The 510,359-nt window shown below is 39.3% G+C and overlaps 8 protein-coding genes and 2 long non-coding RNA genes across 17 annotated transcripts in view; 5 read left to right on the top strand and 5 right to left on the bottom strand.

Annotated features, from left to right (window-relative positions):
* Nucleotides 1-3,062, bottom strand: part of LOC115261525 (DNA-directed RNA polymerase I subunit RPA12) — a 6,667-nt gene extending 3,605 nt beyond the window's left edge. The window contains exon 1 of the mRNA XM_029863345.2: nucleotides 2,840-3,062. Coding sequence (XP_029719205.1) covers nucleotides 2,840-2,960 — 121 coding nt within the window. The 5' untranslated portion in view covers nucleotides 2,961-3,062. The remainder of the gene's footprint in view (nucleotides 1-2,839) is intronic.
* LOC109416148 (PHD finger protein 12) overlaps nucleotides 1-14,430 on the top strand; it is a 42,398-nt gene extending 27,968 nt beyond the window's left edge. Inside the window, exons 6-7 of the mRNA XM_062858641.1 lie at nucleotides 13,734-14,020; nucleotides 14,083-14,430. Coding sequence (XP_062714625.1) covers nucleotides 13,734-14,020; nucleotides 14,083-14,290 — 495 coding nt within the window. The 3' untranslated portion in view covers nucleotides 14,291-14,430. The remainder of the gene's footprint in view (nucleotides 1-13,733; nucleotides 14,021-14,082) is intronic.
* Nucleotides 14,431-18,068: 3,638 nt separating this feature from the next.
* LOC109404988 (pyruvate dehydrogenase E1 component subunit alpha, mitochondrial) lies at nucleotides 18,069-30,103 on the bottom strand. Its single transcript, XM_019677973.3, has 6 exons — nucleotides 29,915-30,103; nucleotides 29,801-29,854; nucleotides 18,850-19,414; nucleotides 18,614-18,791; nucleotides 18,409-18,553; nucleotides 18,069-18,347 (listed from the first exon to the last, which is right to left on the bottom strand). Exons 1-6 carry the CDS (start codon nucleotides 29,957-29,959, stop codon nucleotides 18,162-18,164), a joined length of 1,173 nt encoding a protein of 390 aa, XP_019533518.3. The 5' UTR covers nucleotides 29,960-30,103; the 3' UTR covers nucleotides 18,069-18,161.
* A 28,708-nt stretch (nucleotides 30,104-58,811) lies between these two features.
* LOC109416152 (TWiK family of potassium channels protein 7) lies at nucleotides 58,812-403,812 on the top strand. Its single transcript, XM_029863343.2, has 8 exons — nucleotides 58,812-59,536; nucleotides 118,571-119,346; nucleotides 224,560-224,980; nucleotides 234,960-235,185; nucleotides 260,336-260,526; nucleotides 390,313-390,454; nucleotides 397,739-398,409; nucleotides 399,402-403,812. The coding sequence occupies exons 3-7, from the start codon at nucleotides 224,710-224,712 to the stop codon at nucleotides 398,346-398,348; spliced, it is 1,440 nt and encodes a 479-aa protein (XP_029719203.1). The 5' UTR covers nucleotides 58,812-59,536; nucleotides 118,571-119,346; nucleotides 224,560-224,709; the 3' UTR covers nucleotides 398,349-398,409; nucleotides 399,402-403,812.
* LOC109413221 (uncharacterized) lies at nucleotides 189,798-191,935 on the bottom strand. 5 transcript variants are annotated; one of them, XR_009995737.1, is made up of 5 exons: nucleotides 191,482-191,935; nucleotides 191,370-191,422; nucleotides 191,171-191,260; nucleotides 190,173-190,288; nucleotides 189,798-190,113 (listed from the first exon to the last, which is right to left on the bottom strand). It is a non-coding gene; the product is annotated as an uncharacterized LOC109413221 (long non-coding RNA). The 5 variants fall into 5 exon arrangements; XR_009995735.1 differs by having other exon boundaries at nucleotides 191,171-191,422; XR_009995739.1 differs by having other exon boundaries at nucleotides 189,798-190,127; nucleotides 190,173-190,275; nucleotides 191,171-191,422.
* On the top strand, nucleotides 240,910-246,702 carry LOC134284320 (uncharacterized). Its single transcript, XM_062843153.1, has 3 exons — nucleotides 240,910-241,221; nucleotides 241,271-246,409; nucleotides 246,637-246,702. The coding sequence occupies exons 2-3, from the start codon at nucleotides 241,613-241,615 to the stop codon at nucleotides 246,700-246,702; spliced, it is 4,863 nt and encodes a 1,620-aa protein (XP_062699137.1). The 5' UTR covers nucleotides 240,910-241,221; nucleotides 241,271-241,612.
* On the top strand, nucleotides 354,065-357,048 carry LOC134291187 (uncharacterized). Of its 3 annotated transcripts, XM_062858636.1 has the most exons (3): nucleotides 354,065-355,744; nucleotides 355,812-355,884; nucleotides 355,944-357,048. In XM_062858636.1, exon 1 carries the CDS (start codon nucleotides 354,098-354,100, stop codon nucleotides 355,061-355,063), a length of 966 nt encoding a protein of 321 aa, XP_062714620.1. In that variant the 5' UTR covers nucleotides 354,065-354,097; the 3' UTR covers nucleotides 355,064-355,744; nucleotides 355,812-355,884; nucleotides 355,944-357,048. The 3 variants fall into 3 exon arrangements, with proteins under 3 accessions (XP_062714620.1, XP_062714619.1, XP_062714618.1); XM_062858635.1 differs by having other exon boundaries at nucleotides 355,812-357,048; XM_062858634.1 differs by having other exon boundaries at nucleotides 354,065-355,884.
* Nucleotides 356,462-360,218, bottom strand: LOC134291188 (uncharacterized). The gene is made up of 2 exons (XR_009998958.1): nucleotides 356,936-360,218; nucleotides 356,462-356,817 (listed from the first exon to the last, which is right to left on the bottom strand). It is a non-coding gene; the product is annotated as an uncharacterized LOC134291188 (long non-coding RNA).
* Nucleotides 403,813-448,292: 44,480 nt separating the features above from the next.
* LOC109416154 (uncharacterized) lies at nucleotides 448,293-473,262 on the top strand. Of its 2 annotated transcripts, XR_009998956.1 has the most exons (7): nucleotides 448,293-448,839; nucleotides 460,380-460,593; nucleotides 462,743-462,985; nucleotides 467,852-468,237; nucleotides 470,402-470,549; nucleotides 471,877-472,858; nucleotides 472,913-473,262. XR_009998956.1 is itself a non-coding variant. In XM_029863342.2 (6 exons), the coding sequence occupies exons 1-6, from the start codon at nucleotides 448,786-448,788 to the stop codon at nucleotides 471,945-471,947; spliced, it is 1,116 nt and encodes a 371-aa protein (XP_029719202.2). In that variant the 5' UTR covers nucleotides 448,293-448,785; the 3' UTR covers nucleotides 471,948-473,262. The 2 variants fall into 2 exon arrangements, 1 of the variants encoding a protein (XP_029719202.2); XM_029863342.2 differs by having other exon boundaries at nucleotides 471,877-473,262.
* Nucleotides 473,263-483,492: 10,230 nt separating this feature from the next.
* LOC109404999 (uncharacterized) lies at nucleotides 483,493-502,964 on the bottom strand. Its single transcript, XM_029863341.2, has 2 exons — nucleotides 502,170-502,964; nucleotides 483,493-485,362 (listed from the first exon to the last, which is right to left on the bottom strand). Exons 1-2 carry the CDS (start codon nucleotides 502,203-502,205, stop codon nucleotides 483,743-483,745), a joined length of 1,656 nt encoding a protein of 551 aa, XP_029719201.2. The 5' UTR covers nucleotides 502,206-502,964; the 3' UTR covers nucleotides 483,493-483,742.
* Between the last annotated feature and the right edge of the window lie 7,395 nt (nucleotides 502,965-510,359).

The following is a 510,359-nucleotide window of genomic DNA, read 5'->3' as shown; positions in this document are numbered from 1 at the left end:
GTGACGATAAGAAAAATGCAAGAGAGATAGAAAGGGAGCGTGAAAAGAAGTATGGAATTCTACACATATTTTTGTTTCCATTTTCGGTAGTCTGAGGGATACGCATTGATTCAGCCGTATATAGGGCTAAAACCTGCATTTAAGCAGCGCTTAGGGCGCATATACGGCTTATTTTCATAAAATGATCTGCTGTAAAGGCGCATTGGAACGCTTATTGGTTGCCTGAGTATATTCATGCTGGTCATCTAACAAAATTATTACCATAATCAAAACATGAGTAATGCGCCCGAAAATGGCACTGACCCATCTTGCCCCGCCCCACCCTAGTATCAGGTCATCTGATTTTAAGGATTAGTAATGAAATAACAACGTTTTAAAATTATTTTTAATTTTTAATGGTGTCTTTATGTGACTGTTGTTGAACCTCGACAATAAAATTTCACCATTTTAAATTAATTATGTCATATAAAAAATGATAAACGTATATCGTTATCATTCGGGGCAAGATGGCCACTTGTGGTAAGGCCTATGTCGCCATCCAAAAATCAATCTAAAGCAGTCTCAAAACTGTTATTGATGCTTAGAGATACTGCAAAACCACAGAACATTGCATTTTCATATTAGTTGAAGCTGTTAAAATTAACTACGACGCAGATGATACCTCAGAAAAACTTTGAAGTTATTTGCTGTTGAACGGTAATTGGTTTCATTAAATATTTTGGCACAGGGATGGAAAATCGTAGCTAAAACCCTCGAGGGTTCGTTACAAGACGTTGAATTACAGTATAGTGCATGAAAAGAGTAGTAATGTATCTGCAGATAAATCGTTTCGAGAGAAACAAGTTTGCTGATAAAATAGACCAAATCATAGAATATTTCCAAAGAAATTTCTATCAATTTTATTTCAAACATTATTATAAAGGATATGTTGGCAAATACCACACCATATGTAGGCAAAGCGTTGATTCGACTTTGGTTTATTGAACGTTGCTTTTAGGGATTAGCACACTAATTGTAAAAATTTAGCTCTGTGACCGTCTTGCCCCGATGGGGTGGCCGTCTTATGCCCCATATGGCAAAAAATCTATGTCGAAAGTAACATTTTTCAAATGAATTTATTTTGCATTCGTAGTCCGAAATAAAATGCTTCTTTGAGTAAATAAGATAGAAAAGACATCAAACAAAGTGGATGATTGTTAAATAGCCATATTCTAATGAATGTGCTCCCAAGGCGCCTAAGCTTAGGGTGGCCATCTTGCCCCACAATTCCCTACACTCTTTGCCCAGACGCCAAATATTTCTGGAGCTCGATTTGAATAGGTCGTATGTGCTTTCGTCGGTATAAAATTCGATCAGTTTATTTTAGTAATAGTAGAAATATGGATGATATTTCAGTGGCTTTTAATGATAAAACCGAAAGCCTGTTTTGTAAGGAATCGCTTGTATGTATTAATTTTGTTAAATTTTAACAGTTTCCGCCATAAGAAGCGAATCCAACTGATCGAATTTTATATCGACGCTCCAGATTTGACCACTTTTGACAGATAAATTTTGGCAGGTTGTTTGGCTCTGTTTGTCCCTATAGGGCACTGCACTGTTTTGATTTTGTATGGGATTTTGACGTTTCTTGGCCTTGTTGTTTACAAAATTTCTGTAAGAGTGAAAGAGAAGGAAATAATTTCATGCACTGCCCTATTCGTTTTTCGAGAGTGACAAATATGTTTGTTTGCCAAGTATTACGCGTTGCAAGAAAAATTTGGAATCTGGGAAAATTCAGAGCGTACAACCTGGAAATTTTCCTGCTAGTCGATCGTAGGAAGCTGTGCTAAAACCAGCATTGATTACATGATTGACAGTTATACGCCTTTTGAAATGTCCCCACTTTTCAATAAAAAAAAAACTGTTGGAATAGAACAATTCATGATCTCCTGTTTTCTATTCCATACAAGAAATCATTTTCTTTACGACCAATTTGGATTTCAATGTCGCCTCATGCATCCATGGAAGCTGGTAGTGGATAGGACTTTTCTGCATGAACAAGCTGCCGTTGAAGGTCTTTGCCAACACTCAAAAATTCACAATGGAACTATGTATTTACAAGCCTTCAATGTTCTCTTGCATATCCCAGCAGCATTTATTCACAAAAATGCACATGGGACAATTTTGCTTCCACCGGCAGTGTAAATCAGATAACATTTTTAATGAAAGGTTTGTTTTTCGCGTACCAAACCATGGGTCTATAGACCGAGTAGCGTCTAACTTGCCAAAATTTATCTGTCAAAAGTGGTCAAATATTTGGCGTCTGGGCAAAGAGTGTACGAGCACCTTACGTCAAGAAATTAAGTGGTTTGAATGTCTCAGGTTTGAATGCTGCGCTGCATGCATCACGGCGTTCACTCGACGTTCTTGATTGCCTCATTGCAAATTTGAAAGATTATTTTTGTTTCTGCAGTCATAATTCAAATGCCAACGGCTGTTTTGGAATTACGGCGAGAGCCGGCCCACGAAGTGACAAAAATGTTGATGATGATATCGATTTTCACGGGTTAGGACCCTACCTCCTGTTAAAATTTCATTCATAAAATCGGCTCGTATGAATCGCTACAATTATTGTACGAGGTGCTGCTACCACTAAGCACAGCACCACACAGCCTGCTAGCAGCGGATAAAAAAAAATAAGTTAAAACCAGCCGAATTGAATGCACGCCGCTGCGCTGCTGTACGACGCCGTTTGTGTTTCGAGTCTTAACACACACCCGCACCCCTATTCTAATACATTTATCACTAACGAGCATCCCACGAATAATTCGCATCGCATTGAAGCAAAACACTGACTTACCGGATTCGTCATAAGCTTTGTGGCAACTGTAGCAGGATACACCACCCGTCATTCGTAGCAACGGCAGTATGGAACCACAATCCGGGCAAAATCCGGGTGTAATCGACGATTTATAGTCCATTTTAGCAGAATACGAAGTTGAGCTGCGGATGTAAACAAAAGTAAAAAACCATGTGCACGATGCACGGTGAACCAAAGTTACACATTTTCGGCAGAATCCCTTGCCACACAAAAAGTTACGCGAAACAATTTTCAAAATTTTAAATATTTTTTTAAATTTATTTTATCTGCTCGGATTGTTCTTGCATGATTCGTTGAGAAATCGTGTTACTTTTTTGCACGGTTTTTCGAATTATAAACCAACAACTTTTTGCACGGTACGCATCCTCCGGGTGTAACAAAAAGAATCGGCTGTAAATAAATATGCTTAAAGGCTTCGTAAACCCAAGAATAGCTGCTACATTTAATGCGAAGAATAATTGATTTTTTGTCTGGATTTGGTCGATTTTGAGTTACTTTCACACATTCCTGCGTAACGAAATTTGAGAGTGTGGGAAGCATACAAAACAAAAACAAAAAATGTACGCGTGGGAAACAAAATTTGAAAGCAGAAGACGTCTGTCAACACTGAAAAACAAGAGAACCCACATTTGAGTATTTTTAAACTCACTTTTGAGTTCTTTTTTGCATCCTGTTTCATTCGCTCTCTTTATTGTTGTCAGAGAGTGAATAGCAAAACAACCCAACTTTGAGAGTTCGATGCGGGAAGCCAAAATTGAGTAAGTGGCACAGTACCGAAAGTTGAGTAATTTTAACTGACGGTTGAGTAAAAAGAACCTTGACTTCAGGTACTTTGGCCGTATACGCCTAAATGCAAACTACCTACCTAAACATCGACTCCAGCAACTCAAAATTGGCTTCCCGCACGCAACCTCGAAGTTGGGTGGGATGAACTCACTTTTGAGTACTTTCGTTTTTCCGTGAACAGAAAGACACACTGAAAAACAAGAGAACTCAAATTTGAGTATTTTTAAACTCACTTTTGAGTTCTTTTTTGCATCCCGTTTCATTTGCTCTCTTTATTGTTGTCAAAAAGTGAAGAGCAAAACAACCCAACTTTGAGAGTTCGATGCGGGAAGCTAAAATTGAGTAAGTGAGATAGTACCGAAAGTTGAGTAATTTTAACTGACGGTTAAAGAACTTCGACGCTAAGTGCTTTGGCCGTATACGCCTGAAATTTAATTTAATATAATTTTTTTGCATTTAATGCAAACTACCCACTTCGACATCGACTCTATCAACTCAAAATTGGCTTCCCACACGCAACCTCGAAGTTGGGTGGAATGAATTTGGGTACTTTCGTTTCTCCGTGCAGAGAGTGTTTAGATGTCATGACAGTAAGGGAAGATTCAAAAATTACGTCCATCGTTTTTCGGGATTTCTAGACCCCCCCTCCCCCCTCTGTCACGCAATTTCCCTATACCCAATACACGTACTGTCACACTTTTCTAGACCCCCCCCTCCCCCAAATGTTGGACGTAATTTTTGAACGTTCCCTAAACACAGAGTGGCCACAGACTCGGGAAATTCGGGAAATGCGGGAAAAAGTCGGGAATTGAAATCCATCGGGAAATATGCGGGAATAAGTCGGGAATTTTGTTTATGATCGGGAATTTTCAAAATGATGTGTAGCGCCTCCACAATGTAAACTTAAACCTAGATTCAACACTTGACTTCCCAAGTAACATTTTGAAGGCCAATTAGACTTGTAGAAGTTTTTAGAACCGTCATAGAACCTTATACCATTTATTTAGGTTTTATGATGGTTCTAAGAACCTCTTCTAGTATATTTGACTTGAACATGTTACTTGGGTTACTTTAAATCCAGATTCTTACACACACACACACACACACACTTAGAATAAATTACAGTATTCGGTGAAAAAAATCACCGAAACTGATCTGTATACAGGCAAACTACAGTATTACGGCGAAATTGAATATTTTACCGAACAGATCGGTGATGGGAATATTTTACCGCACTACTGTAAAATGCGTTTGACAGCCACGCCGGCAGCTTTGAGCATCAGTTCTATTAGAATTTTCGCATCATCTCCAAGCAAGACTCTCTTGTACAGTAGTGGCAGCAAGTGTGGTTCCTGATCAGAAGTTCATGTATTCAACCCCATCATCGACGTTTTTTATGAAAATATTGTTTTTTTTTTATGCTCGCATAAAATCGCCGTAAATTTGTAAAATTTACCGTACGTTCAGTGATATTGAGAATTCATTTGTAAACAAACATACCGAACATTCTGCGATTTTTACGGTAAATTTGTAAAAAGTACCGAACGTTCCGGTAATTTTGACAGATGCATTTTCCTGAGATTCACAGTGCGTTCGGTGGTTTGGAAAATCACCGAACTTTTTACCGTACGTTCAGCTGTTGAGATTACGGTAAAATTTTACCGTAATCCGTCATTTTTTCTAAGTGTGCAGTTTCAGAAGTTTCACGCAGGAATCTCAAAAACCAAATGATGCAGATGAGCTTTGAATTCTCGGTCAATAGAGATTATCCGGGTGACATGTTTTGATTGTCCGGATGCTTGAGTAAATAATTAAAAATAAAGTTTTGAACGATTAAAAAACCTAATCCACAAAACGTGGAAAAAGTGCAAAAAATAATATTGGTAGCCAAATTTTGATTGATTTTATCAATCAATTTTTAGCCTGTTACTTAGTACAAATTTCCTAAATGGAGGAGAACGTGCCTCTGAAGCAGACCTACTGATACATGGTTAATCATAGCTTAATAATGACGTTAACCAATAATCATCAAAATCATGCGAAAAAAACTATTTCGACTGTCTACTGCCAGGAAAAACTAAGCAAACTTATTGTAGCTGAAAACCCCTGGAACTCTGGTTGTTATCAGAAAATTCCTGTCGATGACATTTGGTATGTTGACGAACTTCGAAAAAGATTTTCTGATTGAGACCATGGAGAAATTATTGACCTAATTTTAGAGATTCTATCCAGATTTTTTCTGTAACAGTTCCTTGTTATAGTTAGATTTTTTGCCGAAATACCTGGCTGAGCTTTGAGACAAGTTTCAATTAATGTTTTCATTGAAACTTTAAAATTATTTCTTAATTTGCTAGTGAAGGACTTCCTAAAATTATTGCTTTGCAGGAGTTTTTAACGGTATTTCTATAAATTTCAGAATGAGTTAGTATAGTGGCATTTTATTTTATTTTTCTGAATAATTACTAAAAACATTGAAAATTCATTCGTCGCGTAAGAATTTCTGGTGGATTTTTTATGGAATCATGAATTGATGACAAAATACTGGGAACTCTTAAAATGTTATCTGCGTAACGATTTGTAAAATTACTGGATTAATTTATAAATAAATACGTAGAATCCTTGCAATTCATTACATTAAAACGAAGCAAAATTGCAAGTTGATAACCAGAAGACATAATTCTCTAGATGTTTTTATGAAATCTTTCAATGTATGGCCTGTCTGCTGAAGGAATCCCTGGTGTTATTAATGGAAAACATGAAAAGCTTCTTGCACGAATTCCTTAGGACAGACATATGAACTTTGTTAAAAGAGTTTTTAAACTATTCCTAATGTAAATCTAAAGAATTGCTTTGTGTGCTTCTTGGGGTTCTTCAGGGTTTGCTGACGAAACATTGTTCTGAAATCTTGAATGCCAAAAGAAAAAAGAAACATCTTAAACTGAAATTATTTTAAGCCCATTTCTTGTAAATACATCTCATGATTTTGCGTTACCATGGGTTATTCCAATGGTCTGAATGCTACTCAAAACGAGTACTAGATCTCATTTTAAATCCTAGATTCATTTTCCTATCCTTGAGGAATTCGACTAAAAGTGGACAAATTACTTTTTTTTGTAAAGGTACGCAACAGTTTCCATAAATAAATATTCACGAGTTTCCAAGTGAGTTCTTTAAAAATGGGATTAGAAATTAAGCCCAAAATATCGTTTTTTCTCCTAAAATATCTAAAAAGAGCCTTACAATTTTCATCAGAAATGTCAAAGTTTTGTTTTGCAGGGTTTGAGAGTTTCTCTACAAATTTAGCTAGGAATTGTTTATGAATAGAAAACCTTTGGCAATCCCCAGGTATTTTCAAAATTTGAGAAAAAATCTGCTAAGGAATTCATCGCTAGTGCTCTCATAGCAAAACTCATATTTCCTTTTTCTTTTTTGAAAATTTTTTCACAGGAATTTATGTAAAAACCCGTTTTTTATATATACAAAATATTAAACTATTTGCAATCTAACGTATTTCGGATAATTTTGAATCTGGTGGTTTGTATATAAACCTGATAATGTTAATATAACGTAATTTGATTTTCCTAATGACTATTTGTTTACTTAATTATTGATTATATTTACTGATTTGCCACCAGCATAGTGTGTGAAAACTATCACATACATTTATTCAGTATTTTTTGCAATAATCTTCTTCCAGGAAATATGTTAGCAAATTCCTCGAAGAAATTCACCAGAAAACACTCCCATCATTCTGGCCGTAGGAATCAAAACAGAATTACGTCAAAAATGCCGTCCTTCATACCTTCAGAATTCCTGGGATAGCGCAAAAAACTCCTTTAAGGAATTCATTAAAGAGTAAATATTTCAGCCAGCCAACTAGATTTTTTATTGGAACTTCATCAAGGATTTCTTACAGAGTTTACAAAGATCTTTTGTTAATTCCGAACAAATATTTTCAAGTATAGGTTTACGTTACAGGACATACAGAATTAGAAGCAAATTTCAAGCGTATGTTATGTTACATGTAAATTTCTTTCGATGTTAACGTCTCCAAGATATCGTAAAACTGTCACAGCATCACAATGACAATGTAAATATTTCAGTAAGTTTTACAGATTTTTTTTTTTTTTTTTTTTTCTCCCCTGTTGGGGAAATTAAGCCACTGCGTCCAATAGGCTGAACTTTTGTGGCATGTCCCGTTTTGATATTCGCATCTAGCCAGCTAATTACCATGTGTCAAGTAATCAGCTACTGCCACGACGCGTCGTCTCCCAGTCAGGTGCAATGGAATTAATAAACTCCAAGACCTTCCCAGGTTTTGCAGACCAGATCTCACTGGGTTGCAAGCAACCACTATTTAGAAATCTTTGCCTGCGCGTGTATAAAGCACCACAACTGCAAAGCAGATGTTCCGAGGTTTCACGTTCCGTATTACAGAAACGACAGATATCACTCTGAATATGGCCAATATTTTTCAAGTGATACCTGCTCGGGCAGTGTCCAGTTACTAGGCCAGTGTATGTACATAGAGCTCTCTTGTTGAGCTCTAAGAGCTTTTTGGTTTTATAAGCATTTGGTGTTATAAATCGTTTTGACTGATTGCAATTTTTGACGTCCATCCAATTGGATATCACCCTCTGCTCAGCCCAGCGTTTCAGGTCCATTTTAATTGTACAGTTTGATATACCACAGAATGGTTCTGGACCAGCAAACTGTAAATTGGAACCACTTTTAGCAAGCTCGTCTGCCATTTCATTTCCTTCAATGCCACAGTGACCTGGAACCCAGTATAAGTTTACTGAATTCCCTTGGCACAGCCTGCGCAGTGAAAGAATGCATTCCCAGACAAGCTTTGAAGTACATTTGTAAGCGCACAATGCTTTTAGTGCAGCTTGACTATCTGAGAAAATACAAATATTTGCGTATCTGTATTTTCTCTCAAGGCAGATATTTGCGCATTTCAAAATAGCAAGAATCTCTGCTTGAAACACCGTAGGATAGTGTCCCATCGCCACTGAAATTTGTATCCCAGGGCCGTAGATTCCCGCTCCCGTTTTTATTCCAACTTTTGAGCCATCTGTGAAGAATTTGATTGACCCTTGACGAACAGTGGGACCTCCGACTTCCCAATCTGCACGAGTTGTTTCGTGCAACTTGTAAGGAACATCATGGTTCTCCACAGGTTTCATCCAGTCTTTAATCATTTTCATTACTGGCCTATTTTGGAAGTATTGTGAAATGCTCAGGTGACCTACAAGATCACCTGGCATAAACATTTCAACTCGTTCAAGTCTCAGCAATTCCTTTTCTGCTTCTAATTGCACGTACTCGTGCAAAGGTAGCAGATTGAGAATCGCATCTAAAGCTTTTGATGGAGTGCTTCGCATCGCTCCTGTAACAGCAATGGACGCAAGACGTTGAATTTTCGCAAGCTTTGTTTGTGTGGTAGCCTCTTTCGTTTTTGGCCACCAGACAAACGAAGCATACGTCACTTTTGGGCGGATTATGGCAGTATAAATCCACATTATCATTTTTGGTTTCAAGCCCCACTTCCTGCCAATAGTTTTGGAGCATAACCAGAACGCACTTGTTGCCTTACCGATCACGGACTCAATTTGAGCATTCCAGTTCAGTTTAGCATCCAGTATCAAACCTAAGTATTTGACTCGATCACTAGGATGAATTTGTATCCCTCCAAGCCGAAAAGCTTTTAGGTTGATCTTCCTTCTCCTAGTGAAAGGGACAATTACGACTTTTGACGGGTTGATGCTAAGGCCCTCCTTAATACACCATGAATGTGTATAGTTTAGGGCCCTTTGCATTCTCTCCGAAACAGTTTCGTCATACTTTCCTCTCACTATTATGACTATATCGTCTGCAAAGCCCACAACTTCGAAACCTTTTTCCTTCAAGCTTCTTAGAAGATCGTCTACAACTAAGGACCACAATAGTGGTGAGAGGACTCCTCCTTGAGGGCAACCTTTCGTTGCCCTTACTGTTATAGAAGAACTTCCCAGCTCAGAGGTGATTTCTCTTTTTGCAAGCACAGTATAAATCCAATGTATGATACATTGGTCGAAGTTTTTGTTCTCCATGGCACGCTTCATAGATGAATAGGAGGCATTATCAAATGCTCCTTCTATGTCTAAAAAGGCGCATAGAGCTATTTCTTTTGCTGAAAACGTTTTTTCCACTTTTGTTACTAGCGAATGAAGTGCTGTAACCGTTGACTTACCAGATTGATAAGCAAACTGGAAGTCAGATAGGGGATGGTCTTTTATGTAAGAAGAATTGATAAAATCCTTCAAAACCTTTTCCATAGTCTTCAACAAAACTGAAGAAAGACTAATTGGCCTGTATGCTTTGGGATGCGTCTTGTCTCGCTTCCCCTTTTTTGGTATAAAGATAACTTTTACAAGTCTCCATTTTGATGGAACGTAATTCAATCTTAAACTAGCCTTGAACATCTCAATTAGTGATGGTACCAACACCGCTTCTCCATTTTGAATCAGTGCTGGAAATATTCCATCAACTCCTGCAGATTTAAAAGGCTGAAAAGATCTAATTGCATTTTCCACTCTGGCCTTCGTGAAGATTTCATCAGCTAAATCTGAGGTGGTGTTTATTGTCCTAGTTGACTCCGAAGAGTTTATACTAGGACATCCTTCACCTTCCAGAGATATAGTATCATTGGAATCCACACTTAGAACCGAACCCGGAAAATGGGTTTCCATCATCAAATCCAAAGTTTCACGAGGAGTTTTGGTAAAAGCTCCATCGTCGCGCTTCAGGTTTCCCAATTCATTTGAATGATCTTTTGCGAGCGTTCTCTGTAGTCTTGCAACTACAGGAGTGCTGTTTATGTTTTCACATGTCAGCATCCAAGACTTTCTTTTAGATTTTCGTATTTCGTTGTTGTACTCAGTCAGGGCTTTCCTGTACTGAGTCCAATCTCCTGTTTGTTTCGCTCTATTGAACATTTTACGAGAAAATTTTCTAAGGCGATCCAGTTTAAAGTTCCACCATGGCACGTCTCTAGTAGAAGACGATTGTATGGTGGGACAACTTCCGTTAAAGGAATTGATGATACTTTCATTTACCCTTTGAGAAAATGATTCCAACTTTTGGGTTGAATCAATAGGTTCTCCCATTGTAAATGAATGCGTATTCAACAATTCTACATATTGATCCCAGTTTGTCCTCCTGGGATTTCTAAATGCGGTTCTAGAGTAATCTCCACCACTCCAATTGAAGATTATGTGTTTATGATCAGATAGAGAAATCTCATCTGACACGTGCCAGTTTGTGATCCTGTCAAAGATTGCAGCATTGCACAGTGTTAGATCCAAGACCTCTTGTCTGATTACATTTGAGAAAGTAGGTTTATCACCATTATTGCAAATGTCTATATTGTTGGAAGACAGATACTCTAATAGTGACTCACCTCGACTGTTAATATCCGTACTACCCCAAACCGTGTGATGCGCATTGGCGTCACAGCCAATGATAAACGATTTGTTGTTTTCTTTACAGAATTGAACAAATGATGCGATCTCAGGAGGAGGTACCTCAGGAACATCACCAGGAAAGTAAGCTGAAGCCACAGCGATCTCAGTTTTACCTCTAGTGGTTGGTACCTCTACCATGACCGCAACAATGTCCTTTCTGATAAACTCTGTAATAGGATAGCATTTTAACGTTTTGCGTACTAAGACAGCGGTTCTGGGAGAATCTTGTTGCTCATCATAAAATAGTTTACTATTTTGTGTCAGAACACCAAGAATCTTTCGTTTGTTGGACCACGGCTCTTGAATAAGCGCCACTTCCAGTCCTTCTTTTTTAAACCTTCGACTCAACACAGCAGAAGCACCTTTTGCGTGATGAAGGTTTACCTGTACGAACTTAATTCCTGCCATAAAAAAAAAAAAAAAAAATTCATTTACCCACTTTTATTAAGTCTCGGAATTGAGACGTAAGAAAAGTGGCCGATTATCCCGGAGACAAATAAGGTCCACTGCGTCATTGCTCCGTTTAACACAGTAAGGGCAACATACTGTGGAGGGTGCCCTGGTACTCCACAGGCTCCGTTCACGGTTAAGTTTTTATTAGACCCCCCTAACCATTCATTCCTAGGCACGGTACGCTTAACACCATGAATTAGGGGTCGCTTGTTTGGTGGACTTTTACCACCGGATTAGGCAATCCGTAGTGATATTCTTAGCCAGTTGAGGTAACTGCTACCGCCACTACACGGCTATCTAGGCTGATCGGGAATAGAAATTAATATTGATGATCAACTTCTTTAGAGCCCGAACAGCCGGTAAGTTTTACAGATCCTCTTAGAAGCTTGGATTCTTGGATGTTTTGCATGCTTCACAAGCATAAAAAGAAAAGTCGGGAAATTTCAAAATCAATGCGGGAAAAAGTCGGGAAAAATGCGGGAATTTCAATTTTGATTTTGTGTGGCCACCCTGTAAACAGTAAACAAGGGCGATAACGAAGCAATGAGGTACAGATACAGGTGGCGCAGATAAACATTGCAAACCACTGGTTGTCTCTTTTGTTCTCCCGCTGATCAAATGCAACTCAATTAGTGACGTCACCTTCAACCTATTCAAAAGAAGACATGTTGTTATATAACATATCAAAAAATTAGGGGAGTGTTATTTTTGTAACTCAAGTGAAAAATACTTGAAAAATGCCTATTTTTTCTAGAAAATCATCAATATCTTTTAAACGGAATAACGCAGCAACATTCTCAGCGCACGAAAATGCGCGTTTTTAGAAGCTCTAAAAGTGGTTCTTAGGAGACTAGGACGAAAAATTTGAAACAAAAAAGATAAAGCAATAAAACGATTTGTTCTAGCGTCACCCTATGAAAACTATGGGAAAATGCTCCAAATTTGGTCAAAACAGTTTAAACGCTTTATCTTTTTTGTTTCAAATTTCTCATCAGAGTTGTCTGAGAACCATTTTTAGAGCTTTAAAAAACGCACATTAGGCAAATAGGCACTTTTCAAGTATTTTTCACTTGAGTTACAAAAATAACACCCCTCTAATTTTTTGATATGTGTTATAACAAAGAAAAGACGAAATTTTTGAATGCGGGCAAAAGATATTTTTTATGTTTGCCCCAACCCGCCATAAACCCTTTTTAAAAACTATGATTTTTAAAGAAAAACGCCTGTAACTTTTGAACCAAAAGAGATAACGACCATCTCAGCGCACGAAACGGCGCGTCTTCAAGTGCTCTACAAGTGATTCTTTGGCGTCTTTGATGAAAAATCGGAACTGAAAAAGTTAACGCCAGAAAACCGGTTTTTCTTGAACCACCCTAAGCTTATTCAGAAAAATACCTCTAGATCGGTCAATTTTAAAGGTACATAAAAAGTGTCTTCAGCAAACTTGCTCAAAATTGATAGATCTACAACTTTCCCGATGAATGTATATAATTATTCTTGCAAATAAAAAAGCTTGGTTCTCAATTTCTTTGAAAACATGGACCACCCTAATTTTCATGTATGTTGAAAAGAGTGCCTTATTTTTAGGAACAACTTTGTAAAAGACCATATTAATCTAGAAAATCATTTAAAGTCGCTGAATGCATCTTTCCTCGTAAATCTGTATCGTTGACCATTGTGCATTGCATTAATGCATTAAAATGATTGCATCAAAAAAATTTGCATTAAAAACATTATCACGAAAACGTAACTTCCCAATGCTAAGCAATATTCACAGGGTGGCGGTAATGAGAAAATGTCAAACTGGAGAAAAAAAAACAAATTTAAATGCCAGCGCGAGATTTGTTGGAACTTGACCTGCGGCGCCTGATCCTGATGTAGATTCCGTAATTTGTTGTATGGCTTTCAATGTCCTTCAAAGCGTAACGAGGCTTATCAAAATCCATGATGTTCAATGTTTAGCTCCCATATTTTCAACAGACCGATTTACTTCTCACTATCTAGCTCAAAGTTCAAAAAACTTTATTCTTTAGAAAAATTTTCCGCGAGGAAAATCACATTGTAATAATTTCGTTCTTATTCCCTGCACCTATTACAGCTACTATTAATCACTCTTTGTTTTAAAGGTTACTAAAATGTTCGAGTTATTGAACTATTCGGAATTTGGAACTGTGGTAAATGGACAGCTCTTTACGTGTGATTTTACTGACCATTCGGTTGAAGTTAAATCGGGATTACCTGCAGATGGCGGTCATCATCATCATTCTACTAAGAAGTCCAAAAAAGACGACCATGATGACAGTAACAAAGATAAGAAATTGGACAAACAGAAAGTCCGACAGGATGTGTTGTCCCTCATGGACAAATCTCGTCACTGTCAACGAGAGAAGTACGATTTCCTCTCTTCCACAAGGTATTGATGTTGGTTCATTTGCTGCTACCTTTTTGAGGGTTTTAACGAATTCTGTATTTCAGCATGGCGGATATAACGCACACTGGATGCGATTGTGTCTCCGAAAATCCGAAAATTTCTGGCTGGGAAGGAACTGCTATCCTTTATCAAGGTGCGGTCATTAAGTTTGGATGTCTAACGTTTGTTTTCACTATCACTAACTACGATAACAATACTGATGAATTCGACGATACAGAGTCATCGGACGAAGACGAAGAAGCGGAAAAGTAATTTGCGTGTTTGAGCTATGAATTAAGCTGACATTAAAATAGTTCACTGTGAAACTATTATATTGATGTAATACTTCTGCTATGTGTCTGTATCATCATAAATTTAAAAATATGTTCTACAATAAAAGTTCATTCTCGTAACGACTCTGTTTTTTTTCAAATCGATATCTAGCCTAAAATACCAAACACTGTGTGTATACAGACGGTTATAACAAATGTAAATGTAAATGTTGAAAAAAAAAAATAAAAAAAAACATGCCAAATGCAATGTTTATTATATAGTTATTTATCGATTTTTACAGCACCTGTTTTCATTTAACTCCTTACACTTTCTTATTGATTTCCGTTTTTGACATTTTTTTTGCCGATTTTGGCCACACATGATTTTGGCAACACATGACAAAAAATTACCGATAAATCGTTCAAGGATATTACAAGCAGTGCTTTTGTTTCAGTTCTATTTTTTATAGCAGTTACACATTCTCCTTGTTGTCAATGTTCTGCGATGAAGTTGCCCAAGATGCAGTTCTAAATGTATTTTGAAACTCCCATACGCTGTTGGGGATGGCCTTAAATACACAGGAGAGCGTATGTATTTTGGCAGTTTTGTTCTCTTCGTCATGGGGGGTTCTTTGAACCCAGATTTGGCCTCAAATTTTTCCTAACCAAGCTGAGTTATATGACCAAGTTTCAGGCAATTTGACCGACAAAAACCCATGACGAAGAGAACAAACTTGCCGGCAATACCCAAAGTTACCCTAATATAGTCTTTTCTCTCTTCTTTCTAGTATCCCTACAAAAAAAAAACAAAGCTCATTAAGTTTTTTGAAAACGACCATTTTAAAAATCATGACGTAATTTATGAACATCACCTTAGGGGAACGTTTCATAACTTGTGAAAAGTCCATACTCCATATTTCTAGTATAAGTCAGAGAGATTTTTATTTTTTTTTCCTGTTGGGTACATTTCCACTGCGACCCTATATATATATATATATATATATATATATATATATATATATATATATATATATATATATATATATATATATATATATATATATATATATATATATATATATATATATATATATCTATATATCTATATATATATATATATATATATATATATATATATATATATATATATATATATATATATATATATATATATATATATATATATATATATATATATATATATATATATATGCCACATGATTAGTTTTCATACATTACCGTGAGGTCGCCATTTACCGCTCATTTAGCGGCATTTTCGTAAAGTATATGACATTAAAAATCGACGTTTGCGAATATTTCACTTTAATTTACGTTAGCAACTCAACAATTATGTTGTTATTATAGAAAAAATATAAGACGATTGTAAAACATGTTTACAACCGAAAAAATAAAAATTCACATGTGTTGTATCTTGGCTCCTATTACCGCTCATGCATCCATTCACCGCTCATAATGAATCCATTCACCGCTCACTGGATTATTTTTTCATGGAATCACAGAAATTATTAATTTATGAAAACAAAATAACTTTTATTTACCAAAGTATTGATGATTAATGACGTTCAGATCATCCTGTTTTGTCAAAATGGAATCTTTAACGGGTTTTACCTGTTGGATATTTCTTCCGCTGTTTGCCCTGAACAGTTCCCATGTTGTGCTGCAGCGCAGTTTGAAAAATATTTTTTGAGAACGTGATTTCAGGTACACACATATAAAAACTGGTGATATGAAAGTTTTTTAATGTGGCAGCATGTTACATTGACTTTTGTTACGATACTTTACTAACATTTGATCATTTTTGCATGATTGACCCAAAATGAGCGGTGAATGGGGCATGAGCGGTGAATGGCGACCTCACGGTACCTACAGGAAAAATATAGAAAAGGAGCCAAAACTACTCTAAGTATTTATTACGGCGTGTGCCAATGATAGGAACCCTGTACCAGTTATGGACACAATTGTTCAAAATAATTTCCTCTCCCGCTTTGACACACATGTGCACAACAGTGTTTGTGTTAGATGTTCATCTAATCCCATCCGAAGGAGTTTGGATTGTGAAAAGAAGATAATTATTTGCCACTGTGGAATCGAGTTCAGTTCTAGGCCTGCTGGTGACGGAGATAATCGAGTGACTCTGTAGCTTGAAGGAATAGAAGCGCCCGTCTAGCGAATTGGGAGTCGTGAGTTCGAGTCTCACCGGAGTACGTGGATTTATTTTCACAATTCAAATCTCAATTTGTTCATCGAGCACATGTTCTGTTGTGCACATGGATGTCAAAGCATTTTCAACAGTGTAATTTCCCACATGGCTTGGTCAGCCAAAGCAAAATCAAGAAATTGACATTTATTTCTGATGTTTTACTTCTTATATCAATCAAACCAATAGTAGTTTTTGTTCTTCAGTAATTCAACTAAAAAATTGTTATTCGTTAAATTTTCTCATCTACTCGGGTAATGACCCCAATGCACGACTAGGGTTTACGGTCGTATTTATGAGCTATTGTGGAGAATCTGACCAAAAAGGCGTCAACGGTAGAATGTGTCAACACGTGCAAAAAAAATAACAATTAGGTCGACATTTAGAAATGAGCGTGTTTCGCAATCAACAAATATTTAATTTCGATTATTTCTTCCAAAACTATTGTAAAATGAAAATAAACATGTTAATTTCAACGGTTAATTTCAACGGTTTAACGACTTGCCAGTTACTCCATAGTGAAAACAGCTTGTCGAATATAATAATAATAATTAATCAATAAGGTGACTTGGTGCATCACAGAATTTTCATAGGAATCATTGACTTTTCTGGTTTCAATGATTGCCTCGCGTTTTTGAAGTGATAAAAAACGGGCAATTCTGCAGGCAATCAGCAGAAAAAGTATCATCACACTTACCACGAGTGAGCATATGGGACGATATTGTCTATCCGGTTGGAATTAGGACAGACATTTAATCAAAAATAGTAATTTTCTTGGTCCACAAGTGTCGCAACTTTTTCACGACAAGTGCGCTGTGTTGCTGACAACAACGGGAAGGATGAGCACTACTTTTGACATGATTGAAAAAACGTCGCGAGTTGGTCGCGTCACGACATGATTGTGCGACGTCCGGTTTGGTGGCGGCCCGACAATATGCGCTTCGGTGACTGAGTTTTATCACTTTGAAATTTCTAGCGAGATTTCAATGATGCTGATGACGGGCTACGCGTCCATAAGTTTATCGAACTTTCATCGTTCAGCTAATCTTACTATTAGGTATAGGCTGACCATCCATCCCGTATTTAACGGGACAACAAAATTTTCAAACACTCGTCACTAGAGCATAGTTATTTTTTTGCAAATTTTTTGACTATTATTCGTTCTTTCTAGGTGAAACAGCATTATTAACAACATGCAGTTCTGTTTTTGGACATTAATTTACTTTTTGTTGAGTATCCGAAATGTGTCCCGTATTTAAACGAGTCAAATCTAGTCAGCCTATTTAGGTATCTTACTCCAAGCAAGGTCATCAGACTTATCGCACTTACCGAGAGATGTAAAGCACGATTTTCATACTTGTTTTTATGGCATAAAATGAGCAAACAGGTTTAAAAGTGTAGCTAAACAATAAACAAGTAATCAAAACTGATTTTTCCACTAAACCAATATTTGGTCTACATAATCTCGATAACCGAAGTAGTGGAGCATACTTAGCTTTCATTATAATGAGCAAATAATTCACATTTAATGTATGTCATCGTGTTGCAAGTTACACCGCTGTTGCGAATATCCCCGTTTGACGGTAGATTTATTGTCGAGATAATTCCAAATGTATAGGTTTTTAATTTAACAATTTGCATTCATTTAAATCCATTACATATTAACGGCTTTGTTCAGTGAGCTATGTTTTAACCAGGAGCTTGGACTCGCTCCTCTGATGTATCCTTCCAAATTGTTGGCGTAGACATCAGTGCTCAATTCTGGCAAACCTATTTCTGCATCAGCCTTAGCAGCCGCGGTTGCCTCGTCGACCTCCTTTTTGATAGCTGCATCGATTTTCTACAATAAAAATGCATAATTACTGCTTTTTTTATAATTCGTAATGTTTGCAGGGATTTACCTTAAGCTCATCAGCAGTTACCAGACCTGCATTGACTATCTTATCTTTGAAGGACGAGATCGGATCTCTGGTTTGTCGAACTTCTTGGACTTCATCACGTGTTCTGTAACTTGTTCCGGGGTCCGACATTGAATGACCAGAGTATCTTTTAAAATATAGCTCAATATTAATAGTAATTCAACAAAAGGTAAACGATCTGTAGTACCTGTATGTGTGTACTTCCATTACCAACGGTCCATTCTTCAGAACATAATCGATAGCAAAGTCGGTAGCCAATTTGACTGCTACAACATCCATACCATCTACCCAAAGTCCCGGCAGAACGTCTCCTCGTTGGAAGTAATTTGTGTTGCAGGACGATCGATCAGCGCTTGTACCCATTCCTAAAACGAATCAATTATCTTCATAAAGTCAAATGAAATTGGTTCCAAGTGTTATTACCGTATCCGTTGTTTTCGCATACGAAAATGCAAGGGAGGTTCCATAGATATGCCATATTGTAGGCTTCGAAGACCTGTCCTTGATTGGAAGCGCCATCTCCGTATAGCGCCAAACAAACGCCGTTGTTGCCTTTGTACTTGCAAGCCAGTGCGACACCGGCACCGAGTGGTACCTGAGCACCGACAATACCATTCCCGCCGTAAAAATTGGGAGCATACATATGCATGGAACCGCCTTTTCCGCGTGCGCAGCCACCCTGTTTCCCGGTCAGTTCGGAGAGTACGCCCTTGACGTCAACTCCCATCAGATGCGTCCAGCCGTGAACGCGGTAGGCGGAAATGATGTTGTCCTGGGGTCGCATGGCCGCGTTCATTCCCACAGCACATGCTTCCTGTCCCGAGTACAGATGGCAGAAACCACGAACGATCTTTTCTTTGTACAAATTACCAGCAGAGGTCTCTAGCCTTCGGATTCTTTGCATAGCCGAGTAATACGCAAGGGCCTCATCTCTAGTTACCGTCCTGGAGGTAGCTGGTCCAGTTTTCAAATTGTGCAATTTAAAAGGCTGTGGAAAACATTAGCAAACAAATTTATGTCGGTATATAGTTCATAATCATTTGGCTGTTAGTTTTATCTTCGCATCTTAGACATACAGTGTCGGACAAAACAATAAGACCACCAGCCATTTTTCATACAAAATCATCAAGTTTGACGATGTAATGCTCGGTTTCTGGTGAACCGATTTGGCTGAATTTTTGACAGTCGCCATGGAGTTACGTGAATTTTGATTTGTATATAATTGATTGAGTTCTGTTAACTACATCAAATGTAACAGATATACGAAACGACAAAATAATAGGACCACTTTCAGATTGCCACTATCAAAGGATGTATATGTGTATCTGATACTTGATGATTGATAAACAAGTACTAAAAATTAAGGATGCAATTTAAACTTTGGGACATTTTTATTGAATTGACCACAAATAACCATCATAAAAATCTGGTGTTGGAATTTTGTCGCACTGTATATCTGTAACTTTTGATGTAGGGATCATAATTCAATCAATTTAACACAAACCAAAATTTTGGCCATTCCATGTCGGCTGTTAAAATTTCAGCCTAATCGGTTTACTAGAAACCGAGTACCATATCGTCAAACTTGGTCATTTTGTATGAAATAGGACCGGTGGTCTTATTGTTTTGTCCGACACTGTAAGTGGTAAATGGTTTAATAACATATATTTTTATATGCATACATCGGGCTCTGTATGAAGGAAGGGGAAATCTTGTCCAGCCTAATTTACGGAGTCCAACAATAAGAATTGTTTTTGTACAGACTCGATTCGCTCCTCTTGCGTGACGGAATTCGGTGATCAAACTATGCTGCAATATTCAGGTATGGATCTCACATATACAATGTTTAAAGTTTTATTGTGTATGGCTCGTGGAAATTGCAGCTAAAACGTTTGATAAATCCGAGCATGTTATTTGCCTGGTTAATGATCGTTAAGGACAATGGAAATTCGCGATTTCGCTAATGCCGGGAAATCCGCGAAATGAGGCCATGGCCGCGAAATATAGGAAAACCCGTGAAATATCGCGAAATTAAACATTGAGAAATCAGCCGGGGCCCGTGGCGTAATGATGACACGTTCACTTCTTAAGTGGATGGTCATGGGTTCGATCACCGTCCCGGCACTTGCATTTTTTTTTCGTCAGTTGCTCTTCTTCCGAAATCGGCTCTAACGGACCCGGAAGCTTGGATATCGGCTAACTGCAACTCATAATGGATCCCCAATCGGACTGGAAAAGGATCAAGAGCCACACATCAACATCCTCGTGCTCTACATTCTACCATGGATAGGGTAGTAAAGTGACAGCAGCGCTAAGAAAACTAGTTCGATATAGTAAAATTAGAATAGAATACATTTAGGCGCTGCACAAAGTGTAAGTGCAGCAGCCAATTGGAATTGCTGGCGCAGTGCCCTAGTGAACAAAAGAGGTGTAAATTAGGGTGCACACTGTTTCCAAAGGCCCAATTTCGTGATCGAAATTGTTTTGGGCATGAAAAATTGATTTTAGAGGTTTGGTGACTTCGAAGAAATTGTTTGGTATATCAGAACCCTTCTTTTGGAAGTATTACTAATGTGATTAATCCACCTAAAAGTGAGATAGAAATTCGATTTTTTTTCATAAGTGAAGATAGCGTGTTTATGTCTTCAGCAAAGTTGTAGAAAATGTCATTTTGAGAAAACTTGCCGAACAAACTTTTGCTCTATCTGCTCAATTTCTAGAGATATGGGCCATTATTTATGAATGGCCCCTTAAAATCAGTTTTTTTGTTGTAACTTTTTCCAGACATTTTTGGGAATTTTTAAATGTTCTACAAAGTTATTTAATATGACAAAATATGTATTTCTTCTGAAGACGGCAACATTGTATCTATGATAATTTTTGAGATATTTACTAATTTATTTTTAAAAGTAGCATTTTTTACGGTTTTGTGACATTTACAGAGGCAAAATGGGGCAAGATTTGTCAATTGAATATGAAAGAAGTTTATGATAGGTGTAAATTTTGTTTCAACTCAGACTGGACACTTGCTTCCTTGACAGTAAAATTGAGCTATGAAATATTTTAGTTCGTAACTGAAATTTTCAAAAAACTCAAAAAGTATTGAAGATAGGACTTAGTCGTCTTTAAAGAAAACATGCATTTTATCATATATAATAAGTTTATAGAACATTTGAAAATTCCTAAAAATGTCTGAAAAAAGTTACAATGAAAAAACTGATATTTAGGGGTCGTTAACAGAAAATGACCCATATCTTTCAAAACGGAGCAGATAGGACAAAAGTTTGTTGCAAGAAGTTGTTTGATAGACAAGAATCCTTCTTTTGCAAGTATTGCTTTTGTGATCAATTCACCTAGTAGTGAGATGAAAATTCAGTGTTTACCATATGTGAATATAGTATACTGATGTCTTCAGGAAAGTTGTAGGAAATATCATTATAAGAAAACTTGCCGAACAAACTTTTGTTCTATATGCTCTATTTTGAAAGATATGGGTCATTTCCTGAAAACGACCCCTAAATATCAGTTTTTTCATTGTAACTTTTTCCAGACATTCTTAGGAATTTTTAAATGTTCTACGAAGTTATTATATATTATAAAATACATGTTTTCTTTAAAGACGGCAAAGTTCTATCTTCAATACTTTTTGAGTTTTTTGAAAATTTCAGTTGCGAACTATAATATTTCACAGCTCAATTTTACTGTCAAGGAAGCAAGTGTCCAGCCTGAGTTGAAACAAAATTTACACCTATTATAAACTTCTTTCATATTCAATTGAAAAATCTTGCCCCATTTTGCCTCTGTAAATGTCACAAAGCCGTCAAAAAGGCAATTTTTTTAAATAAATTATTGAATATCTCAAAAACTATCAAAGATACAATGTTGCCGTCTTCAGAAGAAACGCGTATTTTGTCATACTAAATAACTTTGTAGAACATTTGAAAATTCCCAAAAATGTCTAGGAAAAGTTACAACAAAAAAACTGATTTTAAGGGGTCATTCACAAATAATGGCCCATATCTCTAGAAATTGAGCAGATAGAGCAAAAGTTTGTTCGGCAAGTTTTCTCATAATGACATTTTCTACAACTTTGCTGAAGACATAAACACGCTATCTTCACTTATGAAAAAAAATCGAATTTCTATCTCACTTTTAGGTGGATTAATCACATTAGTGATACTTCCAAAAGAAGGGCTCTGATATACCTAACAACTTCTTCGAAGACACCAAACCTCTAAAATCAATTTTTCATGCCCAAAACAATTTCGATCACGAAATTGGGCCTTTGGAAACAGTGTGGGGTGGTTGAAGAATAACAAAACGTTGGGAAAATACCTTAAAAATTTCCAACATTTTCATAGTTTTCAGCATGAAATGGTCGATAACTTTTGACAGTGTAAAGCAATTCACGATACGGAGTCCACGTAATGGAAATTTATTGCATTTCAACTCTATACTTCTTTTTTGATTTTAATCGAATTTGTTACCTCTTTACGATCAAAAACATGAGGCCGCGAAATTTAAGAATTTTTGCCGCGAATTTCCATTATCCCTGAATTGATCGTATTGTAGTATTGTAATGGTCGATGAATGATAGCTTGGTATCTATTGCAACTCCTAAGTTTATTATTATTTCGCACTTCTACTACTTCATTTCTTTTGGATATTTTTATAACTGGTGTGTTTCGCTGTCTACTAAAGGCAACCGATACAACAAAAATATGACATACTCGGCGAGAAATGTCATGAACGATGATGAGGGAAAATTGACACCTGTTGTTCACGAGTTAAAAAGTAGATTGAACTCTCGGAGAGAATTAACTAAATGTAATTACGAAATTATTTCACCAAGAAGCAATTAAATTCACCTATCAGGTATGAATTTTGCATTATCGAAGCAAGTTTACCAAGAAAGTACGATTTCAGGATGATTCCACTTATTTTTTAATTGAAACAAAATTTCTAAATAAATCTTCCAAGTTATTACTCAAAATGAATATAAACGAAAAAAAAAAATACTTTGCTAGGTGGTTTTGATCATTAAATGATTGAAAATTATTTTCAAACAAAAGAGAAGGTATCCTCTGCTACAAGGTTAATGGGTACCTACTACCACGGTGAATGGTGATCTACCACGGAATCAAGCGACTCGATTATTGTCGAATATTTAGATGCATGTAATATTTGCGAATGTTTTACCTCCTGACTGTAGTGTCTACCTAGGTACAGATGGTAGCATCGGAAGTACTGTAATGTGTACCTTCAGGTAGTAAGTAACGTTCTACTTTTTAACTTCTTGTCTAGGCACGTAACATATCCCTATAATAGATTTTCACTGGTATATTGTTTGTGCAGTTGAAAATCGGAATTTTTGACGCGCGAAAGTCGACGTTTCTCCTAAATCGTGCGTCAGACCGTAAAATGGGGTGTTAAGGGACGGAAAAATGTTTCGTTCCCATTAATTTAATGGGTTCTACTTCTTAAAACTATCAGGAAAAGCAGTCTGATCATTGTCTTGCTGCCTGCTACGCATATAGATTACAAAATTTGACGAGTTTTTGGAAAAATTGAAGATATTTAACAAAATGTGAGAATTTTAGGAAAATATGAAAATGGGGTGTTGAAGAATTTAAGGGAATGAACACGGGGATGCTACGGTGATCTGATTTTGTTGCCGCTTATCACGCGCAACCAGTGCTCACTAATACCAACATTCACTCAATACAGCAGCGGGAGGGAATAAAGAAAAACGCACTTTGGCGAACAAAGTTTGCAAAAAGAGGTGTTGTGTGTCTTTTCACAAGCAATTCTCTCTGTAGGAACTTTACCTAAACATCTACACTCTGAAATTGAAAATTATCAATCAATGCCGCTTTTTCAAGATCAACACTTTTATTAGATCGAATGTGATGTAAGCGTTTTGCACCGATATCCCTCGTAAAAAGGTAAACATTCAAATTTCACGACTGTGTTGGTGAATATTTTGGCTGGAGCATAAATTTATGCTCCACGTAAGGAGGCACAATCCAGCCTGTCAAACTCCATAGTAAAAAAATAGGTTGCTGTCCCCTTTGGGAATGAATGTAAAAGTTCTTATATTTCAAAGAGAGATTAAAATGGATTAATTGTAAACTGTAGCTGTAATATTTCTTGAACATTTCCGAAAAAGATTACCATCATAGTCCTGAAAGTGCAGGGACAGTTTCATTGTCATCTACCTTTATATATGAGTTTTTTTTGTTAAAGCCTCGAAATCTGAAAAAAATACCGTCAATTGTATCTCAGTGGCTTCAATTTTTAACAAACACATTATTCACAGTTACTTTTTAGAGTAACCAAATTGTATAGTTCAGACTGACCAACAGGTTGTAAACTAAGGATGTGTATTTAAAAAATATGTATGAGAAATTTAATCCCCTAACACCCCACCAGTTTATGAAACCAGGCTTTTTTTCACAAAAATGTCGGTGTTCGAAAACCACCTTAGTTACATCAAATATTTTACCCAAGTTTCGTTTGAAATGAGTTGTAGAACACCTTACGATTACTCACATAACTTTTTAATAATATTTCTGACCTCACAAAGTAGCGACCTCAAAGGTAGCGAAATTGAGAAAAAGCAATGCCGTTCTATTTTTGATGTCTAGTGTCCAGTTAAACACGTATTTTAATGTGTGGTAATCCTTTAAGGATTAAGGCCCGGATTTAAGAGGGGCCAAAGGGGCAAGTGCCCCGGGCCCCCCCGATTAGAAGGGCCCCCCAAAAATCCTGAATCACTATATATTTACTAAAACGAAACTATTAAACATGCACTTCAATAGTGTATGATTATATTTTATGTCCTAGAGTAGTTCTAATAGGGATCTTTAAGGGTGTCTACTTATCCAGATTATTTCTTAATCTGAATTTTAACTTAAAAATCCTAAGGTTTATATTTTTGATAATTTTGTATCAAAATCCAAAGTTTCATAATTTTGGTGAAAAATATTTTGCTCTTTCGATTGAGTTAAAAAAAACTATATTTTAATTGGCTTCTTAAACGGTGTTGAAAGAATCCCATGTTCTGAATCTGCATGCCAAACTGAGCCGAAATCCAAATTTTCATAAATTTTGGTGCCTGGGATCCTATTTAAAATTCAATTTGAAGTTTGTATGAGAGCGATTTGTCGAATCACCCCTCGTCGCATTTTATACTGGACGGAGCTGTCAAGCAGTTGCCCAGCTGTCAAAAGGTGATTCCAAAAAATATCTTTGAAATTGATTCTAGGTAACAAAACGAAGTACTAAAAATCTGGAAAAAATCATGGTGTTTCAGAAAAGGTGCTCTTTCGTATAAAAATAAAAAAAAACAATGTATTTTTCAAAATCAAAAACCCAATTGTTTAACAATCCAACTGTAGAATTGAAGTGTGTTTCCCAGAATGACTTTTTTAATGGATTGATTGTAATGCTTTTTTGCTGCACTTATAGTATTCAATAATCAGGTAAAACGAAGTTTTTTTCTTAAATTTTGGTATACACGTGTTTTTATCAAACCCCATGAAAGTTCTTGTTCAACTCAGTAGAAAAACTTTTTGGAACTTATAACAACAAAAAAGCGTCTCTAACAAACAACTGATTAATACCCATCCTGATGAAGATCGTTGAGGACTGATGATGGAAAAGAGAACATAATAATTCCTGGAGATGTTCGAGAAATTCGGGGGGAAAGAGTCCTAACACAGACAAACAGACGTAACTCTTAGAGGAAATTCATCAAAAACTTTTGCCCGGTGTCATTTTCATGAGCACACTGCCACCTGTTGGTAGAACCGCGCGCGATACTGTCGGCCATGATGGATTTTGATTTGACGTTTTGCTGACACGCACACTACTACACAAATTGCCTGTAATTTTCGTTTGCATCATTCAGCAACGTGTACACTGGCAAACGCCAAAGCGATCGAACACTAGCGCATCTGGTGGAACGATCGCGCAAATCAAATGAAATTTGAATTGATCGTTAAATGCATGTGCCATGCCGTTTTTAAGAGTGTTACGTCTGTTTTTCTGTGGTCCTAACTTTGTTCATTCGTAGAATATTGTAATCCTGAATGCAGCTTCTTGACATTTTAGCAAAAAATATGTAAATAAATGTTCGTAACATTTTTTCATTTATAGTCACTGATTATTCTCTGATAAACTGTCGAAATTTTGTAGAATTGCATTGAACAATGTATACTTTTAGAAGGACATGAGAAGAACGCATTTTTCGGCATTAAGGTTTTAATACATTATCATGAAACATTGAAAATAAATAAAAAATGTATAATTCGAATGAACAAAACAGTTATGTGACATACTTTCTTTCTAAGCCGCAAAAATCAGCAAAAAAACTTGAATGGAAAAGAAAACGTTATAGCATGGTTTATATATTCAAAATCTTGTTTTTAGGGGCCCGCATTATAGGCTTTTCCCCGGGCCCCCCGAAGCCTAAATCCGGCACTGAATCCTTATAGTATGCCTTTATTTCCAACACACATTTAAAGTGAATTTGTAATAAGTAAATCAATGTTTCAATGGTTTGGTGATTTTTCAAAGTACAGGGTGCGGCAGGAAAAAATGCGAAAAGTTCAAGGCACTATTACACGCTGAATATGGGATATATATGACTATTTTTTCATGACAGTGTATCAGTCAATGTCTATATTCTAGCACTGAAAAATAAAAATGAACATATTTGATGTTTAACATGTGATAATGTAGGCCTAATAAGCGGATATCAATAAACTGCGCGCCCAATGGTCATTAAACAAAATGACTATAACAGTAACAAAATTAGCTCAAATTCGATTAACAACCAGACCACACTGATCCAGAGCCATGTAGTTTCACATACCAGATGAAATAAGTACATATATTTGATGATATTGTGGAGAAAATCAAAAATTTTGTTTTATCAGATGCGAGATTTAGTGACCTGTGTGATTTTCTGCGGTTTGAAAATTTTGGTTGTCTTCATCTTCGGGCGCCGCCCTGTAAAGGTTAGTGACCAAAACGGGAAATTTTTTAATTAACTTTTCAGAAAACTAGCCTATTATAGATCAAGGGACGTTGAAACATAGATTGGTTAATGCCAAATGGACGAAAATGAGGTTTGAAGTTGAAAAACACTTTCGCATTTTTTCCTGCCGCATACTGTAGTGTGTTAAGATGAATCCCTTAACACCCCATGAGTTCGTAACACCCCATTTAACGGTATGGATTTGGAAAAAAAATGGATTGTCGCGTGTGGGGAAACTTCGGGTTTCAACCGCGACGACAATAAATACCGGTGGTTGCTTTATATGCGGATGGTCATGGGTTTGATTCCCAGCCCTGTCACTTCGTCAGTTGATCTTTCCCCGAGAGCGTCTGACACTGACCCTCTTCTGAGCCCCACGGCTCAAACGGACCCGGATACCTGGACATCGGCGAAGTGCTACTCATAATGGACCCCTATTCGAACTGGAAAGGAACAAAGGTGCTCATCATTCTACCATGTAAGTAGAAAAGTGAAAGCAGCAGAAAGGCAACCAGTTCGATAAAGTATAATAGCATACATCTAGGCGCGGTATAAAATGTAAGTGCGGCTGTCAATTGAAATCGCTCACGTAGTGCCCTAGTGGACAAAGAGCTGTAAATTAGGTTAAGTGATAAAGAATAAAAAAAATACCGGTGATCAGTGGACCACATCACTATGGGTGATTACCATACAAGTAGGTGGACGAAAATATTTTTATCATTTACTAGCTGTCCCGGCAAACTTTGTCTTGCCGTCTTGTGGTGGTTTGACAACTGTTGAGCTCAAAATAGCACCGCACTCTAGATTGATTTCATTTCAGTCAAGTTGATTTCCTTCCCAGCTCATAGAAAATCAGTTCTTTTTAAATTTTGTTACTTTTCTAGTTGATTTTCGTTACTTTTTATACATATAAACACAGCCACCATGAAAACGATTCGAACCGTGCAAGAGCAATCCTAATCGGTTCAGCCGTTTGTGAGTTTTGTTGTCTCAAAGAGATTTCAAACTCATTTTTATATATATATAGATAGATTTTCGTTTTCTGTGGACTATCGAAATATTTCGTTAATTTGATTTTTCAATATTTCGAGACTAATTTTTGATAAGGGCGTATAAACTTATTGATTTAAAGTAAATTATAATTTAAATCGATCCGTACTTTGATTGCAAATCAAAAGATTATTATTATTTTTTGATTTTCATATATGGAACTGTCCATAAACAACATGGAAAAATATGAAAGCGATACAATTGGTATTGTTATATTAAAGAAATATTAAATTGTACTAAAATGGCTTATTTTTTGAATAGCCTAATTCCAAAGTTGCGCAACTTATGCGCAAACTTTTTCACCGTAACTTTCTAGACTAGACCCTGATTATACTTCAGAACTGCTGGGATTTGCGCAATTCAGCGCAAATAAAAATGCTGCTGATCAGAATATTTCATATTTGCGTTGTTTCAATGTTTCAACCCCTTTTAATGATTTTTTTTTATAATTTAGTTCTGTAAATAAATTTTGTGTTTTATTTTTTTTTCTTACAGCTTTTTTAGTAACCTTTTCAATAATGTATTGTAAACTAAGGGGTTTCTCATGAAAAAATGGTCGAATTGATTTCAGATAAACCGAGCTTATCCGTCAAAAAGTTATATTTCTCGTTAATTTTTAACTTCGATATTTTATATCTCAGGAACGCAACGTGCTAGAGACTTGAAACTTTGGGCTTTTCTTAATTGGGATGTTTCCTTACGACAAAAATATAACAAACAAATTGGTGAGGGTCATTTTTTCGTTTTTTGTCTGCCTGATATCTCATAGTGCGCACGGCAGATACTGCATAAGCCTTGGACTTGTTAACATGTTAATTGTTTTTCATTTGAATGATATGAAACTGACACCTACATATGTCTAAAGGGCTTACAATTTCCGATGTTCAGTTGTTTAGAATAGATTACATAGTACATCTACGTATGTACTTTTTCTTCTCTATGGCTCTTCGTCCCGACTGGGACTTGGCCTGCCTTTATTCAACTTAATGTTCTTTGAGCACTTCCACAGTTATTAATTGAAGGGCTTTCTTTGCCTGCCATTGCATGCATTTGTATATTGTGAGGCAAGTACAATGATACATTATGCCCAGGGAGTCGAGAAAATTTTCCATCCGTCTCCGGATTAACCACTAGACTAACTGGAGACTCCATCGACGTATGTACCTCGAGCCGAAATTTCACAAAATTTATGACTCCCAGTAAAAAAAAAATAAAATAATATTTCCCACGCTCTATACAACCGTTTACCCGATTGACCTTCAGGACGAAACGATCACTTACCTTGGTTTCGAATTTTGCCTCCGTTGCATAATTTTTCGCACTGTTTAGCGGTGCCTGCAAAATGCAATTGAATTAATCTAGTTCGGCTGTCGGACCGAACAACACCTTTCCTACCTTCCTAAATAACACCGGCAACTCCGCTACGAACGTGCGAAACATATTGTAAAGTACTTTTTTCGTTATTACGATGCACTAAATGATAATTGAGACTTTTTTTTAGTGGAAGACGATGCACCAGATAAGGCCCGACTTTGTGGTGCAACTGCAAGCAAGTGCGAAAGCAGTACTACTCGGTGCATGTCAAATACTACGGGGGACATGCAACAGGGCAAGTATAGATAGATATAGCTCTATCTGTGCTCTAATACTGCACATGGTCCATCTTGGTGTTGAAATGGATGCAATAGTATGATGGTAAACTATACTCAAATCACTAAAGTGTGATGTACACAGATGTTTTCTGTTGCACATGACGCAAAATGATGCATTTTTTGTTTTTAAGATTTGCGTGTTATCTCGTGTTTGTGTTCGGTTTGTATATATTTAAATCGATTGTGTGTAGGGTACCATGCTAATTCGTCTTTTGTTCGATTTTTGAATGGGTACGGTAATGGTAGGGGCGCCTGAGAAGACTTCATCTCTTGTAAGACCCATGTTTCCTCGGAAACTGGAATACATATGTAGTTTTGATCTAGCATATTTTTTTATACTATCCGTTTTCAAAAGCCTAGAATTGGCGTGTATTTTTGTGTGGGGAAAATTCGCTCTAGTGTTCGTGTGTTAAAATTTCACTTATCTGTATGGACTTATCCACCGATGAACCGAATTCATCGCGGTCCGAGAATTTTGACACTAGAGCGGGGCCGTTCCAATCAGAATTAGACGATTCTGATTGGAACAGACCCCGCTCTAGTGTCAAAATTCTCGGACCGCGATGAATTTGGTTCATCGGTGGAAAAGTCCATTGTTGCTACTGTTATTGTTGCATATCGAAAAATCAAGACTAGTGTTGAAAAAAGGAAATATTACTGAAAATTTTAAGCGAAAGAATTGATAAAGTTCCCAAAGAAAGTTTCACATATGGCCAGTCATATATGGATGCGGTCTCAGATACGACACTTTCATTACGACCCTTACGATTAAGTATGTCAAAATAAATGCTTTGTATATTTATTAAATGCTTTGTTGCTATTCTGACCTGATTTGGTACTTGTAACTATTGCAAACTGGCTCAGAATTGGTACAGGGGAGTACAGTTAGGGTACGTGCACCACCGCACCGTATGCGGCCAGTCTAACGGAAATTATTTTTCAAGAAATGACAGCAATTCTATGGAAACTAACAATTCGTTACATTACGTTAAATGAAAAATTTTAATCTTAAAATAAGCAGTGGCCAAAATAGAAGCAGTGTGTCAGTTTTGGCTTTGGTTTCTACAGGGGATAGACAAAATGATCGGAACAGGCAAAATTTTCACTTTTCAAAAAGTGTTCAACTAGCTGTAACTTTTCGAAAAATGCATCAAATTTTCTCAAATTTTTACTGTAAGTTCATCAACTAGATGTGTATCAGTGGGACAAAATTAGAAAAGATCGGGCCATTCTCCACGAAGTTTTAAAGATTCTTGAAAAAGGTAAAATTATCCGATAGCCAACTTTGAGCTGTTATATCTCCGGATTCAATGAACCGATTGAAATGAAATTTTGACCATTTATGACTTATATAATGAGCTATGAAAAACCATTTACCTAACTTAATATTTTTAACACGGAAGAAAATTATAACGATTAGATTATTTTTATAATAAAACACAAAATTTTCCAAAATATCAACATCGTTTCAAAATTCAAGATGCAAATTATAGTTCATTTAATTCCCCTCTAATTGACTTATATATAAATGTGTTTTGAAGGAAAGTAACAACATAGCCACCAATAAATTGAAAAAGTTTTAGAATGCATATTAAAAATGGACCAATTTACTAAAAAATCGTGAAAAAATTAAAATTGCTATAATTTTGTCTCTTGTTAAAAATTTCAAGTTAAGTCAAATGTTTTCCAGAGTTCATTATATAAGTCATAAATGGTCAAAATTTCATTTCAATCGGTTAATTGAATCCGGAGATATAACAGCTCAAAGTTGGCTATCGGCCAGAATCTTCATAACTTTGTTGAAAATGGCCCTAACTTTTTCAAATTTGAACCACTGATCACAACTAGTTGATGCACTCACAGTAAACATTTGAGAATATTTGATGCACTTTTCGAAAAGTTACAGCTAGTTGAACATTTTTTGAAAAGTGAAAATTTTGCTTGTCCCGATCATTTTGTCTATCCCCTGTATTTGGGTAACTCTCGCTGAGACCGTCCCACTATTTACACCATGTATTCAAAAATGTTTAAAGTGGTGATTTTCAAAAAGTCCTTCTCAAAAGAGTAAGAAAAATGCATTTTGTTAATCAATTTGATGGACCCCCCGTTAGTTAGAGCCACAACCATTTTTGCGGACCCCTCGATTTTGATCAATATTGTGGATTTACCGACTACTTGTATATTCTACCGGTTACATGAGAAGCCGTTACAAAGTAGCCGTTTTCATATAAAAATCAACTTGATTGTCAAAATATGAATGTCGCTGAATAGCTAGCGGCAACGAGGAATAGCGCATACAATAAAAATGTTTAAAAACATTTATAAGTTACTCTTTTTATAAAACGACTACTTTGGAGGCCATACTGAAGCGACCGGTTGAATACAAGTAGCCGGTAAATCCACAATAGTTGGCTCATTTAAACCGTTATAACTCAAAAGTTTCTCCAGAAACCACCTCATAACAAAATGTTGTTGAAAAGAGGAAAGATAGAGCTACTAATTACAATTATAAAAAGTTGGGTCGGCCATATTGATTTTGGCCGCCATCTTGGATTTTTATACCAAAACTGTTTTTTCACCATGTTGGCAACCACCGATTTTCAAAATTTTTGCGTCAATCGAAAGCGGGGACATTTTTACATAACATATCAAAAATTTAGAGATGCATCTTTTTCTTATCAAAAGTTATCTGCACTTTTGTTAATCATGACACTTTAGCTCACTGGGCGGCCAGGTGCCGGTTGTTTATATAAATGTAGCGTTATTTCACAGTATTTATGAACATTTATTTAAAATCTGAATCCACTAATGAAAAGTTGAAAGTTTCAGCTTTTCAAAACACCAAAAAAGTTTAAAATGCAATGTTCGCATCATTGAGAAACAGTTAAAAACGGGAAAGAACCTCCAATTTTTCCTAATTTGGCTGCAGGTGCCGTTGTGTATACATGTACTCGCCTGCAAATCAAGCGCCATTAAATTGAATTGAAAATGTTACACGAATAAACCAAATAATATTGCTTTGTGAAAATTATTTATAAATCCATGTGAAGTTGCAATATGGCTGATTTTCAAAAGACTTACAGTGCTGTTCAAAGTGTCATAAACTAGTTCAATTATAATTTGAATTAAACCAACGATTTGATAATGGAGCATCCGTTTAATACGCAGGCCTGGATTAAGGATTGTGGGGGTCCGGGGCCCGAGCGGATGTGGAGGCCCCTCGGAGAGATGACCAAACATGTTTTTCCTTATTTTCGAACAGTACTTGAGCAATATGGAAAATAAAGCTAATGTTAGTAATCAAAAAATGTTTTTGTGGGGGCCCCTAAAATGTGGGGGCCCGGGGCCCGGGCCCCCCTGGCCCCCCCTTAGATCCGGCCCTGTTAATACGTTACGCTAAACCGTGATTTTTAAACCCTTCTTCCTCCGTGACACTTTTTCTATAAAAATTCTAATATTTTTGTATGGTCCGTAACGCTCGGCCGTACTTTTCCTCTCCCCCTGGAGCGTTATCTAAATTATGAACAGTGCCTTTGAGGTATACTTGAAATTCCGTTATCAAAAATAATGTCAACCTCTCTTACATTTTTATTAGTATAAAGTATATGTATTTATATTTATGAACGGTACTGTAATGTTAAAAGTACTGCTGAAGAATTCATGCATTTCTTCAAACTTTGATTAAAACTTATTGAAATAACGTTGAAAATGCATCATTATGACAACAATCTAACAGAATGATAGTTGTGTATCACTAAAAGTTTATATTGTGTCTCGATAACATTTCTAAAACATACGCATATAAAAAATAATAGCTTTGTTTTAGGACAATCATAACAACATTAAAATAACATAATTACAACTTCTTCTATAATAAGACTAGATCTGTCAAATGTTCAAGTAACATTGTCAAGAATTGCAATGTTTACTTTTTTGATAGTCGAAATCCTCGCCAGTTATTACAGATTTCTCGAGATTTCCAATGCAATGCATACATATTTATCGACTATTTATCTGATCAACTCGTACGCAGTAATCCACGAGTGCTCCAACTTATAAATGCAACAGAATGAATGGTAAGGAAATTGACTTGCAGCCAGGGAATGAAATTATCGATCACGATCGCGATAGTAGAAAACTCTCCCACACGCATTATCGGCGAAAAAAGACGTGCGATAAATTCAGACCCGGGTTTCTCCCGAGAATGTGTTTTCGCTCGTTCCGCAGCGCCGAAAATCGATTATCATCAGCCATGAAAAGTTGACTGGTTTGCTTTCTGCTCTTTGTTCGCCTTTCCGTAGTCCCGTCGTCACCGGCTGTAGCTTTTATGTATAAAATTTCTGTCCTCTTTCGAGCAGCTTGTGTGGTCGAGTGGTTATGGAGCGCGCTCATACACATTTTTGTGGAGGGTCTAGGTTCGAATCCCGTTAGCGGCAAATTTTTGTTATATGCCTTCTGATAATTATCGCGATAACTTTGCAGGCGATAAAGTTGGATAGCGAAAATGAAAAGAGCGATTTCCAGTTTAGTTTTCGGCTATCTTTGATCGGGGACAAACAGTAACGACCGATAAACATTTCTCACAGGAAAAGTAAAAACAGAAAAAATCGGTTGCTCGAAAAACGCCGTTTTTCGTCTCAATTTGCTGATAATTTCATTCCCTGCTTGCAGCACAAGAACGCTTAGGATGTATGTGATAGGAATTCATTGCAGTTCACATCTGCTGGCGAACCATCTGCAATCAGCACTGTTAGTTTTGGCAACCAAATGCTGAAGTGAAAAAAATGGCCACATCAGGAAGCTGAGGAATCCATGGTAGATGTGAGTCGGTCTCGCTAAAAATTAGTTGGTTTCATTGTAATCCTGTTTGTGACAAATAAAACTAAAATGTTTGCTCTATTGAGCAGATCTTTAGTTAATGCGGGTCAATCGCCGATTGTGTTCTAATGGTTCTAACTGCTGCCGTTCAGGACAGAAGGCTGAATGAGTCTGTTGGATGAATGCAAAAATTGGTCGGTAACACGATTACTTTGTGTTTTGATGCTCGAATAATGTTATTTATTAATATAATAACCATATTTTATACATAATGAAGCAGATAAGCAAAAATCAAATATTCTTGTTGTTTGTTATTGAAAAACATAAATACAGCTCGATAATAACACAAGATGTTTTCTGAAACTCCTATATGACATTTATAATGCCTCTTTAAAAATGTTGATTTGAAAAGATGTTTTCTGTGTTACATACTTGGGATAGTAGGACGGTCTCAGCGAGAGTTACCCATTTCCAGTTGCGGAGATTTATTGATTCCAGCTCAAAAAATGATTAGGGTTAATTTCAGCGTAGGTAGATTATAAATGTATGTTTATAATGTAACACTATTGCCCAAAGTGCCCTCAACAACGCAGCGTACAATATTCCCTGCATGCAAACTGTTTTTATATCTGTGGGCCCATGCAAAAAAAAATCATCTAAACAGTCTAAACAGGTGGAATCTCCGCAACATTCTTGTATGGATTAAAGTCTACAAGGGGGGTGTGCAATCTACGAATTACTCCGTTATCACGCAACGCAATGCATACTGAAGCGATCGGTAGAATACAAGTTGCCATTAAATCCACAATAATACCTGATAAACTGCAAAAAGCGTTTTACTGTAACGCAAAATTTGACCATTTTAGAACCCTACCCTATTTGCGTTCCGTAATAGTTGAACGAATCCTAACTCTACTTTTCCTCTGACTACTTTTTGCTGTGCACCTTTAACTGAGTTTGTTATAATGTTGATATGAAGGAGACCAACTTACATTTTAATTTAAGGACAGACTTGTTAGAATCCCAAAATGGCCGCAACAATGGCCGACTTTGGCACCTATTCACGATTTCGAGCGCACAAATCTCTTCGTAAACAAAATCAGCGCATCTGACCTTCTTATTTTATGCTTATTTCAAGTGAGCAAGAACAGAATAATAAAATGCACTGTTATTTGAAGCTTGCTGTTTGAAGCATCTGAAGTTCTGATGCACTGTTGGAACGGGATTCCAAGACTTTTGTAACTGACTGTGTTATATTTATGAGTTATGATATAATACAAACTTGATTGCAGACCAATTCCATCAAATATAACTAAATTTAACAAATTTGTGATGGCGCAAATATCCCAAATGGATGAAAACGTGCCTCTGGAGCCGACCTACTGATATCTGAAATATAACAAACGTTGATATAGATATAAACCGTTGATATAATTATGTTATGTTTTTGTTATGCCTTTCTGACCGGGATCCCAGTAATAACTTTGGTTAAGTATGTTATCAAGTGTATGTTATCAAATACAAACATTTAATTTAGCTCCGTTATTGAGCTTTAAATGCACAAAAAGTGTCTGTCTTCACCTACCAACAGCAATCATCCTCTTTATGGAATACACGTTTTGTACCCTTGATCAATAGTTCCAAATAACAGAACAAACTGAAACCACCAAAAGCTCAATGGACGATAGATTTATGATTCCCTCTGTTCGAATACAAATGAACAGTGCTTCGTTTCGCGGAACAGGTAGATGCATCTTCGTTGCGAGATAAAAACGAGCGCATATCTTGGCATGTTAGGTATATGTTGCCATGCAAGAAAATAGATTTTCTTTTTAAGAGTTTTCCTCTGTCAGGAAGTGAAAATAATACAGTTCAATGGTACCCAAGAGATTCAATTATTGAGTTGTTTGTTGAGCGAAAGAAAACTAAATGATTTCTAGTTCAAATTTCAACTAGGATAACAATGCCGTGAATAATCCGACGCTGCCAAATCCTTTCCTTTTTAGAACAAGGGATAACGACATCGCTTCTATATCGTCGGTTTCCTGCAATTGGGTCACAACTCAAAATTTGATTTTGATGACAAATGATGAACAACTATGCAAACTTTCATCTCACAAAAACCCGTGTCAAACTTCGTTAAAAAACGTGAGCTTTTGGCATTTTTACCAATTTTCTGCGATAAAGCCACAACTCGAAATCAGTCAAATTTTTCAATTTCAAAAATAGGAATCCAAAATTCATCAAACAAATAATCCTTCAGTCCCTTTCCATGATACAATAATCACAATTCGTTTACTTTCGTCAAATGATGAAAGAAATAAGTGAACTTGTAGGAGGTGCTTCAAGATTGCCAATTTTCAAATTCACATTTTTTGAGTTGTACCCCTATTGCAGGAAACCAACGACATGTTTTCGTCTGCTCCCTTAGAACAAACAAAAACGAAAAACCTGATTGCAGCAGAGAGGCAGATTATAGTCAGGTAAGGCCAATGTCAGCCCCCAGGACAGACCATTTGCCTGTCATTGACCTGATCGCTCGGAAGTTCTCACATTCCAAATGGTCGCCTTTCTCGTGAATGAGACATATTACCCCTTCCTTCCACTCCTCCGCTGTTCGGTTTCTCAGATCTTGACTATCAACCAGTGCAGACAAGTGGCCAACGTTTCTGGGCCCATCTTGATCAGTTCAGCTGCGATACCATCCTTACCAGCTGCTTTGTTGATTTTGAACCGATCAATGGCATCCTTAACTTCCCTCAGCGTGGGAGTTGGTGCATTTCCGTCCTTCGCTGCACTGGCGCCTTCTTTTCCTCCGTTGCCATGGTCTCCCGTGCCTACGTTCTCCACGCCGTTCAGGTGCTGATCGAAGTGCTGCTTCCACCTTTCGTAGCGGGATGCGTTGAGCTGCTGATAGAACTTCCGTGTTTCTTGGGAACGACACAGCAGTTCCATTTCTTTGCAATTCACTTTTCTCCCCAAAGAGGTGGGTTTGCTGCTTCCGCTTTTGTTTGTAACCTTCCACGTTCTGTTGAGTCTTTTGCTGCAGCATTACCGCCCGCGCTGCGCTCTTCTCCTTCAAAACCGTTCTGCACTCTTCGTCGAACCATTCGTTTAGTCGATTCCGTTCCACGTACCCGATGGTGTTCTCGGCAGAGTCGTTGATGATTGCTTTCACTGTAGTCCAGCAGTCCTCTAGAGGGGCCTCATCGTGCTCGCCCTCGTCTGGCAACGCGGCCTCGAGATTCTGCGCCTATGCTGAGGCGTCAACCGATTGTTTTAGTCGCTCTAGGTTGTACCGTGGCGGTCGCCGGTACCGTACATTGTTGATGACGGAGAGTTTTGGGTGTAGTTTGACCATCACTAGGTAGTGGTCGGAGTCGATGTTGGCGCCACGATAGGTCCTGACGTCGATAATGTCGGGGAAGTACCGTCCATCATAGATGGAAACACTCTCATCGTGAATCAACTCGAGAGTGTAAAAGCAACAAAAGGTTTACTCACGGTGCCGAGAGTAAGCCGTGTGTGAGTTTATTCGCACCCGCTTGCTTCACGAGTATGAAGCAAAACAAAAACAAAAACACTCATGAATTTTTATTCGCGAAGAACAAGTGGAGATGCGGGAATTGCATTTTAGTGCGATTTTAATAGCAAAACAAGTAATTATCCATCAGATAGTAGTGTTTTTTGCTTTATTGTTCCTGAAAAGTTAATCTGTCGGCCGTGTAAATTCGTTTTTTCACAAAATTGAAAAATGTTCGGAGCTGCTTCGCGAATCAATCACGAGTGCGACCAGCTTCGTTAGCTCGCGAGTGAAGGAAGTGCGAATATATTCTGGCATCTGTTGTTCACGAGTAGAATAGCTTTGCGTTTGTGTCTACTCAGCTGCATTCCTCACTGTTTTCCATCACTGCCGTCCATCAATCGGAACGTGGTCGATTTGAGATTCCGTCTGCTGTGGTGATCTTCAGGTGTAACGATAAGGGAGGCTGTGTTGGAAAAAGGTGCTACGTATGGTCATATTTTTGGAGGCGTCGAAATCAGTGAGACGTAGGTCGTTTTCGTTCGTCTGCTGACTGAAAACAATTATATTATTTAATTCCAACTAGCTGTCCCGGCAAACGTCGGTCTGCCTGCCTACTGTGTTTTTTATTTTATTTATTTTGAATTTTTGAACATATTTATATTTATTAGATTTGACGTAAGCCTGGCAGTTATAAAATATTTTTCAGGTCAATCGACATGCAGCTCTGTAGAAAATGCCCCGCAAAATGGAATTTCAAACTTTCTCGTTTTCGGTGCGTTCCCGGTCAATTTTCCCAATTATTTTTCCGTACGAACACGTCGGAGCCCTGCACGAATGAAACACTGAAAGAATGGTGTAGATCCGTTGGCCCTTTCCCGAGTCTATGACATACAAACACCATTCCATTTTTATTTATATATGTAGATGAGAGAGAATACTTTTTTAATAAATACTCTTAACTTTTGTATATCCACCTAACAAAATTTTTCATATGATCAAAACATAAGTAAAGAGAGTTTATGACCAAGGTATTTATATAATGGAAAAACCGACTCCATGCAACATAGTTGCAATGGAACTGTGGAGGCAAATTTGTTGTTCGTGGCACCAGTATAATGCTTAGCAGAGAATGTTTTGAAAGTGCTGCATACTGCCTTACATTTTTGCATGCGAACATAAACATAATTAAAACTTTTTGATGATATGGAAACAGCTGAATTAAATTGTTGTTTCGTATCCTTTTTCAAGCCACTGACTGGCACTGCGGCCTCTTTTACATACATCCGTCGAACAGGTGGGCAAGACAATTTGTATCTAGCGTTTTTCCGACACCCTGCAACACACTTCCGTATGGAATTGATCCCAGCAGGGAGACAAATATGGCTTTCTATCTAAATCACATTTTTTTCTTCCACTATGTTTTCTGCCTTCCGGGGAATTAATCTTTACACTTTCAACGGCTGTCTTCTTTCTACCTACATATAGATACGGCTGATTCTCACCTGCAAACAACGAAGGATGCAGCGTGGAAAAACCTATTTGATAGACAAAAAGCACACGAGCATTGAAGTTGAGATGAAGTACTGCACGACCGTATGACTATGTTTACTTTATTTGGTTGCATATTTGAGGGAAGAGTTTAATTAACAAAAACAGTTTATGTTCACCGAGTTCAAATTGAGGAACAAAATTTATGTTGGTTTTCCGATTTGGGTTTGGTTATATTTGTATCTCGTGTCGGCCACAATCCAAACAGGTTGACCACTCTTGCTTATTCATATGTTCCAATGTATGTAGCGGGCTTGTTGGGCTCTTGAACCATCAAAACGAAGCAGTTTGTATTTACCAGCTTCAACCACAGCTTCAGTAACTGAATTAAATATTTATTTCTAAGTTGTGAATTAGGCAGCAATATGTGATGTATAATCAATTTTTGTAAAATCCAACAACTTTAAACATATTTCATCAGGCATTTTCTATCAAGTTCGATTAAAATGAATGTACATACTGCCACTGACAAATTTGCCAAACGAGCAAACGCTTTAGTGCATACCATGGGTGCACTTAGATTATCGTTCCATTAGCAAACTTACCCGAATAAAACGGTATCATACAAAAATTGAACAGGTTATAATTTTCAGATTATTCATGATATCATAAATTGAATTATAAATTCACGATATAACGAATCATATTGATGATAGCCGTTATCATTTTCGGAGTTTCAACGATAGACTGAATGGGTTGTTAAGTATCGTTACCATTCAAAAATGCCATTTTTCTCGAACAAAAATTTTGTAGAATGGTTCACTCTATAATCGTTTTATCATCGACTTTATGATACAGTGAATAATAAAAACAGAATGGAAATATTTCATCATTCTGCTTTATCGACAAGAAAAAAGCACACCCCTGCGGGCATTTGTCCGTTCTGTCAACTCTGTGAACCATTGAGAGAATCGTTGTTTATTTTGGCGTTGAAACTTTTTTAACTTCGATGAATCGGGAAGGGACTCGAACTGTGTCGGGATCGCTGCAGTTTTCCTCACGCGGTGTTTACGTACTGGACTATTTTGTATCAGTGCTCGCGGGTGGCTCAAAGGCATAAAGGTTCAAAAGGTGCCGTGAAAAACTGAAAGCGGAAGAGTGACAAGGGGAAAGTTTAAAAATATTGTTCGGAACTTCTTTCAGAAACCTCCGAAGTGAAGTGCAACAACAGTCAATTAAAGAAAGTGAAATTGTGCTACAAAATTAAGGTCGACAGTTTGTGTTGATATGAAAACGGCATAAACCTACTGAGGAAGAAAAATAACAGTAGTAGTGTTCAAAATGCATAGTAGAGTAGGTGGTTAGTGAGGAAATAAAATGTGTTTTAATTATCATAATTATGGAACGTATATGTGTAGAATATCGTACCAGGTAAGTCAGAATCATAAGCTCCGCGTTTGTTTCTTCTATGTTGGTTATTTGGCCCAGACTTTCACGCTGAGAGCATTGAAAATTGTATCATTCAAACTATTCCTGTATCATTACACGTATCATTATTATTAGTACAATGATACTTGAACAATATCTAATAATCCATTTTTTTAACTCCTTATTAATGGATTATTCACTTATTATTACTTGTATCATAATCATTTCATGAATGAACGTTGTATAATATATACGATACCGTGAATTGTATATTTCTATTCGGGTAGCTAACTTGCACCAATGTCAATCGGTTTAGTACAATTTGCATAAATTACAGTCCAACATTTATCGCTTTGGTTTGGTGACCGCGAATCACAAAACTCATTCACACGTGGAAAACACAGTTGTTATTGAATTAGTTGTGCCAGCGTTTATTCCTATACCTAGCATAGCAATAAACATCGAATTAATCACAAACGCCCCCAGGATACCAAAACTCAGAGGCGCGGAAATAATGCAATGATTTCCAGTGCCACTGCTACTTTATTGAATACAATATCCGTTTAGTGGAATGTAAATGATTACAATCGTGGCAAACAGCATTTGTTGATTTCAGATGTCAATCTTATTAAATGATCTGTATTATACTGTCATTGATGTGGATTTTTAAATTACAAATGTTGATATCGCGTCATTAGTAAAACACATAACAGTTATGTTATGTTACTCTTTGCAATGCCGGCTCAACTCAGTGGAAAAAATCTAGTTAGCTGCCATTGCTGATGTAGACTAAAGCCCCAACATTCTCCATTGGTCCTCAAAAGTCAAAGACTTATTTCGATAAACAGAAATTATTCGAGTTGAAGCGGCGAAAGATGAGTCACAACATTCAGAAGGTAGCCAAAGCCGAAGAAATACGGTGCGCAGAGTTTGTGGCAAAAATGCCGGACAGCAACCTGACAAAGTTGTTATTCACTACACATTCGGTTGACACAAGCCGGCGTGGAGCACAGTGGGCAAAATGGGTGGACCAGCTGGGATATAATCTATTAGCGAACTTTGAGAAGATTATAATTATAATCATACGGGGTTTTAAAGCGATCATTTTCCAATATTGACCTTTTACGTTTGCAAAATAAGGGACGGCCTAGAACACACTTGTTACCCTTTGGACCATTAGACTAGTACTTTACAAATTGCCACGATAACTGTCGGTATGTAATGCCGTGCACCAGGTTCACCAAGTTAGTGTAGTTGAGGCGAAACTAGCCAGCAGCTTGCGTTTACTGGCCTATGCCGCTGAGCTATTTGGCATCAATCAGGACTGGCCTTTGCCGCTGAGCTATTTGGCATCAATCAGGACAGTGCCACTTCAGTTGTGGAGGCTCTCTCGCAGGTGTATTCAAATTGGCTAACAATCGATTCACCGTAGACTTTCAGCGAAAGCTGGCGGTCGGCACGCCTTTAACCTCAACATCTCGTCGTATATACTTTCTATAATGCTGGACCCAGGATGGAATTTTGTGGAACTCCTGAGGTTATGAGAAAGCACTTCCGGCTTACTTCTATGTCGCATACTGGTACAAGATTCTGAAAATAGTTTTCAAGAATCTTGTAACCTGTATCTGAAAACTATTTTCAGTACACGCGAAAAAAAAACGTTCTCATAAACGTGAGCAAACAAACGCAAATATGAGAACAAGCAACTGTAACTATTTCCAGCTGTCAATAAGGACTGTTCAATTTATAAAACGGACAACTTGCTTGTGCGATATCTTTTTTATTTTTCAATAAAATCATTATCAGTTTTTTGCATAACTTTCTATAGCTATTCTCAAATGTAGGAAAAATATAATATTAAGCAAAATGTTCTTTATTGTGTAACTGAAGCAATTTTCGTAAAACATCAATAAAAACTCATTTCTCAAAATTCGACATAACTTTCCACATACTTAACATGCACATTTTCATGAAGTTTTTAATGTATTGGAATCTTATACTATTCTACTAAAGGTAAAACTCAATAGTTGGTCAGTAATAATGCACTACCCAGTAAACATTTTGGTATGTATAATTTGAGTTATACATCACCATATGCAAACCACACAGCAAAAAAATATGAAAGTTAAACAGCACGTAAATTAAAGATCAACTGAAATTTGCGGCAGAAAAATGTAAATCACCAACACTTAACGTCAGCCGAGCAGCCCACTGCTGGTCAGACGGCTTGTTTACAGATTTTAAAGCATATTCGCTTTAAATTTACATGCATCTGCTATAAATCATGCCAGCCACTCTCCGTCATCAGCTAAACGAACGGCTGCTCGCAGCTGTGGCGGTTTCCCCGTTGTCTCTCTCGGTACTCTCTGCAGCAGCCGGAGCATGTCGGGAATGCGTGCATTATAGTAGAAGCAGTTTAACTTTGATTGCCTGCTCTTCAACATGCTGAGATAGCCGAGAGAGCTCGGGCGTGCTACTCACACCCCAAGGATCTGAGTTCAATTCTCGCTTGGAGCTCAAGTTTTCTTTATATTTTCTAACAGATATCTGCAATGTAATATTAGGATCGCACACAAATTTCCATCATATATGACGGGGTCCTTTTGTTACATTCGATCCGTCATAATTTTACAGGTTTTTTTCGAACTGTGCAGTTCAATCGCATAAAGTGCACAAAACAGCAATATACAAACCAAAGTGGAGGCCATATACACACCTCTGACGACTTTTCTCGATTTCATCTGTTTGATAATACGATGTTCAAAATTATCGATAAAAAGACGAAAACATGATGCTCCATTATCAATGAAAAAAAAAAGTAAGGTTCAAGCCTCGAACACAGCACCTCGAGATCACCAGTCAGATGTCCTACCACTGATCCATCTAAACTTTGTTGTGAAGGGAGTGAATTTTAACCAATAAAAATAAAAGTCTTGGTTTTGCTTCCTTGTCAGCTCCCATGCGTTAGTTGGGTCACAATTCCCACTAAGTCCTTGCGATTCTGTTCAATACGATTGCAACCTGATATACATTACATCCATGTTACGTGCAATTTACGGTCTGTCATTTTATACAACCTGTCGCAAGTTTGATTAGCTAAACAACAAAGACGTCGTCGTCGTCGTCGTCATCGTGGTAGAAACAATTAGTTAAATTTCCGTTCTTAGCAGTGAATTTGGTGATGCTTTTTAAATTATTGGATAGGCAGTGCGTGTTTATTAGCTACAGGATAAAAAACAAGGAACTCGTGCACTGGAATAATAGTTCTCCGAGGATGCAGATCTGAAATTCATAAAGGTAAATATCAGGTTCCCACCGGTACGATTCCTACGACTGTGGAAGGCGCAACGCACTAATCCGAAGCATCCAAAGCATCCTGCCAAGACGTTCACCATCGCGGTACGGTGCACCGATCTGCGTTTGAAAAAAACGGAACTGTGTATCTCGAACCAATGATTTGTACCACCCACATCAAACGGGGAGACGATTGTTTCGAAGGTTTTCAGCATCTTTACGGCTCGGTTTATTGTGCCTTGCAAGATAAATCCGCGAAACGCGTTTGTCTTCTTCTTTCCCATCAAGTTGCCAAAATATGGCCGCACCACTATGAAGCACCAGATGGTCAAAAATTCTGTATGCGGCGCTGATATCAAATTCACATGAGGCTGCGGCGATATGGCCGCAAGGAAATGCACGCGATACAGGCGCAATGACGAAATGGAAAGGTGAAGCCGCATTTCCCTGCAGCATGATCTATTTATCATCCATATTCTTACAAAGCCGATGAGGTGATTAGTATGCGTATATTGGAACAAAGTCGCGATAAATATTCTTACGATTTCTGGCCACCTGAGTTGCCATTGTGCTGACTTTCGTTTTGATATAAACGGCCTGAAGGCTGCTGCGGTGCTGCTGGGTGGGTGACAGTATTTGTTCGATGTTGACACTGCGTCTGTATCGCGGGTATCTCCTAGCGGCCATCTCGCCGCCGTCCAATGTGGATTTATTATGAGCGCCGCAATATTGGGGAGTATTTTTTAGGAATGTGTGCTACCAGTGGAGCAAGGTGATTGAAATTGTGGCATACGGTTGAGTGGTAAAAGTTGGGCACATAATAAATGTGTGAGAAATTTTGATCAACATAATTTTTATTTTCGTAGAAGTGCTCAATGCTCATTGCCAGATACGAGCATAGTGGAAAGTATAGCCTAAGTCTTTGCGATTACGTCCAATGATTATCTGACACGATATAAGATCTGTCAGTCAGTACAACTGGTGGTGAATCTAAATATCTTTATTTACAACTTGCAATGATAATAATGCAAGTTGTCGTAAGCCAATCGCACTGATGATTTACATACAATTAATTTTGTCAATTGAGCAACAAGATGGGTCATTTTATGTGATTTAGATTTCTGATGCATGGATTTGCGATATCGTGTGCACATCCTTATGCGATATGTGGTTAACTGGGTAATCATTCTCCAGCTTGATATAGCGAGTTGCCTTGTTTTCATAGAAATTATTAAAAAATGTTCGTTTAAGTCCTGTGCAGCAATAGCATCACAGATTCGGCTAAAAATTTGTCCAGAGTAGTAGAATATTGCTCTCTGAATGATACAGAAGAGAAATTTACTTTTAATTGCATTTTTCATCAAAAATTTAATCCATAAAGATGGTCATATTAAAAAATTTTTTGCTCCATTGATGCAGATTTTCGACTCTAGCGAATCTTGTTGTTATTTATTTTGAACAAAGTTGGTCCTATGTTATTGTACACCTTATTTAATAATAATCGAGTGCAAAGTTTTTATTTCCAACATCATTGTTATGCAAAATTTGCATTAGGTTGCATGGTTATTTGGAAGAACCTTCAGAGTACGAAACTGTTTTGACTGCTGTGTCTGTAATGGCGCACAGTAATCAAACCAGCAATGCTATTGAGACGCAGTTTTCTGCATTTAAAACCACATTTTTCCCACTTTCGACTGGATGCATAAAAAAATTGATTATTTAATATTTTCATGCCCCTTTCGCTTTACAATTGAATTTTATTCAAAAAATCGAATCTCACTTGAGACTTTAATATCTCAACACTTAATTTTTCAATTAAGTTTAAATTTTGCCAGAATGTTCATAACTCATGCTGCTGCAGCATGGCACATACTTTTATGGTATTAAAAACGATATACCACATGTGAACAGTAATTTTATATATATTTTCAATTTTCAGCAATTGAAAAATTCACCTCATTTAACACCTGGCCGATTTTCTATAAAATAAAATTATTTTTATTCGATTCAAAAATTATGACTATAATGAAAGATGGCGTACTGAACAACGAAACAAGGGTGGTTAAATTTGAACTACGCGTCTTCTTTTTATAGCCTTGTAAAGTTGTCCGTTTTATAAATTGAATAGTCCTTATGGGCATTCTAGAGAACGTGAAATCTAGTTCATTCAAATCTAGTTCCCGCTTGTTCCCGCTACCGTGACTGGGAGTGCACGTATATCGGAACGGATTTTTTTGCGTGTACCTTCTCGGGTAATCCAGACCCCGGTTGGTTGTCAGGACTTGGGCAACCAAACAGCTACCGGAGAAGTAGAAGGAAGGGGTAATCAGCTCCATTCTCAAGGAAGGCAACTAGGGTAATTCGCTAATTGTTGAACACTACCCAAATGTTGAACAGTTTCTGAATATTTTATTATAAATCTTACTTAAGTAATTTTCATCCAACGTAAACGTATGATGTAGATGCATATACATGTGGGTCACGATATTGCTCAAATTAAGTTACAAAATTATACATAATTTACGTAAAAAAATGATTGAAAATTTTGTACCGCTGATGACACGAAAACTGCACAATTCTTAAGATTAATTTTAAGAAATTGCTGTTACGAAATAAGCCTTGCAGGCAAATCGACCACAAACATCAAAGGCACACCATAGTTACAAGACATGGAAGGGTGTCATTAACAGTTTAACATTGTTTAAAATCACATTTTCATTGTAATTAAATTTGAAAAAATATTTTTCTTATCACACTATCATTATGTATCCATGATCCAATTGTTGAACACTGGCATAACCTACGATGTTAGCATGACTGCTAGATTTATTTTTTCACTTTACCTAACCGTGCACTGCATGGGGTTTCAAAGACGTTCCAGGGATGTTCTAGGGGTGTTCCAGTGGTCTTCAGAAAGATTTCAGTGGTTTTCAATGGGTTTCAAGGGCGCTCCAGAGGTGTTCAAGAGGAATTCAGAGTGTTAAGGGGGTCCAAGGAGTATTTCAAGGCGTTCCAGGAGGCTCAGGAGTAACCCACGGGTTTTCAAGGGATTTCAGGGTCGTTCCATGTGTGTCTTGGGGGTTGAGTGGGTCCCATGGGTTTCCAGGAGAGTTTCAGGGGCTTTTAAAGGCGTACTTTTCTTCTATCGTTTTCGCCTCTAATCAAATCTTCTCTGCCATTTTTGCATCTGGTCATGTTTTAAATGGTTTCAGTCCACTAGAGCTCTCTTCAAATGTGCGATTACTTGTCATTTAAATGAATTGTCACTAGCTCGGACTAGCTGGGCACAAAACACGAAAAACCTGGAAAAAAATCCGCCAGAGTGAAAAAATATCGGATGTCGGGTCAAAGTCGGGTCAAATTTTATCAAATGTTGGACCACTGTTGGACTCACATCGGATAACTGTTGGGTCTATGTTGGGTTTGGTGGCCAAAATAAAAACAGGTGAATGATAGGTTGATGTCGGGTTATACGTCATCAATTACGAACAAAGCTTCAACCGTTCAACAATTGGCGAGAACCGTCCAACATTAGGATGAACTAGCTTAAGGAAGCGTTCAACATTTGGGTTACAGACTTCCCATACAAATGTTCTATTTTCTCTTAGAAAATGGAATTTAAGGGATTACAAATTTAATGGGCAGTATAAGGGATAAGTAGATCTAGACGTTCACTGGATATTTTTCAACTAAAGTGGAATTATGCACGGAAAAACAAACGAAAACCAAAATGCCGGTACTAACCGTTCAACAATTGGCGAATTACCCTATTTGGAATGTGAGAGCGATCACCATTTTGAAGGCCGCCTACAAAGTGCTGTCCTAGATCATTTTCTGTCGTCTGTCACCTAAAACGAATGAGATCGTGGGAGGTTATTGAGCTGGCTTCATCGACGGCCGATCGACAACGGACCAGATCTTCATCGTACGGAAAATCCTCTAGAAATGTCGCGAATGCCAGGCCCCAACGCATCACCTGTTTATAGACTTCTAGTCGGATTACGACAGCATCGATCGCACAAAGCTATGGACAATTATGGACGAAAACGGCTTTCCCGGAAAGCTGACGAGGCTGATCAAAGCAACGATGGATGGTGTGCAAAACTGCGTAAGGGTTTCGGGTGATCAATCCAGTTCATTCGAATCTCTCTGGGAACTGCGACAAGGTGACGAACTCTCATAGGGAATCGAGCCACTTGGGCGGTGGCTTCTATATTCGTCTGTTTTCCACTATAACTAAGTCAAATTTGGACCAATTGACACAATTTTTGGAATGCGGTGAGATAGGTATAGTATCTACCCGTGTACAAAATTTCAAGTCAATTGATTCAAAATTGACTGAGTTATAGTGGAAAACAGACGAATATAGAAGCCACCGCCCAAGTGGCTCGATACCCTACCTACTCTTTAATATTGCTCTGGAATGTGTGATGCGACGAGCCTGATCAATATGTATGCTTTGCGGACGCCATGGTCATTATCGCCAGAACAATTGGAACGGTGGTAGAGCTGTACACTCGAATTTCAGGAAGCAGCAATGGTCGGACTGGTGTTGAAGGCGTCAGGGATGGGAACACTCACTTGCAGAGAGTTACACTCACTTGCTGTTTTCTCAGCTCAGATGTGTGCTATTAAGAAACGATGTATGGACGACTTTTGCCTTGTGGTTTTGTCTAAAAGTTTGCCGAATAAAGTAGGGGTCGCACACGCATACCGAAGTCATCAGGGAGCTGCAAAAGCAACTCTCCACGAGGTGAATGTAAATTACATTCACCTCGTGGAGAGTCGCTTTCACAGCTCTGTCACGACTTCAATATGCGTGTGCGACCCATACTTTATTCGGCAAACTTTTAGACAATACCACAAGACAAAAGTCGTCCAAACATCGTTTCTTGATAGCACGCGTCTGAGCTGAGAAAACAGCAAGTGAGTGTAACTCTCTAGAAGTGAGTGTAACTAGTGAGTGTAACTCTCTGGAAGTGGAAGTGTAACTCTCTGGAAGGGGGTGGAAGCTCAGGTAAAATATTATCTCCTGGGCGCCCATTAAAAACACCACCCCCGGCGAAGACTGGCGCTCGAGCCTAGCTATTTAGCACTGTAGTTGGAGGAAATGCCAATGCAGAACCCGTAGCTTCCGGGAAGGTAAGCCCAGCTCCCTGGGTTAGTGGGTTGGTGTCAGGCCCTGCGAGCCAGCCGTAAAAAAGACTAGCACCGGAAAATCAACAAGAGAAGAATGCGAACCGATACCAATGGCGACGACCACAGCGACGAAAAGGGACTTGCGATTGGAAGCTCGGTACGTGGAACTGCAGATCTCTCAACTTCATCGGGAGCACCCGCATACTCGCCGATATACTGAAGGACCGCGGGTTCGGAATCGTTGCGCTGCAGGAGGTGTGTTGGACAGGATCTATGGTGCGAACGTTTAGAGGTAATCATACCATCTACCAGAGTTGCGGCAACACACGTGAGCTGGGAACAGCCTTTATAGTGATGGGCGACATGCAGAGGCGCGTGATCGGTTGGTGGCCGATCGACGAAAGAATGTGCAGGTTGAGGATCAAGGGCCGGTTCTTCAACATTAGCATAATAAACGTGCACAGCCCTCACTCCGGAAGCACTGATGATGACAAAGACGCATTTTACGCGCAGCTCGAACGCGAGTACGACCGCTGCCCAAACCACGACGTCAAGATCATCATAGGGGATCTAAACGCTCAGGTAGGCCAGGAGGAGGAATTCAGACCGACGATTGGAAAGTTCAGCGCCCACCAGCTGACGAACGAAAATGGCCTACGCCTCATCGATTTCGCCGCCTCCAAGAACATGGCCATTCGTAGCACCTTCTTCCAGCACAGCCTCCCATATCGTTACACCTGGAGATCACCACAACAAACGGAATCGCAAATCGACCACGTTCTGATTGATGGACGGCATTTCTCCGACATTATCGACGTCAGGACCTATCGTGGCGCTAATATCGACTCTGATCACTACCTGGTGATGGTTAAACTGCGCCCAAAACTCTCCGTTATTAACAACGTACATTACCGGCGGCCGCCCCGGTACGATCTAGAGCGACTGAAGCAACCGGATGTCGCCACCGCATACGCGCAGAATCTCGAGGCAGCGTTGCCGGACGAGGGTGTGCTCGATGTGGCCCCTCTAGAGGACTGCTGGAGTACAGTCAAAGCAGCCATCAACAACGCAGCTGAGAGCACTATCGGGTACGTAGAACGGAGTCGACGAAACGATTGGTTCGACGAGGAGTGCAGAGCGGTTCTGGAGGAGAAGGATGCAGCGCGGGCGGTAATGCTGCAGCATGGAACCCGACAGAATGTGGAGCGATACAGACAGAAGCGGAAGCAGCAGACCCGTCTCTTCCGGGAGAAAAAGCGCCGCCTGGAAGAAGCGGAGTGCGAGGAAATGGAACTGCTGTGCCGTTCACAGGAAACACGTAAGTTCTACCAGAGGCTCAACGCATCCCGCAAAGGCTACGTGCCGCAAGCCGAGATCTGCAGGGATAAGGACGGGAGCCTCCTGACGGATAAACGTGAGGTGATCGAAAGGTGGAAGCAGCACTTCGACGAGCACCTGAATGGCGAGGAGAATGTAGGCACGGAGGACCAAGGCAGCGGAGGAAATGACTATGTTGGTGCAGCAGAGGACGGGAACGAACCAACTCCCACGCTGAGGGAAGTTAAGGATGCCATCCACCAGCTCAAAAACAACAAAGCGGCTGGTAAGGACGGTATCGCAGCAGAACTCATCAAGATGGGCCCGGAAAAGTTGGCCACCTGTCTGCACCAGTTAGTAGTCAAGATCTGGGAAACCGAACAGCTACCGGAGGAGTGGAAGGAAGGGATAATCTGTCCCATCCATAAGAAAGGCGACAAGTTAATGTGTGAGAACTTTCGAGCGATCACCATTTTGAATGCCGCCTACAAAGTGCTATCCCAGATCATCTTCCGTCGTCTTTCACCTAAAGTAAATGAGTTCGTGGGAAGTTACCAAGCCGGTTTCATCGACGGCCGGTCGACAACGGACCAGATCTTCACCGTACGGCAAATCCTCCAGAAATGCCGTGAATACCAGGTCCCAACGCATCACCTGTTCATCGACTTCAAAGCGGCATACGACAGTATCGACCGCACAGAGCTATGGAAAATTATGGACGAGAACAGCTTTCCCGGGAAGCTGACTAGACTGATACGAGCAACGATGGACGGTGTGCAGAACAGCGTAAGGATTTCGGGTGAACTATCCAGTTCATTCGAATCTCGACGGGGACTACGACAAGGTGATGGACTTTCCTGTCTACTTTTCAACATCGCCCTGGAAGGTGTGATGCGACGAGCCGGGCTCAACAGCCGGGGTACGATCTTCACGAAATCCAGCCAATTTGTCTGTTTTGCGGATGACATGGATATTATTGCTAGAACATTTGGAACGGTGGCAGAACAGTACACCCGCCTGAAACGTGAAGCAGCAAAGGTTGGACTGGTGGTGAATGCAGCTAAGACAAAGTACATGCTGGTAGGTGGGACTGAGCGAGACAGGACAAGCCTTGGCAGCAATGTTACGATAGACGGGGATATTTTCGAGGTGGTAGAAGAATTCGTCTACCTCGGTTCCTTGCTAACGGCGGACAATAACGTGAGCCGTGAAATACGAAGGCGCATCATCAGTGGAAGTCGTGCCTACTATGGGCTCCAGAAGAAACTGCGGTCAAAAAAGATTCACCCCCGCACCAAATGTACCATGTACAAGACGTTAATAAGACCGGTGGTTCTCTACGGACACGAGACATGGACCATGCTCGAGGAGGACCTGCAAGCACTCGGAGTTTTCGAGCGACGGGTGCTAAGAACGATCTTTGGCGGCGTGCAGGAGAACGGTGTGTGGCGGAGAAGGATGAACCACGAGCTCGCTGCACTTTACGGCGAACCCAGCATCCAGAAGGTGGCCAAAGCCGGAAGGATACGGTGGGCAGGGCATGTTGCAAGAATGCCGGACAACAACCCTGCAAAGTTGGTGTTTGCTAACCATCCGGTTGGTACAAGAAGGCGTGGAGCGCAGAGAGCACGATGGGCGGACCAGGTGGAGCGTGATCTGGCGAGTGTTGGGCGTGACCGAGGTTGGAGAGCTGCAGCTGCAAATCGAGTATTATGGCGGCAAATTGTTGATTCAGTATTATCATGAATTTGATGTTAACTAAATAAATGAAAATGAATGAACTCTCTGGAAGTGAGTGTTCCCATCCCTGGAAGGCGTCAAAAACAAATTTCATGCTAGTAGGCGGAACCGAACACAACCGGATCCGTCTAGGTAGTAATGTGACAATAGACAGGGATACCTTCGAGGTGCTGGAGGAATTCGTGAAATTCAAAGGTGCATCATAAGTGGAACCCGTGCCCACTACGGGCCCCAGAAAAAGCTGCGGTCAAAAAGATTCACCTCCTCACTAAACACATAAAAAAAATCTTGTGATATCACATCATTTTCGCAGCAAATCAGTCGCGTCGTAAAAGTGATGAACAAATAACACCCTTTCCATGCAGCAAATTAACCGAACCAGCTTGAAAGTGAGTCTAGCAATCGCTAAAACCGGATTGACAGATTAATCATACATAAGTAAAATAACGGCAAGGTTTCGAACACTGATCCGTTGATTGTGAGGCATATCCCTCACCTCAGCTATTTCACCGAGTTGAAATATAGTTGATAAATATGATGCTGCTTCTATTTAGGTATCTACTGAAACGAATTTGTTGACTCTTCCCAGTCAGTGTCAAGCAGGGTGTACATGGTGAGTGTGATGATTGTTGGAAAACGATGTTACCGAGTGATAATTACATTCGGAAATGGATACATTGCCAGACATTACGCGCCTGGATATTACAAAATTATTTGCTGTGAATGCATAATGTACAAAGCGCTAATAAGAACGATATTCATCTAACGGGCACGAGACATGGACCATTGGCGCGGGACACAAAAAGACATTTTACTCCTGTACACTTTTTGAGTTCCATTTTGGCCCCATATCAATAGTGCAAAATTTCAGCTCGATCGGAGAAACTATATTTTAGCGCCAGCCGTTTTATATTTCCATACGATTTTCTATGGGACTAATCACTTTTTCAAAGAAAAATCGCTACAGGTTGCCCCTTAACCCCTAAAAATAAATCGATAAATGATTTCTGTTGGAAATATTAGGGGAATCTGGGGTAATAACCGATTAGCATGGCAACGCTGTTTAACATGTAAGGAATAACAATAAATTTTAAAATCACGTGATATTATCGATCGGGTAAGGCTTAATAACTTTTTCCACGAACGTCGCATCGCTTTGCGGTCTGCCAACCACTACTGGATGAGTTGGTGTACAATTCTTCTATATTAGTTAAATCTCGCATATGAATTAGAAAGAAAAAATAAATTAAATGTGTAAATAAGATTAAAAAGCTAAACACAGTAGTTCGGTAGTTCCATTACATATTTTCAATCAGTGCGGCATGCATGACGAGTTCAACGATTTTGATTGGTGCATGGTTTAAAGGTACATTCCTAAATCACTCTCACGATATGGACGACCACCGCGGCCCTTGCTATTGGTAAAGTCGGCCATTCCAATCGTGTCGACCGTATGCTTTCGGGATACGGTGACGGTGCAACGGCAGATAGCAAGCGATATTCATTAATTACGAATTTGCATTTCAGCACATATGTTTTGATGAAACTAATCTTTTCTGATTCACCCTGACGAAGCAACGACGGCGGTACTATAACGCGCAGTCGAAACGAGAAAGCGCGAACGAGAGTAGGCATGCTTGTTATGGCAAGTGCGAGGTTTTTTTTTACTGTAGTCCTGGAATGTATACATACTAATGCTAATATATCTGCAGATATCCTGTTTCGGACCGAGTGCAGCGCAGGCTGCATCGAGCCGCCATGTGTACAGATACCACACGTTCGAGAGCACGATCCGTGATGCATCGGTGAGAACGGATGTGTGTTTGTAGGTATAACTATCAGTATAATGTGTCAATTGGCACGCTTCTGGAGCGGTAGCCACAGGCAGTTTTGAGGAGTGCCAGCGCTACCAAAGGATACTGTAAATAACAAATAAAATAAACACATTTCCGCGCCTGGCATAGCTATATGCTATGCATCCGAACGCATTCTCACGGTTATAATGACGGCAAAGTTTCAGATGCGATGCCTCAAGTTGCTGAACACTCTCAGCTCATTTGCTATGCTTCTTTCGCTCATTGAAGTGATTATCAGTGGCCAGGAGTTTTACACTTTTCTCTCGACGGAGCGTTTAGTATGAGATCTGTGATTTCAGGCCAAACATGTCTAAAGGTCCTATCTGCAGAAGAGAGGCTCTCTTTGGTTTCCCTCTCTTTCGTTAATATCTCAGCTGTTTATTTGTATTATGATTGTCTCCTTGCATTGAACGATGGTCAAAACCAGGGTTGTGCAGTTTCAGGATGGTTAATGTCGAACGACACTCGCTTTAACCATCACTTCATTCGACAAAAGCAGTCCATCAAAACATAATCGATTCACGCAAAAGCCACTCAAGCCAACCCTCGTTCAATGCAGAGTCAACCACATCCAGCAGCAGCGATCGTCTCTTGTTTTCGAACCACACGATGAAACACCGAAGTTGAACTACGAGCTTCCTGCACTCTACGGCGAACCAAACATCAGGTGATCAAAACTGGAAGGATACGGCGAACGGGACATGTTGTAAGATTGCCGGATAACAGCCCTGCAACATTGGTGGTTGCTACTGATCCGGTTGGCATATGATGGCGTGGAACGCAGCGGTCAAGATAGGTTGAACGTTATCTGACAAGGATCAGGCGTGATCGGATGGAGAGTAGTAGCCTTACATCTACTGCAAGCCGTAAAGTATTGTGACCTACTATTAATAATTATGTGTCAATTTCTTGATTTTGCTTTGGCTGACCAAGCCATGTGGGAAATTACACTGTTGAAAATGCTTTGACATCCATGTGCACAACAGAACATGTGCTCGATGAACAAATTGAGATTTGAAATTATGAAAAGAAATCCACGTACTCCGGTGAGACTCGAACTCACGACTCCCAATTCGCTAGACGGGCGCTTCTATTCCTTCAAGCTACGGAGTCACTCGACTATCTCCGTCGCCAGCAGGCCTAGAACTGAACTCGATTCCACAATCGCACATGGTTATCTTCTTTTCACAATCCAAACCCCCTTCGGATGGGATTAGATGAACATCTAACACATTGTCTGTTGTGCACATGTATGTCAAAGCGGGAGAGGAAGTTATTTTTAATTGTCGAGAGCTTCGGGCACTGCCTTCCAATCACTTATTGGTATGGCAATTAGTGTGCAGTCGGACTCTCGACGGGTCGGTCCTCGGCCGACCGAATACGGTAAGGGTGACCGTAGCACCTTACAAATGTCAATTTCTTGATTTTGCTTTGGCTGACCAAGCCATGTGGGAAATTACACTGTTGAAAATGCTTTGACATCCATGTGCACAACAGAACATGTGCTCGATGAACAAATTGAGATTTGAAATTATGAAAAGAAATCCACGTACTCCGGTGAGACTCGAACTCACGACTCCCAATTCGCTAGACGGGCGCTTCTATTCCTTCAAGCTACGGAGTCACTCGACTATCTCCGTCGCCAGCAGGCCTAGAACTGAACTCGATTCCACAATCGCACATGGTTATCTTCTTTTCACAATCCAAACCCCCTTCGGATGGGATTAGATGAACATCTAACACATTGTCTGTTGTGCACATGTATGTCAAAGCGGGAGAGGAAGTTATTTTTAATTGTCGAGAGCTTCGGGCACTGCCTTCCAATCACTTATTGGTATGGCAATTAGTGTGCAGTCGGACTCTCGACGGGTCGGTCCTCGGCCGACCGAATACGGTAAGGGTGACCGTAGCACCTTACAAATGTCAATTTCTTGATTTTGCTTTGGCTGACCAAGCCATGTGGGAAATTACACTGTTGAAAATGCTTTGACATCCATGTGCACAACAGAACATGTGCTCGATGAACAAATTGAGATTTGAAATTATGAAAAGAAATCCACGTACTCCGGTGAGACTCGAACTCACGACTCCCAATTCGCTAGACGGGCGCTTCTATTCCTTCAAGCTACGGAGTCACTCGACTATCTCCGTCGCCAGCAGGCCTAGAACTGAACTCGATTCCACAATCGCACATGGTTATCTTCTTTTCACAATCCAAACCCCCTTCGGATGGGATTAGATGAACATCTAACACATTGTCTGTTGTGCACATGTATGTCAATCACAATAAGTGATTGGAAGGCAGTGCCCGAAGCTCTCGACAATTAAAAATAACTTCCTCTCCCGCTTTGACATACATGTGCACAACAGACAATGTGTTAGATGTTCATCTAATCCCATCCGAAGGTGGTTTGGATTGTGAAAAGAAGATAACCATGTGCGATTGTGGAATCGAGTTCAGTTCTAGGCCTGCTGGCGACGGAGATAGTCGAGTGACTCCGTAGCTTGAAGGAATAGAAGCGCCCGTCTAGCGAATTGGGAGTCGTGAGTTCGAGTCTCACCGGAGTACGTGGATTTCTTTTCATAATTTCAAATCTCAATTTGTTCATCGAGCACATGTTCTGTTGTGCACATGGATGTCAAAGCATGTTCAACAGTGTAATTTCCCACATGGCTTGGTCAGCCAAAGCAAAATCAAGAAATTGACATTTGTAAGGTGCTACGGTCACCCTTACCGTATTCGGTCGGCCGAGGACCGACCCGTCGAGAGTCCGACTGCACACTAATTGCCATACCAATAAGTGATTGGAAGGCAGTGCCCGAAGCTCTCGACAATTAAAAATAACTTCCTCTCCCGCTTTGACATACATGTGCACAACAGACAATGTGTTAGATGTTCATCTAATCCCATCCGAAGGGGGTTTGGATTGTGAAAAGAAGATAACCATGTGCGATTGTGGAATCGAGTTCAGTTCTAGGCCTGCTGGCGACGGAGATAGTCGAGTGACTCCGTAGCTTGAAGGAATAGAAGCGCCCGTCTAGCGAATTGGGAGTCGTGAGTTCGAGTCTCACCGGAGTACGTGGATTTCTTTTCATAATTTCAAATCTCAATTTGTTCATCGAGCACATGTTCTGTTGTGCACATGGATGTCAAAGCATTTTCAACAGTGTAATTTCCCACATGGCTTGGTCAGCCAAAGCAAAATCAAGAAATTGACATTTGTAAGGTGCTACGGTCACCCTTACCGTATTCGGTCGGCCGAGGACCGACCCGTCGAGAGTCCGACTGCACACTAATTGCCATACCAATAAGTGATTGGAAGGCAGTGCCCGAAGCTCTCGACAATTAAAAATAACTTCCTCTCCCGCTTTGACATACATGTGCACAACAGACAATGTGTTAGATGTTCATCTAATCCCATCCGAAGGGGGTTTGGATTGTGAAAAGAAGATAACCATGTGCGATTGTGGAATCGAGTTCAGTTCTAGGCCTGCTGGCGACGGAGATAGTCGAGTGACTCCGTAGCTTGAAGGAATAGAAGCGCCCGTCTAGCGAATTGGGAGTCGTGAGTTCGAGTCTCACCGGAGTACGTGGATTTCTTTTCATAATTTCAAATCTCAATTTGTTCATCGAGCACATGTTCTGTTGTGCACATGGATGTCAAAGCATTTTCAACAGAATAATTATGTGTTTTCCTAAATGTAATGCAGTGCAAATAATTGAATGTATTATCTAGTTGATTGTGATAGTTTACTATCAGAACCTTTTAAAACAGTGGTTATATCGTATTAGAGTTGTTTCAAAACGGTTTGGATTGTATTGGCATGCGAAGTATGGTGGAGTTCTATTAGGAAATCGTGAGCCTCAGGTCATTGAGAAACATTTATGAAATAGACTAATCGGTGTACACATTGAGCCTACAAACCTCTGTCGTCATTAAAGTTTGAGACAGTCTGATGGATGGTAGCCAGCATCTCGGAGAGTGGAAGATGAATCTCTGTTTTCCGCACTTGATGCTCTGCATTGAACGAGCAGTTCGGAGTCACTCTCTCGAACTGTCGGGCCCTTTCTCTTGTGGGTGGTTAATGGGTGGCGCAGTCGCACCGAGGGTAATTTTGATTACCATAGGGTGATGGTGAAGCTGGAACTTGTCTGGTACAACCTTCTGTAGGGAAAACCTAGCAAGGATCGTTCTAATTCAGCACGAATCGCCGTATCGTTTCCTAGAAGGGATGTGGAAAACACGAGTCCTGCAGCATTCTCATCCGTCGCCACTGTCAGTCTCGTGTTTATACTCGACGGTGGCACATGTTGAAGGCTCTTGGTGGTGACGACAGAGATTCAATTTATCGACACCGCTATCCTGGATTATATATGGGCTTATCGTGACGTGCGAGGAGCTGCGGGTGGAGAGGCCAATTTATTGTATTAACAACAGGCCATCCAGCAGTTTGCCGATATCGAAAAAGGGTGTGCTATTTCCAAGCGTTGGTGATGAAAAAAGATTTTGCGATTGTTGAAGTAGTGCAACCATCTGATCGATAAGTGAATGGGGATTAGAATTACCAAGCAAATATAATACCAGGGAAGAAAAATGCAGCTGTGTGTATAAATGGGAAGTTAATATGTAATAACATATGATTTAAGAAAAGTGAATATATTAAGTGAAATCAATATTATGCACGACATATGATGATATGCAATTTGAATTGAGGATTTTGTTGGATAACATGCTTAAATATCAGTGCTGAACTATCGGTGAGTATTCAAGTCTATCAATCGTTTGTTTGCATTTGCCGGCGGGAAACCAAATGGTTACTTAGCTAACGATTACAGTTATACTTCGGAGGTATAAGGATCCGTCTTTATTTCTGCACAGAACTTTTTAGTTCAGTTTTTATCAATTCTGTTGATATGTTATGGTGATGTTTAATCAATCGAATATTTGAATACTTAATTTTCTCACGACGTTTTATCCAATAATTCAAACATTTCCAACAATAATTCTGTGTCATATTTTCAAAACAACAAATCTAGCTTACATTTATACATTTACAATACATAGTTTCCTTAAATAAATTGATTTATCATTGTTTCTCGTTATCGGGACATTTATTTTGTAATATTTCTCTGATTTTCACTACTGAATAAAATTTAAGGTAAATTATCTTGCTAACATGCCATGAACTAAAAGTCTTGGGGTATATGCTCGGAATATACTTACTAAATTTCAATAATTCCATTGAAAATCAAATTTTCATTTATCTCGGCTAAACAAATGTATAGGAAAAATACATTTGAAGGGTTTCTACTTTTGTTTTTGTTTAGTGTATATGTTAGTGTGATGTTATCACCTTTTCATAGAACTGTATAAAATATAATACCATTTTTGATAAAAAAATTTCACCATAAAAAACTTTTGTATGAGTTTCCTTACATACTTTTGAAAATGTTTGGACCTCGGCTAAAAGAATGTCTATGACTGTTTATTCGTTAGAACAACCCAAGGAGATACATCTTCTTCGCAATTGGTAATCAATTTTTAAAACCTTTTTCCTATCCGTTGGTAGCTCGTTTTGCAGACACAACAAAGAAAATGACTTCTTCTAGAATATACAGTCTAAGTAAAAAAAAAACATAGAAAGTTATTCATTACTAATTTCAGTATTATTTATTTATTTTCAATTGGCTTCTTTAGCGGTGTTGGGATAATTCCATATTCTGAATCTCCATGCCAAACTGAGCCGAAATCCAAATTTTCATCAATTTTGATGCCCGGGAACCTATTTAAATATCAATTTAAAGTTTATATGGGAGCGATTTGTTGAATCACCCCTCGTTGCATTTTGTACTGGGCGGAGCTGTCAAACAGTTGCCTAGCTGTCAAAAGGTGATTTCGAAAAATCTCTTTGAAATTGATTTTAGGTATCAAAATAAAGTTCTAAAAATCTGAAGTGGCTCAGAAAAAGGTGCTCTTTCGTATAAAATCAAAAAATGAATATTTTTTCCAAAATTAAAAAAAAACAATTATTTATTTATTTACTTATTTATTTATATAATTCAACAGACTGTCTTATGCTACAATCTTAATTCTATTTTTAAATTTTTTTTTTGAAACATTGATATCGAACAGATCACTCACACTATTGAACAGACGAAAACATGCAGATAATGCGTTTTTGAATCCATAGGCAGTACAGTACGGTGACGGGGAACAAAAATCAAACTTCGTTCTCGCAATTGGCGTTGTGGTGCATAGAACGATATATTTTGCAGCAGCGATGAGCAGTCTAAATCCCCGATTTACAAATCATATATATGAAAAGCATCCGCAAGTCATCGCGCCGGGAAGCAAGTTTTTCCAGAGCGATGAGTCTGCATCGGGCTGCATACTCTGGCAAGTTAGCAGGATTCGATCAAGGTAATAAACGAAGCGCGTAACGGATTAAGTTTCGCTGGTCCCTTCATATGCGAATGATCTGCGTTGCATGATGCGGGGACCATACGCACGCTGCATATTCAAGGATGCTGCGAACTAATGCACAATACAATGATTTGAGAGCATAGATGTCCTTGAAGAAGCTGGTATTTCGTTGAACAAATCCTAGGGCTGCAAACGCTTTCGCAGTAGTAACGCAGATGTGTTCATCAAACCGAAGCTTATTATCGATAATAACTCCAAGATCACGGATTGAGTCAACTCGTTCCAAGAGCTCCGATCCGACGAAATAGTCGAATTATGGCAGACGAAAGGTGTAATTTTAGTTCATGAAGAGCAAGGCATACTTTTCAAAATAAAAGAGAATTTTGTAGGTAGGTCAAATGCCAGAAGGCTTACCAATGATCAAAGGTTGGCTGTCTGACAACTCTCCGGTCGTTTTGACAGATGTAACATGAGCATGAAAAGGACGGAAACAAGATCGATAAAGTAGAAATATGATCCGTCTTTTTCGTGCATGTATGTGTTCTGTCAAAATGACGGGCTTGGTGATCTAGTGACTACCGCTTCTGATTCATATGCAGAAGGTCCTGGGTTCAATCCCTGGCCCGTCTCTTTCCTTCTACTTAGTATCTTTCTATTCACATTCTCTATACTCTCCTCTCTATATATACAACTCATGTATATTCATATGTTCATAGTCATCGCTATAACCAGAAACGGTTGAAAAGCTGTTTCCTCTTGCGTTTCCCTTCCTTCCAACTTTCATTGCACAGTGTCAATCTATCAGCCGTGAATTTGAGCGAAATTTCCAAAATATAATGAATATTTGTATATGTTTCAGGGAGAAAAAAAAAATTGAACGTTAATGTTGAAAAATGTTAGCCATTTACTGTAAAAAATTCAGCTCAATCGGAGTATTGGTTACGGAAATATAGATGTATGAAAGAAGCAACTTTGCTTAAAAATAGAACAATAACCGATTTTAAATCGACAGCCTTGTATGGAAAGTCGAAAAAAAAGTTCCGCTCTACTGTATTTTTTTCCTTTACTGTTTCGATTTCAGGTCATGATTCTACACTTGAAATGATCATCAGCTTACTGAGTTCAAAAATGCTGTAAACTTGTGTTACCAAACGCGACTAGCTGTGTAAGAACCAACAATATATTCAGCAAACCCGACGTCTCAACTAGACAGAAATGTCTTGCCATTTTTTGGGACAGATTTGACAGATTTGATGTTCTCTGATCGTTTGCAAGGAATTCAACGATGATAAACATTTTTGTTGCCGGGGCCCGTAGCAAAGTGGCTACACGTTTACTTTATAAGTGGATGGTCATGGGTTCGATTCCAGCTCCGGCACTTGCAATTTTTCGTCGGTTGCTCTTCCCCCTAGAGCGGGTGACACCTGACCTTCTGAGCATATGCTCTAACGGACCCGGAAACTTGGATATCGGCTAACGGCAACCCATAATGGACCCCCAATTGGCTTTTTAAGCGATGTTGAGATAGTTCCATATTCTGAAACTGCACGCCAAACTGAGTCGAAATCCAAATTTTCATGAATTTTGGAGCCCGGGAACCTATTTAAAAATCAATTTGAAGTTTGTATGGGAGCGATTTGTCGAATCACCCCTCGTTGGATTTTGTACTGGGCTGAGCTGTCAAGCAGTTGCCCAGCTGTCAAAAGGAGATTTGAATAAATCTTTTTGAAATTGATTTTAGGTATCAGAACAAAGTTCTAAAAATCTAAAAATAATCATAGAGGCTTAGAGAAAGGTGCTGTTTCGTTTAAAAATATAAAATCGTTGATTTTTTTCTAAATTTAAAAACCCAATTGGTCTGGAAATGAAACAAGAGCCACACATCAACATCCTTGTGCTCATCATTCTACCATGAACAGGGTAAAAAAGTGACAGCAGCGCAAGGGCAACCAGTTCGTATTAGTAGAATTAGCTAATTGGTATCGCTCACGCAATGCTCTAGTGAACAAAAGAGTTGTAAAATAGGTTAAGTGATTAAAGAAAATAAAATAAACATTTTTGTAGCGTTTTCTCTTGCAGCATAATCGCAAGGCATTTCTAGCTAGTGGAGACGTTGCGTAAACCATTGTGGCTAAGCGGCAACTAGAGCTGAGTAGCTCTACAAGGGGCGGATGAACTCACTGGCTTCCCGCTTACAGAGGTGCGATGGTCTAATGCATAGAGGAAACTGCAGAGCATGTATGTATTGCCTATGTGCATACGCCGTGCGAAACAACAGGCACCTAGCTATTAGATACATAGTCAGATCGAGATGATTGCAAAATGTTGCATCGGTCGTGATTATCGACATCACTCAACAGATTGAAAAAGGTGTTCAAGTGGTCATTATGGCGCATAACTTCCGCAAAACTTAAATTATCTGTACTAACGGGTGTCCACTAAATAACGAGAATGGTTTTAGCAACTGATTAAAAAATTACAAGCGCCCATAGAGAAAAGGTTTTTTATGTAAAACAATCTATCAAACATCTATCTATCCACAAAGTCAGCGTTTTTTTTTATTTTGTTTCAACTTATTCTGTTCTGTAGAAAACGACATTGAAACAGGAAGCACTAGTTAAGCGCCTTGGACGGCTCTACCGATTGCTAAAAAAAACCGTAAAAAAGTTAAAAGAAAACCTAAAATCTGTCCAGTTTTGAATGAACTCTACAACCTGGCATCCCTAGAAACAGATCCTGATGGAAATAGATGTAAACTAGCTAAATCAATAAGCATGAAATCATTTCACATCATTAAACGTACTTTTGCGTCATGGGCTGGATAAATCAATAGAATGCCGTGTAAAATATCAAATATTCACATCAAATCACATTTACACGTTGGACAACATGTAAATGGTTTGTTATAAAATAAAATAGCACACAAAAAGGTCAACAATGAACCGCAGTGCACAAATTACATTGACACGTTTTTAAGATACAGAAAAATGGCATTTTTTGGAAATTTCAATAAACGTCATTTACGAGAAAAGGCTGCCATCAAAGCAGTAAAACCAGTCAGTATCCCCAATTTTTTTTCCTATTGTTGTTTGAGTGTGTAGATGCTAAAGGTAGCTTGGAAGTCAATTATTTCAACTAACTATTTCACAGATGCAGAAAATGCGTGAAAGTTAAATTTTAAAAGTCGTACAAAGCAGTTGCTCCAACATCACTACACAAATATGCTGTACAAATTACTACGTTCAATTTTCTAAAATTTTATATTTTTCCATGAAAGTACAGTGTTAAACCTTTATGATAGATAGATTCAGATTGCCGTTTTTGAAGATCATATATTTTTAAGAGCACTCTGGAAGCATTCTCGTTATTTAGTGGACACCCGTTAATCCAGTTCAAATTCAAAATCGGAATCCGTTACAGGACGATCAGTATAATTTAAAGAATCTTTGAAATATTGGAAGCAGAATAGAACGTATGATGTATGCTGAAGCGAGTTAGCTAGAAATGCATTTATCCTAAGAGTCTTGCATAGTTACAACAGTTGCCGCATGAACAACCTGCCAACAATTACCTGTATGCATTCAAATTTTGTGGCCAAATTCCCTTCTGCTAATGCGTCTACATGCAACACGCTCGATTGTTCAAAGTTCCCAAATCGAATATCAAATACTAACATGGATCAATGCTTGCTTCGAGAGCCACTACTGTATCAGAATTGCCTATTTTCGGGCGGAAATAGTATGACCTGTATTCGCATATGCATCGCCAAGTGTTCTTCATATGGTAAATCGTTCCATTCAACCCAATGTGGTGTCCGTTGCCTATCTCCATTGCTCCATAATTTCCATTAAAAGCTAATCTCGTCAGAGCAGAAGGTACTCAAGCGTAGGATGCACACATGTGAGTTCGTTCCGAAAGCCACCAGGACGACGACCAAACAAGTTTTCATTGCCTCTAGAGTTGATACCTCAACGAAATATGCGGATGGCTAGCCATCTATTAATTTCAGTTGAACATATTAATTTCAATTAGACATTGAAATTTGATATTTATTGACCTTTCCACTTCTTTGCACAAGACCACAAATGGCTTTTGATCGGTTTTCCTAGGTAGGGATGGAAGCAACCAATTGGAATGATTCGATTATAAGCAAGTGACAAAAGAGGTGCATGATTGCAATCAGCTAGAACGATTGCAGGGATCCGTTTTGGGCTGGAAGTGGTTGTATTGATAGCTCTATTCATCAATAGAAGGCTTTTGCCAACAAAAGAAGTAGTTTGAATGAACTACTAATTGAAAGGCTTGGACATAATTATTCACTCTGGCGGTTAGTGTCAATTAAAAGGAGTAACTTAGGTACAGTATCGGACGATAAAAATGCACCAAAGCCGGTTTTCCATACAAACTAGTCAACTTTCGATTGCCATATCTCAGTTATTTCTCAACCGATTGTTTTCGGCCTTTTTGTGACGAACTACAAAACATTTCAATTTTTGAAAACTATTGAAAAGTTCGGTCATAACCATTGACACAAAAGTTACAGATAGGTTAAATTTTGACAATAAAAATGCACCAAGATAAAATATTTTTTAGCAAAAAATGCTGAAGTCAAATCATGTTGGTCTCTTCAGCAAATTTACTCGCCATAACACAAGAAACATATTTACCGAAGACACCATAATGATATGACGTAACCATGATTTGCTATAGCATTTTTTGTCTTGGTGCATTTTTATTGCCAAAATTCAACCTATCTGTAACTTTTGTATCAATAGTTGTCACCTAACTTTTTCAATAGTTTTAGAAAATTGAAATGATTTGTAGTTCGTCACAGGAAAATTGAAAACAATCTGTTGAGAAATAACTGAGATATGGCAATCTAAAGTTGACTAGTTTGTATGGGAAAACGGCTTTGGTGCATTTTTATTGTCCGATACTGTATGTAATCAACGTGTTTGCAGTATAAGATAAACACGTGCACAAAGTATAATTTGGCTTTTTTTTTGTTTTTCGAAGCATATTGATTAGAATGGCTGAGCCAACCAGAATCAATGCTAATATTAATAGAACCAACCTATAAGACACATTCTACCATGACGTATTCACGCCTTTTCGATCAGAATAACTACAACTACAGGGGATAGACAAAATGATTGGGACAGGCAAAATTTTCCCTCCTCAAAAAAAAAAAATTCAAATAGCTGTAACTTTTCGAAAAGTGCATCGAATATTCTCAAATTTTTACTGTAAGTTCACCAACTATTTGTGTTTCAGTGGACAAAATTTGAAAAAGATCGGGCCATACTGCACGACGTTATAGGCATTTTAGAAAAAGGTAGAATTATCCGATAGTCAACTTTGAGCTGTTATATCTCCGGGTTCAATGAACCGGGTGCAATGAAATTTTGACCATTTATGACTTATATAATGAGCTTTGAAAAACTTTTGACATAACTTAAAATTCTTAACACGGAAGAAAATTATAACGATTAGATAATTTTTCTAATAAAACACCAAATTTTCTTAAATTTCAACATCGTTTCAAAATTCAAGATGCTAATTATAGTTCATTTAAATTCCCTCTGATTGTCTTGAATACAGATATGTTTTAAAAGAAAATAACAACATAGGCGGCAATTCATTGAAAAAGTAATGGGATGCATATTAAAAATAGACCAATTTACTAAAAAATCATAAAATTATTTCAATCGCTATAACTTTTTCTCTTGTTAATAATTTCAAGTTGTGTCAAACGTTTTTCAGAGCTCATCATATAAGTCATAAGTGGACAAAATTTCATTGCATTCGGTTCATTGAATCCGGAGATATAACAGCTTAAAGTTGGCTATCGGATAATTCTACCTTTTTCTAAAATGCCTATAACTTCGTGCAGTATAGCCCGATCTTTTTCAAATTTTGCCCACTGATACACAATTAGTTGATCAACTTATAGTGAAAATTTGAGAATATTTGATGCACTTTTCGAAAAGTTACAGCTAATTGGACATTTTTTGAGAAGGGAAAATTTTGCCTATCCCAATAATTTTGTCTATCCCCTGTACTTAGAAATTACAACGTTGTAACGTCACGCTACTAATTCCTATTTCAAATAAGCTTTTTTTCTTTTAATAAAAACTAAATGTTCAACAGATCAAATTCCCTGCAAATTTTTCAAGGAATCCGAATATGAAAAAAATGAGGTTTACGTTCGTATTTAGTTGAAAATCTGATGAAGAAGGCGTCAATACGTTGTAACGTCACGGTAGAATGTGTCGTAAACATTGTTATGAGTGCTCACAATTGGAAAATTACATGGAAACTATGTACAAATATAAAAAAGTAAACAAAACCATATTGAAATTATAAGTAAATCATATGCAAATAACATTTAAATTTATTGTAGGCCCATTCAATTCATTTTCCTCTGTAACTCGCTAGCTTATGCCAAGGAGAAACTCAAATGTTATGCTGCAGCCTACTACCGGGAGCTTAAGCTTATTTTTTGTTTATAGGATTAAGAAATCTGCTAATCAGATACCCAAGAGGTGGGTCCTCGGGTTATGTGGGGGTCGACCAACTAAAACTTCATTCTCTCTCTTCCTTACTTTCGTGGTATGTTCGATCACGATTTCGAGAAGGGGAGGCGTACATGAGTACTCTTTGGTAAGCATTTCACCAGCTACCTCCTATTGTTGTCCTCTCTCTCTCTCTCTCTCCCTAGAAGATAGAGTTCTGGCTAGTACTCTAGACTAGCCGTTGGACTCAAGCTCCTGGAAGGGGAGGTGGTCAACTAAACTTGCTGTTAATCGGCCCACCGCTTTCTTTCTAGAGTGGAATTTTGGAGATCTTCGTACATAGTAACGGAATCCTACTTGTGCGCCCTCGTACGTCTGTCTGCAGATATTCAAAATTAGCAAATTCTGAAGCACTTTCGCACCTTAACTAATTCTAGATTGTCGGTGCAGCGGGAAGTACCCGAATAAAAAATACAGTAGAAAAACCGAACGTTGTATTGTAACAGTACTATTTAGAACCATATTTTTACAACAGACCCCACTGTTAAAATAAAAATACAAAAACAATAACATGTAATGTAGACACCATACATTGAATTGTAAATAAGATTTTTACAATACAAAATATATTTTTCTCCATATATATATATGTATATATATATATATATATATATATATATATATATATATATATATATATATATATATATATATATATATATATATATATTTGCAAAACCATACATATTGTAAATTGTAAATGAATTGTTCAAAATGCTGGTACGTGGGTTTTAATATAACGTACATTGTATGGTACATGTATAGTTTCAAACAATAAAATGTACCGTAAATATGTTGTTTTTTAATGTAATTTCACTACTGGCCATACATTAAATCCAATGGTTTTGGAATGGATCTCTTTTGTTATGTTGTATTGTTTACCATAAAGTTATATTATCTTGTCATTTTCCTTCTATTAATGGCATCTTAGGCTTTCTAGCCAAGCTAACCTGAAAATAATGTTAAATAGAACTATCTTTGATAGTGCGGACTAGAACCTATCAAGTTCAACATTATTAGAATGCGCTTTGACAATTCTCCAAAGAGTCTTGGACAAACCTTTATATATACATATATTGCATCTTGCTTTGCTTTATAGATTACCGTGCAAATGTTCAATCGTCTAAAATATTTGTTCACACGTCAAACACAAAAAAAGTAGCAAGTAAACAAACCGATTATTCCATGCACCACCCAAAAAGTGTAACCAACGCTTAAAATTGCTAGCAGGGAAACGAACCAATGAATGCTGAAACTGGTGGGAACATATTGTAGTGCGACAAAATAATTCTGCAGGGGGTCGAATACGGTTCAAAAAAAGCAATACAATCAGAAAAAAACGAACTAGTATACATCCCATGCTAAATAATTTTCTCGTGGTTGACCCTAGGCTTCGTTTATATGCAGGCTATACTGGCTCAGTTCAACTTTGATTTAAACGTAACCTAGTATAACACCGGTATATTAAAACTTTTTCAACGCGGATTCACTTAAATATGTATAGGATAGTTATATTTTTGTATCTTATCTTAGGAAAAAGAATTAAAAAAAAAACATTGAGAGAAGTAACTCTGTTTTATTAATTACACAGCGTAACGAAAATTAACTTTTGGTCTGTCTCAAAAGCAAACTTATGTGTCTCTGACAGATTTTGGGCCGCTGAACCGAATCCGGGCTCAGATTTGCTCCAGCACGTCACAATTTTGAGCTAAGCCTCAATTTATAGGGTAAAATTTGCGATTTTGGGCTTTTTTGACTGCAAGCCATTAAGCATGGAAACATTTTTTTAAGCAATCAAAAGGTAAATTGGTCAATTAGGGTATATGTGCCATCAGTAATCTCATGCTCCCATTTTCATCCTAATCGAAAACAAGCGATTACGGCACCGATTGACTCCGTTCTTTTTGCTTTCATGGGTGCTCACTTCTAACAAAAAATACAAAAATAAGAAACAAAACAAACAGCGCTTCAATCCTTTGTTTTTCGTGGGATGAAAATGGGAGCCACATGCTTAATAAGGGAACGAATACCCTAATATTTAAATTAACGACTCATGCAAAATATTTTGTTTTACCTAATCGAATTTGATAGTTTTAAGCGATTTATGTTAGGTACGATATATCCCAAACAAGTCACCATCCAAAAGTTGCATGCAAGTTTACATACTAACATAAAATGCTTAAATCTATCAAATTTGATTTGGTATGACGAAATATGCGGGACACGTGTAAACTTCGTAAATGACAAAAATTATTATGTTTTAAACTAAACAAGATTTGTTTCATTTCAGAGATTTTTAAGATCGCCCACGTCTAAGCCTGAGTAGTCTCTGATTATATTAACAGTTGAAGCTTAGGCCAGATAACCGGGTTTTGCAAACTAAGCTTTATTTGTGGCGATACTTTGAGCGTCATGTTGGAACTATGCCGAGCGCGCTAAGTGTTATTAGACCATTAATGTAGTTGCATGAAGTGGGCGACGAAGTAAATAAGTATCATTACAGCATGCTTAACCGTTATTACAATGTTGAGGCTCCAGTTTGACTAAAATTTGAAATACATAACAACTCATAAGAAAACTTACAAGTTCGATTCAAACATAAGTTAGATTAAAAAAGTGAATTTGAAGGCGAACCTATATTAGAAGTCGTTTCTGTGTCCAGTCCAGTCCATATCATAAATATGGCTCTACGTCAAAGATAAATTTCGTCAATCGCATTTGATTTGGTTGTGGCCGAAGGCAAGTTCACATGAGAGAAAGGGCGAAAACTCCCCTAAATGCAAACACAGAAAAAATAGTGTTGAGCTCATCCACTGATTTACGGTAATCTGACCTGCGTCTTTCCGGGTTGACCTACATTCGTATTCCTCTCATCGTACTCTACATACATAGCCTGCCATATCTCTTGGATCTGCAGTCCTCAGGACACCAATGGTTCAAACATAAGAAAAATAGTATAATATATTGTTACATAAAGATCAGATGTAAATATATAGTTGCTACTATGTGCAAAGCTTCTAGCGAACCATTTCATTACAATACACTTTATTGTAGCTGGTGCGCTGTATGGTACAGGAATGGTTTTCACCATACACCTTATGGTTAGTTTTTATCCGGGTAGGCTTGTTATCGACCCTGCACTGTCTACCGGGCGAAGACATAGCGAGAGGTAAAGCCACAAGTTGGCAATACGCCAGTTCCATACTTTATTGTACTTCTAAAAGAGCGAGTTACAAAGTTGTAGCTGCAAGAATATCCTCGCAGCTATCCTCGAGGATTCGAACTGCACTATTCCTTTCCGAAGCAATACCGTCTGGTGGTCCCGGAGAAACTATGGGCTTGGGAATTATGGGTACGATTTAGAGTTATGTTAAGAATAGTTTGAATCTAATCTAATCTAATCTAGTGCTTGCACAGCCAGTATTGAAAAGCATCCTGGAAATATCAAAATTTCTTCCGATATTTTCTTGTCAGCATTAATATTTGCAGCATATCAGAGATGATGTGACACAAATATTAAAACGGCCAGGCCCACTGTGCAGACTAATGGGTTGGAAGATAATTCAAAAACTTAAGGCAATCAGGTTATCCACTTATGAATAACATGATTGACAAACCTTTTTGAATTGAATGAAGGAAAAAACGGGGACAACCGTACCAACCGTTTCGTTTTTAGGGGAATTGTGTTAGAACATAGAATCGTTGGGAGTGGTGCTGCTAAGAAGGTTAATGCATACTCCGTTATAGTTGGCGTCTTCTCCTGGGTTGGGGCACAGGCATTTCTCCATGTGTCCTGGCTTCAAAGCCTAGGCTTAAGCGCCATTACTCGCTCTCTGAAACGAAACAAAAGTAAAATGATCTCTTCCCCAAACGAATAGATATATAAGCCCATATAGTAAGCGCAACAGAAATGCCATTCTACCAAAAATATTTGAATGATAATTTCAGAAAGAATAAGAATTTAGGTTTGATCTGGATATTATCGCCATTCATTTTAGCAAGCTTTCACAATACAACAACAGCATCCTCCTATAGCTCCATTGCTAGTCGAACACCAAATGATATACTGTCACGTCCGCCAGAGAACAACATTGAGATGAACTGGTCATAGAAGTCTCTTCCAGCCAAATCCCACGCGAACCAATTTCTCAACAATAACACTGCCCCTCATTTACACGTGAGCACTACTCGATGATTTAAACAAGTCTGTTTCCACCAAAATCAGTCAACCGACAGATTGTCTAGTAGTGTGTTGGAGTCTCCCCCGGAGAAGTCAGAGTTGAAACACAAAACACACGAATGCATTTTCTCACTTTGCGTGCAATTGATCTGCAACGCACCAAACATAAATATACACCAACATCATCAACAGTAGCAGGAATTACAGCGCGCACGCATACACACTTTCACAACTTGACCAGCACTACCAGCAGAGTGAAACATCTCAAATTTCAAACAAAGGACGGCCAATGGGACCACCATCGAGCCCAGAAAGATTATAAATGCACTTTTTCGACCCCATTCCGGTCAACGTAATTGCAACTGCACTAACGAAAGAACCACACGTCCCTCACACCACTCGCACCGGGTTCAATTGCTCATGAAACACTTTTTACTTTTTTTTTTTCTTCTATCTTCCGTTTCGTGAAGTTCAGGAAAACATACTGTTTAAACTAAAACTCCTGGAAGTTAAAATACATTCCAATATTAACTCAAATAATCATAAATCGAAAACTCGCGGAAACGAAAAAATTGACAGCGAAAAAAAAATTACATCCGCACGCGTTCGCGGACTGCTGCGATCTTTCGAGTTATGTTAAGAATAGTTTGAAGCTTCAAAATTCGAATATTCAACTCAAACATATTTTTTTTTTCGAATGAGTGTTATTAGTTTTGTACAAAACTGGTTACACTCATTCGAAGAGGGTATTCTGCTTAGAGGGTTCGAAAAGTCGGTACGAGGTGAAATGTTTGTTGCTATCCACTTATCCGCGAGCCATTACGGCGGGCAAAACAAGCCGCTTCGTCTAACAGGACCCACAGATCTTAAGGATAGTAAATAAGTAGGAAGACGAAATTTTCCATCTTCTTAAGGCAATAATAGGTCGTTAGAACTTGTGACTGCCTAACCAATAGATAATAAAGCACATGCTGTTTGAAATCATTTCGGTTGTATATCAAATTGACTGCATCAACCTTATTAAGCCGAGTTCGTCGATGGACCCTTAGCAACAACGGGTCAAACCTTCAACGTGCGGCAAGTCCTACAGGATCCCAAAGCAAAGCCCCAAATGCGAGTCACGCTCGCTCAAAACACTTCACCACGAATAAGAATGTTTATGTAATTTTAATTAAATCTCTTGGAACAGCAACTTTTCCGCTCGCTCTTTTAGACAAACATTGGGCATATCGATCGATGTATGTCTGCAACCCATAAAACAGCATAAATATTTGCTCCTCCGCACGCAATTCTTGCTTTTGGCTTTTAATTTCCCTTGTAAAACTCTGTTCAAATTTCCCCCTTTTGCGTTGGGTAATTGCTTTTCCGATTGCGAGAACCGTTTGTTACCTCTACAGCCGGCGAGCCAAGCATACATACTTGTTTCTGCCGAGTAGAAAACATTTTACATGCCCCGAAGGCTTTTCCAGCATTACAACAAACATGTTGAAACCCCAAACATGGCGGCTGGCGGCAGGAGGCACAACCCGCGATGGAAATTCAACTGTAAGTGGCATTGACTTTCAATTTGGTGGCGGTTGAGTGAATTGATGAAGTGGGGTGAACTCTGCCAGCTGGAAGCTTTTGAGTGTTGTCGGTTAATTACTGCGTCAGACGCCTCCGTGAAACATATGTTATCTGCTGGGGGTATTTTCTTCGCCTTTGTACTTTAACGGTGGGTAAAATGTAAACCTTAATTTTTCTTTAAAGTTAAGTAGGCCATATTTAATGCGAAAGCTTCTTTTTTTTGTATAGTTATCTCATCTTATCCCCTACAGGACATTCCCATCTCTGGTGATGGATCATTCCACATGACTTGTTGTCGAAACCCATTAAAACGTAATTAAACTTTTTGTCGAAGATGTTCGCAACGATTAAACGCAAATCAAAAGGTTAGGAAATATCCAGAGCAAGAAAGTTATAAACTTTACCCCCCCCCCCCCCCCGCCCCGTTCCCCTGCGCTTCTGCTTCAGAAAATCGAGGAATTTTGCTGTGGTTAAAATTATGAAAAGTTGCATCAAAGGTAAAAAATAGCACATATTGCCCGGCTTCTATCTTTCAAAGTTAAATTTCTCGATGGAATGTTCATATAGGCATGCATTACCTCGTTGTTAGATCGCATCTTTAGCACACATGATTTGAGTGAAGGAAATTGCAGCAAAAACTAAGGCATTGTCTATTTAGAATCCGGACGCAGATTATCACTTATATTTCAGAGGTGGAATAACAAACAGAAAAGGTTAACAATGATAATGATAATAATGAAAACAAAAATAATTTATAGTAGTTTCATGGAAAAATATCATTAAAATTATTTAATTCAATTTTTCTTCCTTTTTTATTTTTTTTCCGTGTTATCATCCTAAAAATCTGCACAAGGCACAGTGTTTTATTTTGCCGATTTTATGCGCTTTTTTAATAACTTTTCAACCGATATAGTTTCTTCGGAGAAGTTTCTGCATTAGAAAAGGCGCATCTTTTAAAATAAAGAGTTGAATGATCAATCCACCTATAAGTGAGATGAAAAAAATATTTTTTCAAAAAATGCAAATAGACGTTTGATGTCTTCGGCAAAGTTGTGCAAAATGCAATTTTGAACAACTTTGTCAAAGACGCCATAATGCTGAATCTTATACTTTACGAGATATATTGCGTTGTATGTACATGACCCCTAGAAATCATATATTTCATCATAAATTTTTAACGGGATTTTTAGATTTTTTGCGTCTTCTACAAAGTTGTTTGGAATGTAAAAATACATGTTTTGCTGAACATAAAAAAAAAGCTAGCTTTTGAAATAACAAAGTTATTTACAAATTACTATTTTTATAGGGTAACTTTGAACTCGTGTTACTTTTTTCGGCGCAAAATGGCGCAGAGAACCGTTTCGAATAATGAAACAACTATATTTCTACTATACGAAAATGGCTTTAACTTTTGTATGCAAGTGTATTCTTTATGTGTCATGGTAAATATACAATCAATTATCAAATATTGAAATTAATTGATAACTTCTTAATTTAAAGCGATAGAATGTCGCAATGTTCAGCAAAATTGTGTATTCTTGTATGCTCAACTACTTTCTAGAACATGAAAAAAAATGTAGAAATCTTGGTAAAAAGCTATGATTATTTTAACGAATTATAAAAAAAAAACTTTTTCAAAATCACTTAGAAATTGATTTTTATTATAACTTTTAATCAACAATTTTTGCATGTTCTGGCAAAGTTGTTAAGCATATAAAAATACACAATTTTGCTGAACATTGCGACATTCTATCTCGTTAAATGAAGAAGTTATTAAAAAATTTCAATATTTGATATTGTTTGTTTATTTACCATAACACATAAAGAATACACTTGAATTCAAAAGTTCAAGCCATTTTCATATAGTAGAAATATAGTTGTTTCATTATTCTAAACTGTTCTCTGCGCCATTTTGCGCCAAAAAAAGTAACACGAGTTCAAAGTTACCCTGCAAGGGTAGTAAGTTTTAGTATCAACTCCTTCGGCGTATTTATCTCACAAACGGGTCACCTCAGTAGTGTCCTAAGACCCTCTACCGGTCTGATTAGGATTCTAAAGTAACTTTGCTAAACATTTCTCTTCTTGCGAAATTAAGGGCTATTCAGTGAATTCCAATGAGGCGAAATTTGGGAGTTTTGGTTTTCGTTAACACTTATGTGGCCGGCAGGGTACCCGGGTACCTTTTTCAATTTCAAATCTCGATATTTTAATGGTTATTGAGACTAGGATGTTGGAACTCTGTTAGATCTTAGAACTCGTGAATATACATCTATTACTGGGGTTGACCAAATTTTAAAGTGAGGAGGGGCAGGGAGAGGGGCTCCTGCATTTTTTTTATTACGTGGAAGGCCGGCAGGGTACCCGGGTTCCCACGAAATTGAAATGATCATATCTCCGTCAATTTTTCATCGATTTTGGAAATTTTTAGCTCTTTCAATTCAGAAACTTATCATCTATCGGGTTAGACCGATCTAATCACCGTGGTTTTCGGAAAATCCATATTTTTGGGAGCATGTCCTTATACCATATTGAAACCCACATTGTTAAGGCTAGGATACCTTAAAGTGTTTATGGTCAACCATGGCCTCACGGGAAGCGTGTTCCGAAATCACAGTGTCAAAGTCAACACGTTTTATGATTCCAGGCCGGTCAGATACAATATACCAAAGCAATTTTACGATGCTTGGTACCGAAATTGCTACTAACCTACCGAAAATCCCGTATATTGTATTGTATAAAAACACGGATCCGGAAATCCGGATTTTCCGGTACCTATGGTGATCGGACCGGTCCAACCAAATACGATCTCGATAGATAATGAGTTTCTGAGTTGAATGAGGCAAAAACTTTTAAAATCGGTGGAAAATCGCTCAGATATGATCATTTCCATTTCGTGGGTACCCGGGTACCCTGCCGGCCTTCTACGGGTGTTTTTTTTGCTGGTCACACTACGGTTAATAAACACTATTCATCCGTGACGATACCACTGAATATCTCCGGCTGTCGTGACAGCTCACTAAAGTAGCATCTACATATTCCTCGTGTATATGTTTGAAAAGCAGTACGCGATTCATAAAGGCTATTCTCCTTTGGTACACATTTGGTATCATTATCGTGATGTGAGAAAACGATGCTCAGAGCTAAAACTTCCAGCAAAATCTTGAAATTCCAAGCAGATTTATCCATGAACACAAACTTTAATCACAGACAAACAGACGTATCACTTGGAACAAAATGCGGTTAAAATAATCGTAACGAAACATAATCGCCCAATGCTAAATATGCTGTGCTACGCAAACTCACTGAATAGATGGCGGCAGTGAGCAAACGTCAAACAGGAGCGAAAACGATGCGAGCGCCGTGGGCGACCGATTTGCGAACTAAAAAATATTTGAATTATCCGTTAAAAAGGGAAACGATTGGAGGTGAGTAGAGTGAGACGTCTGTTTGTCTGTGCTTTAATCTTCCGGGGATACTTCCGCTTGACATGATTAACCCCAAAAGGGATACCTGGGGTCCATTGAACCCCAGGCGCCTTTCAGAGCTCCTCTTTGATGGAACACACTCAGCGAGGCGACGAAACTGAGGCTATGAAGGTATCCCTTTTAGGGTTAACAATATCTGAGCACATCACATTATTACCGTAAACCGGGGTCAAATTGATCAGCGGGGTGAAATTGATCATTTGGGTACTACATTGTAATTGCATACCAGGAACTTCTAAGCGTCGCAAGAATCTCAAACTTCTACCTCATCTAGTTCGTAGATGTCTAGAGAAAGGTTTAGACTTTTATTTGTTTAAAAAAAAGTTGGTTTTGTATTATTTTTTCAGGAATTTGCAATGTATTTCTCACTTAGCTGAAATCATTGCTTCTAAACAATCGATTGCCACTAGGACTTCCCGTATTTTTTTTTTGTTTTAACATTTTTGTGGAGCCTTGGTTGGAAAGTTATGAAGCTATTCTGAATACGAATAAGTTAAAATAAGTTCTTTTTTCGACGAAAAAGTCATTTATTGTGATAGAAATCACTTATTTCAAAGGAAATTGCCTACCTTTAGGCTTTAAGGGGTAAATTTCTAAATTAAATTTTGCATTTTAAGTGTCAAATTCACTAGTTGTAAGAGTTTTGACGCGTTATTCGAGTTTAGAAGAGCAAAATTAAGTGGATAAGGAATTTTTTCTTTTTAACCGATGCTTAAATGTATACTGATCAATTTCGCCCCAAAGTGGCATCTTCAATTTTCTGATTTTTGAAGTAATTTAACTAAAAGTTTAAATTTGTTGAACAAAATTCTTTCACGTGGTTTCATGGAGATCCACTGGGTACTGATTTTACAGAAATTCTTTTGGCAATATTTGAATTGCCACTAAAGTTATCAGCAAAAGTTGTTTTAAAGTGATCAATTTGACCCCGGTTTAGGGTACCTAACGTTTTTCGCGACTGTCGTACCTGACCACGCAAAATTTTCAATGTGTTTGTGCAAGATTTTTTCCTTCTCTTGTCTTCAATCTGTAATAACTTTTCACTTGTTGCGAGACAATCAATGAAATTTTCACCATTAATAGATGACTAGCAGTAAAATAATGATGATTATGATCATTTAGAGGGTCACAATATATTATACTTTGCGTCCTGATTCTAACTGGACAATGTTTTAGCCATAGCATACAGGGGATGGCCAAAATGTTTGGGATAGGCAACTTTTTTTCTCACACAAAAAAGTTCAACAAGCTCCAATGGAGTGCATCAAAAATTCACAAATTTTTATTGTTTGTCAACCTATTGTGCATTATTGGTAACAAATACCGTATGCGTGATACCCGGGCAGAAAAGAATTACAAAACAATTGCAAGTTTTGCCATTCAAAAAGAATTACTGAATGGTAAAATTTGTCATTGGTTTGTTTGAAATAATTGACAAAAGGGCAAAAATAATAACTGACATTGTTCGATAAAATAACTAAAGAATGTCAAATTTTGACATTACAATGGCAAACCAAGGACAAAAAAATTAAGATAGAGAATTGCAAAATATACCATTATTGAGTTATTGAAAATAGAACAATATCAAAATTAGTTATTCCCTTGTCATCCAAAAGAAGGGTATATTAAGTTGTTTATTCCAATAACAAAATGAAAACTTATAAGTTTTTTGGATGGAAAGTAATTGCAAACAAATATCAAAATTTACCATTAGAATAACCAAAATTCAAATTTTGTCATTATGTTGTTCTTGATAAGTACCAAAACTGCGAGTTCATCAAACTCGCAAAAGGTCAACAATATCTCACCAATTGCAAAATTTGTTATGATAGCAAAATAAGACATTCAGTAGTTATTCTTCCAAATTTTAAAATGACAAGCAAATGGAATATTTTGATATGATATCATATTATGCTATTCACATGTTGTTTTAAGCTCTTCATGAAGAACTCATGAATGACAAAATAAGCTATGACAATAAAATTTGTTATTCTTTTGTTTTTGGTTTGCCATTCACCTCCATCCGGGTAATGTTTGCAAAATCGTACAAATAAGGTACCCATATCACCTGTACACACAATGTCTTGGTTTTTATTGCATGTACGTAAGCTCTAACTCATATCACAGTAGGTTGCGGGTAAAAAAAAATCCGATTTCTTAAGTTTAAAATTTGCACCATGAAGGGGTAGCAGCGGTAGTCGGGACTTGTCCACGCGCAAATGTTAAAAAAGACATTTCAGGAGTGTTCAGGAGAACCGTAAAACAGTCTTAGACCGAAAAAAAGCAAGGGCAACTATTCCCGAAGGTGTCCACTGGTCGTCCAAGGTTAACATGGATTAAGAAAGCTATCGCTGCCACCAAAAATAAGATTTGGGTGAATTATATGCGCTCAATGAGAAAAATGGCAAAGAAACGCGAAATCAGCGACTTAACGGCATGGCATATCGAAAAGGAAAATTACGGTGGCCTTTATGATCCTTCGACCATAGAAAAAAAACTTACATTATTACCAATGGCATCCAGGAGCTACGAGTAGCGCCATATAAGAAAGTCTTGAATTTGCCCGAACGCAACCTCCGTTTTTTTCGATTTCCGAAAAACTATCGATCCGTACCAAATTCCAGAATCAATAGTTATTATTACTTTTGTTTGTGTGCCAATGTCTACACCATTATGCAATGTCAAAATAAAAAAATAAATTCAAAAATTGTTAATCTTGACTTTGACACTACCACGGATACTTTTCGACATTTGCGCGTGGACAAATCACGAGCTAGGTTGCCACTTAGTCATTATGCAAGTGTAAAACTAAGAAAATCAACACTTTTTATTCACAGCCTACTAGGATATGAGTAATAGCTTAAATGCCTGCAAATAAAACCAATATATTGTCTTCACAAGTCAAACTGGAATTTTATTTGACGATGGTGCAAACATTATCACGCATACGGTAGAGCTCGATTAGTGAATCTTTCGCGAAGCTAGAATCGTTCTCGTAAAACACTATTTTTTTTAGACAATTTATTTTTGAAATGCCATATCTCCGAAACCAGTGAATGAAACTTTAAACGTTTATCAACAATATGCTGACACTTCAGCGAGTAGTGTGCGGTAGTTCGGCAGCAGCAAAGTTTCGCGCGCTCGCTTTGCTAGATTTTTGCGATTTTTTTTTCTTCTCTGCGGGGCACCGACGACGGGACGCCAAGCAGTTAGTAGTGTGCGGTAGTTCGACAGCAGCAAAGCTTCGCGCGCTCGCTTTGCTAGATTTTTGCGATTTTTTTTCTCTTTCTGCGGGGCTCCGACGACGGGACGAGTGTGCGCGCGCCGTGGTTGAGTCGGATCCGAATTTTTCGCTTCCCTTCGGCGCTAGTTTCCAATACACTTTTAGTAGATAATAAATATTTTCTTTCATTTTTTGCATTTACACAAAAGAGTGAAAAATGTTAGTTCGGGTTCGCCGGTCGAGAAAAAATCCGGGCGCCGACAAGTGAGTCGCGTTCAGTGTAGGGGTTGTGTGCTAGTAGTGGACCCTGCGCCTATAGTGGACCCCCTTCATAAAAACTCAAATATAAATGCCCAAATCAACTCTTTCCAGGCAACTTCCACCGGGGGAACATCAATTACATTGCTACACATCAGTTCCTGGCAAACAAATGACCCAGTGGCCGCAACAATCGGTTATTTTAACTATTTAATGAATGTAAACACTCTAAAGGGTCCACTATACGCACACTCAGGGAGGGTTCACTATAGGCACCGTCGGCGGCGTGACAGCTAACATGGAAATCAAATGGGGGGTCCACTATAGGCGCCAAGATATTTGTAAATAATCCTATAATGGACCCTGTGGTGTCCATTATAGGCAACATCGATGCGTATTTTCAAATGCGTATTTCACTGGAATAATTTATAAATGTGGTATGTTTTATTTATTTTTATTTATTTTATTTTATTTATTGTCCTTCATCGGGCATTAAGCCTTAATGAAGCCTGGCAGGGAAAAGCCTTTTTGGGTTGCCCACATCACTCGGCTCACTCAAAAAGGCATAAAAACCCTACATCTTTTACAGGTTTACAATATTACTATACATATATACAAGAGGGCTTAAGAACTAGATAATTAAAAACCACAAACAATAAATATCTAAAACCATTACAAATAATACAAAAACTCACACACATACAAAGTCAATTGCGCAAGCTGCACTTTGACCAGTTTCTTCACTATCGATGACTTTCCTGGAGCCTTCGTTTGAATGCGCTGGCAGAAGTGTTGAAATCGAACAGCTCGTACTCATGGTTGAATATCTTCGACATGAACCGGATTGGTTCATGCGATCCATAACCTGTGTTTCTCGACTCGAGTATCAAAAAGTCGCGTTGACGAAGCACTCGCGTTGGAGCATAGATGTTGACTAGGTTCAAAAGTTCAGGACAGTCCAACTCGCCCAACAGAATTTTTGCCACGAAAACAGCTTGAGTGTGCTTCCTTCTCTGCTCAAGAGTTTCGATCCCGAGCAATCTGCAGCGGTCTTCGTAGCTTGGGAGATTGATGCGGTCCCGCCATGGTAGATTACGGAGGGCGTATCTCACAAATTTTCGTTGTACCGTTTCAATTCTAGAAATCCAGGTGGACTGATACGGACACCATACAACAACATTTGATTCAAGAATGGATCGGACCAATGCACAGTACAGTGATCGTAGACATAGAGGGTCACGGAATTCGTCGGCTATTCTGAACATGAACCCGAGCTGCCTGTTTGCTCTGGAGATTATATCGTTATAGTGCGTTCGGAAGGAGATCGCAGCGTCCAGAATCACGCCTAAATCACGTACCTCAGTCACACGTTCCAGTGGTTGATCGGCGATGACATACGCATATGTAATTGGTGTTCGTTTGCGATGGAAGGATATAACTTGGCACTTTTGAAGACTCACCGTCAGTAAGTTAGTAGTACACCACTCGACGAAGGACTGAACTGACAGCTGTAGTTGTGCACAATCTTGGAGGCAGCGAATCAGCATGTATAGCTTTACGTCGTCTGCGAAAAACAGACGTATTCCTGGTGGAAGCACGCTGGATAGATCATTTAGGAATACGGAAAACAGTAATGGTCCCAAATTGCTGCCTTGTGGAACTCCAGACAAGTTCGAAAATGGTTCCGATGTTTCCAGTCCGATTTTGACGACGAGCCTTCGATCTGTTAGATATGATTTCAACCAGCGAACGAGATCGTCAGAAAGACCCAGTTTCCTCAGCCGTGCAAGCAATATCCCGTGGTCTACGCGATCAAAGGCAGATTTCAAGTCTGTATATACAGTATCGACCTGCATTCCGGAGTCCATGTGCCGCAGGCAAAAAGAGGTGAACTGAACGAGATTTGTGGAAGTGGATCTTCTGGGATAGAATCCGTGTTGGTCCACAGAGATGTAATGTTTGCAAGAAGTGAACAACACATCATTCATCACGATTTCAAAGATCTTCGAGCACGCACACAACGATGTTATTCCGCGGTAATTTTCAATATTCTGCTCGTCATTCTTTTTGTGTACTGGAAACATTATGGAAGACTTCCAGCCAGTTGGAAACTTGCTCTGCCGTAATGAGGCGTTAAATATCCACGCCAATGGATGAACCAGGATATCACTACACTTCTTAAAAACACACGATGGAATTCCGTCAGGGCTAGTGTAAGACGTCTTCAGTTTCAATATTGCCGTCTGAACTTGCTCAGGCGTGATTTGCAATTGACTGAAAGAGCAAACATTGCTTGGCGTGTTTCTACACGCACGGTCGATTTGAGCGGAAGAAGAGACAAAGTTATTGAACGCGCTTTGGAAATGTGATGCAAAGAGATTACATTTTTCTCTCGCAGTGCTACCGACTACATTTCCGTAAAACATCTCAACAGGTAAACCTTGTTCTTTACGTTTGGAGTTGACGAAACTCCAGAACTGCTGGGGATTCCTGCGCAGATTGCTCTGTGTACGTAGCGTGTTTGACGGTCTTAACATAAAGAGGGGACGTGAAACTTGTTAAAAAAATCCATTTTGGAACAATCCACTGCCTTAAAATAGCTAAAAATCCGCAGAAGTTAATTTCGATGGCTTAGGGGGTCCACTACTAGTACCCAAACCCTATTTCTGTGTGGAATAGACTAAAGGCTTCTGCTCCCTAGTGGAGTGGAGACGCGCGATAGAATTTTCTTTTTGGCTAGTTCTTGCGTCGAAAAGTGGTCGGTTGTTAACGGCGGTTTGTGTATATTGATCCATTGTCAAATCATATCACCAACCATAGGTGATTCCCGGACTGACAATGTACCTTACCCTACTAACAAAAAATTCCTTCCTGAGACAAACGTGGAGATGCAGCGAGTCGCGGTCTTTATAACAACGTTTGTCTTACTAACATTCCTTTCCATCCTCGATGACCGTAAGGACGTGGCCGGCGCCGTTATTGACCTTATTAAAGTTGAGAGCTCTCGACCTGTGTACATTGAGAATAGTAAGCTAGTCCCAAGCCCTATTCATTGGTTCCTTGTGCAATTTCGATTGCTCTGGTCAATCACTGAGTAGCAACTACGAATTGTGCGGTTATCTATGCTCATGCTCATGCTCATGCTCAATATGCTGACAGTTTTCATAGAAAATGAACTTTTTGAACGTTGGAAAAAGTTATGATAAAATGACACTTTTCTTAAAAAAATGCTTTTTTCTTACATCAACGTCATTACATGTAAATTTTGATATTCAATGATTTTCTACTTGTTCTCAAAAAATTTAATAATATACTAGCAGATCCAACGTGGCTAGCCACGTTCTGAAATACCTTGTACATTTTTTTTTATTTTTTTAAATTATTATGTTTTTTTAGTTTGTTTTTTGTTTTGCGGGTTTTTATTTTTTTTTTGATACACGTTAACTGTTAAGATAAATAGTAACATATTTATGTAAGCCAAACTTATTTTCATTACATTGATCATCTTCTTTGAGTTTGTGTTACTCTCAAATATATTGTCTAGGCACTAAATTGAGTTGGTTGATGCCAAATATTACATTGTGGTTTCGCAGCGCGGTGTCACGAACACTAATGCAAATCTACTGGTTGAAAATATGCCCATTTGATTTTGCCGGGAACAGCTGATTTTCAACCAGTAACTCAGATAGTGTTCGTACACACTCAATTTCTGTATTCAATTTATTTTACTGTATTTAATTTATTTTACGGATGTTACACCGCAAACAACCTAAAATACTAAGATTTCAGCATTCTGCATTGAGAAATACTGACGATCGGTTGTTGTGATGGCTTTTCACTGAAATTCAGTAGTTATTTTTACTGAACACATTGCAAAAATTGTGCCTCGCCGAATCAGCTCAGTGAAAATAAAAAGTCAGTAAAAACAAGTACCGAAATATCAGCACACAATATATTTTTATTGAACATTCGGTAAAAATAATTGTAAACATTTGAGGAATCGAAAGTAGACGTCAAACGGAAGCAATGGTCTGGAATGTTTTCCATCGGCAATCGACGACTCCAACGAATTAGCAGTTTATAGATTCTTGAGTGATTATTTTATCCTGAATTCTATGCCTTGGTTGGTAAGCAGCTGGTAAACAGTTAAACGAAAATAAGCAATGAGTTAGTGGAGTTAGTGCTATTGCTAAACGAAACTATAACCGCAAATGTACGAATTACAAAGTTTCCGCGCTCAAATATTGAGGTTGTGTTTGGGTTTGGTAGTACATCGTATCACAAACTCATTTGAATTTGTGATCATATTTAATGATATTCAATATTCAATAAAATCGAAAACCATAAGAAGCTAGCGGGGAACCTTGCAATTGTATTGATTACGACGATCCGGTTAAATTTTCTCAAATAGGCAAACTAGTTCTTTGCAAATTATCAAGCGTTTCTCCCGGAAGGCGCAGTCTCGATTGGGTTCTTATGTGTGAACAGCTGGCCATAGTGCGATTAACTTTGCAATGGAAGCGGTGGGAATGAATGCTTATTTTTTTAGCGAATGCTAAGAGTCTGAACCGCAATTTAGCATGAAAATGTGAATTCAAGCTTTACATCAATAAGTAATAAATTATGAAATTAACAGAAAACTGAGATTTCTGCCTTTACCACAGAGCTGAAATACTCAGTAACCTGAAGTAAACAAAAATGTACCGAAAAAGACAGCATTGATTTTGGCACCAATAATTACCGACTTATTCAGTATATGATTTGACAGATGATGGATCTTTTACTTTACTGAGTTTTCGGTATTACCAAAAAACTGAGTTTTCTTTGCTGTTAAAAAACCTAGTAAAAATTTACCGAGTTCGGTAATCAAATCTGTGTGTGTGTAATACAATGTGTACGTCCATGCAACACCACTAAAAACAGAAACCACTATTAGGCCACTTTGGCAAATGCGTTTTCATTTATTGCCTTAACGTCATATTTGTTTGATTTTAATTGCCTCCCTATTGTTCATTTGGGACCCTAACTCTCATATTAGTAACCGTAATGTATGTTGTTATTATTTTTGCTTTCTAGGCAGCGTCCATTTATTACGTAACGCTGAAATTGACATTTTTGGACCCCCAGTCCTCCTTCCGTCACGCTTTTTTTGTATGAAAATCCTTTTTTTCTGTATGGGCCGTAACGATCGGCCGTACTCCCTCCTCCCCCTAGAGTGTTACGTGATTTGTGGATGCCGCCTATTATTATCATAGCTGGGGCGTTACGCCAAGAAAAATAATAAGAAGTATGTATGTTTGGATCACCCTAATATCTTTTGGTGCATTTAACCCATTCCATAACCATTTCAGATCGCCTTGTTATAAATTTAGAGGATTTATGTTTATCTAGAAGATCCTATAGAATCTTCTGGAATTAAACTTTTTAGAAGCTTTCTTCGAAGTTATTGTATCCATGCATATGTGAAACTTTTCACTCAGCATTGGGCAGCTCAATGAGAAGCGTCAGAAGGTATACTAATATGTATTCAACCCTAATTCGTAAATGACTGCTGTAGGGTTCGCATCAGAAAAATGAAAGAAATTTCTAGAACTTTCTACTGAATTGCTACAGCAATGCATTGCTTCACCAACCCTATGCCCCTAACACAACGTCGCATCAATGCAACGATACACCAATGCAACGATGCGACGGTGCAACGATGCACAGATGCAACAATGCAGCGATGCACAAAAGCAACGATGTTATAATGCACGGATGGACGGATGCACCAATGAACGATGCACAGGTGCAACAATGCAGCGATGCAACGATGTACCAATGCACTAACGCAACGATGGACCAATACAGCGATGAACAAATGCAACGATGCAAAAAATGCAGCAATGTACGAATGCAACGATGCTGTCATGCACCAAAGCAACAATGCAGCGATGCACGAATGCAGTGATGCAATAATAATTGTCTAGCTGTCATATTGTGTGAAACATTTCAATGAAACTATTGTAAGCGTGACGGAAGGACAGACAACTCTGGGATTTTTATATAGGGTATTGGTTCCCTTATTGAGCATGCGGCTCCCATTTTCATCCTACGAAAAACGAAGGATTTTTATATTTTTGGTTAGAAGCAAGGATGGGAACACTCATTTGCAAAGAGTTACACTCACTTGCTATTTTCTCAGCTCAGAAGCGCTCAATCTAAAAACGATGTGTGGACGAATTTTGCCTTGTGGTTTTGTCTAAAAGTTTGCCGAACAGATTAAGGGTCGCACACGCATATTAATGTCGCGACAGAGCTGTGAAAGCGACTCTCCGCGAGGTGAGTGTAATTTACAATCACCTCGTGGAGGGTTGCCTTCGCAGTTCCCTCACGACTCTGGTATGCGTGTGCGACCCCTACTCTATTCCGCAAACTTTTAGACAATACCAAAAGGCAAAAGTCGTCCATACATTGTTTTTTGATTGAACGCTTCTGAGCTGAGAAAATAGCAAGTGAGTGTAACTCTTCGCAAGTGAGTTTTCCCATCCCTGGTTAGAAGTGAGCACGCATGAAAACAAAAAGAACGAAATCAATCGCTTGTTTTCGAATAGGATGAATATGGGAACTTGAGATTACTGATCGTAAGTCGTCGTTAGAAGCACATGCGAAGTTACAGCTGTGAAGTAAATAAGAATCTATTTTTTTTTTCTGTCGCGCATCTTTAAATTTATTAAGAGCTAAAATATGCACTAATCCAAATTGAGTTGCGATATTTCTAAGTAGGTTAAAAATCAATTTTCCCACCTCCGGTCACTTCGGATTTCAACCAAAAGCATAATATTTGCGCCTATTTGAATTAAAAGAAGAACACATTTAGTATGTTTTGTGTGGTGTTGTAAATTTGACTTATTTTTCTCTATGGGTAAAAATGACAAACCGATACCTACGGGGATAGACAAAATGATCGGGACAAGCGAAATTTTCACTTTTCAAAAAATGTTCAACTGGCTGTAATTTTTCGAAAAGTGCATCAAATATTCTCAAATTTTTACTGTAAGTTGATCAACTAGTTGTGTATCAGTGGTCCGAATTTAGGGAAGATCGGGCCATTCTCCACGAAGTTATAAAGATTCTTGGAAAAGGTGAAATTATCCGATAGCCAACATTGAGCTGTTATATCTCCGGATTCAATGAACCGAATGCAATGAAATTTTGACCATTTATGACTTAATAATGAGCTATGAAAAACCGTTGACTTAACTTGAAATTTTCAACAAGAGAAAAAGTTATAGCGATTTTATTTTTTTTTGGTGCCTGGAATTCTGCGAATCTCCAGGTTTTTTTTTCTTTAATTATAAAAAACCATGACATTGAAGGCTTCTTTTTAGGTTTAAATTTGAAATTTTGAATTGAAGGTGTTAAAATTATTAAAATTCTTTGAAAAAGTTGTTGGTGCGCCGCGATAATTTTGAAAATTGCAAAAGCGCCGTGGTAGCTGGAACCTCTGAGTTATGCCTATAGTACCTCAAATTCGCCATAGTTGATTTTCAACTTTTAACGATGCAAATCATCAAGAAAAAATATGTGAACAATAGATCACGTTCATAAAAGATGATTGCACTCATTCAAATTTCACATTTTGCTCAAATTATGATAGAAATAAATCATTTTTCTTAAAATTTCGGCTTCCTTGCACCCTATTTCGCCATAGTGTACCAGTTATGGCAAATCCCATAAGGAATGCATGTAAATAGTGCGAAGTGGAACCGAAATTAAAAAGTATGTCCATAACTGGTACAGGGTTCCTATCATTGGCACACGCCGTAATAAATAGTAAAAGTGGGTTTGACTCAGATTTTATATTTTTCCTGTAAAGTATGAAAACAAATCTATCATTTGACATAGCGACGACATTCGTCGGTCTTCTTATTTTTGTAGAAGTTATTTTCCTTAGATAGTGCGATAACTGGTACAGGCACCCTAGTTCTTTATATCATCGTTGGGAATTTTATCCATAAATGTGTTCAGTTGGCTGTAAAGGCTTTTTTGAGAGTAAAAATGAAAATAAATACATGTACCTAAACTTAAAGGAGGGATATTTACAGTTTTTCTATATACACTCAGAAATGAAAGTATACACGGAATTACTATTATTTATGCATTTTGTATCCGCATCTCTCTCACTCTCCTTCTGTTTTCATGCTATCTGCCGTTTAGCCTGGGTTGAAGAGAAGTGTTTCGTCAACCCAGGTGAAGCACCAGATAGTATGAAAACAGAAAGAGAGTGAGAGAGATGCGGATACAAAATGCATAAATAATAGTAATTCCGTGTATACTTTTATTTCTGAGTGTACAGACTGGCGAATAGAAAATCCCGAGACCTGGCAACAGGGTTATATACATACTGGCAACACTAGAAAAAAGGTCAAGCTTTCGATAGACTTTGTGTTTTCAGAACATTAATTTAATATCTTTACGGATACATTACTTCTCTTTTGTGTTTAAGCACTCTCTCGGAATGTCAAGTTCAATTGGGTTGTTTAGTGAATTAAATATTGCCTTTTTCTTTAGCCTAATCGAAAGAGCTCATTTTTCTGAGTATAACGTGATTTTATTGCGTTCCGATTCCTTTGTTTTGATGATTAAATAAACAAAACAGTTTTAATTTCCGTGGCTAGAATGACAGTTCAATCGATAAAGTGACAGTTCGCCCCGAACAAAAAAATTTCCCCATACAAACTTTAAATGATTTTTAAAAATAGTTCCCGGGCACCTAAAACGATGAAATTTTGGATTTCGACTACTTTTTGGACGGAAATTCCGATTATGCAATAATCTGGATACCCCTAAAGAACCCAATTGGCTCCGATCGATTTGGCTCCGATAGTTCTATCCGCCAGACTGTATATATAGTGACTGTAGGGATACTGTATAAGTTGAATGGAAGCGGAAACGTCTTCTGGTATATTCATTTTGTAGTCATAGTTCTATTAGTTGTTGTAAGATTTTTTAAATGATTTCTTGTATAGTTTTCAGATGACTCTAGTATAATTCTCACATGACCTCAAACTTTCTAAGAAGTGGCGTAGTTAGTTACCCCTTAAATTTCATATGGTTTCTTTTTAAATTTTATGTATAATATACATATATTATATTTGTCAGTCGGATGTTCATGAATTGATGCCAAGAAGGTGCTGCGTTAGACATTTTCAATTTTCAAACACAATTCCAAATCGTTCAATTAAATTTCGTTTTGTTGCTTCAAATTGTAGATAAAAATAAGAACTTCAAGTTAATTCCGCGTTATCAACAATAGAGAAAAATTTAAAATCTCTACGGATCACTGTCTTCCAAAGTCCTGCGCTTATCGATTGTTGTTTACGCACCGGGGCCACATGCCGTGTCAGTCGGTCGTCGTTGTCGGCGGGAGAGGAGAGTTGGAGCTTATGTGTGCCATGTATTTTATAAATCCCCTTGAAAACTCGGACAAAGTTCCGAAGAAACTTTTTCTGCTCTTCACACTGATTGGCTTGTTGTCGCCTCTAGTGGGACAGCTGAATACATAAAAGCTTTTGGTCAGTGCAATATTGTTTCACTGATTACATTATTGATAGTCACTCTAGTTTTCGTTCGTCGTTCCACTTCTTTGTCGCCTTGGTCGTGCATGCTCCAGAGCGTTCCCATACCTAACCTAAGTCGAGAAGGGAGATTGATCAGTCGAAAACGCAATCTGGGGACAGAAACGTGATGGTCCTAATCTGAAAGTAAAATGGCAAAACTTTGTCTCTGAAAAAAGAAACATAACTTTTGACGGCCGCACAGTTGTAGTGGTGTATACACTGAATAAACGGATGAGTAGGTGTTATATGAGAAACTCTTGGCATTATTTATTTAAGAGGTTGTTGAAATTTTGGCTTTGAGAAGTGATTCAGACTCTAAATTTCATTGTAGGGTATCGCGCCACTTGGGCGGTGGCTTCTATATTCGTCTGTTTTCCACTATAACTCAGTCAATTTTGATCCACTTGACTTGAAATGTTGTACACGGGTAGATACTATACCTATCTCACCACATTCCAAAAGTTGTGTCAATTGGTTCAAATTTGACTGAGTTATAGTGGAAAACAGACGAATATAGAAGCCACCGCCCAAGTGGCGCGATTCCCTATGTATTTTGCACTGATTTCAATTGTACCAATAGACTTGTACAAGGGTGGTTCACAAAATCGTTTTTATTCCACACTAGCTGTCCCGGCAAGCGTCGTAAAGCAGTGTTTTTGACATACAGCTCTATAGAAAAACACTGCTCAAAATGGATTTTCTGAATTTCCCGTTTACCTGGCCTTGCCTTTCAATTATTTTTTTGCGCGAACGCGTCGAAGCCCTGCTCGAATGCAACAGGTCAAGAATTAAGAATCAAGAATCTGTTGACTCGTTTTCGAGCCTATTCGTGACATACAAACAGCATTTCATTTATTTTTTCTTATAGAGTTTTTGAAATTGAGGTTGTACTACCCGTTGCTGTAGCCAATAGAGTTGCCGAAGAGTATCACGGACCAAGCTCATTTAAGGTGAAATAGGAGCGCGTCCAGATGCATTTTTGACTCGCGTTTTTGAGAGCACCGATCTCGTCATCCACAAAATGCCCGAAAACAAACATGCTTCTCAGTGTTTACCGCGAGTGAGCAAGGCTACTCATTGCTTTTTCATCTCTGTTTGTTGCTTGGATGATGAAATCCGTGCTTTCGGTATTTGCAAGGCAGCCATTGTGACGGCCATCTTTGGATTCGCTCATATATGTCCTTAAGACAAAATTACTGCCGATTGAATTAAAAACGTCGTTATATAATGGTTAATCTCATATAAACTTTGAAGTGCTTGTTTCTCAATGTTTAACCTAATAAGCGCGAATTATGGAATTTGACTACGAATAGAATAAGGGTAAGGAGTTAAAAAGATTTCATGAGCCACTCTAATTTGTTTTCATATGGAATGCTAAAATAAAATAGTTACGGAATAGAAAACCAATCAACAATATCTCGCGGCAACATTCGATTTACGCCTAGTTATTCTTCCAGCTAGAGCTGTTACAAATCCAGCATTCCCACAACATGATCTGCTCATCATATCCTTCCAGTATTGGCAATCTCCAGGATGCTGGTTTTTTTTTTCTCAAAGTGCTTTGTGGCGTACCAGTCGAAGACGTGCCCATGTTCTGTATAGTTTAGTTTGGTGATCATTAGATTATTTGCTCTCTATTTATCTTGTATCGAGCATTTGTATTGAGCTCGATTAATAGTAGAGTGTGTGTGCCATCAGTAATCTCTTGCCCCCAAATTCATCATATTCGATAACAAGCGATTATGGCACCGATTAATTCCGTTCTTTTTGTTTGCATACGTGCTCACTTCTAGCAAAAAAATCAAAAATAAGAAACAAAACCAATATGGCTTCAATCCATTGTTTTTCATATGATGAAAATGGGAACCACATGCTTAATAAGGGAATAAATACCCTACAATAGTTCGCGACAAGCCAGAGGTGCGATCCACAATTATTTTGACACTGATCTCAGCGTGAATCCACTCAGATATTTTTACTCTTTATTTCTAGGCAAAACTATTAATGTGCTTGTTTGTGTCCTGTCACGGTCGCCATGTTATAAATGTCACTAAATACTATTTGCGCTTGTGTGGGTCGACGCCGGAGAAATGCATAAAGGCAGATTCATTTACTATGTATGTGATATCAAGGTGATAACTGCAATAGTTCAGTCTTGGTTTGCAGATCAACACAACCTATGTCGTTATCACTTTCATATAACATATTGACGATCTTGCGCCAAATACGACACACAGGCAAACAAAATTGTCCCACCACAAAATATGCACACTGGTTTCAGCATACATTGGTTGATGTCGCCGCTACAATTTTCCAGTAACGGAGCGTTATTTTGGGGTGGTGTTTCGACTAATCGGTTTGTTTATGCACTGTTTCCTTTGTTGTTGGATGTGTGAACATTGTGCTGTCAAAGATCGAACATTTGCACGATCGTCGCGAAATCCTTGCAAAGCTCAATATGAATGTGTCAATAAAGATAATTGACCAGTAAGTATTCCTTCTAGTACACACAAAAAACCTTAACATTAAAGATGATACAATCGACTGAACAAACGTAATCTCAATTATTATGTCAACTATACCGTAAACTATAAACGCCTTCATTATTTTGATAATTGACATAGTTTTTAATACTGATATTACTAAAATTACATGATCTATGACTCAACCGCTTCCTGCGTGATGCTCAGCGACAAAACGTCACACATCAAACAAAACAAAACTAGCGATTGGTACAAGTAAGAATTATTTCATCTTTCGTGGTATGTTTTTCCCTTAACAACTAACCAGGATTTACTAAAAAAAGTTCTAATGTTTATTATTTGCTCAGTTTAGAAGAGCCTGCCCGTGCATCGATGGTGTCTGCAATTTTTGTGTTATATTATTTTTGTTTTGTAAGAAAATGGGACATTGTTCTGGGTACATTTGGTCGGCTAGCTAACTTGAGGTTATGTTTTGAAGGAAACTAACAAGTACAATTACAACTTTGTTGTATTATGACGTCTTGTAAAAATAATGTCCGACATATTTTTGAGTAATTTTATTCGCTTTCATATGTAGGCGATAAATGAATAAAATTACACGTACTTTTCGTAGTGTGTATTCCTTACGTTCTCGACCCACTACTTACTTACTTTCAGTCCTGGGCACCCACGGTGGTGCAGAGGGCCTAGTTGAAAGATTTCCATCCTAGGCGATTGCCAGCCATCGCCTTGACCTGTGGCCAGGTCAAATTTCTGTCGACTTGCTTGATTTCGTTATTGAGGCTGCGCCGCCATGATCCTCTGGGTCTGCCTCTGCTGCGATGTACTGCTGGGTTCGTCTAATGCTTGTTTGCAGATTTCGACTTTAAAAGTTCTCTTTATCTTGCAATTCGGCAGCATCGGTTGGCGCGTAACATTGGATCATGGTAAGGTTTCCAACCCGTGTTCTGAATCTGGCTACAATTATCCTCTCATTAATAGGTTTCCACTCCATGAGCGCAGCGTGGACGTGAGCGCTGAGCAGGAAACCAGTCGCTCAGTCCTAGGATCTCAAGCTTCATACGGCATGCCTCATTGGCTAGTTGTGCCAGTTTACCCTGCTAAGCTAGGGTCAATATATTCCAAGTTCCAATTCTTGTCGGTTATTTCGCGCTAAAAGTCGTTGCCGTTGAATCAGTTCGTAATCTTTCATTTTCGGTTTCAGTAACGTTTTATTTGAGTTTCGGAGACAGTAGGTTGTTGGCCTAAGGTCCCCTATCCACCGTGGTGGGGCTGTCACCTTAGGTATAGCTTCCGGTGAAGGAGCATTTCATACTCAGCCGCTGGATGCCCAAACAGACGCTGTTTGAGCCACACCCCCTTGGTGAACAGACGCTCGAGACGTACCTCCTCAATCTAGCTGAAGTCAAAAGGACAACAGTGCCCAGGCTGCACTACCAGCTAAGCACACAACTCTTGGCTGGCGGTCTTTGTCATCGCTTGACCCGTGGAAGCATGAGGTAGGAACTTGTGAGGATCAGAGCTATGTTGGTCGCTCTCCTTTTCGACTCACCGTTTTGCAGCCCAAGTTCTCGACCCACACAAACGCGAATATCAATTGACATTTATAACATGACTTAAACTTGATTTCGAGTCATCAAGCACGGAGCAGCCTAATCAGTTTCGTCGGAAAATCATGTATCTCCCATAACTCGTTTTTTTTTCACTGAATTGTACATCGCTTTATGGGATACTAATAGACGATGGGTCTCCAAGTAGATCTCGCAGAACCTAGGATTTACACAAAGTAAACATTTGATCCGTCTTTGATCGGGCTTCAGTTTGGTGTTCGCCGACGACGGACTCAAACTGTGTAACAGAATACGTTCCACGTAGAGGTGACATACTGACGATCAAAACGTGATATTGGTTTGCTTAATATAAAAGGGAAAATGGTCTGAAAATAATATCTCAAATATGTTCCTGGGAGATTTGAAAAATTGCAAAATTTTATAATTTGTCCATATTGCCACCATTTTGAACCCATCCGCAACCCAATTACCGCTTCCGGCAAGTACGCGGCATTTATCCGCCATAATGGTAATACCCGATCCCCAATAAGTAGCTCCCTGATACAGCAGTAGCTGCGCTACGTCACAGTGATTCAGTTCTCGCTGCGTTACCTGAATTGCGATTTATTCAGGCTTGACAATACTCCTCAAAATCAAAAGAGTTTTGTAACGTCCTGTATAGCGGTGAGTTGCTTTTGCCTCATCGCGAGGGAGCGAACGAGTCCTGAATAGAGAGGTACCGCAAACTGGGGTGTTAAGGGATGGATTTTTTTTTCGATCGCAATATTTTATAAGTTTTTCTTCGGAAAAATAAAGATATTTAAGAATTTGTGTGAATTTTCCAAAAATATGTAAATGAGGTGTTGAAGAACTTAAGAGAAGAAATGTATATGCTCTTACATTGCACAGAAAGATAAAAAGTGAATAATCGAAAACAGTGACTGTAATATTTCTTGAATATCGCCGAAAAAGAATATCAGAGTCCTGAAGAAAAAGGGAGTGCTTGATTGTCATCTGACTTTTTATATGAAGTTTTCCGAATTATTGGACAAACAATCTGCGAAAAAAACATATTTGTAGCTGACTTCCATCATTTTTTAACAAATACATTATTCACCGTTACAATTTGGGGTAACCAAATGAATCGGCTCAGACTGATCAATACATTGATTCACCATAACGCAACACGAAAAGATGATCTACCTATGCTACGGGCTCCGTTAAAGATCGAGCATCTCTTATACCTCCTCTACTAGCAACCCCTCAGCACGGATCGCCTGACACCTTGGATTGGGGTTCCCTGTTTGGTGGACTTTTATCCCCGGAACAAGGGGTCCGTAGTGTTATTCTTAGTCAATTGAGGCGACCATTACCAACACTACACAGCTATCTTGGCTGATCGGGAAAAGCAGTTAACATTGATGGTTCACTTGTAAACGAGCCCGAACAGTCCTAATTATTTACACCTAATTTTAAGGTAATGAAAATTGATGGCGGCCAAATTCAATATGGCCGACCCAACTTTTATAACTGTTAATAGTTGCTATCTTTATTTTTTTCAACGTTTTGAGAGGGTTTGAATGAGCTAACAAATTCGACCAACCAACTTCGAGGAGTCCGCCAATATTGTTGAGGTTCTCACTAAATGCATTTTCTTTTATTGTCTCTCACTCTGGTATAGTGGTAAGCGAGGTTGTCTCTCACTCCAGTCGGTCGGGGTTCAATTCCCGTCGACGCCGATGGAATTTTATTAGGTCTTAGCGAGAATTTCTCCAATATGGACTTTCAAATACAGAGTTGTGTAGAACATAAATCATGGCATACATTCAAAACTTGTCATCTTCTTCTTGGAGTGGCATCCCAACTACGACAAAGCTTGCTTCTCAGCTTGGTGGTCTTTGAGCTTTTCGATAGTTATTAATTGAGAGCTTCTTCTGCCAATGATCATTTTTTATGCCCAAAGAGTCAAATAAATTTGCATTAAGAACAGTTCCTGGTCCGACCGGGAATTGAACTCGTCACCCTCAGCATGGTAATGCTGAATACCCCCGTTCGCTTACTGTATCGATTATATGAGTCCAGAGTCTGAACTCCAGACTCATGTTTTCCCGTACTCTTGCTGCCAACCTCATTATGTATAATTGAGTATTGCCTCTTTATTGAGTCATGTGCGTTTTAAAGTTTAAACACTATGTTTAACATTAAACATACCGTTTCCCCTAAAAAAAGTTAACCTTTGCTATTTTTTTTTTCTGAAGGGAGACAAAACTGATAAATTTTTCATCACAGCAAATGCGAGCACCCAGAAACATTTGATTTGAAAATATACGATTATCGCTATTAATGACAACCGCTCGAAATCATCGACTTCCGTTCACAAAAGGTCGGAAATCCCAAAAGCCTACTGAAAATTCTGTGCATCAATCGACACCAATCGTAAAATGTAGATTTCCCCTCTGGCCACCGCAAAATTAGCACCGAAAAGGGAAAAGTAAAAAGGCAACACAACACAGTCATATCATCCAACCCCTGCAAATCAATTCGAATCAATCGGCAACGACAAAGATTGGGCCGACGACGGGCGGAAAGAAAAGTGTGTAGATAAATTTGAATAGAGCAATAACAGAAATCCAATTTTGCTGCCGCAACAACAAACGTTACACAAAGACAGTGGCTTGATTATACGATCAGCCGTTTGCGTACAGATATTGGCCCTGAGAACACCATAAAATTTTACGAACCAATTGTGCAACGCACAAAAATGTACCTCCCTCTAGATAATCCGTACTTTGGGGACGTTTCTGGCTATTTGTCTGGTAGGCCTAAACTCGTGACTAACACCAGAGGTAATGAACACCGAGGATTGTACGGAATCCTATAGTGAGCTGATTGCATTCCGATGCGCTGGTGGAATTTATATTCACCTTCCACTCCCGACACAGCTATCTATACAAACAGCTTCCCCCAAAATGAAATTTTCCCACTTAATTGCCAAAGACAGCGACAGACAACAATAGTGATTTTCCCACGATGGTCCTTAGGAGGCTGCTGCAGTTCATCTAGGTTCGGTTTAGTCAGCCGAATCGGTGGAAAGAATGCAGAATTCCGTTCGACGAGCGAGCGTCCGGACCGGAGCATAACGATGCTCTTTATATGCGTACCAGTCACTGACTGACTGGTTGCAGGAAGCGTAAAATTTGATTCTATTTGGCATTCGTCGTGATGCCACAAGGGCAATGAAAGCACCGTCTGACAAATTGGCCTTCAGAGAGCAACGATAACGAACTGGTAATTCTGGCGGTTCCAGTTACGCGTACATCTGTACAGTCGTGGACATGTTCTGTCAAGGATCGTCGACATTAGAAAATAATCGAATGAAAATCTGTGGACAGTTACAAAATTAGTGAATATGTGAGAGAGGATGCATGCATATTGACCATGAGGTTAGTCTTATCAATACATAGCAATGGTCTTTATTTATTGAAAAAAAAAAAAAAATAGAAAATTGTACTAATCAGATGATCTATTTACGAGATATTATTTTTATGAATCGAATGTTAAGCAAAAGCGATCAACTGGAACCTAACGGCATCATACCAGACCAAAACAAGATGAAATAGGTTGGTCACCCATCATTTATTTTTAATCTTAACCCTCGAGCAGTCGCGTCTTTGACTACCTGCAGCGACGCCCCGCTCACGCTGGTACCACATGCGAGCATTTTTCATGGTGCGTGTCCTCAGTACACGACGCGATCGCTCCCGGGTTAACCACTGATTTACAGCTCTATCGTCCACTAGGGCACTACGTGAGCGATTGCCATTGACAACTGCACTTAACCCTCGAGCAGTTGCGTCTTTGACTACCTGCAGCGAAACCGCGCTCACGCTTCGTACATTTTTCATGGTGCGTGTACTCAGTACACGACGCGACCGCTCCCGGGTTAAGCTTTGTACACCACCTAAATGTATACATTCAAATAGCAGAGCTTACGTATTTTCGGCAGTTTTGTTCTCTTCGTCATTGAAGTTTTTTTTTAAAACTTTTGAACTCAGACTTGGCCTCCAATCCTTCCAAACTGATCTGAGTTATATTCCCAAATTTCAGGTAACTCGGCACACAAAAACCCCCATGACGAAGAGAACAAACCTGCCGATAATACCCTTCATCAACCTATTTCGAAATGGATGCTTTAGTGCTGCTTTCATTTTTCTACTCTACCCAGCACGATGATGTTGATGTGAGGTTGACGTTAATTTTCCAGTCCTATTACTACTACTACTACTACTACTACTACTACTACTACTGCTACTACGTAGGGGTATGCCTATATCGCAGCGTGTTCTTCCAATTAGTTTTATTCGATTTTATTGGATAGAACACTTTTCTTTTTAAGTCAAACTTTTCATATCAACATTCTGATCATCGGAAGTGTGAATTCCGCAAAAGCTACCGATCGATAGAACTTGCGATGAAAACAGAACAATACATAGGCAGTCGGGTGCCTGAAACTTTTGCCAGTCTTGGTCAGGTGGCATGAACTACCAATCAAGTCGATCTGTTTAAAAGCACACCGTACGGTAGAAGTTCCACGCATTCGATGTATTCGTTCAATACATGGCCTACTTACCTAATTTCACCTTCTATCAAAAAAATTCATACTTGTTCGCAACCTAGCGAATACTATCATATCTAGTAAGCGAGCGCAGGCACTGAGGATCAAAGCAGTGGAAGAAATGACTATACGTCATTACGCTGAATTATGGGAACCAATCATTTCCCTCGCTGAATGAAGTTAAGGATCCCAGCCAACACACGATCGCATATGGTGTAGAATATAATGTTATACTTAAATACGATATGCGTACGCATATAATCTCCACTTTAGCACTACATCATATACGACTTCGTGTTGGCTGGGATTCCATACAACAGTTCAGTAAGGCAGCTTGTAAGGATGGTATTGCATCACTCATCAATATGAGCCGGAAAACATTGGCTATTTGTCTGAAGCGGCTTATTGTCAGGATCAGGGAAACGGAACAACTACCAAGGAGGAAACGGAACAACTTCCGTTCCTATTTACAAGAATGGCGACAAGTCAGAGTGTGAAAACTTCCAAGCCTTCATCTATCTCAGTGGTGCTCAAACTGCAGCTCTCGAAGCTCGTAAATGCGGCCCACGGAGTGCTTTGTAATAAGGTTGCCAATTATTCAAAATGAAGAAACGTCTTATTTCAATGCTAATTTTTGTCTAAAATTTGTGATAAAACCTTTTTTGGACATTAAAAAAGTCATCCAGTTTCCTAGTAATCTCTTTCATCATTTTTTTTTTTTGAAAAATTTAGTCTTACCGAAATTAGATTAAAAAAATATTATCATAATCGACGTCCATGTCATATTTCTTTGAATAAGTTATGAATGTCAAAATGTTAAGAATGTCTAAAATACTAGAGAGTATCAAATTTAAACAAATACTTGTATCAGTTTTGTCTATAACACGAAATTATAGCACGATAATTGCTAAATATTAGTTTCATCTGAAGTTTGATATCTATTTAATTTTTTTTAATCCAAGTATCGAATGATACTTTTCTTAATGAAAATCAAATTGAACTTTACAAATGAGTATAATTTTAAAAGTTCAATACGTTTTCAATGGTTAAACTGAGATTTTTGAGGTGTATAGTTTGAAAGGAGAGAAATTCTTGTCGAAAGTACCAGACTATGTTTGAATTTCCAAATTTGAACATTCGTAATTTAATAGATAATTTAGGTATAATTTTATTGAAATGATGATTTTTATTCTGCGGCCCGTGGATTAGGCAAAATGTGTATCTCAGTTTGGCCCGCGGAATGCTTCAACCTGAGCATCTCTGCCATAGGTGGACGTCGGTACCGTACATTGTTGATTACGAAGTTTTTGGTTCAGTTTAGTCATCACCAGGTAGTGCGCAGAGTCAATGTTAGCGATACGATAGGTACTGGCGCCGATAGTATAGGAGAAGTGCAGTCATCATTAGCAATGTCGGAGTGCACGTTGATTAAGCTAAAGTTGAATAATCGTTGATCCTTGGCTGTGCACATATTTTTGTCACTTTAGCATATCACCCGGGGGAGCCCTTCAATAAAGAACTGTGGGAAGTACTCAGAGAGCACTAAGTTGACGCGAGGCAGGCCAACTCTCAGTGGGGACGTAGAGCCGTAAAGAAGAAGAAGACGAAAAAGAAGAAGAAGAAGAAGAAGAAAAGGAAGAAGAAGAAGAAGAAGAAGAAGAAGAAGAAGAAGAAGAAGAAGAAGAAGAAGAAGAAGAAGAAGAAGAAGAAGAATGAAAATAAGAATAAGAAGAAGAATAAAAAGTATATTGCCCATCCATCATCTGGATGATGATACAACTAGCTACTGGAGGAATAGAAGAAAGGAGTCACCCGCGAGAAATGTGCTATCTCCAAAGTGTTTTTCAAATGCAAGGTTTGGCTGAAACATGAGTTTGATGCAAAAACAACATTCTCCGCACCGATTTTGAAGAAAAAGTGGCTAAACAGCTTGTTAACTAAATAAACTGAGCAGTTTATCTTATCGAGGTCAAAACGTCCGAATCATTCAAATAAATCAAAATATTTTCCAAAAACGAGGCTACTGTACACAGAAAGGAAGCGATGGCGATTTGGTTTGATTGAATAAAATGCTTTTCATGGTGATTCAATTCCGTTTCGGCTGTGCGGTTCGTCCATATCCAGGATCAGGTCAGCAGTTATCGTGTGTGGTGAAGCTGATGTTGCTTCTATGCGTGCGTGTATTCTCAGCAAACATCCTCAACGGTTTATCTGCCTTTCATGGAATGGAAAGCTTCCTTCAGCAGTCGTCGGGCAAATGCATGATTTATTTTCCTACCGATGTGCAAATCAAACAAAGTCAAAAATAAATTTGCTCGCTTCATTCAGACAGCTTTTTGATAAAACGCCAAAAACATTTTCCGATTGCAGTGCCATTTTATGTGATCGCCCAGTAGGGGGCAAATACGCTGCATGAAACTGTCTGTCCGGTCGTCTGCTTCTGTCGTTTGGCAATGTTTGTGGTTGCAGGTTGTCAATAAACCATTGCATTGTGAGCCTGGATGGGTCTGGATAGGATGGAACACCTCTTGACAAAATGTTAGCATTCGTAGAAAAGAAGACATTGCATTGTATGGTAATGGACCTACGAAGATTGCGAATGACAAACGGTTTTGCTTTTTTTTAATGGTATCGCACTTGCAGAAAATCCACGTGGCACACCAAGGAAAAGATTTTAGCATTTCCAGATACCTACTGTGAGGTATGTACCGTAATCTGGAATGTCACTTACAAGTGCACTGTCGGGAAGCTTTCTATATCGAATAGACACGGTCGATTAATCTAAGTGTTAATCTATATTGGGGACCTTTTAATACAGTTGCTATATAGTGTACCGTGATTTCTGATGAAATTGATCACTTGTTGTAGTTTTTGACGAATAGTAATCGATATGATCAAACTCAATGTGAAACTATATCACGTTGTTTTCTGTTGAAGGTTGACCATTGAATGTTTATTGATCGAAAAATTTTGTTACATGAAGTTCAACAAAGATTTCTGTCGAGAGAGGTGCTTGTAGGTTGCTAGACCTAAAAGCCAATCAGATGGCACATTAATACATTAATTAATTAATCGATGTGTTTTTTTTTTCCTTCTAAACCATGGGTCATCGTCTTTGCTGCAACACGAGAAAGAATGGTAGGTAATTATTTTGAAGTGGTTGCATTTTGATAGGGTTTAATGCCATGTTTAGAATTGTCATTAAGTGTCCATTAGTATGGGACAATCATCAAATCCTCGCGCCAGTCAACTTTTTCGATACCATTTAGGTCCCATATGAACTGTGCAAAATTTCAGCGCAATCGGTGAAACTATAATTTAGCGCAAGCGGTTCAAAGTTTTCATAGGATTTACTATGGGAAAAGTTACACTTTCAGATACAAAATCCCAGAGGTCGCCCTTTGTCACCTTAATTCAAATCGATCAACGTTTCTTATAGAAAAATCCTTTATGAAACTTTCCTTCGAAGACCGCAAAACGATTGGAAGCTTGTGGAAAAAGTTATTGATTTATTACCGATTAGTGATCCAACGAACGGCTTTTTGTTTTGTTTTATTAGCAGCACTGTAGCTGCTGCCTTGGCTGCTGCTGTTTCTGGGGGTGGTGATGCCTCCCGCCACCACATGCAACAACGGCAGCAGCAGTGCTGCTGATAAAACAAAACAAAAAGCCGTTCGTTGGATGACTAATCGGTAATAAATCAATAACTTTTTCCACAAGCATTCAATCGTTTTGCGGTCTTCGAAGGAAAGTTTCATAATTGATTTTTCTACAAGAAACGTTGATCGATTTGAATTTAGGAGACAAAGGGTGACCTCTGGGATTTTTTGTTTGAAAGTGTAACTTTTCCCATAGTAAATCCTATGAAAACATTGAGCTGCTTGCGCTAAATTATAGTTTCACCGATTGCACTGAAATTTTGTACAGTTCATATGGGACCTAAATGGCATCTTAAAAGTCGACTGGAGCGAGGTTTTATTTTTTCCATACAAGCGTGTCCCATACTAGTGTCCATATTTTAATTTATGTGACGCAAGGTTTCCTGGCTATGGGAAAGTCTGTGAAATGTATTATGGCTATGTTTTTTTGTTTTTTTTTTTTTGAAAAAAGGGATCATGTATCAATTTATGTTCATATGGTATGCTACAAATGTTTTAAAACAAGTACGTTTTACTTGGTCAACAAGGTGAAACTTTACTGCAAAATCAATAATTATGCTTTCATCGAAATCAGTGAAGTACCTTTGTAAGAGCTGAAAATATTGTTTTTGTCATTACCGTCGTGCGGGGCTTCTTTTTACACTTTTTCATGATTTTTCAACTTTATGACATTATAACTCCCAGAGTAGTGAATGGATTTCCACAATTTTTACACATAATAATTGTGAGTATGTATGTAGGATGTATGCAAAATTTGAACTAAATCCATCAATAAACAAAAAAGTTGTTCATACACCAATCGGACACATCTCATATAGAACCAGATGGGGGCTACTTTGGACATTTTTATCTAAAACAAAATTGCATTTCAAATTTCAGGTTTATTTAGAAAACTACTTTGTACCAATACTGTAGTATACTATATCAGACATGATTTCAATAAATTTATGCGTTTGAAGATGGTTCCGAGCTACCTTTGGTATTATGAGCAGCGTGATATTGCTATATAAATAGCCTGAAAAAAAGGACCATCAATCCTTTATTTGGGTGAAATGGTCATTAATAATGTATAACGATACAAATATTCGGTTGTATATGCTACGTTGATATATTTTGAGTGAATTGATCAACCCTTTGAAATTTATGAACTGTAGAAACAATGCTTACAGACCAAATGTTCTGATACGTTATGTATATTTTATTGATTTATTCATTGTATTTTCGCGTCCTGCCAAGCAATAAACGGTCTGTTTGAAAAATAATTTCAACCAAATGGAGGGAAAACTATTGCTTCGTAATAGTCCCAAAGACATCAAACAGATTTGAACCATATTTCGAATTCAAAAAATCCATATTCGAAAGTGTCCAAAGTAGCCCCGCATTTCAAAAGTAACCCCGCACGACGGTATACCTACTCACGATTTCGAGAGCACAAATCTCTTCGTAAACAAAACCAGCGCACCTGAGCTTCTTATTTTAAGCTTATTACAAGTGAGCAAGAACAGACTAATAAAATGCACTGTTGTTTGAAACTTGCTTCGTGAGATTTGTGCGTTTGAAGTTCTGATACACTGTTGAAGCGGGATTTTATGACGTTTGTCCTTAAGGCGAAACTGGAAGCATTTCCTCACTGAGTTTTTGATTTTTTTATTAAATAACGAAGCAATATTTTCAAAATCGATTTTCGTCCACATTCATTCATTTATTTAGCTAACATCAAATTCATGATAATAGTGAATCAACAATTTGCCGCCATAATACTCGATTTGCAGCTGCAGCTGTCCAACGTCGGTCACGCCCAACACTCGCCAGATCACGCTCCACCTGGTCCGCCCATCGTGCTCTCTGCGCTCCACGCCTTCTTGTACCAACCGGATGGTTAGCAAACACCAACTTTGCAGGGTTGTTGTCCGGCATTCTTGCAACATGCCCTGCCCATCGTATCCTTCCGGCTTTAGCCACTTTCTGGATGCTGGGTTTGCCGTAAAGTGCAGCGAGCTCGTGATTCATCCTTCTCCGCCACACACCGTTCTCCTGCACGCCGCCGAAGATCGTCCTTAGCACCCGTCGCTCGAAAACTCCGAGTGCTTGCAGGTCCTCCTCGAGCATCGTCCATGTCTCGTGTCCGTAGAGAACCACCGGTCTTATTAACGTCTTGTACATGGTACATTTGGTGCGGGGGTGAATCTTTTTTGACCGCAGTTTCTTCTGGAGCCCATAGTAGGCACGACTTCCACTGATGATGCGCCTTCGTATTTCACGGCTCACGTTATTGTCAGCCGTTAGCAAGGAACCGAGGTAGACGAATTCTTCTACCACCTCGAAAGTATCCCCGTCTATCGTAACATTGCTGCCAAGGCTTGTCCTGTCTCGATCAGTCCCACCTACCAGCATGTACTTTGTCTTAGCCGCATTCACCACCAGTCCGACCTTTGCTGCTTCACGTTTCAGGCGGGTGTACTGTTCTGCCACCGTTCCAAATGTTCTAGCAATAATATCCATGTCATCCGCAAACAGACAAATTGGCTGGATTTCGTGAAGATCGTACCCCGGCTGTTGAGCCCGGCTCGTCGCATAACACCTACCAGAGCGATGTTGAATAGTAGGCAGGAGAGTTCATCACCTTGTCGTAGTCCCCGTCGAGATTCAAATGAACTAGATAGTTCACCCGAAATCCTTACGCTGTTCTGCACACCGTCCATCGTTGCTCTTATCAGTCTAGTCAGCTTCCCGGGAAAGCTGTTCTCGTCCATAATTTTCCATAGCTCTGTGCGGTCGATACTGTCGACGTTTAACTAGCGACACTTTTCGACTAGCGACACTTTTTTTAAGTACCGGGTGCGGTGTGCGTTCAATGATGCACTATCATATACGTCACTTCCGATGTATGTTGTAAACAACTCAAAATTAGCAAAAATATTTTTCTCAAAAAACGTTTTTTTGATTTCCAATCGAATTCATAATATACAAACATTATCCAACCAACAATAATATTTATTGTTATTTATTTGCTACGAATTGTTTTAAGTGTAATTGAGAAATAAACTCTTTTTTAATAAAAAGTGCATGAGAACTTTGCATGCACTTTTGCAACTATATAAAAACAGCTTAAATTAATTTTTACTGATAGTAACTTTAAATTATTATAGAACTATTGAAAAACAATAGAATCAATTAGTCACTAATAAAGCTAATGTTCACTTATTGTACGAACTATATGGGCTTGATTTCTATTGTAAAAAGTAACAATATATCTACTATGTGTTTTATTGTAAACAATAAAACCAGTCATATGCTAATAATATTTACCATGTAATGAATGGTAATTTTTTATCCGGGTAGAATAGCGATTTTTTTTTTTTCGATTAAAGAAAATCATACAAAGCCCCACACAATTTTTGGTAACTTTAGGCTCCTTGAGGGACCACTTAACCTTAAAATACAGGCTTCAAATTTCGATTCAATTATTTCTTAGCTTAAACGAACATTTTCCACCAATGAACTTAAAACATGTCCAATTTTAGCAAAATAAGTCCTCATTCGCATCGTAAGAGCCCCGTAAGGTGGGTAGATCACCTTATAATGGTGCGTTACGGCGTAAGATCTATTATAACAAATTTTGATCTTGTAATTTTTTAGCTTTGTTGATTTAAATGCAGGAAAATTCCAAGATCACAATTTGGAGTACTTTTTTGTATTATATTTGTCATTGTTAATAAACCATTTGTTTCAGGAGGATTCAGGTAATTTTTGTCTATGCCTAGAGAGATTTATTTCCGAAAATTATGGAACTGTTGTGAGCCTATCACCATTTAATACTATTTTCTATTTCAGATGTACAAGCGGGCAACCCTGCGGTCGAGACGACGAAACATCCTTCTTATTTTTTGAAGGGTCAAGATCGCCATATCATTCGGTGCCGGTAAACCACGTTATCCGCGTCGTTTTTCTTCGAGCCGAGTGTCGTAATGTCGCGGGTGTAAATGTGTTTAAAAAAAATGTGTTTTATAGAAAAAAAAAAAATGATTTTTTTTTCGGATCGCCTATTTTTTTACTCGTTTTTTTTTTGATAAATTGAGATGTTTTTTTTGTTGTTAACCCGTAACGTGGGTAGATCACCTTGGAATGGTGCGTTACGGCGTAAGATCTACCATACCATACCAAATTTTAATCTTGCTATTTTCCTGTCTGGTTAATTTAAATGCAGGATCAAAATTTGGTTTACTTTTTTTACTGTTTTTTTGTTTAATTGTTTTTTATTCTACTTTTGTAATTTGTTTTTCACTGCTAATGTACCGTTTGTTTCAGAGGGATGCAGGTAAATTTGTCCCATGTGTAAATAACAATTTACAAAAAATATAACTGTTGTGAACGTATCACCATTTAATACTATTTTCTATTTCAGATTTACAAGCAGCGATCAAAACGGCAAAGCATCTCCTTTGTAGAAAGATTAAGATTACCGTACGATTCCGTGGCAGGTAGACCACGGTGTCCGCGTCGATTTCTTCGAGCCGAGTTTCGTAATTTCGCGTGTTCTGTTTCGTAATTTCGTAATTTCACGGGTGTTGATGTGTGTTTCTTCCGTTTCTTATTTTCGCGAATCTCGTTTTACGCGAACTATTTTTGATATAAAAAATGAAATGGCTGGAAGCCATCTGTTAGTTAAAATATAGTGATCGGGGCGTGAGTGTGGTATCCGGGATCAGTCGTACAACGCCAGTTAGCAGTAGATGCGGTTTTGTTTTCTCGAATTGATTGTGCGGTGGACATTATTCCCTGACATGTCGTGTATGTGAGGACGTATTCAATTTTTCGCGAGTGCATCGTTCATAGCAAAACAAGAATCGGTCTGGTGATTGTAGCAATTTGTTTACCAAAACAAACAAATCATCCCTTCCCGTATCCAAACTCCTAGTGATTACTCGTAGTAACGCAGAGAATTCCTCGGTTATTGGCCTAAGCGAGAATCACGTCATCACTTCCTTCCCTATCCTCAATTGACCCGCATTCGGACGCGGCCGGCGCTGGTATTGCTTTTTAAAAAAGTATTGGGATTTCAGCATTTACACAATGAGGAGAAGGCTAGTCCCAAGCATTATCTGTTGGTTCTTTGTGTAAATGCAGCTGTCCTTGCAATAACAGAGGAGCAACCGCGGGCGGTCAATCATGCTCATGCTCATGCTCATGCTCAAATTGAGATGTTTTTTTGTTGTTGTTTTACGTGATTTTTTGTTTTTTTCTTTTCTTTTATTTTGTTATTTCTCGAGTCACCGTTTTTTTTTCTCGCGTTTTAAACATTCATTGCAAAGTTCCGATGACCCTGGAGGCATCGGTTCTGCTTGTGCCTCGCACTGAGCTGAAACATATTTATTTAAACAATAAATAGAAAAAATATCTTTTGATTTTATATTCGTTCAACTCGTTTTACGTGATTTTTTTTTTATAAATTGAGATGTTTTTTTTTTTCATTGCTTTCGCGTTTTTTTATGTAAATTGAGGTTTTCTTTTCTCGGATCGCCAACTTTTTTTTCTTTTTTTTTTTCGCGCGTTTCAAACATTTATTGTAATGTTCCGATGACCCTGGAGGGATCGGTTCGGCTTGGGCCTCTCACTGAGCAGAAACATAATTATTTAAACAATAAATTAAAAAAATCTCTTTTGATTGCCGGCTTTCAAAAGAATAAATTTTAACCAAATAAACAACCAATGCCGTGGGTCCATCGCCAGCTTTTCAGGCGAATCCTTGACCTACATAATACATCTCCCAACCGCCCACTCCGTAGTACTTATGGGAGTGTCACTGAGTCGGAGGCCTCTTAAATAAGTGGTACATCAACATTTCCTTCCTTATCCCAAGTTACGGTAAAGATGGGCGTGGCCGGGAATAATGACATTTGTGCTTTTGGTATTCTTGCATAAGATTGGAGCAAAGCTAATTCCCCGGCCTTGTTCCAAAAAGCAATCCGAGCAAGATTAGCAAAAGGTACATGAATGTTGTTAGTATCCAATCTACGAAGTATACCGTAACTACGCTAACGCTAACGCGAATAAGTCCTCATTCGCATCGTAAGCGATCGAGCGGCGATGCGATTCGCGAATGATACGAGGGATATTTTGCATATGTACTTGTTTTGTAAAAATATGTATTATTTTCTTTACTTTACATTTCAACAACAATACACTAAACATGTATGCAGTGCATGCAGAAATTCTCTTCTAATTATGATAAAACCCACTTCGATCGCTCAAATATTGTTTATTCGCTTGCAATCCAAACTGTGTTCGTTTGCAACGATTATCAATGTCAAGCAACTTGCGTACCGCATCCACTGGTGATTTTTTTTTATCTGTATTAAGAGCAGTGAATCAAAATTCAACCATCGCGCAACAATAACGACAATGTCGCAACCAGAATTTGTTGCGACATAGGTTTGTCCCAACTTGAACAGAATAGGACAAATATCGTGCACCACGAGTTAAGAGATTTTCAAGCCTTTCATTGGGATTTTCGAGCGGTATCTTCGTGTCGGTAAACACTGCAACGCTGCAGAAGATGTATCATCAAGAAGTTTCGATTTTGGGTTAGTAATAATTGATTAATCACGAGTTGAAAAGTACGCAACAAACTCAGCTTCCGTTTTGTCTGCAACAAAAAAATTCGAGATCATGTCATTATCTGTTACCAGTTGGGATAAAGAGTAATCGCCACGTCTTCTTTGTCTCTTGTTTTGTGCCTTTTTTGTCTGACAATTCTCTTCACTGATAAAGAGATTTTTAACTCTACGCTAGTTCATCTTAGGACCCACGCTATACTTCCGAAAGAACCACTCATATTTTAGTGAGTTGGTCGCGAGTGGGTTTTGATCCCAGATTCTCGGGATGAAAGTCTCAGGCTTTGGCCATCTCACCAGATTCGCTTCACCCGTGTGAGGTTTTATTAACCTATGGTTAAAATATTGATCTGGAAGCCATAACGCAATGAATTCCAGGTCTCTATTATAGTTTGTTCTAACTAATTAAAATGCACTTGGTCAAGTTTGAGTTTACCCGAATCTTTGTTATTAGTGTAGATATAGATGTCTTAACTCTAGCACAATTTGTATAATCTGTTGCTACATACGTCAATATCGGTAAATCACCAAAATGCGGATTTTATAGTGATCACTCTCACATCTCACATCTTCGATCTTATCTGACTCCTTTACCCTTTCTGCGTTAAGGGATATACATCGATATTCAAATAATTGAATTAAAATGTTTCATGAACATATGACCAACATAGAGCCCAAAATTGACTTGCAACAGCCATTAAAGCCTCCAATTTAGAACCAAGCCGTATTGAAAAGCGGCGGGACAACATACCGTCAAATTTTTCCGAAGCATCGCTTGGGAATTCATTTGGAACAAAATTTAATCCGATTTGTTGTGACTCGTGAAACATGGAAGAATTCACAAATTTTTCTCTCGTCTGACCCGGTAGCAGATGAAGACATACGTATATAGCTAGCAACTCAACCTAGTGTTTCTAATTTCTGATATCATGTTTAATCAAGTTAAGTCTGTGTAATTCGCCTTGTGCTGTGGTTAATAATTCATATAAACAAGGATTACAGCCCGGTATAGGATAAGGACGACGACGACGACCACGACGACGGCGAAGACGGCGTGCCACCCTCTGCTCTGTTTTTAGGGCAGCATGTGCCATTTCTTCTAATGAAGCATTAGGGACAAAATGTTGAAGGCGAAATGGAACGGAAGCGTGAAAAGTTGTGACGCCAGCCTGGAGTGGTTTGCATTGAGGGAGACGCTTTAGCTGTGAAATAAACAAATACGCTCCGGGTGTTGAAATGGGGGATAATATTTGGAGCGAGGCTAAGCGTAATTTGTGTTCATTATTTTTTTACCTATGTTTTCTTCGTTTTAAAATGTTTTGCGTGTGGGGTAAAAACTTTCCACGAAGAGAATTATAATTTAATATTTATACAACTATGATTGTTAAGATGTTTGAAGCAAATGAAAAACTTTTTGAGCAGATTCACCAAATTGCCACATTTTGCTAAAAATATTTGATTCGGAAGGGAAGTAAAGCGTGGATCCCGAGATGAACTAGCCTAGGGCTGAAAATCTCGTTAATACAGATAAAAAATATATTTGAAGAACTCAATTGACACGTTATGACCTCACTCTATTTCAACGTGTTTTATATTATTATGGGACTACTAATGCCCAATGACAACATCAAACATAACAATTCATTATTCTATTACTTACGAAACTTCGTATGATGGATAATACAAGTGTTTTAATCTAACCAAGTGGTCGTTGCCATATCCCAATTCGTCATTGAATTTCAAGCAATTATTACCCCGGCCTGTACAACTCATTCTGGCCAGGCCGTTCGTTGTCTGCTCGACGAAATATGTATACATCTTAATCAAAACATCTGCTATGCTGCATATTTTAAATAATGCCATGTTCCGTTCGTCGGATTGATTGAGTAGGAAAGCCTATCATTTGCATGTTGTTTGCGTCCAATTCGGTCTTCATTTCGAAAGCCGTCTTCTGAAATATTGATGGAAAGCTATACACAACTCCTAATTTAGCATATTTTTCTTCGGCGAAAGCTTGCCCGATGATCCGGTAGTTTACCCAGTGATACCATTTTCCTGCTGGGTGGGTAAGCGAAACTTGATAGCAATACAGCGATGAACAGTGGAATGGAAATACAACTTAAGTTGTAATTATTATTTTTCAATTGAAAGTGTGTGTCGTTGAAATTCCTCTAGTCCCAACCTGCTTTATTGTGGATGTAGCATATCACTGGCTGCACTGGGGGTTGAAGAGCTATGTTTGGGAAACGATGGCCTATTTGATTTTTTGTGTATTATCAGTGACTATACTATAGCTTACCACACTCTATGAGCTTACCATTCAAACGGTAAACTTAATCGGTTGCAAGTGACAGCTGAGAATCTACAATGGGCGTGAAGTGAGTATCAGCGTGTTGTAGGAGATCCGGGCAATATAGCTTTTTTGCTGTGACATCCATCCCCGCTCACTGTGCCAACCAGCAAGTGAGCAAAAAGAACGAAGAAGAAGAAGTAGGAGATCCGAGTGTTAATTCAAGGATTTAGTTTGTTGACGATAGCGGCAAGACCACCATGGTGCTGATCCGGGAAGTGCTGGGTGAAAACACGAGAGCGCATGAGAGCGATGCTAGTGAAAGTACGAGTCATACTCAACCCTAGGAAATCGAGCACCGGCACACATGCTGCAACGCTTTGTCGACTCATCACCAAAGATGACAGAAACTGACATCACGGTGTGATGAAGAATGCAACAGCCTCAGTGTGGTCGTTAAACTGAATCGCTTCGATGAAATGTAATCTCTGCATGGCGTCAAGGAAAATCAAATCTACCACATCTGCGTCAGCCGTACATATATGGAGACGGAGCCTTTCTTGGTGTACGGAACAAACGTAGAGCCGACATTGCGTCCGATCAATCGGCGAGACCGGATGCGCATTGAGAGGATTCATCGACAGGAGAAGAAAATCGGGCGCCGTTTAACACACGCCGACTTGAAGACGCTGCGACGAAAAGGTCCTTCGTCGAGGAGCTAGAGAACTGTGCTGCGGAAGGTGGAAGCGTAACAGAGCACCATCAAGAACGCCTTATTCACCACCAGAAAGAATAATGTGGGTGAGTTGCGCACCCTGAGAGAGCAGTAGACCACATATACCTAGATACCTAGAGGAAGATAGAGCAGCGAAGAAACGCCAAAACCGCGATAGAACGAGCGAAAAAACAAGGAGCCAAACAGTAGCCCGTCAGCGTTGTTTGGCTCTTGAGGGCATGCCAACAACATCTCAGCATGACTCGCGAAGGGTTTACTCGTGTCAACACCGAAGCTCCATCATTGCAAAAGATAGAAACAGCCATCCGTAGCATGAAATCGAACAGGGACCCGGGGCTCAATCGCATGATGCTTAACCCTTATGTGGCCGACAGGGTACCCGGGTACCCAGCGCCCATTTAAAAAGTACGGTGTAGAAAAAAGCAAAAAGTTTGTCGGACACATAACGGTTAAAGCTGACCTCGTAGTATCTACACAACTACTGCATCAATAATTTTGCAACACATGAGAAACCGCGATATTTCCGGTCGACTGTATGCAAGGCGTCTTAGTAAAAGTGCACAAAAAGGTCGATCTGACTGCATGCGATAATTGGCGGGGTATTATGTTGCTGTGTATCTTTCTCAAAGTCCTCTGAAAAGTAATCCTTAAGGCGAAACTGGAAGCATTTCCTCACTTTTTGGTTTTTGATTTTTTTATTGAATAACGAAGCAATATTTATAAAATCGGGTTTCGTGCACATGTATGGATCAAGGTATCTTCTGATTTTTTTTTGTAGTGGAAAATGTTTTTCATTTTTGCAGAAACCATTTTTGAACAAAATTTTGAAAATATTGCTTCGTTATTTAATAAAAAATCAAAAACCGAAAAAATGAGAAAATGCTTCCAGTTTCGCCTTAACCGGATACAGGAGAAGATTGACGTAACGTGATTGAGACACGAAAATATGTATAATTTTGGGCAACTTTGAGGTGCTTCTTCTTCTATTTGGCTCTACATTCCCATTGCATTTTGCCCTGCCTCTCTTCAGCTTAGTGTTCTTTGAGCACTTCCACAGTTACTAATTGAAGGGCTTCCTTTGCCTGTCATTGCGTAAAAAAAAAGACACGGACAACGTCTTCAGCTTTCGGCTGTACAGACTGTTTTGAACTTAACATTAGACAACGGACAACGGAGCATGCACCAGTGGAAACGGGGAAGAAACTATTCTCACGAAAAGTTTCAACGCCTGCAGCGGGAATCGAACCCTCACCCCATATCATGGTGCGATTATAAGCTTGGTGACCCTAACCGCACGGCTCAACTAAATTTGTACATTGTGAGGCGAAGAAAGTATAATGATACACTATGCCCAGGGATGTCGAGAAAAGTTCCCGACCGGAACGCGAATCTCCAGATTGGCAATTCATTGCCTTATCTATAAGGCCAACTGGAGACCACTTTGAGATGATATAACTATGGTTTGGTTTGGTGGAAAAGGGTGGAATGAGCTCAAATTTTGACACAGAACTACCATTGGGCGAAATTATGCGTGTATGAAGTATAACATGTTTTCGTTTATACGTCTGGGCGTGATAGCGGCACATGTGTAAATCAAACCGCAAATCCGATCACTTTTGCACATTTTTAATGCCTTGTTACGCCCATACCTATGAACGAAAACATTTTGAACTACGTATACGCAAAATGTAGAATATTTGTAGTTCTGTGTCAGAATTTGAGCTCATTCCACCAAAGCAAACCATAGTCACCACAGCAATTCAAAGTTGGTTACCTTGTTTGAAAATCGGCGTTTGTCCGAACAATTACACTAGTTTACAGCATTTTTGAACTCGGTAAGCTGATGATCATTTTTTATGTAAAATCATGCCCCGAGTTCAAAAACGTGAAGGAGTAGTTTTTTTTCTTATTGAAAAATTTTTTTTCAAATATTTTTTGGAAATTTCGCAAACAATTGAGGAGATCGTCCCTAAAACTCGCCAATATCTTGAATTTCATCAATCTGACGCAAAACCTGCATTCATATGTTCGAATGGTATTATATTCAGCTTTATTTTTGGAAAAATATTAAAAATTGGTCAAACGAAACGCAAGATATTTGTTTTCTAGTATATTCCATATTTTAAAAAGTTGTAAATCTCGATATTGAGCTAAAACTAAAAAACTGTTCTACTTAAAATTATTTGAAGCACGGTTTCGAAATTAGCGCTAATTTATGCTTCCAAAATGTTGGTCGTTGAGAGAAGTTCACGACTTTCGTTTTATTTTGTAAACTAGTGTTATGGACGTGACTACAATAAAAAGATGGATTCTTCTGGCAGCTGTTCAACATCACCCTGGATGGTGTAACGCAACGGGCCAGGGCACGATTTTGACGGATTTCTGTCAATTTGTCTGTTTTGTGGCTAACATGGATCGGATATAATTGCTCGAGTATTTGGAACGGTAGCAGAACAGCACACCCAGTCAACACACGATCGCATATGATGTTGGATAGGAGCAAAAGTGGAGGCGATATACGCACACTTTACATACACACATTTATTTGTTCAACATCATTAAGGCAAGACATAATCAACAATAGTACGCCACAATACTCGGTTTGTGGCTGCCGCTCTCCATCCTCGGTCGCGCCCAATAATGCTCGCCAAGTCACGCTCCACCTGGTCCGCCCATCGTGCTCTCTGCGCTCCACGCCTTCTTGTGCCAACCGGATTAGTTGCAAACACCAGCTTTGCAGGGTTGTTGTCCGGCATTCTTGAAACATGCCCTGCCCACCGTATCCTTCCGGCTTTTGCAACCTTCTGGATGCTGGGTTCACCATAGAGTGCAGCGAGCTCGTGGTTCATCCTTCTCCGCCACACACTGTTCTCCTGCACACCGCCGTAGATCGTTCTTAGCATGCGTCGCTCGAAAACTCCGAGTGCTTGTAGGTCCTCCTCGAGCATGGTCCATGTCTCGTGCCCGTAGAGGATCACCGGTCTTATTAGCGTTTTGTACATGGTGCATTTGGTGCGTGGGTGAATCTTTTTCGACCGCAGTTTCTTCTGCAGCCCGTAGTAGGCCCGACTTCCGCTGATGATGCGCCTCCGAATTTCACGGCTCACGTTGTTGTCAGCCGTCAGTAAGGATCCGAGGTAGACGAATTCCTCCACCACCTCGAAAGTATCCCCGTCTATCGTAACATTACTACCCAGACGGATCCGGTCGTTTTCGGTTCCGCCTACCAGCATGTACTTTGGTTTTTGAGGCATTCACCGCCAGTCCGACCTTTGCTGCTTCCGTTTCAGGCGGGTGTTCAGCTCTACCACCGTTCCAAATGTTTTAGCGATAATGTCCATGTCGTCCGCAAAGCACACAAATTGACCGGATTTTGTGAAAATCGTTCCCCGGCTGTTGAGCCTGGCTCGTCGCATCACACCTTCCAGAGCGATGTTGAAGAGTAGGCATGAGAGTCCGTTACCTTGTCGCAGTCCCCGGCGAGATTCGAATGAATTAGATAGTTCACCCGAAACCCTTACGCAGTTTTGCACACCGTCCTTCGTTGCTTTAATCAGTCTAGTCAGCTTCCCAGGAAAGCCGTTTTCGTCCATGATTCTCCATAGCTCTGCGCGGTCGATACTGTCGTATGCCGCTTTGAAGTCGATGAACAGGTGATGCGTTGGGACCTGGTATTCACGGCATTTCTGGAGGATTTGCCGTACGGTAAAGATCTGGTCCGTTGTCGACCGGCCGTCGATGAAGCCAGCCTGATAACTTCCCACGAACTCATTCGTTTTAGGTGACAGACGACGGAAGATGATCTGGGATAGCACTTTGTAGGCAGCATTCAAAATAGTGATCGCCCTGAAGTTCTCACATTCCAAATGGTCGCCTTTCTTGTGAATGGGGCAGATTACCCCTTCCTTCCACTCCTCCGGTAGCTGTTCGGTTTCCCAGATTCTGACTATCAGCCGATGCAGACAGGTGGCCAACTTTTCTGGGCCCATCTTGATGAGTTCAGCTGCGATAGCATCCTTACCAGCTGCTTTGTTGGTTTTGAGCTGGTGAATGGCATCCTTAACTTCCCTCAGCGTGGGAGTTGGTTCATTTTCGTCCTCCGATGCACTGGCGTCGTCGTTTCTTCCGTTGCCGTGGGCTCCCATGCCTACGTTCTCCACGCCGTTCAGGTGCTGATCGAAGTGCTGCTTCCACCTTTCGATCACCTCACGTCCGTCCGTCAAAAGGCCTCCGTCTTTATCCCTGCATATTTCGGCTCGCGGCACGAAGCCGTTGCGGGATGCGTTGAGCTTCTGATAGAACTTCCGTGTTTCTTGGGAACGGCACAGCAGTTCCATTTCTTCACACTCCGCTTCTTCCAGCCGGCGCTTTTTCTCCCGAAAGAGGCGGGTCTGCTGTTTCCGCTTCTGTGCGTAACGTTCCACGTTCTGTCAAGTCCCTTGCTGCAGCATTACCGCCCTCGCTGCGTTCTTCTCCTCCAAAACCGTTCTGCATTCTTCGTCGAACAATTCGTTCCGTCGATTCCGTTCCACGTTCCCGATGGTGCTCTCGGCTGCGTCGTTGATGGCTGCTTTCACTGTACTCCAGCAGTCCTCTAGAGGGGCCTCATCGAGCTCGCCCTCGTCTGGCAACGCGGCTTCGAGATTCTGCGTGTATGCTGAGGCGACATCCGATTGCTTCAGTCGCTCTAGGTTGCACCATGGCGGTCGCCGGTACCGTACATTGCTGATGACGGAGAGTTTTGGGCGCAGTTTAACCATCACCAGATAGTGGTCGGAGTCGATGTTGGCGCCACGATAGGTCCTGACGTCGATAATGTCGGAGAAGTGCCGTCCGTCAATCAGAACGTGGTCGATTTGAGATTCCGTTTGCTGTGGTGATCTTCAGGTGTAACGATAATGGAGGCTGAGTTGGAAAAAGGTGCTACGTATGGCCATATTTTTGGAGGCGGCGAAATCAGTGAGTCGAAGGCCGTTTTCGTTCGTCTGCTGGTGGGCGCTGAACTTACCAATCGTCGGTCTGAATTCCTCCTCCTGGCCTACCTGAGCGTTCAAATCTCCTATGATGATCTTGACGTCGTGGCTTGGGCAGCGATCGTACTCGCGTTTGAGCTGCGCGTAAAATGCGTCCTTGTCATCATCAGTACTTCCGGAGTGTGGGCTGTGCACGTTTATTATGCTGAAGTTGAATAATCGGCCTTTGATCCTCAACCTGCACATTCTTTCGTCGATCGGCCACCAACCGATTACGCGCCTCTGCATATCACCCATCACTATGAAAGCTGTTCCCAGCTCGCGTGTGTTGCCGCAGCTCTGGTAGATGGTATAATTACCTCTAAACGTTCACACCATGGATCCTGTCCAACACACCTCCTGCAGCGCTACGATGCCGAACCCGCGGTCCTTCAGTAGATCGGCGAGTATGCGGGTGCTCCCAATGAAGTTGAGAGATCGGCAGTTCCACGTACCGAGTTTCCAATCGCAAGTCCTTTTTGTTCGCTGGGGTCGTTGCCGTTGGTCTCGGTTCGTATTATTCTGTTGCTGATTTTCCGCTACAATGTTTTTTTAGGGCTGACTCGTAGGGCCTGACACCAACCCCCTACTTTCCGGAGGACCATAGTGCACAGTTGAGCTTAGAGTCCTTCCCTGGCACTCGGACGTAGATCAGCCACCCCTAACATGGGGATCAGACGCTGTTGTGAGCCGCTCCTCCTGGAGAACAGACGCTCAGGTTTGCCGAAGCAAACCCCCCCCTTCCCTGTCAGCCTACGACCAAAGGTTCCACCGGGGTTGGTTACCCGATCTTCCCTAAGGTTGCTCATAGTTTCCGGCCGGTACCGCGTGGAGGTAGGGATAGGAGTTGCTGGGCAGAAGCTAGTTGATCACAATGGGATCTGAATTGCGCAGCATACCCAGTCTTTACCGTGCCACGCACACTTTACACGCGGTTAAATGGAAACAGGTACGCATATGGCCTCCACCATAGCATCCTATTCAACATCATATAAGACTTTGTGTTAGCTGGGCACCCGCCTGAATCGTGAAGCAGCAAAGGTCAGTAGTGTAACGATAGATGGGGATACTTTCGAAGTTGTGGAGGATTCCGTCCAAGGTAAGTAAAGCAAGTAAGTCCTTAAAAACACCTTGAACTATGAACTCCACAAAAACCTGCGGTCGAAAATCCCAAAAGTGTGACATGCTGGATCAAATGTAAGCCCGAATTCGGATTGCGCCCAAAATTGAGACAGACCAATAGTTCATTTTTGTTTGATATATTTTGATGCAGTTCAATCTTCAAATACTGTTTCAGAGCTGAAGAAGCTAATGTACTGAACAGATTCCAAGAAAAAAAAGCAAAGCAATCTACAGAAGCCATGCTCCATAATTCCATGGAAGTGCCTAATTTCTGCTGTATGGCCACCACTGTGCGACGGCGAAGGCAGCAATTCTTATCGAAACTCAATTTACTTTGAAAATTAATATAGCCTTTGTGTGACTCATTTTTCCTCTTGCGTTTTTCTTTCTCGTTGCAGATTTGCGAAAACGAACTAGAGGAATGTAATGTAATTTTATGTCAATGATGATGGTGCGATAGATCTACCAGGCAGGATAAGCGTCGTCATTATAATTCATGAGATGCAGAAGAGAAGAGAAAACTGTCGATATTGATGTGATAGGAGGATTATACATAATTTTGAATTTCTCTGTAATCTGCTTCCGCCGCGTACTCGGGGTATGTTTTGATGTGCTCGGAAGGTTCCGGAAGCGGGAGGAAGCATCTCTAGTCGGTGACAGCTCGTGGATCGGAAGTTTGTCAAGTGGAAGAGAAAGAAATTTGAGCACGTTCTAATGCGGTGTGTTTGCCGTTGCTGGCAAAGAGTGATTGTTCCTGTGTAGGTACTTCAGGGCGATAAAAAGAAATTTTCCGCATGGTTTGTTGTTGCTCCTAAATCGTCGTCTGTGCGTGTGTTACATCATCGACATTGCAAATCGCAAATCTTTCATCAGTGCCTGAGGTAGGCGGCATCGCGCTTGCAAAAAGACCGGAGCGCCTCTTGCGACATGATCAAAATTTCATAGGCGTAAGCGAAAATAAATTTATCATATTGCAACAGGAGGAAACGAGGAGAAACCAGCAACAGTGAACAATATCAGTGTACGCAATCGGCGCCAGGCGTGCTAAGAATGTCGTAAATTCAATTTTGTCAATTTGATTTTTTTTGCTGAAACTGTTACCGCTTCCATACGCGTGATTCCCACCATCATCGGAGGGCTCCACTTCTTCGAGGACTCAGTATTTTTCGCACAGGTAAGTGCTAGTTTATTTTCGGTTGTTTTATGTTTGTTTTCATGTCACTTGCCAAGATTTTAGAATGAGATGCCAACGCAAGTGTACATGATTCAGTATCGTTTGAAATCTATTGAATTTAGCTTGATTTTGGATTGCAGATAAATGGATTTGCTATCGTTCTTTTGAAAAGTTTGATGCTACGAAATGGTTTCGGATTGGCGTAAATGTGATGTTTTGTCATTTCTTTGGAATTTCTTTACAAAAAATGTTTAGCATGCTAGTATCCATTGATTCTCAAGCGTATAGGAGTGCCACTTCTTTAACCCGTAAAAACCTGGGACGATCATTATTTGAAATAATTGCAATATCTTTTTTGTTTTCAAACATTTTACTCTGGATTTGGGATGGGAATAATTGTGGGATCTCCTCCCCTTTGCAGCCTCCCCCTTTTGATGGAGCAATAGAGTATTGCGGGGTAAAAGTTCGCACCTAACAGCCTATCCAAATAATTATTAAACGAAAATAAAGTAATATCGTTTTTCTTCGTAAAACAGCTCCTATCATGTTACCTTCAAAACGTAGTACTAGATTTTTTTGAGTTTTTTTGTAGATACAGTAATAACGTGCGAATTTTTGCCTCATAGAGTAAGGTGGGGCAAATGTTCGAGTGGGGCATGAGTTTTGTGATTGTCTTTTTTTTTTTTTTATTTAACACGCTAAGTACCGACAGGCAAAAAAACGTGGAACTGTTTTTTTGCACATCCATATCTCAGCAGTTAGTGAACCAAATTTCAATCTTTTTGTGTTAACGGAATCCTATACTATCCTAGAGAGGTGTAGTGAAAGCCGATTGGAATTTCATGCAGCTTCCGGTGAGAACCAGGCGAAAACATTAGTTCCACATTTTTAACTTCTTCCGGTTCCGTTTTGTTCCCGGATTGGTTGTGAGTACCATGTCTTTGTAGCGAGTTCTTTCTGAACCTCGACAAGATAGCAACATTCTGTCTTCGGCAAAGTTGTTCAGAACAACAACCACTTCCTGGTGATGGATTTCATAGTTCCGAATTTCACCACCATGTGGCGCTAGTGTACATAGTGACTTCCGGTACGACTTTGGTGGGATATAGCACGAGATTGAAGCCAGATAGGAAGATGCGATCTTCGGCAAAGTTGTTCAGGGCTACGAGTACTTCCAGCTCATGAAGCGCATAGTTCGGAATTTCACCACCACGAGGCGCTAGTGTACGTGGCTACTTCCGGTATGGCTTTGGAGGGATATAGCACGAGATTGGAGCCAGATAGAAAGATGGGATCTTCGGCAAAGTTGTTCAGGACTACGCGTACTTCCAAGTCATGAAGAGCATAGTTCAGAATGTCACCACCACGTGGCGCTAGTGTACATAGCTACTTCCGGTATGTCTTTGGAGGGATATAGCACGAGATTGAAGCCAGATAGGAAGATGCGATCTTCGGCAAAGTTGTTCAGTACTACGAGTACTTCCAGGTCATGAAGAGCATAGTTTAAAATTTCACCACCACGCGGCGCTAGTGTACATAGTGACTTCCGGTACGACTTTGGTTTGATATAGCACGAGATTGAAGCCAGATAGGAAGATGCGATCTTCGGCAAAGTCGTTCAGGGCTACGAGTACTTCCAGCTCATGAAGCGCATAGTTCGGAATTTCACCACCACGTGGCGCTAGTTTACACAGTGACTTCCGGTACGACTTTGGTGGGATATAGCACGAGATTGAAGCCAGATAGGAAGATGCGATCTTCGGCAAAGTTGTTCAGGGCTACGAGTACTTCCAGCTCATGAAGCGCATAGTTCGGAATTTCACCACCACGAGGCGCTAGTGTACGTGGCTACTTCCGGTATGACTTTGGAGGGATATAGCACGATATTGGGCCCAGATAAAAAGATGCGATCTTCGGCAAAGTTGTTCAGTACTACGAGTACTTGCAGGTCATGAAGAGCATAGTTTAAAATTTCACCACCACGCGGCGCTAGTGTACATAGTGACTTCCGGTACGACTTTGGTTTGATATAGCACGAGATAAAAGCCAGATAGGAAGATGCGATCTTCGGCAAAGTTGTTCAGTACTGCGAGTACTTCCAAGTCATCAAGAGCAAAGTTTAAAATTTCAACAGTACGTGGCGCTAGTGTACATAGTCACTTCCGGTACGACTTTGGTGGGATATAGCACGAGATTGAAGCCAGATAGGAAGATGCGATCTTCGGCAAAGTTGTTCAGGGCTACAAGTACTTCCAGTTCCGAACGTCACCACCACGTGGCGCTAGTGTACATACCAATCTCCGGTACGAATTTGATGAGGTATTGCACGATCTTCAAGTCTGATGGGAAGGCAAAATTGTTCAGGACTACGAGCACTACCGGGTTTGGAATTTCACCACCACGTTTTGATAGTATACAGTTCTGGAATTTTTTGAAATATTCTTCCAGGAATTCTTCAAGAAATAGTTGAATAATTCATACAAAGATTTTTACAGCTATTCGAAAAATTCTTCGAAATTTCACCATGAATTCTTTGGGATTTTTTAGAGATTGCTTCGGAAATGCCTCCCAAGATTCCTTCGAATATCCATTCTCCTGCGATTTCTTGGCCAAATTCTTCCAGGAATTCTATCGGGATTCCTCTAGTGATATTTTGGAAATTTCTTTAGCGGTCCTTTCTGAACTATTTCCAAGGTTTCTTCCGAGAAATCATCTGGGTGATTCCATTTGGGATCCTTGGGTATTGTTTTGCAAATCTTTCCAGGGATTCAGGGGATTTTCCAAAAATATCTTCAAAAATTCACCCAAGCATACTTTTATCTTTTCTACAGGGAATTTTTAACAGGGATTCTGGAGTTTCTCTAGATGCCCGTTTGTATTTTCCTTCATGAACCCATCTTCTAACGCTTTCTTTCCCCAAGGATTTCTTCAGAAATTCCTCCGGAGCTTGAAAACTTCAGCGATTTCATTTCAAATCACTCCGGAGCTTCTTTCAGCGATTCTTTTCTGATATATTTTAGAAGATCTTTCAGAGATTCATTATGATTGAGTTCGTTCGCGAACTCCTCGAAAGATTCCTTCAGAAATTGATGCAGTGATTTATTCGGAAATTTCTCTCCAGATTGCCCGAGCCCGTGGCGCTGTTGATCGCATGTCCTTTTTTATTTGCGGATGGTCATGGTTTTGATAAATTATTCAGGATAATAAATATGAAGTTGGAGCCAGAAATTTATTTGAATATCTTTGCTAAAACTTGTGTGAATCATCATTATGAGAACATCTTTCTGAAGTTTACAAAGTCTGCCATGAGATCAAAGCTTTTGCGATAGTTATACTAAAGCCTTAATGCTACTAGAACTGAATCTCTTAGAGAAACGACTTGGGCATTCGCGGAAAGTATTTCTGTACATATTCTTAGGGAATATTCTCCAAGTGGTCCTGAAATGATCATTGCTCCTTGATCCTTGAACGTGGGAGCTAGACTCGTACCTTTCTATCTGGCTTCAATCTTGCGATACATCTCACTGAAAACGTATCGGAACTGAAAACGTATCGGAAGTCACTATGTACACTAGCATCACGTGGTGGTGGAATTCGGAACTATGTTCTTCATGAACTGGAAGTACTCGTAGTCATGAACAACATTTCCGTAGATCACACCTTCCTATCTGACTTCATTCTACAGTAAAACCTCCATGAGTCGATATTGAAGGGACCATCGACTCAAGGAAATATCGAGTAGTGGAACAAAAATCTTTTGGAAAGCTTTTTGGGGGGACCATCATAGCAAACCAGAATTTTTTTTTTCAGTATGGAAAAAAATACCTCCATGAGTCGATATCGAGTCAAGGAACATCGACTCATGGAGGTTCGACTGTAATAATATAGCGCCACGTGGTGGTGTTAGTCGGAACTATGCTCTTCATTACCTGGAAGTACTCACAGTTCTGAACAACTTTGCCGAACATCGCACCTTTCTGTCTGGCTTAAATCTCGTGCTATATCCCACCAAAAACCTACCGGAAGTCACTATGTACACTAGCGCCACGTTGTTGTGAAATTCTGAACCATGCTCTTCATGACCTGGAAGTACTCGTAGTTCTGAACAACTTTACCAAAGATCGCATCTTTCTATCTGGCTTCAATCTCGTGCTATATCCCACCAAATTCATACCGGAACTAGCTATGTACACAAGTGACACGGGGTGATGAAATTCGGAACTATGCTCTTCATGACCTGGAAGTACCTGTAGTCCTGAACAACTTTGTCGAAGATGGTACCTTGCTATCTGGCTTATATCACGTGATACATCTCACCAAAGTCGTACCGGAAGTAACTATGTACACTAGCGCCGCGTGGTAGTGAAATTCTGAACTATGCGCTTCATGAGCTGGAAGTACTCGTAGTCCTGAACAACTTTGCCGAAGATCGCATCTTCCTATCTGCCTTCAATCTCGTGCTATATCCCACCAAGGTCGTACCGGAAGTAGCTAAGTACACTAGCGCCACGTGCTGGTGAAATATTGAACTACGCTCTTCATGACCTGGAAGTAATAGTAATCCTGAACATTTTTGTCGAAGATCGTACCTTCCTATCTAGCTTCAATCTTGTGATATATTGCACTAGCACTAGCGCCACGTGGTGGTGAAATTCCGAACTATGCTCTTCATGACCTGGAAGTACTCGCAGTCCTGAACAACTATGTCGAAGATCGTTCCTTCTTATCTGGCTTCAATTTCGTGCTATATCCCACCAAAGTCGTACCGGAAGTAACTATGTACACTAGTGGCACGTGGTGGTGAAATTCGAAACTGTGCTCTTCATGACCTGGAAGTACTCGTAGTCCTGAACAACTTTGTCGAAGATGGTACCTTCCTATCTGGCTTAAATCTCGTGATATATCCCTCCAAAGTCGTACCGGAAGTCACTATGTACACTAGCGCCACGTGGTAGTAAAATTCTGAACTATGCTCTTCATGACCTGGAAATACTCGCAGTCCTGAACAACTTTGCCGAAGACCACATCTTTCTATCTGGCTTCAATCTCTTGCTATATCCCACCAAAGTCGTACCGGAAGTAGCTATGTACACTAGCGCTACGTGGTGGTGAAATTTTGATCTATGCTCTTCATGACCTGGAAGTAATCGTAATCCTGAACATTTTTGTCGAACATCGTACTTTCCTATCTGGCTTTAATCTTGTGATTTATCTTACTAAAGTCGTACCGGAAGTCACTATGTACACTAGCGCCACATGGGGGTGAAATTCCGAAATATGTTTTTTATCACCTAATAATACTCGTAGTCCTGAACAACTTTGCCGAAGATCGCACCTCCCTATCTGGCTTTAATCTCGTGCTATATCCCACCAAAGTCGTACCGGAAGTCACTACGTACACTAGCGCCACGTAATGGTGAAATTTTGAACTATGCTCTTCATGACCTGGAAGTACTCGTCGTCCTGAACAACTTTGCAGAAGATCGCATCTTCCTATCTGGCTTCAACCTCGTGCTATATCCCTCCAAAGTCATACCGGAAGTAGCCACGTACACTAGCGCCACGTGGTGGTGAAATTCCGAAATATGCTCTTGCTGACCTGGAAGCACTCATAGTCCTGAACAACTTTGCCGAAGATCGCACCTCCCTATCTGGCTTCAGTCTCGTGCTATATCCCACCAAAGTCGTGCCGGAAGTCACTATGTACACTAGCGCCACGTGGTGGTGAAATTTTGAACTATGCTCTTCATTACCTGGAAGTACTCGTCGTCCTGAACAACTTTGCCGAAGATCGCATCTTCCTATCTGGCTTCACCCTCGTGCTATATCCTTCCAAAGTCATACCGGAAATAGCCACGTACACTAGCGCCACGTAGTGGCGAAATTCTGAAATATGCTCTTCATGACCTGGAAGCACTCATAGTCCTGAACAACTTTGCCGAAGATCGCACCTCCCTATCTGGCTTCAGTCTCGTGCTATATCCCACCAAAGTCGTACCGGAATTCATTATGTACACTAGCGCCACGTGGTGGTGAAATTTTGAACTATGCTGTTCATGACCTGGACGTACTCGTTGTCCTGAACAACTTTGCCGAAGATCGCACCTCACTATCTGGCTTCAATCTCGTGATATATCCTACCAAAGTCGTACCGGAAGTCACTATGTACACTAGCGCCACGTGGTGGTGAAATTTTAAACTATGCTCTTCATGACCTGGAAGTACTCGTAGTCCTGAACAACTTTGCCGAAGATCGCATCTTCCTATCTGGCTTCAACCTCGTGCTATATCCCTTCAAAGTCATACCGGAAGTAGCCACGTACACTAGCGCCACGTGGTGGTCAAATTCCGAACTGTGCTCTTCATGACCTGGAAGTATTCGTAGCCCTGAACAACTTTGCCGAAGATCGCACCTCCCTATCTGGCTCCAGTCTCGTGCTATATCCCACCAAAGTCGTACCGGAAGTCACTATGTGCACTAGCGCCACGTTGTGGTGAAATTCTGAACTATGCTCTTCATGACTTGGAAGTACTCGTAGTCCTGAACAACTTTGCCGAAGATCCCATCTTTCTATCTGGCTCCAATCTCGTGCTATATCCCTCCAAAGCCATACCGGAAGTAGCCACGTACACTAGCGCCACGTGGTGGTCAAATTCCGAACTATGCGCTTCATGAGCTGGAAGTACTCGTAGCCCTGAACAACTTTGCCGAAGATCGCATCTTCCTATCTGGCTTCAATCTCGTGCTATATAAGTCGCACCGGAAGTCACTATGTACACTAGCGCCACATGGTGGTGAAATTCGGAACTATAAAATCCATCACCAGGAAGTGGTTGTTGTTCTGAACAACTTTGCCGAAGACAGAATGTTGCTATCTTGTCGAGGTTCCGAAAGAACTCGCTACAAAGACTTGGTACTCACAACCAATCCGGGAACAAAACGGAACCGGAAGAAGTTAAAAATGTGGAACTAATGTTTTCGCCTGGTTCTCACCGGAAGCTGCATGAAATTCCAATCGGCTTTCACTACACCTCTCTAGGATAGTGTGGGATTCCGTTAACGCAAAAAGATTGAAATTTGGTTCACTAACTGCTGAGATATGGATGTGCAAAAAAATTAGTTCCACGTTTTTTTGCCTGTCGGTACTTTACGTTACAAAAACCCTGTTGGTATAAGCAGTGTTAATAAATAATTTAATTTTGTCATCTAATCTATGTACTTATTTCAACTAGTATATGAAACTACATGGCTCTGAATTGATATGGCTTTCATGGAATTATGGTTACCAATTTTAGTAGTAGTCATTTTGTCGTATGACAATCAGGCGCGCAGTTTAAGGATACTCACTTTTCCGGCTTCCATAATCACAAGTTTAAAATCAAATTTCTATATTTCTATAATTCCTATATTTCTTTTTATTTTATATTGCTAGGATAAAGGCATTGACACAGCCGGGGCCCGTGGCGTAGTTGGTCACACGTTCGCTTCATACGCGGATGGTCATGGGTTTGATTCCCAGCCCCGGCACTTGCAATTTTTCGTCAGTTGCTTTTCCCCCGAGAGCAACTGACACTGACCCTCTTCTGAGCCCCATGGCTCAAAACGAACCCGGATACCTGGACATTGGCGAATTGGCTACTCATATTGGACCCCCAATCGGACTGGAAAGGAACAACGGCCATCCATCATCATCCTTGTGCTCATCATTCTACTAGGTATAAAGTAGAAAAGGTGAAAGCAGCAGAAAGGCAACCAGTTCGATAAAGTAGGCGCTGTACAAAATGTAAGTGCAGCTGTCAATTTAAATTGCTCACGTAGTGCCCCAGTGGACTATAGAGCTGTAAAAATTAGGTTAAGTGATTAAGAATAAAAAAAAAGGCATTGACTGATTCATTGTCATGAAAAAAAATAGTCATACATACCCCATATTTAGCCTGTAACAGCGCTTTGAACATTTCGTCTTTCTTTTCCTGCCGCACCCTGTAGAAACTTCTTGGTACTACACATTTTAAGATCTACAGGATCTACCATCATTTCTGTTCACTCTACCCAAGAAATTCCTTCATGTAGATGTTCATTAGATCTCGAAATATTACGAGCAACTCGATAATGTGCTTGTTGGACATTCCATTGAATATAAATGACCTCCAGGACACTATGTAGTTTGGGTACAATATCGACATAGTGAATCATGCCTAATTTAAACAAGCGTTTGTGGAATGTAGTCTATGTTACTGATAAAGCTTTAATGCACAACTCACGCTTAGTAAAAGTGACGGAAGTCTGTAAATTGCTTATCGAAGTCTCAACAGTCGAACTAAATATCGGTAATCTGTTCAACAAATAAATAGATTACCGAATGGCCTGTAATTATGAGCGGCGAGCTCAACTGTCAAATTAGCTGAGGCGTCAGGAACACTTTATCCACGAACTGTCATAATCATCATGATCAGGTTTCCCACGACGAGGCAAGCGGTGATGAGGAATGGTTTGGGCACGGCATAAATATCACAAGGCAGGCTAGTAGCCTATGCAAACATACATTTTGGATGTACACATGTGACGTCATTCTAATCGTTCTTCACATGATCAAATTGATGTGGAGTACTAGATTGCCTCTGAACGATTTGAATTACGTCATCAAAAAACTGTCAGTTTTCCGGAAGATATCACCTTCTAAATGTTGTACACCGTGGGTTTGGGGTGGCTAATAGAAAGGAGGATTGGGCGGATCGTCCACTAACTACGTGCGCACGTTTGGCTTCATTACGCACCCAACCTCACAATTCACGGACGCGTCCAAAGGCTGGATAGGCAACTCTGATAAAACTACTTGATCTTCGGTCAGCAAAAAAATCACTCCGCGGCGCCCTCACCGGACGCCCTTCACAAAAAAAAAAAAAACGGACTCACCGATAGTTTTTGGTGTGCAGCTGGTACGGTGGGTATCGGCGATCGTTCACTGATCGTCGGTCTGCGCTCTTGATCCTAGCGCGGTTGAACCGCGGTGGGAAATCGCGAGTTTGGAACATGTGATCGCGGATCCAGGTGGAGGGTGGTCTACTGCTGCCTTCACAGATAAAAATAATGAAGTTTACACGTCATGTAAAGTCCATTTTAGTCATGTGAACTTCCAGTTATGATGGCTTCCATTATATATCATGTAAATTTATGTTATATGTCACGTAAAAACTCTGAGTCATTTTGAATTACATGACATATAATGGAAGTTTTCAGTTTTCATGAGATATACATGATATGTCATGTAAACTTCTGTGAAATCCCACGCTCCAATCATGTGCATTATATGTCACAGAAATTTATACTATCTTTTCGATCTGTGTTGGGAATAACTCTGGCCTCCTTGGGACGGCACGTAGACGCCGTGTTGTCTCCTGAAACGTGACGAAACGTTTCCTTCAGACTAGAAGACGTGGGTCGGGTCTTCCATCAAGAAGGTGGTGAACAGAGTACTGCTGCCCTAGTCCACAAGGTCGTTCGCTGTTTAACCGTCGATCAACACATTCCACATAAATTTAAGACGGGATGGGCACATTGAGCACATACCTGTTACCTTGTTGAGAAAACTCACAAACTTACTACGCACAACCTATGACTTTGAACTAGTTATGAACTAGAACAAAGTAAGAAACGATCACCACATTTTATGAATCTAACTCACAAGGTCAAGGACACGGACATTATGCACAATCGCGACACTTCCACTCTGATTGACGGTTTAGACGAAGGGGTCTCCAGTTATCCTAGTGGTTAAGGCTATGGATCGCCAATCCGGAGACGGCGGGAAACTTTTTTCGACACCCTGGGCATAGTGTATCATTGTACTTGTCACACAATGTATTGTCGCGCTTATCTTTTATTAGAGTCCTGCGGCGGTCGTACGCTCGCAAGGCATATCGCCGCATGACAGTCGCAAGGCAAAACAAAAGAAAAACTGATCCCGCCAAAAACAAAAGCACGTGGGTTTCGCGAAGTGACAGATGTTTTTGAATGTGTTTGTGACGAACGGCAAGAGTAGCTCAGTGGAATGAGTGTTCTTGCTGTCAAACTCCATATAGTGGAATTATATACTTTTAAATCTGGTGACGCTGTTATGATTAGTGACTGTCGCGCTAATATCAGAAGCCAGAGGCAGATAATCGCCATATTCTGATTTTTCTTGAAAGGCATAATACAAATTCATGCAATAACAGACAAAGAAAGCCCTTCAATTAATAACTGTGGAAGTGCTCTTTCGGAGATGGTTCTCAGGGCCGATTGAATTGATAACAATGTCGGCAATCCATGAGTTAAGGTCGGTCTAATTTAAGTTGTGTTTTTTTTATTTTTTTTTTCCTTTTAAACCATAGGGGGATAAATCTGCTCATCAGACACCCTAACAGGAAGGTTAGGGTAGTGTGGGGTTGAGGCCGTCTTCTACAATGCCGGTAGAAGCCAGGACTACTCTCTCCTCGACCCACTAAAACACATTCCTATGGTCGCCAAACCCTACGTCTCTCCGGAACCACCAAGAAGGTATTGCTTCAGAGAGGGGCTAGTGCATATCGCACCCTCAAGGTTAGCTGCCGTAGCCTAGCAGCAACGAACATCGATGACTCGCTCTGGAGAGTCCATCACGGTAGCGTGCTGGCGCTTAGCCAGTTTCCCGAGTGGTCCTCGCCACTCCCTTTGTCCTCGGAAGGCGGACAGGGTCAACCCCGCCCGCGCCCTACTGCTGAGCGAACATCAAGAACTGATGCCCACGTGCAAACCGATCTGACCTGCCCGTAAGGAAGGGTATCACTACCCTTCAGGCCCTATCAGATGCACCCGTAGGTTGCAAACAGCAGGATCTCACCTACCCCGACCCTTGCCGGGGACCCCTTTCCAACCGCGGGCTCGGATCCAACCCAGTAGACCGACGCCACGACAGCACCGCTACCGGGACTTCCTCTCCGCGGCCACTTAATCGCTGTAAGGGTCGATCTCGACCGCAGGGCACCGGTATGACCTACGAAGCCGACTTCGAACCCCTGGACCACCTCTTGTACTGCATCTGGACTAGCCATTCTCCGAGTCCACGCGCCACCTCCTCTGTAGCTCCCAGACGATATGGGTGATAGCCGTTGAAACGGCATTCCAGCTAATCTCATCCCTACACATTATCTGGACCAAGTTGTCCGGAGTTGTGTCCTCCCCGCATGTGGCAAGCATGCGGTCACGCATTGTGCGAAAACGCGGGCACACGAACAAAACGTGTTCCGCCGTTTCCTCTAAACCATTGCACACTGGGCATTCGGGAGAATCCGCATGCCCGAAACGGTGTAGATACTGTCGGAAGCAACCATGACCTGTAAGGACCTGTGTCAGGTGGAATGTAACTTCCCCATGGCGCCTATTATTCCAACTATCTACCCTCGGTATCAACCTATGGGTCCACCTTCCTTTGGTGGAACTGTCCCACGCGCGCTGCCACTTGACCATAGAGGCCATCCTGACAGTCTTGCGTATGCCTCTTGTGCCGCGCATTTCGAAGCACTCCATGTCCTCACTGATAAGAATGCTGATAGGCACCATACCAGTAATGACACAGAGAGCGTCGTGTGACACGGTACGGTACGCGCTTGCAACCCTCAGACACATGAGCCTGTAAGTACTTTCCAGCTTCCGTCGGTAGCATTCAGTACTTAGCGCGGTACCCCACGCCGGGCCGCCATACCTAAGTATGGACGTAGCAACACTAGCCAGAAGCTTGCGCTCACTGGCGTACACCGCTGAGCTATTGGACATCATCCGGGACAGTGCCGCAATAGCTGTGGAGGCTCTTTTACAGGCATAATCGACGTGGCTACCGAAGGTAAGCTTATCGTCGATCATCACGCCCAAGTGCTTAACAGAGCGCTTCGACAGGATAGTGCACTCTCCTACACTGATCTCCGTCTGCTGCGCCGACTGCATGTTGTTAACAACCGTCACCTCTGTCTTGTGGTGAGCCAGCTCCAGTTTTCTGGACGCATCCACGCCTCCACAACCTTGATCGAGTGGTCGGTAGTCAACTTCACCTCCTCGATCGTTTCACCGTAGACTTCGAGCGTAATACCGTCGGCAAATCCGACTATCACCACTCCCACTGAGTACTCTAACCTCAACACCTCGTCGTACATGACATTCCATAACACCGGACCCAGGATGGAACCTTGCGGGACTCCTGAGGTTATGTGAAAGCACTTCCGACCCACCTCCGTGTCGTAAACTAGTACGCGATTCTGGAAGTAGCTTCCGAGAATCTTGTACAAGTACTCCGGTATCCCCAGACACAAGAGCGCATCGGCAATAGCAGCCCAACTGGCGCTATTAAATGCATTCCTTACATCCAGAGTCACTACCCCGCAGAAGCGAATTCCCCTCCTCTTAGGCTCGAGTGCTTTCTTGGCGGTTTTTGTAACCGACAAGATAGCGTCTACGGTGGACCTCCCCTTCCGGAAGCCATACTGGTTGCTCGAGAGACCATTTACACCCTCAGTGAACCTCAACATTCTATTGAGGATGATCTTTTCGAGCACCTTCCCCGCCGTGTCAATCAAGCATATTGGTCTATATGCCGACGGGTCTCCGGGTGGTTTCCCCGCCTTTGGCAATAGTACCAGGCTCTGCCTCTTCCAAGCTTCTGGGAAAACTCCCTCGTCCAGGCATTTCTGCATAGCAGACCTGAACATCTCGGGAGCTTCTGCAATAGCTACTTTTAAGGCCAGGTTCGGAACTCCGTCCGGACCTGGGGCCTTACCTACGCTAAGGGACTTAGCTATCCCCGCAAGTTCCACATCGGTGACCCTTTCCTCATCGCCAGCCCCAGTCCCCGGCTGTCCTATGAAAGGAGGCCAAGGACTAGGATCATGACGCGGAAAAAGTCCTCCAATGATCCCCTCCAACATCTCTGGAGATTGCTCTGTAGGAGCCCCCTGATAAAAAGTATCATAAAAATACGATACATTTTATTGTTACAACACCATTTTTTCGAAAAATATTCACCATTAAACATATTGTAATTTACACAACACACTCACCATCACCCCTATTGTTCTATACCATTCGGCGAATGGTAAATGGCACTTTTACAATAAAAAATGGTGGTCGTTATGTATCTTAACCATAAAATTTTGAGAAAATTTTCATACACTTTTTCGCGAAAAACAATAAAATGTATTGTGTTTTTATGAGACATTTTTAGGGCAATTTTCAAAAGGTAACAATATATCTTAATGTTTTTTCATTGTTCTTACAATACAAATACAATTAATTGAATGGCGTCAAATGAATCGTTGTTACAATAAAAATACAATAATATATGTTGTTATTTGTAAGCAGTTTTCGCTTTTGAAAATCCATAGAATTTATATTTCCCGCTAACATTTATATCCAGCATTTACGAGCACTAACGTCCGCCAGAATGATATGCACATTTTATGATAAGAATCAAACACTCTGATGTCTGTCTGGTATGTATTGCTTGGCAGCTGTTGATAAGATCTATCTTCAATCTTTTCAAATAACTGCCAAATATCACAAGTCAGACCTCAGGTCGTATGATCCATACCATAAATCGTTCACAATTCATGTGGCCATTAGTATCTGTAAATGCTGAAGAAAAATGTTACCGAGAAATATGAATTCTTTGGTTTTTCAAAGGCGAAATCTGTTTACATAACAACAAATTTTATTGCATGTTTATTTTAACATCGGTTCAATTGACCCCATTAAACAAATTGTATTTGTATTGTTATCAATGGTAGTTTACTATTTACTAGATTCCTTTAATTTATTGGAAAACATTAGAAAAATCATTGTTCATCTTTTTCTTGTCGTAACGTCCTCTCTTGGCTAAAACCTGCTTTTCAGCTAGTTTTCTATAAGTACTTCCTCAGTTATTCATTGAGAGCTTCCTCTGCCAATACGGCTTGACGTCTGTCAGTCGTTGAAGTTTTAGCGAATAACATTCGATAACCGAAACATCTACTAAACTCAAATTTAAAACGAAAACTATAAAAAAAATATGTCAAGTGATTTTGTATTTGATTATGCAAACATGATCCAAGCAACAATAATATTTATTGTTATTTATTTGTTACGAATTGTTTTTAAGTGTAATTGAAAAATAAACTATTTTCCATGAGAACTTTGCAGGCACTTTTGCAACTATGTAAAAACAACTTAAATTAATTTTTACTGATAGTAACTTTCAATTATTATAGAACTATTGAAAAACAGTCGAATCAATTAGTCACTAATAAAGCTAATGTTCACTTATTGTACGAACTATATGGGATTGAATTCTATTGTAAAAAGTAACAATATATCTACTATGTGTTTTATTGTGAACAATAAAACCAGTCATATGTTAATAATATTTACCATGTAATGAATGGTAATTTTTTATCCGGGCCATCACACCTCTCGTCTTGGCCATAACGATCCTGTAGGCGTCACCCCACGGGTTCGTATTGGCACTCTGACAGAGACCCTCAAAGCAGGCCTTTTTGCTTGCTCTTATCTCGGTCTTGAGCGCGGCTTTTGCAGCGGCGAACACCACCCGCCGTTCGTTTCGCTCTTCCTCTGATCGTGCTCGCTGCATCCACCGCCTAGCCCGTAGGCAGGCGCGGCGCAGGTCCGCAATCGCGTCGGTCCACCAGTAAGCCGGTGGCCTCCCATTTCTAGGGTGGACTCGCCTAGGCATGGTCGCATCACACGCACGTGAGAGCACCGCTACCAGCTCGTCGCCGTCTAAACCGATTAAGTTTCGCTCACGGCGGAGTGCTTCCCTAAATACCTCTTCGTCGAAGTATGATGTCTTCCACCTACGAGGGCTTGGCCTTGGCCTAGCCGCCTCATCTTCTATCCGCTGTCTGCTGTTGTTGTAGTCGATACTGTAGCGAACCGCCAGGTGGTCGCTGTGAGTGTAGCCATCATCTACTCTCCAGTTCGGACTACTTGTTAGGCCAGGACTACAAAAGGTCACGTCAATAATTGACTCCGCTCCATTTCGACTATAGGTACTCTTGGTACCGACGTTAGCCAAGTCGACATCTAGGATGGCCAGTGTTTCTAGCAGGATCTGACCCCGCTGGTTCGTGAAACGGCTTCCCCATTCCACAGCCCAGGCATTAAAGTCACCCGCTATTACCACCGGCCTTCGCCCTGTTAGCACGGTCGTTAAGCGGTCCAGCATTTGCGTGAACCGCTCGATCGGCCACCGCGGAGGCGCATAACAGCTACAGAAGAAGACCCCGTTTACTTTGGCGACCACGAAGCCCTCGTAGGTAGTAGACACCAACTCCTGCACGGGGTATTTAACCGTCGTCCATATCGCCGCCATTTTCCTGGTCCCATCCGAGGCCCAGTTGCCGTTGCCGGCGGGTACTCGGTATGGGTCCGAAATGATGGCGATATCCGTCTCCCACTCAGAAACCGCCTGACAAAGCAGTTGCTGGGCCGCATCACAGTGGTTCAGGTTCAGCTGCGTTACCTGCACTGTGATTTGTTGTTCACTGCGGCTTTCTTAAAGGCCGGGCATCCTGGACCACCCATCGGATGTCTGTTTTTCGAGGTTTTCCCGGTACAGATCATGCAGATGGGCGGACTCGTGCAGCTTTGGGCCTTATGACCTTCAGCGCCGCATCGCCTACACAGTTTGCGCCTGTCGGGGCCTTTGCAGTCCCACGACTTGTGTCCTGGTTCCAGACACCTGAAGCAAACCTCTGGTGGCACGTGGAATGTCAGGTGACATACATTTATACATTATACATTTATTTACGCAAATATTCAACATACATACATTGACATTACCCCCAGTGAGCTATAAGCTCACATACATACATACCAGCCCACCTTAATACTCCCTACTTTAACGGACTTTTTAACATCCGCCACAGATAGCTGAACCAAAGCTATCTGTGTCCCTGCTGGCCCTCTCCGTAGCTTAACGGCTGCGGCGGCCACCTGCACATCGCACTGTTGCCGCAGTGCCGTGACGAGCTCTTCCACTTCGGTGATCTCGTCAATGTCTTTGACCTTCAGAGTCGCCTCATGTGTCAGAGCCCTCACCTGCACACCTTCACCAAGGACCTCTTCTGCCAGTCTTTTGTAGGCGGCGCCCTTGTGCTCCTTCTGGCGCTTCAGCTCCAGGATCATCTCGCCCGTACGAGTACGTCTAATACTGCGTACGTCGGCTCCAAGACCCTCAAGCTTGGCGTCGCTTCGCATCGTCTTCAAGACGTCCGAGTACTTGGACTGTTCCGTCTTGATGACGATAGCGTCGCCTTTCTCGCGCCTGGCACCTGCCCTCCTACGCCTTGGCTTGGCGTCCTGCACTTCTACCTGCGGATTCACCTTCTTCTTCCTCTTCCGCTCTACCTTTGTCCAAGGAGGGTCCTCTCCTTGGATCGCCCTGCTCTGTGGCTGCTGAGGGCCCACCATTGGTCGCAACCCCTTGTTCCCATCATTCCGGGACGGGCCAGCCTTTTCAGGCCCACCCTTCCCAGCTTTCCGGGAACCCTGGCTGGGGTCCAACTTTCCGGCGTTACCACCGGCTTTCGGGGTTATTATACGCCTGGCCTTGCGGGCGCCGCCAGACAGCTCCTCACCTGACGGCTGCCTCGCCCGCTTCTGCGAATGCTTGTCACGTTTGTCACGAGCATTCGCTTCCACACTCCTCGGACTACCTGCGAAGGAGAAGGCCTCCGTTTGTGTAAACTTCGACACATTCTCCTATGCGGGTTCCGCCGCTGCAGCAGCCAGCAACGCGACCGCGTGCTCCTGCTTGGCTTCATCGACAGACACTCTAAGTCTAAGCAAGGCCGTTTTCAGGTCCTTGCTTATATTCGACTTAGTTGTCGCAAAGTCGATGATTTTGCCAAGCTGGTGCTCAGCAACCTCTAATGCGGGCCGTCCTTTTCCTACTTCTTGGCTGATGGCCCTCAGCAGCCACGCTCCGTCCATGACCTCCACCGGCTGGCTTGCCGTGGAGTGGACAGGAGCTCCCACGTTTGAGCTACATAAGCAGCTTCCAGCACCTGACTCCTCGCTTCTCCTTGTCGGAGACCTCATCAACCCGCTTCTTGCGAAGGGGTTGATCGCACCACTACTTCCACCTAAGTTATTAGTTTTTGAATTTTTGCTCATACTTATTCCCACGAGTTGCACGAGAAAGAATGTCCACCACGCCCGAGCTCTGCATTAACGCGGTAAGGGACAGCTTACTGTGGGGGGTGCCCAGGTACCCCACAGGCTCCGTTAAAGATCGAGCATCTTTTTCACCCCCTCGATCACTCATTCCTCGGCACGGGTCGCTTGACACCTTGAATTGTTGAATTGGGGTTAGTAGTCCTATTCTTAGCCGGCAACTATGCGGCTGACTCGCAAGCGGGGGGGGGGGGGGGGGGTGTTCAGGCCCCAGGACATCCGTCCCTGCTGCCCCAGCCTAAGTCGTGTTTAGATCAGTTTGGATGGTGATCTTGATCTAATCGATCTTCGTTTCCTTCTTTAACATAGAGCAAAGGCTGCAGTTCTCAGGGATTTTTTTTATATACAAACAAATGTTACTCTCAAATGTCTTTAAACGAAGACGACTAATAATTATTATTAGCCGTCTTCGCTTTAAACCAATGTTGATTGTCCATTTGTCTACCATCAACACCACGATGGAGACGCATGGTAGCTCATTACTATCGGAAAAGCTTCAATGTGTTATCTCCAGCCTCCTGTCACCGCAATACTGCCCCACAGGAAAATAACGAGCCAACATCTCTGGTTCCCACTTCCAGCCGCCTCGTTGAACACAATAGCGGCGGCTCGGCGGCTTGGTTCCCCATGACAGCGCAAAGTTTGTAAACAAACATAATTCCAGGAGCAAAAATCAAAAGCGGCGAAACTTTTTTCACAATCAATTTTTTTTAGCTTTTAAAATCGTTAGTTTAAGCAAAACATGATTTTTAATTTCGCAATTATTTATTTAAAAAAGAAGTCGTAATAGTATCAGCTCGTCTTCGTCACGGGAATAAAGTTTCCATAAAATTTATAATTGTTATTGATATGATTCAGCCACAATCAATAATCGTTCCAGGATTTTGATGCTGACCTCAAAAACATGGCCGCGTGACAGGAGGCTGGTTATCTCTCATTTGAGTTAATAATGCCTGTGGAGCGTGTTGATGGGACCTTTTTGTGCCCAACGAGAACGAATACCGTAAAGAAACAGAACCGATCAGCTTGATGTTTTGACAGCTAGATTCGTCTTCACGGCGACTGTGTTTATATGTAGAAAAAGTTATGAAAATCATTTAAAAAAGTAAGAAAATTGTAAAAAATACTGATTTTCATCCGAGAAGCCGAGAAGAAATTTTACTCGATCGAAATAAAACCAATCTTAAATGCTGTGCTGTAATGACCCCCAAAATTGTCAAACCTCCACAGCTTGGCGAGACAAAGTTTGCCGAAACAGCTAGGACTTTTACAATTTTCTCCTGCATTCAAAAGTGAGATAAAAAATGGATCCTCCGTTTTTTTTATTTTTCAACAAAAACCAAAGAATAGAATACCCCTTCATTGGAGGCTACTAGACGGCAGCCCTTTATCAATGCTAGAACATAAAAAAGACGATAAAGTAAAACGCAAACTTTGTGTTCATTCACATTGGCTTGCTCTTAAAAGGAATTGTTCTCAAACTTATGTAATATTTCAACCGTGTACAAAAATGCGCGGAATCCACCAGATTTCCATAATTAAAGCATAACGTTTAAGAGAGTATAACCTATTTTTACCTAATGAAAGTTTCACAAAAGCTCTTAGCAGCATCTTGACGACGAATATCGTTAGACGTACTCGAGTTTGTCTTCTTTTCATAAAATGTACTTTTCTTCAAGCGCTGACTACGTGACAAAGAAGTCTTTTCACATGTTCTGAGTACTCATACGTAAAAAAGGTATCTATTCCGGCGTACCACTTGCCTTCGTAAAGGAACGTTTTACCGGGGAGATAGCGTGTCCTTTCTATCGCAGCACTGGCTGCTGTCACTCTGGGTATTCGCAAGTTCCCGTAAAGCGGCATCCATTTATTACGTAACGCTAAAGTCGACATTTGTTAACCCACTCTCCCAACCTCCTCCATAACGCTTGAAAATCCTAAAAATTTTGTATGGGTCGGAACGCTCGATCCTACTTCCCCACCCCCTAAAGCGTTGCGTAATTTGTAGATGGTACCTAACATGGACGCGGTGTCGCTTGGTGTGGTAGGCTCCCACATCCAGTACACTAATTTTCGCAGGTCGCTTTTTAAATAGAGATAAAAAGTGATACGGAGAGCAGCGAGCATTTACAGCCCCCTCTCTAGCCGGCGGCTCAAGGAAAGTGGAAGCAGAGTGTTTGCATAAATAAAAAGAAGAACGGAATGGAAACAAAAAATTTAAATGTTGTGTTAAAAGTTCCGCTTTTCGCAGCACATTCTATTTTAATTACACTCGCTCTCCCTCTTGCGCAATGCTAATAATGCCCGAAGGTAAATTATGGATGTATGAATTTCTTCAGGAATTTTCACTTCATTCACACTTTGCTTTCAATTAGTTGATTTAACAAGAAAACTTGTGCAGATGGTGAGAAGGCATGATGCTTCGCAGTTAGAAGAGCCTACCATCGCAGCGGGTGCATATTAGCTCTTAGGTGGTATGGGGCTCCTAATGAACAAAAGATATGTTCACAACAACAGATGTAGCCTGTCACTACGTTTATTTTCCTTTCGTTTATTTAGTGAGCTCACCCATGTGTAATGTTTTGTGGAGGTGGAATAATTTTATTATTCAGCATTGCACTCCTAAATTAGACTATTCTGTGCCTAAAGCCTGGGGAACTCATCAAGATGGCCCGGAAAAGTTGGCCGGATCTCGGATACCGAACAGCAACCGGAGGAGTGGATGGAAGGGGTCATTTGCCCCATCTACAAGAAGGTGACAAGTTGGAGTACGAGAACTTCCGAGTGATCACGATTCCGAATGCCACCTACAAAGTGATATCCCAGATCATCTACCGTCGTCTTTCACCCAAAGTTAATAAGTTTATAAGAAGTTATCAAGCCGGCTTCGTTGACGGCCGCTCGACAACGGACAAAATTTTCACCGAATACCAGGTCCCAACGCACCACCTGTTTATCGACTTCAAGGCGGCGTTCAACAGTATGGACCACAGAGGGCTATGGAAAATTATGGTACAAGATCGGCTTCTCCGAGAAGCTAATCTAATGAGCGATCAAAGCGACGATGGATGGTGCAAGAAACTGCGTAAGGATTTCGGGTGATCTGTCTAGTTCGTTTGAATCTTGCCGGGGACTGCGACAAGGTGATGGACTCTCATGTCTGCTGTTCAACATCGCCCTGGAAGGTGTTATGCGACGGGCCGGGCTTAACAGCCGAGGCACGACTTCAACGAAATCCAACCAATTTGTATGATTTGCGGATGACATGGATATCATTGCTAGAACACTTGGAACGATGCTGTACATCGCGTTAAACGTAAAGCAGTAAAAAACGGACTCACGGTGAACGCGTCGATAACGAAGTATTTACATGCTGGCAGGCGGAACCACGAATGACAGGGCAAGCCTAGGCAATAGTGCTACGATATACGGGGACACTTTCAATGTGGCGGAGGACTTCGTCTATCTCGGGACCTTATAACCGGCAAACAACAACGTTAGCCGTGAAATATGAAGAAAGGCGCATCATCAATTGAAGTCGGGCCTACTATGGGCTCCAAAAAAATCTGCGGTCGAAAACGATTCACCCTCGCACCAAATGTACCATGTACAAAACGCTAATAAGACCGGTGTTTCTCTACGGGCACGAGACTTGGACTATGCTCGAGGAGGACATGCATGCATTTGAAGTGTTTGAGTGCCGGGTGGTTAGTACCATCTTCGGCGGTGTGCAAGGGAATGGTGATTGGCGGCCCAAAAATTCTTCTGATGTCTTCCATAAAGCGTCCATTTTGATCGGATTTGTCGAAAATCGTTCCCCCGTCCACATCCGTTTCTCCACACGACATTAGCTCTAAGGCAGTGCCCATTTATTACGTAACGCTGAAATCGACATTTTTTAAACCCCTCCTCCCTCCATAACGCTTTTTGGCATGAAAACCCTAAAATTTTTGTAACGCTCGGCGTAATTTGTGGACGGCGCCTAAGGTAAGGCTACCTGGGGTCGTAATCTACTCAACAGACACCTGAATAGGGAAGTGGTTTTTTTTTTTTATTATCGGATAGGTCTGCGCCGAAATGTCTACAATTATCATGTAAATTTCACCAGAGCTATAAAAGACACTACACCGTCTTCAACCAGAGGTTGCACAGACTGAACATTCACTAACATTAGGCAACGGACAACACGAAACATCCAGTGGAGGATTTTTCGTTTGACGAAAAGTTTCCTTCGGCTGGAGCGGGAATCGAACCCTCACTCCGTGGCACCCACAATACGCCTAAACGACTGACGCCGCTAACCGCACAGCCACGAAGCCCACAAAATGGTCTTGGATATCATATATGGAATTGAAAATAATAATAGTTGGCTATATTTATGGAAACACTAGCTGTGTAGTATGCATCAACGTACATCTATGATGCGCTTTGGGGCGTCCACCAAGGTAACATGCTGGCGCTTAGTGAGTTTTCTGAGTAGTCTTTGCCTACCACACCATTTGTCCGCGGAAGGCGGACAGGGTCAACCACAACGTCCGCGCCCTACTGCTCTGCAAGCTTCAAGAACTAATAGTTGCGTGCAACGCGCTTTGACCTACTGAAGGCTCAGGTTTTATCAGCTAGCACCAGAAGGAGTTGCAGTGGGGCCTCCACTTGCCTCGGCCCTTACCGGGAATCCCTTTCCAACCACAGGCTCGGATCCAACCCAGTAGACCGACCCCAGCCAACACGAAGTCGTATAGGTTGTAGAATAAGATGCAAACATGGAGGCCATACATGCTCCCATTTGACCGCGTGTAAAGTGTGCGCATATCGCCTCCACTTTGGCACTCTATTCAAAATCAAATGCGAGCGTACGTAATGGCACAAATGCCCCAAATGGAGGATAACGTGCTCCTGGAGCCGGCCTTCTGATACTTAATCGCTGTAAGGGTTGATTTTGTCCGCAGGGCACCGGTATGATCTACGCAGCCGATTCCGACCCGTTAAACCTTTGTATTGCGTCTGAACTAGCCATTCTCCGAGTCCACGCGCCACTTCTTCTGTAGCTACAATACGATGTAGATGAGTGACAAACGGCTAGCTACGGTCTAATCCTCTCAGGGTCGGCGGTAGCTTACTCGAGGTGGACACACTACAACATAAACCTTGCGAACCAGGGGAAGATCACACTTAAGGAAAAACAGAAAATCTCTTAACCGAATTGACAAATACAGAGAATTTATTATTAACCTACAATTTACACAGTATAAATTAATTTATTAACCTACAATTTACACAGTATAGTACAAAAGGGGGGGGGGGCGGTGTTCATTGGGGCCATGGCAGTTAACGTGCACATTCGTAGAAAGAGAGAGAAAGGTGTTTTCCATGCTACTTGCCGACTGCTGCGTACGGGGGGTTTAGTCTCCTCGTTGCTGGCTATTGGCTGGACCAGACATCTCTGTTCAATGTCTGGTCCAATAGAAATGCATTGGAACCCTATAAATGTAGGATTTTCTTTTGAAATTGGGCTCCACGTTGGGTGCCAATGTAACAAATTAATTGGAACCCTACGATTGCTCATTTCATTTTCCATATCGGGCCCCACATTTGGGAAATAGATACGAAAAATAAAATGGAACATTACAAATGCACAAAACACATAACATAAATTGTGCCCAGTTATCCAAACTGCTAACGTAGTCCAGTAGGGCACTTGCTGGCTTTGTTTTGTGTGCCCAACAGACCATTTGATTTTGCTGGTAACGCTTTGTAATGAGAATCGCGTTACGAAACGTTTCACAGCAAAATCAAATCGGTCTGTTGGGCACACTAAAAAAAGCCAGCAAGTGCCCTATCCCAGGATGACGAGGTATCATTATCGTTCTTGGTCCATCGATCAATCCTGTATTCGTATTTTTCTGGCTGGTTGCCTTTAGTTCGCAGCGATATTTGCTTTCATAGCTTGTGTTTAGTCTAGGAATTTCTAATCCTAAGGGGCATCCTGATTCGGGCAACAACACAAGACCGTCTACAATTTGATGTCCGTGTTAGGGGACGGCTTGCGTGTTTTGTACTGGATGGCTTATGACATGTTTGAAGCGCTACAAATGTACATTAAATTAAGGGACAGTTTCACAAACCAGAGTATAACCTACGATACAAAAAATACGACTAAATGCAAACATAACACACTCCATGCAACAATCGAAGAATTTTCCATGGAATTCTTCAATTCAGGGAAAATTCTAAAAACTTTTTTACATACGCAACAACAACTTTACAAACGTAACACAACACCAGCAACAGCGGAAGAATTTTTCAAGGATCGAAATCGCCATTCTTGAAAAAATCTTAAACACTCGTATTTACCATTCTTTCAAGTGGTCGGTTGGTGGCAGCGACGATCATTTTATTTGGTGTCACCAGACTAACTAAATTACGTAAGCCAAACGCTTACCAGATTACTTCGCGAATAAAATTGTCACCAGGCCAAAAACTAATAACTGTAAGTGCAGCCGCCAATTGGAATCGCTCAGGTAGTGTCCTAGTGGACAAAAGAGCTGTAAAATAGGGTTAAGTGGTTAAGAATAAAAAAAAAACAAAACGCACTAATATCGAAAAAAGGAAATAATCACACGAACGTGGGCTATTCAGTTGGGCGCCAGTGTAACAATAGAAATACATTGGAACCCTTTAAATGTAGCATTTCTTTTGCATATTGGGCTATCTTCAGCTGTCTTTTCGGATGCCTGGAAGCTCTCTGATGTCACGCCCATCCACAAGGCTTGAAATGTTCATGACGTTTCAAACTATAGGCCGATTTCCATTCTTTGTTGCTTAACCAAGACATTGGAACTAATGGTGCACGACAAAATGTACATAGATGTCAAACCTATGATATCAACATGGGTTTGTGAAGAACAAGCCCACTACTATAAATCTCATGGTATATGCAAGTGCGCTGAACTCTAGCATGGAAAACCGCTGTCAAGTGGACGGTATCTACGTAGATTTTGCCAACCCTTTTGATAAGTTCCCCCACTAACTAACGTTGAAGAAACTCGAGCGACTTGGTTTTCCAAACTGGTTGGTGAAGTGGCTACGCTCATACTTGCGTGAACGTTCGGCCTACGTAAAACTGGGATTCGATAAGTCCACTTGTTTTGAAACTCCATCTGGCGGCGTACCGCAAGGAAGCCACCTCGGTCCTCTTATCTTCATTATTTTTATTAATGACCTGAGCCGACGACAGAATTCGCACCACCTCCTGTACGCAGATGATCTAAAGATCTACCGTGTCATCAGCTCTACTCTCGATTGTGCCGCCTTACAACAAGACAATGAGACTACAGAAAGCTGGTGTGTTTCGAACGGCATGGAGATGAACGCGTCGAAGTGTAAAGTAATAAGCTTTACCAAATCTCGAAAACATTTCAACTATCGCTACGCGGCAAACGGAGTCGACTTCGAACGTATGACGTCCATTAAACCTGGGAGTGACGAAGCTGGATTTCAACAAGCACTTCTCAGAAATTAAAAAAAAGAACTGGTTAAAGTTTTCCACAAAATTTTCCAAAGTTGAGAAAATTCGTAAAGAAAAGCCAGAAAAAATAAGTCCGAACTCGTGGGAAAATTTTCAAAAAAAAATATTTTTGAGAAGGTTATTTCATAAGCTTTAATTGCTGATTTTTTTGGAATGAACTTTTTTTCGTTTTTGAGTTACGGCCAATTTTGTTGAAAAATTCCAAATGTGCCATGTAAGCCTTTTTTTGAAAAATCGTAGAAACAAAGTTTTTTAATGAAAATGAAATCAAATTCCAAATCAAGTCCAAAAAGAATATGAAGTGGAAGAAGTTTTTCACAAAATTTTCCACCGTTTAGAAAATTCATAAAGAAAAGCCGGTAAAACAATGCCCGAATTCGTGGAAAATCAACAATTTTTTTTTTAAAAGTTGATATCGAAGCTTTGATCGCTGAAATTTTTGGAATGCACTTTTTTTTTCTTTTCTGAGTTATGACCGAATTTTCTCAACTGTGGAAAATTTTGTGGAAAACTATCCAATTCATTTTTTTTTTAATTTCTGAAAAAATGCTTTAATTTCCTAAAGACAACTTCGTTTCTACGATGCCTCGTTCTTGAGTTATGATTTTTCAAAGTAAGTAGTATCAAGGGAAAACAAAAAAATTCCACCTAAGTTTTCCGGAAAAATAGGCGACCTTGATTTTTTTACAATAAATATAATTAATACAATAATTACAAGAAAAATATGACCAGCTTCCACCTTCCAGCTAATTAATATCCACATCATCAAAAGTTGTACATCAGATGAACAATCTGACGATTTCCGATACCTTTAAATTTCTAAATAATTTGTCGGCCACCTTCAAGTTTATTCATGAAAAATGTATGTCTTTTATATGATGTTTATTTACCAGCCACGAAACACAGGCACATGAATTATGCATTATGCTATGCGTGCCATGGAATTAGCAATCACCAACCACTGAATGAACTCGGATTCTAAAGCATAGGCAATTTCCAATACGTGATAAACAGAGGTTACGGATAGTGTTCTCTAACAAAGGCGTGGTGTTTGTAGAAAGCCACCGACTCAATAAATTAAAGTTCCCACCCAGCCGTCATGATGCAAACGATAATGTTGTTGTCAGCTCCTATTTTGGCTCACGTTTCAGGTTTATTACACACGCACGCACCGGAGCTTTGAGAAAATGATGAAAGCTCTCGGTGGCCCCTTGGCCTCTCCTCTGGTAGTAGGCTCACGTGACACGAACATAAGTGGTGCGTGCATATTCGGTTTCCAGTGGTATTCAGTTTCTTCAATCTGCGAAAACGTGCTGGGGTTTATGATGTACGGCTTTGGCAATTAATTATTGACCACACATAATACTAGACGGGACCAATTTGAACCCATTGACTCAGAACGGCCCTTTTCTATGCTACTGCTTGTAGTTATATGCATATGATTGGCTTTTTTCCTATGTTAAGCACAGCAATAACGGGTGTGGCTATAAAGGAGCCATCAACTCATTACGTAGCAATTTTCTATACTTGCCATTTTTCAGTTCATTGCACAATGGCAGTAAATATTAGTTTACGTTACTCTAGCTTTTGAATAGCACTACGGTCCCGTTTTTCCGGGGGTAATAGTTCATTAAACAGGGGACCCCAATCCAAGGTACCAGGCGACCTGTGCTGATGGATGAATGGTTTAGGGGGTTGAAAAGATATTCGATCGTTAACGGAGCCCGTAACGTGGGAAGATCACAGAGAACAGACATCCAGGCTAGAACAAATTTTATTCGGAAATTTGTGTAAGGATTTGAATCTTTACTTGAGTAAGGTTGCAAACCAATACACGATGACAACACTAACGCCACCAAACACCATATTGCCACAGTCAGTGGTGAATTGAAACATTTCAAGTGGTGAATTAAATTAGTATGGGAAATTAACCGATTGCAGCGCCACGCTATTGCCACTTGTGTTGCCGATTTCAAATGGCCGTTAAATTCCTTACACAGCTTTGGAACTGGACTTGGATGTCTGTTCTCTGTGGGAAGATCACCCTTTTCGGGTTGCGTTACGGAACAAGATCTAACTGACCAAAACCTAGTGTTGTCCTATTATGTCTTCGAGGGGAAAGGAGGGGGGTGTGACATGGGCAATATTTGGTCTACATGGTTTATGAACAACCCTTAAAGCATCCGCCTGCCGGTGAGCTGGATTCTTGTTATAATATTTCCATTTCATGTTTCACGTTAAGCTAATTAGAATCAACATTTTACATTCGGAAAATTTAAAAAAAAATATGCGTTCTAAATGAGAATCTTTGAATAGTGATCCCATGTTAGTTCTATACTTTGGGAATTACTGGAAGCATCTTAGTACCTTTAAAGAGTTATGCTTATACATCGGAGTGAAAAAGTGAATCCTTCCATATGTGTGCACATTATGAGCACACGTAAATAAATTTAACTATTTAGATATAGATAGATAAGTGCGTTGAGGTTATTCATGCCACAAGAACATTTATTTTAAAGTTCATAAAAATCTTAAAGCTTGAGCTTGAGCTTGATTGATCGCCCGTGGGTGGATGCTACTCCAGTATCGCCAGACCAGCTACACTCACACAAGGAACCAATGAGATCTCTGCCGGGGACTAGCAGACATCTTCAGTGTGTGAGCGTTTGTGATCTTTTTAAGCGACAATGGCGAATGCGACGTCAGGTTGTGGGGAAGGGGAAGGAAGCGATGATTGCAATCATTTGTATCCACATCAGACCGAATATACCTATGCGTCTGCACAATTCATGCGTATGTCGGAGTGTTGGTGGGATATGCTTGACAATGGGTTCACACATTGGTGCGTGGATGCCAGGCGTAAGATGATAGATTAAGGCATTTATTATTCTGAAGATATTGCGGCACAGTTCGCGTGATTGCCTAACTCGTAGGCGTTATAAATATGATAGATTGACACTGTGCTAGTAAAGTTAGAAGATAGGGAAACAGATTTTTCAACCCGTTTCTGTTCTAGTGATGGCTATGATCTTATGAATACACAATTATTGTATGTGTAGAGAAGAGAAAGAGATAAAGAGGTAAAAAGATACAAAGACGGAGGAAAGGGACGGACCAGGGGTTGAACCCAGGACCTTCTGCATATGAATCAGAAGCGATAGCCCGTCTTTTAAAGTTTATAACAATCATAAAGATGGTTTTTGTCTGATAAAAAAAAGCAAAAATAAACTAAGCCATTCAATAAAATGATATAAAAATCATCGTTGCCTCAAAATTAAGTGCCATGATGACTTTGACCATTTCAATATCGAAACGTCACACTTCACGAGCTAATAACTTTGGCTACAATCACTTCAAAAATTACTCAGCATGAATAAACAGAATCAAATAGCTACGCATTCCGCCCAGTATCGATGCTCGTAAAATCTTGGTGCACCGGCATTCCTGCTTTTTATTACACTAATTATGTCTAAAAGCTGGCTCACCAGAACTGTTGCGATAAATAACGACCGTAAAAACCAAATCATCATCAGCAGTGAACCTGAAGCGATGAATCATGCCTTTTTGCGGTGGCTGGCTGTATCCAACCGACTGAAACTTTTTGCCAACGTCTGCTGATGAAAATTTTCATCTGGCGCTGCTGCTGCTGCTGCTGCAAGTACACCAGCTACTACCACCGACTCTATGCTTTCGGCGACAGAGAAATAAGCTGACCGGACTAAAACTGTTGATTTGTTATTACTTTCAAAAATAAACATTGATTTTTGGTTGTACTATGCAGCGATGCCATGTTTTTACAACCAGGAATTATGAATTTGTTAATCATCATAGATGCAAGATAAAATAATAAATTTCCATTTCGTACGGACCAAAATGCAATATAAATTAATTTTGTCCCTCATGTCACATGTAATAAGGTGAGATTAAGGACAAACGTCTTGAAATCCCGCTTCAACCGTACATCAGAACTTTAGACGCACAAATCTCAAGATACAAGCTTCAAACAACAGTGAATTTTATTATTCTGTTCTTGCTCACTTATAATAAACTTAAAATAAGAAGATCAGGTGCGCTGGTTTCGTTTACGAAGAGATTTGTGCGCTCAAAATCATGAGTAGGTGCCGAAGTCGGCCATTTTGGGATTCTAACAAGTCTGTCTTTAACAGATACGATTTCGGAGTTGCAAATATACGAAATCTAACAAATTTAACTTCTCCGATACAAAACTTACACAAACTAGAACAACATCCAGAAACATCCGTGGAGCCTCGTAGCCGTGCGGTTAAGGTCACTAAGCTTATAATCGCACCATGCTATGGGGTGAGGGTTCGATTCCCGCTTCGGGCGTTGAAACTTTTCGTGAGAATAGTTTCTACCCCGTTTCCACTGGTGCATGCTCCGTTGTCCGTTGTCTAATGTTAAGTTTAAAACAGTCTGTACAGTCGAAAGCTGAAGACGTTGTCCGTGTCTTTTTTTTTTTTTAATTCAAGATGGTGGTCTATGAGCATAATTTATTTTAATAATCTTTGGAGACGCGGTGTGTCATTATTCGCGACTACGAAGGTTGATGAACCGGGAAACATTTTTTTCTGGCTACGGCGTTTCTTATGGGCGTATGAGTGAAAAAAAAAGAAAACATCTTCCCTCCTTCACTTTCTCAGGCCCTGCCAAACTCGAGGAGCCGGGCGGTGTCGACGTCTTGCACATCAAAAGAATTCGGCTCCAAGGACCAAAAATTAGGCCCGAAACGTCGGATCAGAATAAAAAAATACCGTTTAAGCTGATCTTCCGTCTGACTGCAAAATCCGAAAGCCATCTATATAGGGTAAAAGCACTAGATTTCGCCACTGCTCTAGTCTTCGCTCCCTCCATACAAATGTCGTTTTTTATGTATGAAGTGGCGAAGATTAGTGCAGAATTTTAGGGGGGCGAAGTCTAGTGTTTTTACCCTATATAAAAATAAATTTCTGTCTGTCTGTCTGTCTGTCTGTCTGTCTGCCCAAGCAACACACATGTTATATTAAAGTTACGACAGCGCAAGTTTTGGTTATATAGAAGTTTATTTTACGTTATTTCAACACAATGTTAGAATTACGTAAAATAAACTTCTATACAACCAAAACTTGCGCTGTCGTAACTCTATTATAACATGTGTGTTGCTTGGGTGTCTGTCTGTCTGTCTGTCTGTCTGTCTGACCGCTATGCATTCGGAAACTACTGAACCGATCGGCGTGAAACTTTGTATGTGGGTACTTTTAGGGCCGAGGAAGGTTCTTAGCATAGTGTGAGACTCCTCCGGTCGCTGGGAAGGAGGACTTCTAAAGAAATGAGCTGAGAGAGAAGTTCAACACGGTCGCAAACAAATCCAATCTAGAGTGTGGTGCTCCAGTGACCGCAGACCAGTGACAATTAATTATCTGCATCGGCTGTTTTCCTACTCTCCGCATCGACCAATGTGGCGCTAGCTTCTATGCGCGAAAAACCTCTAAAAGTACATCGCAAAAATATTGTATGGCGAATAGCATCTAAAGGCACATTTCTCGAAGTGGAATACATTAATCGAAAAAATATTTGGTAGTGGTTGTGCACAATGGCAACCACTATTATGCCTACCAAATATTTTTGTAGGAAGAGCTTTCTATTTCAAGTAATTCAAGTTTAAATGCTTTTCGCCATACAAAATTAAAAGGATTTACTCCTGCTGATCAACTGTGGCTGCGCGTCAAGCGGGTAGTCCATTGCCACATTTGAATTGCCAATATGTACCAATGTTGGAGCAAACATGGTGGTGGCTGGTCAGGTGGGCCCCGATAGACACAGAGGAAAGGCCGAGGGTTTCTGACCCAAGTGGTGTGACGACGGCTTCGTCCCGAAGAACTAGGCCCGGAATGGCCGGGCGCTTGGAAGCGGGTAGCGTGGACGTGAACAACGGCGGGGAGACAATGGCGGGAAGACAACGATGATGGCTAGCAAGGTTGACGTCAATAGCCAACGAGGAAAGGCCATGGTTTCTGACTCCCGTGGTGTGCCGACTTTGTCCCGAGGAAACATGCCAGGGAGGACTGGGGGCTGGGCAACGGGCTTGAGAGGGCTGCCACCAACCGGCAGGTTTCTGAGGATACTACGACCCGGAAAAACCGGATGATTTTTTTCTGGAGGGGGCCCAGGGGACCTGACTTGAAATGACTTTTAAGCGGCATAGTCGCCCGATATGTGAATATGCAAATCTGGATTGCAGTTTTGAAGAATCAAAATGACTGGATTCTCCCGAGGAGGTTCTTTTAAAAATGAAATATAAATTTTTGCATTACTAGGAAAAAGTGTACGGCCGACGGTTATTAAGCCGAAGTTTATAGAGTCGAAGAAGCTCGAATGGACATCAGGCCGAATGTTCATTGAACCCACAGGCATAATGATTACCATGCCACCTTTGTCACACAGGTTGGACTTCCTGTTGCTTATAATGCTCACTCCATCACAAGTTTTTCCTTCTCTTAGCAATAGGCTGTTCTTTCAAGTCCCGCTTTCTTTACGGACCAAATGCTAAAATTTACTGCATATCTAAATGTTTCCTTCTTTTTATCGAAGGTTTTTCTTTCGAGTGGCACTGTTGAGTAAGTTTATGGCAGTTGAACTGTTACGGTTATATACGATTTGTCCCTTTAAGTCACATTGATAATTGTTCTTTTGCACTGTTATTAAAGAGGGGACCTTCACATAAAAAAATCAGCCAAAACGGATGGGGAAAATGTAGCAAGTTAAGAAAATGAACAAAAAACTGAGACGCAGTGCATGAGTAAAAATTAAAATGGGCAATACAAGGTTTGCCGGGTCAGCTAGTACCTTATAAATTTTCACAGTCCATAGCCCCCAAACTACCGGTAAAATCTGAGTCGCCCAGAAAATTTCTTAACAAATCTGGTGAGTTTGATGATTTTGTCTAATTGCTTGGGCATTTTTAACCAATTTTATTTATTATTTATCGTCGCCCTCTTGACGAGCCAACAAGCACTGTGCCAAATAAGGGAATCGGTATTTGTTCTAGCCTAATTATGCTATACATTTACTAGTCTGGCTCCTGCGTCTTTTGGTGTAGTTGCAAATACGCAAAAGAATTAGGTCGTCAAAATCTTTAAATTTTATTCTGTAAGCCCCAATAAATTTATTTCTGATTTTAAAGGACAGGTTGAATCTTCATTAACAAAATATAATAAAAATTGTTTCTGGGGTAATGCGCTTTCGCCTCTACTTATAGTTCAATAATGCCTATTGCTTTCGTGGATAATAAATTTGGACTATTCAGTATTATTTGAGATTATCAGTCATTCGCCATGCTTACACAAACGAGTATGGTGCTTCAGACCACAATGTAGGACAATGAGTTAAGACTCAAGTCTTGATTGAAATGATGGGTATCATTTCTGATGCTCAACATCCTTCGCGAAGGAAAGGCCGTATAAAATATTAAGTACCGCAATAAATCATGAAGCGTTTAATCCAACGGGCGGAATTTATTCGTATATTTCCAACTGTATCCACTGTAGTCAGGTCAGGTCTTCTTCAATTCTAGCCCCATCCGAAATGTGTAGCGATTTTTTTTCTGTATTCTGAGGTCGGAAATTCATGAATGATTTACGATTATGCAGAAAGCACCACGGACATTAACGTCTCGTGCCGGTTGCCGCACGCCGTGCATGCACTCTTTTGGCAATGCAATGAAACAAAAGCCCAATTCGGAGCACCAGCAGAAGAGCGAAAATAAAAGAATAGAAAAGTGGAAAATGATGCAAAATTAAAAATGCCACCATCCCCAGCGTCAGATTTCCTTTTTGACTGTCGTTTGTTTATTCTATCAACTTCCTCAAGCACTTTATCATTCAATGTTGGTTTTCTTGCCGACAATTTGGGTGCGTTGAGCCTCAAGTTAACTTTGAGAGAGGTTCATTGTGATGTTCAAATTCCTGGTTGGTGACGGGGCTGACGAGATTGCTGGATCTCAAACCAATTTACGAGATAATATAGTTATAATATATTCCAATATATATATTTTTATATTGCAATAATAATTCCTCAAATGTTATGTATACACCACTCTATAGTTGTGACGTACTTTATGGATGATCCTTGTGCAATATTGTCATTGGTGGTGAGGTCTAGGATAAATCCACATTGGCCTATATTTTTATACGATGATTCCCGAGGTGATGTCAACGATGTGAGCGAGTCACACGTACAAAAAACTTGTAGCCTTTATACGCTAATGGATTCCATAATGAAATGATAAATCACCGTTTGTTGACTCTGACTCAATTCAATTTCAGCGATAGGATGCTGCCTCATAATAGTTTCATGTTTGTCACTAGTGTACGGAGGAAATCCGAAATTTGTCTTGCTGTTTATTGGCATTTGCGCAGTCGGCTGTTCAGTGTTCATATACCGCATTTAGTTCACCACTGGACTGCGAACTGCGACTTCATAAGTGCGAAAACGTAAATAAAAGTGCGCGATTGCATCAAATCAGGTTGATGTCTTTGGCGCACTATTTCTTCAATCTATGGTGAACAAGTGCTCTGAAGACACCGAGTTCATTTGATGCAATCGCGCACTTTTATTAGCGTTTTCGCACTCGTGAAAACTAGTGCGATAGTCCAGTGGTGAACTAAATGCGCTATACAATTTCTATTATTTAGTTCGTACAACAACTTTACAAAGATAAGACACAGATAAGACTTCAACAATTGTACACCACACAACTCGTTTCCAGCCTCGGGAACATATTAAAATTTTAATCTTGTAAGTTCATCTGGACCGATGTGCTGCACGTTATTAAATACAGTCGGGTATGCTATAAGATGCTGCCACCCACTCGTAGAGAATGCACGGCGTGTGTATGGGAAAAGTTTATAACAAAAAAATAGGCATCGTCAATTTTTTCGCTATTCAAAAATAGAAGCTTTCAGCTTTCATTTGCAGGGTCTCAAAAAAATCCACCGAGGGATCCCGAACAACTTTTTCAGAATACTGTTTTTCCCCATACAAAATGCACGGTTCCAAATTAATCCCTATTTCTACTTAGCAAACATACCCAATTTTTGTATGAAAAAGTTCCCCCGATGGAATATTTCGATGTTGGGCTTGAATGAAAGCTGGTAGCGTCAACTTTCACGTAAAAATTAGCGATGCCCATTTTTTTGTAATAAATTTGTTCTACCAGACACACCGTGAATGAGACAGGTACATACGGTACGGTGATGGATAGTCAAGTAGGCATTGTTTTTCAAAAAACCAAATTCCTCAGTTTTGTGACAGAGCTTATGATCGACAGACGGAAAAAGGATTTGTTAAAAAATCTGTACAGTTAACCATCAGCTTATTCCTTGCTGAGAATTTCGAATTTGCCCACACCCCGTACTCACTCTCTGGATTTGGATGGAAAACCTTATCGGGTCACGACACCACTTTACTTTCATTTTGGGAATGTGACAAGCTTGTAGGATACTCTAATCACAGTCAAAAAATCAGCTTGATCGGTTGCAAGACTGCTGGGCAAGGATGGAAATCTAGTGATCATGATCAGATTTCAAATGTGCCGTCGTTGAACGGCGATCATAGCAACAACGATAACATTTTGTCGTCAAGCGTCCTAACAAACTACGGTCCGAGAAGAATGATTCGCTCGACATGTGCGGGCGTGATGCGATCGTTATCATGAAGTCGAAATGATAAATTCGTGATTTCATTCACTTTTTGAGCATTCTTGCTGCTTAAACTTCCAGATATGCTTAAGAATGGTTATTCGTGTATGAGTGCTCTCTATAAGCTTAATTTGTCATCTCTCTCCTGAAAGTTTGGGTCCTGGCCAGTACTGTATTCTACCCGTTGGACTCAAGCTCCAGGATGTGAAGGGGAGCCAACTCAACTTGCTGATGGTCGGCCCACCATTTTATCTGCAGTTCAAGCACAGAGAACATACATTTAGGCTCGAACATTTAAGTGTACCTCAACGCCACCAACGGAGACTGCCCGACATATAAACTCGATTTAACCACACGATGACAGTGTTCATCATTAGAACACACTACCCTACAAAGCGACACGAGCGCTCAAAAGCCAAAAACGGCAAACACTGCAAACAAAAATGACAACACGATAATTAGGGACAATGGAAATTTGCGGCAAAATTTCTTAAATTTTGCGGGCTATCATTGTGAATGGATCATTGAAGCCGACTTTTCCGCTACTCACCGCATCAAAACAAAAGCGCCACTGTATATGGACGGTAACACAGTGACAGCAGTCGAGTTACGTCAAACACACAAGGCTACGGTGGCGCTATCTGTTCATTTTATAGCGGCCGTTTTAGTTATTTTAGTGATCCATTTCACGGTAATTTCACGGACCTAAATGTTTGACCATTTTGTTGAAGACAACTCGAATTATTTATGCATGCCAAATGTATAATTATTTGGATTTTTTTGAGGTGTAATCATAAATTCATCGAAAAAGTTACAAATTTCATGAAAAATTAGAGAAGAAGCATGGATAAAAATGCAATAAGCTTTTATTATGGGGATAGGGGATACGGATCCTGATAGGATTGAAAAGTTATCACCCAATTTATGCTTAAAAATTTGAAATTGATGGGAATTTGTACGATATTTTCTCAATTTTGTCAAATTTCGCAGCATTTCGCAAGATTTCCTAAATTTCGAGACTGTAGCCCAATTTCGCGGATGTCGTGGCTTCCGCGAAATCGCGAATTTCCATTGTCCCTAACGATAATGTAAGTAATGGGAAGCTAGCGCCTCGCAACGGGAACATAACGACATACTCGGATATGACCGTTACAAAGTTTTACACAAGGCAGAAAACAAAGATAGACGTCTGTTCTTATGTACGATTCAGGAGGCTGTGGAAGTAACGGAATCCTATTTGTCCGCCCCCGTACACATCCTTTCAACTATGTTGTCCGCTGTGAAATCTCTACCGCATATCTCCTCCATACTCGACCTTTTCTCCACGGAGCGTGGGCATTCAAAGAGAACATGCTTCGATGTCGCGTCGCGACGACGACGCATTATGAGCATTCCGGACATGCGGGGGAGCCTGCATGTCTGAATCTCTGCAGATAGCATCTAAAGCGACCTGGCCTGACAGACACTTACTCTGGACAAGTTTGTACGGAGTTGTGTCCTCCCCGGATGTGGCTAGTATACAGTCTCGTTTTGTGCGAAAACGTGGGCACATGAATAAAACGTATTCTGCTGCCTTCTCTTACGAGGCTGTTCATTTATTACGTAAATCGATCGTGACCCCTAAGTGTTTGACGGAAAGGTGTCCCTGCGAGAATAATCGGCCCTATTGAAGCACAGTACAGGCCATTTTCGTGCAGAGTATTGCACAACGGTGTCTTGTCCGATCCCAACCGGATCGTTGATGGAGTTAGGCAAGGATGTATCCTTTCACCGCTACTGTTCCTCATCATAATCGATGAGATCCTGGTAGGTGCGATTGATCGTGAACCAAATCGTGGGTTGCTGTGGAAGCCCCTTACCATATATGGTACCATAAAGAGTATCTAAATGACTTCGATATGTGGTTTCGTGGTCGTGCGGCTAGTGTCACCAAGCACATAGTCGCATCAAGCTGAGGAGCGTGGGTTGGATTCCTGCCGCAGCTGACAGGAAAAGTTTTCGGCGAGTAGATCTAGGAGTAGGAGCATTAAAGCCGCGGACACGGCTTAAAAAAACTGGCTGATGACGTTGCTTTCTTAGCTCAACGGCGCTCTGATATGCTGAGTTAGCTTGATGAACTTGCCGATCGTTCCTTGGCGGTAGGTCTTATCATCAATGTCAACAAGACCAAATCGTTGAATGTAAACACAGTCAATCCTTCCAGTTTCACGGTAGCTAGGTAAGCAGTGGAGAATGTTGAAAGCTTTCAATATCTTGGTAGCCAAATGGCGAATGATGGTGGCATCAAGATTGATGTAGGTGCACGGATCAAGAAGGCGGAGGGCTGCCTTTGCGAAATTAAGAAATGTGTGGAAAAACAATCAGAATAGTCGACGCACCAAAATCTGAATTTTCAATACGAACGTGAAATCTGTGCTGCTGTACGCCAGTAAAACCTGGTGTGTATCTGTGGAGAACACTCAACGGCTACAGGTATTCATCATAGATGCCTGCGGTATATAATTCGTTTATAGTGGCCTCACAGTTGGATCTCCAACGTGGAGCTCCATAATCGATGTCATCAAAAGCCAATAGTGACAAAAATTCGGCAGTGAAAGTGGAGGTGAGTCGACCACACTCACGCAAAGGCTGGAACGAAATCTGCAAACAAGCGTTAGATTGGAACTCAGCAGGACACCGCAGCAGAGGCAAACCCAGAGGCTCATGGCGGCGCAACCTTAACAAGGAAATAAAGGAAGTCGACAGAAATTTGACCTGGCACAGGTTAAGGCGATGGCTGACAATCGTCCAGGATGGAGATCTTTCAATTCGGCCCTCTGCATCACCATGGGTGCTTAGTTTTGTGGTGAGCTAATTCTAATTTTCTGGAGATCATCTACTCCTCTACAACTGCGATTAAGTGGGCTGCAGTCCATTACCACTTCTTCCATCGGTTCACCGTAGACTTCCAATCTTGTAGTTCATGTACCCGGGTATCCACAGACGTAGGAGCGCATCGACAGTAGCCGCCCAACTGAAGCTATTGAACGCGTTCCTTACATCCAGAATCAGGAGGGTTACCTTCACGGGCTTTGCGTTCGAAAAGCGGCTACGGTCGATTTCTTCTTCAGGAAACCGAGCTGGTTGCTCGAGAGACCATTTATACCCTCGGTGTGCCTCGATGAGCTGTTGTGGATGAAAAAGCTGACTCTGGCCTAGTTGAAATGTGAGGTGTACCAGCATGTAGAAGATCAATTGGCTTCTTTAGCGGTGTTGAGATAATTCCATATTCAGAATCTGCATGCAAAACTGAGCCGAAATCCAAATTTTCATGAATTTTGGTGCCCGGGAACCTATTTAAAAATCAGTTTGAAGTTTGTATGGGAGCGATTTGTCGAATCACCCCTCGTTGCATTTTGTACTGGGCGGAGCTGTCAAGCAGTTGGCCAGCTGTCAAAAGATGATTTCGAAAAATCTCTTCGAAAGCGGTTTTAGGTACCAAAATGAAGTTCTAAAAATCTGAAAAAAAAATCATGCTGGTTCAGAAAAAAGTGCTCTTTCGTATAAAATCAAAAAATCAATATTTTTTTCTTAATTTATAAACCCAATTGGCTTCTTAAACGGTGTTGGGATAATTGCATATTCTAAATCTGCATTCCAAACTGAGCCGAAATCCAAATTTTCATGATTTTCGGTACCCGGGAACTTATTTAAAAATCAATTTGAAGTTTGTATGGGAGCGATTTGTCGAATCACCCCTTGTCGCATTTTGTACTGGGCGCAGCTGTCAAGCAGTTGCCCAGCTGTCAAAATATGATTTAAAAAATCTCAATTGATTTTAAATATCAAAACAAAGTTCTAAAAATCTGAAAAAAATCATAGTGGCTCAGAAAAAGGTGCTCTTTCGTATGAAATCAAAAATCAGAGGGGTGTGTGCAAGACACAACCGAATGACGTAAACTACGTAAAACAGTTTATTATGATTGATAACGGACTTCTGTTTGCTGTTTTGTCGAACAAATCATACAATTTGTTTAGACCAACTTCGAGGTTTGTGGTTTGGCTAGATCGGAAGCTACTTTAAGTTTGTAGAACTTTTGGCGGACAGCTCGGAAGGTGTATACCATGGTTGTCTTCGTTCGGTGATTTCTATTCTTCCTCCTCTTTGTTGTTTCATGAGCGATTACATTCTTAAACGTAACTCATTTCTGATTTCCATTAGCAAATTATTGAAATTTTGGGAAAAATGCATTCCTAACCTAAATTGTTCTTCAATATTAATTATTAGCCTTTTCCAGACGGGTAGGCTTAATATTACCGAATATTATAATATTTAGTAAATAATTGTATGTAATACACATTTTAAGAATTTTCGGCAAAAAATACTGGTAATTACAGATATTGAATATTTAGTAATTTTGCAATTGCTGAGATCTTATTCAAATTTGTCAACACTGGTTAACAATTTTCATTTTTAGGCAAACCAGCAAATTGTAGAAGAAATTTTACTCAGTTTTCTAATAAATTCCCATTTAATTTTAATCTTTTGCCGCCCGGGTTAGCTCCGAAGAAGAAGATTCTTCCCAGTTGACATGACCAACCGCTCGCTATGAGAGAATGCGAATGGGCCACCCCGTTACTGCTACGTTTCTGGCGGTGCGTTTGCCGCGAGAATTCGGTTTTAACTCTAGCAGAAAATTCAGAATTGTAGCCCTGAGAAGGGCTGCTTAAATTTGATTTAGCAAAACCAAATCTGTTCAACAGTAAGGAGGGATTTCTTCCTTCGATGATGGTGCTGCATCCGATGATGAAAATTTTTCCGCGTGCTGCTGTACCCATCCGCAACCGCACTGGGAGATTTCGAATGAGCCACCGCCGATGACCCGGCGTTAGCAAACTGAACTCCGCTTCCCGGCTATGCTTCTGCGTCGATGGGTCAAGCGGGTAAAATCTCTCCGATGAAAATTCCAAGTTGCTGTGTCAAGCCTATCCGCTACCGCACTGGGGAAATGCGAATGAGCCACCATCGCCGGCGGTGCGTCTACCGCGCTCGGCAGCGGTTTCGCTGAAGTTGGTTTTAATATGTCAGCACTTACTTGTTTTCACTTTCTAGGATAATTCTGAATGAACTCTTATGCAGAAATTTAAAATTGTAGCCCTCACAAGGGCTGTTTAAATTTGATTTCGCAAAACCAAATCTGTTTACTGTTGAGGATTTCTTCCTTCGCTGATGGCGCTGGATCCGATGATGAAAATTTTTCCGCGTGCTGCCGTACCCATCCGCAGCCGCACTGGAAGATTTCAAATGAGCCACCGTCGATGAAACCGGGCCTACTGTCCGGTGTGCGGGACAACCGTTCAACTCGGCGACCAAAGCAAACTGAGCTCCGCTTTCCGCCCGGCGATGCTTCTGCATCGATGGGTCAAAGAATAATGAACGAAGATGAGAAGAAGCAGTTTGCTTTTATGTTGCACAAAGGTATGGTTTCCCCTCTTGAACGTGATTGGTTAGATACGAGGGGAATCAAAATCAATGATGCCATACAAATTTATCTGTAATCATTTATTTTTGCAGAATATTCAAAATAATTTAAAATGATAATTATTAGCCTTTTCCTGAACAGTAGACTTAGGATTAACCAATATTATAATATTTGAAATTCGAAAATTCTTATGGAAATTTGGTAACGCTGGTTAACAATTTTCATTTTCCAGTAAACCAGCAAATTTTTCTAAGTTGGGCAAATTTCTATTTGATGTGCGCATAAGTTTATACACAGTACATTGAATTTAGAACTGATTCGACATCAAGCGGTTAAATTCTTTCCGATGAAAATTCCCAGTTGCTATGTCATGCCTATCCGCTACCGCACTGGGGAAATGTGAATGAGCCACCATCGTCGCTGCTACTCGGTTGCTGTTGTGCGTCTACCGTGCACGGCAGCGCTTTCACTGTAGTTGGATTTAATATGTCGGCACTTACGTGTTTGCTTTCTAGGATAATTCTGAATGAACTCTTATGCAGAAATTTAAAATTTTAGCCCTCACAAGGGCTGTTTAAATTTGATTTCGCCACACCAAAATATATTCCACTTTCAGGAGGGATATTTGCCTCCGGCGAAGGTGTTGGATCCGATGTTGAAATTTCCATTCCGTTGCTGCCGGGCGCATCCGCTACCGCACTGGGAACACGCGATTGAGCCACCACCGCCGGTGCTGCTTGGTTGCCGACGGCACGTCCAACGCGCTCGGCAGTGTGAAGCAGAATGGGAGAGTGAAAATGCTCTCTCCCGCTCCACCGCGGTCGACGCTCGGAAGAATACTAACTCAGACCGACACGGCAGCGCTCTGCCGATGCGTTCCCATCGAGTAGTCGAAGAGGACTGATGGAAGATGAGAAGAAGCAGTAATCTTTTATACTGCCCGTTTCTTCCTCAATCTTGTACTCGCACGTGATTGGCTGGATAAAACTAAAACATGGGTTCACTATTTCCAAATTTTCAATAGTTTAGAATTGAAAATAGTAACTTTTGTGTATTGTAGTAAATTGTTGTGCAGTTTTCCCATCGATTCGAGCTATAATCCGGAAAATCCATCGATTACTTTTTGAGTTATTAGCGTTTGAAATCTGATGCAATTTCGTGACGGTCGAAAAATTTTAGATTTTCATTTTGCACCCGGTACCGTGGTACAGTACCGTACCTTCCCCTTAGACGTAGTTTACGTCAAAAAAAAAAACAATACATTTTTTTAAATTTAAAAACCCAATTGGCGGTCAAGTAGAAAAAAAAATTGTAGGTGAGCTGTTGCTTCTTTTTTAGAAAATTTTATATTATTGCAAATAAAACAAATAAAATCGGTTCACCGTAGACTTCCAATCTTGTAGTTCATGTACCCGGGTATCCACAGACGTAGGAGCGCATCGACAGTAGCCGCCCAACTGAAGCTATTGAACGCGTTCCTTACATCCAGAATCAGGAGGGTTACCTTCACGGGCTTTGCGTTCGAAAAGCGGCTACGGTTGATTTCTTCTTCAGGAAACCGAGCTGGTTGCTCGAGAGACCATTTATACCCTCGGTGTGCCTCGATGAGCTGTTGTGGATGAAAAAGCTGACTCTGGCCTAGTTAAAATGTGAGGTGTACCAGCATGTAGAAGATCAATTGGCTTCTTTAGCGGTGTTGAGATAATTCCATATTCAGAATCTGCATGCAAAACTGAGCCGAAATCCAAATTTTCATGAATTTTGGTGCCCGGGAACCTATTTAAAAATCAGTTTGAAGTTTGTATGGGAGCGATTTGTCGAATCACCCCTCGTTGCATTTTGTACTGGGCGGAGCTGTCAAGCAGTTGGCCAGCTGTCAAAAGATGATTTCGAAAAATCTCTTCGAAAGCGGTTTTAGGTACCAAAATGAAGTTCTAAAAATCTGAAAAAAAATCATGCTGGTTCAGAAAAAAGTGCTCTTTCGTATAAAATCAAAAAATCAATATTTTTTTCTTAATTTAAAAACCCAATTGGCTTCTTAAACGGTGTTGAGATAATTGCATATTCTAAATCTGCATTCCAAACTGAGCCGAAATCCAAATTTTCATGATTTTCGGTACCCGGGAACTTATTTAAAAATCAATTTGAAGTTTGTATGGGAGCGATTTGTCGAATCACCCCTTGTCGCATTTTGTACTGGGCGCAGCTGTCAAGCAGTTGCCCAGCTGTCAAAATATGATTTAAAAAATCTCAATTGATTTTAAATATCAAAACAAAGTTCTAAAAATCTGAAAAAAATCATAGTGGCTCAGAAAAAGGTGCTCTTTCGTATGAAATCAAAAAAAAAAAAAACAATACATTTTTTTAAATTTAAAAACCCAATTGGCGGTCAAGTAGAAAAAAAATTGTAGGTGAGCTGTTGCTTCTTTTTTAGAAAATTTTATATTATTGCAAATAAAACCCTAAAAAGCCTTTCTAAAGTAAAAAACTACAAACCACTAAAACAGTGTGTCTACTTGGCTAAAAATCACAGCCGGTTGATAGAAAAATAAACTAAAAAAGGAAAAGGATTCAATCTTGAGCAATAAATCATTCATCAAAACATCAAAAACAACTGGCTTCAGTGTGCCTTTATGACGTGTTACTCGTAAACTGGGATATCCGAAATAGCTGACGGATACACTTCAAAACCCTTCGCATCAATTTTTTTTTATATTGTTTTTACACCTTAACCACCCAGCTCAAATTCATTGAGCTCAGCCTTCGGACGTACCTGAAAGGTGTACCATTCTTTGCGTTAATTAATCAACCCACATCTTCCTTGCTGAGAGGACGGAAAAGTAATAAGCCTCGTGATTTCACCTATTCCATCATGTCACCTTCATGCAGCCTAATTCCGGTCCTAGCTGTGCACAAACAAAAGTGGGACGATGAAAAGATGGAAAAATCTGAATCGTAAGTAGGATCTTTCCTTGAATTGAGATTGAGATTCATCCCCATAGATAGTCTCATATCCAAGAGTTTTTCGTATAATTAAGAGGTTTATCTTAATCATCTTATAATGGTCCTGGCATAATTATACTTAAGCGTCTGAAGAAGTAATTAAAATCTGAGAATAACGCATATTTTCTTTCTCTCGACACTGATTTCCGACCGTCGACCTCATCCGATCATAATTTTATTTCAGTCTGCATAGTTCGAGAAAAGAAAAGCGTCTTCGAAACTTACCCAAACACACGCAATGGATAGATGAAGTTTGAGCCTCTCAAATGGAACCATAAAGAAGGAACAAAGTGTAATGACAAGCTTAAAATTGATTCTAGGCCATTTAACCGAAGATAAGCTACGGAATCGATGAACAAAGTTTTCAACTAAAATAAATCACCCAGGCTTCCTGTTCGTACTTTATACCCATAATATTGAGCAAGATAACCAGCGTTCACGGTTGATTGAGCAAACTTGTACGCCCGAGATTGGCGATGCTACTCAAATGATAAGCATTGGATGAAATTTCTTTGGATCGTGTTCCTCCGTATAACATTGTGAATTGCTGCAAAGGTAACGGGAGGGAATACCTCTAAGATGCACGAAAGACACAAACAGTATGACTGATAAAATGCAGGCAGAAGATTTTCTGTAACCTTCTACATGAGAGCAGACACGATTTATACAACCAACTTCTCGTCTTGTTGATGGACAATACTTAAGCTGCTAGTACACAGGGTCAAATATTTGTCCGAAAAGAAACCAATGCTCAAACATCTTGTTTGACTCGATCAAATTTTCATTAGTGTCAAACTGATGTTGTTTCTTGAGTTCTTTCCTTGTCAAATATTTGACCCTGTGTACTACTGGCTAGACCTGTTCACTTTTTTTGACCTACACGTGTCACATCAAATTATCAATCCACATGCAAAAACAAGGCTTCAGTCCAAAATTGAGCCAAATTGATAAAGGTTTAGAGGTGTATCAAATCGATTTTGTGTTTTTTTCGAGCAATTTCACGAAAATGTACTTCAATATCCAGAAAATTGCACCAAAAAGGTACCGAAAATTCCGTTAAAATATAGTTAGAACAATACTCTACAACTTTGCCGAAGACACTACGGTGTTTAAATTGCGTATTTCAAAGTTATTCAACAATTTTCGTTGAAAAATCACCAAAAAATACAATATTTTTACGATTTTTCATGTAAAAGTCATGTAATTTTACATTGTTTTAGGTGACTTATTTTATGAGCTATTGCTCCTATGTGTTACGAACATTTCGTCCATACATCATTTTAGTGTAGAAATTCGTTTTCATTGACTAATTATCAAAAGTTTGTCACGTTGATACTAAAAATTGTACAGAGTTGCCAGCATAAAATAAAACAAAGTTACCCATGATTTAAACGTCATTACACTTCTTTGTCTCATCTGCATCAGTTTAAATCTGGTGCAGTTGGTTGAGCATGAGATTGTGGATTCGAAGATTCAAGGTTCCCCAATGATACCCCGGATTACGGTATCTCAATATCGTGATTTTGGTTCGAATTTCTGAAAAGCGTTACGAAGTAGTTAGTTCGATTGAGCAGGCATGAACTGCGTTCCTGAATGAACGATAATTGATCACGAAAGCTGGATGTTGTGATCACGTTAACGGGAAACAAATCACATATTTAAACAAGCTATGTATTCTGTTTTTCGTGATTTTTTGTTCCTGAATATCGGAACGGTTTTATTTGCGTGTAGGTATCTCAGGGTAGAATAAAAGAACTAAGTGCTATAACTAGGTAACTGAGAAAATCATATCTATTTCGTATCGCACAGGTTAAAATCTATCAAACGCTTAGACGTAAAAATGTTACTAGTCATTCTTTTGTAAGTAGATTGAAAATCTATTACTGATTTTCATTTTAGGCTTAAAAACTTAAAAAAAATTACTTGTATTGATTTATCTAAATACTGTGATTGTTCGTAGACGATTATTTTATAAAAATTTGAAGGTGTCATGTGGTGATATAGCAGGTATCCTAGCAAATTCAGTAATTACACGTTAATTTCAATATGTGAACACTTTTAAATTTGCATACTGCAACAAGAAAACTGAAGAGAATTATATCAATAGTGGTAAAAACTAGGTATCTCAGAACATCTCCTCCATTATTTATGTTGCTGTTTGAGTGCTATAACTAGGTAACTCGACAATTTTTCAACCATTTATTGGTTTTATCAAAGGTTTAAACCAAACTTTTTCAAAACTTTTTCTTGTAGCAGAAAGAGTAGAAGCTGAATAAGCAATCAATGCTAAAAATATTTATTTTAAAGGCTCCATACCTTTGGAACAACAGCATGAAAAATTATAAAACTTTCAAAGTCGTTTTTCTCGAAACTATGATTTTCAAGTTACCACCTAGTTTTAGCATTAAGGGGACGAGTTGTTCTAAGATATTCAGTAATTCAGAACCCAGTTTTTGTCCACGTTTTTAAAATTATTATTAAAGCGTGAGCGATGGTGTCAGCAATAAGCGTTACAATAATTTTCGAAATTATCAATAACCTTATCTCAATTTGCTCATCACACATGGTCGTAGCCCAAACATGGAACGATGGGGAGAAAAGAAGTTATATTCATGGATAAAACCCAGATTAATCCACCTAGTGGTTATAGTGGCTTTTTCGTCGAATAATGTAGTCATGATGGGACTAATCACTGACTCTTAGACAAGACTGACGCAATCCTCCAATGGTCGAGAACTGTCCTGGCCACGTCCTTGCCACTGCTGAGGGATGGGAAAGTAGGGTTAGTTTTGGACACCTATGAAAAATGTAGACAACTCTGCGATCTCTCAGGCCTAGGTGTCACAGGAATTTGGGTGTTGTTAGTGGAAGGGTAATCTCCAAAGGATACGTCTGGTATCATTTCAATTTTTGCACTTTAGTGCCTTAAAATCGGATGAAATCGTAACTTTTTTTAGATTTTTAGACGCCGTGATTCTTTTGGCTTAGTGGGTACTCTGAACACTCTGAAAAAAAATGGCATGATTCTGGGGTTTATTGAATTAACTTACCGATAACTGAACATTTAATGTGTCAGTCAAATTATATATTGTGTTTTAAACTTTAAAAGATCTTACGGTTTAAACTAGTTGTTCTTTCAAGTTGGTAAAGGATTAGATCTCGTGTGTCTGGTTTAGCAGTAGATGCTAATAAGAGGACGAGCCTTTGCTCGTGGAGCTATTTATTCACAGTCATGAAAAGAGTGTTTGTTCGAAACTTAACAATAGGTCCTACAATGAATATACATTCGAATCTTCTAATACAGTTGATAATTTAAGGGTGATATACACCACATCAAAGAAACTATTTTGAATGTGTGTTTTTGTTTCCAACGAATAATAACTAGTTTACAAATTAAATGTGGGCCGAAAATTGAGGACAATTTTTTCACAATGTACCCAAATTTTGTCTCATTAGTAAAGTGACGCTAAAAACATCGATAGAGTGACGTCTATAACATTATTTGCGTATGAACCAGAAGTAACGATTAGGAAGAAAGATTTTGTGTGTGGTGACTGTAAAAATATGACACAATAATTGGGTTGCGTTGTTTTCGTTACTAAATTAAGAAATAACTGTATTTTAAGTAAACTTCGTCAAGATACAAAATATTGTCAAGAATAAAAAGTCAGTAGCTGTTCAAAAAGCAGCTTTTACGTGTGAAATACATAGTTTCTTAAACTGTAATAGAATGGCTGCATTCGTAATGTGGTCAGGCATCTAATTGGAAATTTTTATACCTTCATAATACAAGGAATCTTGTGAAGTACCATGCAAAAAGTAAGGTGTTCGTATTTGACCCGCGTTTCTGGTGTTGTACAGGGGATATACAAAATGATCGGGACAGGTAAAATTTTCACTTTTGTTACGTTTGTAAATTAGTTGTGACGTATGTAAAGTAGTTTTAAGAATTTTCCATGAATTGGACAATGCAATTCTTGGAAAATTCTTCGATTGTTGCATGGAGTGTGTTACGTTTGTAAATAGTTGTGAACATTTTGTCAGTTGATTTTCCATTTTATACTAAGGTTTGTACATCTGTCCCTGAATTTGAATGTGCATTTGTAGTGCTCCAAACATTTTAGGAGTGATCCAGTACAAAACACACAAGCCGTCCCCTAACACGGACATCAAATTGTAGACGGTCTTGTGTTGTTGCTCAAATCAGGATGCCCCCTTAGGATTAGAAATTCCTAGACCAAAACAAGCTATGAATGCCGCAACAGATGCTGCGAACTAAAAGGCGAACTGCCAGAAAAAATACGATTACAGGATTGACTGATGGACCAAGAACAAAAATGAAACCTCGTCATCCTGGGTTCGGACTTAGTTATCTATTTGGATAACTGGGCACAATTTATATTATGTTTTGCATGTTTGTGTTTTGTGCTTTTGTAATGTTCCATTTTATTTTGCGTATCTAAGTTCCCAGACGTGGGGCCCGATACGGAAAATAAAATGTGCATTTATGAGGTTCCAATGTACTATTCGTTACACTTTTCAAAAAATGGTCAACTAGCTGTAACTTTTCGAAAAGTGCATCAACAATTCTCAAATTTTAACTGTAAGTTGGTCAACTAGTTGTCTATCAATGGACCAATTTTTGGGAAGATCGGGCTATATTCTAGAAAAGGCACACAGAAGCAACATTCGCATGTACCGACACTACACCGATAACGTTTCCAGCCTATGATACTTCGCGATAAGCTGTTCGAAAAGCATCGAAAGCGATGAAAAGACAGGCTTGGCTGGAACGCAACAGCTCAACGGCGAAAAGGAGCAACCAACAATGCTGATCAGCGTCAAGTCTGTTCGTGTGCTGTTCGTACGGGAGGTTGGTTTGATCAAGCGAGAAAGGGTGAAAACGTATTCGCTGTCGAAAGCGAATCGCATCATTTCGCGAATGTTTTCACAAAATAGCAAGCTTGATTCAAAATATTTTTAAGTGACTGTAACTTTTCGAAAAGTGCATCAAATATTCTTAAATATTCTCAAGTGTTGTAAGTAGATCAACTAGTTGTATATCAGTGGTCAAAGTTTGGAAAAGATCGGGTTATTCTGCTCGAAGTGATAAAGAGTCTCGAAAAAGGTATAATTAGCCGATAGCTAACTTTGTGCTGTTATATCTACGGATTCAATTAACCGACTTCAATGAAATTTTGACCATTCATGACTTATACAATAAGCTACGAAAAACGTTTAACTAAACTTAACATTCTTAACACAGAAGACAAATATAACGATTATATTAGTTTTCTAATAAAACATAAAATTATACTTAACTGCAACTTCGTTTCAAAATTCAAGATGCTAATTATAGTTCATTTAAATTCCTTTTAATTTACATGAATATAAATATGTTTTGAAAGAAAGTAACAACATAGCCTGCTTGTTATGCTTGCTAAAAGTGGTTCCAATTTACAGTTTGCTGACCCAGAACCATTCTGTGGTATATCAAACTGTACAATTAAAATGGACCTGAAACGCTGGGCTGAGCAGAGGGTGATATCCAATTGGATGGATGTCAAAAATTGCAATCAGTCAAAACGATTTATAACACCAAATGCTTATAAAACCAAAAAGCTCTTAGAGCTCAACAAGAGAGCTCTATGTACATACACTGGCCAAGTAACTGGACACTGCCCGAGCAGGTATCACTTGAAAAATATTGGCCATATTCAGAGTGATATCTGTCGTTTCTGTAATACGGAACGTGAAACCTCGGAACATCTGCTTTGCAGTTGTGGTGCTTTATACACGCGCAGGCAAAGATTTCTAAATAGTGGTTGCTTGCAACCCAGTGAGATCTGGTCTGCAAAACCTGGGAAGGTCTTGGAGTTTATCAATTCCATTGCACCTGACTGGGAGACGACGCGTCGTGGCAGTAGCTGATTACTTGACACATGGTAATTAGCTGGCTAGATGCGAATATCAAAACGAGACATGCCACAAAAGTTCAGCCTATTGGACGCAGTAGCTTAATTTCCCCAACAGGGGAGGAAAAAAACAACATAGCCAGCAATAAATTGGAAAAGTAATGAGATGCATATTAAAAATATACCAATTTATTAAAAAATCATTAAATAAATGAAATCGCTATTATTTTTTTCCTATGATTATAATTTCTAGTTAAGTCTAACGTTTTTCAGAACTAACTTGATGATTTTGTGGCTATATCGGTCTCTTTCTACTCATAAGTATAAGGAAGTAGAGATCAAAGTGGATAATGAAATGATAGATATGATAGAATTCGCTAGGTAGCGAACAAGTCTAAATTGAGTTTAAATAAGGGCGAAAGTAACATGATCGATTTCTATTCATCGACTCTCTCTATTCTGCAAATTAAAGTTACAAGATGCAAATTCAATCGAACTTTTTTACACTTAGTCGCTAGATTGCATCGCAACCTAGCGATTTATGATCATAAAGTGCAACCATACTGGCATCTTGTTACTTTAATTTGAAGTAGAGAGAGTTGACGAAGAGAACGAAGATGCACTCTATGAAAAGTTACAGCGTTTGGACCTTTTTTTGAGAGAAAAAAAAGTTGTCTATCCCAAACATTTTGGCCATCCCCAGTATGTGCATATAACGTACATATTTAGCATGCATTACTTTTTATAAGCCATTAAAATTGAATTCAAGTGGGAAGTGCATCCACTAGTGTTGAATTACGATTATGACATATATTAATCCACTTCCCACTTTAACTTTACAATGTATGTCAATATAGTATGTATAGTGTATAGTATATAGTCAATATGTATGTACGTTATACGTGCAATACGTATAGTTCCAACAGCGTGGTTACTTAGGTATTATTCAGTCGTTAAAAAATATAAAAAATGCGTGATCTTGCCTAGCAAAACATTTTATCTTTGTTCTCATATCATGCACGCAGATGTTTCATTCAAAGTTACACGCTTGTAGAACACATCAGCCAATAAGAATGTTTGGTTTGTAAAGTTAGGTTAGAGGTTGATATCTTCGGTTTCAATATTGACATGTCGGAACACTCGGTGGATGGGATGTTGTTGCCAGCCACACATGCGAAATAATGGCACATCCACACAATTCCATCCGGTACGGTTGCTTGCTGCTGACAGCATTGCTCCTCCGAAGCCATGTCGGCGAAAAATTGCAGCGGAAGAAACAAATGCTTCAATTTGATTCTGGCACAAAGCACTCAGCATCCGACAGTAGACGGGCAGAAATTTGAGATGAACTTCTGGACGAATGTTTGCAGCAACGTACATATGTGTGTAGCCATGGAAATCGGATGCCTACAGCTCTCCCCCTGAACTGAACACTATAGCAACAGTTTCTGATGGTGTTTCTAGCTACCAAAAGCAATTACAAGCTGTGCAAATGGGACGAAAAACGTGATGTGAAAAAGAAAAAAAAAACGGAAACATTCTTTTTGTGGCTGCCTTACCGCATGACATAACTGTTGAGACTTTTCGTAAAATTAACATTGGTTTGAATTCTTTGAAAAAGTGTGACGGCTGTTGTCATACACAATGAACAAAAATGTGCAGTGCTCTGAACGAATAGAGGTTAACCATTGGCCTCAAAATAGTGGAATAGAAGCGGTGGATAAAGGTAAACCACTTGGTGATGTTGAATAATCTATATGATTTTTAACTAATAAGTATAAGTGGAACCATCTCGGCAGGGTTTCTACGGTGTCCCACCACTTGGCCGAACGCCGTTTGGCCGAACGCCATTTGGCCAAATGTCATCTGGCCGAATGGGTCGTTCATGACCAAAGAATTCAGAGGGGTTTTTTTAACATTCTAACAACATTTTAACAATATGATTATAAGGAATATTTCCTTCTTTTAATCATAGGCGAATCTTTCTAGTTTTGCCATTCAGGGATTAGTTGGCGTTGAAACTGCATATATTTTTCCAAAAAAATTTCTTTCTTTCAAATCATACCCCCAAATTACCCCCTTTCAAATCAATACCCTTCTTACACCCATAAGAAGGGTATAAATATCGCTCGAAAAACCGACTTTCGATCCGAGGCCCGGAGGGCCGAGTCTCATATACCAATGAACTCAGCTCGACGAACTGAGCAAATGTCTGTATGTGTGTGTGTGTATGTGTGTATGTGTGTATGTGTGTGTGTGTGTGTGTGTATGTGCGTTACAAAAAAAAGTCACGCACGTTTCTCAGCCGTCTGTCAACCGATTTGAGTTCTCTTGGAAGCAAATGAAAGCTACTACATCCTAGTAGAACGCTATTGAATTTTTTTTTTCGATTGGACGTTTGGTTACCGAGATATCTCTCGAAGAGTACTTATGAGTCATACTTCTAAACTTTTTAAGATTTTTGACCAAGTGTATCATAATAAATATTTCGACCGTTTGTCAATCGATTTGGGTTCTCTTGGCACCAAATGAAAGCTACAGCATCCTAGTAGATCGCCCAGAAATTTTATTTCGATTGGACATTTGGTTACAGAGATATCTTTCGAAGAGTATTTCGAATTTATACAACTAAACCTTTTGAGATTTTTGACCAAAAGTATCATAATAAATATCTTAGCCGTCTGTCAACCGATTTCGGTTATCCTGGCACCAAATAAAAGCTACAACATTCTAGTAGAACCCTATACATTTTCATTAGGATTGGACATTTGGTTACCGAGATATCTTTCAAAGAGTACTTGGGAGTAATACAGGTTAACTTTTTGAGATTTTTGACCAAGGGTACCATAATAAATATCTCAGCCGTCTGTCAACCGATTTGGGTTCTCTAAGCACCAAATGAAAGCTACAATATGCTTGTATAAGGCCCTGAAATTTTATTTCGATTCGACATTTGATTACTGAGATATCTTACGTAGAGTATTTCAATAAATTATTTTTTTTATTATATTCACTTGTTATCTTGCATTTGTTTTTGACCAGTCTATGGGAAATTATTTTTCAATAAATAATGCTGATCTCATACAAAGTGTATTCTAGCAGGTTATTGTTTTCAACAAAATTATAATTAACAAATTACAAATACACAGGAATTTTAGGAAACTAACAATATGTTAAATGAAAGCTTTAAATTTATATATTGTGGGAAAAATGCAAGAACTGTACAGCCAAATTAACTAGTTAATGCCAAAACTGATTAACTTAGTAGATGTATCATTTTTGTCCTTTCAACACCATAACCATGAATACCAAGTACTTCGGAGTTAATTTATTCGACTGATTAAGAGATATTAGACAAAGTGCATCTTGCTGTTTTTTTTTTATCCATTTGTTAATCGATTCAAGATTATTTGGCAGTTAACAAAAGATACAATATTCCAGAATATGAAAGCTATTTTTTTAACATTCCATATAAGATTCTTGGAGGTATCTGGCATTACTGGTAAGTCCATGGTCTATGCTATTTTGGGAACCATTTCACTAGATGTCAAATCCACAATATTTTCTAGAACTTTTGGCCAATCGCACAAAATAAATTTGCTTAATACGCATAATACAACAATATTTTTAATAAGTGTAAGAAGGGTTCTGTTCACCATAGGTGGATTAAATCGGGTTTTTGGAGTTATGTATACTGATGTGGAGAACAGTGCCATGGTCCATTAATTTCATCATTCATGTTTCGGCCAAACGACATTCGACTAAATGGCTTTCGGCCAAATGACCCTTTCAGCTAAATGACCGTTTCGGCCAAATGACGCTTTCGGCCAAATGACCCTTCGGCCAAATGACCCTTTCGGCCAAATGACCCTTTCGGCCAAATGGCGTTCGGCGAAACGGCATTCGGACATATGACATTCGGCCAAATGACCCGGAACCGACTTCTACTTTGGGCACTTTTCTTTTATTACACAGTCAATTTTGAACCAAAGAATTAAGGTGAAGGTTGCCAGGGATAATAAGTTTGACTCCTGCCCTAATCACTCTTTCGCTGCTCACCAACATGTTTTATTTTCTCATAAAACATTTTAAAATGGATTTTTTTTTTCAGATGAACCACCACTATGGGATGCAATTTTAACCAAGCTTGATAATTCTCCTCAAAACCAAAAGTGTTTTGCAACATGCTCTAGAGCGGTGTTTTACTTCTGCCTCGTCGCGAGGGAGCGAACGATCTCCTAACAGAGAGGCAATAAAAATTGAGCGAGGAAGAGAGGAATAAAAAAAGAGCCGATGATGATTTCAGATAAAAGACTGCGATTTTTGCCTCGAGAGTCTTTCTTTGTATGGGGATAGAACTCACGAGAGCTTTTTGCGTGTGAGTGGATGTAAGAAACACAACAAGGATTATGAGTGTTGGACTCACTGCGCGACAAGCTCACGCTCGTTGCTGTTGGGGATTTGCATTGTGATTTCTGAGTTTTATTTTTCTCCTCAGAAAATCGCCGAAATTACCTCCTCATTTTCTCGTGAGGGAGTTTCTGTCAAGCCTGATTTTAACTCATAAACAGCGATCGATGGTTCTGTTATCTGATGAATCGTATTGGCTGTATAATATTTGAAATGGTTACAATGTTTGGCAAAAATACACAGGCTTGTTTCGTGATAAACGTGTGCAGCGGTTTGATCAATGTTACCCTACGTTGAACAACACCACACAGTTTCACGGTACGCTTTTCCGTTCTAGCGAACCGCGATTTAAAATTGATTCGGGTTTTCTACCACAAAAGTGGAAAACGCGTAGATTTTTTTTGTAATAAACGGTTGATGAGGCGAATGTGCGAATATATTCAATAGAAACTATAGTTTCTAATAACACTAGTTTACAGCATTTTTGAACTCGGTAAGCTGATGATCATTTTTGGTGTAGAATCATGCCCTGAGTTCGAAAACGCGAAGGAAAAAAATTACAGTAGAGCGGAAATTTTTTCGACTTTCCATACAAAGTTGATGATTTGAAATCGATTTTTGTTCTATTTTTAAGCAAAGTCGCTCACATCAAACGTCTCATTCTCCGTAATCAAAGCTCCGATTGAGCTGAAATTTTTACTGTAACTCGCCTACATATGATATGTCAAATAAACGTGGAGAAAGAATTTTTAAGTTGATTTTTTCTTATTGAAAAAAATACATTTCTTCAAAAAATTTTGGGAATTTTGCTAAAATTCAAGAAGATTGTCCCTAAAACTCGCCAATATCTTGAATTTCATCAATCTGACGCAAAACCTGTATTCAGATGATCGAATGGTTTTGTTTTCAGCTTTTAATTCATGGAAAAAGATTTAAAATTGGTTGAACGAAACGCAATATATTCGAATTTTAGTAAATTACATATTTTGAAAAGTTACAAAACTCGATATTGAGCTTAAACTTAAAAACTGTTCTACTTAAAATTTTTTGAAGGTCGGTTTCGAAATCAGCACTAAATTGTGCTTCAAAAATTTTGGTCGTTGACAGAAGTTCACGACTTTCGTTTTATTTTGTAAACTTGTGTAATCGATCAATGATGAGTGGTGTTTTGTCTGAAACCCCTCAACTGCATCTGCTGTTCTGCTACTCTCTGCATCGACCAATGTGGCGCTAGCTTCTACGCGTGAAAAAAATCGCTAAAAGTGAAAACACAAATATTTTATGGCGAATACACTCAGCGAAAAAAAACTAGCGAAATTCATCGAAATACCTTATGAAAATGTGCTATAACTTATTCTTGAGACGATTTTACGTCATAAAGTGACCTTATAAAATTCATCCGAATCATTATGAACTATTTAAAGGCCGTTTCATAAGTTGGGCCTTATGGAAATCTTTAGGTTATTTGGCTGAGTGTAGCTTGTAGCCTAAAGCCAAATTTCTCAGAGTGGAACACATTATTCGAAAAGAAAGTTGGTATTGATTGTGCACAATGGTGACCACTACGGCATTGATTGACGATATTGATTGACGGCAAATAAATAAAAAAACTACGAAGCCTAACAAATATTTTTTTTGGAAAAAGCTTTCTATTCCAAGTAATTCTATTTCTATTTCAAATTTCAAGTCAATAATTATTGGTTTGGGATTGGCTGAGTTTTAGCGGGAAAGTTCCAAAAATACCAGGCACTGACCAACTGGCTATTTATAGGTTCAAAATGCATTTTGACGTAAACTACGTCTTGAACCGACTTTTCGAACCCTCTAACCCTCAGAATACTCTTTTCGAATGAGTGTAATCAATTTTGTACCTGTTAATTCCGCCCTTCTTTATCCTTTATCCGCCCTAATTTATCCTTTGACAAATACGCGTATTTTGACTACCACGTGTAATCTTTCTCAGTGTCAGTTATCCACTGTGGTAGACGCATGGTTAAAAGATGCAGCGGCTGGGGTCTCAAACCATCAGGACGCATTTGCCCAGTTCGGTAGCAGATGGGTGAGAAATCCCTCCTGAATGTTGAACAAATTTAGTATTGTGAAATCAAATTTAAACAGCCCCTATGAGGGCTACAATTTTAAATTTTCTGCAAGAGTTGATTCCGAATTAAGGACAAATGCCTTGAAATCTCGCTATTTTCTATGCTCTGTCGCAGCAAACTCAATATACAAATAATTTTTGACCAATAATATATTTTAAAACCATTGTGCGGCGCACAAAATTGGAAATGAAATAAGAAGAAGAAATGTAAACATCGTGACTGTCAGTCAGCTGTCTCCTCTTTTTTAGGTGGAACGCTTACCATGGACTTATCCACCGATGAACAGAATTCATCGCCGTCCGAGAATTTTGACACTAGAGCGGGGCCATTCCCAATCAGAATCGTTAAATTCTGATTGGAACGGCCCCGCTCTAGTGTCAAAATTCTCGGACCGCGATGAATTCGGTTCATCGGTGGATAGACGAGTGCACCGATGAACTAAATTCATCGCGGTCCGAGAATTTTGACACTACAGCGGGGTCGCTTCCAATCAGAAGTGAAAGATTTCCAATCAGAATTGAACAATTCTGATTGGGAACGACCCCGCTGTAGTGTCAAAATTCTCGGACTGCGATGAATTCAGTTCATCGGTGCACTCGTCTATCCACCGATGAACCGAATTCATCGCGGTCCGAGAATTTTGACACTAGAGCGGGGCCGTTCCAATCAGAATTTAACGATTCTGATTGGGAATGGCCCCGCTCTAGTGTCAAAATTCTCGGACGGCGATGAATTCTGTTCATCGGTGGATAAGTCCATGGTAAGCGTTCCACCTAAAAAAGAGGAGACAGCTGACTGACAGTCACGATGTTTACATTTCTTCTTCTTATTTCATTTCCAATTTTGTGCGCCGCACAATGGTTTTAAAATATATTATTGGTCAAAAATTATTTGTATATTGAGTTTGCTGCGACAGAGCATAGAAAATAGCGAGATTTCAAGGCATTTGTCCTTAATTCGGAATCAACTCTTGCAGAAAATTTAAAATTGTAGCCCTCATAGGGGCTGTTTAAATTTGATTTCACAATACTAAATTTGTTCAACATTCAGGAGGGATTTCTCACCCATCTGCTACCGAACTGGGCAAATGCGTCCTGATGGTTTGAGACCCCAGCCGCTGCATCTTTTAACCATGCGTCTACCACAGTGGATAACTGACACTGAGAAAGATTACACGTGGTAGTCAAAATACGCGTATTTGTCAAAGGATAAATTAGGGCGGATAAAGGATAAAGAAGGGCGGAATTAACAGGTACAAAATTGATTACACTCATTCGAAAAGAGTATTCTGAGGGTTAGAGGGTTCGAAAAGTCGGTTCAAGACGTAGTTTACGTCAAAATGCATTTTGAACCTATAAATAGCCAGTTGGTCAGTGCCTGGTATTTTTGGAACTTTCCCGCTAAAACTCAGCCAATCCCAAACCAATAATTATTGACTTGAAATTTGAAATAGAAATAGAATTACTTGGAATAGAAAGCTTTTTCCAAAAAAAATATTTGTTAGGCTTCGTAGTTTTTTTATTTATTTGCCGTCAATCAATATCGTCAATCAATGCCGTAGTGGTCACCATTGTGCACAATCAATACCAACTTTCTTTTCGAATAATGTGTTCCACTCTGAGAAATTTGGCTTTAGGCTACAAGCTACACTCAGCCAAATAACCTAAAGATTTCCATAAGGCCCAACTTATGAAACGGCCTTTAAATAGTTCATAATGATTCGGATGAATTTTATAAGGTCACTTTATGACGTAAAATCGTCTCAAGAATAAGTTATAGCACATTTTCATAAGGTATTTCGATGAATTTCGCTAGTTTTTTTTCGCTGAGTGTATTCGCCATAAAATATTTGTGTTTTCACTTTTAGCGATTTTTTTCACGCGTAGAAGCTAGCGCCACATTGGTCGATGCAGAGAGTAGCAGAACAGCAGATGCAGTTGAGGGGTTTCAGACAAAACACCACTCATCATTGATCGATTACACAAGTTTACAAAATAAAACGAAAGTCGTGAACTTCTGTCAACGACCAAAATTTTTGAAGCACAATTTAGTGCTGATTTCGAAACCGACCTTCAAAAAATTTTAAGTAGAACAGTTTTTAAGTTTAAGCTCAATATCGAGTTTTGTAACTTTTCAAAATATGTAATTTACTAAAATTCGAATATATTGCGTTTCGTTCAACCAATTTTAAATCTTTTTCCATGAATTAAAAGCTGAAAACAAAACCATTCGATCATCTGAATACAGGTTTTGCGTCAGATTGATGAAATTCAAGATATTGGCGAGTTTTAGGGACAATCTTCTTGAATTTTAGCAAAATTCCCAAAATTTTTTGAAGAAATGTATTTTTTTCAATAAGAAAAAATCAACTTAAAAATTCTTTCTCCACGTTTATTTGACATATCATATGTAGGCGAGTTACAGTAAAAATTTCAGCTCAATCGGAGCTTTGATTACGGAGAATGAGACGTTTGATGTGAGCGACTTTGCTTAAAAATAGAACAAAAATCGATTTCAAATCATCAACTTTGTATGGAAAGTCGAAAAAAATTCCGCTCTACTGTAATTTTTTTCCTTCGCGTTTTCGAACTCAGGGCATGATTCTACACCAAAAATGATCATCAGCTTACCGAGTTCAAAAATGCTGTAAACTAGTGTTATTAGAAACTATAGTTTCTATTGAATATATTCGCACATTCGCCTCATCAACCGTTTATTACAAAAAAAATCTACGCGTTTTCCACTTTTGTGGTAGAAAACCCGAATCAATTTTAAATCGCGGTTCGCTAGAACGCAAAAGCCTACCGTGAAACTGTGTGGTGTTGTTCAACGTAGGGTAACATTGATCAAACCGCTGCACACGTTTATCACGAAACAAGCCTGTGTATTTTTGCCAAACATTGTAACCATTTCAAATATTATACAGCCAATACGATTCATCAGATAACAGAACCATCGATCGCTGTTTATGAGTTAAAATCAGGCTTGACAGAAACTCCCTCACGAGAAAATGAGGAGGTAATTTCGGCGATTTTCTGAGGAGAAAAATAAAACTCAGAAATCACAATGCAAATCCCCAACAGCAACGAGCGTGAGCTTGTCGCGCAGTGAGTCCAACACTCATAATCCTTGTTGTGTTTCTTACATCCACTCACACGCAAAAAGCTCTCGTGAGTTCTATCCCCATACAAAGAAAGACTCTCGAGGCAAAAATCGCAGTCTTTTATCTGAAATCATCATCGGCTCTTTTTTTATTCCTCTCTTCCTCGTTCAATTTTTATTGCCTCTCTGTTAGGAGATCGTTCGCTCCCTCGCGACGAGGCAGAAGTAAAACACCGCTCTAGAGCATGTTGCAAAACACTTTTGGTTTTGAGGAGAATTATCAAGCTTGGTTAAAATTGCATCCCATAGTGGTGGTTCATCTGAAAAAAAAAATCCATTTTAAAATGTTTTATGAGAAAATAAAACATGTTGGTGAGCAGCGAAAGAGTGATTAGGGCAAGAGTCAAACTTATTATCCCTGGCAACCTTCACCTTAATTCTTTGGTTCAAAATTGACTGTGTAATAAAAGAAAAGTGCCCAAAGTAGAAGTCGGTTCCGGGTCATTTGGCCGAATGTCATATGTCCGAATGCCGTTTCGCCGAACGCCATTTGGCCGAAAGGGTCATTTGGCCGAAAGGGTCATTTGGCCGAAGGGTCATTTGGCCGAAAGCGTCATTTGGCCGAAACGGTCATTTGGCTGAAAGGGTCATTTGGCCGAAAGCCATTTAGTCGAATGTCGTTTGGCCGAAACATGAATGATGAAATTAATGGACCATGGCACTGTTCTCCACATCAGTATACATAACTCCAAAAAACAGTCCATGATTTGAAAGAAAGAAATTTTTTTGGAAAAATATATGCAGTTTCAACGCCAACTAATCCCTGAATGGCAAAACTAGAAAGATTCGCCTATGATTAAAAGAAGGAAATATTCCTTATAATCATATTGATAGTTAGAATGTAAAAAAAAACCCTCTGAATTCTTTGGTCATGAACGACCCATTCGGCCAGATGACATTTGGCCAAATGGCGTTCGGCCAAACGGCGTTCGGCCAAGTGGTGGGACACCGTAGAACGACCCCGCTGTAGTGTCAAAATTCTCGGACTGCGATGAATTCAGTTCATCGGTGCACTCGTCTATAAGTCCATTAGAATGTACCCCCTTCTCGAAGTGATCCCTAACGGGTGTACCGCGAAGGTAAGGAAGAGAAAGAGAGAGAGAGAGAGAGAGAGAGAGAGAGAGAGAGAGAGAGAGAGAGAGAGAGAGAGAGAGAGAGAGAGGATGATGCCAATAGACGAGTGCACCGATGAACTGAATTCATCGCGGTCCGAGAATTTTGACACTAGAGCGGGGTCGCTTCCAATCAGAAATGAAAGATTTCCAATCAGAATTGAACAATTCTGATTAGGAACGACCCCGCTGTAGTGTCAAAATTCTCGGACCGCGATGAATTCAGTTCATCTGTGCACTCGTCTATCCTGTCGATCCCAACGGCTGCCATTCACATACATACAAAAATTTGGTGCTGGACGTGGTAATTGTAATTGTAATTGTAATTTATTTATCTAATCAACAGGCTCTATATAAGCCCCAATGATTTTACTTAAATCTAAAGTCTAACATGACAAAGTAACATATCGCAGTCAAAAATAAAACTTAAACATAAGCACAAGAAAAACTGTTAACACAATCCAGTTAATAGTCAAAATTATCAAACAAAAAAAAAAACACACAAAACTACAAACTAATTACGCCTTGAAAAAAAACAAACTAAACCTCCGACGAAGTATTTGACGAGACACATTAAAATCGAATAATGAACAAACTCTATTGAAGTTACGTTGCAGGCCGTTAACACCCCCAAACATACTGTAGTTCGTCCGGTTTAAGGACAAGGTATTTGGAGTACATTGCTCAAAATTTCTAGAGCACCGTTTTGTAGAACCGTTGAACGGATTTGGATTAAAATGCATCACGCTGTTGACAACCACTGAACAATTAGCGTGATGCATTTTCATCCAAATCCGTTCAACGGTTCTAAAAAACGGTGCTCTAGAAATTTTGAGCTATGTACTCCAAATACCTTGTCCTTAAGGGTGGCCGCAGCATGTAATTGTTGCGAAGAGCACGAGGTTGAACATTAATATTTAGTTGACCCAGAATGGCGGGGCAATCAAGGCGTCCTTGCAGAGTGTCCGAGACTAGTAAAGCCCTGGCTGTGTCCCTACGGGTCGATAAAGGTTCCAGATGTATCAGCTGGCAACGGCTTTCATAACTTGGCAAATTATACGGATTGGACCAAGGCAAACGTCGAAGAGCATATCTTAAAAAAACGCCGTTGAACAGACTCAATCCTTTCAACTCCATTGTTGTAGTATGGGTTCCAGACAACCGAACAGTACTCAAGTATGGATCAGGATAGGGCACAGTACAAGGACTTAAGGCAGAAAATATCCGTGAACTCTCTTGCTATTCTGAATATGAAGCCGAGAATGCTAGAGGCTTTTCCGACGGCGTAGTTGATATGTTGTTTAAAAGAGAGCTTTTCATCCAAAACTACACCAAGGTCTTTGACTTGACTGACGCGTTCAATTTGGGTGCCTGACAAACTGTAATCAAATAGTATTGACCGTTTTTTGTTCGTAAAAGAAATCACCGAGCACTTGGACGGGTTAACCTCCATTCGGTTTAGACTACACCATTCAGCAAACGCATTCAGCTGACGTTGGAGGAAGTAGCAGTCTTCAATCGATCGAACACGAAGATACAGTTTGAGATCATCTGCGTAGGATAACCGTGGGCATTTGATCACCAAGTTCCCGTCATTAAAATATATCAAAAAGATCAGTGGACCCAAGTGGCTACCTTGTGGGATACCAGACGTTGCGGCAAATGAAACGGACTGACAGTCACCTATGACGACAGACAGGCGGCGATAAGTAAGATAAGATTGAAACCATTGCAGGAGGGTTCCATGTATCCCCAGCCGATCGAGTTTAGCTACAGCAATACGATGGTTCAATTTATCGAATGCTGCAGTCAGGTCGGTGTAAATGACATCGGTTTGAACGCGTTTCTCCATGCTCTCGATGATATAGGAGGTAAGACACAGCAAATTAGTGGCCGTTGAGCGACCAGGCAGAAATCCATGTTACTCGGTGCTAATAAACGATTTGCTGTGATCGAGCAACGGGTCCATGATGACAATCTCGAACAACTTGGCGATGGCGCAGAGCGAAGTAATACCGCGATAGTTGCCAATCTCTTGCCTGTTCCCTTTTTTATGTACTGGGAACATGTGCGCAAGCTTCCATGTGGACGGAAACAGGCCAGGCCAGTAGTTACGGAGAGTCGGAAAACGTGAAGCAGTGGTGGCAATAGGTTGATGATTTGCGCCTTGACTAATACCGATGGAATTCCATCGGGTCCCGGGTTGTGCGACGTCTTGAGCTTAACGGAAGCCCTGGCAATCATGTTTTCATCGATGTCTACACTGCTCAGCGATTGCCCAAGGTGTGGAACTGTGCTAGCGGCGAGTGTGACGTTGTTGTCATCCAGTTGCTCATCGGTGAAGACACTAGCAAATTTATCGGCAAAGAGATTACATATATCTTGCGGAGAGGAGGCCACATCGCCGTTGAACATCATAGACGATGGCAAACCGGATTCTTGACGCTGTTCGTTTACGAATTTCCAAAACTGTTTAGGACGAGATTTAAGCTTCCTCTGCATGCCACGCTGATAACGAAGTAAGCATTGTTTCGCAATGCGCTTATATTCGTAATTGATCCTCACATAGTAGTTCCGGAGTTGCAGTGTGCGGTGTCTGGTGAATTTCCTCAGAGCGGCCCTCTTTCCAGATTTCAACATACGCAGTTCGCTTGTTTCCCAAGGACGACGCGATGTATTGCGGTGCAGCTTTTTGGGGACGTGTCTGTCAATAACGTATGCCAGCACATTGGACAAGGTTTGAGCAGCCACCTCAATGTCCTCGGTCCTTCGGCGATGCTCCGATGATCAGCCTTGTGGAAATCATAGGAAACGGCGATCGGTGAAATGTCGAATTCAAGAGGCGACTTTGCGTCGATTGTTAACAGCAAAGGAGGATGGTGGACTGTTAATTTCACTAGAGGAGCCGGCGCTTCGCATATGGGTGGAGCAGTGTCCTGTGCACTGACGAAGCAGAGGTCCAGACTACGGTTGTTCTGATTGGTGACGTGGTTGATTTGAGCGAGAGTTGCAGCACTATAGTTGTCCAAAAGACAAGATGCGGTGGAGTGAATGACTGACCGCTCCACGTCAGGAAAGAGAAATCCATTGCATGATGCCTTCCACGTGATCTCTGAAAGATTGAAGTCACCCATCATGATGACTTCATCTCTGGGTTTGGCGATTTCCAGAATGGAAAAGATCGACCGGCAATGCGATTCAATGGGAGAAGCATCACGTACCCGATCAGGAGGGATATACAGCACACAGAGAAAAAGTGTACGATCGCCCAGTTTGATCGAAGCCCATACTTGCTCCAAGCGAGTCCAAGAGGAGTTATCTATTCTCCTCGCTTTGTGCCTAGAATTCACAGCTACTAGAACGCCCCCACCTGTTAGTTTTGTGCTGTTATCGGCACTCCTATCACATCTAAAAACCTCGTAGTCATTGCCAAAAACGTTGCGGGAGAGTGTTCGTGCATCCAACCAAGTCTCGGTAAGAACGATGATGTCGTAGCAACTGTCGGAGATAGCAACACGGAAATCCGCGATACTACTATTCATGCCGCCAACGTTCTGGTAGTAAACGTTGATCTCTTGATGACTAGTGGGCGAGAGGGAGCTGGAAACTGGCGCAGTCGATGTGGCGGCTGGTCCATCAGCTAAACCGCCATCAACTAGGTGGCGGTAGTGGACAAACGTCAAACTCGAACAAAAACGATGCGAGCGCAACGGATGGCTAGTTTGCCAATTATTAAATTTTAAATAGACCGTTAAATCGGTGTACGACAGTAATTATCAGAGTGTTACGTCTGTTTTTCTGTGGTATTTTCATACTTGTGCACTGAGGCAAAAACACTTATAATTTTCATAAGTTGTAATTTATAAATGGACGATTTTTCTGTTTCATTACTCGCTTATTTATTTTATAGCTGTTGTGCTTGTGTTTCATACCTACAACTTATGATTGTCAAAGCGGCATGGTTGTGAAAAAATCATAATTGAAAACTATGAAAATCGTTACAAACGCGCTCCTTGTCTTTTTATTTTGAATTATCAATCAAGAAAAATCGATCATTTTACTCACTGGGTAGTTCCAAGATACAATGTCATGCCATGATTTAGAACATAGGTTCCCAAACTTTCAGGTAGCGCGACCCCCTTTTTCCAGCAAACGTAGTCTTTGTGACCCCCCATAGAAATTTCCTCATTTGTTGTCTATTACAGTAAAATATTTTACTGTCCCTCGCGACCCCCTGGATGAAGGTTGGCGATGAAGGTTGCGACCCACAGTTTGGGAAACCATTATTTTGAATAGAATAAATTCATTCATAATCAATAAAATTGGCCCGGAATTCACATCGTTGTTGGAATCTATACATCACTTATTGTAAGTCATCTGCTAGTATGAAAACCTATATATTTGGTTAAAATTATTGCTACCATGGTTGGAATGTGTCAACAATTACAAAATACAAATTTGCGATGAATACATTTTTTTTCTCTTTCTCCATCATACAAATATCTAATCATCTAATCTAATCACACACTAGCGCAGCCATTACTTGAATGCATCCTGGAAAATGAAGACTATTCAAGTCTATAATTTTTCTTGTCTAACGGCCAGGCCAACTGCGCAGCATGTACCGCAGAGAAGATTTCAAGGGATAGAAAGATTTCAACATAGTCAATATTTGAAAACATTCTACACCTTGAAATTGAGGGGAAAGATGGAAGCGTGAACCTCCCGTACCAAACGCTTCCAGATAACGATATAGATATTTAAACATGTTCGCATGTATTAATATGGTGATGTATACGGTGATTTGCTAAAAAATATTGATTAGTGCGCCAGGAATGGTAGTAAGATTCTTCACTGAAAAGAGAATAAAGGATTGAATAAAACATAAGTGATACGCTCGTTACAGTTATTATTTTTAAAACATGATATTATTATACAATAAAATTACCTGAATCCTCCTAAAACAAAAGGTTTATTAGCAGTTAAGAACAAAACATAAATTAAAACATAACCATTATAAAAATACATCAAATTTTAATCTGGTGTTATACCACTTTAGGCAGTAAAATAGCAAGATTAAAATTTGATGCAATGTGGTAGATCTTACACCGTAACGCACCGTTCTAAGGTGATCTACCCACGTTACAGGAAAATATGTGAACAAACCATTTTGTTTACAAATATGTAAACAAAACCATTTACGATTTTCGTGATTAAGATTGGACTATTAAAAGTGCAGTAACAATCATATGCGACTATAAAAATGAATATACGTCTACGATTTCGTTCACTTCGTATACGACGCAAGTGTGACACAAACGATCAATATACAACATTGTTATAGTTGTATACGATTTCACCGATTTTCATCATACCTTTAGATAGCAAGCTCGATTTAGCAGATTCATATACGAAGTGAAGCGATGATTTCCACGATTCAAAGAAATCATATATACGATGCTAGCGAACTTGCAGTTTGACACTAAGAATGTCTGTTTTTTCATGATTCTATCCAATTCTGTGCGATTCTACCGATAGTATCTCGCACCTTTTATGATCGGAGACGACTATATGAAATAAAATCGTAATTGAAATTTAATTTGGCATAGAATGCGATTTTACGCAATTATGGTCAACAAATATACATATTATTATACAATTCTGATTCAATATATGAGAATATACGATTTTTTACACACAATGGTTTACGATATGTGTTGGCTGTGAGAATTAAGCTATTTGATTCACATTATTACATTCAGCGAAGTAAACTATCGAAATTCATCATAATACCTTATGAAATTTAGCCATAACTGTAAAGTATGGATGCCAAAAGAATACCTTATGAAAATTAAACATGCTTAGTATCACCTAATTACATAAGATAAACTTATGAAAAGAGCAGAAAACTCACAAAATGATGCAGACTGGAATCGATCCATGAACGTCGAGATCACTGAGCGCGTGCCCAACCCACACGGCTATCGACGCTTGAGAATATCGTGTTGCTAAATGTGTATAAAAGCCAAACTGTGAGTCGATTCTGCGTCATTGACCGACCTTATGAAAATCGTTCTAGCCGTTATGAATTGTTTAAAGGCCATTTCATAAGTTAGACCTTATGATAATCTTAGGTTTATTTGCCTGAGTGTATGTAATGCAATTAACTGATACGTTAATTTTGGAGAGAGCAGGATCACTAAATTGAAAACTTAGCTCTGTTTCATCTTCATCATATTAAGAGGAAAAAAGTTTCTATGCTAATCACATCTACCGTATCTACGAAATCTTTGTATACAGATTAACCCACACATCACATGAACTCAAAACACAAATCTGCCAGCCATTTCTCATTTTTCTTACTCGTCTGTGTGCTCGGCCTACGTATAACAATAAAAAAAAAATCAAAACGAATGCCACGGTCCTTATAAATAGCCTACCTACATCTTTGTTGAACATGCTTTCACGGTTTTGTTAAAAGGCACTTATAAGGCAATTTACGTTTGTTGCGTGGCAGGCCATCCGCCACACATAAATCTTGTCCTCAGTCGTCACTGTTTAGGGATTATGCTCTTTTTTTTATTAGCGGGGGTTTGCTCCCTTTTTCTGAAGTTGCCCAGAAAGGGTGATATACCGGTGTTGAAATAATATATGGATGCTTATCCTCTAGACGAGTGTATTATCTAAACGACTTGTTCAACTCGTTTAGCTTTATTGTTTTTTTCAACAGGGTCAGCTAATTATTGCTTCCCAAACAGACAAATTGTAATATGTTTAAACAAGATCATTTATTATTCAAGAGAAAGTGGATTTACAAGAAATAATTTGAATAACTGCAATTAACATTCACATTCTCAAAAATTAGGTTATTTACGCAAATATCGTTTTATATACACTGAAGTTTTTTTTTACGACGGTAATGGAATCGCGTGAACAACACGCGGTAAAAAGTCAAGTCACGGTAGATGTGGTCCTGACTATTTTTCGCGTGTTTTTGAAAAATCGCAGTTTTTTTTTACGATGGTTTTTTTAAATAACGCGGTTTTTTTACGACGGTTTTTGAAATAACGCGTTTTTTTAGGACGGACCGCGTAAAAAAAACTGCGTAAAAAACCGCGTAAAAAAACTTAAGTGTACCTGTGTAAATAATTCAATAACATCAAATTAGTTTTTGAGAATTTTGGCTGTTACTTTGTATGGAGTTGTAGCTGCACACCGAGTGTTTTGATGGCAAAATGACGACTCAATGCAATGTTTTAATAATTTTAAGCAGTATTGAAAAAAAGAATTTATTCATGCAAAAAATATCATCTTCTACAACCATTTACAAGTATTGTTTCGACTTGATAGATTCCAGCCTGAAAAAAAATGTAGATTTCGTTCGTTATCAAACATACAACATACAAACATGATCCACATATAAAAAGCCGATCAATTAACTGTGTAAATGGCACAAAACCAACAAATTTGTGAAGGTTTTCTTTACTGGGACGATAATAGTTGTTTTATCATCACCACAAAAGTTCCACCTGGAAAGCAGTCGTCCGTGAACACAAAGCAAATTATTTTGCATTTACGTCCCACTTCGGGTCCGCCATAAAACACCGCGGAGAGAATAATTGCTTAGATTATAAGGATAGATTTTAAACTTAATTCCGAATGAGAAAATCAATGTAGCTGAAACTTTATATGCAGCACTATCGTTATTCTCTTTGTTGGTAAGCGATGTTTGCTGTGGTGCAGGGTCGGCTTATTCGTGATACGCTTGGTAGCTTAATAATATCACTAGTTTACAAAATAAAACGAAAGTCGTGAACTTCAGTCAACGACCAAAGTTTTTGAAGTACAATTTAGCACTGATTTCGAAACCGTGCTTCAAAAAATTTTAAGTAGAACAGTTTTTGAGTTTTAGCTCAATATCACGTTTTACAACTTTTAAAAATATGGAATTTACTCAAATTCAAATATCTTGCGTTTTCTTCAACCAATTACAAATCTTTTTCCATAAATTAAAAGCTGAATACAATACCATTCAATCATCTGAATGAAGGTTTTGCGTCAGATTGATGAAATTCAATATATTGGCGAGTTTTAGGGACGATCTCCTTAAATTTTAGCCAAATTTCCAAAAATATATGAAGAAATGTATTTTTTTCAATAAGAAAAAAACAATATAAAAATTCTTTCTCAACGTTTATTTGACATATCATATGTAGGCGAGTTACAGTAAAAAATTCAGCTCAATCGGAGCATTGATTACGGAGAATGAGATGTGTGAAGTGAGCGACTTTGCTTAAAAGTAGAACAACAATCGATTTCAAATCATCAACCTTGTATGGAAAGTCGAAAAAATTTCCGCTCTACTGTAATTTTTTTCTTTTGCGTTTTCGAACTGAGGGCATGATTCTACACCAAAAATGATCATCAGCTTACCGAGTTCAAAAATGCTGTAAACTAGTGTATTTAGCGCAAGTTAGCATGATTATGCTGAAGATTGCTGCTGGGATCAATTGTTGAGTAATGATTTTTCGCATTGGATATTTTCTTTGGAATCATAAACAATCGTCCCTGCAAAAATTGACAAACAATAGGACATATCGGTGAAGTACTAGATTTGTAGTAATGAGCTGAATTTTAGTATGGTGAGAAGGTCAATTCTCTGTTTCTGCAATGAAATGGTGCAAAAAGTGTGGGTTTTATGATTCATTGACTAATTTGATGCTGTTTGAACAAAACTTTGGGCAACAATATTGTTGTTTTCTCCATTTCTTGCGATATAAACAACATAGTTAGGGTAAATGTACCAATAGTGGTGCTATTAGTAGCTCCCTGTAGAAAAATAATTAAATAAAATTGATAATATCACAAAATAAAAAGTCTGAAAACGTTAATCGGTAGTTTTTCACTTAAGTTTGCTAGAAAAAAGTAAAAACCATTGTTTATTTCAATTTTTGCTAATAAATCACTTGCACCAACTATAGGTACGCAGTTCCTATTATGGAGGTAAAATTTAACATTGGTTCCTATAGTGGCGCATCCCATTGAATTCTTATGGGACTCACCACTATAGGAACACCTCTGCTGTACATAGCCGTCTCCATTCCACTCGGTCCATGGCTGTTTGTCTTCAGTTCCGCACTCTGCGTAGGGTCCGCAGATCGCCCTCCACTTGGTCGACCCACTTTGCTCGCTGCGCACCACGTCTTCTTGTACCGGTCGGATGACTCTCGTGAACCATTTTAGTCGGGTTGCTATCCAACATCCTGATGACGCCACCCGTCCACCGTAGCCTCCCGATTTTCGCGGTGTGGATGATGGTCGGTTCTCTCAGCAGCTGATACAGCTCGTGGTTCATTAGCCTTTTTTAAGTACCGTCTTCCATCTGCACTACACCGTAGATGGTACGCAACACTTTTCGTTCGAAAACTCCAAGGGCGTTGGTCCTCTGCACGAAGGGTCCATGTTTCGTGCCCATAGAGGACTACCGGTCTAATCAGCGTTTTGTACATAGTTAATTTCGTGTTACGGAGAAACTTTATTCGATCGTAGAGGTAGAGTTTTGAAGAGTCCAAAGTAAGCACGATTTCCTGCCACAATGCGTCTCTGAATTTCTCTGCTGGAGTCGTTTTTTTATCTAGTTCGTTTATTTATGGTTCAATCGCGTTCAACGCTTTACGGAGCCGAGATTCATTTTTTGTATTCAATAACATACAACGATATTGCTTTCTTATATCAAGGTTAGTACTGGGAGGAGGCCAGGGTACTCGTGGCTGCTCGAGGTTAGCGGGTCACATTATTTTTTAAGGAAAGGCATGGCCAGGATAAGGTTTCAGGGTTTGCTGTAGCACATCCGGGAGGTATCATGGCTTTTGGCGTCGCCTCTGGTGTTGGCATGGGCTTGTCAAGGATTTTCATCTGCCGGATGGCCAGGAACAAAACACAAAAGGACAAAACACAGAGAAAAAAAACTGAAGCGAAAAAACACAGGGAGATTAAACCTTTATACAACACATGCGAAGAAACTCATAAATGGACCGCATATAGATTAGATCGCGGGTTCCCAATACATCTCTTACTGGAACAAAGGGTTGTCTACCTCGGGCCTCCTCCTCCTCTTCTTAGCGTAACGTCCTCACTGGGACAAAGCCTGCTTCTCAGCTTAGTGTTCTATGAGCACTTCCACAGTTATTAACTGAGAGCTTCCTCTGCCAATGACCATTTTGCATGTGTATATCGTGTGGCAGGCACGAAGATACTCTATGCCCAAGGAAGTCAAAAAAATTTCCTTTACGAAAAGATCCTGGACCGACCGGGAATCGAACCCGTCACCCTCAGCATGGTCATGCTGAATACCCGTGCGTTTACCGCCTCGGCTATATGGGCCTCAAGGGTATCCAATAGTAGCGCTCTGGAGGCGTCATTATCCGGGCATTGCCAAACTACGTGGTCGATGTCATCATAACCGGAACCGCACTTAGTGCAAATATTATCGAGCGCAAGATTTATTCTATGTAAATGCGCGCCTAGCGAGTAATGGTTGGACATAAGTCTTGACATCACACGTATGAAGTCTCGACCTTCATCAAAACCGTAATGCAACGCTCGCAAAGAAACATTAGGAATAATAGAATGTAACCACCGTCCCAGTTGGCCATCTCGCCAATCATGTTGCCAACTTTGAGGAGAACTCCTACGAACTAAATAGAAAAATTGTTGCTTATACCAATCATCCCATCAATGGGAAAGAATTGCTAGACCGCCCAAGAATTCTAGAACATTGCATAGATTTATTGCTCTGCATCAATGAGCCTAACTGTCCCTGCTCTGTTTCTTACACCTAATACATATTGGCTTATGATTAGACGGGTCTGCTCACCCGAACGTTGCACTCAGTGGAGTGTTTCTTACATACCATGCATGACACGAGATGTGCCAGGAAGCTTGCTCCTTTTCCTTCTTAAGATGGAGGTCGGCCGCGATCGGAAATTCAACTCTCCGTCTGGTCTCCGTCCTCGCTTCAGGCGCTCCTCCTGCGCCTAATCAAACCGGACCGTCTGGCAGTTGGAAAACCAGCACCGTCAACCTGAGATTGCTCTCGGCAGCAAGTGCGCTCGTGACACCTGAGAGATCTGGAACAAAGCCCTATCGAAATGCTTCTGTTAGACGCTGGTACGTAGGTTCACTAGTGTGTGTTTCCTTACCCGGTTACGGCGCTTGTTCGGTCGAAGTGTATCCTCTGATTCGCTTGCTTGCCGCCTTCTGGCAGTATCTCCGGAGTGGAATTCGATGTTCCTACTCGCGTTCCTAAGGAAGAGTACTACTTCGTCCCCTTAATGCTAGAACTAGGTAACTCGAAAATCATAGTTTCGAGAAAAACGACTTTGAAATTTTGACAATTTTTCATGCAGTTGTTCCAAAGGCATGGAGCCTTGAAAATGATTATTTTTTAGCATTTATTGCTTATTCAGCTTCTACTCTTTCTGCTACAAGAAAAAGTTTTGAACTATTTTGGCTTAAACTTTTGATAAAAATAATAAATGGTTAAAAAATTGTCGAGTTACCTAGTTATAGCACTCAAAATGCAACATAAATAATGGAGGAGATGTTCTGAGATACCTAGTTTTTACCACTATTGATATCATTCTTTTCAGCTTTCTTGTTGCAGTATGCAAATTTAAAAGGGTTCACATATTGAAATTAACGTGTAATTACTGAATTCGCTAGGATGCCTGCTATATCACCACATGACACCTCAAAATGTTCATAAAATAATCGTCTACGAACAATCACAGTTCTAGCTAAATCAATACAAGTAAAATATTTCATTTTTTTTTTGCCTAAAATGAAAAACAGTAGTAGATTTTCAATCTACTAACAAAAAAATGACTAGTAACATTTCCACGTCCAAGCGTCCGATAGATTTTAACCTGTGCGATTGGAAATAGATATGATTTTCTCAGTTACCTAGTTATAGCACTCAGTTCTTGTATTCTACACTGAGATACCTAGTTTTGAAACTGGTGAATATTTGCGTCGTTTATAATCGTATTTCATTGGTCTTTGGATATATAATAGAGCTCAAAAAGCTCGATATAATGGTATATTCAACTCAAAAACGTCAAATTTCGAGTTACCTAGTTCTAGCATTAAGGGGATGACTTAATCCGTGGGGTGTGCTACCAATCGTGACTCAACATACTGGTCTTACGAGCCTACGATGACGAGTTGGGCTCGTTCCAATGATGCTTGCCGCTGCGATGTCAGTGGTGCGAGGCCGATCGGGATGAACCTATATCGTATATCGGGTTTGTTAATGCCTTCCACGCGTTAAACCAATGATATTTTCACTTACGATCTACAGTTCTGATGAATGGCACAGTGAACACCACGTGCTGTACCCGACTCGCCTGCTCGTGCGAGGCCTAGTCCGAAAGTACCGAATAGAGGTCGTCTGCTGGGGAGTACATCAATTACTGTAACTGGGTTTCTCGTATATGCGGTATTACTCACATTCGCGAGCTAGAACTGGTATCTAACCGCCTGCGCGATTATAAAATTTTCGGCACTATGGCGCACTCACCACCGCTCGGTCGGACGGCTTTCTTTATGTGTCCCGTTCGTATGTGTGTTTAGGCGGAAGCTTCGCTGCTGGCCTGGCACGTCATGGTAATCAGCAATATAATTTTCCATACCCTTTGACATTTCAAGCAATGTGGGGGTGCTCATGATTTATTTAGTCGATGATTTTTTTTTTCTAGCGTACACTTAAATTTATCTAGGCTTACAAATTCATCGCTAATTCTTAACTGTAACAAAATTCATCGTGTGAAATTCTTCTTTCATAGATCTCACCTTCCTGTGCGCCCACCTTTGCGAGAGAGTCCGCCTTCTCATTGCCATAAATTGAGCAATGTGAGGGGACCCATACAAAGGTAATCTTGTATGATCTTTCGACCAGTGCATACATCTGTTCTCTTATTTTTGTAAGAAAGTAAGATGCATGTTTATAGTCGTTGTCGGCAGTCACCAATGAGCCCAAGTACACAAAGTCTTCAACCGCCTCGATTTCATCACCGTCGATATAAATTCGGGGTGGCGGGCGCGGTGATTCCTCCCTGGAGCCCTATGCCATCATGTACTTTGTCTTCGACACATTAATGACTAATCCGACTCGCCTCACTTCACTCTTTAGTCGGATGTACGCTTCCGCCATCGGCTCAGATTTACGAGCAATAATATCAATATCATCAGCGAAAACAAGCAGCAGAACGGACTTCGTGAAAATCATTCCACTCGTGTTTATCTCCTAATTACACCCTCTAAAGCAATTTTGAAAAGCAAGCACGAAAGACCATCACCTTGCCGTAACCCTCTGCGAGATTCGAAGGGACTCGAGAGTGTCCCTGATACTCGAACTACGCACATCACTCGATCCATCGTCGCCTTGATCAATCGTATCAGTTTATCCGGGAATCCGTATTCGTGCATAATCTGCCATAGCTGTTCTCGATCGATTGTAGCATACGCCGATTTGAAATCGATGAACAAGTGATGTGTGGGCACGTCTGCCCCGTTGTAGCGCGATATTGCCCCACGAACTCTCTTGCAATCGGTGATAGACGGCAGCATAAAAATTTGAGAGAGCCCTGTTCGGTATACGTTGCTGAGCTAGCGGCCCTATACTACACCTTAGAGTACATTAGCACTCTTCCACCTGAGCACTACTTCATTTTTACCGACAGTCTAAGCTCTCTGGAGGCTGTTCGGTCAATGAAACTGATGAAGCACTCAGCGTACTTCCTGAATGGAATACGCTAAATCTTGAGTGCTTTGTCCGAACGCTCATACACCATCACCCTGGGTCCCTTCACATTTTGCTCGATTCCGGGCAATGAGAAGGCGGACTCTCTGGCTAAGGTGGGCGCTAGCGAAGGCGATATTTACGAGCGTCAAATCGCCTTGGATGAATTTTTTGCATTGGCCCGTCAGGAGACCTTGATCAGGATTTTAGCCGCGATTTCATTCGTGTAATGCAGCGTTTCTCAAACTATGGGTCGCGGGCTGATTTTTGGTGGGTCGCGAAAAATGTCTTAATTTTGCTATTTAAAGTGATATACCTTGTCATTGTATAAATTACAAATAATTCCTTAGTAAGGGCAGAGATATTTCAATAAATTAGGTTTCTTCCTAATTGTTTAAAACTGTACTGAATTTTGAAACTATTAAATTCTGGTAAAATTTTGAGTTTTTCTGGTGTTCCGGGAAAATATTTTCAAATTGTTGCTTGTAGGTTGCATTTTCAGTTAGATTTACACGCCAAATATTTACAGAAGGTAGGATTTAAAAAAAGAAATCGGTTATCTCCTCCGAATTATTTGTTTGTTTTTACCAAACTTCGATAAAATTCTACTGATTTTCGATAATCTGCACTTTTACAGAAATCAGTATAGCTTAAAATTTAGTTCAATAAAATAGAAGTAAAATAAGTGTTTCTGAAATTTCTGGTTCAAAATTTAAAGAGCACTCATTTGACCATTTAGCAGTACTATAAATTTATATTTTTTAAATATTAACCCACTCGCCGAAAGTTCTGTTCAAACCAATTTGTTTGATGGATTTACAAAATTTTGCAAGAAAAATCACGATCGAAATGCCTGATTTCGATTCCTTTTATTTTAAAAGAAATTGTGCGAGTTGCACAGAAGCATAAAATAAGACTGTGTGGCTTCGTGGTCATGCGGAGCGCGGGTTCGATTGCCGCCGCAGCTGTCGGGAAAAGTTTTCGACTGTGCCACTGGGCGTTGCATGTTAGTCCGTAGTGTCGTGTTTCCTTCAAAAAGCGAACAGCTCACTGGAAGTTCTAAACGTGTCCGTGTTAAAAAAAACTGGTTAAATTAGAATTAGAAACTTGCAAACTAATTTCAAAATCTTAAGACTTTTTTCTTTGAGAGTTTGATCAGATGCTCATTTTCCAAAAAAGAAAAAAGAAAAGTGCACTATAAATAAAAAAATAAAAAGAAATGTATTTTAAGTGCCACATGAATTAAGTTTATCAAAACCTATGAAAGCATTTAAATGTATGTACTCAAAAAGATAATCCATTTTTTTTCTCAAATGGCGTATTTTATCAGAATACGTGCTGGTGGGTCGCCAAATTCTATAACTATCAAAAGTGGGTCGCAAGCTGAAAAAGTTTGAGAACCCAATGTGTCGGCTGATGTCCAATCACTATTTGTTGAACGCACATACCTTCCGTATTGGTCTCTCAGAAAGCAATCACTGTGCCTGTGGTGTGGCTTACCAGTATATCGCGTGTATCATGTCGTGTGGGGATGCAATGAGTATCGTGAGGTCAGATCTGAGCTGCATGAAATTCTCCGGGTCCGAAGGAAACAACAGAAACCCGTTAGAGATGTGTTGGCAGGACTTGATTTGGAATACATGAATCTCATATATCAGTTTTTGAAACTTGTTGATGTCAGAGTTTGATGTAGTACGTCCCTTGTTTTCGTTGTCCGCCATTTGGTTTTGTTGTTCGACCCTGTCTGTCGTCGTCCCCCTTCTGTTTGTCCACTTCTTGTCGTTGTCTACCGATAAAGTCCTTTCTTTTTAGTTCCGTTACAGATCTGGACAATTTGTCCTATCAATGTTTTAGTATAAGTTAGCAAATAATTTAGTTTGAAACCCATAAATCCCTCTTTTCCATTTTTTTCCCCCTAACCTCGAAACAGCCGCGAGTACTTCGGCTTCCCAAACTAACATAGATTTAAGACAGTAATAAATTGTAAAATGTTAAATCACTGTAAAAACAAATGATTTCGGCTCAGTTAAAGAAAAAAAGTTTACAGTACATATATTCAGCATAAATATAAAAAAGTTGTTTGTGCAAAGAGTGAAAAAGATGTTTTTTTGTTTTGTTCACTACACAAAAAAAAACAACTCATTTTAAGGTACCTATGAACTCGTTACAGATATCGAAGAATATACTTGAAATAAAAATACCAAAATAAACAGTTGTTTGTGGCTGAAAATCTCTATAATAAAGAAAAATCAATCAATCAAATCAAATAGTTGTTTGTTAAGAAAACCATTATTTTCTTGCTGTACAAAGGTGTGCTTATATTAGGCATATTCGTTATAGAAAGTAGCGCTACCTTACCCAAAACAAGAAATTATGTTTTTATAAGTTTCTGTATGAAAATGTTTGTACGAGTAAAAGGGGAAAAAGCAGAAGCTTCCTAAGTGACCAAAAATAGCTTAAAATTGAGGTTTATGGCCCGTTTACATATTTGCTAATTCTACGCGACAGTTCATTTTCGAGCAGTATTGGCGTCAATTTAGCGCAATGTAAACACTTTTTAGCAGACAATAAATTTAGCATGACAAAATCAGAAGCTTCTGAATTCGGTGCTAAAACTAGTGGACAATAATGAGGATATTAGATTGTCCGACACAATTAGCATCATGTAAACGGTCTACTAGACGAATTGTCAGCTATTTATGCCATCACGCCAATTTTATTGGCAGATAGGGAAGTGTTTAGTCTCCGGATTGGCGATCCATAGTCTTAATCACTAGGCCAACTGGAGACCCCTGCATAAGAGGTAAAATATCTCAAATAATGACTAGTGTATAGTCTATGAAAATCGCGTGAATAATGACATCAGGTGTTGCAACCCAAGTAACACACTTGTCACCGAAGAGTCACGGCGGCGCAGGTTTATGTTGCGCAAAAGTCACTGTGACTTACTTCTAGCAAGTAAGTGTTTATTTGTTAGAAGTAAGTCACAGTGACTTCTGCGCAACAAAAACCTGCGCCGCCGTGACTCTTCGGTGACAAGTGTGTTACTTGGGAATACCTAAATAATATCCGGCGAATTTTCCATACAAATAGTCATTTTTCGATAAGTGAATAATACCTCAAGCAGTCCTCAACATCAAAACAATAACTCGTTGAGGTATTTTCCGTCGGTGACGCAATACTTACATAATACCTAAATAAGCTATTTTGCATACCAGGATAACCAACCAATACCATGTCTTGGTATGATACCTAATTTTGGTATGCTGAAGTTGTGTGTCAGTTATTCGTTCCTGCGGTTCCTGCTCGGGTGGGTAAGCAATATATTTCTAGTTTTTTTATATATACACTAGCTGTCCCGGCAAACGTCGTACTGCCTGCCTACTGTGTTTTTTGACATGCAGCTCCCTAGGGACGTCCCCGGCGAAGTCATCTGTATGGGAGCCCCCCGTTCCAGAGACCGGAGAGGTCCCGCGCCAAGCTAAAAACCTTCCCCGGCCCCAAAAATACCCACATACAAAATTTCACACCGATCGGTCCAGTAGTTTTCGAATCCATAGCGGTCAGACAGACAGACAGACGGAAATTCATTTTTATATATATACTAGCTGTCCCGGCAAACGTCGTACTGCCTGCCTACTGTGTTTTTGACAAACAGCTACAGAGGAACGATCCCCGCAAAGTCATCTGTATGGGAGCCCCCCGTTTCAAAGACCGGAGAGGTCTCACACCAAGCTAAGAACCTTACCCGGCCCCAACAGCACCCACATACAAAATTTCACACCGATCGATCCAGTAGTTTTCGAATCCATAGCGGTCAGACAGACAGACAGACAGACAGACAGACCGACAGACAGACAGACAGACAGACAGAAATTCATTTTTATATATATAGATATATACATCTTCGACTTTTGGATGCAATGTCACCATGAAACGCATACTAATTATTGGAAGAATCTAACCTCGAAACATCTTAAAATGTCTACTATGTATAACAATTCCCTTATAACGCTGGTACCTCTATCAAACAAAATGTAAAACAATGAAGAGAGTTCATCATCAGCTGCACAGTTCCGAAAGGCGATTCTGAATATTATCTCTTTATAAATAGCTTATTACTGCCTGATCATTTAAACTTTGTATCTTCCTCAAGCCAGCTCTGGTCTTTATTCTCTGACCTGCTTTGGATGAACTATCTGCCGGGACGGGATGGTCACAACTTTCCTCCTCTTAAGATTGTATCCGAAACAAAGTTCACAAAAAGCACTTTTACAATTCTTGTGCTGCTCTGCTTTTTAGTAAATATTTTCTTTCTATTTCTCCACTCGCTCTTGCATCGCTGCGTATTTTAATTAAGACGGAATTAACGATACCAAGTGTATTGTGGAAGCTTCATCCTTCTTTGCCGGCTCAGACGGGCAAAGTTACTGGAGCTAATATTATCTTTGAAATGGTTGAACTTTCCTCTTGACGAGACAAGAAGAGGAAGCTCGATTGCGTCATGATTCAATGATTTGGGGCAGGCGAGATGATTTGAGCAGAATCTGATTGGAGAACCTTTCGCCGCTCTTCTGTTGTGGTTGCTTAAATGCCACCGCCTCCGATTAAACTTAGCTCTATGCTATGGCTCAATTTGCTGGGCTCATTATAATTTCACGATCCACTTCGTTTCCATACTAATACGCTTCAGTTCAATGTGCGGGAAATGTATCACAACTTTTAGCACTGGAAATATCCTTTGGGGGTCAATAGTATGAGGAGCATTAAAAACTCGTAAACCAAAGAGGAAAACGCACTTGGCAGGTTAATAAAACATTTTTATGGAGCCAAATTACTACGCTTTTCACTCTTGAAAATGTACTTTTGTGGCAAAACTTTATCAACAAATCTTGATTCACAAAACCTTTGAGGTAGGCAAAACCAGGAAAGGGATTGTAAAGATGTAGGTATAATACTTATTTCTATCGTTTAAATAGATAGCACTCATAAATCAAGGGGGCTTTCAGGAAATGGTAAGCTTAGCATTTATTCAAATTTCTTAATGTTTTAGATGCAAAGGTCTATGTGATGTTTTCTTGCTTGAATCAATTCAATCAATTGAAATCAAATAAGGTGACAGATTGGCGGCAGTTTTGAAGGTGTAAAATACAGGGTGCGGCAGGAAAAAAAATGCGAAAAGTTCAAGGCACTATTACACGCTAAATATGGGATATACATGACTATTTTTACATGACAGTGTATCAGTCAATGTCTGTATTCTAGCACTGAAAAATAAAAATGAACACATTTGATGTTTAACATGTGATAATGTAGAGGCCTAATTAGCGGATATCAATAAACTGCGCGCCCAATGGTCATTAAACAAAATGACTATAACAGTAAAAAATTAGCTCAAATTCGATGAACAACCAGACCACACTGATCCAGAGCCATGTAGTTTCACATAGCAGATGAAATAAGTACAGGTACTCTTCGATATAACGTACAAAAAAGTTTTCTCTTTGTACGTTATATCGAAGTGTACGTTATATCGAAGCAGAGAAAAATTTATTATTTTTTATGCTAGTATTGATGTATTCGACGTGAAATTAATCCCAAATAATGATTTCGGTGAAATTTACAAAACCAATAATGAAAAACTTGAGTTTTGACGAAAAAGTCATTTCGTTTTTTGTGCTTCGATATAACGTACATTTTGCTTCGATATAACGTACACTAAATTTTTCCCCAAATTGCGCTAATTCTGGGTAACAAGGCCAATGCTGCAACAAAACATTGGTTTGAGTGATTTCGTAGTTTTTCTAAGGGTTATTCGTGGGAAAAATAAAAATTTTAAATGTTGTACGTTATATCGAAGCAAAATGTACGTTATATCGAATTCGCTATATCGAGGGTACGCTATATCGAGGGTACGTTATATCGAAGAATACCTGTACATATATTTGATGATATTGTAGAGAAAATCAAAAATTCTGATGCAATGTTGAACTGGGATTCCAATACGATTGTCCTTAACCCTCCAGGACGCGCGCCGTTGTGAAAAGTACAATACTATAAAAAAACCTCGCTCGTCGTATACAGCGCGAACGCGGTGCAGTTTCAGGATCAAACAGACACGCGGCCTGAAAGGTTAAACTCGGTGAAGCGATAATTACACTAGCTTACAGCATTTTTGAACTCGGTAAGCTGATTATCATTTTTGGTGCGCTGAGTTTGAAAACACGAAGGAAACAAATTACAGTAGAGGGGATTTTTTTTCGATTTTTTTGATGATTTGAAACCGATTTTTGTTCTATTTTTTTTAGCAAAGTCGCTGCATTTTTTACAGTAACTCGCCTACGTTATGTCATAACAAATAAACGTTGAGATTTTTTTAGCAAAGAGCTGCATTTTTTACAGTAACTCGCCTACGTTATGTCATAACAAATAAACGTTGAGATTTTTTTTTAAATTGTTTTTTTTTTTATTGAAAAAAAAAAATATTGCTTCATATATTTATGGAAATTTTGATAAAATTTAAGGAGATTGTACCTTAAACTCGCCAATATCTTGAATTTCATCAATCTGACCTGCATTCAGAAGATCAAATGGTATTATGTTCAGCTTTTAATTTATGGAATAAGATTTAAAATTGGTTGAACAAAACGCTAGATATTTGATTTTTAGCAAATTCCATATTTAAAAAAAATTGTAAATTTCGATATTGAGCTTAAACCTGAAAATTGTTTTACTTAATTTTTTTTTAAAGCACGGTTTCGAAATCAGTGCTAAATTGTGCTTAAAAAAATTTTTCATTGACGGAAGTTCACGACTTTCGTTTTATTTTGTAAACTACTGTTATTTTCGTTTAACTTCTTTTTTTCTTTTTGTGCACTGAATTGGTTCCTCCTCCATATAGATTTTACCATAGTTTTCGCGTGTGAAACTGAAAAAGCTCAGTGATGTTCTTTATTTTTGCTTCATCGGGGAGAAATCGGTATTTATTTTGAAGACTTCCGCTGCCGGGAAAAAATTACTTCGCGGGTGACTGTGTGGTTGTACCGGTTGTTCTTTTAAAGTGTCCGTCGTGTTTTTTTTTAACTCTGATAAATTTAATGATGTGTGTCACAAATGTGTTGAGTGGTTTTTGGCGACGCTGCTGGATGTCCGGGAGATCCTAATGGAAGCCTTGAAAGTACTGGAAGTCGTATAATTTGGTGAGTCTGTTCCTGCATATCGTTTTCAAAGTGTGGTGCCTGAACGTTGACCAAACGTATCCTTTGGAGTTTACCCTTCTGTTGGCAATTACCAACGGGGGGAGGCGGTTTCCGCAATAATAATCCCGGAATGAAAGGACCGTTGCATGGGATTTAATAGTATGGGGATTATTATTTTCCTGTTGAGTATAACAATTCATGTATGTTACAAATAGTTACAGTTTCGGCGGTATAACTGATAAATTTGTAGTATTTCACAATAATAGGACTGGGGAGTGATTCAGTCGTTGGTTTTTTTTTACTTACGTTTAGTGTTGTTTGTGAGACTAGTCCGATCTATGTCTTGTGTATGAACCAGTCTAAAGTTAGGTCACTTGGTCAAACTGTCTGTTCTCGAAGTACTGAGTCGGGAATCGAAGTTACAATCGTACTTTTACTGCGTACTGTAATTTTTAAGGTAGTTTTTAAGTATTTGCATGATTTTATAATAATATGTTAAATTACCACACTAGCATGTAAGTTTCATTTAGCATCCTAGGTTAAGTATACAGCAATATTTTAGAGAAACTAATACCTGTCGAATCACACATAAATTAACGAATGTTGATACCAGGGATAGGGTGCGACTCAAAACTCTTTGCGTGCCGCACACTCTGCTACGAGACAGCACAACAAACTAGAAGGAGACGAGTACGCGCAATCGGTTGTGTGTTGCTCGCTTACTTTGCCGCGCGCTGGAGCTCTCACGCTCTGTCGTATGCACTCTCTCGGTGCTTGTCTCCGTGCTTAGCATTTGGCTTGATACTACGCACGATTGGAAAAATTTCGAATCAAACGACCCATCACTTGTCAACCCTTGACAAGCTTAACAACTTTGACGAAAACACAAACTCTTAAATTAATTTATTAATTGATTTTTTTCTGTTTGGAGACAAGCGCAGTCCAAGCCAAGGAGAATACATTTTACTAAGGTGGCGCAGATAAACATTGCAAACCACTGGTTGTCTCTTCCATTCTTCTGGTGTTCTTATGGAACTGAAATAGTGACGTCACTATTTTAGTTGCATAAGAACACCAGAAGAGTGGAAGAGACAACCAGTGGTTTGCAATGTTTATCTGCGCCACCTTAGTAAAATGTATTCTCCTTGAGTCCAAGCACCGTGCATTACTCCCTGCGCCGTAGAGCTAGTGCTGCGATTGTCTCTCGCACAATTACGAAAGCTCTCACTCATACGTCTCTTGTCTCTCGGCAAAACGGGAGACGAGCACTTGCGATTGTGTGAAGCACACGCTTTTTTCGCACCGCACGGTGCATGCCGCCAATCCCTGGTTGATACTTCAATAGCATGGTACTACCTTTAACAATTGGCACAAATTCAAAGGAAGAATTATATGATTTCAATTATATAAATTCTGATGATATGATTAATAAATAGCGTTAATGATTTTGGCACGATGCTACCACACAGTAAATTTTATAAACAATTATCATTGCTTCTCCTCACTGAAACGATACAGACTCACCGTTGATAGTGTAGATAGTTGACATGCCATCCAGATGGGTTCCGTTTCCCTCCGTACCTAGCGTTGTATAAAGACAACAACTAATAGAGGCGCGCTGGCGTAGGTTCGCCAACAGTCCCCCCAGGTATGCTGATCGCCTTGCCAGTCTACTCTGCAACGCGCCGAACATCTAACACCGCTAGTTTGGCTACCGGGCGTTCGTATACCCCTGTCACTGTTCTGACTGTCGCTGACCTTGGTTGGCCATCCCGTCCAGGGTGGATACAGATGATTCGGCCCTTTGGCCAACAGTTACGGGGCAGTTTGGGGTCCACAATTACCACCACATCGTTGACGTCTATCGGTTTGGCGTCTGTGTACCACTTGGTACGACGAGTTATTTCCGGTAGGTAATCGGTGATCCATCGTTTCCAAAAACGGTTGGCCTGTACTTGTGACAGCCGCCAGCATTGTCGTAGAGTTTCTCCACGGTCGTCCATAAGGGAAAGAGGTTTTACTCCGTTGGACGACCCAAGCAAGAAATGGTTTGGTGTCAGGGCGGGATCCGAGTCGTCGTCTACGGGAACGTGAGTTAAAGGTCGGGAGTTGACGATGTTCTCTACTTCAACGAGCAGGTTTCGTAGGGCTTCGTCCGACAATTTCCTCATTGGTAAAATTGCCATTAGGTTCTTCTTCACGCTGCCAATGAGGCGTTCCCAGCTCCCGCCCATGTGAGGTGCACAGGGAGGAATGAACTGCCAGTTGGTATCTGCGTCCACAAATTCTTTCATTATTTCCGCTTGGTCAACGGACAGCTTCGCATCGTTGATTTCTCTGTTCGCCCCAACGAAATTCGTGCCTCGATCGCTGTAGATTGTTCTCGGCTTTCCTCTCCGGGAGATAAAGTTACGCAGTGCCGCAGTGCTGAGAGAGTGGGCAACTTCGATGTGTATTGCGCGGGTTGTAAGGCAGGTCACCAGCATTCCCCAACGTTTTTCAGATTGACGGCCGGTAACGATCTCGTATGGTCCAAAGAAATCAACACCAACGTGGGTGAAGGGGCGTGTGAAAGCATCTAGTCGGGTTGCCGGTAGATCGGCCATTATTGGCACCTTTGGGACGACTCGTTGGTTCTTGCAGCGCTGACAGTTCTTTCGAACGTTGGCGAAAGCTCCGCGAAGTTTCGGAACACTGTACTTTTGTCGTATTTCGTTGACTACGGTCTCGTGATTTTGGTGGTGGAATTTTCGGTAGAAGTGTGCAATGATTAGTTTGGTTGTAGGGTGGTCACGGGGAAGGATAATTGGGTGTTTGGCATCTTCGGTAGCGTAGTCGCAGTTGATGATCCGGCCTCTCATTCGGAGAACTCCATTCTGATCTAGACATGGCGATTTCTGGTACAGCTGGCTAGTTTTAGGTAACGGATTTTTGAACTGGTTAAGTTCTCGTTGACATCGTTGAAGAAGAGCGACTTCGTCGGGGTAACTCTCAAGCTGCGTCTGTCGAATCAGGTATGCTTCAGCAGATTTCATTTCTTGACCAGAGAGAGGGCCGACCATGCACGAAATCCTCAGACGCTTCAATTTACAGTTGTTGGAGAAACGCTGTACATATGCAACGATTCGAACTAGTCTGCCCCAGCAGGAGAAATCGTTGACTTGTACTATGGGATCAGGTGCAACAAAGTGAGACATCGAGCTGGGCCGAAGCTCAAGGTCGGTAGTACTTGACGGTCTCGAAGATTGAGGCCAATGGTCTTCTGAAAGGTACAAAAATGGTGGGCCAGTGAACCATCTTGCTTGAGGCTTTAGATCTGGGAGTCCTTTCCACTTCGTCCCATCATCCGCAACATTTAAGTCAGTTGGAACGTATCTCCATTCATTAATCTCCGTCAACTCGAGGATCTCACTGATCCGAAACGCTACAAATGGCGAGTAGCGGCGGTGATCAGATACAATCCAACATAGAACGTCTTGGGAGTCGGACCAGAAATTTTGCCGGGAAATATTGATTGTGAGGGCTTCGGAAATCGCACGAGCTAGACGAGCACCAATCAACGCTGCTTGGAGTTCTAGTCGAGGTACAGATAAAAATTTCAAAGGTGCGACTCGGGTTTTTGCGGCGACTATACTGCACTCCACGATGTCATTGTATTTGAAGCGTAGATAACAGACGGCCGCAATACCGTTTTCACTAGCGTCCACAAACGTGTGAAGTTGCACGTCCCTACGGTCGACGCATCGTCCACTAGAGTAGCACCGAGGAATGCTGATGTGTTCAATCTGCGGAAGAACTCGGAGCCATGTTTGCCATCGTTCAAAAAGTACTTCGTCAATTTGATCATCCCAATCGATGCCGGAGCGCCACACCTCTTGCAGTAAGATTTTCAAGTACATCAGAAACTGTGCAATCAACCCAAGGGGGTCGAATACGGACATGAGCACACGCAGCATCTGTCGTTTTGTTGGACGGTGTTGACCTTCTAGAAGTGCTCGACCGTAACGGCTCCAACCGACCTTGTAGGTAAATGTATCCAAATCCGTACACCACCACATGCCGAGGACCTTCTCTGTGGCTAGTTCAGTAGACAGGTCAAGATTCTTTCCTTCGGTATAGTTCTTCTCTAAGGAATCGGCGACGCGTTTAGAGTTACTGACCCAGTTACGAATTTCAAATCCGCCTTCAGCGTGAACCTTTTTTACTTGTTGCGCGAGTTCAATCGCTTCTTCGTCTGTTGCCACACAAACCAGCATATCATCGACGTAGTGGCGCTTCTGGATCACTTCGACGGCTTCAGGGTACTCTCCTTTAAATCGCTCGGCGTTAAGATTCTTAACGAATTGGGCGCTACTAGGCGAGCAGCACGCCCCGAATGACATAACCTGAAGCACGTAAACGGAGAGTGTTCCATCTTTGTCATACCAGAGAAATCGCTGACTTTGTTGGTCTGCTGGACGCATGAGTACCTGCAGGAACATTTCACGTACGTCTCCAGTTAAAGCAACTTGGCCTTCACGGAATTGTACTAATATGGTGAACAGTTCGCACAATTGATCTGGTCCTTTAAGCAGCACTGAGTTAAGAGACACTCCATGGGCCATTGCAGCTGCGTCCCAAACCATTCGGATCTTCCCGGGTTTGTTCATATTCGTTACGGGGAATATCGGCAGGTACCAAGTCCGGGGGCAATTTTGAGAGATTTCGTCATCAGTGAGCTTCCTGACGTAACCCTTTTCGACGAAATCGAGAATCTTTTCGTTAATGGCATCCGCTAGTTGGGTATCTTTTTCCATTCTCTTTCTGAGGCACTGCAGCCGTCGGAGGGCCATCGGAAAACTGTCTGGCAGTCGAACGTTTTCGTAACGCCATAATAGTCCTGTTTCGTAGCGTTTTTCTTTCAACACTGTCCGTGTTTCGAGCAGACTTTGCGCTGGCTCGTCGTCTGCTGATAGGAGACGTTTCTTCGGCTGTGCAATTCCTAGGCTGTCAACTGCGAAGTACTCCTTCATCATTTTATGTAGATCGTCGTCTTTGGATGTGTCACAGGCGCAGATATGGAATACAGATTGCACTAGATTTGCGGCGTGGTCGTGGCTTCCTCCTCCGCAAATCGTCCATCCTAGCCGCGTTTTGACGGCTATCGGTTGGCTCAGTGTTCCTTCACGGCTTTTTCGAACAAGGCTGAGGTGCTGATCCTTCATCCCGATGAGAATTCTCGGCCGGATATCTTGATAGGATGTGATGGGCAGACCCTGAAGATGTGGATACACTTCAGACAATTCTTCGAAATTGAGTGTCTGCGATGGAAGAAGTAGCTCAGCAACTGTACGGACTCCATGCATGGTGTACCTTTTGAGACCATTGTGCTTCGCAGTGACTTCTAGCTGAACGGACTTTGAGCCATCTTCTCGACGCTGTGCTCCTCCAGTCCAAAGCAGGCATAGTGGCATTTCTTCTCCCTCTAGTTGCAGTTCATCTGCCAGTTCCTTCTCAAGTAGGGTGAGCTCCGATCCATCGTCGAGAAAGGCAAATGTCTCGATCGATTGATGCTTTCCGTGCAGCACTACGGGTAAGTAGCGAAACAACACTTTACTTGAACTGACCTGATGAGAATGGCATCCGTGCTCGGTCGAATTTGACGTAGATTCTTGACGCTGATACGAAGATGGCTTATTCACATTCCCTGGGGAAGTATTTCATGGTAGCGATGCGCTCTTCTGTTCGTTATGCAATAGTTCATGGTGCTTCAGCTCGCAGCCATTCTTCCCACACAGTTTGGTTTGACATCCACCTTTATGTTGATGCAAACACCTGCGACAAAGGCCTAGATCTCGAACAGTCGCCCAGCGAGAATCGCGGGAAAACTCCAAGAAACGTTGGCATTTGGCGATTGCCTGGCAGTTTCCTTTGCATACTAGGCAGCTATCAACAACACCTTTCGCACAGGGTGGCGCTGAGGAGTAATGAACAGATGAAGCTTCTTCAGAATGAGCGTTAACGAAAGAGTTGTTTTTCTTGACCATCCGTGCGTCGGCACGTACTTGTTTGGGCTCGAAAGTGGTAACGGTACTAGCCGCTTCAGCTAGGGTGTAAAGCCAGTTGCTGAAAGACATCAAATTGACCGTTGGTAGCGATAACACTAGTTTACAAAATAAAACGAAAGTCGTGAACTTCTGTCAACGACCAAAATTTTTGAAGCACAATTTAGCGCTGATTTCGAAATCGACCTTTAAAAAATTTCAAGTAGACCAGTTTTTGAGTTTTAGCTCAATATCGAGTTTTAGAACTTTTCAAAATATGTAATTTACTAAAATTCAAATATATTGCGTTTTGTTCAACCAATTTTAAATCTTTTTCCATAAATTAAAAGCTGAATACAATACCATTCGATCATCTGAATACAAGTTTTGCGTCAGATTGATGAATTTCAAGATATTGGCGAATTTTAGGGACAATCTCCTTAAATTTTAGCAAAATTCCCAAATTTTTTTGAAGAAAAGTATTTTTTCCAATAAGAAAAACCCTATTTAAAAATTCTTTCTCGACGTTTATTTGACATATCATGTGTAGGCGAATTACAGTAAAAATTTCAGCTCGATCGGAGCACTGATTACGGAGAATGAAATGTTTGAAGTGAGCGACTTTGCTTAAAAATAGAACAAAAATCGATTTCAAATCGTCACCCTTGTATGGAAAGTCGAAAAAAAATTCCGCTCTACTGTATTTTTTTTCCTTCACGCTTTCGAACTCAGGGCATGATTCTACACCAAAATTGATCATCAGCTTACCGAGTTCAAAAATGCTGTAAACTAGTGTAATCGGTACTGTGCCCAACTCAGCTTGATCGACGGTGGCAGCTTGTTCACGAGTTCATGTAGAAAAGTCATGTTGTAGAAGTATTCCTCCAATCCACATGCGTCCATGGTCGCACAAAAGTTTTGGACGCTGACGGCGAAATCGACGATGGTTTCTAGCATATCTTCCTTCAGTGCTGGAAGCAAGTTTATCTTCGTCATCATCGAGTGAACGATTACCTCCGGTTGCCCGAATAGCATCTTAAGCGTTGACATGATCCCGCTGATGTTCGATGGGTGAAGCAATCTGCTCTTGACTGCTTCATACGCTCGTCCCTTCAAACTTCGCTGTAGACGAACGATGTTCTCATCATTGGTAAATCCACATAGAGCAGTGGTGCTGTTGAAAGTGGATAGAAAGAGAGGCCACTCCTCCGGGTCACCAGAAAACGTCGGAAGATCCTTCGAAACAGCTTGCCGAGCAGCCAATTGCTTCCGAGTTATCGGGTACGGATCGATTTCTTGCTCTCCATCTTGGTCGTAGAATCGGTGTTCTCGCATAGTAGACGAGTGAGGGCGAAGCAGCTGATTAGCCGTTGGTTGGCTCGAGTGTGGGATAAACTGTCGATGTTCTGGAACCGGTGCGTTATGCGAAAATGGACGCGACGGACCCCCTTCGAATTGTTGAGAAGCGATCGATGCAGCTACTCCGTGTCCGCTGGAATGAGGTAGCTGTGCTAGGGAAACTCGACGGGATGGGTCAGCACTAAGGATTGGTCGGCATTGTATCGGTGGATTCACCGATGCGAGATTTAATCGCTGCATCCCGGCGTTGAGCGCCGGTGGATCTACGGGGCAGCTCAGCAAGGACTCCGGTACTGGAAATGGATCAGGAGGGTTTGGTTCTGGTAGAGACGAGCGAGTGCTACCAATTCGCGTAGTTACAGGGTTCCAAACTTGCATCTTGCCCCCGAACATATTCGAATTAACTTGGCCCTCGGCTAGAGATGTTATCTGTTCACCACGATGTGCACTCGTTGTAGCGACCCAGTTCTGGGTTCTGGACATAGAACCGTTTTTAGAAGAGCCACTTTCGCTCATGGCTTGCTCCAACAGCTGGTATTTCTGCTCCAGGAATGCCTTCTCCCTTTTGGCATCTTCCGCTGCGATTTCTCGTTGCCGCTCTGTTTCACGGCGCTCGACATTCCTCATTTCCTCCAGCATTTGAAGTTTCAGCTTTGCGACGGCTTGTGACGAGCGACTTGAAGACTCCGATGCAGCGGCGGATCCCTGTCGGGACGGGGACACGATCCACTGAAGCGAAGTGACGAACGGAGCTTGTTTCGATCCTTTAGGTTGATGTGATTCCTCCGCAGAAAGCGAGAGGGCGAGCTGACTAGCTGTTACATCATGTCGCTGCTGCAGCTGATGTTGCGGTTGTTGTTGATGTGACTGCTGTTCGTGTTGGTATTGGAGCTGGACCTGTGGCGGCACGGAGGGCCTATTTGTGTGCGATTTGGACGGTTGTCCTGAGGGGCCACCACTTCCTAGGAGAAGAGCTGAAGTAGAACGGGTCTCCTGGACTCCATTCGCTGATTCGCATTTGGCACAACTCCAAGGGAAACTTTCTCTTCGCTGCGTGACTCCTACACACTGAAAATGATGCCACTTGTAACACACGTCGCATTGCACCATATCGACCGTATCCAGTCCACGGCACGCCTGGCACGTTCGTCCGGAAGCCTCTGGATTTTCCGTGACCACCACTTGCACACCACCATTTGCACTAACTGTGTCACCAATCACTTTTCCCGATCGTAGGGTTCGACTTGACATGACTGTTCTATTTTGAGTTTTCGTATAAACGAAAATAATAATTTGTTGGCAATTACCAACGGGGGGAGGCGGTTTCCGCAATAATAATCCCGGAATGAAAGGACCGTTGCATGGGATTTAATAGTATGGGGATTATTATGTTCCTGTTGAGTATAACAATTCATGTATGTTACAAATAGTTACAGTTTCGGCGATATAACTGATAAATTTGTAGTATTTCACAATAATAGGACTGGGGAATGATTCAGTCGTTGTTTTTTTTACTTACGTTTAGTGTTGTTTGTGAGACTAGTCCGATCTATGTCTTGTGTATGAACCAGTCTAAAGTTAGGTCACTTGGTCAAACTGTCTGTTCTCGAAGTACTGAGTCGGAAATCGAAGTTACAATCGTACTTTTACTGCGTACTGCAATTTTTAAGGTAGTTTTTAAGTATTTGCATGATTTTATAATAATATGTTAAATTACCACACTAGCATGTAAGTTTCATTTAGCATCCTAGGTTAAGTATACAGCAATATTTTAGAGAAACTAAAACCTGTCGAATCACATATAAATTAACGAATGTTGATACTTCAATAGCATGGTACTACCTTTAACAATTGGCACAAATTCAAAGGAAGAATTATATGATTTCAATTACATAAATTCTGATGATATGATTAACCTTCCTTAGTCCCTAAAAAAAGTTACAAATAAGACCCTGGGGTCATTTTTGACCCCAAACTTTGAACGGCTCTCAAAAATCAGTGGCTGGGCCGATTTTGATTTTCTTTGGCCCAAATGAAAGCCACACATGTCTAGTTTTCAAAACCCCCGGAGAGTTCCGGATTTGGTCACTGTGGCCACCGGGAACCTGCTCAAACTGAAAAATGCCGCTTTAGAGACCCTAACTTTGGCAAGCTATAACTTTGCAACCAAACAAGTAATCAGGACCGTTCAAGAATCGTTGGAAAGGTATTCACGTGGACTTTGATTAAAGACATTAATATTGACTAATTCTTAAGAACCGGTTCCGGAAATCCGGAACATCCGGAAAGTAATGTTTTTCACGATAATGTGCTAGAAAGCACATTCATATTATTTACAGGATAGAAGTTTTTGCATCAAACTTCTTTAGGCCATAATACAATCTATCGATAACTATTTCTGTATGTTTCTGGTTATGTCCCGTCCTTCTGGAACCGGTTCCAGGGATCCCACAAGATGGCCAACGAGTTGACTGTAACGAAATTGAACGGTTGTCCGCGCTAAACACATCTGCGTTGGTTAACTCATGATGAAATCTCAATAATTTTACATGCTCCATATTGTTGTTATATGTAAAAATATTGTTGGACATTGTGGTCTTATGTGGCCACCGGAGTGACCACCGGAGAAACCCGTATTGAGGGACTTCCATGTTTTTGCAACAAAGATAGGCATTCGACGGCTCTAACTTCATGATTTTTCATGGCCATGTGGCTTCTGGCATTAAATAGAAGAATTGACCATTCTGGTCTGTTTTGGCCACCGGAGTGACCACCGGAGAAATCCGTATTGAGGGAGTTTCATGTTTTTGCAACAAAGATAGGCATTCGACGGTTCTAACTTCATGTTTTTTCATGGCCATGTGGCTTCTGGCATTAAATAGAAGAATTGACCATTCTGGTCTGTTTTGGCTACCGGAATGACCACCGGTGAAATCCGTATTGAGGGAGTTTCATGTTTTTGCAACAAATATAGGCATTCGACGGCTCTAACTTCATGATTTTCCATGACCATGTGGCTTCTGGCATTAAAAAGAAGAATTGACCATTCTGGTCCGTTTTGGCACAGGGTCGGTCCACGGCGACGGCGACGACGACGACGACGAAGTGATGATGAAGAATAAATTAATGACAGTTTGGTTTTTGGGAGACCACGCAAAGTAGTTGGAACGAAACGAGGATAATGATCGAGCATATGATGATGAGGATCAACAACGGGGCGCAAGAAATTTTTTAGGGGTTACCAATCGTGATGTTGTCAGAGGCATAGCTGGATGTTCATCATACGTTATTTACTTATCGGCGCAAATATTGTGTATACGACAGTTGTGGAAATTTTACTATATTGTTGTTGAAAGCTTTATTGAATTAAGGCTCTGATTCATTTGACGGACTTTGTGGTTTGATGTTTAATGTTCCTGATTACTCCTGGGCACTGGGTTTTATCCCTGGCCCTGGCCAGTCTCTTTCAACCTATTTTATAACTTTGTACATACAGTCGAGACTCTTATAAGATCACTGGTCGGGGGGCGCAATAGGAATCCGCTTAATAGGAGACTAAGAGCTTATAGGTTTTCGGCCTTTTGGGGGTATGGCCTATTATCTCGGGTGTGTTAAGAGTTAGCGCAATACTTTCTTCGGCAAAGTTTTAGGGCTTGATAAGATCTACCATTTAGAAATTTGGTTCATAGGATTAGTTGGCAACTTGACCGCTAGAGGGACCATCAACAGTTTGATGCTAAATTGCACTACAGAAACCATATCAGGTTGTCAAGCAAACGTTACGATATGCGACAGCTCAAGACCCTGATAATTTGGAAGGATAGTGTCTTCGGAAAAGTTGTTGGGTACGCCAAGAACTTACTGACGATGAGTTGCGAAGTTCAAAATTCCTCCACTGGGCGGCGCTAGTGAATATGCAAATTTTAGAAATTTCATAACTCAGAATCCTGATAACTTACGAAGTTGGTGTCTTCGGCAAAGTTGTTCAGTATGACATAAACTTATATAAAAAAAACACATGTTTTGAAATTCTGCTACTAGGCGGCGCTAGTGAACATGCAAATTTTAGAAAACTTATAGCTCAGAATCCTGATAACTTAGAAAGTTGATGTCTTCGGCAAAGTTGAGCAGTATGACATAAACTTACATAAAAAAAACACATGTTTCGAAATTCTGCCACCAGGTGGCGTTTACCGGTTTTTTCGCCTTTTTCCGACTTTTTTGTAGTTTTTCGGCTTGGAAAAACTAGTGTCGCTCCCCCGATAACTTATTAAGTTGGTGTCTTTGGAAAAGTTAATCAGAATGACATAAACTTTCATAACAATAAACACTTGTTTCGCAATTCTGCCACTAGGCGGAGCTAGTGACCATGCAAATTTTAAAAATCTCATAGATCAGAATCCTGATAACTTAGAAAGTTGATGTCTTCGGCAAAGTTGATCAGTATGACATAAACTTACATAAAAATAAACACTTGTTTCGCAATTCTGCCACTAGGCGGCGCAAGTGAACATGCAAATTTTAGAAAACTCATAGCTCAGAATCCTGATAACTTAGAAAAATGGTGTCTTCGGCAAAGTTGATCAGTATGACATAAACTTACATAAAAATAAACACTTGTTTCAAAATTCTGCCTTTTGGCGGCGTTTACCGGTTTTTTTTTCGATTTTTTTTGAAGTTTTTCGGCTCAGCAAAACTAGTGTCGCTCCCCCCGATAACTAAGAAAGTTGGTGTCTTCAACAAAATTGACCAGTATGACATAGACTAACATAAAACGGAAACCTTGTTTCGCAATTCTGCCATTAGATGGCGCTAGTGAACTTGCAAATTTTAGAAATTGTATAGCTCAGAATCCTAATAACTTAGGAAGATGGTGTCTTCGGCAAAGTTGATCAGTACGACATAGACTTGCACAAAATGGGACACTTGTGACAGAATTCTGCCTCTAAGTAGCACCAGTAAACACGCAAATTTTAAAAATCTCATAGCTCAGAATTCTGCAATCTTGGAGAGACTGTATTCTTCATTGATGAGATACTTGGTTTGAAATTCTGCCCCTGGGCAGCATGCACATTTTATTAATTGTATACCTTGATGTCAGTCGGACTCGAAAGGAATCCTCCGTAGAACTTTAAGAGTATGCCAGTTGAAACTACTAGGCGAATTAATTTTATTAAAAAAAATAAAAAATTGCGAAGTGTTCATAAAACTCACTAAATGGATAATATTTGTGACTGAGTTCCTCGATTGCAGAACTTGATAATTCCCTAATTCAAGTGAAACATTGTTTGTCTTCCTCAAGAAAGCCCTTCTTCTACCAACTAAGACAACTTTTCATTCTGAAAAAGCTGACTTCACATAAGTATAAGAAAATAGAGTCTGCAAGAAAGGAGAAAGCATATCAAGTACTAACAAATAATGTGGACATATCTAAAAAGATAATGAAAAGAAACGATGTGATTTTCAAGAACAGTGAACACAGACGACCAAAACGTTAAGTGGTGTTAACCAAAATATACGATGAAAGGTTTGTTTGTGAACCGAAGTAAAACTATCCTCAATTCTCGAACTAATCATATTACCATTGACAGTGCAGTATCAGACTACAAGAATCGCAGTATATTTTAACATGAATTGCCTCTACTACAAAATAACCTTGTTGAACAATAAGAATAACAACTGAGCATAAAGATAATATGTCGCGTGTCGAAGCATGAAAATTGAGCCGTCGAAAGACTGCTTCTGGTGATAAATCTAGATAATATGAGCGTTTAAAAATAAACATAGGAGTTCCCTAGTATGTGTTTCTCCAGGTGGTCACTCCGATGGCCAAAGCAGACCAGAATAGTCAAAATAGTACACAATCATGAAGTTATAGCCGTCGAATGCCCATCTTTGTTGCAAAAACATGGAAGTGCCTCAATGCGATTTTTTCCGGTGGTCACTCCGGTGGCCAAAACGGACCAGAATGGTCAATTCTTCTTTTTAATGCCAGAAGCCACATGGCCATGGAAAATCATGAAGTTTGAGCCGTCGAATGCCTATATTTGTTGCAAAAACATGAAACTCCCTCAATACGGATTTCACCAGTGGTCACTCCGGTGGCCAAAGCGAACCAGAATATTCAAAGGTTCTTTTTAATACCAGAAGCAACATGTCCATGAAAAATCATGAAGTTAGAGCCTTCGAATGCCTATCTTTGTTGCAAAAACATGAAACTCCCTTAATACGAGTTTCTCCGGTGGTCACTCCGGTGGCCAAAACAGACCATTGTGGTCAATTCTTTTTTTCAATACCAGAAGCCACATGGCCATGAAAAATCATGAAGTTAAAGCCGTCGAATGCCTATCTTTGTTGCAAAAACATGGAAGTCCCTCAATACGGATTTCTCCGGTGGTCACTCCGGTAGCCAAAACAGACCAGAATGGTAAATTCTTCTATCTAATGCCAGAAGCTACATGGTCATGAAAAAACATGAAGTTAGAGCCGTCGAATGCTTATCTTTGTTGCAAAAACATGAAACTCCCTCAATACGGGTTTCTCCGGTGGTCACTCCGGTGGCCAAAACAGACCAGAATGATTAATTCTTCTTTTCAATGCCAGAAGCCACATGGCCATGAAAAAACATGAAGTTAGAACCGTCGAATGCCTATCTTTGTTGCAAAAACATGAAACTCCCTCAATACGGATTTCTCCGGTGGTCACTCCGGTGGCCAAAACAGACCAGAATGGTCAATTCTTATATTTAATGCCAGAAGCCACATGGCCATGAAAAATCATGAAGTTAGAGCCGTCGAATGCCTATCTTTGTTGCAAAAACATGGAAGTCCCTCAATACGGGTTTCTCCGGTGGTTACTCCGGTGGCCACATAAGACCACAATGTCCAACAATATTTTTACATATCACAACAATATGGAGCATGTAAAATTTTTGAGATTTCATCATGAGTTAACCAACGCAGATGTGTTTAGCGCGGACAATTGTTCAATTTCGTTACAGTCAACTCGTTGGCCATCTTGTGGGATCCCTGGAACCGGTTCCAGAAGGACGGGACATAACCAGAAACATACAGAAATAGTTATCGATAGATTGTATTATGGCCTAAAGAAGTTTGATGCAAAAGCTTCTATCCTGTAAATAATATGAATGTGCTTTCTAGCACATTATCGTGAAAAACATTACTTTCCGGATGTTCCGGATTTCCGGAACCGGTTCTTAAGAATTAGTCAATATTAATGTCTTTAATAAAAGTCCACGTGAATACCTTTCCAACGATTCTTGAACGGTCCTGATTACTTGTTTGGTTGCAAAGTTATAGCTTGCCAAAGTTAGGGTCTCTAAAGCGGCATTTTTCAGTTTGAGCAGGTTCCCGGTGGCCACAGTGACCAAATCCGGAACTCTCCGGGGGTTTTGAAAACTAGACATGTGTGGCTTTCATTTGGGCCAAAGAAAATCAAAATCGGCCCAGCCACTGATTTTTGACAGCCGTTCAAAGTTTGGGGTCAAAAATGACCCCAGGGTCTTATTTGTAACTTTTTTTATGGGAGCTCCCCTAGGGGTCGTCCAATGTTTTGGATGAATGAAAATGATAGTTTTCCACAAAAAAATAATTGTCTGAAAATTTCACATTTCTAGGCCTTTCGAAACAAAAGCTATAGCGAATTAAAATTCGGAAAAGGTCAAAAAAGACCCCAAGACCTTACTAAGGTTAATAAATAGCGTTAATGATTTTGGCACGATGCTACCACACAGTAAATTTTATAAATAATTATCATTGCTTCTCCTCACTGAAACGATACAGACTCACCGTTGATAGTGTAGATAGTTGACATGCCATCCAGATGGGTTCCGTTTCCCTCCGTACCTAGCGTTGTATAAAGACAACAACTAATAGAGGCGCGCTGGCGTAGGTTCGCCAACACCTTCCATTAACAACATTCCAATTCCCGTGACACCTAAGCCTGAGAGGACGTAGACTGCCGTGAATCGCATATCAGTCCCATCTTTGCTGGATTTCCTATGCAAATGGGACAAATATGCGATTCACGGCAGTAGAGGTCTCTACGCTTTTCATAGGTGTCCAACTAATCTTCCTTTCCCATCCCTCAGCTGTTGCAAGGACGTGGCCAGGACAGCTCTTGTCCGTTGGAGGATTGTGTAAATCTCGTCTAAGAGTCAGTAGTTAGCCCCAAATTTCTGTGCTTTGGTAACGGACGGGAAGGAGGCAACCCTCATTACAGCGGTCTAGGACTGTACCACCAACGAATTTGTGCGACTTGCTTAATGCTAATGAATTGGTTCCTCCTCCATATCGTCATAATGCATGAAACGATTGTTTATCTGGAGGAGACTCGCACGATTTTTAGTGCTAATACAGCGAAACAAAAATTAACTATTGACCTGTCTCAGGAGCAAACTTATGTGTCTTCGACGGATTTTAGGCCGCTGATTCCGAATCTGAGCTCAGATTTGCTCCAGCACGTCACAGTTTTGAGCTAAAACTCTATTATTAGTGTAAAATATACGGTACCTTTTTGTTTAAATCTAGCAAATTTGATTTGGTTAAACGAAATATTTTGCATGAGTTGTTCATTACAATGACCAAATTACCCTTTGATTACTTAAAAAAATGTCCATGCTTAATTGCTTGCATTCAAAAAAGTCCGAAATCGCATATTTTGCCCTATAAATTGAAGTAGGGTAAGTGTACCAATTATGGCACTACCTAAGGAAAGCTATTTGTACAAAAATAACGAAAAGACCAACGAATGTCATCAAGAAGTTAAAAGACAGCTTAGTATCCATACTTAACAGGAAAAATATAAAAACGGAGCCAAAACTACATTTAGTATTGATTACAGCGTGTGCCAATGATAGGAACCCTGTACCAGTTATGGTTACATTTTTTAACTTCGGTTCCTTTTCGCACTATTTGCATGCATTCCTTATGGGGTTAGCCATAACTGGTACACTATGGCGAAAAAGGGTATAAGGAAGCCTAAATTTTAAGGAAAATTATTTATTTCTACCATGATTTGAGGAAAATGTGGAGTTTAAATGAGTGCGACTATCTTTTGTGAACGTGATCTGTTGTTCACAATTTTTTTTTCTTGTTGATTTACATCGTTTAAGGGTGAAAATTAACTATGACGAATAATTGGTACTATAGCCATAATTGGTACACTTACCCTATACATAGCTCAAAATTATGATGTGCTGGAGAAAATCTGTCAGAAACACATAAGTTTGCTTTTGAGACAAAAAAATGTTGCGCTGTGTAATATGTTGAACAATGGAGATTTGAGAGAGGGCCAAAATACATTCAACATAATGAGATGGGGGCAGATTCCTCTTCACAGTTCCTGCTGAAGAGTGACTACATTCATGGCAACATAATGTATACTGAAAACGGTTAAAAATGAAATGTTAGGGTGACCTGACTTGTTATACTTTTTTTTTTTATAATGGAATTATTATGCGTTTGGTTTGCGTGCGTACAAATTTTCACCAAATTAGAAATTTCAGGGCTTCTATGACGACTGAGACAATGTGATGATTTGCAAATTACGTACCGTTGAAAATATTACATTTTTGACTACTTACTCGTTATAAACGGTGTGTACACATCCCTGTTTTCCATCACCGCGTTTGGGGGAAATTAGGCCATTGCATCCAATAACCTGACTTTTGTGGCATGTCTCTTTGGAATATCACGTTATTTATTAACGCTCCCTACATCAAAGAGCAAAAAAATGTTATAACACTCACATAGATTGAAATGTGAATGAAGTTTTGTTCAAAATGCTCACATTTTATGAAGTTAATAAAATACATAGGGATGGTCTAAAATATGTTCACCTGGAGGCCCGGAATAAAGTCATATGGTTCAAAATAGAAGCCAAAGAGTCCTCAGGGGTCATGATATTTTTCGTATTTACAATCCTAATTTTGAATTCTGTTTGACTTCTTTCGACAGAAAATATGTTGCCCTACCTAATGCCTCCTGAAATTATCCATATTTGTTTTTTTTTATTATTAAAGTCGTTGTTAAACCACTTTCTAAAGAGCTCCAAAATACGTCCTTACCCTATCACACGGCAGGCAGATCACTCAACTGTATTGGAAAATATGTACCTATACATATTAATTTTTTTTAATCCGTATTAACGAGATTTTAACCCTAGACTAAGTTCATCTCAGGACCCATGCATTACTTCCCTTCCGAGGGAAGAACTCACTATTTTGTGAGTTTGTCGGGAGTGGGATTCGATCCCAGGTCCTCGGCATGATAGTCAAATGTTCGAATCGTCACACCAGATCCGCTCCACACATATTAATTATTTTTGAGGTACAAATACAGTAAATTACAAGTTGGAATAGTAATTACAGTGGCTTTCCTGATCTTGAATTATACAAAAGCTACTCTTCTCCCATAACTGAACAAGCTTCCGATGAATGCTTTGCATTCAAGTAAAACGACAAAAACATCCTTCAGAATTGAATTTCCAAGTATAAAATCGATTGTGCTGTTACCAATGGTTCAATTTTCGTTTCCGCATTTGAGTTGTAGTACTTGTTACTATTGCTTGGCTCTTCAGTCTATGGCATAAAGACGTGGCTACAAATTCGTCTACCGAAAAGAGCTGCCAGTGGCAGAAAAAGCGACGCAAAGTTCTAATTGAATTGCGTGATTAAAATTCATTAAAAGCCGTATTCCATTAGGAGTTACTTTCGAAGAGAGCTTGAATGTAAAATAAAAAAGATAAATATGCAGCGAAGAAAAAAAAAAGCCCGACAAAATCGAAGCAGACTTCCGTTGTGGCAGGAGAGTAGAAGAAGGCAAAAACCAACAGCTAAAGGCCACAATCTGAGTGGAAGTGGCCAACAATGTCAAATACGCCAATTGAAGTGTACGTGCAGGCAGACGTCGCCCCCAGCGGAAAAAAGTATGTTTATAATGGTACGGTGTAATTGGGAGTGGAATGGGCTGCACTTAAAAATCAATTAGCTATTATTTCCTTTTTCACTGGGATACTTCCTGATTGTACAGGGAGATGATTTAAGCAATTGAGCGATACGATTGCAATGTTTCCAGATAGTTAGGTACATAAATGTCCATTTACCGCGGAGAGGTTTGTCTATACACCCGAAGCGGTTAACCCTTATGTGGCCGGCAGGGTACCCGGGTACCCAGCGTCCATTTAAAAAGCACGGTGTAGAAAAAAGCAAAAAGTTTGTCGGACACATAACGGTTAAAAATCACACTGCTGTTGCGTGTGTTCGATTTGCTGTTGCCCCGAAATGTTATCGTAACGAAAATGTCTTTGACTTTCTTTGACAGAGTGTCTTCATGCCTACCACACTCTCTTCTGCTTCTTGTATCTGGCTAGCCGACACCGTTCGACATGAGCTGTAGTCTAACGTCCGCCTATTTCTGGTACTAAGGTACTAAGCCCCAACACGGACGGTCTAGGAGACATTTACACACACCAGAACACCCTAATACATATCGAACCCAACAATACATGGGCCGGACCTACGGCTTTACTTCCTATCCGAGAGAAGGCTTTGGGCCCGTTGGGCTGCAAAACGGTGAGTCGATAAGGAGTTCATAATAGCTCCCAAGTAACACACATGTTATATAAAAGTTACGACAGCGCAAGTTTTGGTTGTATAGAAGTTTATTTTACGTTATTTCAACACAATGTTAGAATTACGTAAAATAAACTTCTATACAACCAAAACTTGCGCTGTCGTAACTCTAATATAACATGTGTGTTGCTTGGGCTCTAGTCCTCACAAGTTCATACCTCATACTTCCACGGGTCAAGCGATGACAAAGACCGCCAGCTAAGAGTTGTGTGCTTAGCTGGTAGTGCAGCCTGGGCACTGACTGTTGTCCTTCTGACTTCAGCTAGATTGAGGAGGTACGTCCCGAGTGCTTGTTCACCTAAAAGATGCGGCTCAAACAGCGTCTGTTCTGGCATCCAGCTACTCAGTATGAAATGCTCCTCCACCGGAAGCTATACCTAAGGTGGCAGCCCTACCACGGTGGATACGCGTTAGGACAAATTCTGATATACTCAACGCTGAAAAATATTTTAACCCAGCGAATAAGTTTTGAAAACTAAAATTTGGCTAAACAGCTTTTAGTTTTTACTCCGCATTGGACTGTTTTCTTCCTCACCCCACACGAATGTTGTCAAAAACAAAGAGAGAAGAACCGACACATCTAAGCAGCTCCGTGGAAGAAGCCAAATTTGGTTTATCTTGACCTAACCCAAATTTGTGTCAAATAAGGTCTCCTCTGGGTGAAAATAACTTACCTTTGGGTAATTTTTTTTACAACGATCGAACGAGAACTACCTACTCACCACTATCGCTGTTTGACGCACGGAAGACCGGAATTTTCATTTTTCATTTTCATTTTGCAGCATTTGGTGGGGCAATGAGAACGCAAGTTTGGACTTGCGATGATAAGGAGAGGTAATGGCTGAATAGTCTTTGCTGACCATATAAACGCCATGGGATAAGAAAGGGGAATTTTGGTGTGGGATTAGACTTGACGATATTAATGCTATTCAGATGCAAAATAATTTTAAGGCTTAATAGTGAGTCGCATACCTTCCAAAACCAAAAAAAACAATAATCCACAAAATGCCAAGCAAATCACAGAAATCAAAAGCGCCCGATTGTTTATTTTGTCAATTATAACAAACGGAAACTCCTATCATAGACTAATTTCACGACCTCGATGTACCAAAGAAAACCATTAAATTTAGTTTGTCCAATCCGGTACCCAGTAATATTTATTACCGTGTATTTTTTCCGTGTAAATTGCTTTTTGTGTAAATTATATTTAGCGTATTACACCGATCTGACAGAAAAAGCACTAAAAATAAATTACGTAATGGGTACCGAGGATTGTTCACTATCTGCGAACTTGACTGCGGGAAAAAATGCGATCATAACGCCGCCGCTGGATAGTATTTGTATATGTAAAAGCTTTGCTGATGTGACTTTCCTATAAGGCAATTCTCTCAACTCATGTTTGTCTTCAAAGCATTGTCAAGCATAGAAAATTGAAGTAATAAACAATACATTACAAGGTTCGAATTTCCATAGAATGAGATCATTCATTCGCACTACAATACTATAGAAGATAATATCACATAGGCTGATTACAGTACAAATGCGAAAAATCTCCCTTTCCCCCTATTCACAACTCGGGGACGCGCCCTGTTGGATTTCGAAAGCCTCGGAGAATATTACAAACCTTCAATGGCATTCCAACACACTATTCAACATTGCCCATTCAGGGGTCTGACTGGGCCAATTACCCTCCCTCAGTTTGAAATACTCTCACCAACTTGGAATTATATTTTCCCGACACATGACTTCGACAAATGTTCGATATACTAGGCAGCAGCATGATCAGTATAACTATATCAGATGACTTGAAGATCTGATTTTTACAGAACTGTTTGCCATTGCTTATACATTCAACAACTTCAATCATTACTGCATTCAAAGCACATGGGCCACATGTCCAAAATCAAAGCTTCTTGGAAGATATAATCCAAGCACAGGGAGTTATTCCACGGAAGACCGGAATTGCATCAAAACAACTTTAATTTGGGTTGATTTGTAGATCCGTGTGGACTACGAGATGAACATACATATTTCATCAAAACACAAGCGTTTTCATTGATATAAAACCCTAAAAACAAATTTGGCTTGAGCCCTTTCCAAATCGTAGTCTAGAATGTTTTCAATGTCAAGCACGTTAAGATATTAAAAAAGTAGTTGAGCCCATTAAGTTTTAATGGATTGTTATTAGGATTCTGGATGCATTACTGTACGGGTTAATGAACAACACGCTAAAAAAACATGAAAATAACTCCCCGGCCTTGTTCCGAAAAGCAATCCGAGCAAGATTTGCAAAAGGTACATGAATGTTGTATCCAATCTACGAAGTATACCGTAACTACGCTAACGCTAAAAATCATGAAAAAGTTTTTGTTAGAAAAACTTTTTTTCCTTAAATGGACCCATCTTGTGATGTATGGAGGAAAGTTAGGCAACTATATTGTCTTTCTTGGAATAAAAAAATCAAAACATAAAAAAGTGTAAATTGACTTTTAATTTTGAAATAATATTTCTTAGCGTGTAAAACAGTTTTTTATATTTTTTCTTGAAAGCTTGGACAATTCCCTAAAAGTCCCTCATACATCACTTTATTGTACAACTTATCATATTCAAGTTATTTTTTTGTGAAAAAAACGGCTAAAAAACTTTGACTCTTTTTAAATGTTAGTCTAGGTTAATTTTGAAAAAACAAAATATGCAAAGTTGCTTGAAAAGGTAGAGTCTTGAAACCTCCAAAATTTCATAACATTCAGAAGGGGTGCTTCCAACCCCGAGGACGAGTTGGTGCGAAATTCGCCACCAGTGATGCACATACAGGGGATGGCCAAAATGTTTGGGATAGGCAACTTTTTTTCTCCCACAAACAAATTCAACATGCTGTAACTTTTCATAGAGTGCATCGAAAAATCTCAAATTTTGACTGTTTATCAACCTATTATTTGTGCATCAGTGGTATAAATTTGGGCTCGATTGAATAATTTTTCGCGAAGTTAGAACCGTTCGGGTAAAATACTATTTTTTAGACAACTCATTTTTGAGCTGTCATATCTCGGTAACTAGCGAACCGAATTGAATGATTTTTATAACGTTTATCAACAGTATATTGATACTTAATACAACGTTATAAAATGTAATATTTTCTCACGGCGAATTAAATTATACGGGGTTGAAATTTTTACCCATATAGAGGAAAATAGATCAAATTTACAATACCACACAAATATTACTAAATGTGTTTTTCCTTTAATCTAAATAGGCTCTAATATATCTGATTAAAGATAACTTGAGAACAGAAGTGGAAAATCTTTGGACATCAACACTAAAATTTATTGACATTGACGTAAAAAAATTACCTTTTTTCGAGAAAAATCCAAAATGTGTCAATCCATGATAACTTTTTTCGACGTTCAAAAAGTATCTATGTTTTAATAGTTTGTGAAGCATTTGTGTATTGTTAGTGTATGTTCAAAATTTCATTCAATTCGGTTCACTGGTTTCCGAGATATGACAGCTCAAAAATGAGATGCCTAAAAAATAGTGTTTTACCCGAACGGTTCTAACTTTGCGAAAGATTAATCAATCGAGCCCAAATTTATACCAATGATGCACATATAATAGGTTGACAAACAGTCAAAATTTGAATTTTTTTGATGCACTCTATGAAAAGTTATAGCATGTTGAACTTTTTTGTGAGAGAAAAAAAGTTGCCTATCCCAAACATTTTGGCCATCACCTGTACATATAATAGGTTGACAAACTGTCGAAATTTTTATAAATTTTTGATGCACTCTATGAAAAGTTAGAGCTTGTTTAATTTTTTTGTGAGAGGAAAACAAAGTTGCCTATCATTTTTGATTATCCTCTGTATATTGAACTAGAGGTAAATTTAAAAAATATATAACGTAACGTTGATCTCTACATCTTTAGATATTTAGGCAATCTTTGAAGGAGATTTCTTTGGAAATATCTAAAGCAAAATAACAAAAATCGCTGTAATAGTATAACTCTAAAGGACAACCTATCTTATAAAGAAAGCAAAATATTATAAACAATGATATTATTAGTAAGTACGCCGAAAATTGTCGAAACGCATAACTAGAATGAACAGCTCATGTTTAAAATAATGAGAAATTATATAGGAAACAGTAATGGTAATCAGGGTCTCCAGTTAACCTAGTGGTTAAGGCTATGGATCGCCAATCCGGAGACGGCAGGTTCGATTCGCGTTCCGGTCGGGAAAAGTTTTCTCAACTCCCTGGGCATAGTGCATCGTTTCTGGGACTTCTTTTCGATAGTGTCTGCGCCCACAACGGCGGAGTTGACGTAACTCGGAATAGAACACTGTTCGCGGGGCTATGTTCACTGGGTCTTCGGAGGTTCAATGAATGGACACTTTCACTGCGTCGTTCGTTGCAAAACGTGTATTCCGCGACCGCACAGGTCAAAGAAACGGTAATCACTAACTTCTCTTGCTGTATAGAATGGGATTGGGGAGTGTATACAGTTCAATGAGGGCAATAATCATTATGGTTCAGCTGATGTTATGTGGTACATGCGTTTGAATTTAGTACAATTTGATTTGCGGTGGACGCAACACTGGGTATATTGTATTGTATCATTATGCTTGTTATACAATATACATGTTAACGTGGAGCGAATCTGGTGTGGTGGTTAGAACACAAGACTATCACGCCGAGGACCTGGGATCCCACTCCCGACATACTCACAAAATGTGGGTTCTTCCTTCGGAAGGGAAGTAAAGCGTGGGTCCCGTCCCGAGATAATCTAGCCTAGGGTTAAAAATCTCGTTAATAGAGAAAAAAACCCTTCATTTCATAACTGTGAAAGTACTTAAAGAATACTAAGTTGAAAGGATACTGATAGAGTTGAAATGAGAACGTAATGCGACAAAGAAGTAAAATGACTACAAAAAGGTTTTAAAATTATTTTAGGTTCATTTTTTTCAATTCGATCTTTCGACCTTGTGAGCTATTGACCGTTCGACTTTTTGTCCTACTTATTCATTTTTATTGCGACCTTTCGACCTTTTGACCCTTCGACTTTTTGATCCCTCGACCTTTTGACTTTCGACCTTCTGACTTTCGACCTTTTGACTTTTGACCTTTTGACTTTCGACCTTTTGTACTACAACCCCCATAAGCCATACAAAGAAATCGATTAATTAAAAGTATGACTCGAATCCTTACTCCGTGGCATACCTACAATACGCCTAAACAGTCGGAAGCACATAAAATAGTATTTTAAAATCGTGCTTGCAATAATCATTTATTAGGTCTGAATGATCAAACTCAACTAAATTTGCATACAGTGCTTACTGATGTTAACAAATATCATAAAAAAGCATTATGTCCCAGTACCTTGAAGTAAACGTGATTCACTTCGAAGTCCATTCTACATTGCTCACATCTCAATCTTTATCTTGATACTGTAGTAATTGAAAATAATTTAATAAGCTTCTATCGGATTCGTTCGAAACCACCGTAGAATGGCAATTAAGATAACTCATATTCCTTTCTTTCGTCTCCTTTTTTACAGGAATGGAGCCAAGTCGTACTGCCGGTCGGTACCTACTAACAACAGGGCCAGGAACATGAGCCAAAGGAATTTATATTCCACCGGTAGAACGAACGGAACGGCGCGTGTTCCAGAGACAATGGAGACCACAGTCACGTAATATTGAAAATTATGGCCGAGAAAGAAGCGATCCGCTATCAGTATGACTCGTACACCCCACTCATGAAACAATCAAATAATGGAATGAGTACTCTACAGCGGAGTGAGATGAGTACCGCTCTCAAAAATGGAACACAAACGTCAACAACGATTGCGATTAGCAGCAAGAAACCGTCCAAAACTGGATGCTGCTCATGTCAGGGGAAAAAATCATCCACATTTTGGGCCGCGTTGCTGACAAATCTGGGCATTTGTACGCTGCTGTTTGGATATACGCTGCTAGGTAATTAGGATTTGGATGTCATCCTCTTTATTCCGTGGAAAAGACGAAATGAGATGGTTCATGCGGATTGAATTAGATTACACGGTGGATTGCGTTCAGAATAAGGTAGCGCTGGGAAAATCTTTCGGTTGCAGAGCTTATGGGATCTTTCGTTATTTTTATGTGGTGGTTTATGCAAACGATTTTATCTTGTTGGAGTACGCATTTGGTTTTGCAGTTAGTAAAAGGGTTATTTCAAGTTGTTCCACATCTGTTTTTCGGCATAAATTACTTATTATTCATATGCCTCTCGTCGAATTGATGTAAGCCCAGGTGTAACTAAAACAACCTTAATCAACGCACTCAGAGACACAAGTTGTGAATAGAATAAATGTATCCTGTATTCTTAGGCAACAAAAATATATACAAAAGCACGATTAAAGCTTTGAAATTGGTTTACCGCTTAAAAAGTTGTTGAGCCCAAAGTTTTTTTTTTTATGTAAAAAGTAGAAAAAAAATAAATTTAATTTTCAAAAACAATAACTTTTGCGTGACTTTGGAAAAAAATAATGTTCTACAAGTTTATTCGAAATTTAATTTGTCAGACATTCATAAAAAAGATTGAAAATCGTTTGAATATTGAAAAATGTTATGACACTTGAAGTGAAAACATCCTTTTATTACTCGAAAATTCAACTTTGAGGCGATTGCCACCTCTAAATCCCAATGTTTTTGGCTCAAACTCAGAGGATTCCCTTTTTATGTTATTTAATCCAGAAGAGCTTGCAAATTCTAGGTTTCATCATCTTTCTAAAATAAGCCGCAGCCTACTATGTAGGTAGTCTCTCAACTACGGTATTGGTTCCCTTATTAACCGTTCAGGACGCGTGCCTTCAAGTAGCTGAAACTGCACCGCGCTCGCGCTGTACACGACGGGCGAGGTGTTTTGGTAGTGTGGCAAGTGCGTAGCTAGCTTTTCGGTCAGGGGGGCGGGGGGTGGGGTGTGTGGCAAGCACCCTTTGTCAATATGTACCTACTAGTTTACTAGTTTTTATAACTAAACGCAACACGATGAAATTGAATATAATAACATTATATTCTAAAAGCTTTATTTAACCCATAACCCTGTTGTATTTTGTACAATACGTTAAAAAAGCTCGCCTGATCTACACAAATGCTGGTGCTGGTGGCGGTGACCAATTTCTGGAAGATTAAGGATTTTTATTTACTCGTGCATTATTTTGCTCTGATTTTTATGTCAATGTCTACAAAACATTCATCAGAAATTATAGCTGAACTCTTTTGGAAATTACGAACTCTTTTGAGGAATAACCTAGAATTTCCTGGTTCTTGTATGCGTCCATTTTAAATTATCTTCCAATACTATTGGCTGGAGAAATTTCTTCATATTTTTTTGAATTTTTGAATTCCAGAAGGAATCCCTGTAAGAATTTCAGAAAATAAACCTGCACGAATTCCTGGATAAATTATAGGAGGAATACCTAGTGAAATTTTAGAAGAGATCTCATGAGGAAATCCTAGAGGATTCCTTGGAGGAAATTCCTGGAGGAATTCTGGGCGGAATCCTTAGTAAAATTTCATAAGAAATCTCTTTAAAAATTCCTAGAGGAAATCTGAAGAGAAATTTGTGAAGGAATCCTTGGAGGAATGCCTGTAGAAACTTCTGAGCAAATTCCTGGTGTAATTCCTGGAGGGATTCTTGGACTAGACCCAGCAGGAATTCCTGGAGAATTTCCTTGAGTAATTTTTTGGGTGAATTCTTGGAGCAATCCCTGGGAGAATTCCGGGAGAAATTCCTGAAGAAATCTCCAGAGGAATTCTGGGAGGAATTGCTGGAGAAAATTCCCTTGAGAAATTCCAGGAGGATTTCCTGAAAGAACCCTTGGAGGAATTTCTGGAGGATTCCTTGGTGGAATCTCTGGAAATATCCCTTTGCTGATGACCTTAACCCTCGAACGATCGCGCTGTTGTATTTTGTACAACACGTTGAAAAAATCTCGCCCCTTGTACTCAGCATTAGCGTGGTGCTGACACAGATAGTCAACCGCGCGAGTTACGGAAGGTTAAGTTGTACAGGACTATTTCGTCGCTCGTTGATTGCTGCGCGCTTCAGACCGATGCTAACGAGATTCAGCTGTGGTGTTTAGAAAACGGGATGGAACTGAACACCAAAAAATGCAAGTGCATCACATTCACCCGGCGTTCCTCAAGCATTCAATTTGAGTACGCAATTGGCCCGGATATTTTGGAACGTGTTGAATCTATTCGAGATCTAGGAGTCACCATCGACTCTAAACTGCAGTTCAACGATCACATTAGCATCACGACTGCGAAAGGATTTGCTGCTCTAGGATTCGTTCGTCGCTGCACCCATAAATTCCGAGATATTTATGCGATGAAAACGCTTTACTGTTCGCTCGTTCGAAGCGTTTTGGAATACGCTGTTTGCGTGTGGTCTCCCCATCACACTACGCAGATCATCCGAATGGAGAGAGTCCAACGCTGCTTCATTCGGTACGCGTTACGTCAACTGCCCTGGTCCAATCCTGCAGACCTTCCTGACTATGGTAGTCGCTGCGCCCTGATAGCATTAGAGACGCTCTCTTCTAGACGCAAGAATTTGCAAAGATTGTTTATATTTGATCTGTTAGTAGGCAACATTAACTGTCCGTCTTTGTTAGAAAATGTGTCTTTGTATGCTCCTTCCCGACTTTTACGTGACCGTGACCTTCTGTTTGTTAGATTTTATAGGACATGCTACGGCATCAATAATCCATTAGACAAATGTATTCGTGCTTTTAATAGTGTTTGTGCTCTGTTCGATTTTCATATTTCAAAGTTTGTCTTTAAAAATAGGATTAGGAACTTAGATTAATATGCAGTCTGGGGAATTTGTATTACAATTCAAGACGGTGATAAATAAATAAAAAAAAAATTGTGGATTAATCTCTGGAGGAATGTCTGGAGGAATCCCTGAAAATTTCCTCAAAGTATTCATGGAGAATTTCCTGGAAGAATCTCTGAAGAAATCCCTAGAGGATTTCCAGGAGAAATTCCTGGACGAATTGCTGGCATAATTCGTGAAGGATGCCAGCAGTATTCCGAAAGGAATTCCTGGAGTATTTGCTGGAGGTATTCCTGGAGAAGTTCCTGGGGAAATTCCTAGATAACATCCCGGAGGAATAAATGGAGGAGTTCCTAGTGGTATTCCCATGGACATTTCTGGAGGAATCTCTAGAGGGATTCTTGAATAAATTACTGGATGAATATCTAGAGGAATTTCCAGAAGATTTCTGAGAGATTTGTGTTTCTATTTCTGTTATTTTTCTATTTCTGAAAGAATCCCTCGAGAGATTTCTGGATGAATTTGTAGCGGAAGTGCTGATGGAGTTCCTGGAGAAATTCTCGAAGGAATTCCAGAAGGAATCCCTGGGGTTATCCTTGAAAGAAATACCTGGAGGAATCACTGAAAAGTTCCTGAAGGAATTCCTGGAGGATATTCTTGAAGAATGTCTGAAGAAATCTCTAGAGGATTTCCTGGAATCTTTGGAGAAACTTCTGGAGGATTTCCTGAAGGAATCTTCAAAGAATTTTCTGAAGAGATTTTTCATGGAGAAATCTCTAAAGGAATCCCTTAAGCAATTCCTGATGGAATCTCGGGAGAAATTCCTGGAGAAATACCAAGAGGAATTGCTGACATAATTTCTGAAAGATGTCCAGTAGCAGTTCCTGGAGAAATTTCTGGAGAAATTCCTGAGGGAGTTCCTGAAGAAATTCCCCAGTAATTGTTCCTAGAGAAATTGTTTACATAATTTCTGAAGGATGTCCAATTCCTGGATTCCTTCAGAAATTATGTAAACAATTGATCCTTGATTCCTGATCAATTCCTTAATAAATTACTGGGGGAATTCTTGAAAAATATCTTGGGATAATTCCCGAGAATTTCCTGGAATAGTTCTTGGAGATATCCCTGGATAAAATCCTGGATGTTCTCCTTTGGGAATTGCTGGCGGAATCCTTGAAGGAATCTCTGGACGAATTCCTTCAACAATTTCTTGATGAATTTCTGGGAAAATCTATAGTGGAGCTCTGGGAGAAATAACTGGAAAAATCCCCTGAGAAATTCCCGGAAGGATTTTTAGAGAAATCTCTGGAGGAATTCCTGGAAAAATCCTCGAACGAATTTCTGTAAAAATCCCTGAAAAAATCCCTGAAAAAGTTCCTAGACGAGTTTTCAGCGGAATTCCTAGAGAAATATCTGTAGCGATTCCTGGAGGCAAAACTGGAAGATTACTTGGCGGAATTTCTGGAAAAATTCCAGAAAGTATTCCTAGAAAAAAATCCTGGAAGAATTTCTGAAGGAATCCCTGAAGGATTTCCTGTAGTAACTTCTGGATGATTTGCTGACTTAATTTATGATGGAACTGCTTGGTTAATTCCTGGTGTAATTCCTAGATAAATCCCTGACAAATTCCTTGAGGTATTGCTGGAGAATATTCTAGAAGAATTTCTGAAGAAATCCCAAGAGGATTTCCTTGAAGAATCCTTGGAGAAACTACTGCAGGATTTCTTGGAGCAATCTCCAAAGAATATTTTGAAGAGATTCCATAGAGAAATCTCTGAAAGAATCTCTTAAGCAATTGCTGATGGAATCTCGGGAGAAATTCCTGGAGAAATACCTAGAGGAATTGCTGACATCATTTCTGCAAGATGTCCAGCAACAATTCCTAGAGAAACTCCTGGAGAAATTCCTGGGGGAATTAATGTAGAAATTCCTGGGGTAATTCCTATAGAAGTTCCTGGAGAAATTCCTGGATAAAATCCTGAAGGAATACCTAGAGAAATTCTTAGAGGTATTCCTTTGGGAATTTCTGGAGGAGTCTCTAGACGAATTCTAGGAAGAATTACTGGATGGGTTTCTAGAGGAATTCTGGGAAATTTGTATTTCTATTCTATTATTTTTCTATTTCTGAAAAAATCCTCCGAGAAAATCCTGGAGGAATTTCTAGCGGAATTTCTGAAAGAACTCTTGGATAAATCCTCGAAGGAATTCCTGAAGAAATCCTTGGGGGAATCCTAGAAGAAGTTTGTAAAGAAGTCCCTGCGGGAATTCCTGAAAAATTACTGATGGTATTCCTGCAGGAATTTCCTGGAAGAATTTCTTAAGAAATCCCTAGAGGATTTCCAGGAAGAATCTTTAGAGGAACTTCTGGGGGATTTCCTGGAGTTATCTCCAAAGATTTCCTAGAGGAATCCCTGAAAAAATCCTGAGCGTATTCCTGGAGAATTTCCTGGAGGAATTTTTGAAAAAATTCGCAAAAGATTTTCTGGAAAAATTCCTGGAGAATTTGTTGACATAATTTCTGAAGGATGTCCAGGAGCAGTTCCTGGATCAATTCCTCGAGAGACGGCTGGCAGAATTCCTGAAGAAATTCTTGGCGTAATTCCTGGAGAATTTCCTGGAATAGTTCTTGAAGAAATTCCTGAATAAAATCCTGGAGGAATACCTGGAGGAATGGCTGGAAGTTCTCCTTTGGGAATTGCTGGCGGAACCCTTGAAGGAATTCTAGGAGGAATCTCTGTAGGAATTCTTTCAACAATTTCTGAATGAATTTTTGGGGGAATCTCTAGAGGAGCTCTGGTAGAAATTTCTGAAGAAGTCGCCTAAGAAATTCCCGGAGGGATTTCTAGAGAAATCTCTGGAGAAATCCTCGATCGAATTTCTGAAGCAAACACTGGAAAAATCACTAAAAAAGTTCCTGGAGGAGTTTTTAGTCCTGGAGGAATTCCTGCAGGGAATACTGGAAGATTTCTTGGCGGAATTTCTGGAAAAATTCCAGAAGGTATTCCTAGTAAAAATCCTGGAAGAATTTCTGAAGGAATGCTTGAAGGATTTCCTGGAGTAATTCCTAGAGGAATTCCTGAAGAAATTCGTTGATGAATCTCTTAGGGAATTCGTACAGGAATACCAGAAATAATTCCTGAAGAAATCACAGATGGAGTTCTTGAACAATTCCGGGAGGAATCCTTAGAAGAGTTTCTGGAGAAACTCCAGAAGGAATCCCGGAAGAAATTTCAAGAGGAATTACTAAAGCAATCCCTACGCAGTTCCTGGAGGAAGTACTAAACAATTCCTAGAAAAGTTCCTTAAAAAATACAAGGAGGAATTGCTGGAGAAACCCTGAAAAGTGTTCGTGGGAGAATTTTTGGAGGATGTTTTTAAATAAGTTGTTCCAGAAAGAATCACAGAAGGAAGTCCCGAGTTAAGCCCTGCAAAAATTCTTGGAGGAATCCCTGCAGAATATCCTAGAAGAATACCTACAGAATACTGAAGAAATTCATAGAGGAATCCCAGTAAAATTTCTGAAGAAATTGCAGATGGAATCTTTGGAGAAATCCTGAACTAATTCTAAGAAATGAACTCAAATGCCACAAAAGTTCAGCCTATTGGACGCAGTGGCTTAATTTCCCCAACAGGGGAGGAAAAAAAAAAGAAATGAACTCCGCGAAGAATCCCTGTAGCAATAAGTTTTTAAATTTAGAATAATTCAATGATTTTTCATTTTAAAACGAAAGAGCACCTTTTTCTGTGCCACTATGATTTTTTTCAGATTTTTAGAACTTTATTTTGATACTTAAAATCAATTTCAAAGAGATTTTTTCAAATCACCTTTTGACAGCTGGGGAACTGCTTAACAGCTCAGCCCAGTACAAAATCCGACAAGGGGTGATTCATCAAATCGCTGCCATACAAACTTCAAATTCATTTTTAAATAGGTTCCCGGGCACAAATTCACGAAAATTTTGATTTCGGCTCAGTTTTGCATGCAGATCTAGAAAATGGAATCATCTCAACACCGTTAAAGAAGCCAATTCCTGAAGAAACCCCAGTAGAAATCCTGGAAGCAATTCCTATAGCATTCCTATAGCATTCCTATAGCATTCCTATTCCCTTCCTAAACAGTTCCTGGAGGAAGTATTGGATTATTTTTTGGAGGAGTTCCTGGAAGAATTCCAAGAAGAACTTCTGAAGGAATTCTAAAAAGTGTTCCTGGGAGAACCCTTCTAGAATTTTTTTAAAATAATTCCTGGAGTTGTTCCTGAAAGAAACACAGAGGATATTCCTGGGTGAGTATTTGGAGGAATGCTTGAAGGAAAACATGTAGGAATCCCGGAAGCAATCCCATGATGAATTCCTTAGAAAATCCCAGGAAAGCTTTCTTAACAAATTCCTGGAAGAATTTCTGTAGGAAAAAAAAATGAAGGCATCCATGTCTGCAATATTTTTTGGACGAATTATTGTTGGAATCTTTGGATGGAGTCCCAAAACAATGTTTTGTATAATGATTTAAGGAACTCCTGGAAATTCCTGGTGGAATTATCAAAAAAAGCACTGGAGGAACTTCTAAAGATATCCCGGAAGAAATTCCCAGAGGAATGTCTGGTGAAACCCATAGAGAAATTCTGGAAAAACTCTCTGGAGCAATCCATGCTAGAATCACTGAAAGAAGCTATGGAAAATTCCTGAAGGAATTCATCGATGTATCCTTGCAGAAGTATCTGTAAAAAAAAACTGAAGGAATCGTGGGAGGAATTCTTGAAGCATTTCTTGGAACAAACCCTGAAAAAAAAACTATCTGAACCCTGCAAGATGTCCATGGAAAAATTCACGAAAGAGAAACTCCTGGACAGGTCCCTTGAGGATTTTCTGAAAGAATTCTTTGGAGAAGTTCTTGAATAAATGCCTAAAGGAATTTCGGGAGATGTCCTTGAAAGAATTTGTAAAGAAATCACAGGTATTATTCTATTAGCATGACGTATGTTTGTATTGAATACAAGTGAAATATGAACTTGGCGAAATTTCCTATTATTCTCAAGAAAATAAGGTTTGGTAATTGTGGATAAAAACCTAAATTATTAGAATAGTCTAGAGAATAGTATTTTTTAAATATTTTTTCCTGCAACTCTTGAATTTTTGATAATCTTTGAGTCGGCTCGAATTAAAAAAATGTGGTGGCCCCCCCTGGCACGGCCCCCTCTGGCTACGCCCTTGTAGTGTTGTACTTTTTACAATGGCGCGCGTCCTGAAGGGTTAAGCATGTGGCTTCCATTTTCATCCTACGAGAAACAAAGGATTGAAGCACTGTTTGTTTTGTTTCATATTTTTGTATTTTTGTTAGGGGCTGTCCATTTATTACGTAAGGGAATTTTCACGATTTTTCGACACCCTCACCCCCCCTGGTAAGATTTTTTGTATGAGATCCCAAATATTTTTGTATGGAGCGTAAGATTTCTCCGACCCCCCTCCCCCCTAAAACCCTTACGTAATTAATGGACAGCCCCTTAGAAGTGAGCACGCATGAAAATAAAAAGAACGAAATCAATCGGTGCCGTATTCGCTCGTTTTCGAATAGGGTGAAATTGGGAGCGTGAGATTACTGATGCCACACAAACCCTACACTGAAAATAAAATCAGTTTCTTAGCGTACGTCCAAGTCGAAAATATGACAAAAAGGATTCTGCATTAGGCCTGTGAACTTTTTCGAAAATGTTCATTGATTCTCAAGCAGAGTTGCACTCTGTCACTGTCAATGGTAAGGAAATCGCTGATTTTGATAGGCCGACTACGATCCAAGTCAGCGTGCACTCTATTGAGTCACCGTCACTTTCCTTGTTCCATCTGGACTTAATGTGATGGTGTGTGGATATCACTGATAGGCCATCTTTAAATTTGTTTGAAAATCCAATTGAAGATTTACCAAGATGATATTTCAACATGTGGTACAAAATAACAAGTTTTGCATGTTGGTCACAAAAAAGTTTGAGTTTTGGCAAAACCCACTAAAATATCACATCAGTTGCAATGATTGTGATCTAGACTGCGGGTCAATATCAGGTCGTTGCCTGTCATTGTCGTTTTGATATTGAATGGCCTGGAGTGATAGTGACGATGGTGCAATATCAGTAGTGACCTGACAAGACTGATATTGCGCAACTCTGTTCTCAAGTCCACCCCCATATTTTGATTGGCATCCCAAAAGAAGTAACTGATCAAAATTTCAGCCAAATCCATTGAAATTAAGAGGTGCATCAAATCAATTTTGTGTTTTTCGATTATTTTCGATCTTCAAAAAATCATAACTACACCAAAACTTGGCAAAATTTAATTCTTTCGGCAGAAATTGAAAGATATAATTCTTTGCTAAAAGTTCACCAAACACATTGATGTCAAAGAAGCAAATAATCACAAAATATTAGGGAATATGATTCCGTTTCCAAACATCCAACTTAGGGTGTTCCAGAACAAAATCTATCAAAAATGAACTTTTTAAGGTTTTTTTGATTACAAATGTGATAATTACATATGTTTCCTTTAATTTTATTGGCAAACGTTGTTCGGAGAACTTGTAGCAAACAAGTATATCTTCCTATTTCTGCCGGAAGAATTAATTTCCGACAAGTTTTAGTGTAGTTATGATTTTTTGAAGTTCGAAAATAGTCGAAAAACACTTAATTAATTTGATGCACCTCTTGATTTCAATGGATTTGGCTGAAATTTTGACCAGTTACTTCTTTTGGGATGCCAATCAAAATATGGGGGTGGACTTGACAATTAGAGAAAATTTTTGAAAAAGTGGCCTATTCTGAATGCATGACTATAAAGAAATCAAAACCTGATATTAATTTGTTTTAAAAATTACACGGGTGGTAGAATCTTCTAACATTTGTAATTTCAATAAAATTAGTTATTCTCATCTTATGTTATTGTGTTATTTTCTCATTCTTTCCAGAAGTCCACAGTATATTCAATTATCCGGAATTTTCAGAATTAATATGTACAATAGTAAATGAAAGATTAGAAGCCAAAGGCTCCGATAATACAGAACACCATTTCAACTCGATATCACTTTCATGAACTATCTCGTTTCGCTCAATTATGAATATTGCAGGAGATTTATATACACTCCTTCTGTTACAGGATCATTTATCTTCCTTGCAATCGAGGGTGGTGCTTCACAGATGCAACAGCGAATGCTCGCCTCGACGAATCGTCAGCTCAAGCCGTTATCAACACGTAGCGATAGCAATCTCACTCTATCCCAGCAACTGCTCCACGAGGCCATTGAAGCCAGACAGCGAACGGTGGAGAACATTTGGGATATCACGGTGTCACTGAACATTCTCTACCGAGAAAACTGGACCAGGTAGGTCAACGATGTTAAAAGTTATTGTTATAGACCACGCTTGCTAATACTACTGGAAACGGTTATGGCATAATAGGAAAAAATGGATGAGATGTTCTATCATAGTGTTATGCACCTGTTTAACTTCTTGCTTTGGGTCTGGTTTTTGAAATATAGAAACCATTGTGGTTCCAGACAATTTTTCGAAACTCAGCTGTTTGAAACCTTACATATTTTTGAACTTTTTTTCTTGCGAGCACCACTGAAGTAAGGTAAGCTCCTAGTTATTGAACTGAAATGTGCACCATTTTACAATGTGCAATCTATTGGAACAAAATAGTGTAAGATGTGCAGGTGCAAAATTGCGAAAGAAAATAAAAATAAAATCTGTTAGATTGCAAACGTCTTTTAAAAATCTCGAAATGAAAACTTCAATTCTTTTGACATGAGAATCGCATTAAGCGACGGAGACGAACGTGAATTTTATGATGGAATTTGTTGTAATGCGAGTTTTGTTCCCATGCAAATGCCAGAGGATTAGAAGGAATTTGAATGTTTTCGTAAACGCTTAATTCGTGCTGCTGCTGCTGCTGCTTTCAGCACTCTCTGACGGCCGTGCATGGCGTATTTCGTCCTGGATGTGCTCGGTTGTGAGTTAAATTATTTCAAAACCGTACGCTCAGTTATTCTAACAAAGTCGGAAGAGTGGTACATTTCGAGAGCGCGGCATTCCCTCACAGCCACATTCCAAAACTCATAACCCACACCAGCGATCTTACTTTGCCATTCTCAGGCAACCCCAGCCAGTCAAGTGTGTCTTTCCTTAGTAAGTAGGGCAGAGAAAATACGGCCCCCATCAAAACACACTTACTACCCGGCACTAACGGGTGTAGATACTTCGGCAAAGAAACGATAACTTTGGTTGCAAATGAGTGAGTTTAATAAGTTAAAGAAATGGAACAGGAACAACTTTTCTAATTAGTGTCTAAATTTTCCGAATGGTTGTTGGTGTTCTATTAATCTACTGGTGATCATTTCAACGAGCGTGGAAATGCTTTGTCAACTAAAGCGGAACGAAATCTCTAGTGAGCGAGCGAGCGAGCAATTAAACACTCGAGGAGTCGTGAATATATTAAGTCCCGTTTCCTTTGCTTGCCGCTCTTTTGGGGGACACCCGAATACATAAAATTTGATGAAGTGCTCGCCCGAAAGCCATTCTCAGTTGGTAACGAAACTTTTGTTTGGAAGTAGTAATTGGCAATTTCATTTCTAACAAAAGTTTAGAAATATGTATAGTTGAGATTCCTGTTTTCAAATTTTCCATCAAATTCTTGAAAAAGGAATGCAAAATGGCCGGATGATGTGATGAATGCTGCGACTGCACGTGCTGTTTGCACCGCGATTAAATTTCGACCATCACATAAGGCCTTGGTAAATAGTCGCCATAATTGTGTTTTTCATTCAACGCACAATATTGAGGGATTTGCACAAAAGTGCACGCGGCCTATCGCTTCCGAAATGTACAGCCGCGGTTTTCACTCCCTGTTTACTTCATTCTTATGGGAAATAACATTGCGGCGTTTCCTTTCGAAAACCGCGTGAACTTTTGTGCAAAGCCTCCTTTTGAAACATTTCAACGACCGCGCGGTGTTTACGTTTCAAGAAATCTGACAATAAATTCTCCTTTTTTTTAATTCCTTTGAATTTTTGAATTTAAACTTAATGCTAATTCTTCACAATATAAATTCTCCCTTTTATTATGCCTCTCAAGAAAAATCAGAATATGGCGGTTATCTACCTCTGGCTTCTGCCCTAATAGAAAAATATGATACAACGTGCTCTAGAATTAGTGGTTTCACTAATTCGGAAGTTATGCTCTAGCGCTTTTTTATGGACAACAACGTACGTCTACACTGCCGTTCTACGCATAATTGTCCCATCTCTCTCTCTCTCTCTTCTTGGCGTAACGTCCTCATTGGGACAAAGCCTGCTTCTCAGCTTAGTGTTCTATGAGCACTTCCACAGTTATTAACTGAGAGCTTCCTCTGCCAATGACCATTTTGCATGCGTATATCGTGTGGCAGGCACGAAGATACTCTATGCCCAAGGAAGTCAAGGAAATTTCCTTTACGAAAAGATCCTGGACCGACCGGGAATCGAACCCGTCACCCTCAGCATGGTCATGCTGAATACCCGTGCGTTTACCGCCTCGGCTATATGGGCCCTCTATAACGGCTATATGGGCCCATATAACATGGGACAATTGGGCGTAGAACGGCAGTACATATTGCGTGATTTTTTTTATGATATTGTCGTGTAACTATAGCGTTCAACCTTTTGTAGACAAAATTTTCAACTTTTTGGATGCATCCTCGCTGGTGTAGAACACGTTCGTGATGGTCGATTTTTTCGGCTGGGTAAATATGACCTATCCGTCATCCAAGGGTTAAATTGGGTCAGCACGGAAAGGTGGGGATCAAAAAATAAGGGATAAAATCTCAATAAACTGATTTAATTCATGGAGAAATTCCTCAAGAAATTGAGGTGAAAATATGCCATAACATACTGGGCAAAACTTTTGGACGAGTGGTTGACTTATGCCCGGCATGAATTTTTGATGGGAATCGTAATCTTTCTCAACATCAATAAACAGATGATCTAAATGGTGATACGGTCAAAATTTGGTCACACATTTTTTTTTCATAACATTGGACTGCGTACACCAAAACAGCTGATTTTTGGACCAGTAATGCTACATTATATGTAGCTTACACCATAAAATTTTCATCAAAATCGATAAAGTATTGGTTGATACATATATAGATAAAACCATCGGCCTACCTTTTTAAAATTTTGTACAAAGACGCTCCATAGTAAATTTTCGGAAATTTAAGGTCAGTAAAGCACAATTTTGATTATAGAACTACCAATACTGCTACGATTTTTATCAAAATTTTACAGTATAATACTAATATGAAAATATGATCTTAGTAAAATTTTGAGCCGTTATGTATGAATATTTTCAAAGTTGTGGTAGTTTGAATATGAAAAAAAAGACCGGGTGCCACTTAAGCAAATATTACTTTGTAACGGCTGGATCAAATTGAATGAAATTTTTACACAACATTTTGATATACATACTTCATATACAGAAAAACTTTCATTGAAATCGGTTAAGTATCTCTGGCTCTATAAATAAAACAGTAAAAATGTGTTCTTATTTGTGAATCCTCTTTGCACAAAATTTTAAAATTGCAGATCTCAGGGTTCAACAATATCTCCGCAAATACTAGACCGATTTTGATGAAAATTTTATGGTACAAGCTACATATAATGTACCATTACTGATCCAAAAATCAGCTGTTTTGGTGTACGCAGTCTAAAGTTATGAAAAAAATTGTGTGACCAAAATTTGACTTGACTTGACAAAATTTGACCACCTAAACAGATATAACTTTGTAACAGCTGGATCAAATTGAATGAAATTTTTACACAACATTTTGATATGTATACTTTACATACAGAAAAATTTTCATCGAAATTGGTTCAGTATTTCTGGCTCTATAAATAAAAGAGTAAAAATGTGTTCTTATTTTTTAATCTTCTTTGTACAAAATTTTAAAATTGCAGTTTTCAGGATCACAATATCTTCGCAAATACTAAATCGATTTTGATGAAAATTTTATGGTATAATGTACCATTACTGGTCCAAAAATCAGCTGTTTTGGTGTACGCAGTCTCAAGTTATGAAACAAATTGTGTGACCAAATTTTGACCGAATCATCCTTTATCTGCAAATTGTACATCTGATTTATAGTTGACTGGCTTTCACAACTGGTATTCACCAATTCAGTGGTCAGTGGTTTTAGCCTGCAACAGTTCGTTTTGGTGCTGTAGAAGTTTAGCAGTAGCTGAAATCTCTGCATTCCAAACAATTTTATTGTTTTTCAGCTTATTTGGGACCTTCTCAATCTCATCCAGTGTCCCAGTAGTTCCACTGCAGTTAGCAACTGTGTCAATCCTGTTCGTGTTCACACTTCCGTTCTTACCACTAAACAAATCTTCAATATGCTTCTTCCTCCAAGCTGTCGCCACCTTTCACAGTGAAAAAAAAACGACTCGAAAAAGGCACCTAATTGATTGCAACTTTCCAAGCCGATCAGGCCGATGCAAATATTAAATTTGTTTGATGTCACCCCCCCCCCCCCCCTTCAAAAATCTCAAAATATTGAAGGGGCGAAAAAAAAACATGGCGGCCCATGACTCCATTTTCAAGAGAAAAAATGTTTACTAGCAACTATTTTTCTAACTAATAGTTGAAAAATATTTTTTCAATAGTTAATATAATTTTAAAATTTTCAATTGTTTGTTGTTTGTTACTTATTTATATTTGTCCACCCCTCGTATCCGATGAGAGCACTCGGACATAAAAGATAAAAATATTTGTATCGGCCTCACTTCCGAAAGGAAAATGGTCAATTAATCGAATGGTGATAGTTTAATTCACCGAAATAAGTGTAAGTGTCCATTTCGCTCCATTTTTCCCTATAAACACTGTTTTTTAAATAAAAAAATACAAATTTAGATTCTACTATGATTGATCGACCAAAAAAAAGGACCAGAAACATCATTTAGCACAATTAATGCCTTATTAGCTAATTTTCCAAACGTGTTCATCTTACCCACCCTACTGGTTCGTCTTACCCACACTGCTGAAAAACATAAATTTATCTTTTTTAATTATCCTAAAAGTTACAGAAAATCAACTTTTATTGCAAAATCGGTTTGCAGACTGTGTTCAGTTGAAGTAACTAGTATGGAGATGAAATTTTATGTCGTATTCAGTTTTAAACCTGGATCGGAGCTGATCCTGACTTGCAATAAACAAACAAAAACGGATCCGGATTTGACCCAAATCAACATTGTGCAAATCAATCGAAAAGTCCATTTTACGAGCCGATTTTATGAATGAATTTTGACAGGAGGTAGCGTCCAATAACCCGTGAAAATCAATATCATTAACAACATTGTTATCACTTCTTAAAATGGCTCATTGTCAGTTGCACATTTTCGTTATTATACGAATCAAAATAAAATCTGCTTTGGCGACTACTTTTACTCGCAATCAAAGATACGCGCGAGATTGTCGCCTAAGGAAACAGACCTGTTTTCAAATTTTCCATCAAATTCTTGAAAAAGGGATGCAAAATGGCCGGATGATGTGATGAATGCTGCGACTGCACGTGCTGTTTGCACCGCGATTAAATTTCGACCATCACATAAGGCCTTGGTAAATAGTCGCCATAATTGTGTTTTTCATTCAACGCACAATATTGAGGGATTTGCACAAAAGTGCACGCGGCCTATCGCTTCCGAAATGTACAGCCGCGGTTTTCACTCCCTGTTTACTTCATTCTTATGGGAAATAACATTGCGGCGTTTCCTTTCGAAAACCGCGTGAACTTTTGTGCAAAGCCTCCTTTTGAAACATTTCAACGACCGCGCGGTGTTTACGTTTCAAGAAATCTGACAATAAATTCTCCTTTTTTTTTAAATTTCTTTGAATTTTTGAATTTTAACTTAATGCTAATTCTTCACAATAAAAATTCTCCCTTTTATTATGCCTCTCAAGAAAAATCAGAATATGGCGGTTATCTACCTCTGGCTTCTGCCCTAATAGAAAAATATGATACAACGTGCTTAACAACCCTTTCGGGCTATCATTTTGATCATACACAGAATGATACAATTGTTAACACCGCGTGTTGCCCGGTGTACCCAACTAATACAGCGACGGTCGAGCTGCAGTGTAGTTGGCATACCTTTTCTGTTATTGCCGACTTTACATCGTCTCGTTTGCTATTTCATTGAGGGGAAATCATAACAATAATAAAACAAGTAGAAGGAAGAATTGTAAATAGAAATTGTACAAACGGCCATTGGAAAATTAGCCAAGCAGTTGATTGCTATTTCGATAGTAAAACTTTAAAAGTAGTTAGAAGAATTTAATCAAGTGAAATTTGTGAATTTGGAGTAGTGCGATTTCGGATAGTAAAAGTAAATTCGCTAGAGGTAAATGGATACATTTATTAACATATTCGTTTAGTTTGAAGGTTCCCAAATCGGCGAAACCGGTATCCTTTCTGCCCGACGGTGTCCTAGAAGAGAGAAGTTTTTTGAATAATATACTCTGTGGAATAGCCAGGCAAAAGAAAGCGATAAGGTGAAGAGCACGCAGGAAGGAAAGATCAGCTCTACGGAAGTGGTTATAGCTCGCAGAAAGGAAAACCAAATATTGTGAGTAATTTGTAAAATGAGATTGTGAAAAGTAACTAATAAACAACTATTTGTAGTTTGAGCTGCCGCAAATAAACGTGTTGCTTCAAGAAGTGGTTCTAGTCCGAACAAACTCAAAAATATTTGACATCGGATTAACCTTTAAAGCGCTATGGCCGATCCAAACGCGAAAGATCTGGACTTCACCGAAACTCCGTGTGCAGCTTGCGATGACGTGTCCACCGAAAATGAGCGGATGATAGGGTGTGACGGCTGTCAGCAGTGGTTCCACATCCGGTGCGTCGGAATATCGTCCGATGCGGAGTTAGAGAAAAAGTGGTTCTGCGCCAATGACAAGTGTCAACAAACCAAGAAGAAGAAGAAGACGAATCGCGCCAAGAAAAACGGTGACGATTCGGACCGCTCCAGCATCAAATCCGATGCAGCGCTCACTCTAGAGCAAAAACTGAAAGCGATGGAGGAAGGCCAAAAGCGAATGGAGCAGGAGCTGGAAGCGGAAATGACGTTGAAGCGGAAAGAACAGGAGATTAGGCAGTCCATGGAAAGGAAGCGGATGATGCTGGAGAAACAAATGCGCGACGAAGAAGAGGAACAAGAGCAACTGCTTCAAGAAGAAATTCTACGGGAGCGGAAGTTGCAATTAGAGCGTATGAGGACCAGGCAGCAGTCGTTCGAGGCCAGCATGAAGTGTCTGGATAACGAAATGGCCAAGCTGAAAACTTCATCGGAAAAGAAAAAAGTGGAGCGTGATGCCGATGTAGGTGAAGGAGTGTCCGGAGTCAATCGGACACCGTTACGAAATCCGGAGGTCGGTAGGCTGACGGAGCAAAACTTGAAAAGGTTGAAGAATGTCAAAGTTGGCGCGTTCGAGGAAGGTTCCGAAACCGATGATGGCGATGATGAAACCGATTCCGATGATCACTCAGAAGAAGACAGCAGTGAATCTGATGAAGAATCCAATGCTTTGACGACCAGGAAAAGGACAGAGCTGAGCGGCAAGGGTAAGCACACTACCGATAATCTAAGTCATCACGGGCTGGGGCAGCCCCGAATTGGACCGACTGCCAGAAGCGGTATAAGTAAAAAGCTACCCATCTTCTCTGGAAAACCAGAAGAATGGCCGCTATTCTACGGGACATATCAAGCGTCGAATGAAGCCTGCGGTTACACCGACGTAGAGAATCTCGTACGTCTACAAGAATGCTTGAAGGGACCAGCCCTGGAAATGGTTCGAGGACAGTTACTTCTTCCGAAATCAGTCCCAAAAGTTATCGTGAAGTTGCGTCAGCTGTACGGCCGACCGGAACAGCTTTTGCAGAGCCACTTGGAGAAGGTACGCCGATTGGAACCCCCAAAGGCAGGGAAGCTAGCCAGCTTCATACCGTTCGGCACAGCTGTGGAACAACTTTGCGAACACCTAGAAGCTGCCGATCTAAAGCAGCACTTAGTGAATCCACTGCTGATACAAGACCTCGTGGAGAAATTGCCGGACAACGATAAGCGCGAGTGGGTACGGTTCAAGCGGGGTAAGAAGAAGGTGACACTTCGTACCTTCACAGACTTCTTGTCCGAAATAGTGTCGGAAGCATGTGAGGCGAATGTTAGTTTTGAATACAAGTCTGCCAGCGAAGGACGTCTTGGCGCGGGAACGAGTAAGTCAAAAGGTGCAATGTTCAACCACAGCGAAATAGTTAGCCAGCCGAATGAGCCGCCAACTGGTGGTGCAGAACGGAGAAAAGCGTGCAGAGTCTGCAATCGGACCGATCATCGTCTACGTTACTGCCAGGACTTCAGAAATTTAGGATACCCGGACCGTATGAAAGTCGTTGAACAGTGGAAACTGTGTCAAGTGTGTTTAAACGAACATGGCACTGCACAATGTAAGTTTAAGTTGCGTTGCAATGTCGGTGAGTGTAGACAGGCACACAATTCTCTTCTACATCCTACGGATAGTGTGATCGGTACTAGTGCGCATATTCGAACCAAAAGCGTGATGATGTTTCGAATGATTCCGATCCGACTGCACTGCGGAGAAAAATCGATCACTGTGCTAGCATTCCTGGATGAAGGCGCGTCGGTGACACTTGTTGAACGGAAGCTTGCGTACCGTTTAGGGATAGTTGGTGTCCACGAGAAACTCACCATTCAGTGGACATCCGATATCGAGCGCGTCGAACGAGATTCAACGAGGACAAATGTATGGGCATCAGCCGTAGGAACAGAGGAGAAGATGCTGCTGACTGCAGTCCACACTGTCAGCAAGTTGATGCTGCCAGCGCAGACACTAGATGCTAGGGAGCTTAGTCGACAATACAGTCACCTTCGAGGAATTCCTATTTCCTCATACAGTGGACGGCCGGAGATGCTCATCGGGTTGAATAATCTGCACTCTTTCGCCCCACTTGAGGCAAAAGTTGGTTCAATCATGGAACCAATTGCTGTGAAGTGTCAACTCGGATGGACGGTATACGGACCAAAGCAATCATCAACAGCAGCATCAGGAAGTGGATACGTAAATGTCCACCAGAAGATAACGAATGAAGATCTCCACGATCTCTTGAGGAACCATTATGCCGTAGAAGAGTCAGTGGTGACAGTTCAGCTCGAGTCTGCCGAAGATAGGAGAGCTCGTGAAATTTTGGAGCGTACTACGAAACGTGTCGGAGAGTGTTTCGAAACTGGCTTGTTATGGAAGACCGACAATCCTTCGTTTCCAGACAGCTACCCGATGGCTCTACGTCGACTACAGCAGTTGGAGAGAAAGCTCGAGAAGAATCCTAATTTGCAAAAGAATGTCAGCAAGCAGATTGTAGAATATCAGGAGAAGGGATACGCCCATTTGGCCACTCAGGATGAACTCGCTGCAACAGACCCGAAAAAGGTGTGGTATCTTCCACTAAACGTTGTGCTGAATCCAAACAAGCCTGGTAAAGTACGTCTCGTGTGGGATGCTGCGGCTACTGTACAAGGCGTGTCTCTGAACAGTCAGTTGTTGAAGGGGCCCGATATGCTAGTTCCGTTGGTGGCCGTTATCATAGGATTCCGGGAACATCGAGTGGCCGTAGGTGGTGATTTGCGCGAGATGTACCACCAAATCAAGATCGTTGACCAGGATAAACAGTTCCAGCGTTTCCTTTTTCGAGATAATCCTAAGGAAACCCCTCGTGTGTACGTCATGGATGTCGCAACATTTGGGTCGACGAGTTCACCTTGTTCGGCGCAGTATGTGAAGAACTGCAACGCAGAGGACTACGCTGAACTATTCCCAGACGCAGCGGCTGCTATTGTTAAACGCCATTACGTCGACGACTACTTCGACAGCGTCGACACCATTGAAGAAGCTATAAGTCGCGCAGAAGAAGTGAAGTTTGTTCACCAAAAAGGAGGCTTCGAAATAAGGAACTGGATTTCAAACTCGACGGAAGTGCTCCACAGTCTAGGAGAGAATGGAACGGTTTCAGCAGTCCACTTCACTGAAGACAAAACTACGGCGGAAGAGCGAGTACTTGGGATGATTTGGAATCCGCAAGACGACGAGTTTTCCTTTTCAACGAAACACCGAGAGCAGCATCTGCCATACTTCAACGGAGAAAAACGACCGACAAAACGGGCGGTGCTAAACTGCGTTATGGGGTTTTTTGACCCCTTAGGTCTACTGGCTCCCTTCACGATTCATGGCAGGATCATTGTTCAACAATTATGGCGTAGCGGCTGCGAATGGGACGAAATTATCGACGACGAGTGTTGGGAAATGTGGATGCGTTGGATCGACCTTTTGCCGCAGGTGGAGAGCATCCGTATTCCGAGGTGTTACCTTGGAAGTTACTCGTCCTCTGAAGTCCAATCAGTTGAAGCACACATCTTTACTGATGCGAGCGAACATGCGTATGGATGTGTCGCTTTCCTAAGAGTAGTCGTCGGAGGAGTTATTCGCTGTTCCCTAGTCATGTCCCGGTCAAAAGTAGCGCCGTTGAAGAAACAGTCAGTACCACGTCTAGAACTGATGGCGGCCGTGCTTGGCGCCCGAATGAGCCGAACGTTAGTAGATACGCACTCATTGAAAATTAACCGCTGTGTACTGTGGACGGATTCACGGACGGTGTGGAGTTGGATCCGATCTGACCAACATCAATATAAACAGTTTGTTGCGTTCAGAATTGGGGAGATTTTGGAACTGACACGCGCAACGGACTGGCGATGGGTACCAACCAAGCAAAATCCCGCGGACATGCTGACAAAGTGGCAACGAGGAGCACTGAATAGTGACGGAGAATGGTTCAAAGGGGCATTATTCCTATATGAATCAGAAGATCAATGGCCGGTCATCAATATACCTGTAGAGCAAACAAACGAAGAAGCTAGGGGTTTTGTGTCCTTTCACGGTGTTATCGACGTCCATCGATGCTCTCGTTGGACGAAGCTCCTAAGAGTAACAGCATACGTAGTCAGGTTTATCGACAACTGCAAACACAAAGTAGCTGCCCAGCAGTCGGTAACAGTGAGAGCTTCAAAGAACCAACAGCGCGTGATCGCTGCTCCGACTGTCCAGCGTCCACTAGAGAAGGAGGAGTTTCGTAAAGCAGAGGTCATACTATGGAGGCAGGCACAGCACGAAAGTTTCCCAGATGAGATGAGCATTCTCTCGAAGAACATTAACAAGAAATCAGGAGATGTTTTCGAGTTGGTGAAGAAAACGAGCTGCATTTACAAGCTATCGCCGATGTTAGACGACAACGGAATTCTTCGTATGGGTGGTAGAATGGAGATGTCGGGAGAAATGCCATTCGACAAGAAGTTCCCGATCATTCTACCTAGGAAACATGCGACAACAGAGAAGGTGATCCAGTTCTACCATGAGAAATTCGGGCACGCCAATCGAGAGACGGTAACAAACGAGCTTCGCCAGAGATTCTGGATTCCAAACGTACGCGCAGCGATTCGGAAAGTTGTAAGTGAATGCAGTTGGTGCAAAGTACATCGATGCCGTCCACAAGCGCCATTGATGGCTCCACTTCCTGTCTCACGGACTACTGCATACCTGCGACCTTTCCATTCGGTGGGTATCGACTATCTTGGACCTATAGAAGTTACCGTTGGACGCAGGAAGGAGAAAAGGTGGGTGGCGGTGTTCACCTGTCTAGCTATGCGGGCAATACATCTTGAAATCGTCGCAAGTTTGTCAACCCAGTCCTGTCTTATGGCGATCCGAAGGTTCAGCTGTCGGCGAGGTGTTCCGAGTGAAATCTTTTCGGATAACGCGACATGTTTCAGAGGAGCCAACAATGAAATGCAGAAAATTTCTCGTGAGTGTGCTGATAAAGTGGTGAGCGCTGCAACAGCCTGGAATTTCAATCCACCAGCTACACCGCACATGGGAGGCATTTGGGAGCGGATGGTGAGGTCCGTGAAAGAAGCAATGAAGGCGCTAGATGACGGACTCACAATGTCAGATGAAGTACTAATGACAACCATCGCTGAAGCAGAGGATATGATAAACGCACGGCCCTTAACGTACATGCCACAGGAGATATCCTGCGAGGAAGCGATCACTCCGAACCACTTTCTTCGTGGGTTCGTCACCAATTCTGACATGTTAGTCGACGAGACGGTCAACACGGCAAGTTGTCTTCGTGATGCCTACAAGCGTTCTCAACAACTAGCGAATCAAGTGTGGCAGAGATGGTTGAAGGAGTACTTGCCGTCGATCAACAGACGGACGAAGTGGTTTGAAGATAAGAAGCCATTACAAGTGAATGACCTAGTGTTTCTTGTGGACGGAAAGAATCGGAAGAACTGGATTAGAGGAATCGTGGAAGAAGTGTTGCCAGGACCGGATGGACGAGTAAGGCAGGTTATAGTGCGCACGGCTCAAGGAGTGTACAGGCGAGCGGTGGCGAACTTGGCGGTGTTAGAAATCTGATGGTAAAACCTGAAACTTCGAGGAACTACAGGTGTTACGGGCTGGGGCGTGTTAACACCGCGTGTTGCCCGGTGTACCCAACTAATACAGCGACGGTCGAGCTGCAGTGTAGTTGGCATACCTTTTCTGTTATTGCCGACTTTACATCGTCTCGTTTGCTATTTCATTGAGGGGAAATCATAACAATAATAAAACAAGTTGAAGGAAGAATTGTAAATAGAAATTGTACAAACGGCCATTGGAAAATTAGCCAAGCAGTTGATTGCTATTTCGATAGTAAAACTTTAAAAGTAGTTAGAAGAATTTAATCAAGTGAAATTTGTGAATTTGGAGTAGTGCGATTTCGGATAGTAAAAGTAAATTCGCTAGAGGTAAATGGATACATTTATTAACATATTCGTTTAGTTTGAAGGTTCCCAAATCGGCGAAACCGGTATCCTTTCTGCCCGACGGTGTCCTAGAAGAGAGAAGTTTTTTGAATAATATACTCTGTGGAATAGCCAGGCAAAAGAAAGCGATAATTTGAAGAGCACGCAGGAAGGAAAGATCAGCTCTACGGAAGTGGTTATAGCTCGCAGAAAGGAAAACCAAATATTGTGAGTAATTTGTAAAATGAGATTGTGAAAAGTAACTAATAAACAACTATTTGTAGTTTGAGCTGCCGCAAATAAACGTGTTGCTTCAAGAAGTGGTTCTAGTCCGAACAACAATCATTCACCCTATCAGCAGTGAATTATACATTTTTATTAGGGTGATATTAGCGCGACAGTCACTAATCATAACAGCGTCACCAGATTTAAAAGTATATTATTCCATTATATGGGGTTTGACAGCAAGAACACTCATTCCACTGAGCCACTCTTGCCGTTCGTCACAAATACATTCAAAAACATCTGTCACTTCGCGAAACCCACGTGCTTTTATTTTTGGCGGGAACACTTTTTCTTTTGTTTTGCCTTGCGACTGTCATGCGGCGGTATGCCTTGCGAGCGTACGACCGCCGCAGGACTCTAATAAAAGATAAGCGCGACAATAGCAATTTTACGTAGAAATGTTAGTTGGCATATTCAATAATAATTATTATAATTAAAATAATGCATATTTCATTATTATAATCAATGCAGCACATACCCAAGTGAGTCCTTTATCTCTAATTTGCATGATTAGGATTTTGATTTCCTGGTATTGTTTTGATGGATTGTTTACATTCGTTTTGACAGATGGACTCCGTTCGGTTTGGATCAGAGAAAATTGGCAGAGCGAACCTCGTCATGTTTGGGTCGGATCTGGGGCAGATTCAGATCCGACTTGATCGAATAAACGAACGTTTTGACAGCAGTTAGAGTGAAAACAGGGCCCTGTAGCATAATCGGGCTAATAATATTAGCTACAAGTTACAAGCTATAGCTTGTACTTGTATACAAGTACTAATATTACAAGTGCTAATAATTTGTGTTGCATAAAGGCTCAATTTTCCACTAATATTATTAGCACTTGTAAAATTAGTTACTATGAAAATACAAGTTGTTTTGGTTCATTTACCTGTCAAAATTAAGCCGACAGTTCATTTTTAATTTGAAATGGCAGTTGTTGTTTGTTTTTTTTTCTGCATTTTCCGCGCATTATCCGGAAATAACTTCATTTATTCCGAAGTTTTGCATTCTCTATACGATACTTGAAAAAAAAAAAACATGTGGTGTTTTTATCATTTTCGGCCGCTCTGACGTTTTATTTTTGTTACAAAGTATGTCACTGCAAGTACCTAGATTTTTAGTAAAATGTCCCAAAGATTCAATAGTACTGGTTGAACAACAATGTATGTATAAAGATTTAGCAACATGTATTATGCTTATTGCTAAAATCCGAAGTGATCCGGGGTGCAGAAATTAAGCTTTTACCTATAGGTATATATACTTTTATATGTCGCAAATCGATTCGAGTTATTGTATGTATATTGTAGCTCTTAATTAGCTCAATGATGCGCAGTACAAGCAATTGATTCAATTTTATTTCGCATGTGTAACTTTACCTGTGCTTATACAGTGACCATAATACATAACTTTACCAAGAACCTCCAATCAAAGATGGGTATTGTAGAAACTTTGGAGAACTTGAGAGACTCAGCAAAAAATATATTTTGTATACAAAGTGCACATCAACACAATTTTCTCTTAAATAAGTTTTGAATACGTATTACCAAACTTAATCGTCGAAAACTGGAATTAGGGTTGACATGTTAGATTAGTTATTTATGTAACAAGTTGCAAAAAGTTGATTTTTTCAACACGAGTCCTACATTTATCCAACGAGGCTTGCCGAGTTGGATAAATACGAAGAGTGCTGAAAAAATCAAGTTTTGCAACGAGTTCCATACAAAATTTTATGCAATGATTTTTTCATAATGCAACCCATTTGAGTTGCATAATGTTCATAATGCAACTCAAATGAGTTGCATTATGAACATTATACAACTATTTTTCATTATGCAACTCATTTCAGTTGCATAATGAACCAGTTCGGAAAAATTGGCCATTATGATACCAAAATAAGTTATATAAAATACAAGTTATGCGCGGTCCCACGTATGCCACTACATTTTTATATATATAGATAAATTATGATACTGAATTGCATAAAAATAATATCTTTTGAGTTCATCAAAATGATAAATCGATATATTCAAAACTAAATATGACTTCTACAATATTTTAAATCTTGTAAATTATTTTACAAGACCTATAAGACTTGTAACCAAAAGTACTAGTCATAGCTAATATTTTATACTTGTAGTTTGTTTATGCAACATACACTTGTAAATTCTACTAATAATATTAGTCCAACCGACTTGTAGTATTAGACTTGTAACTTGTACTTGTAGGATTTTTATGCAACAGGAAATTACAAAGTACAAGCTACAAGACTAATATTATTAGTAAAATTTTCATTATGCTACAGGCCCCAGAGCGAAACTAGGTTCGTTCCACGAATAAACAAAAAGACATTAGGCTCAGTGTACCAGTTATGGCTATAGTACCTCAAATTCGCCATAGTTGATTTTCAACCTTTAAAGATACAAATCAACAAGAAAAAAATCGTGAACAACAGATCACGATCACAAAAGATGATTGCAATCATTCAAACTTCACAATTTGCTCAAATTATGGTAGAAATAAATAATTTTCCTTAACTTTTTGGCCTCCTTGCACCCTATTTCGCCATGGTGTACCAGTTATGGCAACTCCCATAAGGAATGCATGTAAATAGTGCGAAGTGGAACCCAAATTAACAAATGTGTCCATAACTGGTACAGGGTTCCTATCATTGGCACACGCTGTAATAAATACTAAAAGTAGTTTTGGCTCCATTTTTATAAATAAAAAAGAAAATCGGGTTAAGTACGGTTCCTTTGAATTCCACTAAGAATTTGCATCCTTTGACAGATACGTATTTCGACCTCAACTGTAAGGTCGTCTTCAGTGTCTTGTACTTGACTCGACTGTACAAGACACTGAAGACGACCTTACAGTTGAGGTCGAAATACGTATCTGTCAAAGGATGCAAATTCTTAGTGGAATTCAAAGGAACCGTACTTAACCCGATTTTCTTTTTATTTACAGATATTCCCCTAACAAGCCCAGGTTAATCATCATCCATTTTTATATTTTTCCTGTAAAGTATGAAAACAAATCAATCGTTTGACTTATTGTTTACATTTGTCAGTCTTCTTCTTATTTTTGTAGAAACAGTTTTTCTTAGGTGGTTCGATAACTGGTACAGGCACCCTAATTAACCCATTGTTTACACCGTCAAAATGTCCGTCTTACCCTCACCCTCATTATACGTGAAACAATTTTAACATTTCATTTCAATTTTAGCACATTGGTGCTTATAAATGAATTAAAAATATCACTTTGCTTAGCTTTTTCAGACGCCATGATTCTTCCGGCTAAGTGGGTAGTCTGAACACATGATCATGAATGGCATAATTCTGGGATACATTGAATTGACTTACCGATAACTGAACATTACAAGTGCCAGTTAAATACAGGGGGTGGCCAAAATGTTTGGGATAGGCAACTTTGTTTTCTCTCACAAAAAAGTTCAACATGCTATAATTATTCATGGAGTGCATCGAAAAATCTCAAACTTTGACTGTTTGCCAACCTGTTATATGTGCATCATTGGTAAAAATTTGGGCTCGATTGATCAATGTTTCGCAAAGTTAGAACCGTTCGGGTAAAACACTATTTTTTAGACAACTCATTTTTTAGCTGTCATATCTCAGGAACCAGTGAACCGAATTGAATGAAATTTTGAACGCACACTAACACTATGTGAGTGCTTCACAAACTATTAAAACATAGGTACTTTTTGAACGTTGAAAAAAGTTATCATAGATTGACATTTTTTGGATTTTTTCGAAAAAATGTAATATTTCTACATCATTGTCAATAAATTTTAGTGTTGATACCCAAAGATTTTCCACTTCTGTTCTCAAGTTATCTCTAATCAGATATATTAGAGCCTAGATTTAGATTGAAGGAAGAACACATTTAGTAATTTTTGTGTGGTATTGCAAATTTGACTTATTTTTCTCTATATGGGTAAAAATTTCAACCCGGTGTAACTTAATTCGCCGTGAGAAAATATTAAATTTTATAACGTCGTATTAAGTATCAATATATTGTTGATGAACGTTAAAAAAATCATTCAATTCGGTTCACTAGTTTCTGAGATATGACAGTTCAAAAATGAGTTCTCTCAATAATAGTGTTTTACCCGAACGGTTCTTACTTCGCGAAAAATTATTCAATCGAGCCCAAATTTGTACCAAAGATGCACATATAATAGGTTGACAAACAGTCAAAATTTGAGATTTTTTGTTGCATTCTATGAAAAGTTACAGCATGTTGATTTTTTTTGTTGGAGAAAAAAAGTTGCCTATCCCAAACATTTTGGCCGTCCCCTGTACACTATTTTGAACTTGTATATGTATTGTGGATTTACCGGCTACTTGTATTCTACCGGTCGCTTCAGTATGGCTCCTAAGTAGCCGTTTTATAAAAAGAGTAACTAAAAAATGATTTTAAACATTTTTATTGTACGCGCTATTCCAACTTTGCAACTAGCTACTCAGCGACATTCATTTTTTGACAATCAAGTTGGTTTTTATATGAAAACGGCTACTTTGTAACGGCTACTTAAGGAACCGGTAGAATACAAGTAGCGGATAAATCCACAATATATGAACGAAAAATAACTATTTTACAAATTTAACGTGGGCCGATTATTGAAGACAATTTTTTTCACTTTGTACTCAAATCTTGGCTCACAAGTTTCGTTTGATAATGCATTAGTAAAGAGACGTCAGCCACTTCGATCAAATGACGTCAGCAACATTGCTTCTGTGTGAACCAGAAGGAACGGAAAGGAAGAACTACTTTGTGTGCGGCGACTGTAAAAACATATCACAATAATAACACTAGTTTACAGCATTTTTGAACTCGGTAAGCTGATGATCATTTTTGGTGTATCATGCCCTGAGTTCGAAAACGCGAAGGAAAAAAATTACAGTAGAGCGGAAATTTTTTCGACTTTCCATACAAGGTTGATGATTTGAAATCGATTTTTGTTCTATTTTTAAGCAACGTCGCTCACTTCACACATCTCATTCTCCGTAATCAATGCTCCGATTGAGCTGAAAATTTTACTGTAACTCGCCTACATGTGATATGTCAAATAAACGTCGAGAGAGAATTTTTAAGTTGGTTTTTTCTTATTGAAAAAAAATACATTTCTTCAAAAAATTTTGAGAATTTTGCTAAAATTTAAGAAGATCGTCCCTAAAACTCGCCAATATCTTGAATTTCATCAATCTGACGCAAAACCTGTATTCGAATGATCGAATGGTATTATATTCAGCTTTTAATTTATAGAAAAAGATTTAAAATTGGTTGAGCAAAACGCAATATATTTGAATTTTAGTAAATTATATATTTTGAAAAGTTGCAAAACTCGATATTGAGCTAAAACTCAAAAACTGTTCTACTTAAAAAATTTTGAAGGTCGGTTTCGAAATCAGCACTAAATTGCCCTTCAAAAATTTTGGTCGTTGACAGAAGTTTACGACTTTCGTTTTATTTTGTAAACTTGTGTAATTAGGAAAGAACTTCTGTTTACCTAAGTGTTTTTTTTATATTTTTGTGAAAGTTTGACTTCGGAACAAACGGAACAAACAAACAATTTCTGCTTGATTTCGTTGTTGAAGCTGCGCCGCCATGAGTCTCTGCGTCTGCATCTGCTGCGATGTCCTACTTGGTTCCAATCTAACGCTTGCTTGTAGATTTTGTTTCCGCACCTGCGGCCGATCCACCTCCGATTTCGCTCCCGAATTTTTGTCGCTATCGGCTTTTGATGACATCGACGATACAGCTCCATGTTGGAGATCCAATAGTCAGGCCACCATGCACGAATTATATACCTAAGACATCTATTACTGAAGACCTGCAGCCGTTGAGTGTTCTTCACTGATACACACCTAGGTTCATTGGCATACAGCAATACAGATTTCACGTTTGAGGTGAATAAAGCCTGTATCCGCAATATTCGGGACACAGAAACACAGCTGTAACTCTGCAATAGATACATTAAAATTGCTGAAATTTTGTCTAATAACATCTTAAGATGTGTTCATTTCACCTACAAAATTTCATGTGAATCGGTGCAGTACTTTTTGTTGTAGCAACGAAAGAGTAAAATGTGCGCCATTGAATTTTGTACAGCCCCAAGTTTTGCTTGTCAGCGCTGTAACTTTTGAATTTGGCAAAGAAAATGGCTGAAATTTTGAACATAAACCTCTTAATCTACATTTGTTGCATGGGAAAAATTTCAAAAAAATCGATGCACTATCAACAATTTTATATTCAAAACATGTTTTGGGACTGAACGTGATTTTAGCCTCTCAGACAGCAATTAGTCAGCACCCTTTATTGTTTCTATTGTACTATTGAAAGTACTACATCAATAATCATAAAATTTTGCAGGCATAATATACACATAATAAACTAGCTTCTGTGAAAATTTCATGAAAATTGGCAGAGAAATTCAAAAGTTATGAATAGGCAAAAATCGCACATGAAAAACGCGAAAAATTTTCACCAACACTCACCCTTATCAACATCAGTAGCTTTCAAACCAATTGGTCAAAGTTGATGAAATTTTGCAAGAAAGTGTCTCTATAAGTATCATAACTGCTAACGAAATTTCATAATTATCATCACAGAACTTTGAACTGTAGCGTAAAAGAACCATCTACTATGCGAATGAAAATTGGTCATGATTGTACAAAATGCTTAAAACCACGTCTGGTTGTTTTTCATCCACAGTTTAAGGTAATGCATCGATTTTTATGAAATTTGGCACAAATAATAAACATACACCAGAGAGTTCTCAGTCAATTATTTGGCCAATTTTACCGATTCATTACAGAGCTACTGACGTACTTTTGTGTCCCGATTATTGCGGATACAGGCTTTATTCGGATTTTGTGCGTCGACTAACCTTGTTGTTTTTCCATACATTTATTAAACTCGCAAAAGTAGCCCGCGCCTTCTTGATCCGTGCACCTATGTCGATCTTGGTGCCGCTATCGGCCGTCATTTGGCTATACCAAGATATTAAAAACTTTCAACATTGTCCACTGGTTGTCCAGCTACCGTAAAGCCGGACGGGTTGACCGTGCTCACATCTAACGATTTGGTCTTGTTGACGTTAATGGTAAGACCTGCCACCGAGGAGCGACTGATAAGATCATCGAGCTTCCTCTGCATATCAGAGGGCCGTTAAGCCAGAAGAGCAACGTCATCAGCCAATTCGAAGTCATTTAAGTGCCCAATGATAATGGGCTGCCACAGCAACCCACGATTTGGTTCACGATCAATCGCACCTACCAGGATCTGATCGATTACGATGATAGTGTAATCCTTGTCTCATTTCAGCAGCGACTCGAATGGGATCGGACAAGACACCGTTGTACAGTACTTTGCACGAAAATGCTCTGTACTGTGCTTCAATGATGCCGATGATTTTCTCATAGTTGCGGAGCTTCTCCTGTATACGGTTAAGGATCACTTTGCAGAGGACTTTTAGAACCATGCACATCAACATGATACCCCGCCATTTTTTTTAATTCTTCAATCACTTAACTTAATTTACAGCTCTATTGTCCACTAGGGTACTGCGTGAGCGATTCCAATTGGAAGCTGTACATAGTGGTTTCGCAGCCCGGCGTCACGAACACTAATGCAAATCTACTGGTTGAAAATATGCCCATTTGATTTTGCCGGGAACAGCTGATTTTTGTTTACTATTTTCAACCAGTAACTCAGGTAGTGTTCGTGTAATGCAACGTGTACGTACACGTAACACCACTAAAAGCAGAAACCACTATACAGTGTGTGCAGCGCCTAAATGTATTCTATTTTAATTGTACTATATCGAACTGATTGCCGTTGTGCTGCTTTCACGGTCTACCCTATCATGGTAGAATGATGAGCTCGAGGATGTTGATGTGTGGCTGTTGGTTGTTCCTGTTTCCAGTCCGATTGGGGGTCCATTATGGGTTGCCGTTCGCCAATGTACAAGTATCCGGGTTCATTTGAGCCATGGGCTCAGAAGAGGGTCAGTGTCAGCTGCTCTGAGGGGTAAAAAACAACTGACGAACGTGCCGGGGCTATGATCGAACCCATGACCATCTGCTTATGAAGCAAACGTGTAGCCACTACGCCACGGGCCCCGGAGTTCCCCGCTAATTATCGCATACGGCTACTATCGCAGTCGGCCGAAAATGTCGCAGCAGTAGTGCATTTCAGCTAACACGCGATCGACCCCCGGGGCTCTGCTCGATTTCATGCTACGGCTATCTCCTTCACTGATGGAGCTTCGGTATTGACACGGTTAATGCGTCGAACCCTCGGCGGATCATGCTGAAGTGTTGATGGTGTGGCCGGCACTTGAAAAAGGTTTACAAAATGCTCGAATCAGCGTTTGAACTGGTCAGATGGATCGGTCGATAACGGTCCAGACGTGTCTTTCATGGGCATCGTAGCATTCATCTTAGTCCCACTAAGGCGACGTGATGCATCGTAGAGGAGACGGATGTCGCCGGTGTTAGCGGATTCTCGCCTTCGTCGGCTAGGGAGCTCGCCTACGTTCTTTTGTCCCGCGAATATGAGTGGTTCAATTCCTTGTCGAGATCGAATAATGCTGACGGGTTACGTTACGGCTTTGACTTCTCGTGTTTTCGCTCGCTTTATCACGGCTTTGGCGTTTCTTCGCTCCTCTATCTTCCTCATGGTATAATATGTGATGAGAGCACCTTCCTCGACGAAAGAACTTTTCACCGCAGCGTCTTCCAGTTGACGCTTGATTCTCTCCTCCTGTCGATGGATCCTCGCAATGCGCAGCCGGATCTCGCTCATTAGGAAATGATTGTCGACCGCAATATCGGCGCTACGTTTGTTCCGTGATTCGAGAAAGCTCCGTTTCCATTTCCGGCTGATGCAGATGTGGTCGATTAGAGTTTCCGTGACGCCGTCACGGGAAACCCTAGAAACTGTGCACTGGTCAATGGGGAAGAGCGATCCCCCAATTATCATGTCTTTCTTGCCTCAAAACTCTGCAGACAGCTCACCGTTTTGGCTAATTTTTCCGATACCACGACGTAAATTACTGTTTTATAAATGCGCCATATGCGGTTTTTAGCTTTGCGTTCGTTAGATGGTTAATATGAAGACCATTTTCATGTGAAAGTTATTCCACAGACAAACAGACGTATCACTTGGAACGAAATGCGATAAAAATCATAGCCACGAAAACACAATCGCCCAATGCAAATAACGCTGTGGTTCACAAACCCACTGCCCAAGTAATACAACTTGTTATATTAATGTTTAAAATACATGTTTCATACAAACGCCCATGTTTTGTTTCTCGAGTGCGAAACTTAATTTCGTACACTTATATAACCGAAAAAGCGCAAAAAATGGCGGCTTATAAAACATCTTCGATGTTGCTAAAGATGTTTTTCAATACATTATTATAACATAAGAATATGTATTGATAATGTTCTCAAAAACATTCCAAATACTAATTTATTGCTAGCAGGAAAAAAAGTAATTTGACTATTATGTGGTATTTGGTAATGGCTCAAAATAATTTTCGAACCTTACATTCTATTTGTAATTTACCATCTCAGTGTTTGGACACTATGACATAATTTCATGTGCCATTTAAAATTTATGATGAAATCAACGCATTCACTCTTCATTAATTTATTGGCTATCCATCCGATTGAAAATAAGAAAGGAAGTTTTTTCATCTCTCGGGTTTGTGTGAGATTTTCGAACAATTTTTCAGACATGCAACATGGGGGCTTCATGACACAGTACGGTCAGGAAGTTTTAGAATACTGTTTGTAATAACGATCTGCTTTTAGATCGTAGAGCTTACGTTCGTTACAAACAAGGAAAATATATTATTTCAATAAATTTTTAAAACGCCATAGGAAAAAATAATAGAAAACCTTTGCAGATGGACAAACGGTTCTACATAAAATTATTTGTATGAAACTTTTGAGCAGGCACTTTAATTTATCTGGACTGATAGGACAGAATTCAAAACATTAGAAGTACGTTTAAATTACATCGCTAGCACTTCTCAATAACATGTTTGCCGGAAACTACTTCAATTGGTTGAAATACATTCAAAAAACGTTATAGCAACGAATTTGAAACATCCGTTTCCAACGATATGATTTTTGTTTTTGGATACCTGTTTTGAACTAAAGTATAACAATAACAAAGTTTGGACGAAGTTCCTCCTGGAGCAAAAGAATTCTAATATTCCCAGTGATTAAAGATTAAACTGTGCTTCGAAGTGAGATGTAGTCGACACGTAAGTACCTTAAGTGAACATTTGCTGTTATTGGCCTGACATTTAAGTGCGAAGAATATTCCCCATGCAGTTGAAACCCGGAATTTTCGACTAGTGAAGTTGGATTTGTTTCCAAAACCGTGCGTCGGACCTAACTTCGGAAGTGGTGCGCTGTATAGCTGGCCAGGTTTACTATACACTTCCGAAGTTAGGTCCGACGCACGGATTTGGAGAAAACCCCAACTTCGCTAGTCGAAAACTCCGATTTTCAACTAAATTGAGAATATCATAATTGAATGGCCTCGTATTTTTAAGTACAAAACATGTTTCATGAAGAATATATTAGTGAGTGAGAAGAGAATACGAACTACCAAACTGGTATAAGCACGTATTTAAAACATAAAAATAACGTTATCGTAACATGTTTGTGCCCAAAGGTTGTAAATATGTGCTGCTGATGTTTCACATATATTCTTTAATTGAAGGAAGGCGATGAGACAAAAATCTTGTGTTATCAACATTAAATAAACGTTATTATAACTTGTTCTGAGATTGACAAGATTTTTAAAAACATGTTATTGCTGAACATGGTTAAAACTTGATTTCAACACAAGATGTATGTAGTTTAACTTATAATACTGTACTGCAACATCTTTTTTAAATTACATTTTAGAGGATGTTTTCTGTGTTACTTGGGTGAGTAGATGGCGATAGTGAGCAAACTTCAAACAGTAGCAAAAACGATGCGAGCGCCATAAGCGAGCGATTTGCGAACTACCGAATATTTGAATAATTCGTTGAAAAGGGATACGATGGGAAGTGAGTAGAGTGAGACGTCTGTTTGTCTGTGGTTATTCCATTCCATGATCTTTAGTTTTCCATGATGGAAGAATGATTGATGGCACGTTGAAATGTACCGTTGGTGTTCAGTCAATTCACCTAGAGCTCTAAAAACTAACCAGCTCCCATGCATTTCCTTAGTAGTACTGATTTTCATATTTTCTGGGGAATGTCCCATTCTGGGGATATATCATTCTGGGGAATGGGTTTCTTGGGTGTGACATACAGTCAAACAAAGTCTTAATATTGCTAGTGTAACGAACCATCTAATGAGATTCGAAATAAACGTGATATCCGAACGATCATTCACACCAGTAAATGTACTGCGGCAAAATAGAAAAAATCCAACGGGGTTGCGGTGGTTTCGACCGCCGCAGTCGTTCCGCAAACGTCAAAAGTGCTCGGTTCACGCTAAAAAGCTCTCACTCACTAGGTTGCCATTAAATTCAAAAATAATGAAAATTGTTTCATTTATGGTTTATGTAATCGCAATTGCTGCCACAACATGTAACTTATTCCTAAACTATATTAGGTGTAGTTTTAGCACTTAAGTATGCAGCTTTACGCCATTAAACATAATTTAGATTCTCAACTATTTATTTTTGTTTCAAGGTTGTGTGCATACTTTTTGAAGTGTGCAGCAGTTTGACGTTTGCGGAACAGGTCTTCTTTGTCTTCTTTACTCCGCCAGGTTGGAAGATTTCTCTGGATAAGCAATAGGTTTGAGCCGCTTGCTGATCGGTCGCCTTTCGGCTGTAGTTTTTTGTATCAATACATTAATTTTGTGCTTAATTCCTACCTTCTATTGGAAAATCCGAAGAGTTCCAAATAATGAAATCCATCGTGTTACACTACCTATAATGGTACCCAATATGCTAAAGACAATGAATTATTTAACAAAAATATCTAGAAATAGTAAAACATAACACGGTGGTTAGCAACGCACAAAAAGGATTAGAAATGTTTATTTTCTCATTGTGCACAAGATTTTCGCTCTATTTGATCAAATGTCGAGTACCGAACCGATGGTCTACCCTAGTTCGTCAGATCTCCGCCAACATATAATCCAAGCATGACACAATTCATTTTTCTTGTATTATTCTATAGTCAAGGCTATTCATTGATGTTTACCATCCCTTACTCTTGCTTTCATTCTCGCCCGTTCGACATGTGACAACCAAGACTTGCATCTTTGGAGATAGCTCGTTTTCAAGAGCAATTAATCAAACGGTTAACAGAGGAAATGGCATCCCAATTGGACAACCTGTCACCGGCAGCCAGCGCCGTCATGGTGCCACAACCCTCGCTGCACGACTACGAGTGGACCTTCTCCCGGAGTTTCTTCTACTCGTTGACGATTCTGAGCACCATCGGTAAGTTTTCTCGAAGTTATTTGTGAATCGATACGCTGTTGTTTGTGAATCTTCGAACGCCGCCAGCAACGATAACAATGTAGTGGCCGGTCATATGTGTAGAACGAATGAAAAACCTGAACGAGATATTCTCAAAGAAGCGGTCATTGGAAACTATTCATTGGGAATAATCGCGCAGGGTCGGGTTTGTTACATCTTGCTAAATTTAACTTTTTAGTTTTGAACTGATTTCCATCATTTTATAGTACTTCCAAAAAAAACAGCGAGAAATAACAAACACGAAGCACGTATGTACAACAAAGCAATCAGTAAACATTACTGATCGGTGGATTTCAATTCGCCAATAGACTTGACTGCAATCGGCCCTTGACCCAAATACAAAGACCGGCCCTGAAGTTCGTTTTTCTATTGTGTCTGGAAGAAAAGCGGATACGCTGAACAAATGTGCACAGAGGAAAGTGTGTAAGGAGATCCCAATCTTACTTTCCTTGTTACTTAACTTTTCTCACTATCCCAGTGGACAAGTCGGAAACAAAATGCAAAAGTTTTCCGAGCAAATGTAGAGAACTTTTCAATAAATTAAAAGATTTTCAAAACAGCAGAAAATAGTTCACGAGAATGCTAAAATGTACACGTACATATGGCACGAATGGTATTGCTAGAAGGCGGGCGCAAGAGGTGGAAAAAAAATCTGAAAGACGACCAACTTTCCTCTGCAAACAACAGAATCAGTTAAAAGTTTTCGCCGTGAAAGAGTTAGAAACTGGATTCGCCATTGGGAGGAAATTTATTGTTTGTCTGATTTTCCTGCTGTCAGTCGTATTATCCAATGGGTCGAGAAACAGCTTCCGTTATTGTTCATTAGAAATTTACTGTCCGATGAAAGGTGGTATATTATTCAGTAGGTTGAAATGGTGGACACTGCAGGGAACAATAATATGGAGTGAATAGATTTTTCCGCCACAAGTGATAACAATATTATTGTGCACCACAATTTTCGAGTCATATAAAAAAAAATAAAGCTATCAATCTCATTTGACCTTCCAAAAATACATTCTTTTTGATGTTTGTTATCTCCGCCTATTTTCCCTTATTAGTTATTATTAGGTCTTCAGGTTCGTCATATGAAGATGGCTTCAGCTCTTTCTTGACAGGGGTAATTTTTGAACATAGACGAGTGCACCGATGAACATTGAGTTTACTGAGCCTGAAAATTTTTGACGGCACAGCGGGGTCGACTCTCAACAATTTCTACTCAGAGATGCATCATCAAAATGCGATGATATTTTTTTTCTTTGATTTCTTACATGAATTTTCATTTAAAGTTATGCATATACATACAGTTAATGCGCTAGCCAATATTTTTGCAACTTTATCTCGAAAACTAGATGCAACAAATTAAACAAATTTTCAGCTGGGTAGAAGTTGTTGAGTGTCGACCCCGCTGTGGTGTCAAAATTTGCTGCCCGAGTGAAGTTTCCGCGGGCGGTGCATCCAAAACATGTCTGAAGTCTGTATCAACTAATATGGCCACCCCGGAGCATCTAGCATAGGTTCCATGGGGGTGACATTGGGGACATATTTTCCGGTTTACAACCAAAACATGCCGTGCGACGTATCAAACTTCATGCTTTCAAGAGATTCGGGCAGAAAAAATTGACTGAAGTGTGTAGCAACTAATATGGCCGCTCCAGAACACCTGAAACCTCAAGCAGTCCTCATTCTCAACACCAAACCAATAACTCGTTGAGGCATTTTCCGTTGGTGACTCAACACCTGCATAATACCTGGATAAGCTATTTTTAATACCAGGATAACCAACCAATACCTTGTCTTGGTACGATACCTGGTTTTGGTATGCTGCAGCTATGTGTCAGTTATTCGTTCCTGCTCGGAATATTTTATTTCTTATTTTTGTATTTTTTGTTGGAAGTGAACACGCATGAAAACAAAAAGAACGGAATCAATCGGTGCCGCAATCGCTTGTTTTCGAATAGGATTAATATGAGAGCGTGAGATTAATGATGGCACTCATACCCTATTTGAAATAGTAGTATATATTTTTATCTATAACTGTTGGGAATGGAGTGAACTGTACGTTGATGCTGGTCGCGGAAAAGCATACGTTCTTACGAGAATGGAGTTGGTGGAGGTAGGAGTAGTACAATTCCAAGAGTAGTCATCAGGCTAAAAAACTCCGGTTGAAACTCAAGAAACTCCAATGCAGCAGTGTTTCAATCAATTTGAAGATATGGATATTTTTCAGTGGACGTGTGTGTAATTTTAGAAAAAATAATAGAAAAATACTTTATTCGAGGAGTCTTCACAACAAACCAACGAAAACGCCGAGCAGGTATGAAATATTTGAAATTTTATTAAGAATATTTTCATTTATTCACGTGGATCGTCAATTGTAACTTCTCGTGACGTCCACACGTCTGGGCAGTGGACGTCCGTACGCCCCTAACTAGCTCACCGATTAGATTGATCTCAGGGTCGGCTATTTCCTGCTCAGGGGATTCACTACTACACACTCATGAGAGGGACGGGACTCCAAGGACAACGCATACATACATACATTTATTTGTTCAACATCATTAAGACAAGACATAATCAACAATAGTAGGCCACAATACTCGGCTTGTGGCTGCCGCTCTCCATCCTCGGTCACGCCCAATGCTCACCAAGTCACGCTCCACCTGGTCCGCCCATCGTGCTCTCTGCACTCCACGCCTTCTTGTGCCAACCGGATCAGTTGCAAACACCAGCTTTGCAGGGTTGTTGTCCGGTATTCTTGCAACATGCCCTGCCCACCGTATCCTTCCGGCTTTGGCCACCTTCTGGATGCTGGGTTCGCCGTAAAGTGCAGCGAGCTCGTGGTTCATCCTTCTCCGCCACACACCGTTCTCCTGCACACCGCCGAGGATCGTTCTTAGCACGCGTCGCTCGAAAACTCCGAGTGCTTGCAGGTCCTCCTCGAGCATGGTCCATGTCTCGTGCCCGTAGAGCACAACCGGTCTTATTAGCGTTTTGTACATGGTGCATTTGGTGCGTGGGTGAATCTTTTTCGACCGCAGTTTCTTCTGGAGCCCGTAGTAGGCCCGACTTCCGCTGATGATGCGCCTTCGAATTTCACGGCTCACGTTGTTGTCAGCCGTCAGTAAGGATCCGAGGTAGACGAATTCCTCCACCACCTCGAACGTATCCCCGTCTATCGTAACATACTACCCAGACGGATCCAGTCGTGTTCGGTTCCGCCTACCAGCATATACTTTGTTTTTGAGGCATTCACCAGCAGTCCGACCTTTGCTGCTTCGCGTTTCAGGCGGGTGTACAGCTCTGTCACCGTTCCAAATGTCCTAGCGATAATGTCCATGTCGTCCGCAAAGCACACAAATTGACCGGATTTTGTGAAAATCGTTCCCCGGCTGTTGAGCCCGGCTCGTCGCATCACACCTTCCAGAGCGATGTTGAAGAACAACGCTATTTCACGCAAAAAAGGACTTAAGAACGAAGTTAATTTAGAACCATCAAGCACATTTTATTTATATATTTTTCCTTAGTAGTAAGGGTTAGATATTCGTTGTTGCCGTTTGTTGAGTTGGGACCCATGGTCTCAAGCGAATTTTTGGTTGGATTACCGAGATCTCGGCGATTCAGTAAAAACTATTACCGGATTCTCGGCTGTTGGATTCTCGGCAATCCGTTTGCTGAGGAAGGCGATTTAATTTAAGTGTGTACCTTTAGGGTCGGATGGCGTTGCCCGGTAGGCACAACTGGGGATGAGCCGGCAGGGGGCTATCCATATACCACGTGTTACTTTTTGTGGGAGATTCCGGGGTGGGTTTTTGATCTATCCGCTCTTAGTGACTCTACACGACTCACCCCTTTTTTCTTCCTCTATTCCTCTATCCTATCCGTACTCCTTTTCTTTCTTTTCCATCATTCCCATTCGCTCAGGCCTCCCGAGCAGGAGTGAATTACTGACACATAACTGCAGCATACCAAAGCCAGGTATCATACCAAGACAAGCTATTGATCGGTTACCCAGGTATAGGAAATAAATTATTTTGGTATTTTGTAGGTATTAATAAAATACCTCAATGAGTTATTGGTTTGGTGTTGAGGACTGCTTGAGGTATTATTCAATTATGGGAAAAATTGTATTTGTATGGAAAAATGCGCAGAATGCACATCACTTTACATTAGGTATTTTACCTCTTATGCAGGGACCTCATTCAGATTGGTTGGTTGGTTCTTTTTACTTACGGGTATTCCACTAACACGCCCAGGTTCATCATCATAAAAAAATAGGCGTGTTTCGAGTCAATCTTTGAAATCAGATTTAAGACATAATTCTTTCGGCATATGGTAAAAAGTCAAGTTTAAAAATTTCTAAACTCAGTATTCTATATAGCGTACCTCTCCCCAGAGAGATTAACGATAATCACCAGTATGATTGCAGCGAAATGGTAACACCCGTGTCATGTGTCGCCCGTCACATTTGATACCTCTAGATTGATTTCTAGTATCACGTAGCACACTTGAAAATCTCGAAGCATTGAATTCTCCCGAGCATTCACGGGATGTGGAAAATGTCACTTCAAATCATAACAATTTCATACCAGGAAAAAGGGTCCGGTGTGTTCAGCTCGGACGAGGGATGACTGCCTCTGCCTGGCTACACAATCACGCGGTGCAGCATTTTTCGAGCACGTCCGGCTGAGCATATTTGGCGAAATAGCATTTGCTTGTTATTTGTGACCTCTGTGAGCGTTTTGATATGGGGAGGGATCCAATAAGCCAACCCTTTACGGTATAATAAATTTTGGATGTGGCCAATATTCAGCTTTCTTTGGATGAGCATCCGTATGTGCGATAGGGTGGGTTGAGTTTGTAAAATCTTGGAATTTTCAAAATACTACTTTTCTGGCATTGGATGATTTTTAAGTATAGTTCTGTTTCAAGACGTGGGTGTTTTTTAGGATTCCAGTTAATAGCTTGATATCATTTCAGCTTTGGCGTATCAGATACTAGAATGTTTCACTTCCGTGGTCAGTTCTTAATTTCTTTGTTAAAAGCTAGGTTCACGAGCGGCAAGAGCGTAAAGCTAACATATCCCGAGCAGAGGAGACACAAATTGATAATAACAGAATCACATAGCCTGTTTTTATATCATAATTTGTTATTATTAACTTATCAAAGTATTGCTTTTCTATAACATGTTTTGTTGGGCAATTTTATTTTGTTATGACCAAGTTATTGGAATGCATCCACTAAATAATATTTCAATAACAGATTTTGTTGCACAACAAGTTTAGTTTTTATTCTAATATTGAGAGTGTACAAATATGTGATGAACACAGTCAAAACAAGTTTAAAAATTCACATATTAAGTTGTTATTGAATATAACAAAACATGTTATTAAACTGGTCTTCCATAGGAACATTTTTTTATTATATTTGTTTTTTCCGCTTATGTCAGACAAGTATATAACATAATATCTAGACGAACATTTGAAAAGGGCCTATCCGCTTTGCGTAAACAAACATGTTTTTGTTTCTGTAGGGCCCATCTGCATCCACCCACGCACAACAACACCCTTATCAGAAAGAATGTTCTTCAAGCTATCTGTTAAGGGTGTTGATGTGCGTGAGTGGATGCAGATGGGCCCTGCAGAGACATAAACATGTTTGTTTACAAAAAGCAGATAGGCCCTTTTCAAATGTTCGTCCAGATATGTTGTCTTAAAAACTCAAAAATTACTGATTCTATTATTCAGTTATTATACCAAAATAACATATTTTATTATGCTCATGATATTTTCTTCTGCTCGGGATCATTGTTTGACCAATGCCAACCCGAGCAGAAGGGAATAACAACAGCATAAGGACCTGTGTTATTTGGATAAAATAACTGAATAATAGAATCGATTATTTTCAAGTTATTAACATAACAGATGATGTTATAAACTTGTCTGTCATAAGCGGCAACAAATATCATAACAAAAAAATGTTCTTGTAAAACTATTCTAATAACTTGTTTTGTTAGTTTCAATAACAACTTAATAACAGTGCTTTTGGAAAATATTTCAATAACAAATTTTAATATTAATTTGTTATTGATAATAATCGGAAAGCAAAATTTGTTATTATGTATATCAAAATCGTAACTATTTAAATTATGATACTTATTATTTAAAATTATTCACTTTTTCTCACGAACCCACAAATACCATGAGTAACAATACTGTAAATGATCGAAAAATACTACTTCCACAAATTTTTCCAAGAGTTCTTCCACGGAATCATTCACAGATTTTCAAAGACTTCTCTAGAAATTTCTTCAGAATTATTAACAGAATCCCATCATGGATTTCTTCAGAATTTCCCGTGATTATTTGTCCCGAATTTCATCTTGAGATATCTCTGAAAATTTCTTTGAGAATTTCACCAGGAGTTTTTTCCGAACAATTCACCTGGAGTATTTCAAAAGATTTTGACAAGAATTCTAATAATTGCTCAGAAGTATTACTTTGAAATTTTTAAGAAGATTGTGCCAGGAGTTCTTTTGAAGACTTCTCCAGGGTATCGAAGGGTTCCTCCAGAACGTCCAAATGTTTTCCCAAATATTATTTAAGGAATTTTCAGAGGATTCGTTCTGAAATTTCCTTCCTAACTGAATACAAAAGTGGAACAAAACAAAAGGACAGATTATTACCTATTATCGAATTTTCGCTGTTTCTGTTACTGTCGTGATATTGTTGATAAGTTGATCAATAGTACAACAATAACAAAACTTGTACTTCAACAAAACATGTTATTGAAATGTAATTGAGTGAATGTATATCAATGAGATTGTCCAACAAAATTTGTTATGGAAAAGCTATGCCTTGATAATTAAATAATAACAAAACAAGATATAAAAACAGGTTATGTGATTTCGTAGTTATTAATTTGATATTCTCCTCTGCTTGGGAAATATTTGATCATTTATGAGAATTAAATTATAACCAAACTGTATTGGCAAACAAAAATATTTGTCACTCTCAAAAAGCGAATAGGGACAAACAGAGCCAAACAACTTGCCCGCAATTGGTCAAATATTTGGCGTCTGGGCAAAAAGTGTACGAGCACCCTAAGCATTTGTTGATGACCTACCCCTATTGACAATTCTTCAATATCACTTTCGTGGATACTTACCTTGTTTGATGGGCTGCAGTTCGCTCCGTTGACGCATCCTTCTCCACTGAACCCGGTCCTGTGTCAATCGCTACCATTCACCCTGCTCTTAGGTGCTCCTCGCCTGTCGTTTTTCCGGCATCCTGGTGGTGTGAACAGCCCAATTGAGCCTCCCGTGTTCAATTAGTTGCACAATATCCTTGGTTCATGATTCATGCGACATCGCCAGAAGCAGTCTCCTTCTTTACAGCCTTTAACGGTCAGTCTCGTAGTCGTATCAATCAGTGAAGTACTAGATTGAAAGTAGTGAGCTGGATTTTAGTATGGTGAGATGATCAATTCTCTATTTCTGCAATGAAATGGTGCAAACAGCGTGGGTTATATGATTTATTGGCTAATTTTATGCTGTTTGAGCAAAAGTTTGGGTAACTGTGTTGTTGTATTATTTGTTTTTGCAACTTCAACAACACAGTTATCCAAACTTTTGCTCAAACAGCATCAAATTAGTCAATGAATCATATAACCCACGCTGTTTGCACCATTTCATTGCAGAAATGGAGAATTGATCATCTCACCATACTAAAATCCAGCCCACTACTTTCAATCTAGTACTTCACTGATTGCCTCCTATTATCAAGGCATAGCTTTTTCATAACAAATTTTGTTGGACAATCTCATTTTGATATAATCAAGCTATTGATATACATTAACTAAATTACATTTAAATAACATGTTTTGTTGAAGTACAAGTTTAGTTATTGTTGTACAACTTATCAGCAAAAGCACAACAGTAACAAGTTTTGAAATCACAGCAACAATTCGGCAATTATGGCCTGTCCCTTTGTGTTGTTCCATTTTTGTATTCAGTTAAGAAGGAAATTTCTGAACGACTCCTTTTAAGGATTCCTTAAATAATTTTCGGATAAGCACTTAGAAGTTCTGGAGGAACTTTTCGATAAATCCCTGGAGAAGTCTTCAAGAGAACTCCTGGTGCAATTTTCTTAGAAGGTAATTCTTCTGAGAAATTATTAGAATTCTTGACAGAACCTTTTGAAAAACTCCTGGAGAAATCCTCAAAGAAATTTTAGGACAAATCTTAAGATGAACTTCAAAACTAATGATTACAGGAAATTCTGAAGAAATCCTTGAAGGGATTCTGGAGGAATTTCTAGAGGAGTCTTTGAAAATCCATGAAAGATTCCGTCGAACAACTCTCGGAAAAATTTCTGGAAGATTTTTGGAGTCATTTATGGAAAAGTTTATGACCAAATCTGTGGATGAATTTCTGGAAGAATTTTATGACAAAGTCGAAGCTCGTCGTATTTGATAATATAGAAATGACTAAAGTTCGATTATCCTGCGACTTCTAATCTCTTAGAATGAATTAAAAGCTGAATATAGTATTTTTCGAACATTTGAAAATATTTCTTACGTAAGAATGATGAACCTCATGTTATTGGCGGGTTTGTGAGACAAAGCGAATAATTTTATATAATAAGTATTATAACTTATTTAGTAACGAGTTTGATATCATACTAAATTCTGCTCTCCGATTATTATCAATACCATATTAATATCAAAATTTGTTATTGAAAAATTTTTCGAATTCACTGTTATTAATTTGTTATTCAAACTAACAAAGCAAGTTATTGAAATGGTTTTCCAGGAACATTTTTTTGTTATGGACTTTGTTATTTTGCCGCTTATGACAGACAAGTTTATAACACAATATGCTATGGTAATACCTTAAAAATAATTGATTTTATTATTCAGTTATTTTGCCCAAATAACACAGCTTCTTATGCTGTTGTTATTCTCTTCTGCTCGGGAAATGTAAGCAGAAATCTTAAGTTTTCGAATTTTGCCGCTAGGTGGCGCTGTAAGCATTCAATAATTAAACCCTTTGGTTTTATTGAAGATTATTATATGCCAAACAACTTTGTCGAAGACCGCAAAGTGATCCAAAGTGTGTGAAAAAGCCATACTCTTAGGTAAAGTGAGGTGAAACATTATTGTTTTTCCAGTACATGTAACGTGCTGTCCATAAACCCCGTAGACTCATTGTTGGTCATCGCAGAACCCCACTCCCTCCCCCTCGTAGACTTTTGTTCATACAATTTTTTTGAAATTTGTATAGAGCGTAGACTTTGGACAGGCCCTAAAGGAATAATTTCAATAATGTAATCTCAATACTTTGCCTCACTCTGCCTAGGAACTCACTTGACTACGGAAGGATTCAAACCACCATTAAGCTCAAAAATAATTTTGAATAGAGCATTGAATCCGACTTTTCAGCGCAGCAAAACTGCTTCAACAATTTTCAATTAAGTTTAAGTTTAAAAATAAAACTCCCCCTGTTAACCAGTCAGAGTTCCCACATTCAACCTTCTCCACTTGAACAGATACATTAAGTCTTTTAAAATGATCTACCTACTCATGATGCAAACTTCTCCCTAGTTCGCAGAAATTATCTAATTCGTCGGTCTGTTAAAGTTTACTCTGGGCGAGAAAAGTTCTCAATAAGCTGCTGATGAGCCTTGTGTTTGTTCCAAATTTGCATTTAGGGCTGGCCACTCGAGTGAGTGTGCATCATGGAGTTCTCGGACGTTAAGGAGGGAGAGAGAGAGGAAGCCCATTTTCAGGAATTGATTTTTATATTCAAACATGACGTGTAAGAAGCTTCTGGGAAGCTTCGGAAGCGTTATAATATGATCATAGCATACGCTTGAAAATAAGATGCGCATCAAGACACTGTAAAAATTTAAGTGGCCAAAAATTTTTCACTTTTCAAAAACTGTTCAACTAGCTGTAACTTTTCGAAAAGTTCATAAAATATTCTCAATTTTTTACTGTAAGTTCAACTAGTTGTGTATCAGTGACCTAAATTTGGAAAAGATCGGGCCATTCTCCACGAAGTTATAAATATTCTTGAAAAAGGTAAAATTATTCGATAGCCAACTTTGAGCTGTTATATCTCCGGATTCAATGAAGCGAATGCAATGAAATTTTGACCATTTATGACTTATATAATGAGCTATGAAAAACCGTTGACTTAACTTTAAATTCTTAACACGAAAGAAAATTATAACGATTTGATTAGTTTTCTAATTAAACTCAAAATTATTCAAAACTTCAACATCGTTTCAAAATTCTAGATGCAAATTATAGTTCATTTAATTTCCCTCTAAATGACTAATATATAAATATGTTTTGAAGGAAAGTAACAACATATCCGCCAATAAGTTGAAAAAGTAATGGAATACATATTAAAAAATAGACCAATTTGCTAAAAAATCGTGAAAAAATAAATCGCTATAACTTTTTCTCATGTTGAAAAGTTCAAGTGAAGTCAAATGTTTTGTCGAGTTCATAATATAAGTCATGAATGGTCAAAATTTCATTGCAATCGGCTCATTAAATCTGGAGATATAACAGCTTAAAGTTGGCTATCGGATAATTTTACCTTTTACAAGAATCCTTACAACCTCGTGGAAAATGGCCCGATCTTTCCAAATTTGGACCACTGATACATAACTAGTTGATGAACTTACGGTAAAAATTTGAGAATATTTGATGCACTTTTTGAAAAGTTACAGCTAATTAAACATTTTATGAAAAGCGAAAATTTTGCCTGTCCCGATCATTTTGTCTATCCCCTGTATGTACTCTAAGCCAAAATACTACACAAAAATGAACATAAGAAACCCTCCTCGCATAAATACCCTTTTGAGGTTTGTATAGTTTTGAAAAGTTCTAGAAACAACTCGAAGTAAGAGGTTTGTGAATAAAAAAATTGTACTCAATTTGAAGAAATATGCATTTAGTGGATATCATAAAACGAACCATTCCAGGTGTTCTATTCTAGCGTGCTAAAAGCCAGGCAGACAAAAATAACAAAAGAAAATCAATTTTTGCCATTAAAAATGTATAGCTGGATGGTCAAAATTGTGTTTTACCGGTACCGGTACCGGTTCTATAAATTATGGAACGTTTTCAATTGTTTATGGATAACAATGTACATTTTTATGGAACATATGTTCATTCTTTATGGAACGCCTTTTGAACCGAAAATGTTAGGAAGAAGTCTTATCGAGGAAGCGTATCTTATGTTGCAAAGATTTGTGGTTTCAATCAAAGCGTACAGGCCACGCAAATTTCTCACGAATCGAAAGTTGTAGAACGAAATGAAATTGTTTTTTTTTCGGATTTTACGCCACACGGAATACTTATTTAGTATAGCTCAGTGATTCTTAATATGATGCCACGGGCCACGTGAATTTCTGAGGAACCGGAAGTGCTATGAAGAAGCGCATTATTTCTAGTTTTTCGTCTCTACTAATACGAATGAGCAACTCTCGCTGACACCGGTCCACTATTTACACCTTGACTTTAAAGTGAAGGTCCCTTGCGCCTACATTCAGAATTCTGCATTTTGTCTCACGTTTTTGTGAGCACAAATCTGGAGATTTGTCAAATGAAGCGGGCTGAAAATGTTCTTTCGTACTGCTCGATTTTGATCAATTGTTGACTTTTTTCACCAACCTCGCCGCTGTAGAACGCGTCAGCAAGGTGCAAATGACCCAACCGTCCTGAAAGGGTTAAACTGTTACAATATCTTCTATAAAATCCCTTAAAAATGAAACGTTGTTGAACCGAGGAAAGATAGCTATTTTTGCAATTATGAAAAGTTGGGTGTACCATATTGAGTTTGGTCGCCTTCTTCAATTTATATGGCCATTTTTTTTTCGCCATGGTGGCAACCATCGATTTCCAATTTTCTTTGCTTCAATTGAAAGCTAGCACATTCATACACACATATAAAAAATAGGGATGTCTTTTTTTCTTATCAAAAGTTAATCGCAGCTTTCATACATTTCCATACGCATGTGTTTTGAAAAGCTGAAACTTTAAGTTTTTCAGTAGTGGGTTCAGATTTCAAATTAGTGTTCATAAACACTGTAAAATAACGCTGCATTTATGTAAAAACCCGATGCCTGGTCCAGTGCGCATAAGTGACATGGTTTACAAAACGACAGATACCAGAAGGCATCTCTATTTTTTGATATGTTGTGTAAACATGCCTCAGCTTGCGATTGACAGAAAAAATTTAAGAATCGGTGGTTGCCAACATGGTAAAATAAATAGTTTTGGTAAAAACATTCATTATGGTGATCGAAATCAATGTGGCTGACCAAACTTTTTAGAATTGCAAAAAGTAGCTCTATCTTTCCTCTTTTCAACAACATTTTGTTTTGAAGTGCAACTTTCGAGTTAGAACGGTGTTTCGTCTGGGGCTAGGGTTCTACGTTGTGTTGATGGAGGGGGGAGGGGGGGACTCCAGGTGACGAAGAACAACAGGTTCAAATCCAAACTATATATTTGCCATCGAGACAGACGGCGTGTCTGCTCGATGGGGAAACGATGAAACTTATAGCATACATACAATTCACTGTCGCCTTTTATAGGCGACACAGTACGGAGACGAACAAATAGAACACAATTAAATCTATAGCCGCGCGCGCCGCATTGCGCTGGATACAGCATGCACGGTGCCTACCGTGTCGTCGGGCTGACGACGGGATGAACCGTACAATGCGCAGCGTGTTTCAATGAAACAATTCACACGCTGCTGGGACGTGGTTGATCAGCCGACAACGTTTGCGCTGTTCGCTCTTGGTGCGAGACGCAACAAACGGTTTAAATGAACCATGAAATTAGAAGACGGGGTGGTTTGTGTTTGAGTAACCAAACAATTTTCCTTACTTTTTTGGACTTTCAGCAAATCACCACCTTAAACATTTTTCAGAGACAAGATATAAATACAGTGGTAGACATTCGTTTAGCCGAGGCATATTGTTTCTATTTTATAATGGACCCCCAATCAGACTAGAAAAAGGAACAACCAACAGCCACACATCAACATTCTGTGCTCATCATTCTACCACGATAGAGTAGATAGCGAAAGCAGCGCAACGGCAACCAGTTCGATATTATTGAATTAGAATAGAATACATTTAGGCGCTGTACAAAGTACAGCTTCCAATTGGAGTCGCTCACGCAGTGCCCTAGTAGATAAAAGAGCTGAAAATTAGGTTAAGTGATTAAAGAATAAAAAAAAAGATACATTCGATCCACTGCACCACCATGGCTCAGCCAGCGCTGAAAACAAGTAAGTTAGGATGTTCAATCTGAAAATACTTGCACTTCCTCCAACACTTTCGGTTCTATGAGGTTTTTATTGAGTTTTTATTTACAGCTGTATTCATGAAAATAGCAGTAAACGCCAATTTTCATACAAAATAGTCAACTTTGACATTCTATATTTTTTTTCTCCTATGACCGATTGACCCGAAAATTTGACAGCAAACTACAAATATGGTGCATTTTATTATTGGAAAATAAAGATTTTTTTGAAGTACTTGCAAAAAAAGTAAAACACTATGTAAAAATTTTCAAAATTATAACAGTATTTTGTCTGATTTTTTTTTGTTTTGTAATTATTTTTATTATTTTTTCCTTAACCCTCTAATACCCAAATTTTTGATTATGATCTAAATATCATTTTTCGTCATCTAAAATCGATTTAAACATGTTTTGGAAGATGATTCTTTTCAATTCTCGATTTCGTGAATTACAGTTTATGATTTTTCTAATTTTTATTTTTGAACATCTCCACACTTTTATATTTTTCCTGGAAGCCAATTTGGGGAACGGATTTTTTGAGATGAAAATATTTTGAGATTTTATGATTATTGTTGAAATAATATTATTTTAATTTTTTTTCACAGAAAATTTTATTTTCCGTTTAATTTTAAGGAAAATAATTTTAGAGTGTATTCGATTCCCTTAAACTGTTAAACAAGGATAGAATGATTTGGGAAAAATTTAAAATATGTTAATTGTAGCGATTCAATACAAAATAAACAATGACTTCTAAAAGGTGACTAAAACATCATTTTTTCAATGATTTTTTAAAAATGTAAATACGTTTTGAAATACACCAAAAACCATTTTGAGATATACAGATATACAGAACAGTCCTAAATATTAGCCAAAATAAAAAAAAATGATTTTCCACGAAACAAAAATTACAAAAATGCTCAAACTATACCCCGTCTAAAGGCGGGATTGGGTATTAGAGGGTTAAATTCTAAATTGTAATTTCTACAGCTACAGAACGTCAAAGTTGAGCATTTTGTATGAAAATTGGCTTTCACTGCTATTTTATGAACACAGCTGAATGGGTATTTTAACTTACGAGCTAATTCTACACTTGGCTCTTAAAGAATTTACGTAGAACTTTCCATTAACGGGCAATATTTGAATTTTCACTTTGTCCTCACACTTTATAGTCTTTGGAAATAAGTGTGGCCTGTGATCCCGGAACCACTGAGCTTTGCAACAACTATACTGTTATGAGTACACGATACGTCGCACAATTTGATAAACATTTTCATATTACTCCAACACTTGGGTTATTGAGAAACTATCATGGCCCGTGACCTCAGCCTGTGAGCCACTGTACAACACACTGCAACACAAATTTATTGTAATAAACATTCACAATTACTCCTATGACTTCCGGTTCTTGTGAAATAGGTATGGTCCGTGACCCCAGTTTGTGAACCACTGAGATTTGCAACGCCAATATATCTTAATAAATGCATCCTGAGACGCTGTTCTGAAAACTATATTTACACAACATGGCACACATTTCCCAAATGAAAGAGAACGTGCCTCTGGAGCCGAAATTTTAAAAGTAATCACACCTTCTCCTGGGATTTTCGGTTATTTAAACATCAGAATTGCCAGTGATCCCAGCTTGGGAATCACTGAGCTCTACAACGCTACTGTATTGTAATTAATGCTCCGTGGGACGCAGAATCCTGAAAAACATTCACGCTTTCTTCAAGTAGTACATAACCACCTGTTTCGTCCAGCGGTGAATTAGGCCCCACGTTGTGTTATACTCTCCCGGGGACTCGAGAAGGAACGAACTACTACTTCGACTCCAGGTACTATTTATTGCGCACCACAGAGAGGCAGTGCTCCTGCTCTGTGGTGGTACGATTCTTACAACTAATTACATGTAGATCACGCTGCCGCTTTTATAGGCGACAGCGATAGTACGGAGAAATGTGCACAAAGGTGAAATGCGCTAAGGGCTAGCAACACGCAGCCCAGTACAGCAATGATAATGCCATTGGGCTGCTCGCTGCTACACGCTAACGCCGCTCAGCACAAAAGTGCATAATTTCCAGACTACACCAAAAATGTGTAACCCTTGCACATTTACAAAATCAGCTCCTGTGTCCACAAAATCGTTAAATTCGCAAAAATTTTTGTACAGCAATCTAGCTAGGTTTACTAGTGACCTTGGAAAACAAAAAAAAATATCGACATTTCGCATCTAGACGAGTGTACGAGCTGTTTTTGAAAATGTGTAACTGCAACACATTTTTGTGTGGTCTGGAAATTATGCACTTATGAGTAGGGCTTACACATTTTAGTGCTGAGCGGTTTTACTGTGTAGCAGCAGAATAAAGAGGAGGCAAAACTAGCCGAATTGAATACACTGCTGCGCCGCTGCTGCGGCTGAGGGTGCCAGGGTGACGCCGTTGATGTGCTGCGCCAACATACTCCCGCCCGAAAACGCACGTTTTCAAATTATTTTTGCGCCGGGCAGGCTGACGACGACGATTCATCTGGTGCTGTAGGTACCTACGAACATGATGGGCTGATTGCGATCGGGTTGCGATCAGACTGCGATGGTGCGCTCGCTGCTCTGCCTCGCTGTCCGATGTAAGTCCGGTTGTGATCGGAGATGATTCGCTCTTCGATGACGATGTGCGCAGTCGGCCAGGTAGTTTTTTTCTGCTTGTCGTTCGTTTTGCTTCTGACTTGGTTTAGCTGCTATTGCGACGACGACGGATGGTTGGATGATTTCTTGATTTCACGTTGCCCACGACGGATAGTTTGACTGGCATCACGCTGGTGGTGGTATTGATTGTTGGCTTGGTTTGACGCTTGGGTCCATTGATGACGCTGCGGTCCGGGATGGCGCTTCGGCCGGATGGTGGACGCTGGAGGTCCTACGGGCGGATGCTGTGATCCTCTGGTGGACGCAGGGGTCCGACGGGTGGTTGATTCGGCAGGGCGATGATGCGCTCGCGGCCTGCAGGAGGACTCTCGAAGTCCGACGGATGATTCGACAGGCGGCGATGGTACGCTCGCGGCCTGCAGTGGACGCTGGGGTCCCGAAGGGTGACAAATCGGCAAGGCGATGATGCGCTCGCGGCCTGCAGTGGACGCTCGTGGTCCAACGGTGGATTCGGTAGGGCGATGGTACAATACAATGGTTTTAATACAAACTTTGAAACACACTTAAATAATTATTGTAAAAATAGTGTAAAAAACAAGCACTGTTTTGGATGAAAATTATATTTTGTTGATATAAATTTTTTTTTTTATAACTTTTTACTTCAACAATCTCACGATATGTATAAAAGCTGATAATTCAGGAGTTTGCAAAAAAAAAAAAAATGAAATTTTGGTGAAATTTGAACCAATTGTACAATTTACCCCCACACTGTCTGATTATGTTAAAATTATTTCCAAAATTTCTTTTTTTTTACAAACCTATATTTTTTTCGGTCAAATATAGTCTTCTACGTGTACTTTATTGGCTTAGGGTGTAAAACTTGTAATAATTTGAAAATAACTTACGAGAAACCCTTAGCAATGATAAGCAAATTTTACATCATTTCCGATTTTTCACGATTTTTAAAGTTTTTGTCTTTTTGAAGAAGTTTATTCGATTTTAATGTTCAAGATCAGCAAAAGTATAATGATTCATGCTTAGGCATAAGCTTCAATCGTAAAAACATGCTTAAAAACAATAAAAGCCATGAAATTGCAACCTGTCCATTTTACCCCACCTGACCACTATGTTAAATTAACATTTATAGCGCTCTGACGTTGTGGAGCCTCGTGAGATCTCGTCAGGTCATTTAGGGCAATGAATAATAATAAAACACGTGAATTGCCTCACATTAAATCTTGAATCAGGTTCACTCAATCAGGATAATAATTCCCGGACCAAAACAAGTTATGCACGCAGTAGAAATGACTCCGAACATAAGGTTATTAGGCTTATGAAACACTATTTCAGGACTGACTTCAGGACCTAAACCAATCAATGATACTTCGTAACTCTGTGTTCGGAAGTTTTTATTCATCTGGATAACATGATATATTTGTGTTTTGTGTTATATGTGACATTTTGAAATGTCCTTTATTTTAACATTTGTAAGGTTCAATGTACCGTGGTAATGTTTATTCATTTAAATAGGTACCTAACTTCTGCAGTAGCTAACCACCTTACCTTATATACATTCCAATGGACGGTGTACCAAACTTCATAGGGGCTGTCCATTTATTACGTAAGGGGATTTTCACGATTTTTCGACACCCCCACCCCCCCTTGTAAGATTTTTTGTATGAGAACCCAAATATTTTTGTATAGCGCGTAAGATTTCTCAAACACCCCCTCCCCCCAAAAACCCTTACGTAATTAATGGACAGCTCCTAACGATGTTGAATTATTGCGGTAAAATAGAAAAAATCCAACAGGTTTGCGGTGGTTTCGACCGCCGCAGTCGTTCCGCAAACGTCAAAAGTGCTCGGTTCACGCTAAAAAGCACTCACTCACTTGGTTGCCATAAAATTCAAAAATAATGCAAATTGTTCTATTTATGGTTTATGTAATTATAATTGGTGCCACAATATGTAACTTATTTTTAAACTATATAAGGTGTAGTTTCAGCACTTTTAAGTGCTGCTGAACGCCATTAAACACAATTAAAATGTTCAACAATTTATTTTTGTTGATAGGTTGTGTGCATATTCTTTAAAGTGTGTAGCAGTTTGACGTTTGCGGCATAGGTCTTCTTCGTCTTCTTCACTCCGCCAGGTTGGAAGATTTCTCTGGATAAACAATATCTCTGGCGTTTCCAACTCGCTCGGTTTACTATGACATGTAGTGCATTGTTATACCAGATGCTCAACATCACCCTGAAAGGTATAATGCGATGCTTCGGACAGTGCTCCGGTAGATAATCTACCAAATCCAGCTGCGCACTAGTTGACTGTTGTATTTCCTCATAAAAATTAATTCAGCTTATTTAGAAAATATCGATCAACAATCAAATCATTATCATCATTCAGTTTGTTTAGAAAATATATTAAAAAACCAAAAAAAAAAATTTGGACATCTACCTGTATGACACCGCCCCACAGTGCTCTCTCACGCCGTCCGAGTGTATGATGTAGCGTATAGAGCTTCGTCGTCGGCAGTGCGGATGGTTTCAATAAGCCATCTCCCGTGGTTAGGGAGGAAAACATAAATATGGATGAATGGCAGTGAAGACACATAAGATGAGACGGAGAAGGTAGATTGCTGAAGGAAGTTCATTTGTGAGTAAACTCTACTACACATAAGAGGAACTTGTTTCCGAATACATTTGTCGACTTTGCAGCTGTACGTCTACATGGTGTCAAAAGAAGCATATGCTGGTTTATTGCATTTGAAATAGGTTAAATTCTCGGTATGAGTATGAGGATTCTGGCATTTATTTGAAGTAACGGTAGCTTACACAAGAATCCCGAAAATTGATTTCTTGAGCACATTCCTCAGAAAAACGATCTCACTGTGACGAACTCTAAATAATCTGAGTATTTGTATGGTAATGATGAAGTTGGGAAGCGTTTTGATGCTCAGTTTGCTTCAGCGACTGTACTTGGCCCCGCCTTGTTCCCTGTATACAAAACAAAACTACTAGTTTCAATTACGAAACAACTTTGAGCTATGGTCTTTCAAAGTTTTCCAACGGTGCCCGTGGAGTTCCCAGCGTGAAGGGTACACGAAAACAACATATACCTACTTCTTGATATTTACACTTCCATTTGGTCGTTCTTTCTCTTTTACATGCTGAGCTAGTGTCCAACTTTTTTCAAGCCTAACCACTACCGGTCTGTCTCTGTATAGAAATGGGATGTTGGTTATTTTATGGCTCAGAGAAGTTGCAACAACAATCGTTGTTGTACCATGTCTAAGCCGTTGTCAATGGTTGACAGTGTGCGTCAAAAGTAGGCAGTATTGTGATTCTTCAAGCACATTAAACCATGCTTTGGCTAAACATAACCAATTTCACCTGTGAATTTCAAGAATTAACTACACAGATAAAAATAATGAGATTTACACGTCATGTAAACTTCATTTTAGTCATGTAAACTTAGTGTTATGATGGTTTACATGCTATATCATGTAAATTTGTGTTATATGTCATGTAAAAACTCAGAGTCATGCGGAATTACATGACATATAATGGAAGTTTACATGATATTTTATGACTTTTACATTATATGTCATGTAAACTTCTGTGATATCCCACGCTCCAAACATGTGCATCATATGTCACAGAATTTGACACTCTTTTTTCGATCTGTGTACGATAAGAGTAAGTACGAAAAATTTAAAACAAACGATAAACTCCAAGCACTCACCGAAGCAAGCAATTGGGAGTCATGATCAACGACAAGTTGAAGTTTGGTAACCATGAGGAATATGCTTGAAAAAGGGCAAGCATGGCGATAACGGCATTGACAAAGATAATGTCAAATAGCTCGGCAATAGAATCGAGCAAGCGTAAGTTGCTCGCGACAGAATCAGTCTCCATACTACGGTATGGCGCCGCTGCATGGTCGATTGCGCTAGTGGACATCCGAAGAATTAAGCGACTCGAGGATACCCACCAGCTGATGTGTCTTAAGGGTGATCAGCACATACCACACAGCCTCAAAAGACGCGACTTGTGTGCTAGTGGGCATGATGCCCATAACACTAATGGTAGCAGAGGACGAAGAGTGGTTCGAAATACACGGCCTAAGAGGCCACCGAATATGCCTAAATGGACGAGTAGGCCCGAGGTGAACTTTCACTTGACACAAATTCTATCAGGCCTTGGGTGCTTTAGGTGGTGTTTGCTCATATTCAGACATGCAGGCTCCCCCAGTATGTCAAGAATGCGCAAACGGCGACGAAGGCGCGGATCATGTGCTCTTCGAATGCCCCCGCTTCGTAGAGCAAAGGTCAAGTATGCACTACATACAGAGAGAATGACGGACCGCCCAACAGCAATTTGTGAAGGCCTGGGAGCCTAAGTCCAACGGGCAGTCTATAGAACTAGTCAGAACCCAAGTTATCCAGGGGAAAAATGACTACTTAAGGAGGTAGTGGGTGGAACGTTATCCAACAGGGAATACGCCCCCTCTTTGTCGAAGTCATCCCCAACTGGCGTACAGAGAAGGCAAGGAAGAGAGAATGATATTTTTGTTGGTCGACCCCGGGTGTTCCGGAAGCGATTAAAATGGGACGAGCTGTCATAAAAAAGTTGCACCCTTTTTCCAGCACGTGACACTAGTATATCTTGTATAAGCCATTTTACGAGACGTTTCAGAACAGCTGATCGCAGCAGCGGCGTCAACTGACAGAATTCCACGCACGTTTGTTTTGCTGGAATATCGTGTAATTTTTGAAAAGGTACTTGTTCGATAAATTGGAGATATGAGAAATTTGAGCCAAAATAGGCTTAAAAGCTGTCGTAAAAGCAATACAAAACTTATAATTAATCAGATATTTTTTTCGTTGCAATTCGCTCGTTAACTTGCGAAAAAAAAATTAAATAAAAATTTCTGATTCTGATTCTGATTCTGATGGGTTTAACCAGTTTCAAAAACTACGCTTGACTTGCGCGCAGTCATTAATCATCATTAACCGGATGATGATTGAAAACGTGAACATCAGAGCGCGTACTTCTGTCGTTTGACTAGCCTCATAAAATAGACTATAGAAGGCATAAAACTGTCATTGAAATTGGTAAACATAAAACATCTGATCTAAGCAGTAGTCGAGTTTTAGCAAAGACCACAGATTCGAAGATTGACAGCTGGGACACACGTAAAACTTCTTTCCGGGGGCCCATTTACTCATTTAGCAAATCTACGAATGAACACATCCACGTTACACATATTATTTTTCGTTTTTATTTGAGGCTCAAAAAACGTATTTCTAGATCAAAATTTCATCACAATTTATATTTTATTTTTTATTTCTATGCGCTGCCAGTCTAGATCTGTGAAGTATTTGTTTTACTTCACAACAATGATAAATGGTACACATGTTGTAAATGGCATAAGGCAATCGGCGTTCATTACCCTTCTCTGTCAAGCAGTCACAGAAGATAGCAATTTTTTGTTTAATATTTCCATAAGGAAACGTTTGCGTATGAATACAAACAGAAACAGCGAAACAGAAAAAAAAAATATTCAAACGTCAGATAACTTAATGGTGATAATGGTATAACACTTTTGACATTTTGATGTCCTCTATAGCAGCATAAGCTATCAAAAAGGCTTCAATTTTTTGAGCCTGTGTTCCAGTTATGTTATGCGACCAGGTAGATCCTAACTTCCATGTCAACAATTTTCTAACTCAAAAACGCCGTCGCATGCTGTGTTGGTACTCAGCAATATTTGTTTAAACCCATTTCGTTTACTCTTTAATAAGGATCCCCGATGATTAATATTAATAAAGCCACATGTTTTTTATCATAATGAATACCAAGAGATGAACCGCGGAAACGTTTGATGATTATGGGACGAAATTCCATAAAACGCTGCGATTGTCGGCTGTAACACTCTTTAACATCATTGCCGATTGGAAAGGTATAAAGGATTTGAACTACATGTTATGCATGGTTAACTATAATGAAATTCCTACAAGTTTTTCATTTTCATGGCCATAGTCCCAGGAAATCCTTCTACCGCTATTAAGAGTTTCATCACATAAAGTTAAGGGTTTAGAGGATATACTAACCAAGCTTAATAATATCGTTTCACAACCCAAGTTACAAATTGCAATCGTTATCAACAGAGTCATCGGGCTGCGAAACACTTATTCCATTTCAAGTCGCAAATGGCAATGATCTAACCAGATCCTTTCTCCAGATGTGAATCATGGTGCGTGGTATACAGCTGAACAACACAGTTCCTATTCGTTCTCATTAATATATATTGACTAGCATCCGGATGGGCGCCATCAGTGAGTGCTATCTGCGAAAGAGAAAGTTTTCTCTGTAATGGCTGTTTGGTATTAAAACGTTAAAACTTGTTTATTTCCAATCGACGACCCATTTATCAAAGCAACGAAACGTGTAGGCATTGAACGATGAAATTATTATTTTTTTCACTGTTTACAAAATGTAACACAAACTACAGAAAAATGCGATATGATGTCGGATGAATCAATACTGTGCTGAATAAATGAGAAAACAAAAAAAAAACGCAAAAAAGTCCAAAGAGCGAAAACAAAACTCAAAACTCATTCATCATGACCCTTTCGGATGACACATTCAACTACCCTGGCGGGTGCGTAACATAAGCGCGGAGTTGAACAATTTATTTCAATGACAATGCTATATTTTACCCGTTCCGTTAAATTAACAAACCAATAAGCGAAAACTGAGTGCCTCTGACTGGGCACGATCCGAAAAGAATGTGCGAAAGTTTCTGGAATTTTACTGCGATACGTTTTTGCTCTTGAGAGGTGACACTTGTCAACGCAACAGTGTTGGAATGGTTTTAAATAATTATATGTAAATTGGAGTGCGGAATAATCTTGTTACGTTTTATATCTAACCTCTATGGATTGCAATTAAAAGAAAGTAACTGAATTATATCATTTTGACTGAAAGTTAAAAAGGATGTGTCAAAGTGACCAGTTTGTCGGAAGTAGTCATGAAAACGAAGCATTTGAAGGCAGAGTGCGTTCTATTGACAGATGGTCGGGGTTAAGTCGAGAAAATGTCCTGCAAGCACTTGCAATTTCAAATCTCTGGCATTGTTTTCAGAAATACTTTTATGTAATGACACATCTGCATCAAAATAACGTAGAAAAGTTCAGATTTAACGAATTCCTCAGCTTATCTTTACCTGCCCGAAAAATCGCGTATTGCACTCTGATTGAAAGCCGACCAGATTGAGAAATGATTTTTGTAAAAAAATACCAGTTTTGGTAAGATTCGAACCCACGACTCCGTGTCGCTAGTCCGACACTTTAACCAACTCAGCCACAGAACAAGTTATGATCCGACGGAATAGAAATTCAAACTGGTTTCGAAGCCAAGAGATGTCAATCTCCCGCACTCCCGCAGCCTACGAACAGTAAGTGTGAGCGAAAATACTATCTTCATGTATTATTTATGCGTAGTTTTTTGAATATTTTGTAGTTTTCGTAGGTCACAGCTCTCAGCTGCTCTGAAAAAGTATTCCAATGGACCAATGAATATTTTCAAGCAATAAGCTACTCACGGGATAAGCTACTCACGTTTCATTCAAATGCCCCATTGATAAATATTGGAATTATTGTGTGAAGAGTTTTTGGTGAATGTCAAGGAAAAATTTTAGGGGATGCCAATTAAATTATAGGGCACCCCTGGAAACCACCCCCAACCCCCACCCCCCCCCCCCGAAATTTGTATGGAGCGTAGACTTTAGCCAGAACCCTCCCCCCCCCCCTAATAGTCTACGTAGTTTATGGACAGGCCGCAAGTGGTCAATGGACTAGCTACTGAATATTTGAATCAACCGTTAAGGTGATCGATGGGAAGCGATCAAAGTGTGACGTCTGTTTATCTGTGTGAAAATACACATAAATAATAGTTAAAAGAAAATTGACCCAAAACAGAATCGTGTGTACAATAGAAAGTAGAAATAGGAAAAGAAGTAGAAGAAACAAGATAGAAAATAGAAGATAGAAGATAATTGGTTGCGATAGAAGAAAGAAGATAGAAGATAATTGGTTGCGATAGAAGATAGAAGATAGAAGATAATTGGTTGCGATAGAAGAAAGAAGATAGAAGATAGAGGATAGAAGATAGGAAGATAGGAAGATAGGAAGATAGGAAGATAGGAAGATAGGAAGATAGGAAGATAGGAAGATAGGAAGATAGGAAGATAGGAAGATAGGAAGATAGGAAGATAGGAAGATAGGAAGATAGGAAGATAGGAAGATAGGAAGATAGGAAGATAGGAAGATAGGAAGATGGGAAGATAGAAAGATAGGAAGATAGGAAGATAGGAAGATAGGACGATAGGACGATAGGAAGATAATAAGATAGGAAGATAGGAAGATAGGAATATAGGAAGATAGGAAGATTGGAAGATAGGAAGATAGGAAGATAGGAAGATAGGAAGATAGGAAGATAGGAAGATAGGAAGATAGGAAGATAGGAAGATAGGAAGATAGGAAGATAGGAAGATAGGAAGATAGGAAGATAGGAAGATAGGAAGATAAGAAGATAGGAAGATAGGAAGATAGGAAGATAGGAAGATAGGAAGATAGGAAGATAGGAAGATAGGAAGATAGGAAGATAGGAAGATATGAAGATAGGAAGATAGGAAGATAGGAAGATAGGAAGATAGGAAGATAGGAAGATAGGAAGATAGGAAGATAGGAAGATAGGAAGATAGGAAGATGGGAAGATGGGAAGATGGGAAGATGGGAAGATAGGAAGATATGAAAATAGAACATAGAATATAGAACATAGAACATAGAATATAGAGCATAGAACATAGAACATAGAAGATAGAAGATTTCAAAGAGTTCAAATGTGAACTCTTATCGGAATACTATTGAGAAAGGCTCTGTTTTGATAGCAACTAATCATTGCATAATGATTACTTGCTCTGAAACTTGTTGAAGATTCCAACTTTCCAATTTATCTATATGAATGCCATGCACTGAAATAAGTAAAGGTGACATTACACTATTTGTAAAAATATGCCAAATATTTGTCATTGTAGCCCGGCATTCATCCAAGGTTGCCTTGTTGGTTATTTGTTGAGCTTGTTTGGCAAATATTTGTCATGTGTAATGGGACCTTTATGTTACTCCTTTTCAGACATCGATGTGTAAGTATGTTTGCCCGACAATCGGAACTGATCCGCAAACAAAAGAGCAAAACCCCTATCGCAGGCTGGTATCATGATGGCGATGGGTGCTGCCTTTGTTTTACGGATAAAGGTCTTAATCAAACGGGCAAGCAATGGACCTTTTAGTTTTCCACGTAATGGCGCTGAATGGAGTATACGCATGTGCTCATACGCATCCCCTTCTCTTCGGCATTGTTTAAAGTGAAGACGGCACCACGGTAAGAGGATGCCGTATTTCATTAACATGCATGTCGGACATTTTCCATAGTGGTGAGTATTGTGTTAAATTACGGCAACCTTTCCAAACTTGCGTGGTCGTGTTAGAGCTATCTTTAAAGTCCAATGAGAAGAACTGAACGTGTACTTCGTTACGCTGCTCTAAACATGAAAAAAGTTTCACGATCATGTTTGCGATGCCCATCATATTAATTGCATAAAAGAACCTGTCAGGTTCGTTCGCTGAGGTGAAAGCAAATGCAAAGTGCCTTGATTTATGCCCTATATTTACTTGTAGAATTTCCTCTCAAGATTGATACTATGTATAATATGTATAACTATGTTGGAAGTTCACATGCTCATGTAATTACACATGTAATTTTTATCTGTGATTTCTGAGATATTTTTTTCTGAGAAATGCTTCAATGACTTCATATATAGCTAGAAATAATATTAAGGAATTACATTATGACATTATATTTGGCTAATATTTATGAAGCATCCGGGGAAATTCTTTTAAGATAGTCCGAATACCCGCTGTTTTATCTTACCCCACCCGTTTCAACTAGCCCCAGTTTAGCAAACTATATCAAACTCCAGTTAGCCTAGTGGTTAAGGCTATGGATCGCCAATCCGGAGACGGCGGGTTCGATTCCCGTTCCGGTCGGGGAAATTTTCTCGACTCCCTGGGCATAGAGTATCATTGTACTTGCCTCACAATATACAAATTCATGCAATGGCAGGCAAAGGAAGCCCTTCAATGAATAACTGTGGAAGTGCTCAAAGAACACTGAGCTGAAGCGAGGCAGGCCAAGTTCCAGTGCGGACGTACTCAGTCAACCAGTTAGTGAGTGTGATCAAACTAGCTGTTCCGGCAAACGTCGTACTGCCCATCTACTGTGTTTTCGACATGTAGGGCGAAAGATGAATTAGCATTAGCATTAGCATTAGCATTAGCATTAGTATTAAGCGAGTCGCACAAATTCGTAGGTGGTACAGTCCTAGACCGCTGTTATGAGGGTTGCCTCCTTCCCGTCCGAACCAAAGCACAAAGATTTGGGACTAATCTCTGACCCTTAGACAAGACTGACGCAATCCTCCAATGGTCGAGCACTGTCCTGGCCACGTCCTTGCGACTGCTGAGGAATGGGAAAGGATGATTAGTTTTGGACACCTATGAAAAATGTAGACAACTCTACGATCTCTCAGGCCTAGGTGTCAGGGGCCGTCCATATACCACGTGGACAGCCTAGAGGGGGGAGGGGGTTAGCGAAAAGTCCACGCTTGTCCACGGAGAGGGGGGTGGGGGTTCGTCAAATGTCCACGTGGACAACATTGACATAGAAATTAGGAGACAAGAATCTACAAACGAAACATATTATGTCGCATTATTGATGGAATTCTCTTCAACAGTTTTTTCATACATTTTATTTTATTATACATTGTCTTTTAGTTGTAAGTTACTTCTTCAAGGAAAAAAAAATCATGGTATTGATTTACAGACTAATTTGTTTTAAATTATCAGAATTTCTAATTACTTAGTTTTCTTCATCGTAGAATATTCTGGAGATTTTAAATTTAGTGTAGACCATGCAAATGTTGGTGTTTCAGGCAGTAAATTTTCATTGAAGTTCTGTATGGATTTTTCGAAATTTTATATCAAATTTTTAAACTACTTCAAAGTTTCAAAATACATGTAGGGATTTGCAGGCTTATCTTAAAAACTTTTTTGGTAGGTTCCCGTAAAATTTGAGATATAACTAATGGATATCAAAGCACATTAAAGTCTAAACCTCAGTAATACAATTTAGTTGCTTTAAATCTTGATTATTGTAAGAATCTAAGAAATATAATCTTATCTCAACAAAAATCTAAGATTTAAAATGGCAAAAGGTTATTGCAACTATAACAAATTGCAAATGCTCCACAGAAAATCAAAAAGCACTCCCTAAAGAATGAACATTAGAGTGGGTCATCGTTTATATGGAAAAATAAAAAAATCAATGGTATCCCGTCAGATCAAAGCTTTTTTGATCCCATTTCAGGACCCAAATAAGTGTGCAAAATGTGGGCACGATCGGTTTTGTCTACGTTTTGCGCATCGCGTTTGAAGTTTGCATGGAGTTTTACATGGGCAAACAAACTGTTTTGCATTCCTCTCATAACAAGCTCGATTTTTTCTAAACCGTGTAACCGATAAAGTGAAAACACAGCCTAGGGTGTCCTGAAAAACTTTGTCGAAGACCACGAAGTGATCTGATGCTTTTGAAAAAAGTTATAGCGTTGGCAATGCTTGGCTAAACAGCATGATTTTGTTGCTATTGTTATTCCTTTACATGTTAAAACATAAACACATGCATGCGGTTCGTTGGATATAACTTTTTTCACAAGCATCGAATCGCTTTGCGGTCTTCAACAAAGTTTTTCAGAACATCCTAGGCTATCATTTTACAGCATCGGTTAAAAAGTTTTAGACAAACTTTTTCAACTTATGGCTAAAATACAAAAAAGTATGTTTTTCCATACAAAATCCCATACAAATTTCAATTGCAATGCGCAAAGTGTAGACGCAATCGATCGTGCTCAAATTTTGCACAGATACTCAGGACCCGAAACGGAACCAAAAAAGCTTTGATCTGAGAAAACGGTTCCGATGACCCACTCTAATGAACATATGTTTCATAAAAATGTGCAATGTTACCCATAAATAATTGAAAACGTTCCATACTTTATAAAAAATGTACCGGTAAAACATAAAATTTTCTCATTAAAAGTGAAACTTTGCTCCAGTAAACAATACTGAAATGCTCCATAATAAAATACAAATGCTCCATAGAAAAATGCAAACACTCCATAAAAAAATAAAATTGTACCCATAGAAAATTGAATATTGCTCCATAGAAAAATAAAATTGCACCATAAAAAATTGAAATTGCACCATAGAAAATAGACAAATGCTCCATAAGTATTATCAAACTGCACCACATACAATACAATTTGTTCCATAAAAAACTGAAAATTCTTCATAACTTTAAACATTTGCACCACTAAAGCAGTGCAATGTAAAGCAATTAAGCTCTGTCGAATTATATTATGAGAATATGCTATCTATGGAGGATTTTCAATTTTTCATGGAGCAATTCATATTTTCTATTTCTGTCTATTTTCTATGGAGCAATTTAAATTTTTTATGGTGCAATTTAATTTTTCTATGGAGCAATATTCAATTTTCTATGGGTACAATTTTATTTTTTTATGGAGCGTTTGCATTTTTCTATGGAGCATTTGTATTTTATTATGGAGCATTTCAGTATTATTTATTGGTGCAAAATTTCACTTTTAATGAGAAAATTTTATGTTTTACCGATACATTTTTTATAAAGTATGGAACGTTTTCAATTATTTATGGGTAACATTGCACATTTTCATGGAAAAAAAGGTTCATTCTTTATGGAGCGCTTTTTGATTTTCTATGGAGCGTTTCTATTTGTTTATGGGTGCAATAAATAGGCTGCCATTTAAAATTACCTTATCTCAATAAAACAATCAGACAATCATAGATTGAACAAACATTCTAAAAACCATCGTCTTCAACCAGAGGCTGAACAAACTCAACATTGAACAATCACTAACATTAGGCGATAGACATTACACGAAAAACACCCAATGAAGAATTTTCCGTTTGACGAAAGTTTTTCACCAACTGGAGCAAGGATTGAACCCACATTCTCACAAACATAAATCTCAATTAAAAACAATGTTGAAAACTTGTAGGTACCTATTTTGAGCTACTTGTTTGTATTCTATGTTAAAGCTATAGAATATTTGTATTTTATGAAGTTTTCAATTATATTTAAGACATTGTTTACGAAGAAAAAAAAAACAATATTAAAAAAAAACTTTTCAAAATCGCTTTTTTCATTTATTTTAGAAATATGATAAAAAACTTTCTTTTTCGGATGTCCACGTGGACATTGGGGGAGGGGGGTAGGGGTCAATGAAAAGTCCACGCTTGTCCACGGGGAGGGAGGAGGGGGTCAAAATCCATGAATTTTCTGTCCACGTGGTATATGGACGGCCCCTCACGGGAATTTGGGTGTTAGTGGAAGGGTAAACTCCAAAGGATACGCTTGGTTAACGTTCAGGCAACCTCCTGTCACCGCAATACTGCCCCACAGGAAAATAACGAGCCAACATCTCTGGTTCCCACTTCCAGCCGCCTCGTTGAATACCGCCTTGGTTCCCCATGACAGCGCAAAGTTTGTAAACAAACATAATTCCACGAGCAAAAATCAAAAGCGGTGAAACTTTTTTTCACCTTATAAAATCGTTAGTTTAAGCAAAACATGATTTTCAATTTCGCAATTATTTATTTAAAAATGAAGCCGTAATAGAATCAGCTCGTCTTCGTCACGGGAATAAAGTTTCCATAATATTTATAATTGTTATTGATATGATTCAGTCACAGTCAATAATCGTTCCTGGATTTTGATGCTGACCTAAAAAACATGGCCACGTGACAGGAGGCTGCGTTCAGGCACACCATTGTTAGACTGCTTCGAATCAGTTGTCTGCCATTTGGTTGAATTACTAGGAATTTGGTTGAATTACTAGATTCTTCGTTTGATAATCTGAAATATAAAATAATATTAACATCATACGTCAAATAAGCTACATATTAGTGATACGCTCGCCACAGTTACATATTTTTAAAATATTATTTATATCGTACGATACATTTACCTGAATCCTGCTGAAATAAAATGTTAATTAGCAGTACAAATACTACAAAACACAAGGAAAAGAGCATCAAACTTTGATCTTGGAATATTTAAAAATACGGTAAATATCGAGATCAAATTTCGATTTGGTAGATCTTACACCGCAACGCACCATTCTAAGGTGATCTACCCACGTTACGGGGTACATGTAGGGCGAAAGACGAATACCCCGAAAATGAAGTTTCAATACGTACTGTTTCAACAGCGGTTACTTGGGTATTGCCAAGAGTGTGATATCTAATAAGAGTTTTATATGATACAAATATTATACGAATCAACACACTTAAAATAAAGTACCGTATTCAGCTGTTCTATTTTCGGTAAAAGTTCAGATTACCGAATGTTCAGCAATATATTACCGAAGTTCGTCAAAAAATTACCGGACGTTCGGTAAACTTCACTGAACCACAATAACCGAACTTCGGTAAAACTGTACTGAACTTCGAATCCGAACTTTTACCGAAAATAGAACAGCCGAACAAATGACTCTAAAATAAGTGTGAAAATAAAATCTACTTTCGCGACTACATTTACCCGCAGTCACAGATACGCGCGAGACAGTCGCCTAAGAAAACAGACCTGTTTTCAAATTTACAATACATAATTCATTGAGAGGAATGATCAACCTGTGAAGTTTTTGAGAATGTTTCTGTAAAGTGCGTCATACACAACATTTTGCAATTCTTCACATATTATATCTAAAAGAGTTACTTTCAAATCCGCATTTCATGTACATACTGAACTAAGATAAAATATTAGGGAAATAGAGTAAAATATCCAAATAACTGTAATTTCCCGAGTAGAAGTAAAAATCAGAACAATATCATCATTTGATATTCCTCAGTGAAGTACTCAAGATCATAATTAGCTATTGGTTTGTTTGACATAAGAGATAAAAGATCAAAAATAAGATCAAAAATTAGTATGGGGAAGAACATAATAATATCCCATTTTGATGTTATAAGATCAAACTAATATCTGGGGAGATCTGGGCTGTAGCACATCTAACCAATATCATAAAATGATCTGACAGATGGATTAGAGTAAAAAAAATAAGAAAAATGATCACGACCAGAATCGAACTCATGACCTTGTGATTTATGAGCAGTGACATTACCACTGCACTACGACTCATATCTGAAAATAGGAGGTAACAAGAGCATCAAGTTCTACGTTTTCCAAGGTGTTTGCGAGTCATGGTAGTTGTGTTGGTTTGGTCCCGCCATGTTGTAGATGAGTGTGTGAAAGAACTAATTATGATCTTGAACAGTAGTTTTCAGATCTTACATTTTTCGGATGTTATAGATGAATGTGTCAAAGAACTGATTTTGATCTTGAGCAGTAATTTTCAGATCTTTCGATTTCTGGATGTTGCAGATGGAAATGTGAAGAGCTAATTTTGATCTTAAGCAGTATTTTTCAGATTTCCCAATGATAAATGTTCTATTGCAGAATATTAATACATTTTCCACCCAAAATTTGCAAACTAAAGCGATAGTATGGAAAATAGAAATGAATGCAGGCTCAATTAGAAATTGCATATTTTCCGAAACTAAGAGAGCACTTTTCTCTAGATTCTCTGAATTGTTAACAAAGCTAGTGATCCAAACTTTAAAAACGACATGTGTAGAAACATGTTTGGTTTATTTTGCGCCTAAAACAGGACGAATTTCCACCAAAATGGGGCGCAATCAGTGAAGTACTAAATTGTAGTAGTGAGCTGAATTTTTGTATTGTGAGGAAGTAAATTCTCAATTTCTATTATTATGATTCCTTACCTAATTTAATGGTGTTTGAGCAAAACTTTGGGCAACTGTGTTATTGTTTTCTCCATTTCTTGCAACAAGCTTTCCAAAGTTTTGTTCAAACAGCATTGAATAAGGCAAAGAATCAAAATACCCATGCTTTTTGCATAATTTCGTTGCAGAAACGGAGGATTTACCTTCTAGCCATAAAAAAAATCAGCTAAAAATCTAGTATGTACTTCACTGAACGAGCTTTATTGTGAACTGTCGCCCAGAAAAGCTTAGGAAACATTTAGAAGATCGTAGTTGTCACGACTGTCGTCTGTTCGTAAACCCGAGGCAGAATCGCTACGTAATTTGTTGGTTGAAACTCAAAAAGTTGGTCGTCTGCAGCGGTATGTTTTGTTGAATCTAGAATCAAACGGTCCGTTTTTCGAAATGGACGTATTTTGCATAGCGGGCCAATAAAGTTCCCAAGTTGTTCGGTGATTCATTTATTGGATTCGTACCACAAATGCAAGCTCGACATCGAGGTCCAGCTCATGTTGTCATCGGACTCAATTGGAAAGCCTCTGCTGGTTTACTCACAGTGAAATAAAATAATTATAAACTGGGATTAAGAAATCTATCAGATAATTCAGCATATAATTTTGTGCCTTTTTTAAGAAAAGCAAATATCGATTATATGCATTTTTTGTGCCGATTACTCTGTTTTTTTTTTATTCAATTTCCGCATCCATAAACCCGCTTATTCAAAATGAAAGCCACTTCTATTTCCTTTTTGTCCCAACGCTCGTTTGTAAAATTTGTGGTGGACATAAGGGAACATCTATTTATTATGTAACGCCAAGTGTAAAGCTTATTTCGACATTTTTGAACTCGGTGGTTGGTTCATTAGGATCTGGCGGCCTCCATAATGTGTTTTTGTATGATAACTCCAACTTTTTTGTATGGGTCGTAATGCTAGGCTGTATTCCCTATTCTCTTGGAGCTTTACATAATTTATTAAATCCCTATCTCCTGAAGAGTTGCGTTATTTGTGGACGGCGCATAATGAAAGTTGAAAACGTAAAATAGTTTTTATGTTGGGAAATTTCGACATTTATACAGCGGGTTGCACTAGGCTTTCTAAAGATCAAATTAAGTTCTAATTTTGAAATCATATCACGATAAGATATTGAGCAGATATTTGGCAACTTTTCGAATATCTCATCAATATCATATTAAGATATGACATCAAAATTTGATCGTTTTAAGATATGATTATGATATTCACGTCTACCCGGGTTGTGATTCCTTTAACGAAATACCGTAACGAAATTGTAAAAACGATGCTTGAATATCATACATTTTGATTGATAGCATTAGCGTTAGCGTTAACGTTAACGTTAGCGTTAGCATTAGCGTAGTTACGGTTTACTTCGTAGATTGGAAACTAACAACATTCATGTACATTTTACTAATCTTGCTCGGATTACTTTTCGGAACAAGGCCGGGGAATTAACTTTGCTCTAAGCTTATGCAAGAATACCAAAACCACAAATGTCATTATTCTCGGCCACGCCCATCTTTACCGTAACTTGGGTTTGGGGAAGAAAATGTTCGACTCAGTGACACTCCCATAAGTACTACGGAGTGGGTGGTTGAGAGATGTATTAAATCAAGGAACGTTTTTGAATGATTTACTAAATGCCATGCGTCTTCTTGCTATTGCAAGAGTTACTGACTGTCTGGTATACATAATATTGCGCGCAAACCCCAACATTTTATTCCCACGTTTGGGTTTCCGCGCCGAAGACCCAGCGCCAGATTCGGCGACAAAGAAAACTGACAGCAGTCGCCGGACAGTTGGCAATCCAGATATTTGACGGCGGCCGCCCGGTAGTCATGGGAGTGGATTGTTGTCACGCAAATAGATCTTTTCGCTGAAAATGCATGTGTATTGAGTTATTGTTGACAGATTTTCTGCAGTGTTAGTGTGAAATTCAGCGATTTTCTGTATCGCGTAAGCCTTCGCTGGAAGAAAACGTCATGTTGTTCAGCGAAGCAAGGGAAATTTTCAGTGAAAAAAGCAATATATGGAAGAAGCGAGCATATTCCACATTTTCGAAAAGCTTTGGATGTCACATATTAGCGCCAATCATTGGTAATATTTAACCTTCAAGTCGGGGACCACGAAAACTCATACAAATTAAAAATGAAGGCATTTCGTAAATTTTCATTCGATTTTTTTGAAGTCGCCCTTTAGTTTATTGCACTCAAGTGGTCATGTAACATTCGGAACCATTCCAGAGATATTCCGGATCGCACTGGAGTCAGCGGGTGGAAGAGGTGTGTTTTGCCAATTGGTAAAAAGTGATTATTTCATATATTATTGTGTTTGAGGGGCCTCTCAACCTGTTCCAGGTGTTCCAGAGCGGCCATATCAGTTGACACATACTTCAGTCATTTGTTTTCTGTCCCATTATCTCAAAATCATGAAGATTGATACCTCGCACGGCATGTCATGGGGATCTGGATAGGTCAAATTATTCAAATCTGGTTATCACAGTTCGGCAGCCAAATTAAACGCCCCATAATAAATTACAAAATTCCATAAATAATTCGAAAATTGCCAATAAATAAATAGAGGTGGAAGCAATAATAAAATATAAAAGTTCCATAAACAAATAAAAAAGTGCATAAATAAATCAAAATTTACCATAAATAATTGATTTTCGAGCGATAAAAAATGTCAGAATTTCCACAAATAAATCAACAATTGCAATAAAAAACTATATTTTTTGCAACAAAAAAATTCGGACGTACTACATCATAGAACTATGGTAGAAAGACTGAAACTATGTGTGCAATTTAACAGAAAATCGCTAGCTGTCCGAACTCGCTAACGCTCGTCGGATTCTAAAAAGGGATAACATATCTATTCGTATTATACCGGGCAAATTCTTGAATCTGTGGATTGCCTAGAGCCGAATCGACGCAGTTACAGCGCATCGGACTTCGCCGCATGCCTCGGCCGATAGTTTTAGTTAGAATTGCATTCAAGTTAATTATTCGTTGCTTCGTATTTATTGCTAAATTTTCAATTGATTTTTTGATGTTTTTCAATTGGTAATTTTTAAATTTATTATTATTATTATAAGAAATCTGATTTATGGGAAATTTCAACTTTTTCGGTGGAAAAAATGTAGTTTTTTATTGCAATTATTGAATTATTCGTGGAAATTCCGACTTTTTATAGCTCAAAAATCAATAATTTATGAGAAATTTTGCTTTATTTATACACTTTTTGAATTGTTTATGGGAACTTTGTAGTTTATTATTGCTCCCACCCCTACTTCTTTATTGTCAATTTCTGAATTTGTTATGGAAAATGATAACTTTTTTATGAGTCGTTTATATTTTAGCCAATAATCAATTATTACTTCCCCAAAATTGAAACTTTTTGATTTATTTATTTATTTATTTATTGTGATTACCTCCATCTGACAAAATGTCTTAATGAAGCTTAAAAATTAAAAAAAAATGCCTCATATCGTACCATTAATTTAAAACATTGGTCATGAACAAAAACAACTAACTCATGGTACGGAAGTATTACGTAATTGGTTGTTGGAGTGTGGAAACAGATACATTAAAGTCGAAAATGTGAGCTACGGTGTTGAAAGTTTGCGACATAAAACGAACAGGGTCGTGCTGTCCATAAGCGGTGTTCCGATCTTCCAACCTGAGGAGGTTTTGCCTCCGGAGCGATCGTGCTGGAGCATTAACGTTTATTCTGGCCAAAAGTTGAGAAGAATCAACGCTGCTGTTCAGTAACTTGACCACGAACATAGTCTGCGCGGTTCGGCGTCTATTCTCCAAAGTGTCGATTCCCAGTAGTTGACAGCGATCATGGTAGGGAGTCATGCGTTGATCATTTTGCCAAGGAAGAATCCTTAGCGCGAAACGCACGAACTTTTTCTGGATTGATTCGATGCGAGATATCCAGGTGGTTTGATAAGGGTACCACACGACGACGGCAAACTCAACAACGGACCGCACAAGTGCACAATACAGTGATTTTAACCGTTATGTGTCCGACAATTTTTTTGCTTTTTTCTACACCGTGCTTTTCAAATGGGCGCTGGGTACCCGGGTACCCGGTCGGACACATAAGGGTTAAACAAATTGGATCGCGGAATTCATTAGCGATTTTCATTATAAAGCCAAGCTGTCTGTTCGCTCTCGATATAACGTCTTCATAGTGGAACCGGAATGTAAGCTTTTCATCTAGGATGACGCCGAGGTCGCGTATACGGTGCACTCGTTCCAGAGGTATACCAGATAGCGTATATTGGTACATGATCGGTTTCAGTTTTCTGCTAAAGCTAATCACCTGGCATTTGTTAACACTCAAGGTTAGGCAGTTATTTACGCACCACTGCTCAAATCGGCACAAGAGCGACTGTAGTTCAATACAGTCACCAAGGCTATTGACAACCATGTATATTTTGGCGTCATCGGCATAAAACAGTCTCACCCCAGGCGGCAGAATTAAAGAAACATCGTTGATGAAGAGCGAGAAGAGTAGGGGCCCAAGGTTACTACCTTGTGGAACTCCAGAGACATTTCGGAAGTGCTCGGATTGGCAGGGTCCCAATTTAACACACAACGATCTGCCAGTCAAATACGATCTAAACCAGTCCACGCATTCTCGAGCTACTCCAATCTTTGCCAATTTTTCAAGTAGTATTCGATGGTCAACTCTGTCAAAGGCAGCCTTGAGATCGAGGTAAACAGCATCTACCTGCATTCCGGCGTCCATTGCCGGCAGGCACGTTGAGATGAATTGCGTGAGGTTGGTGGTAACTGACCGTTTTGGAAAAAACCCGTGTTGGTCGATTGAGATGTAGTGTCGACAAGAAGCAAACAGTGCATAGTTTACTATAATTTCGAATACTTTAGAGCAGGCAGAGAGCGAAGTTATTCCACGGTAGTTACCCACATCGCGTTTGTCTCCTTTTTTATGGACTGGGAACAGGAACGAATGCTTCCAGCTGTTCGGGAACTGCTTGCATTGAAAGGAGAGGTTGTAAATCGTAGCTAAGGGTTCTTGTAGAACGGAATGACAGCGCTTTAGCAATACTGGAGGTATTCCATCAGGCCCCACAGAGTACGAAAATTTTAGCTTCCTTATCGCTCTAGTGACATCTTCAGCATCGATCCGAAAACAGTTGAAGTCCAGTACATCAGACGGCGTGTCAAAAACAGCTCTTTCGACTTCAGAGGGAGTTGGTACAAAATCGTTAAAAGCCATGTTGAACTGAGCAGCAAACAGTTCGCACTTTTCATCAGCGGAATTGGCTGAGTTAGTTCCGAGAAACATCGAAGTTGGCAATCCGTCTTCATTCCGCTTTGATCTAACAAACGACCAGAACTGCTTAGGGTTCGACCGAAGATTACGTTGAGTGCGATCTAAGTAACGTATATACAGGAGCTTATTGTATTCCCTGTACTCCCTACTCGCGATGTTAAACTGCTGCTTGAGATACGATGAGCGACAATTGCAATATCTGCGAAGCGCAGCGGAACGACGGCGTTTTAGTGAGCGCAATCTATTATTTGCCCAAAGCGGTTTTGGAGCGGGTCTTACAAGAGGCACGTGCGTTGATACAATAGGGCACTGCACGCCGCGGTTGCTAGGGAAAATTCTTTTAAGTCCTTGACGTTTCGTGGCCTTGTTGTTTACGATTTGGACTTAGAAAAATTTTGCTGGTTTTACTGAGGTGCACCCAGGTGGGCAGGGTGGCTTTGATTGAAATTATCAACGCGTGGTTCGTGGGTGGCGGAATGCGCGCGTTCGGGCTCCTACTTGCAAGATTATGAAACCTGACTTGACTACAGTTACGAAGTTCAGCAATTTGTAAGGCATGATTAGCTGATGTCAGGATGAATCATTGACCACATGGTCACCACTGGCCACTCCGGGAACTTCCGGGATGACCCGAAACAACCTGGAGAACCGGTGATAGGGGTCAATTACGTTTATTTAGCAAAACATGATGAAAAACACCACGGCTCTTTTTTTATGATTTTTCGTCAATTCACTTGTGACTGCATAGCAATACTGGCCATGTCCCATGTGCCACTTCCGAAACTTCCGGGATGCCCTGAAGAACCGACATTAGAGGATAATCATATTCTAACAGAAAAATCTGTCATGCGACGGATCTTCCTTCATGAATTTTCATAGATATGTTTGAGGTTGTATCGATGCTAGACATGGCCCCCATTATTGGCCACTTCTGGAACATCCAGGTACCCCGACGGAAACGACAACAAAAGCTAATTACGATCATACAACAAAACATGTAATGTGACCTCATGATTTTTAATTCCTATGTATGTGGTCGTATCAAAAGTGGCCACACTCTTGGTTGACCATTTCTGAAACTTTCTGGGGCGCCCTGAGGGAACCGATGGCCAGAATCAATTTGGTTCATTCAGCGACGGTTTCATCATGTTTTTCGAGAATATGCTTGTGGTTACTGCTAAAACTTAGAGAATGCCCCCAAGAGACTGATGGCATATTGAACAAACGCGTTCATATGACAAAATGTGGTGTGTAACGCATCTTGGCTAGGTCCAGAGAAATATCTGACAGGATAAAATAATGCCTGATGGAACTTCCGAAGGATTCCCTGGCGTAATTCCTGGAGGAATCCCTTTCAAAATGTTTGAAGGCATCCTCAACGGAATTTCTTGAGAAACGTCCATCTGGGAATTCCTCCGGGTTCTCCTCCTCCAATTCCTCCAGGAGTTTCTCTAAGAGTTAGCATTAGCATTAGCATTAGCATTAAGCGAGTCGCACAAATTCGTAGGTGGTACAGTCCTAGACCGCTGTTATGAGGGTTGCCTCCTTCCCGTCCGAACCAAAGCACAAAGATTTGGGACTAATCTCTGACTCTTAGACAAGACTGACGCAATCCTCCAATGGTCGAGCACTGTCCTGGCCACGTCCTTGCGACTGCTGAGGAATGGGAAAGGATGGTTAGTTTTGGACACCTATGAAAAATGTAGACAACTCTACGATCTCTCAGGCCTAGGTGTCACGGGAATTTGGGTAATGTTAGTGGAAGGGTAAACTCCAAAGGATACACTTGGTCAACGTTCAGGCACACCATTATTAGTATTCTTCGAATCCGTTGTCTGCCCGATTCATCCTGGATTCCTCGTCGTCTTGATGGCACTTGGTTGAACTACCAGATTCTTCGGTTGATAATCTGAAATATAAAATAATATTAACATCGTACGTCAAATAAGCTACATATTAGTGATACGCTCGCCACAGTTGCATATTTTTACAACATTATTTATATCTTACGATAAATTTACCTCAAACCTGCTGAAATAAAATGTTGATTAGCAGTACATTGAAACAAAATTAACTACAAAACACAAAAAAACATCAAACTTTGATCTTGGAATATTAATTAATACGGTAAATATCAAGATCAAAATTTGAATTGGTAGATCTTACACCGCAACGCACCATTCTAAGGTGATCTACCCAGGAGTTTCTCTAAGAGTTCATCCTAAATTTTTTCCTAAAGTAAGTATGAGAGTTTCTTCCAAAACTTCTCCGGGAATTTCTTCTGTAATTCCGCACAAAGTCCTTCCTGGAACTCCTCTGGGAGTTTCTTCTTAAGTTCCTCTGGAATTCCCCCTGGCAGTCCCTTTTAAATTACACCAGGAGTTTCACGTAGAATTTCACTGTGAGTTTGTCATAATTTCCCCCGAGAGTTTATGCTGAAATTCTTCCACAGGCAGTTTCTCATGAAATTCCTCCGGGAATTTCTCCAGGAATTCCTACGGAAGATGCTTGTAGAATTTCTTTAGTTCATTCTAGAATATCTCTGGAAGTTCCTTCTGAAATTCCTCCGAGAGTTCATCCTGGAATTCTTCCGGGAGTTCACTCTGAAGTTCACGCGGAAACTCCAACGGTAGTTCGACCTAGAATTTATCTGTGAGTTCGCCATAGTATTCCTTCAGAGTACCATCCGGGAGTTTCCTCCTAGAATTCCTCTTGAAATTCCTCATGGAACTTCCTGGATCCCAAAAATGCTTCAGGAGTTTATCACAGAACTGCTCGGATGTTCCTCTTGAAAAACGTCCGGGAGTTCCTTCAGGAAATCTTCCGGAAGTTCCTCTGGAAGTTCGTCCTGCAATTTCTATTAAAGTTGTTTCTGGAATTCTTTCTGGAAATTCTTCTGGAATCCTTCTAGGAGTATCTCTGGAGTTAATCTGAAAATTCCTCCCAAAATTCCTCCTTTCTTACCGAAATTTCTCTGAAGGGTCACTTTGAAACACCTTCTGAAATTCCCACAGGAGTTGCTCGTGAAATTTCTCATTAAATTTCACAGGGGACTCTACTTTTATTTCTTAGGGGGGTTTGCCTTAGAATATCTCTAGGAGTTTCTCCTAAAACTCTGGGACTTCCTATTGAAATTCCTTCTGGAGTTCCTCCTCCTCTGAGAGTTCACGCTGGAGCCCCTACGAGAGTTTATCCTGAAATCCTCCGGAAGTAAGTCATAGTATTACTTCGGATTCTCCACTTGAATACTATCCACGAGTATCCTCCTGGTACCTCTATGAGAGTTCCTCGAAGATCCTGGAATTCCTCTATGAGTTCCTCTATGTCTTCGGATGTTCCTCTTGAATACCCTCCTGGAATTCCTTCGAGAGTTCCTCATGAAATGTTACCAGGAGTCCCTTCTGAAATTTCTCTAGGAATTCCTTCTGGCAGATCCTCCTGGAAATCATCAGATAGTTCCTCCTAGAATTCCTGCGGAAATCCTTTCGGTAGTTCCTCCTGAAACTACTTCGTGAGTTCATCCTAGAATTTCACAGGGAGTTTCTCATGATATTCCTGCGAGAGTTTATGCTGGAATTTCTTCGGGAGTTCCTTCTTGAGTTTCTTAGGTTATCCTTTTGAAATTCCTTCATTCCTTTGAAATGCCTGATGGAACTTCCGGAGGATTCCCTGGCGTAATTCCTGGAGGAATCCCTTTCAAAATGTTTGAAGGCATCCTCAACGGAATTTCTTGAGAAACGTCTGGCAAAATGTTTGAGGAATCTCTGACTAATATATTGAGGAAATCTCTGTTGGAATTGCTGAATAAATATCTGGAAGAAATAATCCAGATGCAGTGCATTGCCCTTGCGGAACTCCTAGATGAATCTCTTTAAAAAAAGAACCCAGATGGAATTCAAGAGCAGTAATTTGCGTAAATTTTAGAGGAGTCCTTAGCGGAGTTCCTGTATGAATTTCTTAGCGGAGTTCCTGTATGGCGGAATTTCTAAAGAAATTTTGAGAGGAATTGCAGCAGTAATCACCTGCAGTACTCTTTTTTTTACCCCCGCTGTTGGGGGAATGAAGCAGCACTCTAAGAGCAACCCCTGATGGATTTCCAGGAAAAATCCCTGATAAACACCACGAAGAATACCTCCGGAACTGTTGGAGAAATTTCTGGAAGAACTTCTAGCTGAACTTCTGGAGCAGTCAGTGGTGGAATTCAAGATAAATTACTAGTGAATCTTCAGAAAAATCCCTGGTGAAACACTACGCACAATCCTTTACGAAACTCATGGAATGATACATGGTGGAGCTTCTGGAAAAATAACTGGCACAGCATCTGTCAGAAATCACAAGCGCCACAAATTATTTTTAACGACTTTTGATAGGGATTTCTCCAGGAACAAGACCAGGGAATCTCCCAGAAGTTCCTTAACTTTGGTGTAGCTAGAGCGGCCACCAGGATCCGAACAATCAGAGGAACATTTGAAGAAATACTCTTACGAACTCTCGAAGGTATTACAGGAAGGACTACCGAAGGAATTCCAGGAGAAATAGCCATAGGAATTTTGGGAGGAAATCCCAGTGGAACTTCTACGGAAATTCCAGGTCAAACTCCCGTGGGAATTTCAGGAGAAACTTCCGTTGACTTTCTAGGAGAAATTCCACGAGCAGCTCCCGCAGGAATTCCTCGAGGAAATCCTGAAGGAATTTCAAAAAAATAACCTAAGAAACTCAAGAAGGAACTCCCGAAGAAATTCCAGCATGAACTCTCGCAGGAATATCATGAGAAACTCCCTGTGAAATTCTAGGATGAACTCACGAAGTAGTTTCAGGAGGAACTACCGAAAGGATTTCCGCAGGAATTCTAGGAGGAACTATCTGATGATTTCCAGGAGGATCTGCCAGAAGGAATTCCTAGAGAAATTTCAGAAGGGACTCCTGGTAACATTTCATGAGGAACTCTCGAAGGAATTCCAGGAGGGTATTCAAGAGGAACATCCGAAGACATAGAGTTACTCATAGAGGAATTCCAGGATCTTCGAGGAACTCTCATAGAGGTACCAGGAGGATACTCGTGGAGAGTATTCAAGTGGAGAATCCGAAGTAATACTATGACTTACTCCCGGAGGATTTCAGGATGAACTCTCGTAGGGGCTCCAGCGTGAACTCTCAGAGGAGGAGGAACTCCAGAAGGAATTTCAATAGGAAGTCCCAGAGTTTTAGGAGAAACTCCTAGAGATATTCTAAGGCAAACCCCCCTAAGAAATAAAAGTAGAGTCCCCTGTGAAATTTAATGAGAAATTTCACGAGCAACTCCTGTGGGAATTTCAGAAGGTGTTTCAAAGTGACCCTTCAGAGAAATTTCGGTAAGAAAGGAGGAATTTTGGGAGGAATTTTCAGATTAACTCCAGAGATACTCCTAGAAGGATTCCAGAAGAATTTCCAGAAAGAATTCCAGAAACAACTTTAATAGAAATTGCAGGACGAACTTCCAGAGGAACTTCCGGAAGATTTCCTGAAGGAACTCCCGGACGTTTTTCAAGAGGAACATCCGAGCAGTTCTGTGATAAACTCCTGAAGCATTTTTGGGATCCAGGAAGTTCCATGAGGAATTTCAAGAGGAATTCTAGGAGGAAACTCCCGGATGGTACTCTGAAGGAATACTATGGCGAACTCACAGATAAATTCTAGGTCGAACTACCGTTGGAGTTTCCGCGTGAACTTCAGAGTGAACTCCCGGAAGAATTCCAGGATGAACTCTCGGAGGAATTTCAGAAGGAACTTCCAGAGATATTCTAGAATGAACTAAAGAAATTCTACAAGCATCTTCCGTAGGAATTCCTGGAGAAATTCCCGGAGGAATTTCATGAGAAACTGCCTGTGGAAGAATTTCAGCATAAACTCTCGGGGGAAATTATGACAAACTCACAGTGAAATTCTACGTGAAACTCCTGGTGTAATTTAAAAGGGACTGCCAGGGGGAATTCCAGAGGAACTTAAGAAGAAACTCCCAGAGGAGTTCCAGGAAGGACTTTGTGCGGAATTACAGAAGAAATTCCCGGAGAAGTTTTGGAAGAAACTCTCATACTTACTTTAGGAAAAAATTTAGGATGAACTCTTAGAGAAACTCCTGGGTAGATCACCTTAGAATGGTGCGTTGCGGTGTAAGATCTACCAATTCAAATTTTGATCTTGATATTTACCGTATTAATTAATATTCCAAGATCAAAGTTTGATGTTTTTTTGTGTTTTGTAGTTAATTTTGTTTCAATGTACTGCTAATCAACATTTTATTTCAGCAGGTTTGAGGTAAATTTATCGTAAGATATAAATAATGTTGTAAAAATATGCAACTGTGGCGAGCGTATCACTAATATGTAGCTTATTTGACGTACGATGTTAATATTATTTTATATTTCAGATTATCAACCGAAGAATCTGGTAGTTCAACCAAGTGCCATCAAGACGACGAGGAATCCAGGATGAATCGGGCAGACAACGGATTCGAAGAATACTAATAATGGTGTGCCTGAACGTTGACCAAGTGTATCCTTTGGAGTTTACCCTTCCACTAACATTACCCAAATTCCCGTGACACCTAGGCCTGAGAGATCGTAGAGTTGTCTACATTTTTCATAGGTGTCCAAAACTAACCATCCTTTCCCATTCCTCAGCAGTCGCAAGGACGTGGCCAGGACAGTGCTCGACCATTGGAGGATTGCGTCAGTCTTGTCTAAGAGTCAGAGATTAGTCCCAAATCTTTGTGCTTTGGTTCGGACGGGAAGGAGGCAACCCTCATAACAGCGGTCTAGGACTGTACCACCTACGAATTTGTGCGACTCGCTTAATGCTAATGCTAATGCTAATGCTAACTCTTAGAGAAACTCCTGGAGGAATTGGAGGAGGAGAACCCGGAGGAATTCCCAGATGGACGTTTCTCAAGAAATTCCGTTGAGGATGCCTTCAAACATTTTGAAAGGGATTCCTCCAGGAATTACGCCAGGGAATCCTTCGGAAGTTCCATCAGGCATTATTTTATCCTGTCAGATATTTCTCTGGACCTAGCCAAGATGCGTTACACACCACATTTTGTCATATGAACGCGTTTGTTCAATATGCCATCAGTCTCTTGGGGGCATTCTCTAAGTTTTAGCAGTAACCACAAGCATATTCTCGAAAAACATGATGAAACCGTCGCTGAATGAACCAAATTGATTCTGGCCATCGGTTCCCTCAGGGCGCCCCAGAAAGTTTCAGAAATGGTCAACCAAGAGTGTGGCCACTTTTGATACGACCACATACATAGGAATTAAAAATCATGATGGTCACATTACATGTTTTGTTGTATGATCGTAATTAGCTTTTGTTGTCGTTTCCGTCGGGGTACCTGGATGTTTCAGAAGTGGCCAATAATGGGGGCCATGTCTAGCATCGATACAACCTCAAACATATCTATGAAAATTCATGAAGGAAGATCCGTCGCATGACACATTTTTCTGTTAGAATATGATTATCCTCTAATGTCGGTTCTTCAGGGCATCCCGGAAGTTTCGGAAGTGGCACATGGGACATGGCCAGTATTGCTATGCAGTCACAAGTGAATTGACGAAAAATCATAAAAAAAAGAGCCGTGGTGTTTTTCATCATGTTTTGCTAAATAAACGTAATTGACCCCTATCACCGGTTCTCCAGGTTGTTTCGGGTCATCCCGGAAGTTCCCGGAGTGGCCAGTGGTGACCATGTGGTCAATGATTCATCCTGACATCAGCTAATCATGCCTTACAAATTGCTGAACTTCGTAACTGTAGTCAAGTCAGGTTTCATAATCTTGCAAGTAGGAGCCCGAACGCGCGCATTCCGCCACCCACGAACCACGCGTTGATAATTTCAATCAAAGCCACCCTGCCCACCTGGGTGCACCTCAGTAAAACCAGCAAAATTTTTCTAAGTCCAAATCGTAAACAACAAGGCCACGAAACGTCAAGGACTTAAAAGAATTTTCCCTAGCAACCGCGGCGTGCAGTTCCCTATCAACAGAAGTCAGAGCAGCGTTCAGCGTGGTGAAATCGGCTCTTCGGAAATCGAGAGAATTTGAGTCGAAGGTGGCTTCAAATGAGACAGGCGCCGTGTAACGAATATTTACTTCCAAGCAGGCTTGTCCGCACTGAGCGCATGAAAATTCTGCTCTTTGGATTTACACCATCAAGCACATCATAAATTAGAAATCTTTTCATCTTATCAGATAGAAGGATGTTGAAATATTGTAAATGTAATTTCTAACTGTCAAAAAACCGCACCGCAGAGCCACACGGAGCGCGCAAAGAGATTTTCACCCGGGTGAAAACACTCTAGTGAATTTCACTTTGAACGGCCCGTGCGGCGCTGCGGTGCGGTTTTTTGACAGTTCGAAATGACATTTACAATATTTCAACATCCTTCTATCTGATAAGATGAAAAGATTTCTAATTTATGATGTGCTTGATGGTGTAAATCCAAAGAGCAGAATTTTCATGCACTCAGTGCGGACAAGCCTGCTTCCAAGGGCGGGTGACTCTGATCGACAGGTACGAGTGGTTCTGCAGCTGCAGTCACAGAGCAATTAGGAAAAGCTGCGTCATTAAGAAGAACGAAATCTAGCACGCGTCCTCTGATGTTTTCGATTGCGTTGATCTGCGTTAAGCCGTGGAGGTTGAAGCCGTCTAAAAGCACCTTACTAGCAACTGGAAGGTTAGACCGATCCAGATCTACCGATGGAGGCTCGGGCCCAGAAGGAGTCCATAGAATCGATGATTGATTGTAATCGCCAAACAACAGAGCGTAGTCATGGGAGCCGAGGCAGGAAATAACAGATCCAATGGAGTCTACATGATTATGAACGTCAGTCAGATTACTTTTGCGATCCGGTGGCAGGTAGAGGACACCGATGCTGATAACGAACTTTGCCATGTCAAGCCGAATCCACAGTTGTTCTAGGGAATCATTTATAATGGCAGGGTCACAGTAGCTGCTGATACTCCGTGAAACGGCAATGAGAACTCCTCCACCTCTGGATTTCCTGCTATTGACAGGACTACGATCGGTTCTGTACACGCTGTAATGATTTCCAAAAAGCTGTGCAGAGAAGATGGTATCATCCAGCCACGTTTCAGTCAAAATGATGACATCATATTCCCTGTCGCTGACTGCCAGGAAAAAGTCGTCGATTTTGGTACGGAGTCCACGCACGTTCTGATAGTAAAAACGTAGCTCGTTGGGAGAGAGGCTTGCACTAGAACACGAGTGTGCGTCAGTGGATGAATTTTGAAAGTTAAGTGGAAACTTGCCTGAAGCGAGAGGACGGAGGCCCCCGTCACCAGAGCGTTCATGATTAACGAAAAATTTAATCATGATTAATCATTGATGATTAAAATTTCAATTTCTGTGATTAATGAATAAGATTAATGATTAATTTGATTTTTAGGATGATTAATGATTATGATTAATGATTTAATTTGCTTTTATCTGTGATTAGTGATTATGATTAATGATTAACAATGGCTAATTGATTAAAAATCATGATTAGTCATGATTAATCAATCACAAAAAACTGTAAATGATTAATGAAAAATTAAATCTGGGTTATTTAAAATATATTTGAAGTTTTAAATATATCGTTTTCTGTTCCCAAGTAGAGCGCTCAAGTAGAATTCCTCCTTTTTCCGCAAGTATTTTTGACAACTGGGGCAATACTTTTCCACACGGAATTATAGACAGAATAATGGACTATTTTCCGAAAATAAAAGTGACAGCTCCATTTGAATTACATGGGGGCTATTACCGATGTTACACTTTGCTTGCTGCCTGCGAACTGCTCAAGTAATTTTGAAGTGGAATCATTACATACTTGACCATTATTTGTTCTATCTTTTTGTTCAGTACGTACAAAGTGGAAACCAGCTTTAGAAATGTAACTCTGTATTGGTTGGGGTTGCATACATCAAAACGGGCATTGTTGCTGGCAGCACTGCACCGTTCATCGTTGCAACTGCCTGACAGATACGATACACATGAAAAGAGATGTCTTTGTAGCGCGGAATGTCATGCATTGAAAGAAGGAAGAAGAACCATGACATTACTGAGACAGATTGATTCATCCAGGACAAGTTGTGTGTGTTATATTCAGAAATGTGTTCTGCAATTGAAATTATTCTTCTACTTAAGCCTATATTTATAAACTAATTAAAAGTTAAAACAACACAGTGAACTCTACACCTAGTATCTAAAACAATTTAAAACAGTAAGTTTGCATAAAGTTAAATGAACCTATTCTAATAATGAATTCTGTCACAGATTATGCATTTGTTACAACAATATTGAGGTTAAACAACTATTGTATGATGCGGCAGACCGAAAATTGTAAGTGGATTCTGTTACATGTAAATTGGTTAATCTAATATAAATAAATTCACAGCTTACAGCTGCTTCGCACCCACAACATTGGAGTTTGCGATCTGCTAGAGAATTCGGCCAAAAGCACCTCAATACTACCGTAACATTCTGTAAGAATTTTCGACTCGATGAATTCGAAGTACACAGCATCGGCTACGCCGAAATCACCCCGAGCGAGAGACAGCGTAATTAAATCGCGCCTCGACTCGATTGCCGACCTGCCATCATCGGCTTTGCAGAAATCATCTCGAGCGAGAGACAGCGGCACTACTTCGCGCCTCGACACAAACGATGATCTGCCACCTTCAGCTCTGCTGAAGTTATCCCGAGCGAGAGAAAGCGGCACTATTTCGCGCCTCGACTCAAACGACGAACTGGCATTATCAGCCCAGTCGAAATTACTTCGAGCGAGAGACAGCGGCACTGATTCGCGCCTCGACTCAATCAACGATCTACAATCATCGGCTCATCCGAAATCATCTCGAGCGAGAGACCGCGTCAGCAACTCGCGCCTCGACTCAAACGACGGTTTACAATGCCTCAACCGCAGGTATTCAACGGGAACCGCAGCATCCAACAACGCACGTATCGCACTCCGGCTTAGGCAGCTCCAAGAAGAGCGCGCAATCCGCCAGCGCGAAAGAGAAGCACAGTTAAGAGCCTTCGAAGAGGAGAAGCGCGTCATGCGAGAAAAATACAGATTGCTTGAAGAGCAACTGAAACAACGACGAAGAGGGTTCAAGCGCAGCCAGACTTCGACTGTTTTAGAGCGAGTGAAGCTACATCACAGTGGATCAAATAGTGAGTTATCGTCGTCAATTGGTAGTGATAAGAAACCCACTGATATTGACAAAAACCAAGCGTCGAAGCAAGCAAGTCGTTTGATGCAATCGACGCACTTGAAATCCTCGCTTGATGTGCAGTTTAATGGGACTCAGCAGCAGACTATCAGCGCGTTTTCCAAAACTACTTCGAATGCAAGGCATTTAATAGCGAACTGCAATATGATGGACAGCAAGATCCGTGGTAAGTGTCTGTCTACCAGACCAGGAGCAAATGGTTGTCAAATGGCACAAACGGTTTTCAAAGTGGATCGATCGCAGATGAATGGAATTCAGCAGTCGATAATACGCACGTTTCTCCAATTGTTTCCGCGTACATCATCACCGTGTAAACCAACAACTAAACAGCAGCAGACCGTTATGCCAATGCCAACAAGATCGTGTATGAAGCAGAATGGTGTCCCAGGAGAGTGTATATTTCTCACACTGAACTCAATCAGTCACTACCCCAGTTTTGAGAACTCATTACTAATTTGTGTGATGACTGATGCTCTTATAGCTAAAATGAGCGATTATTGTGTGGACAGCTTGCAAACGTGGGCGCCTCCAACCTTTGTTGCACCAAAGGTACCGGACCCAGCCCCTCCACCTTCGGCGTTGGATATTCGACAAATATTATCGAGTGGTTTATTTACTAAAACCTTTCGGTTTTCCTCGGCCGCAGCAGTATCAATCGTAGATGAACTAATACACACAAGGATTTTAGTTGATCCGCTCGAACACGGGTCAACGTTTCAAAGTGAGTTCGGGTATAAACATTGGCTGGAGGATAGTAAGGGGGGCAATGCGGTGTTGATCGTGTTTTCCTGTGAAACAGGTAAACAGTTTGGGCCAAACTATAGTGACCTGAACACAAACAGAAACTGCGATTACAGTAGACTCGGTTGTCTATCAGCTTATTTGGTATTCGAATCGTTCAATTGCAAATCGTGGTCGCTTCCACGCCGTCGGAAATATCTGAGCCGGTATTGTGATAGTCGTATACGGAGCTCCCGTTGCCAACGATCTCGCTGCTCGCAACCACTCATCAGAAAGCAACTGAACTCGCGACATATGATTTGTGGTGCAGAAATGCAGGACCCCGTGCAGGCTCATGGTAGTCAAGATGATGATCATCGGTATGAAGTGATTGAGCAGACGAGGCAGTTCGATAAAGTGAGCTACATACAGGATAACAACAGTGATCAGGGAATCTTGAAATGCATGAGTACGTCAGATGGAATACAAGCGAGAGGAGACACCGTTGCTGTCTTCACCGGAATGTGCTGGTTTGGGAGAAGAATCAGTCAACGAATACCCTCAACGAAATGTTCGACTAAAGCTGAATTTGTAATGTTTATGTCGGGCTGGGCCACGAAGCACTTCCCATCCTTATTCCACGAAGTGTCTTCAGCACGGAGGGTGCTAATGGAAACGATTTACCTGGCTCAAAAGTCATTTCTTGTGCGAAGAACATCTCCTTCATTCCGAAAGCTTTGTTCCATTAACGTGATGGACTTACCAGATCAGCCTCAACAATCAGCTCATTACAGAACCTTCGAGCAACGTGGAAAAAGTTTGATCCAGAAGTGGGGCTGGAAAGGCAGACAGTGTATGATTTGGGACGATGAAGGAAGCCCAAGCCGAACCTGTAGATTGCGGATAATGACTACAATAACCGAACTGCTGGGAATCTTCGCTCCTAAGGAAACAATAAGTTTTCGCAAGAACTACAGTGTACTGACTTGGGAACTGTTGTTCGTTAGAAGGAGTTCTTCGCGGCTGCAATACTGCGCAATTGGGATGGCGACTTGTGAGCAAAGCATTTGTATCATGCTACCGCTGGCCATTACGACGTCCTCCCTATCTCCGTGGGCACCTTTAAGAACACCTAAAATAAATTCAAACGAAGTCATAATGATCAGCTCATCAAAAACCTCAAGGACATCGGATTGTGAGATCGGCTACGGGTGAGAGCGTTGAGTGACTATAATGTCTTTAGGAATATTCAAATAGAATAAGCCATAGTGTGGTCCTGCCCAGCAATATTTTGGACAGTAAAACTGGATTCAATCACCAGTGTTACGGGGGGGAGGATGTTGCTGGCAGCACTGCACCGTTCATCGTTGCAACTGCCTGACAGATACGATACACATGAAAAGAGATGTCTTTGTAGCGCGGAATGTAATGCATTGAAAGAAGGAAGAAGAACCATGACATTACTGAGACAGATTGATTCATCCAGGACAAGTTGTGTGTGTTATATTCAGAAATGTGTTCTGCAATTGAAATTATTCTTCTACTTAAGCCTATATTTACAAACTAATTAAAAGTTAAAACAACACAGTGAACTCTACACCTAGTATCTACACTGCAAAAATATCAATATTTTTTTATATGTGTGAAACCTAATGAAAACCTATAAAACCCTCTTCATACGCCTCATTAGCGAAAATAATCTTGATTTAAGAGTACGAGTTTTTAAAAATATGTGTGAGATCTTATAGTAAAAATCCATAACACCTCACACATAAAATTGAAAAATGTTGAAGATACCGTTGATATTCAATACCAATGACGAAGCGGGAAGAAAAAAAACATTCAATGGCAGCTGAAAACAGTTTGTTTTTACCAGGCAAGATCGAAGGTAATACATTTCAATGAACTTTTTTAAGTTTTTTTAATCAAACTCAGATCAAACTTATTGTTCACGCTTCACAGGTAATTCGGATGTAGATTGTTAAATGCGTCCGTGAATATTCGATCGGTAAGTTAACATTTTTTATCGTATTCTCTACTTTGCGTTTCACCCAAGTACTCGCATTTTAGTTTATTATTGGACAGCATCGGACCGGAAACTGCAGCGCAGCCGCCAAACGCCTCCCTGGGAATTCAACCACACGGAAGGATTGCCCCATTCCCAAGGCAGATCCAGTCACGCGGATGCGATACATTTTGTCAGGAACTTGATCACTTGCGGAAAGTGCGGTACCGGACGGAATATAGCTGCACTCAGGAGCTGGGACACCGGACCTCCGGATCGTTGAATCACGAGGGGAATCGGACGAGAGCCATTTGTCGTCAGCATAGAATCCGAGATAAAATCAAAGTTAATGGTAAAACGTGTACTTGATCGTGTATTGTGTTGCTAATTTCAATTTCAAATAAATTCGATGACAATAAATAAGCATTTTTGAAATTTATAATATTTGTAGAAACTTTTCATTCCTATAATTACTTCTTATTTCTGCTAAAAATAGGCCTAATAGTAAGTATAAATCAAAACATTAAAATTTTATGTGTGAGACTTATAGATGTTTTATATGTCGTACTTATAAAAAGTATTGCTGTGGTTCTATTGCAAATATCTATATCGCTCACACATAAACCCAATATGGATTTTTTTCTCAGTGTAAAACAATTTAAAACAGTAAGTTTGCATAAAGTTAAATGAACCTATTCTAATAATGAATTCTGTCACAGATTATACATTTGTTACAACAATATTGAGGTTAAACAACTATTGTATGATGCGGCAGACCGAAAATTGTAAGTGGATTCTGTTACATGTAAATTGGTTAATCTAATATAAATAAATTCACAGCTTACAGCTGCTTCGCACCCACAACATTGGAGTTTGCGATCTGCTAGAGAATTCGGCCAAAAGCACCTCAATACTACCGTAACAGGCATAAAAAAGTGGTTATTTGTGCATAACTTAAGTCAGGGCTTTAATCAGCGAATGTAGTTCGCCAGAACAGATCTTGCTCCTGTAAATTTGAGATGGGGCCAAGGGGATTTCCAGGAAGTTCCAAGGGTCTTCAGGGGTGTTTCATTGGGTTGTTTTAGGCGATTTCAGGAGCACTTTAAGGGCGAGTATGGGCATTTCAATGGTATAAAGAACATTTCAGAGAGTTTCAGAGGCGTTCAAATTTATTATTATGATTTCAAGGGCGTTTCAATGGGATTACGGAGGTTTCAAGGGCGTATCGAAGCATTTCAGATAGGGTCATATCAGGGGAGTTTCAGAAACATTTTGGGGTTTCAGGGGCATTTAAAACGGAATTAAGGGAATTCAACGGCGTTTCAACGAGCTTATGTAAGTTACAGGGGTGTTTCAAGGCATTTTCGGGGCGTTTCAAGGGGTTTCGTTAAGAGATCTCTGAAAATCCTCTAAAATTTTATGAAACGCCTTTCAAATCCGCCTGAAACCCCCACGGACCCCACGTAATTCACCTGAGACCGCCCGGAAGCTCCGAAAACGCCTGCGTAACGACTCTAAAACTCGTCAAAAATAATCAGAAATCCCACAAAATCCTCTCGGACTCCATGTAACGCATCAGAGACCTCCGAGACACCTAAAACGCCCATGAAATCCATGTAACGCACCTGAGACCTGCATCGAAAACACCTCCGTAACGCCTTCAAAACTCGCAAAAAAATAATCTGAAATTTCCTGAAATGCCCTGAAAACTCCGTCAGCCTCATGTAACGCACCTGAGACACTCAGAAACCCCCGATAGCGCCTGCGTAATGCCTTTGAAACCCACCGCCAAACCTCTGGAACTCCCTGAAATGTCTCCGAAATCCCCTTGAAACCACCTCTGAAACCCGCCGAAAGTCCTCTGATATTTCCTGAAATGACCCCGCAAACGTCCCTAAGACCTGCTCCAAATATCAATAACCCCAGCGTGAACTCCAGCCCCTAAAACCCCCTAAAATTACCTTTACCTCAAGATATCCCCAGAAACCCCCTGAATCCGTCGAAACACCCATTCAAACCCCTTGAGTCCCCCTTAAAATGCCCCTAAAACCTTCTGGTGCGCTGTGGTTCCCCATGGAATGCTCCAGAAACGGCCCTGAGACCCGTCAGAACTCCCCTAGATCTCTCTAAGGCCATCTGAAACACTGCTGAGACCTCCCTGAATCCCTGATGCCCCCTGAGGGGACCCTAAAACCACCTTAAACGCTCCTGAGATCTCCTGGTACCTCCTTGAAACACTCCTGTTATCTCCTTGTACCCCGCTTGTAGCTTGAGTCACAGCATGTAAACTGCAGAAGGGCGACGACATATCAGACACGGAATTGTTCTTAGTTGAAGGATACTTGCCTGGAACAAGAGGGCGGAAGATCCCGTTGCCATACTCAACCTCAGGACCAGAACGACTACGATGACAGGAATCAGGAAGCGCGACTGGGTTGAGCGGCTCAGGGACTTCCTCAGTGCAGCAGGCAGTGCGTTCTGGTTGATGCGGTACATACTGGTCGGAGTTGATTGCTGGTGATATCGATAAGGCAGTGTTGAAGCTGGTACTGGAAGCGGAATGTGGTTCAGAGACGGAAGGCGCAACAACGAAACTATACTTGCCGGAGAACGGATTTCGGTAGACCCTAGATCCAGACTCATACTCAGGACCGGGATGGCTACTGTACGCTGGCAGGAGTGGCTCGACTGAGATGAGTGGACTAGAGCCTACCTCAATACTAGCGGAGAATATGCATCCCGGTTCACCGTCGAGAAGGAACAAATCGCATGGATGCGAGGATTTTGATGATAGATCTTCAACAGCATTGCAGTATTTACCGACTCGTAGTTACCGCTCATTATTGTTGCGCGATGGTTCAATTTTGATTCAATGCTCCTTAGTAACATTAATTATTTTACCCTATTTTCGTTTGAAATGAGTTGTGGAACACCTTACGATTTCTCACATATTTTTCCTAATAATATTTTCTACCTTACAAATGAATGTTTCAATGTTAGCGAAATTGAGAAAAACAATGCCGTTCTGTTTTTGATGTCTAGTGCCCAGTTAAAGTATTATTTTCATGACTGGTAATCCTTACAGCACAGACAAACAGACGTAACACTTCGAACATTTTTCGATTTAAATCATAGTCACGGAAACATATTCCCCAATGCTAAAAAGACTAAGTTTGGCCGACCACCAACTAGGTGGCGGTAGTGAGCAAACGTCAAACTCGAACAAAAACTATGCGAGCGCTATGGTTGGGCAGTTGGCCAACTATCAAATTTTGAAAAAGACCGTTAAATCGGTGTACGATGAGAATTATCAGAGTGTTACGTCTGCTTGTCTGTGCTTACAGTATGCCTTTATTTCCAACACACATCTGAAACGAATTTGAAATAAGTAAATCATTTTGTATACGGTTTGTCGATTTTTCAAAGTAGAATGTGAAGTTGAATCCCTTAACACCCCATTTTACAGTAGTGTAAATCGGGGTGATTTGGCCACCCTAAGCAAAAGTCGATTAAAGATACATCAGAAAAGAACGTTGAATTTCTCGCAAATCGTGTGGCGAGAAAGATTCTGGTAATTCTACACTAGTTGCATAAAAATATCATAGTCATCTTGTTTATATGCCAAAAAATATTTTTGAAAAAAAGTGTTTTTGCGTCGATTTTGAACCGTCGGGGTAATATGAGCACCCTATTTTTAATGAAGAATTTATATCGCCTAACGTAATTAAAACTTTGTTTACTTCGATTTATATTGAATCATATAGTATCAATATGAAGTATATGGAAACAAACTGATTTGATAGTCTTCTAAGGTGTATACACAAGAGTAGTCTTATGTAGTGTTTTTGTTCAGCCCGTGTCGGGTAATTTGGCCAACAATTTTAAATTATATTTTTCTAATTTGCTATGGGATTGAATTACTTCGTTTTAATGTTTTAATCGCTACAATATCAGACCAGTATTAGAGCTGTAAGGTGAATTTGCAAAAAATACTAGATTTTAGGTGATTTTCCAGTGGTGCTCAAATTGCCCCATTGGCCAAATTACCCCGACTACGCCTATATCTTTCGAATAACAGGCGGAAATTTGGTGGACATTTTTATTTGTTAATAACGGTTTTTGGCACACCGTGAGATTTTTTAAGGACCAAATTTGACCTCAAAATTACGATAAATCTACTGGTTTTTGAGATATTTAAAATAATGTCCTAATTTTTTTTTTAATTTGGCCTTTTTGAGGTTATGGAATCACCGATTCAGTGTAGAAAAATAATTCATAAATTCCACTTAAATCCTTTTCGCTATCCCTAAATATCAACCGAAACCGCTCCCCGAGCAGAAGGGAATAACAACAGCATAAGGACCTGTGTTATTTGGGTAAAATAACTGAATAATAGAATCGATTATTTTAAAGTTATTAACATTACAGATTATGTTATAAACTTGTCTGTCATAAGCGGCAAAATAACAAATATCATAACAAAAAAATGTTCTTAAAAAACCATTTTAATAACTTGTTTTGTTAGTTTCAATAACAACTTAATAACAGTGCATTTGGAAAATATTCCAATAACAAATTTGAATATTAATTTGTTATTGATAATAATCGAAAAGCAGAATTTGTTATTATATCAAAATCGTTACTAAGTAAATTATGATACTTATTATATAAAATTGTTCACTTTGTCTCACAAACCCACAAATAACATGAGTAACAATACTGTAAATGATCGAAAAATATTACTTCCAGAAATTTCTCCGAGAGTTCTTCCACAAAATCATTCACAGATTGTCAAAGACTTCTCTAGAAATTCCTTCAGAATTATGAACAGAATTCCTTCAAGGATTTCTTCAGAATTCCCCGTGATTATTTGTCCCGAATTTCATCTTGAGATTTCTCTGAAAATTCAGTTCCTCCAGAACTTCCAAATGTTTTCCCAAATATTATTTAATGAATTTTTGGAGGACTCGTTCGGTAATTTCCTTCCTAACTGAATACAAAAGTGAAACAAAACAAAAAGACAGATCATTATTATAGAATTGTCGCTATGATTTCAATACTTGTTACTGATTGCTATTGTTGATAAGTTGGTCAATAGTACAACAATAACAAATCTTGTACTTCAACAAAACATGTTACTGAAATGTAATTGAGTGAATGTATATCAATAGCTTGATTATAACTAAATGAGATTGTCCAACAAAATTTGTTATGGAAAAGCTATGCCTTGATAATTAAATAATAACAAAACAAGCTATAAAAACAGGTTATGCGATTTCGTAGTTATTAGTTTGATATTCTCCTCTGCTCGGGTCATTTTTGCATAGCTCACTTATTTTGACCAGCAGATGTTTTTCCTCTTGGAAAATACTAAGTACCGATGTATTCGGTTATCTTCGCTTTGTTTGGCTGCTACGGACCCGGGAATCGAAAAATGCCCTTTGAGCTTCGAAAGTTGCCGTTGTCGGGACCAGTATCTTGATGTTTTGGTAGTACCCCGTCAGGGGCGGCGCATGAAATATTCAGGGCCAGCAAAATAATAAAGTCCAAGATTACGAGGTATTTCAACAAATAAGAGGCTACTAACAAAAGATTGTTTGCCAGAGCATTAATAAAATTGAGACATAATCATTAACCCTAATCAAACTTTTTCAATCTAGTACAATAAACTGTATAGTCAAAATGGTCATCATCAGTACGTTGCTAAAAATTTTCTTTTTATAACGGTAGCCCCTCGGTTTCTACGCCAATGAGGCGAAGACTATTGTTGCCATAATGTAGCAACGGATGTTACAACATGACCATGTACATTTTGCAAAAAGCGCGGAAATGGCGATTAGGAGCAATTTTTCGAGTATGGAGCACTCATGTGTGAAAATGCTCTTCAAACCGACGCGTAAGAGATTCCATTGTTCAGTGAACCACGGCAGGGCACCGCAAACTGGTGAAATACGTGGCGGGTGAAACTTGAGAGCAAACTTTGTGTTCACGGCGCGTTCTCCTTTTGTGGTCTGTGTAAAGGGATGAGCTTTCCACACTGTGCACGGAAAGCTTGCTCCACTGCGAAAGGTAATAAAATTTACGTATAAAGGCGACATCCACACACGGTGACTTCACACACGGGAAGGACGACGATCAAAGTGATATACGATGCTCTGACTGGTTCCATCCATATAATCATAAAATAAAATACACATATACGAATCTGAAATACAAGCTCGATGTCGGAAGTCAATTCTCGCGGGAAATGGATGAGAGCATATTGCGTATCCAGAGATAGGTAGTTAAGCCTTTCTGGAGCCTTTGTTATTGTTGAGGGGAACCGGGCTCCGTTGCCTTTGACACGGAAGAGTTTTGGATCCGGAGGATTCGAAAGGGGTTGTGTAACATTCATATCATTGCCAATTACACCTTGTGTATCTCTGCGCAGGGGATATTAATCATACCACGCTTGTTAGTGGCGGTTTGATGAGCATGGTAATTGGAATGGAAAACTCTTAGAAGGCCCCGGGCCAAATTTTCATGCCTCTACCTGCACCCAATACATTTGGATTTGAATGGCTTTAAATGATTCTCCCTCCATTGAATAGCATTGAAGGAAATTTCCAATGCTTAGTAGAAGTGAAAAGTTAGAAATTAATGCTCACTGGAAAGGGTGATTTATTACGCTTCATATAAATCAAATTTTGAGAGAGGCGACAGCCATAATTGAATGTTACGCGGAAGCATCACCACAATGCTTTATTTTAATTTGTTTTATGTTATTTTTTAAAGAACTAGGTGCCACAATTTGCGATTTGTTACGGTCGAGCTAATAAATAGAATTGAACTATTGTTCAATGTTTTCAGTTATGTAATTTCCCATAGTAAGTTGACATGGTTTGCTGAACAGAAATACACTAGAACTCCTATGACGCTGTAGTCACATTTCGTATTTGATTATTTTAATAACTTTAATTGCAATAATTTACTATTTTCCAGTGTCCATCTTGTAGAGGACCTTTTGTTATTGTAAACAAAATTAACTTGACACTTCTAGTACCGCTGCTGACGCTGTAAGGGCGTGGAAAACTAGAAGACCGTCGCGACATTGGACTTCTGTGGCTAGTTATTCTATTGTTTACTGTGAGTTGCATTCGCCTGCCTAACTAAACTTAAAAAAAAAAACATAGAAAGCTATGGCATAAGTTAATGAACAACTACATATATATAATACTCTATTTAAAACGCTTGAATTCATTCCATATTCTGACTCCTACCAAACGCTGTATTGCCACACAGTTAGCTGTTTAAATGAATAAGCCGCTCCAGTTTCAGCTACACAAATGTAGTGAAATCCGACATGAAATGTGTTTGGAGCACCAGTACACTCATGTCGGAGACTGATATATCCCTACCTACATACACGAGAGCATAAGGCTCTTCCTCCTGAATGGAAGCGTGGTGTGGAGCTTTTCGTCAATCTTTTGTTTCCGACGAAAAATAGTTCCTGTTACTAAAACCGCCTGGCGTATCCTTTGAAGCTGCTCGGGGTTAGGCGGAGATGACACGCCACCATAAGAGCGTGACGATATGCTAGCTGTTCGGATGTCGTGGGCTGTCGCATTGCCCCTAGTGACTAGTGATTCAATTATCCTCATGAGCTACATCCCCATCATCATCATCAGCCAGTGGCGGTAGACTAAATTGAATTTATAGGCTTCCACGGTTCGCTAGGTTAAGCTTTCCAGCTTGATGGACAAATCTGGCGAAAAAGTGGACCGACTGATAATGTTTATGATGGCATGTATGATTCGAAAAATCGATTTCGACCCACTGACGCGGAAATTATTGTCGCAGTTCGTTCGGGGAAATCCATAGCTAGCAGCAGAGCTTATTCGAGTGTATTTTAGATGGACCCATTTTGCAGATTGGTTTAAATTATCAGCGATCTTAGTTTATCGCATTTGATCAACGAAAATGGATGTAGAGAAGGAAAGGGAAGTGTTGTTTGCGATTGCTTGCCCACTGCAGACCGTTGAGTCCTCTGCATCTGCTCAAGTTCATGTGCATGTCGGAGTGTTGTTAGGAAATGGTTGAATTTGGCAAAGGTGGCCAGTACCATTATTGTGTAACGATGCATACCGTCTTTAAAAACTGACAGCATGTCCACGCGCTTGTTATCCACAACCTAAGAAAGCTGCGGCGTTCACGCGCGCTCAAAACTTTATCCAGCGGCTCCACCACGTGCGTTACAGCGGTTCGTATGGTGAGTGATTCAAATTTCTTCCACCTTGCCACCCAGTGATAGCGAAATGAGATTTCACTATACCTAGGTAGATAAGGTGTATGCAAAGTGGGAAGTAAAGCAGATGAAAAATTCTTTTGTAATTGAATAGATCACGCGATCGGCCCACAAAGGAGTGGTCTTGCTCATTTTAGTAGAGAGTGCGAAACCGTTCGGACACATCAAACTAGTGGCCAGTGAAAGCTAATCTAGAAGCTAATTGTAAGCCAAGTGATTTTAGGCAGAAGAAGATCACCGATAATTTCGGTGTCGGAAATCAAAACTACCGAGAAACAGCAATCCTCATCATCGAGATCTGGGCCACAGCCGACTAAGGACGTCGTACAGCAGTTAGGTTACGGAATTCTGTACCCCAGGTATGAAGGTACCTGGCTACCACGTGTCACAGTTGAGTAATAAGTCATGTTTCTAGTGCACCTTCCCGATAATTAGACTCGAGCGGATTTCGTGGTTGAGAGTAGGTCTCGAGCGTCGTCGATACCGCTGTCAGGTAATATTAAAAGGCCTATACATTTACGCCCTGATGTTAATGTGCACTTTTGTTGACCAGGAATAAAAAACCCGCGTCAACGTGGGTTTTTACTTGGAGCTCGTCATCTGGTTAACCCTAGCTGAGTCAGGCTACGAAGATTCTTGAGGCTAGCCTATCCCCACGTGTGCGCCGAGACATCCCCGCACCGGATTGTCATCAGACCGCGAGCGCGACCAGTGACCGTAACGCCAATTGTCACCTCGTACCCGTAGGATAGTCCTGCACAGCTGACCATCACAAACTTAGGTATCGGAGACCGAAAACCACGTGTCACCTTGATCAGTGCATCTTGCGTCAGAACAACAAGCGGCTCCACGTCGAGTATCACCGGTGGACCGTTCGAGGAAAGTAGCCATCGCCAAGAGAGGGTTTGCCCCTCAATTCAACGATTCGACAATCAGTGCTGAGAGATCGCCGGATAGCTCACCGTCAACTGTGAAAGTGACACGCTGGTTAGGTAGTTTGTAAGCCACTGGTTAGGGTACCTTTAGTAGGCACACGCTATAACAATGTATAACACGTCCCGGGACCACCCACATATCCGCCCACAAATACAGTGTACACTCATGAAAATCTCTCGATGTTGAGTTAACGACCGAAGGGTTCACTCCAATCTCTTCTAAACTGAGACGGTTTTAACTTTGCTATCTTATCTAGATATAATTCTTATTAGAACATAAGCATTTTTCAACCTTTTATCCTATTGAGCCAATTCGGAAACTTGGTCATTTACTGAAGGGCTCGCTGAATGATAATCGGTGTTTGAGCCATTGAATTATACCCGCCTTGTGAAGGAGTCTCGGGCCGGACTTTGAACTTGCGACCGCAGCCTTCTTGAAACAGAAGTGGCGCTTAAGCTGCAGTCGGCGAAAAAGCAAAAGCATCCGTTACAATTGTGTATTGATTATTGATTGCTCTGAAGATGATGCTTTACTTGCATAATGCATAATTTATAGGCGTTGTTACAACTGAATTTCTTACAAATTTTCCTTTGTAGAAAGAAAGATACTCTCATTTTATCTACAGTTTGCCGTATTTCGAGGTCATTATATTATCGTCGCACCACCAAGTCGAAGTCGTCGCTTGAAGCACATGCGAAGTTGCAGCTACTTACGAAGTAAATTTTAATCTATTTTTTCTGTTGCACATCATTGAGCTAATTAAAAGCTACAATATGCACTAATCCAAATTAAGTTGCGACAATTTTAAGTAGGGGAACTGCGGCCATAACGCCCATAGGGGGCAAGTTGCACCACCCTTGTTTTAGGCAAACCATGTTATTTTCAGTATTTTTTTCAACTGCAATCGTTAACCTTCACGTACCCGACCCCCAACATCTCGTTTTCAAAATGCTGGCATTTTGTCAATTTTCATCCAATTCTTTGAAGTTGCCCTCAATCGATCATAAATTGGTGCAAGTTTATTACACCCAAGGGGCCATGCAATATCCGGAATCATTTCGGAGATATTCCGGATTGTACTGGGGTCAGGGAGGGTGCCGAAATGGCTAAAAATGATTATGTCGTGTGTTATTGTGTTTGAACCATCGATTTTCAGCTGAATTTTCATTACGAACAATAAAACACAACTGTGATAATCAGATTTGAATATTTTGACCCATCCAGATCACCGTCACAGGATCCTCATTGGGAACAATTCTGGTTTTCATCCAAAACGTGTCGTACGACATATCAAACTTCATGATTTCGAATGACTGGGTCGGAAACGTTACCCTGAAGTCTGTATCAACTAATATGGCCACCACGGAACATCAAGCATAAGTTCCACGGGGTGACATCGGGAACATTTCTGGTTTGCAACCAAAACATGCCATGCGAACTTCATGATTTCAAGAGACAGGCGCAGAAAAAATTGACTAAAATATGTAGCAACTGATACGGCAGCTCCGGAACACCTGAAACAGGTTCCGCGGGAGCCTCTCAAACACAATAACACACGAAATAATCACTTTTAGCCATTTGACAAAACAGAAACCGTACCCCCGTGGCACGTCGCTGCCATTCAGATTCGATTAGTTTACTTCGCAACGATCACAGTTTGATAGATTCCATTGCATCTCCTTCACGATCCATCAAATCAATAAGGAAATCCACGCAATCCATTGCCTTTTGATGATTTTCGCGTCTTTCGGCGTAGGTTTCAATAACAAGCCTTGGCTCACCATCGCAATTTGGTAAACCATCGCCTTAATTTAGCCACTCTTCTTCACTCGCTTCTTCGCCATCTTCATCTTCAGATTTTCTCTTCAGGAGAACACTGTCCAAAATTCACTGTATATGTCGCAATCTCCGATGATTTTGTTACCATTACTGTCGCAAACCGAATCATTAAGCCAATCTCGTATTTCGTCGTTTGAAGGATCTTCTTGAAAGAAATGAGCTGTGGACTGCACTAGGGACAAAATATCTTCGTTTAGTGATCCTTCATCAGAATCCTCCAAAGGAAAAAGAGGATATTCATCAAGGTTTTTCCATGAACTCTCGATTGTCTTTGGAGAAATTTCCTCCCACGATTGATGTAACCAGTCAATGATTTGACGCATGGAAATGTTTTTAAGCCTTTCTGTGTGGGGTGAGACGGCAACAGCGTATGCCACTCCATATTATGTACTCGGGCCCGATCACTGCTGTCCGATGAGAAGCGACGAGTCAGTCGTAGTGGAGAGGTTCGTGCGGTCGGACGTGTGTTGTCACCCGCGGCAATGCATCGGCGTATTGGGTGATTTCTTAGTAGCGGTTTAAAGTTGCACACTTTCCTCAAAAACAATGTCTTCGTTGTCATCAAGAAGCAAATGCAGCATGAGCTTTTTCTTGTATCTTTTTTTCACAGCATGAAGGACCCCTTGATTCTCGATCGGTTGTCCAAGAGATGTGACATGCGGAGGTAGGAAGCTTACCTTGATTTTTCCGTCATCGCTTTCGAGAACGTTGCCACCATCGTGATGCGCCGAGCAATTATCTAGGAGCAGTAACGCTCTGGGCTCTCGTCCTTTTGCTTTGGCAAACTTTCTTACCGAAGGCACAAACTGTTCATAGAACCACCCCTTAAACAAGTCTCGGTTCATCCATGCTTTTTTGGAGCTCTTGTAGTACACTGGCAGCTCTGACTTGTTTTTTGGCAAATCTCGTGGATTCTGTGCAGTGCCAAGGAACATCAGGGGCAGTTTGTTCGACCCATCGATATTGCTGCAGGGCATGAAGGTTTTCCTTGACTTGACAACTTTTCTTCCTTCTGCGATATCTTCGTCATTCAAAACCAATGTGCGAGATGGAAGCAGTTTGACGAACGCAGATTCGTCGGCATAGTATATTTCTGACTTATCATAATGGTTCGTTTCGATTTGACGGACGAATTCGGTTTTGAATTATTCGAATGCAGCTAAATTCCCTGAAGCTCTTTCATCTTCAACGGCATCATTTTCAGCCCATATCGCTTCCTGAATCTGTCGTACCATCCGTTACTAAACACAAAATTGGCGTCGACGAAAACTCCACGGCTCTGCAACATCCAAAACAAAAGTTCCGCCTTTGTCCTCACAATTTCAGGTGTAAGAATGTGCTTCTTCGTTTCCTGTAGGATCCAAAGGAACAATGATTCTTCCAGCTCTAGGAACTTTGCTGTTTTCATCGTCCGTCTTTCAGTAACTCCATTCCCTTCATATTTCTGTGCCGCAATCTGAATGGCCTCCCGCCGTTTGACGATTCCCAAAACCGTCATCCGGCCGACGTTGTACGTGCGAGAAACTTCTGCTACTGTACTGCCTCCGTCCAAGCGCTGGAGCACTTGAACTTTTTGCTGGAGAGTCAACACAATACATGCTATGTATGCACAACAACACAATACATACATGTATCCCAAGTAACAATTATACTTTTGTGGCAATCCTGAAGTAATTTCTAAGATAGAATCATAAAACTTAGCAATAAAGCTCTTTGTTCTGCAAATCCGGGATAAAATAGGTATAAAACATCCATAAGACTAATCTGGCCCACTCTTCAGGAGATCTTCAAAGCTGCTTTTGAAGACTGCTTTGAAACTAGTTGTATTTATGTACATGCGCTAATCATTGATTATAAGAACTTCATGAAACTTTAACAAGCATATCTTGAGGCATATTGATCTTTTAGCTGTCTTTCTCAAAAGTGTCAACAGTGCATAATAAATGAAATCTTTTACCTAAGCATAATGCAGATGCAAACAAGTTTTGTTTAATGGATGAAATATTAATTGAACTGCGAATTAATTTTCATCAAATTGAAATGGCTAAAACATTTAAATTGCCTGACAGATCATTGATGACAGGGAATCAAAATTTTCCGTGCCATACCCACTTTTTCGGTGATATGCCACCCAAAACATACGAAAATTACAAAGCGCCTCAAAAATAATATCAATCATTAATATATGAAGACAAAAATTTCCTTTAACGTTGAACCATTCGTCATTGAAATCATCGTCATCATCAAACATTTGAAAGCAGTTTTCTCGTTCTAATCATTTTTGCAACGAAAAAGGATTCACTGTGTTCCACATGAGAAATAGAATACAGTGAATACATTTTCGTGGTCGTTGTTTTGATTTACAGCGAAAAAACTGCTTTTTTATTTCCGAAAAATGATGACGGATGCTTGAGCCTTAAAACAAAAGCCTACGCCACTTTTTCAATCCTTTCTAAGTATGGCTGCCGTTCCAAGCGAACAAAACTCATGCAGCCGCCATCAATTGTTATTACCTTTAATCCAAACCCCCTAAAAACAATGATGGAACCAAGTCACCTTGCATGAACGCTACAGCCTTTATTGAAGATTGTTTTTACTAGTTATGATCTTGAGGCAGATTTGTTCGTCTTAAATGAAACTAATTCGTTTTATACAAGAGTAACAGCCTTTGCCAATTGTTTGTTTACGTTTTCGATGCTAGAAAGTTATCTCTGTACATTTCGCGGTGTTTCGCGTCAAGATGTGCCAATTCTATTTTGTTTCCCTGTATTTTTGCTATTAATAATGAAGTGCAACCTACCAAATTACACTATTTGGCATGAGCTTGAGCAGAGTCACAGTAAGTACCCATTTCATTTTCGATTCGCATAGCTATGGCCTGTGTGAGAAACTGATTGAAGGCAGGACGACAGCAGCCAGCTACTCGCATTTTTGATTGGCCGTAAAATCATTATTTCGTTGACATGATTACTTTTTAGCACAAGAATGGCTAAATTATCAGTGAGCAAACATGTTTATGTGTTTATATTTGCATGAGAACGCGGTTTTTCAACCAATTAGTTACATTCATTATTTGGATTGGTAAATAGTTCGTTGTTCGCATAGTTCTTGTTCCAGAGTAATGGCTCTAGCTCAAGAATAGAAGGCTTCAAGAAGTTTTTAAAGGATGATTAGCCAGATGAAATGCACTTGAATAAACGAAGAATAAACTTTTAATAAAATATGTTGATGTTATGTGTTGAAAATAACTTCTAATACGCCTTAAAACTTATTATAAGATTTAATGCTTTTGTAAATTCAGTTTTTTTATGCACGAATTTCAAAATTACCTTGAAGACAACTTAAAAACCGCAAACGAGCGAAGATTGATATCTCTTGATAAAAACAACTATAAATGTTCCATGAATTGGTCATTCTGTGATAAAGCTTCCATAAAAATAATCAAATCTAAAAAGAATTGAAATTGTTACTTGGGATGCTTTTTCTTTGGCGGCACCGGTGCTGAGCTGAAATTTTGATGATTTGTTTCATAAACCTTAAGTATTTAACTTAAAACATTACCTGTTGTTGAGAACAGCGAAAGGTTTCCTTTTGCCTGCCATGATCCGCTCAAAACGCTCAAAACTGTTTGCAAATAACATTGAAATCAAAACAAAAACAAAAACATAGTTACCAAATTCGAGTTGCATGAAGCAGTACAGGGTAGCCAGTTTGACGAATTAAAACGTTACCCCGTTGATTCGACAACAGTGTGTGTCGTAAAAACGGGGTAAGACGGTATTCAGAACCCGCGGTTCTTCAGTACGCCATTGGATCAGGTCTTTATCTCGCTTTCATTTTACTTTATGTTCTGGTTCGCAGGGTCTGACATTAGACACATTCCACGCACTTCTACACCGCGGTTTTTGAACTTCATTGAACGATATATCCGGGCTCTTGCTGTCGATTTTGATTCTTTTTGCACCAAAATGAAGATAATTACTTATATTCTTCGAATAGTACCTGAAACTTCGAAAATTTCATCTAGAAAGTAGCAAATTTCTTGTCGTTTGGTCAAAATTCGTCATTTTTTGCGATGGTGTCCCGTTACGCTGTATTTCTGGTTTTCTTTCGAAATACAAAGGTCCAATTCCCAATTAGAAAGCATAAAATGAATCTCCTATTCAAATCTGATCGTTTGATATACTGGTTAGCAGGTATTTAACAACATAATAATTTTTGGAAGCAAAAGATTGATTCTCGCGCAAAACGTAACGCGTGGAATGTGTCATTATACCAGTCCACGTTTGTATCGAGAAAAAAAAAATGTAGTCCAAATTCAAAGGGGCATTTCCTTGATGGTACGTGGGTACGTTGGGTGAAAAGAATAACTTGTAGAATATTCAGGTCAATCGATTACAGACAGAGCTGGCGATTTCAAGTTTGTATGAAGTTTTCGAGCCAAGTACATGGGAAATCGGATGATCTCCAGTCCTTCGTTCAGCACACCGGTTTGTCACGTTCCGATGGGTTCAGAATGTAGTAGATGGCAGTAGGTACTCCAAGGAAGAAGTTTATAGAAGATCATACCGTGGTGAAACATAATTAAGTTGCAGTTTCAGCATCTGTACCCTTGTTTACTCTCGGTCGTTGTATGCAGTACTTTGGTTGTGTTTGTGCATCTTAGAATTCAAATTTGAAATAAAAGTTAGTTTCCTGTGATTTCCTTCTACTATATATAGAAGGACAATTGTTGATTCAGTATTATCATGAATTTGATGTGAACTAAATAAATGAATGAAATATATAGAAGGACAACGAACGTTTGCGGATAACCAATATGGTCACGACTACAGAAGACGGCTGCAAGCATAGGTTGGGACTAAGCAGTAAGCATAGCTCGAAGATGGACATTGAATTTGAAAAAGCACTTCTTATCTATCGAGAAATAAGAATCATTCTTTGTCGGAAGTCGACCGTATCGTTTCGCCTGAATTTCTGAGTGGGGAACGATAAATATTATTTTGGGTGGTGTACCCTTCCGCTCTTAAAGCCGTAATCCGATCCCTTCCTTTTTGGCTAAACCGATTAATTTCAATTTGAGGTGAATCCCCTTCAGCCCGTCGGAAACGATTCTGCGTTAGAATTTATTTGGATTGCCCGCACAATACCGCAATGATTTGCGTTTTAAAAGCCTATAAATGCGTACGTAGCATCTGTTTGTGGGGATAGTGAGCTGCGACAGCTGGTCACTGAATGGGCAAGTTTATTAACGTCTTCCATTGACCATTTTCCGTTGAACGACTTGAAGATTTCTCTTGTAAGATGCCAAGAAATGGAAATGAACCCTCATTATAAAGGACAATTTCAGACATCTGAAATCTTAAAATTAACTTTTTCACATAATTGAGTGCTGCTTTCAACGACTACGATCAATTTTGGGTTTCCTGCCAAATACAAACTAAAACTAAACTGTGCAGAACATAGCTTCATTTTGCCACATAAAACGTTCAAAACGATTACCACTAAAAATCATGCGAGTCTCCTCCAGAGAAACAATCGTTTCATACATTATGATGATATGGAGGAGGAACCAATTCAGTGCACAAAAAGAAAAAAAACGAAGGTAAACGACAGAAGCAACCGACTCGAAAATTTCTTGGGCCAACCCAAATCAATTTTCCATCTTTTCGATACGTGTGCCCTTTGTTGATGGCAGCTTATACTGACTTGCCTTTCATACATAGGTACCTTTCAATAGAATTTCTTTTTTATTCGTCTGCCGCATTTCTTTTTTTTTATCAAACGCATATACCCACATTCACTTTTATGATAGGGAACTGATATGAGCGTTTTTTTTCTAAATCAGATACTGTGTGGCTTTCTATAAGACGATGCCACCCACTTCACGACCACCGCAATTTCCAGGTTGTCTCTCAACCAATTTAGTTCATTTTTGGTATGTGACAGACAAGCTAATAAGAAATTCCAGTGGGTGTAAAGTGGGTAGCAGCGTACTATAGGAGACCTGACTGTGTGTACCTTAATTCTACTTCAGTGAAATAGATGAGCAGGTACCGTTCTGAAGGGGGTTTATGTTAACTTTTACGTTCATTTGTTTAAGTAACCGTTTCGAATAATTTATCCAGAACTGAGATTCAAATAAGGAATCTATGATTATGGTATAATAAAGACATTTATATAAAACTTATGTGGGGAAAGTGAAAGCACACACCCCCACGAGCATAATCTAAGAGCAAGCCAACGTATCCTTTGGAGCTCGAACACTCGGCCCAATTCCCACCATAGACGTAGAAGAATAACAACACCACTAGTACTATGGTATTAAGATACCAACTTCTGTGGTAATGGTATAACACTTACAGTTATATAGGGTAGAGTCCACGAATTAGTTATTTTTATCTCACTTCTATCCTCTTTCGCACTCTATATAACGAACTTAGCTGATTTAGTATGGATTATATACCTCATTTTCTACCTTAACTTAGTCTAGAACTTAGTTAATGAATATTTCATAACAATTTCTGGGTCTTGCCATTCAAACATCAAAGAAGTAATTGGAGTTGCACCAAAAACAATGACGATTTGAATAAAAATCCGACTCAAACTTCATTTGGAAGGTGACCCCAAACTTTTGCACGATGCAGCATACTAAGGGGTGACTCCAAACTTTTGCACGGTGACTTGTAAACTTAACTCGATCATTTAAATTATGATATGATTTTTTCCGCTAAAATTTACTGAATGGCTCTCAAAGAGGATAGAAATAGGGTTCTAATGCAACTTAAATTTTGAAATTTGGTCGACCCAATTTTGAATTACACGGAAAACAATTTTTCGTACAGATTTAGGAAAACCTGTAAGTTTAGGTAAACTTTTTATACTAAAAATTTCATATGACATTTGTGAATAGTACCTACTAATCAAATCTAACTCTTTATCTTTCGAAAGAGTCTAAGAACGAGTGGATTGAATGAAAGATGACTGAGATATGACCGTAAAACATTTCCATGTTTTTGAGGGGGTGACCCCAAACTTTTGCACGGGAGTGTAAGTACAAGTAAAGAGTTTCCAATCATTGTCCAAATTACGTTGCAAAGTTGCTTGTCGAAATTATCTTTTTTGTTCGTTTTCGTTTTCGTGATGAGAACCTGACGTGATTCAGCATTTCATACCCAGCAAATTGCATCAATATTTTGCGACCACAATGAAAGAATGCAAAAATGATCAAATAGTTTAGGAAAACGCTCAATTGATAGCTGTGGAAGTGCTCAAAACATTTAGCCGAGGAATAGATACTATTCCAGTGGAAACGCCATCTAGGTATGAAAACATTTTTCTATCCAAAATCTCAAATATATGGAAGTTCTTTATTAAACACAGTAAGGGAACGTCCATAAATTACGTCACGCAAAAGTCGACCATTTTCAACCCCCCCTCCCCCCTATGTCACACTTTTTGTATGAAACATCTAAAATTTTTGTATGGGTCGTCACACTTTGTTGAACCCCCCCTCACCCCTCAAAGCGTGACGTAATTTATGGACGTTCCCTAACATTGCACTTTTCGAAGCCCGTTTTGAAGGGCAGAGTTTGACAAGTATATACTACGATTCACAAGTTATCACATACAATCAAATTTCTGCTGGTTGTGGCCTTTGTAGCTTTTTAAAGCTATGAAAAATGATCATTCATCCCACCCGGGTACCCGCAGCTCTTTCATCTCTCTCACTTCATATTTGTCAGCCACCACGGTGCAAAATCCTTACCTCCGACATATCGCGATGCTTCTTTTCATCCGAGGGCATCTGTCCTGCTGCTGTCAACTGTGCTGTGAGATCCTTTCCTGCTGTGCCCTGTCCTATTAAGCTACCATGTAAAATTAATGAAGGTTCAACGATATTTTTAATTAAATTGCTGCTTTGTTTAAATGGTGCAAATTAAATGCTGTTCAGCCTCCCCAGGCGATGTCGTTTAGGTAAAGGGAATTGTCCCAATTGACTTAACAAATTGTATAGCGAACACGAACACAATTCTCTAAGTCAATCAATGCGCCTAATAGCCCACAACAGTGAAATATCAAATATTTCGCAACCGTCCTCGTCTCTGGGAGAGCTTCTTACCGGGAACTCTGGCGGCGATAATCGAGTTTCATAATATAAAAGAAGATTGCCTGGAACAGTCGATGGGATGGGAGAAAGCGCAAGCTAGTCTTTCATTTCTTTTACTCTATCCCTGGTGTCACCCCTCAGGAAGGGTGTGGCAAATGCTCTTTCTTGGGGGTTAATTTTGCTCGTTTTTCAATTGCTTTTCAAGCATTCTGAAGCCGAGCAAACTGCAGAAAGTAATCTATAATTAAATATCAGCACTTAACGAGCGGTGAAAAACGGCGTTGGATGTCAGTGCTTCTCGTGCAAACGATGACGACATTAGCTGCCACTCTTTAATTAACTCTGGATATATTCTATACAGTAATCAAAGTCATGATACAAAATAGCAGACAAAGGAAAGGAATATTCAGTTTAGTATTGAGCTTCTCGAGAATTTTTAGCATTTCGACAAGATTCTCTTCGACCTCAAAAATGTCCAAAGTAGCCCCCATCTGGTTCTATATGAGATGTGTCCGATTGGTGTATGAACAACTTTTTTGTTTATTGATGGATTTAGTTCAAATTTTGCATACATCCTACATACATACTCACAATTATTATGTGTAAAAATTGTGGAAATCCATTCACTACTCTGGGAGTTATAATGTCATAAAGTTGATAAATTATGAAAAAGTGTAAAAAGAAGCCCCGCACGACGGTATCTGGACAGAGATGGAAAATGTCACGAAATGCCATGAAAAAAAAGGCACGACATTTTCAGTTCAAAAACTACATTTTCGCCCAGAAGTAACAACAATAAATAATATTGGCTAGTCATGAAAACTAAAAATGTCGTAAGTAAACATTTTTTTTTATCTGTAAATTACGAGATTTTTAGCCCTAGGCTAGTTTATCTTGGGACCCACGCTTTACTTCCCTTCCGAAGGAAGAACTCACATTATGTGAGTTTGTCGGGAGTGGAATTCGATCCCAGGTCCTCGGCGTGATAGTCACGTGCTTTAACCATCACACCAGATCCGCTCCAACATTTATTATTAGGATCATGAAATAGGTGAATAACAAAATGACGATGATAAACCTGGGAGTGTTAATAGAATTCCTGTAAGTAAACGAATAATCGAATTAAATACTGTTTCATTCAATTACAACAAATGTGTTTGCATCTTAAGGCAGATACGTATTTTGAGCTCAACTGTAAAGTCATCTTCAGTGTCTCGTACTTGACGCAGTTCATTCAGTGATCGAATCATATACTGATGCCGAAATACAGTGGTACAAATTTGTTTAAACGCACATACTTCTCAATACATCCTCTAAAATTTATGAAAATAACTCTCTAAGTATCATTAGAAATAGTACCTGTAGAAATGCACATTTATATACAAAATTCTGAAATAATTTACCAAACAAATGGAACAAGAGAAAAATGTTTAAACGTTTTTTCCTTTAAAAATTGGATGATTATTCCCTGATAAAAAAAAATAAACGAATTTAAATTTTTCTTCGTTACTCGTGCATATAATATCGTCCCCTTAGTGCTAGAACTAGGTAACTCAAAAATCATAGTTTCGAGAAAAACGACATTGAAAATTTTTCATGCAGCTGTTCCAAAGGTATGGAGCCTTTAAAATAATTATTTTTTAGCATTGATTGCTTATTCAGCTTCTACTCTTCCTGCTACAAGAAAAAGTTTTAAACTATTTTGGTTTAAACCTTTAATAGAAACAATAAATGGTTGAAAAATTGTCGAGTTACCTAGTTATAGCACTCAAAATGCAACATAAATCATGGAGGAGATGTTCTGAGATACATAGTTTTTACCACTATTGATATAATTCTTTTCAGTTTTCTTGTTGCAGTATGCAAATTTAAAAGGGTTCACATATTGAAATTAACGTGTAATTACTGAATTTGCTAGGACGCCTGCTATATCACCACATGACACCTCAAAATGTTTATAAAATAATTTTCTACGAACAATCACAGTTACTAGCTAAATCAATATAAGTAAAATATTTCAAGTTTTTAGGCCTAAAATGAAAAAAGAGTAGTAGTTTTTCAATTAACTAACAAAAGAATGACTAGTAACATTTCCACGTCCAAGCGTCCGATAGCTTTTAACCTGTGTGGTTGCAAATAGATATGATTTTCTTAGTTATCTAGTTATAGCACTCAGTTCGTGTATTCTACACTGAGATACCTATTTTTAAAATGGTGAATATTTTCCTCGTTTATAATCGTATTTCATTGGTCTTTGGATATATTATAGAGCTAAAAAAAACTCGATATAATGGTATATTCAACTCAAAAACGTCAAATTTCGAGTTACCTAGTTCTAGCATTAAGGGGACGATATATTAAGTGAGTGACTATCAAAAAATGTACCAATAGAACACAGATGACCTTCCTATAGAGTTTACCTGCAAAAATCAAGTGCGATTAATCGAATTTGTACCACTGTATGTATCTATCATAGGATGAATACACACCGTAGCAGTAGGAGCCTCAGAGCTTAGTGTTCTATGGGCACTTCCACAGTTATTAACTGAGAACTTCCTCTGCCAATGACCTTTTGACATGGATATGTCGTGTAGCAGGCACGAAGATACTCTATGCCAAAGAAATCGAGGATATTTCCATATTGATAAGTTCCTGGACCTCAGTATTGTAATGCTGAATACCCCCGCCTTGACCGCTGTGGCTATTTGGGCCCTTTTAAATTACTTTTACATATGTTGAATCCTATAACCGAAATCACTCAAAATCTTAATATTTTCGTATCATACAAGTTGAGCGTTGTACAGCAATTAAGTACATTTTTTATACCACAAATAATTATAGTTTTCCACTGTTAAAAAAATGCGGTTTCAATCATAAGGGGCCGTTCATAAACCACGTAGGCTTTTTGGGGGGAGGGGGTCTATGGCCAAAGTCTACCCTCTATACACATTTTATTTTATTTTTTTTTTGTAAGAACGAAAGTCTACGAGGGAAGAATATCTGAGAAATTTTGGTCTACGTGGTTTATGAACAGCTCCTTACATCTTCAGCAATAATCCTATGTTGCTTTGCTTGAAAGATAAAGCTTCATTATCAACATGCCCGGTCTTTGATTGTACCGTCCATTATAGATTGGCATTATCCGTGCCACGAACATTGTTCATCCTTTTAACCTTAATAATAGAAATGATGGTATTATAATAAGAGATATGAAAAACTACTCTACGGTACCGTCTCAAAAAAGCATGCTGTTATCTCATCTAATGGATTTTTCAAGCTTTGTGCAATCGCAACAAAGCTTAATGTGATTGCAAACGCTCCGAGGCATGACTATATTTTTCCATTTCATGGAAAGCAGCCACAGAAATAGTGCCGCTTGTGAGAAGCAAGGCAGCTTTAAAATGTGCTTGGTAGATTTTCCAGCAGAATAAATACGTTAATATACAGCAAACTGCGAATGGTATCCGACAAACCCAATATATTAGCGTTTCCTAATCTAGAACATGAAATGAAAAGCTGAATAAAACTCAAGACGAATGACTGTCACATAAGTCTTGCGACTGTTTTCTGGTCGACACATTTCGTCAGACAGGTTCGACAATATGCTTTCACCAAGCGGAGGGAAATTTTGTTGAAATTTTCCCATTCCAGCATTGTTTTGCTACTGTGTGTTAAAGTTTTCCCTCGTAAGCTGCATCGCATAACGTACGAACGATTGAATTTCTCGTCTATGTGCTTGCTGACTGTTGGCGTCGTAGGTAGACGAGGCGGAATGGAAACCGGAAAGGGCCGGACAGGAAGTGAAACGCGCGCAGAGAGTACTCATGTGGGAATGTGGTTATGTGTACACTTCAGCGCCCGACTCGCTGCTCCGCTGTGGCGCCAGCTCTTTTAGAACCAATCTTCGACTGCAGTTCAATCCAATCGATGCGATGTTCACTGTGCTACTTCCAATTCACGGAATCGAGCTCGCATTCTCGAATATATACTGCGAATCAGACACTTTTCTCCTGCAGTTGACAGCTTTTTGACGGTGCAGAAAAGGAAATTTAATTTGACTTCCCACTCATTCTTTTCGACACGACGCCAATCCTAGGCGATGCTTTTCCTGACAGGCATAACATCTCGAGGAGTCACCCTCTCTTGGGAGCGATTAAAATGATTTGCTGCATTAATCACACTCCAGTCCTTTGATATGCGAAATATTGCGAGACAGTTTGATTGTTACAAGCTCGATTGACATTAGGGTAAAATCCAATAGATATGTCGTGGTATTGTCTATCCGGTTGGAATAAAGACAGACATTTATTCAAAAATTGCAATTTTCTTGGGCCACACGTGTCGCAACGTGTGCGACAAGTGCGCTGTGTTGGTAATCACAAGGAGATAGCACTACTTCCGAAATGATTCAGAAAACGTCGCGAGTCGGGTCGCGTCGCGACTTAGTTGTGCGACGTCTGGGTTGGTGGCGGCTCGAAAATAATAATACTATGTCGACGCACAAACTCACTATCGTATTATAGCACCTATTGCGAACAAACTTTGTTTGAAGCCTGAATGTGTCCAGTTATCACTGAAACTAGATCTATCCTTTAAATAAGAATCGTTTTGGTCTTTATTTAATGTTCGTCCATTACCCAAACCTGCTTAGCGGTTTGTGACAAACAGTATATTTAGCATTATCATGAGCTTGAGCTTGATTGACCGCCCGTGGATGCTACTCCAGTATCGCCAGACTAGCTACACTCGCACAAGGAACTAATGAGATATCTGCCGGGGACTGAGCAGGCATCTTCAGTGCAGATCGTCCATAGCACGTGCTCTCGAAAACTCCAAGTGCTTGCAGGTCCTCCTCGAGCATCATCAATTTCTCGTGTCCGTTGAGGACCATCGGTCTTATTAGCGTCTTGTACATGATAAATTTGGTGCGGAGGTGAATCTTTTTTGACCGCAGTTTTTTTGGAGCCCGTAGTTAACAAGAAGTTCACTGAGCACGCCTTCGTATTTCACGGCTCACATTATTGTCAGCCGTTATCAATTCTTCTACAACCTCGAAAGTATCCCCGTCTATCGTAACATTGCTGCCAAGGTTTGTTCTGTCTCGCTCAGTCCTACCTACCAGCATTTAATTTGTTTGAGCCGCATTCACCAACAGTCCGACCTTTGCTGCTTCACGTTTGAGTTTGGTGTACAGCTCAGCCACCGTTCCAAATGTTCTAGCAACAATATCCATGTCATCCGCAAAACAGACAATTTGTCTGGAAGACCGTACCCCGGCTGTTGAGCCCGGCTCGTCGAATAACACTTTCCAGAGCGATGTTGAATAGTAGACAGGAAAGTCCATCACCTTGTCGTAGTCCCCGTCGAGATTCGAATTAATTAAATAGTTCACCCGAAATCCTTACGCTGTTTTGCACACTGTCCATCGTTGCTCTTATCAGCCTGATAAGCTTCCCGGGAAAGCTGCCGCCTTGAAGCCGATGAACAGGTACCTGATATTCACGAGTCACGACATTTCTGAAGATTTAGCCGTACGGTGCTTGTCGTTGTCGATTGACCGTCGATGTAACCGACTTGGTATCTTCCCACGAACTGAACGGAAGAAGATTGATCCTCACTACGCCTTGGAGTAGGTAGAGTATAAAAGGCGAGCTGTCACTGTCGATTTACAAACATTTGGCACGTTCATGGAAAGTTTGGTGGAAAAGGCTTTGGAGGCTACTTTTGAGAATGCAGAATGGAACGAGAGCTATAAGAAACGTGAAAGATCGGAAGTGAAGGCGTTCGTGCATTTAATGGACCAGTTAGCCTAGTCAGAAAGATCCAGAGCAGAGTGCTGTGATTCAATCACAGCGTCGAGTTGGTTAAATTCCCTGTTTGCCAGAAGCCTGGATATTTTGGAAAACTCTGTCCAAAGCTGCTGAAGCAGAACGTAAAGGAGCGGTGTAAGACAATAAACAATCAAACCTATATCCGCTCAATACAGCAGCAGGAGTACTCTATAGGAACGTGGTTTAAATACTAACACTTTCAATTTCAAAAATATTAAATTATTCAACTATTTCATGCTCAACACATTCATGAAATCTAATCTGAAAAAAAAGCGTTTCGCCCAGACATCCCTCGTAAAAAGGTAAACATTAAAATTTCGCGACTGTGTTGGTGAACATTTTGACTGGAGTATAAATTTATGCTACACGTAAGGAGGCATAATCCAACCTGTCAAACTCCATAGAAAAAATATAGGATGCCGACCCCTTGCGTTCCCGTGAGGCTTGACAATGGCCAGAAAAGTATCAGCACACTTGCACTGATCGATGAAGTGTCTTCTGTTACCGGTGGTGGATAGTGCATTGATAAACTTTATTGGGCGTTGATGGACCAGTAAAACCACTGCAAATGAGTTAGACAAATGGTGTATGTGCATTAGAACGAACTGTGCATATATTTAGGCATTAGACAATAGTGAAACAAACCTAAATACTGAAAACGCGTATATATAGTGGAAAATAGTGAGGATTGCAGCTGAGCAGCAGGCTTGATAATCCTCGAAATCAAAAGAGTTTTGTAACATGCTCTAGAGCGGTGTTTTGCTATTGCCTCGTCGCGAGGGAGCGAACGAACCCCAAACAGAGAGGCAATAAAAATTGAGCGAGGAAGAGGGGAACGAAAAAAGAGCAGATGATTATTTCGGGTTTTTGAGTGCGATTTTCGCCTCGAGAGTAGGGTCGTGCAATTTCGAAAGGAAAACATGACGTACGACGACTGTAGCAAATCGTTTCCCATGCGAACGGACTGCTGTGATGCTTCATCTCTCACCCAGCAACACACTCGTTCGTTGCTGCTACAGAAACAAGTGTGTATGAAACATGGGATGATACACTTGGATTTTCGTTTCATTTATGAGTCATTGAAATACTTCAACATGCTAAAAACACTATTTAAACCACATTTTTAAATAGTGGTGCACGCCAATAGAATGATAATTATGTTTTATGAAAGAGGATAACAAATTCGACCACTTAAATCCAATTAACCGGCGCCCGTAAACATTGAGAGACTAGCGCGCACCAGTGAGACACTAATGCTCTGACGGGTGAAGCACAAGCAATGCGACCGGGTGGGAGACTACCGAGTGCTACGATGAGTGGAAAAGTTTTTTTAACGACCGAGTCATTAGAAAAATGTATGAAACACTTGAAGTGACTCATTCAAATGTTGCATGAAAGTGTATCATTGAAACGAAATTGTACGCCCCTGCTCGAGAGTCTTTCTTTGTATGAGACTGGAACTCGCGAGAGCTTTTTGAGTGTGAGTGGACGTGAGAAACACAACAAGCAATTCTGAGTGTTGGACGAACTCCTCGCTGCGCGGCAAGCTCGCGCTCAGTGCTGTTGAGGATTTGCGTTGTGATTTCTAAGATTTATTTTCACTCCTCAGAAAATCGCCGAAATCGCTTCCTCATTTTCTCGTGAGGGAGTTTCTGTCAAGCCTGCTGAGCAGACACAAACGCAAAGCTAACCTACTCATGAACAACAGAAGCCTGAATATATTCGCACTTCCTTCACTCGCGAGCTAACGAAGCTGGTCACACTCGTAATTGTTCTGCTTTTCAGCAACAATGACGCACGAAACATTACTTTCTGATGGATAATTCTCGGATACTTTTTCAAAACGACGTATAATACACGCAAATCCTATGTTGATAAGTCGTTTTGAAAAAGTATCCGAGAATTACTTGTTTTGCTACTAAAATCGCACTAAAATGCACTTCCAGCACCTCCACAAGTTCTCCGCGAATAAAAACTCACGCTGCGGCACGTTCTAGCTATAATCATTATGAAAGACTACATTGACCGTTGAGTAGTTATGATTTTTTAAAGTGTAGAATAGCCCGAAATGTTAAAATCGAAAGCACATCGAAATCTTTATCGATCGAGCTGAAAATTTGACCAGAAGTTCATATTAGCATGAGAATTATGATACTTTCTTGACCGGAGGGATTTGAGACCTTTTCTGAAATGTGAACATGTCTACTCTGTTGGTACTACTTCAAGTCCCGGAAATTGTGGGTTAAAGTAATCTTAACGCTGTCAACAAGGCAAGACAAGTAATACCGCTCTGTGTAGCAAAGTCAAACAAAGCAACAATAGTTAGGCACACACTTAGGATACTGACACGTGGCGGCAAGGTTCAGAAGCCAACAGGAAAAAATACGAGGGTACCCAAAGTGAACAGCACAAAAAGCAGAATGGGAGGTGTAGGAGGTGTGTCCGGTAGATAAATTAAGCTTGCCTGTTAGCATCCGGTGGAACTGCTTGAAGGTGGACAGGCTGTGTCTAACAAGTGAGAAAGTTTTAATTGTTTTATCAAAGCATCGGTTTAATTACAGCAGTTTTGTGTGAGTATGTTTTCTCTACACACTTCATGAGCTGTTATTTGATCTGGCGATAGATATCCTTGAAGCAATTGAGTTAGTGGCACTTTATACCGATAACTGAGATAGGTTTCGGCTATCTGTGGTCGTCTAGTCATCGTGTGGTTATTATTGATGTCATGGTCCAGTCTACCCACTATGAATGTAGTTATATTTCTCAGAATGCAAGTCAATCGATAAGAGGGTGTTCCATTTTGAAACGGTTCATACTTAGAGAAAATCTTTTGAAGTCAGTGCAAATCAATTCCGTTCGAAACCATTTCCCCAAATTTCAGCGTGCAACGTGCGGAAGATTCGCGGAATTGTTTATTCCTATTCCTGTTCCCAATGCACTGTTGTTATCATAAATGCAACTATGCTCGGAGAAATTGTCATGCATACCGGAGCTACACAGAAGCAATGGTTAAAAATGTGTATGAAGTGTTACAGAAGGGAAGTATGTGCAAATTATACGAGTAGATGGTATCGGTAACGACAGAACATTATGCTGTGAATAATGCAACAAAATATCTCATGCCGGTATAGCCAACGAGTGACGCTCCGCTACGCTGTAGGTATTCCTGTTCCTGGGTCGGTCGGTGGCAACAATTCGCCAAAGCACGGCGGCAGCTTCACTAGGCCACCACGACGACAAAGTCCTTTTGCAGCGACGAACGGTGCTCCTGTTCTATGCTTTCGTGTTTCGAAATATTCATGTCAACGCTGTACCCGCAGTTGTTTTCCTCGTTCCACTTGCTGACATGGTGAAAAATGACTTGTCTATTACACTAAAGGGATTTTTAGTGCATACACAAGTGGAAATCTTTTGAATGTTTCTCTCCAACCGACGAAACGACGATAGACGCTAGGAGCTTCGAACGATCAGAATATTTCCAAACGGAAAACGAGGAAATGTTTGATTCCCAAGTGAATAATATTTGCAAGTAAAATAAAAACATATTTGATGCATACTCTGCTTGAACACAATCGGATCCCGAAATGGCAATAGATTGCGAGTTTTATGATTTGCAGTGTCACTGCACGATTCGACTACAGTTTACGTTTTACTCAACAGCGAGATAAAATTTTAGTTAAATAGAAACCACCGAGTTTCTAATTGCAGCGCTCTGGTTAGATCTAGTATATGCCTGGATCGATTCTAATGGACTAGTAGGAGAAACGCAAAAATTGATAAAAAAAAATCCAGAAATATGTAGAAACGACATTTAACACACATGTTGATGAAAGTCTGTTATGTGAAAAAATCGCTTTGAAGATTACCGCGTCAGGTCATTAAGCGGAAGTACATCAGGCAATATTACGGATAGTTTCCATAACAAATTAGCAGAATCACCTTCTTGATTGGGTATCTCCAAAAAAATCACACGATTTGCCAAAATATATACCAAAGAAAGTAATATGGCCTAATATATTATTATATTTTATTAAAGACGCTTAACCAGATAAGTTGGAATTCGTGTCCAATGGCCAAAATGGGTGCAGTGCTTCTATTTAGGACATTGCTTATTTCAATGAAAAAAACATATATTTATGTTGATTAAAATACAATGAGTAAAATGTCTCTGAAATTGTCATATGACATTAAAATAGTCATATGATCTCAAACACTATTTGTAGGATATTTTGATAAAGAAAGGTGTTGATTATCGTTTTCGGACCTCTCTAGAGAAACGCACTTTAGTGATCGTGAATTTTATTAAATAATGTACACTAGTTCAATATTAATCGTAATTTAGTTTTTCTTAGATCGATAAATCCAACAAACTGTGTTCAATCACACGCAATCCAATTGCTATTGCTGACCTGGAGACTAAATAACGTTTTTTTTTATATTTTGACGAAAGATATCGAAGTTATTTTAACGCTACTAACTATTTCCAGAATACTGAATTTACACTCAACGTAGCTGGTATATATGTTCGTTGAATTAAACTATTTCTATCTAACTAATTCCGAAAAAATCCAAACTTGGTTGTGTAGCTTGTACTAAGTGCTGACTTGCAGAATTTGATCTTCATTTCCATCACTTACTGACAACTGGCACCTCAAACTATAAACAGTTCAGACTGTCGGTTATAGATGGCATTCGCATGTCACTCCCGTACAAAGGGTATACTCTCGATCAGGAACACCATTAGGCTGCGAAATGCAATGCTGCCAGTATCGGCAACAAAAGGTTTAATCAAAATGATTTTCAATAGCTTTTTACTAAGATGTTGTAGTTTTGCTTTGGTCTCAAGAAAACCCAAATCCGATGATAAACGGCTGAGAAATTTATAAAGACTCATTTTGGAGAGAATCTTTTATCAAAAATCTCTCAAAAAGTAAAGTTGATTTGCTTTTCGTAAGATATCTTGGATTTGGTCACCAAAATTGAAATACAATGCAACAGCGTTCTTCTAGGATATTGTAGCTTTCATTTGATATGAAGGGAACCCAAATTGGTTGACAGATGGTATAGAAATGTATTATGACACACATTGGAGAAAAAATTTCTCAAAAAATATGTTATATTACTCCCAATTACTCTTCGAAAGATATCTCGATAACCGAACGTCCAATCGAAATCAAATTCAAGAGAGCTCTACTCGAATGTTTTACACCGAGAAAATTTTCTACTCAATGACTGAGTTGGCCTTACTCAGAAATCGAAAAATCCTTTGGCAAAGGGTTGTCCCACTTTTAGCTGAAACTGAGTAAGAAAACAAAGGATTTTTCGATTTCTGAGTAAAGCCAACTCAGTCATTGAGTAGAAATTTTTCTCTGTGTAACTTTCATTCGGAGCAAAAAAAAGTGCAACTCAGATCTGGTCTAAACGTTCGCACTATGGATCCTTTCCAACTCATCACCCCAAGTATACAGCGGATGGCCAAAATGTTTGGGATAGGCAACTTTTTTTTTCTCTCACAAAAAAGTTCAACATGCTATAACTTTTCATAGAGTGCATCAAAAATTCTAAAATTTTGACTGTTTGTCAACCTATTATATGTGCATCATTGGTACAAATTTGGGCTCGATTAATTAATCTTTCGCAAAATTAGAACCGTTCGGGTAAAACACTATTATTTAGACAACTAGTTTTTGAACTATCATATCTCGGAAACCAGTGAACCGAATTGAATGAAATTTTGTACGTACACTAACAATATATAAATGCTTCTCAGACTATCAAAACATAGATACTTTTTGAACGATGAAAAAAGTTATCATGAATTGACACTTTTTGGATTTTTCTCTAAAAAATATATTTTTTACGTCAATGTCAACAAATTTTAGTGTTGATATCCAGAGGTTTGCCACTTCTGTTCTCAAGTTATCTTTAATCAGATATATTAGAGCCTATTTAGATTAAAGGAAGAACACATTTAGTAATGTTTGTGTGGTATTGTAAAATTGACTTATTTTCCTCTATATGAGAAAATATTACATTTTATAACGTTGTATTAAGTATCAATATATTGTTGATAAATGTTAAAAAATTCTTTCAATTCGGTTCACTAGTTTCCGAGATATGACAGCTCAAAAATGAGTTGTCTACCCAAGTAACAATTATACTTTTGTGGCAATCCTGAAGTAATTTCTAAGATAGAATAATAAAACTTAGCAATAAAGCTCTTTGTTCTGCAAATCTGAGATAAAATAGGCATAAAACATCCATAAGAATAATCTGGCCCACTCTTCAGGAGATCTTCAAAGCTGCTTTTGAAGACTGCTTTGAAACTAGTTGTATTTATGTACTTGCACTGATGATTGATTATAAGAACTTCATGAAACTTTAACAAGAATAGCTTGAGACATGTTGGTCTTTTAGCTGTCTTTCTCAAAAGTGTCAACAGTGCATAATAAATGAAATCTTTTACCTAAGCATTATGCAGATGCAAACAAGTTTTGTTTCATGGATGAAATGTTAATTGAACTGCAAATTAATTTTCACCAAATTGAAATGGCTGTAGCATCAAGATTGCCTGACAGATCATTGATGACAGGGAATCAAAATTTTCCGTGCCATACTCATTTTTTCGTTGAAATGCCGCCCAATATATACGAAAACAACAAAGCGCCCCAAAAATAATATCAATCATTAATATACGAAGACATAAATTTCATATAAAAACAAAATGCTACGCCACTTTTTCAATTCCATCTAAACATGGCTGCCGTTCCAAGCGAACAAAACTCATGCAGCCGCCATCAATTGTTATTACCTTTAATCAAAACCGCCTCATAACAATGATGGAACCATGTCACCTAGCATGAAAGCTACAGCCTTTATTGAAGATTGTTTTTACTAGTTATGATCTTAAGGCAGATTTGTTCGTCTTAAATGAAACTTATTCGTTTTATTCAAGAGTAACAGCCTTTGACAATTGTTTGTTTACGTTTTCGATGCTAGAAAGTTGTCTCTGTACATTTCACGGTGTTTCGCGTCAAGATGTGCCAATTCTATTTTGTTTCCTGTATTTTTGCAATTAATAATGAAGTGAAACTTACTAAAATTACACTATTTGGCATGAGTATAAGCAGTAAGTCACAGTAAGTACCCATTTCATTTTCGATTTGCATAGCTGTGGCCTGTGCGAGGAACTGGTTGAAGGCAGAACGACAGCAGCCAGCTACTCGCATTTTTGATTGGCCGTAAAATCATTATTTCGTTGACATGATTACTTTTTAGCACAAGAATGGCTAAATTATCAGTGAGCAAACATGTTGATGTGTTTATATTTGCATCAGAACACGGTTTTTCAACCAATTTGTTACATTCATTATATGGATTGAAAAATAGTTCGTTGTCTTATTATTATTTCGCATAGTTCTTGTTCCAGAGTAATGGCTCTAGTTCAAGAATAGAAGGCTTCAAGAAGTTTTTAAAGGAGGATTAGCCAGATGAAATGCACTTGAATAAACGTAGCATAAACATTTAATAAAATATGTTGATGTTATGTGTTGAAAATAACTTCAAATACGCCTTAAAACTTATTATAAGATTTAATGCTCTTGTAAATTCAGTTGTTTAATGCACGAATTTCAAAATTAACTTGAAGACAACTTAAAAACCGCAAACGAACGAAGATTGTTTTCTCTTGATAAAAACAACTACAAATGTTTCATGAATTGGTCATGCTGTGATAAATCTTCCATAAAAATAATCAAATCTAAAAGGAATTGAAATTGTTACTTGGGTAAAAAATAATGTTTTACCCGAACGGTTCTAGCTTCGCGAAAAAATTTTCAATAGGGTCCAAATTTATACCAGTAATGCACATATAATAGGTTGACAAACAGTCAAAATTTGAGATTTTTTGATGCATTCTATGACAAGTTACAGCACGTTGAATTTTTTTTGTGGGAGAAAAAAGTTGCTAGATCCTCCTTTGCATCAGTAGTGGTAAATAGTTTTGCACAGAGCACAAATGGGATTTCATAACTATTTTTCATGCATGGGTGAAAAAAATGGCGATCTAACATACCTTAGAGTTGTCATCTATACTTGGCTCATCACCTGCAGTGCTACGATGCCGAACCCGCGGTCCTTCATTGGAACAGCGAGTTTGCGGTTGCTTCCAATGAAGTTAATTTATTTGTTGTCGCCAATCAAACGTAGACCAATATCATTTCATTTCATATTTAATATAAATTCATAAAAAACATGTGCGCACAGCAGGCATATTCTAATCCACAAGAGGTTATGGTAGATAGTTTGAAGTTTAAAATGCTATGGCTACGGTTGCAATGATATTGGTCAATGACACTCTTGTAGCAATTTAAAAAAAAACTTGATGTGTTATTGCCCGTTGCAAAGATTTATAGATTCCGACGCAAATAAATTATTAGGCTCATTTTCAGCGAGGACGAATTATAAATATTTGTTTATAATGCAAAACTATCACCAAATGGGTACTTAACAACGCAGCGTAAAATAACCAGGACGCGGTCTGTTTTTATATCTGTGGGCCCACGCAAGAAAAATCCACGCAACTAATTTTCGCGCAGGAATCTAAACAGGTGGAATCTCCGCAATATTTGGGATACTAAGCACAGTCGAGAGTCTTGAAATACGTTTACCGACAGTCAGACATCCAATAGCTGCATTTTTTTGTGACTACGGCATATGTAGTTTGGAAAACAACTGAGAAATTACGGTGGACGAGAAGCGGGTCCCACCGTGTTCCAAAATCTAAGCATAAAATTCAGTTCTCAAATATTTTTTTTCTCTCAAAAATGCATCACAATTTTGGGAACGTTGTTTATGCCCCTATTCGACGAAAAACGGCATAGAAAGAACAAAAAATCATCCCCATTCTGATGCAATTAAGGGTCTGGCGTTCTGTGCTTTCCGATCCTGTCTGCAAAGTGCAGAGCAAAATGGTTGTTCTCTGCTCTGCTATGGAAACAAAGGCAAAACGAGTGCAACACGAATTGAATTAACAACTTAAAAACTTGATTGAAGGCGTGGTTGAAAGAGCAAGAGAAGCAACCGAAAAGGCCACCGAGACAATCAAGTGGCCAATGCCACGGACTTTTCATAATATTATGGAAATAAATTTGAATACATTATCTACGAAACGCATCTGAATATCCGAATGGAGAGGAAACCAGTCCGAATGGTTTCGGTTCGCTCGCCATAACAAGTTTCGCAGTAGATCTGGCAGTGAACAGTATTCAAGTTTTTTTCTTCTTATCAATCGCATATTCTATCTAGAATTTACCATTGATATACTATCACACTTACTTACTTATTCATTCATGCGCGGTTGATTACGCTGGTTGACCAAATGTGAGAAAAGCCCATGCAGTTAACCCTTCAGGACTCGCGCTGTTGTAAAAAGAACAACACCACAAAAAAAACTCGCTCGTCGTATACATCGCGAGCGCGGTGCAGTTACGGTTGCTTGATGGCGCGCGTCCTGAAAGGTTAACCAAGTTTTTTTTCTATCTTTGGCATGAGGTTCTACGCTACAGCATTTGAATCAAAATATCAATCCACCCTCAAATATTGCTTAGCAGCTCTATATTCATTTTTTTGTCTACAAACTCTTTTTTTTTTTAATATACTGGCTTGCTAGCTTTAGTGTTGAACAGTTCACGGTGGTCCACGAACCAAATTTACGAGGAAAGATGCATTCAACGCTTTCAAATGAGTTTTTAGGCAAATATGGTCTTCTACAAAGTTGTCCGTAATGATAAGGCGCTCTTTAAAATGTGCATGAAAATTAGGGTGGTCCATATACTAAAAGAAATTGGTAACCAAACTTTTTTATTTGCAAGAATAACTGAACACATTCTTCGGAAAAGTTGTAGATCTATCAATTTTGAGTAAGTTTGCTGAAGACAGCTTTTATGTAGCTTTAAAATTGACCGATCTATAGGTATTTTTCTGAATAAGCTTAGGGTGTGGGCATTGTGCAGTGTAAGTATTCCATATCCTTCAAACGCATTTGAGGCATTTATTTCCAAACCATAAAACATCTCTTATAAACTCCAAAAAAAGTCACAGATTGAGCGCAAAACATACCTCGGTCCTGTTCTGGTGTGCAATCGATATGTCAAACGAGATTTTAGAACCAATGGCTTAAAATGAAACCAGATTGATGTTTCCATTTTGGGACTATAAGATACGAATGAGTGATTTGATCCCTCTACTCTCTTTACCTCCATTCTAAAACTTTTCCACAAAATATCTGTACGGCAAAGGGACTAGGTACGTGCTCGGTACCGGCAAGCCATAGGAAGCCAGAAGTATCCTAATTCTATCCCTAACCACCTTTCAACTTCGTCGTTAGTTATGGTTTTCTCCCGTTAGCATTCTGAAGTTTTGTCTTTTGGCAAAGATAGAGGATAAGGTAGATTTTATTTCCTTTTGCACTTGCACCGGATGGCATGGGACTGAAAGTCACGATTTCAGCTTCTGCTCTGAGTGTCTCATTAGGAATGCATGAATTTGTGGATAGGTGTATAGGTTTTCACAGAGTGTAGTGTGCAAAAAAGCAGAGCTCAGAACAAGTTTTCTCGTCAGAACATGATGGTCAGTGATCTGGTCTAATCGCATAATTTTGTGAAACCAAAAAGATACAATGTGTCTATACTTTGGCAGTTTTAACTTCTTCGAGCAAGAAGTAATAATTGATACTACGTGATTCCAAGTGCTTCACAACTTCTACTCAATTTGCAAAGGCAGTGAAGTTTATGTAGCTTAAATTTGGATTTTTAATATTTAATATTTTCATACTTTGTATGCTTTCTGTTCAGCGAGGTTTGCAGTTCATTCGTAAAAAAGGCCGCACGTTCTGTCATTTTTACGGTATATTTATGATGATTTTTTCCGTGATCCATTTTTTTTTAGAATATTAGATAAATTCTACCGTGACGCTAAAACGTTTTGATGTCTTAATGCAAGGTATGCACTTCAAACGGATCGCCCAAGTAATTTTCGTTCAGTGCATTATTTTTCCGTGAGCAGAATAATCAAGAAATTTAACACAGCTAAACCCCATTTGTTTTGACGTTTCGTTTCAGCTCCGTACTAGGATCCGGAATAAAGCGACGCTTTCTCATTTCTTGATCGATTCCTTGACTGAATTTTAAGGTGAAGATATGACGAAGCCACACCCCGAATTTTCAAGAGCACAAATCTGAAGAACCGAATGTTGGCATTCGCTGAAAAGTTGATTGTTTGGTCACCACCAGCGGATTACCAATCAATCAACTTTTCAGCGCAAACGGTTCATTAGATTTGTGCTCTTGAAAATTTGAGGTGTGGCTTCGTTATATATTCACCTTAAACGCATCGAGATAGCCCAAGAAATTTCTTGCGATCTGCATACTATCCATTACTCATAAATAAGGTATGCACACAACAAAATCTAGCCACCGCATTTTGGATAGAAATTTTACAATTTTCATCGAATCATGGGAACCTATGGAGCAAATGAAAGCTTATTGTGCAAGGAATCGAAAAATGAAAACTAATAATTTGATATTGTGTTTGAAACAGAGTCAAAGGAACAAGAAGTCCTCGAAAATGTTTTTAACAAACGTGCTGAAAATCTGACAATGTACGATAAAACGAATGTCCCAGCAGACTTTAGTTAGCTTTCAAGTAATCGGTTTCATACATCCTTACAACGTTGAATGGTTGCCAATCAATTTAAGACCAAGGAATAATCGAAGTTTGGCCAGAAATGCATAGTTTAGTCAACAATATGAAACTGTGGTTTGAAAAATCAAGCTTTCAAAAATACATGTACAACAAATCAGTTTTTTCACTACGAGGAATGGCAGGCACCCCTTATTCAAAAGCACAGATATTCTGTATTAATTTGGATTGATTTTTTTCCTCATGCAAAAACGGCCACGCTCAAAAATATGTTAGGCCTGCACTTTTTTAGTAAACATCCATGCCGCACATAGAATGTGTTATATAGGGTATCGCGCCACTTGGGCGGTGGCTTCTATATTCGTCTGTTTTCCACTATAACTCAGTCAGTTTTGAATTAATTGACTTGAAAGGTTGTACTCGGGTAGATACTATACCCATCTCACCACATTCCAAAAGTTATGTCAATTGGTTCAAATTTGACTGAGTTATAGATGCTCTACACACATTTTTTAAATCAGCTCGTGCACTCACATGAGCATGTATTTTGCAATAATTTCGATATAGTAACCTCACTGGGGTAACCTTAGGGAAGATTGGGTAACCAACCCCGGTGGGAACTTTGGTCATGGGCTAACAGGGAAGGGGGGGGGGGGGTGTTTGCTTCGACAAACCTGAGCATCTGTTCTCCAGGAGGAGCGGCTCACAACAGCGTCTGATCCCCATGTTAGGGGCGACTGATCTACGTCTGAGTGCCAGGGAAGGACTCTAAGCTCAACTGTGCACTTTGGTCCTCCGGAAAGTAGGGGGTTAGTGTCAGGCCCTACGAGCCAGCCATAAAACATTGTAACGGAAAATCAGCAACAGAATAATACGAACCGAGATTAACGGCAACGACCCCAGCGAACAAAAAGGACGTGCGATTGGAAACTCGGTATGTGGAACTGCCGATCTCTCAACTTCATTGGGAGCACCCGTATACTCGCCGATCTACTGAAGGACCACGGGTTTGGCATCGTAGTGCTACAGGAGGTGTGTTGGACAGGATCCATGGTGCGAACGTTTTGAGGTAATCATACCGTCTACCAGAGCTGCGGCAACACACGCGAGCTGGGAACAGCTTTCATCGTGATGGGTGATATGCAGAGGCGCGTGATCGGTTGGTGGCCGATCGACGAAAGAATTTGCAGGTTGAGGATCAAGGGCCGATTCTTCAACTTCAGCATAATAAACGTGCACAGCCCACACTCCGGAAGTACCGATGATGACAAGGACGCGTTTTACGTGCAGCTCGAACGCGAGTACGATCGCTGCCCAAGCCACGACGTCAAGATCATCATAGGAGCAGGCTTGACAGAAACTCCCTCGCGAGAAAATGAGGAAGCGATTTTGGCGATTTTCTGAGGAGTGAAAATAAAACTCAGAAATCACAACGCAAATCCTCAACAGCACCGAGCGCGAGCTTGCCGCGCAGCGAGGAGTTCGTCCAACACTCATAATTGCTTGTTGTGTTTCTCACGTCCACTCACACTCAAAAAGCTCTCGCGAGTTCCACTCCCATACAAAGAAAGACTCTCGAGGCGAAAATCGCACTCAAAAACCCGAAATAATCATCGGCTCTTTTTTCGTTTCCCTCTTCCTCGCTCAGTTTTTATTGCCTCTCTGTTTGGGGTTCGTTCGCTCCCTCGCGACGAGGCAAAAGCAAAACACCGCTCTAGAGCATGTTGCAAAACTCTTTTGATTTCGAGGAGGATTATCAAGCCTGCATAGGAGATTTGAACGCTCAGGTAGGCCAGGAGGAGGAATTCAGACCGACGATTGGTAAGTTCAGCGCCCACCAGCAGACGAACGAAAACGGTCTACGACTCATTGATTTCGCCGCCTCCAAAAATATGGTCATACGTAGCACCTTTTTCCAACACAGCCTCCCTTATCGTTACATCTGGAGATCACCACAGCAGACGGAATGAAACTGCACCCAAAACTCTCCGTCATCAACAATGTACGGTACCGGCGACCGCCACGGTAAAACCTAGAGTGACTGAAGCAACCGGATGTCGCATCAGTCCCCTCTAGAGGACTGCTGGAGTACAGTGAAAGCAGCCATCAACGACGCAGCCGAGAGCACCATCGGGTACGTGGAACGGAATCGACGGAACGAATGGTTCGACGAAGAGTGCAGAACGGTTTTGGAGGAGAAGAACGTAGCGAGGGCGGTAATGCTGCAGCAAGGGACTCGACAGAACGTGGAACGTTACAAACAGAAGCGGAAACAGCAGACCCGCCTCTATCGGGAGAAAAAGCGCCGCCTGGAAGAAGTGGAGTGTGAAGAAATGGAACTGCTGTGTTGTTCCCAAGAAACACGGAAGTTCTATTAGAAGCTCAACGCACCCCGCAACGGCTTCGTGCCGCGAGCCAAAATTTGCAGGGATAAAGACGGAGGCCTCTTGACGGACGGACGTGAGGTGATCGAAAGGTGGAAGCAGCACTTCGATCAGCACCTGAACGGCGTGGAGAACGTAGGCACGGGAGCCCACGGCAACGGAGGAAACGACAACGCCAGTGCAGTGGAGGACGGAGCTTCAGGACGATTTTTATTTTGAAAGCTGCCAACAAAGTGCTATCCCAGATCATCTTCCGTCGTCTGTCACCTAAAACGAATGAGTTCGTGGGAAGTTATCAAGCCGGCTTCATCGTCGGCCGGCCGACAACGGACCAAATCTTTACCGTACGGAAAATCCTCCACAAATGCCGTGAATACCAGGTCCCAACGCATCACCTGTTCATCGACTTCAAAGCGGCATACGACAGTATCGACCGCGCAGAGTTATGGAGAATCATGGACGAAAACGGTTTTCCTGGGAAGCTGCTAGACTGATCAAAGCAACGATGGACGGTGTGCAAAATTACGTAAGGGTTTCGGGTGAACTATTCAGTTCATTCTCATCTCGCCGGGGACTGCGACAAGGTGATGGACTCTCCTGCCTACTCTTCAACATCGCTCTGGAAGGTGTGATGCGACGAGCCGGGCTCAACAGCCGGTTAACGATTTTCACAAAATCCTTAACACGACCGGATTCGTCTGGGTAGTAATGTTACGGTAGACGGCGATACTTTCGAGGGGGTGAAGGAATTCGTCTACCTCGGATCCTTACTGACGGCTGACAACAACGTGAGCCGTGAAATTCAGAGCCGCATCATCAGTGGAAGCCGGGCCTACTACGGGCTCCAGAAGAAACTGCAGTCGAAAAAGATTCACCCACGCACCAAATGCACCATGCACAAAACGCTAATACTACCGGTGGTCCTCTACGGGCGCGAGACATGGACCATGCTCGAGGAGGACCTGCAAGCACTCGGAGTTTTCAAGCGACGTGTGCTAAGGACGATCTTCGGCGGTGTGCAGGAGAACGGTGTGTGGCGGAGAAGGATGAACCACGAGCTCGCTGCACCTAACAACGAACCCAGCATCCAGAAGGTGGTTAAAGCCGGAAGGATACGGTGGGCAGAGCATGTTGCAAGAATGCCGGATAACAACCCTGCAAAGCTGGTGTTTGCAACTGATCCGGTTGGCACAAGAAGGCGTGGAGCGCAGAGAGCACGATGGGCGGACCAGGTGGAGCGTGACCTGGCGAGTATTGGGCGCGACCGAGGATGGAGAGCGACAGCCACAAACCGAGTATTGTGGCGTACTATTGTTGATTATGTCTTGTCTTCATGATATTGAACAAATAAATGTATATATGTAACCTCACTGGGTTTATAAACCACCTTCAAATACCGGAAAATATTGATATTTTGCAAAAATGTGAGTGTACGAGCAATTTTAAAAAATGCGCGTTTGCAACACATTCTCTGTGCGGCATGGGTGTTTACTAAAAATGAGAGTTTTTATTTTAGAGAACTGCTTATGGAGGAGAATACTTACATACGTTTGTATGCAGAAAACTATGTGAAAATTGTACCGTATTTGTTTTTAGAAAAACGGAATATCTGATACATTTCAAAACTCACACCAATTGAAAAATATTGGGTAACCGTGATTTGGAACCTTCAAAATATGTCAAGAAAGAGATCTTTTATCAAAAAATAAGATTGAATTTGACGAATAGGTGGTAAAATCTTTTTAGCAAGCGATCGAAGATACTGTGCAAAACTTTACGGAAGGACTCAGGCGCAAAACTCGAGACGAGGGATATAATGAGTCAAATCAGCAATGTCTTGAAGTCCATTCAAAGTAAACTAATGCTTTTTTACGATGAGTTGCTCTTGGTTTGGGAATAAGTGAGAATGCATCATTACTGCTTGATTTTCTTTGGCTAGATTTTGCTGTGCGCATACCTTAGAACCGTTAATCTCAATTTTTTTCTTTAAAAATTTTGCAATCATTACAATGTTATGATATGATAGAGAGAAAGATTTGTGAAAAAGGAATGTTCATGGTGTGTCTTCTGAGTCAGTTTTGCTTTCTATTCCGCAGAATCGTTACTTGTTCTGTGACTTAATTGGTTAAAGCGCCGGTCTAGCGAATACGCAGTCGTGGGTTCGAATCCCACCAGAATGCGTTTTTTTTCATCATAAATATCATCTCTCAATTTGTCAATTAACAACATTCTGTGCCTTCTATTTACAAGGCTTCCCAGTATATTTTCTAGTAAATATGATCTGTTGAACATTTAGTTTTCATTGGAAAGCTTGCGAATTATTTTAACGTCACGCTACTAATTCTCATTTCGAATAAGCTTTTCTAAAGTAAACTAGATATTTATATCATATATTGCAAACTTTGCAAGGAATCCGATTGTGGAAAAATATTGTTTTGGTTCACGATAGTATTTTCACAGACAAACATACGTAACACTCTGATAATTCCCATCGTACACCAATTAAATGGCATTTTTTTTAAATTGATAGTTGGCAAACTGCTCACCCGTGGCGCTCGCATCGTTTTTGTACGAGTTTGACGTTTGCTCACTACCGCAACCTAGTTGATGGTTGACCAAACTCAGTCCTTTTAGCATTGATTGCCCCATCTAGCTTGCTGCGCACCACGTCTTCTTGTACCGGACGGATTGCTCTCGAGATCCATTTTAACCGGGAGACTTTTTCGGCTTTCAGTCTTTAGAGCGGTCAGAACTAAAGCATGTTTTCTACGCCCGACGTTTCGATTGTATATTCAATCTTCTTCAAGGGTTCTATAATAGAATTGGACTGAGTTACACTAACAAAGATACACATAATCACATTTGCTTACAGAAAAGTTTAGTTCTTTGTCTGGTGGATTGTTTTTGGTCATTCTCGTCAAGCTTTTGGTGTTCGTCAATTTCCTAAAATTAATTTTCAAAACGAACACATTAGACATCTCACAATATTCAAAATATAACATTCACTAACTATTTTACTGGACAAAACGGAAAAAACTTGGCAACGGTTCACTACTTTGTCTTGTTTCTAACTATTCTAACTATTTTACGATTTCAACCGTCATTTTGTAAAACTATTCCTAAGACCAGTTGTCCCGAACATAGGTGCACCTTCGTATATGCTCTCTAAATACGTCGGCCGCATACTGCAAGCGTCGATAAATAGTAGATACAACGTCACAGATTCCTTCTCGTTTTGTGACTATATCAACTCTGTCCGCTTACCCGAGGGATACGTGTTAGTGTCGTTCGATGTTGTCTCTCTGTTTACTTGCATTCCTCGAGAGTTGGTCTCCCACACAATCATACAATGTTGGGATGAGATCAAAAAACACACAGACATAAATCTCGATCTGTTTTTGGAGATCACTGTGTTCTGTATCGAGTGTAGCTATTTCTCCTACCGTGGAAGATACTACAAGCAAGTATCAGGCACAGCAATGGGTAACCCTTTATCTCCCACGATCGCAGATATGGTCATGGAATTGTTGATGAACAACGTGATGGCTAAAATCAACTTTCCCATCCCGGTCATAAAAAAGTATGTAGACGATCTAATACTAGCTTTACCGGTAGATAGGGTGTTAGAAGTACTGAATATGTTCAATAGTTACAACCCGAACATACAGTTCACTTTTGAGAGAGAACAAGACAATCGGCTTCCATATTTGGACATGGTCCTTGTTCGTCTACCAGATCAGTCCATAAAAACGGAATGGTACTGTAAACCTATGTCATCGGGCCGTTTCTTGGATTTCTTGTCCAGCCACCCGTTGCATATGAAGATCAATATGGTTAACTACTTCATAAAACGGGTTAGGAAGCTAAGTACGAATCTCCCTCAGACAGCCATAAACAACATCATCGACCAACATCTTCAAACAAACCACTATCGGAGATCTCTACGACACTGTCTCATCAATCAACACTCTACAACATCGAGAAGAGACAACACTACCAACAATGATGATGTGATCTACAAACCCATGGTACACGTTAACATGCTCAGTGGTCGATTAGCTAAAGTTTTCAAAGCTGACTATCCGAACACTAGACTAGCAACAAGGAATGAATTTACCATTTAGAGCCTGTTTACGCAGACCAAGGATCGCATCCCACCGGAGCTTCGCAATAATGTGATATACAGGATCCCCTGTGAAAACTGTGATGCCAGCTACGTTGGCCTCACAACAACTAGTTTGAAGAAGAGACTGGGACACCATAAGAGCGACATAAACAAACTAGACAAACTTATGAATGACATCAACGAAAACAACAACGACTCGAACTACAACAGCTATGAACTCGGCCGCCTTAAGGAGAGAACCGCTCTCCTACTGCATTCGGCCGACAACAACCATCGCTTCGCTTTGGACCGTACGGAGATACTAGACTCACATCGACGGTGCTCCGCTCTCCCTGTTTTAGAAGTGTGCCATATAATCAACACCGAAAAAACAGTAAACAAACGAAGCAACTGTGATAGTTTAAGTACAACATATGCAGGAATTTTACATACACTAAGGACAAAAATCAAAACAAATCATGTAGATAGACAGACAAGTAACAATCTGACGAACACTACTGACAATGACAATGACACCCAATAGACATTTTACCCACTAAACTTGCATTCAATATTTGACCCACTTCTATAGAATAGTTTTACAAAATGACGGTTGAAATCGTAAAATAGTTAGAATAGTTAGAAACAAGACAAAGTAGTGAACCGTTGCCAAGTTTTTTCCGTTTTGTCCAGTAAAATAGTTAGTGAATGTTATATTTTGAATATTGTGAGATGTCTAATGTGTTCGTTTTGAAAATTAATTTTAGGAAATTGACGAACACCAAAAGCTTGACGAGAATGACCAAAAACAATCCACCAGACAAAGAACTAAACTTTTCTGTAAGCAAATGTGATTATGTGTATCTTTGTTAGTGTAACTCAGTCCAATTCTATTATAGAACCCTTGAAGAAGATTGAATATACAATCGAAACGTCGGGCGTAGAAAACATGCTTTAGTTCTGACCGCTCTAAAGACTGAAAGCCGAAAAAGTCTCCCGGTACGAACTCCCAGCAGTCGAAAGCATCCAAGTTGATCCATTTTAATCGGGTTGCTGTCGGATATACTGTTGACGTGACCCGCCCACCGTAGCCTCCTGATTTTCGCGAAGATTTCAAATAATGCGCTGAGTATCATGAGTGGGACTCCATCCTAGGTCCTCGGCATGATGCTTTAACCATCACACCAGGTCCGCTCTACATCCAGTCTAAAAGATATCCACCCAATGTAAAACAACATTTCTATGGAACAAAATCGTGCTTCATACGAAGTTCACTTCTATAGCTCAGTTGCGTTTTGTTAGTTTACAAATTCAAAGCTGCATTTCACGTGCTCAACAACAACCCATTTTCTAGTACGTATATCGCGCAAAGCCCCATCAACCAGCTGTAGAGTAGTGGAAACGCGTCTATTCTCAGTTCGGTTTAGATAACAAGTGACGTTTATTTATGTACTTTGCTTTTCATGTTATTCGTAGCCTACTACATCTCTCCTTACCTTTAAATAGATTTAAATTAATTTAGATAATACATGTTTTAGTTTAACCTGTCCTCCGGTATAGTTGTGGTGTTAATACATCTGTACATTCACATAATGTTTGTCAGCTGATCTACGTTTTGCTATTGTTCCTATATCAACAAATAATATATTTTTATAGTTCATTATCGGTATTTCAGATCATCAGCAGTTCTCCTCTGCACTGATTCTTCGAAGTAACGGATGTGTTCCTGTGGAGTCAATCTTCCGGTCATCAAGGCTATCCTTTGGATTGTACCTAATTAAGATTTGGAATTATATATTAGAAAAGTCATTTTCAAAATTTATTTCATGTCAATACTTCACCATTTACATTGATACCTTTTATTTCTTCATCATCAGATTGCATGTCTTACCTCAAATATTGGTATTATGTCGTTTTCAGATTTCTTGATCTTCTATTCAAATTATTCATATAATCCTGAGCAATGGCTGCAGAAATATAGAATAGTTAAAGTATTAATAAATACGCATTATCATTATTTTTATTATTTTGAAGTATGTGTCCCTTTATCATAGATGGACTGAAGTTACACTTCCTTCATCTCATGATAGGCTGAACTGCCAAATGGACTGAGACGTATCTCCTTCATCTGGTCTTTTTATTGCAGACTGAAACCTTACGTTTCCTTTGCTCATCCCTTTATCATAGATGGACTAAAGTCACACTTCCTTCATCTCATGATAGACTGGATTGCCAAATGGACTGAGACGTATCTCCTTCATCTGGTCTTTTTATTGCAGACTGAAACCTTACGTTTCCTTTGCTCATCCCTTTATCATAGATGGACTGAAGTCACACTTCCTTCATCTCATGATAGACTGGATTGCCAAATGGACTGAGACGCATCTCCTTCATTTGGTCTTTTTATTGCAGACTGAAACCTTACGTTTCCTTTGCTCATCCCTTTATCATAGATGGACTGAAGTCACACTTCCTTCATCTCATGATAGACTGGATTGCCAAATGGACTGAGACGCATCTCCTTCATTTGGTCTTTTTATTGCAGACTGAAACCTTACGTTTCCTTTGCTCATCCCTTTATCATAGATGGACTGAAGTCACACTTCCTTCATCTCATGATAGACTGGATTGCCAAATGGACTGAGACGTATCTCCTTCATCTGGTCTTTTTATTGCAGACTGAAACCTTACGTTTCCTTTGCTCATCCCTTTATCATAGATGGACTGAAGTCACACTTCCTTCATCTCATGATAGACTGGACTGCCAAATGGACTGAGACGCATCTCCTTCATTTGGTCTTTTTATTATGACTAAAACCTTCTGTTTCCTTTGCATGTACTTTAGTGCATGCAAACTTACAACAGATTTGTGGTTATTTTGAAACTACGTTCTGCTTATGTTATGCTAAATAATAGTTCAACATAAGCACCAATTCAGCTTATAACTTCCATCAAAATGTTTTCCGAAACTACACTAGGAAAATCCTCATCTAGTTTACATGTGACCACATGAACGCAGGAATTTTTAATAATATTTTTCAATCAAACATTGCATATTGTTTTTCACTCACAAATTTCACGCATGTAAATTGTAATAGTACAATAGATTGTATCAATAAATACGTGCACGTTGTTCTTCGTTCAAGCATGAACAGGCTAAATAGCAGTGTAATAACTCAACCATCCGTAACTCACGCGGTTGGCCACCACCGTCAGCACCACGCTAATGCTGAGTACAAAAAAACGAGATTTTTCAACGTTTTGTACAAAATACATCAAAGCGATCCCTCGGGGGTAAACAAATATTTGTTCAATTACTCGGTTACACATTTCTTGGTCATCCAGATTATCTGTACATTTAGTTGCAGACTAGAAATCCTATTTCTTTATTTTGTCTAGAGCAGGCTGGAATAATTCCTGCATCTCTGTTTGTCATGAATGCTTCAACTAGACTACTTTCGCTTAAGACTAAAACATGCATGAAGTTTTCTTCAATTCATACTAGAAATCAAAAAGATGTTCCTCAAACATTTTGTAACTTCTCTACTAAAGTATAATAATTTAGTTTTAATTATTACTAACGAAGATATTTTTTTTTTTATTCACAAATACCAAGTTTCAGTAAAATTCAAACTGCATCCATGTTCTAAGTAGATTTCAAGGTAGATTTATTTTGTAATTCATCCAATTGTTTAATGCCAAATCACGTAATCAATTTATAAGTTTGTATTTAACGGTGTCGCTAGGACGCTAAACTCGCTATGTTAAATTTACATTACAGTGCGACCTTTTGTTTTACAGATAGTTGGATTTGGATATTTAAAAACTCAACATATTGAAACCTGCTTGAGGCAATCCAGTTCTTTACGTAATTATTTGCAAATGTTTGCGTATACAAATCTAGGTTTGAACTTTTATTCAAAATTTATTACTTTGTACATTTATTGAAATTTATGGATTACCTTTTTGATGTATTTACATGTAATGAATGATAATCAATGACCAAAAAACCATGACGCCTTTCTTATTTAAATTTGTCTTATCAACCCGTTTATTATACTTTGTGATACCTATGAACACGATTATATAAAGCCTCTGTGAAACTCAAACGAAAATCAGATCATAGTAAAACCAAAGTCGCGTTCATCTAATCGTTCCAAAGTTTGATGAAAAACCTCCTCAATATTAACAACATGAATAGAATACCAACCATTCCTCTGGTGTGAAGTTTCGTTAATAAATAATAATAATAATAATCAATTGAATAACAAGTGTATTCTGTACTTTGAATTTACCTTATCATTTCTAGTTATAAAAAACTAGTTTTAATATTATGATCTTCCATTCATTATCCGACATACCGTGTGGTTCACAACATCCATGAAAATTCTTAATAACATCCGCAGCGTCAAGTGTGAGCTAACTTTTACGCAACAGCGTCTATCATCTCCATAAGAGCTTTTAACGTAGCAATACAATGTATGCCGGGAAAACTATTGTTAACTGTTTAATAGTGTACCATTGATCAATCACTTTTTTCACCATATATCGCAATCGTACGCTGTCCATTTCAACATTGCTAGATCATACACGCACTGGATAGATAAGGTAGTAATATTTGTATCAGTATCTGCTTTGCCGCTTCATGCACCAAGGATAAACATTGACAATATAAGTTAAACTGAACCTTATAGCTCAGCTTCATCAAGAGGTTGTGTTTTCTATGATAACGTAGAATCAGAAATGTAATCGCTGATTCCCTTATTAAAGCTTGCTCATGATTGATGTTTCGTTTTAGTTGTTCTAACACAGCCAATAATTGATCGTACGCAATATTTCCGTCGTATCATAAGGAATAAGAATCGATTATGTAACACAAAAACAGCCGTATGGAACACACTTTCCAGTCCTTGCAGTGAACCAATCACTTCCGTATCCGTTTGTAGTATAACAAATTAGAAAATAGTTACCAAATATTGGAAATCAGTCCAAACCATCGATACATCTCCACTTTCGAGAAATCCTAATTCATCCGTAGGCAAAAGTTCATCCGAGATCGTCTTATAATGAAGAACTTCTGCTCAAATGTTGCATTTTCTTCTAAATCCGCCTTCCGTTGGTTCAGCTTCCTACAGCCTCTACGAACTTCTTCATTCATTACAATTGCAGCTGCCAAAATCTTCCTTTCTTGTTTCAAACTGACCCATCCTCAGACGCCAATGTAGAGTAGTGGAAACGCGTCTATTCTCAGTTCGGTTTAGATAACAAGTGACGTTTATTTATGTACTTTGCTTTTCATGTTATTCGTAGCCTACTACACCAGCGAAATTACAATAATTTGAAATCTAAACTTAATTAAGTTCGGTAATGATCGGTTGCTAAAATTTACTCTTATAATAGCTGTTTTTCCTGCCATTCGAACAGTAATTATCTCGAATTAAAATCCTGAGTCACGGAGCTGTTAGCTGATTCACCTGACGCGGACACCGGCTGTATGTTATGATAAATCAACCGGAAAAACAAAGGAGGAAATTCCGTGGGAGTGCAGTTCCATGTGAGCCAAGCGGAGAAAAATGGGATTTAACAAATGGAAAACAATGCATTCTGGTGCAAAATATTGCAAGGGACAAAAACAGAGAAACCCCGACACAGCTCACCATTGTTTATTGCAGTTGGTTGGTTGCACCATTCTCCGGGAATGCCACTGCATGTCTACTGTGTATGATTGGGATGAGTGTACCTGGGTTGATCCAACGGCTCCCAATAAGGGTGGTTTGCTCGCGTGCGGTTGTTCATTTTCATATACCCACATGTCCGTTTCGGGCTCGACCCGGTACATCATTCGGTTCTGCGGTGCGCTGCATTCCCCAAAGTAATGCCGCACAGAATGACTATAAACGTGCTCAACATCGGTCCCCGCAGCGGAGGACTGAAAGTACAGAGGAACACTGTTCTACTGCTACTGGTACATTTAGAGAAATGCAAAAACCATACAACTCAGCGGGTCATTATTTAGAATAATCTCGTAATGGCATCCCAGAAAAGAGACAAAAACTAAACGAAGCGAAAAAAAGACCATTTCAGTAGCCACTTCCAGCGAGCAGAGAGGTGCTGCACCCGTGGGTCACGACAACTAACCACATCGAACCAACAGAGCAATCTATTTTCAAGATTCAACGATAGCCAACCAATGTATCACGACCTTCCTTATTACACTTGAATCGGAAATGACATTTTTCAACCCTTGCGAATGATGCTATACGTAATTTGTTGAACGAACGATTCATGGCACACAGTGTTTAAAATGACAGGGCATCATTTAAAAACCTTCTATCCTTTTAATGCAAATTCTGCCACCTTTGCTTAATAACAGGGGATGGAAAATGATCGGAACAGACAAAAATTTTACTTTTCAAAAAATGGTGAAATAGCTGTAACTTGTTGAGAAGTGCATAAAAAATCTCAGATGTTCACTGTAAGCGGATCAACTACACGAAAAAAAAAATCCATTTCCTAAATCATAAAAATGACTCAAAACTTCCCGATATTTATATGATTTCAATTTAAAAATATACAACATGATTATAATAATTATAATAAATTATTTATGATTTTATGATTGATTTCACCTAAACGCTATGCACCCGTTATTGTTTTGGTTTTCGACGACCAAAAATGGAAAATATAATCATGAAGCTATGATTAAATAAGCTGGGATCATGAGAAGCATCCATGAACCATTCATGAAGCCAAGAATAATGTTCATGATCTATTTTCATAATCATTGGTGAGGTGGAACCTTGCATAGAATTCATGAAATTCAAAATTACTTTTATGATTACGTCGTCGTCGGTCCCGAATGCTTTAAATTAGATTAATAAAACAATTCAAGCTAAAATCATAAGTAAATATTCGTGATATCAGAGCCCATTTCTATGATTTTGGGATCTACACATCATCCATTTTTTTTTTCTGTGAGCAGCAGCACTTTTTAGTTGACCTCTTGTTAGTGAAGATACAGGAGATAGACAAAATGATCGGGATAGGTAAAATTTTCAGGTTTCAAAAACTGGTCGAATTGCTGTAACTTTTTGAAAAGTGCGTCAAAAAATCAACTAGTTGTGTATCAATGGTCCAAATTTGGGAAAGATCGGGCTATTCTACATGAAGTTAGAAAGATTCTAGAAAAAAGTCATAATTATCCTGTAGGCTACTTTGAACCACAGACAAACAGACTCTGATAGCACTCTGATGATTCCCATCGTGCATCGATTTAACGGTTCATTTAAAAATGTGAGAGTTGGCCAACTGCCCACCCGCGGTGCGCGCATCGTTTTTGTTCGAGTTTGATGTTTGTCCACTACCGCCACCTAGTTGAAGGTCGGCCAAACTCAGTACTTTTAGCATTGATTTTGCTGTGAATAGGATTTTTTTTCTAGGTTACATACTTCTGCAGAATGACGTACGACTGAGTATCATGACCAATCAACTTCATGTAATATGCATTTAACCCAACTATTGATTACACACATGAAAATAAATAAAAAATATGTTGTAAAAATTGCTTAAAATTGCTACTTTTCAGCACGAGTAGTAATTTTCGACACTTTTGTTGTAATGAAAGAAGTAGGCCATTTTAGTGTTCTTTTACTCAGTGAAAAGTTGAAATTTTCATAACGTAATGGCAAAAAAAAACTTTTTTCGGAGTCGATGGGATTCAATTTTATTTTTTCATACAACGTTGACCCATCTACTGCATATTCAAACCTCAGGAGTCTGAAATGGTATGGTGTGATTTGATGGCGTGGAGCGGACCTGGTGTGATGGTTAGATCACTTGACTATGACGCCGAGGACCTGGGATCGAATCCCACTCCCGACATACTCACAAAATGTGGGTTCTTCCTTCGGAAGGGAAGTAAAGCGTGGGTCCCGAGATGAACTAGCCTAGGGTTAAAAATCTCGTTAATACGGGTAAAAAAAGTGATTTGATGAGATGGCTTTAGCACAGACAAACATACATTTCACTTGGAACAAATTGCAATTATATTATCGTCACGAAACCAGACATATTTTGTCCGATAACTCAAAAACGAATAGAAATATCGCCATTCTGAGCATCAATTTCAGTACAATAGTGATTTTTTTCGACGAAAAAAAAAATTCATGGTTTTTTTGACCCCATACAATTTTTGAGAACTTCACTGCCGTGAATCGCAAGTCAGTCCCATCTGCAAAAAGTAGGCATTGAGAAAATGGACGCTGAAGTTTTCAAATTCGACTTCTATGTGAAACTTAAAAAAATCGCCATGAATTGAAAACTTCTGCGATCATCATGAAACTTTCACACATTGTTTCAAACGTGGAAACATAACAGTGAAAAATATGAAACTGGCTAAAACAGTGTTGAGTTTTGTACTGCAGAATACACAAGTTCGTAATGGGACTGACTTGCGATTACATTTCATTATGGGACAATCTGACTTGGTGTTGTTTTTTAATTTCACTGAACAAACTATATATTTTTATTCACGCAGTTGGAAGATCATCCCAAGAAAGGTCGAAAACGGCCATTAACTCATTTTTGTCCATAATGCAGATGGGACTGACTTGCGATTCACGGCAGTTCAGGCCCTGTTGGGGAGCACTTAGCTTAGAGATACGGACTTCAAATTTTGGCATGATGGTTTTTAAGCTAAAACGATCGTTTTGCAATATTGAACTTTAAACATTTCCAACTTTTGCAAAAATAGGGACGGCCTAATGGGTATTTGAATCAACCGTTGTGAGATGTCTGAATGGAGCTATAATTTTATCTAGATTTTGTTCCCTTATTTATCACTTGTTTTGATATTGGTTTGGTTTATTTTTGCTTTGGCCAGTTCCGGCGAGATACCCAGAAATGATTCCGGAACCCTACCGGTAGTCTTAGATGTAGACTGAGACTATTTTCTTGACGATTGTTTTTCACATTATCGAAGGCGCCGCTATTTAATGTGTCGCATGCATGCATTTTGTTCCCTTCTACATTGCACCATTTCTGGCAGGACACCCGTAATCGGTCCCGGAATACTACCGGTTGTCCCAAAGATGGTCTGGAACTATATTCTTGCAAAAATGAAACCCTTAAAATGTGGCATTTACATGAAAAACCTCACATGAAGAGCGGAACGTTCAAATACATTCAATTTCATTCGATTTACATGAAATAACACGTTCTATGGAATGTCTATGGCTCGCCGTCTTTTGATGGTTTTTTGAAATACATATCCCATAATCAGGAATATTTGCCAAGATATAAACCACTGTAACCAAATGATCTGTGGATACGAAAACTACCCGACCGATTGGCGTGAAAATGTACATGCTGGGATTTTTTTTGACGGGGAAGGTTCTTAGCACAGTCCGAGACCCCTCCTACCTCTGACAAGAAGGGCTCCTATACAGATGAATTTGCGAAGCATTTCTCTATGGAGCTGTTTCTCACAAATATAGAGGGCAAGCAGTAGGACGTTTGCCGGGACAGCAAGTTCGCTATAAAATACATTAAAAATGCGTTACTTAACTATGTATCCGCAAGTCTGTAGCGTCTATATTCTATAGGCCCTATCAAACAACTTTGCCGATAACGCCTATATATTCTACAATAATAAGCATCCTGATATAGAGAGCATCCATAAATTACGCAAAAATTGCCATTTTTCAAACCCCCCCTCCCCCCTACGTCACACTTTTTGTATGAGACCTCTGAAATTTTTGTATGTGTTGTCATTCTTTACTGAACACACACCCCTCCCCTCTCTCCTAAGCGCGTGACTAATTTATAGATGTTCCCATACATCAGATATAAAATGTGCATGCCCACTAGCGTCACCCAATAACAGAGTTTTAAATCAAATGATTCATCTCTTTGGGTTTATTCAAATGTGACGTAACGCAAGAACTCCTCTATCGCCCACGAAACAGCATTTGTATGGAAAATTTTGTTGGAGCTTTGCATGCCTCCAGACTCCCTCCCTCTCCCAAACGTTACGCAATATTTGAACGAAGCCTTTTGAGCCACTGCACGTATATCTACACCGTCTAAAGAGGTGCGGTTTTACCGGTTTGTTTGGGTGCGTCTTGTCTGCTTGTTAAGGTACGTGTTTTGAGGCATTTTTGAATGCTCTCTTACGTCACCTAACGGAAACTTCCTGAATTTAATTGTTCACAACTTGCTTTGATTTTTCTAACATCTTTGCTGAAAACATCTCCTTTTTAAAATTTAGGGATCACGAGATACGCGAAAATAGGGTACTGGTTCCCTTATTCAGCATGTGGCACCCATTTCCATCCTACGAAAAACAAAGGATTGAAGAGTTGTTTGTTTTGTTTCTTATTTTTATATTTATTATTAGAATTGAGCACGCATGAAAACAAAAAAAAACGGAATCAATCGGTGCCGTAATCGCTTATTATCGAATAGGATGAATTTGGGAGCGTGAGATTAGGGGAAAAAAGCCCAAAATGCCAAGATGGGGTGAAATGGCCCAACTCATAAAATCATACCTGAATGTAATTTGATCATATTACTATAGGTTAAAGGTGCCAAAACATGTTTGCATAACCCACGAAAATCTTTTGATTTCTTAATGAAAATTGGCAACTTCCGGTTATGTTGTGCTTGCAATTAAGGTTTTCTAGTGATATTATTGTCAGAGAAGTGTTTCTAAGGAGATTGAGACACTTATGGAGGCGCATGGTTGTAGATGTCTACGCTATCCATTAGGGTGGCCCACACTTGTATAAAAAACAAAAAAATCGAAAAATACCAAGTCTTACTTCCGGATTCAGTTGTTCTGCACTCCTAGAAGCTACGTTCAAAATTTTAGCAAAATCGGTCAAGCCTAAGGGGACGCTCAACAGGCTGGAAGATTGTATGGGAACCTTGGCCAAAGGTATGCAGAAATCTTAAGTTTCGCTTTTTGCCGCTAGGTGGCGCTGTAAGCGTTTAATAATTAAACCCATTGGTATTATTGTTGATAGTCTAGAGTAGCCAAAATGAAGGAAATTTATAAAAACATACTAAGTTCATCCTTCTCGGCTATTCTGGGAACTGAAACGAGCTGGGATGAAAGTGTAAAAAGCGAGGAAGTTTTCGGAAGCAGCTATAATGTATTTAGAGACGACCGTAATTTTCTGGAGTCTCAGAAAAAGTCTGGCGGTGGAGTTTTAATTGCTATTTCGGCAAATTATAATTCTGAATTAATAAGCACTTCAAAATTCAAAACGTTTCAGCATATCTGGGTGAAATCACACATAGCAGGTGAAACGGTCGTGTTTGCCTCAGTGTATTTTCCTCCAGACCATGCTCATAAAAGCACATACGAAAGTTTTTTCCAATGTGCTGAACAAATTTTATCACAGCTTCCTCCTGAGGTTAAAGTTCACATCTATGGAGACTTTAATCAACGCCATGCTGACTTCATTCTGGACTCAGAAAATGAAAGCATCTTACTCCCAGTCGTTGGGGATAATGAAACATTGCAGTTTATTTTTGAAAAAATCCGCAATTTTAGGACTGAACCAAATTAATCACATTAAAAACCAACAGAACTGCTATCTGGACTTTTTATTAACAAATATTAACGAAGATTTCTGTGTGACCGAATCATTAACTCCATTGTGGAAAAATGAGGCTTTCCATACAGCAATCGAATATTCTTTATTCATACATAAAAACCAAAGACCCAATGACTGTGAATACGAGGTAATCTTTGAATACCAATTGGCGAACTATAAAAATATTAAACGTAGGTTAAGTAGTGTGAATTGGCAAGTAGTTTTAAGAAACGAAGGAAATGTCGATACTGCTGTAGACGTATTTTACAAAATTTTATCGGAAATAATTATCCAAGAAATTCCTTCAAGGAAAAAACGTCGTAGCAGAAATTTAAAAAACCCAATCTGGTATAATAGACAGATAAAAAATTTGAAGAACCGCAAACAAAAAGCCCATAAAAATTACAAGACACACAATACCAATGAAAATCTAGCAAATTATTTGGATATATGCGAGCAACTGAACTTAGCCATCAGTAATGCATTTGAAGAATATAATTCAAAAACTGAAAGTGAAATAAAGTCCTGTCCAAAGAACTTCTTCAACTACGTAAAATCCAAATTAAAATCTGACAATTTTCCATCCGTTATGCATCTTGATGAATCTGTTGGTGATAACTCGGAAAAAATTTGCAATCTTTTTTGCAAATTTCTTCCAAGAAATCTATACAACATTTTCTGAAGAAGATCGTGACCGCGATTATTTTGCATTTTACCCAGAATTCCCTAGGGACATTGGCGTAAACCAACTCCAAGTGCAGGATATTTTACATGCTCTTAAGAATCTAGACGCCTCAAAAGGTCCTGGTCCTGACGGGATCCCCCCAGTATTCATGAAAACTTTAGCACAGGAACTGACTGCTCCTTTGTTTTGGCTTTTTAATATGTCGCTGGAATCTGGTAATTTCCCAAAACTATGGAAAAGCTCTTTTCTAGTACCTATTTTCAAATCTGGCCGAAAATCAGACGTACGTAATTATCGTGGTATAGCCATTATCTCTTGCATTCCGAAACTTTTCGAGGCAATTGTCAAACCAAAAACAGAATTACTGATATGCAACACAGCTTCTTCAAAGGTCGGTCGACCTCAACAAATTTACTGCAATTCATAGACTATTCATTAAACGCAATGGATAATGGAAACCACGTGGAAGCTCTCTACACGGACTTTAGTAAGGCATTTGATCGCATTGACATACCAATGCTACTTTTCAAACTACAAAAAATCGGAATTGAGCCAATTCTCCTGAAATGGCTTGAATCATACCTAACTGACCGTCAACAAATAATTAAATTCAATGGAAACAAGTCAAACCCAATTCAAGTCACTTCAGGTGTCCCCCAAGGCTCTCATTTAGGACCTCTTCTCTTTATTATGTATGTAAACGACATTTCCTTCATTTTAAACAAACTAAAAGTTCTAATTTATGCCGATGACATGAAGCTCTTTCTGGAAATACGAAATGAAGAAGACATCAATGTATTCCACAATGAAATTCACATATTCTACGTATGGTGCAAAAAAAGCCTTTTAGAATTAAATGTAAAAAAATGCAACTTAATATCATTTAGCAGAAAAAGAACAACACCAAACATTTCAGTTGCATTAGGAAATCAAAATGTGGAAAAATGTGAAAGAGTAAGAGACTTAGGAGTAATCTTAGACTCTAAGCTTACTTTCGTAGACCACTACTACACAATAATTCACAGGGCTAATAACATGCTAGGGTTCATTAAGCGTTTCTGCTACAACTTTAATGACCCATACACAATCAAAACTCTGTATATTGCATATGTAAGATCAATACTGGAATATTGCAGCATTGTATGGTCTCCTTTTTCAATCACGCACGAAGAAAGATTAGAATCAGTACAAAAGCAATTTCTATTATATGCTCTTCGTAAATTAGGTTGGACTTCATTTCCACTTCCATCATATGAAGCACGCTGCAAGCTTATCGATATACAAACATTGAAAGAGCGGCGTGAAATTGCAATGGTTTCTTTTGTTAACGATATCGTTTCACAACGTATTGATTCAACAAAAATCTTATCCTCATTAAATTTTTACATACCTTCTCGGCAACTACGAAATCGAAACATATTCATAACAAACCACCGTTGAACAAACTACGCCAAATTTGGGCCTCTTAATCGAATGATGGACATTTATAATCAACACTGCGAAACCATTGACTTTACAATGTCTCGGCATAACCTTAGAAAATACTTTTACAGTCTTCGAAGTCCCAACACATAAAAACATTATAAATACACTACCGTGGAGGGCCCATATTCTGCGCATCTAAGACTTTTTCAATTTCAATCAGCTGTAACAAATTCCAAATCGAACCGATTTGGCCGAATTTTTGACTGCACATAGTTATTAGCTTTATTAATGAGGGAAAAATATAATTCTTATACAAAACACTCAATTTATATGTAAAATCATGAAAATTCTAAAGTGTGTGTCTGTTCCTAATTCTGCGCACCCATTTTTGGGATGTTCCTTATTCTGCGCACTAATGTTCCTAATTCTGCGCACATCGGAAAAACTCTAAAAAGATAACATATTGTAATGAGAACATGATTCATAGATGAAATTCAATTGAATTCTTCATTTTTAACTTTTATACGACATTACGACCATATTGGAACTTTGCATGTCCTCAACATTGATACTACCTACTTTGATTACTAAGCAAAGGGAATTTTAATCATAATACACAAAAGGATTTTGTAGAATTATCAACTACTACTACGTAAAGCTTTTTATTTATTCGCATATGCACATTTTAGTAAAATTTACTTTCATTTGTAAAGGCAATATAAACTTTTTCGCCATGACAAGGTGGCATAATCTTTGTTTGCAAACTGAGATTTCTTTCTTGTCTAACTCCAGGGTTTCCACTGTTTAAGAAAATTCCATGTAAACTCACATCATATCTCGCATTTGACGAATGCTTGCATGAATACATAAAATTTCCCCCGAGGTTGATAGCAAATGTTTAAAACAAGTGGTTAGTCCGGTCGAACTATCAGATCAAAAATTCAAAAATCGTAAATAAGCCGTCAAAGTTCATAAACTAACTTGTTGAGCCGTAATTACATTCACCGGATTGCTAGAAACATAGAATTTGGTAGTTATAACTATGGTGGCATTTATATGATGTTTGTTTATTAATTATATGTTCAAAACTTAGTGTTGGAATGTCTGCGCAGGATTAGGACCACCATTTAATACCGGTTCCTAATTCTGCGCACCTAAGAAGAACAAGAAGATTAAGAAAATAAGAAGAAAACTCAATTGTTTTTTGCCGATTCTGATTCCTCGAAGACAGCAGTACAGGAAGCGCATGGAAAAGCAGACTTTCTCTTCATTATTTATTTCGCAAAATGCTTCAGCTCATGAAGCAACTTTTTAGCAGTTTCACTAACGGACACAGATTTCAGGCAATTTACTGTACTTGCGACATCATTTTATTTTTTTACAAAATAATGATCGTTGATTTGAAAATTTTTTCTTCACAAACTTTTTCATTACTACTGAAGCAATATTCAAAAAATATATTTGAAGCTAATATTAACCTAGCGTCCGTGATTTTGTGGTATATTCGAGAAAGTGCGCCGAATTAGGGACTGCGCAGAATTAGGGCCGGTCACAGTACCTATCCTAATTTAATTTTTTAATATTTTTTATGTATTTCTTAGACTAAACTATAGCATTAAGAAACAAAAAATATGTATATGTAAATGTACTAGTCTACGTCGGTTGACGAAATAAATAAATAAATAAATAAATAAATAAATAAATATAACTTCATTACCAGGCGTCGAATCACTTTGTGGTCTTCGGCAAAGTTGTTGGGCATATAGTCACCTACAATAATAACAAAGGGTTTAATTCTTCAATGCTGACAGTGGCACCTAGTATTGAAATTCGAAAACTTATAATTCCTGCATACATTTGGTCAAGCTTTCGCATACAAACTTCAAGCCTGTTGAGCGCCCTTTTAGGCTTGCCCGATTTTGCTCATATTTTGAACGTAGCTTGTGGAAGTCATAAACAACTGATTCAGGAGGTAAGACTTGATATGTCTTTCATAATTTTTGTTTTTCATGTAAGCGTGGGCCACCCTACTATCCATGTTAGGGGTCATTCAAATATGACGTCCATTGTTTAGCGGGGAGAGGGATGACACTCCATGTATTGAGTATACGATAAAGGCGGTCAGAGGGCGGAAAGGGAGTCGAAAATTCCCGAAAATGACGCAATTTTTGAATGTTTTTTGAAGTGGCATCTTACCGCATGGCAGGTGGCCTTTTTGTGATAAAACTGCATTAGTTTAGTGACTATTTTTGCTGAAGTATCAAGCAAATATTGTCTGGTTGATGTTACCACTTTGAAAGCCTAACAAATAAGGCTATTTATCATTGAAAACAATGAAAGTTTAAAAAATGGCATCTTACCCCACTTTCCCCTACTGATGGCATATATGTTAGGGTCCAATATACCCCAGGGACCCAAAACGGACCTTCATTCAAGGTATCCTCTTGAGGGTTAACGAAGTAAGTTCTTCTTCTTCTTTATGGTTCGACGTCCTCACTGGGACTTGGCCTGCCTCGCTTCAACTTAGTGTTCTTTGAGCACGTCCACAGTTATTAATTGAAGGGCTTTCTTTGCCTGCCATTGCATGAATATGTATATTGTGAGGCAAGCACAATGATACACTATGCCCAGGGAGTCGAGATTTTTTTTCTGACTGGAACGGGAATCCAACCCGCCGTCTCCGGATTCGCGATCCATAGTCTTAACCACTAGGCTAAATTGAGACCCTAACTTAACGAAGTAAGTGTAGACTCCGAAAGTTAAAAAAAATCCAAGGTGGCAGGCCCAAGTTCAAGATAATGTCTGCTCTGTTAAGATTTTGTTTGTTGATCAGTTGGGTCAAATAATCAACCCCCTAAAGCAGCGTTTCTCAAACTATGGGTCGCGACCCACTGGTGGGTCGCGGGCTGATTCTGGTGGGTCGCGGGCTGATTTCTAGTGGGTCGTGAAGGCTCGGGAAATATTGTAATAAATGTCCTCATTAACTTATAAAATTAAATTCTAAACTATTTCCTAATCTACAAATGCTATCTTTAAGAATCTACAGGTTTTTTTTCTAGAAATTAGATTTCTTCTAATTTATATTCACACTACAAGTCTGAGTCTGGCAGTACATTGGATATAGACACTAATATCTGCATTCTGAAAACAATTCTGAAACTATGAGTTTTCAATCAGGTTTAAAATTCTAAAAAAAATTGAAAAAAATAGTTCATATTATTGCTTGCAGTTTGCATTTTCAGTGAGATTTACATATAAAGTTCAGCAGCTAGAAACTGAATAATAAAAATTTTGAAATAAAGGTGTATGAAGGACTCATCTAACTATCCAGCAGTAATATAAATTTAAAACTCTTCTTGATATTTACTTACTTGCCGTCAATATAGAACAGTATTCCCAGAATAGGTTTGACTGAATTGTATTGTTTTATACGAGAAAGCACGAAACAAAATGCTTGATTTTAAATAATTAAACGGAAATTTTGAAAGTTCTTCAGAAGCATTAAGTTATCACTACGCCTTAAGGACTGTTTTAAATGTGTGATAGCATACTTAGAATATGTGGTGTTTTAAAGTATGGAGCCAACCTTGTTTGATTTGTATTATTAACTTGCAAGCTTAACTGATTTTCTTAATATAAAGAATTTGCTGAAACTAATAACTTGGGCAACTTAACCTTATTTCAACTTTCTAAAGAAAAACGAAAAATGCACTGTAAAAAACATTGAAGTTAAAACAACTAAGTTCTACAACTATAATTATACCAATACGTATGAAAGCGGTACTATAAATTATACATTTATCTAGTCATGCCAAATTTTCAAAAAAATTACGTGTGTTATGAAGAGACCCAAGTTCTATAGTGGGTCGTAAGCTGGGAAAGTTTGAGAACCCCTGCCCTAAAGAAAGCGTTAGTTCTTGAAGCCGACGCCTTTGATGGTCGCCACGGGTTTGTTTATGAAATTTCAGTTTACTGGCCAATCTGCTACGTGCGGAAGCGAACTTTGTTGTCGTACGAAGGTAAATTCGTGCATGTGAGAAACCATCATTATCACATATGGTTCAATGCGTTTATTGTTCTTTGTAAAATATACAAGACACACAAGCATGAAAATACATTTCGCTCCAGTAGTACGTGGAAGACAGCCATTTCAGAAGGTTGCAAATAATGCGTAATCAGAAAAGCCTTGACCAAAGGCAAACAGACGTAACACCTTGAACGATTTTCATGGAAATCCATCGCCCAGTATACACTACCATCACCTGGTGGAAAAGTTGCACGAATCACTGTGTTGTGCAATATCGTCAACAGAAGGTGCTAGTGTGAAAAGTCAAACGCATAGAAAAACTGGTTGTGAAGGCCACAACTATGAAAATTTAAAATGATCGTTAAAAGCGTGGTCGATAGAAATTTTGCAAGTGTTACGTACTCTACACTATTATTGATTCATAGCTCGCTTATTCAATCGAGCTTAGGAAGATAATAAAAAACAGTAATATCTGATATTTTTTTTGTTTTCCTAAAATCCCATCAACAGTAACTCAACATGCAAGCTTTTACTAGGAAGTCACCAGAAATGACTTCATTCGAATCCGGTACAGATTTTGACGTTACGTGCAATCATCAAATGGTCCATTCAGATGAACAGCAATTTTCCCGATTTGCGTTGAATTCATATTGGGTGGAAAGGTGAAAACAACTGTGTGCATATTACTAGTGCATAGCATATGGATGTGTCGCACGCTGAGTGGTGACACTATCGAATATACTCGTATGGAACTAACGAATACGGAGAAATGTTACGTCCAGTGATGATAATCTGCTGATTGGTCGTTGAAAAGCAACAGAAACAATACTAATGGACTGTGAAAATCGAAATCAATTTGCGCTTATGCATTTACGATGAAGTCAACGTAGGTTGTGGTCATTGTTCTATGTGTATTGATTTTCACATGTTGTTTTATTCAAGTGAAATTCTGCCGTAGGACGGATGATGCGTCAGAAACATATCCAATGGAAATATACATTTGAAAAACGACGCTTTAGAAACAGTACTTTTATCTCTCTACACGTATGATTACCTCAGTCATTGAAATGAAATGAAAATCTACAAAAAAAAAGTAATAATAATAATTATTATTAATTACAATTAGTATTTTCTTGAACTATGATACCATTAAAACTTCAAAGGTGCAAATTAAATTATGGTATGCATTGCGGATACTGCATAAAGGTTCTGCCACAGACAAACAGTCGCAATACTTCGAACATTTTTCGAATCAAATCATAGTCACGGAAACATGTTCGCCCAATGCTAAAAGGACTGAGCTTGGCCGACCATCAACTAGGTGGTGGTAGTGGGCAAACGTCAAACTCGAGCAAAAACGATGCGAACGCCACAGGTGGACAGTTGGCCAACTATCAATGTTTTATAGACCAGTAAATCGGTGTACGATGCGAAATATCAGAGTGTTGCGTCTGTTTGTCTGTGGTTCTGCAATGAACAACTACTTTTATATGAGCTACCACAACCCAGGTAATAAACATCATAAAGAATTTTCTGATTCAGTAAGACTTGTACTTTTTATTGCAGGCAGAGATGTGCCACTAGGTCACCAGACACGAGTGCCACTCGCTTATTTACCATCATATTTCAACAAAAGCTAATTATAGTAAGCTAGTAGTGTACCCATCTATTGAAGAAGAGGATGAAGGTTAGAAGACAGATGCCAGAAGATTTTTAAATTTTTAATCGACATCAAGCGCAGCCTTGGAATATTTTGCCGGGTGACCATTATACTGAGCAGACTGTGTCGACGAGCAGGGCGCTTAATATAGAAATGAGTGGAAAGCTTGATTGGAAATGGGAAATTTATGGACACAGCTTACTCGCAAAATTTACTTCCACATTACATGGGGAACGGATGCTGCTGCTGCTGCTACGGTTACCATGCATATTCTGAACAACGTCGTCGTCGTCGCTGGGATAATGTACTGCCCGTCCGTCCGGCATTCTCCGTATGGGCTGCTGCAGTTTGGCACTATTTTATGGAAGTTATTTAAGCACTAGCTAACTTTATTCAGGGGAAACATGTTGGCAGCGGAAAAATCTGTTCCATGTTCGACGATGGACATAAAACTGCTAACAACTGGGCCTGCATATGATCTAGATTATGGTATGATGGAAAGCAAGTTTCGAGCTTCATATAGGTTTGACGAGTTTCAGCTGAATATCACATTTTTGTTGTTAATTTATTATTAAACTGAATTTACAAAAAATTACGTGCTTCCAAGTAAGACAGAAAATCAAACATTTCTGCAAGGTCTGTTGCAGAAAACTGTTACGGTTTTGGATGAAAGAATTGTGAAATTAGTAAGTTGCTTAGTACAACTCTCTTCAGATTGTACTAAACATTTTTTTCATACATTTTATTTTATTATACAAAAAAAATATGGTACTGATTCACAGACTAATTTATTTTAAATTATCAGAATTTCTAATTACTTAGTTTTCTGCATCGAGGAATATACTGGAGATTTAAAATGGAGTGTAGACCATGCAAATGTTGGTGTTTCAGTCAGAAAATTTTCTTTGAAGTTCTGTATGAATTTTTCTAAGTTTCATATCATTTTTTTAAGCTACTTCAAAGTTTGAAAATACATGTAGGGATTTGCAGGTTTATCTCAAAAACTTTTTTTGTAGGTTCCTTTAAAATTTAAGATGTTTCTGCAAGGTATATTGAAGTCTAAGCCTCACCAATACAATTTAGTTGCTGTAAATTTTGGTTTTTGTAAGAATCTAAGAAATATAATCTTATCTCAACAAAAATCTAAGATTTAAAATTACCTTATCTCAACAAAACAATCGGACAATCATAGATTGAATAAATATTCTAAAAAACACCGTCTTCAACCAGAGGCTGTACAGACTAAACATTGAACAATCACTAACATTTGGCAATAGACATTACATGATAAACACCCAATGAAGAATTTCCGTTTGACGAAAATTTTTCACCAACTGGAGCAAGAATCGAACCCACACTCTCACAAACATTAAGCTGAATTAAAAACAATGTTGAAAACATGTAGGTACCTATTTTGTGCTACTTGTGTGTATTCTATGTAAAGCTATAGTATATTTGTATTTTATAAAGTTTTCAATTATATTCAAGACATGATTTACGAAAACAAAAATTAAAAAGAAAACTTTTCAAAATCACTTTTTCTATTTTTTTAAGAAATCTAGCGTAACATGTGAAAGGGCCTAAAGGCATTTTGTAAACAAACATGTTTCGGTCGCTGTAGGACTCATCTTGATCCACCCACGAACAACAACACACTTAACAGATAGCCCAAAGATTAATCTTTCTGATAAGCGTGTTGATGTGCGTGGGTGGATCAAGATGAGCCCTGCAGCGACCGAAACATGTTTGTTTACAAAAAGCCTTTAGGCCCTTTTCACATGTTATGCTTGAAATGTGAAATAGTTATTTATGTAACGAGTTGCAAAAAGTTGATTTTTTCAGCATGAGTCGTACATTTATCCAACGAGGCTTGCCGAGTTGGATAAATACGAAGAGTGCTGAAAAAATCGAGTTTTGCAACGAGTTCCATACAAAATTGTATGCAATGATTTTTTCATAATGCAACCCATTTGAGTTGCATAATGTTCATAATGCAACTCAAATGAGTTGCATTATGAACATTATAAAATTATTTTTCATTATGCAACTCATTTCAGTTGCATTATGAACTAGTTCGGAAAAATTGGTCATTATGATACCAAAATAAGTTAAATAAAATATAAATTATAATACTGAATTGCATAAAAAACTTTTTTTCTGATGTCCACGTGGACAATGGGGGAGGGGGGTAGGGGTCAATGAAAAATCCACGCTTGTCCATGGGGAGAGGGGAGGGGGTCAAAAACCATGCATTTTCTGTCCACGTGGTATATGAACGGCCCCCTATAAGTGCCTCGAGCACATCAGGAATGACGCGAGTAAGTTCCTGATTACGGCATACTGATCTTGCTTTGTTATTGGTAACTGAGGTTGGCCAATGTCTGCATTACCTTCCGTCCCATAAAAAAGTGGTGTGGCCTTAAAATACGTTCCTGACCTGTGCCCAGCTTAGGCAACTAACTGGGTGAAAGTAGGTCCAGATGATCACTCCTGATTAGCGCTGATCCGGCTCTGCGCTCAGTCTCCATAAGGACCTGTGCCAACCTTCGGGTGGCCTCCCTGCTTGCATAGAAAACCACCAGGATCATTGGCGACTACTTCATTGGCAGTGAGGGTTAGAGGCTCTAAGGAAGACCTAAAAAATGAGTACTAAACCCATAAATCCATAAATTAAATCTACTACTACTAAAACAATAAATCCATAAACAAATTGATCAAGAGTGGAGAGGCAGAGGGAACGGCGTTGAGGGGCTGATGTACAGAAGGTGACAGAAGGTTCAACAGGAGGAATTTGGAATTTATTTATTTCGTCAACCGTTCGTAGACTACATATTGTAGTGAGCGTAGGTTATGTATTAAATTTGATTATGATTTCTAATATAGAGAAGTTGTGAGTTCATGGGAGTAATGGATTTGCTTATTAAGTATGTTACTTTAGTATCTTATCTTTAGTAAGTTTAATGCCGTGAATGGAAAATGTATTTATATTTGAATCTAGATCAATAAATTTGGCGTGCTATTCCGGTCAATGTAGAGCGCGCGAAATAACATCGCAAAGCTTCCACAAAAAGAAAAGCTTTTGTTTTGTGCTTTTGAAGCAAAAGTTGGTCCGGGCCTGTCTTCGGATTGAATGCTTTCGTATGAATCGGGGAAAAGCGACCGCACTGATCAACGCGTGAAGTGAATGAGATGACATGAATGAAGAATGTGCGAGAAGGAGATAGGTAGAAGATAGCGTGTGGGCTTGAGGCTTGTGTAGAGATTGTTGCTTGTGTAGAGCTGTGGCTGTGAATGAGAGCGATCAGTTTATTAACGAATTTTGTGGCGTATGGAAGTTTTATGCGCAGCTCGCGAACGGGAGTTTCAGATTGGTTCCGTGTTTCGCCGAATTTCACTGCCAAGCGTGCGGATACTACATGGCGTAGCCGGTAGCCTTCATGTGTGTTTCGTTTTAATATTGATTGGTTTAGATTTTGAAAGAGCTTGGCAAGGAGTGTAATGTGTAAAGTGTTGGGGAAAGAAATCTGTGAAACTGTGAAATAGATAATGACCGACCAGTAAGCAACAGACTCCAGGACGCGTGACTGCCTGTCCATAAGGCGAGATGGGGTGAAAGTGATATTTATTTATTTATTTATTTATTGTTGTTGGTAATAGGTGGGTTTGAAGAACGGTGTGCTCCGAGCAAGTTGGCAGTAGCCAAGTAGATTGAATTAACCCTCGTGTGATCCCGCCGTTGTATTTTGTTCAACATGTTGAAAAATCTAGCCTTTTGTATTTAGCATTGGCGTGGTGCTAGTGGTGGGGGCCAACTGCGCGAGTTACGGAATGTAAACTGTACATAAGTTTTGTTTGGATGGAATTGGTAAGTAATTAGTAATTTGTGCTTTATTATCAACGATAACCATTTAGTCGAAACCAGCATGTAGAACCAGGATTATATACATTCTAATTTGAATTGGGTAGATGGTCCGAATCAGATGTTGAGTTTTTATGAAGCAGAATGCTTTCTGGCTCGGAATTGAGCCAAGTTTTATTTTTTTATTTGTTTTGGAATGATGTGATGGACTTGGCCTTTTCTGCGCATGTGTATGCAGTGGCGTAGAATATATTCTCGAAAGGTCTTATTATGTTGTCAAGACGAAAGAAAACTCATTGTTTGGTGATTATGGAAATTTATTGCTTGTGATGACACGATATTGGTTAAATGCGAATGTTGAGAGATTCCGTTGGCATTTGGATGACAGGCCGTGCAAAGCTGTGAGCTACTAAATAAAATGTCTATTTCATATAAGATTGTTGCTGAATTTGGTCTGTTCTATTTTTTTTTTCTACCCAAGGTCAGAAAGCCCTCGTTATTTATAATAGTCAACAGTAGTTGGTAAGAAAGATCAATTTATTTCCAAGTCAAAAGAACGGTTTAAGTTGGAGAGGGGTTTCATATAAGTTGTGCTTATTTGGATTGATTTTCGTGCTTCGGTTTTGAGGATTGGGCTTGACAAGCTTTAGTTAAAATTAGGACTCAGAAAGGCGCATCAACTGAATTTTGATTACAGTTTGGTAAGTGGGAAGTTTAATAAGTTTCCAGTGACAAAGATTTGATCTTGCTTGTGGAACAATTGTATAGTTAGAAAATTTTGGAAATGTTTTGAGCTTATCTTTTTTCTTTGGGTCAAAGGTTTTACATTGTGAAGAACAACGTATTCGCTTGGGGTTTGAAAAATTGGGCTCAAGTGGAATTCGTTTTCAATTTAGAGGGCAATACTAAAAGTAGGTTTTCTACAGAATATTGTGGATACCTTCACCTTGAGAATGAGGTCAAGAGTTAATAAAGAAAAAATAATGTAGTGAGCGTAGATTATGCATTATTGGACCAGGAATGAAACGGTCAAACTAGCGGATCAGCATAGATAAGATACATAAAAATATATGATGCAGTTCGACGGGAACCTGTGGGGTGAATATATTTTCTTTCATTATACATATGTAGAGTGAGTAGGTCTCAATAGTTTGCAAATAGGTCTCACATTAGTTTTGCAAGTAGGTCTCACATTAGGCATATATAAGGAAGAAATGAATATAAAAAAAACGTATGTTTAATATGGTAGATGATAGCTTGGTGATAGTTATTAGGGAATATAAATCATCAAGCAAAGGTAAAGCGATGAAGTCTGACATATTTCTACAGGTTTCGTCTTCTAAAATAGGAAGTTAGTATTTAATGGCATGAGTTTAGTTGATTAAGCATTTTGGCATATTCATGTAACGATTTTTTTCGTGAAGTAACAATTTTAGAACAAACTTGAGATAAATTGTTGTGCAAAATGCTTTTTTATAAATAGGTTCAATAAAATAGTGTTGTTGGCAAAAGGGAACAACTACAATTGAGGAAACAAGGACAAGAGGATGACTACTTATATCAGACATATAAAGAGCGAGTCGGTCTCTATGAAAAATGAACATTGTGGATCAACACAAATACATAAACGCAATTAATGTAGAGCGAGTAGGTCTCTTGAAAAAAAAATGAAACACAAGAGCTGTGGAGCAAACTGATCCCCTTTTTTACCAGACAAATGTAGAGCGAGTAGGTCTCTATAAAAAAAATGTCTTTAAAAAATGTGGAGCGAGTAGGTCCCACATTAGACAAGCATGTAGAGCGAGTAGGTCTCTACAAGAAACCACAAAAAGAGAGCGAGTAGGTCTCTCATTCGACAGACAAGGGGTGCGAGTAGGTCTCCCATTTCACAGGCATGTAGAGCGAGTAGGTCTCTGCAAGTGTCTTCTGTCGATAATTTTGTAGAGCGAGTAGGTCTCTGCAAAAGAATATGGGTTTCACCTGTCAAAGTTGTTGCAGAGCGAGTAGAACTCTGCAAGTAAAAAAGGGGTGAAGTGATTAGTTCTCACACTCTGTAAACGTAGATCGAATAATCGCATTTATGTATATTGGGTTGAAAATCGATCATTTTTTAGTTTATATGCACAAAAGTTGAAAATGTATGTTTTCGGTACATTGTGAGCAGTAGCTGAGTTAAGCAGAATGATGTGTAGAAGATTAGAAATGGATAAAATTCAATGCATGTTTCGATTTCGTAATCGTATTGTCACAGATAACAGATGTTCATGCTAACATACGAAATGTGTAAAACCGTACTAGTAATCATTTAGAGATGGCGCAACGACCGCATTCGAAACGAAATGAGCAGCGTGTTGGTTTTTACAATTTTTACACAAGTTTTGAATAAATTTTGTTCTAAGATAAACATCTGTTATCTGTGGTATTGTTAATCCTTGAATATTAAATAAAGGGGCTCAAACATGACAAAAGAAGGGTTAAGAACTATTTCCAAAGATTTAATATGAGGTGAAGAGAAATGAAAATGGTACAATGATTGAGCATTTTTTTAAACAATAGGTAATAAAAAAATTTTGCTGTAAGCTAGTTAGCAATTACAATCAAAGAGCCAGTTACAAGAAGATGCTGATTTATATCAGGCATAAATAGAGCGAGTAGGTTCATATGAAAAATGTGCATCGTTGAACAAAAAAGGAGCAAACTAGTGAATCAGCAAAAATACATAAACGTAATTGATGTAGAGCGAGTAGGTCTCTTAAAACAAATGAAACATAAGAGTTGTGGAGCAAACAGATCCCTTTTTTTACCAGAGCGAGTAGGTTTCTTTAAAAAACATGTCTTCAAACAAATGTGGAGCGAGTAGGTCTCACATTAGACAGGTATATAGAGCAAGTAGGCCTCTATAAAAAAAAAAAAACAATAAAAAGAGAGCGAGTAGGTCTCTCATTTGACAGATAAGTGGAGCAAATATGTCTTCCATTTCACAGGCATGTAGAGCGAGTAGGTCTCTGCAAGTGTCGATAGTTTCTGTCGATAGTTTTGTAGAGCGAGTAGGCCTCTGCAAAAATAAATGGGTTCTCCTGTTAAAGTTGAGTGACTGGGGCTCTGCTTGCAAAAAAGGGGAGATTGTTTCTTACACTATATAAACATTGATCAAATAATTGCACTTATGTATGTTGATATCGATTATTCTTGGTTTATCTGATTGAAACTGAGTTTTTGATCACATGGTGAGCAGTAGTTGGTTTATTTTGTGTAAGGTGGTTTGAAGCAGAACGATGCAAAACATTGAAACGAAATAGGTAAATAAATTTTATGTTCCGATTTTGCAATCTTGTTGTTAATTCCTGAATCTTACATCAGGAGGCTGAATTAGGATGAAAGGTAGTTTAAGAAACGTTTTCAAATATTTAGGTTGATTCGAATATTAATGGAAACAAGTTTTCAGTGTGCTTACTGTCCATACTGGGAGAAATATAGTTTTGATTGAACTTATGAAAAACACGAAGCGTGTGAAGATTTAACGGCTGTGATATTGACACATTCAAAACTCAAAAAGAATTTTCGAAAGGACAACAAGGAACGATGAAAAACTAAACATACGATATACGGCCAGGACTTGGTCGGTGACAGGGTGCATAAATATTGAATTGGAAATCGATCATCCTTAGGGAACCGTGACGAAGATTGAAGGTAAAACAAAAAAATCTGTAAGAAGCAGAGTGGTCTGCAGAAGATTAGAAATAAACTATTTCAGTTTAAGTTTAGGTTTCGTGATATTGTTATTAATCTTATATGTTTAGTAAATCCTGATATTTTAAGACGGTAATGTACTTAGAAGTTTATCATTAGTTTTAGGATAGTCGCACAAATTGATAGGGTGGGTTTTGTTCTTGGTTTGGTATATGCGTCACTGTGACCAGTTTTAGATTTATTGTTCCACTGTTGTTTGGTGACAGTAGAAGAAGTAGAAAAGGAAAGATGACACAAGAAAAAAACACACAATAAGGAGCCTAGCAGGTTCCTTCAAAAAAAGAGCGATGAAGTATGTTCAACGAAAGTATGTAGACCATTGCAGCTGCTCTGACAGTGAACCAGACAAGTAGTTTCATTAATTTGTACCAAGAGACTAAGGGGATTTATAAATATACTTTATTAAGGGCTGATGGAACTTAATGAATGAGATTAAAATCAGTAAACTTCGGTAACATATAACACAATCTAGTGATTAAATTCTAAATTTTATTATGAAAATCAACATAGTTTGAAGTTTACATCATTGAAATGACATTTATAAGACATGTAGTGGTCACATTTTTATCTGTCCACATAACTTTGCTGTATAATGTTTTTGGCAGCATTCAAATGGCGAAATTTCAACTAGCGATAATTCTTTACTAGTGACACTATTTTTAAAGATCGGAAGTTGTGTACTATGTTGCTTAATTACCACTGCTAAATACGATTGTAAACAACATAACATGGACTAAAACAAAATTGAGGCATGCATTATACATATAGGTAAAGGAATGTTTATTTGATTAAATCTATAATTGATTATCGGTGCCGTGGATCGTCTTCAGTCCACAGAGCAACGACTGCTTAGACATTTAGTTATTTTTTATTATATATTTATCGAATGTAATTTTTGTAGTATTATTATAGGTGAAATATGTTTAATTGGACTATTAAGTTGACTTTGTATGTAATTTTGTTTGCTTCTAGACATCAAGTGAAAGTCAGCTTTGATGAGTGGTTTGTATTACAGGAAAATACATGATAAACCTTGTGATGAACTTAGTAGTGATTGTTGTGACCACTGAAATATGTACAATATATATATATATATATATATATATATATATATATATATATATATATATATATATATATATATATATATATATATATATATATATATATATATATATATATATATATATATATATATATATATATATATATATATATATATATATATATATATATATATATATATATATATATATATATATATATATATATAAATATGGCAAATAATAAAAACAGACACAAGCCAAAGGTGTAGTTGTAGAAATGAATGCGTAAGTGGTGGCAGATTCGCTTATAATATGTTTATTGCGTATTTTAATTAGTTAATTTATGCTTGAGGAGCCATCGCATAACCCAGCTTTATGTTGGTTGATTTTATGTATTGAAAGAATATTGAAAAAAAGTTTGTAAAATAATAAATAAAATAATTTCTGGAATAGAGAAGGAGGCGGATGTAGTGAGCGTAGGTTATGTATTAAATTTGATTATGATTTCTGTTCGCGCCAACGCGAAGTGCAATCCGCGAATATTTTGCCCCTGTTTTTTCTACCACACTCCACGCCGTTCAACTGCCCATTCAACAACAACGTGAACGAGCATGCACGAAAGGATCAACAGTCCACATTCAACCGCCGACGAGAAAAGTCAACATTTCACCACCGACCGAAGAAGTTTAGAATCGCCCCCGACGTGTACGAAACAATCGAACCAAACAAACGAAATATACAGTTTTATTAGTTAAGTTTTAGTAAATAAACAGCGTCTTTTCTGCACCAGTGAAAACAAGGGTTTTACAGTCCACCCTCCAATTGAGCTACCGGTCCCGAATCCGTCCACCCCGCCAATTCCCCGTTCCACGACGGAACATATGGTCCAAACGAGCCGAATCGAATCAGTGCCGTGAGAAGCTGCAGCTGCAGCTGTGTTGTCGTCCATCAGGTGATGGGACAATACCGTTCGATTATTACGCCAGTGCAGTGTTCCCAACGAGAGGAAATGCTGCCGTTTCCGCCTCAGTAACTCGACCCGACAATCACAGACAAACCGTCTTTTCCGTGACGTGCATTGGCAAAGTTGTTTTTTTCCGAAAAATGTGAATTGATGTGACAGTAAAAGTCCGAATTGAAATCAAATCCGAAAGTGAGTCGCGCGCGTGTGAAGTGGTTTCCGCTCCGAAAATGGCCAATATTTCACGATTGTTCGCACAACGTAACCTAGTGAAGGAGGAATTCAAGAAGCTAAAGAGGAAGATTTGTGAAGATGGTGTTCTTCAGCCGACTTTGACACGAAGAATGCAATACGAAAGAGAACTCCAGTGCCACTACAAGGAGTATAGACGAGTGTGTTTCGAGCTTCTGTCCGTACTTCCACCCGAGAGGCACGATGAGCTCGACAAGGATGCCTCGCATTTTGAGGACATTTACACGGATGCATGTGCACTGGTGGAATTGTTGTTCCTTATCTGTCCGTCTGCCGGTGATATGCATCAAAACGACAGAACATCATCCAGCTGCTTCACTGTGACGACTGCGCCACGCTGGCGTACCCCTCCGATCCGAAGCCGATCAACGAATTCAACGACGGAACACCCTGTTCCGATTCTCGCTGAGACCGAAACGCCACGCACATCATTTCCAAACAGAACCAAGGTGAGTACGATTGTTGCCGACTCATTCCAGTACGAGAAGCCGCTACACGATGAAGATTCCACGAAGAACATGAATCCTCCGACGAGCCAGAAGGATTCACGTGTCGGCAACGAGCCGACCGAGTTTGTCAACAGCAAGACCGAAAACTCGAAGACCATGACGATCCCGATGCCGACCGAACTCGGTCCGGTACTGATGCCGTTTCGCCCACCTCCTGGATTCCATCCGACGCCTAAGCGGAACCCGATGCCAACCGGAATGCCTCCGGTGTCCCAGTGCCCGACCGGTGCCTCTCCGGTACCACAGCCGCTCCAGAGTACGACCGGTTCTCAACCGGTATCCCAGCCGCCCTCATCAACGACCGGTTCCCTGCCGGTATTTCATTCGCTCCAGTCCAAGTCCGACACTCTTTCGACATGGAAGCAGTCCCGATGCGTGACCGGATCTTGTCCGGTGCTCCAGATCCCGTACGAGACCGAATCCTTTCCGACGTCGAAGCTTCCAACCCCGATGACCGGATTGCGTCCGGTGCAAGAGCAGTACCCGTGTGCTGACGAACCAAATCCGAAGCGACCCGATGTAGCCGAAATTCCTCCGGTGTTGAAGCCATTCCTGTCGACTGTCGAAGTTTCGCCGGTGACCACGCCGGCCCTGATGCCCATCGGTGCCAGCCCGGTGAAGAAGTCAGCCATTACGCCCGTCGACGCTCGTTCGGCGACCAAGCCGACCATGATGTCCGCCGGTCCCACTCCGGTGGCCAAACCGATCTCGCCGTCCGCTGGAGCCAGTCCAGTGGGCAGTTCCGCCCCGATGGCCGTCGGTTTTCGTCCGATGGTCAAGCCGACCCCGATGTCTATTGGAACCAGTCCAGTAGGCAGTTCCGCCCAGAGGTCCACCGGTACTAATCCGGTGGTCATGCCGATCCCGATGTCCACTGGAACCAGTTCAGTGGGCAGCTCCGACCTGAGGTGCACCGATGCCAATTCGGTGATCAAGTCCGCCCTGATGGCCGTCGGTACCCTTCCGATGGTCAAGCCAACACCGATGTCCGCTGGAGGCAGTCCAGTGGGCAATTCCGCCCAGAGGTCCATCGGTACCAGTCCGGTGGTCACGCCTATCCCGATGTTCACTGGAACCAATCCAGTGGGCAACTCCGCCCTGAGGTTCACCGACGCCCGTTCGGTGATCAATTACGACCAGAGGTCCATCGGTACCAGTCCGGTGATCAAGCCAACCTTGAGGTTCGCCGGTGCTCTTCCGGTGTTCAATTCCGCCCCGATGTCTGTCGGTCTCTTTCCGGCAGTCAAACCGACCTTGCCGCCCATCGAAGCCAATCCGCCTCCAAAGTCCACTGGAACGAGTCCAGTGGTGAAGCCGACCGTGATATCCACCGGAGCCAAACCCTTCAACGACGCAGCCGGTCTCTGTCCGGTAGCCAAGCCATCCCCGAAGCCCACTGATCTCCGTTCGGTGACCCAGTCAAACCCGACGTCATCCAGCACTGTTGCAGTGAACCCGCCGGCCCCAACAATGAAGATCAACGAGACAAATCGTACGAAGAAGCGAACCCCACCGATAGCCGGAAACCGTCCGGCACACAATCGAGTCCAGAGCAGGACACATCAAGTGCAAACCCCGAAGACAACAGAAATCCGCCCGGCAACAAGTTGTGCCCTCATGCCCTTCGGATTCCGTCCGGTCTTGGAAAACCCACCCAAGAAGCTGTGGATCGCAGTGGTCCTGAAGTTCGGGCAACCACCATTGGATCCGCCGCCGGTCAACTCGACTGGTGCTTTAGAATACCTCCATTCCGACACTTGGCCAAGGAAACCACCAGATTCCCCGAAGCAAAGCCGACCCAGCGAAGCCATCGTGGAGCGCGTGCCCCGAGCGCGTCTATCCAACGACCCAATCAGGAACAATCAAGACGCCACAACTCAAACAGTTCACCATGTTCCCACTTTTCCTGGCTGGGGAGTATGTTCGCGCCAACGCGAAGTGCAATCCGCGAATATTTTGCCCCTGTTTTTTCTACCACACTCCACGCCGTTCAACTGCCCATTCAACAACAACGTGAACGAGCATGCACGAAAGGATCAACAGTCCACATTCAACCGCCGACGAGAAAAGTCAACATTTCACCACCAACCGAAGAAGTTTAGAATCGCCCCCAACGTGTACGAAACAATCGAACCAAACAAACGAAATATACAGTTTTATTAGTTAAGTTTTAGTAAATAAACAGCGTCTTTTCTGCACCAGTGAAAACAAGGGTTTTACAGTCCACCCTCCAATTGAGCTACCGGTCCCGAATCCGTCCACCCCGCAAATTCCCCGTTCCACGACGGAACAATTTCTAATATAGAGAAGTTGTGAGTTCATGGGAGTAATGGATTTGCTTATTAAGTATGTTACTTTAGTATCTTATCTTTAGTAAGTTTAATGCCGTGAATGGAAAATGTATTTATATTTGAATCTAGATCAATAAATTTGGCGTGCTATTCCGGTCAATGTAAAGCGCGCGAAATAACTTCGCAAAGCTTCCACAAAAAGAAAAGCTTTTGTTTTGTGCTTTTGAAGCAAAAGTTGGTCCGGGCCTGTCTTCGGATTGAATGCGTTCGTATGAATCGGGGAAAAGCGACCGCACTGATCAACGCGTGAAGTGAATGAGATGACATGAATGAAGAATGTGCGAGAAGGAGATAGGTAGAAGATAGCGTGTGGGCTTGAGGCTTGTGTAGAGATTGTTGCTTGTGTAGAGCTGTGGCTGTGAATGAGAGCGATCAGTTTATTAACGAATTTTGTGGCGTATGGAAGTTTTATGCGCAGCTCGCGAACGGGAGTTTCAGATTGGTTCCGTGTTTCGCCGAATTTCACTGCCAAGCGTGCGGATACTACACATATATACATAATTATTACTATATTCTACTGTATCGTACAGAGTTGAAATATTGTTTTAACTTCACGCGTGACATGGTCAAATATGTTTCGATTTCTTAATTGTCGAGTCGGAGTATAAAAGTTTAAACAGAATAGCAAATTACTGCAATTTACACGTTGAGAAACAATGTCATTTACAAATGTTATCAGAGCATATTCACTTCGTTCCTTCTATGTTGGTATGTTTATTAGCATACAACGTGATTCATAAGATGGAAGTGGAAAAGTTGTCCATCTCAGTTTACGTTGCGCAAATAGCAAGAATTTCTTCTGCACAGATTCTATTCGTTCTTTATGAGTTTCGGCCAAACGGCATTCAGCCAAACGATTCATTCGGCCAGATGCCATTCGGCCAAATGGCCGGACCCCGTTCATCTCGGGACCCACGCTTTTAAGGTACCCCGGGGCAAGTGAGAATTCGGGGCAAGTGAGACCTACAGCTATAATTTTCTTTATTTTTTAGTTTTAAGGCAAACATTATTCATAGAAAACATAGGTATCACACCAACGGATGCTGTGAATTCAAAAATTGCTGTTGTTCTCACCATAAAGAGACCATATATGTTATTGTTGATCATATGTAATTTTCAATTCACTAAGTGAGATTCACGTACTCTACTACATTCGTCGTTTGAAAATAAAATAACAAATAAAGTAAAACTTTTTCGGTTTCAGGATAATCTTTGGAGTGCTTGCAAATTATTTTAAGCGGAAAAGCTGTAATTTATTTTCATTTATTACCTTTAGTTAACTGCTCTCACTTGCCCCAGTGCATTTCAGCATCTGGGGCAAGTGAGACCTATGAGAGTAAACAAACACAACTTCATAGTTTGATCTCGCTTTCTTCAGCCTAAGTCGAAATTTACACAAAAGTGAAGTAAAAATCGGCGTGTTAAGTAAACACTCGCTGAATAACACCTATTTACTTCTATTCTGATGATGAAGCTATTGTTTAAAATGGTAAAGTCTTGGGTAGAACCAAAATCATCTATTTTTCATATTTTTTTTTCAAATTCTTTTATTTTTTTCGTTTTTTGCTGCACAATGAGTTTTTCTGAATATTAAGGAACCGATCATAGAGTATGAAAAAATTGGAAAACGACTTATTCAAAGTTCATGATTTAAAAATCTTTATTCAATGATCGTAAAATTATGCTAGGGTAAACATAACATCTGTAAATCTTGAAAAATCTTTTGGCGAGTTTCATCAACTACGTAATATGAAATCGAGTTTGGTAATATTTCGGCATTTAATCTTAGGGCGCTTTTTGTATAAATAAAATCAATTTGTTCTGCACGAGCTGCTAGAGTTTAATCATTTTTTTCTCAATGATTCGATATTATATGTGTTACGTAATTTATGCACGATACCACAAAACTTTTAAAACATAAATCGCTAAACATAGTTATTCGCATAATATATCTATAATTTATGCTACATTACATATATGCAGCAACTTTATTAAGCCATTTGTACAAAAATTCCGAATAGGTCCCACTTGCCCCGTGATACGGTGTAAATGAAGATCTGCTCCACTTTTCATCATATGCATAATATACAGAATTTAAAAATTTTGAAACAGTTTCAATGCCCGTTAATAAGAAGAAATATACCAACAATGTCTTTCAGAACCAATGGAATTATAAAATTATTTATGTTTAGAATTTTTTGGCTTGACAAAACCAAACTAGCATTTTTTTAGGTCCCACTTGCCCGGGGTACCTTATGTCCTTCCGAAGAAAGAACTCACATTTTGTGAGTTTATCGGAACTAGGATTCGATCCCAGGTCTTCGGCAGCGTGATAGTCACGTGTTCTAACCATCACACCAGGTCCGCTCCACAGACAGCAAATTGTTTATTCAGTATTATCATGTACTTGATGTTTGAACTAAGCTAACGAATGGATGGTATTTGCGGGATGTTCTTATCCTGGAAATTTTGCACCATATTAATAAGGGCATTTCTGGAAATCGTTAACAACTTTTTGAGCCTTATTAAACACAAAACAAACGATTAAAGATCTGTTTGTTTGTTTCTTTTTTGAGCTCGTATGGTACTAAAAAGTATGGAATCTATTTAGCGATGCCGCAATCGCCTTGTTTTTTAATAGGATATATTTGGTAGCTTAAGCTTACTAATGGCACCCTATAAATTTTCCAACCAAAATTTGATTGCATACAGTATTTTTTTGTGGTTCAGATTTGGAAATAGAATTCTTCTACCAATAAAAGTGAAATTCACAAATAAATCGATAATTTTCTACCACTCGAAATATCAAGAGCACAAATCTCCTGTATTTGAAGGATCGATAGGCATTTTCCACGAATCCGTAGCGAATGCTCGGAAACCGTTTTAATCTTCTGTCTCGGATCATGCTGATGTTGCCCCGTTGCCAGCCATAAACGAGAGGATGATACAAAACCGTTTGCACCAAAAATTGAACCTTTCCTCAGCAACGACGAAACGATGGGATGTGATGGCGCTATAGAAGCCCACCCACCACCAACCACTACTACCATACACTACATTGTTGTTATTGCTTGGCATTAAAAGCAGCCCGCAGGCACAAATAATACAGTCGATTTTTTTCACGCCGGTTTCGTACATTTCAGGTTACGGCAACATAGCACCTCGAACCACATTGGGCAGGATTGTAACACTCGCGTACGCTCTGCTGGGGATTCCATTAACTCTTGTATATTTATCGAGCACGGGTGGAATGCTAGCGAAAGTAGCCCGCGGCGTTTTTTCCAGGTAAGTGAAAACGATTTTTGTTATTATTATTATTATTTATACCACTACACTGGCCGGTGGCCACTGCTGACCTGGGAATTAATTAAAACCTACCCGAGGCACACATACCGACCGCAGCTGAAGTTCATTCGGACATATTCAAAATAAAACTATCGAAGCACATCCAGCCGTCAAAAGGCATGTTCTGTGTCGTAGTTGTGTGATTTTCCGGAGTACGTCCTGTGTGGATTACTCTGAATTGCCCAATTAGTAAGCACAAGACTGGTTCAAGTTATATTAAATTGCTGCAATTAAAACAACTTTTCTTTCTCTTTGCTCAACGTCCCAAGTGGTGCAAGGTCTGGATCTCAGCATAGTGTTCTATATGGAAACTTCTAGAGTTAATAACTGAGAGAGCATTCTTTACCAATTAACCATTTTGCTTGCGGTTATCGTGAGGTTGATATGAAGATATTCAATTTTGTCTGTATTAACGAGATTTTTAACCCTAGGTAAGTTCATCTCGGGACCCACGTTTTACTTCCCTTCCGAAGGAAGAACCCCACGAAAAACCCACATTTTGTGAGTATGTCAGGAGTGGGACTCGATCCCAGGTCCTCGGCGTGATAAAAAGACATTTTAATTACTTACGAAATTATCCTGAATCGAACGGAAATCAAAGTTAGACACTATCTTGGTTTTTATGAAGTGAGTGGTACATTTCCTAAAAAGACTTTTAGCAGAAGGTCGAATAGCACCAGATTTATTAATTCCCAGGTAATCACTAAGCACTGTTCTGAGCAGTTCTGAGCATTATAACGGCCATTAAACAACTTTTCAATGTTAAAAAGCTCTATATAAATATTCTAATGCCTATCTATAGGCACTATAACCAGTAAAAACTAAAATAAGCCCTGTAAGCCTATATAAAGCTTACAAGCTGTAAACTGCCGTGAATCGCATATCAGTCCCATCTTTGCTGGATTTCCTATGCAAATGGGACATATATGCGATTCACGGCAGTAAAGAAGTTTGTCAGTGCTGCTACAGGACTTGGAGCACATGACGTTTATATCAATCAAAATACATTTCGACCAAAATAGACTCAGTCGGCCATGATCAATACAGTTTAAACATCCATGTCGGACGTCGGACAGGATTGGCGGAACGGAACTAGACCTGTGCGCTACCGCGCCACGCCGCCGCCGCCGACACTTTTTGTCCCACGCTAACGCCGACTGAGGTATCGGCGGCGCGCCATACGCCGCTGTTTGTCACGCCGCCGATTTTCATTTTTCACGCCGTTGATCAGTGCACGAACTCAACTTATAGAACTGTTTTTTTTTTAATTAGATATTATTGATTATTCATCATTTACATCTCTCCAGAAGTTCCTTCAGAAATTCTTCCAGAAGGATTCAGTAATGCTTCCAGGAGATCCACCTGGGATTCCTCCAGAAAATTCTTCAGGGATGTCTCCAGGAGTTTCATCATTGAAATTTTTTTCAGAAGATCTCTCAGGAAGATCTCGACAGGAGTACCTTCAGGGAAAACTCATCAAAGAATTCTTTCAGGAAACTTCAGAGATGCCTCTTAGAGATTCATCAGAGATTCATCGAGAAGATCCTTCAGGGATTCTCATAGGAGGTCCTTCAGAGATGAGTTTGCGAGTTCTTTCGTGGATTCTTTCTGAAGTTCCTTCAGGAATTCCTATAGGAGTTTCTTTAGCAACTAGTCTAGGAGATGCTTCAGAAATTTTTCTAGAATTCCAACATTCCTCTTGGAATTACTTCGGGATGCCTCAAGATTTGTTTCACAGATTCTTCGGTAGTCTCTCCAGGAGTTCGCTCGGAGATCTTCCAAATAGCTCCAGGAGGATTCAGGGACGCCTCCAGGTGTTCATTAGGAATTCCTTCAGAAGTTCCCTAAGTTATTTCAACGGGAGTTTATTCTGGTATCCTTCAAGAAGTCCCTTTAGAGATTCTTTCAGGAGGAGCCTGGAGATTCATCAAGAATCCAGTGAGAAGTTTCTTCAGCAACTCCTGCAGGACTGTGCAGGAGGTCTTTAAAAATAAGTTCCTACAGGGATTTCTGTTGAAGTTTCTTTAGAAATTTCGACAGGAGTTCTTACAGAAATTAATCCAGGAGTTCCATCAGAGATTCCTCCAGGAGATTCAGTGATTCTTGCCGATGTTTCTTCAGAGATTCCTCCTGCAATTCTTCAGGGATTCGTACAGAAATTCCATCGAAAATCTCTACAAAAGTTCCTTTAAAGAATCATATAGGAAAATTCAAGGATACGTCCAGGAGAATTCAGGGATTACTCCAGAAGGTTATTTAGGGATTCCTATATAAGAGTTCCTTCCAAGATTCCTTCAGAATATCCTTAAGGGAATTCCTCGAGAAGTTCCTTGAGGAATTCTTCTGGAAGTTCTTCTGGGAATCCCTCCAGGAGTTCTTTCAGATTGTAGATTGAGATTGAGATTTTTCAGGGAGACTCACGGATGCCTCCAGGAATTACATCAGATATTTCTCCAGAAGCTCTTCCAGGAATTCCTTCAAGAGTTATTTCAGGGAATCTTGTTGGAGTTCTTTCAATCATTTCCTTAGAATTATACTGCCATGAACCGCATATCAGTCCCATGTTTGCTGGATTTCCTATGCAAATGGGACAGATATGCGATTCACGGCAGTATAATCATCCATATCGCTAGGATATTTTTGAGGGATTTTTCATGGAATTTCTCAATTTCTCTCTGGAATTCTTCCATGAATTCTTTAGAGAATACCTCCTGCAAATCCTTTCACCTACCCGGAAAGATCCGGGGGATTCCTCTTGAAAACCTCCGCTAGATTTTCTTTCGGGGTTTCCTACTAGGCTTCCTTCGAGGATTTCTCCTTAAATTCTTTCGGTGATTCCTCCTAATTTTCTGTCGTTGATTCCTCCTGGAATTCCTTCGCGGCACCTCCTGGAACTCTTTGTTGATTCCACTTAGAATTCCTTCGGAGATTCCTCCAGGAATTACTTCATGGACTTCATTTATGGAATCCTCCTAGACTTCCTTCCGGGGATTTCTCCTGAAATTCTTTCGCGGATTCCTTCAGGAGTTCCTTCGGAAATTCCTCAAATTTGCTTCGGAGATTCCTCCTGGAATCCTCCAGGAATTCCTTATGTGTTGATGGTTCATCGATTGAACCACCAACACATCAATTCGCGGCGATTGAACCATCAATATCATCAGGAATTCCTTATGGAAATCTTCTGGGGATGCCTCCTAGAATTCTTTCTAGAATTTCTTCTGGAATTCTTTCGAGTATTCCTCTTGAATGCCTTCAGGAGTGCTCCTGGAATTCCTTCGGGGTTTCCTTCTGCAATTGCTTCAGTGATTTCTCCCATAAATCGGTCGGGGATTCCTCACGGAATTCGGTTGGGGATTTCTCTTTGAATTCCTTCGCGGATTTCTCCTAGAATTCCTACGGAAATTTCTCCTGTACTTCCTTTGGGGATTCCCCTTGAAAATTCTTCGAGTCTTTCGCTTGGAAATCCTTCGAAGATTCCTCCCAGAATTCCTTCAGAGGTTCCCCCTGGGACTCCTGCAGGGATTTCTCCTGGATTTTTTTCGGGGATATCTATTGGAATCCCTTCAGGAATTTTCCAGGACTTCCTTCTGGACTTCCTTCAGAGATTCCTCCTGGACTTCCTTTGGGGATTTCTCTTGGAATTTCTTCGGGGATCCCTCATGGAATTGCTGCAGGAATGCCTCATGGAAATCCTCTGGAGATTCCACCTAGAATTCCTTCGGGAATTTATTCTGGAATTCTTTCTTCCTCTTGGAATTTCTTCGATAATTTCTCCTAGAATTCTCTCAGGAGTTTTTCCTAGAACTCCTTAAGAGATTTATTCTGGATATTTTTCGTTGATTCCTCCTAGAAATCCTTTAGGGATTCTTTCTTTAATTGGCTTGAAATTCTCCCTGGAATCCTCCTGGGATTATTCAGGGACTTCTCTTGATATTCCGTCGTGGATTCATTCTGGAATTCTTTCGGGGTTTCCTCCTAGAATTTCTTTGGTGATTCCTCTTAGAATTCTTTCGGAGGTTCTTTCTGAAATTGCTTCAGAAATTCCTCATATAATTACAAAAGGAATCCCCCAGGATTTTGTTCATGAATTTCTTCGGTGATTTCTCCTACAATTCTTTCGGAAATTCCTACTGGTATTCAATGATTCTACCTAGAGTTCCTTCGCGGATTGCTTCTTGAATTTCTTTGGATATTTATCCTGGACTTCCTATGGAGATTCCTTTTAGAATTCCTTCGGGGTTTCCACTTGAAACACCTTTGAGGATTCTGCTTATAATTCCTTCGGAGATTTATCGCGGAATTCCTTCGGTGGCGCCCTCTGGGATTCCTGCGTGGATTTTTCCTGTATTTTATATTCGGGGATTCTTTCTAGACTTCCTCCGAGGATTCCTCCTAAAATTCATTCCGGAATTCCTCCTGATGTTGCTTCGGAGATTACTCCCGGAATTCATTCGGGATTTCCTAATAATGTCTCTTCAAATTACTTCGGAGATTTCTCCTAGAATTCCTGCGGGGTTTCCTACGGAATTTCTTCGATGATTCATCTTGAAATTCCTTAAAGAATTTCTCCTGGTATCTATCAGGGGTTCCTCTTGGAATTCATTCGGGGATTCCTCCTTTCTCCTAGAAATCCCTTGGGGATCCTGTTTGAGTTCCTTTGGAAATTCCCACTGGAATTCTTTTGAGGATCCCTGCTGGAAATTCTTTGGGATTTTCCAGCTGGATATTTTTTGTTCATTCCTCTTGAAAATCCTTAGGAGATTCCTTCTCGAATTTCTTTAGAAATTCGCACGCGAATTTCGTCGGGGATTCCTCTTGGAATTCCCTTGGGAATGCATGCTGTAATGCTGTGATTCCTGATTGAATTCATTTGGGAAATCCTCTTAGAATTTCTTTAGAAGATTCGTGCTGGTTTTCTTCTGAAATTCCTCTAAAACTCCAATCAGGGATTTTTTTAGAAATTTCTGCAGGGATCTCTCCAAGAGAGATTCTTGAACCATCAGAGATTACTGTAGAAATTTTGTCAGGGTTTTATACAGCAGTTGCTGCAGAGATTAGTTCAGTCAGAAATGTCTTGATGGATTCCTTCAGAAGTCGCTTCAAGGCTCCTCCTGGAATTTATTCTGAGATGCCTCTTTGAAACCATTCGGAAACTCCATAGTGTCAATAGTGTGACCTTATAATGAAGTTTGATAGCTTCTGAAGGTTCTGAGAAAACAAAATAAAATTGAAAGGTATTCATTCTAACACAATCGTTCATGTCATCAATGGTCATGAAAAAGCTCAGACTACAAATTATAGAGTGCAATGACAACTTCTTTGCTTTGCCAGTGTTAACAGTATGGTCAAATTTTAGTCAAAGCCTCTGCGCGAGCGGTTCAGCTTATCGTACAACTTTCGTGTGTCCTTAGCGCCGTACAGCTCTTCCATCGTTTCGCGATCTCGTTCTTCCTGCTGGCGCTTCTTCATCCGGAAAACTGAGTTTCACCTGTTCCGCGCCTGTCTATAACGTGCCTCTTTCGCCCTCATACGGTGTTGCAATATTCTCGCCCGTGCTGCATTCTTCTCGTTTCTCAACTGTTCACATTTGCCGTCGTACCAGTCGTTTCTGTGATTCGGAGTCGTGAAGCCTAGTGCTGCAGCCGAAGTACTACCTATGGCGGATCGGATGTCCCTCCAGCCATCTTCAAGTGTAGCTGCGCCAAGCTGCTCTTCCGTTGGTAGGGCCACTGATAGCTGCTGCGCGTGGGACTTTGCCGATTGTATTGAGTCGTATTTTCGCCTATGTTATTGGTAATGGGGATTTTTATTGGGCCTACGCCAACACTCCTGTCTCGCCGAAGGGGCATCGTACCAGTTCTGTATAACGTCCTAACCAAGACTAGGACGACCACGCTGATGGGGCTACCACCTTGAATCTAGCTGGGCGTGATGCAGCAATTCTTACTCAGCCGCTGAATGCCAGAATAGACGCTGTTCGAGCGCACGCTGGGGTCGTACTTCCTCAATCTGGCCGAAGTCAGAAGGACAACATTGCCCAGGCTGCACTACCAGCTTAGCTGGTAGGTCTTCTTCATCGCTTGACCCGTGGAAGTATGAGTTAGGAACTTGTGAAGACCAGAGCTATGTTGGACGCTCTCCTTATCGACTCACCGTTTTGCAACCCAATACAATTACTGAGGAAATTGTTTTTATAACACAGCGTAACAAAAATTAACTTTTTGTCTGTCTCAAGAGCAAACTTATGTGCCTTCGAAGGATTTTGAGCCGCTGAATCCGAATCCGGGCTCAGATTTGCTCTAACACGTCACAATTTTGAGCTATACCTCAATTTATAGGGCAAAATATGCGATTTTGGGCTTTTTTGACTGCAAGCCATTAAGCAAGGAAATATTTTTTTAAGAAATCAAAAGGTTAATTGGCCAATTAACATCTAAATTAACGACTCATGCAAAATATTTCGTTTTACCAAATCGAATTTGAAAGTTTTAAGCGATTAATGTTAGGTACGATATTTCCCATACAAGTCATCCTCCAGAAGTTGCATGCAAGTTTTCATGTTAATATAAAATGCTTAAATCCATCAAATTTGATTAGGTAAAACGAAATATTTTGCATGAGTCGTTAATTTAGATGCTAATTGACCAATTAACCTTTTGAAAAAATATTTCCAAGCTTAATGGCTTGCAGTCAAAAAAGCCCAAAATCGCATATTTTGCCCTATAAATTGAGGTATAGCTCAAAATTGTGACGTGTTGGAGCAAATCTGAGCCCGGATTCGGATTCAGCAGCCCAAAATCCTTCGGAGACACATAAGTTTGCTCTTGAGACAAAAAAATGTTGCGCTGTGTAATTGTGATGGGCTACTTGGTAGATTTTTACATCACTGATCGTTTGAAGTTCATAGGATTTTTATGTGGTTGTATATTTTGAAATGCTAACACATCATTAAAAGTTTGACGGTGCACCAAGTGCACCGCTATGCACTACCTGAAAACCCCTGTTCTATTTCATTACTAAATCACTTAAGATTTTAAACCTGCTCTAAATAATTTCAAATTCAAACTTTTCCCCTATGATACTGTGCTGACAGAAATCAAATAATACGATAGTGCTAAACTGATTTAGGTCAAATATCCTCTCTCACATCCAATATAAAACACAAACTATGCGCAATAACTGATAGTTTTTTTTTTTTTTTTCATTTGCCTCATGTCTTTCCAGAGTATTCTGCTGTTGCTTATGTTCCAACTGTGGCTACTGTTGTTACGACGAGAAACGTATGGCGGAAAAGGAACGCCGGATGAAGCGCAAACGACAACAGATGGAGCTGCGAGCCCAGCATATTGCCCTGCAAGAGCCTTATTACGTACGTTCCGGTTCCTTGCACAACAACCTCCACTCGCCAGAGAAGCAGGTACCAATGATAAGCGACATCGATTCCATAACTGGCACCGACAGCGAATCACGTACCTCAATGCATGGACTCAGTATATTAGCGCCCATTTTACTGTGCATTGCCATGATGTCCATATACGTAGCACTCGGAGCTTTTGCACTCTACAAACTGGAAGACTGGCCTATCATCGATGGAGTGTATTTTTGCTTCATGTGTCTGTCGACAATCGGGTTCGGAGACATGGTTCCTGGCCTACGGAAAGAGTCCACTTTAACCACGTGGTTCTGCTCGGTATATATAATGTCCGGCATGGCGTTAACCGCCATGTGCTTCAACGTGTTGCACGAGGAAATCATGCATCGGCTCAAGCACGTTGTTGAGATTCAGAAGAAGCTGAAACTGAACGACGATCACAACGACTTCCTTGCCTCTTGACGATACGAAAAGAATACCAATCTGTATCAAAGAAATCCCACCGAGGAAACATTAATCACAGGTAAAGTAAACGCTGTGTGCCCTATGAGAGCGAGTTGTTAGCCTATTTTCGTCGTTTGCGACAATTTCCCTTCCTGTTTAGATACGAGCTGCTGCGAGCCAGAGTGGTATATGTTACAAATGTTGAATGCAGTGCTAGTAATGGATTCTTTTAATTATACAAGTTCATATTTACCAATAAGGCCCTTTAAGAGTATCCAGATTATCACATAAACTGAATCTCCATCCAATTCTATCGAAATTCTGATTTGTAACTTTTGGTAATCAGTTACTATATTTAAAATGCACTTAAAGATTGATTGTTTTTTCTTTGTTTGGAGCGAGCCATCACACTATAGCTATCGATTGAACTGTTATTCTATTCGTGGAAATAAAAATGGTTTTTGTTGATTTGACTAGCAAAACAAAGGTATTGCCGCTCAATGAAAAGGTGTTGCACGTGCTTTCTGATTTAAGTTACGGGGTTTTATATGTTAAGATGCGTGACAATAAGGAAAAGTATGAAATTTTGTAAAATTATGTAGCCATATTTTTTTAAATTCTTGTTTTACGTAATACATAGTACAATATTCTATGTGTAGAATCAGCTTAAAAATATGAAAAATAGTACTTATCACAAAAGGTACAATAATTTCAGGCAAACGTGTTTTCTTCAAAACATTGAAAACATTTTTGCAATTGGGATAATGAAATATTTTAGACATTTAAAAAAGAAATACGCTGTTTTAATCAAAGTTTTAAAACAGTTACTAGTTTATGCTGGAAAGAATGAAGCACTCGATATAATGGATAAAAGACGGCGCTCATAATTTTCTTATCTTGTCATTTTTATTCCAATTGCAATCCAAACTTTATTTAATGAATACCTAATTAGTTTGATTCAACCCATATCCGATTGACGTGCCGTGTACCACTCTGGCTCTGCACACTTTATATGTTACCCTCAAGGAATGAACTCTGTGCTCTCTAACGTCCTCTGTTCCCGACCAACAGGTACTCCAACATCATTAATCTTTGCCCAGGAGCCCGATCTGAATCAATTACACGTGCTAAAAGATTGCAATAATCACTCGTTAGGACACGAACTAGTACCAATTATCACCATGAATAATCAAGTGGTGCTGCCTGAGGTGCTGGAAAACGTAGCTGACTTATCACTGACGACTGAACAATGCCATCCGACTCCACCCATCGCCAATCAAATCCAATCGAACCTCAAGACTGGAGTGTACACACTTCCAGAGGAACCAGAACTGGAGTCAGATGAGAACTTAGCTATATAAACCTAATCACAATCAATTCCGTCGGATGGAATCTCGGTGGCTCTTTCCAAAACAGAAAACAAAAAAAAATCGATTTATAACAAAAAAGTTTTTCGCATTATTTTTCCGTAGCCAGATTTCGGGCGCGATAAAAATTAATGGTGCAATGCTCCAACGTTGTGAATATAAAAAACCGAATCTATAAAGCCAACTGAACGAAATGAAAACACGAGATGAAAACGGGTTCATACATACGCGGAATGTGGTCAACGTTAAAAATTATGGATTGCTTCTCGAAGTTGCAGCTACTAGGTTCCACGTCGGTATCAGTAGTTGGAGATTTATGTCGTAATGGTATAAACGATGAAAAATTTTCAACCGATCATGATTGAATGCACACTTTATGAAAACATACCTGCCCTCTGGGAAAGAATCATTCGTTAATTTGACGGAGCGTCGCACGTGGTGGGTGGTAGCCGCTCGATAATGGGTGTTGACTAATTGCGTTAAAGATCCATTCATTTGTAGGAACTACTGCTTGCACCGGGGCAGCACGATTGGTGTCAATTTTGACAGCCGATAAAATGGAAATTAATTATTCATTGAAATTTGTTTAAATTTCTGACTCGGTATTTTTTAATTTCCACATAAAAAGTAGGAGAGGACTCTACCACAATATTGTATGTAATACAATTTCTGGAAAAAACTTGTCACGTGAATAAAGAATTCTTAAGGTGAATCGGAAAAAAATATGATTATTTTTTTGAAAATTTTAATAAATCGAGAACATAGTCCATTTCACGAGCCAATTTTATGAATGAAATTTTGACAGGAGCTCCCAACAAGTGAATATCAATATAATTATCAACAATGCTGTCACTTCGAAAAATGGATCATATCTTTCGAAGGTAAACTAGTGTATTTACCAATGCAGTGCGAATCATCAAAAGTTTCATAAGATTCTCCTTTCAAATTCACGATGACGGTGGCTCTCTGAGAGCCAGAGCCTGAGCATGAAAACAAATAAATTTAGCACGGGATACTATACTTGAATTCATTTTTCCTACCAGATTATAACGGAAAAAAATCAGCGTGAGTAAGTATCTCCAATAAATCTGACATTAAAGGGGTTCCATATCGTTTCGGCAACAAGTAATGAAACTTTGCATACTAGTTCTTAGTGACACAAAATGCCTTTTTCAATACAGTATTGTTCCGATTATATCACACCCCGTTTCAAAAATGCTTTTCAGTATTCCACAAAATCTATACCCATTTTTAATATTTTTACTGGTGCAAAACGCGCCTTCAACATTCATCGTAAAGAAGAGGGAAAACACTTGTTCTCAAATGTAACAGCAAATGAATGATAAATTAATGACTGACGCGCGGAGGCCGTGATAAAATCGGAATATTACTGTTGTGACACCGGAGCTTTACGGTTTTCGGATGTAGAAAACATACACTGTAGAACTGTGGTCTAGAACTAACTTTATTACTAATGCTAAGCCTTATATATATGAATGAATGTACAATACATTCTACCTGATTTGACTCATTATCTTTTGGGTCCCTTCCTTATTATCTCTACTTTGTTATCGCCGCCACTATCGGTGCGTCACTATTTTCATTACAATTTATGGGTCTCTTTCTTGGTCCTTCGTAGAAGATTAGTTTATGACGTAATTGTCTTGGGTAGCAGAGAATTATCAACTATGCGCATATTGCAACTAACAATATGCCATGCGGTGCGCTGTATAACTTAAGGAAAATGACAACTTGAGTTTGAAATGCAAATTGATTGATTCGCGTTCGTTACATTCCGGACCCCGTAAATCTACTAGATTTACAATAATAATTGTCGATAAGCGATTTATTACTTATTATATGAAATGATATTAATATTGTCTTTTTACTTAGGACTAGACATTTGTGTTGAATTTTGGATACACATTTCTTCATGATCATCTTGATTCGGGATTAAATCTGGTGAATCTAGTTTCTTCGGTTCTGAAAGTGGAATTGTGTCATGACTTCCTTGAAAGTTTTGAGTTTGTTGAAATAAATCATCATTTGTTTCTAAAGATGGCTTTGGCTTTTGAATTTTCCGAACATCTAAAACTGCCACTTTGACGGCTGGTCTTTCATAAATACCTTTAGATGTTTTAATTTCAGCAGATCTTACTTGTCCATCTTTAGCCATTCTAACACTGATTACTCGACCTTTCAGCCATGTTCCAGGAGGTGCCTTATCATCAGTTATTACAACAATATCGTCAACTTTAATAGGTTCAATTTGATTAGTCCATTTATTTCGTTTCAACAATAATGGAAGGTACTCTTTTGTCCACCGATCCCAAAAATATTTCCCATAGTTTTGAACCTTTTTCCAATGATGTTTTTCTAAGTGAATTGCAGTTGGATCATAAGGTGGTACATATTCTCCAGCACGACCAATTAGAATATGAAATGGTGTCATTATTTCGTCGTCGATATCTTCTACTGGTATGTGTGTTAATGGACGAGAGTTTAAAATAAATTCTACTTGGATCAGAGCAGATCTTAAAATTGCTGGTCGTGGTAAACGACTACCATACTGCTTCAGCATTTTATATAGCGATAACTTTATGATTTTAATAAGCCTCTCCCATACTCCGCCGAAATGGGATGCCGCGGGAGGATTGAATGTCCATTTTAAGGCTAATGCTGCCGCATCACCGTTTCTCATTCTTTTATCAATATTCACAATTAGTTCTTTTAATTCATTGTCAGCTCCAACAAAGTTGGTGCCATTATCGCTGTAAAGGTGCTTAATTTTTCCTCTTCTGTTTTGAAAATTACGCAAACAGACAATAAAAGAATCTGTATCTAATTTCTCAGCCATTTCGATGTGAACTGCTCTACTAGACATACATGTAAAAATCACACCCCAACGTTTTTCTCTTGATCGTTTTACTGCAACTTCAAATGGACCAAAGTAATCCACTCCAGTATGCGTAAATGGATACAAGAAAGATTCGGTCCGATAATCTGGTAAGGGTGCCATCATGGGTGGTACTGGTTTTGCGTTAGCAATAATGCATTCTTGGCAATATTTCTTGACCTTTTTCAAAAGTGACCTTTGTTTAATAATCCAAAACTTTTGAAGAATAGCTGCAATCACGACATTGTCATTCTGATGCAAATACCGTTCATGATATGTTTTTACAATTAAAAAAGAAATATTATGTTCATATGGTAATATAATTGGCTTTCTTGCTGATTCGGGTATGCTTCTTGCGTGTTCCAATCTTCCTCTTGCTCTGAGTACTCCATGATTATCAAGCATTGGACTCAATTTTCGTAAGTTGCTGGATTTTTCAATTTCTTTACCTTCTTTCAGTAATGTTACTTCCTCTGCGAAACAATCCCATTGAGCTTTTTTGAATATCGCGTTTTCAACCCATTTTACATCATCATAATTAGTGCTACGATCAAAATCTGTTTTATTTTTAATCCAATCGGTAAACTTTTTTATTATTAGAGTTCGCTTAACCAAACGCCACCAGTCCGAAAAATAATCGTCCTGAATAAAAGAGTAAGGATGTATTCTTTGATGAATGTTTACATAGTTTCTCAGCTCTTCATCAGTTTCCATACTTACTGTCCAGTTTGGCCAATAACTTTCTGATTTTCTTAAAAACGATGGTCCATTGAGCCATAATGATGCTCCCTTTTTAATTTTTGTACCTTCATCAGCAGGGTTTAATGATGATTTTATATATCTCCATTGATCCATTGAAGTTGTTTCTAAGATTTCAGCAACTCGATGAGCTACGAATTGCTTATACCGCCTATGCTGACTATTAATCCAGGCTAGGACAGTTTGACTGTCTGACCACATGACGCATTTTGAAATCGAAATTCTTAATTCTTTCTTTACGGTATTCAACAATCTTATCCCTAATATTGCTGCTTGCAACTCTAAACGTGGTATGGATAACATTTTATTCGGTGAAACTCTTGCCTTTGCTGACACTATATTCACATCAGTGCCATTTGCAGTAACACTTCTCAGATACACAACGGCAGCAAAAGCATTTTCCGAAGCATCTCCGAACATATGCAACTCATAAAACAATGCATTTTTCAAGGTCATACATCTTGGAATCTTAAAATGGGTGACAAGTTTAAGCATATCTATCCAAGAGTTCCAAAAATTTGATAAACTATCTGGTAACTGGCTATCCCAATCAGAAGATTCTTTATGCCATTTTTGTAAAAGAATTCTACCATGAATTGTGAAGTTCGAAATTAACCCTAAGGGATCGTAAATACTCATTACAAACGAGAGAGTTTCTCTCTTTGTAATCAACCTTGTGAATTCCAATCGATCAAGTTTTAATTGAAATTCGATCAAATCAGTTGTTGTATTCCAATAGATACCCAATACTTTATCAGTTGGTATTTCTTTATTCTCGAACCATTTTATTTCTGAAACATGAAGTCTTTCTGAAGGAATAACGTTGGCAATCTGTTGCGAATTTGTAATAAAATTTCTTAGATGAAATCCAGCATACTGTTGAATATTTATAACACCCTGAACAACTTCAGATGCTTCTTTAATTTCATCAAAGCTATCCAAATAATCATCAACATAAAAGTTATTTTCAGAAGCCTCAGAAGCCTTTGGAAAATCATCCTTAAAAAGCTGTGCATTATAATTTTTCACTGCTTGAGCACAAGCAGGAGAACACGTTGATCCAAAAATCATTGATTCCATCACATATACGCTCGGATCCCTATCGGCCTCACATTGTCTCCAAAGGTATCTTTGTGCAGGCTGATCTTCCATAACAATTTTTATTTGCTGAAACATTTCTTGTATATCCCCTGTAACAGCGATTTTGAACTCTCTGAATCTTAGCAAAACACCGAACAAAGATTTTACTGTGTCAGGACCGGAAAGCAGTGCTGAGTTAAAAGATACTCCTTCTACTGCTGCAGCTGCATCAAAAACAATTCTTGATTTAGGTGGGACTTTGTTTTTATTTGTCACAATAAAATGAGGCAAATAATAGGTGTTTGGATGTTCCTGTAGTAGCTCACGTGGGCTAAGCTTACGGGCATAACCCTTTTTAACAAATCCTTCAAATGACTCAATTGCCCATTTTCTTAGCTCTGGTTTCCTAGCTAATGTCTTCTCCAGTATTTCCAAACGTTTGAAAGCATTATTAAAACTTGGAGGGAAACTCATGCTTTCAGTTTTCCACAATAATCCTATTGAGTAATGTCCGTTTTCATATTTAATTGTATTTTTAATAATTGATTCAGCTCTTTCTACTTCTGCTGATTTTGGTAATTTATTAACGACGTTGACTCCAAAGTTTTCAGTAGAACAATAATTTTCAAAAATTGCTCTTAAATCTGTACTTTCATGCTCTCTAATGCAAAAAGAATATGAAGGCTCACCTCTATATACCTTACCGAAAATCAACCATCCTAGTTTGGTACGCGCTGCCATCGGCGAGTTCTCGTCACTTATCCTTCTGTCGGTCGTCAACAACAAATGAGCGTGCTCCATACCAATTAAAATCGTGGGCTTGGCGTTGACGTATCCCTGAACTGGAACATCAGCTAAATAAGTGAACTCCTTCTTCATGTGTTTAATATCCAATGTTTGCGTTGGAAGTTCAATGTCCTCGATGGTCCTGACATCCTTCATTGAATAAGTTTTTCCTCCATGTCCGCGTATCCACAGCTGTACTCTTCGGCTAGGTGATTCCTTTGAAACGTTCTGCGTCCAGGTTAATTCCAGTGGTTCTGACCGTCCATGGAGCCCAAGTTTATCCGCTACCGATTGATCCAAAAGGCTTAATGACGAGCCGGGATCAAGGAAAGCGAATGTTTCCAAAGAGAGGTTTCCATTCTGCAACGTTACTGGTACTATTTGATAATATACCGTTGATTTTCGACTTCCATGATGATTATTGTTAGTTTTGTCCTTCTCCAGATTTTGATTTTCCTTGGGTTTCTCGACGGCTGCTTTATGCAATAAACGATTGTGCATTCCTTTGCAACCGTCTATTTTGCATTCTCGCTTGCTTCTGCAAAACTTACTACCGTGTCCTTTGTTCAGGCAAGAAAAACACAGTTTCAATTGTTGAATTCGTTGTTGCCTTTGCTCAACATTGAGGTTTTTCAATATGTTGCACTTGAACGTTTGATGCTCATGCTTACAAATGTTGCACTGCATTTTTGAAGGATTGTTATGAATATTGATTCTGGGCTTTTGTTCCTTTCTTGTAGGTGGTGCTAATCTCCGTAATGTCGTTGCGTGAGTTTGCAGCCACTTATTCAAATCATGGAGAGTTGGCTGACTGACATTTCTTTGAAGCGCTTCTGTCCATGTTATCTGCATACTAAATGGTAGCTTTGATACTATGTCAGTAATTAACCGATAATCATGAAGGAATTCTGGCTTGGCCAATGTTTCCATTGTCACAACCAAATCGTCCAATGCGTTAGCAATATCGATAGTATGGAGTTTGGGTTGATTCAATGTTTTTATCAGCTCGTTCAATAATTGCTGATAAATAGCCTCCGGTCTCCCATAAATTTCTTCAAGCCGTTGCATTATTCTAGGAACATTAGCAGCCCCTATCATCAAATTTGACACGCTCTTGGCAGCTTGGCCATACAGAGCTTCTTCCAATCTTGATAAATTTTCGAGATTGGTAAATCTACCTTCGGCAGATGTGTCCTTAAAAATGCTTTTGAATTTCGGCCATTCACGAGCCTCTCCACTAAATTTTGGAAGCTTGATTAATGCTTGCCTCGTCGCATTTAAAGAACCTTCAGACTGACGTCTGTTTGCCACATCTTGTTGAATTTTCAGCGATTCATTTAGCTGGTTCGCTAAATCAAACTTCACTTTTACGTCCAATAATGTCGCTCGTTCGATTTCCAGATATTCGCATTTGGCGCAAAGGAATCGCTCTTCTTGTGACGGCGTATGCTTAAGGTGCACACAACTAAGGTGGAACCACCTATCACAATCGTCACAAGACACCATATTATCCTTGGTGTCAGCTTCCTTGCATAAACGGCAGTTTCCGTTCTTATTTTCCACGAATTGGAACATAGCTTTTGATTTTGCCATCGCAAATGTTCACTTTACTCTCACCTGGTTGTTTGCTGCTACTTTGCTTCTCTGTTTCCTTTTGCCGGATCTGCGCGTTCACTTCTGATGACAGCTTCTAAAGGTATTTCCAAACCTTTTTGTTAATTCACACACTGCAGTTTCACTATTTTCAAAAATGTCCAATGTCCTAGTTTCACTTGAATTACCACTCTGGGTTTTAATATTCAACACACAAGGTATTTTAGACACGATTCGTGAATATCTATTCACAACTTTCGAATGTTTGCCACTATTGGCTCAAGATTTGTAACAGTTAAATTTTGTGACAATGCACAACACTCAGACTGCACTCCTGGCGACAGTAAACCACGTTACAAAATCAATCACTGTAGCTATTTATTACGACAACTTTTTATATTGTCGGAGTCCTTTCCACTTATTCTAGTTGATCTCCGCGCGCCGGTATCACTGCACAATTTCAACACAACGTCGCGAGTACTTTCCTCTCTGGTAGTTCACCAAAATGTGACACCGGAGCTTTACGGTTTTCGGATGTAGAAAACATACACTGTAGAACTGTGGTCTAGAACTAACTTTATTACTAATGCTAAGCCTTATATATATGAATGAATGTACAATACATTCTACCTGATTTGACTCATTATCTTTTGGGTCCCTTCCTTATTATCTCTACTTTGTTATCGCCGCCACTATCGGTGCGTCACTATTTTCATTACAATTTATGGGTCTCTTTCTTGGTCCTTCGTAGAAGATTAGTTTATGACGTAATTGTCTTGGGTAGCAGAGAATTATCAACTATGCGCATATTGCAACTAACAATATGCCATGCGGTGCGCTGTATAACTTAAGGAAAATGACAACTTGAGTTTGAAATGCAAATTGATTGATTCGCGTTCGTTACAACTGTATTAAGGTTGATAAAGATTGCATTGCCGTTTCACTTCAGATAAGGGGCCGTTCATAAACCACGTAGACTTTTTGGGGGGAGGGGGGTCTGGCCAAAGTCACCGCTCCATACAAATTTCAAAATTTTTGTATGGACAAAAGTCTACGAGGGGGAGGGGGGTCTGAGATGGCCAAACTCCTACATAACTGCGTAACGCCTCTGAAACCGGCCGAAAATCCTCTGAAGCGTCCTGAAATGCCTTCGAAATTCCCCTAAAATCTCCTCGAACCCCATGTAACGCATCATACCCTTAGAAACCTTCGAAAGCGCCAACGTAACGCCTGCGTAACGTCTCTGAAACCCGCCGAAAATCCTCTGAAGCTCTGAAGCCTGAAATACCTTCGAAATCCCTCTAAAACCCCCTCGAACTCCATGTATCGAACCTGAGACCCTCAGAAACCATCGAAAACGCCTACGTAACACCAAACTTGCCAAAAAAAATATGTGAAGCTTTCTGAAATGCGTTCGAAATCCCTATAAAACCATGTAACGAAATCATGTAACTGAGACCCTTCGAAGCTCTCGATAACTCCCCTGGAGCCCCCATGCGACGCCTGTGAACCCCCCACCCTCCCCATCACCCTCTGAAACTCCCTTGATAGTCCTTTGAAACCCCGCATGCCCCCTTTAAATCTCTAGCTCACTAGCCCTTTTTAAACTTCTTTGCAATCTTCAAATCCATTTAAATAATAAACTGAATCCATTTAGATAATGTGCAACCTACCAGTTACTAGAAACTTATGTTATAAATATTTGATAATAAGATATGTTTGTATGCTAAAAGTAAAACGACAAATGCTATGTTGTGTTGGAGAAGCATTTTAAAAATACTTGCTAAAGATTCTGTTGATGGCAATCATGTACAAAAGTATTGATATTGATAGCTTTCACACATCCAACCGGCAATGTATGTTCTGCCCAATAATTACAATGGTGATTAAACGCAGATACAAATAAAAAAAAACTTACATAAAATTACTTTCCATTATGAGATTATGAGCGTGGAGTCGTAAGTCAACGGAATATAAAAGAAAACTTCCAGTTTCGACAAATAAATAGGGTCTGGGACCATTTGGGCAGGGGGCCGATTATGGGCACTTGCTGCTATAACTCAGTCAATGTTGAACCGATTATCTTGATTTTTTGGACACGACCATGTACGTACAATATCCAGCCATGTTTAAAATTTCCTCAAATTTCGCAAGTGCATGGGTTTTCCGGAAGCAAAATTGATAATTTCATTGGAAAAACACAATAGCCAGTAATGATTGGCATGTCCATTTTTTCTAAGGGGATACTTTTTAGATCGACCGTTTATGATGTTCCATAATTGTTGTGATGAAACAAGCAATATATTTTTCTATTTCATTGTAAACAAACTATATTATACAATGGTTACCACCTAATATCTTATGCAACGAACAACATGTGGCACAAAGGCTCCAGCTGCTGGGCTTTTTCGGTTACACAACAGTAATGATCGACGTTGCAATCATTTCGAATCAATTTCTGCATTTGTCACATAGAAATTACAGTGATTTAGTTGTAACAAAGTGTGCTACTTGGGAGCCTTATTAATGAATAAAAAATCCTTTGCAAAAACGCACATGGTTTATTTTGAAAACTATAAATGGCGTGCTCCTCAGTGCGAACCGTGAGAAGAGAAAGCACCCAGGTAACCACTAAGCACTGTTCTGCAGTTCTAAGCATTATAACGGAGCCCATTAAACAGCTTTTCAGTGCTAAAAAGCTCTATATAAGCATTCCTAATGCTTTTAGGCACTATAACCAGTAAAAACTAAAATAAACCCTGTAAGCCTATATAAAGCTTACAAGCTGTAAAGAAGTTTGTCAGTGCTGTTGCAGGATTTGCAGCACATGACGTTTATATCAATCAAACTACATTTCGACCAAAATAGACTCAAGTCAGTCATGATCAATACATTTTAAACATCCATGTCGGACGGGAATGGCGGAACGGGATCATTTTTGTTGTTGGAATGCTGCTCGGAATGGTGTGTTAAATAGGTAATGGAATCTGGTTTTCTTGATTATTCCATTTTTTTTTCAATCAAGACGAACTCCAGCTCATGTCTCTCCTCTTCTGAAACGGTTCCCGACCATTTATATAAATATTGCTTCTCCTGCATCAATTCCTGCATTCGTCACCACCAAACTTACCACTAAATCATCTTCATCCCATATCATTTTGAACCGTCGAAATGCCCAAACTATTTTGTTTTTCGTGGTTTAAATACTAGTTTTATCACGCCATTCCCATGGTGCATTGCTGGAGCAGATGGGAAAGGCAACGGACTTGGACTTTTGATCAGGAACCCGGTGGACAACAGCTAGAATCTGGATGAAGTAGCAAAAAAGCAACTTCAATGGAAGCGAAAGAAGTTAGAAAAGAACAGGAGATAAACAAATTTTTTTTTTCTTTTTTCTTTGTCTCACTTTTGACAACTTTCGCTCCAGAGACTTGGTACGATATTTTGAAGTTGGCCGTATATCAGCCGAATAACTCGCCAAAAGTGGCTTTTGAGCAGCTCTATAAGAGGATATAGAACCAATTAGTTAGCCAGGTTCTATATTCAACTATACAGCCGACTTAATGCCATTTCTACGGCTTAATGGTTACTTGGGCATACACTCTACACACGACTTATTCCGACGAGGTGAATGAACTACGCAACTTTTTTCACACACAAACCAGCCGCTCACACTCTGGCATCCATCAACGGCACACTCAAAATGAATGCTCAAACAAATGTTAAAAACATGTTTTTTCCGTTTCTGCGTGCACATTTTGTGCGCGCAGAAAATGTGCACACAAAAATTCGTGTTGAGAACGCACTCAATCGTGCTTCCAGTGCAACACTCTGTAAGGATGCAAGAGAATCACTTCTAACGATAAATGATACACGATACGAACAATCAAAGATAGCCGTTGTTCTTGCGGTAGCATGATGCGATCCACTCGCACTGTGCTCGTATCACAGACACAATCAAAGCATCTGATGCACGCTTTATCGCGAGATGTATCGTTATCGGATCATTTTACAAGCCGCGAAAAATTTTATTCATCACGATTTATGCCACGTATGCTCTCGGAACCCGAATTCATGATCAGGAATATTACATTCATATGCATTAGTGTGAGTCATCGGAACCGTTTTCTCAGATCAAAGCTTTTTTGGTTCCGTTTCGGGTTCTGAATATTTGTGCAAAATTTGAGCGCGATCGGTTGCGTCTACACTTTGCGCATTGCAATTTAAATTTGTATGGGATTTTGTATGGAAAAACATACTTTTTTGCTTTTTTGTCATAAGTTGAAAAAGTTTGTCAGAAAGTTTTTCACCGATACTGTAAAATGATAGCCTAGGATGTTCTGAAAAACTTTGTTGAAGTCCGCAAAGCGATCCGATGCCTGTGAAAATAGTTATAACCAACGAATCGCATGCATGGGTTTATGTATTAACATGTAAGTAAAGGAATAGCAATAGCAATAAAATCATGCTGTTTCGCCAGGCAATGCCAACGCTATAACTTTTTTCATAAGCATCAGATCACTTCACGGTTTTCGACAAAGTTTTTCAGAACACCCTAGGCTATGCTTTCACTTTATCGGTTACATGGTTTTAGAAAAATTCGAGCTTGTTATGAGACAAATGCTAAAAAGTGTGTTTTCCCATGTAAAATCGCATACACTCTTCAAACGCGATGCGCAAAACGTAGACATAACCGATCTGCTCAAATATTGAACACTTATTTGGGTCCTGAAATGGTATCAAAAAAGCTTTGATCTGATGGGATACCATTGAATTTTTCATTTTTCCATATAAACGATGACCCACTCTAATGCATATCGTGAAGCTTCAGCAAAAAGAATGCTAAAAAGTGACCGAAAATCGAAATTTATCATTTCGGCTTCATGATAACGATCGTCATGAATGCTTGACGACAAAATTCTATCGTTGTTGCTATGTTCACGCGATGCCTCTCAACCGCGACACATTTGGGATCCTATCATGATCACTAGATTTCCATCCATGATACTGTGTGTACCGCAGGAATAAGAAAGTTCTTTGAAAGATGGTTTCTTCGACAAACTTGATTGGTGGGCCAACGGCTTACATGTGATGGGACGTTTATTGCAAAATTTTGCCACGGGGCGGCGCTAGTAGAAATTCGACCTGGGCACAGGTTACGGCGCTGGCTGACAATCACACAGGATGGAGATCTTTCAAATCGGTCCTCTGCACCACCATGGGTGCTCAGGACTGACAGTAAGTAGTAAGTAGATACTGTAGGAGTACGGATCAAGAAGCCGAGGGCAGCTTTTGCGACATTAATAAATGCTTGCGGTATATATGTAATACGTGTATGGTGGCATCACAATGAGATCTCTAATTTGTTTGTTTCGCTGGTGACATGGATATCATCAGCAGATCATCTGGAACGCTGTATACCCGCCAGAAACGTGAAGCAGCGTAGGTCGTAGCCAGCCCCGACAAGTGATGAATATTCACATCTCGGGTTGAACGTGAATGTACTTGGGCAAGAAACACTTGCAATGTTGTGAATCCAGGGATGCGAAATGTACTGGAAAAAACGGTTACCAACTGTACATTTGACATTTTTCCACACGAACATCATAGACCCAGCCAAACTCAAACTATTCGAAAAATAAATGTCATAACATTTTTTTTTCCTGCAGCCTTTTTCCTCGAAACGGTTTCCAAGCGCGAGAGCGCCAGTACTCGAGCACAACGACGACAAAAATTTCTGTCTCTCCCGTTTTCGCATTTTTTGCGTTTCAAACCGCTTCTAGACAAACTTCTTTACATGAATCACAAAGCTAGGAGTGTTCTCTAGCTATTTGTGCAAATCGATTTAAATTATTTATTATAACAAGTGAGTTATTAGCAGTTGGAAATATTTGACATTTTTCGCAATCACCCGCCTCGGCATGACTGCTCATAAATGTTTTCGTGGGAAAGCGAAAACCATCAAGCGTTTGCTTGACTGCCGTCGGTGCGCCGTCTGATGGTATTGGTGCTGCCGTTGTTTTGTTTTTATGTTACTGTCAGTATCGATGAACGGAAAAGAGAAAAAAGTATTTTTGCCATCCCTGAGTTGTGAATGTTGTTTACTTACTTATTTTGTTATTTGTGGGGCACGCTAGGTGTGATGGTGTGACACCGGTGAGAGGCAACGATGAACTTGCTTCACAGCAGCCTGAAAACTGAAAATTCGTCCGTCTTCGAACGAATCTCGCCGAAAGTGATTCGGCGAGTGTCGTCGTTCCCGAGGTTGAAGGGAAGCATAAGCGAACCGCAATGTGTGGCGTATATGTGAACCCAGTCTAATCTATTTAATGATGTTAAACTCAATGAATGAATAATGTTCAAAGCTAATGTGATTTTTATACACTCAAACATTGCAGTGCTTGCAATAAACACGCCAGGCCAACATAAAACGACAACTTGTCGAAAAGGTTAAGAAGAAAACGATGCATAAAAAAGCAATCATTCATGTTTTCTAGCTAATGACAACATTTATGATAAGCTAATGTTAAAAGCCACCATTGAGCAATATTTTGTCGACAATCCCAACCGTGAATGAATTCATAATTCGATAGCTTCACAGATCATTAAGCACTCTAATAATGATTGGAGTGCATACATAAATATCTATTTGCATATACGACTAGGCATGACATACGCTCAAACTATTCCCGCCAGTTAAACTTTAAAATTCAAACAGCCTCAAATCGCAACGCAAAGCGAATAGTGTAATAAATTTAGCAGTCTGAAATGAATATTTAAAATTTAATTTCATACTAATGTTCACGCCTATTCAATTTTCGTCGGCAAACACTTTCCGAACGCCGCAACCGGCCGCTGTGTCGCGCTGTTGTTGTATTGAAATAATATCCGCGATAATGAGCTTTTGGTGGACGAAAATAAAAGAATAACAACACAAATCATATGCCGATCAAACAGACGACACATGGCAGATTGTCAGACCACGCACTGACTGGAACAAGCAAAAGAAGTTCCGCAACGACGTACATTATGCACATGTTGTTTCAACATAAAATGTTATTTTATGCTGTCCTTTATTTATTTATGCATTTAAATTTCAAACTTCAAATAAGATTTCTCAATGAGAATACTCAACTAACATTTAAAATGGATTAATGGACGATCTCTTTTTTTTTTTTTTTTTTGTTGGGATGTGAACCACTACGACCATTACTTTGATCTATTGTGGTAGTTTAGTTTCGCGTTTGTTCAGGACGACGAGTCACCATTGAGGGTTGACGTCGTTTGCTGATTATGCGAAGTACCGTCAAGGCGCCATTCACCGTGGGGGCTCCATTCACCGTGTGCCTTCGAATAATTTTTCATTATTTCCATATTATGATTGAATGATCTGACAATTTCCTTTCAATTTCACCAATACAACACTAATGTATTGTTACCATGTCAAAACGCTCATTAGAAACATTTAAAAGTATCATTTTGACACTAAAGTCTGTTTACATGAAGCGGGTTTCTGCTAGTTCTCTGCATTCATAGTGAAAAAACGAAAACTGCGCTAAGATGATTTAAGCGATAAACTAAATGTAGTAACGTTTTTATTCCACCAAGAAGCAATTAAATTCACATGTCAGGTATGTATTTTGCATTACCGAAGTAAGTTTAACAAGAAAGTACGATTACTCGTACTTTTTAATTGAAACAAAAAGGCACGGTAAATGGGTACCCTAAAAATCAATGGTCTCCATTCACCGTGCCCCATATTGTCCCATATATCTAGAAAAAAATCGAAAATTTGAACATTCGTTTTTCTAATAAATCTTGCAAGTTATAACTTGAAATGAATTTAAACGAAGAAAATTCCCTTGGCTGGGTTGTTTTGATAATTTTTAAACAAAGTAGAATAAAATTTCTCATACACGGTGAATGGGTCCCTACTACCACGGTGAACGGTGACCTACCACGGAATTAGGCGACCCTACTACCCTTTACTAATTGTGCTATATCACCAAATTTTGTGAAAAATTTTCTACTTCTGTGGATATTGCTTTAATTTTAACCTATAATGAAGGCAATTAAAAGCGGCGCCAACAATGTTTATAAGACTGGTGTCAAATGACAGCCCTTATTTGCCCCGAATCCTCTTAGATCCACGGTGAATGGTGCCTTGACGGTACCCCAATCTGGGATAGGATAAAATCAACCATCAAATTGGGATTTTTCAACCAAATTTCAGAAGGATTTAGAATACCCTTGGTAAAATATTGTCTTCTACGCACAAATAGTGCTGGACAGTCACATAACAGATGGTGAGAGGTCTCAATTGCATAGTTACAGAATCGACAGACATCAGTTTGACATCGATTCATATTTTTCAAATGATATCGTGTCGGGCAGTGCCCCGTGAGAAGCCCAATAGCTATGCTCAGAGATTTTTTTATTTAGGTTTAATAGTTTTTTCTGTAGTTTTGTCATTCGGAGTTATGAACAGTTTGGATTGTCTTGATGTTTTCGTAGCAATCCAGTTTGATTGTATCATTTGATCCTCCCATCGCTTTACTTCCATTTGTATTTCACATTTAGATACACCACAGAATGGTTCTGGGCCTATGAATTGAACTTCAGAGCCTTCTCTGGCAAGTGTATCAGCTTTTTCATTACCTTCTATTCCACAGTGGCCTGGTACCCAGTACAGATTAACCTGGTTTTTAGCGGCCAACTGTTTCAGTAGTTCAATGCATTCCCACACCAGTTTAGACTGACATGTGAAAGATTTTAGTGCATTCAAAGCTGCCTGACTATCTGAAAATATGCAAATCCGTGTATACCTGTACTTCCTCTTAAGGCATACAGACACACACTCCAGAATTGCATATATTTCTGCAGGAAAAACGGTTGTCCATTTTCCCATTGATATTGAAATATTCAGCCCTGGCCCGGTAATTCCAGCTCCAGTGCCATGATTCATTTTTGAGCCATCTGTGTAGAAAATAACCGATCCTGGTAAGATATTCGGTCCCCCCGATTCCCATACATGACGATCAGTGTTGACCACTGTGTATGGTATATCAAAGTTCAGTTTCTTATCCATCCAGTCTTCATTCATTACTACTAATTGATTAACGAGAAAATCTTTCAGTATACTGAGATGCCCGACAAGATTACCTTCCAGTAATATAGTACTTCTTCTTAGCCTTAGGGCACTATTGATGCAGTGGAAGTTTATAAAGAGCGGCATCTAAGGCCTTTGACGGTGTACTATGCATTGCTCCTGTTATAGCCATACAAGCCAAACGTTGTAACTTTTCGAGTCTTCTTTGTGTTGTATATTGTTTTGTCTTAGGCCACCAAACCAGCGACGCATAGACTATCCTGGGTCTTACGATAACCGTATAGATCCAATGAATCATTTTTGGTTTGAGCCCCCATTTTCTTCCAAACGTAGTTTTACTTACCCAAAGAGCACTCGTGGCTTTGTTAATTACATGTTCTAAGTGTAAGTTCAGTTAAGTTTATCATCTAGAATTACTCCCAGATATTTAGCATTTGACGAGTATTTTAAGATAGATCCGTTAATTTTCGGACGATCTTACCACTATGATAAAACCAAACTTGATTCGGAACCTCAGTAACTGGAATTCAAACTGTTTCCTGGCTACAATGTTTGCGTGGCTCAAAATACCACATGTCAAAAAGTTCGATGGGCCTCCTTCTGATTTCATTCTGTATGACGCCACGATGCTCTGGTCAAATTTTCAGCTCAATCCGTTAACATTTGGGCGGTGCTTAACTCATTTGAAGTTTGTATGAAAGTTTATGGGGTCTCCAGTTAGCCTAGTGATTAAGGCTATGGATCGCCAATCCGGAGATGGCGGGTTCGATTCCCGTTCCGGTCGGGAGAATTTTCTCGATTCCCTGGGCATAGTGTATCATTGTACTTGCCTCACAATATACAAATTCATGCAATGGCAGGCAAAGAAAGCCCTTCAATTAATAACTGTGGAAGTGCTCAAAGAACACTAAGTTGAAGCTAGGCAGGCCAAGTCTCAGTGGGGACGTACAGCCATAAAGAAGAAGAAGAAGATGAAAGTTTATATGGGAAAACATCGTTTTTTTGAATTTTTCTCGTGAGGGGCACTATTTTTTCCTTAAATCACATAATCGTTTATGTAGAAGTATAGCCTTACATGTGCCGAAAAACTTTGTCGAAGACCGCAAAGTCATCCGAAGCTTCTGAGAAAAGATATTACTTGTAGACCGTATGGTGGTGCTTAACCTTTAAGATGTAAAGGAATAACAATAGCAATAAAATCTCATTGAATGGGCATGTATTGTCTAGTGTATAGCTTTTTTAACAAGTTTTTGATCACGTTGCGGTCTTCGACAAACTTTTTCGGTGTATCCTAGGCTGCATGATTTAAGAAAACATAGTGCCACTCACGAGAAAAATGCAAAAAAAGGTGTTTAAGCATATAAATCCTCATACAAACTTCAAACAAACTTAGCACCGCCCAAATGTTAACGGATTGAGCTGAAAATTTGACCAGAGCAACGTGCCGTCATATAGAACGAAATAAGATGGGGGCCCATCGAACTTTTTGGCATGTGATTTTTTTTCTTACAAGCTTGAGCCACCCTAACATCGAATAGTGAGGCTTATTCTACAAAAAATTAAAATTCATATTATTTTTCATGCTTAAATCAAATTAGAATTTCTGAGTTTCAGTCCAAACCTGAACTTTTCTACCACCTCGAATGTATACTAACCCGCATGATCCGTGGCATGTAAAAAAAGTTACACGCTTAGTGAAATAGAGCAAACATTGAGATTTTATTATCCTTTACATATTAAATTTTAAGCACCATCGGACAATCTGCACGTTATAACTTTTGTCACATGTGTCGGATAACTTTGCGGTCTTTGACAAAGTTTTTCGGTACATCTAAGGCTATATCTTAAGGACAGACTTGTTAGAATCCCAAAATGGCCGCCACAATGGCTGACTTTGGCACCTACTCACGATTTCTAGCGCACAAATCTCTTCGTAAACAAAACCAGAGCACCCGATTTTCTTATTTCAGGCTTATTACAAGTGAGCAAGAACAGAATAATAAAATGCAATGTTGTTTTAAGCTCGAGATTTGTGCGTCTTGGTCTGAAGTTTTGATGCATTATTGAAGCGGGATTTTATGACGTTTGTCCTTAACGTTATTGATTATTTAGTTGAAAACTTTAAGCCCCTGGTGAGAAAAATTCGAAAAAGTGAGTAATGGGTTTCTAATTCTCATTTAAAATTTCAATAGCAAAGCAGAATATGGTGGCGCAATCAAACGGCCCAAAATTTTGTATGGTTGTTTTGGGCACTAATATGGATCGAAGAAGCTTGAAAAATCGCAGCAGGCGTTGCCGCGAACGGGTGTGTTTTTATTTTGCTTGTCACGTTTTCTTCGCGTTCGCAAATTTCACGGTTCCGCTGGTGGTTTGGTCGGTACTACGCCACCCGGAAAGTTTTGTCACGTGTGGACGCGTTGATTTGGCTTAGTTTAGAATGCTGAACTGTGAATAAATATCGAAGCAAAGTGAATTTTGACTTACCAGTGAGAAGAAAAACAACGTGGGTGGCGAGTAAGCGTTGCCGCGAACGGGTGTCAAATCCGCTTGTTTATTATTTTTTTTTTTTGCACGTTCTCAAAACGAACTTTATTCGAAGATTGCGCTGGTGGTTTGGCAGGTATTACGCCACCCCGTCAATTTTCTTCGTGTGAAAGTGTAATTCTTCAGCGTAGTATCCATTATTCGGGAGTTTCGGCGTAGTGCCAGTAATCGCTGACTCGGTTGATCGGTCCACGTCGTTTTAAGTGTACGCGGCAATGAAAACAATCCTATTTCGGTCGTTGCTGCATCGCTGGAGAAATAAAAGTTCAACGATATCACGGCAGACTATGAAGAACTTGGTGAGATCTTTCTAAATCAAAAACGTCATTTTATTCATACATGTGATATTTACTATACCTAAATACGCGCCAGAAACAAAAATGCAAATTTTTGATTCAGGAAGTGTTAATGCATTTCAGATATCCAATTGATATTCGGATGCATCAATGCGGGGCTTACTGTTTCAGAAAACGACCTCAAGATGTACGTGGAAGCCCTGTCATACTTGAAATGGGTCGTTGGAAGTGCAGTAGAGCTATCACCTTCCATATCCAGGACTAAAACTGTTTGCGTCTATGGATAAAAGTTAAAAATAGACGCAGACATTTTTCTTCCATAAAAGCACTGCCGGTCAGTGGGAGATGGATTGTACATACACACACATAATATGGATCGAAGAAGCTTTGTTCCGAATTGATACGAAGGAAGTTTCCCACATAACGTTAACCCACTCTAATAATTATTTGACAGTCAACATTGAACTATTATATCACCGAACTCGATGAACCGAATGCAATGAGATGTTGATCATGTATGACTTATCAGGGGTTCTCAAACTTTTTGAGCTTGCGACCAACTTAGGATTGTAATAGAATTTGATGACCCATTAGCACATAACATAAGCTATTTTTGAAAATGTCAACTGAATTTTTGAAGAAATATATTGACATTAGAAAATTTTAAGTTTATTATTTACAGTGCTTTATTCGTTTTTTTTAATCAGAATAAGGTCGTTCAGCAAACGAGAACAGCTTTCCCGGGAAGCTTACCAGACTTATAAGAGCAACGATGGAGTGTAGTTAAATGCAATCTTCAAGAAAAACTTCAATTCGTTTGTTCTGAAAAAAAAAAAACACGAGAAACATCTAAAATTTCCCTAGCATCATAAACTTTCTGATTAAAAACTCATAATTTTAGAATCGTTTCCAGAATGCAGGCAGTAGTTTCAGTATTTAAAATATTTCGAACTGAGATTCATAATGAAAACTAAAAAGAAATAGGGAGAAATCTAGTCTCTTGAAATAACTCTGTTTGCTCCTAAGAGAGATTTAAGAAATTTCAAAAATTCTAACACTATCATTAAACATAAGTTAAGTAAGACATATATTACAATATCACTGAATCTTTCGTGACCCACCTAAATTCCGTCCGCGACCCTCCAGTGGGTCGCGACTTATAGTTTGATAAACGCTGACTTATACAGGGGATGGCCAAAATGTTTGGGATAGGCAACTTTTTTTTCTCTCACAAAAAAGTTCAGCATGCTATAACTTTTCATAGAGCGCATCAAAAAATCTCAAATTTTGACTGTTTGTCAACCTATTATATGTGCATCATTGGTACAAATTTGGGCTTGATTGATTAATATTTCGCAAAGTTAGAACCGTTCGGGTAAAACACCTTTTTTTAGACAACGCATTTTTGAGCTGTCATATCTCGGAAACCAGTAAACCGAATTGAATGAAATTTTGAACGTGCACTAACAATATGTAAATGCTTCACAAACTATTAAAACATAGATACTTTTTAAACGTTGAAAAAAGTTATCATGGATTGGCACTTTTTGGACTTTTCTCGAAAAAATGTAATTTTTTTACATTAATGTGAATAAATTTTAGTGTTGATATCCAAAGATTTTCCATTTCTGTTCTCAAATTATCTCTAATCAGATATATAAGAGCCTATTTAGATTGAAGGAAAAACACATTTAATAATTTTTGTGTGGTATTGTTAATTTTACTTATTTTCCTCTATATGGGTAAAAATTTCAACCCGATATAACTTAATTTGCCGTGAGAAAATATTACATTTTATAACGTCGTATTGAGTATCAATATATTGTTGATAAACGTTAAAAAATTCATTAAATTTGGTTCACTGGTTTCCGAGTTATGACAGCTCAAAAATGAGTTGTCTAAAAAATAGTGTTTTACGCGAACGGTTCTAACTTCGCGAAAAATTATTCAATCGAGCCCAAATTTGTACCAATGATGCACACATAATAGATTGACAAACAGTCAAAATTTGAGATTTTTTGATGCACTCTATGAAAAGTTACAGCATGTTGAATTTTTTTGTGGGAGAAAAAAAGTTGCCTATCCCTAACATTTTGGCCATCCCCTGTATATTGAGCATCGAAGAACTTTTCAATAACTTTAAATTATTAACACGGAAAAACATTGAAGTGATTAGGCTCAGTGTACCAGTTATGGCTATATGTAGTACCTCAAATTGGCTATAGTTGATTTTCAACATTTAACAATGAAAAACAACATGAAACAATGCTTGAATACAAGTTTACACTAAAAAAGATGATTGCAATCATTCACACTCCACAATTTACTAAAATTATTATAGAAATAAATCATTTACCTTATAATGTCGGCATCCTTGCACCCTATTCCGCCATAGTGTACCAGTTATGGCTAATCCCATAAAGAATGCATGCAAATAGTGCGAAGTGGAACCGAAATAAGAAAATGTGTCCATAACTGGAACAAGGTTCCTATCATTGGCATACGCCGTGATAAATACTAAAAGTAGTGGTTGCTCGGTTTGTTTATTTTTCCTGTAATTTATCAAAACTACACAATCATTTGACATATTGATAACATTCGTCGGTCTTGTTCTTATTTTTGCAGATTTTTTTTCGTAGTGCGATAACTGGTACAGGCACCCTAGATTATTTTTCTAATGTAAAACCAGATTAGCCAAAACTTCGACATAGCTTTAAAATTCAAGATGTTAATTACAGCTCAATTTAATACCCTCTAATTTACTGGAATATAAATAAGTTTTGGATGGAAGTCACAAAATATTCAGAAATAAATAGGACAGATCGGTGAAGTACTAGATTTGTAGTAATGAGCTGAATTTTAGTATGGTGAGAAGCTCAATCCTCCGTTTCTGCAATGAAATGGTACAAAAAGCGTGGGTATTATGATTCCTTGCCCAATTTGATGCTGTTTGAGCAAAACTTTGGGCAACAGTGTTGTTGTTTTCTCCATTTCTTGCAAAAAAACAACATAGTTATCCGAAGTTTTGCTCAAACAGCATCAAATTAGGCAAGGAATCATAATACCCACGCTTTTTGCACCATTTCATTGCAGAAACGGAGAATTGACCTTCTCACCATACTAAAATTCAGCTCATTACTACAAATCTAGTACTACACCGAACGTGCCCCATTGAAACAAGTTAAGAGATGCTTCTTCAAATAGACCAATTTATTTAAAATTCTTACACTCAATTAAATCGCTATATTTTTTTTCTTAAAAACAACAGTTTTAATTGGGGTGAAATTAAAAGGTACGAAACGGATAACACTCATTCAAAGAGGGTATTCTGCTTAAAGGGTTCGAAAAGTACAAGAACAGTTTTAAGTAAACATATTTTAAGTAACGTCTTCCAAAGCTCATTATATAAGTCATAAATGTTCAAAACTTTATTGCATTCAGTTCATTGAATCAAGAGGTATTACAGTTTAAAATTGATCAATTTCAGTCAAAATTTGACAATTGATGATACACTTTTCAGAAAATTACAGCTAGATGATTTTTTTTAAATGGAAAATTTGCCTGTCCCGATCATTTTGTCTTTCCCGTAGTATTAGAAACCGGCAAACATAGTCGGAATGGTCTGCCCTTACTGATCATATACGTTCCCATTTTCATTCTACTTGAAATAAAGGAATGATTTGTTTTGTTTCTTTTTTTTTGTTGAAAGTAAGCACAGATGATAGTAAAAAGAACAGAATCAATCGGTGCCATAATCGTTTTGTTGTGTTTGGGAGCATAAGATTACTAAGGGCATGGTAACCCTATTTTGTGTAACACTATCCCGTAAGGCTCTCTACCTGACGTTTTGCATCTCCACTGTAACATCGGCACAATAACAATTGCCTCATCGCATCTCTTATCTCAACTTCACACGCTGCCCGAGAAATCTTCCCGCAAGATTTTTTTTTGGGAATCGAAAGAGCTGCATCTTTGACACAACATTCTGACTGTTTACGAATTTTGTCAGCCGCCCGATAAAGAATGACCCTCTTCAACAGCCTGTCAAGAGCCGAGCATTCAGTTTCAATAGGACTGCCGACAGCAGACATTTCACAGTAGGGTACACTATTAAATAGCCATAGGTACTGTTTTTTCAGGCTCATACGATTCACTTGAAAATGTGGCAAACGAGTAAGACCTTTGAAAGAAGCAACAGTGCAAAGCCCACAATTCCGCAAAACTGTGATTTCTTTGATAGGTTTAAGAAACTTAAATAACATTCGGTTAGTTAAACTTCTTAAAAAAATCGAAAAATAAAAAAAAATCAACGTCAGCTTGCACATGGAAAATGAATCGTAGAATTTGTCGACAATTCAAAACTTTCATACAAAAAACTTTCAGCCAAATTGTTGAAAAATAGTGTTTGGGGTCCTTATGACTTTAAAGGAACTTAAGTCTTGACTGTAAAACAATAATGTACAATGTAAAATCGAGTATTTTTCTGGTGCACCCTGCATTTTGTTTTTATTTTCCAGTCCATGCCGACCATCGGTTCGCTATTTGCATTGGCATTTAATTTCCATTTTGGCCAACAGGCGCGTTTAAAATTGCAACTGATGTGATAAGCCAGTTGCCGTTGTGTACCGATCAGCGAGCGGAAATGGACACGTTTTTGGATGGAAATCGAAACGGAAATCATGCGTCCGAGGCAATTTAACGCCACCGTTCGTTGCTTTTGCAGACATCCGACAAAACCGACACCTGGGGCGAAAACCGTCTGCTCCTCCATTGAGCAGATACACAGATCTGATGTTGAATAGTGGAACATTTTTTACTTGTCCTTTCCCTCACCGAAATGTTTTGTCTACAATCGTCTTCCGGTCAATAGCGAATAATGGAAGGAACAACAACCTCTAGTTATAATTAGCTAGAGAAGCAATCCAAAATGATTTCAGTGGAATATGTTCGGCATCCGAATGAATCCTACTGAAACACGACGTCCATAGTCACCAAATTGAAAATGTAAATATTAATCTAGCATAGCACAAATCTTGAACAAACAGTCGGGTTACAGAGCAAACTGATCGATTGACAATTTGTCGAGTCGAAACGCGGTTTGATTTATAAAATGTTTACTTGTTTCAATCATTTGGAGCGTCAGTAGATTAGAAACATTTGCAATCAATAAATCATCCAACAAATAATTGCTCAGCAAGACAAACTGTACAAGAGTATAAATCGAATAACGAAAAGTGTATATAAAAATCAATTAGGCAACACATTACTACGTCAATAAAATTAACGTAAACTAAATAAGATTGTGATATTCGAAAGAAATCAGTTTACCAAAATGTACATATGATAAAACGAAAGTGTTATTAACTGTGAAAAAAATAGATAATGGAAATAAACACTAAACAAATTCAGTACAGTTCCTTTCTTGCATCCGAAAATCCAGATAAAAAAACCTTGTGGGGTCTATGGATCGCCAATCCGGAGACGGCGGGTTCGACTCCCATTCCGTTCGGGAAAGTTTTCTCGATTTCCTGGGCATAGTGTTTTATTGTGGTTGCCTCACAATATATTCATGCAATGGCAGGCAAAGAAAAGCCCTTCAATTAAAAACTGTGGAAGTGCTCAATGATCACTAAGTTGAAGTGAGGCAGGTCAAGTCCCAGTGGGGCGTAGAGCCATAAAGAAGAAGAAGAAGAAGAAGAATGTTGTATACTTCTACCTCCAGACATAGACATTTAAGAACCAGTTCGCGAGAACCGCGACCCCCTTTCCAAACGAAGTGGAATCGATGTGCTCCGATTGAGCTGAAATTTTCAGGGTATGGTTTTCCATATAAAAGATGATATCTGGCCGATTTTCAGATTTTTCCGTTAGGGGGAAATGGTGTAAAATAGCCCCCAAAGATTTCATGTCTAAAAATAGGTAAATTCACTAAAATCGCAATAACTTCCGCAACAGTTAACGGATTCAGCTGAAATTTAGCATGGACACTCTATTCCTATGGCACTTCCATTTAAGCCAAGCGTTGATTATTCTTTGATATTTAATTTGAAGAAATAGGTTATTTTCATAACTTTTTTGACGATTTTCAGGGCGGCTGTTTTCGTACCAACAGAACTAGGATGAAAAACTGAGTACTACGTTTTGTAGGATTACCCAAGAGCTTTCATTTGATATGTGACCCCGATGCGCCAACTTAAAAACTTTCGAATTTTTTTTTTCTCGGGGTATGCATTTTACGCCATATTTTTAGCTGTCTAAAAAGAAGTGTTGTCGCAAATTCTGACTTTCAAGGATTTTTCTTCAATAATAATTCAACAGATAAATGATGACTAAAAATGCAATTATTGGATTTTTTTTATTTGGGGCAAGTAGGGTAAAACGGACTAACTCAACCTCCTTTCGAAATAACGTTTCTACGATGTTCTCTGATCGGACTCGAATTTTCAGAGTTCGTTATTCTATTCAAGAATAGAATAGAATAGTTTCTTCTCCGTATCCACTGGTGCATGCTCCGTGTGTCCCTTGTCTAGTGTTTAAGTTTCGATTCAGTCTGTGCAGCGTCTGGCTGAAGACGGTGTCTGCGTCTTTTTTTTTTTAATATCCAACGCTTGGCTTAAATGGAAGTGCCATAAGAATAGAGTGTCCATGCAAAATTTTAGCTGAATCCGTTAACTTTTGCAGAAGTTATTGCGATTTTAGTGATTTCACCTATTTTCAGACATGAAATCTTTGAGGGCTGTTGTACCCCACTTCCCCCTAACGGAAAAATCTGAAAACCGGCCAGATATCATCTTTTATATGGAAAACCACACCCTGAAAATTTCAGCTCAACCGGAGCACATCAATACAAGAAGGGGTTGCGGCTCTCGCGAACTGGCTCTTAAGTAAAAACAAACTACTAAAAACTACTACTATTTTAATTTTAACTATTTTAATCGGCATTTCCTCATGGCCTCGAACGCCTCCACACCGAAAGTATCATTTTCCCGAATGCTTTATAAAATCGTGTAGAATGCAATCACTAATTTATCCCTTTCGTGACGGAGCGCCAAAAAGTGAAATCTCCATACAAATGGCTAAACTTTGGCTCTCCAGAACTCTTAGATTTATTAACAAGTCAACAACTATTTTTCCTCATTTGGAAGAACTACTCTTTGTCTTTCGATTCCAAGCTTTGACTACCTAAATAAAATAGAAATGAAAAATTTGCGACAGACAAAACTTTTTCATGTTTTACGATTTTTGCTCACTTTTTGTTTAACTTGTTGAGGTAAATCCCAGAGGCGACGTAAACAAAAGTTTGTTTGCACACATACAAGTATAAGTTATAGCTGAATTATTGAAACATTTTACTTTACATAAAACAAAGACTAAACAGATGAAACAAATACGCAAAACTGTTATCGCTCAACAGCACAAATGTGCTGGTTCGTCACGAAAGGGCTATTTGGACAAATTCCTATAGTTTTTTTTTACTATTTTAGTTATAATAGGGCACACGTTACACAATGACGTTGCGGATCTTGTGTACAACAGGTTTGTTGAAACGGCACAAACAATAAATTATAAGAAAATACACAACACACGGGTGATACGTACCGCGCTAATGGATTACCCGCATGGGATGCGTTCACGATCGTCAGCTGGAGTAAAATACACAATCTACTGTCCCTGTATCATCAATTACAATTCTTCAAAGTTAAGTTTTGGCATATTTCACATTTTTATAACATTCTTCAATACTATTGTCATCAAAAAATGTGTTCGACATGATGTTAGTGCAGCAATAAATATTCATTGAGCTGCGATTAAGATTAACAATAAAATTATGATTTAAGCCATTTGGGCACACCTTTCATCTAAATTACCGTATTTTAAATACCAATGCACTGTTTTTTTTTTTCAAAAGTGTTCCATCAGTTAGGGGAGACTGGGTAGACTTGGTCCTTTCTTCTTAATTTACCTGTAACTTCAAGAAAACTCAAAACAAGATCCGTTTTTCGTACAGATTGGCAGGTAAACATCTATTGCAAGTTTATACACAACAGAAAGACTTTAAATTATTGTTAAAGTATTCAAAACTGTGTTTTTATGGAGGCATGTCTTATGATGTATTTTTCAAAAATGTGTCACAATTGATCCCCTTTTTTAGCACATGGTTAATTTAAAGGGAAAATCAGGCCAAACATTTCAATAGGTCCTATCTGCATTTGAGAGGCTCTCTTTGTTCACTTTCTCTTTCAATTATTGCAATGTAATGGTACACTTTTCAACTATTTTTGCAGTACAAATCAAAAGACGATTGTTTTGACCATCGTTCAATGCAAGGACCCAAGCAACACACATGTTATATAAGAGTTACGACAGCGTAAGTTTTGGTTGTTTAGAAGTTAATTTTACGTAATTCTAACATTGTGTTGGAATAACGTCAAATAAACTTCTATACAACCAAAACTTGCGCTGTCGTAACTAATATATAACATGTGTGTTGCTTGGGGAGACAATCATAATACAAATAATCAGCTGAGATATTAACGAAAGAGAGGGAAACCAAAGAGAGCCTCTCTTCTGCAGATTGGACCTTTAGACATGTTTGGCCTGAAATAACTCCAGAAGCTTCCTATTCATTTTCTTTTCAAGTTTTCTTGTATTTTTGATGAAATTGAAATTGAAAATGGGGACACTTGATCCCCCTTTTTATGGTGTGAAATAAAATGATTATCTGACAGGTTTCCTATGGAATATACTAGAATTCCGAGTAAATAGAGGCTTCCGAAAAGAATTTTATTTTTCACATGTATAATGTGTGTGTAATCCTCGAGGGACCAAGTCTCCCCATGCCATTGTTGTATATACTAAGCTGCATTAACTAAAATATTTATATGACAGCCTTGTTTCGATAGATACGATTGATTTTTTTTATACTATGTGCTGTTAAATTTTGACACATTTTGGTTCGATTTTCACAAAGTTATTGAGTTTATTCGGAGTCGCCTAAAAGATTTCTGGAGGACTGAAAACAAACCATCAGCCATAAAAAAATAATGCAATTCACAATCAAAATCGCTTGTAGCCAAAACATTGTCGTCTGTCCAGATGTAGCTGTGGAAAAAATATGCTAGAAGAAAACAGTTTTTGATACCGAAAAAATATAGGGGGGAACAAGTCTCCCCAGGGATCAAATCTCCTCAGTCTCCCCTACAGATAAATGTACAGTGGTGGACATACGTTTAGCCGAGGCATACCTATTTTCTATTTTTTCGCAACTGTAAAATTGTTTTTTCGTTTTATAGTTTTTTTGAGGATTTTCTATGTAATTTGCATTAGCTACTAGAATGAAACAATATATTATATATTTTTTGGTCGCAAAATACAAGAAAAATTGAAAAACTGCCTAGGAATTAGTTCATCCGAATCGGATTTTTTTTATAATTACTTAAAAAATAGGATGTTGGTTCCCTTATTAGGCTTGTGGCTTCCATTTTCATCCTACGAAAAACAAAGGTTCGAAATGCCGTTGGTTTTGTTTTTTTTTTTGTATTTTATTGGTTGCTCATTAAACGCATGAAAACAAAAAGAACGAAATAACTCGTGCCGTATTCGCTTGTTTTCAAGAAAGATGAATTTAGGAGCGTGAGATTACTTATGGCACTTATATCTTATATCAAATTTCAAAACAATTCCAGAACAATATTTTTGTATAGTGACCTACATTTCAGATCGAAAATGTTTGCAAATTGAGATTTTTTAAGTTATTTGCATATAAAGATTCTAATAAAAGTACAGTGGCGTTTCGGTTTTATCACTAGTCATTTTATTCACTACTCGCCAAATTCACGCTCGAATTTATCACGGTTTTCGTTTCGTTTTTATCACGCCTTTTCTAAAACATTGTGAAATCGACATTAAATAGCACAGAACATAAACATGTAATTGCGCAACTGACTTTTAGGGCTATCCACAGTCTGGGGTAGTCTTTTTTATAAGATTAAAGCAAGAATAGCTTTCTTTGAATGGAGAGGTTTTAAGTGGGTTCTTTATTTCATAGCAAATATAAAACAAAAAGCAAAAGAATTCTATTTCAAGTCAATTGTACATTTTATTGAATACTAGCTGTGCCGGCAAACTTTGTCTTGCCAAGCTGTGGTGGTTGATCAACTGTTGAGGTTATTGCAGCACCTCATAACCTCACTCTAGATTGAATTCATTTTGATCGTGATGAATTTCTTCTCGGCTAGTAAAAATCAGTAATTTTACAATTTTAATACTTTTTCAGATGATTTTCATAACTTTCCCTACATATAAATACAGCCATCCTGAAGACGGATCATAGTGTGCAAAAATTTTGCTAATCGGTTCATCCGTTCGTAAGTTTTAATGCCTCAAAGCGAATTTAAACTCATTTTTATTTGTAGAGATGTATATCTCGGCCCCTCGACTAGCTGTTATGTATTGTATGTGTAAATAATTTTCATAAATGGTCGATATTTTATTTTAATTTGCACTTTATTCTTATGGATTTTCATAAAATAAAATTATAATGATGTCTAGTCTAGTCATTGTGCATTTCCTATTTCAGAAAAAAAACATCTGGATATCTGGCCAAAGCCTACGGTCCACACAAATTTTAGAAATTTTGTATGGATGAACGTCTACGAGGGGAAAGGGCGTCTAAGATTACCCAAAATGAGTCTACGTAGTTTACGGAGAGCGCCTGAGCAATACAATCATTGAAAGATTGCTAAAACTGTTGTAGCTTTTTGATTTTTATTATAAAATTCACATTTATTTTTCATTTCGCCAAATTCACGGTTTCGCTAAATTCACGGCAAAAATTTTTTTGACCGTGATAAAATCGAAAAACCACTGTATTACAACGATTGAAGGTTGATATTCAACGGGAAACAATGCTTTAAACATAGAAAATTACCACAAGCCGTACACATCCTTCCAACAATGTTGTTCGGGGTGATATCTTCAACGCATATCTCTTGCATACTCGACCTTTGCTCCACGAAGCGTGGGGCATTCAAAAAGCATAGGCTCTGCGGTCTCGTCGCAGACGGCGCATTCTGGATATACGGGGGAGCCTGCATGTCCGAATCTGTGCAGATACCACCTAACCCCACGTCTCCACTAGACAGAAATGTCTTGCCATTTTGCTGGACAGATGTGTCATGATAGAAATGTTCTCTCGCTGTTTGCATGGAAAGCAGCGATGTTGATCATTTCTGTTACGTTTTCTCTTTCTGGCAGCAAAATGGCAAGACATTTCTGTCTAGTGGAAACGTGGGGTAACGCTCCCATAGCCTGACAGAATTTGTGTCAAGTGAAAGTTCACTTCGCCATGGGGCCTGCTCGTCCATTTAAACACGCTCGCTATGAACCTGTGTGTCCATTAAGGTGGCCCAAAATTCCAAGTGTTACCTCCTCAATCAGTTGTTTTGGACTCCCAGAAGCTACGTTCAAAATTTGAGCAAAATCGGTTGAGCCTAAGGAGGTGCTCAAAACGCTTGAAGTTTGTATGGGAAAACTTGGCCAAATGTATGCAGAAATTTTAAATTTTCAAATTTTGCCGCTAGGTGGCGCTGTAAGCGTTCAATAATCAAACCCTTTGGTATTATTGTAGGTGACTATATACCAAACAACCGCAAAGCGATCCAACGTCTGTGAAAAAAGTTATACCCTAGGAAAAGTGAGGATAAACTTTATTGTTATTTTTCCAATACATGTAATAAATATCAATAATGAAATCTCTGTAATAATATCAATAATGAAATCTCAATACTTTGCCTCACTTTGCCTAGGGTATAACTTTTTTCACAGCCGTCGGATCGCTTCGCGGTCTTCGACAAAGTTCTCTGGCATATAGTCACCTACAATAATTAAAAAGGGTTTGATTATTGAACGCTTACAGCGCCACCTAGCGGCAAAATTCGAAAAATTAGAATTTCTGCATACATTTGGCCAAGTTTTCCCATACAAACTTCAAGCGTTTTGAGCGCCCCCTTAGGCTCAACCGATTTTGCTCAAATTTTGAACGTAGCTTCTGGGAGTCCAAAACAACTGATATAGGAGGTAAGACTTGGTATTTTTCGAAATTTGTGTCCATCCATTCTTGCTGGAGGAATCGCATTTCCTCTACCGCTTCAACATATACGATGTTCTGCCGATCCGTCTCGTGCCTCTTATGCGGCGTCGTCCGAAACACTTTTCGTCCTCTGCCACCACTAGTGCTGTCGGCATCATGCCCGCCAGGCGGATCATAACGTCGGGGGTTACAACGCCTCGGTCTTCATGATGCGTTTTTTTTGCGAAATAGCGTCCAAAAGCTTGGATGCGTTATCAAATCCTATACTGAAGGTGAGTTTATGAATCCTGTGAGCCCAAGATTTCTGGAATTGATGAAAAATGGCAGAAATATGACCATTTCGGTTCAATGGGTACCAGAGTCATATGTTGGCATGATACCGGTTGCACTTCTTGCTCATTGTTCAAAGTGCGTTCAATTTCGAGCTCGTTCGCGTTCCAAATTTTAAACTTAACAATGTTCAAATGGTTCTGATCGCAGCGTGCCGAATTTGAACTTGAGCGCAATATGATCGCGTTCAAATGCAACACTGTCACCTGGTGGCTTCCCGGGTTTGGGCATTAGAACCTTTTCCACCTCTCCGGAAATTCGCCTCTGTTCGGACACTGTCGGGATTCCGACCGGGCCCGGTTCAACAGGAGCGACCGGAGCATTGTTCAACCTAAGCGACTTCGCTATTGCAATGAGCTCGTCGTTCGTTACCGGGGTGACCTCGTTTTGGCCGGTTTGACCATAGGGGACGGGGTCGCATGTCTTGTATCGTGGCGCTGGAACAATGTTTCCAGTCCACTATCTTCTGCAGCATCTCGGGGGAGCGTTCTGAGGGTGCTGATGCGCCCTTCCTTTCGGCCATGACTACTCTGTAGGCATCGCCCCAAGGGGTCGTGTTGGCTGCCTGGCAGATATACGAAACACGCTCACTTACGCACCTTCCACATCCACGTTCAGTCTAGCCACAGCTTCGAGTAGGGCCCAGCCTCTCATTGTGAGGAGCTAAGCCCACGGAAACGAGAAAAGTTTCCTACCGGGACGGGTATCGGACCCACCGTCTCCAGATTGACGATACGAAGCCTTTATCCACAAAGCTAATTAAATAATCCAACTGTTTGTCGTATTGGTAGCGTTAGATGATTTAGCAACACATTTTATTACATAAGATTGTATACACTGCAGTTCAACAGGAAAGTTATGCTTTTGAGGGAGGAATACGTCTTCAACATGCCTACTACTCAATCATGGTTAATCAATATCGCAGAAATGCAAATCCGCCCGATAATAGTTTCCTAAACATTCCACGCACTAAATTATCATATCACAAGCCTAGTGACAAGGATATAATTAAAACCTAGATGGGATCTACACCGCTAAACGCTATAAAACACTATACTCAGTATGAAGTTATCAACAAACCATACATGCTAACAATATTAATCACTCCCAAAACGCCAACCCAGAATAATGCCCAACTAATGGTACGGTTGCGATAAAATATGCTCTACGATTCAACGAAAGGATGGCACACGCATAGCCAACTAGTGTCCGCTCTACGCACGCATGAATTATCCGGATTGAGCCCTGTGCAATGCATCCAACCAACCCAGCGTTGTACGGACTGCGAACGTGAACTTTCTACACGAACTAATTTATGTAAATCAATAAATTGTAATATTGGTTCATTGATAACACATGCTAATTAATCAAACAGTTTACGCATTTCACTATGCTAGTTCCTACCTCTGAATAATACATATGGCTGCATCTTATTGATGGGTTACTACATCTATCAATATCGGCCAAACAACCATCTAAATTAGAATTACGAATATATCAATCACGGTGATGATTACGGCTATTTTAGAACATGGCTGGTTTAAAAGCCTTATTCAATACTTGATCACTAGTACGGTATCGGGATGCTTCGTTGGCATAGTCTTCTCGTTCGGCCTGTCTTAGACACATTCTACCGTGACGTTACAACGTTTTGACGCATTCGTAGTCAGATTTTCCACTGTAACTCATGAAAACGATTGTAAACCTCGAAATATTTTTTTCATATTCGGATTCCCTGTAGAATTTCTGATATGTTTGACCTGTTGAACATTTAGTTTGCATTAGAAAAACGTGTTTCAAATGCGTATTTGTAGCGTGACGTTACAACGCGCTAGAATCCGATCCTCTCTACCGCGCTACCAACATCTTAGAAAATCTGCTCGGATTTTTATGATATTCTAATTTTTTTCTACCATTGAAATTTATTGGTTGGTTCTTCAATTCAATGAAATAAAACATATAAATTTTGGATTTGTTTTTGGATAATCAACTTTTACCTTTCGTGACGTTACAACGCCCGTTCAGTTTCAAACAGGGTTAACAGAATTCTGCTCGCGTTGTAACGTCACGAAAATGCACATCATGTTAGAATCAGAATAATCAGCCAAATTTGCCCGAATTTGTGATTATGTTATTGCATTATCTTCACTGCTTCAAGGGGAACTTTATTCTGTTGAAAATTCGTTTTGTGATAAATGGCTCGGAGAGCCAAGTTATTGCTATCAGTAGTATGAATATTCCTTCATAAAGGTTAATGACACCGGCACCCATCTTCGGTTTAGTACCACCCATATTCTTCTAGTTTTGTCCCGAAGACTAGCGCGCTGAGATCCATTACTTCACAGCGCCAGATATTTAGATTTTTCAACATATCACTCATCACGCCGTCGAGATAAACATTTCTTCAATAATCTTTGCAATGTCATCTATTCAAGTGAAAATGCTTTAATTTGTTTGAGAGAATTTATAGAATCAAAAGCATACCAGAGGATCTGCATACCACTTAGACCAAGCCCACCCGTGGGCTTAATACTACACACGCAAAAGCACGTCGTTAACGATTTTTAATTTCGTTATCAACCCATTTTCGCACCGGTCGTTCGTTTCCATGTGAGTAAAATAATGATCGGTCGCCTTTGCGCACCGGTGGTCTCTATTCTCTCCGTACCATCGGTTTTTTGCACTTCTGTAAATCATCGCAATATTTTGTGTATTTCTATGGGGTTATTGCAAATCTTATTCAGTATAATAATTTGTGCTCATATTATGAAAGATGGGGTTTTGGATAAGACTGAAAACTGTTAGTAAAAATTGAATTCAAATAAATAATTCACTTGGAGATTTGTACCAGTTTTGGTGCGTTTAAAGATATCATTTTCTCAATAATTTATGATTGTATTTAATCCCGGAATTCAAGCAATCTTTTTTTTAAATTATATGTTTGTTGCTTACTGTATGACTTGTAGGTTGAATTTTTATCTAACATAATATCCATCTCTTCAATATTCATGTTGCCTTTCTCGCAAGAAATTTATCTGAATTTGGGATTATGAGCATCTTTTTTAATAATTAGGTTTATTGAATAACTACATCCCTTGCATTTCCAACACATTTATAACGTAGTTGTCTCCTTTACAACTTCGCGTAGGTCTAGATTCTTGAATCCTGGTCATAGTAGAAGCTGTCTTCTAACAGTCTGCGATAAGTTTGCGCAACTTTTTTCATTAACGTGTATTTTAACATCTGCTAATTCTATACTCAGTCACAACCTTTTAGTTACAAAGCATCACTCGCAAAGCTTAATATATATTGCGATCTTTTGGATGCTGGTATATGAATATTTTGTTGGAAGCAGATTCTATGCGCTTGAAGTAGACTGCGTATTTGTCAAAGTACATAATGAGCCCACTCTCCTTTTTGGCACTTCATACAACAATTGTTGTATTTTAACATCCAACGCCTTGCTTTTTCTATAACGAGGAACCTGCGATATGGCAGTCCTGCACACCGCCTATTTTAATTGGTGAAACTTGGCAGCTCGACTACATTTTCTAAGATTTTTATCGGTATGATTGAGTTTTTACAAAAAGAAATAACTGTAGTGTTTCTATGATATCTGAGTTAGGTACAGTCAATGCATCTTTGAAAAATCGTAACTACTCTTATCTTATCTCATACATACGCGGAATCACCCTGAAAAGCAATCGTGTTACTTTTCTTGTCAATACTGATGCTTGCAGCATATCAGAGATATGACACATGCATCAAAGCGGCCTGGTCTACTGCGTTGTATTTACGCGCAAAGATGATTCTTCGAAATACTTGGAGTACAGAATATTTTATTTCGGCAAGGTACTTCTCGAATTTACAGGGGAGGAAGGATGCGTGGACGGTGAAGTTACCCATTTCGCACACTTTCTTCCTGATGTCTCGTTTTTTAATTTATATTTTTCAATTTATATTTAATAAACCACCCACTGACGACCACCATTTTCAAAAACAGCAATCAAACCAAAACTCTTTTGCCTTTTTGAAATAAACACGACAAAACCAAACGCAAGGCACAGCTCTTTCAAAGCGGAGGATCTCAGTCCGGAAAGTGAAGAAAGAAAACCTTGTGGTCACTTATTACCGTCAAATAGTTTCTTTTCGGGTTAGAAAATACGCACATCTTCTCACCGGAATCTGCGACGGATGATGATAATTTTGGAACTTGTCGGAACGAACTTCGCGAGTTATTTATTTGGACATTTTTCTAAATGTGCGAAACTAAGCTTTACTTGCTGCGTAGAAAACCCGGCTCAAACATGTACGTGTTAAAACAGCAAAACTCACTGAATCACTATACATTTCTTCTAATATTAGTTTCGAAACGATTGGCCGAATCAAAAACTAAAGGTGCGATTATGAGCAATCGTAACTATTTTTAAGAGAAAATCAATACATTTTCGATATGCATGATCCTAAAATTGGCGAAGAAGCGAAAACTTTATTCATAACATACTTAAGCAAAGCTTGTCAATTTAAACCTATTATTTTTCTGCGTTTGTATTGTCACTCTATCACAATTCTATGTCAGACAATTTGTTATGTTATTCGTGTAATGATCTATGATATTGATTGGTTGAAAATTTCAAATATTTGATGCAAACTAAAATAAATTCCTACCTATACAAAACAAGAAAATCATTCTCTAGAAACTATATACCTGGCAACAAATCCATACTCTTGTTCTTTCGTCTCCTCTTTACGCTACCCAGAGAGCTAAACGCGAGAGAGCGCACGAGCCTACGGATAGAGACCGTACTTTGCGTGTCTCTATATTCTAAGCCCTGCTACGAACCGTACGTAAACTTTTCGCTTTCGAGCCCTACTTAGCAGCGACCGGTGCGGTTCGCTTCTTTGTTCGGGGCTCTATTTAACGTCAAAACGCTTGATTGAGCCCATGAGTGGGCTTGGTCTTAGGACCCTAAGAACAACTTCTGTGATCTCAGAGACAAACAGAGACCTAACAGTGATAAAAAAATCTTAATTACATAGAGAGTTGGTGTCTTTGGAAAAGTTGTTTGATAAATCAAAGACTTACAGCTAATTTACCATTTGACGTGAGATTTCGCCACTGGCCGATGCTAATTAAAAGTTTGTAATAGTTTGCAAATGATTTCTCAACAAGTTTCCTACAAGTTTTGACTAATTGAGAAACTAGCAGTCAATATTTGTAAATTTTTGGGCACTTTTTAAAAAGTTCCAACTTTTCTTTTAAAAATAAATATAATATGCTTGGTTTTCCAAAATTTCAACTACCACTAGGCAAGTACAACCTTAAACCAAACGACTTTTGAACTGAACATACTTAAAAAGTTAAATAACTTTCTAAGTAATCAGGGTCCTGAGATATATGAGTCGGTGATTCTTGTGATATCAAAGACAGACGTAACACTGACATAATTTCCATTCCATAGTGGAGACTGGGTAGACTTGATCCCTTTTTCTTGGTTTGCCTGTAACTTTAATTAAAACTAGATCTGATTTTCGTACAGAATGACAGGAAAGCATCTATTGCAAGTTTATACACAACAGAAAGGCTTAAATGTATTGCTGAAGTTTTCAAAACTGTGTTTTTGGGACATGTCTTATGATGCATTCTACAAAAATGGGTGACACTTGATTCCCTTTTAAGCACATGGTTAATTTTTAGGGAAAATAACTTCAGAGGCTACCTATTTATTTTCTTTTCAATTTTTCTTGTATTTTCTACGAATATAGTGTATTTCAAATTGAACGATTTCCTTAAATTTTCAAGAATATGCCGTATTTTCGAAATGGGGAGACTTGATCCCCCTTTTCATGATGTGTATCAAAATAATAATTATCTGACACATTTTATTATTGATTATAATTCCAAGTAAATCGAGGGTTCCAAATAGAATTTTATTTTTCATACATATAATGTGTGTGTAATCCTCGAAGGATCAAGTCTACCCATATCAATATTGTATATACTCAGCTAAATTACCTAAAACATGTTTATAAAAATCTTAGTTGGATAAATAAGTTTGATAGTACTTTATTTCAACTATGTGCTGTGGAATTTTGACACGATTTGGTTCATTTTTCACAAAGTTATTGAGACTTTTTGGAGGCTAAAATATAAACGACTCATAAGAAAGTGATCATTCGTCATAAATAATTCCAAAAGTCCCAGTGAAGAAACAGGGGTGTAAGCAGTAATAAATAACAAAAGTTCCATAAACAAATAGAAAAATGCATAAATAAATCAAAAGTTTACATAAATAATTGATTTTTGAGCAATTAAAAAAGTCAAAAATGCAATGAATAATTCAACTGTTGCAATAAAAAAAGCCAATTTTCCCACCAAAAAACTTCGAATTTTCCATAAATAAATTCGATTTTTCCATAATAAATTTAAAAAATCACAATAAAAAATATCAAAAAAGCAATAAATAATTCAAAAAGTGCAATAACAAAAAAATAAATTATCAATAAATATCAAAAAACGAGCAATAAACGTAAATGCATTTTGAGCCAAAAATTATATAGATCATGCGGCGAAGCCGCATAGAGGATTGAGGAACTGAGGCGGCAGAAGGCCGCCGAAGTTTCCGATATCCGATGCACCGCAACTGCATCGATTCGATTCTAGGCAAACCACAGATTCAAGAATTTGCCCGGTATAATGCAAACATAGATGTTATCCCTTTTTTAAGTCCGACGAGCGATAGCGAGTTCGGACAGTAAGCAATTGCTTAGTAATTTGCAATCATAGTTACGCAAGCTTTTCAGTCGTTTCAGTCATATAAGTGCGATTCAGCATTTCACTGTATCATACTTTCCTGCATTTGTTTTTCATGGGTAATTTCGTTATTTTTTATTGCATTTTTTGAATTTTTTATTGCTTTTTCGATATTTTTTTATTGTGAATTTTCTAATTTATTATGGAATAATCGGATTTATTTATGGAAAATTCGAAGTTATTTGGTGGGAAAAATGGCTTTTTTTATTGCAACAGCTGAATTATTCATTGCATTTTTGACGTTTTTAATAGCTCAAAAAACAATTATTTATGGAAACTTTTGATTTATTTATGCGTTTTTCTATTTGTTTATGGAACTTTTGTTATTTATTACTGCTTACACCCCTGTTTCTTCACTGGGACTTTTCGAATTATTTATGGGAAATTTTGTATTTATTATGGAACGTTTAATTGTCTGCCCTTTTTGGAATTTTTTAAAAGATTTCTGAAGGGCTGAAAACAAACTGACAGTCGTTGAAAGAATAGTGAAATGCACAATTTAAATCACTTGTAGCAAGAACATAATCTTTTGTCCAGACGTAGTTTCGGAAAAATATATGTTAAAAGAAAACTGTTTTTGATTCCAAGAAAACATGGGGGAACAAGCCTCCCCAGGGATCAAGTCTCCTCAGTCTCCCCTGTATTTCAAGATCCTTATTATGTAGACAGTTGGTGTCCTCGACAAAGTTGTTTGGCTGGTCAAGAACTTTAAATTGATGGGCCGTATAATTTCAAATCCTTCCACTAGGAGGCGGTAGAAGGTACAGTCAGGTTTTTTTACGCGGTCTTCATTTACGCGGCCGCGTAAATAAAAACTCCATACAAAAAAAATTTCATCGTCTTATTTTTGCATGAAACGTCGAGAAATGGTGAGACTTTTTTACGTGGTTTTTTGGATTTTAAACTGAGTTTTTTTTACGCGGTACGTATCCCCCGCGTAAAAAAACCTGACTGTATACACATTTTTAGTTTCGTTTATCTCAGGATCCTGAATAATTAGAAATTGCTTCGGTGAAGTTGTTTGGTAGATCAAGAACTTTCAGTTTAATAGCCGTTTGGTTTTGATTTCTGCCGCACCGTGGCGCTAGTTGCAAATTTACAAAAGCTTACCAATTTTATTAATTATCTTGAAAACATTCAACAAGCCGTAACTTTCAAAATTTTCAAATTTTGACTGATTTTTGACTCATCTTGTTATCTGTAAATGCTACACTTGATTAGTTAGCTCTACACGAAGAAGGAGTACTTCAAGCAGTATACATCTTTTTGACTGTCGTTTTATTAACTTTTGTATCTTTGGACCAAGTGAAACAAATCAAATCAATTTTTGAACATTTATGAGTAATATGTTGGTCTTTAATTACCATGTGATTCGAATACAATATGTCCAAAGTGAAAAAAGTTTGACGAATTCTTTTTTAGAAATTCTAATCATTTGCCAGCTTTTGCAAAATGGAAACTAGCGTCTTCTAGTGGCGAAATCTCGCATCAAATGGTAAATCCACTGCAAGTTCTTGACTCACCAAATTTTGCGAAGAAACCGTATTTCCAAGTAATCGGGGTCCTGAGATACATGGAATTTGAAATTTGTAAGTTCTCTAGCGCCGCTTTTTTGTGGAACTTTAAACCATACTATCCATCAACTGTAAGTCTTTGACCAACCTAACAAGTTATCAATACCCTGAGATATACGAGACGGTAATTTTGTCAGTGTTTCGTCTGTTTGGCTCTGATATCATATAAATGATCGGTTTCAGTGGCATTTTACAAGATCGCAGTACAATTACAATTTAAACCATTTTTGGAATTTGAATAGAGCGTAGATGTTGGCCAAACATCAAATCCATCGGGTCTCAAGAGTCTTCGTAGTTAATGAAAGGGACGTAGTGGTACGCAATTTATGAATGATACCTTGAAAAAGGGCTCATACACAACGAGAAAGAAATTGGTTTGGAATATAGAACTGCCTTTGTCTACCTGACTACCTGCAGAAGTCACCGATTTCCTTTGTTTTAATCTCATTTGAAAGATATTCTAGAGTACAAATTTTCAAATTTGAAACTTGTTCCGAATTTGAATAAATTTCATAAAGGTTGGATCTTTTTTTGAGCCAGTCACTGTTTGTGATGTTACAGTTCATTGTGAAAATAACTAATGTAACGACTGAATTAAACTCCAGGACAGTGTTGGCGACTCTGAATGTCTCAAAAGTATATGGTAACATCTAATAGTATTCAAATATGCTCAGTAATAAAAACTATGCTCAGTAATAAAAATAGCGGACATGACAACTGTTACAAATGTTTATGTACCTAGATCTGAAGTTCCACGCTTCGGACTAGCTTGGATATAAGGAATATATCAAAAACCAGACATAACTTCGCACTTGTTTTGAATATCGTTATTAAATTTGGTCCTTTGACAAACATTGATTTTCTACCGTCGTTAGCCAATATATGTATTGATATTACAGTCCTGCATCTCTGTTGAAAGCACACATCATACACCAATCTTCTCGTATGGGTCTCATTATAATCAGCAATAATTTTATAAAGCTGGAATGAATCAAAACTGATGGAAGCAATAATTAAAATTTATTGAATGGATCACCTCAGTTTCGCTCCAATTAAAAACTCAATTGCAATACACATAAATCAAATCAACTGAGAGCCCTCACACGTACTACTCCTGCGAGATTGAAGCCATATAACAATTTGGTTTCGAAATTTACGGAAATTGGAATTGATGATAAAAAAAAGTGATTAATGAGAGCGTTTTCCTAGTTTTTAAACGCAGCAATATTCGAACTGCACTCAACTCCGTTTTGTTCAATTTAAAATCTTGGCATAAAAATAATAAACTTTACGGGAGACAGCCAAGCATTTGCACCTTTCAACCCTGTTTGACTTTCCAAGCGTCTTTGGTTGGATGAAAAGACCAGGAACGTCTGGAATGCAGCAGCTTCGTTCGTAGGTAGGTAAGTGTGCATCAGCGAAAATCACATACCTGTAATTTTTCATGATGCCTTTCTGTGGCAGTCTTCCGCATGTGGTGTGCACTTGCAGTGCGATGCGGTGCAGTTATCCACAGACACCATGTCTTAAGTTCAGTGATGCTATTTCCTTGTGAAATGCACTAAAGGGAAGCAAGCTGAGATGGAAATTTGAATGAATAGTTTTCAACAGCGCTTCCGGTCTACCAGGCAGAGCGAATTCAATACCGTTCGGTGAGTGATATGCAGTTCTATTTACAATGTTCGGACGCATAAATAGGTGAAATGTTTTGGTGGCGTTATTATGATCAAATGATAGAAATTGTCGAGGTAATTCTGCTTCATTCTTAAATTACATTCCAACGGAAGCAGGCCAAGATCCCAGCTTAATGTTCTGTGAGCCTTTTTGCAGCTATTAACTACCAAGGAAACAATTTTTGCATGAAGAAATGTTTCTTTAACCAACGCAACGTTATTAAGCTGCAAGTCGTGTTATATTTGAATTACTTTGAAATAAAACTATTCTTCAACTCTTGTTCGCCCAAAAATGATAATCTATTCAACATCAACCGTTCTATAAGCACGATGAAATGAATGTTACTCAATGATCGTACATCGGTTGTTAAACTCTTGTTCAACATTTGAACCATCATCATAAACTTTTCTTCAACGTTGATTAAACATCGTTGTTTGACGCTATTTGTTTGATCGTTTAAAAATGGCTTAAGAAACCATTATAGTGCATTAGCAGCATAGTGCATAATTGTTGGAGGGTGCAATGATCACCTCTAGCAATAAATGCAGCCATTGTATCTTTTGCGCAACCCTATCACTAACGTCTGCGTGCGCACCCCTACAGACTTGCGTTGTGCACCGATGGGCGTTGTGCTGATGAGCATTCGTTCGTCGTCCGCTACCGCGTGTACACTGTACTTTTGATCCACGTTTACGTTCATTAAACCAAGTTAATCAAGTAACTTCGTGTGTGTTTTTTCTCCTGCAAACAATCTGAAATTCCTTTTGGGTATTCCATTGTCGTCATCCGGAATCTGCCAACAGGTTTTGGCCCCAGCAAGCGACCCAGAAAGGAAGAAAGTTTGCGTGGAAAGATTCGGCCGGGAAGAGCTGGATAGGGTGTTATTCTTCCGCTGCTGCGTCGGCACGGAAAGCTTCGCGTGGTGAAAAGTGTAGGAAAGAGTTGCGGACAGGTGTTCCGCCCCAGGAGAGGGTGAAGAAAAGTAATTTCCGAGTCAGTTCTCGAAGAAAGTGACGAAAAGTGATTACTTCTCCAGGGGGAGAAAGAGAGGTGTTCGAAGAAGGTCATTTGCGCGTTTTCGATGATCTATTCGATCGTTTGGATGCGGCTGGTACGACCTTGGACAAGGAGACCAAAGTATGCCTGCTGCTCCGGAGTCTACCGCCCTCGTACGACGGATTAGTTACCGCGTTGGATAGTCGGTCGGACGATGACATCTCGCTCGATGTCGTCAAGTCTAAGCTCGTCGACGAGTGTAACCGACAGTTAGAAAGAAGAGGAGATGAATTTGCCAGAAACGAAAACGCGATGCGGTCCACGGAAGCCAGACCGGATGTCGATTCCCGTATTTGTCATTTCTGCAAAAATCCTGGCCACATCAAGCGCAACTGTCGGAAATATTTGGCCACGCTGAAGAAAGAAGCTGATTCGTCGTGTACCAGTTGCAGTGAGTGCGGGAAAGCGAAAGTGGCGCAAACAGATTCGCGAAGTGTTGCGTTTGCCGTTGGTGGAGGAAAGTGTGGATCCTGGGTGATCGATAGCGGTGCATGTGCGCATATGTGCAGCGACAGGTCGTTCTTTACGTCCTTGAAGAAGTCTTCTGGTGAATACATCGTTTTGGCAGATGGGAAGAACATTCACTGTCAAGGCGAAGGAAGTGGTGTTGTGTACGGTATTGACGGTTCTGGTGAGGCAATGAAGATCGAGATGAACAATGTGAAATATGTGCCAGGACTTTCATCAAACCTGAATTCCATCAATCAATTGGCACAGAAGAACTTTAAAGTGTTGTTTATTGGCGAAGGATGTCATATAGTGGGCGTTGATGGAGCAGTAGTTGCCACCGGACACCAACGTGGCGGGTTGTACTACCTGAACATAATACAGCCGCCAGCAGCCTTTGGCGATAGGTATATGTCAAAAAGTCAACTAGACTCCCGAGTTAGGATTGCAGAAGATAGCGTGCAGGAAGAAGACTCAGTCGTGGCCGTAAGGATGAGTAGCGATTTGCCGTCTAGGAATGTGTCGTTCCAGGAGGATGTCGTGTGGTACGATGCAATCGATGAATCGGTGATCAATCGGTACCCGTTTGGAGGACGAAATGATTCATTCTACAGTGAGCAGATTCTCCCGACGAGCGGGCATCGGAAGCAGGTTGCTGAATCTCGTGAAGTTCCCGGGATTACGCAAGCTGCTCGGGCATGACGAGAGTCCACCAGGTGAAGAGTCTTCGCATTGAGGGGGAGTGTTGGAGGGTGCAATGCTCGCCTCTAGCAATAAATGCAGCCATTGTATCTTTTGCGCAACCCTATCACTAACGTCTGCGTGCGCATCCCTACAGACTTGCGTTGTGCGCCGATGGGCGTTGTGCTGATGAGCATTCGTTCGTCGTCCGCTACCGCGTGTACACTGTACTTTTGATCCACGTTTACGTTCATTAAACCAAGTTATTCAAGTAACTTCGTGTGTGTTTTTTCTCCTGCAAACAATCTGAAATTCCTTTTGGGTATTCCATTGTCGTCATCCGGAATCTGCCAACAATAATAACAAGCTTTCTTCGAAATGTATTCCACCATAATACAATCAAAACATGCTGGTGTTATGACGTATCTCATACGGATTTCATTTCTATTAATAGATATGATTTTATAACCGCTTCAAAAACGTTTCTTCAATATCATTGTAACAATAAAATGGCAAAAATAATTCTACTCTCTATATAGAGAAATATTTCTGCATTTGTATTTAATCTAAAATATCACTTTTTGATCTTATATCTACAACATCACCATTTTATTTCATTTTAATGGAACAAATCATATCAGTGGAAAGACTTGAACTCGGGACCTTTTGATTGCCAGTCGTCTGCATTCAGTCTGCGTCAATCAGAATTACATGAATCGGCAGATTTGAAGCAGTATATAAATATTCAGTTCCTGAGTCTAGTAAATGGCCGTGCATACACAGAAAAGAATATGTAATTAAAATTCAGCGAGAAATCATGCACATAAAGGGAATGCTAGAGTTAGTGCATATTTACATGAGATATCATTTAAAATTACGTTACGTTCGTGTAAATTTCCGCCAATAGTCGCGTAACCAGTTGGAGTCCATGATGGTTTACGCGATGGTTGACGGAAATTTACACGATGGTAAATTAATTTTACATTTTATCTCATGTAAAAATGCACTAACTCTAGCATTCCCTTTATGTGCATGATTTCTCGCTTAATTTTAATTACATATTTTTTTCTGTGTATGCTGTTTAAACATTGTTGCAAACAAAGTTTGCACTCACGAACCTAACACCTGTTTATAAATAAACGAATGAATAAGTAAACAAATAAACATATAATCATATAAGCATAAAAATATAATGTTTGTATCCGACAAGTCGTGTCGGTATACCAGCAGTTTCTTTATTACAGCTTCTAGCTGTAATGATACCGCATGACGGCCTTCAAAGCGCTGCTGGTTTGTGGATTTGTCAGTATAACAAATTGTACTAGGGGATAGACAAAATGGTCGGGACAGGCAAAATTTTCACTTTTCAAAAAATGTTCAAATAGTTGTAACTTTTTGAAAAGTGCATCGAAAAATCTGAAATTTTTACTGTAAGTTGATCAATTAGTTGTGTATCGATGGATCCAATTTTGGAAAAGATCGGGCTATAAAGATTCTGGAAAAAGTCAAAATTTTTCGATAGCTAACTTTGAACTGTTATATCTCCGGATTCAATGAATCAAATACAATGAAATTTGGAGCGTTTATGACTTATATGACGAGCTTTGAAAAACTTTTGACATAACCAAAAATTGTTCACACAGAAGAAAATTATAACGATTAGACTATTTTTCTAATAAAACACCAAATTTTCCAAAACTTCAACATCGTTTCAATATTCGAGATTCTAATTATAGTTCAATTAAATTCCCTTTAATTGACTTGTATATAAATATGTTTTGGTGAAAAGTAACAACATAACCGGTAATGAATTGAAAAAGTAATGGGATGCATATTAAAAATAGACAAAATTTCTGAAGAATCATAAAAAAAATGAAATCGCTATAACTTTGTCTCTTGTTAATAATTTCAAGTTAAGTCAAACGTTTTTCAAAGCTCATTATGTAAGTCATAAATGGTCAAAATTTCATTGCATTCGTTTTATTGCATCCGGAGATATAACAGCTCAAAGTAGGCTATCGGATAATTATACCTTTTCCTAGAATCTTTATAGATTCGTACAGAATAGCCGGATCTTTTCCAAAATTGGACCATCGATACACGATACGGTACGATCACTTTTCGATGCACTTTAACAAAAAGTTACAGCTATTTGAACATTTATTGAAAAGTGAAAATTTTGCCTGTCCCGATTATTTTGTCTATCCCATGTATATAGTAGAAACTGTTTTGTTAGTGGGGACTCCTATTCGATTTGATCAAGTTTTTTCATCTTCCGGGAAATCTCCCGGAGTTGGAATAGAGTGTAGTAAAGGCAGTCCCAATGTCAGGTGTTTTATATCTAAAAACCGAGTTTGGTAGCTGTATGGTGCTTGTTTTGCAGCCGTGTATTAGCATATAGTTTATATTTGACTAGCTTCCATTTTATTCGGCGTTGACAGCAAATTACTGAAGCTTATAGCGAGAAAAATGTTAGTTGGGATATGCATGAACAGAAAAAGTGTGAAGCCACCTAATAGAGTTTCAGACACATTTTGTCATTTTTTTACACAAAGCACAATGTACAATTCACCAGACGAAATATCGCGAGCCAATGAGGAAAGTTATGCGAAGAAAAAAAAATCGAAGCTCTCATCGCGGGAAAGAACATAGAACGTGCCGTAACGAAAATATTTGTACTACGTGAGTTAGATTTCAACATTGTGCCATGAAAACACAAAAAAAAGTTCCTGCTATTGATGTTAGAATCAATAGGTGACGAAGATCACATTTTAAGTGCTTGATAAACATAATGCGTTAGATGATTGTAGGATTGCCCAATGAATTTGCAATTATTGGTTTTGCATCAACATTTCAAGTTTGATTTGAAAACTTTCGATGTTTGATTTGGAGAAACTATTTGAACCCAAAAGCAAAACAAAAGTCACGGATCTCATTCCAGTTTGATAAAAGCTCGGGCCAAAATAGTGTCTGCTCCATGTTGGTGATGTAAGTTTAGAGGAGCTTTTTATGGGAGTTTGAGATGGTTTGTTGAAGCATTAATTGCAATGAGATCAAAATATGCATAAACTCCCTAAAGATATCTAACAAAATCAGATACGGGCATTTAGTTCATGTCAGTGGATAACTGACACTAAGGAAGATTACATATAAGTGGTAGTCGAAATACGCGGAATAGAGTTGTGAACGATTCTGCAGCGTCCCGGTTTTTAACCATCTAATCACTTTAGAGCGACGCGTACTATCGTATAGGTTCAACACTCCATCTCATAGCTTCAAAAGAAAAACAGCCGGTACGTATTCATCATTCCTCACACTTCTGCAGAGACACACGGCGCTCCACCTAAAAGGACAAAGGTAGCCTATGCCATAGGGAAAGAGGGGCATAACGCTCCACCTAAGAAAACGAGGTCAAGATCATGTATCTAAAGATTTTATGGGTGACTTGCTTTGGAGGGTAGTTCCCAATCAAACATCAATATTAACAATTGGGTATTGGAAAATTGTAAACGGGAAAGCATTATTTGGGGGCTTGATGACATTTTCTGCTTTGACTTGTACTGAAAAAGGGGAAGATGGAGTAACATGCACCCCACCTAAGCAAACATGGTCAAATAACTAAGATTAAGATTTTCTTATGGGTGGCTTGTGTTTTAAAAGATAGTTTACTACTTTGACTTAAAGACGCCAACTTATAGCCCGCGTGATATCAAATTTACTGAACCAAAAATAAACAATTTAAAAAAAAATAAGTTTCAGGTGCAGAAAAACTGTTCGGGGTATAACGCACCTTGAGGTGGGACAAAATGGCCTCTGGCATTTTCTGCTTTGAATTCTAATGAATTACCATGCGACTCCATTGAACTGCTTACGGCAGCAATAGCAGGTAAAGGAGGCGGATGGTAGCACTGGGTTCCATTGTACTCTTCACATAAGGGGCTGTCCATAAACCACGTGGTCATGAGGGGGGGTTTCGGCCAATTACCATTTTGTATGGACGAAAAAAAAATTTTGTATTGACTAATGACCACGCGGGGGGGGATGGTTGAGAAGTCCCAAAAAAATGACCACGTGGTTTATGGACAGCCCCTAAGCAATGGATGGAGAAGGAGGCGCGTGGTAGTTAATAGGTTAACATATAAAGAGTGCGCAATGGCTTGAGTTCTCTGTGCTCCAAATTAAATAATTTATCAAAATGTGGAAAATCGTTGTTCTTCGCGCTTTCCATGCTAGTCTATGCTAGCTATGCTAGTCGTTCACTACTTAAAAAAACTTAAAGTTCAAATAATGCAATAGCGTTTTGCCCCCGGGGCGTTATACCCCCAGTTCCCTCAATAACGATCAACCAACGACCGGTTATTGAGACAGTGTGCAAAAATCACGGAATTAGCAGGAGAGAAAAAAAAATGATCGAGTAAAAATAAACAGACTGCCGCAGACCACTCCTGAGAAAGCCACTGGTGATATTTGTCTCATCGCGGAATTAATGGGTATTCAAAAAAGTATGAACAGATCTGTCGGCATGGGTTCGTCTCTTAGTGAATTATCAGAATTCCCAGATAATTTGCATATTTATTTTTATTTTTGATTTTTTTTTTTATATTTTTGAACTGCTTTTTCGAATATTCAAATTTCTATAGCTGTGTCATAACAATCAGTGTTTTAAAACTATTTCGCGTCTATGGAATATGACTAAGCGATCAATAACCAATTTTTATGATAAATAAAAATTAAAAATGGCAGGCCACTTTAACCTTGAACTATGTCTGTTAAATAAAATCATCTTATAACGGTTATAAATAGACTGATATAAAGGTCTCAAGATATTCGCAATTCTCCGAACCTGTTCGAGAGATCAACATAGCCAATCTTCACCAACGCAACCACCAACACCGAAAGCCCAATGGGAAGGCAAAAGGTGCAAAAGAAACAAGTCTCTATGTCAGTGACATTACAGAGCTCATTAGGAATTGGGATTTTAATATAAGCGAAAGCGTGAAACCGTCCACCACTCTCCTAAGCTTTCGATATTATTTACGCGTGTCACCTCTCAGTGCTTCCACCAGAGCTCAAACGAGCTCTCCGCTGTAAATGTGTTTATGCTGCTCACAGCATTGCCGTTTGAGACAAAGGAAAACATAAGTAGCCGCATTGATATACGAGACATCGTGACCGACAGCAAGTAGGCAGATCAAGTTCGCGCATCGATATCGGAAATAAAAAGTGATTTTTTTTCGTTGCTTTGTGCGTAGTAAGTCAGAGTTCAATCGCAATCAAGAAGCATTCCAAGTCGCGCCGGTTACCGTTTATGACTAACCAAAAAGAAGAAAGTATTTATTGCATAAAAGTTTGCAAACTATGACGAGATGCACAATATTGATTTTCGTTGGTATTTTATCGACGGCCATCACGGTAAGTAATATCAGCGGTGAAACGGTACCCCAAACAGTCTCGTCGAAGCGTTCATGACATAATTTCAAACGAGTCAAGGTCAGAAGAAAGTGAATTTTTTATAGTCGTATTACGCTGTGATCGTGTTCGTCGCATCTTTCTCGATAACCGGTAATCGCTATGCAAATCGTCAACTTAAAATACTTTGCAAAACTACTTTCGCTTGCGGTATTTGTCACACTTTAGGGTGGATCTTTTTTGTAGATGCTTGTGATTTGAACGACCGTGTCAAATTTATTCATTGAGTGAATTACAGAATAATGATATTTTAGCACATATGTGTGCATCAGCCTGATGCCATCAGGTTTGTTGTTCGTATGTATAGCCAACGAATCTTTTAAAATAAGACTACATATTATGTTGAGTGTTTCTTTTTATTTCAACCCTCGAGCGATCGCGCTGTTAAATTTTGTACAACACGTTGAAAAACTCTCGCGTTTTGTACTCAGCAACTTTGCTGACGGAGGTGCCCAACTACGGAAGGTTAAGAGAACATCAGGTAACTGAGCGTCCCAAAAGAGCCTAAACGTTACGGATGGCTGATCATTGTCCTATGCCCTATGTCGTACTATGATCCTCCACATTTTAATGATGATGATGATGATGGTTGTGTGTGTACCCACCATAAGCGCAGCCAAATCAGCCCATATAGCAGCCAAAACAGTCCATATTGGTATCTCAAATGCTGAAGTATGTATGTCATGTTCAAATGTAAAAGGAAACAACTAGAAACAAACTCACCGAAAAATCAAATTCAATTGGTTTCTGTGTTTGCAACCACAGGGTTGCAGCATCCCATAGGCTAAAAATGCTCTTTAAACCATATCGAATGTTCACTCGTTCACCCCACTCGCTAAGTTTCCAGTCGTCAAACGTGGGGTAAACCGGGAAAATCGAAAGAATTAGCAAAAGCCTGTGCGCGTGAGTCCCGAAAAATTTGCTTTTCATTCCGCACATAACTCGAAACCACGATGGATAGCACAAAGCGAATGCAAACTGGTCGATTACTGTTTATTGTTTGCGCCAAATCAGTATAGACTTCCACCTCCGAAATTTTGGGAAGTTAATTTCCGGCCCTGCCCTATGAACCAGAGCTAATCGCAATATTCCCAGCGAAAAAAGGCTTATGACTGAATGCTTTCGGTAGGGTAAACAGATATAATATGCCCCCCTTAAGCAGAAATGGCAATGTATCTGAAGCTGGCGCCTTATTCCATCTACCGTCCACTGCAAATTGTTCCTAAAGTCAGTGAAGTGTTACATGCGAACTTTGCCTTTGAAGAAGCGGCTACGGAAGCTTTGAAACGTTTTTCGAAAAGGAGATAATTTCACCACATGCTTATCCTAAGGGGGTATTTCAACAAGTGTTTAACTGCATAAAAGTTGCAAAATGACACAGGCGAGCAGAAGTAGCTTCGTTTTACAATGAAGTCAGCTTACAAGAGGTAATATATTACGCCAAAAGCCTCGATTTCAGACTTTTAGATTTTTAATTCCTTTTCTGTACCAATCAACTAATGGACCAGCTTGATGGCAATTATTCTTCAACACTTAAGATTTCTAATCGATCACGCATGCGAAAAGCGCTAGAGAATAAAGGGGGCGTTTTGCCCCGGTGGTGGGGCGCATTATACCCTTTTATCCTACGTGTAGCTACCGAACTCTCACTTCATCGGGAACTACGCACACTCGTCAATCTACGAAAGGACCGCAGGTAAGACACGAACGTTAAAAGGTAACCAAACCATATCGTCTGCCAGTAACACTTGAAACAGCCTTCATCATAATGGACGATATGCAGAGGCACGCGATCGGCTGGTGGCCGATCGACGAAAGAATGAAGTAAATACGACGTCATGATCATCATAGAAGATTTAAATGCCCAGATAGGCCAGGAAGTGGATATCAGAACGACGATAGAAAACTTGGTGCCCATCAGTTACTTACTTGCTTTTAGTCCTGAGCACCCATGATGACCCACAGAGGACCGAAATTAAAAAAAAAATGTTAACAGGACGATTGCACGCCATGCCTTGACTGTGCAGGTGAAATTTCTATCGACTTTCTTTAGCTCCTTGTTAAGGCGGCACTGCCATGAGCAATTAGGCCTGCCTCTGCTGTGATATCCTGTTGGGATCTAGGCTAACGCTTGCCTACAGATTTTGTTTAAGAATATCTGTTGATATCAACTTTAAATGGAGATACAATTGTGAGACTCCCATGCACGAATTACCCGATCAACACGACTTGTTTCAAAGCCAGTAACAGCAACCTTAGTGCAATATATTAATTGTCCGTATTAAGACGATAGAACACAATTACTTCTTCTTTGAAACCCAAAAAGCGCAGATTCTGAATCGTTATGCAACTTGAATGAGAGGGAATGATAAAAAATGGAAAAAAGATTTTGTCCAGACTCGAACCATGAACACCAGGAGATAATTGCTGCTCAACACACCATAAAAGCTACTGAAGTTACTTTTTACTTCGTTGCACCTTCTTTGTCACAAGTTAGAGAACTATCAAAATGAAAAGACGCGCAAGTTTTTCGCAATACATTTGGAACAGAATCTGAACAAACAAACCAGAGTAAGATGTTGCATGACTGTAACATAGCCCATTTAATGCAAGCTGACTGTTTCATCACTCCACGAATTGATGCCAAACACGAGGTATTTGTTGATTTCAATGAAACCAAGCAGAAACTATACAAAGTTTGAAGTTTAAATGCAACTCAATTGACAAGATGGATGTTGCGTGTTCTTTCAGTGCAACTCATTTGGACCAAAGCATAGAAAGCCACATTTTGGATGATATTGCAGGTGCTGCTTGGGTATATGCAGCAGGCATCAACTGATCAAAATCTGCAGCCATTGAGTGTCCTTCATTGATACACATCAGGTTTCACTGGTGTAAAGCAGCACAGATTACATATTTGAGTTTAAAATATGGATTCTAGAACGTCGACTAATCTGAATGCTTTTCCATACATTTCGTAAACTCACAAATGTAGCCCAAGCCTTCTGTATCCGTGCATCTGATGTTAATTTTTGTGCCTCCATCAACACTTTACTACAGGGTGCTTTTTTTTTGCTCTAAATGATACCGGTCAAACAAAACTAATTTTAAAAATAATACGACAACTGTTATCAATGTTTTTTTTTCCTGAACAACTGGGAATGTTTAAATAATTTAGGAAGAAAAAAAAACGCTCCCTGTATTTAGGCTAGGGCTTTGAGCATTCCCCACTGGCCATTGACCATGTTTACATCGAACGATTTAGTCTTGTTAAAAAAAAAAAGACACGGACAACGTCTTCAGCTTTCGGCTGTACAGACTGTTTTAAACTTAACATTAGACAACGGACAACGGAGCATGCACCAGTGGAAACGGGGAAGAAACTATTCTCACGAAAAGTTTCACCGCCCGAAGCGGGAATCGAACCCTCACCCCATAGCATGGTGTGATTATAACACAGAACAGATATGAACCTTTGAACAAATTTGAAGTTTCGAGGTGGAAGACGTGAAATTGTCCCTTGGGAAACTAGATTGGAATGAATTTACATGGAGAAATAAAAAAAACATCAAAGCGTGCTACGCCGCCTCCCTATGCTTGCTGTGGAGTAAAGCTTGACTTCCACCACCAGGTTCGCTAGTGTTCAGGTATCAAACGAGCAGCCCTTTTCGTGACGAAGATTCACCCCCGTGATTATAAGCTTGGTGACCCTAATCGCATGGCTACGAGGCTCCACACTGTTGGCATTGATGTTGTGAAATCTTGCCGCCGAAAAGCGATCGGCAAGATCATCGAGCTTACCGTGCATATCAAGCCGTCGTTGAGCGAATTATGTAGATACCACGAGGTCAGCTTTGAGCATCTCGCCATAAGGAACTTGTCGGACAAATTGCCTGGAACTTTGCCGTATAAATCAGTTTGTTAGGGGAAGTTTTGACGACAATTTTAAGAGTCGATTTTCTCGGTAGAGCCATGCAAGCGCGAGTGTGGAATGCGGAATCAGATTAGCTTGAGAATTTTCGAATGGCAGACAATTTTCAGGTAAGAGTGATGGGGGTGCGAGTGAAAAATCCGGGATTAGAATCGCGCTACAATATTCGTTGGTCAGTCGGTTTTCTCGGTAGGGCGATGGAAGTGCGAGTGAAAAATCCGGGTTCAGAATCGCGCTACAATATTCGTTGGTCAGTCGGTTTTCTCGATAGGGCGATGGAAGTGCGAGTGAAAAATCCGGGTTCAGAATCGCGCTACAATATTCGTTGGTCAGTCGGTTTTCTCGGTAGGGCGATGGAAGTGCGAGTGAAAAATCCGGGATCAGAATCGCGCTACAATATTCGTTGGTCAGTCGGTTTTCTCGGTAGGGCGATGGAAGTGCGAGTGAAAAATCCGGGTTCAGAATCGCGCTACAATATTCGTTGGTCAGTCGGTTTTCTCGGTAGGGCGATGGAAGTGCGAGTGAAAAATCCGGGTTCAGAATCGCGCTACAATATTCGTTGGTCAGTCGGTTTTCTCGATAGGGCGATGGAAGTGCGAGTGAAAAATCCGGGATCAGAATCGCGCTACAATATTCGTTGGTCAGTCGGTTTCCACGGTAGGGCGATGGAAGTGCGAGTGAAAAATCCGGGTTCAGAATCGCGCTACAATATTCGTTGGTCAGTCGGTTTTCTCGGTAGGGCGATGGAAGTGCTAGTGAAAAATCCGGGTTCAGAATCGCGCTACAATATTCGTTGGTCAGTCGGTTTTCTCGATAGGGCGATGGAAGTGCGAGTGAAAAATCCGGGTTCAGAATCGCGCTACAATATTCGTTGGTCAGTCGGTTTTCTCGATAGGGCGATGGAAGTGCGAGTGAAAAATCCGGGATCAGAATCGCGCTACAATATTCGTTGGTCAGTCGGTTTCCACGGTAGGGCGATGGAAGTGCGAGTGAAAAATCCGGGATCAGAATCGCGCTACAATATTCGTTGGTCAGTCGGTTTTCTCGGTATCAGGTATCAGGTATCAGAAGGCCGGCTGCAGAGGCACGTTATCCTCCATTTGGGACATTTGTGCCATCGCCAAAATAACAGCCTATTTCATCATCTACCTGAGGGAAAAGGAAGGAAAAAGGATTTGGATGGGGATAGGGATAGGTAGGGAAATAGGAAAAATACCCTGGAAGAGGGTACTAACGCACAAGCGTACCACAATGGGTTCAAACAGCGCCCTGAAAAGGGCACTGTAATAACGCATAAAGCGAAAGAGAGCCTATAGCTCTTTACCACAGCGGGTTAAGAACAACAGAATATCCTGAAGATTCAGGTTTCTGAAGTCAGTTTCACTTAATAAGTGTTTACCGAATACTCGGAAACGCAGTTGCGCGAAAACTGGACAGTTACATATCAAATGATACGAATATCACAGGCAAATGAATCAGCTTGCTGAATATTCGCCATGTGATAGCTGAGTCGGCAGTGGCCAGTCAATGCTTTGACCAGCATGCTGCAATTCTGCTTAGACAGATTAGTTAGATACTTCGCCACCCGTGGAGATGGCTCAGCACTATACAATTTGGTTTGACGACATGACTCCAAACTATTCCAATATTGTCTGTGTTGAGTGACAGCCCAGGTGTGAATCTGAAGCTTAATCCAACACTTCGATATCGGAATAGCTGGCTCAGGGCCAATGAAGTCATGTGATGCTCCAGAGCGAGCTAACTCATCAGCCAATTCATTTCCAGCGATGGAAGAATGACCAGGTACCCATAGAAGGTGAACAGCGTTTGCTGAATTCAGCTCCTCGATTTGAGTTCGACAAGCGATAACTATCTTCGACCTGGAGTTGGCCGAAGCAAGTGCTTTAATAGCAGCCTGGCTATCTGAACAGAAGTATATTACTTTGCCCATTACGTGCTGCTGAAGTGCTGTTTGCACTCCGCACATAAGAGCAAAGATTTCGGCCTGAAAAACGGTACAGTGTCTACCAAGTGAATAAGACTGATACAGCCTTAGCTCACGAGAATAAACACCAGCACCTGCTCGACCTTCGAGAAGGGAGCCATCAGTGTAACATACGATGCCGTCTGAAATACTTCTTTCCAGATAACCAGATGTCCACTCTTCCCGGGAAGGGAATTTCGTGGAAAATGTCCTATATGGAAAATTACAAGCAATTGTAAGATCACTTGGAGCAAGGACAATTTTGTCCCAATTCACCAAAAGTGGAAACAACGAGGTGTGTGTTGAACTGCGGTTCACAGGAGTTTCCTCTAGTAGACCGAGTACCCGTAACCGGTAAGTGCAAGAAAGGGCTTCTTGTTTGAGATGAATGTGTAGTGGGGCAACGTCAAAGAGAACTTCTAGCGCTGCCGTAGGAGTTGAAGAGAACGCTCCAGACATCGCCATTAAGCACATCCTTTGGAGATGGCCTAATTTTGATTGGACCGTTCTCACTTCACCCTTTTGCCACCACACAAGACATCCATAAGCCAATATTGGCCGAACCACAGTTGTGTAAATCCATTTGATATACTTGGGTTTTAGACCCCAAGTTGTACCAAAAGTACGCCGGCATTGCCCGTAGGCCATACAAGCTTTCTTGATTCTGAACTCAATGTGAGGTGTCCAGGAAAGCTTGGAATCAAGAATGACTCCAACGTACTTTACCTGTTCAGTCACATCGATTTCAGAATCAAAGAGACGCAAAGGTCGAACACCATTACGGTTTCGCCTTTCCGTGAAAAGAACAATAGATGTTTTACTCGGATTAACCGAAAGGCCATATTGGCGACACCAACCCTCAACTACCTGAAGAGCGTTTTGCATCAGGTCGAAAAGGGTGCTGATGCACATACCAACTAACAATGTTAGGTAGTCGTCGGCAAAACCATAAGTAGGAAAACCGCTATTATTGAGTTGCCTCAATAGCGTATCTGCTACGAGATTCCACAAAAGCGGTGATAAGACTCCCCCTTGGGGGCATCCACAAACACTCAATTTCCTAATCCCTGATAGACGCAATGTCGAGAAGAGATATCGGTTTTTGAGCATTTGGTGAATCCAATTGGAAATCATTGGAGATATACCATGACTCCGTGCGGCTTCCAATATGGCATCGAAAGGCACGTTGTCAAAGGCACCCTCGATATCTAAGAAAACACCCAAACAAGATTGTTTTTGAGCGAATGCTTGCTCGATATCGTAAACAACCTTGTGTAAAAGAGTCACAGTGGACTTACCAGATTGGTAGGCATGTTGGTTCACATGAAGAGGCACGTTGGCCAGATGAACATCACGGATATGATGATCCACAATGCGTTCTAAGCATTTCAGAAGAAAAGAGGTCAAACTGATAGGTCTGAAACTCTTTGCTTCTTCATACGACGCACGACCCACTTTCGGAATAAACTTTACAGTAATATCCCTCCAGGATTTGGGAATATACCCTGTAGCAAAACTGCAAACAAGTAGTTTTTTCAAAACATGTTTGAAATAATCAAATCCCTTCTGAAGCAAAACAGGATAAATCCCATCTGCCCCAGGAGATTTGAAAGGAGCAAAGCTATTAAGAGCCCACTCAATCGATTCTATAGTTACAATACTCCGAGCCGAAGCTAAAGAATCATAACTACAAGAAAAGACATCAGGATCATCCGAAGATGTAATATCCACACATCCAGGGAAGTGTGTGCTGAATAAGCATTCCAGAACTTCCTCATCAGAGGAAGTCAGATCGCCATTTGGCAAACGAAGTTCGTTCACCCGGAAATCCTTAGATTTCGCAAGGATTTTGTTTAACCGACTGACTTCACTCAAGCTGGAAACATTTGTACAAAGGTTTTTCCAGCCGGATCGTTCAGCAGACCGGAGAGCTTTCCTGTAGGCCTTGCGAGCCGACCTGAAAGCCTCCGAACCAGCCGAACGTCGTCTGTTCCAACTCTTTCTACATTGTTTCCTGAGTTTCGCCAGATCAGAGTTCCACCAAGGGGTTCCTCTTGTGATCTTCACAGACCGTAGAGGGCATGCTTCTTCAAAAGCTTCCATGATGAAGGTCGTTGTAGTATCAACGGCATCATCTAAATCACTTGGAGTGTCAATGGATGGTGAATATCCATGAAATTTGGCTGCAACCAAATCAGTATAAAGATCCCAGTTTGTTGACCGAGGATTCCTGAAACGCAATGTTTGCGAAGTAACATTTAAATGTTCAAAAAAGATATAGCGATGGTCAGATAAAGATTCTTCATCTGACACATGCCAATTGGTCAGCTCGTGACTAATTCTGCTAGAGCAAAGCGTTATATCTAACACTTCCTCTCTAGCAGATACCATGAAGGTTGGGCGGTTGCCTATGTTAAGTAATGCAAGATCTGTACTACTTAAGTACTCCATCAAACTGGAGCCTCTCAAGTTAATGTCTGAGCTGCCCCAGATGATATGGTGAGCATTAGCATCACTGCCAACAATTAGCGGAAGGCCTTTTGAAGTGCAGTATGCGATGACTTGTTTGAAAGCATCCGTAGGGGATGGTTCATCATGTGGTAAATACACAGAACAATAGACGTATTTCCTGTTGAGGTTTCCAACAGATACATCAATTGTGATAGCACATACATCTCTGGTGGTTAGTTCAGAGATGAGTGTAGCAACGATTGCGTTGTTGACAAGCACACAGGCTCGAGGCATGACACGCGAGTTTGCCATTTCATGTTTACTGAAAGTGGCAAACACCGGGTTCACAAGGTTTCCTAGATAGAAATTTCCCTTACGAAAGTAAGGTTCTTGTATAAAGGCCACTTGGGCTGTACCATTTTGCATAAGTCTGCAAAGATTGATCGTTGCTGTTCTTTTATGCTGAAGATTGATCTGAGCTATCCTAACCGTAGCCACTACCCAAACTAGGTAAGATTAAACTCTTCGCAACAGCAGCACAACAAGGAACAGCAACAATAAAACCAAATCGGTATCGATTGGAAAACGCCAAAGGCGAGGATACACAGAATACACTGTGTAAATCGCATAATGCGAAACCATATAGGTGAAAATTTAAACTAATTAACAACATCTTCATAATCCCGCCCTTATTTAGCCTCAAGTGAGACTAAAGAAGGGCAGCTGATTGTCTCGGAGAAACACAAGGTCCACTGCACTATTGCTCCGGTTAGCGCAGTAAGGGCTACTTACTGTGGAGGGCGCCCTGGTACTCCACAGGCTCCGTTAGCGGTTAGGTTTTTATTAGACCCCCCTAGCCATTCATTCCTAGGCACGGTAAGCATAAAGCCGCATCACACCATGAATTAGGGGTCACCTGTTGGTGGATTCTTACCACCGGAACAGGCGGTCCGTAGTGTTATTCTTAGCCAATTGAGACAATCGCTACCGACACTACACAGCTATCTAGGCTGATCGAGAAAAGAAGTTAATATTGATGATCAACTTCATACGGACTCGAACAGCCGTTATTCGTTGGTCAGTCGGTTTTCTCGATAGGGCGATGGAAGTGCGAGTGAAAAATCCGGGATCAGAATCGCGCTACAATATTCGTTGGTCAGTCGGTTTCCACGGTAGGGCGATGGAAGTGCGAGTGAAAAATCCGGGATCAGAATCGCGCTACAATATTCGTTGGTCAGTCGGTTTTCTCGGTAGGGCGATGGACTGACACCGGGCCCCCACATTTTAGGGGCCCCCACATTTTAGGGGCCCCCACAAAATTCCACTTCACGAAAAAAAAAATGTGAAGCATGAAAAAATAATAGTGCAAGAAACTTCTCTTGATTTGATTCGAACTTCGAATTGCCGTCATTATTTATTACTGGCAAGATGTATGCAATTCTTTTGAGAAAGACTGCAACTATTTGTCCAGATCTTTATGAAATAATGATTTTTGCCTCAAAAACTTATCATCATTTATTTTTTTATGCAATTGCATAACAAAAAATATCGGAAATCTTGAAGAAAATCTTCGACTGAATTCCAAAGAGTTCCTACTACATTGGTTTGCTTTTATTCTGCCTAAAGTTTTTGGAAATAGGGTCTTGTACCATTTGGGCAGGTGTATCTATTTTGGACACTTGCTGCTGTAACTAAGTCAATTTCATACCGATTGTTTTGATTTTTTGTATAGAGTTAGATACTGTACGTGCCTAACTCTATACAAAAATTCTAATCAATCGGTTTGAAATTGAATTAGTTATAGCAGCAAGTGCCCAAAATAGGTACACCTGCCCAAATGGTACAAGACCCTATCTTAAACAATTTCTCATAGAGTTTAAGTAAAGGTTTTTTCATTTCTTTTCTCAATTTTTTATTTGGGTTCTCTTGAGTTTGATTCTACATAGACGGCTTTCAACTGACTTAAATTGGAGAACACCAAAACTGTTGAAACATGTTTTAGAGGAAATCTAGCATTAATTTTCGATGAGTTTCTGATTACTTTGAAGAGTTTCAATCCGTATTTAAGTTGAAAGATTTGCTGATTGAAGTAAATGAACTTGTGGAGAAATCGGCTAAAAATGTAAAAAAAAAACCTGACATTTCTGCCGAGGATTTTTGAAAAATTTAATTGAAAATTCTATTGAAATTAAAATCAGAAAATCCAAAAGGAACTTACCATGGATTCCTTTTGAAATTTCTTCTGCATTTTTTATAAAATTTCCTCTTTGGTTGTAAAGTTTTGTGGAACCTCCCCTAGCAGTCGTGTTAGAACGTGTTTTCGTTAAGTGTTAATTCTTAATAGTGATCGACCAGTAGCTTCTCCAGCGATTGCATCACTGATCCATTAGAAGTTCTATTTGGATTTCGCAAAAACATCACCACCGATTGTGCGACAAATTTTGAATACTAGAAATTTTTCCTAGTTCTTCTTATTGTTCTAGATTCATTTTTTTTTTCACAACGACATTTCATAATGATATTGCGGAGTTGGCCCCGTAATAGACTCACACCTGAAATTTTTTGTCCCACCAAAATATGCTCACACCGCTTTTCCCTAGATTGGGTTTGCCACCGCTAACGAAAACAAATTTAAACACATACTACTCTCGGTTGGTGCAATGAATACATGGTTCGTTCAGCTGCTAACTGCCATGCAAATTGACATGTGAGTATGTTTTTTTAGAAGTTTTGCTCGAAACTCTAGCAACTAATGAAAAATGCAATATTTGTAAGAATGATTAATATTTTTAGATTTTTTCCAAACTATGTGGGCAAAAAAATATCCTCCAAAAAGGACCCCCACAACACTGTGGCCCCGGGCCCCCACATTTGTAAATCCGGCCCTGAGTGTGTAGTTGCTTCTAAAATTTTAATCCTATTTGTCAAATTGATTCTGTGATTATGTATTCAATGTCAACGTATTCATGTGCATCCATGTTTTAGTACAATGTTTCGTATGCAACTTCATTATTTACCTGTTAAACACGCAGACTTGCAATCCTTGCAACTTTTAATCGCGAACGAGCAGCATATCACCACCAATGATATTTTCCACCGAATTTGTCCATCCACCAGACAGTGCAATCTGAATTTCAGAGCGCTCCTGTTCCCGGTACGCCCGAACCAGATAGATCGTCACCACCCCCGAAATTACTGGCAAATTTCATTCCTGCATCGATGCAACTGCTTCAACACTGCATCGAATCGATTCAATATGAACCTGTAACGCCATCGATGATGATGACGACGACGACAACAACGGCCAAACCAACGACCACAACAGCTGCAGGTACGTAATTTTCTCTCACAGTGTGGATTCTACGAAAAAAAACAACTCCAACCTCAAATACCACCGCATCATTACCAAGGTGCTTTGCGTATCAGTCTGTTACTGAGAATTGTATCATATCAAAGGGAACAGGGTTTCCCAACTTATCGTACAAAATTTAAAGCTGCGCCAAACACATATGCTTATATTTACCTATTTATTCATTTTACCAAGTGATTCAAAAAATAGCATGAATTTGAAAACCAGCCTAATCTTTAACAAAAGTTTTTGATTATATAACCAGTTTGTTGAGAAATTCAAAATATGTTCATTGTTAATTTGTACATTTCTCACCTTCTTTAGATCTATCACACGGAGAACCAAACTATATCCAATCATATTGAATGATGACTCTCAGAAAGTCAGTCTGAGTCTCCTCAAAACAAATTGGATGTAAAATTGCATTAATAGAAAGTCAGTGTACACCAAAATGTATTTTATGTATTTTAGCATCATGGTTTCTGAGTGTAGAATTAGCATCTAAGTTAAAATACACAAAAATAAAAACTAAAAAAAAAAATCATGGTTTCTTATTTTATAAAAGTTACCGTAAAATAGAAATCATGAATAATGTATTTGTTGAACCTAGCTACAATTCACGGTCAGGTTTTACTGATGTTGAAACTGATTTATCGTTAAAATTCTTATATAAAGTCAGGTGACGATGAAACATTTCCTGCTCTGATAATCTTTTTCGACTATGTTGAACAAATATTACAACTATTGTTATCAATAAATAATTTCTTATCTTTATGTAAAATGTGGTAACCTTTACCTTATTCCCTTAAAATTCCTTACCACTCCATTTTTCATATTTTTGAAAAAATACACATTTTCTTCAATTTTTCCACAAAAACTTCAAATTTTATAATCTTTATGTATAGTAGGCAGCAAGACAATGGCTGAGCTGATCTTCCTGAAAATTTTAAGGAATAGAACACATAAATGAATGGAGTGCAAAAAAATGTTAATCCCCAAGTAACCACAGTGCTGAAGCCTTATTGCATGCAGATATACGGTGTATTTAGTGCAGTCATTACTTTACATGCAAACTTAAGGTTGATTTAAAGTGGAAGTGGGCAATTATAGAATCAAATTAGGATTATACTGGTATAATCTTGAAGCAGTCGCATAATTGCCCATTTCCACTTTAAATCAACTTTAAGTTTGCATGTAAAGTAATGATTGCTCTAAGTACACCGTATATCTGCATGCAATAAGGCTTTAGCACCGTGGTTACTTGGGTCCCTTAACACCCCATTTTACGGTACTCCAGTGTTAAAATGACCACACTGTTTCAATATGCAACTAAAATGATTTTGTATTAACGCATCACTTTTATCTGTATCCTGACCTGACTCACCCTTTCGTGGCGTTTGAAGGAGCCAAAAAGGAGAAGGTTACAGGATGATTAAGATATGTTTAAAAAGCGAGGTCTGAGAGATTTGATTTCTTTAAATGGTTTCAGGAAGTGTTCGTTTTATTCCGGCGCATTCCCGTGGGTTTCAAGGGCTTCCAAGGATTTCAGAGCAATTTCAGATTTGTTTTAGGTGGTTAAAGCCCACTCAGAGCCGTTTCAGAAAGTCTTCAGGGTCGCACCTGGAAACGTCCTGTATCTCTGTATATGACCTCTTGAAACGCCCCTAAAACCCTCTCAGACCCCTGAGATGAATGAAACACCTTTAGATTTTTCGAAATTCATCTAGAAACATCCTTAATTACTTCATGAGACCCATTGAAATGCTCATTAAAATGCACTGAAATGTTCCTAAAACTTCACGTAATATCCTGAAACCTCTTTATAGATTCTTCTGAAACCACTTAGCACGCCCTGGAACATTCTTTGGGGTCTATAAAATCCCAGTTTAGACCTCCTAAACGCCCTTAAATACTCCTTTTGAAAAATATCGCTTACGCTTACGTTAAAGCAATTGTAAACCAAACCCTGCATGGAGTGGAGAGGCTACTGTATTTAGAGCATCATATAACTAATAATATTTCATTACATGAATCGCTGCATTTTATCCTAAGTGATATTTTACAACCCAAAAAAATAATTGGTAGACCCTGCAACTACAGAAACTGGCCAAATGTTTCATCTATTCCACAGCTCCGGCACCGCAGCACCGACCGACGGTGCCCCACAAGCCGGGATATTTCGGGCCAGCAAAGCCGCCTCCGTTGCCACCATCATCCTCTTCCAGCGGAGGAACCATTCCGAGCACGAGTGCCTCGCAGCAAACGACGACGACGAAACCAAGCACGGAAACCGCAGAAACTTTACTCTGGAATGATAAACAGTTTTTCGAATGGTTCCTGCAAAGTAAATACAAGCAAATTAAATTAGATAATGGTAGGTTCCTTATCTTAAATGTGGTTTGGTAACGACCAACTGTTGCACCCTTTTCAATAGCAGACCAGCGAGCCTGCGGCATACATTCTGAACAAATATGAACTATCGCTTTTCGACATTTTGGAATCTTCGGTTCACGGAAACTTTGTAAATTCTGCTAAATTAATAAATTATTCCTTTACATTTTCAAGATCCAGTCATCTGATTTTTAAGATGTCTCAATTGTTTTTGATAATTCCAATCTAATCTAGAACATCTGATGTCTATTAGATTATTTTCTAATCTCTCGAAGGTTATGAAAACGCTAACAATAACAAGAAAACGATGAAAAATAAGCAGTTCATGTCTTAAACTGCCTTTTGCATTATAGTTATTATAGTTAAATTAGTCAACAAGTTGTAAAATTATGAGTCGTACATTTATCCAACGAGGTTTACCGAGTTGGATAAATGACAAGTGCTGCAAAAACCCTGTTCCAGTCGCAGATAAAGAAGTCAGTCTAAACTAAGCTAAGCGTTGCATGCAAAATGTTTTGCAATTGCGAAAAATGCGGTTTGTATATGTTCACATGCTTCTGCAGAATGAGGTACGAATATGTATCATAGCTAATCATCATCATTTAACAAACAGTTCATCTTACCATTGTTTACACACACGAATAGGAATCAAAAATGTATGTTGCCAAAAGTGCCCAAAAGTGCTACGTTTCAGCACAAGTGCCGAAAAATAGTACTGTTTTTTATGAAGAGAGGCCGTTTTATCATGTGTAACTCAGTGAAATGTTGTCAAGTGTCGAAAAATAGTACTGTTTTTTATGAAGAGAGGCCGTTTTATCATGTTTAACTCAGTGAAATGTTGACGTTTTCACAACGCAATGGCAAACATATTTAGATAACTTTAAAACAGAAATAATAGCTGAGTATAACATACAGGGGATTGCCCAAAATGTTTGGGATAGGCAACTTTTTTTTCTCTTACGCTCTCTGTTCTCAAAACATATTTAATAAGCTATATTGGAGTCTATTTTGATTGAAAGAAGAACAAATTTAATTAACACTTGCGTGGAGTTTTAAATTTGACTTATTTTCCTCTACATGGATGAAAACGTTAAACCGGTAAAACTTTAAACTTCAATCGTCATTAGAAAATATTACATTTACAAGTACATATCAGTATTATGTTGATAAATGTTAAAAATTTCAATCAATTTGGTTCACTGGTTTCCTAGATGTGATAGTTCCACATTTTTTAGTCTAAAAATAGTGTTTTACGATAACGGTGCTAGCTTCGCAAAAGAATAACCAATCGAGCTAAATTTGTACCAATAACACAGCGCAACATTTTTTGTCTCAAGAACAAACTTATGTGTCTCTGACAGATTTTGGGCCGCTGAATCAAGATCCGGGCTCAGATTTGCTCCAGCACGTTACAATTTTGAGCTACACCTTAATTTATAGGGGAAAATATGCGAATTTTGGGCTTTTTGACTACAAGCCATTAAGCATGGAAATATATTTTTTAAGCAATCAAAGGATAAATTGCTCAATTACCATCTAGATTAATGACTCATGCAATACCTTCTGCTCAAATATGAACGAGACTTTATGACTTACATGTTCCGCGGATGACATATCGTCAACATTTTTTTTCTTAGATTTATAGGACTGTTATACGTTTACATGTCAAATTAGAGCACGATTTGTCGTAAAGTTTTTTTTTAATGGCACTTTAATCAAGTTAATCTCCAGTGTGTTTTTCGATTTTTTCTATGGAATCAAAGTTCAGCAAAGGCTTTGTTTGTTATTTCAACAGAATTAGTGTTTCGGGTTAATTTAAAATGTGGTAGAATGCAGATTGAGAATCTGCTCTATCCCGTGCACGTTTGTTTGGTTGGAAAAAGTCGTGCAAAGAGGGTCGTATATCAGTTGAAAGTCTGCCTCATGATGTTCGTCCAGAAACATCAATAAACGAAGAAATCATCGAAAATGCCAAGGTGTAGTGTACTCGGAATTTCTGCCGGATGGTCAATCTGTCAATGCTGAATGTAATCTGGGCGTTTTGAAGCGTTTGCGTTAGAATATTTGCCTCTAAATGAAATAATTGTGGGACAACAAGTCATGGTTTTTGCATCACGATAATGAACCAGCTCGCACATCAAGTTATTTCGCGATTATTTGACCAAAAACAACGTTTACATTGCTCCTCAAGCACAATATTCACCTGATATGGCACCATGTGACTTTTTCCTCTTTCCAAAACTCAAATTTCCACTTCGTGGTAATTTGTTCAGACGATTGAAGTCATGAAAGAAAATTCGAAGAGAGAGCGCAATGTGATACCAAAAGAGGCGTATGAAAAGTGCTATAAGGAATAAAAAAAGAAGTCGGCATATGTGTATCGCCTCCGAATAAGATTAATTTGCAAGACATAAAACAAATATTGAAGAATAATTAACCGTTTGTTTTTTATTTAACGAGTCTCGTTCATATTTGAGCAGAAGGTATATTTCGTTTTACCAAAGCCAATTTAATAGATTTAAGCATTTTATGTCAGTATGTAATCATGCATGCGACTTTTGGAGGGTGACTTGTATGGAAAATATCGTACCTAACATAAATCGCTTAAAGCTATCAAATTCGATTTGGTAAAATGACAAATGTTGCATGAGTCGTTAATTAAGATGTTATTTGACCAATTTAACCAATTTATGATTGGATAGAAAAGAATGTTTCGATGCTTAACGGCTTGCAAAAAAACCCAAAATCGCATAGTTTGCCCTATAAATTGAGGTATAGCTCAAAATTGTGACGTGCTGGAGCAAATCTAAGCCCGGATCCGGATTCAGCGGCCTTAAATCTGTCAGAGACACATACAGAGGGTGGCCAAAATGTTTGGGAAAAGTAACTTTTTTTCTCTCACAAAAAAGTTCAACATGCTGTAACTTTTCATAAAGTGCATCGAAAATTCTCAAATTTTGACTGCTTATCAACCTATTATATGTGCATCATTGGTACAAATTATGTCGATGTTATAAAATTTAATATTTTCTGGCGACGAATAAAGTTATAGTTGTTTGATATTTTCACTCATATAGAGGAAAATACCTCAAATTTTAAAATATCACACAAAAATTACTAAATGTGTTCTTCCTTTAATCCAAATTGGCTCTAATATAACTTATTATACATATTTTGAGAACAGAAGTAGAAAATCTTTGGATATCGAAACTAAAAATTAATCACATTAATGTAAAAAATACGATGTTTCGAGAAAGATCCAAAAAGTGTCAATCCATCACAACTTTTTTCAACTTTTGAAAAGTACCTATGTTTTAGAGACTTTTCAAGCACTTGTATATTGTTGATAAACGTTAAAAAATTAATTTAATTCGGTTCGCTGGTTTCTGAGATATAGCAGTTCAAAAATAAGTTCTCTAAAAAATAGTGTTTTACGAGAACGGTTCTAGCTTCGCGGAATATTAACCAGTCGAACTCAAATTTGTACCAATGATCCACATATGATAGGTTGACAAACAGCCAAAATTTGAGAATTTTTGATGCACACTATAAAAAGTTACAGCTTGTTGAATTTTTTGAGAACCCATAAGTAAATTTTTGATACGCTTTGTAATTGCACATATGATAGGTAGACTAGGGTGACTCTAGCTTGTAAGGTAAAAACCACATGTCAAAAAGTTCGATTGGGCGGTGCTGAACTCGTTTGAAGTTTGCACTGGAGTTTATATGGGAAAACATCGTTTTTTGCATTTTTCTCGGGAGGGGCACTTTTTTTTCTAAAACCATGTAATTGATTCTATAGAAATACGTTAAGTTTGCAACGAGCTCCATACATAATAGCAATCCATACAAAAACAGTATGTTACCATCAAGTTTTACTTATGTTTTTTTTCTGTTCGGGTGAGCCACTGCGACCAGTACTTAGATCTTTTGTGGCATTACCGTAGTTTTACTTATAGTTAAATTCGATATGCTTAAAACCTAGCAGAGGACAAAAAATCTACTCCTTGCATTCCTTAAAATCTTTGACAAGCGCATAGAAATTAGACTCAAACTTGAAAATGTTTTGAAGGCCTTGAAAAAGTTCTACACCACTTATGTACTTTCTAAGCCCCTGGCCTGGGGTAATATACAATAATACATAGAACTTATCACTTTTCAGATGAAGTCATTTGAATTCCAACTAATGGGGCCTTCCTAAAAGGAAGGTTATTCAATTTTCACCCCTCCAGACCCAGACGTGCACCGGAATAAAATAATCCTCGTGACTCCAATTTTTTAGGCTCCCAGCATAATTGAAACTACAACTAATGATGAAGTGAACTTCAAAATTTCATTGAAAAATATTGATGTTTGTGTCTTTGGCAGCGGTTTCAAATTTTGTAGAAAACACCGTAGCCTGAGAATTAAACATAATATTCAAAATTATTGAAGGAATCGGTCTTCTGATAATCATTAAATATGCAAATCAAGAAGAAAAGTTCTATGAAGTACACTTAGCTTTCCGATCCCTAACGATACTTATCTCCAATATACCTAATCAAATGTGTATCTTCCTAAATAAGAAAAAAAAATTGGTACGCGTACCTTGCCCCATCCGTGTTCAACCCTTATTCAGAACGTCTGCCGCTCGCAAAAATTTATTGACATAATATTGACCACTTTCTTTATAATGCTCCGGTTTCAACTTTCATGATCCAAATCAATCACAATTTGTCGGTTGCCAATAATGCCTACCGAAGTGCTCTCTTGTAGCCGGTGGTTCCGGCACCATGTTGAGCGAACAAAAGACCAACCGGCAAACTGGCTGCTGTGTGTGTATTATTATTATAAGTGTTTCTGGTTTCAGACTACAACCTCCAGCTGCTGGATCCGTTGCCACTTCGGCTGCTGCAAGACATCGAAGGCGAGCGTTATGAATTGCCAGCATTATTGGATAAGGACAACGTTAATGAATTTCGGAAAATCTACGATGACAAATATCGTGAAAGTGAGACAGATTCGCAGCAGATGAGCAACGTGGGTGGCAACAAGCCGCACCTGATTGATAATCGACACGATAGTTGGACAAGTATCACAGCCGGCAGTATCAGTAGTCCTAATAAGAGTGCGGGAGAAGGTGCTAAAGGAAGTGGGAGGAAACGAGTACCACCCACCAAGCCATACATCCATATGCTGATGCTTTATGACCTGCTAAAAAGGGAAGCGAAAAAATTTATGTTCAACTTGTACGAGGTAAGCAGTGCACGTAGGTCAACACTAATTCAGTGATAAATCTCTAGCAGAAGCCGGTTTACTTGTTTGGTCAAATAACTCAGTTCCCACGATAACAATTTATCGGATGCCAAAATCTCATTTAGGATAATTTGTCAGGTGTAGTATGAGCAGTGACTGAATGATTTGCCGCAAATCGTGTGCAGAATTGAGCGACGTGTGAGAATGAGCATATGAGTGTGTGGATAATGATCGTGAACCATCATACACCTGAAACAAATCACTGAATATTAATCTGACTGACAGCATAACAGAGATGTTGTATAATTATAGGATTACGGAGGAAGCACCTGCGTGATCTAAATAAAGAGATAACCATCAGCATTTTCAGGGTGAAAAATGTAATTTCGAGTTAACGGTTTTCTATGTCTTGATTCAAAGAATATCGATTGTAGAATCAACAAAACTCTATCATACTGACTCACGTTGAAAACGCTTCTTTGACATATAAACTCTTCTTCAAACATTTCGGAATGTGCCACTAGCACCCTTGAAACACTCATTTAGCAGCCAAATACAATATAGCATATCAAATTATTAGAATTGTAAGAAATTCAAAAGCTCTATTGTAACGGTAAAAAAAATAGACAGCAAATCGAGAAGTCAAAGAACAAATTCCAATAATGTTCTAGACCAGCGTTCTCAAACTTCGCGGGATGTTTTTTAGTGGGTCACAAAGGTTGAACAATTTGATGATAAATGCTACAATTTCACAAAGGTTTTTCATTAGGGCCTAACTGACTATACAAATCGTGTAAAAAAATTTACTTTGGTTTATTTTGCGCGATTTCTCGAAGTTACGCGAACTTTTTTTCACATGAACTTTTTTTGCGTGGGCCCGTCTAAACAAAAATTGAAAAAACAAAAACAAAATTGAGTGTACACTTACATAAACAAAATGGTAACACTATTCAGTAAAGTTTGTTTCCGTCTGCTTTATTTTTTTAAATAATAGAATCTTCAACTAAATAAGGTCAAACTCTTGTCACTTCTTCGTCTTCTTCTTGGCGTAACGTTCCAACTGAGACAAAGCCTGCTTCTCAGCTCAGTGTTTCATAAGCACTTCCACAGTTAATAATGAGAGCTTCCTCTGCCAATGACAATTTTGCATGCGCATGGCAGACACGAAGATACTCTGTGCCCAAGAAAATCATGAAAATTTCCTTTACGGAAAGTTCCTGGGCCGACCGAACCAGTAATCCTCAGCATGATCCCATACGCTTACCGCATCGACTATAACTCTTGTCACAGCTCACTCTATATTGTACGAAATTACAAATTTAACAGACATCAAATTGGCTCAGGTGTGTATTCCCAACTGACTATTGAAAGTTGCAATATTTGTAAATAATGAGAATGATTTTGCGGTCACCCAGTTAGCATATGAATTAATTAATTGACAGGCACAATCATGAAGTAAATAACCGCCATAGAAAAGTTTAGTCAGTTAAACCTTCTCTGCATTAGGGTTTTGTTTTACCCAAACCGTACACTACGCGAGCGTGCTGTTACCAACGTGATGTACTAGGAAGGTTAAGCGTAACAAATTGTTCTAGTTTATTTGCCCTTTCTACACTTGTGCCTATCAATAACGTGTGTGGCTTGCAGGAAGGTGCTAAGTGATTGAGAAAATGTTCAGCCCGAAAAGACTCTCTTCAGGCATTTGAATGCAGCCACAGCTTCAAGGTTTTACTGTTAAAAAAAACTGTATAAATGTCGGATGTCGATGGAGACGCATGGTTTTCCAGTTGAATGATCGATGATCAAGCATTACTCGTTGTATGGTAAATAGTTGGTAGACATGAAACTCATAAAAAAACATGATAACTAATTTTCTCAAAAACTAAACCTATTGTGACTGTTTCTAATTGTATAAGATTCTCAAATCTTGATAGAATAAAAGACATAATCCAATTTACCAACAATAAAATTCACTTCTCCGTTCTCCAAATTCAGACGAATCCACTTGTATTCATTTTCATCACAAGCCACGCTGATGGCTTTTCATTCAGTTAAGATAATCTATTCATTCAAGTAGAAAAACTGTTCGCTGAGGAAATAACGCATAGCAACTTACGACCCGGAAAGAAATAATTCCAGGATTTTCTCGTTCTTTTCCTTTCAGGGTTTCAGTCCCGAGACACTGACGGAGCTCTCGCAGTTCAAAGCAGATAATAGCCAACAGCAATTACTATTTGTTCTCTCTCGGATGCTGGAGGAAAAAAACATCGATAAGGCGGACGTCGTGTCACGAACAAAAGCAATGATAACAGGTACCAGCAGTGAATTGAGTGCATGCAATGCCATCATTTTGTAGGGAAAATTCCACTTCCACGCCAACATAACCATACTCTGACAACGAGTGGGACAGGGCTGGCCCGTGGTCGAACGTAAAACATTCAACTCTTTTACATTTATGCCTAGATGTATTCTTGTATCTTCTATCATTCCTCTACTCAACAATCATTTTGACTGTAGAAACATTGAACGTTCTTCTACCTTCTAGCTTCTAGTTTCTAGCTTCTAGTTTCTACATAGCTTCTAGCTTCTAGCTTCTAGCTTCTAGCTTCTAGCTTCTGTCTTCTAGCTTCTAGCTTCTAGCTTCTAGCTTCTAGCTTCTAGCTTCTAGCTTCTAGCTTCTGTCTTCTAGCTTCTAGCTTCTATCTTCTGTTTTTTTTTTAATTTATATTTATATTTTTTATATTCTTGTTTCTTTTAAATTTTACCTAATACTTACCGCACAACTTCATCTTCTTTTAATTTTCTGTACCATCTTTTCTCGAACTTCTACCATATCTCTGCCTGCCAAAAACCAATACCGGCCCTGTATCTGAAAGCAACTTTACGCTAGCAAACACCAGTTAAAGATCGTTTCATTTTATGTTATATTCGCCTTTATCAAAGCAGTTCCCGCCCAAAGTAGTGTGAAAATTGAAACGATTTTTCTAACACTACATTGCCGATCACCGAAACATGTGAATAATTGAAAAGCGGGTTTCAGGAGGATAACCGTCTGCCATCACGGGTGTCCGATTTAAACTTTTATTAGAGCAGATAATGGGGCAGGAACCAATCGTCGAAGCAGATGTTTTAAAATTTAAAACGGTTCGGCGCACTGCAATTCAATTTCGATTAATCGCAAATCAATAAAATTGAACAACCATCGAAGAGAATACCACAGGATTGTGGTAACAGTTGGGCATGATAAATTGATGCAACTAATCATTAATTCTGCAAAATTTAGAAGGAATCACCAACAAAAGCGGTGTAGAGAACAACCAGTAAAACATTTTTTGTTAACTATTTGAGTACGCTGAAAAGATATAATGTATGGATATTTCTGGCATCGTTGTATCTTAAATTAGGTTTCCGTACTTACATCACCTAACAGAGGCAATGTTGAACAGCTCGTGGAACATCTTCTTCTCATTAATAAGCGACATTCATCTGCGATAACAAATAGCGTTGAATCGTTCGGCGTACCATGCTCATTACGTAAACATTTGTATGGAGATATGCTGGAGTACCATCATAGAAACGCACTCCAGTCAGTTGAACTGATATAATTTTAATAACTACCCTTCTTGGATGTCGTTTCAGAGCTGGAAAACCCCAACAGTGCGATAACCAAGGCACTCATCTACGTTCCACCACTAGTGTTTGCAGCATGAGGAAATGCACACAAACGGATACGGATATTAATAATTAAGATGCAAATTAAGCATTGTGTACAATGCAGTCGGTATATTTCTTTGTTAAATTTGGATGTTGGTGTACTTGCCTGTAGGCCGGCTTCTCTTGGTCTTGGTAAGGACCCAACTCGGTTCTGTGTAAACAAAACACATATCTGTTCGACAAACTAAATCTTGTGCCCGTCGTGTACCATCTGCAACGTGTTTCAAATCCTGCCGCACTTGACTATTTCCGAAACGTGTGTCCTTCTTGGAGCTGCACAATACATGCTAAAAGTACAACACCTACGACAACGATATGATGGTCAGATTTAAAGCCCATCTAAAATTAGCAACGTTCACCAGAGAGAGGGAATGACATACTCATGATGCAATCTTGACATTTAGTGTTTACATTCGTTCTTAACCCATAACACAATTTGCTATTAATTATAACAGCAGAATCCTCATCCGAAAAGCCTTTGCCGTAGTGTCATCTGTAAGCAATATCCATCTATCTCTTGTGGAAGACAGACTAAATAGCAACCAGCTTTCAACTTAGAAATTAATATGACATGTATGTATCTCGACTAATGATCGTAAACAGGAAAATAAATTACGAAACAAACACAAGTAATTCCTTTCATGTGCACCAACCAGGCTTGGCATTAGTCATGAGGTTCACAAGCATGCTAGGGTTTTGCCCATGTGGTGCGTCGCCAACGAATGCGATGGTAGCAACCATGCTTCACCTACCCAAAGCACATCGACACGACCCAGGTACCATAGGTAACCATAACGACTTTTTTCGTTATTCAACCATCACCCGTCTTGACCATCGCTCGTTTGACCGTCAATGAAGGATGCTGTCCTTCTTGAAATTCTAGGTTTCATTTGATGCCGTCTGTAGAGTTGGTATGATTTATAATTAGTATTATTTTTACATAAACGTTTAAATATTGCAGATTGATACTTGCTTTGGAAACTACTAGAATCGAATCACAGGTTCGGGAACGCCAAGGAAGGAATATAAACCAGAGTTGCCGTGAATTGTAGATGTTAACTCAAGCTTTTGATCTAGTGGTGGAGCTTAGAGAAACTGCGCCAACAAGTGCCACGTCTTTTAGGATGTAACACCGTTTGTACTGTGCACAACCAGCGTGTTTTCACAAAGGCCGGGCACTCGGCGTACGGTGTGATTGATTTATTTCAACTTCGTGTGTGTCTTTCAGTAAATCAAACCTAAAATAAACGTGTACTGTCGGAACTTGTGAGATCTTATAAATTCAATAAAAATGTAGAGACAAGCAACATATTCAATCAATGTAGGGTTTCTAATGGGGAACTTTAAATAGTTGGGCCATTTTTTAGTACGGGATGCTAAATTGGGAATCTTAACGTCTGTCGAAAATGTTTATATAGCCAATATATTAAACAATCGGGAATAAATCCTCTATACACCCCCCCCCCCCCCCCCCCTCGAAGCGTAATGCAACTTAGGCCCCCGGCGGATCATCCGGGGCTAAAATCTCCCGATCTTCATGACGCCTTTATATGCGAAAAAATGTCCAAAAGTTGGGATGCGTCATAGAATCCTATGTTCCTTTTTTCCTAGGACTTTGTGACGCATCTGCTTGTTTGGACGTTATGTCACGAAAAAAATCGCCATAAGACCTGGAACGTTATGGCCTCGATAGTTATGATACTGCGTCATAAGCCATTCACGCAAATTAGCCGGACTCATCACTACAAAAATGTGTAGCTTTGGGAAAGCCTTCTTTTTACTTATATATTTCTTTATCGAGTTTAGAATGCATTTCCAAATTCTAGGTACCAAATCCAAAAAGCACCACATACTACTGCAGCACTGTCGCGACCGTCATGACCATCGATTCAATAGGCCGAGAACTCCGAACGTCACTCAAAACATAATCGTGATTGTTGAAGTCCCCGAGGTAACAACGCAATCAACAAACAATTTGTTTTTTCATCTTGACTACGCTGTACGGCGATTTCATGAGCCTATTGCGATTGTGTGGCAGTGAAAACGAATACATGCTCAGGCCGATTTGAAAGTGAGTATTAACGGTGACCAATGCCAAGCCTGCATCAATCTTAGCTATGAGGCTATGAGACTAAGCCGATTACGAATTTCAAGTATCACATGTGTTTCTAACGTTAATTGATTTGTTGAGCCCACATCAAAAGGTACGACAACTGAAAGACAAAATATTTTTGGAAGTAGGAGAATTTACGTATTTTCGGCAGTCTTGTTCTCTTTGTCACGGGTTTTTTTTTTTTGAAACCAGTTGCACTCAAAAATGGCGTCAAATCTTTCCCAACCAAGTTTCAAGCAATTTGGCCTACAAAAACCCCCTATGACGAAGAGAACAAACCTGCCGGTAATACACAAAGCCAGTTATATAACCATTGGTACTTCGCGTAGCAAAGGAAAAAGACAAACTTGAGGTTATTAGCCACTTACCCAGCAATTCCATCTCCATATCCTCATGACCGGTCGATCGGGATACGAACAACCTTGAGGAAAATGGATAATCATCCCCCGGTAGAAGTATTGGTAATGAACAATGAGGGATTGCTTCTACAGACCTGACCCAAGTAACCACGAAGCCGTATATAAGTGCATCAATTTTGCCATATATTGATAATTAAAATTGTGAATATAATGCTACAGTACTTTAAACACCTCATTGAAGCAATATTAAAGTCGAAAAGGGCCCCACTAAAATCATATTAGTGCCACATATTGCAGCACGCTGACAGCCATTGCTAAAGTAACATACAGGGGATAGACAAAATGATTGGGACAGGCAAAATTTTCACATCTGAAAAAGTGTTCAATTGGCTGTAACTTTTCGAAAAGTGCATCAAATATTCTCAAATTACTCAAATTAGCTATGATGGGGTCTCCAGTTAGCCTAGTGGTTAAGGCTATAGATCGCCAATCCGGAGACGGCGGGTTCGATTCCCGTTCCAGTCGGAAAAATTTTCTCGACTCCCTGGGCATAGTGTATCATTGTACTTGCCTCACAATATACAAAATCATGCAATGGCAGGCAAAGAAAGCCCTTCAATTAATAACTATGGAAGAGCTCAAAGAACACTAAGTTGAAGTGAGGCAGGCTTAGTCCCAATGGGGACGTCGAGCCATAAAGAAGAAGAAGAAGAAGCTATGAAAAACCATTAACTTAACTTAGTATTTTTAACACGGAAGAAAATTATAACGATTAGATTATTTTTCTAATAAAACACCAAATTTTCCAAAATATCAACATCATTTCAAAATTTAAGATGCAAATTATATTTCATTAAATTTCCCTCTAATTGACTTATATATAAATGTGTTTTGAAGGAAAGTAACAACATAGCCACCAATAAATTGAAAAAGATATAGAATGCATATTAAAAATGGATCAATTTACTAAAAAATCGTGAAAAAATTAAAATCGCTATAATTTTGTCTCTTGTTAAAAAATTCAAGTTATGTCAAATGTTTTTCAGAGTTCATAATATAAGTCATGAATGGTCAAAATTTCATTTCAATCGGTTCAAAGAATCCGGAGATATAACAGCTCAACGTTGGCTATCGGATAATTTTACCTTTTTTAAGAATCTTTATAACTTCGTGGAGAATGGCCCGATCTTTTTCAAATTTGAACCACTGATGCACAACTAGTTGATGCACTCACAGTTAAAATTTGAGAATATTTGATTCACTTTTCGAAAAGTTACAGCTAGTTGAACATTTTTTGAAAAGTGAAAATTTGGCTTGTCCCGATCATTTTGTCTATCCCCTGTAAGTGCATGTGCTGTACATTTGCATTTGCACATGCTTGATACGTGCAACACGAAAATCCAAAACAAAAATCTATTTTTAGCACCGTATGTTTTAACCATTATTTTTTTTGTCGCCGGGTCGGGAGTCGAACCAGGAGTGTTGAAGACCGCTAGATGAGTTCCAAATGCGCTGGCGCCTTGGACCGTTTCTGCTGAAGTGATAACAACAGCCATTTCGTTAACTAAAAGGAAATTATTCATCTGTCTCAATCATTGCAGTCGAAGGCAAAACGACTATGTCATATCTAATAGAATACAGTAATTCATCACATTCTGATAAATACATAATGTATTTTAGAAGATATTTAATCAATATAAGAAAATTAAAACCTCGATTAAAACACCTTTCGCACACTGCTCATATGCTAATTGTAGCTTCCATCATTATTGGTATGTGATAGCAGCCTACAGGAAAGAGAAAAGGTCATCTCTAAAAAGGTTTTGCTGTCGTCGATCGGTGGCTCAAACGGGTCGGAAGTCGAACCAGAAATGTTGAAGACCGCTAGAGTTGACCGTAAAGTTGTTCAATCTTCATGATTTCATTTGTTTACCATTAGAGTTAAGCTTTTATAATTGTATTGTTAGAGCAAACTTTGCTAGTTTGTACATTGCAGTTATTCAGTTTTTGCAGTGTTGAATTATTGAATTATCTTATATCACCTTTTAATGAACCCTAACGTTAAGAAAAATGCAACGCATCATTACATTGATAATGCCAATCTAAAGGATTATTGCATGACAAGTGTGGAGTTACTGCATTTCGCATTGCAAAGGTTGATTTCAGTCTAATTCGTGCAATGATATAGTGCTTGTGGTTACTTGGGTAGATTATCAATGTACTGATTGATAATATATACTAGAGCAGATTAAACAGAACGGATTTTGGGAGAGAACTTAGCCGAGTTAGCTTATTTTCTTGTAATTCTATTTTTAACTTTTAGGTGATTTGATTTTTGACCGAAATACTACTAGTGTACAGATGTTGGCTTTCTCGGTCTAGAGTCATTTAAACGGCTTTTTTTGGGTTGCCCGATGTTTCGACCGTTTTTATTTGGCTATCAAGGCAAACATCAGTCAACCGTTTTTTGTCTTATGTTTTAATGCCGTCATAGGGGGTATGGGCTTCTTGTTTTCTGCAATTATCATACATATAGTTTTTACAAATTGTCTGGACTACAAAGGAGGACACTACACTACTTGACTGACAGTACTCCACGGTTACTTTGGCATGAGTAAAGATTTTTTCGTTAATAATTGCTTCGAAAACGTTGGAATGGTCCCGTATCGTGAGTAGATCACCTTACAATGGTGCGTTGCGGTGTAAGAGGGGCCACACCAAATTTAGATCTAGCTACATATTTTCCTGTCTAAAGTAATCGACATAATTGTACCTTTCAAGATTGGTGTACTTTTTATGTATGTATTATATTTGAATTTTTACTGCTAATTGGCCGATGCAAATATTATTTTTCTTTTATGTTCGAGACCTCTCATCGGGTACGAGGGGGGGGGGGGGTATCAGGTATCAGAAGGCCGGCTCCAGAGGCACGTTATCCTCCATTTGGGACATTTGTGCCATCGCCAAAATAACAGCCTATTTCATCATCTACCTGAGGGAAAAGGAAGGAAAAAGGATTTGGATGGGGATAGGGACAGGTAGGGAAATAGGAAAAATACCCTGGAAGAGGGTACTAACGCACAAGCGTACCACAATGGGTTCAAACAGCGCCCTGAAAAGGGCACTGTAATAACGCATAAAGCGAAAGAGAGCCTATAGCTCTTTACCACAGCGGGTTAAGAACAACAGAATATCCTGAAGATTCAGGTTTCTGAAGTCAGTTTCACTTAATAAGTGTTTACCGAATACTCGGAAACGCAGTTGCGTGAAAACTGGACAGTTACATATCAAATGATACGAAGTTCCATAATCGGATTCACAGCTATCACAGGCAAATGAATCAGCTTGCTGAATATTCGCCATGTGATAGCTGAGTCGGCAGTGGCCAGTCAATGCTTTGACCAGCATGCTGCAATTCTGCTTAGACAGATTAGTTAGATACTTCGCCACCCGTAGAGATGGCTCAGCACTATACAATTTGGTTTGACGACATGACTCCAAACTATTCCAGTATTGTTTGTGCTGAGTGGCAGCCCAGATGTCAATCTGAAGCTTTACCCAACACTTGGATACCGGAATAGCTGGCTCAGGGCCAATGAAGTCATGTGATGCTCCAGTGCGAGCTAACTCATCAGCCAATTCATTTCCAGCGATGGAAGAATGGCCAGGTACCCATACAAGGTAAACAGCGTTTGCTGAATTCAGCTCCTCGATTTGAGTTCGACAAGCGATAACTATCTTCGACCTGGAGTTGGCCGAAGCAAGTGCTTTAATAGCAGCCTGGCTATCTGAACAGAAGTATATTACTTTGCCCATTACGTGCTGCTGAAGTGCTGATTGCACTCCACACATAAGAGCAAAGATTTCGGCCTGAAAAACGGTGCAGTGTCTACCAAGTGAATAAGACTGATACAGCCTTAGCTCACGAGAATAAACACCAGCACCTGCTCGACCTTCGAGAAGGGAGCCATCAGTGTAACATACGATGCCGTCTGAAATACTTCTTTCCAGATAACCAGATGTCCACTCTTCCCGGGAAGGGAATTTCGTGGAAAATGTCCTATATGGAAAATTACAAGCAATTGTAAGATCATTTGGAGCAAGGACAATTTTGTCCCAATTCACCAAAAGTGGAAACAACGAGGTGTGTGTTGATGTGCGGTTCACAGGAGTTTCCTCTAGTAGATCGAGTACCCGTAACCGGTAAGTGCAAGAAAGGGCTTCTTGTTTGAGATGAATGTGTAGTGGGGCAACGTCAAAGAGAACTTCGAGCGCTGCCGTAGGAGTTGAAGAGAACGCTCCAGACATCGCCAATAAGCACATCCTTTGGAGATGGCCTAATTTTGATTGGACCGTTCTCACTTCACCCTTTTGCCACCACACAAGACATCCATAAGCCAATATTGGCCGAACCACAGTTGTGAAGATCCATTTGATATATTTGGGTTTTAGACCCCAAGTTGTACCAAAAGTACGCCGGCATTGCCCGAAGGCCATACAAGCTTTCTTGATTCTGAACTCAATGTGAGGTGTCCAGGAAAGCTTGGAATCAAGAATGACTCCAACGTACTTTACCTGTTCAGTCACATCGATTTCAGAATCAAAGAGACGCAAAGGTCGAACGCCATTACGGTTTCGCCTTTCCGTGAAAAGAACAATAGATGTTTTACTCGGATTAACCGAAAGGCCATATTGGCGACACCAACCCTCAACTACCTGAAGGGCGTTTTGCATCAGGTCGAAAAGGGTGCTAATGCACATACCGACTAACAATGTTACGTAGTCGTCGGCAAAACCATAAGTAGGAAAACCGCTATTATTGAGTTGCCTCAATAGCGTATCTGCTACGAGATTCCACAAAAGCGGTGATAAGACTCCCCCTTGGGGGCATCCACAAACACTCAATTTCCTAATCCCTGCTAGACGCAATGTCGAGAAGAGATATCGGTTTTTGAGCATTTGGTGAATCCAATTGGAAATCATTGGAGATATACCATGACTCCGTGCGGCTTCCAATATGGCATCGAAAGGCACGTTGTCAAAGGCACCCTCGATATCTAAGAAAACACCCAAACAAGATTGCTTTTGAGCGAATGCTTTCTCGATATCGTAAACAACCTTGTGTAAAAGAGTCACAGTGGACTTACCAGATTGGTAGGCATGTTGGTTCACATGAAGAGGCACGTTGGCCAGATGAACATCACGGATGTGATGATCCACAATGCGTTCTAAGCATTTCAGAAGAAAAGAGGTCAAACTGATAGGTCTGAAACTCTTTGCTTCTTCATACGACGCACGACCCACTTTCGGAATAAACTTTACAGTAATATCCCTCCAGGATTTGGGAATATACCCTGTAGCAAAACTGCAAACAAGTAGTTTTTTCAAAACATGTTTGAAATAATGAAATCCCTTCTGAAGCAAAATAGGATAAATCCCATCTGCCCCAGGAGATTTGAAAGGAGCAAAGCTATTAAGAGCCCACTCAATCGATTCTATAGTTACAATACTCCGAGCCGAAGCTAAAGAATCATAACTACAAGAAAAGACATCAGGATCATCCGAAGATGTAATATCTACACATCCAGGGAAGTGTGTGCTGAATAAGCATTCCAGAACTTCCTCATCAGAGGAAGTCAGTTCGCCATTTGGCAAACGAAGTTCGTTCACCCGGAAATCCTTAGATTTCGCAAGGATTTTGTTTAACCGACTGACTTCACTCAAGCTGGAAACATTTGTACAAAGGTTTTTCCAGCCGGATCGTTCAGCAGACCGGAGAGCTTTCCTGTAGGCCTTGCGAGCCGACCTGAAAGCCTCCGAACCAGCCGAACGTCGTCTGTTCCAACTCTTTCTACATTGTTTCCTGAGTTTCGCCAGATCAGAGTTCCACCAAGGGGTTCCTCTTGTGATCTTCACAGACCGTAGAGGGCATGCTTCTTCAATATATTGTAGTATCAACGGCATCATCTAAATCACTTGGAGTGTCAATGGATGGTGAATATCCATGAAATTTGGCTGCAACCAAATCAGTATAAAGATCCCAGTTTGTTGACCGAGGATTCCTGAAACGCAATGTTTGCGAAGTAACATTTAAATGTTCAAAAAAGATGTAGCGATGGTCAGATAAAGATTCTTCATCTGACACATGCCAGTTGGTCAGCTCATGACTAATTCTGCTAGAGCAAAGCGTTATATCTAACACTTCCTCTCTAGCAGATACCATGAAGGTTGGGCGGTTGCCTATGTTAAGTAATGCAAGATCTGTACTACTTAAGTACTCCATCAAACTGGAGCCTCTCAAGTTAATGTCTGAGCTGCCCCAGATGATATGGTGAGCATTAGCATCACTGCCAACAATTAGCGGAAGGCCTTTTGAAGTGCAGTATGCGATGACTTGTTTGAAAGCATCCGTAGGGGATGGTTCTTCATGCGGTAAATACACAGAACAATAGACGTATTTCCTGTTGAGGCTTTCAACAGATACATCAATTGTGATAGCACATACATCTCTGGTGGTTAGTTCAGAGATGAGTGTAGCAACTATTGCGTTGTTGACAAGCACACAGGCTCGAGGCATGACACGCGAGTTTGCCATTTCATGTTTACTGAAAGTGGCAAACACCGGGTTCACAAGGTTTCCTAGATAGAAATTTCCCTTACGAAAGTAAGGTTCTTGTACCAAGGCCACTTGGGCTGTACCATTTTGCATAAGTCTGCAAAGATTGATCGTTGCTGTTCTTTTATGCTGAAGATTGATCTGAGCTATCTTAACCGTAGCCACTACCCAAACTAGGTAAGATTAAACTCTTCGCAACAACAGCACAACAAAGAACAGCAACAATAAAACCAAATCGGTATCGATTGGAAAACGCCAAAGGCGAGGATACACAGAATACACTGTGTAAATCGCATAATGCGAAACCATATAGGTGAAAATTTAAACTAATTAACAACATCTTCATAATCCCGCCCTTATTTAGCCTCAAGTGAGACTAAAGAAGGGCAGCTGATTGTCTCGGAGAAACACAAGGTCCACTGCACTATTGCTCCGGTTAGCGCAGTAAGGGCTACATACTGTGGAGGGCGCCCTGGTACTCCACAGGCTCCGTTAGCGGTTAGGTTTTTATTAGACCCCCCCTAGCCATTCATTCCTAGGCACGGTAAGCATAAAGCCGCATCACACCATGAATTAGGGGTCACCTGTTGGTGGATTCTTACCACCGGAACAGGCGGTCCGTAGTGTTATTCTTAGCCAATTGAGACAATCGCTACCGACACTACACAGCTATCTAGGCTGATCGAGAAAAGAAGTTAATATTGATGATCAACTTCATACGGACTCGAACAGCCGACTAAAATGGAATGGTCCCGTATCGTGAGTAGATCACTTTACAATGGTGCGTTGCGGTGTAAGAGGGGCCACACCAAATTTAGATCTAGCTACATATTTTCCTGTCCAAAGTAATCGACATAATTGTACCTTTCAAGATTGGTGTACTTTTTATGTATGTATTATATTTGAATTTTTACTGCTAATTGGCCGATGCAAATATTATTTTTCTTTTATGTTCGAGACCTCTCATCGGGTACGAGGGGGGGGGGGGGGACAAAAATAAATAAGGAACAAACGAAAAAAAAACTATTGAAAAATTACAAATTTTACCAACTAATGAAAAAAAATTTTCAACTATTGAAAAATAATTGCTTGTAAACATTTTTTCTATTGAAAATGGAGTCATGGGACGCCATGTTTTTTTTTCGCCCCTTCAATATTTTGGGATTTTTGAAGGGGGGTGACATAAAACAAATTAAATATTTGCATCGGCCTCAGAAAACCGGAGAGTGAGAGAGAATTTTTAGTTTTGAAGCCGGGCATGGAGTTATTCCATGTGAAATAAAACAAAACATTTTATTTCAGGAGGATTCAGGTAAATTTAATGTATGAATAAATGCTGACCAAATATAATCATAACCTTTTAGTTTTCAGATAACAAAAAGGTCAGAATGTTCTACCATACAATAAACAATCATACATATATACACATATCATATCATATATTGGGAAAGGGAGGGACCATCAGGGCACCCGATTGTTGTTAACATTTCGTGGATTGAGGGCGGGCTCTTCGACCCCATCTATTGGGAGTATTCTGTCAATCGAGGGCTTGATTTTGCAGTTGTTCGTGAGAACTTTCTTTTGGAAGGAGATTCTTTTCCCCTGACGCGGGTTTCGCGCAAGTGTCTCTGCTTGCGGGTCCACACATCCTATTTTGGCGCTTCATACAGGAGAATGACTGATCACTAGCAACAGCACAATCTTGATAAAATCGCTTATCAGATTATTCCAGTGCTATAGGAAGATGCCTTGCTACAATAGATGGTAGAACAAAATCATCATCACCATCAATAATTGCATCAAAAATGTTGGAATGCAAGAAGCTAGAGCAATACCGCGATAATTTGCAACGTTAGATTTCTTACCAGACTTGAAAATAGGCGCGAGCAATGAACGTTTCCTTATTTTTGAAAATAGTCCGAAGTTCAGTGACATATTGAACAACCGAAACAGAGGAACAGTTAATTCAGTGGCGAGATTCTCCATAATCACAGTAAGAACTTCATCAGGTCCGAAACCTTTTGATTCATCCAGGCTTTTGAGAGCAGCCATAATGTCATGCACAATGACATGGCTGATACCTATATCACTAGGAAACTCTGGTTGGGCTTCAAAATAATCGCAGTAACGATCAGAATTCGAGTTAGGTCTTGTAAATTTCTTGAAAAGAAAAATCAGCAAACAGGTCGCATATTTGTTATACATTTTTGCCAACCCTCTCATTGTAATGCATTGTAGACTCCTTCTTAAATGGGTAAATGACAAAGAAATAATGGTTGTGAATCCATCAATTTGAACAACCAAATACGTCTTCTATACTTTTTGGCGAGAATCACCTAAAATAAAGTGTGTAGGAGATAACTAAAGCGGCCAAGTCCTCAGAAGCTTATTCGCGAAATTCCTATTATTTATATTTTGGGCTATGATATAACTGTGAATAAAAAACGATAACCTTATATTTTGTCATCTTATTCCATATATAACAATTAGTATATTTACAACATGATAGTTTATCTATTATGCATTATCACACTTTCACTATTAGCAAAATATTCCAAGTTTGATCGTTATCGTGGGGTCGGTGGGGGTTGGTGTGGAGCCGTCCCAAAGCACAACCCAACCCAGCAACAATAACGACGGAGGCATTACTGCGATTAAATCTCCCTTCGAGGACACGAATCACAATGGCACTGGAACTCTGAACTACGGAAAAAGCAATTGTAGTTGGTTGAATGCACCCCAGGTTAAGCCTGCTATTGAACCGAACACTTCAAGAATTAATATTCCAACCGTTGCCATGCTTTGCATGTTCATTCGTTCGGTGGCTGAAATACGGCTCGCACGGCTAGAGACGTTGTTATCAATGACTTCCTCACCGGCGGCAGCGGAGACGGTACCGGCGATTCCAATGTCGTCCTTGTTTCCATACTCATCGTCGTCATCGTTGGCATCGTCATCGTCGTCGTCGTCGTTGTCGTCGTTGTCTGCGTTGTCGCCGTCAACGTGGTTGGCGCTGCCTTCCTCACCAACACCGCCGATGTTGACACCGTCACCTGCTGCATCCCCGCCAGCAGAATAATTGCCATTTCCGTCTTTTTGTTCAATCGTGTTCGAGATTGAATTTCCATCGCCTGTAGATGCGTTTCGACCATTAATTACTAGTTGAGCATAGTTGTTGAATGCGTTCTGAAACACTAGGGCAGCTCGTCGTTCCTTGCTCCTGGGATGCAGGGCCAATAAATTACTCGACAGACGAGATAAATGCGGCGGTAAAGGAAAATTATTTTCTTCATTATTTTTTGCTGTGCCATAATTTCCCACCGAGCCTCCACTTGTCGTTTCTGTTTCCAATGAATTGACGATTTTGCGGCCTCTCCTCCTGCGCTCGGCGACTAGTTGTACGAGGGGGACCAACGAAGAGACGGCTTGTATTGTTCTAGCTCGAAATTGATTGCGAGTCTCATTTAGCCTTTTGGAAATGTGTTCTAATCTTTTCGCTAGAAACCCTTTTTCTGCCTGAATAGGACCAATAATTCCAGACTCATTTGCTTCGAAAGCATAATCGCTGTCGAGATGAAATGATACTTTTGGCTGGTGGTTAGATTCCTCAATAGGCAATGCTAATCCAACAAATTCCGAACTAGTTTCAACTTGGTCATTGTTTTTGTTTTCCGCCATCTGATCAACTGCATCTGATGAGATTTCTTTGTCTTTTGTAGCTGATTCGTCGTGATTCATTTTTTCTTGCGATGGAAGCTCGCTTGCATTGGAAGACAATTTGAACTCATCTTCGACAACGGTCGCTACAGTTGTTGAACTGCTGTCGGTTTTGCTCGTTTCATTCTTAATAAGTGAATTCATTAAGTTTTCGCTTGGGGCATCGCTTTGGTGCGGCTGCATTTGTTCTTGTTGGCGGTGATACAGTTGTCGATGTCGTTGCAAAGGAGAAATAAGACGCTGAAAGGCAGCCGTGATCCGTTCACGTGCTGATCCAATTATGTTGCCAATTATATCAGAATACAACTCGGTGCTATTGTTATCGCTTCTCTGCCACGGAAACAACCGAAATCCTTTCACATTGGAAAGGATTCCCGGAGCTGGAGTGGGTGACAACGATTCGTCCTGTTGTTCAGTGACTGTGCTATTTTTGTCATCATCATCCATGGGTTCGACTTCATAATTTTCGGAACGCGAGTCCGCCCTAGGCTGGGCGCGAAAGTCACTCACGTGCGAATTGGGATCGTCAGGAGTTGACGACGACAGGGAATGAGCAACTTGAATCAGTAAGTTTTCGAGAAATGGCTTCGCTGTTGTCAGGTGAACCTGTTGAGTATAGAAATATTATAACATATAAAAATAATAATATAGTATTTTTAGCATGTGGGAGGACAATGAGAATAATCTTCATGTAGTGCCACCTCGTTACCAAATTAGCATTATTTTAAGCCGAATATTTCAACTTCTTATGTTGACACGCTTGAGGTCCTTGTACGCTAGATTGGGTCCACAATGTCGATAGTTTGAAACACAGGACGAATGTCACTGGAGTTCCCTTCTAACTGTCAAACTTCATACTTTTTCGCTGTGACATGTTACGGCGGTGACGCCAGCGACATTTTTCCTCAATAGCACTAGTTTACAAAATAAAACGAAAGTCGTGAACTTCTGTCATCGACCACAATTTTTGAAGCACAATTTAGGGCTGATTTCGAAACCGCGCTTCAAAAAATTTTAAGTAGAGCAGTTTTCCAGTTTTAGCTCAATATCGAGTTTTACATTTTTTTTAAATATGGAATTTACTAAAATTCAAATATCTTGCGTTTTGTTCAACCAATTTCAAATCTTTTTCCGTAAATTAAAAGCTCAATACAATACCATTCGATCATCTGAATGCAGGTTTTGCGTTAGATTGATGAAATTCAAGATATTGGCGAGTTTTTGGGATAATCTCCTTAAATTTTAGCATTTTTTTTTAAATATTTGAAGAAATGTATTTTTTTATTTAATAAGAAAAAAACAATCTTAAAATTCTTTCTCAACGTTTATTTGACATTTCATATGTAGGCGAGTTACAGTAAAAAAAAATCAGCTCAATCGGAGCATTTATTACGGAGAATGAGATATGTGAAGTTAGCGACTTTGCTTAAAAACAGAACAAAAATCGATTTCAAATCATCATCTTTGTATGGAAAGTCGAAAAAAGATCCGCTCTACTTTAATTTTTTTTCCTTCACGTTTTTGAACTCAGAGCATGATTCTACACCAAAAATGATCATCAGCTTACCAAGTTCAAAAATGCTGTAAACTAGTGTAGTTTATTAGGTGAACAAGGTGCCAAGGTCGGGTAAAATGGCCTAACTCATAGAATCATTCCTGAATGTGATTTGACCATTACTATAAGTTAACACCTATGTGCCTGAGCCTCATTTTGCACCCAATTTCAAAACTTCAAAAATCTGATTCTCAGCCATTTCTCAACGTAAGTTAATGAAATTTTGACAGTCGATCACAAAATCCTTCTAGTTTGTGTAACCGGGTTCATGGTTCCGGATTTTTCCGTTGTTCTGGATTTATGACCGGGGGTACTGGGGTAACCTCCTTATCAGATAGAGGTGCAACCAATAATTTGCTTTCGTAAACTAGCTTGCGGCATATCAAACTTCATGATTTTGCAAAACAAGAGTATTAGACCATGTTTCTAAAGATTTCAGATACACTGGCCACTTCTCCGGATGTTCCGGACCCAGGTGCCCTCAGGAAAGTGGCCACTTACTGACCGGTTCTGAAATCTAGCTTGCGACATATCAAACTTTATGATTTTGCAAAACAAGAGTATTGGACCATGTTTCTAGAGGTTTCGGATACACTGGCCACTTCTCCGGATAGGTGTTAATGGTGTCAAGATATGTTTGCATGAAACATCTTTCTAGAAGCCAGGCAGACAAACCCACGGAAAATCTTATGCTTTCCCAATGAAAAATAGGAACTTCTGTTTTATGTTGCTTGCATTTTAAGTTTTCTGGTGATTTTATTGATATCCAAGTGTTTGGATAATTAATATGACTTTAACCTTCATCCAGCCAACGTACATTTTCCACCTTCGGAAAAGCACAAATATGGTCATAACTTTTTTGTTTTTCGATGGATTTTGATGAAATTTTCACAACTTCCCGAAAAACTCTTCTAGTTTATTATGCCGGGGACATGGGTGACTGGTCCACAGCGCTTGAAAATTGAAGCGTTTTACCTCAGACGAATCAAAATTTGCTCTACTTTGACCGGCGCTTTTCAACCCAAAGCGGTAGCAATATGCCTTCATTGGCAAACATGCTTCAGAAGCAAGTGGGAGCGGGAGCAATAAAAAATATGAGTGAGAGTGAGGAACGACGATTCAGCGCCGTGCGGCTCTCTGAATCTCTCTCTTCGCCGGTGTATACGGAAATGAATATACTTGATTTTATCTCGTTATTACAGTGCGAATGACATAAACTCAAATTAAATCGATTATAATAGTCACGTCCATCATTCTCTCATGAACAAATTGATTGTTTTTACAAGTTTTGAGCAAAAAATAAATCCACTGAATCATTTACGTGTCTTCAGCCTCACCGCAGCAAGTGAGAAACAATCGTTACCAGTCAATATGCTTCACCAGCCAACCGACCGATGAGGAATAGTGGTCGCGGTTGGTTCGGTTTTTCTTTGTTCACTGTGCGTGTTCGTTCGTAGTGATGGTTGGCGCTGATGACTGATCGTACAATTCATATTCACTCAATTTCAAGCACTGCTGGTCCACATGGTTCCGGAGTTATTCCGGATTGTCTTGGGGTACCAAAATTGGTCACATACTGTGCGCTACATATATCTCAAGATCCCGATGAGATAGAAGTATAGTATCTTCGGCGAATTTGTTCAGCAGGTTAAGAACTAACTGACAACGGTGACTTTGGTTCGCGATTCGGCCGCTAGGCGGCGCCAGTGGCAAAAATGTTTAAATCATCATATCTCAGAAACCTGATAGAATAGAATGGTGCTGTTTTCGGCAAAATTCTTCAGCAAGCTCCGAACTATCTGATAGTAAAATATTTGGTTTGGGATTTATCCGCTAGGTGGCACATTGTGTCTGAAAAATTCAATAACATATATCTCGATACCCTAATGAGGTGCAAGCATGCCGTTTTCAGCAAAGTTGTTCAGCAGGCTAAGAACTATCTGGCAATGGCGTTTTTGGTTCGAGAATCGTCCGCATAGGTGGCGCCAGGGTCAAAAATCTTCAAACTTCTATATCTCAGAATCCTGATAAGACAGAATGATGCCGTCTTTTCAACAAAGTTCTTCAGCAAGCTAAAAACTCTTTATCTCAAAAATCGGAAAACATCCAGCAAACTTTTCTGAAAGTTAAAAGGAAGTAAGACGTATCTGGTGTCTTCTTCTTCTTCTTCTTGGCGTAACGTCCTCACTGGGACAAAGCCTGCTTCTCAGCTTAGTGTTCTATGAGCACTTCCACAGTTTTTAACTGAGAGCTTCCTCTGCCAATGACCATTTTGCATGTGTATATCGTGTGGCAGGCACGAAGATACTCTATGCCCAAGGAAGTCAAGGAAATTTCCTTTACGAAAAGATCCTGGACCGACCGGGAATCGAGCCCGTCACCCTCAGCATGGTCATGCTGAATACCCGTGCGTTTTCCGCCTCGGCTATATGGGCCCTCGTATCTGGTGTCCTTGGTTCTGATATTATTCGATAGGTTCCGTCTAGTATTAAGAAAATATTTGTATGAACACCCTTATTACCAAAAAGTATTCCATTTTCAGCATAGTTGTTCAACAAGCTAAGAGCCATTTGGCAGGATAGTAGACTGACGAGTACGGTGGTACAAGAGGCAATACTTTAGCAACGTCTTTGACACCCTGCAGACAAATTTTGTCGCCCTAAAGGGTGTCCACGAAGAAATACTATTCATGGTCAAAAAATTAGCAATATTGGCGAACGCAATCAAAAGTTTTATAATATTTTCTGTGTGCGAATTTCATCGTGGACACCCTTTACAATATTGCTTCTTTTACTCCGTTTCTTCTTCCAGGTATGTCTCCGGGAATTTCTACAGGAACTCTTCCGGAAATTTTTCCAGGAATTTCTTCAGGCATTCCATCGGGAATTTATCCAAGAATTCCACTGAGAAATCCTCAAGAACTTCCTTCAGGAATTTCTTTAGGAAATCTGCCGGGAATCCTTCAGAAGTTCCTCCGGGAAATCCTCTAAGAAATCCTCCAGGAATTCCTCCGGGGATTTCTCAGGAAATTTCCACAGGATTTCCTCTAGGACTCCCCTCAAGAATTCCTTCGGCAATTTCTGCGGAAATTCTTCTGGGAATTTTTCCAGAAATTCCTCCGGACTTTTTTTCTAAGATTTTCTTCTGGAATTTCACTGGAAATTTTCCCAGGAATTCGTCCATGAGTGCCTCCGGGAATTCCTCCGGAAATTTCTTCAGGAATTCTTCTAGGATGTTCTATCCACTTATCCGCGAGCGGTAATGGCGGCGACGGGCACAACCTACCGATTCGAATTTTGACGTTTCGTGGGGATCGCAATCGGTTGGCGCCACCGATCGGTGGGTGAAGGGGTGAGGAGGAGAATGAAACTGTTTTGACTTTCCCCCAAGAAACGTCAAATTCTGAACCGGTTGGATATGCCCGCCGCCGCCATTACTGATCGCGGATAAGTGGATAAGAATTCCTCCAAGAATTCCTCTCCGGGAATTTTTCCAGGAGTTTCTCCAGGAACATATCCGGGAATTTTCTAAGGAAAACTGTCGTTTTTTTTTTCAAAAAAATCCTCTGGTAATTTCTCCATGAATCTCTTCAGGAAGGTTTCCGTGATTTTTTTTTTCTTACAAAACCTTCGAGAATTTATCCCGGAATGTGGCACGTTCGGTGTAGTACTAGATTTGTAGTAATGAGCTGAATTTTAGTATGGAGAGAAGGTCAGTTCTCTGTTTCTGCAATTAAATGGTACAAAAAGCGTGGGCATTATGATTCCTTGTCTAATTTGATGCTGTTTGAGCAAAACTTTGGAATGTTGTTTATGTTGCAAGAAATGGAGTAAACAACAACACTGTTGCCCAAAGTTTTGCTCAAACAGCATCAAATTAGGCAAGGAATCATAATACCCACGCTTTTTGCACCATTTCACTGCAGAAACGGAGAATTGTCCTTCTCACCATACTATAATTCAGCTCATTACTATAAATGTAGTACTTCATCGGTCTGTCCTATTCATCTAGGACTTCCTTTACGAATACCTCCGGGAATTTATCCTGTAATTCCTCCGGGAATTTCTCCAAGAATTCCTCCGAAAATGTCTCCGGAAATTTCTCCAGGAAATCCTCCAGGAGTTGTTTTGGGAATTTCTTCTGGAAATCTTCCAAAAAATCCTCCAAGAATTCTTTTAGGAATTTCTCCGGGAACTCTTCTGAAATTCCTCCGGAAATTTTTAAAGGAAATCTTCAGGATTTGCTCAGGAAATCCTCTGGGAATTTCATCATGTATTCCTCTGCGAATCCCTCGAGGACTTCCTTCAGGAATTCCTCAGGAAATGTCTGTAGGAATCCCTCCGGTGATTTCTCCAGCAATTCCTCTGGTAAATTCTTCAGGGAATCCTCCTTCCTGGGGGATTCCCCGAAGAAAATTCCTGGAAGAATCGCTGGAGGCATCCCCTGAGGGAATTCCAGAAGGAATCCCCGGGAGAATTCCTGGAGATAATCCCGGAAAAAGTCCTGGAGAAATTACTGATGGAATCACCGGAGGAACTGCTGGTGGGAGTCTTAGAAGAATTCCAGGAGAATTTCCTGGAGGGAATCGTAAAGAAATTCCTAGTGGAATTCCAGGAAAAAAATTGGAAGGATTTCCTGAAGAAATTTTTAGTGAAATTTCTGGAGAAATTCCAGGGAGAATTTCCAGAGACATTCCCGGCGGAATTCCTGAAGAAAACAAAGGAGGAATACTTAGAGAAATTCCCAAAGGAATTCCTGGAGAAATTCCCAGAGAGTTTTCTGAAAAAAAAGTCACGGAAGACTTCCTGGAGAAATTCCCAGTGGACTTTTTTGAAAAAAAAAACCGGAAATTTTCCTGAACAAATTTCCGGAGGAATTCCCGGAGGAAATCCTGGAAGAATTTCTGGAGGATTTCCCGGACAATTTCTTGAAGAAATTTCCAAAGCAATTCCTGGCGGGATTGCTGAAGAAATTCCCGAGGAAATTCCCGGAGACATTCCCGGAGATTTGCCTGGAGGAACTCCTAGAAAAAGTTCTCGGATAAATCCAGCCTGGAGAAATTCTTGAAAGAATTCCTGGAGAAATTCCCAGAAGAATTCCTGGAGAAATTCCCAGAAGAATTCCTGGGAAAATTACCGAAGTAATTCCTGAACGAATATCCGCAGGAGGTCCTGATGTGGGTCCTAGAGGAAGTCCTGGAAAAAAATCCGAAGGAATTCCCGGAGACATTTCCAGAGGAGTTTCTAGAGAAATTCCAGAAGAAATTCCTGGAAAAACTTCCGGAAGAGTTCCTGTAGAAATTCCCGGAGACATTCCCGGAGACATTCCCGGAAGAAAAAACGGAGCAACATTGTGGGGTGACAAAATTTGTCTGCAGGGTGTCAAAGACGCTGTAGCGAATAACCTAGCGAATAAATCAAGAATCAAAGACTCAACTATCAGACAGTTTTTAGTTTGCTGAAGAACTTTGTTGAAGACGGCATCATTCTATCTTATCAGGATTCTGAGATATAGAAGTTTGAAGATTTTTTACCCTGGTGCCACCTAGCGGACGATTCTCGAACCAAAGACGCCATTGTCAGATAGATTCGCCTGCTGAACAACTTTGCTGAAAACGACATGCTTGCACCTCATTAGGGTATCGAGATAAACGTGTTTGAATTTTTCAGCACAATGCGCCACCTAGCGGATAAATCCCAAACCAAATACTTTACTATCAGATAGTTCGGAGCTTGCTGAAAAATGTTGCCGAAGACAGCATCATTCTATTCTATCAGGTTTCTGAGATATGAGGGTTTGAACATTTTTGCCACTGGCGCCACCTAGCGGCCGAATCGCGAACCAAAGTCGCCGTTGTCAGTTAGTTCTTAACCTGCTGAACAAATTCGCCGAAGACACTATACTTCTATCTCATCGGGATCTTGAGATATATGTAGCGCAAAGTATGTGGCCAATTTTGGTACCCCAAGACAATCCGGAATAACTCCGGAACCATGTGGACCAGTCACCCATGTCTCCGGCATAATAAACTAGAAGAGTTTTTCGGGAAGTTGTGAAAATTTCATCAAAATCCATCGGAAAACAAAAAAAGGTATGATCATTTTTGTGCTTTTCCGAAGGTGGAAAATGTACGTTGGCTGGATGAAGGTTAAAAATGTTGATGACTTTTGCTTCATTCGGATGTCATCAACTAAGTTCATTCGTAAATGTCATGGTAAGGATGATTTCCTGTTTTGACACGAATCTGCAATGCGGATTAGCATGATAAAACTATAAGACGAAATAAGATGAAATATGTTGGTTTTTCTTAACATTCATGATATTCTCAATGATTTCGAAATGCTTATTTGCAAGAAAACGTAAAAATAAGATTCCACACTACTAAAAATGTATTATATTTCATTGATAAAATGTTAAAAATAGTAAAAAGTATTGACAAATATGTGAACATTTTTTTTCTCGAATACTGTGACTAAAGTCCACACTAAGTTCAATAAAACTGCCTTCAAAGGCCTACATTATTTTTACTTGTATAAACAACACATATTTGTGAACAAAAAAAAACACATATTAATATTTAGTAGCTATGATATTTTTCTAGGTCACTTTGAAAAAAGTCTACGCATACGTTATTAGGTTTTTTTATAACTCTCGAGCGATCGCGCTGTTGTATTTTGTACAACACGTTGAAAAAATCTCGCTTTTTGTACTCAGCATTAGCGTGGTGTTGACGGTGGTGGCCAACCGCGCGAGTTACGGAAGGTTAATCTGGAGACAGAAAATTTTCCCTTCATTAATATGTAGGGTAAATGTAGTAGATTTCGCCCCCTAAAACATTCTGTTGTCTGAATTATTGTATTTCAGCATACACTAATAATACACTCAGTTCAGTAGAAATAAAAAAGCCGAGCCGAATTTTGCTCCGTCATGTTCAATATTTTATAACTTTGGCAATTATTAATATTTTTGGCTGAAAGTTTCACCACTTCATCATGAGTAAATTTTGAGTTATGATAACTTATATAAAACATGTCACTTTTGAACATGTCATTTTCAAAAATCCGTATTTTCGTGAAAAATTGAAGTAGCTTTACGAAAATTCCACTGCAGTGTCAGAATAGGAAATGATGTGATCAAAATTTGAACCATCTGCATTCAATGGTTTGGGCCATAGTCATCGTCAAAGTTGAAGAACTAATATGGGTGTCTAGAGGTTGTACTGAAACCGAAAAAAGCCGAGGTCAGGTCATTCCATGTATGTTTAATTCTAAACTTTTAATAAACAATTAATATTGTACAACACATTTACTTAAACACTTAAGTACTTAAATTTTCGAGTGTTATGCTACTTATTTATGATATCCCACACGTAATACATAGTGTGTTACACGTTACGCGTAATGTGTTACATACTTATGTCAATCAACAGACAAGTTTTGTTTTACAAATGTTGGCAACTCTAAAAACCTTATTGTGATGTTACATGTGTTACTATATGTTACTATGCGTTACCAAGTAATTCCCGCCAACTTATTTGTTAATAATAAGGTTTTACCACAGAGAACAGACATCCAGGCTAGAACAAATTTCATCCAGAAAGTTGTGTAAGGATTGGTTCTACCAGTAGCCAACATTTTGAATTCTACAAAACTTAGTTATTGATTGACATATGTATGTAACGCATTACGCGTAACGCGTAACACACTATGTGTTACGTGTAAGATATCATAAATAAATAGCATAACACCCGAAAATTTGAGATAATTTGTCGTACAATATTGATTGCTTGTTAAAAACTCAGCACTAAATATAAATGGAACGAATCGACCTCGGCTTTTCTTCTGCACCGGTGTTTTAGTATGATCAATACAAGGTGAAAACTGTAGACACCCTTAAGTTTTTCAACTTTGACGATGGCTGTGGCACAAACCACTGGATGGAACTGATTCAAAATTGACCTCATCATTTCCTATATTTTCTGAAGCTGCAGTGAAATTTTCAAATTTTCATAAAGCTACTTCAATTTTTCACTAAAATGCGGATTTTTGGAAATAATATATTCAAAAGTGACATTTTTTATATAAGTTATCATGACTCAAAATTTGAAATTTCTATTAATTTGAAATTTTGGCCATAAATTACCAATATACTGATGATGAAGTGGTGAAATTTTCAGCCAAAAATATTTGGGGGATTCATTTAACAGCGTAAACTGATTAAACTGATTAAACTTCGCGCTCACCAAGGCAATCTTTGATTATTTCATTCGCAAAATCATGGAACATTTCAAAAAAGCAGAAAATTATGGCTTACGCAGCAATTTAATCTGTTTAGTGAGTACCCTTATTGACAATTGCCAAAGTTATAGAAAATTGAACGTGACGGATTTTAGCAAGAAAATTCTGCTCGGCTTTTTTTTTGCTACTGAGTGTAAGTATTTTTCTATAGTGATTCCCACTAATGATCCTTCAATCAATGGTAATGGAGCTAAAACATATTTTTAAATGAAGATTTAATAGATTAAAAATGTTCCTCATTGACTTGTGATTTATTTTTCGCCCCCAAAAACTCAATTTGCCTTCTTGGGTGTAAACTTACAGAATGGATCAATAAGATATGTGTGCCATCAGTGATCTCACGCTCCCATATACATCTTATTCAAAAACAAGCAATTACGGCACCGATTGATTCCGTTCTTTTTGTTTCCATGGGTGATCACTTCTAATGAAAAATACAAAAATAAGAAAAAAAAAACAAACAGCGCTTCAATCCTTTGTTTTTCGTAAGATGAAAATGGGAGCCACATGCTTAAGAAGGGAACCAATACCCTATATAAATCTTTTTTTTTTTTATCTAGTTCATTTATTTGGGGCTCAATCGCGTATAACGCTTTACGGAGCCGATACCCTATATAAATCAGTAGACCTTTAACCCTTTGGAGCCGGAGGGGTCATATATGACCCCGGCGATAAAACCGAGCATAACAAACGTGTTCAACACCAGCGAGGTTGCGTCGACAGCGGCGAAAAAAATCGGCTCCAAAAGGTTAAAAACGTCCACCTAAAAATTGCGTATTAGTAAAGTATTCTAATGAATTACGTCACATTGTGACGTCCCATTCAAATATATGGTAGGAAAGGGGGGTAGGAGGCCGTCCATAAATTACGTTGGGATTTATGGGGGAGGGAGTGTTGAGAAATGTTACGCGCCATACAAAAGTATTTTGGTTCTCATACAAAAAATCTTAAATGAGGGTGGGGTGTCGAAAAATTGTGAAAATTCCCTTACGTAATAAATGGACTGCCCCTCGGTGGCTTAAAAATAAAATATTTTTCACGACAAAAATGTCCATTTGAAATATGATTTAATGATCCTTGTAACAATTACGCCAAAAGTTCATCCATCAATACATTGTAACATCGAGCGATTGAAGAAAGTGTAGGGTAATCTGGAGTGAAACGATATCTCGGAATTTGGAGCGCATGGAATTTGAGATATTGAGCACTGATCATATGGCACCTTCTATAGCTGTTGTGAATTATGCTGGATTAGTACGACTGGTAATATTGTTATTCCGAAAAAACTGGCTTTCTCAGTCTTGGACTTTTCAAAACGGCTCGTTTTGCTTTGCCCGACGTTTCGGCTCTTTTATTGGGCCTTTTTCAAGGGGATACTACAAATATAGAACATTTCAAAAGGCTAATCGCACAACATATAACACAGATAACATTCTTACGCTGTCAACCGTTCCTCGATACATTGAAATTTGCCGAATTTGTGGGGGGGAGCTTCTTATATACCTATGAATTTACATTTGTTGGGAATAGTTAAAATGGAGTCCCCTGGTGTTTTATTACTAGCTGAAGCGAAAAATACTAGCGAACGTTTCGCCCCTTAAGCTTCCGTAACTCGCGCGGTTGTCCACAACCGCCAGCACCACGCCAATGCTGAGTACAAAAAGCGAGAATTTTTTAACGTGTTTCACAAAATACAACAGCGCTATCGCTCGTGGGTTAAAATTGAAATGCATTTTTTACACTTGACATTCTTTTTCTTCTCTATGGCTCTAATTCCCCACTGGGACTTGGCCTGCCAGTTAAAGTACTTAGTGTTCTTTGTTCTTTGAGTGTTCTCTGAGCACTTCCACAGTTATCAATTGAAGGGATTTCTTTGCCTGCCATTGCATAAGTTTTTGTATATTGTGAGGCAAGCACAATGATACACTATGCCCAGGGAGTCGAGAAAATTTTCTAGACCCGAAAGGGAACCGAACCCGCCGTCTCTGGATTGGCGGTCCATAGCCGTAGGCTATTTGGAGACCCACTTGACATGTATTTTTTTTTATTGAAAGAGCTTGAAACAAAAGGATGTCACTGATAAAACCCCGCTGTTGTGTAAATGAAGCTCTATATTTTTCACTTCATGCACAGTTTCACAACCAATTATGTATTCTCCCTTTTCATGTATTTCTTTTCATCAACATAAAAATAATCCTCAAATAGTACAAACAAACTTAAAGTTTTTTAATCGACAAAATTTAAAAAAATGCCGTATTACCCAGCGCAGTATCATAACATCCGAGACATGACATCCGATCATGCAGATACACCACAAAGGATATTATGACGCATCCAAATGTTTGTACGTTCTTTCGCAAAAAAAACTGACCTAACGACTGAGACAGTATAGCCTCGGACGTTGTGATCCGGCCCAGGTAATTTGCCAATTGTTGAACGTAGTACTGAAAAAAATGTAGTTTTGAATAAGTGAACGTCCAGTGAACGTCTATATGTACTCATTTCTTCTATGTACGTTCCGTTGGATTTTAATAACTTTAAATTCCATTTTCTAAGAGAAGTTTGGGTCTCAAAAGTGGAACGCTTCCTTAAGCTACCTCATCCTAAAGTTGCACGTTTATCGCTAATTGTTGCACGGTTCAAGCTTTGTTCGTGATTAATGACGCATAACCCGACGTATGTAAACCTATCATTGACCTGTTTTTATTTTGACCACCAAACTCAACACAGACCCAACAGTTGTGCGATGTGGGTACAACATTCGCTAAAATTAGACCCGACTTTGACCCGACATTCGGGCTGAAAAACGGTGAGTCGAAAAGGAGATCGTCCAACATAGCTCCTACCTCACGCTTCTACGAGTCAAAGCGATGACAAAGACAAAGACCGCCAGCTAAGGCTAGTAGTACACAGGGTCAAAAAATATTTAACAAGGAAAGAACTCAAGAAACAACATCAGTTTGAAAATTCGATCGAGTCAAACAAGATGTTTGAGCATTGGTCCAAAAAGAAGACAAATATTTAACCCTGTTTACTAACAGCAAGAGTTGTGTGTTTAGCTGGTACACGGTGTCTACGGTAGAATAATATTATCCCGGAAGCGGTCGCGTCGTGTACTGAGTACACGCACCATGAAAAATGCACGCTTGTGATACACAGCGTGAACGTAGTGCCGTTGCAGGTAGTCGAAGACGCGACTGCTCGAGGGTTATTAGCAAAAAAATCAGTATCGCTAAGGGTCGATTTCTTCACCTCGGCTTAACCGGTAAGCCAGGCTTACCCATATAGTTAAGCCTGGCTTAACGCTTAAGCCAGGGTGAAGAAATCGGCCATAAGTCACCCTGCAAATGAAAGCTATAGCTTAAAAGGGTCTATTCTTTCATTTGGTTCCAAGCGCGAAATGAATTGGAAGTTAATTTCAAATACAAATGGGTATTTCTCGGACATTTGTTCTAGAAATCACGAAAAAAATAAACATTGTCCTAGACCCCCCGATAGAACATTTCCCTCTTAGCACCAAATGAAAGAGGAGACCCTTAGCTTTCATTTGGTGAGTGACTTACTGAATACTGATTTTTTTTTCGATAAAATACACAGACACCTGGATACTGTTATCCTTCTGACTTCAGCTAGATTGAGGAGGTACGACCCTATCGTCTGTTCACCAAGAAGGTGCGTCTCGAACAACCTAGTGTTGGTTGGGACGCTAAACAGAACTGGCACGATGGCCCTGCGGCGAGACAGGAGTGTCGACGTAGGCCCAATAAGCCACCCGTAAAATCCCCATTACGAATAATATAGGAGAAAATACGACTCCTACAACATTCGAAAACAAAAGTTGACAAAAATATAACAAAGAATTTTCATTTTATTATGCCGGACGAAAATATTAAACAGAAATTACGCCTGCAATCAATTTGAGAATTTCACCAATGTTTATAAAATTGGGCAATTATTTAATAATTTCGACTAGGATTCCCTACAATTGAACTCTTCCTTTTCTTCCCAGAGTTCCCTTTCTCTAGTTTGGCTAGCTATCTCCAGAGATTTTCTACATACGTTTCTCTGACAAAGTCATCGTGAAAATCTAGAAAAGAAAACTACAGCCTTCTGCCGCCTTAGTTCCTCAATCTAACTATGTGGCTTCGCCGCATGGCTTGAACGAATTTTTTACTAAAATTATTATCAAATTTATTGCTCGTTGTTTCACATTAATTAATAATTAATAAAAAAATGCAGCAAATAAGCATTTTTTATTCCTAAATTTTGTATTGCTTTTTCGATATTTTTTCAATGTGAATTCTCTAATTTAGGCTGATACAAACATCATTTTTCTTCTATATCCGAGACCTCTCAGAGAGACTATGTCCACATTCACATTACATATATTCATTATTGAAAAAAATGTTTAAAAGCAATTCTCCTATTGAAAATGTAGTCATTGGTTGCCAACCCAAGTAACCACGTCGCTCAAGCCGTAATGCACTTGGTAATGCATGCATGCATACATGGGGCCGTACATAAACCACGTAGATTTTTTTTGAGGTGTGGGAGGGGGGTCTGGCCAAAGACTATGCTTCGTAAAAATTTTAAAATTTACATATGGACAAAAGTCTACAAGGGGGAGGGATGTTGGGGTCTGAGATGATTTTGGTGTACGTGGTTTATGAATACGGTGTAAAAAAGCAAAAGTTTTGCTCAAGCAGCATCAAATTAGGCAAGGAATCATAATACCTCACCATACTAAAATTCAGCTCATAACTACAAAACTAGTACAGTGACGATTCGTTCGTTGAGAGCTCGTTAGATGGGCTGTCTCGATGGTTGAATGTTCACTGGTTGGGGCAAAACCCAACTAAAAAGCACTGTCAATGTCAAAATAGATGTCAAAACGAGTTTGACGTCTGACCGCCGTCGCATCACAGCTCCTGTATACAGAACGTTTGCGCAAGTATGTGAGTGTTCCGTGACGTATTTCTCGTCACTTGCGTGTGTCTAGAGCATTTTGATCAGTTGTCAGTTGCTCAAACGAATGAACACGATTCGCTAATCGGGGCGCAGTCGTGACCCAACCAGCGAATCCGGACTGTACTACACCAAACGTGCCCCATTGAAGCTAAATTAAGAGGAAACAAACCATCATACGTATTAAGAAACTCAAAGCCAGTTTTTTCGATCAGTTTTCAACCAATGGTAATAAAAATCTATTACTGCACTCTATTTAGCATCTAGATAACACTGAAATAATTTCCATTTGTGGCTTTTTGAAATTGAGAAAGAACTGCTTTTAATAGTTGATGCTTAAATTATGGTTATTTGAGCCTTAAAGTGGGAAAAAGCCCCAAAAAAATCAATTTGGCTTTATTGGGGCCATTGTCCACTTTACTTCAATTTCAATTGTACATACAGAGTCATGCTTGATTTATTTACACTGTATTTATCCCTTTTGGGACGGAGCGCAAAAAAGTGAAATCTCTATACAAATGGCTCAACTTTGGCTCTCCAGAACTTTTATATATCCCAACAAAACAACAATTGTTGTTCTTCATTTAGAAGAACTACTCTTCAACTTTCGATTTCTAGCTTTGACTACCTTGATAACTCGGAAAAAAATGCGACAGATAACACTTTTTCATGTTTTACGTATTTTGTCCACTTTTTGTTTAACTTGTTGAAGTAAATCTCAAATGCAATGTAAACAAAAGTTTGTTTACCCACATACAAGTATGCATAATGGGTCAATTATTAAAACAGTTAACATTATAAAAAACAAAGACTGAGATGAATAAAATTGGAAAACTATTATTGTTCAACAGCACAATTGCGCTGGGTCGTCACGAAAGGGTTATAGTCCCAGCCCAAAAAATCCCAAATAATATTGAGAAATATTTAGGATTTGCCGAACGGTAAAAATAAGGTTCGGTAGGCCGTCGACGAAACTGCCCTGATAACATCCCATGAACACATTTGTTACTGGATTATACATAGTTGTGTTCCTCGAAGTGCCACTTCTTCTTTTAGATCACCTCGCTTTTGTTCATCAACGTGCTTCCTTGCTTATTCCTGCGCAGTTTTGGCTCGCGACACTTCCGGTAATTCTGTCACCTGTCTTCTGCGTGTACACAAAGACACTCTAGACTCTAGGTCATACCAAGACGGCCATTAGTACCATATAAGCTTGTTTTCAATTCACAAAGCAACTGGCCATGTTGTGTATTAATTGCAGAGCTCTATTTCACTTGTCACTTATATTCTTCAATATTTCCAATCATATATTCTCTTTCTTTCTCTCCTAGGCATATTTCCCAACTGAGACAAATCCTGCTTCTCCAACTTAATGTTCTATGAGCACTTCCTCAGTTATAAATTGAGAGCTTCCTCTGTCAATGACCATTTTGCATGTGTATCGTGTGGCACGAAGATGCTCTATTCCAAGGAAGTTAAGAAAATATGCATTTTGAAAAATTCCTGGACCGACCGGGAATCAAACCCGTCATGTTGGATACCCACGCCTTTATAGCTGTGGATATATGGGCCCTCGAAAAAAAAAATAGTATATCAAAAACGAATCAGTGTTTAGCAAATGAAACACCGACATAACTTCAGATAAACACATGGAGACGCATGGTTGATCAACTTTAACTAAAACACAGGAAACTATGCACGAAGAAGCGGTGCGTTCTGTAGAATGATTTGCATTACAATTTAAGAAATGTATATTATTTTTCCAATATCACCGAGTCACCCTCCGTCGTTTTATAATAAATGGAACTGATTTTTCAGTGTAACCCTACAAACATAAGCTGAATGGTTGGAAGCACACATTTTTCGGGAGTTTGGTAACACAGCGTAACAAAAATAAGCTTTTGGTCTGTCTCAAGAGCAAACTTATGTGTCTCCGAAGGATTTTGGGCCGCTGATTCCGAATTCGGGCTCAGATTTGCTACAACACGTCACAATTTTAAGCTATACCTCAATTTATAGGGCAAAATATGCGATTTTGGGCTTATTTGGCTGCAAGTTATTAAGCATGGAAACATTTTTTTTTGAGAAACCAAAAGGTTAAATGGTCAATTAACATCTAAATTAACGACTCATGCAAAATATTTCGTTTAATCAAATCGAATTTGATAGTTTTAAGCGATTTATGTTAGGTACGATATTTCCCATACAAGTCACCCTCCAAAAGTTGCATGCGAGTTTTCATACTAATATAAAATGCTTAAATCTATCAAATTTGTTTAGGTAAAACGAAATATTTTGCATGAGTCGTTAATTTAGATGTTAATTGACCAATTAACCTTTTGATTTCTTAAAGAAAATATTTCCACGCTTAATGGCTTGCAGTCAAAAAAGCCCAAAATTGCATATTTTTCCCTATAAATTGAGGTATAGCTCAAAATTGTGACGTGTTGGAGCAAATCTGAGCCCGGACTCGGATTCAGCGGCCCAAAATCCTTCGGAGACACATAAGTTTGCTCTTGAGACAAACAAATGTTGCGCTGTGTAATCATAAATATTAAATAAACTTAGTATCTTGATTGCTTTCAGTCATACTAACCAAACATAACAAAAGTATAAAGTTCGTTGCCTTCATCTTCACCACGTTGATCACGCTTCAAATGGCACTTCAAACTTGAATAAAATTCCTATCAATTCAGCATGTCCAAAACAAACGCGTTACTTCCGATAGCTGGTATTCAAAACATATCCAACGGATGTCAAAAAAGCGAAAGCGCACACTTCAGGCTTACAAATCAGACTGAACTTGACTGTAGACAAATCACAATTTCAATCTACATACGCCCAAGCTCGGTTTGTCAGCTGTACCCCACTCTGCTGAAATTGAACTACCAAAAAGCTGGGCAGTTTGTCGTGGCATGCGTTCGATTCCTGCACCCCTATCGACCAATCGAGTGCGCATTTGTAGGCACAGTATGAAGCATCTTCAAAACTTCGTGCCACGGGCAAAGTCGCACTATGTATTCCGGCCGCCCTGAACGTGAGCACCTTGTACGTGACTCTTCGTGCGCCTTAGTGTCGTGCAGAAACGTCTATTAAGCGGGTGGTAATTATACGTCATTGATTGGCTGAATCGCTGATAAACTGTTTGTTGGCCCAAACTGTGTATTGATATCGAGATCAAAGTTGTGTAGTACATAGTCCACATTACATCAACGATGTAGCCAAAGTTCTCTGGCATGGTTGATGGCTACCTATACGAAAGCCAACTTGTTAATTATTACAATGTAAGTCGCCCGTAGTATATACTTAACAACATCGTACCGCGCTGAAATAATCATCAACATTTGTTTAATTGAAGCCCTGCTTTGTTCATTCAAGAGTTCAGCATATGTGGTTCAGCTATAAAGTAGCATACCTACCGTCATCTGGGAGGATATTGATCAGCGGGGTAAAGTAGATCACTAAAGGATCCCTGTGCTTCAACTGCTGAAGATGTTATATTGAGCTCCTCGAGAATTTTTAGCATTTCGACGAGTTTCTCTTCGGCCTCTACGTTGCGCGCCAGGGTATAATGTGTGTTGGGCACTTTGCGAAGATTGACTCGAATCCATACACCAGCGCACAATTTGCGCACTGATTGCCTGTGCGTCAAATTTTTCATTAAAGCCTGCGCAAGTGCGCACTTTAGAATCGGTACACTCGTACACTTACAATTGGCTGCAGATCAAAAACGGTTTGACCTAGTAAAAAATGTTGTGAGAAGCAAGTGGCCTAACATAATTCATACCGAAACTTGGATTATTTTTGGAAATATTAACAGGTTTCCCACACAGCATTTGGAAATTAGCAGTCATAAGGCGAACTCCTCCTTATAAACCTAAAATTATACAGTTTGCATGAGAGAAACATTGAAAACCATACAGGGGATACTCAAAATAACTGGGACAGGTAAAATTTTCACTTTTCAAAAAATGTTCAACTCGCTGTAACTTTTCGAAAAGGGCATAAAATATTCTCAAATTTTTATTGTAAGTTCATCAACTAGTTGAGTATCAGTGGTTCAAATTTGGAAATTATCGGGCCATTCTTCACGAAGTTATAAAGATTCTAGAAAAAGGTATAATTATCCGGTAGCCAATTTTGAGCTGTTATATCTCCGGATTCAATGAGAATGTAATGAAATTTTGTTCATTTATGACTAATATAATGAGCTTTGAAAAACAGTTGACTTAATTTGAAATTATTATTAAGAAAACAAGTTATAGCGATTTTATTTTTTCTATGTTTTTTAGTAAATTTATCTATTTTTCATATGCATCCCATTACTTTTTCAATTAAATGCCGGCTATTTGGTTGCTTTCCTTTGAAACATAAATATATTAAAGTCAATTAGAGATAATTTAAATGTACTGTAATTACTATCTCGAATTTTGAAACGATGACGAAGTTTTGGATAAATTGATGTTATATTAGAAAAATTATCTAATCGTTATAATTTTCTTCCGTGAAAAGAATTTTAAGTTTAGTCAAATGTTTTTAAAAGCTCATTATATAAGTCATAAATGAACAAAATTTCATTGCATTTGGTTCATTGAATCCGGAAATATAACAGCTTGGCTATCGAATAATTATACCTTTTTCTAGAACCTTTATAACTTCGTAAAGAATAGCCCGATCTTTTCCAAATTTCGACCACTGATACACAGCTAGTTGATGAACTTACAGTAAAAATTTGAAAATATTTGATGCCGGTTTCGAAAAATTACAGCGAGTTGAACATTTTTTGAAAAGTGAAAATTTTACCTGTCCCAGTCAGTGCCTAAAAAAATCAACCCAATGATGTTCAATCAGTGCGAAAACGAACACAAATGAACGAATGCAGTCTCCCACCAACATGACGCCGAGAATGAACATGACAAAGAGAAAGCAAGACAATGAGAGCGACGCCTCGTAGTGTAATCAACTGTAGCTGAAGTTCTGTTTTGATCTTCAGTCCGAGCTCAGTGAATGTGAATATGAAATTTTTAATTTGGAAATGAATTTTTGTGGTTTTAGGCTATTTAAGGCGCGCAAATGTCGATATGTTGCCGTAATTATATTTATCATGCTTGCTTTAGGTGAATGGTATCCACCAGCAGCAGTTTTTGCTTTTAAATCGTGCTTAAACCAAAAAAATCAATTGAAGATGAATATGCTGACTTTGAATATCAGTGGGTGATTGAAATTCAGCAGACAGCGAGACAATGAATTTTTCATCGCTTGAACTTCAGAGAGTGGCACACGGGTTATCGAGACGATAATCAAAACAAAAACAAATCTACGAAGCAGGAGTTACTAGGCGTCGGAGAGAATGACTGTAATTTGACAAATTAAGACACTGGTCCCAGTTATTTTGAGTATCCCCTGTATGTAAAGCCTACGCACTTTAGAATCGGTACACTTTCAATCGGTTGCAGTTCAAAAACGATTTCACTTGGAAAAAAGTTTTGTTAGAAGCAATTGAAGCTTACCTATTGTAATTTGAAGAAAAAATATAAAACTTGCTGTTTTTTTAGATGAACTATTGATCTGAATTCGTAAATAGTACCAATACGGGCCCATATAGCCGAGGCGGTAAACGCACGGGTATTCAGCATGACCATGCTGAGGGTGACGGGTTCGATTCCCGACCGGTCCAGGATCTTTTCGTAAAGGAAATTTCCTTGACTTCCTTGGGCATAGAGTATCTTCGTGCCTGCCACACGATATACACATGCAAAATGGTCATTGGCAGAGGAAGCTCTCAGTTAATAACTGTGGAAGTGCTCATAGAACACTAGCTGAGAAGCAGGCTTTGTCCCAGTGAGGACGTTACGCCAAGAAGAAGAAGAAGACCAGTTTATTTTCTGCACAAATTGAGCAAAAAACAATCATCTTCAGATTCAAGATTTGTGTAGGTGTATAAAACTGCCAAACCCACCAATTACGCAGTATAAGGCAATCTTGCGGGCATCACCCTTCTCTCTCAAGCAGTCACAGAGGATAGCAATTTTTTGTTTAATATTTTCATAGGGAAACGTTTCCGTATGAAAACAAAACTTCCCTCCTCAGGAGCGAAACAGAGAAAGGTGATCAAACGTCAGATAGCCTTATAGAATCGTTATACCTAGGTGTAATGATGGTTGATTAAGGGAAGTCAAATATTCCATGAGTGTTTTAAAATTGCCAATATAGCTTTTCTAAGCCTTTGAAGGGTTCATAGAAATTTAAGGTAAAAAAAATGTTTCCGCATAAACTTTAGTTCGACAAATACGCATATGGGAAGGATACTATACGAATAGTATTGGTATACAAGAAACCAATGTTTTGACGTAGAACAATATGAATATTCGTGGCTCGAAAGCTGTAAGGACGATTTCTGACGAAATTCAGTTGATGTGTTTTAATGGCGTGAAATATTTAACGATTTTTTTAATGAAACTGAATCTACTCAGAAGTTTTTTTATTTGTGATCATAAAATAACATCTATAGTTTCATAATCTATAAGGTTTTCAGTATTTCATCCATGAAAACTATCTAATTTTAGGTGTATAAGGAGGAGTTCGCCTTATGACTGTTAATTTTCGACTTCTGTGCGGGCAAACTGCCAATAATTCCAAAAATAAGCCAGGTTTCGGTATGAATTATGTTGCGCCACTTGAATTAGGGAATTGTAGATAAAAAAAAAGATGCCAGAAACTATTTTCTCACGAAAAAAGTACTTCGAATAAAATTATATTTTGAATATAGCGCTATAAGTATATTATGATCTTATATTTGTCAAGATATTAATGTCGTAGCTTGTTTTGAGCATATCTTTGATGAATATCATTTTGTTTCTTGTGGAAATACCATCCCGTAAGCTGTGGAATTGTGTCGACGATCATTGGTTTGTGCAGAACAAAATGGCATGAATTTCACAATCACATCAAAATTTTATCTTTAAGAAATAAAAACTCCATTTTTCATATTTATCCTACAAAATACAATCAATAAGCTTCATTTGCTTCTTACAACATTTTTTTTTTCTAGGTCAAACCGTTTTTGATCTGCAGCCGGTTGATAGTGTACCGATTCTAAAGTGCGCAGGCTTTATTATGAAACATATATGTATGATCACAAATTAAAAAATATCAGAGTAGATTCAGTTCATCCAACGAATTTCACCAGCAAACGTCCATATAGCTTTCAAGCCACGATTATTCATATTGTTCTGCGTCAAATCATTGGTTTCTTGTATACCAATACTATTCGTATAGTATCCTTCCCGTATGCGTATTTGCTGAACTAAAGTTAATGCGAAAGCAACTTTTTTGACCTTAAGTATGTGTGAAAGCCTTTGATTTTCCATAAAACCCTTCAAAGGTTTACCACAGACAAACAGACGTAACACCTTGAACGATTTTCATGGAAATCCATCGCCCAATTCACACTACCATCACCTGGTGGAAAAGTTGCACGAATCACTGTGTTGTGCAATATCGTCAACAGAAGGCGCTAGTGTGAAACGTCAAACGCATAGAAAAGCGATGCGCGCGCCACTGGTTGTGAAAGCCACAACTATGAAAATTTAAAATGATTGTTAAATGCGTGGTCGATGGAAATATCGCAAGTGTTACGTCTGTTTGTCTGTGGGTTTACCATTGCTATATTGGTAGTTTTATAACACCCATGGTTTTTTTTTTCCTCCCTAAATTAACAATCATAAGCAGGGTACGAAAAACGGATCACGCCGAAAAACAAACGCTTTGTCCTAAGCGGTGCATGTCGGTAACAAAGGCGCTCCGCAACAAACGCATGTCAAGCGATGAGAGCAATAAAACATACATCGCTTGCCGTGCGTGTGCCGATATTTCGGATTTTCTGCTGAAATTTTCGACCCACATCTTCGAATTCATGAGCATTTGGACTAATTAAGACTCTTGCCATCCTCAGAGTCGAGTTTCAGTTGTAAAACAATGCGAAAATCGCGATGTGAATAGAACGAGACAAATATTCCTACCGTTTTTGTTGTGAACAAACTCGGGAGCGATTTTGTCATTATCTGCTAACGAAAAAACAAAGCGTTGTTGCCGTGCCTTCTTTGTTGCCTATTTTTCGCTTGCGGTGCCATATTCTGCGTACACTGATCATAAGACCTTAAACGATTCTATACTGCGTGATTGGTGGATTTGGCAATTTTAAATTCATACCCAAATCTTGAATTAGACAATGATTGTTTTTTGTTCAATTCAGATCAATAGTTTATCTAAAAAAATAAAAACAGCAAATTTTATATTTTTCCTACAAACTACAATAGATAGGCATCAATTGCTTCTAACAACACTTTTTTTCCAAGTGAAACCGTTTTTGATCTGCATATGGCTGGAAGTGTACCGATTCTAAAGTGCGCAGGCTTTAGCCAAATCACTATTAATCAGTGGATGAAGTAAAAGCGTTGTTGCCGTAAATAATATCTTTGTTGCACATTATTTCCAGACATACGGATGATCAATGTTTTAGACAAAAATAGGATCCGAACCCTAAAAGAGATAGATCTTGTAACCGTTTGGTTACAAATTGTTGATTTTTGTTTTGTAAAATGTTGTAAGTGTCGGTGAACGTGAAGGGTCCACGTTTCTTGTGTAATAACAGTAGAGTACCACAGTAGTGATAGGGTCCCGTACCGCTGTAATTGTGTTGCGGCTACCAAAAACTTGAGCATGGCTGAACTAATTAATGGACAGAATATGAAGAGAATGACGGAATGTGGGTAATTAGGATTTTAGCGGCCATTGCCTAAATTTGGCCTCTTTAAAAAACTCAGGCGTCCGTGTGCTAAAGACGTGTTTTTGTAGTGCAGTGGTTAAATTCGGTTTGAGAAGCAAAATCCCCCCCCCCCTCCCCCTTGACGTTGGTCAAGTGGATGTCTGGGAAGAAACCTGTTCAGGTAATTTGTGTACCCTGCATATACAGAAGGACCTAATTTTTAAATTGAATCGTCCTTTAGGACCTCTTTTGTTGGACCCTTAGGTCCCCGTCCAGCACACGGCTCTGCCCGCGGAACCGGGAACGATTCCCGCGCCTAACCGCAAATGATCGTGAGTCCTCATAGGAGGACGAATAGCTCGGGCCGAAGGCCCTAACCGTAAAGGAGCTCACCCCTCTCGGCCGTCCAAGGTGGTTAGTCCACGGCCGGCCGATTGCGTCCACGAGGGAAGACGCCTCCAGGTACAGCATGTTGGCAACATAATTTTTCTGCATCAAAGTCAACATTATCAAATTGTACAGAGAACAGACATTCAGGCTAGACCAAATCTCATTCGGAAAGCTGTGGAAGGATTTGGATCTTTACTTGAGTAAGGTTGCAAACCAATACACTAAGACAACACTAACGCCATCAAACACCATATTGCCTCAGTCAGTGGTGAATTGAAACATTTCAAGTGGTAAATTAAATTAGTATGGGGAATTAACTGATTGCAGCGCCACGCTATTGCCACTTGTGTTGCCGATTTCAAATGGCCGTTAAATTCCTTACACAGTTTCGGAACTGGACTTTGATGTCTGTTCTCTGTGCCGTAACGTGGGTAGATCACCTTATAATGGTGCGTTACGGCGTAAAATCACAGAGAACAGACATCCAAGTCCAATTGGAATTTTGTGTAAAGAATATTTCATCGGCAACACAAGTGGCAATAGCGTGGCGCTGCAATCGGTTAACTCCCCATACTAATTTAATTCACCACTTGAATTTTTTCAATTCACCACTGACTGTGGCAATATGGTGTATGGCGGCGTTAGTGTTGTCATTGCGTATTGGTTTGCAACCTTACTCAAGAGCTCAAATGAAGATTAAAATCCTTACACAATTTTCTAAATGATATTTGTTCTAACCTGGGTGTCTGTTCTTTGTGGTAAAATCTACCATAACAAATTTTGATCTTGTAATTTTCCAGTTTGGTTAATTTAAATGCAGAAAAATTCCAAGATCATTTTTTTTTTGTATTTTGTTTTATACTGCTAAAGCATAATTTGTTTCAGAAGGTAATTTTAGCTATGTCTGAACAAATTGTTTTGAAATATATAACTGTTGAGAGCTTATCATCACCATTTTCTATTTAACCTTCTTCGTGCATTGACTTGCGCGCACCTCGCTGACCTAGTGCACCTTTAGGGGTCATAATGACCCCAATGCACGAAGAGGGTTAAGATGTACAAGCAAGTAGCCCTGCAATCAAGACGGCAAAACATTCTTCTTTTTTTTAAGGGTCAGGATTATCATAACCATTTATTGGCAAGTAGACCACGTTGTTCCTGTCGTTTTACTTCGAGCAGAGTTTCGTAATTTTGCGGGTGTGGTTTTGTTTCTCTTCCATTTCTTTTTTTAGTTTAATTCGTTTTTTTTTGTCTTTATTATCGAGACTTTCAGCCCGAGGCTGGTTCGTCTCCAATTCGTTTTACTTTTTTTTTTCAATTAAAAAAAATATATGGTTGGTAGCCATCCAGCACCAAGTTTCTCAGAATTCAATGAAATTTTTTTCACATGTTGGGTTCATATATATAGGAACAAAAACAAAATTGAAAGAAAAATCAGGGTCGCCTAATTTTTCGGAAAACTCCAGTGGAAAACCAACATTTTCCACAGACACCACCTACAGTATGCGGCAGTAAAAAATGCGAAAGTGTTTTTCGACTTCAAGCCTCATTTTCGTCCATTTGACGTTAACCAATTTATGTTTCAACGTGCCATGATCTTTAACAGGCTAATTTTCTGAAAAGTTTAAA

The sequence above is a fragment of the Aedes albopictus genome, chromosome 3 (genome assembly GCF_035046485.1).
Source record: "Aedes albopictus strain Foshan chromosome 3, AalbF5, whole genome shotgun sequence".
Classification (NCBI taxonomy): Eukaryota; Metazoa; Arthropoda; class Insecta; order Diptera; family Culicidae; genus Aedes; species Aedes albopictus.
The sequence above is the reverse complement of the archived record's forward strand: the minus strand, read 5'-3'. Positions and strand labels throughout refer to the sequence as shown.

What these genes read in the sequence shown, in the direction of transcription:
- LOC109416152 (XM_029863343.2), top strand. Translation starts at nt 224,710, where the DNA reads ATGGCCGAGAAAGAAGCGATCCGCTATCAGTATGACTCGTACACCCCA. An exon ending in GTTTGGATATACGCTGCTAG is followed by an intron (nt 224,981 to 234,959) that starts GTAATTAGGATT and finishes CTTCTGTTACAG; the next exon opens with GATCATTTATCTTCCTTGCA. An exon ending in TACCGAGAAAACTGGACCAG is followed by an intron (nt 235,186 to 260,335) that starts GTAGGTCAACGA and finishes GTGACAACCAAG; the next exon opens with ACTTGCATCTTTGGAGATAG.
- LOC134284320 (XM_062843153.1), top strand. Translation starts at nt 241,613, where the DNA reads ATGGCCGATCCAAACGCGAAAGATCTGGACTTCACCGAAACTCCGTGT. An exon ending in GCGCAGCGATTCGGAAAGTT is followed by an intron (nt 246,410 to 246,636) that starts GTAAGTGAATGC and finishes AATCGTCGCAAG; the next exon opens with TTTGTCAACCCAGTCCTGTC.
- LOC109416154 (XM_029863342.2), top strand. Translation starts at nt 448,786, where the DNA reads ATGACGAGATGCACAATATTGATTTTCGTTGGTATTTTATCGACGGCC. An exon ending in GCAAATTAAATTAGATAATG is followed by an intron (nt 462,986 to 467,851) that starts GTAGGTTCCTTA and finishes TTCTGGTTTCAG; the next exon opens with ACTACAACCTCCAGCTGCTG. An exon ending in AACAAAAGCAATGATAACAG is followed by an intron (nt 470,550 to 471,876) that starts GTACCAGCAGTG and finishes ATGTCGTTTCAG; the next exon opens with AGCTGGAAAACCCCAACAGT.
- LOC109404988 (XM_019677973.3), bottom strand. Translation starts at nt 29,959, where the DNA reads ATGTTTCGCACGTTCGTAGCGGAGTTGCCGGTGTTATTTAGGAAG. An exon ending in TGCCGGTGTTATTTAGGAAG is followed by an intron (nt 29,855 to 29,914) that starts GTAGGAAAGGTG and finishes TGCATTTTGCAG; the next exon opens with GCACCGCTAAACAGTGCGAA. An exon ending in ATGGAAGTACACACATACAG is followed by an intron (nt 18,554 to 18,613) that starts GTACTACAGATC and finishes ATATTTTAAAAG; the next exon opens with ATACTCTGGTCATTCAATGT.
- LOC134291187 (XM_062858636.1), top strand. Translation starts at nt 354,098, where the DNA reads ATGCTCTCTAAATACGTCGGCCGCATACTGCAAGCGTCGATAAATAGT.
- LOC109404999 (XM_029863341.2), bottom strand. Translation starts at nt 502,205, where the DNA reads ATGAAGGCAACGAACTTTATACTTTTGTTATGTTTG. An exon ending in TTATACTTTTGTTATGTTTG is followed by an intron (nt 485,363 to 502,169) that starts GTTAGTATGACT and finishes TATACTCAACAG; the next exon opens with GTTCACCTGACAACAGCGAA.